The sequence below is a fragment of the Canis aureus genome, chromosome 35 (assembly GCF_053574225.1).
Source record: "Canis aureus isolate CA01 chromosome 35, VMU_Caureus_v.1.0, whole genome shotgun sequence".
NCBI classification, from domain to species: Eukaryota; Metazoa; Chordata; class Mammalia; order Carnivora; family Canidae; genus Canis; species Canis aureus.
Window position 1 is genome coordinate 23829208 of NC_135645.1, and position 487587 is coordinate 24316794.

At 38.2% G+C, this 487587-nt stretch overlaps 4 protein-coding genes, 1 long non-coding RNA gene and 2 pseudogenes across 82 annotated transcripts; 4 read left to right on the top strand and 3 right to left on the bottom strand.

Annotated features, from left to right (window-relative positions):
• Positions 1 to 61553: 61553 nt before the first annotated feature.
• On the top strand, positions 61554 to 295756 carry ABI3BP (ABI family member 3 binding protein). 49 transcript variants are annotated; one of them, XM_077883802.1, is made up of 65 exons: positions 61554 to 61737; positions 121442 to 121621; positions 143426 to 143494; positions 146801 to 146933; positions 159667 to 159848; positions 160428 to 160483; positions 167526 to 167574; positions 168597 to 168668; positions 169289 to 169381; positions 176003 to 176080; positions 177795 to 177869; positions 178611 to 178685; positions 179503 to 179574; positions 180267 to 180341; positions 190385 to 190450; positions 191619 to 191693; positions 192254 to 192328; positions 193134 to 193208; positions 194093 to 194164; positions 194945 to 195019; positions 200811 to 200891; positions 201307 to 201354; positions 202424 to 202486; positions 202603 to 202677; positions 203381 to 203428; positions 204885 to 204944; positions 205754 to 205843; positions 208022 to 208099; positions 209632 to 209691; positions 210502 to 210585; positions 211825 to 211884; positions 214489 to 214539; positions 215331 to 215414; positions 216181 to 216237; positions 217048 to 217131; positions 217801 to 217860; positions 218621 to 218704; positions 220065 to 220121; positions 221126 to 221185; positions 221846 to 221929; positions 222558 to 222617; positions 225027 to 225101; positions 226148 to 226204; positions 226825 to 226896; positions 227366 to 227413; positions 228166 to 228261; positions 230311 to 230385; positions 233289 to 233363; positions 240059 to 240118; positions 240699 to 240746; positions 241604 to 241684; positions 243811 to 243888; positions 248095 to 248160; positions 249864 to 249938; positions 257431 to 257508; positions 259180 to 259284; positions 260613 to 260741; positions 261385 to 261453; positions 268801 to 269010; positions 274349 to 274457; positions 290539 to 290618; positions 291436 to 291465; positions 292065 to 292226; positions 293317 to 293439; positions 294566 to 295756. In XM_077883802.1, exons 1-65 carry the CDS (start codon positions 61659 to 61661, stop codon positions 294679 to 294681), a joined length of 5271 nt encoding a protein of 1756 aa, XP_077739928.1. In that variant the 5' UTR covers positions 61554 to 61658; the 3' UTR covers positions 294682 to 295756. The 49 variants fall into 49 exon arrangements, with proteins under 49 accessions (XP_077739928.1, XP_077739929.1, XP_077739931.1 ...); XM_077883803.1 differs by having other exon boundaries at positions 243814 to 243888; XM_077883804.1 differs by having other exon boundaries at positions 61555 to 61737; positions 228166 to 228231.
• Positions 270258 to 270366, top strand: LOC144305632 (U2 spliceosomal RNA; annotated as a pseudogene).
• A 280-nt stretch (positions 295757 to 296036) lies between the features above and the next one.
• TFG (trafficking from ER to golgi regulator) lies at positions 296037 to 325460 on the bottom strand. 7 transcript variants are annotated; one of them, XM_077883862.1, is made up of 9 exons: positions 325330 to 325460; positions 320272 to 320500; positions 317188 to 317271; positions 311471 to 311617; positions 307250 to 307417; positions 303836 to 303964; positions 300259 to 300357; positions 297612 to 297652; positions 296718 to 296855 (listed from the first exon to the last, which is right to left on the bottom strand). In XM_077883862.1, exons 1-8 carry the CDS (start codon positions 325456 to 325458, stop codon positions 297618 to 297620), a joined length of 1020 nt encoding a protein of 339 aa, XP_077739988.1. In that variant the 5' UTR covers positions 325459 to 325460; the 3' UTR covers positions 296718 to 296855; positions 297612 to 297617. The 7 variants fall into 7 exon arrangements, with proteins under 7 accessions (XP_077739985.1, XP_077739983.1, XP_077739984.1 ...); XM_077883861.1 differs by having other exon boundaries at positions 303824 to 303964; positions 325330 to 325459; XM_077883859.1 differs by lacking the exon at positions 297612 to 297652 and having other exon boundaries at positions 296037 to 296852; positions 325330 to 325458.
• LOC144305180 (uncharacterized) lies at positions 324034 to 360936 on the top strand. Of its 14 annotated transcripts, none has more exons than XR_013372214.1 (5): positions 324034 to 324736; positions 328163 to 328479; positions 330828 to 330894; positions 333940 to 334086; positions 360425 to 360936. It is a non-coding gene; the product is annotated as an uncharacterized LOC144305180 (long non-coding RNA). The 14 variants fall into 14 exon arrangements; XR_013372220.1 differs by lacking the exon at positions 360425 to 360936 and adding an exon at positions 334767 to 335846 and having other exon boundaries at positions 324048 to 324736; positions 330828 to 330973; XR_013372225.1 differs by lacking the exons at positions 324034 to 324736; positions 360425 to 360936 and adding exons at positions 326554 to 326896; positions 334767 to 335846 and having other exon boundaries at positions 330828 to 330973.
• On the bottom strand, positions 339247 to 404380 carry ADGRG7 (adhesion G protein-coupled receptor G7). Of its 3 annotated transcripts, XM_077883853.1 has the most exons (16): positions 404036 to 404380; positions 385058 to 385171; positions 382942 to 383046; positions 380060 to 380172; positions 377726 to 377875; positions 377149 to 377252; positions 371314 to 371453; positions 371088 to 371195; positions 365007 to 365167; positions 364430 to 364585; positions 360518 to 360630; positions 354425 to 354771; positions 353341 to 353431; positions 346684 to 346839; positions 344410 to 344566; positions 339247 to 340322 (listed from the first exon to the last, which is right to left on the bottom strand). In XM_077883853.1, exons 1-16 carry the CDS (start codon positions 404148 to 404150, stop codon positions 340062 to 340064), a joined length of 2391 nt encoding a protein of 796 aa, XP_077739979.1. In that variant the 5' UTR covers positions 404151 to 404380; the 3' UTR covers positions 339247 to 340061. The 3 variants fall into 3 exon arrangements, with proteins under 3 accessions (XP_077739979.1, XP_077739980.1, XP_077739981.1); XM_077883854.1 differs by lacking the exons at positions 377149 to 377252; positions 377726 to 377875; positions 380060 to 380172; ... (1 more) ...; positions 385058 to 385171; positions 404036 to 404380 and adding an exon at positions 376911 to 377117; XM_077883855.1 differs by lacking the exons at positions 377149 to 377252; positions 377726 to 377875; positions 380060 to 380172; ... (1 more) ...; positions 385058 to 385171; positions 404036 to 404380 and adding an exon at positions 373964 to 374154.
• Positions 404381 to 405878: 1498 nt separating this feature from the next.
• LOC144305118 (tubulin epsilon chain-like) lies at positions 405879 to 414554 on the top strand (annotated as a pseudogene).
• A 5381-nt stretch (positions 414555 to 419935) lies between these two features.
• TMEM45A (transmembrane protein 45A) lies at positions 419936 to 485572 on the bottom strand. 9 transcript variants are annotated; one of them, XM_077884552.1, is made up of 7 exons: positions 485231 to 485572; positions 439826 to 439891; positions 435423 to 435614; positions 433996 to 434208; positions 432449 to 432633; positions 424773 to 424918; positions 419936 to 420437 (listed from the first exon to the last, which is right to left on the bottom strand). In XM_077884552.1, exons 3-7 carry the CDS (start codon positions 435610 to 435612, stop codon positions 420344 to 420346), a joined length of 828 nt encoding a protein of 275 aa, XP_077740678.1. In that variant the 5' UTR covers positions 435613 to 435614; positions 439826 to 439891; positions 485231 to 485572; the 3' UTR covers positions 419936 to 420343. The 9 variants fall into 9 exon arrangements, with proteins under 9 accessions (XP_077740678.1, XP_077740676.1, XP_077740675.1 ...); XM_077884550.1 differs by lacking the exon at positions 485231 to 485572 and adding an exon at positions 472628 to 472805; XM_077884549.1 differs by lacking the exon at positions 485231 to 485572 and adding an exon at positions 441326 to 441494.
• Positions 485573 to 487587: the final 2015 nt, after the last annotated feature.

Below are 487587 nucleotides of genomic sequence, written 5' to 3' on the forward strand. Positions count from 1 at the left end.
GGTTTTGTAAACTTTTATACAAGTTACTTGCTATCAGATAAACACTCTAGGGGAGTATTTTTCTTAGATTATTTTGAGCTCCAACATGTGGCTTTCTGGTAGTCCCTCAAGATTATGAATTCGACTTATCAGATTGGGCTATTAAGGAATTTAAGATAACTTTATCATCTTGGGTAGGTGGGAAAATTAAGGAATTTCTTATGTCAAATGGCAAACAACTTGATTATATTCTGTATAGTCTTGGCTTTCTTACAATAAAGTAACTAACAAATACAATTCTACCACAAGTTTATCTAGGGTAAATGTGCAGGGTTAGTTCCTAGCATCCTGTGTTTGTGTTCAAGGTAATTATTGCCCTCCCTTGATTTATTAAGATATAATTGACAAGTAAAATTGTATATATTTAAATTGTACAACATGGTGATTTGAAATACACATACATAGTGAAATGATTACCACAACCAAGGTAACACATTTGTCACTTGGCATAGTTATTTTTCTTTTCTGTGTAGTGAGAATGTTTAAGATCTACTCTCTTAGCAAATTTCAACTTGACAATAAAGTATCATTAACTATAGTTACTATGCTATAAATTAGGTCCCAAGCAGTTACTTATTTTATAACTGAGAGTTTATACATTTTGGCAAACATCTTTCCATTTCCCCCACTCCCCAGTGCCAGGCAACTACCATTCTACTTTGTTTCTATGAATTGGACTTTTTTAAGGAAAAGATTCAACATACATGTGAAATCATATAGTATTTGTCTTTCTGTGTCTGGCTCATTTCACTTAGCATAATGTCCTCCAGATTTATCTATGTTGTCACAAATTACAGATTTTCCTTATTTTTTATGGACACTACAAGAAAATTATAGACCAAAATCCCTGATGAACATAGATGAAAAAAACCATGACAAACTATTAGCAAACCTAATTCAACAGCACATTAAATGGATCTTATACTGTGATCAAGTGGGATTTATCTTTGAGATGCAAGGATTGTTCAACATATACAAATCAGTAAATGTAATCTACACGGTCACAGAATAAAGGATAAAAATCATATGGTTGTTTCAATAGATGCAGAAAAAGCATTTGGCAAAATTCAACATCCTTTCAACAAATTAAGAACAGAAAAAATACCATAATATGTCAAAATTTACATAATGTATCATAATCCCTGGAATAAAGGCCATTTATAATAGACCACAGCTAATAGCATAATCAGTGGTGGAAATCTGAAAGATTTTCCTTTAAGATCAAGAACAAGACAAAGATGCCCACTCTCACCACTTCTATTCAACATATTAAGTCCTAGCTAGAGAATTAGGCAAGAAAAAAAAATGCATCCAAGTGAACTTGTCTTTATTTGCAGATAACATGATCTTATAGATAGAAAGCCCTCCATCAGAAGCTCCGCAAAAAACTCCAAAATAATTTCCAGCCCCCCAAACAATAAAAAACTCCACCAATAAACTAAAGTTGCAGGTTACAAAATTAATATACAAAAATCAGTTGTGTTTCCACTAACAACTTTCTGCAAGAAAAATTGAGAAAACAATCCCATTTAAAGTCGCATCCAAAAGGATAAAATACTTATGAATACATTTAACCAAGCAAGTGAAAAATCTACACATTGAAAACTATAAAACACTGATGAAAGTAATTGAAGAAGACAGAAATAAATGGAAAGATATTCTGTGCTCAGGTACTGGAAGAATTAATTTTGTTAAAATGGCCATACTACCCAAAGCACTCTACAGATTCAATGTAATCTCTGTCGAAACCCCAAAGGCATTTTTTCCCACAGAAATGAAAGATCATAAAATTCATGAAATGAATGAAAGTTCCATAAAATTCATATGGAACCATAGTATAGCCAAAGCAATCTTGAGAAAGAACAAAGCTGGAGGTGTCATACTTCCTGATTTCAAACTATATTACAAAGCTATAATAAATAATCAAGACAGTATGATGCTGGCATAAAAAAGACACAAAGAGTCCACATACAAATCCACATATATCTTCAAGTAATCTTTGACAGGGGTTCTAAGAATACACAGTGGGGGAAGGAGATCTTCTTCAATAAATGGCGTTGGGGAAACTGGACAGCCACATGCAAAAGAATGAACCTGAATCCCTAACTTACACCACTCACAAAAATCAACTCAAATTAGATCAAAGCCTAAAACGTAAGACCTGAAACTATAAACCTCCAAGGAGAAAACAGGAAAAAAAACCTCCTTGACACTAGTCTTAGCAATGATGGTTTAAAAAAAATAGAACAGAGGGAGGGGAAGATGGCGGGAGAGGAGGGTCCCCAAATCACCTGTCCCCACCAAATTACCTAGAAAACCTTCCAATTATCCTGAACATCTACGAATTCGGCCTGAGACTTAAAGAGAGACCAGCTGGAACGCTACGGGGAGAAGAGGTCGCGCTTCTATCAGGTAGGAGGACGGGGACGAAGAAATAAAGACACCAAAGGCCTCCGAGGGGGAGGGGCCGCGAGGAGCCGGGCTGAGGCCGGGGCGAGGGTCCCCAGGACAGGAGAGCCCCGTCCCGGAGACGCAGGAGCTGCACCGACCTTCCCGGGGGAAAGGGGCTCCAGGGAGGTGGAGCAGGACCAGGAGGGCGGGGAGGCCCGCGGGCTCCCGGGGACACTGACAGGCACCTGCGCCCCGGGGGAGTGCGCCGAGCTCCCTAAGGGCTGCAGCGCACGGGGGACCCGGAGCAGCTCGGGGGGCTCGGGGGCGGCTCCGCGGAGGGGGCTGCGGGGGGGAGCAGCTGGGGGGGCTCGGGGGCGGCTCCGCGGAGGGGGCTGCGGGGGGGAGCAGCTGGGGGGGCTCGGGGGCGGCTCCGCGGAGGGGGCTGCGGGGCGGGAGCAGCTCGGGGGGCTCGGGGGCGGCTCCGCGGAGGGGGCTGCGGGGCGGGAGCAGCTCGGGGGGCTCGGGGGCGGCTCCGCGGAGGGGGCTGCGGGGGGGAGCAGCTCGGGGGGCTCGGGGGCGGCTCCGCGGAGGGGGCTGCGGGGCGGGAGCACGAATCCACCAGCGCAGGCCCCGGAGCACAGGGCGCCGGGACACAGCCCAGGATCCGGCCTCCCCCGGGACAGGCAGAGGCCGGGAGGGCCCAGGACAGCGAGGACGCTCCTGCCCCAGCTGAGCAGATCAGCGGCCCCGCCCGGAGCCTCCAGGCCCTGCAGACGGAGAGCCCCGGAGTTCCTGCGGGGGCTGACTCCAGGGCTGCAGAGCTGGCCCCGCCATTAGGGCTGTTCCTCCTGCGGCCTCACGGGGTAAACAACCCCCACCGAGCCCTGCACCAGGCAGGGGCACAGCAGCTCCCCCAACTGCTAACACCTGAAAATCAGCACAACAGGCCCCTCCCCCAGAAGACCAGCTAGACTGACTGACAACTTCCAGGAGAAGCCAAGGGACTTAAAGTACACAGAATCAGAAGATACTCCCCCGTGGTTCTTTTTTGTTTTGTTTTGTTTTGTTTTGTTTTGATTTTTGATTTGTTTCCTTCCCCCACCCCCTTTTTTTCTCCTTTCTTTTTTTTTTTTTCGTTTTTTTTCTTCCTTTTCTTTCTCTTTCTCTTTTCTTTCCTTCCTTCTCTCCTCTCTTTTTCTCCTTTTCCCAATACAACTTGCACTCTGCACTGAGCAAAATGACTGAGCAAATACACTCTGCACTGAGCAAAATGACTAAAAGGAAAACCTCACCTCAAAAGAAAGAATCAGAAACAGTCCTCTCTCCCACAGAGTTACAAAATCTGGATTACAATTCAATGTCAGAAAGCCAATTCAGAAGCACTATTACACGCTACTGGTGGCTCTAGAAAACAGCATAAAGGACTCAAGAGACTTCATGACTGCAGAATTTAGAGCTAATCAGGCAGAAATTAAAAATCAATTGAATGAGATGCAATCCAAATAGAAGTCCTAACGACAAGGGTTAACGAGGTGGAAGAACGAGTGAGTTACATAGAAGACAAGTTGATAGCAAAGAGGGAAACTGAGGAAAAAAGAGACAAACAATTAAAAGACCATGAAGATAGAATAAGGGAAATAAACGACAGCCTGAGGAAGAAAAACCTACGTTTAATTGGTGTTCCCGAGGGTGCCGAAAGGGACAGAGGGCCAGAATATGTATTTGAACAAATTCTAGCTGAAAACTTTCCTAATCTGGGAAGGGAAACAGGCATTCAGATCCAGGAAATAGAGAGATCCCCCCCTAAAATCAATAAAAACCGTTCAACACCTCGACATTTAATAGTGAAGCTTGCAAATTCTAAAGATAAAGAGAAGATCCTTAAAGCAGCAAGAGACAGGAAATCCCTGAATTTTATGGGGAGGAGTATTAGGGTAACAGCAGACCCCTCCACAGAGACCTGGCAGGCCAGAAAGGGCTGGCAGGATATATTCAGGGTCCTCAATGAGAAGAACATGCAACCAAGAATACTTTATCCAGCAAGGCTCTCATTCAAAATGGAAGGAGAGATAAAGAGCTTCCAAGACAGGCAGCAACTAAAAGAATATGTGACCTCCAAACCAGCTCTGCAAGAAATTTTAAGGGGGGACTCTTAAAATTCCCCTTTAAGAAGAAGTTCAGTGGAACATTCCACAAAAACAAGGACTGAATAGATATCATGATGACACTAAATTCATATCTCTCAATAGTAACTCTGAATGTGAACGGGCTTAATGACCCCATCAAAAGGCGCAGGGTTTCAGACTGGATAAAAAAGCAGGACCCATCTATTTGCTGTCTACAAGAGACTCATTTTAGACAGAAGGACACCTACAGCCTGAAAATAAAAGGTTGGAGAACCATTTACCATTCGAATGGTCCTCAAAAGAAAGCAGGGGTAGCCATCCTTATATCAGATAAACTAAAATTTACCCCGAAGACTGTAGTGAGAGATGAAGAGGGACCCTATATCATACTTAAAGGATCTATTCAACAAGAGGACTTAACAATCCTCAATATATATGCCCCGAATGTGGGAGCTGCCAAATATATAAATCAATTATTAACCAAAGTGAAGAAATACTTAGATAATAATACACTTATACTTGGTGACTTGAATCTAGCTCTTTCTTTTTTTTTTAATTAATTTATTTTTTTAAAATTTTTATTTACTTATGATAGCCACAGAGAGAGAGAGAGAGAGGCAGAGACACAGGCAGAGGGAGAAGCAGGCTCCATGCACCGGGAGCCCGACGTGGGATTCGATCCCGGGTCTCCAGGATCGCGCCCTGGGCCAAAGGCAGGCGCCAAACCGCTGCGCCACCCAGGGATCCCCGATCTAGCTCTTTCTATACTTGATAGGTCTTCTAAGCACAACATCTCCAAAGAAACGCGAGCTTTAAATGATACACTGGACCAGATGGATTTCACAGATATCTACAGAACTTTACATCCAAACTCAACTGAATACACATTCTTCTCAAGCGCACATGGAACTTTCTCCAGAATAGACCACATATTGGGTCACAAATCGGGTCTGAACCGATACCAAAAGATTGGGATCGTCCCCTGCATATTCTCAGACCATAATGCCTTGAAATTAGAACTAAATCACAACAAGAAGTTTGGAAGGACCTCAAACACGTGGAGGTTAAGGACCATCCTGCTGAAAGATGAAAGGGTCAACCAGAAAATTAAGGAAGAATTAAAAACATTCATGGAAACTAATGAGAATGAAGATACAACCGTTCAAAATCTTTGGGATGCAGCAAAAGCAGTCCTGAGGGGGAAATACATCGCAATACAAGCATCCATTCAAAAACTGGAAAGAACTCAAATACAAAAGCTAACCTTACACATAAAGGAGCTAGAGAAAAAACAGCAAATAGATCCTACACCCAAGAGAAGAAGGGAGTTAATAAAGATTCGAGCAGAACTCAACGAAAGCGAGACCAGAAGAACTGTGGAACAGATCAACAGAACCAGGAGTTGGTTCTTTGAAAGAATTAATAAGATAGATAAACCATTAGCCAGCCTTATTAAAAAGAAGAGAGAGAAGACTCAAATTAATAAAATCATGAATGAGAAAGGAGAGATCACTACCAACACCAAGGAAATACAAATGATTTTAAAAACATATTATGAACAGCTATATGCCAATAAATTAGGCAATCTAGGAGAAATGGACGCATTCCTGGAAAGCCACAAACTACCAAAACTGGAACAGGAAGAAATAGAAAACCTTAACAGGCCAATAACCAGGGAGGAAATTGAAGCAGTCATCAAAAACCTCCCAAGACACAAGAGTCCAGGGCCAGATGGCTTCCCTGGGGAATTTTATCAAACGTTTAAAGAAGAAACCATACCTATTCTCCTAAAGCTGTTTGGAAAGATAGAAAGAGATGGAGTACTTCCAAATTCGTTCTATGAGGCCAGCATCACCTTAATTCCAAAGCCAGACAAAGACCCCACCAAAAAGGAGAATTACAGACCAATATCCCTGATGAACATGGATGCAAAAATTCTCAACAAGATACTGGCCAATAGGATCCAACAGTACATTAAGAAAATTATTCACCATGACCAAGTAGGATTTATCCCTGGGACACAAGGCTGGTTCAACACCCATAAAACAATCAATGTGATTCATCATATCAGCAAGAGAAAAACCAAGAACCAAATGATCCTCTCATTAGATGCAGAGAAAGCATTTGACAAAATACAGCATCCATTCCTGATCAAAACTCTTCAGAGTGTAGGGATAGAGGGAACATTCCTCGACATCTTAAAAGCCATCTATGAAAAGCCCACAGCAAATATCATTCTCAATGGGGAAGCACTGGGAGCCTTTCCCCTAAGATCAGGAACAAGACAGGGATGTCCACTCTCACCACTGCTGTTCAACATAGTACTGGAAGTCCTAGCCTCAGCAATCAGACAACAAAAAGACATTAAAGGCATTCAAATTGGCAAAGAAGAAGTCAAACTCTCCCTCTTCGCTGATGACATGATACTCTACATAGAAAACCCAAAAGTCTCCACCCCAAGATTGCTAGAACTCATACAGCAATTCGGTAGCGTGGCAGGATACAAAATCAATGCCCAGAAATCAATGGCATTTCTATACACTAACAATGAGACTGAAGAAAGAGAAATTAAGGAGTCAATCCCATTTACAATTGCACCCAAAAGCATAAGATACCTAGGAATAAACCTAACCAAACAGGTAAAGGATCTATACCCTCAAAACTATAGAACACTTCTGAAAGAAATTGAGGAAGACACAAAGAGATGGAAAAATATTCCATGCTCATGGATTGGCAGAATTAATATTGTGAAAATGTCAATGTTACCCAGGGCAATATACACGTTTAATGCAATCCCTATCAAAATACCATGGACTTTCTTCAGAGAGTTAGAACAAATTATTTTAAGATTTGTGTGGAATCAGAAAAGACCCCAAATAGCCAGGGGAATTTTAAAAAAAGAAAACCATATCTGGGGGCATCACAATGCTAGATTTCAGGTTGTACTACAAAGCTGTGGTCATCAACACAGTGTGGTACTGGCACAAAAACAGACGCATAGATCAGTGGAACAGAATAGAGAATCCAGAAGTGGACCCTGAACTTTATGGTCAACTAATATTCGATAAAGGAGGAAAGACTATCCATTGGAAGAAAGACAGTCTCTTCAATAAATGGTGCTGGGAAAATTGGACATCCACATGCAGAAGAATGAAACTAGACCACTCTCTTTCACCAGACACAAAGATAAACTCAAAATGGATGAAAGATCTAAATGTGAGACAAGATTCCATCAAAATCCTAGAGAAGAACACAGGCAACACCCTTTTTGAACTCGGCCACAGTAACTTCTTGCAAGATACATCCACGAAGGCAAAAGAAACAAAAGCAAAAATGAACTATTGGGACTTCATCAAGATAAGAAGCTTTTGCACAGCAAAGGATACAGTCAACAAAACTCAAAGACAACCTACAGAATGGGAGAAGATATTTGCAAATGACGTATCAGATAAAGGGCTAGTTTCCAAGATCTATAAAGAACTTCTTAAACTCAACAGCAAAGAAACAAACAATCCAATCATGAAATGGGCAAAAGACATGAACAGAAATCTCACAGAGGAAGACATAGACATGGCCAACATGCACATGAGAAAATGCTCTGCATCACTGGCCATCAGGGAAATACAAATCAAAAGCACAATGAGATCCCACCTCACACCAGTGAGAATGGGGAACATTAACAAGGCAGGAAACCACAAATGTTGGAGAGGATGCGGACAAAAGGGAACCCTCATACACTGTTGGTGGGAATGTGAACTGGTGCAGCCACTCTGGAAAACTGTGTGGAGGTTCCTCAAAGAGTTAAAAATATACCTGCCCTACGACCCAGCAATTGCACTGTTGGGGATTTACCCCAAAGATACAGATGCAATGAAACGCCGGGACACCTGCACCCCGATGTTTCTAGCAGCAATGGCCACAATAGCCAAACTGTGGAAGGAGCCTCGGTGTCCAACGAAAGATGAATGGATAAAGAAGATGTGGTTTATGTATACAATGGAATATTACTCAGCTATTAGAAATGACAAATACCCACCATTTGCTTCAACGTGGATGGAACTGGAGGGTATTATGCTGAGTGAAGTAAATCAGTCGGTGAAGGACAAACATTATATGTTCTCATTCATTTGGGGAATATAAATAATAGTGAAAGGGAATATAAGGGAAGGGAGAAGAAATGTGTGGGAAATATCGGAAAGGGAGACAGAACGTAAAGACTGCTAACTCTGGGAAACGAACTAGGGGTGGTGGAAGGGGAGAAGGGCGGGGGGGTGGGAGTGAATGGGTGACGGGCACTGGGGGTTATTCTGTATGTTAGTAAATTGAACACCAATAAAAAATAAATTAAAAAAAATAGAACACCAAAAATACAAGCAACCAAAGCAAAAACCAATAAGTGGGATTACATTAAAGTAAAAGGCTTCTGCACTACAAAAGCAAAAATCAGTAAAGGGGAAGCCTATGGAGTGGGAGAAAATATTTGCAAGTCATTTATCTGATAAGAGGTTAATATACAAAGTATATCAGGAATTCATGAAACTCAATAACAAAAAATGCAATTGAAAATGTTTAAGTAAATTAATTAAAATAGATTTCGAAAGGACTTGAACATTTTCCCAAAGACATACAAATGGACAACAGGTAAATGAAAAGGTGCTCAACAGGGAAATGCAAATCAAAACCACAGTGAGATTTCACCTCACATCTGTTAAGATCACTAATCCATTAAAAGAAGCCAAAGGTAACAAGTTTGGATGAGGATGTGGAGAAAAGAGAACTTTTTTACTCTGTTGGAAGAAATTTAAATTGGTGCAGGCACGATGGAAAACAGTATGACAGTTCCTTAAAAAATTAAAAAGCAAAATAGCAATGCTGCTTCTAGATATATATCTGAAGGAAATGAAATTAGTATTTCAAAGAGATAGCTGCACCTCTATGTTCATTGTGGCATTATTCATAATAGCCAAGATATGGAAAGTCTATAGTGACTACACTTATTGTGGTAAGCGTTGAATAATTACAGAATTGTCAAATCAATATATTGTCCACCTGAAACTAATATAACATTGTATGTCAATTATGTGTCAAAAAAGATGTAGAAACAACCTGTGTCCATTGATGGATGAATGGATAAAAAATATATATGTTTCTGCTTTGATACAACATACAGTAAGCACATGCCACTGTAAAGATTTTTTTTTTCCTGTCTATAATGAAAATTCAAGAGTTGTATCCAATTTGACTATAAATACACTCTCCTCACCGGCCTGGTTCTGTCTCCGTAATCCTGCAATATTAAAGAGGATCCTTGGGATCCCTGGGTGGCTCAGTGGTTTAGTGCCTGCCTTTGGCCCAGGGCCCGATCCTGGAGACCCAGGATCGAGTCCCACATTGGGCTCCGGGCATGGAGCCTGCTTCTCCCTCTGGCTGTGTCTCTGCCTCTCCCTCTCTCTCTCTCTCTCTCTCTCTCTCTCTGTCTATCATGAATAAATAAATAAAATCTTTAAAGAAAAGAGGATTCTTGCCTCCAGCTTTAGAAGTAAAGTACTTATGTCACAGATAGATTAAGAAGCAATACTGGGCAATGCTCTGTTTTATCAGCTAGGTTCCAGGCCCTGATGAAACCTAGAACAATGATTCCTTTTGATGGTCTTTTATTGGTTGGTTTGTTTCTAACATCTTGTTTAGAATGCTCCTCTGTACCGGGATGGAGTGGTGACAGTCGAGAGTGTGTTGATAGTCTCAAAATTGAAAGCTGTGCGAGTAATTTAATTGAATAATTTTTGCATATTAGAAGATACTCGCCCCATATTAACGTGAGAAATTGGACGAGGCATTCTAAATTTTAAAGAAATGAAAGTCTGAATCTTTTATATGAAGTGTACTGTTGTTCCATGTTGCCAATGAACTAAATCAAAACATTGCAGACCAAAGAAAACACAACTGTAAAACCAGTTGCGAGATTGAAACCTCTGGAGTAAAAGACAACTGGGTTCCTTCTAGCTGTAAAAAACGTCTAGTTACCGAATTATACTCACCACCCCATCACCCTGTTCTCATTGGCTCATTATACAGTTTCTTTATTAAATAAGATGCCGAGGTGTGTTATATAAATAACTTGATCATGTGTTTTTGCCACAGAAACCTAGATTTGATATTTGCTTTAGAAAAATGATACTAATAAATAACTCTAGATTTTCGTCCAAAGGATGCTAATGAGAGCAATGGGGTTCCTTTTGACCAGACACTTTAATATTGTTGTCAGAATAAGTACTAACCTGAATATGAACTGTAGTTTTAAGAATACTATTGTATCAAGCCAAGGATTAGGTCATCAGCTAGCACAGACCTGACTGATCAAATTAGGCCAGAAGAACAGTAACTTTTGTTCCAGAATTTTTGGTTAAAGAAAAGTTGGTATTGGGGCCCCTGGGTGTCTCAGTCAGCTAAGTGTCTGACTTTGGCTCGGGTCATGATCTCAGGATCCTGGGATCACACCCCTCACCCTCAAGTCTGGCTCCACGCTCAGCAGGGAGTCTGCTTCTCCCTCCCACGTTGCCCCTCCCCCTCACTTGTGCGTGCACCCTCTCTCTCTCAAATAAAATATTTAAGAGAAGAAAGAAAACTTTTTATTAAGAAAACTCTTAATCATAGTCGCTGTAATAACTCTTTGGGGGAAAGTCTCTAATAAAATTATGAGTGGGGGAAAAAAGTAAATCAATTTCAACATCTAAAGACAGAATTACAGATTTTCCTCAAAATATTTGATATTAGTGGTTGACTTTTGTATTGGAAATATGTAGAAGCTGAGTAGAGAATAACGAAAAGCAGGTAGCAGGTATTCTTGGTTAGTTTTAAGTCTTCACCATTATTTAGGAGATGCTTTTCAGAAAAGCCCTGAAACACCTGGGCAGAGCTCGAGGATGCCCTTAGGTTGCTGTGTGATGCAAAGATTTGAGCCCTGACAGATTTCTCTTAGTATCAGTCATTTCATGTTAGTGTGATTGAGTTCTAGATTCTCTTTGGAAGGTATTAAGCAAGAGGAATTTTACTGAATATAGGAGGAAAGTAGTTGGCAAGGAATACGAGGGAGCATTCTCTGACATATAGTCCAACTAGTTTTTATTTTTATTTTTTTATTTTTTATTTTTTTAAATAGTTCAACTAGTTTTTAGGTTTAACCAAGGCCATTGCTGTTTACTTGGTAAAGTGATGGACTTTGTTTTACATGGTTTTTCTCTATTTGGTAAATCTACTTAAATGTAAAATCATGGCAACTCAGGGAGAGCACTCATAGAGAAGGAAATTGGCCAGAGGTTTGACTGGGAAGGAAGACTCAAAGTACATTAGACCTGGCTCTTAGAACAGGAAAGGAAGGAAAGAGGAAGATAATGATATTTCTCTTTCTTCCCACCTATTCTGACCTTGATTTTCCAGAATCCTCAGCAAATGTAAGATGCCAATATCCTTTATCCTTTTCCAGAAAAAATAAATCTCAAATAAGCACCTGACTTACACTATAAGGAACTAGTGGGGGGAGAAAAGAACAAACTAAGCTCAAAGTTAGCAGAAGGATGGAAATAACAAAGATTAGAGCAGAAATAAATGAAACAGACACCAGAAAATCTACAAAACTTAGGGTTAAAAAATTTATTTATTTGAGAGAGAGAGTGAGAATAGGCGGAGGTGCAGAGGAAGAGGGGGACAGAGAGAGAATCTCAAGCAGATTCCATGCTGAGCACAGAGCCCAACGTGGGTTTGGTCCCACCACTCTGAGACATGACCTAAGCAGAGACCAAGAGTTGGACACTTAACTGACTGAGCTACCCAGGCACTGCTAGGGTTTTTTTTTTTTTTTTCAAAAATAAAATTGGTAATCCTTTAAGTAGAGTTACCAAGATAAAAAGAGACAGGACTCAAATAAATAAAATCATAAATTAAATAGGAAATACTAACAAGTGACACCACAAAAATACAGATTATCATAAGAGACTACTCTGAATAATTATACACCAACAAATTGGGACAACCTAGAAGAAATGGATAAATTCCTAAAAATATACAACCTACCAAGGCTGAATCCTGAAGATATAGAAAATCTGAACAGGCCAATAATGGGTAAAGAGATTGAATCTGTGACTGAAAACCTCCCAACAAAGAAAAGCCCGGGACCAGATGGCTTTACAGCTGAATTTTGCAAACATTTAAAGAATTAATGCTAATTTTCAAACTCTTCCAAAAGTTGAAGAAGAGGAAACACTTCCAAACTCATTTTATGGGGCCAACAATACCCTCACACCAAAGCCAGGCAAGGACACTACAAGGAAACAAAATTTCAGGCCAATACATCCCTATGAACATAGATGCAAAAATTCTAAACAAAATCCTAGCAAACCAAATTCAACAGCATATTAGAATGATCATATAGTATGACCAAGTGAGATCTAGGTTTGGGCACAAACAAGTTCAACATATATAGATCAGTAACTATGAAATACCATATTAACAGAATAAAAAATAAAAATTATATGATTCATCTCAATAGATGCAATTATATGATCATCTCCATATCAATTGCATCTCATCTGTTTGATGGAAGCCTGTTTTACTTCTAACTGGACGACTTTTTGCTCGTTGAGTTTATCAGCAAATTCTCTGGTAAGAGGTACCGTATTTTTTTTTTTTGAGGACCATATTTTTTAACTATATAGATAAGCAACCCATTTCTTGGGTTGCAAATGAAATGGCTAATCACACTGGCTCTGCATAATCACATTTATTTCTTTGGGCAGAAAATATAAGTTAAGCCTAATTCAAAGCATATTAGGATTCTGTTACACTAGTTTTGGAAGAATCCTTGGGGATCAGCCCCAAATAAGTTTTTCTGCCATTGAATTCAGGAAGAGGTCAGACAGGGGCAAGATTCGACTTCCCTGTGTGAAAGATGCTTGTTGCCTGCAATACCCCTGGACCAAAGAGGACTGCATTCTTCAGACAGGGGGCCACTGTGGTGCCCACAGAAAGCACCACCCAGGATAGCATCATCAGTGAGGGTCCATGCAGTAGTCAAGAACTAAATTTTTAGTTGTGTGTCAGATATATCTGTCAATTCTACTTTTTTAAAAAACAACTTGATTGCTTTATTTGTATCTATCTAATTTTATAATTGAGTCTTTATTCATTTGTTCTCATTTTTCAAGGTCAATATTTTTAACACCATCTAAAGCAATAACCCAGAAGTTTTGGCCTCTCGGGATCTGAGTTTTATGTTGCCTAACCCATCTCTTGCATATTTGATTTTTACTATTTATATTTTAATTATGTAGGGACTTTTTAAGAATATGATTTCCTTCCTTTTTATATCTCAACTGAAATTCTGAGATGTTTCCTATGGTCTCCCCATGGGTGGGCCGCAAATTCCAACTTCTGTCTCTCTAGCACTGATAGACTCCTGGAGTCTTGGCTTTACGCTTTGGCATCTCAGCTGGGGCTTTTTGCTTGGGATTTCAAGTCTCATTCTTCATTGGAAAGGCTTAGGAGTTGGAAATTCCTCAATAGCAAAACGATGCTGCATTTTGGGTTATCCTGTTGTTCCTTTCTCCCTGTTATGTTTTGTCCACTTTGGTCTGTGTCTCCCCAGCCTGATGAAACTGCTGTAAGCCACAATGTACCACTTGGGTTTAAAAATGATGGTCCAACTTACCAACACCTCCCCTCAGAAAAACTAGTCATCAAAGTGGGTTTATCCTAATCCGCCCCTTTTTTCTGTGGGGTCTTTGCTCCCCAACTCCTGGTTGTCTTGGTTATTCTCTAATGCCTTCACTGATGCTTTCAAACATTTAAAACTGTATTTGGTTGAGCTTTTATAATGGTTTTTGGCAAGCAAATTGGTAATGAGAATACAAGATTTTCCCCTTAATTTAATACATTCTTTTCTTATAATGTTCAATTTCTTTTTAATTTAAAGTTTAGCTTTTATTCTACTTTAAACTTATTTCTTGACTTACATTTCAGAAAGTCTGTTTTCTTTTAATTTTATTAAAAATACAAAGTTGATAATTTCTAAAAATACCTTCAGTTTCTTACGGTAAATCATTTTATGTGCGTGCCCTGTATCCCTAAGGGACTTCCTTTCTTTATGTTATTTAATATTACTTTACTCATTCTTGAAAGAGAAGAAATCTACCCAGCTTCTGTGTTTAGAAAAAGCACTTTAAAATTTCTCTAAGTCCCCTGTACTCTTCACTTGGGTGTGGAGTAAGTTTCTCATCTATTAAATTGAAGGGGTTTGTTTTTATTAGATATCTAATGAGCCAGATTTCCAAGGTCAATGAATCACTGGTTTAGAATGGTTCTACTTGATCATCTGTCTTACAGCTAAATTCACTGACTCAGAGGGAATTTATTCCTGAATCCTTAGAGAACAACTGCAGTTCTTTTACCAGGGTAGTCCTTGAGAAGGAATAACCCCAAATGTCCTGGTTTCCTTGCCTCTTCCTTTATTTCACCCTTTCCTTTTAGAGATTTCGTGTTAAAAGATGCAATATAGCTCCACTTATGTGTCTTTATAAATTACAGCTACTTTGGATTACAGAGGGTAATAAAAAATGAGAATTTTGGAAGAAGAATGTCTTAAAAATTGTTCTTGCATTGTAGAGGAGTGGCTGCCAAGTGTGGGATAAGGGAAAGAACAGAGCTTTTAGGTCCAGCAGTGCTAGGCTTTAATACTGGTTACCCCACTCTCAAGCTACTCAAGAGTGGGAAGATCTAACCCTTTCTTAGAGGTAAAATTCGTATGACAATGTACTCTCCTGGAAGGATGATTTAGGGATCAACCAACAAACAACACAATCACCTTGCTCTTGGTATAAAAAGAGTGCTCCAGATACTAGCTGTTGTTACTAATTTTATTATTAGTATTATTTTAATAATCATTACTAACTTAATTTTGGATATAAGACTCCTTTGAGAAATCCAGGTATTTCATACACTAAGCAATTTTTGTAATATTTCTAATTTGGTGAAGTGAGGGACAGGGTCAAATGGAAACTAGGGTGTGGCAATGAAAAAAAAGTAGTCTTGGAAGAGGCTTAGGCTTAGGCCAATCTCAGCAACACGAATGACGTGGCCCAGCCATCAGGAGGCAAGAGTTTCCAAATCAGAGCTCGAGCAAAGTCCTGATACACTTCTCTGTGTCTCCCAAAGTTCTGATGTCCCTGCCGTGTCTAGACCTCATTCCATTTTGAAGGCCTTCACAAGCCGACTTCAATTTATCATTCCAGCCGGGATTCAAACCATTTACTCTCAGATACTCCAAGTTACAGTCCTACCAGACAGTTGTGATATTCTCTGAATACGTTAACTCTTTTCCTCATCTATGCAATTTTTCATACTATTTTCCCGAACTGACCAGGCTTGAATGCTTTTTCTCATTTGTTATTGTCAACACTAATTCTCAAACTCTTCCTGCTTCATGAGGTGGGAAAAGTGTATTTCTCCCCAAAGCTCTTCCCTTACTCCTCACTACTCTAGAGGTATTTCATTCTGTATTTTGGAAACTTATATTTTCTATTCCCCCTCCAGGCTGTAAATCTTTTAATCTGTGTCTTATCTATCTCTCTCTTTTTTTTTTTTTTTTTTTTTTTACCTTTCCTGGCAATGAGTTACAATTTTTGTACCCAGTAGGCATACAGTAAAGGCCATTTAAAACTGAACTCCAGTATCTTAATTAATGAAAATGTTTGTATTTAGAGGCCACTGGTAAAAGATTGTACTTAAACAGGAAACGGCTACTTTCAAAATCTGTTAGTTATAATTATGGTTGCGTGTATAGTCAACTGTGAGTAGACGATTATTTAAACTAATACTTCTTTCATTTCTATGGTCCCATCTGTAATCACTGAGTCAGAGAAGAACTCTGTTATTAATTATAAAACTGAGGCCTTCACAGTGCACAGAATATCTCTAAATTTCCTTCATAGGAACAAGTAAGCTTTTTCTAGATTTTTATGCCCTACTTGCAGAGTTCTCAAATGAAGTTCTCATTTCTTACTCTCAGAATTAACACCTTTTTATTCTTGACCTTGTGAATGATATCACTGTGCTTCCCAAGTGAGAAATTATAGTGTTTCATCCAGTCTTTTCTTTCCTCTATTCTATTTATAAGCCCTATCTAAATCTACCAATTCATTTAAGTTTCAAAATAAAATGCAGCTCTTCCATTTTCTCATTATCTTTTCCTTCTTGGAATGAGTAGTAATAATTCCCAACTTATATCCCTGACCTTAATCTCTTTCCCCTCTAGTCTGTCTTAAAAATAGTTGAGCATTTAATCAATGCCAGTTTTCAAAATGATTATTCAGAAATACTATCGATGTGATTTGAAAACCTATTAAATTCAAGTGGCTAAAATTACTTAATTGAAATGCCTCAGCTTTGATTTAATTGATCTTCTCAACCTCACATTGCACTATTCCTTTCTGTGATCCTTCCTGCGAAAGGATTCCTTTCAGATCCTTTGAGGCACTGTTGTCTTCCTTTGCTTATTCCCTGCCTAGAACAGCCCTTGTTTACCGGCAAGTTCCTACTCACTCTTCTAACAAAATATTAATTCCCAGATAAGAAGTTTCTCTGTCCTTGGGGCTTCTCAGGCCTTTGCTTTTATACCTTGAATAGTTAATGCAGTGGGTAGTTATCTTTGTCCTCCTGGAGTATAAACCCTGAGACAGCAGGATTCCTAAATTACTTATCTTTGTAATCCCAGGGATGGCACAGTACCTAATAATGGTAGGGACACAAATTACTTTTCTTAACTCTGGCTCTAAAATTTCAGCCACATGTTTAAGGTATAATGAGAAGGACCTAGAAGCAAGTTAGGAGTTCTGAATTCTAGTCTTGGGTCAATTGTTAACAAGCTATATAATCTTGGGTGTATTACATCATCTCTTTGTATTTTGGTTTCCTCATCTGTACAATGAGGAGATTGGGCTTGATGTCTGGGGACCTTCCCATTCAAAAGGATGACCATTCTAGGTGGGGAGGTTTATACACTGATTTGAGCAGATCTGCCAATGGTAATGTTCTAGGACACATTCTAATTTATAACTATTCATTTCTAACCACCCACTCATTCTGATTTAATGAATTTGATTTCAGAGTGAAACATTAAAGGTTTATTAGTTTAGACATGAGGTCCTCACTGCACATGGTGCACACCAAAAAGCTTTTAATTAAACACATGAAATGTATTAGTCACATGCTCTTGAGAAAACTATAAAAAGGTCCCATCTCAGGCCCAGATGTGCCGTTGGGAAGGACTGGGCCAGCAACAGAAGAGGAGGGGTGAGAATATCAGCTATGATTACTCCCATCTGTTCTTTAAAACGAACAAACAAAAAAAGATCTCTAAATGAACACTAGACGTGGGAAAAATTATAAGAAGCTGATATCAAAGTTGTACTAAATGTGTACAATAGTTTCACAGTCCTAAATTTTGAGATGGGATTTTAGATTTCATATTTTGTTAAAGTTACAACTGCTTGTCACTTCTTTTGTTCTTTGACTTTTGCTCTTTGAATTAATTTGATGTTTCTGTGATGAGTCTAGAACATACCATATATTTTGGTGGATAAATCTGCCCCATGGAGCTTAGCTTGATCAGAATTTTTCCAAACAAACTTTTGGATATATCGTACATTGATCTAAACATGTATGGAGAACAGTGATACCAATTTTCTTAATTCATTTAAGGATCAGAGAATAATTACAAGTCAAGAGAACTCAGCTAAAGGCATATTAATCAATTTAGCTTCAATAAGCCACTATTCAATTTAACAGAGAGAGATACACTATAACACAGCGTAGATTTTAAATTATTAGCCACTCTTACATTTTCTGAATGGCAGCAGAGTTTCGGGCAGTGTGTACCCTTCGTGGCTGTTGGTATTAATAACTGAATGAACCAACTAACTTTTCACAGATATGTTAATAAAGTGTGCAGTTGATGTCTGGAGATTATTAAAGACTGAGGTGCTAAGAATATTCCACTCTGATTTAAATTCCTAATTTGTTGCTGTTCATTATAATTTGAGATCCTTCTGTGAATCTATGTAAGCCCTAAGAAGAGAGTTTGTGCTTAATCTTTCTAATGTATTAAATGTAATGCATTTAAATGTTTTATTTGTTCTACGTAGTTGAAAAAAGATCATGAAGCCTAAAAGCAAATCATAATTCCCCCGAGATACTTTGGACTCTGATTAAATGTGGAATCTCTGAATACTTTTTAAATGTGTAATTTTTAGGGATGTCAATATTTTAAAAATAGCAACTAAATATTTTATTTTCTTCATGCAATCATGTTAAAAAAAAACCCATAAGTACAATAACTTTCCTTTACTAGTTCTTCCTAGTAGTCAAATTTAGTGGCTTTGTTCATTGCAGCTGTAGAGAATCACTCTAAAGAGAAAAGCTGTGGCATCAAGTTGTGGGAAATGTGAACAATTTCAAATAAATTAGGGTATTCTTTCCAAAGCCAGTTTACAGGAAGAATAAGAATCATGATTTTGTTCTGCTGAAGCAATTTTGTTCCTCTTTTTTCTTCTTGTAATCTGAAGGAAATATGATACAATTTGTTCTTAGCATGTTCACATGTGTTTCTATGGGTTATCTTAAACCAAAAGAAAAATCTTTGTGTTTCTGGGAACAAAAAATATGAACACATTCACAAGATGTGCTGAGTCATTAGATCAATAAATGACCAATGACCAGTATTTTCTACTCTGCTGGACTAATGATACCCTTACAAAGCCATCTTAGAGATGTCTTCTAAATCGAAGCTGATAAGGTAAGTGCCTTCCCCAGCAATCAACTGTAGAATATTTGGGAAACTTTGAAGTAAAGGCAAGAATTCTTTTTCTCTCTCAAATTAATTTATAAACTTAATGCAGTATCATTCATAATTTCAGTAGGATTTTTTATGTAATGAGACAGATTCTAAAATTCTTATGGAAGAATAAGTGGTCAACTCCAAGGGATACTGTTCACATTTTTGTTCTATGGAGAAGTCATCTATTTTAGCAGTACAAAAGCCAAAAATAAGAATTTTGAAAAAGACGTAGTGAGTGCATCTGTTCTGCTACATATCATGACTCATTATAGAACCATGGTGCAGGATTGGTGCAGGAATGCATGATGGTGAGAGACAGAGCCAAGGGAAGATTCATGCATATGCCAAACCCTTGTAATAGAAGGGGCATTTAAATCATTGGGAAGTAAGTCAGTTGGAGAAGGACAATCATCATATGGTTTCACTCATACAGGGAATATAAAAAAGTGAAAATGATCATAGAGGAAAGGAGAGAAAATGAGTGGGAAATATCAGTGAGGGTGACAGACCATGAGAGACTCCTAACTCTGGGAAACGAACAAGGGTGGTGGAAGGGGAGGTGGGCAGGAGGATGGGGTAACTGGGTGATGGACACTGAAGGGGGCAGTTGATGGGATGAGCACTGGGTGTTATACTATATGTTGGCAAATCGAACTCCAATAAAAAATATACATATAAAAAATCACTAGGGAAATCATTATTGAATAGATGGGTATACCAAATGGCTCTCCATAAGGAAAAATATAAAGTACATGTCTATTTCATATTGCATATCAAAATGTAAAAAAAAGAAACTTTAAAACACTCAGAAGTAAACATAAAGAATATTTTGTGAACTTGGAGTAAGGAAGAATTTCTTTTTTTCTTTTTTTTTAAAGATTTATTTATTTATGATAGAGAGAGAGAGAGAGAGAGAGGCAGAGACACAGGAGGAGGGAGAAGCAGGCTCCATGCTGGGAGCCTGACCCGGGACTCGATTCCGGGAGTCCCGGGCCAAAGGCAGGTGCTAAACTGCTGCGCCACCCAGGGATTCCCAAGGAAGAATTTCTTAAAGAAGAGATCAAATCCAGAAGTTATACAAGACAAATTTGTCTAAATGAAAACAAATCCCTTTGAACAAAACACAACACAAATTTTAAAGTCAAGTGATAGATGAGAAGAAGAGATCTGCAACACAAAGATTCAGATCCAGAATTATGGATAATAAATAAAATAAAAATAAATGATGAAATCTAAGGCAATGTTTATTTCTCAAAAATGCCTGCTCAGAAAAGGGAGCATATCTGAAATCTACAGGCAGCCTAAAACTCTCCTGTCAGTGATATTTTTGCATCTTTGTAGAAGACTCAAGTTGGAGTTGGTTAAAACAACAAAATAAACAAACAAAATGATATAAAGGCTAATACAGATTATGTGTACCCTGGGAAATGACCTGAAATTGCAAAGGTTGGGTATTATAGAATATAAACCTTTTGAAGATTATTTTAAATATATCAAATAGTTTCTCAGTGGGAAGTTGATGGCACATTCAAATTAGGACAATTGAAGGATGATTCATTAATCAAAAGACTAATTATAAGGTGTGGTGGGATATAAGGGTGGTGCAAGGAAAAGTGCACTCACTAAGGCTAGCAGGCTCAGCACTCTGTCCCCTTCTCAGGTCTGCAAAGGGTAAGCAAGGGAAGGGACAGGTTTCTGGACCTGGAAGAAGAAAGTTATGAGGAGTAGGGTGCCTCACAAGGAGCAATGACCTTCTGTCCAGTGATGCGGCCAGACTGAGCTGATGTTTAAAAGAAAGAGCCAGAGAATAAATACCCCAACCTCACTCTCTGCCCTCCCTCTCATCTCCTGTTATATGTGCCATAGGCTGATCCTAGCAGGAAGCCTGATACCAAGGGATTGTGACACACGTCACAATGACACAAGTCATCTTTCTAGGGCAAAAAGTAGGCTGGAGAAGGCAGGGGAATGGATCTGAAGGTAGAAATGGAAGGTAACTGAAACGACGCAATATCATATGTGATCATATTGTGAAGATCATGAATAGCAAATGATATTTGATAGCTTGGAACAAAGTCTTGTGAGTGTATTAAACGCAGATTCAAAATTCGTCTGAATATAAGTGAAATGACCTGATTGACAAAACTGTAAATGATGCAAAAAGTGGCTCAAAACTGTAAATGATGCAAAAGTGGCTTGCTCATTAGACATTGAATAAAACTGCTTAAGAAATGTGAAGGAGGAAGTAGTATTTTAAAAATACTTATTATGTAATATAGGATTTAAAATATGCATTTGAAATGATATTAATATCAAATATGACACCGGCATTTCATGATTTTATCTTTTTACACAAATATTTTTATATCAAAGTTGTACAAAATTTTTTGTTATCTTCTCATTTGAAACACTGGGAGAGATGGCCTTATATTTGGGTCATTTTGTGGACAGACCTATATGGTATGTAAAGAACTATGGAGAAAATGATAAGTTAGTATAAAAATGGACAAAAGAACCAGAAGTTTGAACTGAGCCAGCAGTTCAAAGAAGAGGTAAGCCAAATAGACAATAGACATGAAAAGGATGCTTAACTTAGCTAGTAATATAGTAATCAGAGAAACTCATAATCAGGGAAAAAGGTTAAAATGAGATACCATTTCACACTCTATCTGGCAAACGTCAAGTCAGGTGTGTGTAGAAAAGATCTTGCCCACTGCTGCTAAGGGTCTTAATAGTTCCCATCACTTTTTGAGACATTTGCCAATGTCTGGTGAAATGATAGCCTAAGACTCTTTTGACCTGGATCTAGGTTGATCTAGAACTTCTCTCTCACATGTAGAGGAATATATGCAAAACATCTCCATTGTGATATTTTTGTAATAGTGACAAACTAGAAGATATTTAATACCAATCAAGAAAGGAATGAGTAGGGCAGCCCAGGTGGCTCAGTGGTTTAGCGCTGCCTTCAGCCCAGGGCATGATTCTGGGGACCTGGGGTTGGGTCCTGCGTCTGGCTCCCTGCATGGAACTTGCTTTGCCCCCTGCCTGTATCTCTGCCTCTCTCTCTCTCTCTCTCTTTCTCTATCTCTCTATATGTCTCTCATGAATAAATAAATAAAATCTTTGGGGAAAAAAAGAAAGGAATGAATAAAATGTGGTTTATTTATATATTGGGAAATTAATAGCAATTAAAACAAACTAGAGCTATACATAACTCATGGAGAAATCTTAAAGTCAGAGGTGAATGAAAAAGTAAGTTTTAGAATGCTTCATATTATAGGATAGCATTAACATAAATTAAGCCCAAAGAAGTGCTATATATATATATTTTTTTAAATTCTTAAATGTAGTAAAAGTATAAAAGCTTGGGTGGAAGTAGTATATGCCACATTCCTCTTAGTGTCTGACTCTGGGTAGGAAGGGTGGGGAGGATCTGACTGGACAGGTGTCGGTAGCATGGAAGTGTACAATGCTTTGGCTTGAAATACCTGGATGTTTGTTTATATTCTGATTAGATTTAGACCCACTTCCATTTATGTCCTGAAACAGTCTGAAGGCATTTCCAAGAATCATGACTACAGTCAACATAGTTTTTATTATTTGGAAGCAAATGGGAAATTTGTGTTCTTCGTGTTGTGATTTTCAGGGCAAGTTGCAAAACTACAGATTGGAGCAATTTTAACCATTTTCTACATTTTTTTTTTCTCCACTAGCCTATTATAGTCCAGTAAGAGGACTTTTAAATGCAAGGAATTGATCTCAGCTGATAGAGTAGTAGGAAGACAAATGCAATTGTCCATATGAGTGCAGGTTGTTTAAAATTGATGAGTTTTCTTTTTGCCAATTTTAAGAGGTGACATGCCTCTAAAGATGGCAACAGTGTATGGGAAGAACATGAAAGACTTAAACAGCTTTCCAATTCGTATTGTCAATTATGTTGTGGCATTATTTTTGAGTAAATATTCAATTTACCTGTATTCAAATATAATTATCACCTATAAGCAGAAACCGAACAAATTAATTTTAAAATGTCCACCACTGTTAATTACGTGTCCCTCACTCTTATCTCCATTCCCCATATATCTGTTTCCATCTATTAAATCTGAGCTACAGTGTTCTCTTCTAGATCAGTTGGTTCTCTGAGGGTTCAGTTTGAATTGAATTGCTTCCTTTCTCCTGTTCTTTTGTAACTGTATGGAGCAACCACTGTGTGTGAATTTCTCACTCCCTATTCCCCATCTCTTTAGATAGTTTTATTTGCTTATGAAGTCGTAGTAAATGAACCCCACCAGCATTTTTCCCCATTTAAGTACTTCTTCTCATTATACTATTACCATAATTATTGCATAGCATTGGACGTATTCTATTTGCACATATTGCCTTTTCTGGATTAATTAACAAACTGTGGCAAGTTGCCAAAAATTCATGACATTATCATGGGGACAGAAGTACTAGTACACTGTTCCCTAATGGCCCACCGACTTCGATCTTCAACCCTTATGTCTCTTCTGAGCTGCTGCCTATCCAACAGACCATTTGGATGTCTCTGAGTAAATCAAACTGAACAACATTTCCCCTAGAACTACTCCTCCTACCATGTTTCTGTTTAGTCAACGGCATCTCCATCTGCCAAGGTGTACAAGTTGGAACTGTCATTCAGTTCCAAGATCTTATTTCTCATACCCAGTTTTCTTCCAGAAGATGTCAATTTTGCTTTCTACATATCCCACAAATCCACCTGGATTCAAGCCACATACCCTCATTAGCCATCTGGACCACTGCAGTAGACAGTTTACTGATCCCTCAGCTCTTCCTCTTGCAGCCTTCACTGTGTTCTGTACGCTGCAACCAGACGGAGCTTTTCAAAGATGCCAATGCAATTACTCCACACACACTCAAACCCCCTCAACCTCTGATTGCTAATGACCCTGTCCTTAGGCTAAACACCAAAATCCCTTATGTGGCCTATGATGCCCTGTGCGGTCTGGCTCCTGTTCCCCCTAACACCCTCTGCTTCTCCCACACAATTCCATAATATCATTTCCTCTTAATTCTCAGTGCCTGGATTGCCTTCTGTGGTACCCCACTCTATTTGGTTGACCTCTACTCCTTTCTCAGATTTCTTCTCTCTTGCCACTCCCTTTGAGAAGTTTCCTGACCTTTCTGAATTGGTCAAATCCTCCTATTATTAGTTTTCAGAGCACTCAGGACCTAATGTTTTTTAGCCCTTAGCACAGTGGTAATATTACATTTATTGGATTGAAGCACTTTTTTTCCCCCCACTAGACCTACACTGTCTAATACATTAGCTAGTAGCTTAATTAATTAAAATTAAATGAAATTAAAATTTGTTTCTTAGTCCTACCAGCTACATTTCTGATGCTCAGGAGCCACAGGCAGCTAGTAGCTGCTGTATTGGGCAGTGCAAAGAATGTATCTGTCATCACCGGAAGTTCTATAGGACAGCAGACCCCATAGCTAAGTTCTTCTAGGGGAGACACTCTTTATTGTGTCATCTTTGTCTTTGTCTTTATCTTTGTCTTTATCTTTGCCAGTGCCTGGCAGCACGTCTGGCCCATAGAGGACCCTCCAAAACATTTGCTAAGCAAATGAAAAAAATGAGATAATGAATGAGCACCTTACAGCCTTGTGAGGACAAAGTAGGACCATCAAGACTGTCCCACACCGTGAAACCTTTCGCTGAGGCATCCCTTTGTTTCCCAAGGCCTCGGTACTTCATGGTTGTCACACGCTCACTTAGTGACATGTTTATGCAAAGTTTTGTTTTGCTGTCTCAAAATTACACTTGGCAAAGCACAGTCTGGAGATTCTTCATGGACATTTGGTAAGAGAAGTTTCCTTGTGGAAACAAAGAAGCATCTGATTGAGGCAGTATATGTGCTCGTAGATGTTTATCAGTTTTTAGCAATGAATAATTGTCATGTCTGAGATGAGTTCTTATCCCTAAAGCAATATACCAAATAACGTTAGAGATCACATTTCTTATTTTACTTTGTTTTATTTTAGTTTTAATTTTACTTTTTGTGAAGGGGTGAGTTAATGCACTATAGACTAAAAAACGGTAAGGAGGGGCTCTGGTTTCACAGAAATCTATGTTAAAGCTGCAAAATATCACAAAGTGTTCTAATGCTTTAATTGAGGAAGAAGCAGCGGCGCCTGGGTGACTCAGTCAATTAAGTGTCTGACTTTGGCTCAGGTCATGAACCCGCCTTGAGCCCTGTGCTCAGCTGGGCATGGGCTTATCCTTCTTGCCCTGTGCCCCTCCCCCTGCTCATGTGCTCTCTCTCTCTCTCTCTCTCTCTCTCAAATAAATAATATCTTTAAAAAAATAATTAAAGGAGAAGCAAATTAAGGCCCATGGGCCAAATCTAGCCTCTTGCCTGTTTTTGTAAATAAAGTGTTATTGGAACAAAATCCTACTCATTCATTTGTTCATCTAGTGCTGCTCTCACTATGGCAGCATTGAGTAGTTGGGATAGAGACTATGTAGACCACAAAGTCTAAAATATTTACTACCTGGCCCTTTACAGAAAAAGTTTGTCTGCCTTTGCTTTAACTCCTAGAGTATCAAAAGTTACTTTTTGGGGGGGCCGTGAAGATGAAACCATGTATAGCAGGATTGAGGTAAGCTGCCCCTTGCCATGCTATGTAGATTGATATCCTTCAGGTGTTGGTGCCAGAGAAATGGGAGGTTGGCTTGAAAAAAGATGACGGGTCAGAAACATACCAATGAGAGATGAACGCTGGGAATTGAGAGGCTCTGGAAGTGAGACACATGTGGGTAGGTTATGAAAGAATGTGGGTCCTAAAAGGCAAATTAGAGATGGAGAATGCCTTTAGATCAATTGTTGGGAAACTGAATTTGACAGCTGTGCTCAGGAGGGAGCAACGAAGTCAGAAAAACTCTATGGACAGTTCCGGGGAAGTCCAGTCAGGAGATAAATGGTAATAAAGAGATTAGATTTGAACTAGGACTGAGGAGACCGTGATGTAGATAGAAGCCAAATCTAGTAGAGGCAGAGAGGGCAGGAGAGCCCATTCACTTGAGGCTCGCATTTGCATATTTGATTTTACCTCCAAAAGAGGTTATATATATATATATAACATCAAAGAGCAACACTAGTAGGTTTGAAAGAATGCAATGAAATTACACTTTAAAAAATTTGACTTTGTGTGTGTGTATGTATGTGTGAATTTAATATCTAGAAAGGTATTTCCATACAGGTGACAAGCCCCATAGCATAAACTCTGTAGCCAGGCTGTTTTTGTTCAATTTTTGGCTCTGCCATTTACTAGCTGTGTGACTTTGGACAAGTTACTTAATCTCTCTACGTCCTGATTCACTCACCTCCAAAGTGAAGATGACAATAATAGCATGCCCTGGGATTGTTGAGAGGACTAAATGGGCTTACATTCCTGAAGTGCTTATAAGTGGGCCTGACACAGTGGGTGCTCTAGGAGTCCATGAACTACTATTGGCCTCCCTCTCTCACAGCCTTTGACTTGCCCTGGCTAGAAGATGAACTACGTGCAAACTCTGGATATGACCTCAAAATGTTGACTCATATGGGCACCTGTTTCTGAGAGACTATCTAAATGGTATTAAAGACTTTGTGTCCTTTTAGTAGATGGCCATTTAGTATACTGGAGGAATAAGCAGAACTCATTTTTTTAATTTTTCCCCCTTTGAACAGATTGTAAAATAGTGTGTGTGTGGGAGTTGCATTTCATTGACCCAAGTTTCTGTCCTCGGCAGAAAAGAAAGTGAAAGGGTTGGTAAAGATGGGGGAAACTCAGCTCAGGCAGATGTTTTTGTTTGTTTGTTTTAAAGTTGTTGTAAAAAATATATAACGTAAAATTCACCATCATAACCATTTTAAGTGTACTACTGATTAGTGTTCAGTATATTCACATTGTTGTGCAGCCAACCTCCAGAACTCATTCATCTTGCAAAACTGAAACTCTACCCTCATTAAAGGACTCTCCATTCTCCCCTTCTCCCAGCTTCTGGTGACCACCATTCTACTTCTGTTTCTATGAGTTTCACTACTCTAGATACCATATAGAAGTGTAATCATACAGTATTTGCCTTTTTGTGGGTGATTTATCTCACTTAATATAATGTCCTAAATTTCATCCATGTTGTAGTATGTGTCAGAATTTCCTTCTTTTTTCGACCTGAATATTCAATTATATGTATACATCACATTTGTTTATCTACTCCACTGTTGATGAACCCTTGGGTTGCTTCCACATTTTGGCCATTGTGAATATTCCGCTATAGACAGAGGAGCACAACAGGCAGGTGTCTTTTTTTTTTTTTTAATTTTTTAAAATTTATTTATGATAGTCACAGAGAGAGAGAGAGAGAGAGAGAGAGAGAGAGAAAGAGAGAGGCAGAGACATAGGCAGAGGGAGAAGCAGGCTCCATGCACCGGGAGCCCGATGTGGGATTCGATCCCGGGTCTCTAGGATCGCGCCCTGGGCCAAAGGCAGGCACTAAACCGCTGCACCACCCAGGGATCCCCAGGCAGGTGTCTTTATGAAATTCTTCTGTGGTGTGGCTTCCTTGGCTCCCTGGCCCCTTGCTCCCCAGAATATTAGAATAAGGTTGGGCTCTAAACCAGACAGACTGGGGTTACAAGAATGTGTCACCCCTTACTGGCTCTGCAGTTTTGGACAAATTACTTAAATTCTCTCAGCCTGTTTCATTCCCTGCAATAAAGGAATAGTGATATTTAAACACAGACTTCTTTTAGGAGTTAAATTAGGCCATGGCACAATGTTTGATATGTTGTAAGAATTCAACAAATTCATTTCCCCCTTTCTCTTCAAATGTGCTGTTTTGTCTTCTTTTATTCTTGTTTTATTACAAGGAGAGCCAAAAACATATCCGTGGGGCCCAGGTTGGCTTGCGCATTACTACTTAAAAAAAAAAAATGTCCTCTAAGGATCCTAGCAGAGTTGGGTCAACCTTACTTAGCTAAACAAACACACCTTCAAGTTTCAGAGTTCTTTTGAAAAATCATTGACCTATTCAAGAAGTCTTATGATCCTAAGTTGCCTTTCTTACTTAAAAGCGGGAAATGGTATTTCTCTTTTTTCAAAAGCACTTTTAGATATTTGAATTCAACTCAACACAAACTTTCAGGGAATTCCAAATTTGACCCACATATGTTCCCTGATGCCTAACTCTTTTGGGCCCACTTACTTGACCCTGATCTAATAAAGAAAATAAGACCTTTACATGTTTATGTTGGCACTAAGTATTTGATTTCATTTCCTTTGGGGAGTGTCATTGACATAAATGCTTCTGTGTGGTACCTTAAAGAACATTATAGTATAGTGACTATGCCAGTAATGGTCTGTTTACTTAAACTCAAGTCGGTGCTATAAATATTACTTAAAATGTCAGCAAAAAGGTATTTTAAAATATTTGGAAAAGTATATAGAGAGAATTTGTGATTTTAGATCTTGGCTAAAAATTAAAAAGAAATAAGGTGCCAGATATGCTTTGCTGGAAGAATTAAGCTTAATGATTGTTTTGTTTTGAGAGAAAAAAGATTAAGAGAATGAATGACTTGAACTTTGAGGAAGAAAAATAATGTAGAATAAAAGAAATTTGGTAGAGAGGACATGAAAATTGGACAGATGGATACAAATGATACTTGCTCTTAAAATTCCACACATACAAGAATGTAAAATAGCATTTCAACATCATGATTTAGCCTGACATTAGCTAGCACTAAAACGAATAAACATACATGAGCTTATTTATTTTGAAATTCTTTTAACTATTGAATCAGAAAATTAAAATTCATAAAATGTTTTGCTTTTGCAAAAACATGCTCACATAAATACAGATCATGGTCATTGAATTTTTATCGTGTGTGAATGTTTAGCATAACATGCTTGCAGAGCGAGTTGAGGAACCTAAGAAGTATTCTGAAAAGCCCTGGGAATTTGAGTGTCATCTTCTCAAAGGGGGAAGAGAATTTCAATCTTATAGGATAGGAGTGAAAACAGGGCTAAGGTGAGCAATGTATGATCCCAAATTCAGTGAATCCTATATTGTAATCACTTTGCTATAAGGCAGTTTCAAGTATTAGATCTATTATTGCTGAGGTCCCATGTAGTAAGTATTGTGAAGTTATACTTTCTGCATTTATCCAAAATAAACTTTTTCAAAGATTTATTTTATTTTAGAAAGAGAGAGTGAGCAAGCACAAGCAAGAGGGGCAGAGGGAGAGGGGGAGAGAATCTGAAGCAGACTCCATGCTGAGCATGGAGCCCAAGGTGAGGCTGGATCTCATGACCCCGAGATCACAACCTGAGCTGACACCAAGAGTCAGATGCTTAGCTGATTGCACCATCCAGGCCCCCCCGAAATAAATGGTTTGCATGATTATTATCTGCTGGGTACTCTCTAAGAGCTAATTTCCCAAAATTAGTAAGTTATACAATTCCTGCCCTCAATGCACAGCTCTGCTGATTCAGTGGTGTGCACAGTGCTCAGTGGTGATCATTGATCTTCTCACTAGTGATAGGTAGGGACTAAAGTCAAAAGATGTGTGCACATTTCAGAAAGATAGTCCCTATATGAGAGGCCTTTGACCCACAATCTCCACAAAGTGGAAGTCAAGGGGATGGAAAGGAAGGATTACAGTTAGTGTGGGCTGCTTCCAGGAAGAGTTAGGTTGAAGCACAAGATGGTTTAGAGTTGGTGGATTTCTAGGGAGGACACTGTCAATGAAGTTAGAGGAGGTCCCCAAGATGCATTTCATAGCCTCAAGGATACTATGGCTTTAATTATATGATTTTGAGACAGTTACTTAATAGCCTGGGAGAGTTGGAGGGGACCTGACCTGTCATCTAATTAGCCCATTCCTGTTTCAGCCCCACAAAGTGAAGCCTAGAGGCTGAACTGATATGCTTTAGTTAAAGAGAACAATTAGCCTTTGTGTGTGTGTGTGTGTGTGTGTGTGTGTGTGTGGCATAGATACTCTTAAAATATCCATATTTTCTAGGGATATCTGGATTTTATTTTAGGGAGAATCCATATGCTGATGACCTCACAGATCCTTCCAAGATCACCAATGACTACATTTTGTCTAAATTCGTCCAATGCTTTTCACTCATCTTGTCTAAGTGATCTCATGACCGTTTGACACTGGTCACTCTTTCCTATTTAAAACTTCTTACTCCTTTGGTGGCATCACATCCTCCTGGATTTTCTCCTATTTCTCGGATCAGTTTTTCTTGGGTCTCCTTTTTAGTTTCTCTTTTTTGGCTAATATCTACATCCTGCTTCTTGGGGTTTTGTCCATCCTTTCCATTCTTACAATCCTCATAGTCTTTCTGAGCAATCTGATCCACTGCCATGACTCTACTTTCTGTTTGTAAGTTGGCAATTCCTAAACACACATCTCAAGCTAAGATCTATCTCCTGGATTCCAGGTCCTCATTCCAGAAGCCTCTTAAATGTCTTCACTTGGCTGTTCCATGTGAACGCAATAAACACAAAACTAAAGTTATCATTTCTCCCCATCTGACACTGTGTTCCCAGATTTCTTCCTCTTCTATTCCCCATTTTGCTTGGTACCATGATACTTAGACTTCTCAAACCACAAACCTAAGTTTCATTTTTGATTTATTTTCATATTCTTTAAAACATTTTTTACCTCTTTAATTCCTTTCCTACCTATCCCTACTGCTATTAAGTTGGAGGATCATCCTTTTCTACCTGGGTTATCAACCAACCCACAAAAAAACTCATTGCCTTCCTTGCCATCATTCTTGCTCACCCCAACCACTAAAATCTAATAGGTTCTTACTGAGGGGAAGAATCTAATCCTATCATTTTCTTGCAAAATGCTCTCCGAAGGCTTCCTATTACCTACAAGGTCAAGTTCAAAATTCTTAGCATAGCATAAGGCCCTTTGTGGCCTGCATTTAGACTTTCTCTTAGGTTTTGGTTTCTTTGGGGTTTTGTTTTATTTTATTTTATTTTTTCATTTTGTTTGTCTTTGCCATTGTATCCTTCCATTTGTCTCTTGGCATTTCAAAATACCTTCCATTGCTTGAACTTGCCATACTCTCTTTTTGCCTTGTTAAAAAAAAAAAAAAAAAAAAAAAAAAAAGGCTAGGGATGCTTTTCTCATCACTCTGGTGAAATCCTGCTCATCCTTCAAATCCTAGCTCAGATATAATATCATTCCAAAGTCTTCTTCCATCCCTGGTCTGTGTAGTGCTCTTCTGCAGTGCATCTTATGTTCATCCCATCCCAGTATTTCTATTCTATTGAAATTCTGTGGCCTATTTGTTGGATCCTTCTTTACCTCTAGACAAGGCCCTCATTGAGAGCAGGATTTGTGGCTTCTCTCTCTGTACACCTAACCCTGGTGGAGTCTACGGTAAGCACTAAGTACTCATAATCAAACAGAAAAGAGTGAATATTTCTATATTATCTTAAATCAGAATGAGAGAGGAATTGGAGAACTTGATTAAAGTTCAAATACCTATGTTCTCACAGAAGGTGCCCTACTCCTACTTAGAGCATTTAAGAATCTTTGGTTTGGGGATGTATGCAAATGATTGAAAATAAGGTAAACTACTAGGATTATAAAGACATTTTTTTTTCTTTGAGAGAGAGAGAGAGACAGTGAGAGAGAGAGCATGTGCTTGGAATTGGGGATGGGCAGAGTGAGAAAGAGAATCTTAAACAGGCTCCACACTTGGCACAGAGCCAAATGCGGGGCTCGATCTCATGACTCTGAGATCATGACCCGAGCTGAAATAAAGAGTTGGAAGCTTACTGACTGAGCCACCCAGGGACCTCTAAAAATATGTATTTTTAAAAATCTAGCAATATAGGAAAAACCAAGTAAATATGAAATAATGCTTAGGTTTACAACAAAACTACTTTATGCCTATCAGAGGGGCAAAATTGAAAAATGTGACACATCAAGTGTTGGTGATAATACAGAGACATGGGAATTCAAATGTTGCTTGTGGTCTTTTGGTCTTTTGCAGGGTGACTTAGAAATAACTAGGAACCTCAAAGATGTATGTATCCTTTGACCAGTAACTGGAACTTAAAGGTCCATACTTTATATAAGCCATAGCACACGTACACAAGAAGAAAAGTTTGGAAATAATTCCTGCAGCTATGTACAATAGCAAAAACATGTAAACAACATGAATGTTCAATAGGGAAAGAGAAGAAATTCTGGATAGGTGTTTCCTCTGGGAAGAAAAGGAGGAGAATAACATTAGGGAAATTATTTGTATTATTTCATTCAAGACAAACTATAATTAAGGGGCTTAGTGACTTTGCCAAGTTATACCAATTAGCCAGACCTCTAATAGCATAAAACAGTAGAAATAGATGGTGAAATTGGGGTTCAAATATCAAAAAATAAAAATGTGTCTTTGGGAGGGATAAGGATCAAAACAAACTCAGTGCCTTATGTAATTGTGGGTGGGTACATAAACAATTTTCAATTTTGGCCAATTCAGAAAGACCTGTCTTGACTCTATCAGAGAAGTGTTGAAAACATTGCCTACTCTGACTTTCTGGATATGCTCTACTTTAGTGGTGCCATGTAAACAACCTCACTGGCATTTTCAAGGGGGTTTGTAATATGAAGGCATCATGTGATGGAACGTCTGTTATGTTTCCTTGCTAGTCCATTCCTTTTCTACCTGACCTTTAAATGTTTTATTTTGTCATGACTCCATCCCTTAACGCTCTATGTTCTTTCTCTAAGTGATCACATCTATTTCTACATTTAAATGTCAAGTTCAGATAACTCATCTAAGCTCTAGACCTCAAATAGCCAACTACTCCCTCAATATCCCACTGGGAGTCTTATAGACAACTCAAAGTCCAAATCTAAGACTGAATTCATTCTCTTCACCTACCTCCCCCAAACACATTCCTGCTGTGTTTCCTTCCCCAAATATGGTTTTGTCGTCTACCCAGCTGCACCTGCCAGGAAACTAGGAGTCATCTTTGACATCTCCCTTTCTCTTATCCTTTATATCCAGTCCATTACAAAGTTCTGTAGATCCTACTTTATAAATATACCTCAAATACATTGACTTTTCTACAAATTCTTTACTACTCACTGTTTTTCCTGGCTTTTGCATTCTCACTGGTCCACTTACATGTGTCAGCACGCCCCCTCCCATATTTGATGAGCCTCCACCCCAAGAAGTCATTCTTCACACTGTATCCAGAGTGATCTCTTTAAAATGCAAATCTTAATGTATCATTCTTGCCTAAAATAGTTTCGCATTGTTTTGTGTGTGTGTGGGGGGGGCATCCTAGAATCCTTCACCAGCTCTACTGGACCTGGTCTCTCATGTTGGAAACTCATCTCGCTGTAGTTTTCTCTTCTCACTCTTTTCAAATAAGCTTTCACTCATACTGCCTCTCTTTTGATTCCTAAAGTGGTCAAGCTCCTTCCCAGTTAACAGCTTGGTCCCATTCTGCTCTCTCTGCTGTAAAACTGACCCCAGCCACTACTTCCCAATTCCTCTACCTAAGAGATGCTCCTTCATTCTTCAGCTGTTAGTGCAAACATTACTTTCTTTTTTTTTTTTTTTTCAAACATTACTTTCCCAGGAAGCCTTCCATGACCACCATAGAAGGGATTATTAGTTCTATAATTACCCAGCACTGTGCTTGTTAATAGCATTTAACCAAAAAGTAATTCAACACTCAATTGCTTAGTTGTCTACCTGCCACACTAGATAGTAAGTTTCACAGGAGCAGTACAGTACTTACTGTTCTGTTGTGTTCCCAGTTTATAGCCCAGTACACCCCCAAGTAATGCCTGAGTGAAAGGCATGGCTTCTGGAATTCTACAGCGAGAAGGAACCACAGAGAACTACACAATATTTGGAAATCAGTTATTTTTATTATTATAGAAAGCCAGTCTGGAATAATAGTTTTAAAGGTTTTTAAACTTATATGGAATTAAATATATAGCTATGTCTTCATCTGTATTTGAGTGTTTTCCTAAGCTCAAGTGCATTTCCTTGGAAAAAGTGATAAATCACTTTGCATATTAGATAGGCTGTAGTGTTTGTGCATTAGAACACTCTCTAGAGTGAACCCTCAAATAATCCTTAGCCATAGAGTATTAATTGTGGGCTAGTGAGTGAAGAGAAGAAGAAAATGAGCTTTCCCATGAATGGCATCTTATCTGGTATTGAAAGAGAATGGATTTTGGATTTAGATCTGAGTCAGAATCTCAATTCTTTCACTTAAAATATGGCTAAAATTTTTAACCGCCCCCAGCTTTAGTTTCTTAATTTATGTAATTGATTCTTTGTCACCTTCATGTGAACATTTATGTAAATACTATATAGCTTTATTGAGATAACATAAATCAAGCTCTTTGCACAGGGCTTGCTCCTGGTAGAGACTCACACAAACTAGTTCATCTGTCCTTGAATTGGCATCCAGGGCCTCAGTTAATTGAAATCAGAGTTTGAACACTTGAGATTCTCCCCTTCCTCAAGCTTATTCTAAGAACCCATTCTGATAGGCTGAATGAAAGATCGTATGATCATAGTAACATAACAGTCAAGATACTTTTATGCATTTGGACAAATAGGTAATAAAGCAAGGAAGAAAGATTTCTAGCAAGATGGTGCTTTATTGTAAGAAGGCAATGAAGCAAGTCTGCCTCACCAGGGCTGGATGTCATTTAGTTGTGACCTTCCTAGAATGTAGTAGTAGGTGTGTTGTGAAGAGTAGCTGGAAGGACTAACATGTATCTTCCTGCCCAGGAGAGTGATTCATCCAGCCCTCAGCCCACTTATCTCATAAATATCTGAGTGCTCAGGATATGGCAGGCACTGTGCCTACAGCAGAACTCCAACAGTAAACAAGACACAGTTCTGCTCTAGGGTAGGGCAGAGAGAAGGAAAAGTAAAAGATAATAAGCAAATATATATGATATCAGGGGGTGATAAATGGAATAACACATACAAAAGGACAAAAGGGGTAAAGAGAGTGTGTGTATATGTGTGCGCATGCACAGTCTTTAATACAAGATGGTCTCCAAAAGCATCTAAAAGGCAGATTAGAACAGAGGCTTGAAGATACAGAGGGAAGGGGTCTTGTGGGCCCCTCAGGGGACAGATTTCCAAGCAGGGGTGACAGCAAGAATGAAGGTTGGAAGCAGTATGCCCGGTGGATCTAAAACATGACAAGGGAGCTAGGGCCAGAGTAAGCGGGAGTGAGTGGGAGGGGGTCTGAGGTGGTAGGGCTGAGCAATACCGCACTGAGCTTTGGGCTTTGAATCCTAGAGAGCTGAGAAGCGATGGAGGTGTGGGGTTTGAGCATGATCTTATTTACCTTTTAACAGGATTATTAGGGCTGTTGGGAGGCATAGGCAGAAGCAGGGCGACTGTTTAGGAGAGTGTTACCAACTCTAGATGAGAAGGATATTCCCCTCCATACTAGCTGTAAAGTTGTATTAATAAAATATGCGTCCATATGGCATTCTTTCATAAAAAATTCTTTCTACTGTCTACTGGCTACCACAATAAACTCAGCCTGTTTTTCCTTTATTATTTCCCTCTATATACTATCCCTCAGATATTTAAACTAGAGCAATAATAAAAGGGCTGGTGAAGAATTGTTGGATTTTGGATATACATCAAGGTAGAGCTGATAGGATTTGTTGATGGATGAGCTGAAAGGAATACAAGAAAGAGGAATCGGGGACGGCACTTAAAACTTGAGTCTAAGTAACTAGAAAAGATGGGGATGACTAAGAGAGGAACAGATGCAGGGGATGCTTTAAGGTCTTTTTTATTGTCTAAGAATCTTCTATTCCAACACGGTTTCTGGAATCCCGTCATCTGCCTGTAGCTTTATTGACTGCTGAGGGCTGAGTTCTGTGGGATACAAGAGACTTGTCTGGCATGAAGGGTATTCCATAAAGGAAGTTGGGAGGAGTGTAAAACAAGGATTGCACCTATTTGCTGCTTAGCCAAGGGCTAGCCCTGTTTATTAAAAAACATTCCAACTGTCTCCCCAGAGGGCCAAAGCTGGAGTAACAGCTGGAGGTGATTCCCAGCTTGGCAGAGGTTACAACAGCCATTAAGTCTCCAAACAATGAATCTTGAACTTTTCCAAGTTTTAGTCAGTGAAAGCCTAGAGCTAGAGGAGGGAAGACTCAAAGAAGGTTGCTGCTGGATGGGATGTCAGCTAGAGTCCAAGTAGAGACTCAGGGAGGCATGAGACTCTGTGAGGTTACACAACTTCTGAGGGGATGTGACAGTGGTGGAGGTAGGGCCAGAACCTGGGTGTCTGACTCCCAGGGCAGCACTTTTCTTGCTGTACTATGCCGGAGGGAACATGGCAGTCCCAGCTGTGTGCTGACGTGGAGCAAATCATCCTTTACTCTAGGGAAGCTGGAGCTCATGAAGCCTTCATCATGCTACTCCAAATCCCAAGGCTAAACCTGACATGGAAACTGGAGCTGGCTGGGTTTTCTGGCCTGGGCAAGTGAAGAATAGTCATAACAATCCTTGCTTTCTTCTGGGGATACTATAGTATAGACACAGCGGATTGTAAGAATAATGATGAGAAACATATAGCGGTGTGATGAATAATGTAGTAAACCATGTGTGTGGATAATTAAAATTTATTTACATATGACTACCATAAAAATAAGCGTAAAGTATTTCGATTTCCTTGCCTTATCACACTAGTAGGTGAAGGCAAAGTGGCTTGATTTGAATTTCAGCCATCTGTTTTAGAATATCAAAGAACTGATAAGGGGTTGGAAAGGTTCAAAGTAGACTATTTTGGCAAGAAAGAAGGGTGATCTGAGTAGTTAGCCCCTGAGGAACAGAGATTGATTTGTTTCTCTCTATTCAAATACTTTGAAAACTCAGGTGGAAGTTTGTGAGTATGTCCTCACTGGGGCCAGGATCATCTCTGATTACTATGAAGTAATTACACCCCCATGTCAACAGTGGTCAGTGTTCATACAAACTGCAGTCACATTCTCAGCTTCTGTGCGTGTGTGTGTGTGTGTGTGTGTGTGTGTATTTAGAAAATCAAGTAGAATGGGATAGTCCAGCCTTTTGGTAAAAGTTCGTCATTGTTTTAGTTATTATGCTTGTTATCTAAGCATAACATCCAACTTGATTTCCGAGTTCAATGAATCTAACCTTACGAGGATTTAGGGATCCACTCAGTTCTAAACCCATTGATTAATCTGATGTTTCTCATTTTTTTAAAGGGAAAAATCTTTCATAACTATATTTCTCTGCATAACTATATTTCTCTGGTGTGTTCTAAAATGGAATATTTCTTTTATTTCATCCTATGTCATTCCCCTGAGGTCTTCTGTCTCTGGTTTCTGAGACATTGATCCCCAAGGACTCGGGAAGAATATTCCTCTTTGGAAGCTAAATGCTGGATCTCCGATAATCAAAGACATGGAGCTATTTTCCTATGAAGTCACGTAACATTGTTATTTCCCTCCTTAGTCTGGTGGCATCTGTACGAAGGCTTCAGTTAGTTGCATAATTCAATCTACACGTTAAAATTAACGTGATTTTCTTCCCTGCTAAATCTAATTACACTTTATTCTTTCTCTTTTCATATTTGTCTACTGTGCTAATTGATTAAGGTCCTGGGAGTACGCAAAACCCCCAATAAGTATGGCACATTTTCCTAATTCTTCAATTTTATTCTAAAATATGGAGGAGGTGGTGGGGTGGGAGGGTGTTGAATTTTTACATTCCTAAAGGTTTTATAAACTACACATAGAGGCAAAATCTGTGAATACTGCCTTTCTCCTTCCCTATGGATATATTACAGACCAAATAGAAAAAAAATATATTAGACTTTAAGATAAAATGCAAAACTAGAAAATTCTGAGTACGTCACAGAGTGCTTCTGGCTAAGGCCAGGCTTCCAGTTCATTATTCTAGGCCTTTAGGTTTTCTTCAGTGAAGTGCGAGGAAAGCTTTACAATGTTTTCTCAGTCTCAATAACCCTTTGTACTGCTCTAAAAATTTATACCCCACATTCTAGCTGCAGAATTTATTGCTTTTATATGCATCTGTTTGCTCATTTGGCCTTGCTCCTTCTCTCCCGTTCGCTACTCCTTTATGTGCATTTAGTTGGGAATGAAACATACAGGTATCAATTTTTGAGGCAGTATAAAAGTCATTCCTTCAATTATCCAAGTGGGTGAACTGCCCTATTCACTCCATTCTAAAATAATTTCTTCCGGTGTACTTTTAAAACACTCTGTGTTCTAAAATCAACTGTTGGTAACCCCAATGATCTCCAGCAATATAATAAAAGCAAGTATCAGCATTTTATCCTACGCTGTTGTTCCATCTCTTGTTTATAATGCTCTTTTCAGCAGTGTTGACCAATGATCAACTTTCTAAAGTGAAGACTAGCTTTCTGAAATGAAAAGATAGGCCATACCAGGAACTCATCTTTGAGATCCATGGATTTGGTGGTTCAGTCCATAAATGAAATTGATCCTGTGCCAGCAGAGTGAGCGTCCTAAGATAGGCCACAATGACGTTGGCTACAGCGTATAGGACGTGTTAAGAACTAGGCCGATCTTATAGCTGAGACCACCCCCTGCCTCCAGGTTATGGGTCTGTTTCCACGGGAAAGCAGAGAGGAGAAGGTGCCTAATCCAATAATTCGTTTGAAAGCAGACTCCATAGCAGCTAGAGAGAGCGCTTGTGTAGGAGGCAGTTGTTTAGAACCTTTTCCCTAGTCAGAGAGGCATTTGATGCCCCAACAGACTCCCTATTTGCAGTGAGTTTCAGGGAGACTTCAGAGAGGCATTGTCCTGGGTTGTCTGCAGCCCTTCAGTTGTGTTGTAGGTGTTGTTGCAAGCTTTTTTGGTATGGTCTCTTCAGCTTGGAGCAGAGGGGATGGTGTCCAGAGAGAGCTGACTCATGATGCCCAGACTCACACAGGACCGGCTTTTGCTACCAGCAAGTGTGCATGTGATTTAAACACACATGCAGATACACACATATGAAGAAAAAAGACTGAACTAGCCTCATAATTCTATCACTCACTTGACGGAACACAGGAGGAAAAACTACTGGGAATAGAAAATTTCAGTCCGAATGATTCTTGATGAACAGGGGATCCGAGTAAAGGATAAGCTTGGCATCATTGCACTGATGTGGTGACACACTTTCCCCAATCTGGAGACCCCTTCCCTGCAAAGGATTGAATCAACTTTCTGCTGTGAGGACAGGCATGTGGGTCCAACATATTTGTCCACATTCTCATTCACTCCTATTTTGACTATGAGAGACTAAAAAACGGCAACCCGGGTGGCTCAGCGGTTTAGCACTGCCTTCAGCCCAGGGCGTGATCCTGGGGAGCCAGGATCGAGTCCCACGTTGGGCTCTCTGCATGGAGCCTGCTTCTTCTTCTGCTTGTGTCTCTGCCTCTCTCTCTCTCTCTCTGTGTCTCTCATGAATAAATGAATAAAATCTTAAAAAAAAAAAGAGAGAGACTAAAAAATATTTGGTCTTCACCACTTTTTTTTTCTTTCATTTCTACAGTTTTGTAACACGATACTAACTTGTTTCAGACACATTATCTCAGTGATTTGTGTACATATCTAAGGAAGCAACTTCATCTTACTGGCCCATAGTCTCTAGACCAGGAATTCCCTGATCAGAACCTTATGTAAGGGGGCTTGCTATTATTATTGATGGAAGCAATCTCACCCTTAATTGATTAATCTTGAGTTAACACATGCGTTTTCTGCTAGACCTAAGTTTCCAGACTTCACTTTCTGAAGTTTGTCTACATCAATGGTGTTTGCATTAAAATATTTATTATATTAGGCTTATACATACAAAACAATAGGTAACATACATAAATTCTGAAGAATTATGAACATTCAAGAACTTACAGTGAAATTATGAATTGGAACATTATAGTATTTTCTCTTGCCTTCCATATATAGTAGTAGTCACCATATATGGAAGTGTTAGTAGTTTATGTAGTAGTAGTAGTTTATGTTTATCAATCTCATCCCTCCTTTTTGGGGGGCAATTTTTATATGTATGTAACCCTTAAGAATATTTTGTTGAGGGACACCTGAGTGGCTCAGAGGTTGAGCGTCTGCCTTCGGCTCAGGGTGTGATTCTGGGGTCCTGGGATCGAGTCCCACATCAGGCTCCCTGCATGGAGCCTGCTTCTCCCTCTGCCTATGTCTCTTCCTCTCTCTCTCTCTCTCTCTGTGTGTGTGTCTCTCTTGAATAACTAAAATCTTTCAAAATCTTTTCAAAAAGAAAAAGAACATATTGTTGAGTTTTGTTGCTTGAGCTTTGTTAAAATGCTACCATTTTCAATATAATATTTTTCAACTTGCTTTTGTCGCTCAACTTTGCAATTCCTTGGTAGTGTTACACATAATTATAATTCACGCATGTTCCCTGCTTGTATAATATGTCTTTATGAGCCTGTACTGAATGTATCTATTTCCTGTTGCAGAATTTTTTGATTGTTTCTTTTTTTTAAATTATGATTGTGCTACCACGAACATTCTTGCACTTGACTTTGGGGATGGATACAGAATTGCTAAGTCACAGTGTATGCTAATATTCAACTTGAGAAGATAATGCTCAGTTTTTTTCCCACGTGACTGTTCAATTTCCACATCTCAGCACATATGTAAATTCTTTTTGATCCACATCCTTGCCAGTACTTTTATTTCCAGGCTTTGCAATTTTTGCTTATCTAACGAGTATAAAGTGGCATTTTATTAGTAACCAAGACAATGCAAATTAAGATGCCAGAGAAGTTAGGCATTTGTGAGATGTATATTGGCCATTTCTCCTTTCTCTTTGTGAAATAACTGTTCAACACTGGTATCCCCTTTTCTAACGAGTTGTCTTTTCCTGACATATAAGAGTTTTTGTATATTTTAGAACTCGGCTTTTGTCAGTTCTATGTGTTGCTTTTAAAGCCCTTCTAGTATGTGACTTGTGCTATCTTTTGATGAATAGAAGTTCTTAATTTTTAGCATGGATGAATTTGTTAACTTTTTTCCATGCCTAGTGCTCTTTATGTCTTAGGATGACTCCCTTACCCTGAGGCTATATCCTCCCAAATTAAACGTCTTAAAGTTTTGCCATTTATTTGATGTCCTTAATTCATCTAGGATTTCATCTGATTTTGAAATGTGTATGGTCTGATGTGAGAGGTTTAGTTTCATTTTCTTTTCCTGAGGGAGAATCATGTCAGTCAGCACTATTCATTAAGTAGTTTCCTCCTTTCCCCAGTGATCTTCAAAGTGACAAAATATTTCAAGTTTCTACATTCCTATCTATCTACTTTGAGACTCTGTATTCTGTTTGAGAAAAAAATGTGCTTAAAAACAAATGCACAAAATCTTTTGTTATGAATTTGTATTAAATTTTATCAAGTACTTTTTTTTCCTGCTAAATTGAGATCACATTGTTTTTCTCCAGTAATCTGCTAATGTAGTAAAGGACATCTATAGATTCTCTATTAAACCACCCTTGATTTCCTGGGATAATCTTAACTCAGTCATGATGTTATATGTATTTTTTTAAACTATTGGGTTTGGCTTATTAAGGTTTTGTTTATAATTTTTGCATTTTTGTTTCTGATATATTTGCCTGTAACTTTCATTTTACAAGCTATCCTTTACTAGTTTGGGCATTAAAATTATGTTTGCCTCAGAATGCATTGCCTCAGAATGCTTTTTCTCTTTTTTAGAAGAACTTGAGATGATTTGTACTTTGGAAGTTTCATAGAATTCACCTTAGAAAAATCTTATTTTTTTTTTTTTAAACCGGTGAAGATTTTCAGCTAATAATTGAATTTCTTTCATGGTCATAGTGTAGTTTTAAGTTTTCTTTCTTTTTTTTTTTTCCCCTAGGAAAAGCTCTCTTTTATAATCTCAGGCTTAATAGGAATCTTAGGTTCAGTTTCCTAGTCTTGTTGCTGCTCCAAGACTTCATCTTATGTTTTCAGAGCTACATCCTCCATAGAAAGCACTTTTAAAAATAATTTTCACAAAGGTACTATTTGGTTTTATATTGTTCTTGTATATCGTATTGTTGATATAGGCATTTGACCTTAGGACAATCTCTATGTTATTTTATAAGCCTTAACTCTTGAACTGCTTGCACACATTTTTTTTTTTTTTCAGAGATATCTGGGAAGATTCTGTTTTTGGTTTGCCTGATTTGTATATATCCCCATGGCAGGATTAGCACCCTTCCCAGGGAAAATGTGTCACTTGAGGAACTTTGAAAACTCCTCTCCCTCTCCTATAGTTCCTGGGAAGCTACCCTAACTATAAATACTTCATGAAGTAAGAAGCAGTGTGTGGCATGTACGTGCATGTGGTTACACAGTGGTTATAAGGAATAAGTTTCCTTCACTATAAACACAATAAATTGATGTTTATTATTAAAAAAAGAGCTTATACATTAAATTGGCATTTTATGCATCTGAAATATACCTGTGTTTTCAACTGTTACATGTGCCAACGATAACCATGTGGGGAAACCCTAGCAAACATTTCAAGTGTCACACATCTTTTATGGCTTTGGCCTGCTTTCCATTTTATTTGCAATCTGCTAAAGTTAAAAGGAAGATTTGACCACAAAGTGAGTTCTCACTTTTGAGAAGTTGGAGTAAGGCTGGCAATGATTGGTTTGATTAGCTATTTTCCTCAGAATAGCCACATGGATCTCTGCTCCCAACCATCTCTCCTTGTAAGTTTTAGCAAGTGCCTGAAGCTGAGAAGTGATAGGATCTGCTTGCCTCAAAAGGCATATTAGGCTGTGTTCGGATTATACTGAGTGGAGAGATCTCTAGGGAGGAAATGGTGAGATCTGATGACTAAGCTCTTCTTACCCCACTTCACCTCTCCCACCCCCACCTACTTCTTCCAAGCCCTGAACTTCTCTTTTTAATGATATCTTGCCAGAAAAGCTCATTATTAATTCACAGGAAATACTTTTCCCAGAAGACTAGTTGGACATCCAATTGTTATCCTATGCCTATATTTTCTGTTCTAAAACAGAAACAGTGTGCCAATTGGAAAAAAAAATTGTCTTTCCTATGTACAAGTCATAAGTTGTATACTACATTTTCTGCAATCTTAGGAGTGGAACAGTAGAGGTGTCTTAGAGCAGGAGTTGACAAATTTTTCTGTAAAGAGCCAGAGAGAAAATATTTTAGTTTGTGAGCCATATGGTCTCTGTCTCAACTACTCATCTCTGCTGCAAGGCACCAGGAACAAGACGGCAATGCATAAACAAATATGCATGGCTGTGTGCCAATACAATTTTACTTACAAAAACAGGCAGTGGACCAGATTTGGAACATGGGCCATAGTTTGCCAACCTTATTTTAGAGACACTGTTTTAAAGGGATTTCACTCAATGTTTGTTGCACATAATTTGCTATCATTCATTTATCTAAAGCAGAGTTTCTTAAGGAAGGTACCAGAGACATTTGGGCTGGTGAATTCTTTGATATGAGGGATTCCTCTTTGCATTATAGTATGTATAGCAGCATCTCTGGCCTCTAGCATCTCCTGAATTGATAGCCAAAAATGTCTCCAGACATTGTTAAGTGTCCCTTGACGATAAAATTACTCCCTGTGGAGAATCACTGATCTGAAGTGATGAGAGTAACATGTCAAAATTGGAGACTAAATTGTTCAACTGTCTGAACCTAGAGCAAAGGAGGGAATATGAGGGATTGAGGCTAAGAGGTAGTCAAAGGGAAATCATTCAGGGCCATTTAGACTTCCCTTTGAAGGCAGTTGGATGCCATTAAAGGGTCTTATGGAGACTGGTGTAGTTTTATGTTTCGTTTTATATTAGAATGGTCATTATTGCACAAGAGAAGAAAATGGGTCAGGGGGAATAAGACTGGAGGCAGGGGGGTCTATAGGAAGACACAGTTCCCAACATTTTGACTGGTACATCTTGACAATGTTGGTCTGGTTGCTGGGCATTATTACATTCTCGTAAAATTCACGGAATGCTAACCAAAATCTACAAAAGACTAATAATTAGTGCCATCAGGTCAATCTATAATTTATTAAAGATGTGCCTGATCTTATAATAAAGCTAAGTTGTATTAGAACACTTGTTTCCTTCTACAAGGAAAATTATCTTAGAAAACTAAACCACCGGGACACTTGGGTAGCTCAGTGGTTGAGCGGCTGCCTTAGGCTCAAGGCGGGATCAAGTCCCTGCATGGAGCCTGTTTCTCCTTCTGCCTGTGTCTCTGCCTCTCTCTGTGTGTCTCTCATGAATAAATAAATAAATAAATCTGAAAGAAAGAAAGAAAGAAAGAAAGAAAGAAAGAAAGAAAGACCACCTAAAAGCATGCTCAACTCTGACTATAGAGCCAGAACAAGAATGCTGACCGTGATTATGGGATGTACTTACCAAGTTATTGTGGCCAAATGAATAGGCCAACTCTGTTTTAGGAATCAAAATTTAACTCTTAATCTGGAAGGAGACCAAAAATCCGATGTTCACCGAATACATTTACAACATCTCCTCTAATTGTTTATGACACCTCTGTTAAACAATTCTGACGGTGATGTGGCTCCCAGAAAGCTCATGATATTTTGTAGGTTGTAATTATTAGGTAGCTCTTTTTTTTCTGTTTTAACTTCTACAAGATATTAGATGTTTAGTGTTTCTTACCAAAGACCTGGAATGGTTGCACTGATCAGTGTTCTCTTCCCTGGGCAGTCTTAGGAATGTAGACAAATGCTCCTCCTCAAACACTGCTTTGTCACATTTTGCCATTAATTTCAGTTATTCTCATAATTGTGATATCCAATTGTAGTTGTCAAAGGTCTCCAGTCTCCAGGCACTATGGTAGGTTGTGGGGATACAAAGATAAGGAGGCAGTTTCTGTTCACAAAAAGCTTCTAGTTCCATGGGCGATGGAAGATAGACTTCAGTCATTAAAATAGTAAGTACAATTGATATAATTCATATAATGTGATATATTCTTCATTATTGAGGGAGGAATGTGAAAACCACTGTCACTCTTCAAAATTAAACTTTCCCCCCTTTTCCCTCAAAACTTGAAGTTTCAACTTTATCTTCAGGAAAACATGATTCCAACTTTACTTCCTTAATGACTATTTTGTTTGAATTAGTTTATCTCTTGCTGGCCAGACTCCAAATCTGACAAAAATGTATGAGGCACAGAGGTGCTTAAGATCTTCATACAGAACAGGGGGCCACTTCAACCATTAGCCACTACCAGAGAAACATCATTTTCCTAATAACTTAAAAGTATGAAGACCCCTAAGTGGGGGAAACCTCGGGACTGAATGATTTCGGAATGCATGGCTCACTCTCTAGCAAATTAGGAGATGAGCTTAAAGATTAAACAAAAACCTTAGTTTCATATATAATAGTTTAATTCCTTTTGTGTGGGCTTGGCAGCCTGTCTACCAACCTCATTGCCCATATTTTGAAAATCCAATAAAGCACAAGTTTCTTGAGGTATGCATTAGTGAACATTGGTTTAAGCCCCACTGAGTATCTTCCACTAAAAACAGTAAGTAAAGTACTTTAAGCTGGAAGGTGGATAAGAGTTTTTAGGACATTTTTTTCTTTTGCTTCTTTTCTCTCACCATCTGCCACATACTTTGCTGATAGTATAACACTTTGGATAAAATTCAGTAAATTTGGTAAACTTAAGGGAAACCAAGGTGAGAATTTCTTCTTTTAAACCGCTATATTTTTCAGCAGTATAGAACCATCATAACTAGTGTTTAATGGAAGCATACCCTTGCCTCTAAAAGCACAGAAATGTTATAAGATTTAGTTGTGTAAACTTAAGTACTCTAGGTTTTTTAAGTCTAAAGATGTAGCAGTTCATCTCCTAGGAGGTGTGTTGTTTGACCTTAATGAAACAGAAGGAGAAGTGTAAATTGGAAAAAAAATCACTTAGTTTTGTACATATAAACATGTTCTTCATCTCTAAATTTAAAAAATAATATTTGTTGCATTAAGAAAGGAAAAGCTGCTCTGTTTTTCCTAGTAAGAATTCCAGAAAAAGCAAAAGCAAAAAAATAAAAAAATTCATTAAGACACTTAATCCTTCTTTTCTATGTGACTCACAGTTTCCTTTTTGCTCCTGACAACATAAGCATCTTTGTATCTGTGCATCGGCCTGCCTAAGGCTTCATCTCCTTCTGTCGCTCAAAGACAGAGCCATGGGGACATGTCTAAGAGTCAGCTAAGGGGAATGCACACACTTAAAACCCACACCTGTTAATCCTTCATCTTTTCCAAAAGAGTTCCTTATTCAGTATTAGACTGAGAGCCTTTGTGAAGGAGTCCAGAATATTTTAACATTTCCTGCTTCATCTACAACTTAGAGCCAAAAGTATAGCCCCAGTTTCTTCCAAGATGTTTTATGAGCAAAGAGTCATGTGCTCTGTAATCATTCTTAGTTTAAGATGCCTCAGGTTTCATGCTTTGGGGAAAGAGAAGGAAAGTACATTTTCTCCTGACACTTCCAGTCCATGGGATATATGTTTTGGAATTCTCTCTTTTTTTTTCCAGCTGGATTGTGATTTCCTGATCACCAGGTTGAGATGCTGCATTAAAATGCATAAGCCTTGGGGCACCTGGATGGCTCAGTCAGTTAATCTTATAGCTCTTGATTTCGGCTCAGATTGTGATCTCAGGTTGTGAGATAGAGCCCCACCCACATCAGGCTCTGCATTGAGCATGGAGCCTGCTTAAGATCCTCTCTCACCCTCTCCCTCTGCTCCTCACCACTGCCCTCGACTCACACAGATACTTTCTCTAAAAACAAACAAACAAACAAACAAACAAACAAAAGGTGTACATCTTGATTTGGCAAACCAAGATATGTTACTGTGTTTATGAGTATGTTTAAGGCCAGCTACAAGCAAAATAGTGTAATTATGTGACCTTCATTGCCTCTGTTTCCATTTCCCATGTCATTCCTTACCTGGATGCTGCCCTTTCTGTGACTTCCAAGATGTCATTCTTATATTTTCTTTTTGTTTTTCCTTCCTATCCAAATGGGTTGTGAAAAAAATAGTGTTTCACTCATACTGAGTAAAAATAGCTTACCAATTCCCTCTCCCAAGTAAATTCACATTTAAATCCCTAAACTAAATAATTATGTTTTCCCAAAGATTGAGATGGAGGCCAGGGTTTCCAGACAGTGGTCTAACTCTGATTCTAATTACATATTTTATGGTCATCACTCGGCTGATTTCACACTGAACAAATTTTTCTTTTTTTATCCATCATTTCTCTCATGCATGAAGTAGAATGGGATGAAAATAATCTGAGGGAAGTTATTATTAGTCTAAAAGTCATAATTTGTTACTTAAGTATATTACATATCCATTATGCAAATGAACATGCAAAAACAAATGACAAATACTTAAACTGGAAAGATAAACTGGAAATACATAGCAGGCACTAAATATTAGTGGTCGGAACAGACAGCAAAACTAAATCAGGGGGAGGAAACAGCGGTCCAGGGCTGTGGGATTTAGGGAATTTTTGCTAGATTTGAGGTGGTAGAGCCAGAAAACTGGCAACAATTTAGAAAATAGCAACAGTGGTGCAAGACTGAAGGGAGGTTACACATACATACTCACACCCATACACCCACACATACCCACACACACACCCATACATACTCATACCCCCCACACCCATACAGACTCACATCCACACACTCACACCCACACGCACACTCATATACACTCATACCCATATCCACAGACACAGAGGTGAGTATAATAGAGAATAGTGCCTCTCCCTTCTCTTTGTTCCTTTTCCATGTGACAGTTGGAAGTTGGGGACCACTGAATCCTGTTTCTCAGTAATTGTATTGTGGGCGATGCAACATGACAAAGATGATGATGAATATTGGCAGTGAACTTGGTGCTAGACTTTCCTAGAACGGCCACCATCAGCCCCTCTCTTCTGAATGAGGCCTTCTTAGGCACCACCCCTCAGTGCAGTGTCTGAAGCCCATCATTCTCACCTAAACCTAGGACAGTATAGCAGTTGTGCCTTGGCCTATGTGATTGATGTGGACAATGACTGGTTGGTATTTTCTTTCTTTTTTTAAAGATTTTATTTATTTACTTGAGAGTAGAGTGAAAGAGAGAGCACATAAGCAGGGGTGGGGAGGGGAAGTGGGAAAAGGAGAAGGAGAAGCAGACTCCCTGCTGAGCATGGAGCCCAGCACAGGGCTCAATCCCAGAACCCTGGGATCATAACCTGAGCCAAAGGCAGATGAGTAACCTACTGAGGCACCCAGGTGCCTCTGGTTGGTGATTTCTTTCATTTTGTTGTGTTGAGTATGTGAATCAACACGATATGTTGTGATGTGCCCTATGTGTTGTGCATAACACACTTGGGCAAGAACCATAGGGGACTGGATTATCTACTGGGTTCACATCTAACCCTCTTAGATCTACCTACTGCTATTGACTATTGGGATGGTTAGAAATAAAAAATTATTTCTAGAACATTTTGTCATTATCTTCGTTCATTCAGGCTGCTGTAACAAAACACCTACGATTGAGTAGCTTATAAACAATAGGAATTTATTTCTTAACAGTTCTGGAGGTTGGAAGTCCAAGATCAAGGTGGCAGTATGATTGGGTGAGGGTTCTCTTCTGGATCACAGACTTCTCATTGTGTCCTCACATGGTAGAAGGAGCTAGGGATCTTTCTGGAACTTCTTTTATAAGGCAGCAAGCCCATTCATAAGAGTTCCATCCTCAGAGCTTACGCACTTCCCAAAGGCTCCAGCTACCAATAACATGATCTTTGGAGGTTAGGATTTCAATATTTGAATTTGGGGGGATACATTCAGACCCTAACAGTAATTTCACAAGAGGTACTTGCTTGTCATGAATAAGTTTTTGAAATTACAAAAAAAAAAAAAATACAAGAAAAAGTATCTCCACAATTACTCCCAGAAGACCTGAATTTCTTAATAATAATTCAAATCCCTGTCAGTATCATCTCATGTGACTGGCATTCTTTGACACAATTAAATGTCTTGCCTGAGCACTGGTGTTGGGAATGAGGTATTTTACAAGTCTAAGGGCACCAGTTTTATGTTCAGGCAGTGACAGCTGATGATACATAGAGTAAGAAGTTGCCACATCTCATCTCATTGACTCTCTATCAGACCCTCCCTGTTGCTTTCTCTGTGTCTTTGTATTTCAAGCCCTTGTTCCTGGAATTAATATCAGATGTTTTTAGTGAATCATATAATTTCAAGGAAGGCTGTTTTCTTTCACTTTAGCAAAGAAAAGTTAAGAAAAAGATGTTCTCAGTATTGGCCTGGGCTTGTAATTGAAAAGAAATTCTTTGAGTGTTCCTGTTCTCTTCCTTCACTAGACCCGAGATCCTGCTTGGTGATGAATGAATAGCCTGTAGCCTAAGAACAACTGATTTCACTGTATCATGTGGAACCTTGAAAAGCTGACTTCAGAAAGTTTGTGTTGGTGCACAGGTGTTCTTGAATTGAAGATAACTTAGGGATGCCTAGGTGGTTCCTCACTGCTATTCCTTGGTTCCTTAAGTTCTTGTGTTTGAGACTAGAAGAATATGGAACTAATAACAAGCTAGAAGGAATGGATGGTTCAATAAATGGATGGACTTAAAAGAGAAAGGGGTAGGAAAGCAAGGTCCTTTTTACATTTTAATGACCTTTGGTTCATGTAGGCCTGGATTCCACTCAAGTCCTTAGAATGATTCTGATTTTAACTTCCTGCATACCTTTCCAACTCCTTCTCATTCTTCTCAAGTATCCAGTTTCTCTTTCTCTATCCTCCAATCTGTCCTGAATGTCTACATGAGCTCTAAGATTTAAAGGCTGGTAATATACTATCTCACAAAGTTACCCCTCTAAGGATTCTCAATTTTTTTTCTATCAGCCAAAATAGATCTATAAAATATAATTTCAGATTTAAGATAGTGAATAAGAGAAGAAATTTTATGTTTTAAGCCCTCTGATTTCAACCCCCCTTGAGCTACACCATTGACTCACTCTGTTTCTTGAGCAAGTCTCAAGTCATTTGAGTTATGCCTTCTCCACCTCAAACTTTCACAGAGTTGTTAATGAGAATGAGACAGTGTAAAAAAATGTATGGATTGGGAAATAATTTTAAAATTGAGTACTCCCAGGGGAATGCTAGAGGAATAAGTAGATCATTCAGGGGTTTTGCTTTTGGTTTTTTTTGTTGTTGTTGTTTGTGAATGAATTTTGCAAATGATAATGAAAAAGAGACTAGCTTTTCTAGAAATAAAATAGGAAGAAAAATTTTAGAAAAAAAGCATTGAACATTCAATAAACAATAGCTCCTATTTATCAAAATCACCATCACTATCATCACCATCATTATAATTACACAGATGCTAAATTCTGCTTTCATGAATGAGACCAATACTTTCCTGTTAGCTTCCTACTTGAATTACAACAGATATCCTAGTTATAGGGTATTCCACTGAACAACATCAAAATATATTTTCTTTTCAAGGGCACAAAGATAGACCATATTCTAGACCATAAAACAATTCACAACAAATGCAAGAGAATTCAAGTCATTTAAAGTGTATTCTCAACCACAATAGAACTAAATTAGGATTAAAAACAGAAAGGTTCCTAGAAAAATCCCCCAAATATTGGAAACAAAATAACATATTTCTAAATAACCAATGGGCAAAGAAGAAACAAGTAAAATAGAAATATTTTTAACTGAATGAAAATAAAAATGCAATAGGTTTAAATTTTGTTTGAGTAGGACAGAGAAAACACAAATCAGTAACAGGAATGAGAGGCAAGATCATTGCAGATTCTATAGATATTAAAAGGATAATATGAGAGTATTATGAATAACTTTATGTCAACACATTTGACACTTATGTAAAAGTTCAAATTCTTTGAAAGACATAAACTAACAAACTTCACTCAAGAAAAAAGAGATAATCTGAAAATTTCTGTGTCTATTGAAGGAATTGTAGTTTTAGTAAAGCAAATAAACAAAAAATACCCCCCAAACCCAAAATCTTCCTAAAGGGAAAACTCAAGGTCCAGATGGCTTCACAGGTAAAATAATACTACCTGATTTTAAGTATTCAATAAAATGTTTTATTGGTATTAAATAGGACAAATAGAGCAAGGAAACAGAACAAAAACTTCATAATCAACCTCTGTATATATGGACAAATGATTTTGATGACGTAAGGTCAATTCAGTAGAAAAAATTGTCTTTTCAACAAGAGGTACTAGAATAATTGGCTTTCTGTTTTTAAAAATATGAATGTGAATCTATATCATTCATCATATGCAAAAAACTCAAATCGAAATGGATCCTAGATTTTTATTTTATTTTTAAATTTTTATTTGCATTTATTCCATGCAGAATTTACTCCTGGGCCATAAGTTTTTGTTTCTTCAGTTTCTTCTGGGATATCTTTTTCTTCTGTGCAACCTCCTCTTCTGGCTTAGGAACAATCTGCTCTTTTTCAGTAAGAATCATCTCAATGTGGCAGGGAGAACTCATGTATGGATTAATCTGGCCATGAGCCCTGTAGGTTGTACGTCACATCTTGGGGGCTTTGTTCACCTGGATGTGCTCAATGACCAGAGAATCTACATCTAAACCTTTAAGTTCAGTATTACTCTTCGCATTTTTAAGCATGTGCAGTAAAAATTCAACACTCTTCTTGGGCCACCGACCCTGTGTCCAGCCCCACTGTTCGGCCTGCGCACACCTACCAACTCCACCATTGTAGCGACAGAATGGCACACACTGCTTCTGCAAAGTGACATCTTTCAGATACTTGGTGGCTTTTCAAATATCATACCCTTGATGGCCTGGGCAGTTTCACATGTGTTCTTAACGTGAACATGAAGATTTGAACCTCTCAACTTGCATGATTTTGTAGGGTTTTCTGGGTCCAGCGAGTAGCGAACCATCACCTCAGGCCACTCGGGGGAAGAGTGGATCCTAGATTTAAATGTGAAACCTAAGACTATGAAATCTTTATGACCTTTGATTTGGCAAAGGATTTTTAGCAATGATACCAATAATACAATCCTTAACAGAAAATTGTACAAATCAAAAACTTTTGCACTACAAAAGACACCGTTGAAAGAATGAAAAGTCAAGTTACCATTAGGGAGAAAATATTTGCAAAGCATGTATCTGATAAAGGACTTAAAAGAACTCTCAAAACTCTATAATAAGAAAACAATCCCCACTACTTTTTTAAAAAGATTTTATTTATTTATTCATGAGAGATAGAGAGAGGCAGAGACACAGGCAGAGGGAGAAGCAGGCTCCCTGCAGGGACCCCGATGTGGGACTTGATCCCAGGACCCCAGGATCATGCCCTGGGCTGAAGGCCGACGTTCAACCACTGAACCACCCAGGTGTTCCTGGTTAAATCTTTCCTATCCACTTCACATCTTCTGAATTGATGTCTTTGCTGAAGAGCAGGCCTACATGTGGAATACTCTTCATTAAATGTGTCCATATAATTTCAGCTGCAATAATTATAACAACAACAACCAAAGCACCAATAACCAAAAGTAACTGAAGGCTTGCCCTGGGCCAGGAACTGTTCTAAACATTTTACATATATTAAACCATATACTCCTCACAATAATCCTATGAGGTAGAGGCCTCCTATGCCTATTTATAGAATAAGCACAAAGAGGTGCAAATATCAAATTATCTGACCAGATGTGGCTTAAGTAAATACACTGTTGTTTATCTACTGTATAACTTCTCTATAACAAGTCCATAGATAGAACATTCCAGGTTTGGTCCTAAGGTCAACAGCAAATAGGCCCTAGGTGAATTTTTTCTGTGCCTTTTCAGGTCCTTCTCTTATGGCTACGAGTTGGCTGCCATACCTCTAAGTGTTCCTTTCTTATGTAATAATAATATTAATATTGACAATATTAATCAGGGAAAGGGAGTAGGAAGGAGCCATCTTCTTATAAGTTTCTTTTTATCAGAAAATAAATCTTTGCTACAAGTGCTTTGGCAAAATCCCTTTAAATTTATGGGTCAGAACTGGGGCATCTGGGTGGCTCTGTCAATGAATATCTGACTTTTAGTTTCTGCTCAGGTCATAATCTCAGAGTTGTGGGATTGAGCCCCGAGTCAGGCTCCCCACTCAGTGGGGAGTGTGTTTGAGGACTCTCCTTCTGCCCTACCCCCTACTTGCACACATGTTCTCTCTCTCTCTCTCTCTCTAAAATAAATAAATGACTCTTTAAAAAATTTATGAGCCAGAACTTATTCACATGGGACTCCCAAGGTTTCTTTTATGAGGGAGGCAAGTGCTGTCGGAGAGAAAAAAGGACAAAGAATGGGTTTTGGGTTGGCAACCAACAATGGCTGGGTCACTTTAATATATCCTGCCAGAAACCCAAGATTATGTCCTCTCAGTGATGGTTCCCTGACACTTTAGGAGCTGGAAATTTGTAGATGAAATTCCTTTGTCCTTTGTTACTTTCTCAGTTTGAGAACTTCCTATATTAGTTGAAGTTTAATAACAAAGAATTATAAATGCATATTCTATTTATTTTGAAAAGAGAGACAAAAAAGCAAAAGAGAGTGATTCATTCATTGTATTTCATTCATCGATTAAATGACAATTCAAAATATGAATGTTAATCATTATCCATGAGTAGAAGTTTGATGCTAGCTGACATGCTCAGGATCAATGCCATACTACAGAACTGCAGTGATGGAAATCTTTCACATCTGGGCTATCTGACATGATAACCAGTAACCACATATGACAGCATTTGAAATGTGGCTAGAATGATTGAGGAACTGAGTTTTTACCTTTAATTAATTTAAACTTAAATGGCCACATGTGGCTAACAGCTACCCTACTGAACAGCATAAATGTAGAGCAAGGAAATATTTTTTCACTTTCTTATTTCTGTTTATTCTCCTATTAGGAGACAGTACTATGTGGTGTAATTCTCAACCTCAAATTTTCAATATCCTTAAAGTATTTAATAATCACATCAAATTATTAGTTTTTTCCTTAACCTCAAACACAATTATTTTAAAGCTGGAATAGAGATAGGGATTAGAAAATCAGAGTGTCACAAAGCCAAACACAGAATATCACAAATTAAAATGTTGTGCACTTTTGTCCTTATCAGTGTTTGTTACTTTATATACTCAAGTTCATTTAACTATTAAAAGCTGTCACTTTCTGGGAACAATTTATTATTCTCAGCCTCATTTACTACGTCTTTTCTTTTCGTCTCGGGATTTGTTTTCTAAAATTTTTTTTTAATTTTTATTTATTTATGATAGTCACAGAGAGAGAAAGAGAGAGAGGCAGAGGGAGAAGCAGGCTCCATGCACCGGGAGCCCGACGTGGGATTCGATCCCTGGTCTCCAGGATCGCGCCCTGGGCCAAGGGCAGGCGCCAAACCGCTGCGCCACCCAGGGATCCCTCGGGATTTGTTTTCTAATTGGATTGAAACATGTCCTTTCCTTCAGATTATTGTTCTGTACTTTATTTCAGTGGGTAGCTATAGGGTTCACAGATGTCTGTCCTGTCAAGGAGAAGTATCTGAAAATTTGCTTCAGAAAGGCCCTTTATAAAACAATTTCTTTTTATTCTCTCACTAGAGACAGTATTACATAATGTAATTCTCAACCTCAGTTTTATATGACAAAGCATTGGGCGTCCTCTGCTTGCAGCTTGGTTGTCACACCTAAAAACAAGGCAAACAAAGCTGGACAGTGTCCAGAGAAGCTAAAAAGATCTGGAATCTATGGTTTAAGAGATTATGATCATGACTATTTCCTCCCAGCTTTGAAAACACATCAGGCCTTCAATATACCACATACAATAAAGTGTAAAAGTCAGCCTGCTGGCAAAATCTCCTATTGAGGGTATGTTCCCAGGACCAAAATCCTCTGACGTGTCCCATCTGCTGCCTCCTCTCCACATTCCCCATGCTCTCTTAGATTCTTGATACTGTACTCTAACTTTCAGGATCCGCTTTTGGCACATCCTTGGGTTTAAAATTCCTTCTCTGATTTTGGCCATTATCCAAAAGACAGGAGATCAAAAAATGTTGGTGAGAATGTGGAAAAAAGAGAACCCTTGTGTCCTGTTGATGGCAATGTAAATGGATGCAACTAATGAGGGAAACAGTGTGGAGGTTCCTCAAAAAATTAAAAATAAAACTTTGATAGGATATGGTAATTCCACTTCTGAGTATTTGCTCCCCATCGCCAAATAAAAAACACTAATTAGAAAAGAATTATGAACCTCCACGTTTATTGCATCATTATTTATAATTGTTAAGACATGGAATCAACCCAAGTGTTCATCGATATTTGAATGGATAAAAAAAGATAGGTATCCATACAACGGAATATTATTCAACCATAAAAAAGAATAAGATCTTGCTATATGTGACATGTATAGACCTAGAGGGTATTATGCTAAGTGAAATAAGTCAAAGAAAGACAAAACCATATGATTTCTTTTATATGTGGAATCTAAAAAACAAATAAACAAACCCAGAGTCTTAAAAACAGAGAAGAGACTAAGGGTTGTCAAAGGGAAGGTGTGTGGGGGGGATGAGTGAAATAGGTGAAGCAGATTAAGAGATACAAACCTCCAGTTATAAAATAAATAAGTCATGGAGATCAAAGTATAGCAGAGGGAATATAGTCCATGATATTGTAATAACATTGTATGTGATAGATGGTGACCACACTTATGGTAGCCCTTGAATAATATACGGAAGAGTCAAATCCCTGTGTTGTGTATCTGAAACAAATATATATCATCTATACTTCAATAATAAAAAAAGGAAGAATTTAAACAAAACAAGAAAGGCAAATCTTACAGCTCAGTTTAATAGAAAGGATTCTTTATATCCTTTTATAAATACAATATAAGTTGCTTATTACCTCAAGGTTGTGAAGCCAAAAATCTAGAGGTCCAGATGCTTTTAGACAGACTGAAAAATGACCTACAAATTCTGGCATTTAAGGGGCAGTACTTCCCTGGGCCATAAAGAGCATCGTGGAAGAGAACTTCATGCTCTGGTCAAATGTACCCCCCAGTGGAGCAGGATATTTGTACAATTGAATCATGAATCTCATTCAGCACAGTAATGACAGAAACAACATTTGGGCTAAAAATATGGAACATTGGGGTACCTCTTTCAAATAAGAGTCCTAATAAAAAATTATTTTTATTAGCAGCCCATAGAAAAACCACAGCATATCTCTGCATAATGCTAATTGTAGATATATAAGCTTTTTAAAATGTCCTAGCATTGAACCTTAACTATGAGAGACTAAAACCCATGAATCGATAGGTAAAACGACTGCACAGAGTTTATGTCCAAGATTAGGAAGATTTATGAGTTTTGGTGGAAGGCTCATTTGAAACAATGGAATTAATATTGAATGCTTCAAAGTCCAAATGTGAAATGACTGAAAAATATGACATGTATTTAGAGTAGTGTTCTGGATTTCCTCCTGTCTTTTGTCTACTTTGCAAAGAGAAAACATATATAAAGAGGTGATGCTATATGATCATTGGGCCAGAATTCCATCGGGGCTTACTGTAGTGCAGAAAAGGAAAGCAGAGAACAAGTTCCCAGATTCCCACATCACATATCTTGACACATATTTTTGACACAACTCCTGTGTATCGAGTTTGTGTATGTCTCACTTTGTTCCCAAAAAACAATGAAAGCAATTTATGAAACTACATAAATTAAGACTCCAAGTAAAATAAGTAATAAATAAGGGTGGGATGAAACACAAAGCTAGGAATGATGCCAAAAACATGCACACTCCAAAGACCTATACACTGAGTATGGGTGGGGGACACATTTGGCTCTGGTTTTCTATCAGTCAACACAGAAAGAGAAACCTGGTTACAATATCACAAAATAAATACAGTTGCTCAGGAAAAAAAGTTAGTCTTTTTTTTTTTTTTTTCACATAAAGACCAGAACTTTTTTCCATCCAATTTTTATAAAGAGGATACTATCTGACTTGATAAGCGATGACTAACAATGCTCATACTAGGCATGGCAAAGTTTCATTGATTCTTTTTTAAAAGGTTTTATTTATTTATTCATGGGAGACACAGAGAGAGAGAGAGAGAGAGAGAGAGAGAGAGAGGCAGAGACACAGGCAGAGGGAGAAGCAGGCTTCATACAAGGAGCCTGATGTGGGACTCGATCCCCAGTCTCCAGGATCACACCCTGGGCTGAAGGTGGTGCTAAACCGCTGAGCGCCCTGGGCTGCCCTCCTTGTTGATTCTTATGGTGGACTTGAATGTTGGTGATGGGGTTATACCAAGGTTTATCTAAAAAAATATTTTGGAGTGCGCCTATCCAAAAATTACAAAGGGTTGAGATTTTACCCTATGGGTAAGCTAATGTGCACAGTTCACTAAGGTCGGCAGGAGACACAAGACTCCAGGGTCAAAGACAAAGGACAGTTGATTTACTCACACAACAACATTAGCCTGAATATCAGCATTTGTTCCCATCCGAAGAGCTCAGATTCCCACAGGGCCACACACACAAAGTGTGTGTGTGTGTGTGTGTGAATATACCTACATGTGCCGTGGAAACCCTGAGCTTAGGGAACTTGACTGTTGGATAATAGGATATGAGCATGTGTTCCCTTTGCCCCAGAGGGAGACATGGCTTTTTATTCTATGGGACAGTAAACAAGCTTCCATCTCCCAAGGCTGGTTCTTAGACAAACATCTTTGAAAAGAGAATCTGGGGCAAGGAAATCAGTACCTCTGCTTATAAGATACGTATTAACATGAGGGTCCCTTGGAGAACCGTCCCCCACCCACTGTGCATTCCAGGTCATAGTCTAGCTTTCTCTAGCTTGAGCCCTTTCGACCATGTGGAGGAATGGAGGGATTTTGGTTCATTTGAGCTTACTCATCATACTGCATCCTAATTATATTCTAGGCATTAGCTACAGCGATAGACAAAGAGGCGTGGTTCATCCCTTCACAGAACATAGAGAAAATACAAATATCTTTCATGTGTTTTTCCAGCCGTTCTTCCTAAATGTCCTCTCGACAGGGATTTTTTGTTTGTTTGTTTTTGGTAATAGATTTTATTTTTGTGGAGCAGTTTTAGGATCACAGCAACATCGAGGGGAATGTGCAGAGACTTCTCATGCCCTTACCCCCTACCCCCACCCATGCAGAGATACACCCCTTTGTCCTCCTCATTGCCAACACCCCCTGCCAGAGCTTGTTACAAATTGGTTATGTTTGTCACAATTGAGGAACTTACGCTGACAGGTCATTACCCTCCGGAGACTGTATTTTACACCAGTGTTTACTCTTGATGTTGTGTATTCTATGGGTTTGACCAAATGTATAAAAAAAGATTTTCCGTGAACACTGGTGACAATTAATTCAATATTATACCATCTCACAAGTAACACAGCTTCACATTTCATATTTTTAGATAAATAGAAACACAAGTGCCTGCAGAGGCAGTTGGACTAGGGCTTCACGTCAACCTTCTCCCATGAAGGAGAAGATATGGCACAGATTGCCCCACAGGTATCATCTCCAATGTACCTGTTGTCAGGGGGGTAATTCTTCCTTGAAAATGGCCTTAACTCAAGGAGATGCACAGATTGCCCCACAGGTATCATCTCCAATGTACCTGTTGTCAGGGGGTAATTCTTCCTTGAAAATGGCCTTAACTCTCCACCCGATGACATGACCATGGCCCTGAAGTCTTACCCTGAAGTCTTAGCAGGCCACTTAGGGTTCTTCTGGAGCATCTGGAATACCTCCTCTTTGGGTGGGAACATGACCAAAACCTTGATGTTGTCTGCGGGGGTGAATTACCTCCTAGGCAAGGCCCGTTTCTCTAGGCTGTTCCTCCTGCCTGGTCCGAGGAGACCTGGAATAGTCGAGCGTCTTCCCTGAATGCTCCCTGTCTTCCCAGCAAGGGTAGCATGGCCAGCTTTCTGTGCCAGAATAATTGCAGATCGCCCTTTATTGAATTAGCCCCCGGGCAGGTCGGAACTGCAAAGACCGATGGCTCACGTCGGGGGACGGGCCTGCGGGCCAAGCAGAGGCTGAGTCTGGAATTCCATTACCTAACCCTGGACGGGCCCCTCCCACTGCTGGAAGAACCAGCCCTCTTTTCAATATTTCTGCTGAGGTTCCCCCCCCCACCTCCTCTCAGAAAAACCTGTCGTTTCCTGCTAGCACAGTGGCCTCCCTGGCTTAACTTGATGGCACTGGCATCTAGAAGCCGGGACAGCGGTGCCAGCTGGATGAATGTCCAAACTTGGCCTTGCGAGAGCTGCCCATCCAAGTAAAAAATCACAGATGAAAAAGACCTGTTAAATAACCCAATCCCTTCCGTAGCCGGTGCCAGAGCATTCCTATGGGGAGAGCTTAGACCTGGCCGGCTCCAAATGACTTTAACAATGTGCCTTCTCACGCTTTTTTTGGAAGATGGGGCTGTCTCTTCGATTTTTCGTTTGGTACCTTTTTGGACTAGGATTCGATTTGAGCAGCATGATTCTGCTTCCCACTCGGTGTCTTGGTTCAGCTGCAGGGAACCCATGAAACGAGCTATTTTCAGAGTTGGTATAAATGTTTGGATGCCATCTCAAGAGCTTTTTAGCCCAGAGGGGGGTGAGGGAGTGAGGACACGGGGGGGTGGGTGGCTTTTTGGGGAGATGGGTGCAGCTCAGATCCTGGTTCTCCTTAACTGGGGGCTTTGTTATCTTCATAATTGGCGTTTCAGCACCTGTCTTTTGTTAAGTGCTTTCTGTGCGCCAGGTGCTGTGCTGAGTACTGTCCCGAAGTCCAGCTAGCAAACTGATGAACTTGGTACCAGCACGTCTAGTTTAGAATGTAAAGTTCAGCCGTGGAGAGTGGAAGTTCTGGAGCCGGATTGCCAGGCTACGGAGCCAGCGTGGTGGCCGACCAGCACGGTGACCTCAGGCCTGTCGCTTAACCTCTCTGTGCCCCATTCTCCCGTCTGGAAAACGGAGGTGATGACATGCCTGGCTGCCAGGTTACTTTGGGGACTACATGTGTTAGTCCATGTGGACTGCTCAGGTCAGTGCCTTGCAAGGGGCAAACCCTGAGGTTTACAAAATGTTGATGAGACAGGAGGTAGGAGATGGAGAGATTTGCTCAGAAGCCCATAGCATCCAAATTTAAACTGCAGACTGTTCTTTTCCAGAGCCCACCCAAGTGACTGGCCATTAGAATACCCCAGCATGGTTGGGAGACCTCACCCCGCCAGCCTCAGTTTTCCTCACTGGTTAAATGGGAATAACACCATATCTCCTAGAGAGCCACTGCGAAGGTTAAAATGCACTCAGATAGGTAAGGACACTATTCCAGAGCCTGGCCCACAGCTGACGGTCGAGGAGTAATAGTGATTTCTCCATTTCTGCGCCGACACCCCTAGAGTACATGCCTGTATCTGTGTGTATGCACACTTACACACACAAGTGTTATGTAGAATGAATTGCTATGTAGCCAATGACTTCCTCTTAAAAATTTCTCATGATATTGAAACTTCGGAATGGTTCAAAGTGTCCTTTTACGAGTTTACTCCCATTTAAAAGAAGAATTGGATTGTTTTACTAGATAATTAAAACCAGTTTCCTTCTTAATAAGGTTTCATTCTGTTCTAATGGTTTTGGGTATGTCTCTTCTGGATTTTTGAAAGTAGTTCATTAAATGGTTAAGAACTGCCTAACTGCTTTTTCTTTCCCCAATATAGATTGGCCAAAATTTCAGTTTTTATAATCACAGGGAAAAGAGACAGTTACAACCTAGCAGAGAGAAATGTGATGAGATGTTTTTGCTGTTGTGCCTTCTTTTTTTTTTTTTTTTTTGGTGTGTGTGTGTGTGTGTGGGAAAGGGTGTGATGTCATTTTGTCTCCACCCCCTGTGAGTAAGCCCACAGCACAGCTAAGTGCAGCCGCCCGCCTCTGTCACTGGGAGACAGTTCACTTAAATGCAGCTCCAGGGTTGCAGGACACCCACCAGCATCACTCCCCGTGTGAGGTGGCAAATGCAACATGCTCTCCAGCTTGGGGTGTCTACTTCTCTGTGGAAGTATTGCACTATCCCTGGGAAATGCACAGAAATTGCCAAAAGGCAAGTAGCTCTGATGTTTTGTGTTTTCAGAATAATTTTTAAGAGTTTTTAAATGTTGCTATTCAGTGTGATCTACTTTACCAAACTGGGGGAGGTGGTGGTGGAGGGAATACAGTTATGCTGTGGAGAGTCAAAGTTCAGCTGTGTGAAGGAGTTGCTTAAACTTTTACTCCCCCCCTTCTGTTACTTACTTTTCAACTGGATCTCTTTAATGCAAAAATGAAGACCAACCTCTTCCATGGAAGAGATATTCATGGTAGCTTGACTCCTACAGATTCAAACTTACAGTATTTGTATTTTTTTGAATCATATGTAGGTGGGAACGAGAGCCTCTTAAAAAGAGTTGTTTGGTGTTTTTATTCCCCTTCCCAGAGACTAAACCAGGACTGGCTTTAGGTCTAAAAAAAAGGCTAATTCTGAAACTCTGCATGGTGTTACCTCACGCGTACTTGCTAACTTAGGGGTTGAGGGACTTGGCAGGGCATGCCAAAGTAGGGTCATGTGCTAATTTGTAGACACTTCTCTCCAGGGCAGTTTGGAAGAGGGTTTGATATGCTGGACTGGGACACTCCCCCTTTTCCTGGCTAAATTGCTCTCATGTTAGTGTTGGTATTTTGTTTACAAATGGCATCAAAAGAAAATTAAACTTCCTAAATTTAGACCCTAAAAATCTTTTGCGCCTATCAGCACCACCACGAGAGCTAGCCTCTCTCTCTCCTGAACCTAGATGTTGCATGTACTTTTTTTTTTTTGTTTCTCTGCAGAGGCATTTTCTAAGCCAACTCCAGGTCAGTGAAGGCTTTTTATGGCAGACTGTTGTAGTCAGCAGGATTATGAAAAACAGGCTGAACCTACTATACAGATGTGATGGAAAATATTGGAGGTAATGCAGAGCCACAGGCTTGTCAAAAACCCGGTGTGTATAGAATCAGAAAGAAAGGTTGTTAGTGTCATAATATCCAGGAGACCCTTCCTAGTTCCTCCCTCTGGATAGTTTGTTCTAAAATCATCTCTTGTCCCAAGTGAAAACTGTTCTCTCCTCAGTGTGGTTAAGTGTAACTTGAATCCAGAATGTGAAGGCTGGAGGGGCTAGCTAGCTAACCTTTCGCTTGGTGAAGTAAAAAGCAAGAAAAAGGGCCAAGTAAACCTTCTTATCTCTGATCAGATCATTATGCAAAAATACATACATGCATACACTATTAGCTCTTTTTTCTTCTATCACGAATTTTGTTTCTTGATCAGAGTGAAAGTGTTTAAGTAAATCAGTCAGGAGGCACAGGCATTTCTAATGAATTGTTCCTCCTGAAATATTTAACAAGGACCCATCACTTGGGTTTTCTCAGGCTCAGTACCTACCAGATGGTTTTATTTTACCTCAGATTCACTGTGTAGGGATGATAGCTATCATTCTGTTCCTGCAGACTTCTGCAAATTCCAAATGCTTTAATTATCATGTTGCAATCACTGGATACAAATCTCTTGACACAGTTTTCCTTTATTTGTTGCGGTTAAAAAAAAAAGAAAAAAAAAAGAAAGAGAAAAGTTGCCCAAAATGGCCACAAAACTTTGTCTAGTTTATTGCACTTTAATTTGAAGAATTTTTATCCAGGTTTCCTTTGTAATCTTAAGAAAATCCATAGTTTTGGTAATTGTTAAAAAGCCCTGTCAAATTAAAATAATTGTATTATATAAAATAATTGGCAGTCCCCTTGTCTCTGGGGTATGTTTTATCTTTATTATGGAAGCTACTGAGGAACTTTCTGTTAGCTGAAGTCACCTTTCTCAAACTGTGTTCCAAGAATAGGTGTACTGCCCTCAAGGGGGGGGGTGGGGGTTGGGGTTGGGCATGCATCTGCTTTCCACCGATAACGTAAGGACTGTTCATGCTTTGTCGTCTTTTGGGGAGTCCCAACAGATGTAAGAATTTCACAAGTTCTGAAAATTACTCAGTAAAAAAAAAAAATCTGTCCAACATTTTTAACCTATTGTTGCTTAAACTCGTTTGACTAAGAATCCTTTTTCTAGTGAACAGCTGGAATATCTTGCCAGGGGCTTGCCTTTCACAGAACACACTTGGGGAAATGCTGAGCTAAACAAGAATAAAGGGGTGGGTGGGGAAGGATAAAAGGAAGGGTTTCTCTTCTTTTCCATTCCTCCTTCACAGTTAGTGATATATCATCTGTGATCTAAGAAGAGGATAGAATTTTGAAGCTAGACAGGACATTAGTCATTAATTGAGTGGTTGCTGGACCTTTCGATTTATGAACTGGTAAAAATACAGATACATTTTTACTATCAGGGTTCCATTACAGAGGACATACTTGAGTCGTGTGAGGATGTTCAAAGAGAAAACAAAATCCCCATTGTTCACAAGAGCAAGCCATTTTTAACATATTTATAAATAAATGACTTTGTACGGATAAGTCTATTGTTTTCATTTTTCTCTCTTCATCATAAACTAATGAAAATTTCATCATAGGCCAATATTTGGGAGCCACTGCCCTAGCTTAACTATTTATTTTACAAATGAAGACACCGAAAAGCAGGAGGGCTACTAAATTTTCCCCATCGATGGCAGAACCAGGACTGGATTCAAGTCAGAAATCCATGGTCTGCCCATTTCCTACCTGGTGATCTGGTTTCTCTACCCCAAACCTTAGGAGTTACACTGTGCAGTTGTATGTGTGAATCCTACCCTCCTGGTGAATCCAATGGGTCCTGCAAATATCAGAGCCATTATCTTAATCTTCACATTTTCCCAAGAACATATCCTATAACACAAATACCTATATGTTTTATATGTGTATAGTTGACATATATAGTTGGTCTATATTTATAGTTGGCAATTTGTAAGAAAAAATATTTTTTAACTAAGATATCATTTGTTCCTTGTCTTATGCCTATTTGCATACCTAGCCACACACTTTGTTATAGAAAATACGATATTGGAAGAGTCTTTCTTAGTTTTCAAAAGCTTAGAGTAAAGTTAGAGATTGCTTTGAATGGACCTCTTCTCCCCTCTACCTACTCAATGAGTATGTGTTTTGGTAAATCATTTACCTTTGCTAAACCTTGTTTTTCTCATCTGTCAGGGGAATAGTGACAACTGTCTCATAGTGTTTTAGAATTAGATGAGATGAGATAAAATGTTAGTCGGGTCATAGAAAAGTGGATCAATATTTTAAAATATGTAGACTATAATTTGTGATCTTGTGTCCAAATTGTCAGACAAATCTCTTGAAGGGCAGTAAATTTAGGTGTCATGTTCTTGGCAGAAAGGTGGGGCGAGAGACTTAACTGTTGCTCTACAGACAATGAGAGATGACCTCTCCTGGACGCTAGCCTGACCATCATCAACCCAATGTTTGATTGTCAAGATCAAATGTTGCTCTTCTCCATGGAAAGCTGCACTTTTGCCTCAGGATCAGCTTTCCCTGGGGATTGGTAAGGCCTCACAGAGCTTCCTGGAGAGATCTCCCTTGAACTTGTTTTTCAAGAAGAGATTTAAACCATAACGTACAGGCCCTGAGAAGAATCACTACATTGTTTTACACTTTTGAAAGCCCCTGTGCTCCAGCTACCTCTTGGAATCTTTATTCTTGGCACCACAGAACTTTTCTTCCCCCCGTTGCATACCAAGCTAAGATAAAAACCACAGGGAACAATAGGTAGTGAAGGCAGCCAACAAAAGCTTATAGTGGGACTTGAGGGGCTTGACATACCTCTCTGCAGAAACTCCTGTGTGTGGAAGATTATAATCAGCCAGAAGGTGAAGGCTACTATTTCTAGCTAACTCTATCAGTCCTGAGGCACGTGTGAGGAAAATCACAGAGGAACATTCAAGATACAAGTGTAATCAGATAGCCTGAAGGCATAAGGCTGTTGGGCGCGACTTCTGGCATGTGGCAGAGCAAAGAGGCAGCTGGCTCTTTGCCTCGGGTTCTTACCTGACAGGATAGAAATCGTTGATTCCAAAGACACAAACAGGGGCAGATGGTAATAATAACAATAACTACCATGGCTATTAATAATGCTCATCAACATATTTTGAGCTCAGATTGCCTGTGGTAATTTAGGGCTAAGTATTTCTAATGTGGAAAAATCTAAATTCTCAAAGCTCCCTATTAAGCACCATTCTTTTACAGAGCATAAAATTGTGTCCAGAGTGTTTAAGTGATTTGCCCAAAGTCACACAGTCAGCAAATGGCAAAAGACTATACCCTTAATTTCTGTGTAATATCAGTTCCCTGCTTTACATGAAGATATGCTAATTTATTCAAGTAATAAGTTAGATCCCATGTATATGCCGAGCACTGAGGCCGGAAGACACAGCTCGGCTCCTGTCTTCAAGGAGCTGACAATAGAGTGAGATTATCCTCCAATTTAGGTGAAGCAGAAAGAGCTTTGAGAACAGCCAGAAGGACTCAATCCGGCTTGGAGGGATCAAGAATTAGGAGAGCATAAAGCCCTTAAGTAGTGGCCTGGAAGACAAATATAAGTTGGGGCAAGGAAGGGGATGGCTGAGAGGTGAGGGGGCTTTCCAAAAGAGGCAGCTGCAGGGCCTCTGAGCACTGGTAACCCCCAGGTGCCAGTGCTTGGCAGGTGTTACAAGTACTCAGAGAAGAAGCCAGGACTGGGGAGTCCATACAGGATGCAACTGTGTCTTCTTTGTCTCTATTGCCCTAACTCCCCAAGATTGATTATAAAGAGGGAATAGAAGCTTGTCTTTAGAGAGGAAGACTCCTATGTCTTGCTCTGTAAACTTTCCTAGACACTTATCTGGGGCCTGGCTCTCACTCTCCATGGATAACTCCCAAGCCCACTTTGAGAAAATTTCATGTGTCCCTTCAATGGCCCAGTCCATTTCCCAAAAAAGGAAATTGATACTTGTGAGGGGCTGGAGAGGATCTCTTTAATTTTAGGGCAGGGATATTGAGGAGGGGTATAGTAGGAAGTGCAAAAGAAGCCTAGTGGGTAGGACTGTCCTTTTAATAAGTGGTATATATTTATGTACTGGCATCACCATCAGAGAACACATTGGAAAAAAATGACTCCCTGCTAAAAGGAAACAAAAAAGTTTGAAAACCATGGGAGAATTATTTTAGCATCTTTGAAAGCTCCAAAGTTTCTTGGCAGTTTTATTGATTTGTTTGTCTATTCGAGCAGTGTTTATTAAGCATCTACTAGGTAAAACTGAATGAAACTTCGCTCTTGCTTTAAAGAAACTTGTACTAGGAATGTAAAAATTGATTAAATTTAATTTGTTTTTACGCTAAGACTATCATGTTTAGGACCCAAGATTGAAAAATAAAGTTCCCCTGTGTTAATTATACATTCACTGGTTTTGTTTCATTTTGTGAGCTGCTATATAGGATTACAAGACACTGAACAGTAAGGAATTTTAGCCTTCCTCCTTCTTTCAAGTTAATGAGGCACAGTGGAACAATTGAGAATAGAAGAATTTATCTATACTGTATTACAGAAAAGACAGCTAAAATGTTTTTGTAGGCTAATATGCATTGACAGAAAATTTGTCTAAGACAAAAGTAAGGTGTTTAATAAAGAGGGGGTCATTCAGGAGATGTGACCCACTGTTCTATCTGGGTCACCATCTTCAGAAAGATTTTCCTTTTGCTTGTTTCCTGAATGTCTTTATAAAAGTAGATATAAAAGAAAGAATGTGGAAATATATGAACTTAATAAAAATAATCTAAGAATAAATGTAAAAGTAAAATATAAATAGGATAGAGTGAGAGATATTAGAATAGTAAAATAAAAATGTAAAAAAAGTATCAGTTAAAGAAGGAATGTGCTAAAAATAGAAAAACAATGGTTTCAATACATACATTCTGTTAAAATCACATTAAAGAATATGATAATGGGGGTACCTGGGTGGCTCACTTGGTTAAGCATCTGACTCTTGGTTTCAGCTCAGGTCATGAGCTCTGGGTCCTCAGAGTCCAATGTGGGGCTCCACGCTTGGTGGGGAGTCTGCTTCCCCACTCTCTCTCCCTCTGCCCCTCACCCCACTTATGCACTCTCTGTCTCTCAAATAAATCAATAAATCTTTTAAAAAACTGTTTAATAAAAAAAGAATAGGATAACAACCATATTACTCTAAAGCAGGCACAGTGTTTAATGCTAAGTGTTTAAATAAATTATCTCATTTTATCCTCATGCCTATGAAAGATGTTATTATTTCTCCCATTCCACATATGAGAAACTAAGCTTAAAGAGTTTGTTAGTTATCTATTGATGCATAACAAATTACCATAAAATCATCGTCTTAAAACAACCCACATTTATTATCTCACAGTTGCTGTGATTTAGGAGAGTGTGTCTGGCTTAGCTGAAGCCTCTCCTTGGATGTCTCTCACAGGCTGAACAGAGAGTTGGTCAGGGTTGGGGCTTGACTGGGGAAAGATTGACTTCCAAGTTCTTGTGTTTGTTGGTAGAATCCAGTTCCTTGAGGAACACTGGCTATTGGCCAGATGTCACTTCAGGTCTTTGCACATGGGCCTTTCTATTATGGCTGCTTGTTTCATCAGAGTGTACAAACCCAGACACATCTTCAGGCAAGATGAAAATTATAATCTTATGTAGCCTAATCCTGGAAATGAAAGCCTATCACCTTTTCCATATTCTATTGGTTAGAAGCAACTCATAGATTTTGTCATATAAGGTGATTACACAAGGGAGTGACTACCAGGAGACGGGCATTATTGGGACTAATCTCAGAGCCTACCCACCTCACAATGGTCAATGGTTGTTAGGGTCATCTAACTAGTAAGTGACATAGTGGAAGTATGAATTTAGGAAATATAACTCCAGAGAATATTGGGGTTTGAGCATTAGCACCCATCCAATTCCCATAGAATTTGGCCTTTAGTGGCAGATGCCCATTAGGCACGCTGCCAATTTGTCTCCCTCCATGGTTGGGGTCAGTTCTAGGAAATCGCTGAGAATAGAGAGAAATATGGTGAGAGTGCAAAGCCTTAAGTCAAATATTGAGGACATAATTTTCTGTATGCAAGAATCCAGTCAATGCCTAGATTCCTCTGCTGATTTCCTCTGTGGCACATCAAATGTGGTTGATCCCATGTGGAGGGATATGCAAAGTAAATTCTCCCCAGATAGAAGCTCCACTTTTCATTGTAAGACTTAGATACCAACATCTCTCAAACAGAAAGAGAAAACACGAGACAAAAATTTTCTCTAAGAAAATAGATAAATATTAAGAAAGTAACCCCTAATGAGTGAATGGTACAGTCCCCATAAAATATGCTTCTGAAACATCAGTGGGTGGGGTCTCCAGTAAATGGAAGAATTGTTGTAAGGTCAAATTAAATTTGGATTTGGAGGAAGAAAGTATACTTCTATTCATGGATGTGATGGAGACAACTGGATGAACCAAAGGAGCTTCTTTTAGATCCTTTTTGCTATTAATAAAATTCTTCCATATGCTCTAGGAATCAAAACAGAATTTAGGTTGTACGCAGGATATATTCTTAACATGATATCCAGAAACTTGTAGAATGTTTAATACTAGAGAATCCTGTGTGTGTGTGTGTGTGTGTGTTTCTCTAGCCCACAGAGATTGGGATTGTTGGGCTTGTTAGGATTGTCCTGGAGGCCTATGAGGTACATTGTAAGAAGGGTAAACTTCATGGTCTCGGTTTACTTTGTTGAGGTCCTGTGGACAGGAAGACTGAATCAGGGCTTACTCTGCTGCACCTCTTAGCTTGGTGTGTCCCCACCAAGAAGCTTCCACAGTGAGAATTTTAGGGTGTGTTGTAGGTTTCCCTGAACTAACAAAACCCTGACTTGTATTCCCAGTGATTTTGGTGGACGTTTAGGGACCTTAAAGTTAGCCTGTGGTTTTTAGGCTTTCTTGGTACAGCAAGCCATGAAGTCAGCTAATCTTCCTCCCTGTGGAATTCTGAAAAGGAGGTAGGAGATGTGACAGCTTCATAGAAGGTTCGTTATTGGTCTCCAGTCACAGACTATATAACGAAAGTCTATTCATTAGAAAAGCAGACCAAGTCCACCCACTCCAAGCACCTACTGGTCAGATTAGAAATTAATTATAGATAAAGCTGAGGTCCAGTTCCAACTTCACTGATGATATAAAAATTCAATGTTTTCTTTTAGAGTAAGTTTAGCTCTTGGGGCACTTGGGTGGCGCAGTCGGTTAAGCGTCTGCCTTCGGCTCAGGTCATGATCCCAGGGCCCTGGGATGGAGCCCAACATAGGGGCTCCCTGCTCCGTGGGGAGCCTGCTGCTTCTTCTACTCTGCCTCTACCCCTGATTGTGCTCTCTGTTTTGCTCTCCCTCAAAGAAATAAATAAAATCTTTTTAAAAAAAGTATCAGCACTGTTGTGCTTCCCTACTCAGTTATGATTCGACTGGCCTGGGATGGGAGAATTTTAAAAATTTCTCTGGTGGTTCCAGTATGACCAGAGTTGAGAATCATCAATCTACAGTTTTGAAAATTTGAATATTCAAGTGCTTGATAAGTCTTTCTGGATGAGTGCAGTGTAAAATTTAAAAGTTAGAAGTGAAGTATTTTGCTATGTAAGTTTTAACATCAATTCACAGATAATTTTTTTTTAATTTTTGCTGCTTTGTTCTAGGACTTTAAAGCCTTATTTGAAAAAATTTTGAGACTCCCTTCTCAAACTACACAGAATAAGGAAATGTTTAAAATTGGGATAAACCTTTGTTTTTGGTGTTAGAACATAAGTACTAATCTCTTCTTTTATAAAGTCTCAGAAGCTAGATCTGAGAAACTATGGTTGATTATGTTTTTCAGGACAGGACTTAAATTTATTCCTTCTGTCATCCAAGTAGCATTTAAAAAAATTGATATCAGGATTACAAAGATGGGTAAGACATTTCCTGCCTTCAAGGAGTTTGAGAAAGTTGTATCTAAAGCTATTTGGCCGCAGAAAACTAATTTTCTTCTAGATGAAACTGTCTGTGTCTCAATTCTTTATCCTTATTTACCAGACAAAATTTGCAAGAGTTATGCTGGTCCACTGTTGCCATGTACTAGCTTTAAGTCATGTATCTAAATAAAAGAAAAAAATAATATATTAAGAAAAACAAAGCACTCCACGATCCCAGTTAATGCAAAATACAGGAGTTAAGCAAATGCACAATTAATTTCCCTACTTAGAAGGCCCAGGTTGTATGAATCATCTTTGGCAATTGTCCCTTTAGTTGTGCACGTTTGCCATATACATTCCAGCTCATCTTCTGTCTGTGTTATGTTACGGATAATTTGTGAGCACATAGGATGGCTTCTAATCTGAAACATCTTTGAAATGTATTCCACTGAATTTCGCATAAAATGAAAGGTCTCTCCTTTCTAAGTGGAGAATAAACTCTTGCTAGCAAAGTTTGGGGTATTTCGCTTCGGACAAGATGCCCGAATAGAGTTGCAGGTTTCCTTTCTCCTTAATGCCCTTCTTTGATTTTTCCATTCTGCTAACTGATAAGAAAACATTCTGGTTTTCTAAGGGCCCTGTTGAGAGCCCACTGTGCACACGTGTGCGTGGGCGTGCGAGACCTAACAGGCCTTCCTTTTCTGAGAGCAGCAGATTCTGTCGTTGAAGGAGGAGTTTGGGGCACCTGCCAAAGTCATGCTGGCAGAGAGCTCTGGAATTCAGTCCTGTTACAGATATGCCAGCAGGGGATACGAGACAGAGTTTTCTCCTCCTTTCACTTTCCCAGATGGAGTTAAAGCATCTCTAGGTAGTAAGCGGAGGACAAGGTGTCGGATGATCTGAAGAACAGCCGCTCCTTCCCTCTGCTGGTTCATCCTCTAACACCCCAATGATCCTGTTGTCACAGAATAATTCCCTAGTTACTCATATTTTTGCCAGAATTAGAAGGAAAATGATGCTGCCCATGTTCTTCCACTGCAGATTAGTCTGGAGTTTCATCATGAATTGAAATGGCAAATATTGGAAAATAGCAATAGGGACTAGTGGGCAAGTGACCTGACCTTGCTGAAATTTGATCTGCTTCCCTGAGAAAAGGGTATAATAAAAACAACAGTTCTTTTTTTACCTTCCACTAATGAATAATAGTAGGGTGATTATTTTTTTATTTTTTATTTTTATTTATTTATTTATTATTATTATTTTTCAGTAGGGTGATTTTAACTGGGGTTTTTGTTTTGTTTTGTTTTTTTGGTAGTCACTTTCTTAACCTAAATAAGAGAGGATGTGAAGACCAGACGCAGTTTTGGAAAATCTCTACCTGCCATGCTTTAGTCCCCTGGACCCTTCCTAAAAGGATGCTGAGCTATAAGAATATGCCATTGCTGGATGGCAGTTTCCCGGGCCTTGGCCCATAGTGGGTCACACTCATGGGAACCCAGGGCCTGAGGAGAGGAACCATGACATTGTGGATTTTTTAAGCATAATTCTTTCCATCAGCATCCTACTCCTGTTTCTTTGTCCAACTCTCTGCAGGGGTTTGGAAGGCCCGACTTAGAGCAGATTTATGTTTTATTATGAGAGATTTGGAAGCGTGAGTTGTGGTTCTTGGTCAGTTCTATCTCCACATATCCTTGGGATGCACTTCTGTGGGACTTGAATTTCCCCTGGATGCCTGCTACCCTCTATCTAGTGACTCTCAGGTACTGTGTTGGTTTGATCAGCCACTGAATGAGAATTTTTTTCTTGCCTTCTCTTTTTGTTCCTAATCCTCCTCTCCTTTCATCCTCCTTCTCCCTCCCTTTTCCTCTTATTTCCCTCCTTTCCTCTTTCTCCCTCTATCAATGCCAAAGGAATCCTCAGAACATTCTCCTGGCTTCCACTCCCAGCCTTCTCTGCAGGCCACTTGGACCCTTTTTACACCTCACAGCTGACGCTTTATCTGTTCAGATACAGCAGGAATCATCCCTTCAGAAAACAATGCACGCTTCATAATTTTTTCGAGACAGCACTGGGTGTTTCTATGTCATACTAAATGTTCCACTTGACTGAAAATATGGTTTCCCACTCATTTATCTTAGCATCAGCAAGCTTACAAAAAGCATAAATTTACATTCATCTGATAGGCTCTATGCCTATCAGATTGGACACACTATAACTGTATGTTAACACCACAGTTCATTCTTAAATGGGTTTGAAGATGACATTAGCTATTATATCTCTTGAATTATGGCAACAACATATGCACAATAAAAGCCAAACACAATAGTGTTATTTTGCAAGGTCGCTTTTCTATTTGTTCCATTGTAGTTGTTGGAATTTGATGTTTCGAAGAACTTGCAGAGAACTTTGCTGTTTTCCCGAGGCTCATTGAGTTAGGTCTTAAGTTCAAACACCATGTTTCTCTTCATTTCACGGGTAGCCAACATTTCCTTGAAACTGAGTTTCTGTATCAAATGTCCCCATGAAATGTGATCCTCAAATTGGCAACTGGATCACAGTTGCAGGCATTTAATACCATTTCAATGTAAAAATCTCCCTCTGTGATCTCTGTTTCTCTAGCTCCGCCCTTGCTTTGCTATACTCAACAGATGACTTCTAAATCTTTTTCTCTTTCCAGCCTCTTCTCTGCTTTCATGTCTTTTTCAAATTCTAACCCTGTGCTTGGGTTAGAATTCTCTGCCACAGAAACTTTATATACTCTATTGGCTTCTAGACCTTTTCAGCTATGACCTACCATAATAATGACTGAAAAGAAAAAAAATATATATATATAAAGCTAGGTTTCCAGATCCAGATGTGGGTACTTACACATGTGTGGGACATGCTGCATTATTGTGCTGGTTCCCTTTGAGATGCAAACCAAAAACCAATAAATATGAAATAGGTAAAAGATCTAGAAATGGATTAAACGTGGTGTGACGCACCACTGATTTTTGATTAATCAATTGTACTGATATTACTGTGGTTAAGGGGTTTGCTCTTATATGGAACAATCTAGTTGAAAAATCTTTATAAATAGCCTTTCACCTGGAGCAAGTGATTATTTTTAATATCCTGTTTTGGAAAACAGTAACTCAAATTTTAAATATTGATATTACAACTCAATCACTGGAAAGAGTAATTAAAAATATCCTTGAATCACTTAAAGAAGTAACAATACTTCACCCTCATGGTTAGTCAAAATTCCTTCTCCATATACATACTCTTGGCAAGAAATTTCACTTTAAAAATTTTTCACCAACACCAGCTTTTTCAAATACTTTCAGGTGCCTTTCTCAGCTCTTTACAAAGAACACAATTTAGTTTTATAATCCCCTAAATTTGTCAGCTGAATTGCATTATATAACACTTGTTCTTAATCGGCCATTCATTCCAAGCATCTGTTTTCACTTATGTCAGAAAATTAAGACAACAAGTATTTACTGTTGTAGTGTTTTCCAAAGTCGTCATAACCCATGCTCACATGTCATCTGTAAGGTTTTTGTGGTGTCCCAGAAACATCCATTTCAAACATTCCTTTTCACGGCCAGAGGTTCACAGGCCACAAAGGGACCACAAACGTTAACACTAAATAAACTTCCTGTAAATTATATTATCAAATAATTTAAAAGGCATTAAAGGATAAGCATTAGCAAAATCAAGATCTTTTTAGGTATATTTCTTTCTAGGTACTTTCCTATTTTATGAAAGTGTTTGTTTCTTCCTTATTATTCTTTTTTTTAAGGGGAGGAACATGTATCTCCATTTTATCTGCTTTATCTCTCTCCCATCTATCTTTCCTCCTTTATGGCACTTGCATCCTACATCCCTCCACAAGCTCTGGTTGTGGAAGATGGGAATAGGAAAATAAATCTATGAATTTTGTTTTATGAGATACGACTGTTTAATAAACCTGGAGATAATAATTCTCAGACTATATTAGGAGCAAGGACTCACTAAGCACAGTGGTCTTCAAACTTGAGTGAGTATCAGGATCATCTGGAGGGCTTATTAAACCTCAGAGTGCTGGACACCATCCCCAGAGTTTCTGACTCAGTAGATCAGAGATGAGGCAGCCCAGAGAATCTGTATTTCTCACAAGTTTCCAGTTGCCACTGGTCCTGTTGGCCCTGGGACCACATTTTTGCAAGCCATTGACTAAGTATGCAGAGCCCTACCTTCCCCTTAGTACATGCATACCAGATTCTGACTTAGTAGGTCTGGTAATCTGCATGTTTAGCAACTATAACTGCTCATTCTCTACTGTATGTAGAGAAATAATACTGATCTTTTTATCTAATCAGCACCAAGCACTGAGACACTAATTCAAAAAACTGGTTAAGAGGAACTTAGCTAGCTTATTATAGCACTTGAAGAACCCATGGTTTCCATTGTTCAGTATGGCTACATTTCGGCAGAAAAAAATTTAGTTTGCAACAATAAGTTCATCATTAGTTCTTTTTTTTTAATATTTTTTATTTATTGGGATCCCTGGGTGGCGCAGCGGTTTGGCGCCTGCCTTTGGCCCAGGGCGCGATCCTGGAGACTCGGGATCGAATCCCACATCGGGCTCCCGGTGCATGGAGCCTGCTTCTCCCTCTGCCTATGTCTCTGCCTCTCTCTCTCTCACTGTGTGCCTATCATAAATAAATAAAAATTTAAAAAAATATTTTTTATTTATTTATTTTTAAAGATTTTATTTATTTATTCATGAGAGACACGGGGCGGGGCGGGGGGGGGGTGCAGAGACACAGGCAGAGGGAGAAGCAGGCTCCACGCAGGAGCCCGACGTGGGACTCGATCCAGGGTCTTCAGGATCACACCCTGGGCTGCAGGTGGCACTAAACCGCTGTGCCACCGGGGCTGCCCTCATCATTAGTTCTTATGATGAACTTCCATCTGCCTTTATACCTAGAAACCACCTTTTTGCATACCTGAGCAGCATTCACCATTAATATAATCTTGTTTGGTAGTGAATAACGTTTAAAACTGGGGCAGCAAAGTTTTTGTTGATATTATGAGATATTAGTGAGAATCATTCATATATATATTAAAGTTAATGCTTAATATTAGCCTGAAGCATCTGTTAAGTGTAACCCAAACTCAAGAAATCTCACTATAAAATATAAACAGTTTACCAGGTCAGTCAAGAACAATTAATTGTGAAACTGAAGACGAATTTGATGCTTAGCTTAAAAGTTCTTTGTTATTTTGACTTACATAGACTGTGTCCAGTACTAGCCAAGGAGCTGGCTAGTACTGGATATAAACCTATTATTGAGCATTAGCTATGACGTTTGTATTTGGTGGCCAGCTGGAAACACTTGTATGTAGCTTGCAGGTTAGAGTTTCTTAGCTCTAAGAATCCATAAAATTCTTAAAGCCGTATGGAAAGTAGTGCACTTGTATGTACATTTTGGAGGGTATTGGCTCCTAGGTATTGAGATTCTCAAAGATGCCTAGAAACCAATAAAAGTTAAGAGTAGTATGTCTAAGCAGGTGCCTTTTACTGAGTTAGAATTAGGATGTATCAAGTAAGTGGCTAGAAGGATTACCACTATAAGCATGGAACACACAGAAAGGGCTTTGACATGGTTCATGAAAAATCCTCAAACTTCACAACTAAGATGTGAACACATTGTTTTATGCAGTTGGTTTTGTCGTGGTGCAGAACATTTAAATGTGGAAGTATAGTATACAAATGACCCTCAATGATTCTCCCCTCCTCGTATTTATGCCTCTTGAATTCCCTCGCACACTGAAACATGCTGGCCTGTATTCCGTTAGCATACAAGGAAGTGAAATGAAGATGTGTGACTTCTGAGACAAGGTAATAAAAGACATTGCAGTTCACACTTTGCTCTTGAACTTGGATCACTCAATCTGGAGAAGTCTTGTGGAGAGGTCCACGTGGTGAGAAACTGTGACTTCCTCCTCCTCCATTCATAGCCATATGAATGCACCATTTTGCGAGTGCACCCTCCAGCCTCAGTCAAGCCTTCAGATAACTGCAGCTCTGGTCAGTTATCTTGACAATATCTCAGGAGAGATTCTGAATTGTTCCTTCCTGCCACAGCAACTGTGTGGATAATAAATGCTTTTTGTTGTTTAAGTCTCTAAGCTTTGGGTTAATTTACTATGTTACAATAGATAATACAGATAGTGCCTTTTTATTATAATTTAAAGGATGATTTAGGTGGAGTGAAAATTGAGAAGCACAGATCGTTTTTGTTTTTTTTTTTTTTTTTATTGGTATATGGCTTTGGAAATGTAACTTTGCCCATAGCCAAAAAATGAGAGGAAATAAATTCTGGAGGATAATTTTTGGATCCATTATCAAAAAAACTGGGTGTGAATATTGACCAAAGAGTGATTGGAAACAATTTATGAACAAATATCCTTCTAAAGTAATCACAGAAAATGTTTGATAGTTTAGAGCAGTTTAAAGACCAGGTCTTCAGGATGCCTGGGTGGCTTAGTGGTTGAGCATCTGCCTTTGGTTCAGGTTGTGATCCTGGGGTCCTGGGATCAAGTCGCATATCATGTTCCCCACAGGGAGCCTGCTTCTCCCTCTGCCTGTGTCTGCCTTTCTCTCTGTTTCTCTCATGAAAAAATAAATAAAATCTTTAAAAAAAAGAAAAAGGACCAGGTCTTCTGAGGACTTAATAGATATCCTTGACTTTCATTCCAGAGGCCAATTCAGGACTGGCCTAAGGCCAAGGGTGAGTCTGTATTGGTCCTGCTATCATTTAGGAAAGTCGACCTATGCCCAAGATAGCTTAAAGAGAACCAGATCAAGATCCACCCCATAGCTGACCTATATCCCTGAATTCCCCTGAGGAACAAATGGGCCTCCTGGGACAAACTTGGATCAGGTCAGGCTGTTATCTCCTTAGCCTTTGGCCTTGGCTTTGACCTCAAGCTAAAGTTTATGTCATAGCATTCCTCGTGTAATTATATTTCCTGGGTAGGCATTTGTGAGATTTCTTATCTCTTACAGAAAAACATTTTATAAGCACCTAACATTATAATAGGAGGAATTAAGATATAAAGAAGAATAATGGTTACCGTTCCTGTGGAATTTATATCCTAGCAAAAGAAACAGATGTACTAAACAGGATGCTACAGTGTAATAAATGCTCTAGCTATAGTTTACCTCTGGAGTGCTTCGTTAATAAATGTGATTAGTGCTTTAAGCTGAACTCATTTGCTCCCTTCAAAAATACCATTGTTTATAAAATGATTACAAAGAAAAATCACAGACACTTATCATCAGTTGCTAAGACCTTATTAACAAAGCAAATAACAAAACATAAAATTGGGTAAGCAGCTTCCATCCAGTTGGCCTGTTCCCCGGCCAGTCAATATCTGGGTCTCTTGGATGATATAGGTCACAAGGGATAAGGAGTCTTTCTGCTCAGTCCCTCTTCCCAGACCAAATCCCAGTCTAGATTCCATGTCTTCTTTTACTAATGTGTATCATTCAAGGAATCACAAGGCTCCATGTGGTTTCTTGCTTTCATGTAGGTTCAAGGCACCATGGGCTTGGTCTTCCCAGAGCATCTTATCATAGTCGCCAAGGAAGGGCTGTTTCAGCAGTAAAAACAGCTCATTTCCTACCACGCCTTTATCCACTGTTGATGAGCACACCTAATTAAGCAAAACATTCAGGCTTTTAAAGCAGACTCTACTTGTGAGGGATGCTATGGCAAAGAAAAAAGTCAGGGAAGGCCAAAAAATTGAGTCAAATCTGGAACCATCATCCCAACAGGCAGCGTGCCACACTAAAAGAGTCACAACTATGACTAGAGATCAACTGTTTTAGAATCCTTTTTCCACTCTGTCCTGGGAAGTGAAGGACCCTTTATCCCCACTGGCTCTTCTCCTCTGAGGCAGTGGCACTCACTCCTAAGTGACTTTGCTCCTTGGACTCAGTGTATTGCTTTTAGGTCCCATTTTTGTCATCTTGCTTTACCGTTTTATTACAGTATAACAAAACAGGGAAGCAACTTCCAATGATTAAAGGCTTTTATCTACATTCAAATGTAAACATTTTTACTTTCTCCACATCTTTCTCTTTTTTCTAAGATAACATGATCATAACCATATTTAAGAAATTCTCTATACCATTTTTAATACATCTAATTATTTATCTTCAGATCAATATATTAAAAATACTGACTTCTTATCAAACAGAAGAAATAGTTTGCCTAGGTTGTTTGCCAACAACTTGCCTACTGTATCTTAGAGAAAGAGAATCTCAAATAGCATCTTGGGCAAGTTTGACTTTTCACAGTGCCCCTCTCTCGGAATACCTGTTATTACATGCTGCACTCTAAACCTAAATGTGGCTTATTTTAGCATTAATTTGGCTAGTTAGAAAATATTCTTTGGGCACCTGGATGGCTCAGCTGGTTAAGCATTAGACTTCGGATTTTGGCTCGGGTCATGGTCTCAGGGTTGTGAGGTAGAGCCCTGTGTTGGGTTCTGTGTTCAGCAAGGTCTGCCTAGGATTCTTTCTCTCCCTCTCCCTCCCCCTGCTCACACATACTCATTTACTATCACTCTCTCAAAGAAATAAATAAAATCTTTTTTAAAAAAATAAAATATTATTTTTGGGGGCATTTGGATGGCTCAGTGGTTGAGCATCTGCCTTTGGCTTAGGTCATGATCCAGGGTTCCTGGGATCAAGTCCCACATCAGGCTCCCCACCGGGAGTCTGCTTCTCCCTCTGCCTATGTCTCTGCCTCGCTCTGTGTGTCTCTCATGAATAAAGCTAGTTATAGCTTAATGTAGAGGATAAGCAACTTTCCTCTTTCCTTCAAAATTTAAACACACTATGAAAGATGTCCCTGTTTCCTATTTGTCTACCTTTATTTTATCTAATCTGATAAGCTTTTATATTTTGTCAATTTCAGTCAAGATATAAAACATTTTTATCACCCCAGAAAATTCCATTGTGCCCCTTCGTAGTCAATCTTGTCCACCTATTCCCAGCCTCTGACAAATACTGATCTGAGTTCTGTCTCTATAGTTTTCCCTTTCAGAATGTCCTATAGTAGAAGCATATATTAGATAGACTTTTGTCTGGATTTTTTCCACTTAGCACAGTGCTTTTATGATACATCCATGTTGTTGCAGGTATTAGTAGTTCTTTTCATTGGTTGACTAGGATTCCCCTATGAGGCTATGCCACTATTTACTCACCAATTGATGGACTTCTGGGATGTTTCTAATTTGGGGGCAAGTATGAATAAAACTGGTATAAATGTTTGCTTACAGGTCTTTGTGTGAAGATATACTTTACATATACTTTCATTTCTCTTGGGTAAATATCTAGGAGTAGGATTGCTTTGTCACATATTCAGTATATGTTTAGCTTTATAAGAAATGCCAAACTGTCCTCAAAGTAGCTACATACTTTTTATAGCAAAATATGAAGATTTCAGTTGTTACATATCCTTGCTGTAGCTTGGTATTACCAATTTTTGTTTTTGTTTTTTTCTTCTTTAACTTTAGGTATTTTAACAGGAATGAGTCAGATAAATTTTGAATTTATACCTCTCCTCCTTAGAGATTTGTTCATACTGTTAGGCATCTTTAAAAAAATATGAGGTCAATTTTCATAGAAACCACCATCTTTTTTAAAAGATAACAGGTACATATATTTGCTGAACCCACAGATTTCTTATTAGATAAGGTAAAATATGGGAACTGGCTCTATTTGCCTGGCACAGAAGGAACATTCAATAAAGTCTAATCTTATCTCCTTCCTTCCCTATATTTTCTGTTCATGAGTCATCATTACTGAAACATTAAAATTACACCACCTAAGTTGAACTATCGTGTAGTCTTTGCCCCTTTCAAGTTCAAAATTCAATTTCAGCTGTTTTTCATATTTTGTTTAAAGACTGTATGTATTAAAAAAAAGACTGTATGTATTTATTTATTTTAGAGAGAGAGAGAGAGAGAGAGAAAGAGTGAGTGGGGAGAGAGGCAGTGAGGGAGAGAGAAGAGGGGGGAAAGAATTTCAAGTAGACTCTGCACTGAGTACAGAGCCCAACACAGGGCTCAATCTCATGACCCTGAGATCATGACCAGAGCAGATGATAAGAATAAGATGCTTAACCAACTGAGCCAACCAGGCATCCCTTTCATTTTAAAAGACACACTTTGGAAGACAGTGCTCTGGACAGGAAAATGCTGAATCAATCTGCGCATTATAATGTGTAAAGGAAAGCCTTCTCTTTACCCATAACTAATGTATAATTGGAGAAAGGGGGTATTAGGCAAAAAACTGATCACTGAACTTGGAAATAAAACACTTCAAATTTAGTCTTTAACCTGCTTCTAACTAAGTGGGTGACATTGAGGGAAATAATTTAGTCTCTCTGGGTCTTTTTTTTCTCTCCTTAAACCATGGACCACAACACAGAATATTCTCATTACTCATAGTAGTTATGTTCTGTAAAGTGCTGCAAATGCTTATCAGCAAATACTGAGCTATTTTAGGGGAAATAGAGCATTAGGTCTCTGAGAGTCTCTGATCACATTTTTGTCAACCCATCAATATATAACCTTGTTTTTCATATGTTTCCATTGAAAGATAACTTATTTAATATATGTTGTTGATTCATTAGCATTAAAATCAGGCCAAAGGCATTACAGCTCATGCCCAAATAGAACTTATCTAACATTTTATAATAAAATATAATAATAAAATAATATTTTACTCTGGAAGGCCGCAGGACAGCATTTCAGAGCTACACTTGGGGGCAATTTTAAACAGGGAAGTCATCAACAAAAAGTACAAACATGGGAAAAAACATAGCACTAAACAGACTGTGCAAAGGATGCTTGTTTACAGTCTGAGAGCTGACATGAGGCAGAGCATTGCCCTGTCCAGCCTCAGCTGGAAATAGCACATCAAGTAGCTCAAATTTTGGACTATATTCTCTACTCTTGTTCTACAGGGTGGATCAAGGATATTTTTTCAGTGAATGGATATGGTGATGCTGTTATTATGGTTGAGCAAGAGAATTCTCTCCAGCCAAGGCCTAGGAAATCTAACATTTATAAGGAAAAAAAAGGAAGTCTTAGTACTTTGTTTCTCACTGGGCCTCAACCACCGTAAACAGATTAGGAAACCATAGAACCTAATGGAACTTAAAAATATGCATTAACATATAAAGATAACATCATGTTGAATAGCCTTGACTGGCAAAAATAATAAACCCATTGTTTGATTCCTTTAAGATGGGTGAAGGCTTGTTGGAACCTGATTGCTTTTGTGCACATTTGCAGGTGCCTTGTACAATAGTTTTTTAAACTATGTGGTCATCCATCATTGGCCCTCTTGGCCCAGAGAGTAGTTTTCACATCTCAGAGGTGCTTTATACATATTTTCAGTCACCAGTTTGTTTGTGGATTCTTCTCAGTACAGCTAGATTTTTTCACACAAAAATTTGATTTTGCTTATTTTAATTTCTATGGTGTTTCATTTTCTAAAATATAATATAGATGTGTTTTTAATGGCAATGCTAGCTCTATTAAATCAAGGAAACTAACTACATGGATGCATTGAGCTACTGAGGTGAAATGATCGGCTTGCAGAAGTGTTTTTGTGGGAATCTGGTGCTTAAGGGGACGACATTCCATTTCCAGTTGCCTTCCTTTCTACTCCTCTTTTGAAAGGCACACCCTTCTGAGCCCACATTTCTTTGATTCTTTTGCTGATAAAGTGCTAACTGATTTGACTGGCAAGAACCCTCACACCTCTTTTCTGTTTTAATTTCCATTTTAAAAAATCTGTTTTTAATGACCTTGCTCTTGATCCATTCATTTAAAAAAAACCTGTGGTTTTGAGAGAACAAAGACAGACAAACAAGTTGATAAATAGATGAATGAAATTCAATTTTTATCAACATGTACTAAACTTCTAACATATATTCAAGCTCTATTCTTGTCAGTTATTTCTATTTTTATTGTGTGATACAATTCTATGTAAGACAGTTTTAAAAACCGGGGTGGGGATCCCTGGGTGGTGCAGCGGTTTGGCGCCTGCCTTTGGCCCAGGGCGTGATCCTGGAGACCCGGGATCGAATCCCACATCGGGCTTCCGGTGCATGGAGCCTGCTTCTCCCTCTGCCTATGTCTCTGCCTCTCTCTCTTTCTCTCTCTGTGACTATCATAAATAAATAAAAATTAAAAAAAAAAAAAAACCGGGGTGAAGGGACACCTGGGTGGCTTAGCGGTTGAGGGTCTGCCTTCAGCTCAGGGAGTGATCCTGGAGTCCTGCATCGGGCTCCCCGAAGAGCCTGCCTCTCCCTCTGCCTAGGTCTCTGCCTCTCTCTTTGTGTCTCTTATGAATAAATAAATAAAATCTTAAAAAACAACTGGGGGTAAAACTCCAGAATGGGTGGTAGGTATCAACATGCCTTTGGGGCCCACCCACATTCTTGGTGTTCTCCTCCCTGGAGCTTAATACCTAAAGACTTCTATTGCCCCACACCAGACTTACCTGCTCTTTACAAATCTTTACAATGCTTTCAGCTCCAGACTATCCCATCTGTCAAAACTTCTCTAGCCACTGCCGCATTCCTGCTAGTCTACTCTTTAAAAATAATCTCATATTCTCATTCATAGTAAGATATTAATGGCTGGTAACAGCTATAGGTCTTAGTTCCCTGAAACATTTTACTTTTATCTAAAGATGCTTGTATGAATAAAGCTTTAATGCAAGAGAATCTATCGTCTCCAACATGAAGATTTCCACCCAGTAGGATTTGAGGGCAAGAACTTGTTAAAGCAGGAAAGCCCTTCTTACATTTCTCAAATCACGTCAGATAAGTGGCAGCCTATTCTGTTTATATGTCCCATATGTCCTGGAAAAGGCACCAAGTAAGACCCTCCCTGTGAAAAGTCCTGACTGTACTATAGTGTTTGCAGGAAACTTGCCAGGCATGTTGGGAAAGGCTGTATATTTCACCCACAAATAATGGTATCAGCAACCACCAAAATTTCTTGCAGTAGGTATAATTACCAAGAAAGCAGCTTTAAGGTCTCTTTGCTTGATGAACTCCTTGGAGTAGCTCACTTTTAAAATTAGGATTCAAAAGGAAAACTCTTGGCCTGGAGCATGTGACATAAACACCTGTGAGGGGCCACCTCCCGGTGTTTTGTCTGGGTACTGAGATGGAGAATTTCTTAATAACAGGAGGGACTTCACAACCCTCCCAGTCTCTTCTGCCCACTTATATTTTTCCACCTCCCCAATCCCTATGGAGGGGGAGCAGTGCTACAGGTACAGAGGAAAGCTTTCAGCACAAATTGTTCTCGGAAGGTGGGACAACATGCTAAGAGCTCAAGAGCCCTCAGTCCTGAGGAGAGGCGGACAAGAGAGGCCATGTAGCGCCACCTGGATGGCACACATGAGAGAGGTGTAGTCCTGTGAAAGCCTGGGCACTCTCTCTAGAGTGAGCGAGAACAGGTAAATTTAATAAAAGTTGCTGGACTCTAAGTTCTTAGATTCTTCTAAACATTTCAGAGAGGCAATGTAGGCAATCCCAGCCTAGGTCCATATATCTCTAAATGTGACACTACTCTGCAAGTGGATACCTGAGTAGGGCTTCATGTGCTTGGTCACATTTTTTAGTGGGATCACTTTAGAAGAACTAGAACTACTTCCCCAGAGGTCCAATTGAACATTTCACTTTTGACCGAAGCAAAAACCAACATGTGTCAAAGCCTAACTGATGCTTCTGATTCTGCCACTGAGCATTGTTATGGAATATGAGGCCTAATTTCTGCTTCAGTAAGAATTCATTCAACAAATACTTATTAATAACCTTTTATAGCCTAAGCACTATCAGAGAATGAGTATGGTTAAGAGTGCCCTTTCCTTTTTTATAACATAGTCTACAGCGGCTATAGGCCATCCAGGCATGTGGTGTCAGAGAATTCAGCAAGCCTATAGAGAAATGGACAAGATTTGGATAGATCTGTACTTGACGGAATGCCCCTGCAGGAGGACTCTATTGAAAGAAACGCAGTAACTCCTTAATATGAAGGTTGTAAATAAAGACCAGTTAATAATAAGTTAATTTGAAGCATATTTGTAACACAGTTTTTTTTAAATTTGAGGCTAACTTTACATGAGTGTGGGGTGTGGGGGTGTGGGAGTACATTTAAAAAAGATGCATTCAAAAAAAATCTTTAAAAAATACTTCCTTTGCTGAGATTATTGGGGATTTCCTCTGACTTTTGGCAAATGGTTTATAAAAATGAGTTAACACCCTCAGATGTTCCTACCCCACCCTGAGTCTATTCCAGCAAAATCCATTCTTCTTTTTCAAAAAAAAGCATGTTTTTTTTTTTCTTCTTGATGACATAGATCTGCTTTTCTGTTTTAAGCTATGCCTTGAGATTTGAAGATCCTAGAGTTTCTCTGCCTTTCTTTTCAAATGCACATTCTTGGAGCAAGTTGCTGTACTGAGTACAGCTTTTATTATATATTGAGATTGTTGGAGAATTTTTTAAGTTCAGAATAAAATCCAGCGTCAAGGACCTGCTGCTGGCCATGCTTGTTGAGTGTACCTGTCTCTTTGGTACTCGGCTCTTGTTCTCTCTGCATGGGGGCAGCATGGGGAGTGTGACATGGGGCTGATTAGTAGTCAGGAGTGGTCTTGTTCTGGCAGTGCCACTTGAGCCCTGCATTAGTCACCTAATCTCACTTGGCCTCGATTATCTCAGAAGAATATGTTCTACAATCTCAAAACTCCTTTCTATCTCTAAAATTCAGGGTGGTGCACTCTATAAGTAAGATGGGGAATTGCCTTTGTGGCTTGTTGTGGCTGAATGTGTGGGCGGTTTGGCCCTCACTCTGGTCTGTCACTTTCTTGCTTCATGGTTTGCATCACTAAGGCTATGTCTGTCTCTCCCCACCCTTCGTGTCAAACACTGGATCTGTGTAACATGAGGCACGAGTGACTCTGCTGGTGAACTGAGAATAAATAGATTATTCCTCCTACGAGTTTTAAAAAGCTCAGCAAATCCCAAAGGGAATAATTTGCATGAAGCCCTTGTCCGAGAGAAAAATTCACAAAGGATAATCTATATTTCTTTTAGAGTAGCAGATTTAAGATCCTGAAATGGATCATTCAGGATTTGTTTATTTTTTTAATGGGATTCTGTGACTCAAAACTGTATGTTATACAAATAGAATAATAGGCTGGAAATATCTTCTATCATACGAAGAATCTGGGTCACATATGGCCAGACTGTCCTAGTAGAACTCCCTGAGCTCACTCTTGGCACTCTTTGCCCATATCCTCCACTCCAACATAGCCATTTTGATACTAGCCCTGATCATCTGCTATTTAGCCCTTTTCCAAACTCATTCATTTTAGTAGATTTCAAAATAAATTATATGGCTACTAACCTAGATAACTACAGTTTTTTTCTCATGTGTGAATGTACGTATTTTATGAATACTAGGCTACACTGAAAACTATTGGCTGATTTCAGATTAAAATTTTACCTTATTAAATGTTCTTTGAGACATTTATATTCCAAGACTAATATAAATATAATTTTTATTTTTATTTTTTATTTATTTAATTAATTAATTTATTTATTTTTTTTAATAAATTTATTTTTTATTGGTGTTCAATTTGCCAGCATATAGAATAACACCCAGTGTTCATCCCGTCAAGTGCCCCCCTCAGTGCCCGTCACCCACTCACCCCCACCCCCAGCCCTCCTCCCCTTCCACCACCCCTAGTTCGTTTCCCAGAGTTAGGAGTCTTTATGTTCTGTCTCCCTTTCTGATATTTCCCACACATTTCTTCTCCCTTCCCTTCTATTCCCTTTCACTATTATTTATATTCCCCAAATGAATGAGAACATATAATGTTTGTCTTTTTCCGATTGACTTATTTCGCTCAGCATAATACCCTCCAGTTACATCCACGTCGAAGCAAATGGTGGGTATTCGTCGTTTCTAATGGCTGAGGAATAGTAATATTCCATTGTATACATAGACCACATCTTCTTTATCCATCATCTTTTGTGGACCCCGAGGCTCCTTCCACAGTGTGGCTATTGTGGACACTGCTGCTGTGAACATCGGGGTGCTGGTGTCCCGGCGTTTCACTGCATCCGTATCTTTGGGGTAAATCCCCAGCAGTGCAATTGCTGGGTCGTAGGGCAGGTATATTTTTAACTCTTTGAGGAACCTCCACCCAGTTTTCCAGAGTGGCTGCACCAGTTCACATTCCCACCAACAGTGCGGGGGCAGTTCCCCTTTCTCCACATCCTCTCCAACATTTGTTGTTTCCTGCCTATAAATATAATTTAAATGTCAAGCTACTTGTGATCATTCTACCTCACTGAACTGTTTTTGCAGTGATTGAAATCAGAAAATTGCAGAGAGGGATCCCTGGGTGGCTCAGCGGTTTGGTGCCTGCCTTTGGCCCAGGGCGCGATCCTGAAGTCCCGGGATCAAGTCCCACCTCAGGCTCCTGGCATGGAGCCTGCTTCTCCTTCCTCCTGTGCCTCTCTCTCTCTTTCTCTCTCTCTCTCTCTCTATCATAAAATAAATAAATAAATCTTTAAAAAGAAAGAAAGACAGAAAATCGCATAGAGAGTTGGGTACATCACCATAAAATTAGAATTGATTATTTTTATTGCATATTCACAGGATAAATTGTCCTTTGTCATGTTGGTGCTCCAAGAGGTTAAGAGGCAGTATTAATTTCAAATAATATTTGATTTAATAAAATTCCAATACAACAATAATTTACCCCATCTCTTAAAATTGATAGGAATCAAATGGAATTTACTCCTACTGGTCATAGAGTTTGGAGCCCAAAACCCCAGAAGGTATATGGTTCAAGCCTTTCCTTTCAGAGATGAGAAAATTGGGGTATAGGAAGATGATTGCTAAGTTTAACTATGATAACACTGCTAGTCAAGAACAGAACTATGTCTGCTAAAGTAACTTTCCCATATCTGAGTAATATTTAGTATTATTTAGGGGAAAAAAAAGCCTTATAAATTCTAGAGCTGTAAAATTCACTGCATATGCAACAACATTTGAGTTCCATAGTGTAAAGCCTTGTGCTCTTCATGGTAGGGGTAGCGGGACAAAGGCATAGCATATGGTTTTATAGGAAAGTAATTATGAATAAAAGGCATCAAACCTGATGTCCAAAATAATAGTTTATGTCTTGAGAGGAGAACAGCATTCTCAGACCACTCTATTCTACATGTGATAGGTTCAGGGGCTTTTATTTGAGCTTTTCCATTCATGAAATTCCTATAGTTTAATCTGTATTGTAGTTTCATACATTTAACTAAGAAACTGTATTAACAAATTACCAACCTTTCATTTGTAATGCAACTTTGTGATAATGAAGAATCTGCCTACATTGTTTTTGTTATTTGATTATTTCACTTTAGAGCTGGAATCGGCACACTTTTCAGGGAAAGGCCCAGCTAGTAAACACTTTCAGCTTTGTGGGCCATATAGTATTTCTCATACTCAATTCTGCTGTTTTCACAAAAACAGGTGGCAAACTGGATTTGGTCCATGGGCCACAGTTTGCCCTTTAGAGCATGAAATTAAGAGATAATGTCGCCTTATTTGCTTCATTTCACCAGAGAGAAGTTGGCAAAGCTATGCTGTTGGATAAAAGTCTTGCCTGGTTTTCTAGATGAAGAAGTTTGAGATACTGGGCTTATTGATAGCAGATCTCTTGCCTGTACTCATAGTCCACACATGAAGTCATGGTTCTCCATTTGTGATAACAGCTGTGCATGATGGAAAAAATTAGTGTTGTGAGTCCAATGTGACCACTTAATGTTGGAGAACAGAAGCATTCTCAGGCTTATAAAGTTGATCTTGCTTTTTTGATGTAGCTCTTTTAGGATTAAATTAGAAGGAATACTAAGCTAGTCACAAAACTAGACTTAGTTCATGGACTTTTTTTGACCCATTTTTGGCCTTGGGTGAAGTCCTCCCTTTACCTAGAGACATGACAGATGCATGTATTCATGCATTTCAGACATCTCGGCAATGATGGTAGCATTTACCATTTGTAAAGATAATTTTGAATACAAAATTGAGCACAATGAGGACAGGGACTTTGTTTCCTACCTGTGGCGTTTGGGCAGTCATGTCACTGATCTAGGCTTCTGCTGGTTTCACCTGTTAGGTACCTAAGGCTCTTCCATCACTAACACATCATGAGTCCATTCTGAAGAGCACCTAGAATAATGCTTGGCACACAGAAATTACTCAATAGATCCCCCTTCCCTTTTAAACGAATAATGCAGAAACTCAGTTTTAAATTTAAAGAACGGCCTTATCATTCATTGTTCTGGTGGTAAATGAAACACTTTCTCTGCTCTTTTGCTTTATTTCATTTAGAGGAAAGGCTTTCTATGTTTTCATGTCATTACTATTGCAACTCTCCTAGAATGTACTCTGGTCCAGAAATAATTGCTTATTTTGAAAGATTTTTGCTAAAATTGTTTCATGAACCCTGCTATTTAAAGAAATTAGGGCATTTAATGGTTTGAACTGCCCAGAATCCTGTCACAATACCCATAAAGGTTTCTGAATACTCTTAGGCCTTGAGGTACAAGACTTCAAGGACTTGAAATGAGTGTTAAAAACCTAGGGTTCTTTGGTTTCACTGTGATAACGCTGCTAGTCAAGAACAGAACTAGCTCTGCTAAAATAATTTTGCCTTACCTAAGTAATCTTTAGTGTTCTTTTTAAACCCTTACAAATTCTAGAGTTTATCTGTTTATCATGGACCATTGTGGACATTTACCTTACACTCATAATTCTGCTAGTTCAGACATCTGAGGTTTGGCTTTATTTTCATACTGAAAAGGGCTGGCTATGTGTGGAAGAGGAGGTAGGTGGGGAAAAGACACTGCAAATGACCAGTAAAAAGCCTCCACTCTCAGATTATCTCTAATCACTTCACTTACACTACTACAACTTTGACAATGCAGGCTAAATCATGCACTGGGGGGTCAACTACATGACAACTGTTGGTCATCACCTCAAGAGTTGGAAACTTTGAAGTGTTCTATGCACAAATGATATAAGCAGAATTATGTTCTAAGAAGGCATCTCTGTTTGGAGTGTGGAGTTTATTTTAGCAGCTAAAGTAGGAGCTGGTAATAGTTTGGATAGATGTGGTAATTTAAGATTGAATAAAAAGGAATGACTTTGTGAAAAGGTGAAAATATACAGATTCGGTAAACAGATATTTGGAGAGAAAGGAAAGCATCAAAAAGAACCCCTAGGTTTCTAGGATATACCTATAGCAAACACAAAAAATGAAATTTGAGAATGTGTATCCTCACTCTGCCTCTCTTCAAATCTCAAGTCTGCCACTTACTAACTAATGGTATGATCTAAAATGACTCTTTATTACTCTTTCTCATTGTTGAGATGGAGATAATATGGTAGCCACATCATAGAGTTGCAATGAGGGTTATGAGTTAGTGTATTTAAACAACACCTGATCACATCACTAAAAGGTGAGGGTCATTCTTTGGGAGAAGAAATACCAAAAAAGGGTCAGTTATAGGGCTAAAGAATCTGAGTTCAGTCTTAGGCTGAGTCTGAGGTGCCTTTGTGACTTCTTGGTGAACAGTACTGAGTAGGGAGTTTCATATAGAACTAAAATTCAGTGACAAGGTCTGGACTAGAGTTATAAGTCAGGAGACATCAGTGTGTAAGTGACAGCTGAAGTCATAGAATTAAACAAAATCACCATGAAAAGTCTTAAGAATGATCTTCAAGGTTCTCTGATATTTAATGGCCAGGTGGAGGATTATAGACACACAAGGGAGCAGAGAAGCAGGAGAATGTTTGGGGGGTGGTTAGTAGTGTCCAATGCTGCCAAAAGGTCAAGTAGGATGCAAAGTAAGTGTCTACAGAATCCAGTGATCTAGAAAATGCAGTTGCTGCTGACCTTGTGGGGAGCATTTTTATCTGTGTAATTGACACAGAAGCTACATCATATTGGGCTGAATAGTGAGGGAAATAGAGGAAGTAAAGACAAAGTTGAGAAGTTTGGCCATGAAGGAGAGAGAAGGGAGCAGGAACTGGGAGTAAGAGGTCAGCTGAGGACAATGTTTTGTTGCCATTGTCTATTTATAAGACTTAAAAAAAAAAAAAAGTAGTTCACAGCAAAACTGAGAGGGAAGTACAGAGATTCCCATATATTCCCTGTATCTACATGTGTTATCAACATCCCCCATCCGAGTGGTGCACTTGTCACAGTTGATGAACTGCACTGACACATCACCATAAGCACCCCAATTCCATAGTTTACTTTACAGTTCACTCTTTGTATTCACACACGATGGGTTCAGGCGAGTGTATAGTGACATGTGCCCATCATTACAGGATCATAAAGAGCATTTTCACTCCCGCACAAATCCCCTGTGCTCTACCTAGTGATCCCTCCAGCTACCCAAACTTTGGCGACTGTTGAACTTTTTACTCTCTCTGTAACCTTTCTGGACTGGCTTCCTTCACTTAGGAATATGCATCTAAAGTTTATCCCTACCTTTTCGATGCTTTATAGTTCATTTATTATTAGCACTGAGTATTATTCCATTGTCTCAATAAACCATAATTTATTCATTCACTTACTTAAGCACATCTTAGTCACTTCCAACCTGACAATTACAAATGAAGCTGCTATAAACATCCACCTATGTATTGTATGGATAGAAGTTTTCAACTCCTTTGGGTAAATGCCAAGGAGCTGGATCAAATGAAGAGTATAATTAGTTTGTTAAGAAACCACCACACTGTCTTCAAAGGTGGCTCCACCATTGCACATCCCCACCAGCATTGTACGAGAGTTCCTGTTGTCTCACATTCTTGCCAGCATTTGGTGTCAGCGCTCTGGATGTTTGCCATGCTGATAGGTGTGTGATAATATCTCATTGTTGTTTTAATTTGCATTTTCCTGATAACTTATGATGCATAGCATCTTTCATATGCTTATTTACCATCTGTATATCTTCTTATTGGGTTGCAAATATTTTCTTCTAGTCTGTGACTTGTCATTTCACTCCATTGACATTGTCTTGCACTGAGCGGAGGTTCTTATTTTAATAAAGTGTAGCTTATCAATTGTTTTGGTGGATTGTGACTTTGGTGTTGTATCTAAAAAGCCATCGCTTACCCAAGGTCATCTAGGTTATCTCCTATGTTACCTTCTAGGAGTTTTATACCTTGGCATTTTACATTTCGATCTGTGATTCATTTTGAGTTTTTTTTTTTTTTTTGAGTTTGTTTTTTTTTTTAAGAGTGTAATGTCTACATTTGCTGAAAAGACCATCCTTGCTCTATTGTATTGCTTTTGCTTCTTTGCCAAAGATAAGTTGACACTATGTATGTGGATCTATTTCTGGGCCCCCTATTCTGTTAGGTTGGTCTATTTGTTTACTTGTTTGCCAATACTACACTGTATTGATTACTGTAGCTTTCCTGTAAGTCTTAAAGTCAGGTAGCATCAGTTGTCCAACCTTGTTCTTTTTGTTCAATCTTTTGTTGACTACTCTGGGTCATTAGCTTTTCCATATATCTTTACAGCCAATTTGTTCACATCCAGAAAATAACTTTCTGGGATTTTGATTGGAATTGCATTGAATCTATAAATCAGGTTAAGAACTAACATCTTGACAATATTGATTATTTGTGTGCGTGAGTGTAGACTATCTCTCCATTTATTTAGTTCTTTGATTTTGCTCATCAGAATTGTGTAATTTTCCTCAAATACATCTGATATGTATTTTGTAAAATTTACACCCAAGTATTTCATTTTTGTGGGGAGCTGATATAAATGGCTTTGTGTTTTTAACTTCAAATTTTCGTTTGTTCATTGCTGGTATATAAGAAACTTATTGATTTTTGTGTATTAAACTTGTATCCACCAACCTTGCTATAATTGCTTATTAGTTCTAGGAGTTTATTTGCTCATTCTTTTGGATTCATATCCTCTGTGAACAAAGACAGCTTTATCGCCCCCCCCCACCCCTGCCAATCTGTACACCTTTTATTTCCTTTCTTTTTCATTGCATTAGCTAGGACTTCCAGTATCATATTGAAAAGGAGTGGTAAGGGAGACATTCTTGCCTTTTACCTGATCTTAATGGAAAAGATTCAAGCTTCTCACCATTAATTATGATGTGAGCTCTAGGTTTTTTGGTAGATAGTCTTTATAAAGTTGAGGAAGTTCATTGCATTCTAGTTTTATTGAGGGTGTTTTTTAAAATCATGACTGGGTATTGGATTTTGTCAAATGCTTTTTCTGTATCTATTGATATAATCATGATTTTTCTTTTTCAGTCTGTTGAGTGATGAAATATATTAATTGACTTTCAAACATTGAGCTAGCCTTGCACAGTTGGGATAAATCCCACTTTGTCATGGTGTATGATTTTTTTTATACATTGTTAGATTTTATTTGCCAATAATTTTTGAGGATTTTTGCATCTATGTTCATGAAAGATAATGGTCTGAAACTTTCTTGTCTTTTATGCCTTGTTTTGGTATTAGGTTGAACTGGCCTCATAGAGTGAGTCAGAAAATATTTCCTCTGCTTCTATTCTCCAAAAGAGTTTGCAGAGAATTGGTATAATTTCTTCCTTAAATGTTTGTTAAATTCACTAGTGAGCCCGTTTGGGCCTGGTGCTTTCTGTTTTGAAAGGTTATTAATTACTGATTTAATAGGATTATTCAGATTACTTCTTTCTGTGTGATTTCTGACAAATTGTATCTTTCAGAGAATTGTTCCAATTCATTTATGCTATGAAATTTGTGGGCATAAAGATATTCAGTATTACTTGATTATCATTTTAATAATTCATAGGATCTGTAGTGATGTCCCCTCTTTCATTTCTGATATTATTTATGTATCCATTCTCTTTTTTCCTAATTAACCTGGCTACCAGTTTATCAATTTTATTGATCTTTCCAAAACCAGGTTTTAGTTTTATTGATTTTCACTATTGATTTCCTCTTCTCAATTTCATTGATTCGTGATATAATTCTTATTATTTTTCTTCTTTTTACTTTAGATTTAATAGTCTCTTTTTTCTCTTTTACTAAAGTGAAAATTTAGACTATTAATTTTAGATCTTTCTTCTCTTCTAATATATGCAGTCAATGCCATAGATTTTTCTATAAGCACCACGTTTGCAGCATACCACAAGCTTTGGTAAATTGTGTTTTCATTTCCATTTAGTTAAAAATAGTTTTCAATTTCTTACGAGATTTCTTCTTTGACTTATATTTTGTTTATCAAATAATCTTTCTGTTATTGATTTCAAGTTCAGTTCCGGTGTGGTCTGAGAGACATTTCTATTCTTTTAAATTTGTTAATATGTCTTTATAATCTAGAATGTGGTCCATCTTGTTGAATGTTCAATTCAAGCTTGAGAATAATGTGTTTGGACTAGATTATATATGTCAATTATATCCAGTTGATTCATGGAGCTGTTTGACTACTGTCCTCATGGATTTTCTGCCTGCTGGATCTGTTCATTTCTGGTAAAGGGATGTTGAAGTCTCCAACTATGATATTGGATTTACCTGTTTCTCCTTGCCATTCTATCAGCTTTTGCCTTATGTAATCTGAGAAAGTATTTATTTTCCCTTCATTTTTGAAGAATAATTTTGCAGACTAGAGAATTCTAGGTTGGTGGGTTGTCTTTTTTCCCTCTCTCTCAATGCTTTAAATATTTTATCTGCTCTCTTCTTGGTGGCATGGTTTCTACAACGTCAGATGTGATTCTTCTCTTTTTTCTTCTATAGGTAAGTTTTATCCTTTGGGTTTTTTTTTCAGGGTTATCTTTATCTTTCATTTTCTATAATTTATAATGATATACTTAAATGTAGGTTTGTTTGTTTGTTGACAGTTATCCCGCATGGTGTTCTCTGAGGTTTCTGAATCTGTAGTTTGCTATCTGACATTAATTTGAGGAAATTCTAAGTCATTATTTTTTCGAATATTTCTTCTGTTCCCTTTTCACTTTCTTCCCATTATGTATATGTTATACCTTTTGTAATTGTTCCATCATCCTTGGATATTCTGTTCTGTTTATTTTTTCAGTCTTTAATCTCTGTTTTTCAGTTTTGGAGGTTTCCATTAGTACATTCTCTAGCTCAGAGATTCTTTCTTCAGCTGTGGCCAATCTATAAGTAAGCCCAATAATAAGTCAGAATTATTCTTCATTTATGTTATCATTTTTAAAAATCTGTTAATTTTTTTTTATCATTGGCATTTCTCTATGTTTCTCCCTCAGGATTTCCAAGTCTCTATATTGCCCATCTGTTCTTACATGCTGTCTGCTTTATGCATTAGATCCCTTGGCATATGAATTATAGTTGTTTTAAATTTCCATTCTGATAATTTCAACATCCCTCCCCTGTCTGGGTCTGATGCTTGTCTGTCTCTTCTGTCTTGTTTTTGTTTTCTTTTAGTATTCTATGTAATTTTTTCTTTATAGAATATGAAACACTAGATGAAAGAAACTGCTGTAAATAGGCCTGTAGTAATGTAGTGGTGAGGTGTGGAGGGAGGAGAAGCATTTTATAGTCTCATGATTAGGACTATAATTTTGTAGTGAGCGTATGGCTCTAGACTGTGAGCTGCAAAGGTGGTTCTCAGTATTTTTCCTCTCCCCTTATGAGTGAGGGACAGGATCACTAGTGTAGGCTAGGGTTGGGTATTTTCCTTCTACATGTTTGTTAGAGTCTGATAATACCCCTAACTTGTTATGCTCTAGGTAATTAGTTTCCCCTGAGGGCAGGCCTTATTAAGAACAGAATGCTCTGGGGATCCCTGCGTGGCGCAGCAGTTTGGCGCCTGCCTTTGGCCCAGGGCGCGATCCTGGAGACCCGGGATCGAGTCCCACGTTGGGCTCCCGGTGCATGGAGCCTGCTTCTCCCTCTGCCTGTGTCTCTGCCTCTCTCTCTCTCTGTGACTATCATAAATTGAAAAAAAAAAAAAAAAAGAACAGAATGCTCTGATTTATTTCAAAATGGTGCTTTTCCCTCTGAAGGATGGGGGTATTTTGCTCTGACATTTTGTGTTAGAACCTGGTTGAGCTTCTAGAGGTAAATCTCATAAAATTTTTAGTGGTGGGGGGGACTGTGACTGGACTTTTTAACTCTCAGAGTTGTCTACACTGAGCCTTCAGCAATATGTCAATTATAACTTTGGTTACTGCAGCAGTTACTTATCATGAGACTCTGTTCAGGTAAGCCATGATTTTCTGTTTTCGCTTGTCTGTCTCTCCAATCTTGAGGACAGCTGTTTGTCTTGTGTCTTCCCCTCTCTGATGTATGCAAGAAGAGCTATTGATTTTTCAGTTTGACAAGATTGTTACTTATTGTTAGAATAAGTCCTGAGCTCCTTACATAGGGAATAGGAAACTATAATTTGCTGTAGTTTTTTTTTTTTTTTTTTTTTTAAGATTCATTTATTTGAGAGGGAACAAGAGAGTACAAGCAGGAGGAAGTGCATAGGGACAAGCAGACAAGAGCCCATCAAGACACTTTTCCAATGATATCTAAGAAAGGCTGTAGTGGAAGTAGCTTAATAAGCAAAGAGAAACTTTGATATCTGCAATATCTAATTTAAAATTCACTGGATCCTAGAAATAAAGTACTAAAAGAAAAAAATAAGGAAAAAAAGTTGTGGTTAGAATCTGGGATTCTTGAATTAGTAATTCTAGAGGTAGACTAGATTCATTGGTGGTAATTTTAAGGCTGATTTATTTGAGAATATTGTGAATAAAAAGCTCTGAGTTTGTAAACACCTTAAATTTTGCAAAAGTAGAGTTTGACCTTTTGCATTGTAACAGGGGCAATAATATTTGGATCTTGCCATACCACTAATTGTGAATTAGGCCAAGTTTTTTTCTCATATATCAATTTTATACTCACTCTGGTAGCTAGGCCTACTGTTGCATCCAAACATTCCTCTCAGACTACATTTCCCTTCTCCTCTGTATCCCTTGAAATAGTGCTTGCTCCTGCCAACCTCACCCATTCTATAGTAAACTATCACTTCATAATATGTGTGATTTATAGCTGAGCCCTGGGGGGGATCATGCCTTCTTTATATCTTATTTGTTAGTAACACAAGTATCTTCTATTGACTCTGTGATTCAAAATTGGAAATTCAAGTGTGATGATGGTCAGCTGGCATAAAGTATATTTCACTGGGTAGAACCTTTCAGTGTTTGAAACTGGGCCTTCATGATTATTTCTTTGCTCCTTATTGTATTGAATAATTGGCAGTTAGGGCTACCTTTGTTGATCTTTGCTTGCTGTTTATGAAGACTGCTTTTGAGTGGACTGATAGAAGGCACTGTATTTATTTTCTATCGCTGCCATAAGAAGTTAAACCACAAACACAGCAGTTTAAAATGACACAAATTTATTATCTTAAAGATCTGTATGTCAAAGTTCAGATGGGTGTGACATAAAGGCATTGGCTAATGTGGGCTGTTACCTGTAGGTTCTGAGAAAGAATCCACTTCAGGCTTATTCAAGTTTTTGGCAGAATTGAGTTCCATGTAGTTGTTGGTCTGAGACTCCTGTTTCCTTGCTGGTTGTTGGTTGAGGGTCATTAGCATCTAGAAGCCACTCATATTCCTTGTCCTGTGGCCTCCTTCCATCATCTTCAAAGCCAGCAATTGTGGGTTGAGTCCTTTGCATGCTTTGAATCCAACGGACTTTTCTTTGTCTCATAATTCCTGCTTCTAGCAAGAGAAAGTTCTCTGCTTTTAACGAGTCATGTGATTAGATTGAGCCCACCCAGATAATACATGACAAAGTCCCTACTTTAAGATCCACTACCTTAATTACATCTACAAATTTCCTTTACTATTTGCTTTATCTTTGCTCTTTTACTTGTAAGTGTCTTCCCTGCTCACCCTTCCCCCTCCCCCCGGGTTGTTTTCTGGTTTTTCTCTTTGGTTCTCAGCAATTTGAAAATGATATGTCTAGCTATTGTTGTTGTTTGTATTTATTCTATTTGGTAGTTTCTGAGCTTCTTGGAATTGTGGATTGGTATCCATCGTTGATTTATAAAAAAATTTCACCAGTTGTCTCTTCAAAAATTTCTTCTGTTCAATTCTTTCTTTAGGAATTCATTAAAATTTTTAATCAGGGGCACCTGGGTGGGTCAGTCAGTCAAACTTCTGACTTTTGATTTCAACTTAAGTCATGATCTCGGCGTCATGAGATTAAGCCCTGTACCAGGATCTCCATTCAGTGGGGAGTCGGCTTGAGATTCTCTCTCCCCCTCTCTCTGCTCCACTTTCCTCAAATAAAAAAAATAAATACAAATTAAATTTTTTTTCAATCAAATTCTTCTTACTAGTTTCAGTGCAATCCGGTGGTATCTCTCTTTGGATGTGCTTATTTTTCTTAGATTTCAGATTTTCCTGCAACTTCAAAGTTTTGATTAGTTTAAGAAAACCTACAAATTTGAAGATGGTGTGGGGTTCCTTTTTGGTTATTATAGGGTAGGAATGAAGTTTTTTCTACTTTGCTACATTGTTAAGTGGAAATCAGAAGTTAAGTATGTTAGGGGCATCTGAGTAGCTCAGTCAGTTAAGTGTCCCACTCTTGATTTTAGCTCAGGTCATAATCTCAGGATTGTGAAATCAAGCCTGGTACAGGGCTCCAGGCAGGGCATCGAGCCTACTTAAGAGTCTCTCTCTCCCTATCCTTCTCCTCCCTCCCTCCTTCTTTCTCTCTCTTAAAAAAAAAAAAAATTGCTTTGCAGTAACTGGGTGGCTCTGTCAGTTGAATGACTCTTGGTTTTGGCTCAGGTCATGAGCTCAGTGTCATGAGATCAAACTCTGCATCAGGCTCCCAACTCAATGGAGAGTCTGCTTGAGATTCTTTCCCTCTGCCCCTTCCCCTGCTAGCACTCTCTCTCTCTCTAAAAATAAATCTTTAAAAACTGCTCAATGTGTTAGAGAAATTTTGTAACACTTTTATACTATATTTTTGTTTTTAAAACTATAGGTATGCATACTCCTTTCATTAGTTTTCCAATATAGTACTTTAGGGGATATTGGTCATATAGCAGAATTATCCTGGATAAAAACACTGTATTGCTTATCCCTCTGGTGAAGTTTATCCTCAAATTACATTCTCTCTAATGGAGTGAGGCTGCAAAGAAAATGCTTATTCCAACAGTTGCTTTGTCTTTCCCACTCATATAATCTCTTCTTTGTTCTCTGTTTCATTTCTTAGGCAATTTATTGTTTATGCACCAATCACATGTTTCCCCATTTGGACTTTTTTTTTTCTTTGCAAGATATTCCATAAAAAAAATAATATGCAGTTACACTGAGTTCTAGCACAGTCTCCATGCGCTATGAGCTGAGCTGTGAACAGTGGAGCCCAAGATCACAGTGAAGGGTTGATTCTCCCTTGGCAAGTAACTTAACACTTCTTGGGGTTAGTTTCCTCTTGTGTCTGGTTTTCCTCTTTTCTCACTGGCTGCTCCTCAGTCTCCTTGGCTGGTTCCTCCTCATTTCACCAATCTCCTAAATTGGAGTGTCCCAGGAGTGAGTCCTTGGATAACTTAACTTCTCTCTTCTATCTCTTCTCCTTCCTTTGGTGATCTCATAGTCTAATGTCTTTAAATACCATCTATACACTAACAAGCTGAAAATTTATACCTCCAGCCCTGACCACAGCCCTCAACTTCAGACCTATTTATTTAAGTCACAACTCAGTAAATCTGCTTGACTTTCTGATAGACACCTAGGTTTTAGCCTATCCAAAATGAAGTTGCTGAGTGCCTTCTGCCTCAAACTTGCTTCTCCTAAAGTCTTTCTTTAGGACTCTGCCAAAGACAACTCCATCTTTTCATTTAGGTCAAAAACAAACAAAACTGGAGACATTTGTAACTCCTTTTCTTTTTTTTTCTTAAAAATCTCACATTTGGTTCATCAGCAAACATTTTCAACTCTACTTTCAAAATTTATGAAGAATTTTCAGGTCTCTATTTTTCTCTCTCACATGCTCTCTCATCCTGATTTAAGCTACTATCATGTCCATTTGAATTGTTGCTCTAGTGTCCTAACTGATCTTCCTTTCACCTCCTAGAATATTCTCAACAAAACACTGAGTCATCCTTTTAAAATAGAAATCAAGTCTTGTCATTCCTCTACTCAAAATCCTCCAATACTTGCTGTCTCAGAGTAAACATCCAAATTCTCCCTCAGAGAGCTTCACTTACCTCCGGCTTCACCTTTTGCTGCTTCCTGTCTGTTCATCTTTCTACAGCCACAATAGCCACAAATGTCCTTTTATCTGGGCCTTTACACTTAGAGTTCCTTAAACTAGTAATAGTCTTTTCTCCAGGTATCTGAACAACTTCCCACCTCCTTTTCTTCAGGTCTTTATCCTAATTGAAAACCTTCTCTGTCCTCTACCTAAGATTGTACCCCTTTCCCACCCTGAAACCTCCAAAGTGCTTCCCTGCTTTATTATCTTCCACAGCATGCATCATCATCTGTATTAGTCAGGGTAGGCTAGATTTTGCTTCACCAACAAACGTATTCCAAATATGAAGGGTTTTAAAATGACAAAAACATACCTCTTGGTCAAGTACATATCTACTGATTATGGCCAGGGCTCTCTGCTCTCTGTAGTTCTTGAGGACCCAGGCTCCATCTGGTTATTTGCTTCCCTGTGGTAGTGGGAGAATAGACTTAGAAGATATTGCACCAACAGTTTAATATGTTGGCCTGAAAGTGGCATATGTCCCTGTCACCCACAGCCTCCTCTGAGAATTAATTACATGATTATGACTAATTTCTATGAGCTGGAAACACACACTTTTTTCATGTGCCCAGAATAGGAAGGGAATTGGATCACCAAGAAACAGCAGCTGTATTTGCCCCATCATCTGATATATCATATATCTTCTTTATGATTTGTCTATCTCTTCTCACTAGAATGTAAGCTCAGTGAAAACCTAACTGTTTGTTTGTTTTGTTCATGGCCATATTTTCAGCTCATAGAAGAGAGCTTGGCATATTCTGGATGTTTAATAGATTTTTTAAATAAATAAATGAATGAGTGAGTTTATACAATGATGTTAAAAAATCTACCACCGCTATAGATATGTCAAAAGATGCAAAAAGATTCCGTGTGTGAAATATTGTCAATATTATCAATTATTATTGTATAATTCTAATTAGAGGACATCTGTGAAAAGGAAAATATTGAAAAATGAGGATTCAAACACTAAAAAGTGTAATTTAAAATTATATGAAGAAGAGAAATAACAGATCAAGCATCTGACCAAATATAGCTCCCAATAAGTTGATAAATGTAGTGGAAATCTTCTAATATTATTTATAGGAAGGGTGCAGGTGAGGTCACACAGTGAACATGCTGAAGAGGAGAACGGGATTAGCACATTCATGATAGTAAAGTTTACTTCATTTTTTAAAAAGTCCACTCGTCATCTTCAAGGATGATGTCTCTAGGGCCAGTCCTGTGCCCCACCCTGCTCGGATGATGCCATTGTGACCACTCTGACATACAATGAGTATACTGCTTGGACATTTTCAGGGCTAGAACTTTGTTTCTTTCTTGGGCTGAATCTTGTTTTCCTGGGCAGACAGCAAGTTCTTTGAGCTAGAAATATGCATCAGGGATTCTCCACATCAAAACTACCACCACTCTCTCCCCAATGACACATGTGTTGATTGCTCTGTGTGCTTATGGAGAACCTTTACTGAGTTTATAAGGGTGACATGTCCTGCTTTCCCTGCCCAGTCACTTGCCAGACAAGGTGAAAATTCTGTAAAAAATAAAACCAAAGTTTAAAAAAAAATGGAAGGAATGACAAACACATTTTACTTTACCCTGGGCTTGGTGGAAATGTGCTCTTTCTGATTACATTGAGAGCTGCTGATAGGGATTTCCATGTGTGCTGTTGTGCCTCATGAGTTTTTATGGCAATTTGTCTGGTACTTTCATTGGGTCCCAAAAGAAGAAGAGCATTCAAGAGCACTTATGAAGATAAACTAATATTTTTTTGTCCCCTTAACAGATTAAAACTTTCATGCTAAAATGATCCAATGTAGATTATTTACTAAGACTAACTGTAATGTAGAAGCCTGTGGAACTGTGGATTTTGTGTTGTCTCATACGATGTATTTTTGAAGGGAGAGGCTAAAACTTCAATTGAAAAGTATCCGTAATTCCTTACCATGGTCAGTTTATTGATACTTCGTTTATTTCATTGCATAATTCATATTTATAACAGTGAGTGACAGAGGAAGGGAAAAAGAAATGGAGAGGCTCCTAAGCAATGGCCATTCTAAAAATAAATGTAATGGAGGGAATTTAGGAAGAGCATGTAAGTGAAAATGATCCTTAAATTGATTAGAAGTGATTCTGTGACTAACAGCTAACCAGTGAAATTCTATCCAAAGGGTAATTCCAACATTTCATGATTCCCAGCTCTTTTCAGCCTTTTTATAATTTTGCCAAAAAATCAGAGTTGTTGCCTTTTTGGCCTGAAGTTAATGCTTCCTGTTTGTATTTGTGGTTCCAAAGTTTGGTTAAATATGTCACAATAGAAAATAACAATAAGTCTTTGAAATAACCACTGCACCATTTCTAAAAGGCAAATATTCCCTGCACATCTTAATACTGTGTTGGAGAGGAAAATATTCTGATGAAAACCAGAAATGCAGTGCCTTGGATCACTGACCCTGGGCCTTTATTACACAAACTAGTGTTTAGGAGCGAGAATGATTCTTGGTTCATATTAAGAGCTAATCTACAGTCTGGCTTTCTTGTATCTGTGTAGTGTCAGAGAGAGAGAGAGAGAGAGAGAGAACTGACACAGTTGCTTTTAAGCATTTTCCAACTCTAAGATTCCAAGTAACTATGAACATATCCTTCTCTTTCAACCAAACTGGCCTGTTTGCTTTTTGTAACCATACACAGAGTTTGTAGTTTAACATGGGTTTCTGTTTCTATCATTTTCTGCCTGAAAGGTTCTTCCAAATTCTGCTTTTCATTTGGCTCTTATTTTTGAGGCTCAGTTGAATCCTCACTTTCCTCATGTACCTTTCCCTAGAGGGTAATCTCTACTTCCTGTAAATTCAGTATGTGGCAAACATTGCTTAGTATAGCAATGGTCTCTCCAACTATCTGGTAATCTCCTCAAGGGCAAAAATAATATTACTTCCTTCAAGATGTGCTCCTAAGTGTCTTCCTCCAGGCCTCAGAAAAGTTTTTTTTTTTTTTTCGCTTTGCAAATGTAACACTCTAGGCATAGCTTTTATCATGTTTTAGAGTTAGCACTTAGAGACTTGGAGATCAGTATCCCTCGTTACTGAGAATTCCTCATTTTTGAAGTGCAAGGTGTGAAATATCTTACTCATCTTTGCATGCACGTCATTTGGCTTGTGCCTAGGATGTTACTTTGTTAACATCCTAGGCACATCTTTCCCATTTATTTTTTTAAAGATTTTATTTTATTTATTCATGATAGAGAGAGAGAGAGAGAGACAGAGACACAAGCAGTCAGAGACACAGTCAGAGACACAGGAGAAGCAGGCTCCATGCCAGGAGCCTGATGTAGAACTCAATCCCAGGACCCCAGGATCACGCCCTGGGCCAAAGGCAGGTGCTGAACCGCTGAGCCACCCAGGGATGCCTCTCTTTCCCATTTATGATGGGAAACCTTTTATTCTGTGAGAATTCAGGAATCATCTACCATTTTGGTGCTAGCAGTAGAAGGGGCGTGGGGTAGCATAACAGAGCAGGATTGTATGATTATTAACCTGGAAATATTAGGAAGAATAGATTGGAGAGGTGATGAATTTGGCAATCACAAAAATGAGTAAGATTTGTGGTGTCTTTAGGCTAACTCTATGAATACAATGGTGAGGCCATCATATGTGTGGGTTTGGGAGAACTATATTTGAAGAGTGGAACAAAAGGTGATGCAGGTGCTTGAGACTATGGCAGAAGAAAGGGAGTAGGAAAGGCAGAGAAGTGAATTGGTTTTTGAAGATTGTGATGGTTGGATTTTGGTGTCATTAATGACATTATTAGTAATCCAGGAAGTCTGGAGGAATAGAGCTGAGTATTGAAGATTTCAGAATAAGCTAAGTTACATGGTAGTTAGTGGCTGTTAATATGGAAGACACTTGGGTGTAAAGGAGTTCTCTGAAGGACCAAAAGGTTAAATCTTAATGAATTGCCAAGTTATAAGGACTAGAAGAAGAAGAAAAGTAAAGGAGAGAGATGGAGAAATGTCTTAGAAAAATCAGATCCAGGATGCCACTATGTCACAGGGTGAAACCAAAGTGGGTGTTGGGTGGCTGGGTGTGCGTACGAGGAGATGCAAATGTGAAAGCACATGCATTGAGGTGGTCAGTAGTGTTAAATGTTACAGAAAAATGTACAGTGGTGTTCCATTAAGAATGGAAACTTAAGTGTCTTAAACCTGGAATTCTCCAATCTGTACCAGATTTGTCTCAGACACTTCTAGAATCTTTGGAACCATTGAAATGGTTCTAATGCTACTGTGGGAAATAATAGACTTTTAGCTGCTCTTCTATGAAGAGTTGTTATCACAGGTAAATGTCAAGAGTTAGTCCACCATCGTTCCTTAGAACAGAAGTGCATCTTTTCATTCTTTGTGGATTGAATTTAGGATTTTTTTTAAAAGAATGTTTTGTTTAGTGTCATGACACCTTGCCATGCTGTCCCAGCTTCATGAAACTGGGTATTACATTACCCTGAATGACTAGTAGTAGGTGCCTGGAATGGGATGGACATGAAAGAAATTAAGTGAATACAGTTTTTGATGTTTGGAACCCTTAAAAATAACTCCCCACTCAGAAGAAAGATATCCATGTGGAAATGATATGAAATGGTGTCAAAGGTTTATGATCTTATATGAATTTTAAATTGGAGGGTGGATGGAAAGACTTTTGAACAGGAGGTTTTGGTAGCACATGACCTACACAATGCCTTGTAGAATAGATTATCACAGACATCAGCACACAAACACATCTCTTTACTTTTTTCTCAGTCTGAAATTCTCTTCCTTCTGTTTTCTGGACAAGTCCTTCTTGACATTCAAGACCCAGTTCAGATGTCACTTGTTCTATGATGCCATTCCTGACCCATCCCTTTGTAATTAGCCAGCATTCCTCTGAATTACCTCAGCTTGAGGCTTATTCCTCTATGTAGAATTTATTGACTGTATTGAGTAATAACTCTTACAAGTTTATATCCTCTAATATAATACATTTTCTTTGAGGAACCTCTTTTGTGTATCGGCATTGATTCCTATCAAGCACGATATTACTCATTTGAGAAAAGTATGTATTTGTTCATTCAAAAAATATTTATTAAATACTCTCGGTGCCAGGGACTGAGTCCTCATATGGTTTACAATCATGTCTATATTTACAGAATGAATATTTTGTGGAAATGCAAAGAACTTTAAAAATCCAAAGTACAGCCAAATTGAAAGGACCCCTGAAAATAAGGTCACATCAGTAACAACTGTCACTGAGTTGTACAGTGGTACAAAGAATTTCACTTAATCGTAACAGCAACTCTGAGTGGATGGCTATGTAGGATTAATCCTACTTTATAGAGAAGAATGTGGCATTCAGCCATTAAGTTAACTATTTAAATAACTAGGCAATTTTGGATTTAACTTGGATTAAACCTGAACACAGGTTTTCTGGCTCCAAACCCCATGTCTTCCTACTATGGAGTCTTCTCTCCCTAAAATACCACTCCTTATAGGAATAGGCAAAGAATCTCAAAGACCTAGAAATATCATAACCCTCACAGCCCAAAAATGTTAGCAGTAATCTCATCAACAATACAATGAGTTTATCCAATTGTCAGTGGATTAAATATGACAGGTCCCAAATGTGATTTTAAAAAAACCAGGCTCAAACTAATTATACAAACTTATTACATCAAGTCCTCAGCTCTAAAATGAATACCAGGTTTTGCCAAAATAAAGTCAATTGTAGAATTATTGAAATGATAAACTCTACTCACTCAGGGAGGTGAAATGGCATGTTTATTATCAGAGGAAGATTCATTTGAATAATTAAAAGACCGTGCAGTCAGTAAAAATGAGTATTACAGAAGTATATTCCTGTCAAGGAAAGTTCAGGTTACAAAACAGCACTTAAGATCTAACTCTGTCTTTGTAAACTGGCATACTTATCATACCCAGGAAAAATATCTGGGAAGAGACATTAAAAATCTTTACAGAAGTTGGCACTGTGTATTAGATAACAGGTAATTTTTAAAACAAGTTTTATCTCTTTTTGCAACTTTTAGTTTTGTTAACTAAAACAAATGTGTGTTATTTGTATACTTTTAATGTTAACAAGTCCATGCAGGGATTATTATTGGGGTAGGTGAGAAGGAGGTGAAAATATGCCAGGCAGCGGAATAGTAAATGTGCTAGCAGCCTGGGAGGAAGTGCAATAAAGGAATAATTTGGGAAACAGAACTACAGTAAGTGTAAGCGGCATACTTCTCAGGATGTTCCTGCCAATAGAGTCAATTAGAGCCACTTGCTTTGTTTTCATTTAGCTTTTGGCTAAAGAATAGAATTCATAACAATTGCCTTTTTTGTTTGCTTTTTTAAGAGAAGTAAGCTTTTATATCCTTGTCTCACAAATAAATCTGGCTGAGTTGGTCGCAATAACAATTGATTTTAATAACACACCTGATGTTTGCGGGAGGGACCTGTATTAATTGCACTCCATTTAAGCTGTAATCTATTTGTAAAATACCTTCCATTTCTTTTTTTAAAAAACAGCATTTTTTTCCTACTCAAAACAAATTTTGCTCTGAGCATTTTACTTGAGTTGCTAGTCGCTAAGTGCATGTGAAACGAGATTTCTACCATGTGGATATATTTTAGAACCGTCCAAGATTTACATTTTTGCCTTATTCATTTCTCAAAAACTGTGTGTGTGTGTGTGTGTGTGTGTGTGTGTGTGTAGCTTAGTGGAGGAAAATATTTTAGATTTGCTTTTAAAACAATGATAGATATTTTAATGTGGCCTATAGGGACCCCTTCTGTCCTTCGAAGCATCGCTATGCGCCCCTTGCCCCATTACACCCCAGCAGCACTGACCTTCTTTAGTGCCTCTAAATGCATCAATTACTGTTTCTCTGTCCTCACTCCAGATGTACACAGACACTTTGGCTGACTAATTCGTATCCACCCTTTTTATATTTGTCACTTCCTTGGTTCATAGGAGTTGTGGACCTCTGGAAGGGCTAGGCATCTTTGTACTGCCACGCTGGATTTTTATTCTAGTATCCCTTTTGTCTGTTTCTGGTACCAATAAGCTGCCTTGTCAGGTACTTTTTTCTTTTTTCTCAGCTTCAGAGTTGCTGCTACCTAACAGTTTACTATCTCAACTTCAACTTACTTTGGTCCTTGATTCTGTTTCCTGGCCTCTTTCCTCTACCTCTCTTACAACCAAATGTATTTGTCCCACACTAGGGAATAGTGTGACCAGTGGGAATTGACGTATTCCCATTTTCAGTGTCTAGAGAATAATCTCCTGTGCATAGTACTTGGAATACTCAAAGGACAATCTCAGTTCTTCATCTCCCAATTTAGAATTTGGAATGGAGTGGGAGTAATTCATTACAGCTCTGAAGTTCTAAATACAAGAAAAGAAAAAAAAAGTCACATAAAAAAAGAGTTATGAGGAAGACTTTTCTTTTTATTTCTATAATTTTAAGTCAAGAAGATTTTATCCTCAAATAGTTCACTTGGTTAGATTTTATTAACATTTTATAAATATTATAAAACTCTATTTTAAGTGCCTAGACTTAAACTTGAGTAACATCTACCATGCAGACTGGGATATTTTAATAATGTCAGACTGGAATTTTCAAGCCATGTTGTCTTTTTCTCACCTAGAAAATGCTACATGAATCACAAACTAACAGAAAGGTTAACAATGAGACATATTTTAATAGTACTGGAAAACATTTTAGAAATTCAAAATGTTTTAACTCTGTTTGAATTTGAATTTACTGAAAAAGAAACAATGACAAATATAAAAATAATGATACATCCAAGTCACTATAGTTTACCGGGTTCTTCTGATTATGTAGAGAAATAGCTGTCACTTGGTTCACAAGGCCAGAGTTTATATCTAATTTCACTTTGATTTTACGTGTAAATAATAATAAAGTCAATTTCTCCAGAACTGGTTTTTTGGTGAACAAATATTTGCAACTTGGTATAGGGTTAAAAAAATTTTTTAATGTAAATGACTAGGGACTGAGAAGACAACTCATTTTATCCTGTATCATAGTCATTGCTAAGAATGTCAATTGACCGTCTTATTATTTTGCAAAAAGCAAAATGCATTTGAGATAAATGGAGTTGCTATATCTTAAATAGTTATTGTAACAAGGTAAGTGGTGTTGTTTCATTAATGACTAAGGATAGAAATCTCAGCTTTATTAAAGTTATTGATTTTATTATATAACATATTTAGTGATAAAGCAATATAGCTCATTTTCTGGATGTTTACAACTTCATGTTGTCCTCAGGCAAGAGTAATAGTTATAATCTTGAAAATTCATAAACTGCTGAATTTATTTTCCATTTTTATATTAAAATTTTAAACATAGTTACCATACCACCCAGCCATTTTACACCTAGGTATTTATCCAAGAAAAATGAAAACATATGTCCACACAAATACTGTAGGATTATTGATAATCGCAGTATTATTCATAATAACCCCAAGTGGAAACAATCCAACTATTCCTCAGCTTAGGAAATAGATAAACGAAACGTGATACACAAAATGAAATGCCATCAGGCAATCAAAAGGAATGAATAAATGATATGCCATGGATGGATGGATAAATCTCATAAACATCATATCACATGAAAGAAGCCAGACACAAAGACCACATGCTGTATAAATCCATTTATATCAAATTACCAGAAAAGCAGAAAGCAGACCAATGGCTGCCTGGAGCTGAGGTGGGAGCTAAGGATATGCCTGTTGACTACAAATGGATACAGGAGAATATTTTAGAGTGATGGAAATGTTCTCAAACTGGATTGTGGTAGATTTAGTAAACTCAAAAAGTTTGCCAAAAATTACTGAATTTTAAAAACTCACCTACAGTAGGTGAATTTTATGGTGTGTGATTCTATATAACTCACAAAAGCTGTTGAAAAAATGTTAATGACAGTCACATACATTCTTTCCTCATGTCTATAAAGTATTTTTCATATTTGAGGTAAATTTTGGTAGTTCTGTAAAAAATATTATCTGGAAATTATTAAGATAGTGTTTCTATAAACAAATTCATTTTCTAATTTTTTTCCTGTATTTGAATAGGAAGATAATGATTCTGTCTGGATGATGTAATAGAGCTATCCTTGAATATGAGATTAAATATGGATTAGGGATTCTCCAATTCATTCTACGGAGGAGAAAAGAGCCTCAGAAAGGACAGGTGACTGAGGTCAAACACAATGAAAGGCTAGGTTGATGCCAGAACCCCTCTGTTTCTTCTAGGATATATTAAAAAGAGAAGAATTAATATGGGGTCATTTAGCAAGTGGCCCTTCCTAGAGCCTTGTAAGTCTCATGACCTACTCTGCCTTGTTCTGAGGACACTGATCAAACTGTCATGATGGTTTAGCCATTTTCATCTAGCTTACGGAAGGCTTTTGATGCATGAAATCTCAAGATAAGCAGCTGTATATCATCAGCACTGGGTATTTATTAACCGAACAAACTACAATTCTTGAAGATTTCAAATGTCTAAACAGTGATGGCGAATGAAACCATTTGTTCTAGCTATCTCTCTTGTTTTTATTTGTCAGACTGCAAAAATAAATGAGTAAAAGCTAGATTTATTTAAGAAAGTTTTGTTAGTGCTTGACAGTTTTTTATAATAAGGGCAAATTTTCATTTTTATCAAGGGTATTTCTGGGACAATGTTTTTACAAATGTAAATATGGAATCTTCTATGTGGAGGATTTCTTATAGTGCTGGTGGAAATTGTGCATTTTCTTCTTTGTCCTATAAAGTAGCACTTTGATAAACTTGATTTCTACTTGGTTAGTGGAATTTAATGTATGTTGAAATTGGAGTTATTGAGAGCAGGAAAAAAAGAGCATTGGTCCTTTTGGAAAATTGAATAATCTAAATGACTGTTTTTTGGTACCAGACCGTTTTGAGATTGTTAGGATGAGCTACTTTTAAATGACACGTTTAAACTTAACACTTTTGTATCAGTGAAAATCACTCTGACACAGGAAAGTCAATATTACACTTTATTGTCAAAGGAGGCTTGTTACTCCCACCTGGTGTTCCATTAGCTAGGAGTAAAAGGGAAAGATATCCAAGATCTTGAGTATCAGTGACCAGTATTTAGCATTCTGGTGAAGATGAAATCATTATATAGTTTTGTCTGCATTTACTATTAATCATTGATCTGAGTCTTAAAAGTTAAACATATATTATAAATGACAGAGTGTATAGTTTTATTTTCCTGGCAAGTGGTAGAAGGTAAATAAATATCTGGAAAGAAAAAATATATTTTCCCTTTGTTCTCAGAGAAAATTTTATTACAACTTAATCAACATTTTAAAATATACTAAATCAAGAGAGGTTGATACTCTGAAGACACAGGAATATGTAAAAATGTTGATTTTAATAATTATCTGAATAGCACTCAGTAAAAATAAGAGCAAAACTACTAATGCATCCAATAAAACTGATAAATCTCCAAAACATTATGGGTGTGCAAGAATCCTTACATAAGTGTGCGTATCATATGATTCAATTTCACTGAGGTCTAGAACAGATAAAAATAATCTATGGTTTAGTAAAAATCAGAACAGAAGTTGTTTCTGGGAGGATGGGGTGGAAATGGACATGAGGTAAAGATAATGTAAATCTTGTCTAGGTTTGGATTTCATACACATGGCATTTGGAAAAATCAGCCTTGTGGAGTTAAAGTTTAGATATTTTCTTATACACAATTTTATCTCAAAAGAAAAATGTACTGAATTCTAGTTAATGATATACTCACTGAAGTGTTGAGGAGTGAAGAATATGGAAATAGATTTTGAAATCCATTTACAAATAAGATGGGCTGATGGATGGGTAAAGAGGTAGATAAATATGATGAAAAAGATACAGTAAGATTTACATTATTGTCTCTGTGGTGGCTCTATGGCTGTGCACTGCACAATTCTTGCAACATTTCTGTTTGAAATTTTTTATAATGAAATGTTAGCTCATCGTAGTTCTAAGTCTTTAAATAGATTTGGGTAAAGTCTTATAACTGATGCTAGAAGTCAGAGAAACTTTCCAAATATTATTAAATATTTTACATTAGGAGTCTCCAGAATTTATGATTCTAGAAAACTCTAATTCACAGTTTGTTCACAGATCAAAATATATGTAAAATTCTCATGATGGGAAATTTAACAGCGTGATAGCTGAGGGTTTTTTTTCTCTGAAACTGTATCTGTAAATCTCTTTCAAAAGAAATTGGGCCCATGAATTATATTTTTTGATGCACTGAATTTTAAAGGGTCATAGTTCTCAAACCTGAGTAATGCGTTGGAATTACTGTTTGGGGTGGAGGCAGCAATCTGTATTTTAGCAAAGTTTCTGATTCAAGATGTAGAGAGTGAAGTCTGAGAATTTGTACTTCTAGCAAGTTCCCAGGTGAGGCTGATGCCGTTTTGGAGGGCCAATTCTTTGAAGCATCCTGGCATGGAGTCTATCCTACCTTTCATCAGAAGCACCAATTGCCATCACTCCTTACTTTACATAGCAAGAATATGTAAGCAGATCAACTCCAGGCTTTTTGTGGAAAAATCAGGAAAAGAAGAAAAAAATGAGTTTTATTAAGTCTCTTAGCCTGTTTGATTTCTTTTTAATTTTATATATATTTAAAATAATAAGAATATATCAATTATCTAAAGTGGTAGGAAAAGTATTACAAAGTAGACTTTGAGATCTACTTCCCTACTTGCATTTGGCATATTTTCATGGAATAAAAACATTTTTTGTGACTAGTTTAGCAAAGCTAAGGGGACACTTTCTTTGTACAGCCTTTATCCCTCTTCCATCAGATTTAGAGTTTCTCTGTTGTAGCCACATTGTACTAACTGTACAAATTTGCTGCACTGAAATCATAGACTTACCCATTTGTTTAATTTACTAGACAGCATAATCTTTGTGATGTGATCATATTTGAATTGGTATCATTAATGCCTAGTATCTAGTAGTGAGTGAATAGATAAAATGAAAAGCAGATGCATGAATATACACATTTCCCGTGGCAGATACAGAATTTATTTAGATGTTGTTTGTCGTAAACCATGTCACTGCCCCCCTTTCCAAATAGCAAATATGTGGCTATTGGTTGCAGGTGGTTGGCCCCTTCAACATGCTTCAGACTTTAAAGGGTGATTTTAGGAGAATTAGATTGAGGGTGTGTATGCAAGTGACAACAGGATGAGATTTTGCCCTAAGAATGAAAGGCTGTTGACTTAAAGGTAGTCTATGAAAAGTAACTTCCCTGCTTGGCTGTTGGTTGGGTTACAAAGTAGGTAAGGATATTGCTCCTTTGGTAAAACTCTTAGTCCTGCCAAGTGGTGCTGAAATGTCAACATTGGCAGGTTTCAATCTGTCTCATTCAGTCATCCAAAGTCACCAGACGGTGAAGTATTGGCCTGAGGAATCAGGGCACTGGGAATTGTGACCAAGGTGGAAACTGTGGTTGTTTTTGCTGAAATGGAACTCACTTATACAAACAGCTGGGCAAACAGATATAAAGTGCTCCATTAAGGAAGAAAACAAGAAAACATTTTCCCTCTCAGATTTCTAGCAAGATGCCATTTCTTTCTAAATTCAGTAGCAAATATTCTCCAGGTATTTGGTGACCATAATAACCTAATAAAAAGTTTACTAGTTGACACCTGGGAGTTAAGGCTCAATGGGAATTGTTTGGGTGTGGCTCTATCAAGGGAGCTCTTCAGGTGAGCTGGAACTTTTTATTTCCTGCACTCTGAAAGTATGTGTTGCATGCAGGAACATGTCTTCCAGTAGCAAATTCCCCACAAGGCATTGGAGAGAGAACAGGCTGTTCTGCTTGCACTGGAGCAGAGATCACGAAATGTTGTAGGTTGAGCTTCCTGTTCACATTGATCATGTATGTGTAAAGTCAAGTTCTGAGTTTCTTTGAAAGTTCCCATTCCCACAGGCTGGCAGCTGTTCATGTAGCTCATGGGACTTTACCACAGCTTTTTTCTGTGCTTTTTAAAAAATGACATTTTTTTTCTGTAGATTTCTAAAAGTTTTGCTTTACCTTATCTAAACTATTTTCATCAGGATTTTCCCCTTACATATTTAGATTTGAGTTAATGAAACACAAGTAGGGATGCCTTCTGTTCATCTCTAAATCTGGGTGCTATTAATTGATTGCCTGAATGCCCTAGATCTCTTCATTTGTTCTTATTTAGATTTCTGATTCATCACCTGACTTGTGAATATTGAGCAAAGTAATTTCATTTGTATATTAGAGAGCAGAATGTCCAAGATGTTTGTGGCTGAGCCCCTGTCCTCCTTACACAAAGCATCCCAACACCCATATCCCTTATTACCAGTGTCAGCAGAATCAAGAGGCAGGGAAGATAGAAAATCTTCTATCTTTTGATAGAAATCAAAAGCATGAAGTAGGAAGAGTGGGAAGGAGCAGCTTGAGGCCTATGGGAAGAGTTTAGAGGCTTTCAAGTTAGTTACCCTTATCAAATCACCCATTTTTGTAAGCAGCAACTATTTCTGCATGGTCTTTGTGAGTGTGGGTAATGTATAGGGCCTATACATAAATGTATAGGGCCATAAATAAAAGTTGGTTTGAATAATGCCATTTAGAGATTTGCAATGCACAACACAACTGTCAGTGGCCTCCCTGTTTCTGGAAGACATGTTGTAAAGGTGCTATACGTTGATTGCACACTAGCTCTTTGCAAGCTCTCGTTAATTATCCACTGAGCCTTGGTAAAACTTCATTCCCAAAGAGTTGGGAAGAGAGTGATAGAGAATCTGTGGGTTTTTGAGAAGGAATTCCATTCTGGAAGCCAGAGATTCAGGATACCATGAGATATATGGGATTGATGATAGATGGAATACAATAAATTGAAATCTTAAAAGGATTTGTCTAGTAAGTACTTTGTGAGTGCTTTTAATTATAATTCTGCTTATCCACCACCACCACAAAGCCATTTCATTCCCTCTACCTGTCTTGTCTGGCATGCCATCATGTCACTGCAGAATGGGCGATGCCTTCCTTTATCTTCATAACCACCTTGCACAGATTCTCTTCTACTGGAATATTCTACAAGCATCTTGCTATTATAGCACTGCTGGAAGTAGTTTTTATAATGTCTAATTGTATTTAGTTGATGGAAACAATCTTTATTTTCCTTAAAATATTTAACTAAAACTGTCAAGCTTTTTCGGCTATGGAAAGTTTCCACTCATATCACTGGCTTTCAGTTTGTTGTTTTTGGTAAGAAAAGCCATGCTATAGACAACAGACAACACATTTCTATTTAAGGATCAGAAACAATTGAAGATTATTGTACAATTGACTTTGGCCACTCCCTTCACAGTGTGGCTGCCACAGGAAAATCAATGAAACTCCATATGGGTTTTTTTTTTTTCCCTTCTAACATATTTTCTTGGATCATGATACCAGGACAGGGAGTCATTTGAGTACCTTGCCTATTATAGGATCTCTTTTGGGCTCTCTAGGAATTAAAGCAAATGTTAAATTATTGCCAAGTCCCATGTTAAAATTATGGTTTGTATAACTTAGCATTACAGTTCAATTACATATAATCTCTGCCATCAAATATGGTTTTTGGAAGCTTTTGAACGTGTTGTCAGACAGTAATTGCCCTGTTTAATATGTAAACTGAAGATGTGATCATAAAAGCATTGGAATGTTTTCTACTTGCAGTGTATTGTGTAAGAAGAATATAGAATACATTTGAAACTTTGAACTGTCAGTTCTGGGAAGATAATGTCTAAAAAGGACTTGCTGATTTTATATATGAACCATCGGTTGAATGTGTAATAATCTTAGGCACTATTAAAACTCTTGCAAAGTGCTGTAATGGCAAGACAATTGAATGATCTTCCTTTAGAGGAATGTCTTCCATCTCTGAGAAAGGCCTACTACTCAGATGAAGAAAGTCATGCTCATGCTACAGAGGCATGATATCTTGCCAGACGAGAGTTTCAACCATGTTGAATTACATAAGTAATTTGTTTTGTTTTATTGCTGAGTCCTATCCCATTGTATGAATAAACCGTAATGTGTTTATCCATTTGACCATTGATGGCCATTCGGGCTGTTTCCAGTTTGGTGTTGCTTTGAATTATCTGCATACAAGTCTTAGTATAGTGTTATTTTTCCTTTTTTTGCTAAAAAAAAAAAAAAGAAAGAAAAAAAAACTATGAATAAAATTAATAGGTTATTTGGTAGTTGTCCAACAGTTTTCACAAGTGGTTATACCACTTAACATTCACATTCAAAATGTACGAGGGCTCCAGTTTTTCTAAATACTGCCTAACGGTTGTTATTGACTATCTTAATTTTATCCATTTTTGAGTGTGTAGTATCTGTGATTTTTAACTTGCCTTTCCCTAAAGACTAATTATGTTGACCAGGAGATGGTAAACTAGAACTGGTGAACAAATCCAGCCAACTGACAATTTTTACAAGTAAAGTCGACCTTTGAGCAATATGGGTTTGAACCGCACTGGTCCACTTATAAACAGATCCTTTTGATAAATACAGTAAATGTATCTTATATGTGAATGTATCTTCTCTTCCTTATAATCTTAATGTTTTCTTTTCTCTGGCTAACTTTACTGTAAGAATACAAATACAGAATATACTGTAAGAATATAAATATAGAAAACAAAATATGAGTTAGTTGACTACTTATGTTATCAGTAAAGCTTCCAGTCAGCAGTAGGCTTTTAGTGGTTAAGTTTTAGGGAGTCAAAAGTTATATGCATATTTTTTACTGTGTAGTGGGTCAATACCTCTAACCCCCATATTGTTCAAAGGTCAACTATATAGTTTTACTGAAACACAGACATGTCCCTTGGCTTATATAATGTTTGTAGCTACTTTTGTGCTCCAATGGCAGAGTTGAATAGTTGTGGTGGAGAACATCTGGTCTACAAAGCCTAAAATATTTAATATTTGACCCCTTATGGAGAACATCTGATGATACTGCTGTTGAGCATGTGCTTATGGTTATCACATATCTTTTTTAGTGAGGAATCTTTTTAAATATTTTTCCCTTTTTTAAAAAATATTTTATCTCCTTATTTAGTAGAAAGAATTCTTTTAAACATTCTGAATACAAGTTTTTAAATAGATATATGTGTTGGGAATACTTTCTCCCAATCTGTAGTTTGGCTTTTATCTCTCTTGTTCTTTTCAAGTTCAAAACTTTAAAAAAACTTGATCCAATGCGGAGAAAGGGGAACCTTCATGTACTGTTGGGAATGCAAACTGGTGGAGCCACTCTGGAAAACAGTACAAAAATTCCTCAAAAAGTTAAAAATAGAACTACCCTACAACTCAGCAATTGTACTACTAGGTATTTACCCAAAGGATACAAAAATGCAGATTTGAAGGGGTAGGTGTACCCTGAAGTTTATAGAAGCATTATCAACATTAGCCAAACTATGGAAAGAGCCCTAGTATCCATCAACTGATGAATGATAAAGAAGACGTAGTATTTATATATAATGGAATACTACTCAGCCATCAAAAAGAATTGCCATTTGCAGTGACATGGATGGAACTAGAGTATATTATGCTAAGTGAAATAAGTCAGAGAAAGACAAATGCCATATAACTTCACTCATGTAGAATTTAAGAAACAGAACAGATGAGCATAGGGGAAAGGAAAGAAAAATAAAATGAGATAAAAACAGAGAGAGAGGCAAACCATAAGAGACTCTTGACTACAGAGAACAAACTGAGGGTTTCTGAGGAGGAAGTGGGTGGGGGGATGAGCTAAGTGGGTGATGGGCATTAAGGAGAGCACTTACTGTGATGAGCACTGGATGTTAAAGGTAAGTGTTGGAGCATTAAATTCTCCTGAAACCAATATTATACTATATGTTAACTAACTTGAATTTAAATAAAAACTTAAAAAATGAATTAGATCAAATTTTAAATTATTTTTTTACCAGTTTTTTTAAATCTATGCTTTATCAGTTTTTAAAATCTATGCTGTCATATCTGAACTGATGGGAATTAATTACTTTGATATCTTAGAAAATTTGACTTTGTATGAAAAAAGTGACTAAGTTTAGGGGATGGCGGTATAAATGGAATGGGTGTTTAAAAAGGGAAACATTACGGATAATAATAATAAGGTTTATTCTTTTAGTCCTGAAAGAATTGAGTCATTATTTTATTGACATCAGTATTATAGCTATTATTTTACTTAATATCTCGTAAATTAATGCTGATCTGGTTTATTCCTAAATTTGCTATTTAGAGTATTTCTGATGTCTTCTTTAGTGTTTTGTACTGAGAGCACATAAACCAATGATTGCTGCTACACAAATAGATACTTTTTACTTTTAAAAAAAGAGCTTTAGTATCAGTTTTCTCTTGAAGCGATTTTATCAACTTGACCAACTACATACCAAACTTTAGGCCACATTCTGAAATATTTTGGAAAGTATAAAAACCTTAGAAAGGTTTTTCACTGATTTTAATGCCACAGGTCATGTATTTACTTTTAAAAATTAAAAGAGAATTAATTCTAATTTGATTCTGAAAGATTTTTTTCTGTTAGTATTTTAGGACACCCTTTTGAACTATTTAGAGATACGCTAGGATATTACAAAAAGAGGATTAGAAACAACTGTCCTAGGTCCAGGGTTCTACTTTACCAATGTGCAATCTTCTTCTCAGCCATAATGGTGGTGTTTTCCTGGAATATTTACATTCTTTGTCTCACAATTGATTGGCATAGACTTTATTTCTCATACGAGATATACAATAAAACGCTTTTCCAATACTCTAATTACTCTGTACTTCTGGGCTATTCTGGGTAACATATCTGCCATTTTACTTATAAATGTTTTCCTAGCTAAGCTCATATCATGTTATATTGTCTTTCTATTAATTCTACCTTATATCATTCACCGGAGGCTTTCACATTAACATTGAAAGGTCACTGCCATCACATGACTAGTGTTCCAAACCATTAAACTAGAATTACTCAGAATGAAGAATAACTAACTTATCAAAAATTAAAAATTCTTATAAGATGCATAGAGATATACCCTACAATATTGGGGGAAATTGTCCAGTAGTATAAAATTGAATACTAGTCCAAACATTCATTTGAACAAATGATTGACAAACTTAATCAGATGAAAGAGCAAAAATTGCTTGAACTTTTTGCTGAGCACTGAAGACCAATGGTGTAATAACTGAGTGGCTGAAGTGGTGTAGAGAAGACAAACCAAAGATAGAGGGAATCCATCCTGAGTGACAATATAAGCATAGGTGAAAGTGCATTGCAGGATGTGAGAAGATTATACTGGCCCAAAAGAAATAAGATATGTTGAGAAGTAACAAAGGAAGTAATGTGTGCCAGGATAATGAAAGGGCTTGAATTTCTAGCTTCAAATAAGGAACTGGGATGAGAGTCTCAAAATAATTAAGTTTGTGATCCTGCTTTGAGTTAAGATTTGTCTGCGTGCATCTCTCTTTCTCAGAAATTTTAAAAGTTTAGCTCCAGAGGGGAGTATGATTTAGGAATTTTGGAGAAAATAGGTCAGCTAAATGCCAACTCATTCAAAAAGTTACAGGATATTGATGTATTTACTGACATAAATTATTAGCCAAAGGGAGAAAGACTGGAGTCATGAAAATTCCCATGCAGAGGAAATGAGAACACTTCCACCTTTGCTGGTCAGTAATTCTGTTTACAGCCTTCCTTTTCCTCACTCGGTACAGCCATCCTTTCCACTTTCCAAGTGGAAGAGTAATGTGGTACATTAGGCCAAAGTCTATGAGCAAAGGTCTAATTTGATGATGCTTAGTCAAATATGAGCACAACCTAAGTACATCAAGATTCCTTATTCTCTGCTTCCTAACAAGGGGTTGGAAACAGGCCAGCTGTGTTTTGATTTACTGTGGGACCTAATAACCATCTAAGGTAGTGGATTATGCCCTTGACCTAAATTTGTTCCATTCCACTGAGCAGGATAGAGTTATTCTAGGGTTAATCTAGGTACATAACTAAGATGGGAAAATTGGCTTGGACAAAAGCTATGTTATAGCTGAAGTATAAATCCCCTCCTCAAAATCTAGTGAAGGTAGGACAAAACATCACTGGTGAGCAACAGTTTGAGCATTACTGTCTGGGGGTTAGCCACTCCTTTACTCCACTGGGAAATGATGATGTTCTCTATAAAAACAGAGCGGGAAGTGCAGCTTGGTGAGAAACTGAGATCCAGTTTTGACCTTGCACTTAACTTGCAGAGTGACAAGAAGACTGGGTGCCCTCAAATGCATTGTTTATGCTATGAGAGAATTACACTAGATGAATCTTCCTTGGACTTGGATAAGCCCCCCAGTATCTCTGGGCTTCAATGCTGCCACAAATGTGGGAATAGCAATTTGATAATCTAGAACTTTATAGAAATCTCATCAAATTCTTGAAGTACAAAGATCTATGTACATACCTGGAAATAGTAGTATGGGCTGCTGAGGTAAGAGAGTGCTTCCTACAACCTGGTATCCAAGAAGAGGCTATCTGTATTTCTCTATTTTTGCAAAGGCCTATTGGAATTCATTTATGTAGCTATTTTGAGTAAGTCCAGGATAATTTTAACTGGAATAGTACATTTTAATGTGATAACTTTGGAAGCCATACTGTTCAGAGGTGTTGACTGGTATTAATGCAATATAAGTCTTCATAAGAAATTGAATGTGGATTACTAAAGTAATAAATGCAATCTTTCCGATGGGCAAACTATTTTAAAATTATTAAATCTCTGTGGGATAAAGGAAGAAAATAATTGAGATCTACAATCTTGTATCTAAAGTCCTTGGGGTCAGACATGTTTTAGAATTCAGAAAATCTTTGAATTTTAGAAATGTACTAGGTTGCCTAGACTAGATATTAAGGCGCCTCTTCGGTGGGGCCTTAATTAAACATATTAATGTGTTAATTAATATTAATTATAATCAATTATTAATATGTTAATTAATATTAATATTAATTATGTTAATTAATATTCCTACAATTAAACATGTGAATAGTTACACAAAATAGTTACACTATTCAGTGGGAGTTGAGAAAGATTTAGTGGCCTCATTATGGTTCAGATTGGGTTTTATTACCAAATTAGTTTAATATGAATTTATACAAAATCTTACAAAGCCATTTTGGATTTCTGTATTGTGGCTAAAAGGTTATGAATGGGTTTTACTAAGTAACCAATTATTGAGCAATTACTATGTGCCTGCTTTAAGACCGTGCCATTTACACTAATCTTTGTAAACAACCCATCAAAGTGGACATCGTTATCTAGTATTCATAACTTACAAATCAAGAAATTCAGGGTTGAATATGTTCAGGGACTCACCAGAGGCCCATTGATGATTAAGTTGCAGAGTTGGCTTTTGAAGTCTGCTCCTTCTGGTCCCAAAGACAAAAGACAATGTTGTTTACTCACTGCTTGCTCAAGACTTCTGGTTGGTGTGGTAATCTGCCGCTGTTGCCTACATAGTTAATTAAATTTTCAAGGCTTTTTTTTTTTTTTTTTTTTTTTTTTTTAAGTTTTCTCTTGTCACGCTGCACAATCTCTCTGGGAAAGTTCATCCAGTGATTATTTAGAAACTGATGACATCCAGATGGATCTGTGTTCTATTTCTGAGCATCACCCTTGATTATTCAACCTCCTGTGGGTCATCTCCATGTAGTTTTCTCACTGACCCTGCAGGACCCAAATAGACCTAAAGATCTTTCTCCTCCAACCATCAACTCTTTCAGAGTTCCCTATTCTCCCTAAAATGACCCCCCCACATCCATGTCCCTTTGTTTCCAGCTCTGTATATAAATTACTAAATCTTGTGGGGATACAGCTGGAGGGCAGCATTGATGAGGCTGGGGGGTTTCAAAGTACAGTAGTTAAATTTACTAATAAGAAATTTCAGATCCTTTGAACATTCACAAACTGTATAAAAGGAAGGTTCTGACTCTTGTGGATAAATAAAAGAGCCTTCAATCCCATCCACCTGCTCAATAATAAACTACCAAATACTAAGCCCTAAGATTTTACTTTTGTGTTCTAGACTGCTTTAGTCTATATTATTTAATTTAGATAGCTTTATTTGATCTATGTTACTTAGTTTGGATTTTTGGATCTCAAAATTACCCGTGTTTTAGCTGTTTGGGTGTATGTGCTGGAAAATCGAGTAGCCAAGTAGGTAGCATGCCTTCTAGTAACAATACCTCTAGCAACTAACCTTCACTTCCAATTTGCCCTGGGATGCTAAAGTGGCAGAATAACAGCCCTGCATTTTTTGTTTCCATCTTTAGGTAAAAGGCCAAGCCTGAAAGTCCACATCAATACCACGAGTGACTCCATCCTCTTGAAGTTCCTACGTCCAAATCCAAATGTAAAACTAGAAGGTTTTCTCCTAGGATATGGTAGCAACTTGTCACCAAATCAGTACTTCCCTCTTCCAGCAGAAGGCAAATTCACGGAGGCTGTGGTCGGTAAGAGGTTTGGGTTTCGGGCATGGGAAGAAAAGAGGTAATGGGTGCCACACGGACTGTAAATCATGAAGGCAAGCAGCCTTTCTTCTACATCTTCTACATCTCAGCCAAACCAAATGCCAAAATTACAAACCATCTACATAATTGTTGTGGCCTATAGAGCATAGGTCCTTACATGAAAAAATACAGAATGTGAATTCTTTGTGTGCTGCAGAAATACTCACCTTCATTGCCACTATACCCACAATCCTTGACCATAGAACTTAAATTGCACAAGGGAATAAATAGGCCCAAATGCCTGGTTTAGATCTCTGTAACATTACCTGTTTATTCGGATTAATGTTTCTCCCTGTTTTGTCTTTACGCTCTTCTGGGGGAAAATAACAGCTATAGCTTTCTGGGCATCTCTTCATGAGAAGCTGCCTTTAAAAAAGGGAAGAAAGAGAAGAAAATTAAAATTTTTTTTAATTTAAAAAGATTAAAAAAGATTAAGAGCTTTTACAGGTATCATAAAATTTTACATTTTTTTTGAAAATGTTTTAGTCCCATTAGCAATGTAGTTTGAGGGTGTAAGCATCTTTAAGCCTCATTCAGAAAAATTATTTCCAAATAAAACCTTTTTTTTAAAGCATAACTTTTTTTTAAAAGGGGAATCATGTATTATGAATGCCTTCAAAACTTTCTGAACAGTCTCAGAGGAGATTTGTATTTTGCTCCATTGCTAGGATTATTGCTAAAGGGCCTTGCCATGAGGTTCCCATGTGTAACCCTGTCACATGAACTATCGTAGATCAGATCTGGCATTCATGCATATATGCAGGGAACATTGAAGATAAATATATTTTTCCCTGCAGCCCCTTGTTCCTCAAAGAGAGGTCTGTTATACTTTAAAATCAGACAGGGGAGTGACATTATTAATTATATATGTCTAGACTGGATTTTACCTAAGATAATTGTGTTAAAGCAAACACATAGTTTGTTGCCAAAAAATGTGATAATTAAGCACTTTTGACAAATGTTATAATACTAACCCTGACCATATAAACTGAAAAGAATTTAAAATTTTGCAAATATTCCCCCACCACATTCACTCTTGACTACAAAAAGTACTTGGACGCTGCATACTTGCCCCATGTACCAACAGGCCTATTGCTCCTTTATTGAGCATTAGAAGTAGTATTTTATTTACGATATTTTCTCCCCTTGGTTATTTAGATTATTTGGTCAATTGTAAACTTCCTTTCCCTAAGAGGTGAAAGATGAAATCAGATTGCTAGTAAAACACATGTACAAAAAAGTAAAGAAAATTTCTGATATAAATGGACCAAGCTTATCAGTAGCTGAATGATGAGGGATAATCAAATGGATTCAGTACATGTTTATTTATTTACTGTGGCTGTCCTTTAAACTTTTTTTTTTATTAAGGAAAGTTCAAACATTTAAGGAGAGAAAACATTACAATGACCCTCCTGTTTCATCATGCAACTTGAATATATATCACGGTTTTGCTGATCCTGTTCTATGTACTCTTCACATGTACAATTTTTTTATTAGGGGATTTTTAAAATTTATTTTTATTTTTTTTATTAGGGGATTTTTAAAGCATAACTGGTTATCATATTTTTAAATCTGTGAACCCTTCAGTATGATAAATATTTTGAGTAATGTCATGCCTTTATCATATTATAATAATAATTGTATGATATCATTGAGTACTAAGTCCATATTTAAATTCCTCTGCTGATCTTAAAAATGCCTTCTTGGAGTTCTTTTTTGAATCAGGATCCAAACAAAGTCTACATGTTACATTTGGTTGTTATGTCTCTTAAGTAACTTTTATCCTATAACAATCCTCTCTCTCCTCCCTTTTTAAATGTCACTGATTGTCTCAAGTTCTTGGCTTATACATCCTGGTCTACATTTGCATTTAACTAGTTGTTTGCATTCTGTAATTTTTGACTGGTCCGTCTGTCTTGTATTTTTTCCCATGGAAAAAAAAATAGATTTGGAAGCTGTGTTAAATTTGGATTCAGCTTCTTGGGAGAAAGAAGACTTTATAGGTGGCATTGTGTATTTCCTAACAACTCACAAAAAGAAGCACATAAATGGCTGGTGTCATACTTTGTGATGTTAAGGTTGTTCGGTGTGTTTAGGTGGTCTCACACTCATCCCTCCACTATAAAATTTGCCATCAAATTTTCACTTAATCAGCAATAAATGGGAAAAGTATTGCCCAGATCCATTATTATGGCAATTTTACTTCTAGATACATTCTGGATATAATCTGTCTGAAATTCTACAATAAAGAATTTATTTTTAAAAAATTTTCCTTACAGAGTTTTGGGAAGGACAGGATAGCTTCTCATTGTAATCTATTGGTGTTCTGATAATCTCCAGTGATAACCTATAATAATGTTTTATGATCAATAAGAGTGCATTGACTTTTATATATTTAATGAGGTTTAATCAATATATTATTTATCCAACCTTTATGAGTCTTCTCATTGTCTAGCGTGCATAGGGTTGGCTGTTCACCTTGGTTTACTATTAAACTGTGAATTTCTTGAAGTCAGGGTTTATGTTATTCTTTGGTTAATCATAGCAGAATGATTTACATTGAGTAGATAGGCAGTAAATAATTGTGGCACTGAATTGAATAAACTCAAATCTGTGTCAAATATTTGGGCTGGAGGAGGCCAGGAGAGATTGTCTGGTCTGAGCCCTTGTCATCAGGCAAGAATATATCTTAGCCATCCAGGGTAGGTAAAATATATCACTGTGTATCTTAAAGATCTCTAGGGACAAAGATTCCAAAACTTCTCCTGGAAGGCTATTCCAAGTAGCCTTTTAAAAATTCTTACCTCATCCTTTAGAAAAATGAGTTCTTTTATAATTTCCTTTCTCTTCTAGTATTCTACTGGAAGCGGAAAAAAAATTCCTTTCACATTTTTCCTTTCCATCTTTCTTTATGCCAAAGAATCTGTGTGCTTCTACTTTTATTACTTCAAAATGGACTTACGTTTCCAAATTAAATGTGATTCTTTGGTTGCTTCAGTTTATTATTTGCAGTCTTTCTTAATGACTGTTTTGTATTAAACAGTCCTAAACTCCTATCTGGTTAGTTTTTGGTTGCTGCTATAACAAATTACCACGGATTTGGTGGCTTAAGACATCACACATTTATTATCAAAAAAAAAAAAAAAAGACATCACACATTTATTATCTTACAGTTCTGTATGCCAGAAGCCCAGCCTGGCTCTCTCTGGGCTAAAATCAAAGTGTGGGTTCTCTCCTGGAGGCTCTGAGGGAAAAATCTGTTTCCTTGATTTCTGCAGCTTCTAGAGACTGCCACATTCCCCTTCCACCTTCAAGCCAACAACAGTGAGTCAAGTGTTTCTCATTCCACATGTCTTTGAATTCATCTTCTGCTTCCCTCTTCTACTTTGAAAGATCCTCGTGATTATATTGAGGCCAGCTGGATAATCCAGGTTGTTCTCCCTGTTTTAAGTCAACTAATTAGCAACCTTATTTATATCTGTAACCTTAATTCTCTTTGTCATGTACCAAACATATTTACGGGTCCTGGGAATTAGGATTTGGGCAGTCTTGGAGGGACCATTTTTCTGCCTGCTACAAACTATACACACTTGAAATTTGTGTCTCTATTCTTTCTGCCACCAGTTGACTGTATGATTATTCTCAACTCTGTTCATCTGTAACAGCAATAAAGTCTATTTTTCACAGATGTGCTGTGGGTGCATTGTGAATTCATGATTACCAAGTGATGAGTTGAAATCCCTTGAGTGCAAGCAGCTCTACAATAACAAAGAATCATTCCTTTGTGAAAAGAGCATCACTTACAGCCTCTCCTTTTACTCTTTTCTGTAATAAGAAGTTTTAGTAAACTAATAGTTTTCAGTTGCACTGAACTAGACCCAAATGGAGTAACTCATTTTCATCTTCCAGCCACTATTAAGTGCCACAATTGGACACACACTTCACTTGTTTGATGTGTTTCAAAGATTCTACTGTTGAGATGAGAAGCTGTGGATCATTCAGAAATAAGTTAGCATTTAGTGACCAGTGGACTAAAACTCTCATACAGAATAATCTGTTATAAATATTTCTATATTTCTTTTAATACTGGTTTATCTATTATTGAAAGAGGCATTTTCAAAACTTACATACTAGTCTTATATGTAAAACTAAATAATAAAATATTCCCTTTAGCTATTTTGAAAAATATAATTTGTATAGAACTGTAAAAAAATGTATTTCAGCAAAATCTTCTAAGATTTTAGATTAATTGGAACAGTAAAAAAAAAAAGTATTATCCTAGGTGACTATGAATAGCCATTAACAACCATGAGAGCCTTGCAATGATGTGATAAAACATGATTCATATTTAGTAGATCTAGGATCCTGTATCCTCTTTTTAAAACCCATACCATGAATGTTCTCATTTCTGGTTTACTCATTCAGGCAATGCTTTGTCATTTATAAGTTCAGCTGCTAGTAATTTTGCAAATATTCAATAAAGTAAAACGTGAGATTTTTTTGACATTGAATCTTTATCGACTCCTACTTTATGATGTTCCCTTGACTGCTAAAGCTACTTTAATCGGTATCACCTGGGAGGGAAAGAGTTGTCCACCAATTATGTCATGCAAGGTAAGGAGTTATTTTAGTATCCTTACTGCAAGAAAAGCTTGAATTCAAAATAAATCATATAGTCATCACTTCCATGGATTCTGACTAAAGAATTAGTCTTCTAACAAGGTGTTAGCACTCAAAGGGATTTAAGAGGACAAATTTCTTGTCCTGTTAGTCACAACTGCTAACCCTTATACTCACTGCGCTTATAGGGCAGACTTCTCACCTGTAGCCAGGGGCTCCTCAGCTGCTCTCCCCAGTTGCCATCTTGCTGCTAGCCCTGGAGAGTGATTTCTGAGCTTGCTAGGAAAGTACTAACAGTACTAACTGCTCGGTATATGGTCTACACTGGATGGAGCCTGGCCTAGAATGTTGTCGTGCATTCTAGGACAGATCCACCTCCACCCAGAGAAGCAGTATGATGTGGGGAAACAGCATGTATGTACTTTTGAGCCAAACGGATCTGGGTTCAAATTCCATACAACAATCTATGGTGGAGTAGTTCTAGGTAAGTCCTATAACTTCTCTGTTTCATTTTTTTAATATAAAATACAGAATAATCTTTCATTGGTGTTGTGAAGATTATGGATAAATTATATAAGGCAGCTAATATAAACCCTAGTACAGAACAGTGGGCTTTATAAATTTTGTCAGTTACTTTCTTAACATGCCAAATGGTCTTGGATAATTTTAACCTTCCTGAGCTTTGTCTCAATTGCTAATAGTAACTGGGCTCAATCACCACTAAAGTTCTGGTCTGCTCAGACTTAGTGCAAGGTTGAAAACCTTGGTCTAAGTGGTAGCCCTGTGGTTTTGTTTTCTGTTTTGTTTTATTGGTGGGGTGGGGGGCAGTCAGGAAAATTATAGAAGTATATTGCTTTAGCAAAGCTGTCAGTAACTAAAAGAAGTAACCAAACTCCTCGCTTTGTCGTACCTTACAAATGTTGTCTTAGAAGGGACAACTCCCAAAATAGATTAAGAAACTAAAGAAGCCAGAAACTTTTAAGACTATGACACAGCACCTTTGGTGCACTCACTTCTTGCCTGTAGTTGTGATCACCTTTTAATAATTAAGGGGAATTTCCTGTTTGGTGCCCTCTGCTGAATAGAGCCTTCACGTGACTCCTGGAATTCCATAGCTGTGGCCTTGAAAGCAGAATGGGATGATCCTGAAAAGATACAACTGAAAGGATTTGTCATCACTAAATTTTACTTTTCCACTCTCTTACTCTAGTGAAGCAATTTTTAGCAAGAGCATAGTAAACATTTTGACATATTCTACTCAATATAGGTCAAAATAAAAGCACGACACTCAAGCAGTTACTAGACTGAGGGTAATTTTATCTCAGCAAGTTCAGATCAAAACTTTTAAGATTTTATTTATTCATGAGAGACACAGAAAGAGGCAGAGGCACAGGCAGAGGGAGAAGCAGGCTCCATGCAGGGAGCCCAACATGGGACTCAATCCCAGGTCTCCAGGATCAGGCCCTGGGCTGCAGGCGGCACTAAATCGCTGAGCCACCTGGCTGCCCTCAGATCAAAATTTAATCATCAGTTTTTTATTCTGAAATTTCTCACTGTCTTTTATTTAACAGGGGAAAATCGATTATAAAAATTTGAATAAAGTTAGTTATAATGATCCAGAGCAATATATATAGCATGGTTAAGATACTACTTATATTCCTGTAGATTATGAATACTCCCCTATACGTTTGTGATTTTTTTTTTTAATTTAGGTATAATTAATGTATTAGGTTCAGGTGTAAAACAGTGATTTGGTGTTTTATATAGTGAGAAATTATCACAATACGTCTAGTTAATATCTGTCATACAGTTACAAAAATATTCTTTTCCTTAGAATTTTTAAGGTCTCTCTCAACAACTTTGAAATATGCAGTACATTGTTAACTATAGTCACCATGCTGTACGGTATATTCCCATGACTTGTTACAACTGGAAGTTTATTGTATCTTTTGATCCCTTTTACTCATTTGGTCTCCCTTGGTGCCCCCAGCAGCCACCAATCCATTCTCTAAATCTATGAGCTTGGTTTTGTTTTTGTTTGCTTTAGATATATCTAAACATATAAATGATACCATTTAGTATTTGTTTTTCCTGTGTTACTTACTTCACTTTGCATAATGCCTTCAAGGTCCATCCAGGTTGCTGCAAATGGCAAAATTTCACTCCTTTTTTTATGGCTGAATAATATTCTTATGAGAGAAGGTGTGTTTCCATTCACTGATGCACATTTAGATTGTTGCCGTGTTTTGGCTATTGTAAATAATGCTGCAGTGAGCGTGGGGATGCATATATCTTTTTGAGTTAGTGTTTTCATTTTCTTCAGATAAATATCGAGAAGTGGAATTGTTGGATTACATGGTAGCTCTATTTTTAATGTTTGAGGAATCTCCATCCTATTTTGCATAGCAACTGCATCGATTACATTCTTGCCAACTGTGCATGAGGGTTCTTTTTTCTCCGCATCCTCACCAACACTTATTTCTTGCCCTTTTGATGCCAGCCATCCTGACTGTTGTGAGGTGATTTCTCATTATAGTATGGAATTTCATTCCCCTGATGATTGGTGATACTTAACGTCTATTCATATGTCTCTTGGCCTTCTGTATGTCTTTTTTTGAAAAATATCTATTCAAGTCTTCTATCCATTTTTAAATGGATTGTCTGTTTTTGCTGCTGAGTTATTTATATATTTTGGTTATTAACCCCTTATCAGATACATGACTTACAAATATTTCTCTCATTTAGTAGCTTGTCCTTTCATTTTGTTGACGGTTTCCTCCGCTGTACAGAAGCTTTTTAGTTTGAGGTAGTCCATCTGTTTATTTTTGTTTTTGTTGTCTTTGCTTTTGACATCAAATCCAAAAAATTGTTGCCAAGACAAATGTCAGAGTTTACTGCCTATCTTTACTGCTAGTTGTATGGTTTCAGGGCTCATGTTCAAGTCTTTAATCCATTTGAGTTAATTTTTGTGAGATAGTGATCAAATTTCATCCTTTTGGATGTGGCTATCCCATATCCAAAAACCCAGTTTTCCCAACACCACTTGTTGAAGAAACTGTCCCTTCCCTACTGTGTATTCTTGACTCCCTTGTCATAAATTGTGTATGTGTGGGTTTATTTTGGGGCTGTGATTCTGTTCCACTGATCTTATGTCTGTGTGTTTATGCAAATACCATACCGTTTTGCTTACTATAACTTTGTAATGCAACAAGGGTACATGAAACAAGGGTACATGAAACAAGGGTACATGAAACAAGGGTACATCATACTTCCAGCTTTGTTTTTCTTAAGATTGCTTTAGCTATTTGGGGTCTTCTGTGGTTCTACACAAATTTTACAATTGTTCAACCCCCTCTACACGTTCTACCCTTAATTTTTACATTTGTATAGAAAGAAGAAAGATGCTTTTCTTTTTTCTTTCATCATTGCAAACTTTAGAATTTCAAAGGTTTTTTTTTGTATCTTTTTCATAAAAATGTTTATGCTCTACTCATTTTTATGGAAGTGGGATGAAATGTAATAGAGAATGCCATTTATTACACTGAAAATAAATATATCACCTTAATGACAAAAACAAGTGAACTTTTATTCTAAGCGTCACAAGGAAAGTGGTGGTGGATTCACTGAAGAAAAATACCTGAAAAGAAAGGTTGAAAATAACTGAAGGAATTATAGAGGGAATTAATTAAGTTGACAAATAGTGAAAGAGGAGCAGGATAAGTTAATGGCAGGAAAAGATAAAGAGCCAGCTATTACAGCCAGCTCAGTCCCTCTCTTTCTTGGCAGGTACTTAAGGATTAATGACTTTAAACAAGAGGGTATGAAGGGAGACAGCAAAGTAGCAGCCAGCAATGATTTCAAGGCAGTCCTCAAATGCACATTGGGATGCTGATTATGCAGGGGTGGTCAGTCTTATTAGTTCACTTTTACACATAAGGAAGTGAATCTCCGAGTTTTAAGCAAACTTTCTAAACTTACTTACTCAGCTAGTAAATGACAGGTCCAAGATTTGAACCCAGGGAGTCTGGCTCTAGAAACTGAGCTCTGAAACACTCTACTTCCTCTACAACTTTGAGAACTTTATCTGTTCTTCTATAGTAGATCATCCATAGCCCCTCATACGTTGCTTCTATAATGACTTTCAAACAAATAGGGGGAAAAAAAGCCATATGTTCTAGAAGGAGCCATTGGCTACCTAATGAATTAAGTTAAATGATTTAAATGAGTTAAAGTACATAAAGCACCTGCTGTGTCCTTAAAACTTGTTCTCCCCAACCTGTTCCACCATCATCACTATCTCTATTTGTTATGAGCTCCCCATCTGTTAAGTCCTACCTTCTCTGTTCCCTGCTAAGCCATTTCTGGCCATGGCAGTCAACATTTATGTCCCTTTCTATGTATATCCTAGAGGCTAAGTATTTTCTTTTACCATCATTCTTAATAAATGGCTATTTATTTTTATTTTTGGGTATCTTGTCTGCTCCCATGTTCCATCCAGATAGAAAACCCCTAGGAGTTAAGAACCCTAGAGGCTTTCCCTTTTTACCTCCAGTATCATCACTGGCAGGTAAAAAGGGAATGAATGAATGAATGAATGAATGGCAGAAAGGCAAGGGAAAGGCCCAAAAAGTCTAAAACTGGTGGGTCATATTTAAGATGGATTTTCCTCTTTTGTTTAGAACTATTTTCAGAATGTCATCTAATTCCTACTTAGTTGTTTCTCTGGAAATGGTTTTCCCACTTGGGAAGTATTTGGCTTTGAATCTTTAAGATTAATCCAAAATTTTCATTAAAAAAAAAAAAAAATCTCTCAATCACAATCACTTGATTTTCTTCCGAGGTACAAAATTTAGCCGGACTTAAGTAAGCTTCAATTTTAAAGAAATTGGCCTAGCGGGTATCAATTTCTTAATAAATATGAAGCCATCATTTAAGCAATTTGCCATGAGTTGACACCAGAAGTTTCATAATAGATGACCATCTCACCATGTTTTGATACAGATAACATCTTTTCAAAGTTCTATTTTTCTGTTGGATTCAACTATAATGTTCTCATGGTCTTCCTGACCTCACCAAACAACAGATAAACTGTCTCCAAGTTTCTTTTCTTGGAAATATAATAAAAAGAATTTATAATATTTCAATATAAAGCTTGACAATTTTTTTTCAGATGTATCGCACAATTCACTGGGATTGAAATCTAACTTAAAAAAATTAATTCCTGGGACTCCTGGGTGGCTCCGTGGTTTAGCGCCTGCCTTCGGCCCTGGGCATGATCCTGAATTCCCGGGATTGAATCCGATATCAGTCTTCCTGCATGGAGTCTGCTTCTCCCTCTGCCTGTGTCACTACCTCGCTGTGTCGCTCATGAATAAATAAAATCTTTAAAAAAAAAAAAATGAAACCTAATAAAATAAAAAATAAAAAAATAAAAATAAAAAAATTCATTCCTAATTATACCTAAAAGAGTTTCCCCAACCCAAGGTTTATGACCCTTTGGCCATGGACAAAACAAAAGCACGCCCTATCCCAGATTTGTTGCAAGAGACTTGCTGTGAAGATATCTTAAATGGAAAGATAGCTGCTAGTAGAAGGATAAATTGGGAAGTTATGTGGAACAGATATACAAGATCATATGTAGACTTAGAAATCTCCTTTACTTTTAGGAATACATCTCACAATTAAGGAATATAATCAAATCTCGGTCTCCTAATGGCCCACTTATTTCCTTATACATTTTCCTTTCCCTGAGCACAGGATACCTGGTACTTAAGGATCATACTTGAAGTGCTATGTCATGAAGGCCAACATTTGGTTATATTCTGTTTTGGATTGTTCTGTTTTTGTTATTTTTGTTTCGTTCTGTTTTCATTTGTGCCCTATCTGACTTGCTAAATAGTGAATTCCTTGTGATCAGAGCTGAGCCTCCCCTTCCCTCATGTACTCCACAATCAGGGTCAATAGATCTTTGGATATAGGAGCTGACTACCCAGAGTTTGATTGGTGGTTTGCTGGAGAGTCTCCCAGTCAACAAGATAAAACCTCTCTCTTTGTTCAAGGTGGTAATCTCTGGGAGGAAAAAAAAAAAAGAAACTATTCAATTAGGTTAATGCCTTGTGACCCTACCCTACTTCTTAGGCACAGTTAGAGCTTATACCTCTTTTCTTGCCACAATTAATACTGCTTCCTTTTGTTTCAAGTGTCCCAATTCAGTTAAAAATTATATGCTTAATATATACTTGAGAGAAAGCCTTGAATTCTTGGCATGGACCCCAAGTCTTTCACCATCTGACTCCAAGCTGGTAGCTTAGCCTCTCCCCCCTGCAACTCGGAACACTCCTCAATGAGAAAAGAGGAACAAAATCAAGAGATTTGCTACAGGTTTGACTTTGATGAATTCCATTCAGAAGCCTGGGCATGTAGAGATTGCTCAACAAATGCAGGAGTAGAAGTTCTCACCACCCTGTTTACTGATGATGTAATGTTGTTGAGCACCTGTAATGTGCTGGGCCAAGGGATTCACGGAAGTAAAATCCTCTCTCTCCCCTCTACATGGTAACATCGATTAAAGCATTTAGGGCAGCCCGGGTGGCTCAGTGGTTTAGCGCTGCCTTCAGCCCAGGGCGTGATCCTAGAGACCCGGGGTCGAGTCCCACGTGGGGCTCATGCATGGAGCCTTCTTCTCCCTCTCCCTGTGTCTTTACCCCTCTCTCTGTGTTTCTCATGAATAAGTAGAATCTTTTTTAAAAAATTAAAAAAAGAAAAAAAGAAAAAAAACTGTTGATTTGAAAGCTTTGGCTTTTTACCTGATAGTTAATGTGACCTAGCTTTTATTATTTGAAAGAAAACTACCCAAATGAAGTCCTGATTTTTTTTTTTTATACTACTTCCTATAGAGATAATAATGAAGTGATGAACTCACTGGAAAATGTGTGCGCGCGCATTAAGCCTCCCCTTCAAAAGCAAGCCCTTGCCAAACCTTAGACCAGTTCTAAGACAACAGAGACAACACCCTACACTACAGTTCTCTGTGGGGTGCACATACAAAACACAGGCAAGAAAAAAAACCACAGGCAATAAAGTCAACGATTTTAATGTCTACCAGGTCTCCTAAACTAGAAAAGGATGTGGACTGGATGTGGAGGCAAGTGGGTAAGAGAAATAGTTCGTTAAATATTTGTTTCCAGTGTCTGGGAGAGAATTGGTCAGAGCTGGAAAGTAAGGCAGGGTTATCTTGGGACAGTGGCTGAGATGCTCCAGACTGGTGGATGCCAGGACCACAGGAAATAGAAGCAACCTGGTACATCACGGCTGGGGTGGGTATGCGGGGACTGGGGACGTAGGGTCAGGGCAAGGCGGATTTTGTGGGCACGTGTGACCAGTGCATTCCGGAGGGCCCTGCGTTAGAAGTTTGCTGCTTTGCTGTCGCTGCTGCTTTCTCAATGAGGTCAGATGAGACCAGGTGTCCGTACTGAGGGCTTGTTCCTGGGCTCCTGGGCCCGACCTCCCAGCTCCTCCTCTGGTTTGATTGGATGCCTGGTCCCCTACCGCCCCTCCTGCAAGGCCTTCCTCTCCACATGCAGACTTGGTGACTACCACTGACTTTGCCATCAGGAGGGCCTTGGTGACCTCTGGCAGGACGTGGCTCCAGCAGTTGTTGCAGGGGCTAGCGTGGCCGCATGCATCCACCTGTGGGGTTGTGGGGCAGGTGCAGGCCCTCTCCTCCCCCCCATTCACCTATACAGTCTGTCTCAGTTCAGAGACTGCAATCCTGTGGAGTCGGTGGGTTGGGATGGCAGGCCCACGGGAAGGGGAGATTGACTTTTCAGCCCTGAGGGGGGTGAGGTCAGAGGTAATGGGTTTTGTTCCTGCTGCTGGTGGGAAAAGGTTCCACGCAGTCAGGCAGGGGAAAGGAGAGTCTGCAGGTGCAGACTTGCAGGTGCAGTGTTAAATAACTGCTACGTGCCCTGACAGGTCGAGGCAGAGACTGTGGGAGAAGGGAAGTGTTTTATGCTTTGTCCTTCATGTCACTTCACTCTCTGCTTATAAAAATAGGGGTTTCATCTTTTGATGATGATGATGATGCTTTGCATTGACTAGGCCTGCAGAGAACATAGCTGGCACTGGCTGACGTGTATTACCCACACATTGACTCTCCACTTCTCACTGAAATTAAAATAAAACTCAGAAAAAGTTTCCAGCAATGTCTTCTTCCATGGAATGTATCTTTGAAATGTCCTTCTGGAAAAGATGCATTTTTCCTGTATACAAGACCGTTTCAGGAAAGCTGTGAGGAGCGCAGGGCTGTCGCGGAGCCTCTGGGAGTACCCTGGATTGTGCTGAGGAGGAGCCCTCTTCCCCCTCCCCCTCATTCCGTGCACCCCTCCTTCCCTGGATCCTCTCTTATAACCTCAGCTGCAGGGTCCTTCCCACCATGCTCTGTCCACTGCAGCATGGGGGTGAGGGGTGCTTCTCCTCACTGCCATCAACTTCCAGCAAGTCTGAACAACACGTCCCACAGCAAACACACATGCCCGAGAGTTCCCTTCAGAACAAGTCTTCCACTGAACATTCTGGAATCCCCCCCAGTGGAGGCTGCTCCTCGTCCCGTTTGCAGTAGCAGTTGCTCTGGGGTACCATTCGGCCCTTTCCAGCATCGTCCCAGGCTGCTTGGCAGGCAGGGCCTGTGGCTGCTCTCAAGGGCTCAGAGCAGCCAGGCCTCTGGGCCTGGGGCAGAGCGGGACATCCGTCAGGGTGAGGATGGGTTCGGTGTTCAACTGAGTTTTGTAATGGTTAGTGGAAATAATTCCTGAACCGTGTAGGATTTGCTTTCAGTTTTGCTTGAAAATTTTCAGGTGAAAGGATAAGTCTTATATGCAAACCACACATTATAAACAAAAACTTCAAAGAAAGGTGTTCTACAGATAGGCTTGTCAAAGAAGAATTCAGCGATTATAGTTTACTACCTTTTTAAAAAAAAAAAAAAAAAGATGATTTGCTTTTGCTATATCCCAAACCTCTAATTATTTTTTCCTTTATTCTTGAAAAGATGGAATTTCTTCCATCTTTACTCTCAGCCCAGGCAATGAAGGCATGGGCGGGGGGGGGGAGGACAGATTCATTCATTCTTTCAGAAAACGTTTGTTGTGCAATTACTGTTTTCAGGTTTTAAGGTCCAGAAATGAACAAAACTTGAGCTGAGTCTGGGCTAGGTTTGACGTCATGCTTAGCCCACCAGGTCACCCTATAGGGCTTAGAGACCTCTAAGGCAGAGGACTTTTATTAGTTTGTGATTCATGATTCTCTAGACTTTCATTTTTTTTGTGCAGCTAAGGGCAAAGTGCTAATAATCTAAGTGATTTATGAAAAATTACTAAACTTTTATGTTCATAGTTAAACCAGTAAATTTTGTGTACTCCTGACACAACTTGCGACTACTCTGCCTTCTGTTTAGATTTCTGGCTGCTACGAAACTTTGCAAAACTACAAGCTTGCACATGCCTAAGCAGACATTGCTCTTTGCCCAATTTTCTAGAAAAATGCCCCATTTTTTTTCCAGAAGGGACACTGAACTTCCCGAAAGGGTATCAGTGATGTTCCTCAGTTGGTTGAGTCTATCAATTGCTGCTGTTCTAGCTTTTATTTTATTTTTTTTAAGACTTATTTATTTATTTATGATAGACATAGAGAGGGGCAGAGACACAGGAGGAGGGAGAAGCAGGCCCATGCCGGGAGCCCGACGTGGGTCTCGATCCTGGGTCTCCAGGATCATGCCCTGGGCTGAAGGCAGGTGCTAAACTGAGCCACCCAGGGATCCCCTGTTCTAGCTTTTAAACACCTAATTACTTTAGGGTCACTTCCTGATGGTATCTTGCGGTGAGTTTTTGGATTGCTACTCCCCCCTGGAGGGATGCATCAATAATATTGGAGTTTTTCCTTTTGTAGTAACTTGGCTTCAGAATGGATACGGACTGCAGTTCAAATATTAATCCTTTATACCTCATTGCTGAAACTGATTTGGTGGAGGGGTATCAATGTGTTATTATTTTATTACTGCAACGTGAGAATGGGTGGAGCAGGTGGGGAGTAAGGTTGGTTACCCCACTGAAATTTAGAAGTAATCCTGTGTGGCCTTTCAAGAAATGAGCAGAGAAGCAGCATTTACTGTCGTCTTATGTTCTAACTCCCCGCCAGCTTGCACACCTCTCTTTCTCAGTGAGGCTCCCCTCTTCCCTTCGTGGGCCATCAGGCCACGGACAGTGTCTGCAAGTCTAGGCAAAGGCACGTGAGGTGGAACTGTGGAGCCCAGGGCCTCAGCTGGATCTCGGTTGGCTTATCCCCTCCATGGCCACACTACGGAGATGCCTTTTTTTTTTTTTTTTTTTTTCTCTTCCAGAACTGACTAGTGGGTAAGTGGAACTCTGTGCCTGGGCTTCAAACACAAGGAGGTTTTTCAAGGGGATTATTTAAACAGACGTGACTCAGTGTTCGTGTTGATGAAATAAGGCACAGGATCTGTCTGCCAAACACTAAAAGCTAAAGGGAATACTAAATTTGGAGTGTGCCCCTTTAGGACCGATCACAGCCAAGTGTGGCATGTGGATACTTGGGGATGCAAAGGAGGATTGATGATATTCGTGTGTGGATACTTTCCTGGCCATGGTTTTGTTTTATTGGTGATTTTATTCTTAATTTGTTAGTAGTCTTATGATGTAGCACATTGACATGCAGTAAAAGTAGTTCCCTTATTTTATCAAATTCTAAAACCCCTGTAACTATAAATCACACCACTCTTTCATATAAAACTAAAAAACGGATAAAGCTGTTGGTTAATAACACTGCTTTTGCCTCCCCAGGGGCTTTTATTTAATACTTAGTGAAACAACTTCCTTTGCCCTATTGCTACATAAATTTCATATTATCTATTTTTTTTTGGTAAAGAGATATGATTTTATTTTTTTAAATAAACTGTTAGAATAGCTTTAGATTTACAGGGAAGTTGTTCATACAGTACAGACAATTCTAAACACTTCAATTTCTCCTATTCCTAACATATTAGGCTGATATTATACCCTTGTCACAACTAATGAACCAATATCGGTATGTTATTAACTAAAGTCTGTCCTTCATTTGATTTCCTTAGTTTTTATTTAAGGTCCTTTTTTTCCTCCTGGATTCTATGCTGGATACTGTGTTATATTTTGTCATGTGTCCTTTGGCTCTGGTGGACAGTGACAGGTTTCTCGACCTGCTCTGTTTTTGGTGAAAGGTTCTGGCTAGATATTTTGTAGAATGTCATTCAATTTAGTTTGATCTGAGGTTTTTCTCATGGTTAGACTGTGATTGGGAGCTTGAGCAAGGAACATAATAATTTAAAAAATTTTTAAAGTAAATACTGAAAAAAAAATTCAGTAACTGCTAAATATTTTTCACCTTGAGATTCTGAACCTTCTGTTTCACCTTTTGACCCTGAGTTCTCAGTAGCCTTGTTTTCTCACGGCACAACACTCACTGTGCCCGCAAGAACACTGGTGATGCAGCAGATGTGAAACCCGTCTCTACTGGGTTTTCTTCCAAATTACTGATGTTCTTCAGCCAGTTTTGAAACTGTCAGTTTCTTGACCTTACTGGGCAAGGTGTCAGGTCACAACTGCTCCTGAACGGTGTAAGAGACCATCAGTTGTAGGCTGCATTTGAGAAATGTCAAAAGCTGGAGGACCTTATGCCCTAGAGCCATTGAACTATGGTATTCTGAATTTTTAATATGCCATTCTTCATAAAATAGCCTTATTTTCAATATTGTTAAATAATCATTTGGAATTCAGGTAAGACTATGTTGCCTTTATGTCTCCAAATCAAATTGAAACTAGTAAATTCTCACGTGCTAGATTAGAAGGAAGTCAGGTTTCTTCTCTGTAGGACTCCTTCCCCCATCCCCCTCCCCCAGTCTTGCAAACTCTGAAGGGCTGGTAGAGTTCATTTGGAAGCTCATCCAACTTCTGCACAAGAGCCTGGGGCTCAATATTCCATTTACAGCCCCGCCCCTCCCTGCCCCAAGACCCTAGTTCTGAGAGATACTCAACAGGAATGTATGTGTAGGGTGCTTTACAGAAAGTTGGGACAGATGTCTTAAGATCTATTTTGTTAATTAAGAATTAGTGTTGAATTTGGTCAAATGACTTCTAATATCTGTTGAAATAGGCTTCTATTTTTTAATCCATTTCTGGAATAAACTACACTTGGCCATTATATGTTAATGTATTATGTGTCGCCACATTCTGTGTACCAATATGTTTCCTAGGATGTTTTGCATTGATGTGAGTAGTGAGAAGGAAAAGCTCAGTGGCATTTGTTAAAGATGTTGGGAAGATTTTATTTAAGGGCGGCGGGGGTGGGGGCGTAGCCTGGGTGGTTCAGCGGTTTAGTGCCAGCTTCAGCCCAGGGCATGATCCTGGAGACCCGGGATCAAGTCCCACATCAGGCTCCCTGCATGGAGCTTGCTTTTCCCTCTGCCTGTGTCTCTGCCTCTCCCTCCCACCCTCTGTTTCTCTCATGAATAAATAAATAAAATATTTAAAAAAAAGGGAGGGAGGGTTATTGTAATAGGTGTAGGGACGACGACAATGGGATATTGCAGTGTGGGAGACAGATTGAGCTTCACTCTGAACATAACAAGGAGATGTGGGAATTTATAGCCAAGGAGCATGGTGGGAATGTGTGAATGGGTAATTACTAAGAAGAAACATGAGGGTAAGGGCCAGGGGAATCTGGTTAAACTAACCTGACAGGATTCTTGCTGAAGCCAGGCCAAGGGTGATGAGGGGATGGTGGAGGATGAGGATCCTCATTTGAGGTCAAGTGTGATCAAATATGGAGGAGAGGGGGGGTTCTAGCTAACCCACTTTAGCAAAACATTTGATAGAATTGGAGGACACGAACATGAACACAAAGGAAGCCCCCATATCAAGACCTTATTGAAAAGGAGCTCAGAAGAGCAGGATTTTAGTTTGGGCAGGACAGAGAATCTTGGTATGGTGTATAATTTTATTTTTATGAAATTTTTGCATTTTGGAGTCTGTGGTGATTGCCTTTAAAAAGGGGGCAGCTTTGAACACTTTCCTTTTTTTCTAAGTCCTTAGGGCCTCTTACGACACAAATATCTGCTTTCAAGAAACCGTCATTATTGTCCTTGTGATAGTTCTCATTAAATTAGCACCTTCTATGTGTTAGGCACTACTACTAAGACCCCTGTGCAGCCAGGTACACCCCATTTTGCAAGTGAGGAAACAGGTGCACATATATTAAGCACTCACTCACCTTGTATAAGCAACTGGCAAGCAGGCTCTAGAGTCCACGCTTTTATGTCTAGAGATTTGGAGTGACGTGAACCCAAATTCTTAAAAAGATGGCAGGGCAAGTTATTTTTGTTCAAGCCCCTTAGATAATTTCCTGTAGGATCATCCTGGCTTATTAAATGTTTACTTTATGGAAGCTTGCATGGCAGAAATAAACCTCATTATGACTTCATTTTTAAGCAGTGTGGCTTGCAATGTGGATGTCCTCTAATAAGAATGTGAGAATTGGGATTTATAGAACATAGCAAATAGGGGAGGATTATTTGCATTTGCAAAAAATCTAGTACGTTATAAAGGATTTCAACAGTAGGTTTCCTTAAACAGCTGTCTGGATCCTTCACCTCAGGGCTTTTAAACTCTTAAGCAAACTCCGTGTAATTAGTCTAGAACATGGTATAGGCTTATTGACTAGCAATGGAAAGTTGGTTAAAGTAACTACATTCCACGCAAATTTGCTTAAGTTGACAATTATATACATTTTCTGAATAAAAAAGTAGTCTATTTTGGCTTGTGTTGGCAAAATTGCTGATCAAGCTACAATTGTACATATTTCCAGGCTGCTACAAATCCGCAAAGAATAGCATAGTACAGAACTGAAGTAGAAATTATGTTTTTTAGTTGTTTTATTTTTCCATGTCTGTGTTCCAAATCGAGTGCAAAGACTGCTGAAATACATGAATGTTGGAAGTTTTTAATGAGTGGTGAGAGGCAGCGTATCTGCACCCAGTTTCTGAAATCTGTTCCAATTTGTAATTGGCTGTTACAGCCTAGGCTTTATGCAAAATGACTGGTCATAACAAAAACTACTTTTAAATTGCTCATATAACCATATGTCTTGGATCATGGCACTGTCATTGGCTTCTGCATATGTTATTTTTCTAGTATTTCAGGCCTTTATTTTTTTTAAACCACTGTGGCATAATTGAATTAATGTGCATCAAGGAAAATGAAAAGCTAGGCCTAAGACACGCTGCCACAGTGAGAATAACTTAAAAATAGAGATGTAGCTTTGTTTTCTACAGGTGCATCCCAGAGATGTATTAAGATGGCATTTTGGGGATGAGATTAAGATAACGCATAATTTGCACGGCCAAGTTCAAAATAAATGCAAGGCCCTTGTTTCAAAAAGCAGGAGAAAATTGTCATTTAAGCTCCTAAAGTATAAAATTTTTCCTTTCTTCCCAGTTTCTCAACTTGTGGTGGCATTATTTTATTATTTAATGTCATTAAACAAATTTTAAATTAACATGAATTTTGCTGTTTATGTTTAGATTGTGCAATGCTAGTTTTAAATGTAAATATGGGCCTTTAACTCTTCAGCAGAATCACAAATCACACCATTTGTACTTTGTAGTTGATGTGTGTATTTCATCCTTAGCAGAAGAGTGGAAATGCCCCAAACTAACCCATCTTTTTTTCCTTCACTTTCTGATATGTGGACATTCTATAACTCTGCCTTTGGCTTACTTACAAGTGATATAGAAATGAGAAGTACGGGCACTAGGGATCGTTCCAGTTTCCCCTTTTCTTCTAGGTCATCCTTTCCCGTATCAGTGGTTGCAAATATGGAGAACTAACAAGAGTAAGAAAGGACCAAGATTGCTTGGTCATTTGCTAGAATGCCATTGCCTTCTGCCTCGAAGCAAGTTTTGGTTTGGTTGAATAGCATGTCCTCACGAGTCCCCTCCATGCCCTCTTAGCCAGAGATGCAATATGCTTGCCTTGTTTGATCTTTGAGTCTTGCTGAACTCCCATGTGTTGTGGGTCCCTTGGAATGCTGTGCTGATAGGGCATTTCAATCGGTGTGTGAATGGAAGAAACTGCAGGTGCGCATATTGTTCCCGTCTCCTCTGCTCGCACACATGGCACACATGCTATATTGTCCCTCCAGACTGCCCTTACAAAACACAGATTCAGAGATAAAACTATTATGGATTTCAAGATGGTGACAGCAGGGCATATTAAACCAAGCCTGACCCCCTTCTGGACATGGGGCCCTGTGCATGTTGCACGCCCATATAGCTGATTCTGCCTCAGGGACCTCCTCTACAAATTGTAGTGATAATAGTATGTGTCGAGTAGGATTGCCAGGAGGAGTAATTAAGTCACAAATGTAAAGTGCTTAATAAGTACTCTACATATAGAAAATACTGAATATAGGTAGTTTCCTAATACTTCCATTGCTTTATATCCCAAATAAATATCAAGAAATGTATTATACTCCCACTAGGGACCGTGATTTAGGTGAAGCATTCCTCGTATAAGCTCCCCTAAGCAAGACAGGGTTTCAAACACGAGACTCTGAAATACAGTGAATGCTCCTTTATCTGTGTTGTGGTCATGAGGCAATTGTTATCAGTAAGCAGGTAAAGCTCTGAGGTCAGTTCAAGAGGTTACCTGGTTTACCTTATGCAGTATAATCACTGAAGCAGGTTATAGCAAAGAAGGCTGTGTGAGGTGTCCAGAAAAAGACAAAGACTCACGTCCTTAAAAGTGACTAAATTGCCGGTTGTCTCTGAGATTGAGGTCAGTTCTGTAAAGCCCCAGGCAGAGAAGCCCTCTCCTTCAAACTCAGAGGGGAGACCTTTAAACTCAGAATGAAAACAAAACAAAGATATCAGTTCTGTCTGAGACGACTGGGAAGACCTCTTGTTGGCGGCAGCATCCAGATGGAATTTGGGTGTAGAGTGAATTTCAGGATCCAGAGTTACTGAAGAACTATTTTAGATAGTATTCATCTATCAGTCCAGTAGAAATGCTTATGAAAAGCTATTTATTACGCCCAATGTGTGTTTGGCTTATTTATGTATATTTAAGTCAACCATCTTGGAAATATCAATTCAGAAAAAGGTTATTTGATAACTTACTAGCTCCTGATTTAGTGCATACTGATTGTTTAAACATCATTTTATTTAGAACCTAAATTTTTTAAAAGATTTTAATTATTTTTAGAGAGAGTATGCACATGTGCACAAGTGGGAGGGGGAGGGAGAGAGAATCTCAAGCAGACGCCACACTGAGCACAGAGCCTGACCCAGGACTGCAGGGCTTGATCTCACGATTCCTGAGTTCTGAAACCAGGAGTTGGATGCTTACCCAACTGTACCACCCACACATCCCTAAAGCCTAAATATTTTTAAAAGCAATTCTCTTTTAATTTATTTTCCATTGATATACTGTAGGTGAAAAGTATCCCAACATAAAATTGTGACTTTGTTGAAACATTGCTCACAAAATGATTGGTTGAATATGATACCAGGCTGAGAAATTATGCAAATAGGATAAAATAAATAGAACATTACAAATACTCACATGACCTTGGAAGTGAGCAGTTTCCGATCCTACAGCAGATGAGATCCTGTTGTGTCTCAAATGTCATATTTTCCTTCCCTGATTCTGAAGTATCAAGCAGACCCCCTGTGAAGAGAAGGATAACAAAACAGAATAATCTGATTTTTAAAAAATCTCTTTGCAGAGAGAATTGATGAAAATGTGGTAACAGTATCTGTGTCTAGCAAGTTTCAAGACCTTTCCCCCAACTCCTGTCCATTTGGTGTTGAAAATCTGGCTTTAAATTTCATTTTAAAAGCTTAGTGGACTGGAACCTTCTCAGGAAGTATATAACTTTCCCAGTTCCTGGATCCTCTTATCCACTGGTGCTGTGGTTGCAATGACTAAAGCTGGAGAACGTGGAGTTGGGACGTGCATGTGCTGTTGAGAATGTTGCTCCTTCTCAGAGAATTTTACTGATAAATAATGTTATTATTTCCAGATGCGGAGCCTAAATATCTGATTGTCGTGCGGCCCGCTCCTCCTCCAAGTCAAAAGAAGTCCTGCTCAGGTATATTTTGTTCATTTCTCAGATTTTATTAACTTTCAATCATGCCTTTTTATTTCTATCCTTGGAGACCAAGTACCTTGGGGATAACTTAGGAACGTGGATTAGAATATGTACCATAGCTGGCCCCATGTCAACAAATAACCCCACTTGCAACTTTTATGATCTGGTTGTAGAGACTGCTTGAGAGGGTCATTGTGAGGTTTCAAGGAGTTCATGCATGTGTGGCCTTAGGACAGGGCCTGGCGCATAATAACTGCTCGCTTAGAGTTAGCCCCTGGTAGCCTAGCTCTTCTTTATAGGGTGTGAACTCAGGCCTGCTCTTAGGCTTTCCAGACCTTAAGGGCAAAATCTGATATCTAACCTTGGTTGAAGGAGACTATTTACATTTCAAAAGCATAACTCCTTTATATGCATGATAAATGGGTTGGAACTCGGGTTCCACTTTCCTCCTCATCTCTCCCTTTGGACTCTTGTATGTAGCCCAACAGTAGAGCAAGGACTGCTTTCCTAAAACAGCAGTGCAAGGCTGAAACTCCCAGGGAGAGGAAGACTTGAAACAGGAGAGTAAAGAACATGCGAATAAATGAGTAGAAACACTTTCTGCATGACTAAAAAAAGATTAAAATCTTACGTTGTTCCAATTTCACTACAAAAATTTCTTCTCAGATCAAATAACCAGCCCATGGCTGTAAGAACCCATAGAAGCTAGGAATATGCTTTTACTGTCCAATGTCACATCTCCCTAACCATAATTAGTCGATAAAAATGTTTTGTTTTTCTTTTTCTACTACGAACTGTTCTTAATATTTCCTAATCATGTTTATCCTCTGTAGTACACTAGATGTCAACCAAAAAAGGATCTCTTTTGTTTGTTTTATCTTTCTAAAGGGATGAAATGGGTTGAGGGAGCATACAGATCTTTAAATACACTGAGCAAACAGGCCCTTTGCAGCTGTGTATTGACTTCTGGATGCATCAGCCAAGCCAGTTACCAGAAATCTGTTGCCATGGTCCCCTCCCCCTCCTTCTGTTGGTTTTCACTCCTTTTAGAGAAGCAGTGAACAGTCAAGCATTTTGAAAAATAAAAATTCCTTTCCCTGGCCTCTTAAGTTATCCCAAAGCATGAGGGAAATTTCAGTGACTCCTTATAACTTATAATGATAGTCGTCATTTTCAAGACTTTATTTCAAAATATCTGATAAAGTTAAGAGGCATTAGTAGGATCCATGTGATTCTGGCTTCATATTTATCAAATTATTTCTTAATACAAATGTATAAAAATGTGTAAAGGATGTTAAAAGAGTGATTACACTTTAGTTACACTTTATAACTTCATTTGGTACTTCTATGATACTGGTCTTGAAATTATTTTTCCCTTTGTGATGACCAGCTCAGGAAATTGTTTCATCATGCTCAGGATATAATACCCCACCTTTCCTTTCAGGCAACGGATATAATTTTTTTGTAATCTGCATTTGAGAATGACTCAATGACTAATGCATTAACTTCAATTCATTTTATATTTGCACCCACCACATAATTTTTAATCATTTTTATATTAAGGTCCAAACTTAGTGAAATAATTATTTTATGGTCATGTAGGCCTTGGGTTCCCTTAGAGAAAGGAAAGTGTATCTTTTGTCTCCAAATGGCATAACCTTTACACATTGTGAGCCATGCCAATGATATAGTAGAAAGAAAGAAGGAAAGAAAGAAAAGAAAACTAAATTACAATTCAGAAGATGAAAATCTGATTCTTGTTCTTGCCCTTGGTATGACCCTGGATACCCTTGAAACTTCTCTGGGCCTTGTTCTGCATTTGTAAAATGAGATAGGAGTATTACACTAGTGAAAACCAACTTGGGGGTAAAGAAAGAAATATTAGAATCCCTTCAGGGAATTTTCAAACTACATAAACCCCTTACCCTCACGAGATTCTAATCTACCCTCTTTGGGAGTCAGACTTGGGCTCTTGGAATCACAATCCTACAAGACGGTATTACAGGTAGGGTTGGAAAATTTTATGAAGGAGCATAAAAGCATGTTTACCACCAAAAAAATAACTATCCTTGAGAATTGTTTCAAATATCTTTTTAAAAATTCAGCTATGTTACCATGAAACAGTTAGCCACCACTAGGCTATATAAATCCTTGGCTGAGAAGGTTTTTCACCAGAATAACAACTTCCAGAACTTAAATCTAATAGAAGCAGCAAGGATGGCACAATTTTAAAGGGCATTTGGTTCAGATAACTTTCACTAACCTGTTAGTTCCTACTGCATTAGATCAAAATAGCACAAGTTCTTCCTATAGAAAATATAACAGGCAGGGTCTCATGAAGTGAAAGAGGAAATCCAATGGAAATAAAAAGAATTTTTCTGTCCTGATATCTATCCTTATTAGATATCTTCTCGCATTTTTATGTCATCTACACATTTTTAAATGAACCAATGTTGGTTTCTGTGGAAAAAGGTCTTCATTGCTCTTTATCACCGTCTGCCATTCCTGAAGTTTTGAATATCTTTGAAAATGCAAATACCTGCCCCCCCATATAGTAGAAAAGAATCTAGAGTGGTTTATTTATTTATTTATTTATTTATTTATTTATTTATTTATTTATTTTTATCACCGTCACTTGGCATTACCCAAATCCAGTTAGTCCCATCAGAACAACTGTGCTTCTTATATCATCCCTACTGTTCCAGCATTATTAAGAATGTGAAAAAAAGTGTATACATTTTTCATGTAGACACTCATTGCAAAACAGAAAAACCTTATGTTAATAGTATGACAAGGGGTTTTATGCTTCTAAATTGGTTTTAAAAAAATAATACAACTCACAAGCCAGATGTTAAGCCTTCTTTTCTCATCTTTGATGCTCTTTCACACTAATTCAGTCCTAGGAGAAGGGAAACCAACATGCTTTTATTGTATTCATAAAAGAAATGAAGTGAGCAAAGGCATTTGCATTATTTATTTCACTGGTTATAGCCACAGTTTTCATATTCATCCCTAACCCATAAGAAAACAAAACCTAGGTATGATTGCATATAGTTTATATGCATACATTACCCACATAATGTATGCATATGTATGCACATATACACAAGCAAATAAATCTCAAATGATATTTTGGTTTATGCTTAAATTCATGGGCAAAAAATTGGTTATATTTGTGTACTCTACGAGAAGAAAAGGAATTTTATGCTTTCACGCTCTTAGTCATCTTCTCGTCATTTTTACACACTTTCCCCCAATCATAAAAGTATACTGTTACCAGAATTAACCTGGATGTTACCTCCGTAGGTAAAGCACGCTCTCGCAAACCTCTCCAGCTGGTGGTTGGCACTCTGACACCAAGCTCTGTATTCCTGTCCTGGGGTTTCCTCATTAACCCGCACCATGACTGGACATTGCCGAGTCACTGTCCCAATGACAGGTAATTCACCCTAACAGAAGATATTTTTCTACCTGAAAATTTACTCTTGCTTTAATAGTATCTGTACATGCTTTGGAAGAATGTCTAAATAGGGGCATCAGCACAAAGCAGTCACCCATTAGCCATACAGCCTGTTCTGGGTGTGGGAGGAATGAAGATATGAAGTGAGGGTCCCTACCCTAGAGAGGTATTCTATCTACCTGAATAGAAAACACCTATAAGTGTTTTGTTTTGTTTTGTTTTTCCTTCCCAAAGAATAAAGTACAAGAGAGAATGAGCCAAATGGCAACCTGGGAGTATCCGTGAAAAATAATAATAAAAGCTCAGAGGATGTATGCTTGCTTCGGTAGCACATATGCTAAAAAGCTCAGAGGATGAGGCCCAAGGCAGTTAGGAAAGATGGTTAAAAGTAGGAAATGTTGGCCTTTGGTTGAAAAGGGATGGATCTTTGATTTAACAGTTGAAGTGCTAGAAGCAGTATTTCTCAAAGTGTGGCCCCAAACCAAGTGGCATCGAAATCAGTGGGGTTCGTTTCTTAAGGCCCCCTCCAGATCTACTGAATCAGAAAACTCTGAAGTGGGGCCCAGTAATCTGTTTTTTAAAAGCTCTCTGGAAGATTCTGATGCCCACTTAAGTTTGTGAATCACTGGTTTAGAAAACCGTAGGAATACACTCAGGGTGAAGATGTAGATAGAGTAAAAGCACAGGTTTGGAGATGAAGCTCTTATCTTTGTTGGCAGGACAAAATAGGAAAATATATTTTTTTAAATGATTGCCATTCATCCACCCAGCAAATATATCTGGCATGGTCTATATGCAGGGCACTGTGCTACATGCTGAAGCTGGGAAATGACACGGTTGTTTATTGTAAATATTTACTGCATAATCTTTAAAATTCAAAACTTTGCATCTGACAAGCATTCCAAAGTCTCAAGCTTCACCCGAGCATTTAATTTTGTTTATAATTTTTAAAAGACTCAAAGTGATTTTTAAGTTATAAAGGTTTGATTTCCTTTCTAAAAAAAAAAATGTGTTGTTGGAGTATAATTTAAATCCAGTACAAAGCACAGCTTGATCAGTTATGAGAAATGCACATAATCATGTATCCTATGCCCCTTTGGGAAATAGGACATTGTCATCCCTCCAGACATTACCTTCAAGAAGCAACCACTGATTTGATTTCCATATTTCCATCATTGTAGAATAATTACACATAAATGGAACCCTACAACATGTTTTTTGTGCCCATTTGTTTGCATTCAGCATGTTTTTGAGTTTCATTCATGACCTTGCAGGTATTAACAGTTCATTCCTTTTTTTTTTTTTTTTTTAATTTCTGACTGGTATTCCATTATGAGAATATTCCAGCATTTATTATCTACTCGCTTGCTGGTGGGTACCTAATTGTGTCTTGTTTTGGGTTATTTCTGTGTAAGACTTTGTGGCCATATCTTTTAATTTCCCTTAGATAAATACCTAGGAGTGGAATTGCTGGGTCACAGGGAAAGTGTATATTTAACTTTTTTTTTTTTTTTTGGCTTGACTTTTCAATTCACATTCCAAGCAATATGAGACTTCTGATTGTTGCACATCCTCACCAGCATTTCATGCAGTGAGCATTTTGCATTTTCGCTATTCTAGCATAGCAACATCTTGTTAGAGTTTTAATCCACACTTCTCTTGTACTAACAATACTGAGCACTTTTTCATATGCTTTTTGGCTTGATCTCTCTTGTGTGGTGTTTTATTCTTATTTATCTAAATTGAGTTAAAAAGAAGGACCTTTAAAAATGTTTATAAGTTCTCAAGAGTACCTGTCATATGACTTTGATTAGGAAATCTAGACTAAAAAAAAAAATATTAGATTTTCCTTCACATGTTCATAGTTCTGAAGGAAGAAATTATTGGAAAAAGCCATGTGGATGATAGTGCCAAAACCAATTTTTTTGAAAAATAAGCTTGAGATGTTTCAAAGAATCTGAAGTGTTCCTTTATCACCCACCACTAAGTCCATAACTTATTTTGTTTGGAAAATGGACTCTTGAAAGAACATGCTTTCTTGTGATAATTCCAGCTTTTACTGGATTGGTCCAGGCTGCCAGTGCTGAGAAAATTAACATTTATGGATTGCTTTCTTATTCCTTTTCATTTTCTTTCTTTAGTCTCTAATTTAAAAAGACAGAAGGGGGAAAGAAAGTAAGAAAGGAAATTTGGTGCTCTTGTAGCAAAATGGAGCTGATTTTAATAGTTCCTTAACTTACTTGATAAATTCATGAAATTCAGTGACCTGCAAATTCATAGAGCAAGCTTTATAAAGATTTCTTCCCTGTCCTCAAATTTTTCCTTCAATTTCACTTGGACTTATCCCTCCATGAAAGCATTTATCTGATGCTGACTCTAATTGTAGATACTGTCATAGTTTGATAACACCAGGAAATAATAGGGAGAAGGAGAGGAACAGATGATCTGGTGAAACTAGGGTATTAACCAAGGCAATTGATCAGAAGCCCCAAGCTACTCAGACCACGGGTGCTACTCACCCTTTTGCTCACACACCCTGGCTTTGCTCCCCCCCATCAAATAGATGGTCTATCACAGGCAAAATCAATACTTAGAAAAAAGTTTTTTAAAAGACTCCATAATTGCATATCAAGATACTTGTAAACTTTCAAACTTGAATGAGTGGGACAAGCAAGGTATCCTTGACAGAAATAAGGGACTCCTAGGACATGACTAAAAGGGAAGAATTCAATGGTAATGCGTGTGTAAAAAAAAAAAAAAACAGTTGGAGTACTTGTAGATTTCATTTACACGTGCTTCCTTTCTTCCTACTTAGTTGTGTTAATAAAGAGCTGGCATTTAAAATCTTGGTAGAATCTGAGAAAGTAGTAGTCCTTGTTTGTAACATGCACAGTAGTTCCAGAGCTTCTAAACACCCAAATAAATCCACCAGGATTCTAAGTCAATGTAACAAGAAGCAGACTTGGAGAAATCTACCCCTACATCATGGTGGGTTGAGTGTTGTGTGTTTGTGTGCATGTGTGTGTGTGTGTGCTTTTTTATTTTGTTTTTAGAATTTCAACAAAGGCAGTTAGAATAACAAATATTAGCTACAGGGAATGCTTACTTCTCAAAAACTGGAAGATTAATATCGGGAGTTTTTCTTTCATGACTACCTTCTTAAAAAAAAATCCTTGGAATCTTGGGGCACCTGGGTGGCTCAGTGGTTGAGCATCTGCCTTCAGCTCAGGGTGTGATCCTGGAGTCCCCGGATCAAGTCCTGCGTGGGGCTCCCTGCATGGAGCCTGCTTCTCCCTCTGCCTATGTCTCTGCCTCTCTGTGTGTCTCTCATGAATAAATAAATAAAATCTTAAAAAAAAAAATCCTTGGAATCTGAATGCCCTTGGCTTGCTACAGGAACACCTGTAGCAATGGTAGTCATTGTAATCTATCAAATTCTGATACTGGCACCCTGTGTAAAGTCTCTGATTCTTAAAAAAAAAAAAAAAAGAAAATCACTTCTCATTGATTCATGTAGCCCCATTTATCCTATGCAAAGCAAATAATTTACTGGAAATTTTTTTTCTTTATGGAAAATTTTTTTCTTTATACTCTGAAATTGGACTTTCTGTATCCAAGTTCTGTGTAGTAAGTTTCCAGGGAGAAAACCTCAATGTTTCATCTTGTTTTAAGTTTGGAAGTATTAATGGAATATCACTTTATCCTTCATGACATGTGGCTCTATTCTTATTGCACAGAGTCCATATGGGTGTCCATGTTTTTAAATCCTTTTCTGATTTCACATTGGAAGATAGATGTGCATAATTTATAGTTTTTATTCTTAATAGGCTCTGAATGGAAGGATGTACACATTTGTCCTCAATATAGCCAAGATCCAAAGAGAGCTTTCCAAATTGGCCCAAATGAAGAATAAAACATGTTTTTAACCAAAATTTATTTCCTCATTAATAGCTTATTTTTTCCTTCCCATGTTTCCAGCTTGTTAAAGTGTTCAAGATTGCCTTAGTTCTCACTCCTTAGCCAACTTATTAAAGCTTTGATTTGTTTAGAAATCCTTTTCACATTTCCTAACTTTTTCATATTATATTTATTTACTGTTAATGTAGAGTGAGGCCCCTCCTTTCTGGCCAATCCAGAGCAGGCCCTCATCTTTCATTTTGTTCCCTCCAAGTTTTTAAGAAGCAAGTATTTTTGATGTCTGTGCATTTTCACTTGATCGAGCCCATTACCTTGTTACCCATTTGTCTTTCCAAGTAAATTTTAAGCTCTATAAGGACAGGGACCATGTGTATCTTAACCAGCTTAATCTTCCCAGTCCCTGAGTCAGTGTCTGGCACATAGTAGTCCTTCAGTAAATCTTGATGCTGAATGAATAAAGAGTAAAATGCCAGCATCTTCTCTTTGATGTCTCACCATTGCTTCAAACTTAACACAAAGTCAAACTCCTACTTTTTCTCTTGATATATCTGCTCCATTTCTCAGTACTTTCTGAAGTTCACTCTAACTTAAAGCTTGATTCATTTATTTTTTTCCTCTCCTCCAGCTAATGAGGCCCCAGGTTTTATTGGTTCTGCCTTTGGGAAGTACTCACATCAGCGTCTTCTATTTCCCCACGTCCATGCCAATAATTCTAATTCAGACACTTGTCACCTTACCCTGGTTCCTGGGAATCGCATCCAGGCTACTTTATCTGGCTTCTTACCTACTCCAATTCATCCTGACTTCTGCAATTTGGAGGAAATTTTAGATTATCCATCATCAGCTCACTTTCTTCACTCCAGGTTTATCTTTCTTCTCTTGTTTCCAAGGAACACATTTCTGACTTCATACAGTGCTCCCCATCTCCTCCCTTCCAGGCCCTGTAAGCCTGCACCCTCACATTTGCATCTTTGCTGACACTGGGGCCCTGCCTCCTGCTTGCAAACATGTTGGAGATTTCCCTATCCCAAAACAACATCTTCAATTGATCCTGAAAGATCTTCCAAGGGATTTTTCAATCTCTTAATTCCACAACTTCTCAAAGTGGTCCTGGTTTCTGTACCCCCCTATACTCTTTATTCCCTTTCAGTGGCTTCCCTTCCCTTTCTATCACTCCACGGAAATATCTCTTTGTGGTTACCAATGATCAATGAATTGCTAAATCCAAAAGAATTTTTGCAGTTCTTAACCCTTTTTAACCTCTCTGTGGAATTGTTGGCCGTCTTCCTTTTTTGATACATAAAAGTATTTTTAAGTAGGCCCCATGCTCACCTTGGAGCCCAATGCGGGGCTCAAATTCACAGCCTTGAGATTAAGACCTGAGCTGAAATTAAGAGTTGGATGCTTAACTGACTGAGCCACCCAGGTGCCCCCTTTTTGACATTTTTACTTAGATTTTCCTCTTAGCCTTTTCTTCTTGTGCCAGTTGTTATCCTACCTCCCCAGAATGGAATAGTTTTAACCTTGGATCTCTCATCTTTGTTTTCCCCTTTAACCCATGGTGCTGTCTTCACTGAGTAGAACAGTGCTTCCCAAATTTTGCATGCAAATACAATGCAGATTGTGTAGGCCTAAGGAAGAGACTGAGATTCTGCATTTCTTTCTTTCTTTCTTTCTTTTTTTAAGATTTCATTTATTTATTCATGATAGACATAGAAGGGCAGAGACACAGGCAGAGGAGAAGCAGGCTCCATGCCCAGAGCCCCATCACTGGACCGATCCAGGGACTCCAGGATCACGCCTGGGGTAAAGGCAGGTGCTGAAACGCTGAGCCACCCAGGGATCCCCAGATTCTGCATTTCTAAAAGATCACAGGAAGTGCTGATGTTGCTGTTGTACTGAGAGCAGTGGGAGTGACAAGGATGTAGATGTCGGGTGATGACATCTGACCTTGACTCACTTCCAAAGTTTCTAAGACTATATTTTTAGTTCACGGAATTCTCTCCATTAGAGGGGCCAAATAATGGTGGTTAGTACCTCAAACTCCAACTAAATTCGTATCTTCTACACTACACTACACTACTACAAAGACTTCCTTTCCATTCCCTTAGTTTCCTTCAAGTTTGGAAATTCAGTTTTGATTTGTATTTATTTTTCTTAGCACCCATATCCCATAATGAATTTAGCCTCATCAATTCTTTTGTGGAAATATAACTTTGATCTATTTTCTTCATTTTGCTTCTTCTATGGTTCATTCCTTTGTTCTCTCATATCTGGACTACGGTGCATTAATTGAGATTTTTCCCTCCCACTTCTCTCTAATTCTTCCCCTGCTGGTAAGTCTCGCCTCCATCACTGCTCACCAGCTGGAGAATCTCTACCAGCTCCCCACTCCCTGGTCAAAGAAATCCTAGAATCTCCTATACAATCTATCTCCAAGAATGTATGAGTCGTGTTCCTGCCATGAGTTTTAAATCTAGATTACTTTGTTTTCTTGGACCTACGTAGGATGTCCTGCTTTAAATCACACTCTGAGATGGGATCTGTCCATTTCAACAGTTCAGGCTGCCAAGTGCCGTACCCAGCCACCCTCAGGACCCTGTGCTTTTCATCCTGACTTCTTTCGTTCTATCCATTTGTACACCTACCCCCTTTCATTCTATCCATTTGTACACCTACCCCTCACTATACTATACTTAACTCATTTTTGAAGTTTTTACAATGTCCTGCTCATCTTCCATTGTATGTGGATCCTAGCATCATGCTTTATGCTATCATTTGGTCAGGCCATCTAGCTCTTGAACCTCTTCTGCAACATCTCCCATCCAGAGTCCACAGTGAGTATCTCCAGCAATGGTAACCACATAGACATTGAGGGTACAAATTCTGGTCAGACTGACCTAAGTTCAAAATCCTGCTCTATTAGCAGAATGGCCTTAGACAAGTTACTTAAATGCTCTAAGCCTTGATTTTTTTTTTTTAATCTGTAAAATGGAGTAATAATAATACTATCTAATAGAGTTGTCAGAATTTAATGAGATACATGTAAAATGGTTAAGTGGCACATAGCACTCAATAAATGGTACTGTGTTTGCTATTCTTGTTGGTTTGGGTTTTATTTGCTTTATTTTATAACTACCATTTCAGGCAAGCTATTCCATTTTAGATAGTACTAAAATCACTTATTCCTTTTTGCTGGTTTTTAAGCCAGCTACTAGTAAATGATAAAGAAGGATCTTGGAAATTTTTGACCAGCTTGAAAATTATTTTAAGAGTCCAAAGATAATAAAGACCTAATCTGATCCCTTAAGTGCCACATAGAAATAGAGAAGAGACAAGTAAAAGAGGGATCATGCAGGGAAACCTAATTGGGCTTGAGAATGGACTGCACATGAAGGGAGAGGGCACCTGAAGTCAACAGGAATAGGTGCAGATTTGGAGAAGAATATGAGTAGATTTTAAGGTAGTTGGGAAATTCATGGAGGATTAAATCATTAGATTTGATCAAAAGATTTTATTAACAAATCCGATACCAGATTACAAGGATTACAAGGGTTTAGGCGTCATGAGTGGTGAGAAAGTGGGATAAAGTAGATTACTTTGAAAAAATTTTTGTGTTGGCAGCATGTGGGTGGCTCAGGCGGTTAAGTGTCTGCCTTCCACTCAGAGCATGATCCCAGGGTCCTGAGTTCAAGCTCCCTGTTGGGTTTCCTGCTCAGCCAAAAGTCTGCTTGTCCCTCTCCCTCTGCCCCTCCTCCTGCTTGTGTGTTTGCATGTGTGCATGTGCTCTCTCTCAAATAAATAGAACCTTTTAGAAGAATGTTTGTGTTAAAAGATAGCAGGGATAAAAGGGAATATTCATTTTATCTTTGTTAGAATGAAAAATATTTAAATAGTTTTTCAGCTCAGTAAGTGAATGGAATAAGGAAAGGGTATAACATTACCTAGATGCTTATGTGTTAGCTGAAGAGTGAACCCTAGAGTCAGAAGGGGGACAGGAGGGAATGATTGGGAAAGACACTTTGAGAAGAATGGAGTGAGGACCGAATTTATACCAGTAGCACAGTCTCCACAAGGCAAGAAACAAGGGAGTATCAAGGAAGTGTCCTTTGATGGGAAGAGAGCAAAAAATGTGCAGAATAGATGTTTACGAAATATAATAGTTGTTAATTACAAGGAAACAAAAATATTGCTGGAAAAACAGCGCAAATGATGGCCAACCACATGCCTCAAGTCAGGCTCGTTTGTGAAAGGACTAAATGTATCTTGACTAAATTTATCTTGTCAAAAATTACCAATTTCTCCTCTTGATAATTCACTGCCAGTTATTCCATAAATTTCATTTATGGGATTTCTACCTTGTGTTCTGCCTCTGTGTTTTATTGGAATAAAATGTCTAATTTGCAGCTACAGTCATCTTTTGGTTTAGAAAGGACCTCCAAGATTGTCTAGTCCTCCCCCATTCTCTTTTGAGGGAGAGAAGTGATGAATAAGTGGGCAAACACTCCCCTGAAATCAGGCTATTAGTTTGCAGCTGACAAATATCCAAGCCAAGCCACTACCTGCCCACTCCATTACATTTTGAGGGGTTTCTAAAGCTACAATAACCATTATTGTCAATATTCATACTATTAGGGAGATGCAAGCAGAGATAATGTTATTTGAACCAAACACTACCCTCAACAGTTTCTTACCCCATAGGACACAAGATGTTCTTGTTCTTAAGGTCCAAGTTGCTAGAGGCAGGGCTTCCAGAGGTCTGATCTGATGACCTTCACTGACTGCTAGCTATATTTTTAATAGACTTGTTGCATTTGTGTTCAAATTTTTTTTGACTTTTCCTTTTATTCCCTGAGTCTGTAGGAAAGCTAGAGGTACAGTTAGAGAGCTTTGAGGGTCATGATTAACAAGCTTTTACTGAGCCCCACTGTTTGCCTGGTACCGTCATAGCTGAGCTAAAAGAAATAAAGTACATAACCTATATTCTTACTCTCTAGCATGCAACCTTGATGCATGATGATGATGCAAGATAAGGAGCAAAATTAGAGAACAATATAAGACTATGTACAGCAAAGTACTAAGTTGAATATAATCATACTTTCCATTAATAATTACAAACTACAAGAAGTCAGGGCAGGGTTGGGGGTGGAGAGGTTGGCTTCCATGTAATGAAATATGCCAAAATTAATTGAAGATGGAATACACAGTATTTCAAGTGGTGCTATGGGGAATTTCATGGTGATATTTTCCCAAAAGATTTTTGAGCTCAAACTTTGCCATATTTTAATTTATTTTTACATTTTTTAAAATTTGAATTCAATTTGCCTACATATAGTTTAACACTCAGTGCTCATCCCATCTAGGGCCCTCCTCAGTGCCTGTCACCCATCCCCCGCCTCCAACCTCCCCTTCTGCAACCCTTTGTTTCCCAGGGTTAGGAGTCTCTCATGGTTTGTCTCTCTAATTTTTCCCCCGCTCAGTCAGTTCCCTTCCTTTCCCTTATAACCCCTTTCACTATTTCTTATATTCCATGTATGAGTGAAACCATATGATGATTGTCCTTAATCATCCACAGAGAAGGGTACAATCAACCTTTGATCCTGAATATCCTCAGACAATAATGGGAAGTTTATGACTCTATGTTATGGTAAATATACAATGAAATAATAAACCTTAAGTAATGTTAAAAGGAATTGGGATTGTCCTCTTCCTTTCTGAGTGATTTTCCCTGTTTTGTTTTGTTTTGTTTTTTTAAATCTCCTTTTGCCACTCAAGTAGTTTTACTAGAAAGAAAGCCCAGGGCAGTACTAAGGGAGTCAGAAAACAGTCATTTGCCTGCCTTGGTCACTGATTGTCAGAACTTAAACATTATCATCTCTTTTTTTCTTCTATAATTCTTCAGAGTTTATTGTATGAATAAACTGAAACACACCTTAAAATCTTAAGCCCTCTGTAGATGTTCTGTGTAGACGTTTATCGTATTTTCCTTCAGTTTGCATGGATTCTATAGGAATGTTGCGTTTGGTAAGTGAAATGTTGTGTGATGACATGCTGAAAAGATCATTGTAATCTTGATTGCTTAGATCAGTGTTTCTAGGTGATGGAATTACTGGCCATTTAGAGTAATTATATTCTAATTTTAGAATGACCCCATGAGCACCCAAGCGTCCGTTCTATTCATTCCACAAATATTTATGGAGTACTTTCTGTGTGCTAGATTTGTACAGCACAATTTATTATCATGAGGCCTCGATCTAGCTTTAAAATCAAGGAAATGTGATTTATTACTTTACAACTAGATAGTCTTGTTGACTCTTAACACTTAGAACTTGCCTATATTATATAATTATCAAGCCACTGTTGACAAGGATAACATCCCTGAAGCAGAAACATCGGCTTGCCTGTACATTTATTTTTCCTGATAAACTTGGTATCAGAGAGGGTATTTAGAATGCTTTGTGATCAATATAAAGAAAATTTGCAGGATGGATTTTTTTTTTAACATGTAAGTTTGTAGAACATTTTTTATACCATTTCATTCCTAGGAAGATGATATAAAATCGAGCTTATTGGTAACCCTGGAATCTGGCCTTTGATCATTGTGTTAGCAGCACTCCTTACTGACACCCTCCCCCAACCACTATGAGATCACATGAGCAATTGAAGAATTGAGAAATGTATCCAAAGTAGAGCTGCTGCATAATCCTGGCAGCCCATCTGGTCTGATTATAGCTTCTCTGTACTTCTCTGGCATCTTGTAGTATCCAAGGCAGGGAAAAAACAATAAAAATTCCCATGCAGCATACTTGTCAGTAAATGTTTCATAAATTTCTATTGATGTTTCAACCCACAGGACACAGAGGATTAGTATTCTATAATGTTTGTGCCCAGTAGCAGTTAGTATTTTTGGCTGAACAGCCTCCTTCACTCATTCTGTCTTTTGCTCCTTTGAAATTGGGGACTGGAGCCCTGACAGTAGTTTTACTAGAAAGCAGCAAGCTAATGAATGACTTCAAACATTTCAGTAGCTTGTAACTAGTAGGAAAGTGGGCTGAATATACAAATATGTTCAAAATACGACTGTACAGAAAAGCACACAAATTCATCCCCCTTCTCTGTACACCCCCTGCGGACTTCGCCGGCGTGGAACGTGTGCATTTGCACAGGGTCCCCTCCTGAGAAGGGCCCATGCTTGGTTTAGTGCTCTATTGTCTTTGTCTTGAAATTCTTCATCATTTTTGAACAAGGGGTCCCATGTTTTCATCTCGGAATGAGCCTCACAAATTATGAGGCCAGTCCTGACCCCCTTGTTTCCAGAGCTTCTGGGTAATTGTTTTTGTGTATCAACAACTTGTGTCTGACACTGAGAGGCGGCACGTCCATGTAATTTAGCACAAGTATATGTGTGACTCTGTAAGGCTTTAAATAAAAGCCACTAGCCTGAAGCTTAGCCCATTAAAATATGTGAGGGTGGGGAATGGGGATGAGGTACTAAATATTTGAGAGAAAATTTAAAATAGAAGAACCTAAAATAGTACAGTGAACATCTTTCCAACATCATACTGACCAGGTATTTCATTTACTGTTTATTTACAAATAAAAAGCAGGTAAGATTTACCTGTTGGCCTCACCTCTAATCTCATCTTCCTGAACTAAAGCACTAACATAAATTAACATTGGAGTCTATGTTGTCCCTTCACACTGCCAGGAATAATATATGGTAATGCATTTTTTTCTGTGAGCATTTCATTTATGTAAATCATATGAGACTGTATTATCATCTTGAAATTTGCTATTTTCATTCAATGTTTTGTTTGTAGAATTGTTCATATTGGTGCACATAGCTCTAGCTCATTCATTCTTATTACTATATACAGTACTAACGAAACCCCTCATCCTGTCTGCTGCCCCACTTTGTGAGACTATTTAGAGCAGAGTCAAGGGGAATCTTTGTCTTCTGGTTCTGCCACTGGTTTAAAGTCACTTAGTGGGTGACAATGGGCAAATTGAGCCATCTTTCTGCATCTCTATTTTCACATTGGTAAAATGGGATTAGTAACTTCTACTTAAGATGATTTTATGACAATTGAATGAAGTGATATACATAAAACCTCGCATGTGATAAAAGTGCCAAAAAACAGTGGTGAGGATTATCATTGCTTTACCAAAAATAGAGCTGAATGTTGCAAAGCCCTAAGCATAAACGTAACTGTGATCTTAAATTTGCATTGTTTCACTTTTTTCATTGTACCCTTACCTTGGCTGTGGTCTTGATTCTATTATAATGATAGGAAAATTTTACCCTTAAAATGCAGTCCTCGGTGCATCTTAGAGCTTCAGGTTTCTCTTGTACACAATTGAATGATACTTCCTTAGTGGACATTCTGTGGCAAAAATCCATACAGTTCCAGGCTTCAACCCATCCACGCACGATACCACGCACTTAAAATTATATCTTTGCTCTGCTCTATGCATAATTGGAGAAAAATGACCCATCTAGCACTTTCCAACTTGCATTTTGCAAAGCAGCAAATGATAGAACTGAGAGGTCTGAGTTCTATCAGACTGTAACTGCACCGCTGCGTGGTTTCCAACTTGGAATTCGAAATTAAAAACTTATGTGCTCGCTAAGCTATTTTTTTTCATGTTTTCTGTAATTTCTAAAAAATAAAAACAGAAGCCAGCGTGAAATATAGTCTGAAGTAGATGAGAGTCTGTGATATTTTAAAAACCTTGAAATAGCATTCTGAACCTCCCTGTGAATTTAAAGCATCGTACTCTGGTTATTCAACAGATATTATACAATTCGCTATAGAGAAAAAGATAAGGAAAAGAAATGGGTCTTTCAAATCTGTCCAGCCACTGAAACAATTGTGGAAAATCTAAAACCCAACACAGTTTATGAGTTCGGAGTGAAGGACAATGGAGAAGGTGGGATTTGGAGTAAGATTTTCAATCACAAGACCGTTGTTGGCAGTAAGTACCCCAGCGGCTTTGGTGAGCTTTCTGTAATTCTTACCTCCTTCTGCAAAGTACCAAATGTTTAATCTTTTTATTCTTAAGTATGAGATGAGTTAACTCTCACCCTCTGGCATTTAAAAAAAAAACATACAAATGTGAACAGAAGTTGAGTATTGGTATTTCAGAATCTTGTATATTAATGAGTGGGTTTTTTAAACGATAAGCTGATGTTTGAGGCCTCTGTTGATAACAGTGGATAACAGTTCTTTGGCCATTGCAGTGTTGTAAATCAGCCTCAGATTGATTTCACTCAGGGCATCAACTGAAGGAAAACAGCAGTAATGGGTACAGGTGTTTGGAGTTGAAAGCCAGGCCAGGAGAAGAGAATGTTAAGATGTTAGGGGGCCCTGGGCTTTCTTCCTGTGATCCCTTCATTGGAATCAGTGGTTGAAATGATAGTAAACAAGTAACATGATTAACATGCCTGAGTTAGAGCAGGAGGTAGAGTTCTTCATAATGAAGATGAAGAATTAATTTAGGAAGACCAAAGAATGAAAATAATGTTATTTCCCCTCCCCCCCCTGTTTTTGTCAGGTAAAAACAAAGTAAACGGGAAGATCCAAAGCACCTATGACCAAATCCACACAGTGGTAGGTACCAGGTTATTCTCAGAGAACTTTTTGGTTTTTTTAAGAGATTGTGTCTGCATTGTGTTTTTGTTGTTTTGTTTTTATAAGGAAATCAGTCTAGTAGGATTAACTGGTTACAGGACTTCGTGTAAAGTACTTAATGCTTCAGGTTTTTGTTTCTTTTTCAGAAAACAGAGGTGGAAGTAGGAGACCAGATTATCTAACAGGTTTAAAGCTCTAAAATACTGATATTCAACATAGTTACTCTACGATTTCCATATTCTAGGTATTTTAAGGTTATGCTTGTTATCTTCTGTGCAGTGGATTGTTTTTTAAAATAACACATTTCCACAGTGAATTTGCACATGCTCTGTTTACACTGGTATTATTCACTTTCATCCTCACTCTTCTTACCTCTATTTTCTCACTTTCTACTTGAAAAGCCAACCTTTTCAAAACCATGAAGCAACTGGCTGGGCTTTCTACTGTGCCTGGCCCCCACCCAGACCCCCCGCTTCTGTCTCACTACAGAAACTCAGTCCCTCGCTCTCTTTCCCTCTGCTTTTCAAAATCTCTCCTCAGGAAGCACCGCACCATTTACGCAACTACCTGTTACAAATGCAAGCCCTTGTTATAACCCTCACAGAGATGTCTGCTTTTAAGTCATATGCCCACTTATGAAGTGAAGGCAGTTATGTCCTGAACAGGTGGAGGAAGCACTGACATTTGGAAAACTTCCTAATGCAGATGATCAAATGTCTTGCTAGAAAGGCTGGGCCACTTTACAATCTTGCCATCAAAGTATCCGAGTTACCTTGCTTTAGTACCCTGATGATCAACAATTCTGTATTTCCATCACTGAGTTTTCAGCTAATGTAATAGCATGAAATGGGTTTTTAAATTTGTTTCTCTGATTTCTAAAATAGTACTTTCTTCACTGGGTTATCAGCCAGTTGTATTTTCCATTTAATGACCTGGAGTTTTAGTGCCTAGTTTATTGGGAGTCTCTTGGGTTTTATTGAATAGTTTAAAGACTATAGATTAAAGAACATCAACTCTGTGATATCATCTAGCAACATTATTCTCACATTTGTTACCAATTTTCTTCATGGGAATTTTTTGAAAAAGGCAAGCCTTAAAATGTGTTTAATCAAATTGTCTTTTCCGTTGTCATATTTTCAATTGCATTATATTTTAGAAAGCCCTTCCCTATCCAGAGAGCAGACAAATATTTCCCTATTTTGCTTTTAGTTTTACAAGTGGTTTGATTTTTGTGATAATTAAACTCTATATGAGTTTTACTTTGCTATATTGCAGGTAGTAAGTTTATATATTGATTAGGTTACGTGAGTGGGGTTTTTGGTTTTATTTGTTCCTTTGCAAACAATCTTTTGGCCTTGTACTAAGTATTGAGTTGCGCCATTCCTTATTAAGGTCTCTCTGGCTTTTTCTCTCTTCGATCACAGAGAATAGAGTTGCTCTTTGTTCCTCTTCTAGAACAATCCTCACTCATGTTATGAACGGTTACCTAGGAGGCATATCTTATCTCCCACCCTCTTGGCTGTCTTACTTTGTCTTACATGTGACTTAATGATGTCATTTCTTTCATTCCTTTTTCCAGCAATCGTATCCCAGTAACATCTTGTGGCAAAATATTTCATCTAGTGAGAGTTACTCAGCAAAATTGAGAAGGATGATTGATGTTTACTCCGAAGGAGTTTAATTTCTTTTTCATATCATAAATAGCCATGATGAGAAGGTTCAGGAAGAAACTTCCTGCATCTATGACCCCAAGCCAGACATTTTATCACTTCGAGCTGTGAGACAGAGTACCCCCAACTCCAGCCAGCTGTGACGAGCTGCGGTTTGAAACTCTTGGTTATTTCCAAAGGAAAACCCAGATTAATTGAACAGCTATTTTAAGATTTCTCCGTGAGACTTTCTCCATTGTCACCTTCTGGAAAGCCATCTGTGCTCTTGGGTAGCTCTGGAACACAGAAAAGTTGAAAATGAATCATTTGGGATAGCCTCTGACCATCTTACGTGGCCACTTAGAATTGATCCTGAAAATCGATTTGATATTTTAGAGGTATATTTTATCCAAATAAAGTCAGTATCAATCCGAATATTTGGACATCTCAGAGACTGCTTTCAGAGAGCAATATTTTAAAAGATAGGAAATAAATTTAGAGTTTTAAGCAAAAGATGCATTGAAAAATGTTTTCATTCACCTATACATGTTTACACCTAAAACTTAAAGGCAGCAAAAACTCAGCATCTTCTAAACAGAGATATTTGAAAAGAGAAAAACAATTTGAACTTTCCCCGTTAAAAAAAAATAATAAATATGTATGTTAAAAATTTGGATGTTAAATAAGCACCTTCCTTAAGCATTCTGGTTACATTATATATGTAATTCATATATCTAAGCATGTGCCCTGCAGGCAAGCCCCGGTGCACTTGTGCCAGGGACATGTATCAGAGGTCTCTTCCGGTTATTTGGTGCCTTTGTTCTACCACTTGTTAAATACTTTCAGATATCACCTCTACCTACCTATGCCTCCAAAAAGATGAGAGAAAAGGTACATAAACAAAACCAATTCTTTCTATATAAATTATATTACTTGAGATCTATGATATTGTGAAAGAAAAAACAAAATTTATCCTTTTCTTGTTTTGTTCTTGTTGAGAATCTAGAAACACTTTTTATGGAGATGAAACCTAACTTTTACTACCAGGTGTTATTATATATTATACACACACACACACAACATTACTCAATAATGAACAATGGCTGAAAGGACCGAATTTTAATACATTATGTCTGTATTTAAAAATAAAAAACTTAATCATCTTACTACTTTACTAGCAAACAATCAATTTTTGAAGTACACATTTAATATTTTAAAATATGTTTAGTTATTTAATCCAAATCTTCTTAGAGAAAGTGTTCCGCTAATATATGACCTCTGTTTTCACCCTTCCATTTTTTTTTCCCCATCAGAGATCCACCCATCTTTTTAAAAAGCATGTCTGTTATTGGTGAAAAAAGAAGTGGTGCCAATTTTTAAAGTGTAACAGCTATCAGATGATGAGTGAGTTGAGTAGGGAGCAATACCATGGGGTTCCCACCCATACCTCAAGATTGTGTACAATGAATATATCAGATATCCCTCTGTTGTTAGTAATGGTTGTCTTAAGCAGAAACTTAAAAAAATGTATATCTAGGCCAATAATATTATCAAAAGTATATGTCTGATTCCTCTCTAAATGACCAGAAATATGAAGACTTTTGCAAGCAGGACATTAGATTAAATCAATATGTTTTGTAACTTTCATTAGAACATCCTAAAAATGAATTAAAACCGCAATGTAACAGGCCTAAGTTCTTCTCATGTGGTTTGGCTCTTAAACTATTGAAGTTTGATTTTGAGCAACCCTTGCCACTGCCCAAAAGGACGGCTTTTTTTTTTTTTTTTTTTTTTTTTTTTTTAAATCTCAGGCCCTGAAAATAAAGTTGAATTTATAGTGAATATTCTGATACCACAAAAATATCAAATAGACAAACCTACAAAGAAGAGCCTGCAAAGGACAGCATTAGCACTACGTGTATTAAAGCTAATTTTCAAAATAATATCAGGAGGAAGTTAGTACAATGCAGAATGAATAGAAAGTCCCTCATCCTATATGATTACTACTGCCATGGATATTTCTGGATAAGCATAGGCTTTTCTTAACCAGGACTAAAATCAGCCCTAATTGGTCATCAGTTCATTGTTGTTTACAACAGCATCTGCCTCTTCCCATATCTCCCCAAAGAATCTACCCACTGAGACTCAGCCACAACATTAAAATACCACACTTCTTATAGGGCAGGAGGGAAATATGTTTACTTTCTGGTAGTAAACACAAAGAAAACAGTTACTAAATGAAGGGAGGATGAAGGCTGTAGAAGGAAGCAGTGATGAAGGCTTGCAACAGGAATGGGAGTCAACAAACGATCGACAGAAGAGAGAGCCAGCAAGAGCCAAAAGACAGCCAAAGCTGGGACAGCAAGGAAGGGTTACTGGTACCTTTTTTAAAAATACTGTACATAGAACAGTTCAATTAAAATTGAGTTGTAATGGGTTAAATGCTATTAACTTGGAAATTTGATAGTATTTCATTTCTCAATGAATCCCCATAACAGACACTTCCCTACATTTGTATAATAAGACACCAGGGAAAGGATTCACAGTGTCAACTTCTTCCTGGGAATTTAGAGCCTTCAGCATAAACATTTTAGGTAAGAGTATTTTTCCTGATGATCCTAAAAACCCTATTTACAAAGAGGCAGCTACTTGCTCATAAGGCCAATCTTGATGCATCTTTGGATTGCAGATTAAGCAAGAGAGTAATTATAGGTCTTAGAAAGAATTGGATTCTGCAGCTAAATTATTTCCTTGTTTTTGGCAGCACATACTGTACATATAGTCTTGTCATCATCTTAATAGAACATTGGTAGATAATCAAGAGCTCAAAGAGAAGCTTCGTGCTGTTCATGTGAAGAATGGAATATTTTCCATTTGTCCCTGTCAGAAGTTGTTTAAAACAAATGATCAGAGCAAAGGAACTAAAACTTGAAATAATGAAATTCCAAAGCAACTAACACAGCAACACTTAGGTGTTTCTACTAAATTGTAATGTATATGAAGAGCTCCACATTCTGCAAAATGTGCACTAAATGGCAGGACTCCTAGAGATAGAGAACAAGCCATTCAAAAAATCTTTGGAACTGTAGCAACAGCTCTAACCAAAATGGTTATTAGTACCTGGAAAAACAATGTGGCTCCTCCAGTAAGTAGCTGCCATGTGGCTGGAGGTTGGCAAAGCTGGCATTTAAAATTCTCAAATGATAAAGACTGTGTGTTGGCAACCCTTTCACTAAAGCAGGATAGGTGGAAGTAGTGTAGACATGTGAGGCAGAGCCTTTCTGGAAAATGGTCCTGCAAGTGCTCCTATTTAATTTTCTTATGATAAAGCTGAAAGAAATCCTGCTGACAGGGTGACATCAAAGCTAAGAATTTTTTTCTCTCCCACTGAAAGTTATACTTCTATTTCTACTATTCCCTTCCCATTTCCTGAGAAAAATTGTATATAAATCACACTTCGGTCATTCTCTTGTTTATCAATAGTACGCAAGCTACACAGTACAGGAGCTACATATGTAGTAACTGAACAGACTGTTGATAAAAAATAAGTTTTCTTAATTAAAATGTAATTCACAGTTGTAAGGAATTTGGAAATATAGAAAAGCATAAAAATCATTTTATAAAAATAACCACTGTTAAAAAAACTATGATCTATTTCTGATAATTTGTGTATACATACTTGTTATAAAATTATAGCAATTTTATATAGTGGATATAATTGTGATCTTTGCATTTATTTATATTATGCATATTTTCCACTTTCTTAGATCTCAAAATTTTGAAACGATTTATTTAATAAAAGCTCTGCTTTTGGATGATGTAGTTTCGCATAGTGGTGATAATTTATATATAAGGGTGTTCATCTTGATGAATTCCTTAGTTTAGGATTAGATTAGATTGGGGTACATTGTTATGGGTGTGTTAGTCCATGAGGGCCGCTGTAACAAAATACCACAGACTTGGGTGGCTTAAACAACAAACATTTATTTGTCATGGTTCTGGAGCCTGGGAAGTTTGAGATTAAGGTAAGGTGCTGGTAGGTTTGATGTCTAGTGAGAGCTTGCTCTTGTGTCCTCACAGAGCAGAAAGGTGCAGGGACCTCTCTGGGGTCTCTTTTATAAGAGCACTAATATCATTCAGAGGGTGGACCTCTCATGACCTAATCATTTCTCCAAAGCCCTACCTTGAATACCATCATGCTTGGGAGTTAAGTTTTAACATCTACATTTTGGGGGGGGATATAAGCATTCAGTCTATAGTACAGAGTCTATAAGTACAAACAGTTTTAAAAACCCGATTGGAGAGTAAACTTCTATTTTTTTGTGATTTTTAAACATAAGGACTTTAAGACAAGAAAAATAGCCAACAGTAAGCTTGGCATTGTGGACCTTCTTTATTATGGGCACATTACTCGCTAAAATGGTAGCATGTAACAAGTCTCTGTTGCTTACAGTTGAAACACCAAGGTGGTATTTCATTCAGCACTTCCTGGATTATTCACAGATCTGGTATATAGAGTCTTTTTATCATGTATAATATAATCACGTATAAAACTTAAATCAAGCTTCAAAAAAATCAATGCCATGCTCCCCTCTTTGACTCAGTCTAATTCTTTTGTATATTTTTGCTTCCCTTATTTTGTTCCTATATCTCTCCCTTAGCTGTCTTATCCTTGGCTCACAATGTTGTCCAGGGATGACTCCACTTTAAAGTTAACACTAAACCTGTTCCTTGTTCAAGCCACTCCATGACCTCAAAACTCCTTGTGGGATGTCTGAGGCAATTTGGGAGAGCGGAGAGGGAGTACCCTGGGAACTGCCTTCCTAGTTTGAGGTCCTTTGTGTATAAATATGTGCAGAATGGCTAAGAGTACAGGATTTGGAGGTCGGAATGTCTGGATCTGAGTCCCAGCTCTGCCTTCTTGGACAAAGAGATGCTTGGTCTTGGGAGCTCATGGTGGTCAGATTGTAGTAGTAGCAGCAGCAGCAGCAGCACTTGAGTACACTCAAACAATGGATGTTGATCAGTTTTAAAAGATAATAGATGGCTTAGCATCTTTTGGAGAGAAAATGTAGACAGTATTTTGTTGGGTCACATCTCAAGTGATAGATGAACTAGTAGTCCACATGGTTTAGTTCCTTTCATTATAGTTTCAAGGTAAAGTAAATTAATGGGAGCTCAGCAGAAACTGCTTTCAAGCCTTTGGACATTTATGGGGAAAACCAAATTCAATAAAATAGAGGTAGATATATGCGCTAAAGGTCTTTCCAGAAACTGTAGATAAGACAGGGCTACACTCAGTTTTTTGTGCTAGGTTTTTTTTTTTTTTTTTTTTTTTAAGTTAACTAAAAGCTAACTCTCCTTTTTTTCAGCCAGCATATGTCCCAAGGAAGCTAATCCCAATAACGGTCATCAAACAAGGTAATTTGTATGAGTCTGCTCTGGATGTATGTTTAGAATCTTTTTAAAAAAATTTTAATTCCGGTATAGTTAACAGTTTAGAACTATTTGTCATATGCTTTTTTACTGAGATGATTAAATATAGTACTGTTCCCCCCCCCCAATCTTTCTGATTATTATTTTAAAGCAAAAGTGTAAAGAAATCAATATGGTCTAGCAAATTAGAAGTTAATAGATCATTTTGCATCTTGTACTAATAAGCCAAGTCTTGGCAGTCACATTGGTTGGCAAGTCACTTTGGTAAAAGTAAAACTTTTGATACAAAACAACCATAATAAATAAATTTAAAAGCCAACTGAGTATGTGCGGCTTTGTTCAGGGTTAAGTTAGCATACATGAAGAAAATCATTGATAGAGTATTTGGATTAGTGAAATAAAAACTGATTTAATGGTCCCTTTAGGGAGATTAAAGACATAGAGTTTTCGAGAATTATAATGTCTTATCTCACTTCAGTATCCCGTTGCTTTTGTTTTGCATTTCAGTTTTTCAAATTATTGAATTGATTCCATTATTTCCAGAAAGTTTTTTGGTAGAAGAGATTGGATACTTAAAATAATTATTCATTTTAAGAAAACCCAGTGTCTCAAGTGTATTCTCAAAACAGTGTCAGTATTGGAATAATTGAGAGTCTTAGCTTTGAGAATATACATTTTCACTTTTAAAAATTTACTGTATTAATTGCCTCATCTTGTGCTATTTCTTTAATTTGGGAAGGCTGTGGGGAGTGGTAATGGGGAAAGAAATTTTCAGCTCATTTGAGTGGAACACTATGATTCGGAAATAACCTTTTGTTATTTAAAGACATAGGTGTGAAGGTGAGATGTGCCTTCCAGCCCTTTCGTTGGCCATGTACCAGCCCAAAGAGTTACTTTATTAATTTAAAAAGTATATTAGAGCTTCCCCAGTGCAATGGCTTCACATTATTAACTATTTACTCCTTCCTGTCTTTTCCCATCACGTTGTTACTTTTGTATTTCCACAGTGATTCAGAATGTTACTCACAGGGCTTCCACTAAATCCCCAGATAAGACTCCCTTTGGAGGAACGATATTAGGTGAGTGTGAGTGTATCTTGGTATCTATACCTCCAGTAAACAAGTCAGGCTCTTTTTTGATAAGAGAGCACTTATGGAATTTTACACTGTTAGCAGGTCTATTAAATTGATATTGGTTCATTTCCTTTCAGTACTAAGCATTCTGGCTTGTGTCCATGCCAGGCTAGGAGCCAAGAGATGCTACCTGTTTTAGTGTGTGTTAGAGAAACAACTCTAGCCCATGTCTGGGAGAACGATGGCACCCATCCTACTTGCCCCATGGTGTTGCATTTAGGAGGGAATCCTTGGTGTATTGAACTGTTCTTTAAAATATTATTATTAATAATTGTGTTTTGTTCACTTAATATGTTAAACAGCCATTTTATAATTTTCTATTCTAAGGACTAAAAGCCAGAGGATTTTTTAGTTCAGTTCTGAACATTTAAAAAAAAAATCTGTTTAAAGTTTGAGTTAGGTTTAGGTTTAAAAAAAAAAATCTGTTTAGGTTTGGGTTAAAATTGATTAAGCCAAATAAGTGCTAAATGTCATAGTTTCTATTATCTGATAGTATCTGATACTGTGAGTTTTATTTTATGTCATAACCCATTTTCTTTCTCTTACCCTATTCTTTTTCCTTGCAGTCCATCTTATTATTCCAGGCCTTAATGAAACCACTGTAAAACTTCCTACATCCATAATGCTTGAAATTTCAGATGCAATCAAGACACAGTTAGGTAAGCAGCAATGTTCCATATTTGAACATTGGGATGACTGAGTATTAGTACTGATAATCCTAGGATACCCAAGGAATCTAGCAAATGAGCTGTTTGGACATCTCAAAGTAAAAAGTAAGGGACAGGCATGTGCACTATTGATGGGAATGAAAATGGTACAGCTCCTATTGAAAACTGAAAACGCTATGACCAATTCTCAAAAAATTAAGCATAGAATTACCATCCAGCAATGGTTCCATTCTACCATCCAGTGGAATGGTCCAGTAATTCTACTTCTGGGTATATAAAGAAAATAGTTGGAAAAGACTTATCAAAGAGGTATTTGGACATCTCTGTTCACACTAGCATTATTCACAATAGCTAAAACATGGAAGCAACTCATGTGTCCATCAACAAATGAATGGATATGCATCTCGATATTTATAGCAGCATTATCTACAATCACCAAGTTATGAAAACAGACCAAATGTCCATCGATTGATGAATGGATAAGATGTGTACACACACACACAGGAATATTACTTGGCCGTAAGAAAAGAATGAAATCTTGCCATTTGCAATAACATGTATGGAGCTACAGAGTATTATGCTAAGTAAACTAAGTCAGAGAAAGACAAATACCATATAATTTCACTCATATGTGGAATTTAAGGGGAAAAAAATGAAAGTGTGGGGAGGAGAGAGAGGCAAACCAAGAAACAGCCTCTTAACTATAAAGAACAAACCAGTGGTTACTAGAGTGGAAGTGGGTGGGGACGTGTTACACGGGTAATAGGCATTAAAGAGGGCATTGTGATGAGCACCAGTTGATATATGGAAGTTTTAAAAATCACTACACTGTACACTGAAACAATATCATATTGTATATTAACTAGAATTTAAGTTAAAACTTTAAAAAAATTAAAAAGAATGCATAAGGAAAATGTGGGATGTATATATAATGGAAAATCATTCAACCTTAAGAAGGAAGGAAATTCTGATACATGCTACGGGATGAACCTTGAGGACCTTACGCTAAGTGAAATAAGCCAGTCACAAAAAGATAAATAACGTATGATTCCACTTACCTGAGGTACCTAGAGTAGTCAAATTTATAGACCATATAATGGTGGTGGCAAGGGATTGAGGGAGGAGGAGACAGGGGAGTTAGTGTTTAATGATACAGTTACACTTTTATAAAACGGCTTTTGGAGATGGATGGTGGTGATAGTTGCACAACATTATGAATGTATTCAATATTATTGAAGTGTAGACTTAAAAATGGTTAAGATCATATATTTTATGTTATGTATATTTTACCGTGATAAAAAAAATTTAGAAAAAAAACAGCAAGGGGCAGAAGGCTTGGTGTGTTGAAAGTATTTATGTAGATCACATTCTATCGGCAAATAGTTTTTATATGTTATATAAAATATATTTAAGGGGATCCCTGGGTGACTCAGCAGTTCAGCGCCTGCCTTTGGCCCAAGGCGTGATCCTGGAGTCCTGGGATCAAGTCCAGCATCAGGCTTCCTGCATGGAGCCTGCTTCTCCCTCTGCCTGTGTCTCTGCCTCTCTCTCTCTCTCTGTGTCTCTCATGAATAAATAAATATATTTTTTAAAAAGTTAACATTTGTCAAATTATCCTAAATACACACGTTTATTTAGGTAACATTTGAAAATAGTCCCATACTCTAAAGGGGCCAGTAGGTATTTTCAATGAGAACTGATGTAGAGGTCAGGAGTGTTAGAATTATTTACTTGAAATTGATACTGCCTCCTACCTCTAGAAAGAACTCGATATAATTTCAGTGTTTTAAACACATACAACTTAACAATTTGGAGGGAAACAAAGCCAGCAAAACCCTTTAGACGGAGCCCAGGGAATTCCTGTCGTGCTCAACTGGGGTAAAGTAGTTGCTCCAGTTGAGTATCAACTCAGTCAGGACTCAGGACCCTGTATATAGACAGCATCTCGAACTTGGAGCAGGAGAAGCCCTGGCAGGCTGGTGAGCACAGACTGCTGGACCCACCCCCCACAATTCCATGGATGGGCGATGGGACCTGAAAATGTGCCTTTCTAGCTAGCACCTAGGACATCCTGAAGCCACTTGCCTAGAGTCCTACTTTGAAACCCCCGCCCCCATAGTCTCTGGAGAAAGTCTTGAGCTGTTGATAAATATGGAAGGAGGTGGCATGATGGGGTAGAGACTGAGCAAAACTAAAAAATGCAGATATTTTCTCTGAATTAGGCACTAGCCAAGAACCTCAATATTTGTGTAAATGACTGTTCACCTTGTGTGGGTGCAGAAAGAGATGCCGGAGGAGCCCCTGTTTGGCAACATTTATTCAACACATAATTATTATTACTCTGTGGCAGGGTTGCAAGCCCTTTAATGCTTTAGAACTTAGGACTGCTGGCCCCTATAGTGGTGAGGACCTGCCCGTATCAGGACACGAGACTTCATTTCTCCTGACCCATTTGCTTGTTTGATGCTAGGCAAGCAGATTGGAACAGTTTCCAAGAAATGGACTCTTTGGTTCTCCTTAGCTGTTTTTTTTTTTTTTTTTTTTTTCCTCCTTAGCTGTTAATTTGAGAATTTACTGGAAGGAGGAGGAACAAAACCTTAACTGAGTAGAAGAGCGCTTAGTCAGTAGACTTAACAGTCCTACCAATTTTAGAAAAATTTTCAGAACTTACACATCACCACTTTATTAAGATGTGGAAATACTCGCCAATATTTGTGATTTTGTGCATCCTTACATTTTTATTATGAAATATTCATTCTGAGAATGGAGACGAGTGACCTTAGACATCATTTCTTAAATTTGTACATTGGACTTGGTCACTTCCTTTTGAGCAATAAAACTCTGTGACTAACCTCTGTATCATCTAAATGCTGGGATAAAATGCAGGACCCTTCCAAATTAACTTTCCTTCTGAGCCTGTGTTTGGAATCCAGTGCTCTGTATTCTTGTGCTCACCTGTTCTCTGCCCAGAGCCTATACACCTTGCCCTGTCCCAAGGAAAGTCTTATTTGGAAGGCAGGGGGAGGGGGGAATGACGACTGGCCAATCTCTTACTGATGTGCTCCCTAAGCCATGCAGCAAAACTGCCAAATGCAGAATTTGTGAAGGAGGTTAAAGGTGAGCAGATTTCCCCAGACCACTACTGTCACTTTTGAACTGGAGGATATTTCCTTCTTTAGTCTCGAGTGACACATCCTAAACTTTGTGGTTTTTGCAAAGTTCTACATGCTGCCTTAATACCCATTCAGGCTTTAGAGAACAGGCTTTCTGTTTTCCTTAGAGAATAAAACAGTGGGTTTGTTTTATTTTGTTTTTGCTTTTATTTTTCTGATATGATTCACTAAAGCTTCCGAATTTTTGAGTGTGATTTCGATAAAGAAAAATGGCATATAAACAGTACATCTTTTTTAGCTTGTTTTTCTGTGGAAACACCATCTTAACACACAGCAAATTTCTTATGCATTGAAGAGTTTGATACTATCTTTGGAAATGTCCAGTAAATCCATCAAATGTACCACCTTAACAAACTGTATTTAAAAATTACATTTTAGGGCACCTGGGTGGCTCAGTGATTGAACATCTGCCTTTGGCTCAGGGCATGATTCGGGGTCTGGGATCGAGTCCTGCATTGGGCTCCCTGCAGGGAGCTTGCTACTCCCTCTGCCTGTGTCTCTCATAAATAAATAAATCTTAAAAAAATTACATTTTAAGTTTACCACCTTCAATGAAAAGAGATACTGTTTAACTAGTTCTTTATACTACCAAAGGAGAAATAAACTTTCCTTCAACACTGCAATTCAGAAAAGTACTGGTTTTTTGAGGGGGGTAAATCCTAAAAACAATATCCTCATTCCAATAGGGTCCATCATGGAACATCAGGAAATTAATAGTGTTTGTTCTAAGAACACATGGTGTGAATAATGAGAGAAATAAACAAGAGAGCTAGTATTACACACACCCCTCCCTGGGGGCATACAAAGGGTTTGCCAAAGCCAAGACTTAGCCTGCCAAAAATGAAAGGAAACAACTGTGTTGAAAAAAGGTACAGGAAAATCAGTGGAAAGGGAATTTCCTGGGTTTTAGGCCATTTTCTGGTGGCATTTTACTCTGCTTTTGGCAAGACTGCAGTTGTACGGAGACAGTGTAGGTGAGAGCTCATGGGTTGAGAAGAGACAGAAAGGTGCTCTTGTGCAAGCACCTTCCCCGTCTACCAATTTCTCTGACATCTGAAATGCCATATTGAGCAATACAGCACGCCTTTAAGAGGAATTAGTGATGTGTAAAGAATACAAATGTCCCTTGGGAAGGTAGTTTACCTTTTTTTTTTTTTTTTTCCTTTTCATTAACAGCCTAATTATAGGTTAATGTGATTGCCAGCCGAGGGCATGTTTTTGATATAAGGACCTAAAGCAAAGGAATTCCAAGCATTGTTTGAGAGTATAGGATCTATAAGTAAAAATAAATAAATAGTCCTAGTCAGCCAGGGAAACCACTAAGAGTGTAGGATGATATTACACAGGAAGGAGAGGACTAGCAAAGGTGCTTGGAGGGAGAAGAGGACCTGAAAAACTAAAGAGCACTAAAGAAAAACCTTACAATCTCACATTAAAAAAAAAAAAAAAATACCAACCTCCCCATGGTTCATCTTGAAAATAACAGGACCAGAGTTCATAAAAATCTGTAATCTGAATGTTTTTTCCTCTGCTAACCATCTCCATGCTGTGACAGCAACAGAAAAAAAAAAAAAGTTGATTAAATTTAGAAATTTTAAGACTGGAATCTATCATAAATTCTACTGGATCTGCTTTTTTAGTTATTTCAGAGAGTCCCTTCTCTTTGTGTCCTGCTCAATTAATTTGAACAACGGGAGTTAACTTTTCTGTTGTGCAGAAATGCTGTGCAGCTTTATGTACTTGTGAACCTAAAACACACACCTGACTACTAGATACAACAGGCACAGAAGCGCTTGTGACACCTGTGTCTGGCATTTTAAAACACTCCTGAAAATACAGAGCTCTATGGAAAAATCTAGTGTCGACTTCCATAATACAGACTTGAAGACTGATTTGCTTCCATTATCATTGTGAAAGGGACGACTTCATAATTGTCTTCAAGTCCTTCAGAAGTAAATAAAGACTTCAAAGCCCATGTTAACCAATAAGCAAATGGTCTTCACAGCAGGGAGGTGAACTACAGAAGGAAGTTAAAAGATTTTCATCCTTAAAGAAATGTGAGAGAATTGATTAGATCAATAGTTCTCAGCAGAGGGCAGCTTTGTCCCCTAAGGGATATGTGGCAGTATCTGGAGACATTTTTGCTCATCAAAATTGTGGAAGTGCTCATGAAATCCAGTGCGTAAAGACCAGAAATGCTTCTAAACATTCTGTAGTAGGCGGGAAAGCCCTCCAGCCAACAAGAAAGAATTATCCAGCCCAAAATGTTGCTAGTGCCAAAGATGAGAAACCCAAGAAATCCTGTCTAGTTTAGGACTCTAATCATCATCATCATCATCATCATCATCATCCCGTCTGATTATGAACATTTCAAGTTGACATGATTGGGGTATCTTGAGGATGAATGAATTCTTTCCTACTTCTAGACTTTGAAAATATTACAAGTAGGTCATTGATTCAGTGTGCTAAATAGCTGGATAAAAATCATCTTAAGTGCATTCTTAAAATGGGAAATATCAGGGCACCTGGGTGGCTCAGTAGTTGAGTGTTTGCCTTCAGCTCAGGTCATGATGCTAGCTAGGGTCCTGGGATCGAGTCCCACGTCCGGCTCCCTGCATGGAGCCTGCTTCTCCCTCTGCCTGTGTCTCTGCCTCTCTCTCTCTCTCTCTCTCTGCATCTCTCATGAATAAATAAATAAAACCTATAAATAAATAAAATGGGAAGTACCTTAATAATTGGAGCTCTCTGGCATAGGAATGTGCTTTCTTTGAAAAAGAACACCTATGTTTTAGAAAAAAGGTTCCTAAATACTGAAGAGGTTAAAAACATGGGGGAAAATTTTTCATTCTTTATGCTGAATTCCCATAGAGACCAAAAGGAAAGATCGGTGTTAACGTGTGGCTCAAATAATAGCTGTTGGTATTTTTTGGCCACAAATATCTTTAAATATCTTAGTTTCCTGTGTGAGTTATTTGCTTTTCTAAAATTTCAGTGTCATAACCTATTGGTTTTTTTTTTTTTTTTACTATATACAATAATGGGGAATCTCTGCATTGTTTTGTTTTTTAAATTAGTGCTCAAATATAAAATTCTAGGGAGTATTTGCAAAATAACCTATGCTTTCCAGAAACTCTTATTTATTAATGAGAATGACTTGAGAGTTGCCCAAGTATTGGATTGTGATTTTTGTTTTCTTCATTCCAATGCCAATTTAAATCTTAAAAGAGTTACCTAGAGTTCATGGGATTTAATTCTGAAGAATCCCGGTGCAAGTGCACAATAAATCTGTGCATCCCACCACTGCCTGCCTCGTGGAAAGAATTAAGAGCAAAACAGACTTCTCGAAATAATCTGTTACTTGATTATGTTTTGAATGAATTATATTTGGACACTGTGTTAGGAAGAAGTGAGGTGAATTGTTTGTTCTCTGACTTTTTAGCTAAGAATGAAACCTTGGCATTACCTGCTGAATCGAAAACACCAGAGGTAGAAAAAATCCCAGCACAGCCCATAACAGGTAAGGATATCCCTATGTTGTTAACTTTGAGAGAAGAAATATTTCTTGAAATGGTAAATGATTGACAAGCTTGTACTTTTTTTAGTGAAGGGCCATTAGGAAATTAATTTTCACCAAAGCACAAACAATAAAAGATTGTAGATCCTTAATTTTTAACATTTGGAAAAATAACTGCTGCAGAAGGAACAATGGGATCATACAACCCAATATGTAATATGGAAGTTATATTTTTCACCGTAACTGAAAGTTGTCACCTCAACATTTTGAGATATTTTTATGGTAAAATCTAAAAGTAGGGTTTACGTGTCCTTGTATATGAAGACATGAGCTCATTTTTCATTTCTTTCACAAGTGATCGGTTTAGCAAAAATGCCATAATCCCTCCTAAATCCACAGCCTGGTAACTAGGAAAGTACCCTAGAATCATTTAGAACATTGCAATTAATAATAGTTTGGTGAAAATCCCTTCAAGAATAAATGTGGGATACATTTTCCCCATAGTTTATCTATCAGCCGTTACTAACATTCAGCAATTTTTCTCTGAATGAACTGCCCAAGTCCAGCCCACTGGGGACACATTTTTGTCTGAACCAGAGTTTTTGTCAGAGCAATACCACCTCATCCACAACCCAATAAAACAAACATCTGGCAAGAATTTCCCCAATACTGCATTTAGTAAAATCTCTCCAATCTAAAGTGGGTTTTTTAATCCATAAAATTGCCATAAATTGAATGATCAGTGGATAGTTACCTTGCACTAAACTATTGGATTCACAACCGGCCCAGAAAAGATAGATTATAGATTGGCAGGGAAACAAAACAACTTGATTTCAAGAAACCTATTCAAATAGGAATATTTCTGACAGAGTAAGAAGTAAAGGCTCCTACCGGCATGGGAGATGGACCTTTCATCCCCCACCTTCATGGGTGTTGGGACAAAGGTACAAACTATCTAAGATGCTGGCATAATCAATTCAAATAAAATTCCTAAGTAATTTTTCTAATTTCAATATGATTTGTGGTTACCAAGAAAAGCACAGGCATGACCCAGTAGATGACTCCAAGTTCTTTTCTGCCCCAGAGATCCAACCCATTTTTCCCATTTATACTTTCCTCTCTTGGCACGGTATCTGACGGGAGAGTCTACAGATTTCTTAGTTCTCTGCCAAACCTTCTTCAGAATTTCCCTCTTCAGAAACACTTAGGCAAACACCATATCTTATTATTCATTGTTGTGTTTATTTTGTGTCTTGTGGCCGAGCATTTGAGTCCTTACCATAATTATAATCCAAGCTTTGGGGTGTTGACTGCAGTTTGGAAGAGAGAAATCTTTAATGTAATAGTTCTAAATAAGCCTTTTTCTTTTATTTGCCCATTTAATATTTGTCATATGCCTGCTTACTTATACCCCAGACATGGTGCTGAGCCCTGGAGATAATAAGAAGGCAGGCAAGGAAAAAATTATGATGAATAAGTACTTTCACCAAGGTCCATTCACTGTGGTTTTTGGAACACTTGGAAAGTGGACGGAGCTCAGCAAGGCGGGGGTGGACAAAGTGTCAGCTCGAGCCAGGGAGTCCTTCATTAACTTGAAAAAGAATTGGTCATTTGAAGTGTCAGTTATGGATTCGAAAGGGCAACAAAATCACCTTATGATCTTTGGTCACTTCATTATTTTATCTTAATGTGTAAAGTTGTCTTTTTTACCTTCTAGTGACTCCTGAGTCAATGCCAAGAACTACGAAACCCACTGTGTCTAGCGCGTTAGACTTTTCAGAAAAAACACTGGGTAATTCTAAGAATTTTTTTTTTTAAATAACTCCCAACACTCATAGGAAAAAAAAAAATAACCCCAATGCCTTAGTTCCCTCCTTCCTTTTATCCCCCACCTCACCCCCCATTTACTGGCAGTCATGAGCCATCCTATTTCTTGGACCAATTCCATTCCAGAGTTAACAACATGCCTTGATCCTGGTGACTGGTTTTCTAGGCAGCTCTGGATGCTAGATGCTGACTACACATACCTTTTACCAGTCCCTTGGGATGTATAGAAAAAAACTCCCAATGCCAGCCTTTCCACCCACACATCTTGGAGGGGGAAACCTGGAAGTCTTGTCTGTGTCTGTGCTTCCTTTCAACTGGCTTCCCAAGTCTTATGTGCACTAAGCTTGAGGAGAGTCTCTGAAAGTGTCATGCTTTTTAATAAGAACTTCATGTCCTGCAAGTTAGCTGCTTCTTGGCCCAAGACAGTCTTGCTTTGTTCTCTTCTGCTGGAGAAAGAGAGCATCAGCGTGTGTTTTGCTGTGCCCTTGGGATGTTGGTCATCCATGCCCCATCACACCCTTTGAAACTACACCTTCACATTTTAACAGCGATGCGAAGCTTTTCCTGGGGAGCCAGCTATTTCCCTGAGAAGCATCAGCTGCCCTGTGCACACTGTGTTATGAGCAGGCTTCACATGGTTAAGCGTAACCTTGCAATGTCAAATCCTGACTCAGGGAGTTGCTGACCGAATTCTTCTTCGTTTTAGTTCTCAGCGAAAGGACTCCGGAAGCCCTGCAAACTATCCTAATACCTAGGTTTGAATTGCCACTGAGCACTCTAGGTAAAAATTATTCAACATTGCAGCTTGTTATTACCTTGGAAATTTTATGCATGCCTTCAATCATTAGGCTAATTCAATCAGACTTTATCGCATAGGAAAGACAGGACACATGGTTTATAGAGCAATAAGCTCCCCAACATCAAGCCCTTAAATGTTACAAACTATTTTATAGTTTAGGATCCTAAAGGGTCTTTATGACTAATCCTTTGGTGGTTTTTCCTTTTGGTCGCCGTATTTTGAGACCATATTTGATTTTTTTTTTATCCAAAATCATTGTGTCACCGAATTAACTATTCTTCATACTTTTCCTAAATATCTTTTTACTTAATTGTTTCTCCAGACAGAGAGGATATGTATGTTATTTTGGCAGACTGTTTCTGAGAATCTGAGTTTATCGAATTTATTTTTGATGTTGTTGGAGTGGGAGCTTAGATATAAAGCCACATAGTTACTGAAATTCTATTTTCCATTAGATGGATCTTTTTTAGTTCAGACGTATTTGGTGCTTGATTTGAGTTAAAGTGTAAAGGCACACATACACATAGCTAAAGAAATTAGGAGAGTAGTAAGGGTGAAAAGAAGAACCCAAATTCCTCAAATTTAGCAGCTTGCCTATAAAAAATAGAAAAAAAGAAGCTTTGTTATAGTATCCGGCTTCAAGACCACGAGAAAGAAAGGCTACTAACAATACCTTACTTGACATAAGTATTTACCCTTTTATGTTTGTTTTTTGTTTCTGCAAGCTTGAGATTTTGAAAACTGTTTTCTCTGTTACATGTACCGCAGGTTATAACGTTTCTTATGTGTTTTGTTGCAGCTCCAAAAAGGCTTCCAGAATTTCCTCAGGCAAACACACCCTTCCCCTTTGAGAAGCCTGAGGGCACCTTGGGTAATAGCAGCAGCTTCACGCTGGCATTAAGATAGGGGTGGCCATCACTTAATTCTATAGGACATGCTTACTGAATCCAATCTTAGCAAATCTCGATGACCTGATGAATTCCATTAACTCAGGCAGACAAGGGGTTGATTTAAAAACAAACAGAAAAAAAAAAACTCATTTGTTGATTACATTTTCTACAAATTCAGTAATAGTCATCAGTATGTTAATTTTATACAGGTTTGGGTTTTGTCCTGAAAATTGCTGAAAGTATGACACTGAATTCTGGTGTCTGTCTGTCTCTCTTAAATTTGTTTATTTCAGTGAAAGAGAGCACATGCAGAGTGGGGAGGGGAGAGAGAGAGAAACTCAAGCAGACACAGCACTGAGTGGCGAGCCTGACACAGGGCTTGATCTCACAACCCTGAGATCAGGCCTGAGCCAAAACCAAGAGTTGGACGCTTAACCAATTGAGCCACCCAGGCACCTCCAAATTCTGGTCTCTCTCTGATCTCTAGTCAAATGCTCTCTGAGTAGACACATACTGATTTCTTGATGTAAAATGACTTCTGATTGGATTGGTGTGGCTTTTATTGCAAGCTTTGGGCAGCCACTTAACCAGACCAGCAACCTATTTCTGTCCCTTTCTCATCTCAAAAACAAGACCAAAGAACTTCAGTGAATTCCGTTTCTTTCTGCTGTAGCCTCAAGTGAAAAGCCATGGATTGGGCCTACAAGTAAAACATCTGAAGATTCCAAACTTCTCCCACCTCAAACTGGTAATTTCATTCTTTTTTAAAAATAGATTGGACCAACAGTATTGAATAACTTCTCTTTCTTTTTTATTTTTATAGGTTCCCTAGTTGATTATCAAAATACTTGTAGTACATGGTAAAGCTATCATCCATTCTTGATACTTAGAGGAATGCCATGTTTTTCTCAATGCGGCAACAAAATGGTTTTGTATTTGCTTTAAAAAATCTGTGTTTTAATGTTTGGATAGACAATTGGAAGTGTGGCTAGAAGACGGACTGCGAATTGGCTCATGGATTTTGTAGAGACATCTCATGACGTTGAGAACAGTAACAAAGTAATTAATGTATCAGATATTTGCTTTTTTCCAACAAAAATATTCAGTGAACATTTGAGAACTCACTATATGCAGGTTAGTGCTAAATCCTAAAATCTGTAAGCATATTGTGACATGAAGGAAAGACCACAGGTCTTGGCGTTAATAATGGACCTTGATTCTAGTTCTGGCTTTCCCATTAACGATATACTTGAGCTTTTTCTCTACTGTCCTGGGTCTTAATTTGTTCTTTTGTCAACTGAGGCAATTGGCTTTTTTCTCCTGAGAATTCTGTGTTCCACAGCTAAAACTGATGAGGGAGACAGCTTCCTCTTAAACAGATTTCCTTACGTAAAAAGTGATCGTTTATACATCTTTTCTTTGCTGTCTAGCAGTCAACTAAAGAGAACGGTCAGCATGTGAGAATTATAAGAAAATCTTGGAAACCGCTTTGTGTGATACTTCCGTGATTTTTGTTTTCTTTTTTTTTTTTCTTTTTTTTTTTTTTGGATTTTTGTTTTTCTTTTGTAATTTGGCTTGTATTTTAATTTTTGTGAACTTTGTCATTATGATGGTTTTGAGTAAGCATGATGCAGTATATGATGTAGTTAGAAGTTCATGTAATGAAGTTAAGTACACTGACACTCTGTGGTATTCTCCAGAAAGGATTCCAGCAGAGGGCTGGTTTGAGAAAGACTGAGAATGTGTCTTTAGAGGCATAGATTTTAGTCAAGTTATTCTCCCTCTGTTACATGTGATGGGTTCAGATCTCAGCAAAAGATAAAAAGATGGCACCACATGAAGTACGCATGTCTATTCCAGTCTCCCCTGGGTGTTCTCCAGTGGGAAAACACTTGAAAGTTGGCTATGGTTGTCATCCAATCCAGAGAAATCTCAAATTGGGTCTTTCTAAGGCTTCACTCCCCTAGTTGCTGACCCTGAAACTCTAATGCAATTACTTGATGTGGGTGCAAACATGTCTTCAGCATTTCAGGTCACCTGAATCTAAATCTGGGTTATGTGTAGGGTTTCATACTGAGCCATCTCATAGGCACTGCACTGTGATCATGGAGCAACAACTGGTCTGTGGGCCTGTGTGTGGTCTCTCTGCTCACTGTGGCATGCCTAGCCTGACTCCCATACCATTCGTGAGGATTATAGCTCTCAAACCAAACTGGACTAGATGAACTCTTAGGTCCCTTTCATCTCTTAGCTTTTGGGTTATTAACCTTGGGGGCACAGGGTCACTAGGTTTTCCTTGAGCAGTCTATAGTTTTCGGGTGTCTGTGACTATTGAAGAGTGAACTGACCAAAACCTCAGGGAAACCATTTATGAAATTATCCTGACTATGAAACCGAAATTGAACCAGGCTTTGGGGAGTGAGGAGAATATGTTGGGGAGTGAGGATTGTAGGGTTGCAAAGAGACAAAGATAGATGAGATTAAAGGTCTTAATAAAGGAAAGTTTCCTTCTGCCTTTAATTCCAGAAAGGAATATTCTGGTCTTGCTCTGATGGAGTATGAATAGTGACTAATACAGCAGGAAGCACTTGCATTATTCAGTTACCTCACTACTGCCAGAGCAACGCTAGGCTGCCAGAGAACTTCCAACTACTGACTGCCAACCCCCTCTGGATGAAGTGTTGGGGCTTGTCACAGGCAGTAAAGGTTCAGTAGGTAATGATTTCAGGCATGAGCATTGGCCCTAGAAACTTCCTAGCCTTTCTCCACAACATTTAAGTGTTATATTTCTGCTACTTAGTATGATCCTCAGATGCATTGGCATCACTGGGGAACTTGTTAAAAAAGTAGAAACTTGAGCTCCACTCCAAATCTACTGCATGCTTTTTAAACAAGATCTCCAGGTAATTGGTATGGACAGTAAAGTTAGAGAAGCACTACCTTATCACTAGTCTAAAATATTTCACATGATGTAGGTGAGAATCATCAAATATGGTCAATTATAGGATGAGAGGCCTCAAGTCAATATAAGATTAGTTTCTCAAAGTGGATGATTAAATATCTTTTGTTTGTACTAATGCACACAATGCTTCTTTCTCTTATATAAGTTTTGTGGCATCTTTTTAACATGTTAAATTTCAAATTAAACCTTGTCCTATATATTGTGATTTGAAGAGTTGATATACTCAGGCCATCTTTTCATTCACTTCAGCCTTTCATGTTTCTTGCGTGTGAATTTATACCTGTAGTACATTTCTATTTCCTATTTAGTTTCAATGTGTGTGATTATTTTACTTTCCACTTACCGTGGTTTCCTAATGCAATTGTTTTAGAAATTAAGAGAGAGGTAGAGAAAGTACTGGAATGCTGGTCCATAAAACCATTGGTCCTATTTTTAGTCGTTATATCCTTTGAAGAAATGATATATCTTAGCTGGTATGAATGAACAAAATGAACACATTTTGTTTTCTCTGTTGGGATACAGCATTTTTTTTTAAATTTTTATTTATTTATGATAGTCACAGAGAGAGAGAGAGGCAGAGACACAGAGGAAGAAGCAGGCTCCATGCACCGGGAGCCCGACATGGGATTCGATCCCGGGTCTCCAGGATCACGCCCTGGGCCAAAGGCAGGCGCTAAACCACTGCGCCACCCAGGGATCCCGGGATACAGCATATTTGTACTTACTATATCTATTCCCTTCAATCAAAGACCACTAGAACTACACCTGTATTTGAACAAAGTTAGATGTATTTACTCATGAATGACGACAATAGAGAACGTAGAGTGTAAGGAACTATGGGATCTCTTGGTAAGAGGGTGCTGGAAAGAACTTACTGTAGGATGTGCCCTTGTTTTAGGTGATTCTGGGAGGGTCCAAGGAAGTGATGCCTTGTTCTGGATTGGCTACTGCCAGGAAGTGGGAGTAATTCTGTAACTGACAATCTTAATTCCTAACTAGAAGGCAAGAAGAACAGAGTGAAGCAAAGTTGTGATTGGTAAATTCATTAGCCAGAAGGTGGGGACAGTAATTTTTGTGTATATACATTTGTGTTTCAAAACCACAATTACAGAATGGTTTTGTTTTTGTCTTGATCCATCTTGGTCATGGAATGGTCTTGTCTGATGTTGGTGTTGTTTCAAATTGTTGATGTTCAGCAGGAACACACCACAATCTAGCTGTAGGTACCAGGCCAGCTCCTGGATGTCAGGGGCTGCTTTTCTCTTAATCAGCCATGAAGTGTGATTTATCAACACCTTTTGTAAAACTCCTTTTGCTTCGGCTTTTGCTGGATTTGTTTTCCACATCTACTTCATATTTTATATCAAATCATCAGAATTCATGCTCTCAAAAAGGTATTTGTATTACTTTCGGATATAAAAAGCTGTATGGAAATTCTAACTTGCATGCTAACTATTTAAATCCCGAGGTCATTTCAATAGTTGTTGAAAGAGTAGGACAGGATATTTGGAACTTGGAATATCCCCCAAGATCTGAGAACTGTAATTATAAAACATATTCTTCTCCACTTTTAGCCTATTTGCCCTAATCTTTCATTAGTACTGTATTTTGTGATCTCATTATTTGGAATTGTATTTTGTTTTAAGCCTTCTCTAAAGTCTGTTTAAGTAAGATTGATTTTTCTTTTTTTTATTCCCTTGGCAAAACCATTTTTTTCTTAAAGTATAGAAAGGAGATGATAAAGATATGCTCTATAGTTATACACCAGAATATATACTTCTTTAAAGATTTTTGTTTTAAAGATTTTTGAGTGAGAGAGGGAGATTGAGCACGAGTTTGGGGAGAAGCAGAGGAAGAGGGATAAGCAGACTCTACTCTGAGTGTGGATCCCACAACCCTGAGATCATAACCTGAACCAAAATCAAGAGTCTGACCCTTAACCAGCTGAACCACCTAGGAACCCTTAGAATATATATACTTCTTAAAATCCATTTTAAAGGAAAGTTGGCCACATTTTAGAAATATGTATGTGCTTGTAACAATCATTCAGAAAAGTATATTTTTCTGAAGATGCAATAGAACTGGTCCTAAATCCTACTGGTAAGTGGCCAGTTGTCTATGATTTCTGTGTTACTATACAGTGAGTTCTAGAAGAGCCCCCAGTACCTTCCACTCTCTGAAGAATCATGCATTTGCGTTCACACACATGTACTTGTTGGATTACCTCTTCATTGGAAATATATAATTTTGTATTTGGACGGCAGTTTTCTATTAAGAGATTCAAAGGGTTGTACATATATAGCATCATATTGATCCTCCTGAAGTCCCTGGAAGTAAAGAGAGCTATCATTTTCTTTCAAGGAGGTAAGTGAGAGGCTTACCCCTTAATGGATAGAGGAGCAAAAACTAGATCCTCATTCGTTTCTTTCTTAAGCTTTTCTCTAACAAAGCACTCCAAGTTAAGACTGAAACGATGTCATACAGCTTGCTTTGAAATGTATCATTGAACAGTTTCCCAAGAGTTAATTAAATGTTATTAGGGCCAGGTGCCTTATAGATTTTTGAGAAACATTAAGTGGTCTGTGACAAAGGCTGGCCAGTTTCTGAAGTTCATTCTTAATTTGAATGCGATCACTAATCTGTGTACTATAGAGTGAGACAAAGCGGGATTAATAACCAACTCAACTATTTGACAGTGTTGTGATTGTAGACAAGTTTACCTCTTAGTGCCTCAGTTTCCCCATTATGAAATGGAAATAATATATCAATTTTTCCACTGGGTTGTTATGTCTTAGAACTTAAGTGTAAAAAAAAAATGTAAGTCACTAAATCTAATTCACAGATTCATAGTACATATGAGGTGCCCTGTAATCCTTTCCTGAATGCAAGGGACTCTTGCACTGAATGCATTCTCTTCCCACCACACTGCCCATCCCAGACTTCCTGAATTGCTCCAGGCACTCAAATAGTAATAATAATACAATAATAACAAATTACTAAAACGAAGGAAGGAAGAGAGAAAATTAAAAGACTCTAAACTGGTATATAAGCCAACTAAATGATTCTTGGGTCTTCATTTCACTTGTTCACACATTTTTACAAAGAACAGAAAAGGTATGTGTATTGTTATTTAAAGAGGCCCTGCTCTCCATGAAGTGGTCTGATGTCCTATTAACCCCATGGCAAGAATGTATCACACAGCTATGCTGTCAAGAGTGGCAGCCTGAATCATTCTATAAACTCTGACCCTTTCTAGGTTCGGGGAATAAAGAACCTAAATGGCTGTGTTTTTCCATGGGCATCAGAGGCTGGGAGAAGCAGCATAAATGCTATGTGTGTATCATCCCAAGCTAAGGCACATGCATGATTTCTAATTCCCTTGTATCATTGGAGGGGTAGGATGAACATCAGCCTTTCGTTTCTGGCTTCATAATGTCATCTGTGTTAAGCCTCCTTAACTTACCTCCTCCATCCCCTTAGAAAAACCATCATTTAATACCAGGAAAGATTTAAAGCCTAATTCAAACAAAGTAAATGGTTTATTTTTATAACCCGAGATGATTCGACATGATTACTTTCATCCTTAGAAAACCCTCCTGCCTATTCTTTCCCCAGCATGTCCAGACAAAATTGATTTTTCCCTCCAAATGTACTGTGACATATTATTAAGATGACTCCTCCTTTTGGCATAATTCCTTCCCCTTGAACAATAAGCAGTTCTCTTCAGAGGATTTCCCTTTGCAAGAGAGTCAGAACTGAGAATAGTCAGCTTCATCTCTTCATTAGAATCCACTTTGGGAGCTGCCTTAGGAGTTCATCACTAATTACACTCACTACTTTGTAGAACTTCAGTAAATTACAATATGATTTTAAGCTCTATGAATCATTTAAAGACCTGAAAACTGAATGACTAGCACACCCGAGGAGTGGTATACTGGTTGGAAAGTTGTGGCCACAGGTGGTTTGCTTAGGGTGGTTGAAAAGAGATTGAACTCTATCTACATTTGGATCTTAGTGCCTCCCTGTGAGGTGTTGATGAGCGAGGATCTGGCCCACCCAACTGGATTAAGCCCTAGAGAGGAGAAAAAGTAGGAATGAGTGGTGGTGTTGATGCTTAGAGAGTAGGAAAAATAGGGTTCAAGTGCAGCAGATGGTCTACAGATTCACTTTGAGATTTACAGCCTCAGCCTTTGGTTTCGCTTCATGAACATTTTCTCGTAGGCACTATTTTCACAAATTTCAAGGCCAACCAGAAAGGTATGTTATTTTTCCATGAACTGAGAAAAGCATTTATTTATTTATTTAAATGGTACTGAGAACTCTGTGTGTGGTGTTCATAATCTTTTTTCTCGTCTAGCTATTTATTGATAGTCCTATTGTATTTTCCCATTGCTCCTTCATCTATATTTTTAGGATTCTATTTCCATGGCAGAGTATGGCCACATAAGCCTATGGCAGGTAATTAATTGTGTAGTAGAGGAAGAGATCTGTGTGCACAAGTATGTGTATCATAAAATAATTAAAGGGGCCTATTCATTCATTTTCATTTGTCCTTCCTGAGAGCATAAACTACCCAATTGTCAAACCCACTGTTACTTCTTCATTGTAATGGCCACCTTGCAGATTAACACTATTAATTCCATTGATTAATAGAATAATTATTTCTAATTTATCAAGCCTCCACCACGTACCAGGCTCTGGAGTAAAATAAACCTAGGAGTGCCTAAGAGCATGACTGATGCAATTTTTGTCCTAATAAGGTCTTTCATGTAACACTTTGTTTAAAAAAGAAAGTCTTTCACGTAGTTACTAATACCCATGGAATTTGAATAAAATAAATTGATAAATTCTTGGTAATTGGAAATACTTTATCTGTGCACCATCGTAGTTTCCCAAGCAATACCGAGCATTTTGATGATGGAATTTGCATCTAACCAGGTTTTAAAAACTAAAAATGTACAACCAACAAAACAATTTAACAAAGGTCGTTTTAGGGAGTTGTGAGCAAATGGCAGTGTAGCTTATTTCATACTAATATCTTCTCTAAAAAATACAAAAGCAAAATTTGATTATACTAAGTCATTACTTTTTTTTGAGAGAAAGTTAATAATTGCTTTTTCTAACCTTTGAATTGAACTACCTATTTTACTTGCATTAGATTGGTCCTGCAACCGTAATTGGTCCCATTTATGTTCTGTGAATGCAAGATTAGAGAATGTGCTTACTGTCAAATAGGAGCATTTCACCCACTAAAGTAAACATTGGTGATAGAAGATGTTTTCCTCTAAATATCTAATAGTGCACCATTAGAGTACTATTTCTAGATACTGAGTAAGAAATAGAAGGGTTTGCTCTTAACTCTCAGCTGTCTATCTCTTTTATAGCTGGAGTAGCCTTTTAAAAAGCCAGGGATGTCTAACCACTTCACACATTTCACTCTGGTATAGAAATACACAGGAATTTTGTAAAGCAATTAAGGGCTGTTGATTTTTAGAGAACTCCATTTTTGACACTGTTCTGTCCTCTGACATCTAGTACTTCAAGTCAAAAAAGCATGTCTAATCCGTGAGTCAAGTGAGATGGTGGTGGTGTGTCTCTCAAAGCTGCCCAAACAACAGAAAACTTCCAGAAGTTGTGTCTATGAGTTGTTAGCCCTCTTGTTCTTAACTTACTCAACTCTCAGAGACTCCAGAAATAGAAATAGCAGGGACCAAGCCTCTTAGCAGATGTGTTATTTTAATCTTAAACGTAGTTGAGAAAATATTTGGAAATAAGAGGTCCCTGACATTTGGGAACTTCCCAACATGAGCCACAAAGGCCAGAGGATGATAGAAGGGAGGCTTCTCTCTCCAGTATTGTACCTTCTAAGGACAACATGAGGGAAAATGCCAGCCTGGCTTGGAACCTGCAGAATAAAGGGGAATTGTAAATATAGAGAAGAAGTAGAATGAGGGTAAAAAAAAAAAAAAATATCTTGGGACAAAAAGCTGTTTCTTAACAGAAGAAGGGAATAGATAGGGATAGAAGGGGAATGTGGGACTTAGGGTAAAGGTTGTGGCATTTTCCAAAAGCAAGCAACAATATAAAAATATTTAAAAATATTAAAAATCAAGCTATTTATTCATAATCTCTGGTATGAGAAATTTAAATAGAAGTCGGTAACGTTTTCCTAACTTGTGTAGAATCAGATAGAGCTGACTTTGCTAGATCCATAACTTAAAATTGGCTTAAAGGGAGTCTCAGATCAGCAACTGCCAGCAGTTTTGTCCTTTAAAAGGTTAACCATTCTTGGGGTGCCTGGAGGGCTCAGTCAGATAAAAATCCCCCTTTGGCTTAAGTCTTGATCTTGGAGTCCTGGGGAGCCTGCTTCTCCCTCTCCCCTCCCTCTGTGCTCATGTGCTCTCTCTCAACTAAATAAAATATTAAAAAAAAAAAAAAAAAGGACAGGTTAATCATTAAAAACTGTAGCTAGGTGCAAGAGAACTTTGCATGACTATGTGATAGATTTACCCTTAGAACATTTTCATGACTCATAATGTTCTGTTTTTGAAGATTTTGCAAATAAGTGGATCATCCTTCACAAATTGAAATCTCTTTCCCGCTTCTTTCATGTGTGATGCAAAGCAAGCCGTCCTCTCTGTGTCTCAGAGTGTGTCACACGGTGGGATATTACCTTTCGTAGGCCTTCAGCTAGCACTGGTTCAAAATCACTACCGTGTCAGGGAAGTACAAGTAACCCTGCTGAGTAAATTTTCCTGTGAATTCCTGCCTTTCTAGTTTATTTCTACACAGCCATTTTGAATGGGTAAGGAAAGTAGCATCTACCTCATAACAATTCATGCTTCCTCTACACCTCTCCTTACCATGGTGACCGCTCTTTGTGCAGAAAAGAAGAACATCTTTATTTTGGTGCTGTTATTGCCTGCAGTCAACTCTTAAGTGGACATGAAATTTATCCCTGTGTTAAAACAAACTGTTTTTTTTTTTTAAGGTTGCCCTGCTTTCTTTATCCCACATAGACTATGAAATTGGTCCTAAAATCCACCTAGACTGTCGAAGGGCTACAAGGAATGTAGAAAGAAAGCTGCTTCTAGCTAAAGTGGCAGGAGGCGTGGTGCAAGAGGAGAGGACTGGTCTTAACTCACTCACTCTCCCTGGCCCTGTTAATGGGATGGAAAATCTGCCAAACTCAACAATCCCAGTGTGGGACCACTGGCAAATGTCTTGGCCACCATGAAATCTCAACTTTGTTTCTGGAAAACAAGAGATAACACCCCATTATCTGGAAAATGGGGATGATTTCTACCTCACCTGTTTCTCAGGGATGTTGAGAGGGTTAAGCAAGCCGATTTGTGAGACAGTGTTGTGCCAACTGAAAAGTCTTGTCCAAACGTAAGGTTCCATGATGGTACTTTTACTAGGTAGGAAGACTAAGCAGTAGCCTCGATGCAAAGAGCTTCAATGTGACTGCTCTTTCCTTCTTTGGAAATCTCTGCTTAAATCGCTTCTGACTCATATATGTTTATACTCTTTGAAGCTCTTTGATTTAGAGCTGGCACTACTTCATTGTAAATATACAGCACTACGTGCACATCACCCTTGAGGCCAGTGTTGGGACTCACTGTAGAAAAGCCTTTAGATCAGGGAAAGACTGGAGGAAAGTCTTAGTGATGGCTTGCGTGGTAGTGACAAGACCAGTAGCCCAGAGCCAAAACTCACTAGCACCTATGTAAGACTCTCTTGTAACCAGCATTAAATTATGTCATGAAATCTTTTAAAATTAATCAAAATTAACATCTTCTCTTTTGTTTTACCTTTTCTCTTAAAAGCAACTTACGATGTTTTCTCAAGCCCTACGCCATCAGATGAGCCTGAAATGTCAGAGCCCCATACAGGTATATCCAGCTTCTCAAGTCTTTCTTTGGATGCCAGATACTCTGAGAGCACTGCACCTAGTTCTTTCTCTAATTTTTGCAGCGTGAGAAAGCACACTCTTTAGAACTCCGCAGGGGAGAAATGGCAATCTGTGTCAGGGAGATGAGCTCTACCCATTTCTCAGTTGAGCAATTATTCCTGTATGTGCATCAATAACAAGCTCTGACACATGTGAGAGGGACAGATAGATTTGGATGCCACTGAGCCAAGGTCATGGAATGGCCTATTGTGCTATTATCAATATCATTCTAAAAAGGTTTAGATTCTTGGGGAGGTTTCTGTAGAACAGTGGTTCTCAAATGGGGATTACTTCCCCCCCCCCCCCCCCCACCAGAGGCATTTGGCAAAGGCTAGAAACATTTTTGATTGTCACACTGGGGAAGGTGGTACTGACCCCTAGTGGGTAGAGACCAGGGATACTGTCAACCCCTGCAATGTACAGGTCAGCTCCCCACCCAACAAGGAGTTAGTTATCCAGCCCTAAATGACAGTGGTGCTGAGGTGAGAAATCCTGCCCTAGAGCAATTGTGTCATTTGTTGGTCTATAGAAGTTCAGTTGGGTCTAATCTTTGACTTACACTTACTAATCCTTCTACAAAGAAGTTTAACCCAATCTAATTATTCCTTTTAGCAAGTGTTTTATAAGCACCTACTAAATTAGGTACTCTGAGAGATGTGGAGTAAATATGACTGGTCTCTGCTAGACATAGATATATATATCTGATATTTTTTGCATGTTTTGCCTTATCTGTGCATTATTTGTGCCATGATAAAGGCAAACAATTCTAAATAGAAGCAGAAAATAAGGAAAGAAATGGAATAGAATGCTAAGGGTAGGTTCAGCTAGTAGTTAAGAAACAAAGGTGAGAAACCGGAAAAACTAGTTGAAAACAAGTTGATATGTGCAATGTTGTTTTTTTCATGGCTTTTAATGTTTAAAGTATGTATGTTTTTCAAAATGAGTTAATCTTCAGCTCCTAATGAATCACTAGTTTAAAAATGTTGGTCGGCACTCTTTTACGTGTTCTTAATACTTTTCCCCATGTGAGGCATAATTTATTACTCATGAATTTGTATTTTATTCTTGGGGCCTTCTGCTTTTATAAATGTTGACATTTATTCCAACAGCAACAAGTGATCCATTTCTGGATTCTGTCCCACCTAAAACTTCTAGAACTCTTGAACAGCCAAGGGCAACACTGGGTAATGTTTTTAACAGAAAAATCCTACTTTGTTTTCCATCAAAAGAAAATCCATGTGAATGCCATTCTTCCAAATGACCATTTCATTCCATCACATCTAATCATTTATTTCATTCTTACTTCTGAATATATTTTTTTTCCTGTAATGCAGGCATCTTATGTTCATTTTGGGCATTCTCTTTCTCTCTCTCTCTCTCTCTCTCTCTCTCGAGCTATAACAGATCATCATTTTTTTCATCCTTAAAGGAATGAAAAGCTTTGAAAACTGCATGGACCTCTTCATCATCCATATCATCCCATCTCATGTGTCTGTGGCCTGTATCACCTCCTTCCATGCATTGAGCCTTCCCGGAGTCAGCCACTGAACAATTATCATTCTGACCTTTTCTCTTCTTTAAATCATTATTTTATCCACCAGCTTTCAAGACTACATGCATTTTTCATTCTTAATCATGTACTTGTAGCATGTGCTTTGTAATACCATCTAAAAGCATGTTAAAACTTCTAAAATACCTCATTATAACCGGAATTACTTGATGGGTGGGGTGTTTGTGTTTTCAGCTCCCAGTGAAACACCATTTGTTCCTCAAAAACTGGAAATCTTTACCAGTCCTGAAATGCCACCTACAACACCTGGTAAATAATGACATTTTTGTGGTTGTGTACTTCGAAAGAGCAGATAAAGTGACAAGAAAATGATCCGTTTTATTGGACCTCCAGAATATTTTCAGTAGTAAATATTTCCTTTCATTCTCTACCATGAAATTCTTCCAAGAATTGGGTTATCGATCATACTTTGCCTTGTGATAATTCTCAAAGACTTTTCATAATCTTGGTGTCCATATATTTAAAGAATTATTTTCTTTCTGCAATCCTTTCAACTCTGCCAACCAGAAAATAGCAATAGAATTGAGATGATAATTATTTTGGAATAGATTCCCTCCTATTTAGCACAATTAGATACCACCTGGTCAGAGTATTTTTCTCAAAGTAGTCTAAATACAAAGAGCCCAAAATAAAATGAGCACAAAGAAAGATGGGTACGAGAAGTAACACAGCCTACATTCTATAATAGAAAATTATTAAAATAATGAAGTCCATTAACTATTAACTCCTAGTGACGTTAGTCATGAGCTACAGAATTAAAGAAGTTCTGAACTTCCATTCTCTAAATCCCAAATATTTGTGCTTCTCCCCTATTGTTCAATAAATTGTCTTTTGAGTTCTTAACTATACCCTGTGGCCTAAATCCCTCAAGAGTGCCCATTTCCCAGTACATTTAAAAACTCAACAGTATACCTTCAATTTTCATATAGACAATTTATCAAACGAAGAAATAAAAAGTAATTCTTGGACTCAAGAAGTTTACAAATTTACAGTTATCACCTGATTGGCCCCTGCAAAATATTATTTATCAAAGCTATATTAAATCTTCTTTCAGCTGCCCAGCAAACTACATCTATCCCTTCTACACCTAAACGACGCATCAGGCCTAAAACACCAAGAACCAAACCTGGTAAATAACTGCCTCCTTAATCTCTTAGGATATTTAATTCCAAATAGAGAATGTCTATCTCATTATCACAAAAAGAGGTTATATGATTCTATAGGTCAAAATGTCTTCATAAAATTTGAAATTAACTGAAGATGAATAATTCAAAATAAAGAAATCAACTTTTCAATACGACTTTATTGAAAATTATGTCAGTGATTTCTTGCCTGGGAATTTTGGTATAAACCAAGAAATAAGTCCTAATGTCACATGGTTAAAGAGTAAGATATATTGGGTAATTCATTTCCTTGATATGCATGTATATTTAGGTGTTTATTAGGCTGACAGTTCTTGTTTCAGCTTTGAACTGGGGCAGTGGCTGAGAGGAGAGACCATGACTCCGACTTTCCAATTGCTTATAATCTTAGAATGATCATACAGCAAGAAGGAGAGATCAACATAAAGCTATGCAATCTGCTTATAAGACTATACAATACTTATGTGGAAGCTCAGAGTTGAGGATGTAAGTCTCAAAATATGTATAGGTGTAGACAAATTAGAAGAAGGAGGGAACAACATACATTATGGCACGAATTTGCATGGTACAGGTAGCTTATCTGGAAGTAATTTTTTCATTGCCAAATAATACACTCAGAATTGTGCTCAACAAATCAAGTTTTGCTTATTCTATGGTAGAATAAATATAGTATTTTTTTTGCCTTACTATTATGACTGAACTTAGAAACTATCCCAAAACTTTTACTCACTGAGTAAAATACTGTCAGTAAAATACTGACAGCTAAATATGGCAGGATTTCAAAAGGGTCATCCAGTTCTTCTTGAGACTATATCTTTTTAATGTCTCTAGGATATCTTACTTTTTTTTTTTTTTTCCTTTCCATCACCAGAAAGAACCACAAGTCCTGGAACAATTACATCTAAAATTCCTAAAAGCCCTGAACCTACATGGACAACACTGGGTAATGATATGTCCTTGGTAGATGTGTTACTTCATTTTACCATTAAAATCCAGTGCCTTAGCTTTTATGAAATGTCTCCGTTCCTGTTCTTATTGGATCATTTTGACAATATTGAGAATCTCATAGAGTATGACAGCTCTGTGGCTTTCATGGTTTTGGATCGTTGCCCATAGTCCGTGCTTCTGAACTGAGCATCAGATATTATCCTGTACCTTGGAAAGCTGGCAGACCACTGCTGATTCCTCCTCTTCCTTCAGTCATTTTATTTGAGTCTCAAACACAGTCCTACATTTTTTTTTTGAAGGAGACCCTCAAGTTCAACTCTGAACTTCATTTGGAAGAACAGTATTCTATTAGGATGTTAGTAGAATTTCTTTATAATGTAGATCATAGCATACCTATCAGTGATTATTAATTTTAAAACATGCCTGTTTTCTAGTGCTTAAAGACTTGGATGTGGCTGAGAAATGTGAAGTAAGGGTGCAAAATGAGTATACTGATTTTTTTTTAAATAATGGATTAATTTTCTTTGTGTAGTTGTGGCTTTGTAGCAATGCTATTTCTGTTCAAATATACTCTTAAAGTGTTTTTTTCAAACCAAATGAAAATTTGTCACTGTATTTCCACTAAATGCTGGCCTGTGAAATATTCTTTCAAAGGAATATTTCCAAAAACCTTCCAATATGATGGGTTCATTCTAGTTATAGATTTTCCTTTTGTGGTTTTAGACACTGAAATGCCTAAATATTGATTTGTTGATTATTTTCTTTACTTTTCCAGCTCCCAGTAAAACACAATTTATTTCTTTGAAACCTAAAATTCCTCTCATCCCAGAAGTGACATACACCAAACCTGGTAATTACCCTGAACTTTTTTTTTTTTTTTAATTCCAAAAGTAGGGTTGAAAAATTGTTTCATGCCAGTCATTGAAGCAAGGACTTGTCATTTGTCTTTTGTTATTTGATACAGATTTTCCGTGGAAAGTGCAAAAATGCAATGAAATGATGTCATTATAACCAACCCCTTTGATATTATCACAGCGTTGCTCTCAGCTGTTGGGTGGATCATTATGTTCATGACCATCACAGAGAAAATACAGAAATAGAGGGATGGGAGTGATTGAGGACTCCCTTGTCTAGGACTATGAAATAGTTTCCAATACCAAAGTTGACTGGAATTCTGATCACACTGAACAATAGCCTTTCAGCCTGAAAAGGGAGAAGTGTTTCCATCCCCTAAAAACTCTGCCCTTGTTTTAGGGCTTCTCAGTTCTCCAGCTGCAGGATTAGAAAGGATCGTATTTTCCTAATGCTCCATGACTTCTCCCTGAAATGAAGCTGATTTCTGAACACTGACTTTTGTTTACTTCTCAGGAGATAATAATGATTTTTTGCTAAAGAAAATCAGGCTCTTTCGCAGAGAGCTTATTCTACTTAAGTAACTAAAAACAGAGACAATCCCCTGCATATAGATTGCAGGACATATTGAATGACCAAACTTTCGTTTTTTTCTATCTATCCAGAATCTATATAGCACTTTAAATGTTGACTTCTACGTATCCCCTTATACACAGGAACTCTGTCACTACAAATCATTTTTATCCAAATTTTAAGCCCTGAGCTCCAGGATTTTTCTCCCTATCATGTCCAATGGATTTTTCATTAATGGGTGTTTACAAAGTAGGATTATCAAAACAAAAGATTTTCTACTTCAGTGGACATGATTTTTTTTTTTTTTACAGCGAAATGGGTAAGGAAGAAAATTGTAACTGCTCAGAAAAAGAATTCTCATGACTTTCTTTAAAGAGGCAGTGAGGGGCACCTGGGTGGCTCAGTGGTTGAGCGGCTCAGGTCATGACCTCAGGGTCCTGGGATCGAGTGCCGCATCAGGCTACCCAGAGGGAGCCTTCTTCTCCTTCTGCCTATGTCTCTGCCTCTCTCTGTGTGTCTCATGAATAAATAAATAAAATATTTAAGAAAGAAAAGAAAAAGAAGTGTGAGAGTTCCAGGTGTAGGTGTTAAACCGAAGGAAATTAGGGATTAGGCGAAGGGAGTGTAGTTGAAGCGGAGAACATTAGTGAGGTCTCCAAGTGAGAGAAATGAAATGAAGTACTCTTACTCAGAGGGGTTATTTGGAGAAAGAAGTATAGTTAATCAAACTCAAGAACCCTAAAAGTTTAAATCAAAGAACTCTGACAGCTATATGAGAGAGGGTTTAATGTACATTTATTTAACAATCATGCTTTAGAGGGCTTTGGAATAAGATAATAACCATTATACTTAAGTTATACTTTGAATAGAGGGCTACTACCAGGCAGATTGAGAAATATTACCATATATTTAGACCACCAAACTTAAATAAATGTCTTTCCAATCTAAGTATTTCTGTTATTACAAGATAAAATATGAAAATAGCAATAAAAAAATCTTCAGATGTTCTTAATGGTTTAAAAATCATTAGTTATATTAGTAATTTCAGTGGTTTCTAAAGGAAGGTTTAAAAGAAATTCATTAATACAAATAACGGGAGAGGATGTGTTCTTATCATTCTAGGGTGTTTGACATTTCCTTTTAACATGTGACAAATTATTTGGAAGCTAATGATTTTATATTCCTCTGGTTTCTGCCTTCTGCTCACCTAAGAATAGCCATGCTTTTCCCTCTGGCATCAAGTATTACTGCTTCAGAATCTGTGCCTAACTTGACACCAACTGGAGTTAACGTTGAATGGTCTGAGCAACACAGAGTAACAGATCTCTGCAAACCAGGGCTTGGGTTCTAGCTTTTAAAAATGTATTTATTTTTACTCTGGGGCAGGCCACCAAGATAGCTCTGCAGAAGATTTCTGTTGCTAGCCAAGGTTCAGGAGAGCAAATAAACCACTAAAAGCTTTTTTTATTTCAGTGATTCATTGCCTTCCCCAGCCCTGTCCTCACACTCTGCTATTTTTCCATTTCACTTTCCATGCAGATTGCTTTTCCTTTGGTTTTCCTTTGAGGTTAAACTAACGAATAAAAACCCACATTGGGTTTGGCTTGTTTTATAAGCATAATCCACTGCTTTCTTGAAAATCCCACCATCCAGCATGTCCCAACTTGTCTGCCTCATACCATGAGAATTGCTTCCTTCATACTGAGTCGTTAACTTTGTTGTGACACTTTTTACATAGTTCTCTGACATGGTGGCTAGAATGATAAATTTTTCTCATGGTTAGTCACAAATCTGTGAGCCAGGTATATTTTTCTTTTGGGCTGAGGTGAATGGTATAGTTGTTTGCATGCCACTTAACATTTTTATTCCTTTATCGGTAACACCTTAAAATTATAAAATAGAGGAGATCTTGTCAGAAGATGTATTTGCTTTTAATAAACCCTGACTTCGATATTTCTATGTGCAGGTGAATTAGAAGCTTAACTGATGAGGCTTCAAAACTCTTTGGTCTCACTGTCAGTCAGGAACTCAAAAATACAGATTTTTTTCTTTATAAAATTCTTTATAAAATTCCTAAGACCACCAAATTTAATCTTTATAAATCCTGTAAGATGCTACAAATGACAAATCTTACTTACTTTTTCAGTTTCAGATGGCAACTTTGTAGAAATTAAAGCATGAATTACAACCTCAAAATTTCAAAAAGAATTTTTGTTTACTATTTTCAGATAAAGATTTTTTTGGTAATTATATTTAAGGTATTGACACTTACTATTTATCCTTTTCTCCTGTAGAATCTGAGACATCCAGGCTCCTCCCATGCTCTATTTTCTCTCTCTTACACACACACACACACACACACACACACACACACAGAATTTTTTGCGTTGTTATGTGTACTTCAATCAGATACATCACTTCAGCCTTTGCCATTCATCTGTTTTAATCTTTTTCTGGATAAGTTCTTGAGAAATTAAAAAAAAATGTTTTGGCTACAGACATACTAAAGAATGACACCATTTTTCAGAACACCTTGTGCCTATTATACGCTGCTTTTAGAAAAAATGAAAATTCTCTCCCTGCACTATTCGTTGCGATCTTCTCTTTCCTTAGATACTAAAGAGTCTCTGCTTACTTTCTCAAATCTTTCCATAGACGGTAGTCCAGAAACGTCATACTGGTAAATGTAGTATAAGAAATACAAGAAACAAAATGATTTAAGTTCTGTTAAGCTTGTTGGTGGCTGCCATATTAGTTAATTTCTGTAAGAAAAAAAATGGCAAAGAATCTTCACTTTTTCTTTTTCAAAAATTTAGTTCCTTTTTTATTTTCTTCTTGAAATAATTCTTTTTGTTCCATAGAATAAGAAATCTACTAGATGGTCTTTTTAAAAGCATAAACAGATATTGTAACCAAACTATATTTAGTTTGAAATATCATTTACTTATTGCCAATTTGAAAAACATAGGAGGGATTGTTGTCTTTCAGAATATTTAAATAATATTATTTAATTTAAGTGATGAAATCTGAGATTACTTTTTGACTTCTTTGATTTGCTAACCAGAATGGACTAAATTTCATATATAAACCAGTTTGTTCACCAGCAATAAACGCTAGTAAATAGGAGGAACACCATATAAACACTCGTGGCAATTTTTACCTTTATAGACCATATGTCCTACTCCTTTTTGTGTGTGTATGTGTGAAAGAGTATCATATCCAACCAGGCAAAAATCATCCAAAACTAACAGATCTCAGACCTGGCTAAAGGTCTGATGGGTCTGTTACCTCTTCCCACTTCCTTGGGTGAACCTGACCTGACCGTTCTACATGAAAACAAAATGGCAGGTGATGCTTTGGATGACCTTGGAGAGGTTAAAACAGTATCTCCTCAGGCACTAGGAGAAATCTTCAGACTATTTGGTAGAGGGAAAAATAATTAAAAATCAACAAGAAAAATCCGAATTCTCAATTCTTACTTTTATTATGGTTTGTGGAAAGGATGTGAGATGATTGATCTTTAATGTAATAAACCACAGAACCTGATTGTTCACCAGTGAGAGAACAGCTTTTCTAGTAAAGGACTTTAATTTGTCTTAAATGGTGATCTTCAGCATGGCCTGTGATACTACTTGTTTCATTATAGCCCCAGAACCTCTGACTCTATTACCATCATAGTCAACGATGGGTAATGAAATTTCCTTTACTGAGTGAAAAAAAAAAAAAAAAAAAAAAAACTTTCATTAGTACTCATTATGTGCAATTTCGTCCTTAGCTTGGGCTTTTAAAAATTTCTTAAGTTCTTCAGATCTTTATTTCAGCCATTTTGGTCAGAAGAATATACTCTTTGCTTGTGCTAACTAAACAGAGGCTCTGGAACAGCCCTGAAAGCCATACTGATTTTGATTGGACACATTCTGTATTGTCCCTCCTCCTATTTGAGTACTGTGTCCTGAGCTCATTTTAACATAGTTGTTTCCAGTGGAGGACCTTGGCTTTCCTCTATTTGTAGACATTTTTGTCTTTTCACTTTCAGAGGTGTTTATCTTTTAAAACTCTAACATTTGCAGGTTTTCTTGAAAAGTAGTATGATCTTTCCAGATCTAAGTACCCTGATGGGTTACTAGGCAATTCATTAAGAGAAACAGAAAAATGAACCCCAATATTTATAGCTTCTTTTTCTTCAAGAGAGCAAAAAAACTGTTCTGCTGGTGCCATCTCAGCCAATTACCCATATTTTCCTTCACAACCCAAACTGTTGGTCACTTTATTGCATTCATGTCTTCCAAATGAGAATCATGCCTTCGTTTGTTTGTTTTTTCCGTTTCTCCTTCCAAACTTAACTGACGAGACTGCATTTTGTTCATTTTGTCTAAAAGCATGTGAATCTATTTAAGAAAGGACTGTCTTACATGGATAAAAAGTCTCACCATTTATATATAATCTCACAACTTTGTAATTAGAAAATAAGGATTTTTCATACTAGAATAGATTTTATCATTTTTCCTTTGATTTTTGATTCCTTCTTGATGGTTTTCATGCCCTCTAAGGACCTGGAACTCTGGAAACCAAACTTTCAGCAACATTAGGTAATGCAGTTAGTGAGTGAGTGACCTTTGTTCCCTCTTTTCCTAACTGCTAGTATTTTGAGGAACAGGCTCACATTAATGGATTCATCCACTGATATCCATCAGTGTGTGTGTGTGTGTGTGTGTTCTTTGTTCTTACTTGCAGAGAGAAAAAATTCGAATTCTTTAGTTTTATAAACTGTATCTCATTTTTTAAAAGTTGCCTTGCCTGAAGTAATATCTGAACTCAAAGCCTTTTTATACATGCTGCTGACTTGTGAACTTTTTAATGCTAAATGGAAAACTCCTTTTCAATGTTAGGCCAAATAAATTTTAATTTGTGTCCCTAGTGGCTCCTTAAAGGTGGCTTTCTTCATGTTCCTGTTAAACATACACCTTCAAAACTTCCAGGAGACTGCCTTCTCTCAGCTCTACAAAGGAAAGAATAGAGAGGTCTTTAACATATATATACATATATTATTCAAGACCTCATTTAACTGATTAAATGATTGAAAGAAAGTTGCAAAACAGAAGGATATATGCCCACAATAAGCCAGAGGACTTACATGTGCTTCTATGATATATGTACTGACTGTCAGTTTGTAGAGCTAGTGCTCTTGTATTAATGAGCTAATTTTCTTTCTTCAGCTCCACCAAAGACCAAACGACCAGGTCGTCGCCCCCGTCCTAAAACCACACCTAGTCCAGATGTGCCCAAGTCCAAACCTGGTAAATGTGACATTGAGGGTTCCAATTAACATAGAAAATGGAATATGGAGGCTTCTGATACAGTAGCTACCTACTACCTAAATAGTTGGGCTTTAAGAACCAATATAGTTCACTTTTATATTTACTCATCAATCCTATGTTGATAATACATTGTTATTTTTCATTTGTATCTATTAGGCACAGAGCAGTAGGCTGCCCCACCCCGGACTGGATTATTAAAGTCGGGCACCCTAAAAGTCTCACATAGGATGCATATTTATGGCAGCTGGGGTGTGGGAGAGGAAGAGGGATAAATGGGGAAAGTGGAAGGGAAAATCACATTCACAAAATAGGGTTGAGGAATGAAGAGTACTGTCTCCTTCCTCAAGATGCTGCTTCTTGATATAATTAGTGTTCTTACTTTTTGCTTCCATAGTTCTGGAACCCACTACGGTACAACCGGAGCTCTTGATGCCCACAGTCGGTAATTCCACTCTCCTCCAGTTGCTTTCACGGAATGCCACTTTTGCTTTTCCTACTCTCCACCCAGGCATGACTGCAGTTCCATCACATCATCACAATTTTATTCCATACTTTTTCTCGTGTTTCCTATCTGGGTCTGAAGAGCCTGAAGATAGGAGACTTATAGAAGAATCCTTCCTGTGTGCTTCTTTAAGGAAGTTCTGTGGTCTTGGACGGAACTTCCTGGTTCTCCACAAACCCTTTGTCCTTCCATGTCCTTCTGTTGATAAAACCTTCTGCTCTTTCTCAGACCAGGGACTTCTGTGCTCGTCCTGGACTTGGCAAATGGCAAAATTTTATTCCAGTGCCGTGATTATCATTTCATTGCTTTACTCATTCAACTTGTAAGATCTTTTCCCTCTTAAAAAGCTGCATGATAATGGCTTCTTCAGCTTTCTGTTTCTTTGAAGAATGTTTTTGAGTATATTTTGATAACTAGAGTGATAAACACTGTTCTTGTTCTAGAGTTCAATGTTAAAATAGCGTGGTCTTTATAACTTGAGAACAATAGAAGTGCCAAACTTGTTTTATTGTTTTGGGTACTAATGTTATTTGACTATTACTATTTCATTATAATTTCTTAGCATTCACAGTAAATTTGCTTTACTTTGGAAAATTCCTGAAATCTATAGCCATGTAACCTCTGTATAATTTAAAGTGTTTATGGATTATTTTCCAGGTCTCCTAAGCAAGTTTCAAATTTCTACTTTACTATTTTTATGTTGAAAAACCTAACAACTAATAAATAGAAGTATTGTACTTGTCATCTTTGAATTTACTTATATAGAAAGAAATTTTATTATAGTTCTCATTACTTTGCTCAAAGGCACATTTTGAGCATTTCCTGAAGACTTTTCACTTTGGAAAAATCAGGAGAAATGGACACATTTCCCATCCTTCTCATACCCCAGGAATTAATTTTGTTGTATAATCAGTGAAGTTTTATAGTATCTTTACTCAAGCATATGTGTCTTTATTCTGACAGTTACAGCCATGATCATTATGCTAATTTCTAATACCTTTCTCTTTAGCATCAAAACCATCCAAAAGACCTAAAACCACACATAGACCAGATGCACCTCAAATCCAGCCTGGTAATCACTACTTTCACTGCCTTGATCTATAACTAGGAAAATAGAGTGTAAGTAACATTACTCTTGACATTCACAGCTCTGCTATGACACTAATTATAGCACCTTTTCTTCTTCAGATTCAAAACCACCAAAGCAATTACTTCCTAAACCCCAAACCCCAGCACAACCAGATATGCCACCAACTAAATCCGGTAAACATAATTGCCAATGCTTTAGTTTAAGAAGTTTTTCCTTTGGAAATGTTGTTGAAAATTTTTATGATTTGTCATACTGTATAAAGCATAGAAACACAAATACCATGATTTTGTTCGTTATCTTTACAAAGTAAAAACACCAATTGTGAAATGAACAAGCCAATGTGTAGGAAGTTAGTGAGGTTTATATCTGATGGTCTGATAGATTCCATTTTGTTAACATTGTTAGGCTTTGTGTATTGAGTTTGGATGTGTAATGAGTAGAAGTCTGATTTTTCTGTATTTGGAACATACCTGAAAGTGATTTCAGCATTCACCACTAGATAAGACTGGGAAGGCTGACACTGTGTTCATGCTTTTTAGGCACATAATCAGAAATTGGCTTCCTCTAAAATACTTTAATGGCATTTTAAACAGTAACTATTACCTAAGTGATTTCCTATGAAGAAAGGTATTTATATAAGAGTTCTAAAATTTCAACTGTTTTGCAATTGACATTTTCTCCTAAGATTCCAGTAAATACAAAATTCTTGTTTAGTAAGAAAATATCTCTCATATGAGATATTATGAAGAAGATATTATAAAGAACTTATGAAGAAGACAATATATATCAACTTAGAATAAACCAGATTCTATATCTTATGAATTTAAGCATCAATGACCACTTAAAAGTTTAAACTTCTTTTACTTTATGATGCAGTCTTTGAGCCTGTTACATTTGAGACCGAAGCTCCCTCCCCAACTGTAGGTAATGATCTCTTCCTTCTTGATCAATGTTTCTCTGAGCTCACCTCTCTCATCTCTGTCCTGAGTTGTGTTCTTTTATGTAAAAAACAGTCGTTCATCATCTTTTCATTCATTTCCAGAAATTGCTTATTATTTTCAACAGGGAAATTTTCAATATCAAGAGGCATTCTTACTTCTGCTGCTCAGTTTATAACCCCTGAATGTCATTCTTCCTTTGATCACCTTCAAAGGCATTCAGATTGCTTGTAGCACTTGATGTTGAGGAAAGTCACAGGGACTGAGAGCACAACCATCAGCAATCCAGGAAGTCTTTGAGATTTTTGCTATTATGTGTGTATAATTAATGGTTATGGGAGAGGAGCAGTTAAAAATCTGGTTGGGGCTTGAGGTAATACCCAATTGTCCCTTTCTTGCAAAAGTCCTTTCCTCTTGAATTTTGTACTATTCAAATGCACGTGCATGTTTCTGTTGAAAAATTCATCTTGCAACGCTGATTTCCAAGCAAAACAGGGATTCCCTATTTTGTTTGAAGGCAATCAGTTTTCGATATTGTTTCATCCTATTGTGTTCACTTTCCTCATCTCTTCTGTAGGCCATATTTTCCATTAATTCAGAAGATGTCCGATGTGGCTTAAACTAACTCTGCTGTTATCTTAGTGAAAGGCAATCTTCATACAAAAGCTCACAGTGTTTTCATGATGAGATGTTTAATGTTACATTTAGTCTTCTGAACTTAATGACAAATGGAGATGCTAATTTAAATCCAAGGAGTTACAAATCACAATTTCATAGATATGTATAATTCAATCATTTCAGAATATTATAGAATTACAGGAATCCTGTTTATATAGATAAAAGTTGAATTATTATTCTTCAGACCTTTCTCTTAATGATCTGTTGCCCACTTGAATGATTATCTCCTAATTATTCATTTGAGATAAATGAATTAAGAGAAAGAGTATGAAAGAGTTCCCCATTTATTATGGAGAAAAGGCACACGTTTACCTTTTGCATGACCGTCACACATTTCCAATAAACAGACAAATTGAGAACATTTTAAAAAATTCTCACCGCCACAATTCCTCAAAACAAATAGCAATGGTGGTGAAAGCCTTCCAAATACTGACAGAAGCTTTTGCAGTTTTTCAGATTAAATTAAAATACAGATTAGGCAACTGAGATGTTTTTGGAACCAAGTTTCCAATGTAGCTGGTATCAGATAATGAAATACAGAGAAAAGCTTTTCACTGGCCTCATAAGAATGCAAAATACACAGGTATATCTATTTTGTGAGATAAATGGATACCAGAGTATAGTCAATTAGAGACCAAATACTACTTTTACAGCATTCAGAAATGCTTTTTAAACATTACAGGGTAAACAAGATTTGTTTTAAAGATAATTTTCCTTCTTTTTCTATATTTCTTAAATCTCCATTGTTTATTGCTTTTGGTCAGTTCCTGCCACAGACCTTGAACCTGTAACTCTGAGAACTGAGGCTCCCACAACAACATTGGGTAATGACTTTTTATGTCTTTAAGCAAGTGCATTTTCTGCCCATTGTCTAGTCTATTCTGTTATTATCTTGGTCAAGGGGTTTTCTCTTTCTAAGATTTTCTCATCGCCCTCCCTTATCACTCAACTATAGTCTTCATTTTGAATATTGAAGATGTTTAAAATAAGTTACTTGATTAGTTGCTTGGTTAAGCTTGCACCTCGGATAGAGCATATATCTTGCATATTATCCAGCTCTATTAGTGCTTTACAGAGCCTGTGATTCTGCTCAGTGTTCTGTAGCAAAGCTGAATTTCAAATACAATTAGGAGCGGCTGCTTCATACACATCAATTTTACTTCTGTGGACATTAACAGAAGGTTGTATTAAGATAGGGCATTTTTATTGTCTACCAATGATTTTAAGAAATGAAATGTGCTTTTTCTAATGTTTAATGGGATGTGTGTGTAAACCAAATAATTCCTAAGTACAATCTTCTAAAAGCAGGTAAGCCTGGGGCCTGTGTTCTCCCTATATAGACATGCTGTGTTTCTGGGGTCAGGATCCTTTTTGAAAATCTGACATCAATAATAATGAGATTTTTAGATTATTAGAATAATTTTATATATTCTTTCTCGAACTGTCAGTGGATAGCACCTCCCTCCAACCACCAAATCTTCTTACATATAGATGACAACATTCTAAAACCAAAGAGACAAATTTATTAAGACTTAGAAAACCTAGCAAAATTTTAGAAACCCTCGAGCCATGTATCATCCTTTCTTGAGTTTCTGGAATTATAACACAACATTAACCAGTTTCCTTCCTTCAGCTCCCAAAACATCACAACGACCAAGAACACGTCGTCCACGTCCCAAACATAAAACCACACCAAGCCCAACTGCATCTGAGAGCAAACTAGGTAAATATGTGGTTCCTGGTACCCGTGGAACCCCCTGGATATGACTTTTGCGTGGCGGTTTAACTTACCACCAAATAGCTCACAATTCGGTGAGGCCTTCAGTGTGAAGGCCAAGGTAACAAGAGCTCTAGTAAATAACTGTAACTTCCTTATGCTGCTTGGTATCTTCTTGTACTTTCGTATTTTGTTTATTTCTCTGAAAATTGTGTTTTCCTCTTTCTGGTTTATCAAAAACTTACCTAGTTAAATATCCGACTAGCATATTTAGTTCAATTAGCCACACATTTTATTAAGCGCTACACTAGCATCTGTGAAAAATAGTTGAGAAATAACAAATGACTTCACTTGGTTGAGGAAGCAAGTTTCTTATAAATAGATAAAAAGGAATACAGACAGAAGCAACATATTTATTAAGTTTTACCAACTGTCAGGCACACAGTTAATTCGTAGAAAAGTAAAAAATTCATGAGCTGTTAAGTATAATATGGACCTCAAAGTTTCTACAGCATGTAGATAGGTTGCAGAGATAGGCGGGACTAGCATAGACTGTGGCGGAGAGGTACCATACATGTGGGGAACAGCAGAAGGATAGGAATTAGAAGAGCATCCTGATTGAGAGAAAGAGGAAAGACAATGTTCATTTAGCTGATGCTCAGAAATTGTGGTCAGTGATGCTACTTTTAGATGGTCCATGAAGAGGACCTTGAATGCCTGATTTCAGTGATTGGATTTAAGTCACTTGGCTATACCATACTCTCCTATCCTCCTGGGGTCAGGCCTTTTCTGCCCTGATAACAGAGAAATGCACTGACAAGTTTTGCAGACTGAATGACCCTCTGTATCTTGTTCTTTTCTATGATTCTGTTTGGACAGAAGTCTTGGTCTTCTTCCAAAGTGAGCTCTTAACAACAACAAAAAAAAAAAACATCATCTATTTTGGCTCGTCATTATATTTCTACTTAAATATATCAACTATTTCATCTATCATGATCTAGGGCCTTGTTTTCCAATAAATAATACTTTTACATTCTTTTCTCATCATTTTTAATCCTAATATTACTAGAAAGATGCCTAAAGATCTCTCTAAGCAGGGTTTTCTTGTTTTTGTGTTATCAGATAATATAAAAAGCGAAACTTGGAGCTATGTGGAGATACTAAGAATATAACCATTTCGTAAGAACAAATATCTTTGTACCCTGACCTCAAAATTTTAAAAATGTTTGCTTTTTGGTTGTAGAACCAATGCCACACTAGTGAAGTTCATTTTTTCAGGAGAGTTTGATGACTTTTCTCATGGGTTTAACTTTTTTTTTCAATCACTTTTTTTTTTCTTTTTCCTTTTTTTCAATCACTTTTGATCTTTACTTGCCACAGATTCTGAACCTATTACTTCTGGGACATCTTTAGGTAACGATCCTTTATGTCCTTTAGCAAGTGCTTTTTCTTATTCATTGTCAGAGTTATCTGTGGTGCTATTTAGATGATGTCATAACCTAGCATCATCCTACAACATAAAAGACTTTCTTTCTAACAGAGATGTGTATGGCTTTAATTGAACAACACTCTCTACCCCACATCCCAGCTTCAGATTGCGTCATGTCAATCTGAGTCTGTTTGAACAATACTACTGTTTGTTAGAGCTAAGGTCTGAATGTGATTCTCCACTAGGCCCTCTATAGACCACTGATAAAGTATCGATTAGGATACCATGAATTTTCTTACTTTCTTTTTGTATCTCAGGTTCTATCTTTCTTTCACTTAATGGATATTCCATCAAATTCTGTATGCCTGTTCTAGTAAGTTAGCAGATGGAAAATTTTCCGAAGCCTACTTGTTTTGAATTATATTTACAAGTGAATAGGATATGAACTTCTCTCACATCATCATATTTTAGGAGCAATTTGTAACCAGTTTTGGATTATGGACACTTTCAAAGAAATGATGGTTCCTCATCTTCATTTCTTAAACATAATTGTATTGTACTTTTTAACCTCTGGCGAACTCTCAATTATAAAAGGAAACCTATTGATATACTAAGGGAGAAAATATTAAACCAAAGTAACAAAGTTTTCTCCCTTCAAAGAAACTCTGACAAATTTTAGAAAGCTTAGCTTATCATTTTATTCAGAGTTCATGGAGCCATCAACACAGTATTAATCCTAAATTTTCTTCCTTCAGCAACAACAAAGAAACCTCGTCGTCTACGCCCCAAAGCTAAAACCACACCCCATCCAGAAGTACCTCAGACCAAACTGGGTAAATATGTGGTTTCTGGTTTAAGGAATTCAAGCAGTCTACCCCAGTTGGGACCTTAAATTCTATGCGCATGATTGGCACTTGCCCAATAGATCTTTTAAGCGTAAAAACTGCTGGTTAATGAGCAGAACTTGAGATAATTATCTTGTGCTTCTGTGTGGGAATCTCCATCAATGATTATCTTAATTACTTTTCATGCTATTTGATTGCATTCTTTTTAAAAAAATATATACTACTTTTTTTTTTTGAGAGAGAGAGAGAGACAGGGAGACAGTGCATGCTCAAATGAGAGAGGGAGAGGCAGAGGAAAAGAAATCTCAAGCAGACTCCTCGCAGAGTGCTGAGCCAGTCCTGGGCTTGACCTCATGACCCTGAGATATAATGACCTGAGCCAAAACTCAGAGTTGGGTGCTCAACTGTCTGAGCCACCCAGGCTACCCAGATTCCATTCCTGCCTTAAAGATAAAGCTTGCTTAGTAAAGAGGATAATCAATTCAAGTCTACTACTTTAATTATCCCCACATAACCCCTATAACCATATTAGCAGTAGGAAGCATGTTTTATTTCTTAATGTGTGCTATAGTTGTAAACAAAAGCCATTCCAGCATAAACAGAAAATCACACAAGGCAGCAATGTTTATACAAGAGTGTGTGTGCATGTGTGTGTGTGTGTCTGTCTGTCTATATATGTAATTTCCCAAATGGTACAATGCTATGTGCTAGGAGCCTGGTTAATATCTGGAGCAGGAAAAGGCTCAGGATGTTAGGAAGAAACCAGTACAGAGTTTGGATGAATATATGGGTAAGGGATCAAAGACTGACAAGCAGAGAGTGTCTGAAGCTGGCCTCCTAGACAGAGGATGACTTGATGCTCTCCAGTCAAATGGGCCCGTAGGATGGATTTAAGGGGGCTGAGGTATCTACTTACGAGTTTAAATTGGACCCACTGGGCTTCAGTGATTCCTCTGCACAGGACCATGCTTTTTCTGTTCTTAAAACTGAGGTGCCTGGGTGGCTCAGTCAGGTAAGTGTCCGGTGCTGGGAATGAGCCCTGAGTTGGGCTCCCTGCTCCGTGGGGAGCCCACTTCTCCTCCTCCCTCTGCCCTTCCCCCCCCCCACTTGTGCTTGCCCTCCCTCTCTCGAAGAAAAAGAATCTTTTTTAAAAAGCCCTGAGGATACCTAGTTTAATATGATATCACAAACAGAGGTTCTTCTTCACTCTGTTGTATCAAATGCCACCCTTTTCACTAAGAACCTAATCTCTTAGCGAGTGCAGTATCAGCTTCCTTTTGGCTCTCTACAGTGTGTGTGGTAAACAGGCCCCAAGGTGACCCAGTACCCCCACCCCTGCTTCCTCCCACACCCCTAGTTCCTGCCTCTTGGTATTAAATCTTGGAATGTGTAATCCACCTTTTTCCTGCTCTTTCCCCCTTAAAAGGCTTAGAAACATTATTTTTATCGGTAAGATGAATTTTCTGACATTTCATGTGTTCACAAAAATCTCTTTGGTTTCTCTTATTGGTTTTGATCAGTTCCTACCACAGTCTTTGAACCAGTTATTCTTAGAACCGAGGCTCCAGTGACCACACTAGGTAATGACCCATTATGTCCATCAGCATCTGCTTTTCCTGCTCATTTGAAACCCATTTCATCACCTTCGTACTCACAGCTGCTTCTGCTTCACAAGACTTGTGTGTCCTTCTCTGTTGTCATTCAGCTGCTTCTTCACATATTGAAGACTTTTAAGACCACTTACTTGTTTTTGTAAGAGCGAAGTACGAACTTAGTCTGGTATACGCATTTGCAATGTAATGCACTAGAATTGATGGCATCTCACCTCCATGTAACCTATTAGTCACATTTTTGGTTCCTGAGTTTCGAACCTATGAGGGTTGGGGTGAGGGTGTCTATCCTTGATCTAAGCAGAGTATTGTCATAACTGTTATAGTACGACGTGATTCCTGTACAGCTCTAGATTCCCACATTTTTATTATGTGCATGATTTTGTTTTGCCATTTTAGGTAACGATGTCTTCTTTCAGTAAAGAGTGAAATAGAAAATGTGTTCAGTGCTAAGAAACTTAAATTATAAGTGGCATCATTATTAGTTCAAATTCACCTTATACCTTCACCACCACCACCACAACTCAGTAAAGTTTTGGAACTTTTTTCATTTAGAGATCCTTATGAGAATATCCTCAATATATAAACTCATATTTCTGTGTGACCTTTGTTTTTCAGAGCAGTGTAAATGATATAAAGAGGGAGTTATTGAAATGGAGACAAATACTTTAAGCTCAAAGGAAAAATTTTCTATAGCTCAAAAAATTAGAACAAATGTAATCCTATCAACAGCTCCTGGCACTAAAAACACTCTGTTAACCTGAGGTTTTCTTCCTTTAGTTCCCAAGGTGCCTCAACAAACTCTTCATCCACATCCCAAACCTAAAACCACAGGGAGTCCTGAAGCACTTCAGACTGAACTGGGTAAATGTGTAGATCCTGGTTAAGCCCATCCTGTGGGGTCCAGAACAAGTGAAGGAGCAGGTCAGGGGTAGCAGCTGCTTCTACTCCAGAGTGAGCAGGAGAACATGGTTGGAAGGGTTTAGGTGGTCGCTGAATTTCTTAAACTTGTGAGTTGGAATTTACTGTTTATTTGATTTCTCATTCAATTCTATTCATCCTTTAAATATTGGCCATGTGTGGTGGAATGAAATAGCTACAGAATGTATGTTTGGGGAAATGGGAAATTATTTCTTGTTAACTACAAAGTTAAGTCATGATAAATATCTGGGGTAGGACTCGGCAAATATTTTCTATAAAGGGCTAGATAGTAAATATTTGGAGCTTTGTGAGCCATGAAGTCTCTGTTGCGTTTTCTTCTTATTTTCCTTTTTAATTGTACAACCACTTAAAAAATGGGAAAAAATCATTTTAGCTCTCATAGGCTGCATACAAATAAGCCATGGGTGAGATTTGACCCCCCCTTGGTTTAAAGAAACAGAGTGGGCCAGAATAGTTAGGAAGGATCGAGTGTTGAAATCACTGTAGATTTGGATGACTGGGGCGAAGGAGGATGGAGAAGCAGAAGGGAAGGACGTGGGTGGAGGACCAGTGAGGGGAGGCAGAGGCTTCTTGGAGCATTTGGGGCTGTCAGTCTTCTGTGTGTCAATTAGAACATTTCATTGAGGCTGCTGCAGCTAAATGGGCCCAAAGGACCAGTCGAAAAGGTATTTTGAATAATCAACTTAGGAGTTTGAATTTCATGTAAGAATCATCAGTATCTGTATATGGTCACACTTTCCCTGGGCGTTGGGCAGAAAGCTACCTCTATAGCTCGGATTCAGTGCCTGTCCCTTATCCTGCTCTCTTATGAGCCTACTGCTACCAGCCTAATCCTATTAGGCAGAGTTCGCTATCTCTTTCCAAAGATGAGTTTTCAGCAAGATTGGTAGGGTCTATTTTGGTACATTATTCTAGGATTGTGAAAGAGTGAGACTCTTCAGGGGCACTTCACGGGGACAATTGTCTGCTACAAAGACAACCCCAACTAAGTGATACGTTGGTACCTGAATGAGAGACTGACTCCATATCCCTCAGTTCAGAAAGCGAATAGTTTTTGCTGTGTGCTCTAGATGCATTATTACTTAGGCACAATTATTTTGCAGTTCTGAGATTGTATAAATGTTTAACATTTCATTTTTGTTTTTTATTATTTTTGGTCAGTTCCTGCTATAGTTCTTGAACCAGTCACTCCCATGAAAGAGGCTCCAGGGACTACATTTGGTAATGCCACTTTCTGACTTTCAGCAAGAGCTTTTCCTGCTCATTGTCAAACCCATTCCACTCATTGCCTTTCATTTATATTCTTTATCTTTTGAGTTGAACGTGCATAAAACAAATTACCTTTTGTTCTTGAGAGAGTCATGCCTGAATCTAGTTTGGGATCCCTTCCTACCATGTAACTGACTTTAAAATTTTTTCATGCCACCTTCTGTTTTTGGCTTAATCTGAGTTCTCCGTTAAGACAAATTTCATATATTCATGTGAGCACCTGATCCAGATCTCTCTAACTGAGCTGTGACAGGGAAGTTTCTTAATTCATCCTTTGTTCCTTTGTACATGTACCTTTTTTATCTGCCTGTCTTTTGTTAACTTTTGAGTAATATGTTTTTAGCAAATTGTCTAACAGATAATGTGGTCAAGGATAATAAGTTTAAAAAGTAAGCCCCACCCTTGGGGTGAATCTTACTACCTCTTACTCTCCACCATAGTTTATAAATGACTCTTAACCTTTTTAATGCAGTCAGGGACTCTAAGAGAATATGATAAAGGGGCGCCTGCCTGGCGCAGTTGGTGGAGCATGGGACTGGATCTTGGGATTGCAGGTTTGAGCCCCATGCTGGCTGTAGGGATTACTTTAAAAAATAAAATCTTTTTAAAAATGTGATAAAAAATACCAATCTTAACCCTCAGAATTAAAAGCTTCATTTTTGTGTCAGTTTTGCCCCCAAAGTATCAATAAGAGGAGAAGATACAGTAGCATAGTAGGGCCAAATTTTTTCACACTAGAACCATATTTTACTAAACTCTAGAAAAATCTGTCAAGCTGTAGAAAACAAAGAATTTTTTAAACTTCATAATTTGCAGAACCATAAACTTTAAAGTGACAAAAGGTTATCTTTTTACACTTCCATGAACATCCCAATGAACATGTCAGTTACAAACCAACCTTAAAACCACTCCAAGTCCAGATGAATTTGATGAATTTGGGACTACACCAGATGAAAGCTCAGTCCTTGGTTTCAGGAGCTGAGAGCCTGTGACTGGTTGAAAGTGTAAATCCACATCCCCTCTAGTGAAGGAATCATGAAGAGTCCTTTCCCCTTCAGAGTTGGTGAGAAGTACATGTTTGGAAGGTACATAATTTTTCCTCTAACGCAGGGTAGTAGGAAACATGTTTTACTTAGGCTTCAGGCTAGCTATACACAAAGCCTTTTCCTGCATAAAAGGCATAGAGAAGGAAAATAAGGCAGGGTGTTTTTGCAAATTGAAGGTATTTCTTGGGTACTCATCATATAAGGTCTTAAAGAAGTAAAGCATCATTTTGAGCCTCAGTAAATCAGGGAAGGAATTTGGATCTTGACATCACATCAGAATTTGCACGAGTGGACAGGTGAGAGTAAACAAAGACCAAAAAAAAAAAAAAAAAAAAAGGATATGTATGGAGACAACCAGAGGGCAGAGGTTCTGCTTCTTTGAAGTGTCAGTCAAAACATATCGTGGGTGATTCTGTATTTGAATAATACCACAAGAAGTTGAAGGAGGGCTTGAATGTTCCACTCAGGAGTCTGATGTTGTTCTCATGAGCATCAGAAATCTCTTCTTTCCACCCTGCTTGAGGCTTTCCCGGTACTACAAGTGGATGGGTGCTTTACTGGATGCCATAGACTGAATGGGTGCCCATTACTCAGTCCTCTTGAGTACGTTTCTTTAGATACAAGTCACAAGATCTTGCCAAAGTTGAGTTCTCAGCAAGGTCATCATAGCCCTTTCTGGTCATTTATGTAATGACTGCGTGGATATTTAGGGACTTTTTCTGCAATCATAAGTTGATAAACATAGTAGATGTCTTCTTCATTCAGCACCCAATAAAGTGCAAGTTAGACTCTTATGTGTTTTTCAAGATAGTTAGAAATGTATTTAAGTAAAAGCCTAAAAACGTCCTAGAGTCTACCGTGTTGGATTCAAATAATCAAGGACTAACTAGTGCAACTGTTTCCCCCTTGTGGTGCTAAACAGAGACCACGGGTAATGACTATCTCAGAGATGAACAAGTCCTTAACTACAGTTTAGCCAAGTCTGGACAAACAATTGATTTCCTATTGCAAGGAAGCTTGTAAGGCTGCCATAACAAGATAGACTGGGTGTCTTAAACAATAGAAATCTACTTCTCACAGCTCTGGAGGCTGGAAATTGAAGATGAAGGTATCAGCAGTTTTAACGTCTCCTGAGGCCATTCTCCTTGGCTTGTAGATGGCCTCGTCTTTCTGTGTCCTCCCATGGCCTTTCCTCTGTGTGTGACCATCCTTTGTGTGTCACCCTATTCTTATGTCATCAGTCATATTGGATTAGGGACCTACCCTTACAACTCCATTTAACCTGAATTGCCTCTTCAAAGCCCCTATGTCCAGATACAATCACATTTGGGAGTTGATGCTTCAACATAGGAATTTGTGGGAGACACAGTTCACCCCACAGTTCATGTCATCTAGAAATAAAGTAGTAATTCTAGATGCAATGTTACACTGGCTAAATACATTTTGAAGTGAATATTGTAGCTCCTTATACATTTTTTAAAAACCTCTTTTGCTTATTTTATTACTTCAGTTCCTGTTACAGACCTTGAACCTGTTACTGAGACATCTGGGACAACATTAGGTAATGATGCTATGCAATTCGCCACATGCTTTTGCTGCTCATTGTACATTCCATTCGGTCTCCACCTCCCAGCCTTTCCTCCTTCATGGGACAGCCACCATCATCCTCTGTTGCCTTTCAGTCACTTCATCTGAAGCTTCTCGTTGTTTTTATGAGAGCAGACATTAGCTTAATTCAAAACATTGCTGCCATTTGATATGTTTGACATTGTCTTATCTCATGCTTCATTGAACAGTGTTCTGTGTTAAAGCTAAGTTTAAAACAAAATGGGATGTGTTTCTTATCTAGGCTGATCAGCAATAATAGCCATTCTTATGCTCCTTTGCACGTCTAAGTTCCTAAGGTTTTAAAAAGCTATTTGCATGGTATGTTTCTTTGTTGGTGCTTTAAATAATGACATGCTCTATTACTAACTTGACAAATAGGAAATAACCTAAATTTTAAATTATAAGCCTTTTCCTTAGTGTGACCTCCCCTCCCCTTGCACCAGAGTTGAACCCTCCTTCTCATTTCTTCCCCAATGAGGAAGTTCTTCGAGTGTTTAATTCTCAGTTCTAATCTTCATGCCTTGAATGAACAGTTCAACCATATACATGAGTTTGCCCCCAAAGTATCACCAATGATAAAAATAAGACACATTGGTATTAAGTCTTCAAAAATATTAAATTACAGAAAATTTCCTAGAACTTTTGAAATCTAATAGCTCTTTAAAAAAAAAAAAAAAGAAAAAAAAAAAACCTCCCCTCAGAATCCACACAAAGTAAAGTAACACAAAGTTTTTCTTTCTTCAGCTACTAAAACATCACAAAGACCCCGTCGTCCACGTCCCAGACCTAAAACCACACCAAGCCCTCAAGTACCTCAGACAGAATCTGGTAAACATGTGATTCCTTGCTTTAAGAGTGAACCCAAGTAGTTTATCCTGGCGGGGACACAAAACAGTGCCAAACTATTAGTGGCTTCTAAGTGTGAGGTAATGAGGCATGGTCAGTAGTGTCTGTTCGCCCAGGTGTTGGAGAATGTGGCTTCGTGTGATATATTTGGTGCTAAAATATCTTACTCTTTCTATGTGAAAGTCTTCTTTGATATGCATTTGGTATTTTTCTTGCTACCAACTTCCATCCAAATTTTAATGATAAAGCTTCTTTAGCAGAGCCAATATATCCAGTTCAAGTAAACAAAAAATTATAAGTCCCTTGCGTATTTTTGGGCCAATATTGGCAATTGTGGGTGATATGCCATCTGTGGGAGACTTTCTAAAACAGTAGAATTAGGTATAGATCAGATTTTTTTAAAAGATAATTCCTTTTCCAACTGTAGTTAGGTAAATGAATAAGAATATTTTCAGAGTTTTCCATATGAGGACCCATTAGCTAAAACCTAGGAGAATTTCATGTTGACTAAGAGAATTTCATGTTGACTAAGACAATTACGATAGTTCAAAGGCTGAGCCTAAGACCATGACTATAATTTGCCAAATCTTCAAAGAATAATCATCTTCTCTTTCCTTCAGTTAGGAGGTTAATTTTTTTTCTTTGTTATTATAGACAGATTGATACACAAGTAGATTTGTTTAGATGTGAATATTCAGACTTTTCATGCGTTTTAAAATGTATTTGATTTACTGTATTTTTTGGGCAGTTCCTGCTACAGTTCTTGAACCTGTCACTCTTAGACCTGAGGCCCCAGGAACATTAGGTAATAATAGATATACTATCTTTTCAAGAAGACTTTGCTTTTGTCAAACCCAGAGTTTCATCTTGTATTATGTGATCATATGTCATTCTTTTTGGCCATTCCATTTACATTCTTAAAATTATGAAAACTCTTAAAACTGTCATTTTTAAGAGAACCTACTTCACAACATTTATTTGCCATGTAACCATTTTTGAAATTGTTTAACATTATTTTGTTTTTTATTTAAGCAGTGTTGGTGGTAAAAACAAAAAACAATGAATAACAAACAAAAAACTGGTTTTCAAACATATGATGGGTTTCTACCTCTTATATAGGTAGATAAAGCCTAATAACAGCTATCATGAAGCCAAGAGGATCCATTTATTTCACATCTTTTTTTCCCCCTATTTTTGTGGTATTTTTTTCGTTTCTATTTAGGTAATGATGTGTTCTTGTTTTTAGTAGTTACATAGAAAGTGCAGAAAGGTTGAAAAGTTGAATTATAAATCTCAGATTTAATATGACCATCCTTCATAATCCATTAAAATTTAGCAATGGTTCTTAACCTTTCTGTTGCCCAATCAATTGGCTCTATGACACTTTGATTATAATTACTAATCTTTATTTCTTGAATTAAAAATGGATTTTTTTCTTCAAAGAATCTTTTGTGATAAAAGAAATTATATAAGGGGTATACATGACAAAAGTCTCAAACTAGAAAAGCAGATGTCTAACAAGTTGTAGAAAATCTAGAATCATGTTTTCACCTCTCATTGCTTCCAGAACAGAGGTAATGTCATTGTGTAGTAACCTTAGGATTTCTTCCTTCAGCTTCCAAAACATCACCACAGACACATCGTCCACGTCCCAGACCAAAACCCACACCAAGTCTTGAAGCATCTGAGCTCAAACCAGGTAAAAATTACTCCTGGTTTAGAGTCTCAGCAGCCTAACCCAACAGGGTCTCAAGAGTAATTCCAATGGTTGGAAGTAGCCAATAGGCCCCATAAAAATGAAGATATAACTTGAGTTAAATAGAAGTTCCCACTGTAGGGATGGCAAGAGGAACATAGTAGAGGGGAATCTGTGGGGCAACTGAATGCCTCATGCTTCTGGAGTGAAATCTCTATCACTGTGCCTTTTATTAATTTCTGTTTATGTCTTGAAAATAAAACTGATTTAGAAAAATTAGGCATATTCAGTTCAAATTAACAAATAGTAAGCTCTTCTTTGCGCATGAAGGCATGTTCCTTCTTTGCCTAGAATGGAGGAATAATCTGCTCGATTCATCATGCTGCAGCCTCACTCTCCAGATTTTGAGTTGTTAGTAATACCCACACATCCCGCTTTGACTTATTAGTTAGAATCAGATCATCAAAGGAGAAGTAAGGAAATAGTTACCTCACTTAGATTTGGCCAAATTTTAGGAAATCAACAGTCTGCTTTTCTAATTTAACTGTTTCAAAGTTGCCACATAGTTCTAGAAAACATATGAGTAAGATTCATTTTGAAGTAAATGTTTTGAGGGTTTTTAAAATTTTAATCATTTTGTTCATTTTGTTCATTTTTAATATTTTTGGTCAGTTCCTACTGCAGACCTTGAACCTGTTATGCTCAGAACTGAGACATGGGTAACAACACAAGGTAATAATAACACATACTCCTCAGTAAGTGCTTTCCCTTCTGATTGTCAGGCTCATTCTGTCGACATCATAGCTACAGATTCTTATCCTTCTTCTTCATAAGGGCTATGTCATCATCTGTTCTCACTCCATTAAATTCTTCATCCTACAAGTATTTGAGAACTCTGACTCTTAAAACAAATTATTGTTTTTAAGAGAGCCACACATAAACTTAACTCAGGTCATCTGTTGTACAAGTAACCATCTGAAATTGTTTTGTCATCTCCTGTGCTTTTTAACCCTGTCTTGTTAAAGCTGGGTTTAAGAAGCAGTTCTTTTGACACTAATGACTATTAGGGTATCAGGAAGTTTCTCTGTGGATCTGAAGTTCTAGTTTTTTTTTTAAGTCTCTGTGTAATACCCGTCCTTTGATAAATATTTTAGTTAATTATATGGCCTTATCTTAGTAAATTGTCACAGAGTTTGTATCTGACTATGGCTACTCCATACTGTTTCTGCAGCAGGACTTACCCCTTTTGTTTGATACAACTATAAACACTATTTTGCTTCTTGAATTAATAACTTGATTCTATATGACTCATTCACAATGAACTTGCATTTATAAAAGAATATATACTATTAAGGGTGAAAGTTTCAAATTAAAAGGCTGATAAGGCAAATTTACTACATGTAGTAAGTTTTAGAAAATCTAGAGTCATGTGTCATGCTACCCTTCGCTTCTGAACTATGCACTCTAGTAACCAAAGGTTTTCTTTCTTTAGCTCCTAAAATATCGAAAAGGACCCGTCGTCCCCGTCCCAAACATAAAACTACACCAACTACTGAAGCACCTCAAACAAAACCGGGTAATTGTGGGTTTCTGGTTAAAGGAGTGAGTCTTGGCAGCTCTTGGGAGTCTGGGATTGATGCCAGTGGCTGAAGTGATAGCCCATATGACCCCAGTATAGGTGAAGGCAGAAGATGATCTGTACTGAATCCCACCATTGAGTTAGCAAAGGAAAACATGACTTGAGGAGACATGTGTGGCAACTGGATTCCTTGTGCTTTATACATAGGATCTTCTACTTTAATATGTATTATATTTATTCTTGATTATTTCATTCCATACTTCTCTAAAAGATAAAATGTCTTAAGTAGAACTAATCACTTTTATTTCAAGAAACATTAAGTGCCTTTAATTTCCCCACAGCTACATCAACAGCTGTGAAGATATCCCAGATGTAGGCAGCTTGTTTTTATTTCTGTAGTCAAAGTCAAAACCTGCCCCAATAGGAAACATTCAAAGATTGAACCAAGGCAATGTGTCTATGCAATTCCAGATTATTTTTTGCAGGTGTTATAAACATCTATGAGCTTAGCGAGAAGTTTGTGAAGGACAGGAATAAGGAGTTAGGAGGAAGGTGGGTCTTAAATTCATAGATTTGAACAGAGGCAAGAAGGAAGCAGGTATTGAGGCCAGCCAGAGAGCACAGGCCTCCTGGAATGAGGGAGGTCATGCTTCTAAGTGGTAATTGATAGTGTAGTGTTTGGAAGAGTCCAGAGAGCAGTTGAACAAAGTTCTTGAAGGTACGACTCAAAAGTTTGGATGTGACCCTAGAAGCATTAGTGGCCTTCCCTGCAATCTCTTCCACACATATAGGGTACCAGTTTTGTGATTAAAGCAGAGAGCTGCTCCCCTGGGCACCACACACTGAGTGGTAGTTACTCATCCTGATTAGTGGAATGCCTTTGCATCATGTGAGGGTCTAGCCTATTTCCACTTAGGAGTTCACAACAAGATGAGCATGGTTCACTTTGCTTTGTTCTTTTCTATGCCTCCTTTCAAACATAAAAGTCATTTACTGTATCCATCTTATTTAGCCATGCTATCTTCTTAAAGCTTCCATAGAAAAGCCAACAATTGCCTGAACGCTTTTATTAGTATATATTTGGTAAAACGTTTAAACAAGTTTCCTAGGGCAATAGTTGGAATTAGGTATTAAAACACCCAAGAGAAGATTGTGTTGACTTTGAGATGCTCACTAGATTATGTAAGCTATCACTATTTCTTGAGAGAATGTTTACCTGGTTATAGGGTGACCAAATCTTTAAGTATTTAATTTCAGAAAGAAAATGTAATTGCTATACATTTATTGAAGCAATGTTGTACTGGTTAGATTTAATTTGCTGATTTTTCACAAGTGTTTATTTCATTGCTTTTCATAGTTCCTACTACAGATCTTGAACCGGGCACTCTTAAAACTAAAGCTCCAGAAATCGTGGGTAATGAGAATGTGTGTCCTTAAAATAGTGCTTTTCCTGGTCACTGTCATACCATTGTGGCTAAAGATTCTTTTGCATCGCAAAACCATTTCAACATCCTCTGTTGTCTTCCATTGTGGTCTTTATCTTGAAATTATGCTAAGTTCTGTTATTTGTTGAACTTAAGAAAACTGAATATGCTCATTTCAGGACATCAAACTGCCGTGTAACTAATTCATTGTTTCATGTGAAAACGTGCATGTGCTGAAACAGCATTGACTACTTTAAGCTTCGTTTCAAACATGAATTTCCATCCACCCCTTTACACTGCTTATACTTCATCAATTACAGAAATTCCATGTTCTTTAATTACATTATTTTTTATTGTGTTAGGGTCCGTGTGATTATATTGATAGATGTATTGTTTCAAAAAACGATGTTTTTAGTTAATTGTCAAAATTTTAAATGTGCCTAAGTCTTGAAAGTTTAAATGATAGGCTTTCATGATAAGAGTAGGCTCCTTGTTCTTCGCTAAGAGGGCTTAACAATGTTTAACTTTTCTTGAGTCAAAGACTACTTCGAAACATTGATGAGCACACTGCATAATGTATTGATCCTCATGCTTTCAAGTAAATAAGCTCATTATTGCACCCATGATTACTTAAATAATAGGCATTTGTCTCAACTTGTACAGAAGTACAACTAGACTGATAAATGCTTTTTCCAATATAGCTGGAAACATATAAATATATATAAATTTATAAAAAGTTTGTCTAGCAGAAGTTTGCATATTAGCAATAATCAGATAACCAAACATCTAGGAGAACTTTTGTTGACCACAGTGATATTTAGCAGAGAATAATGCTATACCTATCTTATGAGATTAATGGGTATTTTGCAAAATGTGAACAAATCTGCAGAGTGTCTCTTTTCTGTCAGTCCTAAAGCTTTAAAATTGACTTTTGCAGTTAGTATTCAAGTGAATCCTTAAATTCTCTCTGGTTTATTTTATTATTTTGGGCCAGTTCTTCCTACAGCCTTTGAACCCGTCACTCTTAGAACCAAGGCCCCAGAAACAACATTAGGTAATGATATTCTGTGTTCCTTCAACAGTTTTTTCCTGCTCATCATCAACTCACTCTATCATAATCATAATGACATTGTCACCAGGTTTATAAGACTGTCTTGTCATCTTCTGTCTTTCAACTTTATTTTTCTCCTTAAGGGCATTGAGAACTCTTAAAAGAAGTTATCTGTTGTTTTTAAAAGCTATGCATGGACCTAGGAATATCTGTCAACCCATGTAATCTTGAACTTGCATCATGTACTTTTGTCTAAACAGGGCTCAAATTTAAAGCTGAGTTTCAAAGTCGGTAATGTCTGTATTTTCTTTTGACCAACCAAACCATAACAATTCTCATGATATCATAGATTCTTTAGAAAAGTTTCATTTCTTGGTGTGAACCTAAAATCCCACCACCTACAGCTTGGCTATAGTCCTTACCTGTTTTGGAAGCTACAGATTTATGAGATTGCTCACTCCTTGATGTAGTTTTATGTGTGAGTTTTATCTCTCAAGAATCTTCAGTGGTTAAAAAAAAAAGTCATTAACAGAAAAAAGAAAATACATCAGTCTTGAAATACATATACCTGGAATTTCAAGACAATATGATGTATTTTAGAAGATCTAGAGCCTAATTTCCAAAACTGCCTTCACTGGAGTAATCTGAAGTTTTGTCCTTCAGCTTCTAAAACAGCACAACGAACCCGTCGTCCACGTCCCAGACCTAAAACCACATCAAGCCCTGAAGCACCTCAGACCAAACAGGGTAAATATATTATCCGTGGCTTGAGGGGTGAACCCTAGCAGTCTGTCCCAGTGGGATCTCAAGGAAATGCCTCTGATGGGAAGTAAGAGTCTCCATGTCTCTAAAGGTCAAGGCATGAGGTATGGTTAGCAGCTCATACTTGAGTGAAATATTTGGTCTCTTTAAAGATGTATTGTATCATAAGACTGGAATAGTGACTCGTAGTTATTTAATGCTATATCTGCATTTAAACACATGATCTATTTATTGTGGTCATGATCATAGAAGCATAAGTATTTTTCTCGGCTTCCAAAAACTTCAACAAGTTACTTTCACATATATTTTCATTTTTTGCCTTAACGGAATTTCCAAAGCAAGCTTTCATATTGATTAGAGTCACAAAATCAAATACCTAGGAAAACCTCATGTTGACCATAATAACATCGAGTCGAACTGAAAGGTTGTGACTACCTTCTGCAATGAATACTTCCAATTAGTTTGACCAAATCCTCAAAAAGAAACTACTTCCTGCCAATTCAAAAGTTTAAAAAAATTGTTATTCATTTGAAACTAGTGTTTTGAAAGAAAAATTAAGATTTTTTCATGTGTGGTTAAACTTTCTCATGTTCATATTGTTGCTTTTGGTTAGTTCCTGCTACAAGCTTTGAACCTGTTATTCGTAGTTCTGAGGCTCCAGAAACAACATTAGGTAATGACTTTTGTGACCTCATTATATGCTTTTATATTTATTAAAAACCTACTCCATCACTGTCATGGCCAGAGTTGCTCCTGCTTCCTTACACTGCTGTTGTTCTGTTTCATACTTTATCTTAGGGGTAGTCAGGATTCTTAATTCAAGTGCAACCTATTGTTTTTAACAGGTGTCCCTGGACCTAGATAAGGAAATCTATCTGCCATGAAACCCTGTTTGAAATTTCATTATCTGATCGAAGGAAATGTCTGAAGTCCAAATTACAACCCATCTATTTGGTATTTAGATTTATAAAATGATGATAATGAAATACCATGCACTCTTTCTGAGCAACTTACTTTCTATAAGATTTTTGAAACATTCTCATTATTCTTTTCTTATATTAGGATGATTTCTCCCTGTTACATTAAATTATCCAAAAAAAAAAAAAAAAAGTTGCTTCCTAGAAGTGCCAATCCTAGCAAATGTAAGTTATAGGCTTTCCCTGCCATGGATGAATTTGGTTATTCTTTTTGTTCCACCACAGTTTGGATTGGTTCTTAATCTTTACTAAGTAGGAATCTCTGAGTGTCTAATCATATTAATATCTATTCCTTTAACAAATTTTGTTATTATTTTGGTTTTCAAAACACCATCAGTAGTGATAAGCAAATTAGATAAGAAAAGTAAAAATTTTCTTTTTTTTTTTTTTTAAGATTCTATTTATTTATTCATGTGAGAGACACACACACAGAGAGAGGCAGAGACACAGGCAGAGGGAGAAGCAGGCTCCATGCCGGGAGCCTGAGTGGGACTCGATCCCAGGACTCCAGGATCAGGCCCTGGGCTGAAGGCAGTGCTAAACCGCTGAGCCACCCAGGCTGCCCAAAAGTAAAAATTTTCAAACTTGATAGTAAACTCAAGAAAATATAATATGTTTTAGGAAACATAAGTCTATGTAATTGCTTTTGATGGTTTTTCCACCTATAAAAACAATAGCAACCCAAGATTTTCTTCCTTTAGTTTCAAAAACATAGGGGAAAAATCAATATTCCTCCCACACTTTAAACTTAGCAAAATTTCACAGTTGAAACTAAGAAAGTCCATGATTTCTATTTTGAGTCCTTCTAGCTTATTGCAGTTGGATCCCAGGAGTGACAATGATATGGCTTGTCGACTTTCACTTCCCCTTCCCACCTCTATGCCCTCTAAAAGAAAGGACACAAACAGTAGTTAGCATCCTTACAATTGCATGTTGACCAGAAGGTTCATGGTTGGGAGACCTCTATGGTGGCCAAATTCATCATATGCCCTGCATAAGGATTATCTCCAACAAAAGATGCATCTTACTCAATTCTCTTACCATTCCATTCCATTCTTTTTTAATTAGCAATATTTCTCTGGCTTAGTAAACAAAAATCTCCTTGCCCTTTGTGTTTCCAGCATCATAATACCAGTTCAGCGGAGTGGGGTGAGGTGAGGAACAGAAGTAGAGATCAAAAATAAGAATATGTTTCACTTCTTGAGAGGAGCACGATATAATTGTGAGGAAACCCTGTTCTCAGGGGCTTTTTGTTGTTGTTGTTGTTTTAGATATAAGGCAATTTTCTTATACAAAAGCAACTTGCTTAACTGAGTGGTAAAAATAAAGAAAATATTTAAATGCGTGAAAGACCTATGTGTACTTATAGAGAACACTGGGCTTTGAAATAACTTCAGTATTTTGTATTAGTACATAGAAGGATAGGAATAGCAAAAATAAAACAAAAATTCTCAATACCTAATGAGGTTGCCCAAGGGGGAGGTCAAACTAGAACACAGAACAACATGCTCCTAAATGGTACTACATATTTTGGTAATGATAATACCATAAAATCAGTGGTAGGAAGCTCTTAGAAAGAAAGCCCTTGTGGGAATTCAGATTCAGATACAATAGTCAGTGAGAACCTATTTTTTTTCCAAATATTTTTTGTAAGGATGTTAAGTGGTAAATATACTTTGTGGGCCATTCAGTTTCTGTCACAACTACTTGATTCTGCTGTAGTATCTCAGTTGAAGGCAACCAAAACCAATATGTTAAATGATATGTAAAATATGCTTTGAATCATCTTAGTTTGTGATTATGTCCCAATAAAGCTTTATTTGGAATTTATACCACTTTCACATGTCAAAATAGTACTCTAAATTTTTTTTTCTCATTGAAAAATACAAAAGCCATTCAAAAATTCAAAAGCTCACAGGTCAGACAAGGGGCTGGATTGGGAGGGCCACAGTTTGTCAATGGCTGCTTTAAATAATGTATACTCTGCATGGCTCTCCATAACCCTGTGATTTTGAAGATCTATGCATTTCAATTCATTGCTCCCATTATCTAAAATCTGTTACATATCCAAAATTACTTTGACAACTTAGATGCTCTTCTTTCAGCTCCCACTGAACTGCAAACTCTTATTTTGAAACCGGTGACATCACCAAGCCTAGAAATGACACAGAGTCAACCTGGTAATTAGACTTTTTTTTTCTGTCTGGGTTCACTGTTGTGAGCTTCAGGGGACATACTCCAAGTGTTGATTTCCAAATACAAAAAAAAAGCAAATATACACATTTAGTAACTCTATATATTTGTATAGACTCTTTCCATGATGTTCTATTGGTATTCCATTAGTAATATATTCATAGCAATTGCTATTCAACTGATAAACACACTTATCTTCATTTTATTTTGTGCTTACTCTATCACATAGAGAACAATCAAGTACGTGATGAAATAGTCAATAAAAACACTTAGAAAAATTGATTTTATCTTTATTTCTTACTAAAGGTTACAAACTCGTAGTTCTCTTTAGTAGTAAGTGAAATTAGTGCTCTACTATGTGAAAAACAATGCTAGCTCAGTTGTGACCATCAAGGAAGGAGAAAGTTCCCACTCAAGTAAAGATAACAAAACCACTCTATACAATATTGCCCTTCAAAATTGAAAACAAATACTTTAAGTCAACAATGTGGTTGCTACACCTGACATATATTTTGAAACGCAAGCTCTTAAATTTTCTAGCATAGGATTATAATTCCTTTTCACCTCTTTACGTATCTTTAATTAGTTAAATGGCATTTTGGATTTTTTTTGGGGGGGAGGATTTCTTTGTTTGTTTTTTGTAATGGTTCATTATGATTTATTTACTATAATACAAAAGATCAATTCCAAATGACCCACTTAAAATTTATGACCCAAGTACATTAACTCAAATTTTTTTTTACGTTTGTTTTAAGTTCAATTTGCCAACATATAGTATAAATGTCATTTTAGTGCTCATGATGGAAGAAGGTATGGTTGTTAACAGTTACCTACAACACTTACAAAACTGCTAATTCAATTCAATTATTGGAGCCTCCCTTAGTGTTATTAATGATATTGTTATTATCACAATAGCCAACATTGAACATCTATAGGTAGGAGTCACTTTTCTAAATGTTCAGTTTGTATGCATCCATTCAATGGGGCAACAACCCATCCTTGATGAATTGTATCATCTTGTGTTCTTTGCTAGTTTCTGAAGTCTTGGAATCGGTTACATTAAGCACTGAGTCATCAAAAGAAGCTATAGGTAAACATGTTTCCCAATGAGAAGTAAGATATATGTGCTTTTCCATCTCATTGCAGAAGTCATCCTCACGCTTTGTGACATTTCACAGCTCCTCACATCTTGTGTGTGCTCATCCAGTGACTCTTAAATGTTACCTACAGCGCATTGTGCTGATGCCTGCTGTATTGCTATGCAAGTTTCGCAATTTCCTTGGTTCCCTTTCACTCTGAATGCAAGATTTAATTTTTTAACAATCTGATCACTCCTTAAATATGAATATGCACATCCTATTTTTCATTTTTATGTTTTCAAGGACTCGCTCTTTGTCTTTTTCTTACTAGAATCCTTAATCAAAATCTGTAAGGAAGTGAAATTATCCGCTTTGCTCCAGGTAGAAATTGCTAAAGACACTGCCAGTTATTGTGTGTGTGTGCACATGCCCACACTGAACACTGCCTTGATTTTCTGCCTTCATCTCTGTCCTCTTAAATTGTAGTCATTCCTAGTCTACCTGAATGTTATGTAATCTCATGAATGTATCTACTTGGGATAACCTCTGTTTTCAAGTTAAATACAGTGTTCTGCGACAGTGTGTTACGCCCTGCCCACCACTAACCAGCCATTCCCTGTTTATTCCGTAGCACCAACTGTAACAGATTATCTGTATCCCTCTGCCAAAGCACCACCCAGTCCAGAGGAACCAAAGACTGAAGGTGGTAAAGGTTTTCATGCTTTGATTCAATGACTCAACAGTTTTTAAATTAGCATCTCTTATGTCCATGGAACATGAAAGTTCAAGCTGCGATACTTGTTCTACAACTGAATTCAACTGAAGAGCGATAGTTTCCAAAATCCTTGGATTCTTAAAACTGCAATGATAACTAACCTCTGAATATAGAAATCCTGGTTTCTCTATGGTATCAAAATATTGAGGCATCATAGTGCCTGACGGCCAGATAAGGACAGTTAAAACATTAATATTAGTGGAAGAATGAGTGTGATAGAATAGGATTTCCCCCCTTGGTCCTCTCTTTTTTCTAAATCCATTGTCCTATCTGTTAAAATAGGATGCAAACTCCGAAGAGAATGAGGCGTGTTTATATTCAAGTTCAAGAGAGAAATACTTGGCTGTAGCTTAGCATCTGAAAGTTTTCTAAACTTGTTCTCCTTTTTTTGCTACAGTTGTGGAATCTATTACAAATGTGTCTGAGCTACCCGAGAGCACACTAGGTAATGACATGCCTCTGCAGCTTTTGTCCTCGTCGCCACCATCACCTGAGAACCTCAGGTTCTCTCTCATTGTGAATTCATGTTGCAGCATCATTCTTTGTCATGGCAGTTAATTTTCTTTCTAGGTGCTTCTATTCATAACCATCGTCCAAAAAGTCTCTTCTCAGTTTTGTATCTAGACGTTGGCCTCTTTCTCCATTTAAGTCAGTGAAACTGTTACACCTAAAGCATCTTTTTCCTAACATTGAACATTCTGCTAGCTTGTATCGTGTTGAATATTTCAGTTTTCCTTTTGTATGGTGATCCATTTTATATTTCTGCCCTAGCAACATACTTTCCATTAACACTCATTCCATCATAGTCATTACCTGTTTGATTTTTTTTTTTTTGCTATAATTTTAAGTGAAATCCAATGCTTTTTCCCTGGCTCATGCTTTAACATTTTTTATTGTTTGGGTTTTCCCTTTAAGGTTACTAGTAAATATATTATTCTGGGGTTGTTGAAGGAGGTATTAGTTTGAAGTGAAGATTTAAAAAGTAAGGATATTGCTTACTTTGAAAGTATTTTGGAATCTGGCATCTCAGCATTTTTAAAATTGCATACATTATGAAGGAGTAGGAATGTTATTTTGCTACAGAGCTGCAATTTTCTCCTTTTTTTTTTTTTAATTGTTACCGTCCTTTCTGTCATCTGTACTTAAAGTTTGTGAAGCACTATCATAACCCCAGGTACTTTCCTTCAATTATCATAGAGACATCTCCTCTGCCTTCCCAAACTATAATCCTACCCAGCCCAGATGAGCCTCCGACCGAGCCTGGTAAATATTATTTTGTATTTTACGTAGAAGGTGAGTGTTCACAGAACCTAAAGAGTGGAAAGACAATATGGGACATCAAAACACCTAACTTAATCACTTTGCTCACATTCTCTGATAGACGATCCTACTTTTCTGATGCCTCACTTCTCTTATGTATAAACTATAGCCATTCACATGACGGTGTTGTGATATTCTTCAGGATATGGCTGAAAAACCTTTCTCAGCTACTCTGCAGGTGTTTCAAACAGGACATAGTAATGTTTCTGGAGAAGGACATTTATATTCGAATTTTAAATATAAATATATTTTCTAATTTTAAGTACTTTATCACCTTGAGTAGTGCAAGTTCTTTGGTCACATACAAAATCTTTTAAGTTATCTAATTTGTGTTTGAGATTAACAGAAACCTCCAGAAACAAATTTCACTGTGCAATCCACATAAAGGATGGGCCACAACTGGCCCGTCATCTTATCCTTATTCTACACTTCTTCCTGCCGCAGTTTTGCCATTTCACTGCACGTAAATAAAAAAAAAAAAAAAAATGAAGTCGAACTAGCTAGTTGGCAAGTCATAAAGGTTTACTTGATGGTGGAATTTGAAATATAGGGAAACAAATCACTGACATGAATAACTAAGTGATGTGCTGCTTCTTACAAGGAAAAAAACCTCTCAATATCTGTAGGCTTTCTTGGACTGATGGTTTATCAAAAATAAGCCCAAACTTGTGTTTTGATTGTCATTAAACTATTTCACATGGGTCTATTTCCAAAGGTGATATGAATATTAATTTTCTACATTGTCCTCTAAAATAACTTATTAAATTTTACCTGTTCAACTTTACAGTTTTTTTTACCAAAGTTTCACACTAACTGCATTAACTGGGTCAGTGCTAATTATCTCTAACTTTTCCCAAGTGTTTTTAAATAACTGTATTAATGGATATGATTGAAATGTTTAATTGTGAGTACTTCTAGTGGTGCCTACTTCATATCCTGGGAGAAGCAAATAGCTTATCAGGAACCTCCATAAGCAAGGAGAAAGTCACAAGACTGAAAGGAACTCTTAGAATTAGAATTTCAGGATTGGAAGGGCTCTTAAAACTCTTGTTACTTTTGGTGGAGAACGTGAGGCTATAGACTGAGCGATTAACAAAGGAAGCTCTAAATCTTCACACTCCTATACCAGTACAATTTCTTGCATATCTTGGTGTTCATTTCTCTACAGGCAATTCCACTGAAGATTCCACTGCAACCACTATATGCAGACTTGTTAGAAACTTCTGGTATCTAAAAACTCTTATTTTCAGCAAGCCTTCCTTAAGGTGCCGGAAACTCCATGATCCTGAAAAACGTTTTGTTTCTCTTAAGCTGTTTATACCAAATGAGGTGTTTCCACAGGCTGCAACCTCCCATTTAATCATTCCTTTTCTCCAGCAGGATATACTTCTAATTTTCTTGGTAAAGAAACCATTGGTTTTTACAGTGAATGTCCTAGAACTACTTTAAGAATTGCCCAAGAAAGGAATAAATTTCTCAGGAATGTATCCTTTCCATTTTTGCTCAGTTTTTCTTCCCCAGTATGACCAAGGAAAACTGTGCTTTGCTTAATAAGATTTTTCCATTATCACTTTATTAAAATGCATTTATTTTCTAGGTATATTTGGAATGTAACATGCTAACTTTGTTTTTAGAGGAAATTGTATTTATCTGCACCTAAAAATATTGTACTGGGATATCCTGGTAAAATGGTATAAACTTGTAATTAGGATGAGTTCTTACTATCATGAAATTTACTTTTAATCTATTGAAAAGGTATTTGATTAGATATTTCTGAAATTCCAACACTTTCATTTGCCAAGTGAATATCTTGGACATCATTTAATGTAGTAATGTAGTTTCTTGTTTTGCTTTCCATTATAATAATATAAGAAATTTATCTTCCTGTATTTTGTGGTTCTTTGGAAGCTTTAATTGCATTAATTGCTGTGTATTTAGGTCTTCATTTTTGAGATCCTAGAAGCTTAGATACTGTGATTCTTGAAGCGCTCAAGAGCTCCAAACCTATATTCTTTCTTTTAGCTCCCAAGCAGACACCGCGTGCTCCTCCCAAACCAAAAACATCTCCACATCCAAGAATCCCACAAACACAGCCAGGTAAATACATATTTTATATTCTGGCCTGAAGAGTTTGATATTAGTGAAATTATTCTATTGAATTACAGCGAGTTGGGTTTTTTAACTCTTGTATAACAGATCTTCCTTTGAAATCTAAACAATATTTACATTTATTTTTGAACTTCATCAAAAAGTATGCTATCGGAATAGCTTATTCCAGGAGACTTCCTTATAGTTACGTTATTTGAAAAAGGAGCTGGAGAAGAATGGGATTTTTTTAAAGAGTAGATTACCTATTCCCATTGCCTCTCTGAGCTTGGGAATACCTGTCCTTTCCACAGTCCTTGAATGTGCCTCTCCCTGCCATTCCCATATAATTTTTTTAACTTTCAATAGATTTTACTTAACAGTATGTCATGAAGGTTTTATATATTTCTTCTCTCCTAAAACATAATGATCATATAACTTTGCTTTAGTGGTTTTGCTTGTAAAATTTTGGTAAGGGCCCAGAGAAAAAAAACATATAAACTATTTTTGATTCTTTTCAAGAGGCTCTTATCTCAATGATTAAATCTAACCCTAACTTCTCAACCAAGATCTTGTCCAGTTTCTCCAGCTGCCTCAGAGGATCTCTATTTGGGGCTACCATATAAACTTGACATGCCTCAAAAAAAGTTCATCTTTTCCTCCTTGCAGTTTCTCATTTACATCTCTGGTAGGTTCTCCGTATTTGACATCTAATTTTTATTCCTCAACCAGCCTCTGTAATCCATCTGTTAATAATTAGGATGCATTTCGTTCTTCCAAACATTTCTAGCATTGGCGCCTATGCCAAGCATGTACTTGGTCATGCTTTGTCTGTTCCCATTGATCTCCTATCTCTTTTCTCTAATTTCAAATTATATCACCCCTTAATGCTTAAATGATTAATTCATTTCATCAGTCACTCAACAAATATTTATTGCATGCTGACTATGTGCCAGACACTGGGGATATGAGACAAAATTGCATCTTTCCATGGTCAAGGAATTTACAGTCTAGGCCTATCACATACATTTAATTATATCATTTGTGACATGGTCTGCTTCCAAAAAGTATGAGGGTGTACCTCTCCAATTTCCTAGAAAAGGAACCTTCACTACCACTTACAGTCTGGGGAAAGGAAAATGTTAGCAGCATCAAAATTGTGCCTAATTGAGGTAATAGCTCGGAATTCCACCCATAATAGGATAGAAAGTAACTGCAACCCAGATACTTCTGGCTTTGCCAGTGTTCCTTAATGCAAGATAAAGATTTGGGAAATCTATCGTGAAAAAGAAAATGCATTCTAATTATTCCACGTAAAAGTAGGTGAAATTAGGAATTCCCTTACCCAAGGGAATGATCTTACTAAATAGATCCTAGCAATACAGGAGGTTTTTAGAGACTTTTAAAGATGTTGCACATATGAACTAAATCTTGTAAAGATAAATATTCAAATCCCAGTACTTTCTCCCTTACCTTGTCTAGCTCTTAGAAATTTCAAAAGGCCATTTAGATGAACAATATTTTGTGTATAACAATAGTGAATGCAAATTATTATTGTTAGACTTGTTGGGTATCCCCACAGTAGTGTGTACAACTTCAAGTACAACATAGTGTGTTCCTCCATTACTTTTTTCAGAATGAAATTCCATTAATTGGGCATATAACCTTTCTTCCTCTGTATACTTAGATGCCAATATTTTAAAGGCAAAGTGGAATAAAAAGCTTATAACAAATCATCAAGAATATTTTGTCATTGAATAAAGCTTTGATTTTTAGATTCCAGTGTTCATAGGTAATAGTAAACAACCTCATTATTAATTTTATACCTAGAAATCCTATAACCATCAAAACGATGGGTGCTTCTGGGTTATGTAAGGGCAAAGAACATGAGAATCAAAATATACTCAGACCCTTCAATGTCAAGTTGGCAAAAATCTTTTAGAAATGGAAAAAAATTTATAGTCATAATTTTCACATTTTGACATTGCACATTTACTTTTCACAACCATCCTTTGGGTTAAGGCAGGTTTATTATTTCCGCCTAAAAAAAAAAAAGAAGGTAAAATGTGACCTCAGCACTGATCTCTAGAGAACCCAAGTGTTTGGACCTGTGCTCATGTCTGGACCTCAGCATTCAGCTTAAGTCTCCTCTCTGGTACTTAATTACTGTGTAACCTCAGACAGAAAGGCACTAACCCAAGCCATTAAAGTGAAGCTCATTATTCCTTCCATCATCATGGTAAGAATCAAAGAGCATAATCCTTATAAAACCATTTTTAAAATTGTAAAATGAGCCATAAATAAATGAGACCTTTTTTCTGGTATCTGTTACATTAACACCTCATTACTCCAAAGGAACAGTTGGGGGAAGACAATTTTAGTTCGTGAATTTGCTTAAAGATTTATTTGGGGCCTAAGCACTGCAGGCCATCGTGGAATGTGAGCCTGCCCACTCTAGGCCCTCCTTCTTCCCTTTCGGCTGTTGCCTGAGCTGAGCTTAAGCTTGTCTTGTCCGTGCTTCAGTGACTTCTGCTCTGACTTCACTGAATTCATCTTCACAGAAAGACATGAGGCTGGATTTGAGGAGTCAAGCAAACATCCAGAAAAGAGGAACAGTCCTCCTTTAATGTAACTGCTATCTATCTCTTCTGAAAAGAAGATCTAAAAAAAAAAAAAAAAAAAAAACACTATATCCTACCTTTCATGCTTAATCATATTTTGTGATATCTCAGACATCGTTTTTCTAAAAGTATCTGGAATTCTAGATAAATGTTTAGAGCTTAAGGTTTATTTTTCTATCTAATTCTCATTTTTAAAATCCCTGGTCAGGCTTATAGCTTGTCATATCTCCCATGTTTAGCAAGACTGGGAGATGCTGAAACAAAATGACTCATGATCTGAGTTCTCTCTTTCAGCTCGAAAGGTGTCCCAGAGTGTCACTTCAAAGCCAAAAACATCACCAAGTCCAGAAGTATCACATACTCCACCTGGTAAATGATTTATTTCTTGTTTAAGCCAAATGCATTCTCCGGTCACACTCGGCTGCAATGACACCTGAGAGCTGATAGATGTGAGGTCAATATTTCACTCATGTTCCCACACCACGTTGAATCATCCATGGTATGATCTCAGAATTTCTGCTAGTTATGTGGTTTCTCCTATAGCAAGCCATTGAGACAATCAAATGATAGGGAATTATGCCAAGGGTAGATTTTTCCTTTAGAACTAAAGTTCTCATACTTTCTGACCTATAAAAAAAATAATAAACCTACCAGTGCTAATTATACTATGTTCAAATGGTTCACTGAAATAAGATAAAATAATTTGAAGTTTTTTCCATAAAAAAATAAAATGTTTTTGCAAACAGAGGAAATGATGTTCACCCATTATCTTTGGTTGAGTAATTTTACACTATCCAGCACTGAAGATTTTTTTTTTTTTTTTTTGGTCAAATTCTACTTTGTCAGGGCATCTGGTGGCTCGGTGGTTGAGTGTCTGCCTTTATTTAGCTCAGGTCATGATCCCAGGGTTCTGGGATCGAGTCCCATATCAGGCCCCTCATAGGGAGCCTACTTACTTCTCCCTCTGCCTGTCTCTCTGCCTGTCTCTCTCTGTGTCTCTCATGAATCAATCAATAAATAATCTTTTAAAAATATTAGACTTTATCAATTCATGGAACAATAGCTTAGGTTGAGAAATAAGAAATTTTGCATACACAAGGGATTTCTTTAGCTATAAATCTATTTTTTGCTTATTATCTGAGAAGTTCTTTTGTCCATTTATTGGGGGGGGGAAATAATTTTATATTCGTGGAAGTAGTTGATGTGGGAACCGCAAGGGCCCAGACATTTCCTGAGTCTTGCCACCAATGCTCTAGATCCTCAAGTGACCTTAGGAAGCCACTGTAAGAGGAACAGTTCTCTAAAACCCAAATGAAGCTAATTTTTAATGAGAAAGAGTATCTGGAAAATGCTCTAATTTTTTCTTTCTTTTTAAAGGTCCAATTATTATAAATTTCTAGATGCTCCTAGAAGCCTATGGAACATTCCCAGAACTAAAGGATTTCTAAGCCATAGCATGAAATGATGGCATTTTGGAAGCAAGGTGGAATTCACTTGCTATAAATGTTTTCCAGATTTGTATTATTGCTGCTGTGGGATAGTCTGGTTGTTGCAGGTGGCCGTAAGCCAGAGAGAGGCCCCTGTGTTCTGAAGTCTAGAATTTCAATTTACATCACTAAACACAACAGCCAATATAATAAATACCCATAAGAAGAAAAGCTGATTTTTCCCACTTGCAAAAGATCAATTTCTTATTTTGAGTTGCAGGAAAAAAGTGTAATAGCAATTGAGTCATTAATGATAACAAGAGGAGGTTTGAGTGATTTTGTTTGCTTTTCCTTTTTGTTAGAGAAAGTAATACTGTTGGTCCTGGTATGACTTAATCTCGTTAAACCATATCTAATAGTAAATTATGCCTTATAGTTAAATTGTTTTTTTCTTTTTAGATATCTAATATTTGCCTTAATTCTACATTATTTTTCACAGAAACTCTAACCTGTAAGTTTGAGCACTGGAACAACAGCAAAACTTCCCCCTGGAGCCTCCATTGGGCTTATCCCATTGACTTTCCAGTTTCACGTGTTCAGTTAGAATCTTATCTCTAAACCTGGTGCTGGTCCCACCATATGTTGATTAGGGACTCCCCTGTTGCTGGAGGGGTGTGGTGCCTACAGGAATAATCTTCAGTTTTCTCACAAGTGCTTGAACAGAATAGGCTCTGTTATGTTCAGTTTCCGGGTCATATCTAGGTGCAAGTTTGCATCCTAATGAGCCCAGGATCTTGTTTAGAAGCTCCTCTAGGTTATAGCTCAGAAAGCGGAGGGGAAACAACACGTATATTTAATACGTACTGAAATAATACATTAAGAAATAGACGCTCAGCAAAAATCTAAGAATGTAAAATGTAGTGCTGAAATCAAGACAAGAGTTATGTTTTATCACAGTTTATCTCAAAATTTATTCTGAGTGATATCAGAGTAACAAACTTGAATTTTTAGATCTGTATCCAGTAAGTCAGCCTAGGATTTGCCACACAGTCCTTCTATTCTGTAGATTCCTAGGTTCGACACCAGTTTCATCCGCTTAGGCTTTTAAAAAACCACCTTCCAGCCACTCAGTTGAATTCTTGCTATAGCATTTAATGAGGAATCTAGAAAAATTGAGTCCATACACCACATCCAGAACCAAAACAGAACTGTCCTTGCTTCAGATCTGCCTCAGAGGAATTATTTCAAATTCAGAGCAAAGGGCTTGCCCTAACACCTGGCTCAACAGGTGCTTTCTTTGTAGATCTGTTTCTAAACAAATAGCTGGGCAGCCCGGGTAGCTCAGAGGTTTAGCGCCACCTTCAGCCCAGGGCGTGATCCGGGAGACCTGGGATCGAGCCTTCTTCTCCCTCTGCAGGTGTCTCTGCCTCTCTCTCTCTCTCTCTCTCTCTGTTTCTCTCATGAATAAATAAAATCTTAAAAATTAAAATTAAAATTAAAAATTAAAGAGATTTGTGGTGACTCTTCTGGTCCATAGGTATCTGGATAGGCCTCAGTCATTGGAAGTGAATCAGAAAGAAAATCAAGATTTTGGCAAGTTATGCAGTCCTCACAGGTGTTCTGTGGAACTATTTGCTTTGGTAAATTCCAATTTGCAGCCACACTTATGCATTTTTGCAGTTAGGAAACGGGAGAAGAATGCTGAAATGCCTTTGGAGATAGAATCACTAGGTAGGATGTAGGCCATGACTGTGGCTATGGAGAGGAAGAGGATACTGTTGCTTCTACTTGGGCAAGTGGTGAGATGATGATGCTACTAAGGCAAGGAACACAGGGGAATAAGCACTTGTGTCTGTGCATGCTGGGTGTGGAGGGCCAATAGGACTTTCAAACGGGAATGTCTAACTGGTAGTCAACATGTATTTGGGGATTTCTGAACTGAAAATATAGGATATAGATTTTGGAGTCACCTGTCTACAGATTGCAGGTTATTAAATCTTGTGTGTGAATGATGTCATCCAAAAAGAAAGTATAGACCAAGAAAAATAAGAGTTCACAGATCAAAGGCTTGGGGGACACAGTTACACTTAAGAAATGGATAAGGATTGAGTAGCCAGCAGAAGTTGCTGCTGAAAATATAGGAGAGTACCAGGAAGGAGGGCCTCAGGAGGTAAGGCAGGGAGGGGTGCTCAGAAATGACACTGAGGTATGGAGGGATCAGAGGAGATGCTGGACTTTTAGTGCAGATCCAGAAACCCGTAACTGAAACCCATGGGCCATGCTTCAGAATCCAGCAGTTTCCAGATCTTAGAAAGGTAAAACAGAACATATGCCAGATATATTAATATGTCTGCAGCAAAAAGTGTGAGTGTGCCACACCAGATGAATAAAAAATGTAATTAGCCTTAGGTCAGGTCTAGTCAGGTTTTGCTGTCGAATTAGTTAAAAAAAAAAAAAACAAAAACAAAAAAAACTAAGTTTATGGAGCATTTGGACCTCAGAGCTGTGGATAAATCATTGGAGATCCATGGTTGCAAGGGTTCAGGGAAGTAGAAGCCAGACCACAGCAGATGAAGATACAATTGAGAGACCAGGTAGCAAAGCAGATAGTCTTTTGATTATAGGAATGAGTATAAGGGAAGGATGGTTTGAAGGGGAGGCCTTCTCAAGGGAATAGGATTATCAGTTTTAGAATGTTGGAGCCTTTGAACTGTTTCATAGGTGAAGAGGGAGGAAATCATGGATAAATGGAAATATGGACTAATGGCGAGACATGAAAGATCATGGAAATAATGGAAGATAAAAGGCTCTAGAAGAGAGGGTGGCCTGATGGCAGAAGAAATGCTCTGAAAGTTGCCTCTAAACAGGCATGAGACATGCTTCCTCCCAGACTGGACCTAAAGGTACAAGGTTAGAATAAAGGAACAGAGAGTCTGGAGGTGGAAATGCCGTATAGCCCACGTGTATTACTTTTCCAAGATAAGTCACTTGGTAGCTTATGGCAAACCTCAATGAGTAAACCTCATTGAAAACTTTGTATTTTCATCATCTTTATCAGAGACTAAGAGATTAATTTCTCTCCTTTATTCTAGCAAAACATTCTTGTGTATTCATTTGCATTTGTCCCTCTTAGACCTTAGTTGTGATCATCTTAGTTGAATCTTTCTTTGGATTGGTGCACTTTATCCAAAAAGACAGTTAATATCATTGGTTAGTCAATATAAATGGTAAGTTAGCTAATATAATTGAGTCTAAAATATAATTCCAGTATTATATATTAGTATATTTATTATAAAAATATTCTTATAAGGAAATTAAAACCGCCTTCTTATATACATTTCTTTATTAATACACTAAGTTTCTCCCCACGTGGAAGATTTAGATTTTAGGAATCATGCTTTTGTTCAATGTAATATGGAGGAATGCCACACGGGAAAAAGAAAAAAAAAAAAAAAAGGTTTCATTTCTTGGAGCTGCAGTTGACCAAGTAAGAATGATTCATATCCCTTTCCTGTGAATATTTCTATTTCTTTCCTTTCCACTGATTTCACCTGCTTTAGAAAGTCTGTAGTGACAGTTTATTAAATCATCACTTCATGGTTAAAAAGTGCCAACTGCAGCAGCAGGAATTCACATTACCCTGGCCTACATTCCACAGTCAACGAAAGCAGGCAGCGAGTAATGTATTTACAGTACGGTGGATTTATTGGTAGCACATTTTTTTCTCAGCCTCTCCTTAATCCCAGCTCCTCTCTGTATCGTCGAGAACTGTAGCCTTTTAGGGTATTTAGAAACTACAGGCCTCTTTGTATGGCCATGATCTTCACAGAGCCAAAGCAAAGTCTTTCGCCCTCTAGATAAACATTTAGTTTGATTTACAACTGGAAATTTCTCATATTTTACCCTTTGAATCTCAAAAACACTACATAGCAAAGGTCAAATGTTCACTATTGTAGTAAGTTTTCTCTAGTTTTTGTGGACCAACCACTGATCTTCTTAAAGCTTTTTTTTTTCCTCTTTAAAAAAAAATCAAATTTTCAAGTTCCTTTTAGCTCATAAATGTTCTGAGTCAAGATTCTACTCACTGTACCAAATTCCACAACTATAACTGCATTGGGACTTAGCGGCCTAGACTGAGAACACAAGTGATATGCAAGTTATTTTTTTTTAATTTTTTTTTAATTTTTATTTATTTATGATAGTCACAGAGAGAGAGAGAGGCAGAGACACAGAGGAAGAAGCAGGCTCCATGCACCGGGAGCCCGATGTGGGATTCGATCCCGGGTCTCCAGGATCGCGCCCTGGGCCAAAGGCAGGCGCCAAACCGCTGCGCCACCCAGGGATCCCTGATATGCAAGTTAAATATGATCTCCAAAAGCAGTACAAAGAGAGTGTCAGTTCTATATAAACTATTTCTACACTAATGGGGAAGTGGTGCTTGGGCACCTCATGGTGCAAAAGATTTCTTTTTCTGAGATAGAATTCTACCCTGGATCCTAAATTTTTTCCCTCAGCATCATTTAGGATGCAAGGAAATTAAGATGACTACCAAAGGGATTCTGGTACTTACCAGATCTTCATTGTGGTAGGAAAACCTTTCAGCAAGACAGTAGGACTGAGAAGAACCTCTTTATGGTGAAACTGAGCCAAAGAATCACTTTACCTTTCTCTTGGAAGGAGACTTTGTCATAAAAATCTGGTTCTAATAGTAGGTAAATTACCCTGGTATTTTCCTCAGTGAGAGATAAGGTGTCAGATTCCCAGTCTACTGTTTTATTTTGCCAAAATAAATTCTAAAAATGTACTGGATATCAAGGACTGACTGTAAGTGTCTCTCTTCTACCTGACATTTGGTCCCTAGTTGTCACACTCTCAACTGTCAAAGAGGCCCTGAAACCTAATCTACTAGAAGGCACATCACCAAGAATGACAAAAATGACAACATGTACCTAGCATTTACTACGTAACAAGCACTTTCATAGACTTTACATGTGGTCTCTTCTAATGATGGATAGGCACCTCTTGTTCCATTTTCTGAGTGCTTTTTAGAATAAAATTTTGTTCTCCTCTCAGATATTCAAGAATTTGCCTTTCTTGCTGTCTCCCTTAATTTATGGGCCATTTATGCCTATATTACTAGGATAATGTATTTTTCTGTTGCTCTCTGTGGACTTTGAGTCTGAATATCAAATGGCAGCGAGCCACCTCAGGCAAGAGTCAACTTTCTGGTTTTCTTGGGGTTTCTTTGTTTGTTTTTAAGATATTATTTTTAAGTAATCTCTACACCCAATATGGGGCTTGAAACTACAACCCTGAGGATCAAGAGTAGCATGCTCTACTGACTAAGCCACCCTCTTGTGTTTAATGACATTAGTTATTTCCTCTTTTGTTATTTCCTCTTCCCCTCAAGGAAGGCTTCATGAAGAACGGTGACCAATATTGTTTAACTACCATCAGAGCTTTCCTTACACAGTGACTTTTTCCATTTTGAAAAAAAACAACCATTTTCATGGCTTTTTAGCAATTGTGAAAATGCCTTTGTTTTATTCATGTTTTCCAGGATATTTTATCTGTAGGTTAGGTTTCACTCCAGATGTGGCATTTATAGTACAGTGTTTTATAATCTTTTTCTTTCAGTTCCAAGAGATGTGCTCCTTCCCCCTAAACCAGACCCTGAAGTCTCTCAGAGTGAACCTGGTAAACAAATTGTTTTATTTTGCCAGTTAGGTGTGTTTTTTCAAAAAACGTTCTTGAGATAAATATATTTTTAAATCATTGTGATATGGAAGAAGTTTGGAGAGTATTATGGATATAAAATGTGTATTTCTTTTTTGTGAAGATTTCATCTTATAATTTGCTTGAATTTTTTTCTCTGGTTAATGTGAGGGAATAGTATATAATTAGCTTATTTTCCTCTGGAAATGTTTCCATCGAAAAGGAGATTGTGCTAAAATTATAAGACATGCTTGTTAACCGACCATTTTTACCTTCTTTCAAAATGTAAATAGAACTACGTTCCAACTGTGGGTGTACTTTGAGTCAAAAATGTGCGTGCCTACTCAAAAATTTTCCTCAAAGTCGCAGTGAATGAGATTCAAGTTTTAGCTAAACCAAATTTCCTTAGTGGCATCTAATATATAGAATTTTATCATATTTATTATGATTCTTTGAGATGTTTAAGCGTTCAAATGGAAGCATCTAGAAATGCAGAAATGCTGTTTACTTTACCAGGTAGTAATTCTCATAAATATATTTCCGTGGTTTGCTTTTGACCTAGTTCTGCAACCTGTTACCTTTAGAATTGATGCACCAGAGACAACAATAGGTAATGTGTCTCCCCTACCGACCAACTCTAATTGTTTTCTTTGCTACAGTCCAATTGCAGGTCTTTCTCAACTTATCAGCTCGAAACATCATCTCTTCTCGATCCACTTCATCATCTCATTCTCATTACTCTTACTCTTTCCAAAATAGAAAAGCAATGGCTTCACTGTTGTAAAGACTTTGCCCTGAAGACCAGCTTAAGACTACTTACTCATTACTGAGTTCATCTCCACCTACCTCATTTATTTCCACATTTGAAATGGTTCCACGTGCTCATGCCCATCTAGTTAACATTTTCTGCATGTTTAGTGGTTCTCGGCTGTCGTGTTAAAACACACTAGCATGTGACAAGTTATGAAAGGTTCTGGCATGTAATTATTATTAATATTGGCCAAAACACTGAACTTTGCTAATGGTTTATTTTTAAAAATAAACTTGAGGAGACTCCAGGTGACTGTGACAATAACGAATATTTTCACTCAGTTTATAATCCTGTATGTTCTCTTGATGGGAGAGACAGACAGACAGCTACAGCTGACCACATCTGTTTCTCATTCATACCCCATCCTTACCAGGGATGGTCATGGAGTATGTCAAGCCCTGAGTGTTACTTCTCACCTGTCCTGGTACACAAATAACAAAAAAACAAAACAAAAACCAACTGTTGAGAACCATTATTCTTATATTCCACGGTCATTTTCCTGAAGGTTCTGTATTACACTTAACTTTCTTCTTCATGACCCACCTAATGTTTTCCTTTTTTCTGTTTCAAATGAAGGAATCTCATGTAATATTATTCTGGCCTGGTGCTGGCTTTTGCATCTAAAGATTAAAAATGCCGGTACTTTTCTTTTGCAGCTCCTTTAGAGACACGAGGCAGCCCTTCTATACCCATGATTTCACCAAGTACTAGTCAAGCGGAACTGCCAACCACTCTGGGTAAATTTTGTTTTCATATTTCAGTCCAACGAAGACCTACCTTTTAGGCATTGCCCTTGAAGTTGCCATACGTACTTTGTGTTCATGGGATGTTTCTAAACAATAAAGGGTCTCTTCTTACCATTATATAAGAAAAAAAATCCTTTCCACTTCATTCTTTTACATTAACCATATATTTGTCCTTCTAGTATTTATGCTGGTTTTCAATATAAAATGAGAATATTTTAAAACACCTTTTCAAAATTTTAACTGCTCTAAAAAAAGAAATGTTCCCAGTGTGTATCAGTGCTATACTTCTTGGTTGATTTTTCCATATTTGAAATTGCTTTTGGGAAGAAAATTTCATCTCGTAATTATTATTTTATGGGTGGTAAGTGAAATGCTAAGCAATGAGAGTTCCAAAAAAGAAATTGTTTTAAGGTTGAGCCCTTACTCCGGAGAGCTCAGCATCTAATATGAAGAAACAGGATTTAGTGAGAGTAGGGCTTCCTCAGTACCTCCCAGCACTGTGTGTAACATTTTTCTTTAAACCACATAACAATCGCACAGCAAGTTCTATTACTTGCCTCATTTTACAGCTTAGAAAATTGAGGCATAGAGAGACTTAAAAATTGGGCCAAGTCACACAGTTAATGTCAAAGCTGGATTGAAACCCACCTCTTCAGTCACCAGAGCTCCTGGGATTCACCCCCGTGTTATACATACGAGTGTGATAGAGAAATGAGCAACATGCTAAGCAAGCAAACTACTAGGTGCATTAGGGGAGGTGACAGAGGAGGTGACATTTACCCTGGATTTTCAAGTTGGAGTGAGAGTTAAAGATGTGAAGGGTTCTTTCAGGTTAAAGACAGATGGGAGAGAGGCAATTCAGAGAATGGTTGTCAGGCTAATCTGATGAGCATGCGACTTGGGCTAGGTGTGTCAGGAAGGTTGGTGAGGATGAGTGGGCCATGCTTTTCCAAAAGTTCACCGACATCTTCACTTCACGGGAGACCCCAGTTTGCCTCGCCCTCAATTGAAATTGAATCAGAAAACAAGAGTTCCCTGCTTGTTATTGTTGCTTCCCCTGCCCTGTCCACACACATCCCACATGACTATGTTTAAAATCAGTGGCCTTATTTTTCTTTCCTTTATCCCTTTTCAAATAAATCTGTCCTGTGTGTGTGTGTGTGTGTGTGTGTGTGTGTGAGAGAGAGAGAGAGAGAGAGAGATCACATTTCAAAATGAAATCCTTTTTAAAGGACAAAATTTAAAACTGACCAAATGTATCCTAATTTCCAAATATTCGTCTATCCTAGCCAGGGCCCACAAAGTGAACATCACCCAGCGCAGCAAAGGCAAACATACTTTTCTAGAACCACTGCTGGATATACCAATTATCTACTTTCTACTCCCTATTGTTTTTAATATACTTCAGTCTATTGAAGCAAGAACCCTCACCTGCCAACTGTCCCAAGTATGTCTGTTATGAGAAGAATCCAGATTATAAAGCAGGGCAGAAAAAAGATGCCAGTGTGTTCTATGCACCAAGTATTTTCTTGAGTACAGTGTGTGGCAAAGTAATTTGCTACATCTATGTGATGCTGTGATGACTTCGAGATAACATGGGAGTAAAAGTAGAGCCACACTTATTTTTTACTTTGGCCAGGAGAAGTGTATCTATGTCAATAAACTGACTCTCACAGGACATAAATAGAAGAATATTTATTCTTACATAGTGTAAATTCACCTCTTTTCATATGATATATTTCTTTTCCAGCTCACATAAATAACTTTTGTGGAGTTTATGGAATAGAGAGGAGGCGTGAGGATAATAATATCTAAAAACAGTTAAGAGGCACAATTTAAGAACAGCCGTGTCCAGGATCATGAAATGTAATCGTGAACAAAAAGCTTTTGGAAATCCTTAAAATAACCATTAAAATAATAGAACCAGAAGATAAAAAACTTAATAAATGAGCTATTAAAATGTACCTTTAACCTTGAGATTTTGTGATGATGAGGCATACTTATACATGCAGTTTCCCTTTCATCAATGCACGGGGTGGAAAATGTGGGGTGATTTTTTTGACATGTTCAGGGTGATAATTATTGAAAGCCAGCCGCCTTACTGTGTTCTTCCCCAGCAGAAACACACCAATCCACCCAAGGAGCCTTCACAACTAAGATTCCACTAACAACTGAATTGGCAAAGACAACTCCGGGTAATGCTATTTCGTTTCCGTATAGTAAAGTGCTTTTCTTTCATTTTTAAGCAGGAAAGAAGTTTTCTTTTCAGAATGTCAGTTTTCATCATAGTGGAATTCGTTTTCATCATTTCGTAGGTGCAGGACATCAGCCAAATAGGAATGTCACTCGAATGTAGGGAAGACCATTTCTTCAGTTAGAACTTGGCTTTTGAATATAGGGTTGACCACATGATGCTGAGAACTAAGAAGGAAAGCCTCCCCCATCTGGCCTTTTTTCTTTGTTTAACCTTCATTTGCCTCATTTTCCACATCTAAATAAGAATAGTCTGTTTTAGCTTTTTTCTCTTCCCCATTCACCTCTCCCTCCCCCTTGCTCGCTCTCTCCCTGCCTCTCTCTATCCCATCTCCTCCTCTCCATGAGCATATTGATATTGTGGCCTGAGGAAGGAAACTCGTAACAAGAAGAATCATTTTTTTTTAAGAAGAATCATTTTTTAAAGATGACTTAATATTTAAATATCGAGGGGAGGGTTTGGGAGAGATTTCCTTTTATTTCTTCCTTTCTACTTCTTGGGAAGTGAACTCACCTACACAAAGTTCTATCACCCTGTTCTTAGAAGTCTATCTTTTTTGTATTTTTCTATCTTACTTAGGTGAGAATCAGTTGTGGATTTCTGATATTTTTGTGTTTTTTTTCTTTTTGTTCTAAATTATTGCTTTTGTTCATCTCTACATCTATCATGTGGTAGGAAGCCCAAAACCCAAAAGTAAACTTTTTTTAAGTAGTTGGAAGACCCATCTATTTTACTTCTTGTCAGTCATAATTTGTGGCAAAAATTTGGTGCAAGAAATTTGAAATAGTAAAAAAAATTATTTAAACATCTAATGTTAAGGTATATTATAGTAAGCAGAGCAGTACTTATGCTAAATAAACATAACTGGAACACTTTATGGCATAGGACACTTCTTGTAAATTTTCTCAATCTTTTTTTACTTGTTTGGTTTCATTTTTTATTAGGTTTTAAACGTTTGTTATTTTTCCTTATTACCTTTCTATTTATTAACTTTGTATTTATTTATAAATCCACACAGAAGAAACCTAACATGACAGCTCTCCCACGTCCTCCTGACCAGCTTCAACCATTACCAACAGATGGTCAATCACGTTGCATCCATAACACGCCCTCGTTTTTGTATGCTTATTTTTTTGTATTTTTGCTTAATAGAAACAATTAGTGTCTTAATAGAAGATAGTTGGATTCTCAAAATGAAAAACATTGTTTCTGCAGCAAAATATATAAATATTTATAAATAGCATAAAAAAAGACTATTCAGGTTGTATAGCCAAGTGAAAAAGATTCCAGCTTTTTAGAGCTTTATAGATTTCAGAATTAAGAATAAAAGAGGTTTGATTTTCCTTGCTTTGCTTTTTCTTATTTTAATGGGAATATCAGTATTGTGTCACCATTACTAGTGTATGTGGAATTTTTATCATTCTTTCTAGAACATGGTTTTACTAGATAGGAATTTCATGATTGATGTATATCCAGGATCTGATATCATTATATGAAATGTCTTAACATATTTATACAATGTACTGTATGTTCTGAGGATAATTAGCTTGGCCTAAACTGTGCTGCCCTAGGATTCATCACTTCTCTAGGCTTGGACCAAGGATCTTTAGAGTGAGCTCACCAGGGATTCACTAGTATGAGGTGACAAAGAACACCCTAGGAATGAACCCATCTTAAGGGAGTAGCATTCACAACCTGGGCCAGCCCAATACACTGCATTTCCCAAGAAGGTCCACTTTCACAAAGCCATGCTATGTGTCACCCTCATAAAACCCTCATAAATGTGTACCTGAGCTCTGCTGAAGAGGACGTCAGTCATCTGTTTTTGTTTTTGTATTGTGTTTTTAACATCAGGCATTAAAGGCATAAGACAGCACACCGCAATTTGAGAGAGCTGCCAGAGGGGTGAAATGATTCCTCTTGATCTTTGCTCTCTCCCAATGCATGTACCATGGCCTGTGTGGCTTTTTGATCTCCAAACCTTCCTTGATGGGGGACCCAAGTGCTCCAAAGAAACTTTGTGCCTAAAACCTGCAGCATGAGCCCACTAGGAGAATCTCTAGTTCCTTTTCTCTGTGACACCCTTGCCCCTTTGTCTGACAATTCCCTGCAGCACACCAGAACCAAAGCCCTGAAATGTTCAAGCTTTTCTTTGCCTTTCTCAAACCATAATAGAAATCCACTTGACTAGAGATACTTTAAGGTCACTGTTTATTTGACTCATTTCCACTCCCTTAGTCTTGCCCCACCCAGGAAAATTATATCTTCCTTACCCTCTCCCTGTGCTGGGCAGAGCATGAGATCTTCAAGGTGTTTCTCCTATAATCCTTTTTTTTTTTTTTCTGATAGTATCTTCATATAGTATTTCTTAATTTCTTAATGCTCTTCTTAAATAGATTTTTATAAAAATAGGTACAAAAGCATCTTTTAAAATTATTTTGTCATTAAAAACTATGCGGACATATGTTCACAAAGCTCCTTTGTCTTTTTTTTTTTTTTAGTTTAAAATTAAAACCCTAGAGCAATTTTCTCAAGGCCATGTGTTTTTCAGTGATGAACTATATGAATTACTCACAGTCTAAACTGAAGTAATCCTCCAACTCTCATATGAAAAATTGTCTAGATTTAAGTAAAGATTATGGGGGGAAAGTAAAGTAAAAATTCTGATCCTGTGACTTTGAAATACTGAGTATAGGCCTGATTATTTGTGTTCTGCTTTACATCCCTTTCCTGTCTAAAGTTTTCAAATTCATATTTGTTCTAGAATGAGACTAATAAGAACCATGATCTTTATATTACTTTAAAATAATCTAACACTGAGGAAATTAACATGAAAAACGAAATAGCTGAAATTCACAGGGAATCCTACCACTCCCAAAGGGAATTTTGAAGACAAGCATTTGCAAATCATCATTACACATTTTAGGGTGTAATGAGAATTAATTTTGTATAACCTCTGTGCTCTGTTCACTCCAGCTGCTACAGTTTGAAAGGCCCACACTAACCCTACAGAGAATTTCAGCATGTGTCTGCTGTTTTTGGCCTGAAGTATGGCAAAATTCTGCTCATCAGTCTCCACGTTGGAAGCTTATAAATGAGCTACATTATAATCTGTTTCACAGGTGTATTTTTTTTAACATGGTAGGCAAAGCATTGCTGATTTATGATTATATAAATACCCACTCAAGATGTGAACAGAATCATCAAAACGATGTAATCTACTCACACAGTTTGCAAGAAAAATTTTTTCCAGTCTTAAAGCATTAAATTACCAAGAGAGTTGGTGGTAAGGAGGCAGTGCGGTATGTCAAAGAGGAGAGTAGGGAAGGGAAAGATGAAGGAATTCCAGGATGAAACCACACTTTAAAACCTTAGGAAGCAAAAGTATTTCAGCGGAGTTTGTTATGATTTTGCCTGCTTACATTGGTCGCTCATTTTTTAAAATTTATTCGGCAAGTCTTCGTTAGGAGTCATCACTATGCCAGGCCCTAAGGACCAAGGAGCAGGAAATGACAGGCAGTGTTTTGCTCTCTAGGGCTTGTCCCAGTTCTTGTTCCTTACTAGCCCTCTCTTGATAGGCAGGGGCAACAGAGGTCATTGTCTCCTATTCCTAAAGCTTTAACAGATAGGACTAAATGAGTATTCATTTCAGGGCTCATGAGTTAGGACCACATGCTCCTATTCTTTTAACCTACCTAAATACAGGTATTTACTTTGAGATTACCTGTCTTCTTTGGCAAAATAATGTTCCACTATGACTTCCTAATTGAGAGATATGGATGGATGGATGGACGGACGGACGGACAGACAGATGGGAGGCTAGATGGATGGCTAGTTGGCTTATATTTACCATGTTAAGCAACCGTTGGGTAAAATAAATACCCTTGAGAAACATGGACTAAATGCAGACTAATCCTTACCACATATTGCAAATGACCTACCTCAGTCTGTGTGTGCCTTTATTTCCAGTCATGAAGATGATTACTTGTTTTATTTTCTTTAGCAGCAGTGCTGTAATGCATGATTGCAGGTTTCAGGATATCCTTTCTACTTCCATGCAAAATGTATGAGTTTTGGTCCCTAGGATGCTAAATCCCCATTTGATGAAATATTAGTTACTAACTATGAAGCTTTGCCTCTGTTTCAGCACCACACAGGTTGTATACTACTTCTGTGAGGCCCAGAACACCAGACAAAGTACACATCAGACCCGGTAAGTTGTTCCTCTTTCCAGTGACCTAAATAATTAGCATACGTGGGAAGGTATAAAATGTATTGAAACAGCAACATACACCAAAGGAGGGATATATATCCTTAAATGGCAATAAACGATGTGCACAAATTCCGGTCCTTGTAGATAAGTAGAGAGGTAACGATGAATACATGGTAGTGATAAAACGTGACTAAGGCTTTTAAGGATGAGCAGATATAAAGATTCCATGGAACTTTATCAACATAGAAGCATTTTTAGAATAGCATTTGTATGTAAATCTCATACATACTCCTCCAATTTTCTATGGCAGTTATAGGAAAAGCATTAGAGTTAGCTATTTGGATACTACTAGCTCTCAAATGTTCTTTAAGAAGAGATGGTCACTTCTAATAGAAAAGATTCTTGTTCTGGGAGAACATTTGTACTTGATTCCTTCAGGTGATAAAACACACATAGACACAATTTACAGGTTGTACACAGTAAAAATGATAACTAAACATTGGGAAATACTTTACATTTATTGAATTCTCCAAAAGTTTTAGGATCTCCCTCACTGGAGCTTGTTAAGGGAAAGTTAACTTGGAGAGGTTGATCTGGTTCATGTAAATTGCCCTTGTGCTAAAGCAAAATTTGGACCAAAGACACTGAGCTTTTCTGCCCCTTGGTTGCTGCAATTCTTTCTTCTTAAAGTTCTGAATCATGAAGCTGGCTTATAAATTAATGTTCTTGGTCAACCTCTCTCCAGGGATGTGGGAAAAGAAACAATTATTTCTATCCTTTGGTTTATGGATATTCCATGTGTTTTTTTTTTGCAGTAATTTTCCAATATCTAAAGGTAATTAGGCACAGACATCTTTTATCAACAAATATTTCTCCATGTGCCCTCTGTACTATGATAGCTGGTTGAGAGCTTAATGTGTGGCTGGTTATATTAAGTATTTCTACAAAATAATGAAACTGTAACAACAGTGGTTAACATTGACTAAAGGCTTGCTATGCATCTTGTGGGGCACAGTTGAGGAAGCCAAGGCATGAGAATAGCTAGGAAGTAGACTAGAAGGCAAGCAATCTGCCTCTGGAACTTGCTCTCTCAACCACAACACCCTTGGTGCTTTTCCTTGAAGAGTCTTCCAGAGGATAAGACAGGTGACCTCTTAAAGTATTGGTATGCTCTGTCTCTCCATAGAGCAGGAGACAAATTAAAATGATTTCATCATACTCTGTGTTCAACAATGGACTTGTACCAGGTTGAGGGAACGGCTGTACCTAAAGACCCCGGCAAGAGACCCACCAACTTATGAGTTATGAATTAAGGCCTTGGCACATAAAGATGCTTCAAGTTTTGGTTTCTAATTGGGTTTATATGTAGTCCTGATTTTTCTTCAGTTCTGTTTTGAAATGTATCTAGTGCTTATAAATGAGGTGAGGGATTTCCCATTTAGTTGTATATACTCCCTTGCCAGTTAGTTCTTTAAGCCCAGTGATCACCTCAGAGTAAAAACATCAGGTCTCTATGCCCAAATTCAAGTCTGTGATTTAAAAACCAGAATTGTGGTTTCCATATTATAAAGCAATAGTTTTTGGTAAGCAAGCATTAGCAAGTTGCCTAAATGACTTCCAATTCTCTGAGAACTTCTGTTTGCCTTGGCTGCAAAGTTTTAATAGGAAAATTTCTAACCTATTTATTTCCCACTTTATTATAGTTCTGAACAAGACAACTACAAGACCTAGTAGACTCAAACCCAGTAGGATGCCAAAAGGGAATGGAATGGGAACAGGTAATGATCACAAATTTATTTCCTTTTTGATCCTCTCTAAACTTAAATGTTTTTATTCAAAATATGTACTTTTGTTGAATTCACACTTCAATTTATTTTTTTTTACCAGTTTTGGAAGTTCTTAATATATCTGTAATTGGAAATTGTAACATTCCAACATCAAAAATTGGTGTGTCTCTGAAAACACTGAAAAAGAATTTTTCTTTTCTAAACTCAGACCACTCAATCAGCTACCATATATAGTCTTGATTCTTGAAAAGTTCCTGATTAAATATGTATAATATGTATTATTGAAAGATAATATCAAAATAGTTGTTTTCTCTAATTCCAAAACCACTTTCCATATACAGGTTCAGTCTTCAAGACTATAATCACTTGGTTTTTAAGTTGGCAATTTCACAAGTACCATTATCTTTTTTTATAAGATCTACATTTTGGGGGGCACCTGGGTGGCTCAGTTGGTTAAGTATCTGCCTTCAGCTTAGGTCACAATCTTAGGGTCTTGGGATGAAGGCCCACATTGGGCCCTCTGCTTGGTGGGGGAGTCTGCTTCTCCCTCTCACTCTCCCTCCCTGTGTTCTCTCTCCCTCTCTCTTTCTCTCTCTCAAATAAATTTTATCTCCCTCTCACTCTCCCTCCCTGTGTTCTCTCTCTCTCTCTCAGATAAATTTTATCTCTCAAACAAAATCCCCCCCCCCCCCCAAAAAAAAGACCTGCTTTTGTTGGCAGTGTGAAAAATGAATTTCCTTGTATTCATTCATTCATTTAAAAGACTGGGAGAGATGGGAGGGAGAGAGAGAGATTTTTTTTTATATATTTTTTTAATTTTTATTTATTTATGATAGTCACACAGAGAGAGAGAGAGGCAGAGACACAGGCAGAGGGAGAAGCAGGCTCCATGCACCGGGAGCCTGACGTGTGATTTGATCCCGGGTCTCCAGGATCGCGCCCTGGGCCAAAGGCAGGCGCCAAACCACTGCGCCACCCAGGGATCCCCAAGAGAGAGAATTTTAAGCAGGTTCCATGCCCAGTGCAGAGGCACATATGGGTCTCTATCTCATGACCCTGAAATCTTGTCTTGAGCCAAAATCAAGAGTTGGACCCATAACCAATGGAGCCACCCCAGTGCCCCACAATATTTTTTGGAATAGTACAAATCATGTGCTTGCTTATGGAAAAAAGCCTAGAAATTAGAATGTCTTTAATGTGTATATATTTAATCCATGATGGTTCCCTAATGAGAAAGAGATGTGTATAATACCTAAAGATATTTGGTCTAAAAATAATTTAGATTTGTTTTAAAATTTTTTTTTTACTAGTTTATTACAGTGTGTGAAGTTCTAGGAATCCACTTTCCTTCAAGTCATTTAATGAGGCAATAACTATAAACCCCTGACTCATGAAAAGCAAGAAAGCTTTCCAACATCTATTTGTGCTCAGCTGTTCCTTTTACTATTCCCAACTGTGGGATTAGGCAATGCATAGTTTCTCAGATTGACATAAACAATCTGGCTCTAAACAGAACCACCTTGTTAATAGTCAAAGTGCTTCCCTGGAGTTTGTCTAAGTAAAAATAAAAGAAAGCATTTGTGTCAACAAAGCAAATGAAAGAACAGGTAGCTATGATCAAACTTGGAAGTCATTAACCTTCAGTGTTACCAAGTATTGATTCTCACTAGGAAAAAGCCAATTGTCTTCCAGAAGGAAAACAGTATTATTAAAAGTCTATCTACAATATAAACATTTTTTTCAGAGCCCCTTGTAACACAAATTGACATCTATTACTCATTTGTGTAGATGAAATTAGCTTTGTAGTATTAACTCATCTGATTAAACTGTGGAAGGATGACCTCTTTGCAGAGCTTCTTCATTTTAATTAGTTGGTTGCTAATAGAAATGGGCTGGTGAGCACAGGTAGAGAAAGCTGAGCTCACTGTCTGCTTCCTTTGCTCTACCTCCCTTCCTAACCAAAATGCATTGCACATGTTCTATGTTCTATTGTCTGTGGGATTCCCCTTCATGAAATGCTGCCCATCTGTGGGGAATGAAGTCAGCAGATGGCATTCTCTTTCACCTCCTTCAGGATCAGCCTCAGCTGAGAGTGCTTTGATTGGAGGTCTGGGTTTCTGGGTTATGTATCTCCGTGTCTACTACAATATCACATAACAACCAAATGATATTTGCCTCAGGAATGCAAGGTTGGCTCAGCATTCAAACAAATTCATATAATTCTCATTACCAGAGAAAGGGAGAATAGTCATACGGTCACCTCAATAAATACAAAAAACAACCATTAGATGAAATTCAAAATCCAGGGATGCCTGGGTCACTCAGTGGTTGAGCATCTGCCCTTGACTTAGGCTGTGATCCCAAAGTCCCCCAATCAAGTCCCACATCAGGCTCCCCACAGAGAGCCTGCTTCTCCCTCTGCCTATGTCTCTGTCTCTCCATCTCTTGTGAATGGATAAATAAAAATCTTTTAAAAAAATTCAAAATCCATTAGTGATGAAATTCTCAGAAAATTAAGAATAGAAGGAATTTTCCTTACTCTGATAAAGGATATCTGAAAAACCTGCACCTAACATCATACTTAATAGTGAATATTTTTCTCCTAACATCAAGAACACAAGGGTTCCTACTTTTACCACTTATGCTGAAAATAGTAGTGAAGTATTCAGCCAATGCGATAAGGCAAAAAAGACATAAATGGTATAAACATTGAAAATTACAGATGACATGTAGGATATTATGAAAGAAAATTTAATATCTCTCCGACTATTTGCTTCGAAATAAGGTTTTTAAAAATTTGTGAGAAAAAGAATGTTTTAAAATCTCTTCTCTCAATGGGTGGCTGGGGGGCTTTGTTGGTTAAGCGTCTGCCTTCAGCTCAGCTCATGATCTCAGGGTCCTGGGATGGAGCCCCTGCATCAGGCTCCCTGCTCAGTGGGGAGTCTGCTTCTCTCTCCGCTCCTCCCCTGCCTTGTGCTCTCTCTCTCTCTCTCTCGCTCTCTCTCACTCTTTCAAATGAATAAATAAAAATCTTTTAAAAAATAAAATAAAATATCTTCTCTCTAGAATATTGATTTACATGTGTCCACATTAATTTGATTCTGCATAATTTGGTTCTGGCTTGTTTACCAGAAATGTAGTTATTTACATTGTTAATTTTCTTCTCTGACCCAGTCCCACTATGCTTCTATTGAGTCTTAATGAGACTTAATTTCTGCATCATCTGATTCCTAATCAACTTTGACATCTTGCCCAGATTACTTATCTTTATTATTCATCCATCTCTCCTACATTTTCCTGTAGTTTTTCATGCTGAAATTTTCAGCCTGGATATTTTACATTAAAAAGAAAAATCAGGGCGGCCTGGATGGCTCAGTGGTTTAGTGCCACCTTCAGCCCAGGGCCTGATCCTGGAGACCCGGGATCGAGTCCCCATCGGGCTCCCTGCCTGGAGCCTGCTTTTCCCTCTGCCTGTGTCTCTGCCTCCCTCTGTCTCTCGTGTCTCTCATTAATAAATAAATAAAATCTTAAAAAAAAACAGAAACAGTTGATAAAGAAAGTGTTTAGGATTATTTATAAGACATATTCTTCATGGTCTTATGCCACTTAAAATCATGCTTGTGGAAGACTAAAAAAGAGATTGAGGCCTCAAAACTATGGACTTTTGATTATTCAGGCCTCTACAAAAATCTTGCAATGATTCCATAAACCCAGGAATCTTTAAACCATCTTGAGCCAAGTTTCTTATTTCATAACATCATTACAGATATTTGCCCAGGGTTATATACATTTCTTAGCTATATTTGTAAATATGCCTCCACTTCAAAGTCTGCAAGTAGCCTACAAACACTGAGGTTATAGGTAGGTTATTTTTCCAGTACTCTGCGTCTATAGTTTTTCCAGAGATGTGTTTTAGCTCCACTGATGTGTTCTAAAAATGACAGCCCATCTCAGATCTACACCGTGGAGATGCAACAAGCATGCGCTAGACCAGGAGATAACAAAGACTGTAGCCCCACAGGCTAAAGCTGGCCTGTTTTCATAAATAAAGTTATGTTGAAGCATAGCCTGTTTTCATAATTGAATGGTAGGAACAATTGTGACAAGACAGTACGGTTCACAAAGCTGAAAATGTTTACTGTCTGCCCAGCACAGAGTAGGCTAGCTTCTCTTATCAAGGGTTAATCTCCAACTTTCTCCCTGTAGAAGGAAGTTCCTGAGCTGTACCAGGTACTCTTTCATCCAACCACTATTTATTGAAGGCCCATTATGTTTCAGGCACCGTGTAGTCTGGAAACCAACTTGACACATGTGGTTTAGCAGATATGTTAAATACTTGAACCTGAGACTTCTCTCTCTGCCTCCTAATGAGGAATCCACACTTGATTGCCCCCACAGAGCGTGCTTGACAACCAAAAACCAGACTCCTCTGAGATGAGGAATGTGTTTTTCTGGGCTGTGGCTAACCCTTCCAGTCTGCTGGCTCATCACTCCTGGCTTTTTAGCAAGGTGCTAAGATTTGGAGACAAAGGCACAGAGACCAATCATGCATAAATGCCACCCCTTTTTGGTCACAGGGAATAGTGTCTAATACATTTGGAAATGGATTTTCAGTTTACTGTGTTTGTTTGCAACATTTTTTGTTACCATGGTTAAAAATACCCAAATCATTACTTCATTTTTGACAATAAATTGCTAAAGGGTAAACTATGTAAATCCAGAGATTTTTGGAGAACTCCCATACGGCAATTGGGGGCTTGCTAATGCTCCACTTGGTGCTTCCAGAGCCAACTCTGCCCTTTAGAAAATATGTTGATTAATCCTGCCTGAGGGAAAAAGAATTCAGGTCACAGCCTGGGCCAGACTGGCTGATTAAGTGCCAATTCCTGAGAATTCTTTCTCCATATTATCTCTCTTCCTGGCTTTCTCCTTTGCCTTCCCGTTGCCTCTCTGCTACCTCTGGCCTTCACTTGCTCTCTGATTCAGAGCAAAAGAAGTTCACTGATGTCTGGGCTCTGGTGCTCACATTGCTGCCTGGCTGACATGCAGACCACAGCAAGGTGTAGGCATGGCCAGAGCTGGAGTTCATCCTCCTGTCCCCAGGTCGATACCCTTTCCCTGAGCCCCATGGCTGCCTTTGGCAGGGCTCTTACCAAGATTTATAGACCCTGCCAACATTTATGTTTCTGAAGGCTGAAGAAAGTCCAAGTTAGCCACTGATCGAATTGGGTACTTATGTTTAAGGATCCTAACAGTAAGATGCTTCTGTCTCTGTACAGAAAGTGACACAATAGCTGGTTTCTGCTGATTTTTCTCATTAGAAAAAAAGCCAGGGAAATTGTATCTTTGGTCTTACTCATAATCTTGTAGAATTTTGGATTCTCTCCTGTATCTCCAATTCACTAGTCCCTGTGGCTTAGAGGACTTGTCCGCTGCCGAGATCTGCTGTCCTCCGAGTCCCACACACTAGTGGCGAGGTTGGATGACACATGCTTGCCAGCCAGAGACACCTGACCACAATGTTGATGCCTCATGATGCCTGAAACCACCCGAAAGACAGAGGATAGGACTTTAAAGCTAAAGTTTCTTAGCATCTCTGTGAGGACCGATAGAAGCAAGAACCTGACAAGAAGACAGGAAGCTGTGCTATGCCACTTAGTGGTTAACAGCAAGGTTTAGAGCTGGGTCTGAGTCCCATCTTCCTAGCCGTGAGCTGCTTAATCTTCCCTTGCCTTGGGTCTCTTCACCTCGGGGACCTGAGCGGTATCTCCCACATTGTAAGGATCAAATAAGATAGTGAATATGGAAGGTGCTTTGAGCCAAAATACTTCGTGTTTTTCAATCTTTCAATTAGAAAGATTTGGGAAAATGCTGTGAAGAAGAATCAGTAAAGGCATGCATAATCTACTAGCCTTCTAGAATACGCAATGCATTTTTTACTCTGAAAAAGTAGTGGTAAATCCGTCTCACCAAGCCAGGTTATCCCAGGGACATAAAGGGAAATATTTTCCATTCCTCTATGCCAAGAACAAATGAGTTCTTTTCCAACCAAACCACTCAACCAAGTCCTTTCTCTGACCACATTACACTGAGAGTGGGCACAGGAAAAAAAAACTAATGAGCCATTTGTTTTTGCCATGCCTGTGGGATTAGCCACAAAATAGTCATTGACCCCCAAAACATATTCTTCCTACTACAAATAAGCAACATTTAACTCATGACTCCATACATTCTCCATGATTTTATATATCATCCCTTATTCAAGGAGCAGAGAGTATGGGATTGCAATACTAGGATTTGTAGATTCATGTTAATTATAATTATAATGATTATGCTAATAATTATGTTATTACTATGTAAATAAAATATTGATTTATAATTATCAATGTGCTAATATTTGATTTTTGGCAAGCAAACCTTCTCCTGTATTTTAATCAATATTATTTTAATTCATCTGCCTGCACATTAAATGAGATCGAGTGTGTAATGTCACTACATAGTCCCTAGAACGTGAATACTCAAAACAAGGTTGTGGTTTTGGTTGTCCTTGTTAATGTACAGACTAGTACATTAAACATTCTAATTTTTTAAATATGTTTATAGTCAGGTCCTCAGAGTATGGATTCTTGACTGTTTGTATGGATAATGTCTGTTTCTGTCCTCTCATAAGAATGACTTTCAGCCACATCGAGAAGGATTATTTTATGATATAAAAGCATAATATGTCAAAAAAAAAAAAGACAAAATTTAAATCGGCTCCCCCTCTCCTTAGGATAGGGATCTCCTTAGGATCCAAACTCCAAGCATGGGTATTTATGTGAATGACTAAGTAATAACCACCAGATTGCATTTGAGAGACTTAGAAGATAAAATATCACACAAAACAATTTTCAGATCAATTTCTTCCAAATCACAATTTGGAGCTCTGGCCCTGCCCAGGACTAATTCACAAATCCCAAAGGAACAGATCCAGTTTGTGGCCTACGCAGCGTAACAGCCAAGGCTTCTCCCGGAATATTTTTAAAGTCAATTTACCAAGTATAAATCCAAACACGTTGGAATTTTAAGAGGTTTTGGGGGCGAGCATTGGAGGGGTTGAAGGAAAACTTTTTTGAAACCACAGGATGTACTCATGAATATTGGCAAAAAATGCCCAGTCACTGAAGATGAAGTCTGTTTGGTGAGACCATACCACCCAGGAAGGTGGTGCAGAGTGGACATCATGGAAAATTAAGACAAAACCATCCATGATCCCCAATCAAACACTTAACCCTTCAGAAAAACCATTACAGTTCATGAATATAGGACTGAATATTTTCTATATGCAGACAGGAGAAGCCAATTAAAATGTCTGGGCATAAAGACACCAATGACACTGCTCCGCATTGAGTGCATATTATCACTCATTACCAAGTTTGTATGAAAAAAACATTTAACACATTTTTGCTATGTACTTACTCCCTTTCCTTATCTCTACTCATAGGGATCAAGCAAGCACCAAAACCATCAGGTGCTGGTAAAAATGTATCAGTGGACTCTCCCCACTCCACAAAAAAACCAGGTAAGAAGCAAGATAATGACTCCCTTACTTTGCTCTACTCTGCTACTTGGGCAGTAATCACATGTCAAATGTTGTAGCAAAAACAGCATCCTCACAGCCCATGCCAACAGTCCATGGGTGCCGCTAGAGGGACATTCTAAACTGTTATCTTAGGGGCATCTGGGTGGCTCAGTCAGTTAAGCATCCAACTCTTGATTTCGGCTCAGGTCATGATCTCAGTCATGAGATCAAGCCTTGCGCCAGCTGTCAGGTGTGGAGTCTGCTTAAGATTCTCTCTCCCTCTGCCCCTCCCCAGCCCTGCACATGCTTGCGCTCTTTCTTGCGCGCACGCTCTCTCCTTCCTGCCCTCCCCCAAAAATTAAAAATTAAAAAAATATTATCTTTGGGGTAATGAATAGTGCTCTATGCACACATCAAATATTAATAAGTACCTCTAACGGGATACTAATTTAAGAATCACTTTGTATAATGATCTGAGGGGTCACGATGGACAAATGCTGAAGTGTCTCTGTGGATTCTAGTGTTCATCATGTTCAAGTTTTGTTCTTGTGCAATTTACTGTGATATCCTTTTGCCTGATAGGATTTATATTCCTAATTTAAGACTGTGCTCTTCGTAATGGGCCAAAATTATGAAGCTGGTAATTTGGAAAGGTTTTCACTGAGTGAGAATTCTATGCCATTTAAAAGGTTGTTATGAAACTTCCTCTGGTGTACTAATGTCCGGGCTACAGATCTACTCTGTTACCAAACTCTGTATGGACACAAGTGCACACTTGCTGGTCTCCCAAGGAGTACTTAATGTCACAGGGCATTTTCCTAGATTGTCAGTTTTACTTGAAGATTTTTTTTTTAACCAACGTGCATTATATAAAGAAAGAGGTGCACTTTTAAGCTATAATACAAGACTGAAAATTTGGGTTAAGGTGCAAAGTATAAAAAGATAATTTGTACATATCACAAAAAGATCTCTCTTCCCCCTGCCCTGTAGGCAGATGGTCCAGTAGAATATGCCCTTCCTCTGGGCTGGCAAGCTTGCACCAGGGCTCATCGACAAATGAGCAGGGTGTGTGTTAAACTTCAGCTCCCACTCACACATCCCTAGCTGGGTGCCCTTGTACAATGCACAACTGTTCGTAGGGCCCCTGCTGTCCACGGCCACAGGCTGACTGCTTCTGCCATCAAGGCTGCTCTGTTGTAATCTCTTGAGAAGTTCTGCAAGTGTTTATTCAACTATAATTCTACAATAGATTTGGGTGTGGTGGGGGGAAAGCATCCACTGAAGGCGAAATTATATCCTGTAACACTGTAAAACTAAAAGGACATAAGAAATTGTCTGAAAATCAAAGGCGATGAGGGACAATGAAACTCAGAAATACTGTTGAGCCTGTGTGAGAAACTTAAGATGTTGAATTGTCTTTATCTGTACAATGTCAGAAGGCAAATAGATCTATAATTAGAGGATATTTTGTTCCATATGTTAATGGGCTTCGTTACTCCTGGGTATATTACCAACATTAATTTAGAGGAATATCGGAATGTTACCCATGGACACTTTTCTGTGGAATCTCTGTCGTCCAATTGCTGCTTATCAGATGTTATATTTTTTAAAGCCTGACATGTTTGTGGAGTGAATCCTTACAAGGGCTTTATTTGTACTATAATCTCTTAGCCGCAATCCCAGGCACGCGCCGCCCACCCTTGCCACCTAGACCTGTGCCCCCACGAAGAAAACCTTTACCACCAAATAATGTCACTGGGAAGCCAGGAAGTGCAGGTATGTCAGTCATATACCTTCTCCCTCCGTGATGTTAGTTTTACTGGACAATCACAAGTCCTCCGTGGTGCTGGCCCGGCAACAGACAAGTCCTCGGTGTGTGTGACATGTGCCTACATTGGCCTCCAAATCTGGAGCTGTAACTTCCCTGGACCTTGGGCTTCTATCCTGATTCTGCATGGGGGGAGGTCCCAGAAACCATCCCTAGGCATCTAGGCCAGTTTGCTTTTTAAATGTTGTGAGACAGAAGCTCATTCAGGCCTTTCAACAAGTGGATTATTTTGGACGAGGTACTGTACGTTGCCAACCCACTGGGGTAATGGAAAATGTGATGTCCTGTCCTCTCTCTATCATCATCTCTTGAAATGAAATCCCATACACCTCATGGAAAGCTCCCCTGCTCACCAGCAGTCGTGCTGGCCCCGGTATTATGGTACTAAGGGGAGACTGAGGCCTAAAACACTGGCAGCTCTAGCCTGTGCAACAAGACAGGAATATATCGTAGAAGTGGACATAACAGATGCTATGTTGAGCATCTTTTTCCTGCTTCTCCAGCCATGATCCATGGCTGCCAGTTACTCTCCAGGTGGAGACTTTGCATCTCCTTCCTGTCTTTCATGTGAAACCCTTCCCGTCCCATCTCACCACTCCATAGGTAGTTCACCTGCTGTGCCTTTGCCTACTACAACTACTTTAGTCTCTTGACTTCCCTCTTGGCCACCAGACTTGAAGCCTGAATGATCAGTTCATCCCCTTCCCATCTCATTGTTTTATTTTCGTAGTGAAAATCTTTCAGTGGGTCCTTGTCACCTAAAAACAATATCCAAATCCTATGCTATGGAAGACCTTCATGATCTGGCCTTCCCTGTCCTTGCACAGTTAGCTCTCGCTGCGTGCCAAAGTACTCTTGGCTCTCACCCCTTCAGATTCAACACTTCGAGTAGTTTCATGCTTCCCTGACTTGGTTCTTCCTGCAACCTCTGCCTAGAATATAGCTCCCATACCTACCTGCTAAGTACTTCACGTCTTTATTGGCACAACTTCTGGGAAGACATTCCTACCCTCCCCTCACCCACCTCTTACCTTTTCCCATAGACATTACTGCTCTCGCTGCTTACTTTCTCAGTGGCCTTATCCAGTTCTTCCACAGTATCTATAATGCTTCAATATGTTTGGCTCACACATCTATTTCGATCAAAGACACAGGTTTTGTTTTCTCTCCAAGCCTGGCATATAGTGTAAGTGCTGAATAAATATTTATGGGACAGATAAATGGGGAACTTGGCAGTGTTCCTATAAAGCCTGACTACTTTGGCTCTACATCACAGGAGTCATTTCATCAGGCCAAGTAACTTCTCCACCGCCGAGGGCCACACTCAGGCCTACCGAAGCTCCTTCAGAGAGAACAGAGACATTTGAAAAGCAACCAACAGCTCCTGCCTCAGGAGAAGATCTTGGTTAGTATGTCAGCCCCTTCACACTGGATGCTTAACTATGAAGTACTAAAAAATTTCAAATTAGAGGGAAAGGGTCTCAGTTCTGGATTATCTATTTTATTCAACTTTGTGATTAATAGGAGTCTTTTTAAATTTTGAAATTATACTTGGGTTTAATGCTTTGAGATAGAACATGGTCCTTCCCTTCCTAGACATAGGAGAAAGTACCGGGTTTTTTTAGAGTAGTCTTTCTGAAAAGATCTAGAGTACCCATTGCTTTTTATTAAATCAGAGGTTATTATTAATCATACATATCTTGAGGTGCTTGCCGGGCTCAGTCAGTAGAGCATGCTACTCTTAGGGTCATGAGTTCAAGTCCCACGTTGGGTGTGGAAACTAATTAAAAAATAAATCCTATATATATTAATCTATTAGTGAGTATTACCTACTTTAATCTTAAATCATTGTTTAGTATACTCAGAACACCTGCAGCAGGACACAATTAAAGGCCTCTTATTGTGACTAGCATGTATAATAAGGGAAATCAAGATTGCAAGCAATTGACCAGAAGGCATATTAAATATTTATAGTTTTTGATACTTTTTATTTTATTGAGGAGCTCTTTTATATATTGCTAAAATCATTTATTATCTTCTATTCTCAGGCAATATAACTGACTTTAGCTCAAGTCCAACAAGAGAGACTGATCCTCTTGGGAAGCCCAGATTCAAAGGTATGTATGATTGGCTCCAAACCTCAATTTCAACAATGCTGTGTTTGGTGGAACTATCAGTTCGCTTTTGCTGTGTAATAACTGCAAAGTCTTAGTAGACTATAGATGAGTAGACTTATTTCTCATATGTCTCCACATCACCTGAGGGTCAGCTGATCTACGCTGTGCTTCACTGAGTGATTCTGCTTCCAGCAGCTGGTACAGCTGGACTTCCTAAGGCTTGAGCTCAGCTCTGCTCCATATTTTTTCATTCTGGTGCTCAAGATGAGGAACCAACAGTGACTCAGGAGAAACCATTTTAATGACAATACAAAGTCAAGAGTGGGAAGATCAAAAACACAAAAGTATTTCAAGTTCCTCATTGTTTTATACCTGCCAGGATCTATTGGCCAAAGAAAGTCACATAGCCAACCTTAAATCAAAGATTGGAGAAGCATATTCCTTCCATGGATATAGAGAATATTTTTGAACACTATCAAAATCTACCGTAGTAAGAGAGCTTTGATATCAAGCCCAGTATTTCCTTTTGTAATATTTTTTCTGAAGAATATGATAAATCTTAACATATGTATATACCCATGAAACAATCATCACTGTCAATTTAATTAAATACATGCACCACCTCCAAAAGTTTCATCATGTGCTTTTATAATTCCTCCATCTCATTCCTCCCACCAAATCTCTAATTCCTAGATAGTCACAGATCTGCTTTACTATAAATATGTATGATTTTGTGGATTTTTATGGTCTGGTTTCTTTTTTTTTAAGATTTTATTTTTTTATTCATGAGAGACACAGAGAGAGAGAGAGAGAGAGAGAGAGAGAGAGGGAGAGGCAGAGACATAGGCAGAGGGAGAAGCAGGCAGGGAGCCCGAAGTGGGACTCGATCCCAGGATCATGCCCTGAGTCGAAGGCAGATGCTCAACCGCTGAGCCACCCCATGTGTCCCTGGTCTGGTTTCCTTCATTCAGCACAATTGTTTTAAGATTCATCCATGTTGCAACATGTAGCAATAGTTCATTTCTTGTACTGCTGACTGGTATTCTATTATATAGATATATAATTATTAAACCTGTTTATGATATTTGGGTTTTTTCTAATTATTTTTTTACATTACCTACAAAGCTGCTACAACCATTCAAGTACAAGTGTTTGTATAAACATATGCCTTCATTCCTTTTTGACAACTGCCTACAAAAGCAGTGGCTAGATCATATAAGTGTATATTTAACATTTTAAGAAACCACAAACTGTTTTTCCACAGTAGTTGTACTATTAACCTTTCTGCCAGCAGTGTATCAGAGTCCTAATTCCTCCACATTGTTGACAACACTTAGTATGGTTAGTATTTTCAATTTCAGTCATTTTAATAGGTGTGTATAGTGTCTGATTGTTATCTTACTTTCTGTATCTCTAATGATTAAGGATGCTGAGCATCTTTTCATGTCATTTGCCACCTGTTCTGGTGTGTCCAAATTTTTTGTCCATTTTTTATGGTATTGCTTATTACTGTTGAGTTTGAGTCGTTAAAAGTTTATTTATTTATTTTTTTATTTTAAAGAGAAAGAGAGCATGAGCAGGGGGAAGGGCAGAGGGAGAAGGAAAGAATCCTCAAGCAGGCTGCCCAGTGAGTGCAGAGCCACAAGCAGGGCTTGATCCCAGGACCCTGAGATCATGACCTGAGTATAAATCAACAGTTGGACAATTAACTGACGAGCCACTCAGGCTACCTGAGATTTTTTGTATTTTTTCGGTAGAAGACCTCTTTTTCAGATACACGTTCACAAATATTTTCTCCTAGTGTATGGCTTTTTTAAATTTTAATAAATCTCAGTTTATTAATTTGGCTTTTTATATACTGTATTTTTGGTCTTGTATTTAAGAAATCATTGAACAATCAGAGGTCATTGAGACTTCCTCTGTTTCCTTCTAGGAGTTTCTCTGCTGTTTCTTTCTAGAAATTTTCTACTTTTACATTTAGGTCTATGATTCATATTGTGTCAAATTTTGTATATAATACAATACTGATTTGTTTCATATATGAAACAAATCAGTTTCCTTGCAAATGGATATAAAATTATTCCAGCATCATTTGTTGAAAAACTATTCTTTCCATTGAATTTCATTTGTACCTTTGTCAAAAATGAATTGTCCATATGTATATGGAACTGTTTTAGCTCTCTAGTCTGTGATCTGTTTATCTGCCTTTACATGAATACCACTATGTTTGTGTTACTGTGGTATTGATATTGTATTGATGATTCTGGGTTCCCTGTATCTACATCAGCTTATCCCTATCTAAAAAATAGCCTGGTTATATTTTTATTAGAATTGCATTGAATCTATAGGTCCATTGGGAAAAATAGACAGCTATACAACAGTTAAGTAAGTCTTCCTACCTATGAACAGTGGCATATTTCACCACTTATTTTGGTCTTCAATTTCTCTGACCAATGTTTTTTAGTTTTCAGTGTACAGAAAACCATAGAAATAGCATTTTTATTTCAATTTCCAATTATTCATTACTAATATATAGAAAAAATTAATTTTTGTGCAATGATCTTATGTCCTGCAACCTTGCAAAACTCAGTAACTCTTACATAGATCTTTTGGATCTTCTACATATAGAATCATGTCATTTGGGAGTAGGGTTTTATTTCTCCCTTTCTAACTTGGGTGCCTCTTTTCTTTATTGTATTAGCAAGAACCTCCAGTAAAATACTGAATAGATATAGTGAGAATGGACTGTATCCTTTTCTTATTCCTGATCTTAAGGAAAAAGCATTTAGCCTCTCACCTGAATTTATTAAATATGTTACCTTGTAGGTTTGTCATAGATGCCCTTTATAAGGTTGAGAAAAAAAAATAAAAATTAAAAAAAAAATAAGGTTGAGAAAATTATCTTCTGTGTCTACTCTGGTGGTAACTTATTATCAGAAAGGAGTGCTAGAGGGACGCCTGGGTGGCTAAGTGGTTGAGCTTCTGCCTTCAGCTCAGGTTATGATCCCCAGTGTCCTGGGATCGAGTTCCACATCAGACTCCCTGCATGGAGCCTGCTTCTCCCTCTGCCTATGTCTCTGCCTCTCTCCATGTGTCTCATGAATAAATAAATAAAATCTAGAAAGAAAAGAAAGAAAAAAGAAATGGAGGGAGGAAGGAAGGAAGGAAAAAAAAGTGCTAGATTATGTCTAATGACTTTTCTGCCTTTATGAAGATGATTCTTCATATACACAGAAATATGATAGAGTAATTGTTTTTTAATTTTTTTTAATATAACGAAGTAATTGTTTTTGAATTTTTAACTTTTAATTCCAGGGACAAATTCCACTAGGTCAAAATGTATTCTTATTTTAATATATTGTTGGATTTAATATGGTAAAATTTTGTTGAGAATTGTATTCAGTGAATCATATTGGTCTGTAGTTTTCTTTTTTGTAATGTCAAAGTCAAGTTTTAGTGTCAGAATAATGCTGAACTCTCTGTTTCCTGAAAGAGTTTAGAATTGGTATTGCTTCTTCCTAAATGTTTAGGGAAGAGGATTTTTTTCTTCCTTAATGAATTTTGGTAATTTTTGTCTTTCAATTTGTTAGTCCATTTCATCCAAGTTGTCAAATTTATTGACATAAAGTTCTTAATAGTCTCTTATTATTTCATAATCTGTATAATCTGTAGTGATTTCACATCTCTCATTCCTGTTATTGAAAATGTGTGTCTTTTTCTTTTTTGCCTAATCAGACTGGTTGTAGGCTTATTCATGTTTTTGATCTTCTGAAAAAGTCAACTTTTTGTTTCATTGATTTTGTCTATTTACCCTGATCTTTATTATTTTTTTCTTCTTAATGTGGTTTATTTGCTCTTCTAATTCCTTAAGGTAAAATATGTGCTCATTGATTCCTCTCTTCTTGAATATATAGCATTTAGGGCTACAAATTTTCCACTAGATATTATTTAAGCAGCATCCAAAAATGTTGATGTTGTATATTTATTTTTACTCTATTTGAATACTTTTTAATTTCCATTTTGATTGCTCTTTGACTCATTATTTGGATATATATAAGTTAATTTCTAAATATCTTGAGATTTTTCTAGAGATGATTCTGTTACTTATTTTCAATGTAACTCCATTGTTATCACATGCTCTATCAGATACTTAAATCATTCTAAATTTACTGAAACTTTTTTATGGCCCAGAATATGATCTATCTTGGTGTATTTTCTGTGTGTGCTTGAAAAGAATGTTATTCTGCTCTTCTTAAGAGGAGTGTTGTATTTGTTTGCTAGGGCTGCTGTAACAAAATGCCATAGATGTAGTGGTTTAAAAAAATAGAAATTTACTTTCTCACAGTTCTGGAACCCAGAAGGCTGAAATCAAGGTATCACCAGACTTGAGTCTTTTGAGGCCTCTTTCTTTGCATTGCAGATGGCCACTATGTCCTCATATAGCCTTTCCCCTGGGTGTACATATCCTTGGGGTCTTTTCCTGTTAGTAAGGACACCAGTCACAAAGGATTAGGATCCCACCCTTATGACCTCATTTAACTTCATTTACCTCTCTAAAGACCCTAGCTCCAGATAGAGTCAGAGTGGGAGTTAGGACTTTAGCACAGGAATTTTAGGGGAGCAATTTACCTAACAAATGTTCTATAGATGTCCACTGAGTCAAATTGTTTTGTTGTATTATGCAATTCTTTTACATCCTTAGTGATTTTCTGTCTACTTTTTCTATCACTTAAAAAGCAGAAGAAATTGAAATCTCTGGCTACAATTATGGATTTATTTCTACTCACATTTCTATCAGTTTTGCTACATGTATATTAAAAGTCTGTATTTAGAGACAGACAAATTGCTTAGGATTCTTCTAATAAACTGATGAATTGATCCTTTTTCATTATAAAATTCTGTTTATGGGAATACTATTTGCTCTGAAATCCAATTTGCTGATGTTGCATATCCACTCATGCTTTCTTTTGAGAAGTGTTACTATGCATCTCTTCTTTCCATCCTTTTAATATTAATCTATTAGTCTCTGAATATCTTTTTTTTTTTTTTTTAGTCTCTGAATATCTAAAGTGGTTCTTGCTTTGTTATCCTATCTAATAATCTCTGCATTTTATTTTGGGTATTTAGAATCTTATATTTAACATGACCGATGATATAGTTAGGTTTGAATTTATCTCATCTTGCTATTTGTTTTCTATCTGTCCCCTTTAACCTTTGTTCCTTTTTTTCTGTTTTTCAGCCGCCTTTTAGATTTTTTGTTTGTTTGTTTGTTTTGTTTTTTTTTTAGTTGAAGTATAGTTCACACACATTACGTTAGTTTCGGGTGTGCCAACATAGTGATTCAACTTTTCTATACATTATGCCATGTATAATTGTAGGTATCATCTGTTACCATACAATACTATGACCATTTGTCACAAGTGTAGTTCACAAGTATGGTTACCATCTGTCACCATACAACACTGTTACACAAGTGTAGTTAGTTACCATCTGTCACCACAAGTGTAGTTACCAGTTTCATTCTTTTGCATGTAGCCGTCTAGGTTGCCCAGCACCATTTATTGAAGAGACTATCTTCCTTTTTGTGTACTCCTGATTCCTTTGTCATAGATTAATTGAAATGTAGGCATGGGTTTATTTCTGAAGATTGAGTCTTTTTTATGATTCTATTTTCTCTTTAGTTGTCTTACTAGCTGTAACTCTTTATTTTGTTATTTTAGTGGTTGCTTTGGGATTTATAGTATGTATCTTAAACTTACCACAATCTACCTTCCAGTGATATTCTACAACTTCACAAATAGTGCAAGATTCTTATATTAGTATAGCAACTTTTCTCTCTTCCTTGCCTATCATTGTTAAACATTTCACTTTTACATGTTAATACATCACACTAAATAGTTATTTTTATGATTATATAGTAAATAATCCATTTGAAAGAATTAAATCTAAAAATATTATGCATATTTATGCATAGTGTTACTATTTCCACTGTTCTTTGTCCCTTTGTGTGGATCCATATTTCCATCTGCCATCATTTTCTTTCTGCCTGAACATCCTTTAATCTTTATTGTCAAACTTTCATATGTCTAAAAGGTATTTCACTTAAAAACAAAAAAGAGGTATTTCCACTAGTTATAGAATTCTAGATGATAAGGTTTGTTTTTTGTTTTTTCCCAGTAAAGATGTTGCTCCAGTGCTTTCTCATTTGGATTCTTTTCAATGAGAGACCTGCCATGATTCTTACTTTTTTGTTCCATATATAATGTGTCTTTCCTGCCTCCTTTAAAAGGTTTTTTTCTTTATCATTGGTTTTGAGAAACTTGATTATATTGGTGTAGCTTCTTCATGTTGGCTGTGCTTAGGTTTCTTTGAGCTTTTTGGATCTGTGGGTTTAGAGGCTTTATCAAATTTGGAAATTTTTGGACCATTATTTCTTCAAAAATTTTTTCTGCCCCCTCTTCTCTACTCATAAACTAAAATTACATGTACATTATACTGCCTGAAATCATCCCACAACTTCCTCATCCTCTGTTCATTATTTTTAATTCTTTTTTTCTCTCCACTTTTATTTTGGGTAGTTTTTATTGCTATGTCTTCAAGTTCACTAATCTTTTTCTGCAATAATCTATCTGTACTACTATCATCCAGTCTCTTTTATATCTTACACATTTTAGTTTTCACCTCTAGAAATTTGATTTGGGTCTTTCTTTATATATTTCATGTCTTAATTTTTTTGACCATGTGGATTATAATGATAATAATGGTGTTATTGTCCTAGTCTGATAACTAACATCCATGCAAGCTTTAGACTGATTTCAAATGATTTATTTTTCTCCTCATTATGTGTAATATTTTCCTGTTATCTCATCTTATATATTTTTATTCCTAAAATACACTTGAGTTTTGTTCTAGGTATAGTTAAATTACTTGAAACCACTAAGATTTAAGTCTGCTTATTTTAAAAGATTTATTAGGTGAGACCAGAACTGTATTTAGTACAGGGCTAATTACTCCCCACTACTAAGGCAACACACTTTTGAGTACTCTGTCCAATGCCCCATAAACTATGCAGTTTAAAACATGCTCAGGGGGGACCAAATTACTTTTTGAATATTAGCATAAGTTAAACTTATTTATAAAAGTAAATCAGTTACAACATCCGTATCAGGTATCCCAGAGACAGGAATTCTGGATTTTCACTAGTTTGAACAACCCACACTGCTGCTTTCATCTATCTGCTTATAATGTGAAACCAAATATCCTGAAACAGATAAATATATTTGAGTTTACCTCCACCTTCTGTACAAGCTCAAACAATGCTAACTGTCAGAGTTCTCTCTCTCTTAGGTCCTCATGTACGATACATCCAAAAACCTGACAACAGGCCCTGCTCCATCACGGATTCTGTCAAACGGTTCCCCAAAGAGGATGCCACCGAGGGGAATGCCACCAGCCCACCACAGAACCCACCTACCAACCTCACTGTGGTCACTGTGGAAGGGTGTCCCTCATTTGTCATCCTGGACTGGGATAAGCCACTAAATGATACTGTCACTGGTAAGATTATGGCATGAGGACTGGTAACTCTGGTCAGAAGCATTGATATGTGAATGTGGTACCTGGGTCAAACTATGTCCAATGAGGTATATCTCAGGGGTAGCAAATCCTAGCAAATCTGTATTGCCAAAAGTGTCATATGATGGGAAAAGATCATCTATGTGCCAATGATGGGCTTCCTGTTAATTTAACTGATCTCTTTAAGTTGCATCCCTTCCATCTCCTCTCAGAACTCTTCTTCACAGAATAAAGATAGATCTGATCTTTCCATTATCAAAAAAATTTACAGATAACATAGGAGAAGTTAGCAGTGCTAATGATCCTTAAACTAGTTTTCATTTCACCAACCCAGTTTCTAGATTGGCCTAGAACTTTCCATCAGGCTAAAAGTTACTCAATTATTTTAAAAGAAATATTTTTAGAATTTTAATACTGGTCAATTTTCTACTCACCTCAGGAAATTTTAATTCTGCTATCACTCACCTAATCCCTCTAAAAATGACTCTGAAAAATAAGAAATCATAAGTCATTCTTTGAATTTAGTATATGGGAATTTATTTCTTCATAGTGAACAGGTCAGTCAAACTAGAGTGGAAGGAGAAAAGACTAAGAGGCTGAATCAGCTCAAGGAACACAGCAAATGGGAGTACCCAAAGCCCCTGCTGTCCATGTCCTACCATGCCTGGGACAGGTAGACAGGGTCCAGTAGGACCTACTGAGAGGCTGTCAGGATGGATAAAGCAAAGTGCACAAGGGAAATGGGAAGGGAGAGCTTCAGCAGCTGCAAAAAGTTTTCTGTGAATAAAGAAGAAAACAGCAGTTATTTCTCCTCAGACAAAAATGTTTGGTCTGACCAAATTCTGCTATAAGCAGCCTGTTTTTTGCTTAGCTGGCTTTTTTTTTAAATTTATTTTTTATTGGTGTTCAATTTACTAACATACAGAATAACCCCCAGTGCCCGTCACCCATTCACTCCCACCCCCCACCCTCCTCCCCTTCTACCACCCCTAGTTCGTTTCCCAGAGTTAGCAGTCTTTACGTTCTGTCTCCCTTTCTGATATTTCCCACACATTTCTTCTCCCTTCCCTTATATTCCCTTTCACTATTATTTATATTCCCCAAATGAAAGAGAACATATAATGTTTGTCCTTCACCGACTGACTTACTTCACTCAGCATAATACCCTCCAGTTCCATCCACATTGAAGCAAATGGTGGGTATTTGTCATTTCTAATAGCTGAGTAATATTCGCTTCTTGGCCTTTTGGCTAAGATCAAGTGTAGTATCTGTTCTTATCAGCTTAGCTGGCTTTTTTAAAAACATATTTGTGTATTTCATTTTTCATGCAGACCTTTGCTTTGTTTTGAGGAAGAACCAGCCATTGCTCATGTTTCCTAGGAATTTGTCTAGTTCTGCTTCTTTACTTGGGACTATGTCAGTGGGTGCTAACATCCCAATATCTAAAAAAAAAAAAAAAAAAATCAATCTCTAAGCATTGATTATGTAAATAGATTAAAAGGTCCAAAACTCCCAATACATATACTGTGCTGATAAGAAGGAGTTCTCATGATTGGCTGAGGCTTAGTTATCATAAAACCAAATTATATATTTCATTTGCCTTTAAAATGTGGGACGACATCAAGTTGGAATTGGTTAATATATCTAATAATCTAATACATCCAATACATATTCCCTTTGGTGTTTCAATATCTGATTTAACTATTTAGAAGGAAAAGATTTCTCCTTTCTAGTTTGTCATGTGACTTTTTTTTTTTTTTTTTAGTTCTAGAGACTTGTAATCTCTAAAAAATGATGAATAGGGTATACTTTATCCATCTAGCCAATTACTTTTGTAATATTATACTAAATGTTAGTGGGCTGCTTAAGATCTTTCACAACATACTGGACTTATAATAATAATTTTCATGGATAAGAACCATATCTCTTTAGCTACAATATTTTCTAGGTAGAAATAAGTCCATTTTTAATCATTACTCACCTAGTCTGTATTTAAATATTGGACCATATATCTTGAAGGTCTGTTCTATTTTTTGCACTGTTTCTTTTTAGTGTTTTATTAAATATCACTGATTTCAAATGTAATCTTTTATAAACCAGCAGCTCAGATAAAACAGAGGTTAATTCTCAAATCACTGGAAATGGTTTTATAAGAAAGGATTGAGAAAGATAACAAAAAGAGTGATACATATTTTTTAGTCCTCCAGTTGGTTTCTGTCAGGAATCTGTCTTTTAATTGACAGACACATAGTCCCTCTAATACATCCATATATGGCTGTTTCTACATGTCCCTTCTACACTAAAGTAGAAATAGATACACCTGAGAAATTGGCCATAGCCTGGGTCCTTGGACAACTTTAAGTTAGTTACAAGATGGTGCTTTGTGATATGCCAAGAACATGGCAACATAGATTTAAATACCAGATTGGCTCTGTGCAACTTGGGTATGCAATTAACCTCTTTGCTTTAGTTTCCTTATTGGTAATAAGAATAACTCCTCCCATTGTTATTAACTTATGAGGATAATTTTTTTTTTTTTAGAGAGGGAAAGAGGAGAAAGTCTTTTTTTAAAAAAGATTTTGTTTATTTTAGGGAGAGCTTGAGCTGGGGGAGGAACAAAGGGGAAGGGAGAGAGGGAGGAAGAGAATCTCAGCAGATTCCCTGCTGAGTCTGGAGCCCAACATTTTCAGGGCTTGATTTCACAACCCTGAGATTATGACCTGAGCCAAAACCAAGAATTGGATGCCTAACCAACTGAGTTGCCCAGGTGCCCCTCATGAGGATAAAATTAAACAGAATTTGAATGTGCCACATGAGTTAGAAACTGTTAATGTTTTTCAGTAATAGCAATAATAGAATTGGTAGAAATAATATCACCGTTACTATTTTCATGCTGTTTTCATGACCAGACTCTGATTTTCCAATCTTTACAATAAACAGTTTTTTTCTGTTAAGTCAATTATCTCATAAGAGGGCAATAATGCCCTCTGAGGGGGAAAAAAGACCAATATTTCAGTGTTAGTTCTTTATAGTATTCCTTATATCTTTACTATTATGGAACTTATAAATCCCATATTTTAAAACAAGAAATATGGACACATATTAAGTGTCTTTACCTTCTGAAATATACTCAGAATGTGTCTATAGATGTTCATTCCAAACATTAATATTCCATTTTTATGGCATTGGTGGATTTATGGCAAAGCTATGATTGCTTTAAAGCATTACAAATGAAAGATATATTTACAAAGCTAGAATTCTGAGAGGAATTCTAAATATTTTTTATTTATGAAGGTAACTTCTATATCCATTTTGAAAACTTGATCTTTCAGGATAAAAATAGTATTAAATATTAAATTAGTATTTATAAATAAGTCAAAGGAAAATTAGAGAAGACATGCAGTAAGAGTTTGTAGTACTTAAGAGCCCAGAGCAATATTTAAAAAGAATATTACACAGTTGGTGAGAAACATCCTAAGCCGAAGATGTTTTTTGAAGGAGGTTAATTTCATGCATAATCAACTGGAGTGTGATAAAAATTTTTCTTTGGATGACTAAGCAGCACTGGAATCTTTCCAATTGAAATCTTTCCAATTTTTTGACCCTAGTTTCAAAACACAACTCAGGGATAATAAGGAATAATAAAATTAACAGCAATAATGGGTACTACCTATTGAAAAAAAATATGCAGAATACTATTAAGTGCTTTCCATACATTCCTAATTTAACTCCACAAACAATACTATGAAGAGAGCTTATTGACATTTTACTGATGGGAAAACTGACTGAGATGGAAGCCACATGACTTGGTCTGTCATGTAGCCATGCAGTTTCCTGTTTTTTTTTGTTGTTGTTGTTGTTTGTTTTGTTTTGTTTTTTAAAGAGGGAACTAACTAGCACCCCCACACACACACCATACCTTTACTTTAATAGAAAAGTCTTGAGTGTTTTGGGTCCCTCGTATCAGCAGCATATCAAATGCCATAACCAACAAGCAATTTCCATTTCTAAAAAATCAGTTTTACTTACATTTTAATTACTCCCATATTTTTCTAAGTAAATATTGTTTCACAGCTGAGAAAAATATATAAAATGGAATATATTTGAATTCAGGGTCTTCCCTTTCCCTCCCTTTCCACCATCTGTGAGAAATAAAGCCAACTGAGAGGTTGGGAATAGAAAGATCTGGAAAACGCATACTAAATACTAGCCATTAGCCCTTTGGTAACTGTGCTAATGTGTCCAGATACAATAGCCATTGCCTTCTGGTTTAATTTTGAATTTTTGGAAAGATGATCATATAAAATAATTGAGAAAGAGCTATCCTCCTTTTTTAATTTCTAAAATATGCCATTAAAAACCCTTCCCAAATTAAAATTGACAATTATATCTCCCTGAGTCTTTCATAGTTTCAGTTTTATTTCCAGTCTTCATCTCCCATCTTTCGTTTCAATACTAATAACAGAAATCCCCAGTAACTTGCCACCTCCTTTGTGGCCTTCCCACATTTCCCTGATGACTACTACTTTGTATTTTGAGTAGGATTTGTTGTTTGTTGTTGAGTTTTTAATCGTCAGCATGATCTTGTCACATATGTTAAATTAAACCCCAACTGAAAGCAAGGAAAAGCAGCTAACAAATGTATAAGTTATGTTCTTAATCTGAAAGTCTTTCTTTCTCAAAGCCCTCCAAGTTCATAGAAACATACATTTAAGTGAAATTTATGTAGATCTCTATGTATACTTTCTAGTCATAATTTAAAAAAAAAACAGTAAAGGATGCATATGTAAGCCAATACATACAGAACTTTATAACTTATGTAAGTAGTAGATCCAAAAATCTCCTAATTCTGTAGTTTGAAACGCAAAAGTTTTTTTGTAGCAGAAGCATGAATGCAGGAGCCTTTCCCCAGCTATATAATATGGCTCCGTAGACCAGGAAACGTGGCTTCTACTCAAGTACCATTCCTCATACAGTGCTTTCCCCACACTGAGCTTTCTGACAATGGCACACTCTGACTTGCCTAGCAAAATCATTGGTTACCAATTTCCAAAGCTACCACAGGCACTTCATCGGTCTTCACAATTACAGGCCTCTGTGTTCCAGTAAAGGAAAAGTAGATATGGTCAATGAGCAACTCTCAAAATGCTTTGGGACCTTTGTCATCCACTGACCATCCTCATCTGAAAATTGCGCCTCAAGAACTACCATCTAAATCGCTCACTTTTATGAGAGCGACTTTATGATTCTGTTAGCCTTAAGAACAATTAAATCAGCCAGGACATAAAGACAAGTATTTGTTGGCTTTTTCGATTTTCAGAATATGAAGTCATATCCAGAGAAAATGGGTCATTCAGTGGGAAGAACAAGTCCATCCAAATTACAAATCAAACCTTCTCCACAGTAGAAAATCTGAAACCAGACACAAGGTAAGCTGCCTGTGCTGTTACAGGTCTGTTCTGAGAGTGCAAAAGTCATAACAAAGGAATGAAATAACATCATCCGTCTTTATCTTAAGGGGCAGTCTAGTTTGCATTTCATTCTTCGGCTTACTGTGCATAGCAGGAGATCCTCTAGAGTCATGTTTTGCAAATATGCAAGTTATTGGTGGGGCCACAAGAGCTGACAAGATGGTCTTGTGAGTTAACACTCCATGTAAGAACATTGAAAAATGGAAGGTCATTAACACCAAATGTTGATATTTAAATACGAAAATTTAGAGAAGGAAAGGTCTGTGGACCAGACATAACTGGAGTGTGAATGATGTAAACTAAATCTGAAAACAGAAGCATTTTGGCTTGGCATGCTGGGAAAAGGAAGGCAAGGAAATCCAAGCTATGTCACAAATGTAGATGAACGTTTGTGATAATGAATGCTTCAAATAGCTACAGACCATTCCCAGGTATAGCAGTCCTTTGAGTTTGGGTCTTTTTATTGCAGACAAATGAGAATCAATTTTTGAAAATAGAAATATATAATATTAGCAATGTTGTACAATAAGCAACTTTTCTTGGCATCTCTTATTATACATTGATGCCAGGTTGTTTGTTTTACAGTATGGTCTTGTTTGTTTTTTTGTTTGTTTTTGTTTGTTTGTTTTTAGTTTAAATTCAGTTAGCCAACATATAGTACATCATTAGTTTCAGATGTAGTTTTCTTTTTTTAAAAAAGATTTTATTTATTCATCAGAGACACAGAGGCAGAGACACAGGCAGAAGGAGAAGCAGGGGCGGAGGAAGGGGAGGAGGGCAGGGGGTGGGGGTGAATGGGTGACGGGCACTGAGGGGGACACTTGACGGGATGAGCACTGGGTGTTATTCTGTATGTTGGTAAATTGAACACCAATAAAAAATTTATTTATAAAAAAAAAATAAACAGTAAAAAAAAAAAAAAAAAAAGGAGGAGGAGAAGCAGGCTCCCTGCGGGGAGCTCAACCCGAGCTCAACCACTGAACCACCCAGGTGCTCCTAGATGTAGTTTTCAATAATTCATCAGTTGCATATAACACCCAGTCCTCATCACATCACATGCCCTCCTTAATGCCCATCACCTAGTCATTTCTTTTTAAATCTAAAATGAGAGACATGTAACTGGGAAACGAACAAGAGGAAATGGAAAAGGAGGTGAGCAGGGGGATGGGGTGACTGGGTTATGGGCACTCTGAGGGGGACACTTAATGGGATGAGCACTGGGTGTTATGCTATATGTTGGCAAATAGAACTCCAAGAAAAAATATACAAAAATAAATAAATAAAAAATAAAATATCCAATTTTATCAGCTCATTGTATTGCACAAAAAGGGCCTTACACACTTCTAGAAATGTAATAGAAAAGACTTTTTTGTTTTGCTTTGTTTTACATGGCTAAATCATCAAATTTATTGCTCAAAGAGATTCTCAAATGGATACAGCCAAGCATTTCCTTAACAAAGCCAATGTACTGAATTCATTTGGGGACTAAATATCACTCTCTGTGGAAAATCAATTTCTTTCCTCAAACTCCAGACCACTGTTTGATAAGCTGTCCACGCAGTCAGTTAAAATGAAAACATCCTCACATTGTAAGTTATAGTATGCCAAGCAACATGGATCAGTTTTCAGAGAGACCTAATCAGGAATTTTTCCAGACTGAATACTTCATAGCTTGATAAGGTTTCCTGGTATTTAAAAAGATCAGCAGAGGCAAAGACCGGAACTCCAGCATTAGAAATGTTTTTCATAAGTTTTACTTATATCTTTCATTGTCCTCAGTTGATGGAATTGAGTCAGGTATTGACTGTGACACTTGAAAGAGTCTATTACAGTTCTGATACCAAGGAAACTCTTCTCTTTTCAGGAAAGAAAGGAAGCATCTAGTTCATTCTAGATGGTTTGCTGTGTATAAACTGTAGTTCTATGCTGCAAATATAACATTTTCCACAGCATCTTTTTTCTTTAAAGTTCTCTGTTTTCAACTGTAATATGGAAAATATTACAACCACTAATTTTTTTAAAGGATTTAAGTTAGCCAAAATAAGCATGTATTTCAGTAAAAGCCCATTCGATGATCTTGGTTCTATTTCCTTAGTGAGATTAACAGGGAGAGGGAGAGAGAGAGAGACTATTTTTAACATAATATATCTTAAGGAAAGAATAAAAAAGAAAAAGTTATTTAATTTGGACTTTTTGATAGGTGGACTTGGGCTTACAGAACGTGGATGGTTTTTCTTTACAGATTCTTGCTTTTATTCCACTTAATACATTGGAAAGCATATTGAAAAACATCTAATTTCTAAATGTTCATTGTGTTCCTTTTCTGAATTAGGCTATTCTCAAATCTTCTCCGAGTTCACCTATTAGTCATGATCAGAAGTAAAAAATAATTATTTCAGTGACATTTTTAAGCCTCCTTTGTTTGTAAAAGGTTTGTGTTTCCATTCAGCGAACATTTATTAAGTGCCAACAGTGTGATTGGTGTTGTAACTGCAAACGTGAATAAACGTGGTGCCCGCCCTTGAGGAGGGTGAGCAGTTGGTAATCAATTATTCTACACAAAGTGGTGAGAGCTCCCGTAAAAGATACATACAGCTTGCAAGGGGAGCCCAGAGTGGGTGGCATTTTTCAAAGTCTGGGGACACTGAGAAAACGTCCTGGAGGAGGTGACAGCTGGGCTGCAGCTTGAAGAATGCATAGGAAGGAGCTAGCTAGGTACCTGTGGGAGGGGAAAGAATAGTACAGGTCGGTGCAGAGGACCAAAAGGCATGGTGTGTGCAGTGAAAAGTGGACAGAGGCAGTGGAAGCCACAAGCAGTGGAGGCCAGGATGTAGAGGACAGTCTGTGTCAGATCAGGGAATGTGGTCAATAGATAAGACCCAGAAAGATGGTAACTGGGAGTGTGCTCCAAGTTTCATTTTAGTTTGGTTTTTTTCCTGACTTTGATTTAGTTGGAATAATCACTCTTGATACTGGAGCTATGTATCATGGGTATCTGTGGGTAGAATAAATGTAACAAAAAGTTTTTTTAGTGTCTTGCAAGAATGCCATTTGGCACCTTGCCTAATTGGCCAAATAGTTTGCATAAGAGAAATAGGTGCAGAAGAAGTGCGAAGCTGCATTTCATTTTGGAATCACAGGACTAATTAGTCACGGGATCCACATCTAGCTTCCAGGTGTAATTGTTGTAGGACTTATGCTAATTGTTTCTGGAGTTTAGAGCCTTGTCCCTTTTATCCTGCCCTAAGGTATATGTCTTGCTTGTTACTCGTGTCCTTCATTGGTGGGTCTTCTGAGGAGGAACCCATTCTGCTATCCCAATAAGCAGAGCCCAAAAGAGGCTCTTTCTGGATTTGTCTTTGGGAAAAAGTAATATTAAATTTAGGAATCCCTGAAATCAGAATCCCATGCTGAGTTTTGCCAGTTGGCAGAAATCTGGGTCCATTCGGTGTTTCTATTTGGCTTATTTTGTGTTATTTTTAGAGTTTGGTATAATTGAATGAAGCCCATTCAGATATAAATACTGTTTTGTTTTGTTTTGTTTTGTTTTGTTTTAAAAAGGGACTTAAAATTCCTATCTATGAATGACCAGGACTATACTGATAGTCCCTACTGGGTCATGATTTAAAAGTTGTATATCATAAAAAATTTTTTAAAAAATAAAATTAAATTAAAATAAATAAATAAATAATAAATAAAAATAAAAAAATAAAAAGTAAATAAAATAAAAGTTGTATATCAGCAGTTTGAAAACATTTCCCCATTGGGCACAGATATGACACACATGGATATAAAGGTTCATGAAAATTGTTTAGTCTACAATTTGTGGAATTTTGTGGTGGTCGAGTAGTTCAGGAGATCCCAGTGAACAGGAACGCATCTGTGCTCTCTTAAATATATGCTAGAGATTCATTTGTTTACTTAATGGGAAAAAAAAAAAAGCTTTCAGCTGAAATATTATGTGTTGAAACACAATATTTTGATCTATTAATCAAAATAATAAGTTAAGGAAGAATAAACTGAAGTTGAATTATTTCATTTAATTTGGGATTTCTGAAGCCTAGAATCACCTGTAGAAACAAAACTAACACCCATGAAACAACCAGAAAGCACCGTTAGACAGCATAAAAGATGGCAAAGGGCTTACACTGAAGTTCTGCAATTTAAAAGAGGAGAGAAAGCCTCACAGGATACTTGAGACTAGACCTTTATGGTAAAGGATATCACTGAATGGGACAGATTGGCAAGAAAAGAAAGAGCAAGAACACTATTGTTTTTTCGGATCAAGGCCATGTGCACGACTTGAGTGAATTACAAGTAGTCCTCAGACTTACTACCCACAGCAGGGCTACAGTCGGAATAACAAAATTATAAGCGCCAAATATAGGTTTGTTGGCCTTTTTTTTCTTTCTTTTTTCTTTTCTTTTTTTTCTTTTTCTTTTTTTTTTTTTTGATGCAAGCTTTTTCCATACTATCTTATGTTGTTAAGGCAAGATTTCTTTCCATTGTATCTTTCCTGCCCCAACCATGATCCAAGATTAATACTAATAAAAGACATGCTGTAAAATTAAGAGGAAGTATGTATAGGGTGCAGCCACCAGGTGGTTTTTATTACCCATAAAGAATGACTTCAGTCACATTTCAGTGCTTGGGGAAAATTGTATTCCCAGTAGGCAAACTTTGAATTATCGTTGTTAAAATCCACCACCACCACCACCACCACCCTTCCATGAGGTTCTGGAATTCCCTACTTGAAAAGCTAGAAGATAATAACTTTTGAAAGAATTACTGTAGCTGGGTTCCTATACATGTGTGTCCAGGAGACGCATGTATATAATTTTAGGTAGCATTTTCCATCATTTGTCTGGACTGAAAAACATGAGATCTAAAAATATCCCTGGCTGATCCTTTGTTACACACTGGAGGGGGAGGGATAGAGCTTGGTGAGAGAACGTTTAACCCCCAAAATAATCAATGCAGAGAATATAGATCACCAGAGCCTTTTAGGTTAAAAATTCCAAAGAGTCTAGAACCAAAAGCATGGAGGACTGTGTTACCTTCTTCTTCTCGCCATGCATGCCATGCCTCTCCCTGCCTGTTTTTACAACTTAGCCAGGTTTTTATTGCCTGTGTAGAAGCTCAAAAAAAAAAAAAAAACATGCCCACTGGGAGGGGCCATCCAGCAGCTGTCTGGCTGCAGGAGAGTTTGGCTGCACACCTGGTGTGAGACGTTTCTATCTACAGAGGGTGGAGCCCATGGCTGCATTCCCAGGGTCACAGTGGGGACTACCCCAGCCTTGCCCACAGACGCTTGCAGCTATGGTGAGCTTTGGTCATAGACGTGCACAGGGAAGAAGGGCTGCAGGTGTGGAGTTGGAACCGTCTTAGGTGAAGCAGGAGAGCTACCAGAGGCACGCTGCTATGTCACAACTCCATCTCTTTCTTTCCAGAACCCCTCTCTCACCCCTACCCCCCAGATAACAAAGAAAATATAGATATGTTGGCGTCCAGCTGAACCAGTACCCAACCAACCCATTCCCCAGTATTTATTGTCCATTTATTTCCCCCATGAAACCGCATGTGTGGCTCTTGTTGAGGCCAAAGAAAAACACTAGGCCTCTCCTGTCCGCAGCCAACCCTTTGTGGTTCTGTGAACAGAAGAACTGAGAAAGCATAGGACTAAAACAGTAAGCCTTGCACCGCTGCCTAAGGGGACAGGAAGGACGAAGTAACTTATTGATCCCAAAGCCTCCCCAACTTCGAAAACGGTACATTTGTAGGATATCCAAAGACGTCACAGAGTCAGTGGGAAACTGGAACTGGAAACAAACCCTGAATCTAAGTCTTACAGCGAGTAGAATCGCTCGGATAAACCATATTTCTCTGAAGCTAGGCCTGTGGTCTGCCGTTTGTTTTCAGACAGGTTGTTTCTAGCACACGTTGGGATAATCCAACAGATGGGGCTCTTCTGCTAAATAGGTTGGACACTATAGATGGATGCACACGTGCTCCACGGTAAAAATAAAAAGCACTATCATGTCTTCACATGAGCCCTCCTCTCCTAACTTGACTTAAAAACCCCTGAAGAATCAACCCCTTGTGTGCCAGATTTCCATGTGGCCCCGCAACTTCCTATGGAAAATGTCTTCTGTCTGGTAATTAAGATAAATCAAGTTCACTTAAGGCATTCAAGGACTTCTGCTCTCCTCTGTAGCCTGGGAGGATCCTGGAGAACAGTCCTGCCTCTAAAACGAAAACCTACTGAAATTTCCTGTACCTGACAGCAAGGACAGTTTGGGACTATTGTTTATGTTGTTTGATTTAATAAAATCTTGGCTCCAAAAGTAAACTGGAATAGAGACAGCAGCTTCTCATAACTATAAATCTGGCTGAACAAAGAAGGCATGTGGAATAGCCATTATGTCCTCGTTCATGGTGGGGTTTGTGTGTGTGTGTGTGTGTGTGTGTGTGTGTGTGTGTGAATATTCTGGTCTCTGCAGATTCTGTTACGAACTTTTCCACATCTTATGGGCTTTGTGGAAAGGAGCAAAATAAGCTACCAGAGCATTAGGTACTTTATTGAGTTTTATTGTAGGTGTGGGCCGCAGAACAATGGCTGCATCATTCAAGAAAAAAGAAATGTAGAGGAGTGCTCAGTTTTGCAACTTTTCTTCTGGCAAAAGTATAGCTAAGAGCATGGAACTCCACTAGTCTATAAAGAGAGCAATTATTCTTTCACATGAATATATTCTTTTCATTGCTTTTCACTTAGAATTGCTTAGTATGGGGGTGTGGGGGGGGGGGAGGGCGGTGCCAGAAACGCATAGCAACTATATAGACTTGGAGTGTAGCCCAGACCGGGAATTGCTTGTACCCGTAGAAATGGGAGCTACAAGAATGTTCCTGAGGACGTCCGAGGCACCGGGTTGATGACACTTGATGCCTGCTGGTGCTCTGCTCCTCTGCCCTCTGCCCCTGATTAGGACTTATTTTATTCTCTAATAAATGTCCCTGCAGCTCTGCCCTTGCGCTCCTTATCTGTATTCCCAGGTCAGTACAATGTCTACATGTGGCAGGCATCCAGAAATGCCTGGAGAACGGATTGATCGGATTTCTCCTTCCTCATTTGAGCGCCTGTTACTCACTTTTTCATATTCTACTTTTCCATTTCTCTTCCCCTGACTGAAGCCTACCTGAATAGGGCTCAAATATTTCAAAACTTCATAGGGGTAAAATTAGGTAGCCAAACCACTCAAACCAACAAGCAGCTGCAGGGTGGCCTTTCTATATAAAAGGCAGGTTGCTTGAAGTTTGAGACCTTTGTTAGAGTGAAAACCAACTTTTAAATCCTTGGGAGTCAATAAGTAAAAAGTTCATCAAATAATAAAAACTAAAACTCCTTTATAGGCAAAAAAAAATAGAGGGAAATGGTTATAGAGAGAAATAAAGGAAGGGAAAGTAGGAAATGATCGAAATAAGTGTCTACGCTAACCAAACCTGAAGATTGGTTCAGGTCAGATCCTACAGGTTGGAGTGTCCCTGTCTCTCTACAGATCCCACTCATTGAAATTCTAGTTTTTTTTTTCACTTTTCAGTGAATTGGTATTTAAATCTTACGCTGATTTTCAACAGTTTTCAAATTCTACCCTTTATTACCCCACTTCTATGGAATAATGGTTTAGCACTTTCTAGACTCCTTATTGAAATCTTAGAACTTTTTATTTTCTTAACCTATGTAGAAAGATTCACCTGCTGAATTTTTATTCTTCTCAATAATCCACTGGCTGTACCCTTATTATAAACTTTATGAACCCAAAAGCAAGAATGTGGACATAGAAGAGTTCTGTCTCTAGAATTCTATGGCAGTGTTTGTCAAGTTCCCCAATAATATAACTACTTTTTTAAAAATTTTCTAGAGATAGAAATTTAATACTAGAGAATATTTATAATTACTTACTATGTGCCAGGCACCTTCCTTTTAAATGTGTTATCTAATTTCTTCCTCACAAAAAGATTCAAAAGGTATTTTTATACCCTTATATAAAAATGAGGATAATGTTATTTATTTTTAAATATGAAAAAATCAAGGCTCACAGCATTTACGGGACTTACCTTAAAGTCAAGTATTACTGAGTTGTGAACCTGTTTTTGTGGCTCCGGAGCCCATGACCTTAGCCACAGCACCTTGCTACCTCCTGAGAGGGAGGGTCAGGAAGACTGTTTTTGCTTGGACCCATTTCCACCCAGGGAGAACCTGGCATGGCATTGTGCCAGTGGTGTTACTCACTTGGTTTGTCTTTGGTGACATCTGGCTGTCATCTGGACTGTAGTCCATTTAGATACTAGTGGTAATGACATAGGTCTTATAAGTGGCTTTTTAAATTTTAATCTTTTTTTTTTTTTAAGAGAGTGAGTATGAGAGGAGGGAGGGGCAGAGAAAAAGAGGTAGGGGGAGAGAGAATCTTAAGCAGACTCCACACTTAGTGCAGAACCTGACCTCACAACCCTGAGATTACGACCTGAGCCAAAATCAAGAGTCAGGCACTTAACTGATGGAGACACCCAGGTGCCCTGAATTTAATTTTCGTTTTTGTCTGAAATATTTGTATATGGTTTTAAGTCAAATGGTGTAAAGCTGTTCACTCCTCTTCCCAAATTCTGCCTCACAGAAGCAACCATTTTCAATTTTTTTCATCTTTATTGTATAATCGACAAAACTAATATATTTAAAGGATATACAACATGATGATCTGATACACATACACGTTGTGAAATGATTCCCACCTTAATCAGGTTACTTAGCACAACCAGCACCTCGTATATTTACCTATTTGGGGGTTGGGGTAAGAACATTTAAAGTCTACTCTTAGCACATTGCAATCATATAATACAATGTTATCAACTACAGTTACGATATTATACATTAGATCCTCAGATCTTATTCATCTTATAACTGAAAGTTTGTACCCTTTGACCAAGATCTATTTCCCGCAACCCCTAGCAACCACTTTTCTACTCTATTTCTGTGAGTTTGACTTTTTTTGAGTTTTAACATAAGTGATACCATGCAGTATGTCACCAGGTTGATCCATGTCACTGCAAATGGCAAGATTTCCTTCATTTTTAAGACTGAATAGAAAATATTACATTTTCTATATCCATTTACGTATCAATGGGTATTTAAGTTGTTTCCATATCTTTGCTAATGTAAATAATGCTGCTTATGAATGTGGAGTACAAATATCTCTTTGAGACAATGATTTCACTGTCTCTGGATAAATACTCAGAGGTGAGATTGCCTGATTATATGACAGTTCTTGAGGAACTGTCCACAGTCCCTTTTTAATTTGAGGAACCTCCACACATGTTTCTAGGGTGACTATGCCAGTTGCATCCCACCAAGAGTGTACAAAGGATTCCTTACTCCACATCCTCACAGGCATTTGTTACCTCTTGTCTCAGGTGTGAGGTGATACCTCATTATGCTCTCCTGGACAACTAGTGATGTCGAGTGCCTTTTCACATACCTATGGGCCATCTGTATATCTTCTTAAAAAAAAATTGTCTATTTCGGTTCTTTGCCCCCCCCCCTTTTTTTTTAATACAGTTACTTTTTTGCTGTTGAGTTGCATATGTTCCCTATATATTTGTATATTAGCCCCTTATCATATACATGTTTTACAAATACTTTCTCCTATTCTATAGGTTGCCTTTCTTTTTGTTGGTTTCCTTTGCTGTGCAGAGCTTTTTAGTTTTAGGTAGTCCCACTTATTTTAGCTTCTGTTGTCTTTACTTTGGGTATTCAATCCAAAAAATCATTGCCAAGACTGATGTCAAGGAGATTACCCTCTGTGTTTTCTTCCATTAGTTTTTTGTGGTTGCAGATCTTCTATTCAAGCATTTAATCCATTTTGAGCTAATTTTGTGTATGGCGTAAGATAGTGGTCCAGTTTTGTTCTCTTGTATGTAGCTGTCCAGTTCTCCCAAGACCATTTATTGAAGAGTCTGTCCTTTTCCCAACTGTATATTCTTGTCTCCTTTGTCATAAACTGACCATATAGGGGTGAGTTTATTTCTTTGCTGTTATGTTCCCTTAATCTATGTATCTGTTTTCTGCCAATACCAAACTATTTTTGATTGGTAAAGCTTTGTAATAGAGCTGGAAATCCAGGACCATGAAGCCTTCACCTTTGCTCTTTCTCACGATTGCTTGGGCCATTCTGGTTCTTCTATGGCTCCATACAAATTAGAGGATCCATTGTTGTTTTTGTGAAAAATGCCATTGAAATTTTTATAGCAATTACATCAAATCTATCAATTGCTTTGGATAGTAGAGAGATTTTAACAATATTAATTCTTCTAATCCATTAACAGGGAATGTCTTTCCATGTATTTGTGTTTTCCTCACTGTGGTTTCCTTCTTTCATATTTTTTACAGCTTTCAGTATACAGATCTTTTATTTCTCTGAATAAATTTATTCCTAAGTACTTTATTCTTCTTGATGATATTATAAATGGGATTGTTTTCTTGAGTTCTCTTTCTGAAAGTTCACTGTTGGTATATAACACAATTGATTTCTATATACTGACTTTGTATCCTGCAACTTGACTGAATTTGTTTATTCTAATGGTGGTTTTGTGGAGTCTGTAGGGTTTTCTATATAATACCATGTCATCCATAAATAGAAATAGTTGTACTTTCTGTTTTAGATGACAGTATTTGGTTTTTTCCCTGATTTCTCTGGCTAGGATTTCCAGGATTATGTCAAATAAAAGTGGCAGGAGTGGGCATCCTTGTCTTGCTCCTGATTGAGAAGGAAAGGTTTCAGCATTTCACTGTTGAGTGTGATGTTAGCTGTGGGCTTGTCATTTATAGCCTTTATCATGTTGAGACACATTCCTTCCATAACACTTTCTTGAGAGTCTTTGTCATGAAAGTATGTTGAATTTTGTCTAATGCTTTTCTGCATCTATTGAGGCCATACAGATTATCACTCATTTTGCTGAGGTGGTATATCACATTGATTGATTTGTGGATGTTGAGCATCTTACTATCCCTGGATTGAATCCCACTTGATCATGTTCTGTTCCGATTACCTATTTCTTTATCATTCAGTCTTGGTAGGTTTTATGTTTTTAGGAACATATCCATTTTTTTCTGCAATATGCAAATTATTAGAGTATAATTGGTTATATTAGTCTCTTATTTGGGGGGGATCAGTTGTAATCTCTTTCATTTCTGTTCTGAGCTTTGTTACTTCCTTTCTTCTACCAACTTTGGGCTTAGTTTACTCTTGTAGATCCTTGAGCTGTTTATTTCATATCTTTTTTTTTAATGTAGGCATTCATCATTATATATTTCCCTCTTCAAATTGCTTTTACTGTATCTCATAAGCTTTTATATGTTGTATTTCCATTTTCATTTGTCTCAAGGAATTTTGTTGTTGTTACACTGGATTTCTTCATGAACCCATTGGTTGTTCAGAAGCATGTTGTTTAATCTCCACATATTTGTGAATTCTCTAGTTTTCTTCATGTAATTAATTTCTAGCTTCTTACCATTAGGGTAAGAAAAAAAATACTTGATATGATTTCAGCATTTTTTAGTTTTTCAAGACTTGTTTTGTGGCCTAAAATATCCATTCTGAAGAATGTTACATGTGTGCTTGAGAATATGTATTCAGATGGATGTTCTGTAAATGTCTCTTAGACCTTTCCAGTCCAATGTGTAGTTTAAGTCCAATGTCTCATAATGATTTTCTGTCCAGATGGTACCTCTGCTTCCTTTGTTTTCCATCTGAATGGTATATCTTTTTCCTCTTCTTTCCTTTTAGTCTGTGTGTGTCCTTAAAGCTGAAGTAAGTCTCTTATAAGCAGCATTTCCTTGGTTCCTGTTTTTTGTCCATTAAGCTACTACTCTTTGTCCTTGGATTGGAGAATTTGGTCTATTTACATTTAAAGTAATTATTGGGAGGTATAGACTTACTACGGCTGTTTTGTTCATGGTTTCCCAATTGTTTTGTAATTCTTTTGTTCCTTTATTTTCTCTTTGCACTCTTCCCTTGTGATCTGATGATTTTCTGTAGAGGTATGCTTTGATTGCTTTCTCTTTATCTTTAATATATCTCCTGTAAGTTATTGTTTTTGTTACCACAAGACTTACATAAACCATTTATGACAGTTTATTTTATGCTAATAGCAACTTCAAACACATACAGAAGCTCTGCATTTTTACACTCTCTCCTCCACATTGTTTTGATACCATAATTTACTTTGTTTGCATCATTATAATCGATAACAAATTGTTGCAGCATTGCTATTTTTAATATTTTCCTCTTTTAACCTTTTTTCACATTAGTTATAAATGATTTGCCCCACCATGATTACATTAGAATATTCTGAATTTAACTATTAATTTATCTTTACCAGTGAGTTTTATACTTTTGTATGTTTTCTTGTAACTAATTAGCAGCCTTTAGTTTCAGCTAGAACTCTCTAACATTTCTTACAAGGCCACTGTAGTGGTGATGAATCCTCAGCTTTTGTTTGAGAAACTCTACCTCTCCTTCAATTCTGAAGGACAGTTTTGCTGGGTAATTTTGTTTGTTGTTTTGTTTTTTGTTTTTTTTGTTTTTTTTACTTTTTATTTATTTATGATAGTCACAGAGAGAGAGAGCGAGGCAGAGACATAGGCAGAGGGAGAAGCAGGCTCCATGCACCGGGAGCCCAACGTGGGATTCGATCCCGGGTCTCCAGGATCGTGCCCTGGGCCAAAGGCAGGCGCTAAACCACTGCGCCACCCAGGGATCCCTGTTTGTTGTTTTAATTTTAGCATGTTGAATATGTCAGGTCTGCTCTCTTTTGGCCTGAATGTTTCTGCTGAAAAAATCTGCTGATAGTATTATGGAAATTTCCTTGTATGAAACAAGGTGCTCTTCCCTTGCTTCTTTTAGATTCTCTCGCTGTATTAACTTTTGACAGTTTAATTATAATGTGTCCCAGTGTGGGTATCTTTAGATTCTCCTATATGAAACTCCTTGGACTTCCTGAATTTGGATGTCTCTTTCCCCAGGATAAAGTTTTTAGTCAGTATTTCTTCACATAAACTTTCAGCTCCTTTCTTTCTCCTTCTTCTGGGACTCCTATAATACATATCTGCTTGATGGTGTCCCATATGTCTCTTAGCTATTTTCACTCCTTTTCATTCTTTTATCTTTTGACTCCTCTGATTAGTTGAATTCCTCTGCCCTGTTTTCAAGTTTGCTGATCCTTTCTTGCACTTTATCTAGTCTATTGTTTAACTCCTCTAATGAATTTTTCAGTTCGGTTAGTGTATTCTTCGGCTAAGTGATTTCTGTTTGGTACATTTTTTTAGTCTCTCCTTGTTGAAATTCTTGCTTTGTTCATGCATTTTTCTCTTGACCTTGGTAAGCATCTTTATGACTATTATTTTGAACTCTGAGGTAAATCACTATTTCATTGAGATCTGTTTTTGTAAACTTTCTTGTTTTGTTTGGAACATATTCTTCTGTTTCTTCAGTTTCCTTGATTCTTTGTTCATTTCTGCTCATTAGGTAGAACAGCCATCCCTCCCAGTCTTGATAGAATGGTCTTGTGTAGGAAATAAATCTCTTCGGTCAGCCCAGCCCAAGTTCCCGGTTATTCCTCAAACCTCCGAGGTTGTCCAAGCCACCTTCTCTGTTGTTAGTGGCTTGCCATAGCTGAGGGTATTCCAAAACCCATCAGTGTCCCAAAGGTGAGAACTGCAATCAGCACCTGGATGCAAGCTAATTATAAACTGGACCCTCAGATAGCAGCTAGGATACTATGTATTTAATCCTCCTCCAGAAAACCTGGAGGATGGGCATTTTTGCAAGCTCTCTCTGTGTTCAGCCCATGCTGATATACCCATGAGGGAGGAGTGCTCCTGTATCTGTTAAAAACTGCTTTGTGTGCTACAGTAGTATGGGACTCAAGAATGCAAGCCCCGTTGGCTCTCAGAGCCAGGTAAGCCGACATCCTTTGAACAGCAGCCACAAAAACTAGGGTGCCAAATATTTGTAAACTCCTTCCAGAGAGATAGTGGTGACTTAGTTTTACTGTTGGAGCAGGCTGGGGGGAGGGGCAAGGAAGGTGTCCACCATTTTTCCAGTCTCTGACGATTGCAGCCAGCCAATACATATGTGCTATAGTTAGAAGTCTCACCTTCAGATACCAGCTTTAAAAAAAATTTTTTTTTAATTCAATTTAGTTAACATAAGGTGTATTATTAGCTTCAGGAATAGAATTTAATGATTCACCAGTTGCATATTACACCCAGTGCTTATGACATCAAGTGCCCTCCTTAATGCCTGTCACTCAATTACCCCATCCCCCTACCCACCTCTCCAACAACAACCTTCAGTTTGTTCTGGTCAAGAGTCTCTCATGATTTGCCTCCCTCTCTGTTTTTTATCTTTTCCTTCCCTTCCCCTATGTTCATCAGATAGCCACTTTTAAGGTATGCAAATAAACCTTTTTCAGGGAAGACTGGTATATGGGTGGCTTTGCCGGTTCTCTCTGTGCTAAGCCCTGGGGGTCTGGCTGGTTAAGAACTGCTTCTTGACTACAGTCATTGGTAATTGTGAATGCAAGCCCTATTGCCTTTTAGGGCTGGGTGTTTATGGGCCTCATTCCTCAGGTGGGAGTCTTAAAAGTTGGGGTACTAGATGGGAGGTCCAAACCCTTTGCTCCTCAGGGAGGTGCTGTGAGTTGGGGATTTGCCCCCAATTACAGGACGCTGTGCCAGAAGCAGGGTTTTTGCCAAGAGTGTGTCCTAGCCTTTCCTACCCATTTCAATGTGGGTGTTCTTTCATTTGCCTGATGTGTATGAGTCACTTGGCTAGTTTCTGGATCTTTCAGAGAGAACTGCTCCATGTGCAGCTAGCTGTATATATGACGTGCCTGTGGGAGAAGAGCAGCTCAGGAGCTTCCTATTTCACCATCTTGGTCAACTATACTCTTTTTCAATTATTTTAGCTATTTCTTTTGCTAATTAATTATTTCTTCTGCCATATTTCTAGACTATTTCTCAAAAAAGCAAAGTACATCATCTCTTTATTCGATGCGTTTATGGTAATATCTCCTAGAATCCCTCACCATCATCTTTTGCTTCTGTGTTGCTCCCCTAACTCCTATATCCTTTGTCCTCTTTTCCTGCCTCCCTTTGTGGCATTCCTTGAGAAATGTATTTTTAGATCATGGAAGATAATATATTTGAGTTTTTACATGTCTGGAAATATCTTTGTTTTACTGATACTATTGTTTGGGCAGACACAGATTTTAGAATAAAATGAAGACTGCTGAAGGCATTCCATTGTTTTGGAGTTTTTTAGGGACTTTAGGATTTATTTTAGAGATAGATAGTGAGAGGGGGAGTGACCCAGGGAGGAGTAGAGAGAGAAGGCACAAGCAGTTTCCACACTTAGTGCAGAGCCTGACTCAGGACTTTATCCCACAACCCTGAGATCATGACCTGAGCTGAAATCAAGAGTTGAACACTTAACCAACTGAGCCAACCAGGCGCCCCTTCCATTGTTTTCGAACTTTCAGTGCTTCTAAGAAGTCAAATATCATTCTGAGTCTGGATCCTTTGAATGAAACCTATTTTTTTTTTCTCAGAAACTTTTAAGATCTTTATATCCCAATACTCTTGAAATTTTTCAACTGGTATGCTTGGTTAGTCTTTTTTCTTTTTTTATTTTGCTGAGCATTCATTAGACCTTTTAAATCTAGAAAGCCTAGTTGTTCCTACTAGTTAGCGGTCTTTTAAACTCCAAATCTTTTTTATTAACTCCTTTCCTTATACAAAACATTAGACAACGTGTTTGGAAAGTAAAGAGTTTATTTCGTCATAGTGGTTGTCAAATATTTGTGTGCTCACTGTCCTCATGATTTCAAAATAGAATCAGGAAGGACTTCAGTATAACAAAGGAATGTTGTTTCCTACCCCTGAAGAATATACTATGATTTTTTAAAAAAAAATTTTTCTCCTACACAGCTATGAATTCCAGGTGAAACCCAAAAACCCACTTGGAGAAGGCCCAGCCAGCAACACAGTGGCATTCAGTACTGAATCAGGTAATCACATCACAATCACAGTGGCGTTCAGTACTGAATCAAGTAATCACATCAATCAGGTAATTCCCAATAAGGATGTAAAGGGCCACAATGTTTTGCATAAGGAGCTTCTGTGAAACCCAGCTAAATAAACACGTGTATAAAGTGTTTCTCGAACTTTGAAAAAGCAATCTGATAAAGGTAGCCTTAAGGAAACACTAACATTTTTTTTCTAATTTATTTTGATGTTAGAGAAAAAAAAAGGCCTATCAGTTTAAAAGATGAAAAGTGTTATCAGTGTCTACTCTAAAAACCAGTGAATGAATGAATGCTCCTCTGTATGCTTAGAATCAATGCCTAGAATTAAAATATCAGACACACTCGAGTCATAGGACATCCAGAAAGGGCATTCATTTGACGGGTTTTTTTGATAAGGAGCTGTGAAATTTTCTGACTGTGTACACTCCCAATTCCTTTAAAAGATACATCTGAACTCACAGCATTATCTGTGTAATTTTTATACCAACGGCACTTCCTGGCATTTTGGTGATTTTACCATCAATATTTCCTGTCTGAATCTAAAAAGAGGAAGCTTTAAAATGGAGTGAGAGTTTGAAGAGCAACAAAGATTCCAAAAGATACAGCTGAGTCCCGTGCAGAGACTGTCTAATGGAAAATAACTCTACAACCAAAACCCACTTTCAAATTCAGTCTTTAGCAAGAGTGTACCACTTTGCAAGTCAGACTTAACTGTCAGCATTCACCTTCCTCACTATACCACTGACACACCAGTGCTTACTGACCTACTGTAACACCTGACTCTGCTTTTTCTCTTCAGCGGATCCAAGAGTGAGCGAGCCAGTTTCTGGTAAGTACCTGGCTCTGTGTGAACCCAACTACATGCTTCTCTAAACTGATTCAGCTTCCAGGCACAGCAGAATGGTCATGATTTTATTTTAGTCCATTTAGAGTATCAGCCAGGTGGCTGATAAACATTCACGGACACTGAGAATCTGTGTTTGGGGAACAAGCTGGATATTCTGAAGGTCGTTTTCATTCAGGTGCAGGACAGCTCAAAATTTGTTAGATAAGATATAACCACCTGATTTCCACTTTTAATAACAAGTCACATTAAAGCATCTGTTTAAATTCTATACTATGCTGCAAACAAAACCAAACCCAAAAACCTAAATTTGCTCCTAAGGGGATGGGATCTACATCTAGCCCTGCATGGACTATGTGAAACCTAAACACACTGCCTATCTCACCAGTCACAGGAATTTAATTTTGGGAGTTTCTATGTTTAAACTCCTATATTTTGGGTCCAGCATTCAGCATTGGAGAAAACCGGGGATCAGCAGGTGGTTGACCATGAACTGTGCAAACAGCTTTATTATAAAGCATTGAGGATGGCTCTTTGATCCCCAAAGGCGGATGCTACACTCAAACCATGTTTTCCTTATGCAGCAGGAAGAGATGCCATCTGGACTGAAAGACCCTTTAACTCAGATTCTTACTCAGAATGTAAGGGCAAACAGTATGTGAAACGGACGTGGTATAAAAAGTTTGTAGGGGTGCAGCTGTGCAACTCTCTCCGATACAAGATCTACCTGAGTGACTCCCTCACAGGTAAGCAAGGCTACTTCAGTATAACTTCAGGCTCTGTTTCGAGCCTCCAGACAGCGTCCTGTAACTTGGCCTTTTCTAGGGGATGGCTCCAGGCACTAAGGTGTGATGTAAACACAGTTCTTCCTTTTGAGCGAGATGTTCCTGGAGTACCAGGCCTGGGATTTGAGGCATGCCACCAGAACGTAAATAATGAAAATGCAATTTGAAACAAAATCAAAGCAAATCTGAATGTAAAGGCACTTGCCACATGGAAGCTCAATTTTGCTACAGCCACCAAGGACAGAGTCTACTGACAATGAGTGTATGTAACAGTAATCATGGAAGGAATCTTATATTTAAGATTTTGAGTTTCTCTAAGACCAGATCAAAACACGGTACCGAAAGGGTGCTAACTCCTTGCTGTAGACTCAGTGGCACTGTTATTTTTCTCCTCTGTATTCATACAGAAAAAAATTTTAAACAAGGCTAGCCCCAACATGAAAAGGTAGACATGTGATCATTCAACAAATAGCTGCTTTGTCCAGAGGTTTTCTAGGTGCTGAGGACAAAGCAATACACAAAACCTCTTCCTGCTTGGGAGCTGCTTTCTTGCAGCTCCTAACTTAGCAGGGACAGTCAACAAATATGTAAATAAAGATTCCATGTAGTGCTTTGAAGAAAAATTAGAAAGGGTGAGAGAAAATGGCTGAGCGGAAGCTTCTTTAGTTAGAATGGCCTCTCTGAAATGCTAAGATTTGTGCTGAGAACTGTGAGAAGGAACCACCCCTGCAAAAATCTAGGGATGAAGCACTAGAGGTAGAGGGAAGAGAGAGGCAAAGGCATTGGCCAGAACATGCCTAGTTAGCAAGGGGAAGGGCGGGCAGGCAGGCACAAAATCATGTGGAGCTTTGTAACCAGGTAAGGATTTGGGGTTTTCCTTTGAATATAATAGGAGACTGCAGGAGAGATTTTTGAAGAGGAGCAACATTTTTTTCAACTGCATTTTTAAAAGATGACTGATCTCTGGGAAGAGGAGGGGGAGAGAGAGAGAGGCAAGAGTAAAATCCGAGATAGTAACACTTCATGATCCTTTTAATTTCTGGTTCCCTAGGAAAATTTTATAACATAGGCGATCAGAGAGGCCACGGAGAAGATCACTGCCAGTTTGTGGACTCGTTTTTAGATGGTCGCACAGGACAGCAACTCAGCTCTGACCAGTTACCCACCAAAGAAGGTATGTTTTCTGAGCCTCCTCAGCCAAGAGGATTTTACAAATTAACAAAAAGAGAATTCAAGCTGAGGAAAGCAGTTGCTTTAAAAATCATTCTAGAGTACTACCGCTCTTTTTATCTGACTAGAAAAAGACTTTCACATTAGGATCTTAACAGAAGTCTCTCAACTTTCCTCCCAGTCCCTTAAGACTCTGTTCCTTAGAACTAAAGGAAATTACCCCCAGACATCTATAAAGACATTCTACTTCAAGAACAGTTTGCAGAAAACAGCTGTAGAGGAGGAGTCTTTCCCAACCATAAATCATTCCTGTATTACCTTATAGAGCACACCGGCATTTTTTTCTATACCCTTATTATTTGCCATATAAATATAATTAAAATCGAACGATTCTGGTGAGTAATGAATAACCACTGTACCTTGCTAAAGACGTATTAGCACTAAGCGAGGATTTAAAAGACTGAAAGTTTAATCCTTATCCAGGCAGGGCAAGAGGGAGAGTAAATTAAATGTCCGTATTACTCAGCAATCACTAAGAAGTTTCTAAATTATTTGACTCATTGATTCAGCCATACATTTCGTTCAATGGCATTTAAGTCCTCTTTTACCATGGCTGGTGTTTTTACCGGTGAACCCATTAACAGGAAACTGAAACTGCTGCCCCTCAGGAATCGGATAAAAAACACGCTATGAAATGTGATACCGCCATGACATTTTATACTCGCAGCAACATTTGTAGAGTCCTCGAAGGAAGATTTCACCTAAGTGTAATTTTTAGCAACTTATCGTTCGTTGAACTACCCCCTTCTTTTTACTGAACATGGTCACTGACACTCAAAACATGAAAGCCCTCTGGCTCCTGCCCCTTTTCAGCCCTGTCTCTCAGACACTACCAACCAGCTCATCCCACCTTGTTAAGGCAGAGGTCAGAGGAGTTTCAGGTGCAGCCTCAGGTCTGGCCAGCTATTCCCACCTCAGGGAAGACACCAGGCTCTCTGTTGCTATCCCTTTTCTAAAATACGACCATGTCACCTAGAGTAACATTCAGCCCTTCGAGGACACCCTTCAATCTGTGAATGGTGAGGGCAAAAATATAGCAGCTATTAAAATGAAATTATTTTCCTCCTTAGGCTATTTCAGAGCAGTTCGTCAGGAACCTGTCCAATTTGGAGAAATAGGTGGTCACACCCAAATCAATTACGTCCAGTGGTATGAGTGTGGGACCACAATTCCTGGAAAATGGTAGATGCTGCAGTCGTGATCAAAAGTGCCTTCTGTTTTACCGTGGCAAAGAAGTAATTGGAAACACTATAGTATTGGTCACATTCATTTAAAGCTGTTATGTTTACTATGTATTAAAGTTTAATAGCAATAGTAGATGTTTATTAGAAATATTGCTGAGAATATTTATCAGGTTTTACAAAATCATTTTAAGAAAACAAGATATTGACATTAACAATAACATTTTTAGGGAAGCTGGCTCCCTAATTCATGGTATTTTAAGAGATCATTTGTATATTATTTATCGCACTGTTGTAATGATGTTTTGAGATACTTTTATAACAAATTTAACATCAAAAACTAATATACTTAAAAAAATACTTTTATTAAAGTGTATGCTTCTTACTGGTGAGTTAATTCCACAAATCTCAACTTGGTTTAACTTATTAGATCAAATCATCTTCAGCATTTGTATCTGGGGGGCGGGGAAAAGGTCCTAATATTCACACTTATTTAAACTTCAAATTTTTAGCAATAGCCAAATAGCTTTCCTGAAGCATTTCAATAGTTAAGCACTCGTGCTGACATACATGTCCTTAAATCTTTGCAAAGTACTGAAAAGATTGTTTGAATCATTCAAATTGATTTCAGCTGCATACCGAATACCTGATCTCTTCAAAACATTTTTGTTCTTTCTTTACCCATGTTACCATGTCTGAATGTACTCTGTCAAGCTATCCCTTTAAGCAGCTGTCTTCCTACTGTTGTTAATGTAATTCTGATGAAGCTGAACGTAGACTGAATGTGAAGTCTGAGCACAAAAATACCACATGACATCCCTACCATTTTAGAGTACGTACTTTTTTTAATACCTAAGACCTCTAGAAATGAATGTATCAGAGAATGTAATGAAAATCTCTTACTTTAAAAAAGTCCTTCATTTGGGGAGGGACATGGGAACGCTGCATTTGTTGGCCTCTTTCTTTCTGAAAGGACCTTTCCTCTGCTTACCCTTCAACATGCTTCAATTTTATCAATGCTATGTTTTGTATTTTTCAAGCAAGTATCAACTCTGCAATAAAGAGATGTAGTTTTTTTAAGACGGAGTTCTTCATTTCTCAATGATTCAAGTCTAAAAAGAAACATCATAGATTTTTCAGGATCTACCCAACCCCCCTGGTATCTGTTGTGTTTATATATAATGTTATCTTCCTCTGAAACCTATTTTAAAGAAGTTTCATTGTTTTAAACCAAGGACTATTAAATCCATTTCTTTCAAAGTCAGGACAAAACTCAAACGGCACCGGGTTTCTTGAAATAGAAAACTATGTTTTTCCTTATGTAATCTAATTTAGTCATTAACATATACAAGACCACTAATGGGTTCAATTATCTTTATTAACCTATCAATGTTACATTTTGTACATAATACCTAGTTGTCTTCTCAAAGGGATCTATTTATTTTAGTACATCATGTTAATAAAAAGCCAAGTTAGATGGCTAAACTTCAACCTAGCGTTTTAATATCCTCTGGACAAGGCAAGCTAGAAAGTCAATCACTTTACACACATCAGAGTAGTGTTCCAAAATAACTAGGCAGCTGCTACACTTTTAAGCAAGGGAAGAAAAAAAACTTTCATTTTGGTCTTTTTGTATTCCAGCAAATTATACTTTCAATTAACAGCAACAATGATATCATAAAAAAATGCCTGCTTTTTAAATTTCTCAATTTCAATACAAATTAAAATAGTAGTATTGGAGTCTTTTGGGAGGCTAAGAGTTATCAGCTACCATTCATCAGTGTAGCTGAGCCTCTTTATCGATAACCAGGTCCAGGTTTCGTATAGCCCTGACCAAAGGGAGGGCGGGTGCGTGCATAAGGGTTAGGCCCACTAGGAGGTGGAGTCATGGTACTTCCAGGAGGTGGAGTAAAACCTGGTCTTGGTTGATAGGCCCCGGGTTGGCTTGGAGCCATTCCAGGTTGTGAGGCAGGGGGCACAGTGTAATTGGTAGGCTGAGAAGTTTGGGTAGTGTAAGTTTGTGGAGGGTAACTGCTCGCCTGGTACTGCTGTGGTGGTTGAGCAGACAGCTGTTGAGGCTGGCCAGCAAAGGCAGGAGCTGGTGCCTGGGAAGCTGGTTGCTGGCCATATCCCTGGAACTGCTGAGGTTGTTGGGGTCCAGTCTGCTGACTATAGCCTGCTGAAAAGGCAAAATAAAGTACATATATAGCTTACTTTCCTTTCAGTGAAAAGTTTTCCAGAGAATTAGTCTTACTGCTTTGGACAAAAAAAGAGAAATTTAAACGCTTATTCCTAAGTATTTATATAACAAGTAGAGTAGTATATTCCATCATATCATGTTACTTCAAAACCAAGGAGTATCAAAAAAGGGTATTTTCTACACAAGTTTTGAAACCATCTTATCTAAATTGAAACCACTACCTATTTCTTCATTACAAACGTTTCTATACTACATAATCCCTAAGAGCAAACACCTGTTCTAGTATAATTCCTAGTATAGAACAGATGCTCAAATGATCAATGCAGGAATTAACGTAAAGCTAGTCATTAACCTGGAGTGGAGGGAAGGCTTATTTAACAAGTGTACCAAGTAAAAACACATTGAGACAATGAATATTTTTAAACAAAGCAATGGTGCTACAAATACATCTTACTGTGCTAATAAGAGGCTTTAAAGTTCACTCTATAAAAAATAAGCCATTTAAGAATAAGCATTACCCATTTTCACAATCCTTAAAATCTTTTAGATTTGGTATCTGACGTTTTGCCTTTATAACTCAGAATTTTGACTTAGGAGTAACAGCATAACACATAAAAAGCATACCATATTGCCCCACAATATCAATAGCTATATTCATTATTTACTAGGATGTAAATTTTTTTAAAATAACAAGTCTGCTTCACTAAAAACTTTTATCTCTACCATGAAACACACCTGCAGCTACTTGCAATGAAACCTCTCCAATGACTGGAATCCTGTCAGCATTAAATACCAGATACATAAGAAAATTATTAAAATATGTACAACCCTGCATTTAAAAAAAAAGGATTGAATGAATTGGAGTATATTCTGAACTCACCTTGAACCTGGGTTCAAAATTTACTCATGAAAGAAACCTTTTTGACATAGTCCATGAGTAAAACTGGAAAAGGTCAGAGGGAAACTGCCAAACCAACAGTGTCAAAAATGGTCCAATGTTACCACCACCATTTACAGTCTCCAAGCAGAGTGTTTAGTTGACTATTTCCACATCTCCCAATCAAATTCAAGTTAATAGGACTAGTGGGATCAGAAATACAAAAATGATGATTTGAAAACTAAACTTTACTCGAATGAAGACCCTGACTAATAAAATCATTAAGAACAAGCTTAACTTTTAGGAGGTAAATCAAGTATCTAAGGCATTTTACTTATGGTAGCATCCAAATACTGAAGTCAGTTCATGATAAAATCTTGAATGTCATATAGCGTCTATCCCCTACATAAAATTTGCTTAGTTTTTTTTACTGTAAGTTTTTGGAGAAACAGAAGGACTCAGCATTCATACTGAAACAATGTCTACATACAAGGTAAGACTATGAGCAAAAAAATGCTGCCTTTTCATCCTGGCAACTGAAATTTTAACTGGCTTTTTAACTGAGTCTGGGAACAACCAGATCTTTATTTCTCAACAGAGGGAGTAATAACTGCTATGGGCCTAAAATGCCATTTCATTTAGCAACCCGTTAGTCTTTGATTATAATGTGGCAATGCTTCTATTATGTGTCTGGTTTCTCTCCAAGCCCCACCCTCTCCCTTGAAAAACTACTTTGGTGAAGAACAACAAAATCTCAAGAAATGGAAATTACGTGATTTTTAAGAAAATTAATGAGTAGTGTAGGACAAGGGATCATATGATCCACGAAGCCTAAAAAAATTTTATCTAGCCTTTTGTGGCAGCTAAGCCTGCTACCATTGGCCCAGGTGGGAGAACAAAGAATGACAGAAGCGATTAGCAGCAAAGTCAAGTGTATACTGGCTCTGACAGGGCTCCCCCACCAGAGGAGCTGCGTGTTCATGTGTCAAAACCTCTTTAAGCCCTAACTGCTTCATTTATAATGTAAGTGGGTAACACAAGGACAAATCGTTTCCAACCTTGTCTGCACTTTAGAATGACCTGCAATGCTTTTAAAAGTATCCAAGCCTGAGTCCCACTCCTAACCAAGTGAAACAAAATATCTTGGTGTAGGGCTTAGGCACCTTAACTTTCAAAAAAAGGCTCTCCAGGTGATTCTGAAGCACAGAGGAGTAAATCCCCTGGATTACAATGATGACTATGTCTTTTCAGCTCTGGTATCTATTATTTCTACAAATTATATAATTTCTAACACTCTGACTTTAAAGAACTTCAAACCTAAAATAACCCTAATATTATCATAATCCAGGCTTAAATTCATCTACCTGCTTTACATAATTAAAAACTACCAACTACACATTCAATCACATTATAGCAAATACAATCCAAATAGAACTCACTATATGCATTAAAGTATGTCAAAATTCCAATTAAAGATAGAATTTTATGGTCTAGTTCAGGGGTCATGACATACTTCTGTGAACAGCTTCTGCGTAAATATCCTAAGTTTTGTGGGCCACGCTGTCTCTGTTGCAACTACTCAGCTCTGCCATTACAAAGCAACAGCACAGCAGTGAATGGGTGTAGGTGTATTCCAGTAACACTTAATTCACAAAAACAGGTGACATGCCATATTTGGCCCATGGTAACAGCATGCTAATTCCTGCTCTAGTTGAACTATATATATAAACTCCATAAAATAGAATTCTGGCAAGATTCAACTTAGAAGTTATTTTTAATTATATGACCTTTTGATACTTAAATCTTTGGATGGGAAACAAGAGTTAAGCATAAACTCTTTGACATAACAAATGTAAAATTACCTGATTTACAATCATCACGGTCAAAGCTGCACTACAGAGATTTCATATTTAAATATGGGTAATCTTCAGTGGACAGAAGGTAAAAGAAAATACCCAGGATGCCTATTTAAAACAACCATATTCAACGTTCTTAAGCTGCCTGGATTACATTTGACACAAGTCGATTTTTTTTTGGCCTATTTTCGGTATTCCTACATACTCAGGGATATTTAAAAACCTAAGTAGCTTATTTTGGTTCCTATTTAACCAAGACTCTTTTCATGTATGAGGAAAATGTTAATATTTTTACAGTACACTGGAATTATGTGTGGCATAGAATGGGAAAAATAAGTCTTGCATTTTTGCAGTTCTAAGTCACCTAAGAGAAAAGCAGATCCTAACAGTATGAAATAGCTTGTGTTAAAAATGTTTTCATACAAGTTATACAAAATTATCTACTATGACTCTTGACTGAAATGCTGATTTACAATAAAAGGTTTATGCAAAATATTTAAATGTTATCTCCTCCAACAAATCAATACTTAACACCTCCTATAGCAATGTGTATTATAAACCAAACCTTAACAGAGGAAAGGATTAAAGTTTTATGGGTACAGAAATAGCTCAAAATCCATGAGTCCTCTCCCTCTGCACACATGCTCACCTGAATACTGAATACCATACTGCTGTGGCGGCTGAGGCGGCGCCTGGGGCTGCTGAGCACCATAGCCGGCCTGTTGCGGGTACTGCTGGTACATCTGGCCTAAAAAAACAACAAACCAAGGAAAAGAGGCAGGTTTAATTTGGCAGAGAGAAATATTTTTAAGGCACATCTCATTCTCTCCCCATCCAAACACATAAGTACACTTGGTAACAAGACACAGGAATGGGTCTGTTCCCCTTTAAATGCTACGAAGTACAAGAGTATCTACGGACAAACATAGCTGCTCTGCTGTGAACTGACTGCAGAGAACTCTCAGCAGCAGCAAATAACACTAGTGTGGTCACTTCATAAATTCCAGAAAAACAAATGCTTTCAAACCCAACTGCCAACAGATATGTACTGCTAATGTTCAGTAAAAATCAACCAAGTCAAAAATCACGAAGTAAAAATCTGAGAAAAGGAACAAATATAACTGATAGCTCCTAAATCTCTCCCCAAACACCATATTTATTCTAAAGGCTTGAACCTTTGTTACCTTGGAAGATACCACCTTAATCCTATATTGTATTTCCTAACTAAATTTCAGGACAGAAGTGACCAGAAATATAATCAAAAGGAAAAAATATGTACAGCATTATGATAATAGATTCTGAGAAATTAGGATGATTAACTCTACAATACAAAAATGAGCAAAGAACAGAACAAATAAATACATAGAAGGGAAAAAGTAAACCCTTACTAGCAATCCCTATACAGATACAGAAAAATGAAGCAGTTTACCTCAAGTCAATACAGCTAGTATGAACCATTACTGGGATGCAAACAAAACTCTACAGCTTTAGTTTAAAAGAAGTTCTGTACACATTATTTCATTTAAGATAAATATTAGCTTAGGTATCATTAAAAAGGCTGAGATTAAGGCTCCACATAATAGGCTGCTGCCATCAATGATTCTAAAGTGTAATTGTTTTCCTCAATAAAAACTGACAGGCACAACTATTTTTTTTTAACTTTTTAAAAACTTTTTTTCTTTAAGATTTTATTTATTTATTCATGAGAGACAGAGAGAGAGGCAGAGACACAGAAAGAGGGAGAAGCAGGCTCCTTGCAGAAAACCCGATGCGGAACTCGATCTCTGGACCTGGGATCATGCCTTGAGCTCAACCACTAAGCCACCCAGGCGTCCCTCTATTCAAATTCTAACCAGCAACTGATCTAACTGGTGTTGTCAGGGACTCATTATACATCATATGTGAAAAAGTATTCATTAAAAGCCTATAATTCATCCTATAAATAACTGGTATCTTAACCTAGACTGTGCTATCCAATACAATAGGCACTAGCCACATACAACTACTAAGCACCAGAAATATAGCTGAACTATAACATATTGGGTTGTTGAAGTGTTTCAAATTGGTGTCACACCCCAGATTTCTAATGTGCAGTACAAAAAATAGAATGCAAACATTAATAACGATAACTACATGTTGATATGCCAGATACAGGATTAAGCAAAATGTCTAATTAACATTAGTTTTACTTTAAAAACTTTCTTAGGGATCCCTGGGTGGCGCAGCGGTTTGGCGCCTGCCTTTGGCCCAGGGTGCGATCCTGGAGATCCGGGATCAAATCCCACGTCAGGCTCCCGGTGCATGGAGCCTGCTTCTCCCTCTGCCTGTGTCTCTGCCTCTCTCTCTCTCACTGTGTGCCTATCATGAATAAATAAAAATTAAAAAAAAAAAAAAATAAAATAAAATAAAATAAAAACTTTCTTAAATGTGATGAATTAAAAAATTACTTATGTCTTCTACTGTATTTCTTCTGGAGAGAATTGATCTAGAGATTCACCTCCAAAATGCTACTGACTGAGGTCACATATTAATAACTATGCCATTTTTCTAGCGTAAAGTTAAAAAAAGAGTTTCAGCAAGGCACACAAAGCCATCCTAAAGAATTCAACAAATATCAGATAGTATTAACTGGATGCCTCTGGAAAAAGGAACCTGGTTGCTAGGGGTCAGAGGTAGGAGAGACAGTATTTGATTTTTCACTATTTATCCTTTTATATTTTCAAATTTTTACCTACTTGAAAATAATTTTTCAATTAAAATAAACCCAATAGAATAATGTGAGACATTAAGAAAGCATTAAATCCCATTCCTTTATAAGTGAACAGCAAACATTATTTGGTACAATTGTCCTTCCAACTGCCATTCTACAACAGTATACACTGCTTAAGATGGAATTTTTTTCTAAAAAAAAAAACACCAATGTCAGTTCACCTGAAGAACATATTAAGAATAAAATTCTTAGGAAAAATATTTACAATTCCAAGGCCCGTTTTACAGAATTTAAGTAGCCACTAAACTCCCATCCCATCAAAACTGCTTTTACTCCTTGTTTCAGCCCACATCTGCTTCAGTTCTAGTTTGCTCGAGTTAGGGCAGCTGTATCTTGGTACAAAGTAAAGACTGTAACTAAAGTTAGCTGAGAAGAGGCTGAAGCAGAAAGAAATTCTTCCCAAACTACCCACTCATCAGACAACTATCACATGCTAGACCCTATGTTGTCTAGCATTCATTCAACAAGAAGACTAAATATAGAGCCACAAGATGACTACGATTCTATTATATAAGTGCTGCATTCATTTTAGGCTGTGAATTTTTTTTTTTTTTTTTTTTTAAATATGATTGATAAAACTCAGTCACTTGCTTCTGGTGCTGAAAATACAGCATACCACCTACTTGGCCCCTTTATACAAATAGTTAGAGCACCACCTGGTGTTTGTTTTAAAGTGGAATGTGTTCAGTTTGTAAACTTCAGGTGTCTGCTCTCCTGAGCTTGCTGTGGTCTCTCAATCCCCTTCAACCATGGAAATAACCCCTTTATCTGTTTAAATACAGAGCCTTCAAGTTATATTTCTAGAGATATTCTTTTAATACCAATAGTTTTGTCCAATTTTCATAATTTAAATGAGAGAATAGTAAAACCCAGAGAGATTAAATTGCTCATCCAAGGACATCTCACCTAGAGAAGACAAGTTTGATTTAAAATACACTGCTTTTTTCCACAAAAGACATATTGCTAACCGCACAAATATTTAAAGGGCTATTTATCTTTCAAAAAACTACACTTAAGTTATGCTTTACCTCTATTTTAAAAATCTTTTCAATTACAAAAATAATACACAGAAACAAGAAGAGAAGGGAAAAGGAAATAAAACAGCACCTAAATATTATGCAAAATGAAGTGTCACCTCAGGGAGTCACCATGGACCCTCTGGTTACCACTGACTGGTAACTGGTATGAATCCTTCCTGACCTTTTGTCATGTATTTATATTCACATAAGCACTTTTTCAGGTTTGGTTTTGTTTTTTTCAATAATCAGAAGCATATATGACTTCTAACCCAAAAGCATACCATATCAGTAAATCAGAAATTTCTACAACTGTATTCATAAAACGAATGCTTATGTAAGCTCTTTACCATGCATCACCAACAATGCTGCAATAAACATCTCTGCACATTTACCTCCCCAAATAAGTGCTCTTATTTCTATTTTACCTTCACTCTGACCTGCTTGTGTCTGAGCTCCTGTATATGGTGGCTGCTGTGGCTGAACTCCTGGTGGATGAGCTGCAGAGGAGGAGGAAGCAATGCTGTCGGGTGTCCCTGAACGGTCTTCTGCAGGAGCACTGGGTGGCCCTAAATGATCATGAAAAATCAGTTTAGTTCCCAATATAAGACCCTTCCCCAGCAAGCTCAATTAATAAGTTTGTTTAAAAGATACCCAAACCAAAAGTACTATAGAACAAGCAATAACCACAAATGCAACCTTTTACAGTGAATGTATATACTTCATTTCTTCCTTTGCTCCACACTTCTTAAGAATCCAAAGCTATGACTAGAAATCCTTCCCTATACAGTGTAGAGTGTTATATTCCTAAGTACTAACCTCTCTCTGCAAAAATCAAAACCCATCTCTGCAATACCACTATCCTCCACTTCGTGTTACCGAATTCATTTTGTAGGTCAAGCATAAGTATTCCCTTCTACAATGGGCCTCCATTGCCCATAAATCAAGTTCAACCCTCTGGTTTGGTAGTCAAGGATCCAAACAGTACTTCTCACAATTCCTCCTCTTGCATGCCATGCCCCCTGTTAGCTGAAACTAACCTTCCATTTCTTTTATCACTGTTCCCTCCTGTCCCATTTTCATGTATTAAATATAATGTTCTTTACATCCAGTTATTACCCCACACTTCCAGTAAACCTTCTTCACTCATACTTTTTCTGAAGTATACTTTTATTATGACCCTTACCAACTTCAACTTTTCATTTCTGAACAGCTCTCATCTTCCTCTTAGATTACACAAGCTATTTGGGCCAGGCTCCTTTCTGATTCTTTTTGTCTGCCTCACAAAGACTACCTCTCAAAGTCTTCTAAAATAATGAACAAAGAAGTAAATGGTGAGAATCTACTACAGTTCTGATCCTGTGACAGTCAAAAAAGACACTCTGAGGACAACTGTAGATGTTTATTTACTCTTTTAAGTTCTTTCTGTTGGGCAATATAGAGGAGTGGTTAAAGGCATGGACTATGGAGCCAATCTGCTTAGTTTCAAATGCCAGTGTTGCCACTTAGTAGCTCTGGACATACTACCTCATCTCTTTCTGTGCCTCAGTTTCCTCATCTGTACAAGAAAAATACTAATTTCTACTTCATTAAGGTTACTGTAGGGATCAGGAGCTAACAAGAGCTTACAGCAAATATTTATAAGAGTGATTATATCACAAGAGCTTATGTGAGTGATAGCCATTTAGAAAATTCCACATAGGGACTTGCTATTACTTAGCTAAGTTCCCCGAGGGCAAACCTCTACCCTCTGTACTGCTGCATCCCAGAACTCAGCACTTTATTAGGCAACTGTGTGGCTGGCCAATAGAGTCCAGGCACTGACAAGAACCTAGGCTAGGATTCAGAGTGGCAATGCAGAGAAATTGATGGTTACCAGAGTAAAACAGGTTAAGTGCTCATGTTACTGATATTTACATATGTGTACGTAAATACATACATTTTCCTACAAAAAACACCATTACTGACCTAAGAAAGTACATTACTTTGATCCTTCTTTCCTCTCTTGTATGTAACCTATTAGTCAACGTTGCCAACCTATCTTTGTAATACTTTATTCCTCCTTCCAATGTCCACAATTCACTATTACAGTCAAGCTTTTCCCAACAGCAGACATGAATAACTACAAAGTATCCTGGCATTTTCAATGGGCAGTTTTTCTTACTTCAAATAATGTGAATTATATTAATCATGTTATTCTGGTGTGGCATAGACTATGTTCTAATCCAAATTTTAAGCCTGACCTTATATATAACTATTTATTCCTCTATCTGCCATTGCTTAACAAGAAGACATATTCACTCATATTTCAGTTGCTCTAAGTTCAGATGTATCACTTGTGTGATGTCTTCTTTCACCAAGAACATACATCATATACTAATATTTGTCTTTCCAGAATTTCACACAATTCTCTTTAGTGAATAATCCCAGAGAAGTCTCAAAGAAAAAGAAAATAGACTGAATCCTGTATTTCCAGTTACTGATAATGGCAAAGTAAGTGGTCAAGGGGTAACCACTAAAAACCTGGACAAAATAGCAGAAAACAACTATTTGAAATCACTGGAAGTCAACCAAATGTTAAGCAGAAACCAGAAACGTTTACCCCCAATTGAATTACAGTGGCTAAGAATTACAAGCCCTGACCTCTGCAACCCCAACAGCAGAAAGCCATAATGTGAACTTCATGGCTAGCCAACTGGCTGGAAATTTGGAAAAAAAAAAAAAAAAAAATCCCTGGATTAAGAGAGCCACCAAAAGAGGGAGACCTAAAAACCAAGTATAAGCTCTGCCCAAAATCCTCAGCTGGTCATAAAATTAAGAGGTAGACACATAAGAGAGCTCAGGAAAAAAAGCCGCACCAAGAACTGAAAGGGCTGAGCAGAGAGATTAGTTGGTATGCTCCACCGGGACAAAGAATAAGTAGTTTGAATCCATACAAAATAACTCACTGCCAGAGCAACAATAACAAAAAGCCCTCAAAGGAACCTAAAAGAATCCCAAGTCACCACTTTAACCATAATGTCCCGTTTTCAATAAAAAATTATCAGATATGCAAAGAAACAGGAAAATGTGACCCACAATCAAAGAAAAAGGCAGGAAAAAGAAAGTGGACTCCAAATAGGCTCAGATGTTGAAGCAGCAAACATTAAGAGCTCCTATAAATATTTTATTTTTAAAAAATTGTATTTTTAAAGAATTAAAAATGCATCAATGAGTTATAGGGAAATATAGTCTTAATGCAAAAGAACCTCAAAAGAAAAATACTATACAATCAAATGAAAATTCTAGAGCTGTATGTGTAATTAGAATCCAAAGAGAAAGAAAGCAGAAAAAATTCTGAAGTAACAGTCAAAAAATAAAAAGAAATCCTAGTATAGGTGCTGTTTTAAGATTAAAACCATTTCCATAAGAGCACTTTCTACACAAAAGCAAGTTAACCAGAAAGCCACATTTAAATTTAAATTTCTCCAATTTAACATCCAAAGAAAGAAGACATCAAGTGTACTTTAAATCCTACAACAAATCCTTAATAAGATTATAAAATGGTTCAGATTTTAAAAAAATAAACTCTCTGAATTCTACTTTTGAAAGAATTTACCTAAACCAAACTGGTTATTCTTACAGCAGGTTCTATGACAGGGAGAATGCCTAAGAAAGTTTTCCAGGTGCTAGAAATCATCTAGATCTTGATCTTGCTTGGTGTTTTATATAGATATACACAAAAGTAAAAATTTACTGAACTGACCCCCTAAGATTTGTGCACATCACTGTATCTGTTAGCCTTCTATTAAAGAAGGAAAGAAGGAGAAGGAAGGAGAAAGGGAATGAAGGATAAGAGGAAGGAACTAACTTACCTGAAACCTGATCATCTGTTAAGCCAAACGCTGACATGACATTTTTATTGATTTCATCTTGGTTTTTTAAAGGATCAAAAGCTGACATACTTGCTGCCATAACCTGAGTAGATTGTTTTCCAGAAGAATCGGAAGCAGCAGGCTTTTCATCCCTACCATCCACAGTATCTATGAGAGGAATAAACAAAAACTTGTTTCCATTTTATCTATACTCAATAAAGCCTAAAAAATACAAAATAGGGAAAAATATATGTGTATATAGCTTGAAATGTTCAGAGTATCTCTGAATATAATTGTTAATTTTACTTTCCTCTTTACACTTGAATTTTTAAAATCAGAATAAAAAATAATGAAAAATTTTAAAAAGCAGCTTTAAAAAAAAATTATCTACCTCCTTTCCTAAGAATTTTAGATGAGGAAAAGAAATATAAGCTCCTTAACACAGAAAAACACTTGCCCCTTTTTTTGGAGCCCCATGGCCTATATATATCCTACTACCAGATACATTGAGGACTAATGCTTCATTTTGCAAAAGAATAAAGAAGTTTAACTGAAGTTATGATATCAACATTGATGGTCTACGTCTACTTGTCTATTTGTTCATCATTAATTACATGGAAATCTCAAGCCAACCAATACATTAAACACATCCTTTTAATTTGTTACGTCACCGTTAAAATACTTTACAGTTGGAATGATGTGTGTGAGATTTGCTCAAAATAAGAGGGGTGGAAATGTACGAGAGTCTAGATAACATGATACTATGAGCTGACAATTACTTTATTTGGGGGGGCGTTTCACAAGATTGAGAGTATTATGTCTACTTTTGTACATTTTTCCATAAAGAATTTTTTTAATAGAAAAATAAAATTTTAAACATGAGCATGATCAATTTAAAACTATGCTTTTCTTCTAAGGATACTAAGGTATTCAACAGGCATTTGTACCACTATGTTGTAAAAGAAAAGGGATTCAAGAATAACCCACATTTTACAAATAGGAACCTGAAACCAAAACGATATTAAAAACAAAACAAATAAATAAAAAGAATATTGCTAACCATCTACTCAATTAATAATTTTCGATTTTTTTCCTGTTACCAAGCAAATAAATGAACATCAGTTATTAGGTTAACTCTGATCGGTTTGTGAAAAACTCTAAGTATAATATAAGCACACATGGGCTTGCAACTCTTATTCATTCCTATGATTCCACTGGTTACACTAATATTTCCTCCGTTTCTGGAAGAAAACTACCATAAGTACTCCTTTAAAATAAGTCTACCAGTTATTCATCTTCCTCACCAATTTCCTTCCTAATCCTAATTCCAAGGCTATATAGCCCAAAAGTGTATCACACCAATCTTGTAAGTTATTCCCCCTCATGCTACTCCCCTTCACGGTCTGTGCATCCTTCCTCTTACCACAAACTAAATCCATCAGGAAACACAATACTTTATGCCTACCAGCCTTCTAGCTGCTCCTACTAGCTGCTCCGGCTACCGCAACAGATCAATCCAGTGCCCGCAGTAGCCTACACATCATGTTCCTCAGAAAGGAAAGCAAGTACCTAAGAACCACTGTGGAGGCAGACCACTGACGAACGTAGGTAGCCACATGTTTTGGGGTGAGGCCAAACCACATTGTTCTAAGGAGTACTCACAGCTGACAACACCATTTCGTGGTCTAGACTGTTTCTGGTGTAGCATTTTGGGGGGGTTATTTTATGTTATTTTCTTGAGAAGATTATTAAGTCAGGATATATTCTAAAAGTTTAGAAGCTTTAAATTTCATAGAAGGCAGGTGGTCAAGAGCTAGTGATCTTGTTAAGGACAAGAAAGGAAACAAAAAATGAATTACAACCATCTACAAAGCCAAAGCACAGCATGCATTATTCTACTCATTAGATAACTGGGATAGGACACTCTGACAAGAAGGGAGGCCACACAAAGGAACAATGCGTGATGTAATTTCCAAGATGAAGAGAAGAAACCAGTTTTAACATCTTTTACATTAACATCGGTGAGAATAATAAAACATGAAAAATGAAAATAAAGGGTTAATAAAGTGAGGTAATAAAAACAGTGGCAAGAAATACATAAGAACAGAAAGGTTATTTCACCAAACGTAAAAGTTTATAATTCTATTCCTTACAGCAGAATATAAGCTACAATAGGTAATTTTTACACAGTACCAGCTACACTTGTTGAATTTTCATCTAAGTTACATAATATTCTACAGATGCTCAAACCCTCTGAAATTATAAGCAAATGTTGTTGTGTCAGCCATCTATGAATTACTCTGGCAAAATGGCCAAAAGTTTTCTTCAGATTCTGGACCTAAAGTTGGAGCTTTTTGTCTGGAGAGAGAGGGTTCAGAAAAGGCCATTTGCCTTGACGTGAAATATTAAAAGTTTATCAAGAAAAGGTCAGGAAGATCTTATTATAGTATTTCAGCAAATCTCTAATATGCTTTGAAATACAGAAGTAGGGACACCTGGGTGGCTCAGTGGTTGAGCGTCTGCCTTGGGCCCAGGGCATGATCCCGGAGTCCCAGGATCGAGTTCCACATCAGGCTCCTTACATGGAGCCTGCTTCTCCCTCTGCCTGTGTCTGCCTCTCTCTGTGTATCTCTCATGAATAAATAAAATCTTTAAAAAAAAAAATGAAATACAGAAGTGGAACTAGAAATAACTAATCACCAAGTATTTATTAAGAATCTACCATTAGGGATCCCTGGGTGGCGCAGCAGTTTGGCGCCTGCCTTTGGCCCAGGGCGCGATCCTGGAGACCCGGGATCGAGTCCCATGTCGGGCTCCCAGTGCATGGAGCCTGCTTCTCCCTCTGCCTGCGTCTCTGCCTCTCTCTCTCTCTCTCTCTATCATAAATAAATAAAAATTAAAAAAAAAAAAAAAAGAATCTACCATTAATACAATTCCACATAGCTGGAGGAAGAGAGGAAGAGGAAAATTACAGAAAATGCAGTTTTATTTACACTGTATTTAAACTAAAGAAAGAAAACAACTCCAAAACTTAAATGGAGCCAAAAAATATAATCTAGGAGGAGAATCTAATGGCTGCAAGGATTATACAATGCCACTTTCCCAAAAAATCATCTTCTATTAAGTCCCTTATATACAGTCATCCAGACTTTATAAAACTTACTATTTCATAATGCAACTTTAAGCATATAATTTATATGCAAACAAAAATTGTAAAAAAAAACCCACAAGTTTGTTTTTTAAGTGCAACATCTAAGAATACTAAAAGTTGAGGAAAGCAGTTTTTCAAAATCTATTTTCAAGCCCTAATACACAAACTTCAGTCTACATTTTTAAATATATTTGGTCCAAAAACTTTGTCAGTTCCAAATTTGTCAATAAATCTTACTTTATCTTAATATAAACACACTACATATCATCTGTAAAGTGGAAAAAATAAGCTTTTCTTTACATATGATTAAAAACTATGTTTAAGTAAACTTTACAATTTTCCATTTGAACATACAAATCTCAAGTTATTTATTTAAAATTACTTCATATGCCACATAAAACACATGAAATTATTGCAATTCCTAATTATTGTAATTACACTGTAATTATTACAATGGAAAGGGTTCAAAAGAGTCAAAGGGGTTTGAAAACTGACCTATTCATAAACCCAGGGGTTTAAGACTACTTGTAAGGAATTAACCCAAGAGCACTTTAAAAATGGGATTCTTTGGCCCTGCTCTTTAGTAGATTTACAATGAGATCCAGGAATTAGTAAAATAAAATCTCCTGGTAATCCTAAAGGACAGAGGCAAAAATAAGAAAGGGTAACAAGGATGCCAACGTGCTCCTACATAAACAGTTTTTTAAAAAATCTGCAAAAAGATACGAATATATAGAGTATAATGCTAGGCAAAAAGTCAAAGACAAATATCATTTCACTCATATGTGGAATTTAAGAAAGAAATATGAACAAAGGGGAAAAAAAAAAGAAACTAAAAAGATTCTTAACTACAGAGAACTGACGGTTACCAGAGGGGAGGTGAGCTAAACAGATGATGGGGATTTGCTTGTCATAATGAGCACTGGCTGATGTATGGAATTGCTGAATCACTATATTATACACCCGAAATTAATATAATACTGTAAACTATATTGGAATTAAAATAATAATAAATTTTTTTAGAAAGACAAAGGAAGAATAAAGCAGAATAAAATGGATTCACAGTCTACCATTTTCAGGAATACTGCCGGAAGGTCCTGGCTCTCCAGGTGGTTCCAAGCTATCCAATAAGCGGTTCACTTTATTTCTCAGTTCTATCAGCTCTCGACGGAGATATTTCACCTGACTGGATTCAAGGGGTCTTGGCTGGCCATTAACTGGAATAAAAACATTAATTTGCTTAAAATTAGGCAATGTTCTTAACATATCAACACAATAACAGCAATAAGAAAAAACAAATGTAATTTCTTTAAAAAGAGAAACAAAAACAAGATACCAAATGATGTCATTTAAATGAGAACTCTTTTTAAGGAAAGAATTATTACTAATAATTATTACTATTATTACTATTATTACTATTACTATTATTACTAATAGTTTACTTTTTGAAAAAACAAATATTAATCTGTCTTTGTTGATGCACATCTATGGCCTATGATAATGTTGGTTAAAAAAAGTTTTATTAGGAGAAACTACAATAAACTAAAATTTTAATATATATTTTAATAGAAATTATGTACCTTCAAAAGCTCACTTTTTTTCTCCACACTGTTCTTTTTTATATTTTTGAAGTAATATAATAAACACCTTATTCTATACATATATGTTAAAAGCTACAACGTGACTGACAGGTCTGTTATCCCCCTTGCCTATTTTTGACCTAAAAAAATAGCCACCTAAAATAACTGACCTAAAAAGTAACCTATTAAAAAAAAAAAAAAAAAGCAGAATTCTTGAATCCAAATCACTACTGTTCTTCAAAGTAGTTACTTCCAAAAGCAGTATACTAACTATAAAAAGTCAGAGATATTTAATAATCATTGGAGTTTTTTTTTTAATGAAGACAATTACCTCAGTTAGTCGAAATAACCTAAAAAAGGAAAAAAATAAAAGAAATCCTTCAACTAGCAAAAAAAAAAAAAAAAAAGTAAAGCAAGGCTCTGAGTGCAAGCTTCAAGATAAGAGTTCAAAAATTAAACTAAGCGAAAATAGTTTATGCACTGCCGGTACACATATTACAAATTCCCAAGTCAACAAATTAAAAAGGAAATCCATTTGAAAATAGAGGTTCAGGGATTCTTTGTTAAGTTGCAAACATCAAATCTAAGTTTTTTGAAGACAACCCTATTTTTACACACTCCCTATATATAGTTATGAGGAAGTTCAATACAATTTTCTATTACATCCATTTATTACTCATTCTTAGGGTATTACTGGGTTTACTCTAATATCTAGAAAGAAGAAAAGCAGCTCCTGACAACCAGGAACTGGCCTAGTCCAATAAGACAGGCCTTGGTACTGCCAGAAGCTGGGCTGGCTGGCACTCACAAGTAAGCTGCGGTGTTCTCCTGATGAACATGAACAATTTCAAAGAACATCAACAATCACAGAAGATACTCTGGGACTGTGACAGATGAAGACAAAAATAGAGCCACTGCATACTCATGGGAGAACTCGGACAAAACAAGAACAATAACCAAACCACAAAAATGGCCAACATCCCTGGCTAAAATGATTGCTGCTTGTTTTACCAACTGAAGCTTTAGCCTCAATTAATTCCTCCAGCTTCTGCATAAGACTTATTAGTAAGATACCCAATCACAGGACCATCCAATCTAAGGGCAGGGCCCATTTCTTGGAACCTTATCCAAAATCATCTAACATAAACCCAAGCCTATGAAAAATCCTAATACTTTTACTGAGACACCCCACTGTTCATAGTATTCATCCTCCCTCACCGCAATGTATCTGTAGTATTCTCCTTTTCCATCCCTCACATTGCTTATTTGAGCCTTTTTTCTTAACTTTAATCTTAATAGAGGTTTGCTAATTTGTATCTTCTCAAAATTGTTGATCCTATCAATTCCCTAACTTCTAGCTCACTTCTACTCTGTATTATTTTTTCCTAAGTTACTTGTCCTTCTTGTATTGAATACTACAAAATATCCCTTCAAGTTTAGCTTTAGCACACTCTATAAAAACTTCATTATGTAGAAACCATTACTAATTATTTCTAATTCCCATTAAAATTTCTTGACTTGTTTCTTAAAAGCGTATTTTTTTCTTCAAAAGTCCCATAGTCTGTGCTACCTTTTTTGTCCAGTGGTTTCTAATGAGGCCAGAGAGTATAATCTCTAAGATATCTCTTCTCTGATATCTATTGATATTTGTTGGAAAAACCACTATATGGTCAATTTTTATAAATACCCACATGTACTAAAAAAAGCTATACTCCTTCCTGATTGCTAGATGCATAAGACCAAGCCTGTATCTGATTTGTTCAAATTTTCTCTATCCCTACTAATTTGGAGCCTGCTTGATCTACTAGTTTCTAAGGAAAGACTATTAAAATCTCTTTCAAGATTGTAAATTATTTTTCCTTACGGAAAAATCTAAGAAAAATCTAATGCTATGATGCATTACTGTTCAGAATGATTATATAGTCTCAGTGAATCGTATTTTTATTATGAAGTGACTATTACTAATGAATATTTTCACTTAGAGTCCATTCTATAAGTATTGACAACTAGCTTTGAGTTTATCTAGTATGTTTTTAGCCCTCTACTTTCAAACTTTGCAAAGTAATTATTTTAGTATGTCTCTTATAATCAGTGTGTAACAAGACTTTGCTTAACTCCAGTTAAAATCGATCTTTTAACATGTACTTTGGTCCATTTATGTGTATTATTTTGTGCTATTTATCAAGCTTTCTCTTGGCTTCTTTTCCTCATCATCTAGTCAACCACGTAGGTACTCTTGTTTCCTTCTTTCCTTTCCCTCAACTGGTTATTTCTAGTCTCTCTCTAATCACTTAACATTTTAGACATATATACTTCAATTTTTAAAAATCTAAAGTTAATGAGTATCCTCTTCCCAAATACAAGTTTTTAAAATATTTAAATTTCTATCATCCTCTCCTGTCTTACATATAATTATTAATCAGTATTTTGTCCCATCTTGTTTCTATATTCCTAAAACTTTTTTTTTTTATAATCAGTGCTCATTTAAATTTACACGTTAACCAGTTTATTTGCTCACAACTTCTTGCATGTTTCATCCTTCTTCTGGACTCAAATTTCCTTCTTGCCTAAGTATTATTTTAAAAAACTCTTTCAACAAGGCCCATGAGTGATGTAATTCTCAGTCTTTACTTGAATTTTATTTTCATTTTTATTTTTTTGAGAAAGAGCACACAAGGTGAGAGAGAACCTTAAGCAGGCTCCATTGCCAGCACAGAGCCCAATGTGGGGCTTGATCCCATGACCCCAAGATTATGATGTGAGCCAAAATCAAGAGTCAGATGCTTAACTGGCTGAGCTACCCAGGCACCCAGAAATTGTTATCTCCCCTTATTCCTCAAGCCTAGCAGACTACAGAAAACTACTTTTCCAGTTACTTTTCTGATCAGTTTGAAAATGGTACTCTATCTCTAGCTTCTACTAGTATTATGAAGAAGTCTACCAACACAGTCTAATTGCTTTGTAGGTGATGAGTCTTAAGTCTCTCAGGCTACTTTTTAAGATCTCTTCACCTTACATATTTCCCAGTTTCGTGACAGCATGTCCAGTGGAGTTTTATTCATATCCTGTTCACAACTCACTGTGCCTCCTGAATCTGTATCTTTTATATAATTCTGAAAATTTCTTTACCATTATCTCCTCAAATATTTCCACTCCTTCTTTATCTCTTTCTTTAAAGTCTTAATGGAAATAGGCTGGACTTTCTCATTCTCCAATTCTATCTCATATTTTTCATCTCTGTTTTTATGCTTGATTCTAGAATTTCTTTAGACTACCTTCCAGTTCACTAATTCTCTCTTCAACTCTCTTCTCTTCAACTCTCAACAACTAATCAGTTGTTCTCCCTCTCCACCCTGTATTTAATTTTAATGATATTTTTCTTTTCCAAAAGTTACCTTGATTTGTTTTTAAAATCTGTTTATTCTTTTTCCATACTGCCTTGTTCTAACATTCTTATTTCTTTTGTATCTAATAACCTTTAACACATATCTCATAGATGATCACTTCTATTAACTGAAGTTCTCAGAAGTCTACTCCTATTACTAGTTGTGGCCATTGTTTCTTGCTTATATGGACTGTTTCACGTGTGTCTTACAATTCTGAACTCTAAGTTCATCAACAGGATCCCATCTAGGAGAAGCCTATGACCTGGATTGAGAATATATTCCTTCTAAGAGATTTCTGCCTATCCTTAACATTTTTTTATGTTTTTTTCTGGGCTTGAAAGTTCCCAAACTATGTAGACCGTTTAAATTTAAAACCAACTCATCTAAGGCCCACAGTTATAAATCCTTAAGGGAGCTTTCACAAACCCAACAGCCCAGGGTACAAGAGCTTCCTGTATCAATTCCATGACTCGTTCTGTATCAATAGAGAGGTATTTTTCCTTTTTCCTATCTAGGGCCTATGACCCTAGATACACTGAGGGCCTATGACCCAAGGTCTCTAAACACCAAGTGATTAGTCCTTAGATTATGTAGAATAAAACCTTGACCATCACCACCAAAAGTATACCAAGTCTCAGCCTTTGGTACTTTTGGTCCTGGTTTTTAATTCCAGGTATCTTTTGGTCCCTGAACATTTCTCTATACTTCAAAAAACACACTTGTAGTAGTTGATCTAGGATGTCCTCAGTATTTCTAGAAGGAAGGCTTTCAGTTTATCCTGATAGCAGGCTAACAGTGGTTAAGCATTCAATACTGTAACAAGATACCTTCTATCTAAAAAATTTTTAAGCAGTTTTTGTTATTAGCATTTTAAAATCTGATTCACATTCATCCTTCCTAGGTGGAAATGAAATAAATACAAATTAAATCAACTGGCCAACATCATGTTTCATGGAACTGTAAGGTTCAATGCCAAGTACTTTTTAAAAATGCTAAATAAAACATTCCGAAAAAAGGCCCAGATTTTATTTTTCACATAATCATACTACCACTTTAACTCTAATCACTTCTATCTTATCCCTGAGGAGTCCTGCCTTACAAATTTGTTAATGTCTATTAAGAAAACAAATCTAAAATATTAAAATTAATCTATTTGTTTTATCAAACTACTTCTAATTTAATCTTTAAGTACTCCTTGAAAAATAATGTCTACAGTATTGAGTCCTATATGTTAAGCCTTGAGAAGCAAAAACACGTTATAGAAGATAATTATATACACTAAGAACTTAATAAAATAAACTTAATAAAACTAAAACTTAATAAAGGTAGTTTTAAACCTGCATTTTCAATCCTGGAAATTCTTCTATAAGTGGCATCCATTATTATGTAGGGAACTGAGCAAATAGGAGAATTTAAACATGCCTACTTTCTATTTATCTCCGAAGGAAAAAAAAATACTTATACCTAATAATTCAAAAATTCAGATATAACTGAAAAAGTTATCACTTAATTCTGAATGTTTAAAAGGAGTAAAGCTGGGGTGCCTGGGTGGCTCAGTCAGTTAAGCGTCTGCCTTCAGCTCAGGTAATGACCCCAGAGTCCTGGGATCCAGCCACGAGTGGAGCAGGGCTCCCTCAGTGAGGAGTCTGCTTCTCCCTCTCCCTTTGCCCCTCCCCACCACTCATACTCTCTTCTCTCTTGCTTGTTCTCTCTCTCTCTCTCTCTCTGATAAAAATTTTAAAAAATAAAAATAAAAGGAAAAAGCTAAAAAAAACTTCAACAATACAATATAGTAAATTTATTAGAAAGTTTACCACTTACCAAATAATGTCAGTTTCAGTATTCTACTACACTGAATTGCAAAAGAAAGGTCAGAACTATCAAAAATGGTTATAAGATCTCCATCTGGAATTTAAAAAAAAAAAAAAAAAAAGTAAGTTTCAGATTTATGTGTCAGTAGTAAACCAGGATATACATTTTAATTAAAATCTAACTGTAGATCACAGAACATAATTAGAATCTCCCATAAGAACTTTAAACAATAAAGGATCTGGGAAAGATCTATTCAAAAGGATACTATATCCATTTTGCTTATTACTTTTACAGCAAGGTTATTTACCATATCCTCATAAGAAAACCCAAAACATAGCTAAGCTTAATGTACTGAATGATCTTTTACAAATTACTAGGACATTGAAGGTAGCAATATAACAAATTACTGGTTTAGACTAAAATCTTCCCGTACCAAAAAATTTAAATATATTTATCAAAAGTTAAAAAAAATATAGATTCCCAAGGTTCAAATTTTAATCCTAAGTACAGTAAAATACCACTGATACCAATGGAGGGGCAGCTTTATAAGAGTAAGTAAAAGGATCACGGATCATTTTGATACGAAGATGAAAACTATTAACTCTCCTTAGGAAAAAATACTCATATATACAAGATTCTGTAATCTCCTAGATCTCAAGGTTAAAGAATATTATAATCAGCTTCTTGATTCAAAAGCTTTCAAAGGACTAGGGGAAAAAATGTTCTCTAGAGAGAACAAGAACAGAAAAGCAGACACGGGCAAGGAGATGACCAGGAGCCTCTGCCAAGTGTCTTCACACACACAGGTGGGTTGGGGCATGAGGATGATAGTTCTGTCCTGGGGAGGCTGCTGCAAGGATGCTCCACTACACCAATTTTAACACTGATTAAACAGATTTATTTTGAACAAAGGTGGCAACAAAAGCCATAACTGAGAATTTTATCATTGTTTTTAGATCTTTAAAACCAGACCCACTTCTTATAACGTTTCTAATGCTCATCTTCAGGGATTCTACTCATATACATATTTTTAATGAAGTATATATGTAAAAGAAGGAAACTTCTAGCTACCATTTTTATTTTCTGAATTTCACAACAGAAACAATACATATGATAGCAGGAACTTTACCCTACACCACCGCCCTAATACCCAACAGTCTATGGAACACAAATCTGTACAATTCAAAACATGTAGAAACACCATGAAAAAGAAATTCAATGTGATAACCGGATGTGGAGGACAAAGTTTCAACAATAAGGATACCCTAAGCTAAGGCCCACAAACTGATCCCAATGGTCAAAATCTCACATTTATAGGACTGTGAGCCAAGAACACTTTTTACACTTTTTAAAAGCTTTTAAAGAAAAGTGGATGAAATAGATGCCTATATGACCTACGATGCTAAGATATTATCTGATCTTTTAAAGAAATGATTGCTAAGCCTTGTCCTAAACGAAAATAAGGCAGTTAAGAAAAAGCCAGATAAATAGGTCAGTTTAAGGTAACCAAGTTTGAGGTAAATTAAGGCACATACCTGGAAGTCAAAGAGGTGAAAGTCAATGTATTATATATAAATAGATGAGATTTATAGCTGTTCCAAATCATCAAAACTCCAAGAAATTGCTCTTCTTTACTGTCCTTTACTTGTAACTCCTTTACTGTCCTACTGACTCTCAAAATTAGTTTTGGGTACGATTAGATCATATTTTATTTAAAAAAAATTACACCTGTAGCTAAATGGCCAGCTTAGCTAATCATCAGTTTCACAGTGTAGGTTGTTGGAAAGTGGGCCAACTAGGGAGATACTCCAAGCCACTGACATCTCAGCAGAGCCATGTGATTGGGGTTTGGCCAATGTGATGTGAGCAGAAATGATATACATTACCTCAAGGCCTAGAGACTATAACTGCCCCATGTAACCCTCTACACTGTGTCTGCGTCCATCTGCCTGCTGATGTTAATGCTTCAGGTGAGCTTGTAAGCCATGTTTGAACACAATAGAGCTTCTGTCACTGTGGATCTCTAAATAAGTGTTAAACCACTGAAATTTTAAGATTTCTATTACCAAGAGCTGACACTGCTTCAAGCCAGCACACAGAGACACAGAGAAGCAGCTGTTAGTGATAAGAAAACCAGGGCAGCAGAGTCAAAGATGTTAAGGGATAAGAGTATTTTTTAAAAGACAGTATGGGTACAAGATGAAACAGACTAAAAATAAATTCAGCAGTAAGAAAGACTGGTAACCGGGCAGCCCCGGTGGCGCAACGGTTTGGCACCGCCTGCAGCCCGGGGTGTGATCCTGGGGACCCGGGATCGAGTCCCGCATCGGGCTCCCTGCATGGAGCCTGCTTCTCCCTCTGCCTGTGTCTCTGCCTCTCTCTCTCTCTCTGTCTCTATGAATAAATAAAATCTTTAAAAAAAAAAAAAAAGAAAGACTGGTAACCACTTAAAGCACAATTTGCAGTAGAGATGTTTACAAAGAAGACAGGTTTAAAGTAAATGAAATAAGGATAATCTACTATTAAAATTCCACTGTATGTTTGATGCAACATTTGTCATGTAAAATCCACTGCCATAAAAATGGTTTTGTGGTCAAATGAATCTAGGGACACTGCATTCTATAAACTGACAATGTACATCAGCATATTACATGTTCTGAAAATTTCTGCACTAAAGAAACACATTTCTGTTTCAACCAGCTTTCCCACACTTAGTTGACCGTGAAAATCTTTATCATTCAATTATCTACTGATACCTCTTTCACTTTGGGAAATATGAGTGAAAGTTCGGTTTTAAAAGCAAAAAGGAAACCAGAATTGCTTGAGCAGGAAGAGAAACAAAAATGCTTATAAAAATATATATGATAGTTCTATCACTTAAAACCCCATTTCTAATAATAAATCACTTAGCTATTTTTAACTTATAAAAGACTTATAATTAACTACATGAACATCTAATTAAAGTGGGTACTCAATTATAACAGAAGGGAATAAGATTTTTGAGCTAGTTCAATAAAAGATAGGCAAAAAAAAAAAAAACCACCCACATATAATACTTAGACTTTTAATGACTAACTTTAGAAACAATCTTACCTTCATCTTTGTATTTTATCGTAACTTCATCATTACTCAGGAGTTTTCCTCTGAAAACTCGCTGCATCATTAGCACTAATTCATCATAAGTAATATCTTCATTATGAATGGGAATTCGTCGAATATCCTCCCCAAGTTGAGCTTTGATGATTAGCTTCCCACTTAGGTCCAACTGTCCATTCATGGTGGACTCCAGGATGTTGTGTATATATATAACTCTACGGAAAGACTGATAAAATAGTTTTGATGATTAACAGCTCTAAAAACATCTCTTAAAAGTTGAAAAGCAAAAATACTATTAGAATCTAAGAAATTCTGGCTTTCAAAAGAGATTCACTGTTCCAATATTACCACATTCATCATGTTAAAATGGTCCACAGATAACTTTATTACGTGCTTAAGAAAACAAGTTTTATTTTATGTTTATTATTATTTTACCCACATACCTACTGCTTATGACATTACCATTTCTAACTTTACTTGTCTAAAAACAAACTCCTGATCTTCCCCACAAATTTTGCTTCTCCTGTAGTTGTCTTTATGTTAGTTTCTTCCCTCTAGCTGTTTATGAGAAAAAAAAAAAAAAGTCCACCAAATAGCCAAAAACCTGCCACTACTTTAAAAATAGCTCTATATTCCAATCATTTCAGTACCTTTACCTCTGCCAACTTATCGAAGCCAGATCAACTCTTGCTTGCATTACTGCAAAAGACTCCTAACTGGCCTGCCTTTTAATCTATTCTCAACATCAGTTGATCAGTTATTACATCAGTTTTAATAGATTAAAAGCTATTCTCAACATCAGTTATCCTGTTAAATAAAATCTAATGTCACTCTGCTTAAAATCTCCCCAATACAGTCACATCTCACTTTTAGTAAAAGACCAATAAGGTCATGATCTGGCCTCTGGCCCCTAGCCAAGTATTTAACCTCATTTCCTACTTTTCTCCCTGGTTACACCACTGCACCCATACTTTAAGTTCTCCTTCTCAACTCAAGGCTTTTGCACTTGCTGTTCACTTTGTCATGAGCCCTTGTCAGAACTCTCAAGATTCAGATCTCTGATAAAATGTTCACTTCTCAGAGATCTGTCCTGACGACCTAAACTAAGATGGATCCTCTTTCACTTTCTTATCCTGCTTCAATTTTCTTCAAAGCACTTATCACTATCAGACATTAAAAATGCATTAATTTTGTATGGTCTTTTCCACTAAAAATTAAAGAAGTAATTGGTTTTGTGCATGGTATTCCTAAGTCTAGAACAGTGCCTCACACCTGGTACTTACTCAATTTTGTTACCTGGAGGACAAATAATACTGACTTCCACACTCTATTTAGCCTGTAACTAAATGATAATCCTGAAGAGAAAAGCATTTGTGAACATTAAAAGAGAGGTCTCAAATTTTTCTCTTTAAATAAGAAAGACTTCAATGGGACCCTGGGTGGCTCAGCGGTTGAGCATCTGCCTTCCATTCAGGGCATGATCCCGGGGTCCTGGGATCGAATCCCATGTCGGGCTTCCTGCATGGAGCCTGCTTTTCCCCCTTCCTGAGTCTCCGCCTTCTCTTTCTCTGTGTCTCATAAATAAATAAAATCTTTTAAAAATAAATAAGAAAGACTTCACTAACATTTTCTCTAATTTTCCAATTTTAGGGTCTTAAGGAGAAGAGACAAATGAGTGACATTCTTCTGAGCTTTCTAGTAAGACTGTACACTATTGCCTCTTAATACCTAAGTCAGCCCTCCGCAGGCCTTAGTGGATGTGTATGATCAGGTTGCATTATTTTCAGAAAGAAGATAACATCAGAGAACTAGGCACTAGATACTAATTTACTACAGAATATTCCCTTCTTGGGTTTTACTTTAATCCTAATTTCAGGTTATTATTTCAGGGTGATTATCCTGTAACAACACTGTAATTCTAAACTCAAAATACAGTCTGAGGTCTCTAGCAATTTACCATGGTTGCTATAGTTATAGAAAACCCACTTACAATTAAATAATGTGTTAGTATTCCTTCTCCTCAAGGCCTAGCCCTTGTTTTCAAGACCATGTCCCTGAATACATCATCCACAACCACTGAGCATTTCCTGCTTCAACTCCCGTCTCCTCCCGCCCCAAGGAAATGCTCTCTCAAACTGCTGACGGTGCCCTACAATCTCCTACTGGCCACATTCTGGTTTCAACCTCATACTTTACTACTGGCAGGTTTCTGTTTTCTCCTCTTAACTTTTTAACATTATAGTGGGTTTTCGTGCTTCTGTACAATTATTTCTGTTGTGTGTGACACCACCCCAACTACCCTTCAAATACTTGAAGTTTTCATGAATCCTAATTCATTTCGTGAATATTACATACGCCCTAATATTCTTAATATAAATGCCCTATGTCCTTCCAACTACTCCTTAATTGAATGTCTCTAGTCCTCCTTGTCATATTCTGAAGAGATTACATTTATTAATAACATCCTTTCTTTTTAATCTTAGAAATACTTTTTCCCATGATGCGCTGACCAACAAATCATATAGTGATAGCTTGGAAATAAATTTCCCAGTTATTATAACAGATTCTTTAAAATTTTGCCATTTAGTGTGGACTCAAAGTCGTCAGACTTGAAGGCCTATATCCTTAGATTTTTCCCTTTATCAGCAGGATGAAACTTAAGCTCCCTTTAGCCTAATATTAAATACCCTCCATGATTTGTCCTTCCCTTCTTTCTACCCTTCTCCCTTTTTATTTCTGTACTCGTATTATCTGTATTTTAGAGCTTGTGTTAATAACTTCAAGATGAGGCATTAGATACTGAATCTAACATTCTAAAGTCAGTTCAGAACAGAGCGGATTGTTTCTAGATCTGGATGCTTAGCTGGTCTTAATGTAAAACAGAATAGTTTTTTATCTGCCAGTTCTCACAATGGGCTTCTCACCAACACTGTGATTAACGGAAACCTCCATATAACCTCTTCCACCTGTTAGCCAAACTGCCATCTTCATTCAGGAAACATCTACTTAATACCTACTATGTGCCAAGCTCTGAAGTGTAACTACTTCAACAAAATGGTAAAGACTCCACCTTGTTGACCTTACAGTCTGAAAGAAACAAAGAACTTCAGTAAAGTCAATGTATGTTACTTCCGCCTGTGGCGTAAACCAGCAATAAACAATTAAGGGTCAGGGCTTAGCTTCAGCGAGATGTTACTACCTACTCTGAGCAGCACCTCTTAGGAGTGCCTGACATATAACAGGTATGTAAAGACTTGTCCTGTTCCCTCAGCAAAAGATGAATGGGAAATAATAAAGTTCTGATAAGGGGGACTGGGAGAAGCTGTACTGTTTAGGGTCAGCCCCTAAGACGGACCTTCACACTCTACCTTCTTTATGAAGCCAGAAGTGATTCCCCCCAAGTCCTAAGTAAATTTCCAATACTGGGCAGCCCCAGGGGCTCAGCAGTTTAGCACCTGCCTTCAGCCCAGGGCATGATCCTGGGGTCCCGGGATCGAGTCCCACGCCGGGCTCCCTGAATGGAGCCTGCTTCTCCCTCTGCCTGCGTCTCTGCCTCTCTGTCTCTCTGAATAAATAAATAAAATCTTAAAAAAAAAAAATTTCCAATACTGAATGTAATGAACAGTACGTCTTTTTAATTTCAGGGGGACTGTTCAAGGCTCATTTCCAATGGATCCGAAAACATTCTTCTATTTTACTTTGTTTCCACCATGTTTGCCTGCAAATTCCCTTACTCCTGGGTGTTTCCCATGCGCTGTAAACTCCCTGCGTCCAGGAACCAGGGCTTCTTTCATAAAGCTGTCCCCAGTCTGTGCAGCCATCTCAAGACACGCACACAATCATCACAAAGCTAAGGACGCCACAAAATTTTCCCTTTCTGGGGAAATCCCATTCCCACATTTCCTTGTGGAACAGTCTTCAAGTCTGTTTTTTCTCAAACTCCAGCTCGCCAGGTAGAAACAGGTATGAACTCCCAATTGCCAGGTGAGGTCCTGACAGCACGGTCTTCTCCCATCCGGTCCGGACCCCACTCCGAGGTGCACCAACGACACAGCCACCGACCCACGAGGCCCTCCAACGGCATCAGCGCTTCTAAGCCCTGAAGAATAAAGCGACCTGCCCAGAGGCGCACGAGGCCCGCGCCCTGAACCGCGTCTAGGCTCAGCTCCCCTCTCCCCGGGGGCAGAGCCCGCTCGAATTCGGAGGGGCCTGCTTGGGCACCTCCACGCGGAGCCGTTTCAAGAAATTCTAAGCAAAACCAATCGTTGAGGAGTCCGAGGAATCCAAGGAGCCACAAACCCTGCCGGACCAGGAAGATGGTAAAAACTCCCACCCGTGACCTTAGGCAGGTACCTCCCCAAGCCTCACTTTCATCGTGTGCAAAATGAGAACGTCTAATTTAAAGGATCTTCGTGATGATGACACGGTACCGTGCATCTACAATAACTCGGCGCGGCTCACGGTAAAGTAAACTTACAAGTTCGCTATCAGAGCAGCAGCATCGCTGCAAAACTGGGCTGGGCCTCCGGACGGCGCTGGCTAAGCCGCGACCCGGCTGAGGGGCCAGGTCCTCCCGGGTGACCCCCGGGTGACCCCCGGGCGCCCCCCGCCAGGGCCCCGCGGGGGAGGCGCTCGCCGCCGGCCGCCCGGGCCGCTCCGGGGTCCACCGGCTGCCGGACCCCGACCCCGACGGCGACCCCGACCGCGACCGCGACCCCGCGACCCCGCGGAGCGCAGCACCCGCCGCCCCGCCCCGGACCCCCGCCCCGGGCCGCCGCCGGCTCCAGCGAGGCCCTCCCGGCGCTGCGCCGTCTCCCGCCCGCCTCGCCCAGAGCGGCCGCGCCCCCGGCCCCGGCCCCGGCCCCGGCCCCCCCGGCGGCCATACCGGTTGCCGAGGCCGCTGCGGCCGCCTGTCCGCGGGTGTCCGCCGGCCGGGCCGGGGCGCTGGGCCGTCGCGCGGAGGCTGCGGTCGCGGCCCACTCGGCTGCCCTCCGCTCGCGCCGCCGCACCCCACCAGCCGGCTCGCGCGGGCCCCGGCCAATCGCACCGACCCACCGAGCCTAGCGCGATGTCGGCCCAGTACGTGGCAGGTGGGGGAAGAAGAGGGGCGGGCGCTACAAGAGCGGAGCGGGGGGAACTGCCCTTTCGCTCCGCCTCCCGGCCGACGGCCAACCCAGCACGCATGCGCAGCGGCGGTGGCGCGGCGCTCACGGCGCTCGCGCATGCGCCGGCCGGAGTCTCCGCCTTCTCACTGGACGGCGGAGCCGGCCGGGGGCGCGCATGCGCAAGGCGTGACCAGGCACTTCCGGTGTTCCTGAAAGCTCGGCTTTCGTGTCTCTCGCCCGTGGGTGGGGCGTGCGTTGCGCTTGTGGGCGCGGACCCGGGTCAAAGTGGGGCGTTTGTCCAGATTTGGGTGGGGTGGGGTTTTTTTTGTTTTGGGGGGGTTTTGTGATCATTGTCATTCTCTTAGTCGTGTCCTGAAAAAAACGAATGCGTTTCTCCGTCCTTCCTTCCTTGCTGGGCACCGCGACGCTGCTTCGAGCACCGGGATGGGGATGGGGATGATGGGGAAGGGGATGGGGATGATGAGGAAGGGGATGGAGATTATGATGGGGAAGGGAATGGGGATGATGGGGATGATGGGAATGGGGATGATGGAGATGATGATGGGGATGGGGATGGGGATGATGAAGAAGGGGATGGAGATGATGATGGGGAAGGGAATGGGGATGATGGGGAAGGGGACGGGGATGAGGATGGGGATGATGGGAATGGGGATGATGGAGATGATGATGGGGATGGGGAAGGGAATGGGGATGATGGGGATGATGGGGATGATGGGGAAGGGGACGGGGATGATGGGGAAGATGATGAGGAAGGGGATGGAGATGATGGGGAAGGGGACGGGGATGATGAGGATGGGGATGATGGAGATGATGATGGGGATGGGGAAGGGAATGGGGATGATGGGGAAGGGGATGGGGATGATGAGGAAGGGGATGGAGATGATGATGGGGAAGGGAATGGGGATGATGGGGATGATGGGGAAGGGGACGGGGATGATGGGGAAGATGATGGGGATGGGGATGATGGGGAAGGGGACGGGGATGATGGGGATGGGGATGATGGAGATGATGATGGGGAAGGGAATGGGGATGATGGGGATGGGGATGATGGAGATAATGATGGGGATGGGGAAGGGAATGGGGATGATGGGGAAGATGATGGGGATGGGGATGATGGGGATGATGGGGATGGGGATGATGGGTTTGAGAGCAAGGAGTTTCCTGGAGCGTTGGCGGGACCGGGCGGACCTGGGCGTGTGCGAAAGGGAAAGTGCAAAACTAAGGCCGCTAAGAATTGCGGAGGCCTTTTTGGAGAATAAGGCAGCGTTGCCCAATGGGCTCTCCTCTCTTCTTATCTAAGGCGTTCGTTTTATTTATCTTTTTTTTTAATTTTATTTTTTTTAATTATTTATTCATGAGAGACAGCGAGAGAGAGGCAGAGGGAGAAGCAGGCTCCATGCAGGGAGCCCGACGCGGGACTCGATCCCGGGTCTCCGGGATCACGCCCTGGGCCGAAGGCGGCGCCACCCGGAGACCCCCTAAAGCGCTCGTTTTCGGTGGGCGTTTTGCTGCGGAGCGCCCCGGCTCAGCCCAGGCTGGGTCGCGGAGGGGGTTGGGAGTCGCTGGGGAGGCTCTGCGGGCCTCAGGGTGGCCGGGAACCCTTGGCTCGCGCCAGGCGCTGAGCGGAAGGCAGGACGAGCTCGAGGCCTCCGGTGCTCCAGGTCCTGCCTGGCGGACTTGGGGTAAAATGAAATGAATCCAGGGAGACGACTTAGGTTCTTTCAGTACTATGAATAGACTGGTGCCTTTTTTTCTTCTTCTTTTTTTTTTTTTTTCAGTTAAAAGTGAAAAATTCTGTTTGAGAGTGAAATATATATGACTTCGGAATGCTCTCTGCCTCTGAATTATATTTTCCAACGCTGCGTGTGTTGCCCTCTGAGCAATTGCTTTGCAGGGGTTGAAGAGCAGAGGAATGAAGGAGTGAAAAAAAAAAAAAAAAGTTCCTGACTTTCTCCAAAGGCTGTTTTTTGTTCTTCACGACTTGTTATTTAGAACTGAATAATCCAGACTTACGGGATTGTGCAATTGTCCAGTAATAATATTCTAATGTCTTTGAGATGGTTTGAGATTGGATAAAAGCACACAGATACGGAGGGAGGTAAAATATCCCCTGAAGGAAGTGAGTTATGATGCAGGAAAAGATGTTAGGGTTTGAAGCCAAGGGAATTCTTATGAAAGCAGGGGAAGAGGACCCGAGGGCAGAAAGCTGCCCTCGGGTTATGAGTGGCCCCTTACATACTTTGAGGTTGGGAAGGTGTTAGAGATCATGTAAGTCTCCAATTTTGGAAGCAATTTTTCCAGGACCTTGAGGAGGGTAGCTACTGTTGGGGAAAGGTCATTTATTACCATCTAATAAAACTTTAGCCATGAGACCCTTCAGGTATATCAGTGGGCCATGTGCTTGGGCAGTGATCGCCAAGATGTGTCTTGGGGGGTAGAAATAAAGGGAATTTCCAAAGGAATGTTTATGTGCTAAAGTAGGCTTACAGGGCCCTGGGGATCCGGCTAAGCTTGCCTTCTGCCCTTAGCAAAGTATGAGCATCAAGGCGGTTGAGTCCCTGCAGGAATGTCACTCTGCCTGTTTCAAGGACTTGTCGATGGGCTGTAGGTAGTAAGGAAATTTAATAATTTTTCTTCTGCCTTTGTTCCCCACATCAAATTATACCACTGTCAGTCTTTCTAAAAAGAGGATAGATCCTGGGGCAGGAGACAAGGAGATGAACCTTAGCCTGAAATAAGGGGAAACAATTTCTTCTCTTTAGGTTCCCAGGAAAGGGGCACTCCCTCAAGTCCCGCCGAAGTACCCTGCTCCTTCTTACACTGCGACTGGCTAGAAACTAGGAAAGAGGCACCCATAGTATGGTCTTGTGGAGGGGCTGGTGCATTTGGACTCTAAAAGCAGCTTGAGGTTCTTTATGTTGAAATCCCTTCATGCTTCATCCCCAATTGCCTTAAGTCCTGTTCAATGTTAAAACCTGTTCCCAGCTACCACTGTGGAAATTGAGAGATGGGGCGGTCAGTAATCCTCTTCAGGTCAAAGGATCAGTAGTTGCTGCACAAGGCAAGAAGTGAGAAATGGGTGAGTAAAACGTCATTTGGAAGCCAGATCAGAGGTTCAGGTGACATGAGGCAAGAAGGATGTCTAAGTAACTTTAAAGTATTTCCCCAGGATTCTCCAGAAAAAATACATTTTAAAAATTTTAATGAACAATTTTTTAAAAGATTTTATTTATTTGTTCATGAGAGACATAGAGGCAGAGGGAGAAGCAGGCTCCCCGCTGGGAGCCCAATGCAGGACTTGATCCCGGTACCTCAGGATCACACTCTGAGCTGAGCCACCCAGGTGTCCCTAATGAAGAACTTTATAAAAGATCTCACCTCCCACTATCCCAGATACAGGCTTACAATGTGATTAAGCTTGAAATCAAGGACACTTGGGTTTATTTATAGGTCATAGAGCAGGTTTAGAGAAGCAGCTGAATGCGTCAAATTGCCCCTCCAGATTATAAACAACTTTAATAACCAAAACCATATCCAGTTCATTTTCTTGTTTCAGCTTAATACTAAATTGCCCCCAAAAACTTCAGTAATCTTTCCTCATCCTTGATCCTACAAAACAATCACATTTCAAAAATTAAGAGCATAATGAACAGCAGGAACTCATTACCTAACCCAAGTATTAGAACATTCCCAATAAATCATGTCTTCCTGTGTGCCTCTCCCCAAGGTGGTCCCCAGGCCTCTCTCCTGAACTTTATGTTTAATATTGCATGGGTTTTTTTTGTTTTTAAAGCTTCTATAGAGTTTAATCATATATATGGGCCTATAGGATATGTTGTCAGTTTTGTTGATAGGCATTATGTAGAGTATCATCTCTGCGGTTTTCTGGAACAATTTTTGCACTCAGTATTATGTTACTGAGATATCCATATTGCTACAAGTAGCTGGAATTCATTTGTTTTCATTGCTGAATAATATTCCTTTGGGAGAGTATACCACAAAATTTTTTTTTAATATTTTATTTATTTATTCATGATAGGCAGAGACTCAGGCAGAGGGAGAACCAGGCTCCACGCAGGGAGCCCGATGCGGGACTCGATCCCAGGACTCCAGGACCACGTCCTGGGCCAAAGGCAGGCGCTGAACCACTGAACCACCCAGGGATCCACCCACAAATTTTTAAAATCTGTTCTATCAAAGTATATTTTTTTTTAATTTTTTTATTTATGATAGTCACAGAGAGAGAGAGAGAGGCAGAGACACAGGCAGAGGGAGAAGCAGGCTCCATGCACTGGGAGCCCGATGTGAGACTCGATCCCGGGTCTCCAGGATCGCGCCCTGGGCCAAAGGCAGGTGCCAAACCGCTGAGCCACCCAGGGATACCCTATCAAAGTATATTTAAATAGTTTCCAGTTCCTGCTGTGTGCCTCCATAAACATCCTTTAGTGTGTCTTGTGTACAAGAGTATCTCTTGGGACGCCTGGGTGGTTCAGGTGGTTAAGCATCTGCCTTTAGCTCAAGTCATGATCCTGGACTCCAGGGATTGAGTCCCACGTCTGACTCCCTGCTCCTCTGCCCCTCCCCTGCTCATGCTCCTGCTCTCTCTCTCAAATAAATAAAATCTTTTTTCAAAAAAATGAGTATCACTTGTTAGATGCTAATACATGGATTACTGAATGGTAGATTATGCAAACATTTAGCTGTATAAGATAATGCCAACTCTTGGTATCACTAGGACTTTTTTGTGGGGGAGGAAGGGATAAATGGTAACGTTCCGTGGTCTTATTGACCATAAAGATTACATTATAACTCTGACTTTTTGTACCAGACATTTGACATCTAGACTTTTGGTCCCTTATGAAATCTCATGTGATTGTTCTGTGTCCTTACGTATGATTCTGTCTTTGAGTATCTTGTTCACCACTGTGCTCTCCTCCACCCAACTTGAAGGCTGTGATTGTATTCTCTCTCTCTCCTTCATCAATGCATCTGGCATTGATTACCTCAGTGAACAATAGGCACTCAATGAGTTAACTGTTGAGTCAATGAAATACTTATTACCATTTCTGTAATGTGCCACAGGTCTCTGTACTTAGGCTTCCAATAAATTCAGGTGATAACTGGCCAGGGAGTGATAACCTGATTGAACTAGTTACCACGTCTGTGGAGAACATGGTTTCTCCCACTGCACATGTAGACGCTGATTTTAGGTACTGCTGCCTTTCATTAGCGAAGCCAAAAAGGCTAAGTTATATAATTATCACTTTTTAAATACTTATGGTCACATTTATTGGGATAAGCATCAATCAAACCATTAAGAAGATTGTTCTAAGGAGTCTCTAATTTCACCTTTAAAATGCTATTGGACTAAAATAAAATAAAATAAAATGCTATTGGAAAACATCTTACCCTCTTTTTTTTGTGTAGAGTTTAGAAAGCTACTGAGTCAGAAAACTGAACTTTGTGCTTACCTGGCCAGCTGTCCTATGTGCAGGTGAATCTGGTTTGCGAAGAATACCAAGAATAGTCTTGAATCAGAAATATTGGAAACATGTGAAGAGGGGCAAAACAGTGTAAGGAAGTACCTTTGACCCACCCGTAGCAAGGAGAGAACTGACGCACTAGTTCAAAGGTTACCTTCCTTGTTTATGGGCTTCTGAAGAAGGGGTAGATTCGAACTGTGGTTTTGAGAAAGACAGTCAACTCACTTACGTACCATTTCTTTCTCCCTGAAAGTTTGTGTGGCTAGAACTCTTCAAATAGAAGGGGAAGATTCTAAGAATGAAAAAGGTAGATTCTCAGACTGGATGGAAAGCGGGATAAAGACTATGAGCCTTGTAGCAAGTTGGATAAAACCTGTTCCATCATGCTGTCAGTAGTTAGTCTAAATCATTTTGAAAGTTTTTCGATCATCTCTACAACCCCCTGGGGAACAAGAGAAAGGACATGAGTTCCTCCTGGGGTGAGGATTTTTTTTTTGGGGGGGGGATTTTTATTTATTCATGAGACCCACAGAGAGAAAGAGGCAGAGACACAGGCAGAGGGAGAAGCAGGCTCCATGCAGGGAGCCCAACGTGGGACTCGATCCTGGGTCTCCAGGATCACTCCCTGGGCTGAAGGCAGCGCTAAACTGCTGAGCCACCGGGGCTGCCCTGGGGTGAGGATTTTAAGTTATGTCCCTCCCGGAAAATCAGCTGTGTTGTGGCAGCAGTTGCTAAATAAAGAGAACTCCAAACAGAAGGGGACACTCCCACTAGGAGCCAGCTGGTCAAGTCACCCTCCCTTCCATTGGCCAAACGTGAAGATCTGTTTGTGTAAACAAATGAAGCTGCCACTCCATGCAAAGATAATGACGGGGGTTGGGGGGGTGGGGGATGATATTTTTACTCTGTAACTTTAAGGGAGTCATTCTCAGCACAAGCTAAGCAAAATACTTCAGTTTGTCACACCAGCTGTGTATCCACTGAGACCCTAAAATGTTTGGGGCTTACCATGGGGCTCTGTATCCAACCCCTATTTAGAGAAATTGCTCCTTGTAGGCACTTCTTTCTAGATTTTATGTACCCAGAGGCTGGCACCACCTAGGTATTTGATATATATTTCTTGAATAAAAGAATACTAAGTTCCCTACCATTCTTTAGGGTAAGCTTCCAGAAATACGAAGCAGCCATCCCTGGTGAGTTCCTAGCAGTATAGAATTTTATCTCTGAGAAATTTGAAATTGTTCACTTTTCTTTATTTGTATCTCCTGGAGACAGTGCCAAATTACACCTGTGCCTCTGTCAGAGCTTTGGTTGAAAGACTAATGGCACAAGACGTACAAGGAGATCTCACAACTTTTCATTTGACTAAGAGCAGGTTTTTTCCCAGTTCTTTTAAGAAACCCAGATGTCAGGTTCTAGAAATCATGCATGTCAAATCATAGTCCGGATACTAAGAGGCTCTCACATCTCTACCATTTATGCCAATGATCTTGCTTTTAGTCCCTCCACATAAATGACAAATTAAAGGGCATTTTTTAAAAAGCCATTTCAATGAAGGAAAAACTCACTTATTACAAAAGGTGCAAAGTAAAGCAATGAGATGCCAATTTGCACAAATTAGTTTGATTAAAAGTTTCAAAACATTTTCTAGAAAAGGGTGTGGCAATACAGAAATTCACGCCTTGTTGTGGGGGCAGAAATTGATGCAAACTATCTAAAGAGTCGTATGGTAATATTCATTAACATCTAAAAGAGCCAAAACTCTATGACCCAGCAATTCTATTTCTAAGGTACCAGAGAAACCCTGGCACATGAGAACACAGATATTCCCTACTGTGTTATTTTCAGGAAAAAAAAATTATACAGCAATTAAAAGAAACATACACAGACTTCAAAAACACTCTGTTAAATGAAAAAAAAGCAAGTTTCAGAAAGTTATGTTACTACACAGGAAAGAGTTAACATACAAACCGAAACTGCTATCCCTGGACAGGACTGCTTGCATGATTGGCCTATGGCTAGGGTCTAGGGACTTGGCTTTCAGGAGCATTCCCACTATTCTTTGATATGAATGGTGCATTGAACCCAAATTGTACAACCAATGCAGTTTATGCCAAACACCTGCTTGCTTTCTGGGAGTCTGGAATTTGGGGATATACCAGTCAGAGGGTGCCTTTGTGACCAGCTCCGAATAAAAGCCCTGGGCACTGAGTCTCTAATGGGTCATAGTAGACAACGTTTCATAAGTGTTGTCCCAATTCACTGTGGAGGAATTAAGCGCATCCGTGTGATTGCCCTGGAAGAGATTTTTTGGAAACTTGTGCCTGGTGTCCTCCTGACTTCAGCCCATGGGACTTTTTTTCTTCTCTAAGTTTGCTATATCATGTTCTGCTATAATAAATCATAGCCATGAATACAATTCTATGCTGAGTCGTATGAGTGCTCCTAGTGAATCACTGTACCTAGAGGGTGGTCTTGGGGACTACTGAATTAGTTCCCTAAACCATTTATAGAAAAAAAGGGGTGGGGGGGAGCACAAAAGTATGAATTTCTGTGAGTACATAAGCTTATGTATGCATAGTTCTCAAAATCTGGAAGGTCCACACCAAACTTACTAGAGTGATTAAATGTGAGGAGACAGGGAGGGAAGGGAAGAAAAGCCTGGATTTGGTAAAAATTGGTCAAAGGGCACTTGGGCTCCATCTGTGGTATGCTTTACTTTATTTCTTTTTTTTTTTAAGTAAAATATACCATGTCATACCTAGATGGGAAAATATTTTATGCTAATTTAAAAAACATTTCATCCTGCATTAAAAGTCACAAAATTTTAGAGCTGGGGTGGTGGTGGTGGGGATTTAGAGTTCACCTAATTCTGCCCATACCTTTAAAAAGGTAGAGGCAGGCTTCTGCCCAGAGAGGCAAGTATGGCCTTTAGTCATATAACTTGTAGTTGGGACCATAACTCCCGGTCCAGAATGCTTCCCTAATCTGAACTGCTTGATAAGTACTGTGGCCAGAAGAACCAACCTTTTTTTTCTTTTTTTGTCATTGCAAAGGTCCAGAAGGTCTCAATTGTTACAACATGGTTGCATAGCAGCTTCTATCAAAGTTCAGCAAATTATCAATGTCATACTTCCACGTGTAACAAAGCTGTACTGGAAGAAGATAAGAATTGGACTACAGTTGTCTGGGAAATGTAGTTTGTAAGTGATAACAGCATCAAATCATACCACTCTGCTTTTCTTTTCTTTTTTTCTTCTTCTTCATTAAAATAAAGGGTTACCATATTAAGCAATGGGACTTTTCAGACACATGATCAGTAGCAAGAAAGATGTACATCCTATTTCCAGTTTTGAAATAATTCACAAATAAGAACTTTAAAACTAATTTCCAAGTTCATATATTGCTATTGGGAGTACACAATGGTACAACCACCTTGGAAAACCATTTATCAGTTTCTTATAATGTGAAATATACACTTAGTCTATGACTCAGCAATTCCACTACTAGGTGTTTTCAAGAGAAAAGAAAACACTGAGACTTATACAAGAATATTTATATATGTACCCAAAGACACTTGGGTGGCACAGTCAGTTAAGTGACCAACTCTTAGTTTTGGCTCCAGTCATGATCTCGGAGTCGTGGATTTGGGCCCCCTTCAGGCTCCACACTCAGCACAGTCTGCTGGAGATGCTCTCACCCTCTCCTTCTGCCCCTACTTCTCTTTCCCACTCTCTCTCTCTCAAATAAATCTTTAAAAAAAAATATTTATATCAGCTTTATTCCCTGTTTTCAAAACTTATGACCAAATGCCCGTCAATTGGTGAAAACGTCAACAAAATGTGATTTATCAAAAAAACCTGAATACTACTACAATAAAAAGAAGCAAACCACTGATACAGCATGAATGAATGAATCTCAGAAATACTATGGTGACTGAAAGAAGCCAGGCTCAAAAGACGACATCATTCCATTTATGGCCTTCTGGAACATGCAAGACTAAATGCCTGGTAATAGAATGCAGACCAGTAGTTATTTGGGACTGGGGATGGCAGAGGATTTAACTGGGGAGGAGCATGAGGGAATGTTATAGGCTGATGAAAAAGTGCTTAATCTTTCAAGGGTAGTGGTTTCACAGGTGTATACATTTGTTAAAACATCTAATTAACACTTAAAATGGGTTCATTTTAGTTCATGTAAATTATCAATGAAATGAATATATAAATATTTTTTTAAAATACAAAAAAGCAAGCCCCCTACCAAACCAAACAAATAAAACAGAAAAATAATCCCAACAGCCAAAATTAAGGAAAACCACGTTAATATTTTTTAAAACAAACAAAACAGCACCATCTTCAGCGGCCCACTTGTAATATTGAAATTTTCTGTGGTACCAGGGCCTGTCTTTGTATATACATAGTGTTGTAGAACTGTGGAGCAGTACTGAACATAACACATGACTGTTTAGGGTGTGCACTCGGCAAACTGGCATGGATGTGAACATGCTGCACTTCCAAGTGCAATAGCCTTTTTGTTCATTCAAAATAGTGGGCCCTCTCATTACCAAATGATATACCCAGGGGGACGCTTTGAAGGAAATGTAATGCCAATCTCAAGTAGTGTTGGAATAACTGTGTTTTTGTCAAGGTAGGTTTATTGATTTCTTTAATTGTTAAGACATATGTGACTTGTGTGATGTTTCCCTATTTATCTTGGGTATAAGTTTATGGTCTAATCTGAGGCCCACTCCTAGCAAAAATACAAGACCATATGACATGTTTCTTGGGTACTACTCTCTTTGCTCCTATGATTATTTTCCCTTCCTTCTTACTTCATAATTTTCAGCAGCTTTTATATATTTTTTTTCAAATACACATTTAACAGGTTACATGTATGTAAAATAAAGTAATAGATGATGCAAATGTAACACTACTTTGAATCTGAGTTTTGTATGTGTGTTTTAATAAATAATTGCTAATAAAATTTCTCTCCTCTCCCAAGATTTAGTGTTTTATTTTTATTTTTTTTTTAATTTTATTTATGATAGGCACACAGTGAGAGAGAGAGAGAGAGAGAGAGGCAGAGACAGAAGCAGGCTCCATGCACCGGGAACCCGATGTGGGATTCGATCCCGGGTCTCCAGGATCGCGCCCTGGGCCAAAGGCAGGCGCCAAACTGCTGCGCCACCCAGGGATCCCTGTTTTATTTTTAAGAAAAGGTGGATGGACACAGAGAAAATGCACTCGAGAGGAAAACTTAACATTGTCATGGAAGGCCACCTGTCTGCTGTACAATATAATGAAGAGTTAAAGATGTCATGTGTCTGTCTGTCATACATGATTTATTTGTCCTTGGTTGGCAAATTTATGCTTCTGTTCTTCATTTTAGAAGTTTCTGCATTGTCCTGAACATATTCCTTAACACAAAATGAAAAATACTCTGCCTCTATGAGGACATATAAACTCAAAAAAATGCTGAATGCTCCATCAATCTTTTGCAGATTTTGAATCAAATGCAGAGTGAGTGTTTCATTATGTTAAAAAGAGAGGAAAATGGTAAACTATGGGAAAATATTTTCACCAAATGTAATCATTAAAGAGCTAATAACTATAATAAAAGGAATTCATATAAGTTTATGAGAAAAAACAATAGCTCAATTGATGAATGGTCAACACAAATAACTAAAAAATAAAATGCCAAAGTAAATGAGTATATAAAAAATGTTTATGGCACTCCAGATGTTGGCGACATTATAAATTACTGCAATGTTTTAAAGGCATTATAATAATACATACAAGGAATGTAAACAAATGTCCATAACTTCTGACACATTTATCCTAATCCTTAGAGTTTACCTTAAGGAAATAATTTAAAAGAAAGGAAAAAACATGTATATAAATATGCCAGTTTATTAATCATGCATGACTACAATATTAAAAATTTAAAGAAGCTGGAAATCCAATAGAACTTAGTAACTTATGCTATATTATGCAATCGATTATTGTAAGGACTGCATTATTGGGTAACAAATGAAAATCATGATGAAATTTCATTTACTATAATTATAGTTATTTAAATTCTTAAAGAGCATAAGAAAACATGAGAAAACAGACATCTTTGATTGGTTAGGGAATTATGAATTTTGCTTTTTTGAAAAAAATATACTTTGTAAATATCTTCCAAAATTGTCATAACTTCACATTGTTTTAAAAATGCAGCTAGGAAGCTATTTCTTCTCTTACTAACTGTCCCCCTTCACCCCATCTTCGCTCCAGGAATGGAACCTAATCCTGGCATCTCTGTCTTGGACCTCATCCGAGGAGCCAGGTGCTAGAGGTGCTGGGCAGATGAATTAAAGTGGTTCCACAGAACCAGAGAGCTCCAGTGGCTGCCAGGCTGGTATGATGCAATTAATACTTTGGGTCCAGATTTCCCAAACATTTGCAAAGAATGCCAAGTTCTTTTGAATGAGGCAATGAGTTTGAGAATAATCTTCCTTGGTCGGTAACAGAAAACAAGAGGTCAGGTAAACTTCAAAGTGGGAAGGGTAAGAGAAAAAGCAACCCAAACCTCCAACAATTAAACAATGAGCTCTGAACTGTCAGTTCAGACCCAGGAAGGAAAATCTAAAGGTCAGGATAGTTGGTTCCCCAAAGAAACTACATGAGATGCCACAAGCAAAAAAGGCTATGGGGCACTGTTATCACACAAAATAAATAAGAAACATGGAAAATTGGCTCCATGGAATATCATGAGAACAAGTACTCTGAGTCTCCCCTTCCTGAAATTATCTTTTTATGTTAAGTCACTGTTTGGCTCCTACAGTCCCTGTACTTGCTCCCAAACTTCCAAAGCACCGAATAATTAATTTTTGCTTTTCCTTACCCACCCCATTCAAACTCTTCTCAAAGACCTAACAGGCTTATCAGAGTAAGGGAAATGATTGATGAGCCTGTCCTCAATGTAACTGTCCACTCTTCACCCCAGGATAGCCTGTCAACTAGGTCATCCCCCATTCCTCCACTTCACAGTGGGCATGGGACTCAGGCTGGCCCAATTATCCCCAAACACAATGCCTGTGGGCACATGACCAATAAAGGTGTGCCAGTTCTTTGGTCCTTTCCTCTTCCTGCCCTTGCTTTACTCTGTGTCACAGGGAACCGAGCCGCACAGGTTCTGGGCTCAGCGGGCCTTCAATGAAAGGAGGTTGCAGGGCAGGTGAGAGGGGATGCCAATGTTCAGCCATGTAATCCAATTTGAGGATGGTGCCAAACACAGAACAAAGACCCAGGAAACATGGAGAGAAAAATAATCCTAACATATTCTTTGAACTCCTTGCTTTTGAACTCTAGGCCTAAAGTTAGTATATCATATATTTTATGTCCTAAACCAGGACACTTGAGAGTAATAGGGACTGCTAGTAATACATAAGTCAGGAAAATAGGCACAAATTAGAACCAATTCAGGCAAACTAAAACATATAGTTACCCCACCCAAAACCAACTCAGCCTTTGGACTTTATAATTAATTGAGCCACTGAATTATCTTTGACCCTTAACCTACTTTGAGTTGATCTCTATCACTAAACTTCCTGACCTATGCATGAGGTTAAGGTCTAAATCAATAAATGGTAGGATTTTAGGGTAGGCAGACAAACATCAATATCTGCCTGTCTTATCCTCATAATTTGTAAAGTTTGCACATTCTTGGTATAGCCATTCCAGGAAAATTATAGGGAATTTTGGTTGCTATATTCCCAAGAAGATTGAAAAAGTGCAAAGAAAACTAAAATCGAAAAAAAGATTAAAAAAAAAAAAAAAGAAAGAAAACTAAAATCACTGAGGAAACTACATATACTCCACTCAGGCTAAATGAGGTTCTTTAGTTATCTTTTTTTTTTTTTTCCAATTTTAAGTGGCCCTTATTTGAAGTTTACTTTCATCTGAATATAAATTTTGGGATATAGAATAGGTCAACCAGATCTTATAATTTTTCCGTGTCCAACCTCTATCTAGGGATATTACTATACCACTACTAAAAACACTGTCCTCTGAGAACTGCTTTTCTTCTGTATCTTCTTCGCTTTACTTTTTCCCATTAGCCTATAAGGTCTCAATTATACTATAGATGAAATAGGCTCTCAGCTTGTCTAGGAATCCAACAGTCATTTACAACCATTTATATATATATATATATATATATATATATATATATATATATATATAAACCCTCACGTGTTCTTTAGGGTAGGATAAGAAGGGTATGTCACAGGTCACATGACATTTGATAGTCCCTTAGTTCAGTGCACTCATAGCACTTGCCTAGTTTATGACAAAACAGAACACAACAATTCAAAGACTATATCTCCTACGTTTAGTGGGAGTGCTTCCCACTCTAGTAGAGGTCATTTTTTATTCAGGAAGCCATTCATAATTCAAGTGTTTGAAATTCCATGAGCAGTTAGATTTTTCAAAAGCCATAAGTGGTGTTTGTGACTAACTTCCCATTTTTTGAGTCTCAAAGTCGCTTCATCAATAAAAGGACAGATGTATCAAGATCCAGAAAGAAATACACAGAGGCTCTAGTAACCAGCTCATCTTTTTTGTGTCTCACTGTCCATTTCTTAGAGTGCTAAATCCTCTGGTCACAAAACATGCTCTTTTTTGAACAGAAAAAAAGTATCCCTTTCCAGAGGTTAAACTGGCACAAAATCCTTAAGTAGAAATAAAAATATAAGCAAATACAAATTAAAATATTCACAGATCAAAAGTATTATATATATATATAAGCAACTCACTGCAGGGTTCATTAGGAGTCATTTTGTTCCAGAAGGTAAATATTTTCTCCCCATGCCCTCTTTGGTAAATTGTAAAAGAATTTCTTTTACCAAAGTTTGTCACATTTATGATATAAGTAACAATGATAATCTTGAATTATCCTGAATGCTGGGTGGAATTCTTTACCTCATTCAGGTAAGAATCTACTGAATGACAGAAAAAAATACCGAATCCATTATCCCTGATGATAATAAACAAGTTTTACCTGAGTCTTAGCCTTGAGCAAAATATATTGAAGGAGACTCTCTGGGAGGACCGAGTATTAAAGGAAAGAAACAGAATAAGCAACACTTAACATGAATTGTATAAAAAGAGGATCACAAAGGCAGTAGTTTCACTGTCTAGATGCTTGGGTTTGCTTGGTCACTTTCAGAGAGTGTCGTTTCCTCCATGATGACAGATGGCTCCAGCAGCCTAAAGCGTTCACTTAAGGTTGGAAGTGACCTGAGCATGTTATACATCCTTACACGCAGCCTCATTGTGGTCACTGATGGCTTCAGCTTCACTCTCCCAGTGGATAGCGACAGTGACTTCAACACTTCGGAAGCTTTGTTCTGGAAGATTTTTGTTCTGACAGTGTACAGGATAAAAATTTGCAATCCCTGGCAGATAGAATAAAAGTTTTATGCTAGATCAGTGTTAAGATACAGAATCAGGGAAGAGATTTGTTTTGCTTTGCCACCCGCCCATCTCATCATGGACAACAACTCCCCAACCTGAGTTTACGTCTGCAGCTGCTGTGCACTTTGTCATCTCAGAGGGTTCAGGTGACGTTCCTCTCACATATAAAGTGCTACATGGAAACAGTAGATTTAGAAGACCCGAATTTAGGTCCCAGTTCACCACATGTTGGCTGTATGATTGAGAGGCTCTTTCTCTTCCTGATACCAACTGGGTGATACCAATTGATTTGTGACGCTAACAAACAAGAGTTAGTTTCAGATTCCACAGGTTAACAGTCCTGTGATTGCCTTCACTTCAGGTGCTAGTGAAGTTTGGGGACAAACATTGGGTCCCCACATTACCCATACTTCTGTCTGACTTGACTACAAAGTCAAGGGTTTCAAACCCACCTCCCTGCTTCAGGTTTGATCATTTAATAGACCTACTAACAGAATTTAGGAAGTATCTTTACTTACCATTACCTGTTTATTACAAAGGACACAACTCAGGAAGAGCCAAATGGAGGAGATCATAGAACAAGATATAGGGGAAGGGGCATGGAACTTCCATGCCTTATCCAGGTGTACCACCCTCCCAGCTCTTTAATATGTTCACCAACCTGGAAGTTCTCCAAACCCCTTCATGTAGGGGGTTTTATGGAGGTTCCATTATACAGGATTCGCAACTCTAGGACCCAATAGCATTAGCCATTTGTGATTGACACAGTCTCGTGCCCCTTTCCCCTTCCTGGAGGTAAGGCTGAAAGTTCCAAACTTCTAAACCAGGTCTAGTCTTTCTGGCAACAAGCCTCCAGCCTGAAGCTATCTAGGGACCCCAGCCTCCAGTCATTCATTAACATACAAAAGATACTCATCACTTCCAAGACAATCAATTCCAAAGACTTTAGGAACTGTGTACTGAGGACAAAGACCAAATATTTATGTTTTAGTAGACTGCAGTTACTTCACTTCAATTCCTGAAGGAGACAGATTGCCTATGGGTCACTTAATTCTCCTTCCAGTTCTAACATTCTATGATTGTACATTTCTTGGCATTTTAGTAACACAACAAGTTACTACACAACAAGTAAAAGTCTGCAGTGTTTAAGAACAAAACCAATTTTAAGCACTACTATTCATTGCTTTTCTGTCCTTTATGTACAAAAATCAGATGTGCATGAGAAATTAATCTACAAAAGACTGAATACTATTTTCTGTACACTTTTTAATTATTTTTATGGGAGTTCAATTTGCCAACATATAGCATAACACCCAGTGCTCATCCCGCCAAGTGCCCCCCTCAGTGCCCATCACCCAGTCACCCCAACCCCCTGCCCACCTCCCCTTCCGATACCCCTTGTTCATTTCCCAGAGTTAGGTGTCCCTCATGTTTTGTCACCCTCACTGATATTTTCACTCATTTTCTCTCCTTTCCCTTTATTCCCTTTCACTAATTTTTATATTCCCCAAATGAATGAGACCATATAATGTTTGTCCTTTTCCGATTGACTTATTTCACTCAGCATAATACCCTCCAGGTCCATCCACGTGGAAGCAAATGGTGGCTATTTGTTGTTTCTAATGGCTGAGTAATATTCCATTGTATACATATACACTTTTAAAATGAAAACCACCACATAATGAAGTCCTATTGGTATCAGACAGTGCTTTTCATGTAATCCTCATCATTTAATGTTTCTCATTTAATCCTAACACCAACCCTATAAATAAGCCTTAGCAGCCCATGTAACAGGTGGGAAAACTATAGCTCAGATAATTTAAGTAACCCGCCTAAGATTACTCAACTGGTAATAAGTGGAGTCTGGAGTTGAACTCAACTCCATTTGATTCCAAAGCTCTTCTAGCCAATATACTACTCTGTCTCTTGCTTGTAACTGCAATAGAAGGATATTATGAAGTATATGACAGCATCTAAGAGTCCCCCTGTAAATTTCTCATTTATCTCCTTTGTGGAAATAACATCACTAGTTGAGTAATAGTATTGTGCCAATGTTCACTTCTTGATTTTGATGATGGACTATGGTTATAATATATTAGCATTGGAGAAAACTGGGAAAAGAGTACCTGGGAACTCTACTATTTTTGCAACTTCATGTTTTAAACTCTTTAGAAATAAAGTTACTTAAAAAATATTTCTCCAGATTAGAATCTCTAGGGCCCAAGCCTTATAAGGATCTATTTCTAGAAGCATATCTTAGGAATACTGTTGTAGGAGACTTCTGATGCTCTGGTAAGATAACCCAAAGACCCTGAGAATTTAACTAATAAAACTCTCCTTTGGCCAGTTCTCTGACCAAAAACAGGAAGATTAACTTGATCATTATCCAAGAGGCAGTATTTACCCATCTGATGATGACACAAGGAAGGATGCATAGGGACTTAGGTCTTGGAAGGGCAGAAGTGGTTACTGGCCATCCTGATTGTTCAAGAGAGATTTATTTTGAAGATATAAGAAATCTGGTCCTCTTTGTGGAGTACACTATTCTATACTTAAAAGACTGGATAAATTTCTAGTTGTACAAGAATTAGAAAAACACCTAGACCATGGAGAACTCATGAAGACAACATCCTGTGAAGCTGTGTGAGTGGAATCCCAATATTTCTATACTCCTTAAAATCCCAGAGATGTTATTGAAAAAGATAAAATGTATGGATCAAACAATTCTCACTACCATAAAGATCAAATTGTGCTTTTAAAACAATATCTATAGCACTTAGTAAATGTCTATCAGAATTACAGCATTCTAAATCTAGAAGGATGGGACACCTGCGTGGCTCAGTGGTTGAGTGTCTGCCTTTGACTCAGGGCATAATCCCAGGGTCCTGGGATCGAGTCCCACATTGGGCTCCCTGCAGGGAGTTTGCTCCTCCCTCTGCCTCTCTCTGTATCTCTCTCTGTGTCTCTCATGAATAAATAAATAAGATCTTTGTAAAAATCAATCTATCACTCAATCTAGAAGGAGCCTTACATATAGGCACTTTAGTGTACATAAAAATAAAATCCCTATTTAAAGTGAAGATTTCTAGCTCTTACCCCATAGATTCCAATTGACCAGGTAAGGGGTGAGGCTGAGGAATAAGCATTTTAACATATTATATAAATCTCACGTAGGCAATATTCAGACTTGCTTTGGAAAACACAGCACCAATTTTAACATCCCCCCTCCATTTTAGATTTTACATACCTCCCTCAGGTTGTACGACTTTCCTAAAATCACATGATAATTAATGGTAAAGCTGGATGACAGCCTAACTCTCCTTTTAGCCCAGTGCTCTTGTCATATGGTCACCCTCAATTTTACTAGAGAGTATTAACATTTTGTAATGAGCCTCTATTTTATAATGTGCCTGCCGTAGGAGGAGAGAATATTCCCTGACTATCTCTCCTTTCAGGTACTTTTTTAAATCCTCATCACTCTAGGCAACAAGCCCATGGGTCAGTTGGCAATCCAATGGCTGCTGTCAATATCCTATTTATTTCTCTTCTGGGGAGTTTCCATTGGGTGTTGACGGCAGTGAAAAACTGCCTTATACTCATTTCAATTTAGTCAATTTAGTGGCAGGCATATATCCCTCACTTGAGGCACTGGAGAGGGTCACCAAAGGGCTTACAAACATTAACTGTGGTGGTAACAATTTAAACAGCCAAGCAACTTCCACACTGTGCTATACAGACTCTTCAACCTTTGTGGTCCAGTCAAATTTATCTAGTGCTGTTCCCGATGGTTTCCATTTTGTATCAAAGACTAGTTTCTTCAGTGATATTTGACCAGGGCCAGAAACAACCAACATGATACCAACTTCCCACAGTAGTGGGAACTACTCCCAACTACTCTCAGTAGTTGAAGATGTGAGACAAGCTTTCTTTCCTCTTCTTTCAAAATGTATTGAAAATAGTCTCCTAAAAATAACAGAGCAATGACCTTCAAGGTCACCTTTAGCTTGGTCCAGGGTACTCTCACCACTACTGCATGATCTGCTACTTTCAGACTAATCCACACCATACCTGGGTGGTGTTGAGAAGGCAAAACATGTAGTTGAAGACAATCCTGACGTCCTCATTACCGATTAGCATAAAGTATGCCAGAATCCAGGTAATTCCAAAAACAACCGAAATAGATAATGTACTAAGAACCTTCTTTAGGGATGAAACCTTTTTTGTGCTAGGTAAGAGAAAGCAAGAAAGAAAATACAGTTTTATTATTAAGATCATTTTATTTTTTAGTATCATTGCTACCCTCTAATTGAGAATACATATGCAACTGCCCATATATCCTCTTTAACAATATTATGCATCAAGTGGAAAACCATGTTAGACCTACATCTGGTTAAAATCTGATTTAGCAAGCTTTATTAAGGAATACAGTGATATTTGTTTAAAGGCTCAGGTATAAACAGTCCCTTATATACTACTGCAGGCAAGTACCCCACACACATAAAAATCAATGTTTTCTTTAGAAAGGAGTTTTATCTTGGTGATTATTTTGCGGATCAGTCAGTGAGAAATTCCTTCTCTGGGCATCTGGGATCTTCCTATGATGTAGGTTGATATGGGAATGAAAGGTCATCAAAATGTAGAAATGTAGGAATCTGGACTTAGCCCTATGTCTTCCCAAGGGGATGTTAGCAATTGTTCCACAAACAGAACCTAGAAAGCATTTTGTTTGGTAGAGCTGGCCTTTTTTAATTGTTCTTTGGAACCCTGACATCACTCTTTGAGAAGCCTGGACTGGACTAATTGATGATGACAGACCACATGGAACAGAGATTAGCTTTCCCAACTGAGCAGCTCCCACTCAAAACCACCACCCACTCACCACCAGGCACAAAAATAAGTCATCTTAGACCATCCATCCATATTCAAGTCAGTGAAGACCAGAACAAGTTTACCTGACCAACACTCAAACTTATGACAAATAATTAATAATTGTCACTCTAAGCCAGTAAGTTTTGGGGTGGTTTCTTATGCAGCAAAGAAAACTGCATAAGAATCTGATACATGAATGATAATTTGTTAAACAATCAAATTGTAACCTACTTTTCACTGTGATTAAGCCAATTTAAGAACCATGAGCTATCAGCCAAAACCTAGAAATACAAATTATTGTTGTCTGTGGCCAAAATAATACTGTTTTGTATAAAGGAAATATAACCTATTCTGCAATTAGGCTAAGATTTTACTGAGATTTTTCTGCATTGCTAATAAAACAAAGGTTTGAGGGATTATCAATGATAGTCTTTCCCCTCACATTTCTCCTCAATATGGATTATCATTCATTAGGAAAGATGACATTTAGTTTTGATCAGTAAAAGCACATATTAAGATCATATTCCCACTAATGATGGTTGTTCCCACCCATCTATTCATACTAAACAGATCCATTTGATGACCAACAAAGCTCACAGATAAACTTCTAATAAATGTACTGGAGGTATAAATTAAATAAATAAATAAATAAATAAATAAATAAATAAATAAATATGCTGGAGGTAAACACAGTCTTGTAAAATGAAACCTGGATTCATGACCTTATTAGCATTGTGTTCTAAACAATTGTGATGTTGGAGTTGTGGATAAGGAGGGTGTATCTGTTTAATAGTTTCTGTTCTTTTTTTTTTTTTTAATAGTTTCTGTTCTTTACCTGTCCAACTGAAAGCTTTTTTGTTTACCAGGGATGACAATGAATATGCTTAGGGGGACAGAAAGGTTATGGAAAGGAGAGAAGCAGTACACATGCTAACTTATAAACCAGAGAGCACTTGTCCTGCCTGCAGAAAATGTGGATGAAATGTTGCCAGATGTCCCAACTTTTTCAAGAGAAAATATAATTTTTAAGTGAAATCTCCCAATTTTTATGTTTCAAACTAATTTAAAAAACTTAAAGCCATTATCAGGTTCAAGAAACATGTAAAATATAGCCTGCAGCTTCTAGTTTGTAAAATGAAATACAGTTATCAGCATCTCCTTACAATCTTCTAATTTCTTTAATTATTCAAATCTGATTTCTTGAAATTTCTTCTTTTGAAGTCTTTGGGTTTAGTTTAGTTGGGCTCATACAGCACAAAAGCATGTTATGTAATGCAGTTCCATATTGTTGGGAGAAGAGGAGATTTACTTTCTTAGACAAAGGTTAAAAGAAAATCTGCCCTGCAAACCACATATCCTTGCCATTGTCCCAAAAGTCTGAAAACTCTTTTAGGATCTGTAGATATATTACGGTGCTGTATTATGTACTGAATGAGTCATGCTTGGAAGTGTCCCACTAATTGGTAAGCTTACCTTGTCAGATTCAGGTTAGTCTTCCATATTACTTTGACTATAATGATAATAAATATAACAATATTGTTGATGAGGATAATGGTGATAGGTATGATGAATGACCACAACAATGGACTTGTTATAAGACCATTGTTTCCTGAAACTGCCAGCCAGCAGCTATGGGGAGAAAAACAAAATGATTTTAGTAGATTAAGAAAGTTATACATATTGGTTCTCTGCTATTAACATTATTGACATTCACTTTACTGAAAGAACTGCTAAAAGCCAATATCCCTTTGCATTCTATATATTTGAAATGACTTTCAAGAATTTAGCCACTAGAAAAACAAAGAAATATAGTAGTTCTGGATATTTCTTGATGAATGGGCTAATGAAAAGAAAATAGCTTTTAAATCAGGCAATCCCGAATTTAAATGTCACTCCATCACTTACTAGGGGGTCTGACTTTAGGCAAGTTGTTGTCTTAGTTCATTTTTTAACATGTAGCACATCAAGGTGGTTTAAAATTTTAAAGGCACAAGTCATCAAGTTATGCTTATACTGGCAAACATATTTTTCTTATCTTTAAACAAATAGTAACATATTTATATAACTTACTTAGCAGCATATCTTGGAGATCACTCCAGATGAGATTATAGACAGTCATTATTTTTATAGCTGTATAGTACTCCATTGATTTGTTATAGTTATTTACATAGTCTCTTATTAATGGGCATTTTTAAAAGTTAAATGTTTAAAAATATTTTAATAGTTATTTAACCTCACTGCATCTGTCTTAAGTTTTTTGTTGTTGCTATTGCTGCAAATGGCTTTGGTGGTTTTTTGGGTTTTTTTCCCTCATCTGTGAGGTATAGTAATCACTTCCTGGCATTGTTGTAAGAATGTGTTCATTTATTTAATAGGTATTTACAGGACACATGCTATGTGTCAGACAGTTCTAGATATCTGATATTAGCAGCGAACAAAAAAAATTTCTTCTTTGTGACATATACTATATATAGAATACCCTACAGATTCCACCAAAGAATGACCAGAACTGAAAAATGAACTCAATAATATTAATTGCAGGCTATGAAATCAAGGTACAGAAATCTATTGCATTCCTATAGAATGAATAATAATGAAGCAGCAGAAAATGAAATTAAGAAAACAAATGCCATTCACAATTGTATCAAAAGTAATAAAATAACCATGATTAAACTTAATCAAGGAGGTGAAAGACTGTACTCTGTTTATGTGCTGCTGAAGCAAGCACAGAAAGACCTGTACTCTGAAAACTATAAAGCACTGATGAAAGAAATTTAAGATGATGGAAAGAAATGGGAAGACATTCCATGATCATGGGTTAGAAGAACAAATATTGTTAAAATGTCTATGCTACTTAAAGCAATTTACACATTTAATGTAATCCCTATCAAAATACCAACAACATTTTTCGCAGAACTGAAACAATCCTAAAATTTGTATACAACCACAAAAGACTTTGAATAGCCAAAGCAATCTTGAAAAAGGAAAAACAAAACTGGAGGTATCACAATCCCTGACTTCATGTTATATTACAAAATGGTAGTAACTGAAACAGTACAGTACTGGCATAAAAACAGACACATAGAGCAGTGGAATAGAAGAGAAAGCCCAGTAATAAACCCATAATTATATGGCTAATTAATTTTCAACAAAGGAGGAATGACATCCAATGGGAAAAAGACAATATCTTTAACAAATGGTACAGGGAAAACTGGATAGCTACCTGCAAAAGAATGAAACTGAACCACTTTCTTTCACCATACACAAAAATAAATTCAAAATGGATTAAAGACCTGAAACCTCTTATTTAAACCTCTTATTTAAAGGTCTGAAACCGTAAAAATTCTTGAAGAGAGGCCATAGCCATATTTCCCTAAATATGTCTCCTGAAGAAAGGAAAATAAAAGAAAAAATTGACTATTGGGACTATACCAAAATTAAAAGTATCTTCACAGTGAAGGAAACAATCAACAAAACTAAAAGGCAACCTAGGGATCCCTGGGTGGCGCAGCGGTTTAGCTCCTGCCTTCAGCCCAGGGCGATCCCGCATTGGGCTCCCTGCATGGGGCCTGCTTCTCCCTCTGCCTGTGTCTCTGCCTCTCTTTAGCTCTCTCTATGTCTCTCATGAATAAATAACTAAAATAAAACTAAAAGGCAACCTACTGAGTAGGAGAAGATATTTGCAAATGACATCCAATAAAGGGTTAGTTTCCAAAATATATGAACTGATACAACTCGAAACCCAAAAACCAAATAATCCAATTTAAAAATGGGCAGAAGACATGAATAGACATTTCTCCAAAGAAGACATCCAGATGGCCAACAGACACATGAAAAGATACTCAACATTGCTCATCATCAGGGAAATGCAAAGCAAAAACTACAATGAGATGTCAGTTTAGACCTATCAGAACAATGAAAACCAAAAACACAAGAAACAAGTGTTGGCAAGGATGCAGAGAAAAAGGAACCCTTCTGCATTATGGTGGGAATACAAATTAGAGCAGCTACTGTGGAAAACAGTATGGAGGTCCCTCAAAAAAATAGAACTACCCTACAATCCAGTAATCATACTACTGGGTATTTACCCCAAAAGTACAAAAACACTAATTCAAAGGGATACATGCACTCTTATGTTTATTGCAGCATTATTTACAATAGCAAACTATGGAAGCCGGCCAAGTATCCATTGACACTTGGATAAATAATAGATAAAGAAGATGTGATAGATACATATAATGGAATGTTATTATTATATTATTATTATATATATAATGGAATATTATTCAGCCATAAAAAGAATAAATCTTGCCATTTGCAACAACATGGATGGAGTTAGAGAGGATAATGCTAAGTGAAGTAGGTCAGAAAAAGACAAATACCATATGATTTCACTCATATGTGGAATTTAAGAAATGAGACAAATGAATAAAGGAAAAATAGAGAGAGAGACAAACCAAGAAACAGACTTTTCACTATGGAGAACAAATTGATGGTTACCAGAGAGAAGGTGGGTGAGGGGCCAGTGAAATAGGTGATGGGGATTAAAGAGCACAGTTATCATGATGAAAAAATAAAAATAAAAATTCCTTCTTTAGTGAATTTATTTTAATGCACAGAAATAAATAAAAGTAACAAATAAATAAAATATATATTATGTCAGATGGTGACAATTGCTTAGAGAAATACAAAGCACGTAAAGAGGGTAGGTATTACTATGCATATGTGTATATATATGTGTGGAGGGGGCGATGAATGTTTTAATTTAAATAGAGTAGTCAGGAAAAACCTTATGGGAAAAAGTGATATTTGAGCAAAGATCTGAAGTAGATAAGGGGAAGGGCGTTCTAGGCAGAGGGAACAGCAAATGCAAAGGCCCTGATTTGAGAGCTGAAGGAAGAGCAAAGCAGCTAATGTGGCTTAGACAGAGTAAGCACAGGCCATTAGTGAAAAGATGCAAATTATGTCACTGCTTTATAGGTTATTGCATATACTCTTGATGCAAAGGAGAAACTTAACATGATCTGTCTTGAGTTTGGAAAGTGCTACTCTTGCTAGATACAGGGAAAATAGAAGAACATGCACAAAAGTAGGAAATTGGCTAGGAGTGTTACAATAATCTGGTGGCTTGGACCAGAAGAGGAGATGTTAGGAAATAGTCTGATTCTAGACATATTTAAAAGTAAAGCTAAGGATTTATTTCTAGGTTGGATGTGAGATGTAGGAGGATTAAGGCTGATTCCAAATTCTTTGACTTGAGTACCTGAAAGGATGGAATTGCCATTAACTGAGATGGGGAAGATGACATGGAGAACAGATTTGGTAGGGAAGACCACTAGATATCCCATTAGACACCCAAGTGAGGTATCAGGAGGCATTTGGATATCAACAAAATAATGTGAGAAGCCCTGGCACATATTTGCATTCAATTAATATACGTGCTCTTTTCCCTGCAGGCAAAAGACCATTATTGTACATGTCAAAGGATTTTTAAATTGTTTTGCATTGGAAAGCTGTTATAATTTAAATTACTAGTAATCATATTTCTAATCTAAATGACCTAGAAGGAAACTGGGATAATGTTCAAGTTTCTGTAATAAAATAAAAAATAAAAGAGTGCCTATAATTCATTAACAGAATAGGTCTATCCTTAAATAAAATGGTGAGAGCAAGTGAGTTTTTCTTCAGGACTTCTGGCTTTCCTTTCTGCAACTGGAGGACGACCCTCCTGTCATTCTCTATTGTGTCATCTCTTTTACAGAAGAAATAGGAAGGCACTCGGCTGAGAATTTAATGATATCCTCCTGAGAAGTACTTTCAAATCTCTAGAAGCTTATTTGGTGACTAAGCAAGTGGCCATCAAAACTTTTATTTTATTTTATTTTATTTTATTTTATTTTATTTTATTTTATTTTATTTTGTTTTGTTTTGTTTTTCATCAAAACTTTTAAATGAAAAAGATGAACACATTTCTTATTCATGGAGCCTAGAGTGTAGTGTAAAGGGGGAAGAAAAGAGCGAGGAAGAAGATGAATAATACAACTCTATTGGATAAAGGCAGACTTGTTAATTATGAAACAATTAGATATGTAGCCTTCTCTGTATGAGTTTTGAAACAATTTCTGAGGATTACTATTTGTACTATACACAGATGTGTGTGTGTGTGAGAGAGAGAGAGCCCACAAATGTATGCAGATTCCGCGGCCATCTCATACCAATGGATGGGGGAAGTAGGCTTGCTACCCATGGTCGTCAGGAAGTGTGTGCTAGGAGGAACTCCTTCTCACCCTCTCTATCCTTTGTACTACTTGGAGAGATGGTCAGTCATGCTCGATTTGTTCTCATGACGCCCAGATTTGAGAAACAGTCTGTCTAGGAGATGGGTAGACCCTATGGTCAGACTAACCCTTGCAAGTACGGAGTGGGATTTCTAGAATTAAGACTGGAGAGCACACAGTGGAGGCTAATCTGACAAACAGCTATGGACCTGATGTCTAGAGAGCATCACAAGTGGACCTCAGATGAAATGTTTAACTTCAATGGTGATTTTGTCATGAGACATACCATGAAGACAGATTTATCATATATAGCAGACATTAACAAGAATTTCTCCCTCAGGCACTATAATTTCCTATGTTATCTCGATCCTTCAGAAAAGTCTGAAACAGGCTATGTGATGGTGGTACTGACAATCAGGGGATGGGGTGTTAAAGAAGAGTGTGTCCTGCCCTGCAGTCACCCCTCAGGTGGGTCCTTGCAGAGATAGCAGTACAGCAAGGGAAGGGGGTTACTGGAGTAACATGGGGGAGAGCATGGGGTATGGTGGTGCAATTGCTGGGAGGATAACTCCAGAAAACCAAAAATAATCCCTCTTCTTTCTACGTACATCCCAAAGAAATGTGACCCCTGATGCACATGTATAGGATCAAAGGTAGGGGATATGGGTCCAAGATGAGGCATCTTCCCAACTCCTCTTTTTATCATTGCCTAGTGTCCTCCCTAACATCTACCAGTATACTCGGGAAAGAATCTGCTCTCAATTATTTATAGCTCAGCGTGAATGTATTTAAAATGGTAGGCTTCTTTCTCTAGACGGCATTTATGAGTAGATCTAGTCCTGTCCCGGGGTTAGAGTAGGAAATTGGTGATGTAATTTGAAGCGAATTGCCTCTCCTGTGAGAATGTTGCATCTTACCCCCGATCTGTAATTAAGGAATTACCTTTTTTTAATTCACTGAGAGATTTTTAACACTAATTAAACCCAAAAAAATGGTACCTGGAGTATTTGCTTCTAAAATCAAGCCAGGCAGATAGTCTCCTATTCTACACTTGGGCACAGTCAGCCCTGGAAGCAGGTATGCACCCTAACACCACAGCCTTCCCTTGGCTGCACTAGCACATTTCCAATAGTTCTGTTTTCTTTTGTTTTAGTTGCTTTGACGTAAAGGGGTGAGAATGGTTAGATTATAAAAGGAGAAGGGAGGATAAATTAAAGAGTAGTTGCTGTTTAGTAGCAGAAATACATGTAAAGAGTTCAGCTCAGATTTCTTCTCTCCCATCTCATAGAAAAAGCAATCAGCACACAGTCGGGTATTTCCATTAGTAACAACTAATCACACTATAATCTCAGGGAGCATTTTTTATGTGTGATAAACCATCACAAAATACTCATTTTAATCCTATCAACTTAAAACCGGTCATAAGCATGGATAGTGCTGTTCAAGTTATGAAACGTCTTCACACTTTCTTGACTCCTCACCATGACCTCAGAGTGGGTATTATGATCATTGTTATTCCCATTTCCTAGTTAAGAAAATTAAGATAAAGGGTTACTAAGGATCACACACATTATGTCCTATGATTTTCAGGCCTAATAAAAGAAGACAAATCTAACACAGTATAATTATAAATTTAGAAAGTAATTACTTGCCTTACAAAAGGATTTATCACAGGAAGCTTTCAAATCACTGTATTTAAAATATAATGCATTCTTTGAGAATTTGAAATACCCACTTATAATGATACTTATAAAGTGAGATGCATATGTACAGTGACACTTGGACACAATATCACTGAACAACTACATTCTTCTATCAAATAAATGGACATTTTTGAAAAATATTAACTCACATTTCCTCTTGTCTGTAGTTTAATTCCCACTGTGAACCATTCTGAGAAAAAATAATTCCCAGTGTCATAGCCACCACTACAGCCGGGACTCCTATGTGGTAAAAGAGAGGCATTGAATGAATAATTTACCCAAGACTGGAATTAATTATAAAAGAACATGAATGAATTCTACTTCTAACCTTTTTCAAGACTGTATTGTTCTTTCCACTGTAGACAATGTCCTAAATGATCTACAGATATAGGTCAATGGATGACATAATTTTTTGGTAACGGTTTGCCTCTCTCGTATTGTTGGTTCTGCATACTAATCTTCTACATTTCTGATTTCTTTGTAACTCTTATCACAATTTCCATTCTTGTGATGAGCACTGGGTGTTATATGCACCTGATGAGTTATTGGAAACTACATCTGAAACTAATGATGTACTTACTATATGTTGGCAAATTGAATTTAAATTTAAAAAAAGAGGGCAGCCCCGGTGGCTCAGCGGTTTAGCGACAACTTCTGTCCAGGGCCTGATCCTGGAGACCCGGGATCGAGTCCCCCATTGGGCTCCCTGCATGGAGCCTATTTCTCCCTCTGCCTGTGTCTCTGTCTCTCTCTCTCTCTCTGTGTCTCTCATGAATAAATAAGTAAAATTTTTAAAAATTTTTAAAAAAGAGGGGGAAAACAACCTAAATCCTCCTTCACTTGAATACATTTTAAATTAGGTATCACTCATGTAATTCTTTGCTGGAACCTGATAAATTTTTCAAATTATTTTTCTTAGTCACTCTGATTTTCTCAAAACATTTCTTTTAAGGTAGTGAGGAAGTTAGTCACACGTGGTCTAAATTTCAAATTAAACTAGTAGAGATATTAAAGAAAATTAACATCTTGAGCTTGGCTCAGGACGTGACTTGTGACTGATCATGTCTGTCTCCTTCCCAGGAGTGTGAGCAACCAGACAGAAGGTACATTCCAGTGACTGCTGGATTTCCATTTCCCTGCAAGGCCTTGCACCCTCAGGTCTTCAATAGGTATTTGTTGAAATTAAGTTACTTCAACAAAATTAAATTTCTAAGTGAAAAGGCAAACACTTACCCCATCCGATTAAAGAGATGAACAGAATGAAATATTGAGGAAGAGGCTTCATGGTCCTAATGAGAAGGAAATAGAGCTGTGCAGCACTCAGTCCAGTCCAGGTAAACGTCACCAAAAGGAAATAGTGCAGCAAGGCAGCAACCACAGTGCACGTGGGATTCCGGACGTCATAAATATCTTGCGTGAGCATTTCATTAGCATCAGGGTCCATCTGAATGGTGTTATTACCAACTTTTTTTAAGTTCTTATTGGAGTTTTCGATTCCAAACACAAAGAGGAGGTTAAAAATCAACATTGAGATGCAAAGACTGACCAACACCCAGGTTACTGAAGTTTTTCTGATGTTCCTGAAAACAAATTAAATATAATTAAACAAAATAAACTCTAGTGAAATTGTAAGTGAACAAAGAAACATTATTATCCAATGTAAATCCAGCTCATAGCCCAGTGGGCCAGCTAGTAAATCTCCCTTCCCAAGTATACCAGAAGAAAGTAAGTTAGAGAAAACAGTTTGATATGTCCCCTCTTAAAATTGTGTTGTAATAATAATAAAAAAATTGTGTTGTAATCAAAGGTGACAACTATTCTTCAGAGAGGACCCCTGCCTTGAATGCAACTTTCTGGTACCTATACCCTGTGTAGTGTCCTCCCAGGGCCAGCCTGTGACTTGATCTATCTAATGAAATGCACCAGAAGGCCTGACAGCTAGGGCCAACTTACTCAGCAGATAAAGTAGTCCTTTTGCCAATGATACTTTTACAGTCCCCAGCAAAGTTTTAACTCCTTTTAAAACCAGAAGGGACAAGAATGAACTTTCAGAGGTCAAAAAACAAATATGAGCATATAAGATTAATACCTTAATACCAATACAGTTGGAAAACAGTTTTCAAATCTTTTTTTATGGAGAAGGATCCCATAAAGACACTCTGCTTATGAAAATCATAATAAGCTTTCCCCTTGGTCTAGCTAACCTGCTGAAGAAACCACATAGGAATGCTCTGGGATTATATGGAGAGGGAGAAAGACCCAGCTATCCCAGCATCCCAGATGAGCCCCGATGAGTCCAACTCCACCCACCATCTGACTGCAGCCTCACAGGAGACCCTAAGAGAGACCAATAGGAGACTCATACAGCAAGCCCCAGTCAAGACACAGGATTGTTAGAGATAATAAAGTAATGTTTTAAGCCACCAACTTGTAGGGTAGTTTCTTCTACCACAGTAGATAAAAGGTTCTACTCTAGATCTGCAAGGATATACAAAGGCTATCTATAGAAAGGCTCTAAATGGATTTTTAAAAATTTCAAAATAGGAAATTATTGCACGTTCATAGATGAATCCATGTTCAAAGGTAGAGAAAAAGTTGCTTGCATTTTAAAAAGTATTTTATATTTAAAAAATCAAGTATGGATTTTAAAACAATAAGGCCAAATATAATTTTAAACTGCTATTATGCATTTAAAACAAAATGGTATAATATTTAGTTTACATTACATTTAAAGAGTAAGGTTCCCATAAACAATTTTAAATTAAGTAAAAATATTTAAAATTTATTTCATGGCCTATTGCTGCTACTAAAGATATTTTAAGCAGACTGCTGATTACTATCTCTTTGAAAGGCTTACGCTCAACAAAACCTCACATGTGTCTTTTCTGTAAGACATTTCATAACCCTTTTTCCATCAAGGACTAGTGTCCCAAGGAGCATACGTTAGGAAATACTTGATGACAGTCAAATGGTCAAGATGTTCTGAATAAGCCTTTTATTTATTTATTTATTTTTAATTTTTTTTAAACTTTTATTTATTTATGATAGGCACACAGTGAGAGAGAGAGAGAGAGAGAGAGAGAGGCAGAGACACAGGCAGAGGGAGAAGCAGGCTCCATGCACCGGGAGCCCGACGTGGGATTCGATCCCGGGTCTCCAGGACCGCGCCCTGGGCCAAAGGCAGGCGCCAAACCGCTGCACCACCCAGGGATCCCTGAATAAGCCTTTTAATATAAAACATGCTTTAACACTGTTCCTTCATTTGAAGATGTAATTTCTGGATGTAGAACCAAGTACTCTTTAAAACTTTTGAGTTTTTTTTTTCTTTTCATTTCTACCTAAGATCTTTGCTAGAAAAGAAGAGCATCCTCTCACTTTGTCTTCAAGTTGGCACTGTTTACCAGTAGTCTTTAGAAGTCAGTGCAAGAAAGAGAGAGAAAGTGTGTGTGTGTGTGTGTGTGTGTGTGCATTGATATTCACGTCTGTGTTCTCTGGTGGCCCACCTGTGTATTTTCAGATTGGCAGAAAATTCAAGGTTGCCCTAACTAAGGTTGATCTCACATGGGAGGTTTCATATCTCTTTACTGTGCCTGTATTGTTTTCCTTAGTGGGTAGAGGTAGATAGATCCTTAAGTCCCCTCTAATGACATGTTACAATTGTCAGTATACCACATCATGTAGTCTTATATTAATTAAAGTTATAGAATCTCTATTCAGCACCATCTAAGCCTTTACAGCATTTTCAGACTATGAGGCTCCTTGGAATAATTATTTCCCTAAATGTATTACTGTGCTTAAAATTCTAATGTCTTTAAGTACCCATTTTTAATGTCCTAGAATCTGATGAATAACTCTGTTTGCCAATTACATATCCTTTATGATTTTATAACATTCTATCATGAATCTTCTCAGTTTTTGGGAAGGTGCACAAAAAGCATGTATTTAATGTATAAAAACCATATATTTATACAGAACTCTGTTCATTCTCTTGATGTTTTATTTGAGATTTTCTGGATAATTCAAAATTTCAATCAGTCTTTGAAAGTTTTAATGAACAGAACTGCAAAAAAGTACTCAAAGGAATCCTTTTATATAAAAATAAAGTTAGTTTCTGATTTTTTTCCAATTTCAAACATAACTTATACAGGGAGAATGGGCTATTTTCAAGTAGTCTGGCTCTTCTACTACCTTCTGTGCATTGATATTATTTTATTTTACATATAATATACTTTATAATTTATATATTATATAACATATTTTATACTTAAATTATATATAATTTGTTATAACTTCTACACTTTATATATAAATTATATATAATTATGTGGGATCCTGTCCATGAACAAAGAAAATTATTTGATACCCAATTTAAAAATCAATGCCATTTTTTAAATTTTGGTTTTTGCTTCCTGATGAGTTTTTAGTGACATTTATGGCAGTGAAACTGTGCTAAGAAACATATTGATAGAAAATGGAAAAAAAGAAGTCCAACTGGAAGGAGTGAAATTTTAGGCAAAGAAACTAGTTACGCAGCTACTGCAACTTATTCACATCGGATCAAATAATTGTTGAAGAGTGACTATGATAGAAATATAAACGAAAGGACATGGGGCAGCCTGGGTTGCTCAGCCGCTTAGCACTGCCTTCAGCCCAAGGTGTGATCCTTGAGACCCACATCGAGTCCCACATCAGTCTCCCTGCATGGAGTCTGCTTCTCCCTCTGCCTGTGTCTCTGCCTCTCTCTCTCCGTCTGTCTCTCGTGAATAAATAGATAAAATATTTTTTAAAAATTAAAAAATAAAAAATAAATTATTTTTAAATAATAAAGGACAAATATAAGAGTCATTTCCTCTCCTATGACAGACATATAATTACATGGCATGGAATTCTCCTTCAAGGCACTTATCACTATTTGTAATTATATACTTAATCCCGTATATATCTGTATAACATCTCTCTTCCTCCAAGAATGTAAATACCATGAGAGATGGAGCTTACTTGTCTCGTTCATAGTTTTATATTCAGTCTGCACATGGTGCACTCAGTATAAAAACTCAGTATAAAAGTATTAGTTTTTAAGCACTCAGTATAAAAACTTTAAGTGAATGGCAAGAGACTCATGAAGAGTGATAAGTAAAGAAGAATCAAAAGGAATTCTGGCTCTTTGAAAAAAATGGCTCATTCTAAGTATGAGGCAGAGAAAGTAAAAAATTTGCCTGGGTCGTCTTGCTGTACCTAAAATAAGAAAGTGCTGATGGGGATATACCAAAACAACATGAAGCGATTCCCTTTGGTTTCAGTGTAGAGTACACTTCTTTACAAAGGAATACAGTAACTAAATGTAAAAATAATAACAGGTAAGAAAATCATCATTTTCAACCACCAATGTAGTAATATATTCCAGTAAGGATCATCGGTGGACACCAAAACCACTGAGTAAAACTTGGGGAACATAATAGCATCCTATAGATCACCTGTTACTTACAAAGGGAAAGAACATGAGCCCTTAGGGTGTAGAAATCCAGTAGACACCACTGTAACCAAGGGATCAATAATGAGACAAACTGACACTACATGCTTCATGCTCTACCACACTGAGAAAGACTTAATCATTTAGTATTCTCATCAAAAATAGTTAATCTGTATCTAATCCTATGGAATATGACAGACAAATCCTAAGCTGTAGAATATTCTATCTTCTACAACATAACTGACCTGAACATCTCAAAAGATTTAATGTCCTAAAAGACCAAAACAAACAAAAAAGCAGAGGAATTATTTTAGGCTAAATGAGACTCAAGAGACATGACAACTGAATGAATTGGAGAAAAAAACCACCCAGCTATAATGAACATTACTGGGACAATTAGAGAAATTTTATTTTATTTTTTTTTTTAATTTTTATTTATTTATGATAGTCACAGAGAGAGAGAGAGGTGCAGAGACACAGGCAGAGGGAGAAGCAGGCTCCATGCACTGGGAGCCCGATGTGGGATTCGATCCCGGATCTCCAGGATCGCGCCCTGGGCCAAAGGCAGGCGCCAAACCGCTGCGCCACCCAGGGATCCCAATTAGAGAAATTTTAATATGGGTTATATATTAACACAGTAATAGTATATTAATAGTAAACTGCTTGAGTTGAATTTCCTGAGTGAGGATGATGGTATTACACCACAGAGGAGAATGTCCCTGTTCTCAGGGAATACTTGAAGAACTGAGACATGACGCCTACAACTTTGAAAATTTCAGAGCAAAAAATAGAAAAAAGATATAAAGCAAAATATTAATAATTAATGAATCTAGGTAAAGGGTATATGATTGTTCAGTGTTCTCTCAACTATTCTGTGGCTTTTCATTTTTTAAATATTTTTTTTATTTAAAAAATTTTTAAAACTCCAGGAAGGATTTTTAAACAGCAATGCTTTTAAAATAAAAAATTCTGAATTTGTACATCTGAAAAAAACATTTATGAGGGAATTTAGTAGGCAGGAACAATTCTGAAGAAAAGATGAGTTCATCTTGAGACATCTTGAGTTTAAGAGGAGAACCAGGTAGGAATGTACAATAAACTCACTTACTCCACAGGTATCCTTCTACTATGGGCCAGGTACTGTGCTCAGTCCTGGGGATACAGTGATCAAAACAAACAATAACAACAACAACAAAAAAATCAGAGAAGGTCACTGTCCTCATCAATTTTCATGGTGATGGGGAAAACAGCACACAAGTGAACTAACGAATAACAAGCTTATATTTACAGATTATTAAAAATATAGCATATAAAAAAACACAAGTGCTATACAAAATTGGACCTTTAGTGAGGAGGTCAAGGTGGAAAGAAATGTATGTTTATACGTAATTTTTTAAATTAGATTTTTTTAACTATAGAATTCAAAAACTTTTAGGAACTTTTACCACTTGAAAACTAAATATATATTGTAAACTAGTTTAATTTTCAAAAACTCGCTGTTTAGCAATGTTTTGTTCTTTTACCAATGCAAATTGGTAGATACGGTTCTGTTCAACACAAGGGAAACTATAGCATTAATGAGCAATGGGACCATACTAGTTTTACATGACAAGCTTGTAATTACACGGTATACAATTTTTCTGCAAGGCACTTACCACAATTTTAATTATATAGTTATTTGTATGTATTTCCTAGCTTCTCCAGAACTGAGTATCCTCTTCTATAAAATGAATTTGTTGAACTAACTCTGATTTCCCTTTTAGTTCCAAGAACTGTATTCTGATAAGAATATGTGCAGAGGAAATAATATCAGGAGAGCAATTTCTCTCATAAGAAGAGCTTACTTCCCTTCTTACCTGGTGACAATCTGAAATACAATTGTGAGAGCCAGACCAGTAATGGACAGCGCACATCCAACGCTGGATAATATGTTTAGTGATTCAGGATATTTGTATTTCTTTTCAAAACTCTGGAAAATAAATTAAGATTTATATTTTTAAATAACCATTCCTGAAATGTCTATGAAAGTCAACATCATAAGAAGTTACATGTGTCAAAATAATCAGAAAATTTCTAGATATATCTTCTTATAAAACTGTTATGTTTTAAAAGGAAATAAATTCCTTATCTCTGAGTAGTTTATATGAAGTATAATGTTGAGAACAATGATTTTCCTCGATGTTTAAAATCAAAGTTGTTTGGATTAGATTAGATCCAAATTTTTTTTTACATTTTTAAATTTATTTATTTTTTTTGCACGCAATAAAACTTTTATTTTTTAATAAAAAATTTATTTTTTATTCGTGTTCAATTTGCCAACATACAGAAAAACACCCAGTGCTCATCCCGTCAAGTGCCCCCCTCAGTGCCCATCACCCAGTCACCCCCACCCCCGCCCTCCTCCCCTTCCACCACCGCTAGTTTGTTTCCCAGAGTTAGGAGTCTTCATGTTCTGTCTCCATTTCTGATATTTCCCACCCATCTCTTCTCCCTTCCCTTATATTCCCTTTCACTATTATTTATATTCCCCAAATGAATGAGAACATATAATGTTTGTCCTTCTGCGATTGACTCATTTCACTCAGCATAATACCCTCCAGTTCCATCCACGTCGAAGCAAATGGTGGGTATTTGTCGTTTCTAATGGCTGAGGAATATTCCATTGTATACATAGACCACAGCTTCTTTATCCATACATTTTTTAATTTATTTTTTTTAATTTTTATTTATTTATTTATGATAGTCACAGAGAGAGAGAGGCAGAGACATAGGCAGAGGGAGAAGCAGGCTCCATGCACTGGGAGCCCGATGTGGGATTCGATCCTGGGTCTCCAGGATCGCGCCCTGGGCCAAAGGCAGGCACCAAACCGCTGCGCCACCCAGGGATCCCTTTTTTTTTTTTTTTAATTTTTATTTATTTATCATTTTTTAATTTAAATTCAATTTGCCAACATATAACACCCAGTGCTCATCCCATCAAGTGCCCTCCTCAGTAGATCTAAATTGACTAAAGTTACTTCATTTATCCCTTATATTATTTTTATGTGTAATTATAATCTAAGAAGAAATCTGCATACCTAAGCTAGTACACTAAAAATAAAGTTGCAGAAATATTTTTTGGACTTGGAAAGATGTTCATATGATCCTGTAAACTTTTTTTAAAAAAGAGGTCTAGTCTTTGTCTAACATATCTATATCTATGCCAGTATTTTAGTATATATTCCTAGTATATTCCATGCGAGTATGTGCTCTTAGAAATCTGGAGAGGTAGGAATGGTGGTCCCTGGGTGAGTAGGATACGTACAATTTTTGCCTGTCTTTATTTTAATAATTTAAAAAATTAGAAAGTAATATTTATATAGCATGAAAGTAATATGGAAGTATTAAAAGAAAAAACCTATAGGGCATCCTGGGTGGCTCAGCGGTTTAGCACCTGCCTTCGGCCCAGGGCGTGATCCTGGAGACCTGGGATCGAGTCCCACATCGGGCTCCCTGCATGGAGCCTGGAGGGGAGCTGGCAGCTTTGGGCTCAATGGGTGATGGGTATTAAGGAGGACACTTGTTGTGATGAGCACTGGCTATTATACGTAAGTGATGAGTCACTAAATTCTACTCCTGAAACCAATATCTCACTGTTAACTAAGTAGAATGTAAACAAAAAAAGTGATACTAAAAGAAAGTTAAATCTAGTGCATTAAAGAAAAGGAAGTAGATGACATAAAATCATTCAATCATTCAATTAATTAAAAAACTATAGTCATCTCAAAAAAAAGTTTATAAAACGTGGTTCTATATTGGGGCACCTGGGTGGCTCAGTCAGTTAAGTGTCCAACTTTTGATTTTGGCTCAACTCATGACCTCAGGGTTGTGAGATCAAGCCCTGTGTCAGGCTCCACACTGGGAATGGAGCCTGTTCCTGCTTAAGATTCTCTCTGTCACTCTCCTTCTGCCCTTCCCTACCCCGTCTCCCTCTCAAAACAAAACAAAATCAAACCAAACAAAACAAGGTTCTATAATTCGATATTCTATGCGGTACCAGTATGTTCGGATCTCCACTGGCTTCCCAAACATGGCTCCATCACACTGGGAAATGAAAACACCTGCTTTTCTCAGGAAGCTTCATGATATTAATAAGTGTAAGGTATTACACCCCTCCATTCCACTGCATATGAAAACATTCCATCAAGCCTAAAAAGTAACACTTTTGGTTTTACCAGGATAATAGGTTTCTGGAAATAGAATAAGCAGAAGTCCCTCTCCTAGAAGAGTCAGCCCAAGAACTTTCAGAGGTACACTTATAACTGCACACCAGAGCTAAGTGTTACCAGTTGTTTGTGCAGGGTAGCTTTGAAGTTAAAAGATATAAGGAGGGACACCTGGGTGGCTTTGTCAGTTAGGCATCCGACTCTTGATTTCGGCTCAGGTCATGATCTCAGGGTGGTGAGATCCACACTGGGGGTGGAGCCTACTTAAGATCCTCTCTCTCACTGTCCCTTTGCCCCTCCCCATCTAAAAAAAGATATAAGGACTACATCGACAGACGAATGCATAACGAAGTTGTGGTGTACACGTAGGACAGATTATGAAGCTATTAAAAAGATGAGCTTGTGCCATTTGCAGCAACATGGACGGACTCAGAGGGCATTATGCTAAGGGAAATAAGTCACACAGAGAAAGACAGATACCATATGATCTAACTCATGTGAAATCTAACAAAAAAACACAAATGAATAAACAAACAAAATCATAATCAGATGTAGAAATACAGAGAACAAACTGATGGTTGCCAGATGCAAGAGGTGTGGGCGATGGGCAAAATGTGTGAAGGGGGATGGGAAATATAGGCTTCCAGGAATAATAAGTCACAGAATTAAAAGGCACAGCATAAGCAATACAGTCAGTGATACTGTAATAGCAGTAGGGTGACAGATGGCAGCTACACTGTGGTGAACACAGCACAATCTAGAAACTTGCCAAATCACTATGTTGTACCCTTGAAACTAATGTAACATTGGGTGTCAACTATGCTCATAGAAAACATTTTTAAGATACAAGGAATACATAAAGGAACTATGGGACAAACTGGATGAATTCGAGAGCTTTTCCTCTTTTATCTTCTAGCACAAACTTAGCAACTTAGATTATCCCAATGGAAAAAGCTTTGGGTAAATGATTTATACTGTCCATCCAGGGGCACCTGGGTGGCTCAATAGTTGAGCATCTGCCTTTGGCTCAGGTCGTGATCCCCGTGTCCTGGGATTGAGTCTCACATCAGGCTCCCTACAGGGAGCCTGCATCGCCCTCTTCATGTGTGTCTTCATGTGTGTCTCTCATGAATAAGTAAAGGAAATATTTTTAAAAAATAATTTAAAAAAATCTGCCCACCCATAGTTAAGTATGTACTGTGCCCATCCCCAGCACACAGCCATACAGCCTTACCTCTGGCTATAACAACTTCAAGTTTCACAACATGTGAGTTAGTTGGATAGTCTGTGAGCTCCTCTTTTGCACACGGGCTCCCTTCTCATTATTCAATATGCAGTGCCGACCTCATCCACCCTGAGACCATACTGCAAAAAGCTCTATTTACTTGCTTTTCTCAGGACCTCCTTTTTATAGTCTTATCACTCCATTCCTTGTTTATCCATTTAGTCTAGGTTGAGTATCCACACACACTAAGCCCCAAAGTTATCTCCAATTACCACAATTCCAGAATTATGTATAAGGAAAATTCTCATCTGGAAAGAGATTACTATGTACATCCTTACCATTAATACAGCAAAATTAGTAGTATGGTTGCAGTGGCAGTACAATAATCCATCAGTGGCCCTAATTTTGTGACATCCATTCGTGTCCCAATCCTTTTTTGAAAAACTCCAGTAGACACAGGCATAGGAATAGAGCTGGAATTCTTTTGAGTCATACTATAAATAGAAAAGACAATTGCAGCCAATTATTTAAAAATGCCTACTCAGGTAGAAAAAAATCAAATAAGATAAGCATATGAGAAATCTATTAGGTATGTGCCAAGTACAACATCTTTGTTATAGATTAGAGAGGGAGAAAAGGAATATAAAATTCAAATTAGCTCATTTTGCATTTAGCTAGTCTGACAAAAAAACGTGGAATGTTTAAATGAATATCTTCAAAGATTCTTTTAAAGAGTTTTTCTGTGAAATTAATATACTGTACACCTAAAACTAATATTACACTGTATGTTAACTAACTGGAACTAAATAAAAACTTTTTAAAAATAAAGAGTTTTCCTGTGGATTTCTTTTCCCAACCAACCCTGCTTTGTAATCAAAAGTGGCCTGAATTTTATTTGTTGGTGGAAAAACTCACCCTTGGATTAAAGACGATGTTAACAGAAGTTCCCTGATCTCCATTTTTATCGGTTTTGCTTGAGATAATTTTTTGACTAAAATCTGATTTAGTTTTAAAAGTTTTTGATTGGAAAAGTTTGTTCTTTTGATACACTACAAAGCCACATGACTTTGTGTCACCTGAGAAAAAAGAAGAAAAAAACACTAAAATCAACAAAAGAATCCTAGGGCAAAGAACAAAGAAAGTCCCATGTCATCGTTTAACTGCATGGCTGCTTAATATTTGAGTACAGTACAGTAAAAATGGTTTGCTAGCTGAATCTTTACTTAATTGCAATATGTAATTAACATATGTAACCTGTGCCTGGCCATTCCGTTTACATTACTTTTTTTTTCCTGAGGTCCAGATTCCTTACCTTCTAAATGGGAACAAAAATTTGGGGTATTATAAGGATCTCATGTATAAAATAAACATCTTGCTTCCTATGCAGGGAAACAGAGTGAAGACATTCAGGTAGCCCAGGGCTGCTTCATCCACTGATAAGACATCAGACAAGAAACAGCAATGAGTGGATATCAAGACAGCAGTGCCTAGGAAAGTGCTCTGTGAGACCTGTTTCCTCTTAAAAGGGACAGAGTAGAAACCAGTCTATTCAGTCACAGAGTTAGGAGTTCACATCATGTCAGGGATTGCTTCCGTGGAGCCAGATACTCTCCATCGTCTCTTGAATTGTTGGTCTCTGCTACTTCATGATGATCACAGGGTTTTCCCAAGACTGGAAGGCTATTGTGACATATTTCTTCAGGACATTGGAAAAAAGTGGTCAGTTGCTCCTCAGATTTCCTAGAAAAGCATGGCCATAGTAGAGGGTTTTGCATGGAGGCTGGCCATTGCAATTGTCAAACAGAACGACCTGAGGAATGCCCCTAACACTTTATACAACTGATGGCCATATTTAAGGCAGAAGCAATTATAATAATTATATATTTTAACTGAATTAATTTTCTAAACTCTACATATGATACCAAGAAAACTAAAACAGTAGCAGTGAGGCAAGCCTATTTAGTGTGATTGGAGAGATAGGCAGACAAGAGCCTGACAGGCCCTAAAACATCCTCCACAGCCAACCATGTTCTATCCTCTACCTAGACATAAAGACATTGCTTTAGGGAGCTTTTTCATGGCACATTGGCCTTGCCAAGTTGTTCCTTCTGAACGTTGGATGACAAAGTTAACCCTAAAATTGCAGTAAGACTTCTTTTCATTATTGTTATACATATATATATATATATATATATATATATATATATATATGTTTTATATGTTTATATATATATAAAAGAATGACATGCTTGATGGAAAAGCCAAATCCAGGGGTGCCCAGGTAGCTCAGTTGGTTAAGAATCAGACTCTTGACTTTGGCTCAGGTCATGGTCTCAGGGTCATGAAACAGAACCCCATGTCAGATTCTGTGCTCAGTGGAGAGTCTGCTTGAGATTCTCTCTCTCCCTCTCCCTCTGTCCCTCCCCCTGCTTATGCATGTGTGAGAGCACGCCCTCTCAAATAAATACATAAATCTTTTAAATAAATAAATAAATAAATAAATAAATAAATAAATAAATAAAGTCAAATCCATAGAAATATATAAGTTAAAAAATGAAAGTCCCTGCTTATCCCTCTTCTCATTCTTAAAGTATTTTGGTCACTTACTAGAAAACAATCACTTTTATCTAGATATTCAGATTTATTAGAATGAAATTCTATTCACCATTATAAATTTTTTAATCTCCATATTTATAGATATACCTTCTTGATGCTTATTTATATTCTTTCTCTCTTTCCCTTTTCTTGATAAAATTTGTTAGAATCTTGCCTATTTTATAAGTCTTTTCATGGAGTCGATGTTCATTTTGTTGATCAAGTCTAGCATTTGTTAACTTCTATTTTTTTTATATTTTATTTATTCATGAGAGACAGAGAGAGAGAGACAGAGAGAGAGAGAGGCAGAGACACAGGCAGAGGGAGAAGCAGGCTACATGCAGGGAGCCTGACGTGGGACTCGACCCTGGGTCTCCAGGATCACGCCCTGGGCTGAAGGCGGTGCTAAACTGCTGAGCCACCTGGGCTGCCCTGTTAACTTCTATTTTTATTAAGTTTCCCCATTACATTTATTAATTCCTTCTCTTTTTAAAAAAATTTTATTTATTTGAGAGAGAGTGAGAACAAGAGATATCACAGAGAGAGAGGGAGAAGGAGAAGCAACTGATGGCTGAGCAGAAAGCCCAATGTGGGGCTTGATCCCAGGACCTGAGATCATGACCCAAACTGAAGGCAGATGTTTAACCAACTGAACCACTCAGGCACTCCTATTAATTCCTTCTTTTTAGTTTCTTTACATTTATTTTATTTTTATGCTTCTTTAGTTGAATGCTCAGTTCATTTTTGACAATATCATTTATTTTCTAATAAATTTATTAAAGCACATACATTTTACTTTAAATCATTTAAATAATTTACTCTAAACACTAAAAGCAGGCAGAACAAAATACAGGAGACTATCATTGCGACTTTAATGTAAGAAAGAATTTAAATAATTTTTTGTGCACATCCCATAGATGTTGACATGTGGTATTCTCATTCTCATTAATTTCTAAATACTTTGTAATGTACACTTTAATTTCCTAACAATTTTTTAAAAATTTCTAATTGGATAAAATCTTGGCCATTCTTTTGTGGTACATTTTTTTTTTAAGATTTTATTTATTTATTCATGAAAGTCACAGAGAGAGAGAGAGAGAGAGGCAGAGGGAGAAGCAGGCTCCATGCAGGGAGCCAGACGCGTGATTCCAGGATCGCGCCCTGGGCCAAAGGCAGGCGCTAAACCGCTGCGCCACCCAGGGATCCCTTGCGGTACATTTCTAGTTTTATTGTATCATGGTCAGGAACTATGTCTTACATAACTTTTATTTTATAAATGCATAAGCTTTTCTATGTGATCAATAGAAAATGACCATGTGGTCAGCAACAAATGGTCAGTTTGTGAAGCACTTGATGGGTATGTGAAAAGAATTTCTATTATCTCTTTTCTGTCTATAAGCAGATTTATTATCACACACACACACACACACTCAAATGTATATAAATGTCAAGCTTATTAATTATTTTTGTCTACATGATCTTTAATTTCTGGTATAGTTGCATTAAAATCTTTCCCTATCAGAATGGTGTGTCAATATGTCCCTATATTTCCAACAATTTTTGTTTATATATGTCAATTATGTCTTTTTAGGGGAAAGGGAATTAAAATACAGATAATTCTAGGGTTTGGTTTCTAAAAATCATATAAAATATGTCCCTTTCAGTCCTATGTCCTTGTCTTTTAACAGTGTGTTTTAGCCCATTTGAAAAGATTGATAATTTATATGGAATAAGAAGTTAGATCCCTATCTTTCACCAAACATATAAATTCTACATTCACTGAAGACCTAAATGCATACACAAACACTAAAAACATGCAGGAGAAAAATAAGATCTATTGTAGTGAATTTAACACAGAGAAGTGTTTCTTTTAAAAAGTACCAATTATAAAGGAAAATACTGATATATTGGATTGCCCTATAAATTAAAAATTTGGTATGACAAAAGACCTCAAAAGCCAAGCAAAATAAAGCTACAGACTGGAGGAAAGATATTTGCAACTTTATAACCAACAAATAATTAGTGTCCAGAGTACATAGTGTGGAGAGTACATGGCCAATAAGGAAAAGACTTACAATCCAATAGAGAAATGATCATAGTATTTGAATAGGCAAGTCGCAGAGTACAAAATCAGAATGTTTAATAAAGACATGAAAAGGAAGAAGAAATTCTAACGTATCATTGAATATCCAAGCTGCAAAAGGAATACTTGCCATTTATATCAACATGGATGGAACTGGAGGGTATTTTGCTGAGTGAAGTAACTCGATCAGAGAAAGACAAATTATCATATAGCTTCATTCATATATGGAATATAGGAAACAGCACAGAGGATCATAGGTGAAGGGAGGGAATGCTGAATGGGAAGTCATCAGAGAGGGAGAAAAACCATGAGACTCTTAACTATAGGAAACAAACTGAGGGTTACTGAAGGGGAAGTGGATGTGGGGATGGGGTAACTGGGTGATGGGCATTAAGGAGGGCATGTGATGTGATGAGCACTGGGTGTCATAGACAACTGATAAATTATTGAACACTGCATCTGAAACTAAGTATGTACTATATGTTGGATAATTAAATTTAAATTTTAAAAAAGGAATATGTGGGATGCCTGGATGGCTCAGAGGCTGAGCTTCTGCCTTCAGCCCAGGGCGTGATCCTGGAGACCCGGGATTGAGTCCCACATTGGGCTCCCTGCATGGAGCCTGCTTCTCTCTCTGCCTATGTCTCTGCCTCTCTCTGTGTCTCTCATGAATAAATAAATAAAATGTTTAAAAAATTTTAAATAATAAAAGGAACATAACAGTATTTTTAACATATTTATCACATAGACAAAAGTTCATAAGCTTGATAACATCTAAATAAATCTCCCAAAAGAGATGTTTAGTTTAAAAAAAGTGAGTTCCATACAACACAATACCACCTGGGTAAATATTTAAAACCCACAAAATAGAATATTTTATTATGGATATATAAATATGTAGCAAAAGTTTAAAGACAACCATAAAAATGAAACACACCAACTAAAGAAAGATATAAGTTCTGGGGGGAGGGATGGGAAAAAATAGGGCACAGGACTTCAGGTACAGCAACATCTTCCTTTTTAAAGAGGTCTGAGGCAAACATAGCAAAATTTGACATCAATTGACCTTGCTGGTGGGTACATGGGTGCTGCATGCATTATTTTCCATACTTTTCTATATGCATGAGATATTTTTAAATTAAAAGGAAAGCACAGAAAAGAGCATAAAAGACTTAGATTTAATCTCCAGTTTCACAAAGCATGTAGCCAAAGCAAATGGAAGCAAAATTCCACAACATGCCAGATCATGACCTCCTTCCTTATCAGTGCTATTATGAACTCTAAAATATGTACTTTCTGGCATTGGGTTGCTTTTTAAGTTTTAGGCTTTTTTAGGTGAGGGAAGGGCTGAGGAAGAGGAAGAGAATCTTAAGCAGGCTCCAGCCAGCACAGAGCTGATGTGGGGCTTGCTCTCACAACCCTGAGATCATGACCTGAGTTGGTGACATCAAGCTTCTGAAGTTTAACCAACTGAGCCACCCAGGCACCCCACATTGGATTTTTTATTTGGGGATAGAATAAATATGTGTGCTTGCTTTGCTTACTATTATTGTCAAAATAACCATTTTTTAGGCTTTGAAAAGTACAAAGATTTCATGTTAGACATAAAATTTTCTGAAGGACCATATGCAAGATGATAGGAAGCCCAAGGTGAGCACTATATTAGTGGAGATAACTAAAATCTGTTGCTACAAGATGATGACTGTGCCAATTACATAAAATATCCCAAGGCAGGTCCATAGGATGAATCTGAGTCTACGAGTGCCATGCCATCAGTAAATATGGGCAAAGTTTATGACTGAGTATTTTTAATATATTTTAAGTGTAAAACTGACCTGCATTAGCTAGATTTTTCTTAGAAAACCTACTCGTGTCCATGACCAGAGCATTTCAATTCTGCTCCAAAGATTTTTGAAAAGGAAAAAAAGGAAAGAAATCCTCTCCGTCATCTAGAATAGCAGAGTTGAGATTACCATAATTTGTCAGAGCTCAAATGTACTCAAATGCAAATTATGCAGTATGAAACAAAGTAAATATTATTCTTTGCTCAGTGGATTTTAAAATACTAATTCCATAAATTTGAGTGTACTTTAAAAAAGATTTTATTGATTTATTTGAGAGAGAGAAAAAGCCTGTGTGTGTGCATGAGTGGACAGAGGGACAAGCAGACTCCCTGCTGAGTAGGGACCCGGATGCTGGAGCTCAATCCCAGGACCCTGAGATCATGACCTGAGCTGAAGTCAGATACTTACAAACTGAGGCACCCAGGAACCCCCAATTTGAATGTATTTTTTAATGTCACAAAGTTTGAGACCTACTTTTTGAGGTTTGGAGCAAGATTTGAAGCTCAGTCTCTATGTCTGGATTAAGTGCGTCCACGTTTGTCTCCACAACTGTGGAACCAGAAGTGAGAGAATCACTAGTTCCTGTGAGAAGGAAAAAAGAAGAATTTTTAAAATCTACATTTTTCATAGACAGGGCATTATTCATGGTTGATAGCAGAATGCTGTCTGCTATTTTAAGTACATGAGACACACCGCTCACCTTTCTTCACAGAGAAGCGAACATTTTTAAACTGCTCAGTGCCTTCTGAAGAGAAAGCCACAGACTGTACTGCCACATTAGGTTCCACCACTGACTCGTTACCCAAAGACGTAGAGTAAATTTCCATTTGCTCAATAAGCCTGTGTAGAATAAAACATAACAATGTAATTTTCTAGAGATTTGTCATAAAACCAAAGGTGTGTGTTCTCTCCCACATTCCAATAGAAAGGCTCAACCATAAAACTCGTGATCACAACAACATTGGCATAATCAACTTAAAATAATTTATTTTCTTCACCAGAGTCTTGCTTTATTATACATACTTTTTCTAAAGTTCTAATGGACTGACTCCCCTGAAGGATACTCTGTATACAGATGCCAGCAAACTGGAACTCAAGAATGACCAATTTCCCCACAGAAATAGTCTTTATTGTGTTGTTCTTCATATAAAGGATCCTGTTACTACCCATCATTGGCCAGACATGCTCTTCATGTTTCTCCAATTATGAGAACCAATTTCCACTTATTCAACTCCTTCCTCTCACCCAAACTCCTTGGAGTCTAAAGCATCTCCTGATAGCTGTTGGTTCCAGAGGCAACAGTTCATTTGGAACCATGCAAGAGTAGAGCTCTGAGCTCACTGCCTCATTTATTAACTAAACATTGCAGGTTTCCACGATGTTCTTTTCTACTTTGGATAATTTCAGAGATAAGATTAGATGGAAAATGGGAGCGAGTTAGAGAACCTGTCAGTTTGGTGATCTCCATAGAAAAGTCTTAAGACCTTTTTATTTGCCTTGTTTCCTAGAAGAAATATTTGCACTATTTCTGTACTGGACCAAACAAAATCTCGAGAGCTTAGATAACTGATTCAATCTAGTTTTACCAGAAATAAAGTGATTTAATTAAAATGTATTTGTTCCATATTCTAAATCCTTTATTTTGGCCACTAAAGTATTTTTCCCTTTCCCCAACTAACGTATTAAAGAGACAAATTTTAAAATAATTAAAGATTGCTTTTATAAAGAGAATAGATAATCATTTATATGGAAACATTTGAGTTGGCTTGTTTTGAATGTTTTCCTTTCATAACGCCATTTTCTGAATTTTTAGCAATCCACATTGTATATTTCCCACTTAATAACAATCATACTCTAGGGCTGCTTTCCACAGGAGGAATACATAACAAAATTCTCATCTTCTAAGAACATATTTCATATATTTGTCAACCAAATAATATCTGTTGAGTGCCTACTAAGAGGTCATACCCCCATGAAACACTGGTGATAGCAAGAGGCACTCCCTCAGGCATTTGAGGCTAAAGGGAAGGAAGTACCAGATATCTGGGAATGACTGCAGAGTTCACAACCACTTTGAAAGGGTTGCTCTAGGGGCACCTGGTTGGCTCAGGGGTTGAGCGTCTGCCTTTGACTGAGGTTGTGATCCCAGGGTCCTGGGGTCAAGTTCTGCATAGGGCTCCCTCCAGGGAGCCTGCTTCTCCCTCTGCCTATGACTCTGCCTCTGTGTGTCTCTCATGAATAAATAAATTTGAGGGAAAGAAGAGGAAGGAAAGAAAAGAAGAAAGAAGAAAGAAAGAAAGAAAGAAAGAAAGAAAGAAAGAAAGAAAGGAAGGAAGGAGAGGGAGGGAGGAAGGAAGGAAGGAAGAAAGAAAGAGGGAAAGAAAAGAGGAAAGAAAGGAAAGGAAAGGAAAGGAAAGGAAAGGAAAGGAAAGGAAAGGAAAGGAAAGGAAAGGAAGAAAGGAAGAAAGGAGAAAGAAAGAGAAAGAAAGAAAGAAAGAAAGAAAGAAAGAAAGAAAGAAAGAAAGAAAGAAAAGAAAAGAAAAGAAAAGAAAAGAAAAGAAAAGAAAAGAAAAGAAAAGAAAAGAAAAAAAAGAAAAGAAAAGAAAAGAAAAGAAAGCATTGCTGGAGCCACAGCCACTTTGAAGGCCATTTTTTTCTACCATATGATTCTTCCCTGCTCTTGCCCTAACGGATTAGATTAGAGATGGGTGTCTGCCTCAGAGTACCCAATGCAGAGGCTGGCCATTGACCAGTACAAATAACTGGAAGAAGCAATCAGATTCTTTTCACTGAAGAATTTTCAGGTTAGTGCCATAGTTATTTCAGGAAAGTCCTGGGTAAGAGGGGACCAGAGAGGTCATTCTGTCATTGTAAGGACAAATACAAATTTAAAATAAGAGGCTTAATTTTTTGAAAATAAAAGAAGCAATTTCTTTCTCCTCCTTTTCCTTTGAGCATCTACTTTAGAAAAAAACTTTAGAAGGTCTTTCTCTTCTCTTTGAAATATAATTTTTTTTTGAAAACTAGATTGGCATTTTGTCTACCTAATGACTCAGGAATGGCTTTCTCAAGGATATGAAAGCCATCTCTTTGGAATATAAACATCAAGGGAGTTAGTGCCCCTATTTCCCAGTTCCTGTGGAGGGTGGGAGCTTAATTTTAGTGTGTGGGAACCTTGCTCCAAGTTGCAAAGCTGCCTCCTGTCACAAAGGTATGAGAGGTTTGTTCTTCCTTCGGATAAAGTCAGTTAGCTAACACAGATGGTCACCTCAGTTACCAGGTTAACTTAACATGAACTATGTGTGACAGCGTTGTCAGGTTCTCTTAATTGAGGGCTAGTTATTGATTACCTGAAAACATGTATGTAATGGGTTATATCTGCTTGGCTGTATAAAGAGGTGAGATTCTTCTCTGTCTGCGATCTCTTGGTGTTTACCTGTGATTGATACACATCACATTCTGGTTTAACACTTATGCAATGAAAAGCGTTTTCCTTCTCTATTGTCTTTGTGGAGAGCACTTCTGGGTTGAGAAAAAATTGTGTTTTTAATTTTATTTCTCCAACATTGAGAAAATGGTTAATTTATGAGAGAGCAGAAACTAGAAGATGAAATATACAAGTTTATTAAGTCATGTTAATTATAAAGACCAACTGTTAACCTTTTTTTTTTTTCAAGACCAAATATATAAAAGTCAGGTATCGTGCAAATGATTCACATATATTATCTCAGTGAAGCCTCACAAGAATCCTACTAAAGTGAGCCCCAAAAGTTACTCCTATATTATACTGAAGAATCTGAGTCTCTTCCAAGAGAAATGAATTTGGCCAAAATCATATACCTACTAAATAGCAATGCTAGGATTTGAACCTAGGACTGTCTGACTCCAATATAACCATCATATTATCCCAGAAGGAAGGCCTACATAGTCCTCTACGGGGACTTTCAGAGCTGCCTGGGATTCCCTGCCATCTCCCTACTCCAGGATCCATAAAGCCCACCATATTATAATACTGTTCTTAAGTTCCCATGAGATTCTATAAGCCTCTTTAGGATAAATCGCTGGTCAAGATAATTTAAGTGAGCATTTTTTAACTAAAGGAGGCTGACTAGAACAAAAATACCAATAGAAATGTGAAATGCAAACATACAAGGTGGTCAGTATTAGAGAAGCCGTTTTACATCCCAAGGACAGGTAAACAGACAATTATGAACCTGAATTTGACAGCAAAGTTTCAGGGTGATAGATCAGTCTTTGCAACAAGTGGTCAAATGGAGAAATGAGGTCTTAGATTCACTGATCATAGTAGGATGCCCTTAACAGCAGAGACTTTGCCCATGATGCCTCTCAACTTAGACCAGGAGAATGGATGCACGGATGCTAGAAAACTTCACTATGACAAACTGAGCCAGCTGGAGCTGGGCAGGTTTTTTCCCTCCCTGTCACTCTCCTGTTTTACTCTCACACTGTCCACTTCTCCCCATGAGTGGAGAAGGGGAGTCCAGTAGTTTGGAGATGCAAACAGAAAATCGTAAATGAAAGAAGGGAACAGCCAAAGTAAGATGGGCAACTAAGGCCCAGTGTCTCTCAGGAGACCTTGCATCTAGGCCTAGTTTCAGGAGACAGAGTTTGGAAAGGAAGAGTTCCCCAGAGAAGCAATTCCCTTCCCCAGGGAGAGAGAAACATTAGAATCGCCTCTGCTGGCAGTTCCTGAGAAGTACTAAGGGCTTGGTGAGCTGATGTAGGGGTTGGAGCTTGAAGTGACAGCCTTATCTAAATGAATGAAGGCCTGAGTCCACAAGGGCTTATGCATAAGATCACATGGGAGAGACAACTGACAGACCAGGATTAGAAAAGTAAGCAGACCAGAAATCCAGAGTGGGAGGAATTACTAGGAGTGCAATTGTAACATTTCATGTTTCAGTGTGTCCCATATTTAAATTTTTTACTCATCCTCTAATCACCTCCTTTGAAGCCTTTGGAGATTGCACATAAATCATACAGAATCAATTTTTTCTCCATGTTGTAAGCCAGTAAAATTCATAATTTCTTATTGTCAGGATAGTATTTTCATCTGTATCATAATGTGTGACTTTCTCAGCTGAATCTCATAGTTGCTCTCTCCTCAGCTTTCTCACCAGAAAGAAACATCCACCCTTCTCCTTTCTCCCTAGCAAGACTGCAAACATAGTCTCCAGCTCCGAAGGGAGCCCACTCTGGCTCTCAAGCTCCATGTTCACTGAACAGAGACTCTGAATTCCATGGCCACTTCCTTCTCCAACTTCAAGAAAAATGGGAGTCTTTATACTCCCAGTGAGAAGGGCCCAGACACCTACTGAAATCTGAAGTCATAAAATACACCAGCAAAACTGTTGAAACAACCACCTCTACCACCGTCTTTCAGAATTATAATCTTTTGAATGTTCCATCCATTTCATGATTTTGTGCTTTTTCTACATTGAGGGCTCACTGTAAAAATTAGAATACTAAGAGTTACTTCTAGGAATTTCTCCTAAAAATTATGGGCCATACAAACAGAGATTATGTATAAGAATGTTGGTTGCTCAAAATAGTAAAAGACTTGAAGCAATCTAAATGTCCCTCAGGAGGAATTGCTTAAATAAAAGTTCACTCATGCAGTATCTAAAATTTATGATGTATATGTGTGGATATTTATACTGAAAAGATGTTCATAAGGTATTAAGTGACAAAAAACAGCTATAAATCAGTAATATGTAATATGATACAAACACAAAAACACATACAGAGAAAAACACCTGGAACAATATATACCAACAGGTTAAAAAAGGTGGGACAATTTTTTAAGTTTTGCTCATATATATATTTTCTTATTTTTCTATGGTGAGTATGTATATTTACTTAATTTTAAAAATTTTTAAAAACTATATATAAGATAAAAACATAATGAATCCTAGTAAGGGAGCTCTATAATAAAGCACATGAGTTTTATTACAAATATACAACTAAAAGATGCCCAAACATAGGAATCAAAAAGAGAGAAGGCAGGTAGAGTTGGATTCTTTTTTTTTTTTTCCAATGTAGCCTTGGGAAAGCTAAAGAAAGCTAAACCAAGACACACCAGGATGTTGGGGCTAGCTGAGTCATGTACAGGCAGCTCGCAATGTGTCCTGCAAAGTCATGCTATTATTTTTAGCTCTGTACATTGAGAAAACAGTTGGAAGAGCTCCTACTGTGCCTGCAGGTTGACCTTTGGCCACACCCAAGGGAAGGCTAGGAACATAGGTTCTAATCTGAATCATCCCAGTTGTTCTCTACCTCCTGAGCCGTGGCCTCCCCAGGAACCAGGAGTTCACATGTACCACTCTGTCTAAGCAATGAAGATCAGATCAGGTGATCTGGGAAAGGTGGAAAGCCAAGACTTCGGTCTGCATTCCCGGGAATCAGCCAGTTAGTGCATCCATGAGAGAAATCAAGACATCTTTCTCAATGCTGTAACCCAGGAAACTAACTAGCACTTTGTGACGTCTTCTTTACCAACTGGAACTGTGCTTACGTTGCAAAGGTATCATCATAGTCAGTAGCAGCAGCAGCACTTTGAAAAACATCTTCTTTGGCTTCTAGAAGTTGACTCACTGTGGCTACAGCAACAGCTTTCGCCTGCCAGGAAGAAGGCAGCAAACAATCATCGTAGAAGACATGTGTCATATACAATCCTCACCACCATTATCAAGCATTATTATGGGGTCAAGTGGCACCATTAGAACGGTAATCTAGAGGCAGATATTTTTCAAAAGTCAAGGTGTCATTTTAGATAGCAGAGAGAATAAAGGTAACACATGGTGAAATTTTAAATTGAGTCCTTCAGGAAGCTTAGGTTTCTGAATTCGGCCTCAAAGCGAGGTCCTTCACAGAACCTCTACCCCAACCCTAGGAACACCAAAGCAGACACACACAGAAGCAGAAACTAAGTAAGACTGCAGGGCTCTGATGGTGGAAACATAGCCCACAACACGTAGTATAACTCTCATACTTACTATTGAACCAAGTAAAGTGATTTCTAGTTTTGTCTTTCTTTCCATGTCTTTTTTTTCCCTCCCCCTCCCCCTTTTTAAAAAGCTTATGAGTTTTACCTCAGAGGAAGCATTTCTGGATGTGTTGAAGATCTGCCCAACCACTCTAGTAGCAGAAGTGACATTGTCAGGAGTTAGTCTCTTGGCATCAGATGTTAAAATCTGAGCTTCATTGGAAATATTCAGAGACTGTGACGAGATGTTGTCTATCTGTTTAAGAAAAAAACAAAAACCCTAACTTCATACAGCTATGTCTAAACACTTTGCAAGCAATTGCAGGTGGGAATAAGCTGGAATTTAGCTGATAATCTCATGAACATCCACTTGGTTCTTCATGTTTGCTTCTCTCCTTGAGTAAAAGACACAGTACATGCAGGCTGGTGGGTTTTCCAGCTCTTACTATGGGCCAGGATTAATGAACTGCCATAGGTAGATCAATGCTCCTCAAGGTGGGATCCATGACCCAATGTTGATTCACTGTTTGTTACAGGCTTCATAGGAAGGCAAGCACAGAAACTGAGGGTAACTGGTCAGAAACTTACACAATTGTATGCTGGTGAACCCAATGATTCGTTTCAATGATTTATATTTAGATGGTAGCTACACTTGGGTGAGCATAGCACAACATATAGACTTGTTCTAATCACTGTTTTGTACACCCAAAATTAATGTAACACTGTGTGTCAATGATACTTCAGTAATAAATAAATAAATCTTTTTTAAAAGAGGAAAAAAAAGATTTATATTTTATCTGTCTTTTTTCATCCCATTTTCCTAATAATTAATTTTTACTACATTTTACAAAATTATTGGTCTGCAGGGGGTTGGAAATTGTTAAAACAGCTTTTCAGCGCAGATTGGGAAACACTAAACCCTATCTCCAGGTACCAGCTGGCCCCCTGGCTCTGGTGTTGTGAGGCTAACACCAGGTGTTAATGTGCACGTGTTTTTCACTAGATGGCAGCATTATTTCAAAAATCAAGCCAAGATTACAGGCCATTCACAGGGGAGAGTTGAAAACAATATTCAATCAATGTACAGAAATGAAGAAAGCTCTCATTCAATAGCTAGGTCTCTGCTCTGGGCCAGGCACTTCCCTGGATGTTTTGTAGGTATTATCACATTTAATACACAAAACAACACTATGAATGGAGCATCCTCATCCCTGTTTAAAGGTTTAGAGAGGTAAAAGAGTTCAGATTAAAAGTGTCAGAGCTGCAGAGCATCTGGGTGGCTCAGTGGTTGAGCATCTGCCATTGGCTCAGGTCGTGATCCCAGGGTCCTGGGATGGAGTCCCACATCGAGCTCCCTGCAAGGAGCCTTCTCCCTCTGCCTATGTCTCTGCCTCTCTCTGTGTGTCTCTCATGAATAAATAAATAAAATCTTAAAAAAAAAAAGTGTCAGAGCTGAGAGCCAAAAACTGGTTAGTGAGACTCCAGAACATGAGGTCTTTCCCCCAGTTTGTGAAGTTGGCACAAACTATGGCATTAGCATCCACCTCTACTCTCCACTCCCAACCCCATTTCTACCCCTAACCCTGTCTATCTGCAATTAGGGAGCCAGCATGATACAGTGTATACTTTAAAATAAAAATCCTTTTTGGCTATGGTTCACTGCACCTCTCAGAGATAGCTTCCTCATCTATAAAATAGGTACATTAATAACTATATAGTTGTTGTAAGAATTAAATATGATAAAATAACATGTAAAGTGTCACACAGTATTTGGCACACAGTAATTGCTCAATAATTAGTATAATCACTATAATTATCTATGAGAATAACTGAGGTTCTAGAAGAACTAAATGAGATAATGTATTTGACATGCCCTACACTTAGAAGGACCAAAGTTTCCTTCTCCTCCCCTTTCTTGGCCCCAGATATTAGCCATTCCATGTATTTGCATTTAGGTATACACTAGGTTAAAATAATTTAATGAAAAAATTGAAAAAATATCTAATCATATGTATTACCTACTTCACTGGCTCACAGATAAGCCCTGAGATGAGCATTAGGGTCTCAAAAGGTCTTTTTTGGTTGTTGTTTTTCTCCCCCTTTATTTTTAATCTGATTCAGTTGACCATCAAAATACATTCCCTTTGGTCTCAAATGTCAGTGATCTATTTTCAGTCAACACTTCATTGGTCTAAAAAGATGAGGCTATTTAAAATCTGTTATAGATCATCATTTGCTAAAATTTGCTGAACCAACAGGTCCAGTAGTCCCTTTTCACAAACAGATATCGACTTCAAAAAAAAAAGAGTGGTTTTAGTTACCAGTTTTTGTTATTTCTAATATGAGAGTTTTAAACGCATTGGCCATTAGGTATTTAAAGAACAGACTTACATAGTCCGAACTTTCTCCAGTTGCCCAGCCCATGGCCTCTGTGGCATACCTGTTTTGCCAGGGTTTCCAGATTTTCATTGCAATTTCCTATGGTCACGTTTTGTAATACTATCACTCCATACTTAGTAATATTGCACAGCCGCGTTGCCATTGGATTGCCCGCTTTAATAAAAAGAAAAAAAAAAAAGACTGTTTGCAAAGATGGCAAGATGCACTAGCAATTTTCTGCTCCTGTACACATCCCCTTCTGTGTGATTTTGCGACTCCCACTTCTCCATTTTCTGAATCTGGACTGGACTTATCACTTGCATTGACCAAGAGAATGTTCTGTGAGAGTTCCAGAACCTGGGCCTCAAGACTTGAAGTTGCAGCCTTTCTGTCTTGGGACACTGTCCGGAGACTCTTGTGTGGGGAAGCAGCTCTAATCTACTAGAGGGTGAGAGGCTATGTGGAAGACAATTGAGGCCATACAACCAGCAACAAAGCACCATGTGAGTGAGGTCATCTTGCACATTCCATCAGTCCATCAACTCAGAGATCTATGAAAAATCTAAATCATTATTCTTTGAAGCCATGGAATTTGGGATGATGTAATACACAGCAATGGAAAAGTGAATCGGGTAGTCACTACAGGAAACTTTTAGGCAGATGTCACTTATCTTGATTTTTAAATCCGAAAATCAAAAGACCAGCCAACTATTTCCTCCTTTTGAAGTCTGCAAGGAAGATGTGCCTTCCAACAACTAGGGACATAGGGCTTTGAATCGGATATGATGAAGGTTGAGAGATCAGAAACAGTATGAAAAATTCCTACTAAGTATTGAATCAATCAATCGATCTTTCCTTCTTTATCCAAATCTGAGGAACACCTGAAAGGCAAAGAGTTCCACTGTATTGTAGCACCTATTTGATACCTGGTTGGCTCTCAATAAATACTTTTTGAATCATTGGGTCTATTTCCTGTAATTATCGCTGAGCCTCCCTACCTCAGTGTCCTCCTGTGGTCCTCCTCTTAAGCTAATGCTTAAGAGGCTATTAATAGATAAAATCACCTCCAGCTCTCATTAGAGACAGCTATCTGAAGGTGAAATTTTCTCAGGAGTAGCTTCTAGCAGCTGCTTCTTGAGGTAACACCTAGAAACACTGAAATTAGAGATACAAAGTAGAAGGTTAAAGCCACTCTTAACTTACATAATGGCTCCACCTCTACTTTATGACATAATGAAAATTTCAAATATATTTGTAGAATTTTATTCGTTTAATACATTTTTTCCTATATATTACTATATGAATGAATATACCCACTCAAAATCAGTGAAAATATTTTGGTCATTTACTATATCAACTTAAATAATTTAGAAGTAATTCTTAATATGAAACTAAAAGCAAATTTGCCAATAGCTGGAATCTATATCTCTAAAATTATTTTATAGGCTCAATTTGAAATTCAAAGGTGTAAAAAATAAACCTGTTCATAAGTGTTGCTCAGAAAAAAACATATAACCAAATAAAAGAGCCAAATGAAAGATGGTGATTCTCTTGTCCCAAAAACATAATATATATCAAACAAATGTGATGTCCTTTGATGAGCACATTACTGACTTTTTTACACTGCTCCTCATTCAGTAGCCCACAGCTATTTTTTGTAGTTGTATCTCTTTTATAAATTATAATGAAATATTTAAGATATACAAAACATGAAAAATTAAGACAATAGGTATTCCTGGATACCATACAGTATAAGAAGTAAGTACCAATACATGAAACCCCTTCCGCTTATCTTTTACTTTCTGAGCTTTCAATCAAGAGGCTAGAAGGACCTATGTAAATAGGATTATGAATATTTGAGTAGGCATGATATATGTGAGCAGAGGCTATTTGAATTCTGCAAATGGAATACTGGTCTACATAATCTCTTAGAATAAAGAAGATAAAGAAACAAAGAAGAAAGACCAGTACCTGTAAGTACTGCAGTGTTTCAAAGAGCCCTTGACATACATAATAAGAAGTATCTAAATAAAATGTGAAATTCTCCGCAGGGTTATTACTGACAGAATTTCTATCAAGCATCTTCATAAATGATCTAGAATTGGCTGTGTTACTGAGATAGCTTATTCTGTAGGAAATGATATCCTGCAGGAAGGTGTGAGAAATAGGGGACTGGTCAAATGGAAGTCAATGCAAACAAAGTTCAGATAAAACATTAAGGGAAAATCATATGGCATAATGGGCTCTGAGCTGTCAGGAAAGGAATTTTTGAATTTTTAAGGGCTATTCTTGGAAGATATAACCCAATACAGCAATAAAACGGCTTGTCAAAATCCTACATATCAACAGGGAGCATATAAGAAATTAGAAAATGTTATTTGCTCCTTTATTCTTGGAATGTCTCTATGCAAGCAAGGTTGTCGTGCTTCAAGAAAAGTGTGATGAAGCTGGAGAATGTTCCAAAATGGATAACTAAAATGACCAAGGAGATGAAGAACTACCAAGTGTGGACAGACTTAACTGACCATTTCTACCTAGAAAGATAGAAGTTTGAAAGTAGATATGAAAAAAAAAAAAGAAAGTAGATATGGTACAAATCTATAACTAATGTTTAAAATTCAGACAAATTATATAACTCAATGAATAGATATTAATATGTTCAAATTCCAGGACATGGATGAAACTGGGAAAATAAACCAATGGAAAATGATGGATTAAAAGGAATTTATAACTGATCCATATTACAGTTTTTAGGAGAATTAGAATTATGTGAAGTTGTATCCTAAATTTTGAACATTGGCATCATAAAACAGAGCCAAACCCTTTCACAAGGCCTTCTTTGATGCCTCTTCCAGGGGCTTAATACTAGTTGGAGGGATGATAGCTCTGACCCAGCATAGTGATTCGTATACTTACACAGGAGATGTTTGGAAAAACACATACCATTTAATGTGTCCTTATCACACCTTTGATGAGAAGATCCATATTTTCCCACTGGAATTCTGTCAAAAGTAAAACTTTCATAGGTACTGTTTTCACAGAAATTAGCTGTAATGAAAATGAAACATTTTTTTCATCATAAATAATAATTTTCTTCTTAAATTTTCAAACCAGATAAAAGTCAAAGTTCAAAACCTATTCAGTATAATTTGAAGGAAAATAGAAGACTTTAGGACCCACTGACCCACCAGACACTTCATACTCTTTTATCTGGTTCAGCTAATACCATTAGAAAAACTAGTATGTTAGATAATGGGTTCTAGTTAAAATGTGCACAATATGTAACTTGGTAGAGGTAAGTAGAATGTGATCACTGAGACATCAGAAGGATCATGAAATCAAATTGGTTGAAATCTTAAAAATTAAAGATATAGAACCTGTAGTACCAAAGGGTACCATGAGGATGTGGGTCAAAGAAAAAAGACCAAAGTCATGGAGCATGTGAGATATACTGACTCATAGGAATGTAGCAAATTATAGGAGTGTATTTCTAGGGCTCTGGCTCCTAGGCAGTCAGCATAAAGTGTACCGAGTATTGGGAAGCATACTGCAGATGAAGATGCAGCTTTGAAGCATCATTATTTACAATATCCAAGACATGAAAGCAGCCTAAGAGTGTGTGTGTGTGTGTGTATGTGTGTGTGCATGTATGACTCAGTTGTGAAAAAGAATGAGACCTTGCCATTTGCAACAACATAGATGGACCTAGAGGGTATTATGCTAGGTGAAATAGTCAGACAGAAAAAGAAAAATACATATTATTTCACTTATATGTGGAATCTAAAAGACAAAATAAATGAAAAACAAAAAGCAGAACCAGACCTATAAACACAGAGAATAAAAGAATGGTTGCCAGAGGTAAAAGGTGGGGGAGGATGGGCAAAATAGGAAAAGGCAAGTGGGAGATACAGGCTTCCAGTTATGGAATGAATAGGTCACAGGAATAAAAACTGCGGCATAAGTGATACAGTTCAATGGTATCATAATAGCATTGTATGGTGACAGATGGGAGCTACACTTGTGGTGAGCAAGCATAATGGATAGAATTGTTAAATCACTATGTTGTACATAAAAACTATGTTGTACACTAAAACTAATGTAACATTGTGTGTCAACTGTACTTTAATTTAAAAAAGAAGTGGTGGGGCACCTGGGTGGCTCAGTGGTTGAGCATTTGCCTTTGACTCAGGTCATGATCCTGGGGTCCTGAGATTGAGTCCTGCATTGGGCTCCCTCCAGGGAGCTGCTTCTCCCTCTGCCTATGTCTCTGTCTCTGTCTCTGTCTTTGTCTCTGTCTCTCTGTGTGTCTTTCACGAATAAATAAATAAATCTTTAAAACAATTTTAAAAATTAAAAAAAAAATAAAAGTGGCTTTGAACTTTGATTCTGAGAACACTGCCTGAAGTCAAACTAATTTAATAACATCTTATCAAGAGAAAGGATAAAAAGGCAAAAGCTTCATCTAAATATAGCCTTGGATAGGAAGATGTGCCTTGATTTCAGAAAAGTTAAATATGTTAGAACTGTGATATTTGAAATGGGATAATATAGCGTATCATTAACTGAAAGGACCTGAGGAAACCATACCACCCCTTGCCCTGAATAGGCACTGCAACAAGAAGGAAAAGCATCTGTCAGGTTACACACAAACTGGAAAGTTGGGAAATACACTAGGTAAATTGAACATACAGGTAAGTAGCCCAAAAAGAATACTCCACTTTTACTATTAAGCTAACAAACACATCTTAAAGCCACCATCATTATTTTTATTTATTTATTCATGATAGACACAGAGAGAGAGAGAGGCAGAGACACAGGCAGAGGGAGAAGCAGGCTCCATGCAGGGAGCCCCATGTGGGACTCGATCCCGGGTCTCCAGGATCAGGCCCTGGGCCAGAAGCAGGTGCCAAACCGCTGCGCCACCCAGGGATCCCAAAGCCACCATAATTATAGCCATTGTTACTAAATTATTAACAGAAGCTTCAGGAAGCTTTGCTGCTGTCCTTATTAACACAAGTCACCTAAACCTCATACCCTAGTACCATTCCAAATAACTTACCAATGGTACACCTCCGTCCTTTCCACAAGTCTGGACAAACGCATCTGCCATTTTCCCAGGTTCCACCATTCCTGCAGAAGTCTATAGGGATGGTTGATGAGGAGGCTAATGATCCTTAAAAAAACAAACAAAAAAAAACAATAAATAATAGAATAGTACACCAACTGGCTGATCAGTTTCTCCTTTTGGATCTGTGGCCTTTGATTTTTATATGTAAAACAATTACTTTGAGTACCAGTGGAGAGGTAATTTTTTTGTAATATTATCATCAACAAAAATACACATTGAGAATTTAAACAGTACATACAATGATTACAAAAGATTATAAAGACCAAAAAACTACATTTGAAAGAACAATACCTTGATCAAGGAGATTAGTATCTACTGGGGGAAACGGGAGATTATATAGATGAGATGGATGGATGGATAGATAGATAGACCAGCCAACTAAGCCAACATGCAGATTTGTAAGTACTTCAAGAACAAAGAAGAGAGATGTTGAGGACAGAAGTAATTTATTCAGGGAGAACTTTCCAGAAGAAGTGGTATTTGAATCAGTTTTTTTTTTATTTTTTTTTTATTTATTTATGATAGTCACACACACACACACACCCAGAGAGAGAGAGAGAGAGAGAGGCAGAGACATAGGCAGAGGGAGAAGCAGGCTCCATGCACCGGAGCCCAATGTGGGATTCGATCCTGGATCTCCAGGATCGCGCCCTGGGCCAAAGGCAGGCGCCAAACCGCTGCGCCACCCAGGGATCCCTGAATCAGATTTTAAGGCTGAATCTAGAAAAGCCAAATAAAAAGAATAGCCCCAAATAGGCAGGATACAAAGTGCAAAACCACAAAAATATGGAAAGTTCTGATGTGTTCAAGGAACATAGCAACGCTTAACAAATCAGGAATATTGGTTCTATGTGGAGCAACAGCAGGACGCAAACTGGATTGTGAGAGGGTTTATAGACCAAGCCAATGAGATTTAATCCTGCAAGAGTCTAGAGAGATCTTAAAACAAAGTAGTAACATAATAAAAAATGTGGTTTTAGAAAGATATCTCAAGTAATATAGGAAGTGACTGAGGTGAGGGGGCAAGGAAAGCCAGTTGAATGGGGATCAGATCTAGGGCAGTGGCTCTAAGGAATTTAAGTCTCAACAGATTCAGGAAGCATGCCTGAGACAGGATTGTAAGGATCTGGTGACTAGTTATTTTGAGTTGGGCACACTGGTATCTCTACATTGAAGGTAGGGTGGGTGGTGAATGTATTAACTAAGCTTAAGAATACAGAAAGCAGAGTTCCAGCTCCAATAATGATGGAATAGATTGTATAATTTAAGCCTCCCACAGATAACACTTTTAAATTCTGGACAAAAGTTGTCAAGAAAGAGGAGGAGGTGGGAAAGGGGCGGGGGGTAGGAGAAGGAGGAGGAAAGGAGAAGGAGAGGAGAAGGAGGGGGAAGAGGAAGAGGAAAGAGAAAGGAAACTACTTGGGGACTTTGGACAGCAATGAAAAGCAGACAGAAACTGAAGGCTATTCCAAGTTTACACAGTATTTCCACCAAGGGCACTACTTCGTGGCTCAAAGTCTATATGTAAACTCCCCTCAAATCTGGGAAGAAAAATAAGATAGAAAAAAAAAAACAGAGTTCCAGGGACATGTGAGACAATATAAAGCAGTCTAATATGTATACAACTGGAGTTCCAGAAAGAAAGAAGGAATAGGACATTTAATATACCAAAAGAAATTACGGTCAAAATTTCTTAAATCTGGCTAAGAACTTTAACCTATAGATCCAAGAAGCTCAACACAACCCAAGCAAAATAAATACAAGGAAAACCACACTTACACATACCATGGTCAAACTTCTGAATCTCAAAGATAAGGAAAAAATCTTGAAAGCAACCAACTACTAGCCCACACAGTTTTACCAGTGAATTAGGGAAGAAATAATACCAGCCTCATGTAAATTCTTTCAGAAAATAGAGAAAGAGAGAAGCTTCCCGTATATTCCACAATGCCAAGATAATTCTGATACCAAATCTGACAAAAATATTACAAAAGCAGAAAAGTACAGACCAATAAATCTCAGTTACACAGATGCAAAAATTCTTTAAAGGTAGCAAACCAAATCCAGCAATACATAGAACTGATAATAAATCATGGCCAAGTGAGGCTTATACCAGGAGTGCAAAGTTGGTCTAACAATAGAAAATCAAATAATTTAATTCACCATATGACAGAAAAAAGTGGGAAGACCATATGATTATTTCAACAAGTGTAGGGGCCTAAAAGCATCTGACATTCTTTTAACTCTCAGCAAACAAGAAATAAAAGGAAATTTCCTCAAGCTAATAAAAATCATCTATGAGGAACCTATCAATAACATCAAACTTAATAGTGTAATATTGAATGCTTTCTCCCTTAGGATTGACAGAAGAGTTGCTGTAGCCACTTTCATTCAACATTGTACTGAACCCAGGGCTAAAGGTAAAACAAAACAAAATAGAAGCATAAAGTTAAGAAAGGAGGAAATAGAATGTTCATTTTTTAAAAGATTTTATTTATTTATTCACAAGAGACACACACAGAGAGAAGCAGAGACCCAGGCAGAGGGAGAAGCAGGCTCCATTCAGGGAGCTCGATGTGGGACTCGATCCCAGACTCGGGGATCACGCCCTGAGCCAAAGGCAGGTGCTTCACTACTGAGCCACCTGAGAATGTTCATTCTTTGTTGCAAGTGACATCACCAAATGCTTTCAACAATCTTAATGTCCACCAAAAAAGTGAATTTAGCAAGACTAAATGATACAAAATAGATACACAAATGAAATTCATTTCCACATATTGACAGCAAAGGTGGTCCTAAGAGGGGAGTATATACAGCAATACAAGCCTTTCTCAAAAAACAAGAAAGACCTCAAATACACAACCTAACCTTACACCTAAAGGAGTTGGAAAAAGAACAGCAAATAAAGCCTACACCAAGTAGGATAAGAGAAATAATAAAGATTAGAGCAGAAATCAATGAAATAGAAACCAAAAGAACAGTAGAACAGATAAATAAAACTAAGAGCTGATTCTTTGAAAGAATTAATAAGATTGGTAAACACAGGAGAAAGGACCCAATTAAATCACGAATGAAAGAGGAGATATCACAGCCAACACCGAAGAAATACAATTATAAGAACATGTTATGAGCAATTATGTCAACAAATTAGGCAATCTGGAAGAAATGGATGCATTCCTAGAAATGTCTGAACTACCAAAACTGAATCAGGAAGAAATAGAAAATCTGAACAGACCCATAACCAGCAAGGAGATTGAAGCGGTCATTAAAAACCTCCCAACAAACAAGAGTCCAGGGATGGATGGCCCCCCAGGGGAATTCTACCAAACATTTAAAGAAGATTAGTACCTGTTCTTCTAAAGCTGTTTCAAAAAAATAGAAATGGAAGGAAACCTTCCAAACTCTTTCTATGAGGCCAGCATTACCTTGATCCCAAACCAGACAAAGACCCCACCAGAAAGGAGAATTACAGACCAATATCACAGATATTACAGACCAACATGGAATGCTAAAATTCTCACCAAAATACTAGCCAATAGGATCCAAAGGTATATTAAAAGACTTATTCACCATGACCAAGTGGGATTTATTCCTGGACTGCAAGGGTGGTTCAACATCTGCAAATCAATCAATATGATAGCCTACATTAATATAAGAAAGGACAAGAACCATATTATCCTCTCAATAGATGCAGAAAAAGCATTTGACAAAGTATAGCATCCATTCTTAAAACCTTTCACAGTGTAGGGATAGAGGGAACATACCTCAATGTCATAAAAGCCATCTATGAAAAGCCCACAGCAAATATCATTCTTAATGGGGAAACACTGGGAGCCTTTCCCCTAAGATCAGGAACAAGACAGGGATGTCCACTCTCACCACTGCTATTCAATATAGTACTAGAAGTCCTAGCCTATATCAGGCAACAACAAAAACAAAAAATAAATAAAAGGCATCCAAATTAGCAAAGAAGAAGTCAAATTCTCACTCTTTGTAGATGACATGATACTCTATGTGGAAAACCCAAAAGACAAGCCCAAAATTGCTAGAACTCTTACAAGAATTCAGCAAAGCGGCAGGCTGTAAAATCAATGCACGGAAATCAGTGGCATTTCTGTACACCAACAATGAAACAGAAGAAAGAGAAATTAAAGAGCCAGTCCCACTTACAATTACATCAAAACCATAAGATACCTAGAAATAAACCTAACCAAATAGGTAAAAGATCTAAACTCAGAAAACTATAGAACATTCATGAAAGAAATTGAAGAAGACACAAAGAAATGGAAAAATATTCCATGCTCATGAATTCGAAGAACAAATATTGCTAAAATGTCTATGTTACCTAGAGCAATCTATACATTCATTGTAATCCCTATCAAAATACCATCAACTTATTTCACAGAGTTAGAACGAATTATCCTAAAATTTGTATGGAATTAGAAAAGATTTTGAATAACCATAGGAATGTTGAAAAAGAAAACAGAACTGGTGGCATCAGAATTCCAGACTTCAAGCTATATTACAAAGCTGTAATCATCAAAATAGTGTGACACTGGCACAAAAACAGACACATAGATCAATGGAACAGATTAGAGAACCCAGAAATGGACCCTCAACTCTGTAGTCAACTAATCTTCAACAAAGTAAGAAAGAATATCCAATAGAAAAAAAAGACAGTCTCTTCAAAAAATGGTTGTGAAAACTGAAAACTGGACATGTAGTGAAATGAAACTAGACCAATTCCTCACACCATACACAAAAACAGACTCAAAATGGATGACCTAAATGTGAAACAAGGATCCATCAAAATCCTAGAGGAGAACTCTGCAGCATCCTCTGTGACCTTGGCCACAGCAACTTCTTGCTAGACCCGTCTCCAAAAGCAAGGGAAACAAAAGCAAAAATGAACTATTGGGACTTCATCAAGATAAAAAGCTTTTGTACAACAAAGGAAACTGTCAACAAAACTAAAAGACAACCTACAGGATGGTAGAAGATATTTGCAAATGGCACATCAGATACAGGGCTAGTATATAAAATCTATAAAGAACTTCTCAAGGGGATCCCTGGGTGGCTCAGTGGTTTAGCACCTGCCTTCAGCCCAGGGCATGATCCTGGAGTCCAGGGATCGAGTCCCGCGTCAGGCTCCCTACATGGAGCCTGCTTCTCTCTCTGCTTCTCTCTCTGCCTCTCTCTGTCTCTCTGTCTCTCTCTCTCTCATAAATAAATAAAATATTTAAAAAAAAAAAGAACTTCTCAAACTCAACACCCAAAGAACAAATAATCCAAAACAGAAATGGACAGAAGACATGAACAGACATTTCTCCAAAGAAGACATACAGATGACCAACAGACACATGAAAAAATGCTCCACATCGTTTGGCAACAGAGAAATACAAATCAAAATCACAATGAGGAATCATCTCACACCAGTCAGAATGGCTAAAATGAACAAGTCAGGAAATGACAGATTTTGGGGAGGATGTGGAGAAAGGGGAACCCTTGTCCACCGTTGCTAGGAATGCAAGCTGGTGCGGCCACTTTGGGAAACAGTACGGAGGTTCCACAAAACGTTGAAAAGACAGTTACACTACACTACTGGGTATTTACCCCAAAGATACAAATGCAGTGATCTGAAGGGGCACCTGCACCCCAATGCTTACAGCAGCAATACCCGCAATAGTTAAAAGATGAGATGTTCATTGACAGATGAATGGAAAAAGAAAATGTGATCTATATATATATGATGGAATACTGCTCAACCATCAAGAAAAATGAAATCTTGCCATTTGCAACATCATGGATGGAACTAGAGGATATGCTAAGTGAAATAAGTCAATCAGAGAAAGACAATTATCATATGATCTCACTCATATGTGGAGTTTAAGAAACAAAACAGGGGATCATAGGGAAAGAGAGGGAAAAATAAAATAAGGTGAAATCAGAAATAGAGACAAAGCATAAGGGACTCTTATTCATAGGAAACAGAGTGATGCCTGGATGGCTAAGCAGTTGAGTGCCCACCTTTGGCTCAGGTCCTCAATCCCGGAATTGGGGATCGAGTCCCACATCGGGCTCCTTGTGGGGAGCCTGCTTCTCCCTCTGCCTGTGTCTCTGACTCTCTCTCTCTCTCTGTGACTCTCATAAATAAATAAATAAAATCTTTAAAAAAAAAGAAAAGAAACAAACTGAGGGCCCTTGGAGGGGAAGGAGGTGGGAGGAAGAGGTAACTGGATGATGGACATTAAGGAGGGCATGTGATGTAACAAGCACTGGGTATTATATAAGACTGATGAGTCACTGACCTCTACCTCTGAAACTAATAATACATTATATGTTAATTAATTTAATTTAAATAATGTTTAATTAAAAAATAAAATCAATTAATGTAATTCATCATAACAACAGGCTAAAAAAGAAAAATCAAATGATCATATCAATATATATATAGAAAAAAGCATTCAACAGAATCCAATTTCCAGTCATGTTAAAAACTCTTAGCAAACTGAAAATACGGAACTACATACACTTGATACAGAACAACCACAAAAAAAACATAAACCCCATCTCATACTTAATGGTGAAAAATTAGATGCTTTCCCCTAAGAGGAGAATATGGCAAGGATTTCCCTTCTCACCACTCTTATTCAACAATATACTGGAAGTCATAACTAATGCAGTAAGACAAGAAAAGGAAATAAAAGGTATTTCAAGTTGGGAAAAAGAAATAAAAGTCTGTATTCAGAGATGACATGATTATCTATGTCAGAAATCCCAGTAATTCATCAAAAAAACTTCTGGAACTAATAAACAATTATGGTAAGATTTTGAGATACAAGATTAATGTGCAAAAGTAAATTGGATTTGGATTTATTTATTTTTTTTTGGATTTGGATTTAAAAGAAAGAAATACATTAATATAAAGAAAATACATGAAATAAAATAAAATTCTGGAATAAAATTTCCAAAAAAGAAATACATGAATATAAATATAACAAAATACATACAAAACCTATATGAGGAAAATGACAACCTTCTGATAAAAGAAATTCTAAATAAGTAGAGAGATATTTCATTCACATGGATAAGAAGATTATGTTTAGATTAGCAATTCTTCACAGCTTGATTTATAGATTTAATGCAATTCCAATCAAAATCTCAGAAAATTGTTTTGTGTATATCAAGAAAACTAAAGTTTATATGCAAATGTAAAAGTCCTAGAATAGCCAACACAATTAAAGGAGAACAAAGTTGAAGCACTGAGAATATGTGACTTCAAGACATTGTGAAACCTACAATAATCAAGACATTGTGGTATTGGCAAAGAAGAGACGAATAGATCATTAGAACAAAACAGAGAACCCATAAACAGGCCCATAAACAGCCCAAACAGACATAGTCAACTGATCTCTGACAAAGGAGTAAGAGCAACTCAATGGAGAAAGAATAGTCCTTTTTTATTTTATTTTATTTTATTTTATTTTATTTTATTTTATTTTATTTTATTTTATTTATCTATTTATTTATGATAGAGAGAGAGAGAGAGGCAGAGACACAGGCAGAGAGAGAAGCAGGCTCCATGCACCGGGAGCCCGACGTGGGATTCGATCCCGGGTCTCCAGGATCGTGCCCTGGGCCAAAGGCAGGCGCCAAACCGCTGCGCCACCCAGGGATCCCCAAGGATAGTCCTTTTAATAAATGTTGCTGGGAAAATTAGACAGAAACATGCAAAAAAATAAATCCAGACTCAGACTTAACAATTTTCACAAAAAATAACTATGCCATAAATCTAAATATAAACTGCAAAACCAAAAAAATATATATATAGGGGGATCCCTGGGTGGCTCAGCAGTTTAGCACCTGTCTTTGGCCCAGGGTGTGATCCTGGAGTCCCGGGATCGAGTCCCACATTGGGCTCCCTGCATGGAGCCTGCTTCTCCCTCTGCCTGTGTCTCTGCCTCTCTCTCTCTGTGTCTCTCATGAATAAATAAAGTCTTTAAAAAAAATATTTCGCCAGCTGTTCTTTTAAAAAGTTAAATTAAATTAAATTAAAAAAAAAACAAAATAAATAAAATGCAAAATTATAAAACTTCCAGAAGATAATACAGAAGAAAATCTAAGTGACCTTCAGTTGATGATGACTTTTTAGATATAACAGCAAAAGTACAATCCATGAAGGAAAAAGGATAGGTAAACACATCAGATAAGTGGAACTTCCAAAAAAATTTTAAAATGTCTGCTCCACAAAAAAACATTGTTAAGAGAAGGAAAAACCAAGACACAGAATGGGAAAAAATATTTCTAAATCACATGTCTGATAAAGGACTGGTAACCAAAATACACCCAGAACTCTTAAAACTCATTAATAAGCAAGCAAATAATTAAAAGTATGCAAAAGATCTGAACAGACATCTCACCAAAGAAGATATACAGATGGCAAACAAGCATATGAAAATACGCTCAACATCACACGTCATTAGGGAAGTGCAAAGTGAACGGCAGTGCAATGACACCACACACCTATTAGAACGACTAAAATCCAAAACTCTCAACACCGAATGCCAGCCAGGCTGTGGAGCAACAGAAGCTTCTTCCAGTGCTTGTGGGAATGAAAATGGTACAGCCAGTTTGGAAGACAGTTTAGCAGTTTCTTATAAAGCTACACGGAGTTTTACCACACAATCCAGCAGCCGTGCTTCGAAGTGTTTACTCACATGAGTGGACACTTCATGCCCACATAAAAAGCTACACATAAATGTTTGCAGCAGCTGAATATGTAACCACCAAAAACTGGAAGCAAACAAGATGCCCTTCAACAGATAAATGGATTTTTTAAAAAGCTGTGGTATATCCATACAATGGAATATTATTTAGCCATAAAAAGAAATGAGCTATGAAGCCCCTAAAAGATATGAAGGAATCTTAAATATATTTAACCAAGTGAAAGAAGCCAGGCTAAAAAGCCTACATATTTAATTCCAAATATGACATTCTGGAAAAGGAAAAACTACAGAGACAGTAAAAAGATCAGGGGTTTGGGAAAGGGAGAGGAATGAATCGGTGAAGCACAGGGGACTTTTAGGGCAGTGAGCTATTCTGTATGACATTGCCATAGTGGATATGTCATGGGGTGTTGGTCAAAATCCACAGAACCGTACAACACAAAGAATGAACTCTAATGCAAAATGCATTTTAATTAATAGTGCACTGATATTGGTTCATTAATTATAACAAAACAATCCACCAGTGTAGATATTAATAATAAGGGATGATATGGAGGGGAATGGGTGATGAGAGAGGGAATAAATGGGAACTCTATACTTTTTCTGTTTAATTTTACCATAGCCTGAAACTTCGCTAAAAATAAAGTCTATTGGTATAAAAGAAAAATAAGAGACAGACCCAGACCTCAAAAAGCTTAAGATCTACCGAGACAGATTTAATCATCATTGTTATATGACAAACTTCTCTGTGTAACCAAGGGAATACGTGAATCTCTAAGTTGTAGAATGCTTCAAACACACAACGTACAGAGTATAAAACATCCCTCACTAACCCAAAGCCAGTTTTAAGAGATAGTGACTTTCTCTCAGCTTTGCTTTGGACTTTTTAAGAAATACATAATAAAACTTTACAGAAAGAGTTGAAGCCCTTTGTACTCCTTTTTATCAACATTCCTTTCCCTCTACACCCAGAGATCACACCATACTGAAATTGTCATTTATCTTTTATATCGTATTTTATACTATTATTATATCTAAGGTAATCAATACATACCATTTGTAGTCAGTTTTTGCTTTTTGGAGGGGGGTGCGGAGGGTTGCTATTAAGTCAACTATTTTAATGGTTACAATGTTGGTTAGGTTTTTTTTTCCTTCCTTTGGGGGTAAATTTGATTATCTATATTTTTTTTTTTAGAAAATTGCCACCTGGCCAAAGTTTTTTATATTAGCTAGGATAAGGTTTTCAATGGTGTTGGCTTGTGATTTGATTAGTTTTTCTAAATCACTGCTTTATTTTATTCTATATTTTAATAGGTTTTATATTCACAGAGCCAGAAAATAAAAACAACAAAGGTATATATAATCTTGATGTCATCCCTAAATATATACAAGTAATTTCTACAATTTTTCCAATCTTTCTACGAGCGATGTGAATCTATCATCTTACTTTCTTCTTCTCCTTTCTGTAGCTTTTGCTCTTATACTTTTGACGATGAATGTTGAAAATCTTTCCACAGCGGTTCATAGAGAACTTTCATCTCCCCTTTTACAGCTGTATTATAGTCCATTGTATGGCTATACCCTAATTTATTTAACTGACCCCTTACTGTTGGACACTTGTGTTGTTCTCGATCATTGTTTCAAAATTCCCCTGTACATATTCTACTTTGCAACTGTACAAATTCATCTAGAGAGTAATTCCCAGAATTGGAATTCTGAGCCTAAGAGTACACATTTGTCACTTCGACAGTTATATCCAGCTTGCCCCATAGGAGTTGTACTAATCCGAATTTTCACTGGCAGTGCAACTATATGCAGGGTCTGGGACAAAGTACAATGAAGACCTATGTACCATTGATATGAAAGTAAATGAAAAACTTATAAATTAAGTTAGGCTGCTACATAAAGTCCGTGTGCTCGATTCTAACATCATGATGAGCATATCTTCATAAGGACTTGGAAGTCCAGGTCTGAATTTAGAAACTGTGGATTCCTTGGAGTTTTACATCAGCATGTGGCAAACAGCCCCAGCTGCATCTGCCCCCTTCTCTCCCCTTGCCTGTCTCAGACTCCTTCCCAGAATGCCTTGTGCTCACACCTGTAGACACCCCAGCCCACACCACCAAGCTATAAATAGCCACCTCTCAGGGAGCATGCCTTTTCCCCCTGAGAGGCTGACCTCGGGGTGGTTGGGGGGGATGACACCCACAATCCCTAGAAGCCCAGCAGGAGTCCTAAGGACCCAGATGCAGGTAGCAAAGCCTGAAAGGGAAGATGCAGGCTCTGGGTGGACATTCCCACTAGACTTGTTCTTAAATCTTGTCTGCGAATCTACTTGTGTTATGACCCCCTTTATTTTTGTACATATTGCTTTTTTTTAATAATAAATTTTTTATTGGTGTTCAATTTGCCAACATACAGAATAACACCCAGTGCTCATCCTGTCAAGTGCCCCTCTCAGTGCCCATGACCCATTCACCCCTACCCCCCGCCCTCCTCCCCTTCCACCACCCCTAGTTCATTTCCCAGAGTTAGGAGTCTTTATGTTCTGCCTCCCTTTCTGATATTTCCTACCCATTTCTTCTCCCTTCCCTTCTATTCCCTTTCACATATGCCTTTTTGTCTTGACAAATCTCACTGGAGATTTATCTGTTTAAATTCATGTTTTCGAAAAACTAAGCTTTTGGTTTTGTTGATCTCTGCTCTTGTTTTGTTTTTAATTTTCATTCCATTTGTTCTTTTCATTATTGCCAAACAGCCTTCCTTAGAATTTACTTTCTTTTATATTTATTGTTTTAATGTCTCTTATCTCCAGGTCCAATGAAATGACAGATGCATAGATGGTACTCAACAAACATTTGCTGACTGACCTCTTTGGCATTTGCATTTTGGTTGAGGATATTAAGCCCAAACTAAGCTACCACTCTTCTGTCATAATCACAATCTTAACACCTTTTGCTCCTCAGTTCAAGACCCTGTCCCCTGAAATACCTAAATTACCTACAAAGGTAGTATAGGTATTCTTAAGCCTCTGCATTTTAAGTAAAGAAAGTGAGACCCAGAAAGATTAAGTGCTTTGCTTCTTTTGTTTAACTAGTTTTTAAACCTACTGACTCATTTGAGTAATATAAAAAATAGTGAAAGGGAATAAAGGGGAAAGGAGAGAAAATGAGTGGAAAATATCAGAAAGCGAGACAGAACATGAGAGACTCCTAACTCTGGGAAACGAACAAGGTGTAGTGAAAGGGAGGGAGGTGGGGGGGATGGGGTGACTGGGTGACGGGCACTGAGGGGGGCACTTGACAGGATGAGCACTGGGTGATATGCTATATGTTGAAAATTGAACTCCAATTAAAAAATAAATAATTTTAAAATTAATTAAAAATAATTAAATTAAATTAATTATTAAAATAAAATTAAATTATTTATTATTAAATAATATTAATATTAATAATATTAATTATTATTAAAAATAAAATAAATAAATAAATAAAATAATTAAAATTAAAATAAATAAATAAATTGATAAAATAAATAAATAAAATATAAATAATTAATTAAAATAAATAATTAAAAATTAAAAATAATTAAATAAATAATTAAAAATAAATAAACCTACTGACTCATAAAAATGACATTAGCTATTCATTAATCCAACATCCCCATTCTACATAAAGAGTACCTTCTACATAAAGAGTAACTTGTTCTAGATCAGTAATTAACTGATGGCCAAGTGGAGTTAACTCAGATGTCTTGGCTACTAATCAAGTGCTACCGGCCTCTCCTCACAGTGCTGCCTTCACACAGGGAAAACAGGGAGGGTAAGCGTCAGCTTCAAGTTACTTGAGGTTTCAAACACTGGAATGTGTTTAATAGAAGTATTTTTCTTTTATAATACCAGTATAATATTAATAATTCCCTATATTTTCTTAAATTATAAGTAATATTTCCAGAAATATTAGCCTTATTTTCAATATCTTTACCACACAACATGGAAAACCAGATGTAAAATACTTCATGCTGCCTGAGAAAGTAGCATAAAATATTAAAACTTCCAAATGGAAAACATGAATCGCATTTCTTCTAAACTAGACAAAATTAAAATCTGTTTTGAAAAATCTAGTTTAATTAAGTGCAGGAATAAAATTATCTTTCCTTAGAGAAATTCCCTAAGAAGGCTCTAGTGTCTGGCTCCAATTCTTTAAGGGTTGTAACATCCTGGCATCTGTCATTTGTTGCAGACCAGGAATTCAAAATATTTGGATGAGGATAAAGATTCCTCCTCTTAAATGAGAAGACAATATTTAGGAAAGCTTATTCCATTGTGAAAGGAAACTCAACAATTTAAACAAATAAAATATGTAAAGTAGAGCTTTTCCTTAAGGTAAAAGTTATTCAACATGAACTACACAGTTACATATTTCAGTAACCTGGTTAAATGTTGTAATAAAATTTCCCTGATGGTGTAGCACAGTATAAATACTTTTTTATGCAGGAAGATATAGCAATTCTTAGAACTGTTTCTGTTTCTGTTTTAAATTAATCAGTTGAGGGGCACTTGGGTGGATTAGTAGGTGGAGCATCTGACTTTTGGTTTCGGCTCAGGTCAGGATCTCATGGTGAGAGATCCAGCTCCACCTCAGACTTCACACTGAGTGTGCTGAGAGTCAGCTTCCCCTCTCCTTCTCCCTCTCCCCACCCCCTCCTTTGTGTACACAAGCTCTCTCACTCTCTCTCTCAAAATAAATAAATAAATAAATCCTTTAAAAAAATGTTTTAAACAATCAGTCAAACTTAATGATATACCTACTGTAGACCTTCAGTTTGATAAGTTGAATTTCAATCCAAAGGCCCAATCTAGGTCAATTCAAGGCATCTATTCAAGGTATAATTCAGGGAGTGGAGAAATCTGTGCACTAAATTATCTAAAAATTTATAAATTAAAAACAGTATTTAACATCTGCTGAGGGCTTATAGTGTCCTAGATGTCATCTTAAACCTGGAAGTGTATTAACTCATTTAATCATTTAATAACAGCTCTATAAGGTAGGCTTATTATTACCCCCATATTAAGAAAACTGAAGCACAGAAATGTTGAGTAACTTGCTCAAGTTTAGTCAGTAAGTGGTGACACTGGCATTTCAACAAGGCAGCCAGACTCCAGAGCGTTTTCTTTTTTCCTATTCATGTACTTTTTTCCCCCAATTCTCATGTGCACACTCCTAAGCACCATATTCTATACTAGATGTTCTCCAATAACATATGTTATCAAAAGATCAAAAATTGGCATTTGTATTCAGAATTTTAAGTAAAAATATCCAATACCTGGAAATCAAAGAGAAATCCACTAACTAAGCCAAGGTTCTAGCCTCTTAATTTAATAAAGTGACTTTGAAAATGGTATCAGCAATTTAAACATCACTGATGTTAAAATAATTCATGCCCTTCAGCCAATTACAAACAAAATTTATTCCTCCCAAAACAAATCCCTTCCCTTTCATAGTAATTGTTTTCTTGACTGAGAGAGTGGTTATTTGAGGAAGCAATAGGGAGACTGGTAAAGGAGCAGAATAGTGATTTACGACAGCAGGATTGAGACTAAATAAAACTACAGCTGTCTAAAACCCAAACTTTTCCATCTGGACCTTTTTTTTTTTTTTTTTTTTGAGCCTCCAAATACAACCTGTACTCCAGGAGCAGTCCCATGAGTTTGATTTATTATCAAGCTTGCCTCTTGAGGAAGTACTGAAATGGAGTAAAATGAAAGTTAAACATCTGTGTACAAATTATTTTCTGAGAATCAATAAACTCTCCTTGACCTTTCCTCACAACCCACATTTCCTACTGTGCAAGAATTTCAATGCTATGAAGTTTGACCTTGGGTTTCTACTTAAGTCTCTTGTTGGCCTGAGGCATGCATGAAGCCTGTGATAGGAAATGAAGGTCAGAGCAACCGGAGAGGGGTGGAAAAGGCACTCATGATGGCAGAAAGGAGGAAGTTTTATAATCCAGAAGAGACATAGGATATGGTTCAACAAAGGCATAATCATCAATGCTACTATGTTATGAGGTTAAGATAGTCTCCCTAAGAGTTATGGAAAACCCCTACTACCAGGTTTATGGACATATATCTACATTTACATCAGGCCTAGCTCAAGTTGGAAAATGTCAAGGGAAAGATGTACATAAAAATTTAATGATGTTTCATTTTACTTTCATCAAATGTGATTGGACCAAAAAACCACACTGCTTCTTGTATTACAAGGTTCATTGCTATTGGGAGCACAAATCCAATGGAGATAGAGCACCTTACTGTTGTCCATTCTGAAAACACATCAGATAGGGTGCATTTTATTTGATATTCTACGAAGAATGCCTAATGTGAAAAAGGTTAGAGGTCTGGTAAAACTTTGATTTGCTCCAACATAAAAGCATCGTACAAGATTACTGATCACACAGCCAAACTAAAGAGGCCATACACAACTGGAGAGATCTTACTGAAGCCAAAGTTCTGGAAATGGTTAGGGTGTTACATGGCTTGGAACAGAGGATGAAAACTAAAATGATGTCTTGCTTAACTGCTGAAAACAAATCCATAATAACATTTACTTTAATATTTGGAGGCAAATTACAAGAAATTGGTCGCTATATTCTTTCACTTCTGAATACAAATATTTGACAACTTTTAGTCCAGTTTCTGGTTTTTACATGATTCTTTCGTTTACTCATCAGCTATGTACTGGCAACTATATTCCAAGTACTCTTCTAGGTGCGGGGAATGCAGATTAATAAGCCAGGTGCCTGCTTTCTTGGGACTTTCATTCTAGGAGAATGAGGAAACAGCAAACCAATATATAAGAGATCATCAGGTGATAAAAGCCATGAACAAAATACATGTGAAAGAGAGCAAATAGAATGATAACCTTAGACTGAGTGGATAGAAAAGGTCTCTCTGAGGAGGTGGCATTTAACCTAAGACCTAAATCTTCAAAAGCAACAACCATGTGAAACTCTGGATGAAGAGTGTTCCAATAAACTGACATCATCATAGAAGAACTTCAAGTCTTGAGCTCCTTTTGGAAATTGCAAGAGTCATCAATAGTTTTGAAAAATATCTTTACCAAACGAAACTATCTTATTCCTGAAAGCCTAGGTGGAGAAGTGTGACTTGACAACATATCTCATTGTGATGCTTTGGTGAAAAAAAAATCATTGTCATCAGTGACATAAAAATGCCAAAGTCTATTCCACCAATTCTGAGAGAAGTTGTGTCCACTTGCATGAAATGCTATCAACTTCATCTGGACTAAAGCTTTGATCCATGCCCCTTTGCAAGAGGCCTTATTCAGCAGCAGGAACAGAGTAAGAAGTTTTTCTATACTGCACAGAAGATCACTGCCATTCTAGAGGCCATGTCCTGAAGCACTCGTTTGATGTTTAAACCAATGATTCTTTTTTCTTGTTAATGAATAATTACATTTGGAATAATTAGGCAGAGAGAAGATCATTCATGGTTTGTTTGATGGTCAGTAGATGTTGGAGCTTCTATGACTGTGAGAAATCCTTCCCTTAAGGGTAGTCACCTGGAGCAAGACTGACTGCTAGACCATGAGTGCTCCAGATGGAATGCAGGCTCTCCTGCTGTCCTAGACGAGATCAACGGCAGCCCATCATGTAGCCTTGCAAAGCTGGAAGAACACTTTGGCAAAACGTGGAAGGATGTGGCAAAGCTATAGCAGTTACTCTGAAAGTCTATAGACACCATTTGAAGACTCAGAAAACCTTAAAAGTGAACACACTAACCTATACTCTCTGAGCCATGTTAATAATGTAGACCTCATCGACGTGAAGACAAACATGCGACTTCCCAAAGTGCCTACGTTTGCCTAGCAAGGGTTTCTACTGGTTACTGCATATCTTTGTGAAGTGGCATTTTCAGGCAGAGTTGCCTCAGAGAGAGAGGAGAGATGAATTAATTCATGGAGTTACTCTTATCTTCCCTCTAGGAAGGCAGGATAGGTGGGAGGGAAGAGCAAGATACTGAAGCCAGAAAATTCTAGATTCGAATCCAGACCCAACACTCTAGCTATGTAAGCTTGACGACACTGTCTGAGCCTGAGTTTCCCCATCTGATCCTGGATATAGTAATAACTGCCTCAAAGGTAGTTGTTGGGATTAAATGAAATTAGCAGAGATCATAAACTTGTCAAATCAGTCGTACACCTGACACTAATGTAAGAATATAACATTGTGTGCAAACTGCAAGCAAATAAAGCAATTTTTAGGAAAGATTCAGAGCAAGGACACATTTGTCTTTTTTTCTTTCTTTCTCTTTCTTTCTTTCTTTCTTTCTTTCTTTCTTTCTTTCTTTTTCTTTTAAGGAGCTGGTATGCTTTTACCATTAAATAAGGGGTTTTGGTTGCTTATCATGCTTCATTTGGGGTCTTAGCCCTCAGGAAGTTTAGAGATATGTCTCAGGGATTATGTTTTGTATTTACTTTCAGCAACTCCCTCTGTTTCCTTCCTTATAATGTTTTATACTTCGGTCCTTGTTTTTATGGTTCTACTGTACCTGTATCCTTTCTTAGTCACCACAAAATTCCCTTTTAAAGTAGATGTCATATAAAAAAGGAAAGGAGGGAGAAGGGAAGAAAAGAAAGATTTCTTAGAAGTATACTATTTAAATAAGGTCTCATGGGGCACCTGGGTGGCGCAGTGGGGGAAGCGTCTGCCTTTGGCTGAGGTCATGATCCCAGAGTCCTGGGATCAAGCCCGGTATCAGGGTCCCTGCTCGGCGGAAAGCCTGCTTCTCCTCCCTTTTTTCCCTGCTCATGCTCTCTCTTGCTATCTCTGTCATGATCTCTGTCTCTCTGTCTCTCTCTCTCTCAAATAAATAAATAATTTTTAAAAAGATATTATAAACTCAGCAGCCTTAATAGGGTAAAATCTGTCGTTCATAATTTTTTTAATTGTTTATTTTTATTTATTTTTATTTTTTTATTTTTTTAAATTTTTTAAATTGTAAACAATACTTAAATGGACAAATAAAATAAATGAAAACACATTTTTCTCAAGTTTAAATTTTATCATTTTGTTCTGGGATATTTTCCCATGCTATTTATCCAAATCCTATTAGTACAATATTCTCTAAATAATGTTCTCGGGGGTGAGAGGGACGGAAGGATGATTAGATCCCTTCTCAGCTACCACTCTTTCCATAGCTAATATATTTGACTTCTTTTGTCCCCAGCAGTGGAACTTTGCCGACATGTAGGTGCTTGTGCTGACTCCTCCAACCTTCTATCCTCCTCAGTTACCTTCTCGAGGGTAGACCACTGCGCTTTCTGCTCTCTCAACTGGTATTATTTACCCTTATTTACTCAGTTTTATTAGAATTTTTCTCTGTTTATTACAAAAGGGAATACTCAGCACCTCCAGCTTTGAAACCTCTGCTGCCTAAGGGAACCAGCACTGGGATTATAGAAACTCCTTGTTGGGGGTTTTCCTCACACATCATTGTTTTACACATCACTGCCCTCCGTCCGTCCCACCTTCCAGTGTCAGCTCTAGCACACAGCAGTTTACTAACAAATACTTGGTTATTCAAAACCAGAAAAAAAAAACATTTTCTAAGGAATCTTAATTTTTTAGTAGTTTTTGACACTTGGAAGGTGAGAACTTTGTGCACAAACCATCAGGTTTTAGTTACAATCCTAGTGAGAACATTCCTAAACTCTCTCCTTGAGATGAAATTCCATTCTGCATGTGTTTGGTTATGTGCATATGTCTGTGTGGGTCCATCATCATTTATCTTTCTTGGATTTAGCTAAACAAACCCAAACATGTGTTATGAGTGATTTTAATCATGCCATTATCCAATCAGGAGTTAAAAGAGCAAGAAGAGGCTAATTAAACTATGTAATTAGTTCATCACCCTGCCCACTCATACACACATATTCATATTCATGTGTGTACAACCATATGCAAGGCATCAGCTGCCCCTTACCTGTTGTATTTCATATATGAAATACATACATGGTGGGCAGCCTCAGCCCAGACATGGCCATTTGCAGTCCCTGGTGTGTCAGGTGTGAGGAACGAGGGCTCAAAACCTTCTCTTGATTTGAGTTAAACATAGCAACTAAAAGATAAACACAACATAATTAAACATAAATGATATTACCTTTCTGGACCGTAATCACAGTCATCCAGATGCCCAGGGCCAAAATGATGATCGTCACCAGTCCACATGCAATGACCACCAGCACCCTGAGGTCACACGCACGGCAGGAAGCCATGGGAAAGCCAAACCACAAATCCACTACTGGCGGAAAAACAACTAGCTTCTTTCTTCTCGAGCCAAGTGTAATCAGAAGCTATCCTTAAAAAATAAAAATAATTCCTCCTTTCAGTGATCTATGAGGCAGGAGTCCTCATTTCTTAGGACTTTTCAGGTTAATCAAGGCAGGCTGCAGTTTGAATCATCTAATAAAAGGTACATGCTCTCATTGCAATTTCCTCATCCTTCGCTGAATGGGAACATGAAAAAAAGAAGTTGGAATTATGGGAAGAGAAGATAACTCAGGGTAATAAAGGAGAAAGGGGAGGGAATAGTTAATAGGGTCAAAGTATAAATGTTCAGATAAGCAAGAAGCTGGGGAAGGGAGCAAAATAATAATAATAATAATAATAATAATAATAATAGAGACCAAGTCATCTTCTTACACTTTGGTTGTAGGGGGACCTCACAGAGGTAAACTAACAGGTGCTTCAAGCCACACAGATTCCCTCTTATCAACAAGAGGTTTAAGCAGTTGACATACACATGATTCCAGAATTTGCACTCTTTTAAAGGAGCCCACATTTTGAAAGCTGCAGTTGGTATATGGGCTTTACTAGCACAGGGTGAATTTTGGTAAAGCAACAAATCCCAGTATTATGAGCCAGCTATTATGAGCTGAATTGTGTTCCCCTAAAAATTCCTGTGTTGAAGTCCTAAACCCTCATACCTAGAATATGACCTTATTTGGAAATAGGGTCATTCTAGAGGTAAGCAAGTTAAAATGAGGTCGTTAAAGTGGGCTCTAAACCAATGAAACTATTGTCCTTAATAAGAAGAGGAAATTTGTGGGCAGCCGAGTGGCTCAGTGGTTTAGCGACCCCTTCAGCCCTGGGTGTGATCCTGGAGACGAGACCCACATCGGGCTCCCTGCAGGGAGCCTGCTTCTCCCTCTGCCTGTGTCTCTGTGCCTCTCATGAATAAATAAAATCTTAAAAAAAAAAAAAAAAAAGAGGAAATTTGCACAGAGATACGCAAAGGCAAGAATTTAGGAAGAAACACAGGGAGAGGATGGCTAACCTCACGCCGAGGAAAGAGGCCTGGAACAGAGCCTTCCCTCTGAACCCTCAGAAGGAACCAACACTGCTAAGACCTTGATTTGGGGCTTCTAGCCTCCAGAACTGTAAGACAATAAATTTGTGGTGCTTAGGTCACTCAATTGTAGTACTTTGTTACAGCAGCTCTAACAGACTAATTTTTTTTTTTTTAATCTAGCAGACTAATTCACATCCTGGTCAGTGTAAACTGGTATCCCTGAAGCTTCAGCTCTCTTGCCCAGGCTCTCATGTTCTTTTCCCCTATCCCCTCTCCACTCTTAACTGAGTATTTGAATGAATGATTATTAACCTCAGTCAAAGTCCTGTTCCCGGTGGGTTAAGAAAGATTTTATAAAAGAGGACACATTTAGGGACGCCTGGGTGGCTCAGTGGTTGAGCATCTGCCTTCAGCTCAGGTCCTGATCCCAGAGTCCTGGGATCGAGTCCTGCCTGCATCGAGCTCCCCACAGAGGACTTCTCCCTGTCTCTGCTCGTCTTTCTGTATCTCTCATGAATAAATAAATAAAATATTTTCAAAAAATAAAAAAATAAAAGAGGACACATGTAAGCTGACTTTTTTCAACCCCCCAAACAACTATATATTTCCCCTGTTATCCATAATATTCTATCAAAATACAGCTTCAGTGGATATGAACACGGCCTCTAACTTTTGCCCCATCCAAGGATTTCAGAAAAACAAATCGATGTACCCCAAAATGGAAGAACTTAGAGGTAATGCTGCAGCAGCACAAAATAAACAAATGTGAATTCGTTGTTTCATTTGCTGTGAATAGATTTTTAAAAATCCATTTCTCAGATGTCTGCCTGTATATGCACAGAAAGTGTCTGGAAGGGTACATAAAAAAACTCTTCTTGCTAATCTCAGAGATCTAAGAAATGCATTTTTCATTTACATTCCTTTTGTGATTTGATGTTTTTACCTTATGCATTTAATATTTTTCCATTATAATAATAATACATCTATTATTCTTTCAAAAGTAAAAGGAACCATTTAAAATTCATAATGTATAAGAAAAGGAAGTAGCTCTTATGAAGTGCCTAGAAGCACTGTGCTATTCATTTTCTGTATCTTTGTCTCATTTATTCTGTACAATTACTCACACATAACAGGTATTTTTGCCCATTGTATGAATGAGGAAATGAGACTTGGGCGGATATTACTCTAAACAAGAGCTCTGTGGTTAAGGAAATTTGAGTGATATTAGTTTACACAATGGTAATAGTTTTCTTCAACTCTAGAGTTTCTTAGAGCCTTTAATATGCTCACATACATTGTGAATTGTCAAGTTTCCATTGTTGACCACAGAATCCTCTTCTCCAGAAGAATTTCTCAGAGATAGCGATCTTTCAGAACATGCTTTGAAGCCACTGCCTTCCATGATCACGATCAACCTTACTAGGTTGAGCAGAGTGACTGAAGAAACTGATCATGGGTCCCACGTCTGCCATATGGTGATGGTATTTTTCCCTGGTAGTATTTCAAATATTTTAAAGGGGCTGTAGTCTGGTGACTGAAAAACTGATTTTGGTGGTGCTCAGACATTTTCTTTTCCACACTCAATGGAAATGCAGGAATCCTGGGATGTCACAATGGCTGTAGCTTCTTAGTACTTTTATATTTTCACTAACATGCCAACTATCCAGCTAGGAACTCTAGAAATTTATGGAATAGAAGAAATCCTAGGCACAGATACTTAGATATTGACATTTATATAAGAGCATGAATTTCTATTGGTTATAGACAAGTATATCGGCATCAATTTTATACACACACACACACACATCTATCAAGATAATAAAAAGGAAAAAGAAAAGAACTCAACAGAGTATAATTCATTTATTTATTTGTTCTACTCAATGCAGACATTGTGCTAAGTACTGAGGATGATAGAGTGGACGAGAGAGGCAAGGTCCCCGCCCTCACACAGCTTACACTCAGGAATGCCTGAATTTGTACTGACGTTGTACGTTGTCTCAAATTTGCTCTGTGACCCTGGACAAGCCACATAAACATCTGAACTTCTATTTCCTCATATTTTTAACAACTTAGTTGAAGCCTTCCCTTCTTGAAAATTTCAGTCCTAAAGTCCATTGAAGAAGAACAAGGCAGGTGTCTTTAGTAGGGGTAGAGAGGAACAATAGACCAGAGCAGATGTGAAAGCCCAATAGGGGAGGGCAAAGAGTACAAGAGAACCTCGAATGAGATGTCAATTCCAAGCAGAGTGACTAAGGCACCCATATGATAGGGAGGGACGGCCTCACAACCAAGGGGTGAGGAAGACCTTCAGGCAAGAGACAGCCTGATGTGGGAAATCAAAGCCAGGGCAGGGAGAGGAGGGCATTCCTTTACAGACCAAGAAGGGTCACAGGGGCATCTGCATGTGTGGGCTGGTCGGTGTGGGAATTCAGAGGCAGAGTTGAGTGAGGAGGGTGTCCAAGTGGAGCCTAGAATAGGGAGTCAGACCCCAAACAAAGAGAAGAGTATCCACACATTGGCAGGGTGGGGCTGAAGATCAAAAATTAGTTCTACACAGGCTGATATAAGAATATCAGATAAGGATATATCTGATAAGGATATAAGGATAAGGATATAAGAATATGAGAACCAAGTTCTTTACTGTAGGAGAAGGGAATTACATATTTGGTAAGGGATAAAATTTGAATTCTATAAGAATTTCAAAACAGGTCATCAGAAACATGGAAAAAGAAAAGCTACAGAGGGCTAATTCTGACGGAAGCAAAATCCAAGGGAAATGGCTATCAGATAAATGCATGAATACAGTCATGACCTTCTTTTTTTAAAAGATTATTTATTTATTCATGAGAGATGGGGTGGGGGGGCAGAAGCAGGCTCCATGCAGGGAACCCAATGTGGGACTCGATCCCGAGTCTCCAGGATCACGACCTGAGCTGAAGGCAGCGCTAAACCACTGAGCCCCCCAGTCAAGACCTTCTGATCTCAGAAAGGAAAACTGTTGTCTGCAACAGTCAAGTATTTCAAAGAAAGGGGTGTGATATTACTTCTTAAAGCTAATATTTGAACTAAATAACTTCCATTGTGCCTTAAAAAAAAAAAAACAGAAACTTTTTTTTAAGATTTTATTTGAGATAGAGAGCAAGCAAGAGAGAGCAGGAGCAGGGGAGCAGAGGGAGGAGAAGCAGGCTCCTCACTGAGCAGGGAGCCAGATGTGGGGCTCCATCCCAGGACCTCAGGACCACGACCTGAGCCGAAGGCAGATGCTTAACCAACTTCACCACCCAGGCATCCCCCCAAAATAGAAACTTAACAGCTTTGGATTAGACAAACATTAGATGGTCTCATTCATTTGGGGAATATAAAAAACAGTGAAAGGGAATAAAGGGGAAAGGAAAAAAAAATGAGTGGGAAATATCAGAAAGGGAGACAGAACATGAGAGACTAACAACAAAGGCCAAACTCAACTTCCCCACCTGTTATTCCTTAGAGATGAGCCTCTGAGTTTGTTTCTCCATATTGGAAAACCTCCCAACGACGTTGGCCGCCCCTTCACTAGTGAAAACTCAGAACTGCTAACAGAGAAGCAGCAGTGATTCAGGTGTAGCTGGTACGTGCTCAGGGCTGATGATCAATGGTTTGAACAGGGCTGTGGTGCAGTGATCTTTGGGTGGAGGATACAGGTGCTTTTTGGGGTAACCAAGTCCTGGAGCACACTGCACATGTGCAAGCCGTCTGCTCTTTGGAATGCAGGCATCTCAAGAGGCCAAGGAGGGAGGAGGCTGGCCAGCCGTGGCCATGCTTACCCCACTGAGCCCTCGGTGGCAGGGCCGCAGTCTTTCCTTTGGTACATCAGAACCTATTGGTTCTAGGATAACACAGGACCATCCTGAGGGCTCCCCACCTATCCCTGGGTACTCTCTGTGTGAATGGTAGCCCCATCTCCCCTTTCAGGGACTCTGGAAATCATTAGAACCACAGCAAGGGGATGGGAATGCCGACGTGGAGGCCACAGGTTTTCACTCCGCATGAGAATTGGGCAAAACTGAGAATGAAGTGTCTAGTTCTGCTTTCTCTTGCCCCAAAAGTGAGGACAGATTTCTCCCAATATCTCTGGCAGTTTGAGCATCAAAATAAACAATGGTCTCACGTTATAACCCATGAAATAAAATAGGAAATCACTGAATCTGAAACTCGGGGGGGTGGGCCCAGCAACCAGTCCTCCAACTTGATGTCTGCTGAAGTTTAGTAACCGCTGTTCAAGAGGAGCTCTCCCAGAGCAAGTGAATCAAGTTTGCAGTAAACCAGCAAATGGCGAGAGACTAAATGACATTTTTGTGTACTAGAACATTCCTTTGTTAGTGTTTATGGAAGTCTCATGGGTTTAAAGATTGCCAGATTTTCAGATGACCCTGCTCAAATTCACAAGCAGCCTATATTTCTGTCACCTGTGAAACCACTAATCTTCATTGTACCTTATTCATTTATTTAACCAGATTCATAATGAGCTTAAACCCCAAAACATCAAGACCTTCTGAAATCTCTTTTATTTCCCTACCTTCTGGACTATGACCCCAATAGAGAGCTAATTACACAGAAACCTGCTTACCTTACCTCCCATGACACTAATAACAAAGGCCAATCTCAACTTCCCCACCTGCTATTCCTTAGAGATGAGCCTCTGAGTTTGTTTCTCCATTGGAAAACCTCCCAACGACATTGGCCGCCCCTTCACTAGTGAAAACTCAGAACTGCTAACAGAGAAACCTTTGAATTCACCTGCTTATTGATCTAAACAACCCTACCCACCTCTGTTTCTACCTGGTCGCCAAAGGACAGCAGGGAGAAAGATACTGAAAAACCTTTCCTGGGCCAAAAGGAAGTCACCAGGTGTCTGACCTTTCTTTGTTACTGACCTTTCATACCTGACATTTGCCATATTATATTCAGCATACATTTTCCAGTTCAAATACATGCCTTATTTTGAAGTCTAAAACATTAAGCTTAAAACTGATTTTAAGCCTAAGTGTAAGTAAGTTAAGGTCATGTAGGTATTAATTTTTAAATTTTTTAAAAGTTTTTAAAAATTAAGATTTAAAAAAAATAACCCAAACTCTACCTCAAACAATGTTTGTGGTCTAACTCGTTTTAGGACGTCAACCTGGTTGTGTCTTAGGAGTTGTGTTGCCTCGCTCTGCCGCTAGAGGGTAGCACTATTGCTATTGTTTTTTCTGTGGTTTATTATTTAGTATATTCGGTACTTGGCCATTCATCCAATCCAATCCCCAATGTGATTGTATTTGGAAGTGAGGCCTTTGGAAGGTAATCAGATAATCAGAGAGGGGCCCTCATGCTGAGATTAGCTTCCTCTAGATGCCTTAGTTCTCCAGGTGCCTCCAATGCTCTCCAGAGCCAGGTGTTCTAGATCTTGAGGGTCTTGAGGGTCTTGAGGGCTTCTTGAGGGCTGATTGCTCCATAGAGGAAAACCCAGCATCATTTTGTGAAAGTAATTCACTTATTACTTGCAGATGTTTGGTGCCTATGAAACTACAATGTGTGTCCATAGTAGATTCTGGACTCTGATTAATGTAACCCTGAATTAATTTCTCTGTGTTCCAGAAGATGAAAGAAAAGGAACTCTCAAATTCTTTTTTTAGTTTGAAGTTTACTTCTGCATCTTGCTCCAGAGAATCTCAATTCCTCTCTTTGTCTCTTCTGACTTGTTCCTTCATCTTTCTTTTCCCACTTTCTCCTCTTTTATATCTTTCCCTTTTATATCCCCCAAATATGAGCTGACAGCCACAGGTGTGTGGTTAAGATTAAAAGAGGAAAGAATCAGTCAATTATGGGTAGGTTGAGAGGCATAGTGTAGGAAAAGGTTTAATTTTCTTCTTTACCTTCTAAAAAGGCTCCCTCAGGTGAAATGCAGAATTTACAGGGAAAAATAGAGTCTCAGCCAAGAAGCACTAGTCCCATGTGAACACTAGACCATCTGAAAATAGTAGTATGAAATCATAAGCTTATCTGAGGTGAGATAACTTGGCATTTTTGATGTCCTACATAAAATTCCACTATTTTTATCTTGACAAGATAGTTTTCTGAATCCTAATTATCTCCATCTAGTATAATTATTTAATTATTAATTAATAAGTATTCATTAATTGTTAAATTAATTGGCATATATATATATTGTTTCTGGAGAACCTGAAAAATACAGGGGGCATTTTGCAACAGACACCACGCATTTTCCAGATTAGATCCATAATCTCCAGAAAGTTTAATAATAGTGTATGATACTCAAGGAGTTTGTGATCTAGTTAGAGAGCAGGGATATAATGCGTTAAAGCACAGCAAAGATAATAATGCAGAAGTCACTAGTTGGTAAATGATTTACTCCGTGAGTGTTTACCCTACATTCCTCCTTGAGGAATATTGGAATGACAAAATGACCTGTTATGGAAGCTTGCCAACCTATGTGGGGCCATAAAACAGCATAAATGTATCAACCAAGACAAGTTATCAGCAGGTTTCTCAATAAGGTGAATACATTTTATAGCTGGTAATACAACAGTCGGGAGAGATAATATTTTCATGCCTGACATTTGTAATATTATCTTCAGCATACATTTTCCAGTTCAAATACATGCCTTATTTTGAAGTCTAAAACATTAAGCTAAGCCTAAGTGTAACTTAAGGTCATGTATGTATTCATTTTTTAAATTTTTTTAAAGTTTTTAAAAATTAAGGTTTTAAAAAAATAACCCAAACTCTACCTCTAACAATGTTTGTGGTCTGACTCGTTTTAGGATGTGAACCTGGTTGTGTCTTAGGAGTTGTGTTGCCACGCTCTGCCACTAGAGGGTAGCACTGTTGCTATTGTTTTTTTCCTGCGGTTCATTATCCAGGATATTCAGTACTTGGCCATTCATCCAATCCAATCCCCAATGTGATTGTATTTGGAAGTGAGGCCTTTGGAAGGTAATCAGATAGAGAGGGGCCCTCATGCTGAGATTAGTTTCCTTATAAAGAAGATAGTTGGGGGGAGACAATCTGTCTTGGCACCACATGAGGATACAAGCCAGTCTGCAAACCAAGGCCTTCACCGAACACCAGGTCTACTGGTGCCTTGATCTTGGACTTCCCACCCTCCAGAACTGTAGGAAATAAATGTCTGTTGCTCCAAACACCCAGTCTATGGTGCTCTGTTGTAGCAGCCCAACCCAAGACAATGTCTGACCAGATATTTGAACAGAAACTTTGTGGCCAGCAGGGATGGGGGAGAGATGGTCTTTAAAATGAGGCAGGTCTATCTAAGAAGGACCTGAACTATTCACTATGCAGTAGTGTCACCTCTAAAGTGGAAAGAGCCCCAACTTTTGGTGTCAGAGGACTTAAATTCCAACATGGGCTCAGCCACTGATTGACTGCATGACCTTGGACAAATCACTAACTCTCTGGTATCTGTGTCCTCACCTCTAGATAACCATTTGAGACCTACTTTCTCTTAATAATATCTTCCTTTGATTTTTCTCTCTTTATTCTGTTCCTGTAGCTACAGGTTGAGAAGGGTTCCTTAGGAGTAACAGTAGAGAAAAAAGAAGTATGGTTGCTGCTGGTGGGTGGCCCAGGCTGGGAGTATGAAAGCAAGTGTGGGCTCGCCAGTGCCCTGATCTCACCGCACCACAGTGTGGTCGATGGTCATACAGGTAGGCCAGCCAGTGTGGAAACCAGATGGGCCGCCGCTTCTGGGATCCGGTGCTTAGGGAGCATCCCACGGCCAACCAGAAGGGAATTTATGACAAGGCAATAAGCAGCTTCTTTAGAAATGTGGATACCAGAATGGTTGGTGATGCTGGCAGTATTTTCAAGGGGAAAATTTGTTCTTTGAAAGCACGAGCTTTCTTGATGGACATGGAGGAAGCAGTAGTACGTGAAATTCTGCAGGGACCATTGAGAGGTGTGTTTGATAGCAAGCAACTCATCACCAATATTTCTGGCTCAGGGAACAATTGGATTGTGGATCACAAAGTTGTTGGCAGCCTTTATGAAGAACAGATTTTAGAGAAACTCAAAGATAGCAGAGCCCTGTGATTGTTCGTAGTCTTGTTTTTTGTTTTTTGGTTTTTTTTTTTTAATATAATACATTCCATGGGAGGAGGAGCAGGATCTGGACTTGCCACACTTCTTTTAAAGGTGCTTGAAGGTGAATTCCCAATACTATATAGATTCATGGCCTCAATTTATCCTTCTGGTGAGCATGATGTCATAACCTTGCCTTATAATAGCATCTTGGCAATGAAGGGATTTAATGAGCATGCAGACTGTGTGTTGCCCACTGACAACTAATCTTTATTTGACATCATTAGGAAAATTGACCTCATGGTGAGTTCTAGAGAGTTGGGTACAACTTTAAGGCCAAAGAGTCTGGTTACTTCAAGTTCAGGGGCTTTTTGGAAAACAGCACCAGAAGCCCTTTGATGCAATGAACATCGTTGTGGCAAATTTGCTGCTGAACCTAACAAGCTCTGCAAGGTTTGAAGGGCCCCTTAATATGGACCTTAATGAAATCAGCATGAATTTAGTTCCTTTTCCTTAACTAGCATTGTCTAGGGTCAAGCCTAACACCTCTACGTACACTGGCAGATGTTAACATTCCTACCCAAAGGTTCAATCACATGTGTTAAGATGCTTTTAGTAAAGATCACCAGCTAATTCAGGCTGACCCTAAACATAGTCTCGACTTTGCCTGTGCCCTTATGGTTAGAAGAAATGTACAGGTTTCAGAACTTTGCAGAAATACGGAAAGGGATCCCTGGGTGGTGCAGCGGTTTGGCGCCTGCCTTTGGCCCAGGGCGCGATCCTGGAGACCCGGGATCGAATCCCACGTCGGGCTCCCGGTGCATGAAGCCTGCTTCTCCCTCTGCCTGTGTCTCTGCCTCTCTTTCTCTCTCTGTGTGACTATCATAAAAAAAAAAACTATATTTAAAAAAAAAAAAGAAATACGGAAAGATTAAGAACCTCTGAGGCTTGTCTCCTGGAATCAAGAAGGCTGGAAAACCAGCTTGTGTTTGGTCCCTGGCAGGCCATTCCCATTATTAGCTCTAGCACATAACACATACATGAAGCCTACCTTCATGGAACTGAGAGATTGATGAGCTTCTACAAGAAAAAAAGCTCATCTTCATCACTATGTACAAATGGAAGGGATGGAGGAAAGCCATTTCGTGGAACTGTGTCATCTTTATTAGGGCTCACAGAGGAATATAACCAACTGGATGCCACGAAAAGCATGCCTGTGGAAGATTTACTTAGACTAAGCATAGCTGTGTAAAAAAGAAATCACAAAAATACGATTTTTCTTCATTTCACCTTGTTTTTTGTCATCTTACCTTACTGTTTCAGAATTTTTGTGATTCCGAAAGCCCAGTTTGTGCTTTTCATATTAGAAAGTATGTTTGCCTTAAAAAGAGTGGTTTTCATTTCATCACAATTTGTTTATAGCAGTGTGTGAAATTAGTGGAGTCCTTGCACTTTAACTTTGAACACTTGTCTTCAGAAAATTCCCCTTTTCTAAAATTGAGAAAACAGAGTCCTTCAACATTTTACTTTATTTGTAGTCTCACATTCAGGCATTTATACAGTGCTAATCATGTCTTCAATAAAAATCTTATACAGGTATATTTGATTATAATTTATTTTTTCATATTCTGTTTAAATTCTGATTCTTTAAAAGCAAGTATGAGATGTAGTAGAAGAACAATATAAATACTTCTGTGTAATACTCTCTGACTTCTCAGGGATAGGCTTTATTATAACCATTAAGGAGATCTTGTTTCTTCTTTGGGTAACCACTTGTTTGCAGTCAAAAAGAATCACAATTTACATTCATTTTAACATGCATTTGTATTAAATTATCTTTAACTATAATGCTTTTTATTAAACCAGTTGATTTTATAATAATAAATGTCCACGTCTGTAAAACACACACATGCAAAGTATCGCTGTCTTTAGGGGATTATAAAATAGTAAGAAGGAAGAATTGGCTGGAACATGATCCAATGCCACTCTGGACTTAGCGCTGTATGAGCTTGCAGGCAGGGAAGAGTAGGATGAAGCAGTAGAAAAGAAAAAGCTTTGAACTGAGCCTCAAAGAATCTCCAGAAGATAAGCTTCAAGGAGCCAGGGAGGCAGGGTAGTTAATACAACATAGATACAGAAATTAAACATATTTAGGGGACCAGAAAAGAAGTCAGTCTGACTGGTCCAAGGGTTTTGTTGGACAGTATGACAGCATCCTGCATGGTGAATTATGCTCAAGTGAAGTGATTTTATTGGAGCATAATGCTAGTTACCTCGGACCTGATCTGAGAGGCAAAGGAACCCGGGTCAGTTTCTCCTCGGAGAAGAGAGTTCCATTCTAATTGCCAAGCCTCTTGTTTACTTGGGTGAGCTTCTGTCTATATATTTTAGAACCTGTATGTATTTTAGCTTCAGACACAAATCATCAAGGAGGGATTATTTTGGATTCCACCCAAGCTTCTTACTTAAACTCCTTAATCCTCCCTTAGGACATTTGAAAACCGCCAGAATTGCCCAAGTTCATGAGAGGTAAGAGGTGTTTTTCTCACCTCTATTTTAACATTTTGCATTAGTCATAGGAATTCCTCCTACAACGCACGCACACAACTGAACAATAGTCTCCCTGCCTTACAGCAGCAGCAAGCTAAGAAACACTGACATCTAATCTCACGGCTGTTAGCTGAATTACTGACTTCAAAGAAAAGTGACCTAGAATTCATTAGGCTATCGCTTTAATATCTGTAAAAATTGAATAGTCTTACCCAATAAGAAATATATTTTTCAAAGTGTAGGATAACATCAAGTTCAGAAGTCTTTATACTTAGAAGGAAGTATATTTAAATATCTTTAGAGTTAAAGAATAATGAAATTCCATCAAGTGACATGACAGCCTGGGCGAGGGTGGCGGATTTTCATGAGTAGGTGGAAAAGACAGGTAATTTGAAGTATGACTCCCCCTCAGGATGGTGCCTTTCCTGTGCTTTAAAAGGCTGGGAGACAGCCCGAGTGGAGAGTCTGATGTAGTGACCATAAATAACAGGATTCAGCATGTGCGGTTAGGATCACTGCCAAGAATCCTATTCCATTCAGAATCTGGATCCAAGAGCTCAAGGGGCAGACTAGATATTTCCCACAATGCCTGTCATACACAAATCACCTCCTTAACAGTAAGCCTGTGTTATCATGGAAAGACTTAGAAGTAAGTGATGTACAAGGGGTAGTGGAAAGGGAGGTGGGCAGGGGGTTGGGGTGACTGGGTGACGGGCACTGAGGGGAGCACTTGATGGGATGAGCCCTGGGTGATATATGTTGGCAAATTCAACTCCAATAAAAAAAAATAACAATTAAAAAAAAAAAAGAATGAAGATTCTGAAGTCAGACTTCCTGGATACAAATCCTGACACACCACTCCCTACCTAAATGACCTTGGACTGCTTTATTTAATCTCTTTGTGTCGCAGTTTTCTCACCTGTAAAATGGACAAATAAAATCTTCAAATGATTGAAAAAAATAAATAAAAATAAAAAGGCAAGTTTTAAGTTAAAAAAAAGAAGTAATGTTGAAGAGATTCAAACTCATAATGATATTTTTGTGTTAAGAAAGAAATTATACACGTTTAGCACTATAGGCATTCATAATTTTGAAAATAATTGTGTCTCTGATGATTGGTTTTGCAAGTCTAACTTACAAACGTTTAATTGAGTAACAGATTTAGGCTTGTGATTTTAAATTGAAATCTCAGTAAGTTTACTCACTGTAGCAGAACATTTAAGAGCACTTACGCACTGGGGCACCTGGGTGGCTCCGTCAGTTGGGCCTCCAACTCTTGATTTCAGCTCAGGTTATGTTCTCAGGGTGGTGAGACTGAACCCTGTGTCGGGCTCTGTGCTGGGCATGAAGCCTGCTTAGGATTCTCTCCCTCTCCCTTTGCCTCTCCCCTCCCCACTCAAAGAAACAAAAACAAAAACAAAACAAAACACTTAGTTTCTCCATATTTTAAGGTTAATACATTAGATTTGCAAGAATAGCAACAACTTGGAAAGATTTGTCAGTTAACTGAAGTGTCCTTCTGGAAGAATTTCAAAAATACTTAATTCATAAATAGAGTTTAAGATGTTTAAAGGGAAATCTAATTATCTGAATGTAAAATTGTGCTCTAACATCAAAGTCTCCTTAAAATCGAGTGTTTATATTTGCAAGACTCAATATTTATAAATTGAACTTAAAATATAAAAAGGATTAACCTTTCCCATTTTTACTAGTTTAGTCCAGAAACCCAGTCACCCTCATCACTGCCCATCTCTTGAAGTACCTTCTTAAGCTTAGAGCAAAAATCTCCCCTCACTGCCATTTACATGGGGGAAATTCCCATCTTCTCTCTCTCTGGAATTCACATTAGACAGAATATAGGATTTCTGGATCTATTCTCCATGTGTATGAACTTTTCTTTCATGTTTTTATCTATTGAGTTTGGGGAGAATTCTTCACTTCTCAGTTTTATTTTCATGGTTCCTTAGTCCCCAGCTACTTCTGCACCACCCTATGAATCCACATCCCAAAGATAACCAGTAGAGCCTCAATTAATGAGCCCAATAGTGACAAAATGATGAGGAGTACACCACAGTGGTCATGACCCAACTTCTCATTTCAACAATAAGATGCAAGTTAACGCAATCAGAGGCTGCACTGCGCATTTCCAAGCAAAGGAGACTGGAGGTTACAGAAATTATTGAGGCGTTGGAGTCACATCAACAGCCAATGTTGATATTGGACTGAATTATATACATGAGTTTCTTCACTTTGTGACAAATGAAGCACTAGATAGCCACAAAGGAAGTTTGACAAAGGCTTAGGAATCGAGACCCCAGGGTTTCAGAAGAGTTGAGATAAAATACGAATAAAAATAAGGAGGGCACCTTTTCCCACTCCTTCTTTGGTAAAGGCTTCATAAAGTTACAATAGTGGTGTTCAAATTTATTGTTCATGTCAGGGACTACAAGCAGAGAGCCTCAGGCTGTGGACTAGACCTGAACTCAATGTTCTCCCACTGAGAACTCACAGAGTTGCATCTCACTTGCATTCTTTCTGTCCAGAGACTAGAGGAACGGACATCTCTGCTCTCTCATAAAGACTGCTAAAATATTTGTATCAGGTTTCAAAATTCCAGCCTTCACCTGGTTTAGGCTAATTATGCCCAGAGTCCCTGCTCAGGCCTATGTACCAGCAAAGCCATTTTCATGAAATGCAGCTGACAGCTCACGCTTTTGAAACATAAACTTGCTAAAGTTTTTTTTTTTAATTTTTTTTTTTTTTATGATAGTCACACAGAGAGAGAGAGAGGCAGAGACACAGGCAAAGGGAGAAGCAGGCTCCATGCACCGGGAGCCCGACGTGGGATTCGATCCCGGGTCTCCAGGATCACGCCCTGGGCCAAAGGCAGGCGCCAAACCGCTGCGCCACCCAGGGATCCCACAAACTTGCTAAAGTTATAGAAACTTGCTGGACTAGAAAAGATAGAGGACACGCATGGGGCAGAATGCCATGATTACATGATGACATCACACACATGTGGGTATTTCATATGCCAGAAGTGCATTCAGGTTTGTTGTATTATTCAAAATAAGCCTATAGGCACCCACATCAGTTCTTTCTAATCCTTACATTAAAAGGAAAGAAGAAGAAGAAGAAGAAGAAGAAGAAGAAGAAGAAGAAGAAGAAGAAGAAGAAGAAGAAGAAGAAGGAGAAAGGGGAGGGGGAGGGGGAGGGGGAGAAGGAGAAGAAGGAGGAGAAGGAGAAGAAGGAGAAGAATGAATGTGTCCAGTTCTTTGGCCTAAAGAATCTACTCACCTCCCTCTCCTGCATCACTGTGATAAAACCAGCCTGGGGCAGGTTTCTGGACTTGTCAGTGCTTCCAGAATGCCATGGAGCTTCAGGATTTAATTGCCCACATTTCACCTCCTGCTGCCTAGGAGGCTGCTTCCTTTCTTCCATATTCAGGAATCCTCAAGGATTCCTGAAGCCCTCCTTACCTGTTCCGTCACGGCAGACCGGCCTTTCTAACATTGTACCAGTTAGCTGTCTCTGCCTTCACTTTGTCTCAGAGACTCTAGAGTCATAAAATATGACAGCCAGAGAGCGCCTCATCCAGTTCAATTCCCTCACTTTAGAGAGGACATGGTGATCGCTAAAGTCCTAGAAGTTGGTTGGTTATAGATCCAGAATTAGAAAAAAAATTTCTTGACTCTCCACTAAAGGCTAATTAGTTCAAGACTAGGTGAGAGCCCTGACTTTTTACCCAAGTATTCCATAAAATACTTTACCTTATTTTAACCCCTCCTATTTCAGGAGACAGTATGGTGACCATGCTATGCTCTGGTGATTACCTTTTACTCTATAGATGATATCATAACTCTCCCTTCCTAATCTTTCATGGCTTTGCATCCAAGATCCTAGGGATCATTTTTCTTGTCTTCTCTAAAAAACTGCACAACTCAGGACACTTGCTGGCTACTTTCCTCAGGGGACATCTCGGCTACTACAGAAGGAGAAGTCTCACAAAAAGGAATTTGTCACACTGCTCCTTCATGGTGCAAGGGTGATGTACAGTTGAAGTGAAAAAACAAAGACTTAAAGTGTCTGTATCAAGGTTCCTGCATTCATTTATTTCTCATTGCAGCAACAAGATAAACAAGTGTAATTCCATGTCAATGAGTTACAAATTGTAGTAAGCCCAGGAACCTTGAAGATATCTATAAGGCAAATAAAACACTTTTCCTTAGTGTGGACATTAACTTCAGATGATCACTCCAGGCCCCAAATACCATGACCAATGTGCAAAATGCATTTATCATCCAAAGTACTTTCAAATCTAAAAATAAAATATTCGAATTCAAATGCTTTAACCAAACTGGAAATACAAACAATATACCAAGAATCATCCTTAGCCTCTTGTTCTCCAAGCAAAAGATCAAGAAACAAGATCATGAGCAAAAAAATCCCCAAAAAAGAAGTTCACCCAGAAAGACTAGATGCCCATCAAAATCACATCTCTTCTTCTGATTCTTGTTCTCGCTCAGCATTTTTCAGGAGTCCAACCTCCGAGGGGCAGAACCTCGTAAGTCGAGATTTAACCAACCTGAGGAGAATAAAAGGCATCTCATGTTATGTTGTTTAATAAAATTCCAGAACAATGTGTATCTATACTACAACAAACTCCAAATTATCTATGCAAATGGGAGAAGCAACTCATAAAAGAAAATCACTTTTATTTGGCTTTGGAGCTACCTGAAAACTTTTCATGGATTAAAGCCGGGTATAAGTAAACAGATACAGTACAGCTTTTAAATGTATAACATGATTGTTTGATTAGGCATCAGAAAATGCCTCATTATTCATAGCTTTGATCGTTTCTAAAACAAACAAGAGAATCTCTGGGCTGCAGCAAGCCCAGATGAAATTGAGCTCAGTGGAGAGAGAACTTTTCCAAGTCCACACCTAGCTATATATTGCAAAAAGAAGCCCTCTCTCATGGAAGTGCATGAAGGCAACCCCCTCCCCACGGCAAGCCCCATGTCAAGTCTGGTCCGACTTGTGCCTTCAGAGGGGTGCTTTTGTGCAGGCCATGGACGGCTCAAGTGCATGTGATGGTCCATGTAGTGATCCAGGACGAACTAAGGAATCGGAAGAAGTGTCCTCCACCATTGTGATTGTTTCATAGATTAAGAGATCTGTAGGTCTAGGAGAAGCAGTGACATAATTTTTGACACTAGAATATATGAAGGTTCTTAGTAGCAGAAACTCAGCACTTCCACTCTCCACTTCTCTGATGGAACAAAAACTAAGCAAAGCTTTTCCTGTGCATAGTTATTTGTAAAGACATTGTATCATGACCATATAAATAAAACATAAATTCCAAAAATACATAGGAATACACAAACAAGTTCGATACGCCAAATCATCAAAATCATTCTCATTTTGTGAAACACTTCACCTGCCTATCTGCATCCCTTATTTTCTGCCTCTCTTCTTCTTCCAGTGAAGGTCTGGCTTGCCCCTATGAATATCCAATGACTTCACTTGTGCTCTAGATCCTACTAGAATATAAATTTCATAAGAGCAAAGACCTTATCTTATTCAGTGCCCTAATGCTAGCCAGAGCCTAGAACAGCGTCTGGTGCATAACAGTGGCTCAAAACACATTTGGCTAATCAATGGTCTTTGGAGCAATCTGCAAGAGTCCATATAACTCACGTATTCATAGAGGTTAATTCTTCAGTCACTTTCAGCTCAGCATTAACTCCTCCAATATACAACCGAGTGGTACCAATAATGACTATTGACTCATCAAGATCAAGGAAACCAATCAAAATAATTTGCCTTGATTATTAATTGACTATTGATGTTGCTCCCAATGTCCTCAGTTTTCCAAAGCACTGTTCTTGTGAAAGACCAATAGCCTTAAATAAGTTAAAGGATGGGACAGTGTTTACATCATTTTTTAGATCCACACATTTATCTCTACATTGCACAACCTCAATACATGCTAAATGAAATGGGTTAACTGTTAATTCATTAATTAGATGCATTCCTGATGGCTCTTGTGGAAAATAAAACAAACACATGGCAACTTATTACAAATTAATTGTTAACCCAGACCCTAGTGACTCCTCCTGTTTCCCACCCCTCCTTTCTGGGTTGTGTCTGCTGTTGCTATACGCCGCCAGCCAAGCTGAGGCATGTTCAGACTCTATCTGAAGCCTGTAGCCCTGGGTATTGGCACATGCATAAATGGCTGCTGGAGACAGATGAAAGGCTAGAATGATAAACAGGAAGTACAAATAATTGCTAGGTCCTGGAATGATGTTAGTCCAGGATACTAAGGTTAGGATATATCTGAGCTTCTGCTCCTATATGTTTTCTTCAGTCAATAAGAGAAAGAGCAGAGCCAAGACTCTGAGTGAACTTCTAGAGTCTATTTAGAAATCAAACTTTCAGAAGCCTAACCATCATATGCCTGGAATTTGGTCATCTCTATTTTATTCTTTGAAATGGCTCACCTGAATTCTTGCTTGGGAAACCAGCCTGAAAGTGGGAAATATTTCTCTACCCATAGAGAGGAGCTTTTGAAATAGTCCTATGAACAGTGATGTTTCAACATGAAATACAGTAGAACGTCTAATAAAATTTCCAAACAGATAAGTCTCTCCTATGAGTTATTTCAGAACTGCAGGTATGGGGCTGAAAGGGGCAACCTTTGAACCATTGTTCTGGAAAGCTGGGAAGTAAAACTTTATTTCTCTGAGATTTGGGGAATTGTGATTCCACAATCCAGTTTTGTTTCCATGGCGATCTTTGCATTTTGTCAAATTCTGATATAATGCCCTGAAAAATCCATCACTCTTGACTGAATTACAAACTACTCTACAGTCAAACCCTGAAAGATAGATTGTCAAAACTCCTTATGATTATAGAGCTGAATTAGCCTGCCATGTGACCTCACCAAAAGTCAGTACTGAATCTTTATAATTTTTAAGTTATTGCTTAAGTTTCTATCAACATACCTCACAACATGAGCTCTTGTTCTTATATTTCCAAGAGCAATATGAGAGCAAAACTGAAAAGCATCTGAAACATATTTCATAAAGGAGATGGGTATTTGATTTGGATATGCCAGGTAGAAGGCACTAATGGATCAAAAAGGTAAAGGTGGAAAAAATAAACATGGAGTTTCTGGTTTCTAGAAAACTGTAAGTGGATAAGAGAGGTCTGAAGCCTTTTGAAACAGGAAGAGACAGTAGTCTTCTTTTGGCTCTGGAAGGGAGCTGACGTGAGCTAGAGAGGCTCCTTGAATGTTGCCATTATTCTTGGAGGTTGCCCAGCCCCTAAGGAGATGAGGCCCAGATGTCAGCCTAGAACAACAGAGGAAGAAGCCAAGTTTCACTCAATGGCAGAGCCAGTCTTAACAGCCATGAGCATGCTTTGGGGGAATGAAATAGAACTAAGAGAAATCTAATGAGAAGCTATAATCTCCCAGCACCCAAAGCACTTAGATCTCTAGAGGAGGTGAGTACAGATCAAAGTAAACTGACTCGAAGCTTAGCAGAGACATCTGGGAGCTAGACAAGAAAATAGTTCTCTTATTTAGAGACCCAGCACCAAAGCTGCTTCAGCAGTGGAGCTCAAAGAAGCACAAAGCAAGAGAGGTGACCTGAGAGAGAAGAGTAGAAAGCTAGTTTTTGAAGAGGCTGAGACCCCACTGGACCTAGAAGCAGCTACCACATTTTAGGAATCTAGAGAACCTACTAGATGTATACTGCCCAATATGGTAGTCACTATGCATATACAGATATGCACTGTATGCGGCACTAGGCACATGTCAAGTGCTCCATAACCACATAGTCAGGTAGCTCATGACCACCAAAATGAAGACTGCAGATATAGAAGATTTAAGTCGGTGCTGCAGTCTGAAAAATTAAGTGTGGAGCCTGCAGGCCTAGTAGTTGGAATCAGCCAGGCCTGTTGCAGTTTGGTATTAGCAGCCTTACAGACAGGAACGGTGTTCAATTCTTTCTATTTCTTCTCATCCTTCAAGCTAAAGATTAATTCTCAACTGAGAGGAAGCCTCCTCTGGGTTCCAATAGTGCTTTGTTCTTCTACTATTTCCACCTATTGCACTGTATCTAAATTGTCTGTCTCTCCCCATAGGGCCTGTACCTTATGCATTTTGTGATACAGAAGGAAAAGGAGGAGAACGTGGAAAATAATAAAAAGAACAAGAATAACAAGAAGAATAACCTCTGCTGTGCCCTTATTATCTTCCAAGCAGTTTAAATACATATCTCATTTAGGTACTATTATTATTCCCATTTTGTAAACAACAAAACTGAGACTTTATGTGTTCACGTAATTTGCCCAAAGCCATACTGATGAGAGGTAGTAGAGCTAGGAATATGTGTTTTGTCAATCTGTTATATTGCTCTTCATCCATTGTGAAACATTTCATCAGGGTCTAAAAACATGATTTTTCAACTGAATCTTACTGTTAGAAATATTAGAGTAAATGTGAAATTAATCATGGACTCAAATTTGATGGGATACATGAATGTTGTTTAAAAAATGACACCAAGCTTATGAATTGCTATGATTGATGTACATGTGGGCAAATGGAGGGCTCCCTGCTGGGATGGAGAAGACCATTTGGAAAAGGAAACAGCCTATGCAAAGACAGGAAGGCCCAGAAAAGTGTGCTGAGGGGTGGCACATAGGTCAGAGACACAGCTGAGACACTTCTGAGTGAGTCTAACTTTAAACCAGCATTTCTTCTTTCAAGGGGGAATTGCTAGGTTTGCAGATAATTCTCTGGTACATTACCCTGTCTTATGGAATACTAAAGAATGAAGTTCCCTTTTAAGTCTCAATGATCATATACCAAGGAACAGAATTTATATGAACAAAAAAATCACTAACTTACCAAGTGACAAAGGCATAAATCATTCCAACAACGACTATGTTTAATGCATAATGCCAACAAAAGCATATGGTAAGAAACATAACATTGTTATGATCCATTGTATCCCATGCAGGACCTCCACTGGGGGGATAAAGGACAAAACCAATCTGTAATTTAAAACAAAAAGCACATATTAAAATAATCAGCCACATTCCCAAAGATAGTACATTTCAAAATGGTTGGTTCCAAGATTAATCTTAACTAAGGTAACTCCGATTATCTGAGATGCCACAGATAAGACATCAGGCCTTACTGCCTGCTTTAGTTACAGATAGCAACTACCAGGTAATATTTTTGGAAAAAATGTTAAGGATATTTGAAGATCAATTTTCAAAATATGAATAGGAATCATCTCTATGGATTAGCAGACTTTCAGAGAATGTGCCAGGTTTCTTAGTTGTGCAGTTTCACTCCATTATTTCAACACTAGGGTACAAAAAAGGTTTCAAAATAAATAAATGCTCACAGCTAACATCATATTCAACAATAAAAGACTGAAAGCTTTTCCCCTACAATCAACAAGAAGATGAATAAATATTCATCTTACCTGGAATAGGTAAATTCATGGAAACAAAAAGCAAATTAGGGGTTTTCAGGGACTGGGAGGAGAATGAAAGACAATGATTGCTTCAGGGTCCTGGGCTTTCCTTCTAAGGCAATGAACTGAATAGAGGTAGGAGTTGCTCAATATTATGAATGTACTTAAGTGGCACTGAATTATATATTCTAAAACAGTTAATTGTTATGTAAATTTTATCCCAACAAAAAATAAGATGATAGATACATAGAGAAAGAGAGAGAGAGAGAGAGAAAGAGAGAGAGAGATGGATGGATGATGGACAGATGGGAGGATGGACATATGTCAGATCTCTAGAACAAAATGAAATACAATACCAAGATAATTACATGAATAATTATATGAATGTCCACCATATTGGCTAACTACATGTCAGTTACAGTGCTTGGGAGTTTTCCTTAAAATGGCCTTTAAATGAGATATTAGTAATCCCATTTTAATGTATTATTGTCTTTATCCTCCAGATGAGAAAATTGGGTGGCTTCATAATTTTCCCAGGATCACATATCTAATAAATGAAATGTTACAGGAACAAAAAAAAAGCATTTAATCCATAAGGTTGAGTGAAACTTTAATTCCATTTCTGTTTGAAATTTCAAATAACATGAGTAAAAGGAAAAAACAAGACTTAGGCTTTAATCACTTGTCATTTCCCATTTTAAAGGATTCCCTTTAGTTGGAAAGAGAATTACCATTTGTACCACCTGCTAGATGTACTGCTGTGTGTGGGGCATCTTAACCTCATTCATACATAAACTTCACAATATTTCTGTCCTCATAATAACTTCAAGAATAAGATACCTTTATCCCATGCTTCTCATGCCTTCCTCTTGCAGCAACTCATGAAAGGTGGCAGAGAAATTATGTCACGTAAGTATCTATTAGGGAGAGTTGAGTGTAATGTACTATGCACCAGCTCCCCAGTTCCTACCTATTGGTCCTCCCAATGTCCTCCCAATGCCATCCACCCAACCACTCCGGCTTGGGGAGTGATTTGCTACAGCTCCCAGAGGTAAGGGTTAGCAGTTGTTGTGGGTCATATTGTGTGCCTCCAAAAGGACATGCTGATGTCCTAACACTTGGTGCCTGTGAATGTGACCTTATTTGGAAATAAGATCTTTGCAGATATCATCAACTTGAGATGAGGTCATACTGGATTAGAACTGGCCCTCAATCCAATAACTGGTGTCCTTTTTATGGAAGGCCATGTGAAGACACAGGGACACAGAAACACACAGGTGTGACTATGGAGGCAGAGGTTGAGGTTACACTGCCATACACCAAGGGATGTTAAGGATGGCTGGCCACTCTCTGGGAGCTGGGCCCCCAGGAAGGAACCAACATGCTGACCCCTTGATTTCTGGACTTCTGGCCTCCAGAACAGTGATAGAGATAGATAGATTGGATAGATTGGATAGATAGACTGGATACATAGATCAGATAAGTCATCCAATTTGCAGGACTTTGTTATTGTAGCCCTAGGATACTAATATAGGAGCTAAGACCAAAAGAGGCAAAGGAGTATCACTCATCCTAAACCTCAAGCCCAACACATTGGTGGTTCTCATCCATCTTTCAAATACCAATTCAACTTTACCTGCCCCTGGTAAAGCATAGAATATATAGTGTACACTCATGTGATTAACAGGGCAGAACCAGACTCCAGATCCATGGCTGCCTGACTACAGTCCCAGGGACTTCTTCTTCCACACACTAAGCACAATTGTGTTTTGGAGCTTCTAAAATAAATATCTTAAGTCACCTTCATTGGTCATCACCAATTCTACCAGTCAAGGGTTTACTGTTATATAGCAAAAAGAAAGAAAAAGAAAGAGAAAGAAAGAAAGAAAGAAAGAAAGAAAGAAAGAAAGAAAGAAAGAAAGAAAGAAAGAAAGAAAGAGTTGAATACCTCTCATTGCTAATCTCCTTGAGACCCTCAGAGCCTGACACCGAAAGCTAAATTCTTAACCAAAGACCACTGTGAAGCCTATGAACTGAGTTAATTGATGTGATTATTTTGAAAACATTCCAAAGTCATTTCAGGCTAAAAGCAAGTGAATTAGGAAAGCTGAAAAACAATGGCCAGAATACGCCACAGCTCATTAAATCGTCCTCTAAATACAGAATCAGCCACTACTCTTACATTGGCTGTTCTAATTTGCTTCCTAATGTAAAATTCCAACCAAAAAAAGGTCTGAAAAAGAATTTTTTCTTGCTGTATCTTCTAGGTCATTCCTGAACATCTGTTTCTGACTAGTTTAAGCTTCCTTAATATTACGTTTAAAATGTAAATAACTATCTTCTCTACTATACAAGCAAGCCAGGGCCCCATTTCCTATAGGGAGTTTGAATTTCCTAACATTCTAGGTCTTATTCTCTAATCACTTACTTCAACACTATTAGACTTTTTTTTTTTAAGATTTTATTTATTTACTCATGAGAGACACAGAGAGAGAGAGAGAGGCAGAGACACAGGCAGAGGGAGAAGCAGACCCCACGCAGGGAGCCCAGCATGGGACTGGATCCCAGGTCTCCAGGATCAGGCCCTGGGCTGAAGGCGGCACTAAACCACTAGGCCACCCAGGGTGCCCTCAACACTATTAGCCTTAAACGAGAGTTTGATCTACCATTTCAGACCTCAGACCACTACCACTTAGATCTTTTGGACATCTTTGAGTAAACTTTTATCTTTCTTAAAAGCAAAACAAGGCTGAATTTTTCCTTGGGCTCAGCCATCTGGGAAGTCGTGGGACGAGTCCCCTGAGCAGTTAGCGGGGGTGGGTGGGTGATGCCCCAGAAGTGACTGTTCCAAGTAATGGGAAGCAAAGACAAAAGTCTTCCTCCTCCCCTGATCATCTCTGGGCCTTGACTCTGACAATGATGGGAGGCAACTTGGAAATGACAAAGTGCAAAAGTGAGCTTCAGAAATCTTCTCCCACGGGGCGCCTGGGTGGCTCAGTCAATTGAGCACCTGACTCTTGATTTTGGCTCAGGTCATGACCTTAGGGTCATGGTATGGAGCGCCCCCCCCCCAACTTTCCCACTCCCTGACCAGGGCTCTAAGCTCAGTGGGGAACCTGCTTGAGATTCTCTCTCTCCCTCTCCATCTGCCCCTCACCCCCAGCTGACGTGCATGCACGCTCTCTCCCCCTCCCTTTTTCTCTCAAATAGATAAGTCTTAAAAAAAGAAAGAAAGAAAGAAAGAAATATCCTCCCACAAAGAGTCTCAGAGAAACCATGATTCATGGAATGAATGGGCCTGAAGAGTATCTTTTTTTTTTTAATCTTTTTCTTTTTTTAAATTGCATAATATGCATAGGTTTTTGTGGAGAGCAAAATGGAGTCTCTCATGTCAAGCAAGGGGCTGCGTCAAGCAATGACACAAGCAGCTAAGGTACGGAAGCAAGGAGATATCGCCAGGACCAATGTCAGCTGACCCCCCAGAGCTGAGAACAAGCTGAACCAGAGAGGGCTGCAGGGACCCAAAACCGATGAAATCCCTTTCAAAAGGGAAGGATTTTGGCAGCAAACTATCAGACTCTTCAGACCTGCCCTTCTATGTCTGACCCCTTAAAAAAGGCAACTGCCACTGAAGGCTCTGCCCGAATGATCTCGGGGGCAGAACCGAGAACCTTCACTGCTTGAATATTAAAAGCATCAAGTGCCCCAAGCTGACCCGGCCTAACTGGAGGCCTTATCTCAACCGAGCGCCCACAGACTGACTTCACCTGTGCTTCCTCAACTCCTCCCCCTTCTGTGGTCTCGTTTGTCGTGGGGCTTGTCTTCTGTCCTGCTCTGTGCACTGTGTAAGAAGGCAAATTTAATCACATGGTGAAATGTCCTTGAGTTTGGAATCCTGAACCTGCTTTATAATTGTGATTTAACTTTGCTTTATGATCGAGTAAAGCTGACATTGTAGACAGACACAACTCGTGTGTGCTCATGACAGCTTTTGAGAAAACATATGTGACTGTAATAAGGGTCGGGAAGGAAAATGTTTTTATAGGTTGGGAGTGTAATTCCCTCTAGGTTGACCTATTAGTCCCTCATTTATGTATGACAGGAAAAAATGGCCAAGCTGAACATTTGCTTCATTCATTTCGCATCTCCTTATTTAGAATTGCATCTCCTTATTTAGAAAAGAGCCTAGGTGTGCTAATCTGTCGTGTATGTTGTGCATGCACTAGGATTCACCATCTGTGGACAAGTAGAGAGAAAATACAGTGAAAGGCAAGGCACAATGTCATATTATCAGCTTAAGGCAGAGTTTTGGCCATAAAATTCATATAACACACATAGCATCAAAATAAAAGCAGAATGAATTCACCTTCGTCTCTAGACATTTTTGTTTCAGAGGAATCTGAGGGGAGAGGGAGGTTCTACAGCTAAACCTTCATTTCCTGCCAGTGTGTGTGTTTGTATTGGTATTAAATGTTCATTTTCCTTTAGGCCTCCAAACGTTATTTAGTCTAGCCTCCAGGTAAAAAAAGAAACTAGTCTAGACATACTGATAGATGGAAAAGATTTTTAAATAGTCACAGATTTACACCCAAAGATTTTAACCTCATAGCTCTTTCCTAGAAAAGCTTTTGGTAAAATATGAAAACATTATTTCTCTGCCAAAAGGGACATTAGGTCAGCCTGTTCTCAGTTGTGATAGCCCATGCTTCTTTCCTCAGATTCTTAATCATTAATTATTAATGGAACACTAATTCACTTCATTAATTCTGCTCTTTATTATTCCTTTTTTTCTTTTTTCTCTCCTTGGGTTTCCCCTTTTGTTCTTACTTTCTACCTTCTTTATTTAAATATTTAGCTCTTTGGGATGCCTGGGTGGCTCAGTGGTTGAGCATCTGCCTTCAGCTCAGGGCATGACCCTGGGGTCCTGTGATCGAGTCCTGCATCAGGCTTCCTGCAGGGAGCCTGCTTCTCCCTCTGCCTGTGTCTCTGCCTCTGTGTCTCTCATGAATAAATAAATAATATCTTTAAAAAGAATAAATAAATATTTAGCTCTTTAACCATACTTGATCTAGTAAATATATGTAGAATCCTGAACTCAACAAAGACAACATATACCCTCTTTCAAATACATGCAACATTTACTACCACTGACATTGGGCTATGTCCCCAAAGGAAGTCTCAGCACAACACATTTCAAAGAGAACATATTCTCTGACTATGAAGCATAAGCTGAAAATGAATAATAAAAATAAAAATAACATCTTTGTAAACTTAAAAGTGCACCCCTAGTTAACTCACAAATTAAAGATAAAAGCACAATGGAAAATGCAACATTCAAAATTTCCCAAGAGTGAAAAGTACCGCACATCAAATCTTACAGGAGGCAGTTATAATGTGTAGACGGCCAGAGATGTATTTCTTTAGCAACAAGAAAGACTGAAAGAAAATGAGCAATAAACTAAAAAAAAAAAAAAAAACAGAATACAGCCTCATAACATTAAAGCAAAAACTGAAAATAAGGAGAAATGGACAAATCCATAACTATAATATAAAACTCTCCATGAGAAAGTGAGAGATCAGTAAGATGAAAAGCAAATAGGAAGATGGAATATATAAATGGCACAAGGAGAATTCCGAGAGCCTGCCTTCCCTTCCCACCTTGAGAGGAATGCTAGGACTTGCTCTTGAATCACACCAGAGCCCACAGGCCTGCAGTTCAGCTCTCCTCCCACTACCCAGTGCTGTTCTGGTCTGGCCCACGAGGTGGCTTGCCTTGTTTCTGTCTGTGTTATTTCAGTGCAGCTAGGTCATTTTCTTATTTTTTATTTAACATTTTTCTTCTTTTAATTTCCTTTTTTTGTTTTCTAGGTATTTTTCAAATTTCATCTGTCATTGTAATGTGTTTAGAGCAGAGGGGACACACCAAAGTATAAACTCACTGTGTGATAGTGACCACAAGTTAGTTCTTTTGAAATTTTTTCAATCCATCTTTATTTTTGATTAGGGAACGAGTGCACATGGCAAAACATTCCAATTAGAAGATGCAGAATGCATGACAGTGTTTTACATTCCATTTATTTAAGTTTTCAGCAGATTATAATCTAACAAAACAACTTTTGTTTACAAACTGATCAAATTAATCAATAATCGATTTTATCACATTATGGATATTTGTTACTTTTTTCGATGTCCTTATCCCTTCAAAATAACCCTTGAAAATAATGCTTCTTTACTATCCCCCACTCCCCACAATCTTTCCACTCTCTCCTATGCTTAACTATCACATCTTTCCTATCTCATTATGACCATGATGTCTTTCTTCCCATCACTGACTAATGCTTTTTTATCACTCCTCCTGAGAAATGCAAATCCCTGCAATCACCTCATCCCAAGTTCCTGCTTTCTGGTGACTAAACATCTCCTCTATCAGACCACATTCATCTTTCACCCCAGACTTACCAGTCTCTATAAAATAGAAGTTCACTAATTGGAACACACGTTTTTGACAACACAACAAGGGTAGGTAGTCAACAGAGTAAGATGAAAAAAGCCTGGGGACTAGGACCCACATTTATTAGATCCTAGTTCCATTACTGTGTGAGTCTGGGATAATAACTTGGTCTCGCTGAGTCATATTAGTAAATTTGGTATAATACCTAGGTCACTGTGAGGACAAAATGAAACAACATGTATGTAAATGTCCTGTAGAATGACTGGCACATACTTGCTTCTCAATAATTAATAATTTCCCCTCCTTCCTGCCTTTCATATATTTCTCGAGCTTATTACCCATTAGGCTGTAAGCTGCTTTGGTATTAGCAACTGCTGCCAACCAAAAGCTCAGAATTCCTACATTATGGGTATTCAAGTGTGTGATTAAAATGGGCATACCCCACTTCCTTCCCCTGACAGCTGCTCTGTCAGCACTCCCACCAGGGCCTCTGGGCTACTCAAAGAAACACCATCTCTCAAAAACCCACATTCTGGCAAGAGGCAGCACATCAGAAAGAAGTCTCCAGTTCTAGATCAAAATACCCCACCAAAGAGAAAAGACTACAGATGGAGACACCAGCTACATTAACTAAAGGCCCCAACTCACCTGCCAGAACCAGCTCCCCTGAAGAAAGATAAAGCTTGTCCGAAGAAGTTCCACAGTGATACTGGTCCGTATGAAGAGCTCCAAGAAGGCAATCAGGCCTGTCACAAAGATGGCCAAGACCAGCAGCTGGTGCACAAAGATGTCCAGCATATCCCGGCCATGAGTGTGATTATACATGATAAAAGCTGATAGAGAGGGAGAAAATTATTTCTCTTTTTAAGTGAAACCAAAGGTCATCCACCATTTTTCTCCTTTCTCTCTCTCCCCTGCTCCATAGAATTTCACACATATACACATGCACACACATGTACAGATGCAAAATTTGTCCAAAATATCAAATGCTCTCTGCTTCCCATAATAATGGAAACTTCTAGCATTTTTAGCATCATCACTACCTCTTAAGAATAGAGATATAACACTTCTTTTCCCTTTCCCAGACTTTATTTCCTTGTCTAACGTATCACAACATTTTCAACTAACTATATTTCAAAGTATCTTCTATGCAGGAGGATGAATAATAAGTGTGATGGGGGCAGGGGAACAAGAGTTAAGGTGAATACACAGGTGAATGAGACAAATCCTTGCCTTAAGGAATTTGGTCCATTGGAGTAAGCAAATATATATATACACACACACAAATCTTTGATGGGTATGACAAGATGCTCTGGAAGCTCGCAAGAAGTAGTAACTACCTATATTTTTTAATCCCATGAGCAGATACCAGCTTTATCTTCAACCTTTTCATTTAGATGAGAAAGAAAAGATGTTCATTCAAAATATGGTGATACCGTGAGATAATGAGAATCATGCTGTTGGTTGTCGATGCCTATCTTTGAGTTAGCCTTTGTTCTCAGGGAGGGGTTGGAAAAATTCCTTATCTTCATATGTGGGAAGGAAGGTAGACAGTTAGGAAATGACTGCCTCCTGATAATTTGGGGCTTTTTTAGTTCCATAAGCAATGTATTCCTTACAAATACAATAAGAGAAAACAAATTACTAAACATCTGTTTTCCCTCCATAGTAACAGGGACATCAACTGAACAAAAAGTGTTATTAACCTCTCAAAAATAGGACCTCTTCTTTTTATGTGACTGATTTTTTTTAACCCTACTTATCATGTGATGGTAGAGTTTCATTATACTAATATGAAAGACTGGTTAGTAGGTTAGGAGGTCACTGTGAGTGGTCTCCTTGTTTCAGGATATTCATGCTTCACTACCGTGAGCCCACTTGTTCAAAATGGAAATAATGATATTTTCCAGAAAAAACTTAAATAACCATGGTAGATGGTTCTTTGAGAATGATGCAAAATGTGAATAAAGCACATCAAATGATAGTGCTTGTCCTGTTGCACTATATGAATACGTGCCAAGGATTTTTACTCCCTGGCATCCTATGTAGGACATCTGACTGTTTCATCATGATGGCTCAACAGATGATCCAACTGACCAAGGTGGCAGCAAGACACGAAAAGAATGTTAGTGTACAGGGCTAGACAAGTGTCCAAGGATAGTGTAAGGTACAGGAAAATACTCACTTATACTTACCCTCCACAAATAAGGCATTCGACAACATTAACTTGGTTAAGGAGGTGGGAAGTGAACTGATGATAAAACATAAGATGTTCGCCACACCCAGCAGCCCAAAGAAGAAATACATGGTGAAATGATGCCAGTTTAGGAGTTCGACCCACTGGCCCTCTTTATAGTTGTATAAGGCCAAGTGGGGCCCTCCAGGAATAAACTGCTCCCCAATCATGCCTGCAAAGGAATGTATCACAGTTTTAGTACCTTTCTCCATAACTTCACAAAGAAAGTGGGTAGATGCACGATTAACCACAGCTTATTCAAATCTAGTGTCCCATGATCCTGATTCTTCTTTCTGGGCTGTCCCCTAACAGCTAAGCACTGGTGCTTAGGCTGGTTTTAGAGGTTCAAACACCAGTTTGGATGATCAACTTTTAGTCAAAGATAGCCACGTTAGTCAAACAAATAGTTATTTCAGATCTTCAAAGCTGAGCATTTCAGGTCTTCTTAGCTCCCTGATCAGTCAGGTCCACTGATGGTCTTAGGTCCCGTTTTCATCCAATGACTAGATAAATCCTACAAAGGCTGATTACTGCCTTCTGACACCTCCTTCGTTGTTGGATAGCTGCCAGGAAGTGAGGAGTTGTGCTTGATTTAGAATAAAAACACCAGAGTTCAGTTTTTCCCCAATTAAGGATAACTGAGAAAACACAGATTACAGCACATGGTCTAGTCAGTTACACAAACAGCAAAACTTTCTTTAAAATGCTGTCATTCGATGGAATTTGGCAAGCCCATTTCTCTCTTTGGAAATGGCTGCTCGGTAATCTCATGTCCATAGTAAAGACCTATTGCCATGAATAAAGCATGAAGAAATCCAAAGGGAAATGAGGAAATGCTGTCTTTCACAAAGGAAAGACTACAGTGGAATTCTAAAAACACAGAAAAATTTCACAGAATCTTAGAAGTCATCTGGCCTAACTTCCCTTTCCAATTTAGGATTCACACAAAAAGGACGAATGTACAAAGCAAGGTCTTCCTCAGTCTGACCCATCTGCAACAACTTATGATTGAAGCTTTCCCACAATTACATGATTATTTTGGTATCGTTTTGAAACATGGTTTCTGATAGAGTTAACTCTTTCAGGCATCAGAATAAATGATATAAAATTATTTCAGAGCTTCCAACTAATTCTATAAAGGAAATTCACCTTGAGTGGGCAGACAAGTCAATATCTTTGACTCATTAAGGAATAGACCTTTGTGTAAACTTGAAGTGTCACCTTCTAACAAATTATAGCAGATAGAAATTACAATTAGAATATATGTTCAGAGATATTTTTTAATAAAAATTCATTTTAGCAATTTCTTGATTTGATACATAGTTTTCTCATTGTATGTAGAAATACCCAAAAGGAGAAAACAGAATACAGAAATTGTCCACTCACCAGTGATTGCCATGCCAATTATTATGAGTCCCTCAAAAACTTCTATTCGCTGGAATAATGCTTTGGAACCAAGGTAGGAAGTCCGTTTGTGCTTTTTGCAGGCATATTTCAGAATACACTTTACGGTCCACCAAATACCCATGATAATGAAGAAGGTTCCAGGGAGGGCATGACCTTTGAAGCTCCCCATGTCTACCAAGATAAGAACATATAGAAAATGAAGATATTTTGTTTCCAGAACTTAGCCAGAACATGGCTCGTTAGCATAAAATACACTGTTTTCTGATGAGTATGGACACACCATTGATTTAAGAGGATTCAATATCACCGTCAACAGTGGTAGGTTCACTGCGATATCAACAATACCAACAAGAAGAAAACTTCGTATTTGTTGAACACTTACCTTGTGCTAGGTACTATGTCAAGCATTTCACACACAATCTCTACCCATATTTTTACAACATATCCATTTTCAATTGGGATTAACTAGTTTAGACAGTTAAGTGACTTGCCCAAATCTCACAACTATTTTTTTAATTTATTTTTTATTGGTGTTCAATTTACCAACATACAGAATAACCCCCAGTGCCCATCACCCATTCACTCCCACCCCCCGACCTCCTCCCCTTCTACCACCCCTAGTTCGTTTCCCAGAGTTAGCAGTCTTTACGTTCTGTCTCCCTTTCTGATATTTCCCACACATTTCTTCTCCCTTCCCTTATATTCCCTTTCACTATTATTTATATTCCCCAAATGAATGAGAACATATAATGTTTGTCCTCTGACTGACTTACTTCACTCAGCATAATACCCTCCAGTTCCATCCACGTTGAAGCAAATGGTGGGTATTTGTCATTTCTAATAGCTGAGTAATATTCCATTGTATGCAAATCTCACAACTATTAAGCAAGAGTTCTGTTGTTTTTAATAGAGAGCTTAAGAATTTCATAAAATGATAGCATGCGCTATACCATATAGTTACACTTTAAGCATATTTGGAGGAAACTAATATGAAAGTTTTACCTATGTTTAACACTTGAAATGACATTAAGTTGCCTATAATTTTTTAAGTGATTTCAAAGTATCAAGTATATAAGAGAGAACAGTAGTGCTCATCAAATATTCAAGTGTTCCTCCATACACTTTTCACAGCCTCTTCTTTAGGTGAATCAAAACCATGTTTTTAAAAAGTATGGAGGTGCCTCAAAAAGTTAAAAATATAATTACCCTATAACCCAGCAATTGCACTAGTAGGTATTCACCTAAAGGATACAAAAATACAGATTCAAAGGGGTACATGCACCCCGATGTTTATAGCAGCACTATGAACATTAGCCAAACTATGGAAAAAAGTCTAAGTGTCCATTGACTGATGAATGGATAAAGAAGAGGTGGTATGTATACACAATGGACTGTTACACGGCCATAAAAAGAATAAAATCTTGCCATTTGCAACGATGTGCATAGAACTAGAGTGCGAAGCAAAGTAAGTCTGTTAAAGAAAAACAAAGACCACATGATTTTACTCATATGTGTAACTTAAGAAACAAAACATGAAAATAGGAGAAGTAAAAGAGAGAGACAGCGCACCAAACCATAAAAGACTCTTAACTATAGAGAATAAACTGAGGGTTGATGGCGGGGAGGTTGGGGAGGAGGATGGGCTAAATGGTTGATGGGTATTAAGAAGGACACTTGTGATGAGTACAGGGTGCTGTATGTAAGTGATGAATCACTAAATTCTACTCTTGAAATCAACCTACACTATATGTTAACTAACTTCCACTTAAATAGAAACTTGTGAAAAAAATATTTTATCCTACCTAAACAAACAAACAAAAAACGTGTTTCTAGTTCTGGTCAATGGACTTTGGCATTTGTCATTTCCAGGCTGAGTGAGTTAAGAGCCTACATGACTCCTTTAACTCTCCTCTCCCTTGCCTTGGCAACCTTGGCATGGCTTATCCCCAACATAATGGATGGCCAACCAGTCTGCTTCAGATTAACTGTGCTAAATTATTGAAGCTTTAAGGTTTAAGAGCTTAACCCAGCCTATCTAGATGAGTATCAAGCCAAATCAAATTGTAAATTCCATTTACCCAATTGTTACGTAAATGGTACGGCAAATAATAAAAAGAAATATCCTCCATTTTTTATCAATGCTATAGAGAACCAGTCTTGAATTATGTGAGCAGCCCTTTGCTCAAAGGTACTGTACCATCAACAGAAAAATGAAGAGAGAATCCAGAATCAGCTTTATGAATCTCAGTAGGCCAAATGTAAGAGAACGGATGAAAGGAGATTTCAGGCTCCCCTTGGCCCACCAGAGTGCTTTATATCCTTGAGCCGGTACTGGGCATTTCAGTTCAGGGAAGACCCCTTTGGGTTACTTATGCATCCTGCACAACTGTGAATTTCAGAGGGGGAATCGTGAAGTTAACTCAAACAGTAAGAGACTCTTAAATTTCCAGTCGAGCCCTCAGGTGGACATTTTGGCACACCCTTGAGTCATCCAAACCTTCTAAGTGACCCTGAATCAATACATTTGACTCTTGAACAACACAGGGTGGAAATGCTTGGGCCCACTTTTATGCAGATTTTTCACAGTACAGTATTATAAATGTATATCCTCTTCCTTATGAATGTCTTAATAGCATTTTCTTTCCTCTAGCTTACTTTATTGTAATTATACAGTATATAATATATGTAGCATACAAAATATGCATTAATTGATTATGTTATCAATAAGGTCTCCAGTCAACAATAGGCAACTAGCATTTCAGTTTTGGGAGAGTCAAGGGTAATATATGGATTTTTGACTGTGTAGGGGGTTGGCACGCCTAACTCCCATGTTGCTCAAGGGTCAACTGTGTATCACATAGTACTGAGTGCCCATTCTTGTCCTAACTCTGCCTCTAATTAGTGCTGTGGTTTGGGGCATGTCCCTTAACCTCTCTGAGCCTTAGTTATTAACAAAAGAAGGGGGTGGCCTAGATCTGAATCCTAACTTGACTATTTACTAGCTACATGACTTCGGTAAATTATTTAACTTCTCAGTGACTCTGTTTCTTCTTCTGTAAAATGGGACAAAGAATAATACCTACCTTCTAAAATTAAAATATATTCCTCCTAAAGCAAATAAGTCACAAATAAGTATTAAGCAAGCTCATGTTATCCTAACCCACCTCAAACTACCAAAGTAGAGCAAAAGTAAAATCAAATGAGAAATTCTACTTGGACACTAACTGCTGAAAAGTAACATGCATCTATATAATTCTTTTGGCAATCATTCATGTACTGTTTATAATACTTCTGCTGTTGTCTTAGAGGGTTATTGGAATCTTTTGTAGTTGTTTAATTCTTTGACTGCATTTAAAGAATAAGCTTCTTGAAAGTGGGGACCACAAATCTATTCTTTCTCCCCTCCACCACTGAACCTGGATAGCATTTTATACACTATGAAGTTCTAAATTAACAAGAGTAACTAAGCCCTTTTTATAATATAATATCATATATTTATAAAAATCTCTACTCTGATGTCTCAAAGCTCACTCATACTCAGCATACCTACAAATTGAACTAATCATCTTATCTACCCACCCACTACCAGAAAATAATTTTCTCCTAGTCACTTATTTTGTTAACATCACTACCAATAACTTACTTGCCCAAACTCAAAATATGAAAACATCCTAGTGTCCACCTAAGTCTCTGAAAACTAATTGATTATTAAGACCTATTGTTTCTACTGCCTTACATCAACTCTCCCCTGCCCCAAATTTGGCTAATTCCCCTTGCTTTTTCAATTTTATCTGCTTAGAGAAATCTTCCCTGATGGCCCAAAGAGGCGAAGGCCCCCTTATACCTTCTCAAGGTACCTAGTTCTTATTTTAATGAATTCTTTGTGTGATTAGTTATTGAAGGTCTGTCCTCTTCATTAGCTTCTATGTCCATCACTCTTGAGAGCCTGTGTAGAGGGCAATTGGGGCCTCAGAGTTAGGAGGCTAGGCTGTCTTCCATTTTTTATGCCCTGACAAATTTTAAAAAGGAAGAAAATGCCAAAACAGAGTCACAGAAACCATGGTTGCTTTGCAATGTTTAGATTTACCCGACAAACACCTTCAATACACATGTAAAACATATCACCTATGTTGGAGATTAATATGAAAATTTAAATCTGGGGCCCTTCCTAAATGTGTAGCTCTGACCAAATCATTTTCCTGATCCACCTCTATGACCAACATTATAATAGGTTCCTGCTCCCCTAAAAGGTGAGTGAACCAATATATATTTCAGCACAGCCTCTGCGATGTGATACGGAGGCAATGGGGAGTAGATGAAGGTTTTTTAAATCGGGATATGAGGTAATCAGGGTAGGGAAAGAAATGAAGCATTGCTCCTACCTCGGTTATAGAATCTCTACATCTTTAGCCTTCTAATCTGAAGCAATGTGATGGTTCTATTATTCTCTGTTTAAAAAAAAAAAAAATGAAGTCAAAGCAGGTTTGCTACATTCACCTGGCTAAGGGCCACAACAGACCCAGTTGCTCCTGGTAATAAAAATGATATTTATTTTATTTCATTTTTCATTGTGAAGAGAAAAAACTGTTCAAATCCTCAAATATCACTTCGCTGTGATCTCCTAGAACACCATTATCCATAAATCTATCTTTTGCTCCCTGCTTTACTATTGCCTGAAGTTGCAATTTACTGCTCAAAAAAGCCAAGTAGTCCAGAGTTTGATTCAATCTAAATCCAAAGAGCAGATGCATTCTCCTTGGAAAGAGAATACAGGGAGGGCTTTTCTTCTCCACATAGCAAATCATACTTGCCAGACAACCAGCAGAAACCTCAGGAAAATCACCAGAATAAGAAACAAAAAGGTCCTTCTTCAATATCCTCCTTGCCTGATATTGCCACTTAAAATAATCTCTTGGGGAAAGGGGTTCATCCAGGCCTGAAATGGTAGGCTTCAAGATTCAATCACTGGCTTCCAGCTGCAATTTATCCCAAAAATTCATACCCTTCCCACATCCAAAAAGAAAGTGTCTGCTTCTAATGACACCGAACATCATCCTCTGGGCTAATGACTAGCAATGACTCCTGATGCCTTCATTGGCCTCTTTTCTTCTCACTGTTCTCCAAACTTACACACTCATTCACCACCCTAAAGGGAAATAGTTTTATTTTATTTTATTTTATTTTATTTTGGGAAATAGTTTTAAACTCCAGTACTTAGAGATAATATTGGGCAAATCCCAAGATCTAACTTAGTTGTCAAGTTTTAATTCCAAGTATTACAGTCACATAAACAACAGACAAGGTTTTTGCACAGAAAGAGGAGAGAACTCAAAATAGCTCACAGAAAAATTCTACAGTTTTTTGGTGGAATCTCAACCAAATACTAACTTCAATATAAAATGAATACCATGGGGGGAAAACAAATTAAAATTTTATCTTGAGCCACCACCAAAATGAAGTATTCCTAAATCTTAGTTAGTGATTCATTTCAAGGCACATTTACAAATCCCAATACACTAAAAAATTTGAACTATATCTTGAACTTCACTTTACCATTTTCTTTTTTTTTTTTTTTAATATTTTATTTATTTATGACAGATACAGAGAGAGAGAGAGGCAGAGACACAGGCAGAGGGAGAAGCAGGCTCCATGCACCGGGAGCCCGATGTGGGATTCGATCCCGGGTCTCCAGGATCACGCCCTGGGCCAAAGGCAGGCGCCAAACCGCTGCGCCACCCAGGGATCCCACTTTACCATTTTCTTTAACAGTCAAAACAAAGTTATACAAGCATTTGTAGATCTAAGCTCTCCACCACATTCCATACATTCTCTCTCAAATTTCAACTATTTCAAAAGACTTCTCTTAGTTAGATTATCCTTACCTTCACACTTTCCTCAATGTCAAGTCCAACCCAATTCTCTTCTCCCAAGAATTTATATCGGTTCCGGCTTCAAGAAGGAAAACGTGATACTGACTAGTCTAACTAATTACTCTTCCTTCTTAGAGACTAAACCAAAGTGTTTACGTTTTTCCAGCATGAAGGCAGCAGTTAAACCTTCAGAATATGTCACAATGCCTTCATAAATGTAAATCTTGGGGCCACACCCTTTTAAAATCCCACTTCCTGTCCAAACATTGTGCCATAGACTACTTCTCAAGAAGACTCACCTTGCCACCCACCCACATGATCACTAGCCTCAGACACGTGTTCCCTGCTGTGAGAACCAAAGTACAATAGACCATGTGTAATCTTTGCTATCTCTTCCAGGTCATCAAGATGGACAGAAGACAAGGAGAATGGTATGGCAGCAGTAACATAACAGAGGAGGTCTGATAAGTTCGATAAAGACAAACCATTTCCTAATAATATGCAGTGCCTCAAGCGAAGAGATTATCACAGGGGCTAGGGGTGGAATCATAGCCAAAACCAAAGTTAGAAGAATAAGAAAAGATGAAGGAACAAAATTGCTGTAGGTCATCAATGAAGGTTACTTTCCCTCAAGGAACACACAAACTGGTTGAGACACAAGTGCATAAAGTATTCTAACCAATGTGAGGTTTACACAGAGGGAAATGGAAACAAAGAAGCAGCAGCAGTTTAACTCTAACCTGGAGAGCTAGCAGCTGTTATCCTATCTGTATACAAGTCATATTTCCCCTCTCGATGATAAACCCATGGTGACCAAGGGCCATACCCTCTATCATGCTTTGCAACTAATTAATACTCAATAAATAGCCAGTTAATGATGGCTTCTGCCTGGAACCCCATCACCCTGAAACACTGACCTGGGTGGCAACCAGTATCAGAAACAGCTGATGTGCAGATTTTTGGGACCCACTTCAGATCTACTGAGTCAATCATCAGGGGGAGGCCCATAAGTCTGCATTTTTAATAGGCACTCATCAGTTAATTTTTTTATCTTCTTAAATTTTGAGAACCAAAGGCTTAGACTATGTGAAGAAAGCAGAATGACACCAAGATACTAAAATGTGACTTTCCTATCACCATACTTCAGAGGCCATTTGTCTCCCACCAGTGTCATTGTCATAAACTCTGATGGGTTTGTTCACATCAGGCTTCATACAGGCAGAAGTATGTGGCTCAACAGTTGCTCCAGAGGCCAGAATGATAATATGGCTCCAAGAGAAAATAAGACCCATTCTGGATTGCTGTCATTCTTCTCTATTTTATTTTACCGTATATTATTGGGGTATTTTATTTTATTTTGATCTCTTTTATACCCCAGCCTCTTTCACCCAAACCCCTGTCAATCTTTAAATACTAAAACTACCCATGTCACATGGGCTATTCTTAACCAAACATCCCGGAGGACAAACAGAACTCTACATTAAAAAAAATGACTACAGGAGGAGCCAATCCAAAGGCATATGTATTAAAAAATAAAATCAATAAACAGAAAGTAAGAACAAATGTCATGTTGAATCACCTGCCTGTAACGAACTCTTCAAAGTAAATAGAAGCCTGGACTGTTTCTGTTAGTAGTGGTGCATCTGTAGTGGGAAGGCAGTTAGCATTTGTGGAACATCCACTTCATGCTACTAACTTCTCATGTACCCATTTATTCTATTTTTGAGACAACTCAGCAAGTATTATTTCCACCATTGATATGAGGAAACCGAGACTACAAGAGATTTACTAACCTACTTTAAGTCACAGAGTCAGTTAAGATCAGAGTCAGAATCTCAAGGTCTTATATATTTGATTCCAAATCTCAGACTATTCCTCTAGATAAGGGCAAAGATCAGAAAAGTTTTGTGAATGAACCCAACAACATTCATCAGGTTCCTTTGACTAGGTTAAACACCATAAGGAAAGAGCTTGTTCTTTTAGGACTTCCCACCATTAAGCTGTCAGTACATGTAAAGGAAGTGAAACTCTGCACGTAGCCTAAATACTTATTTACCACTATTATAGTCAGACTCAGAGTCCACAGGGATGCTAACCAAAAGGAAAGCTGGTCTGAGTTGTCTGCAATGTGACTTCACTTGACAAAATGAAGATGCTAGAGATAAGTATTAGTGATGTGGTAAGAACCTAAAGAAATCATCCTATGGTTCTGCTTCATACTGGTTCACAATTCAAGTCAATAAACAATGATTGAGTAATACATACACATCTAACAATCTGCTTCAGGTTATAAAGACTCCATGGTGACCAAGTATATCTATTTTTCATTGTTGCAGCTGGCAATTGTTCTCCAATTTTAAAGACCCAGATAATTAGACTGGGCTTGCCAGAATAATCTCTTCTTCTGAAGGTCATTAAGTTTATCACCTCTGCAGAATCCTTTTTTGCCATATAAAGTAATATATTCACACGTTCCAGGAATCAGAATGTGGTGAGGTGAGGACATCATTCTGTCTACAACACATGTTTACAACATACATGTTTACAGTTTGACAGAACAAAGGAGACAAACACATATGATTATGATACCAAGGAGATGAGCCAAGATTTATGGTAAAGGAATAAAATACTAAAGGTTTGCTGAGCCCCTTCATTTGATTTAGAAGAGTAAGAAAGGCATATAGGATCCTATAAGACCATAAGGACCATTTAAGCTGGACTTTGAAGAATGAGTAGGATTTTGAAAGATTGAGCTGAAAGGGAAGAGCATTCTAGACATAAGAACAGAATGAATAAACTCATGCTGGCAGAAACTTACAGAGAATATTGAAGCTACTTCTACCACAGGAGTAGAAGACAATAGAAAATGCACCTGGAACCCTTACATATATGGGAAGTGGGTAAATGGCAAAAATGATTATACAAATTACCAATCAGTAAAAAAATAGTGTTTTTACAATTGAGTCTCTAGTTCTGAATAAAAATCAGACTAGATCCCTACCTCACATCAGATTAAAAAATAAATTCCAGGTGGAATTTATTGTGAAATTAATTGTGAAAATAATTTTTTTAAAAGATTTATTTATTTATGTATTCATGAGAGACAGAGAGAGAGAGGCAGAGACCCAGGCAGAGGGAGAAGCAGGCTCCCTGCAGGGAGCCCGACGTGGGACTCGATCCCGGGTCTCCAGGATCACACCCTGGGCTGAAGGCAGGCACTAAACCACTGAGCCCCCCGGGCTGCCCTAAAAATAAAATTTTAAAAATTTTAGTAGAAAATATTTGAAAATCCCTATGACCTTGGGATAGGAAAGGATTTTTTTTTTTTTAAGATTTTATTGGCTTATTCATGAGAGACACAGAGAGACAGAGAGAGGCAGAGGGAGAAGCAGGCTCCATGCAGGGAGCCTGATGTGGGACTCGATCCCAGGACCCCTGGATCACGCCCTGGGCCGAAGGCGGCTCCAAACTGCTGAGCAACCGGGGCTGCCCGGAAAGGATTTTTTAAACAAAATACAAAAAAATAAAGTAAGGAAGGACAGGACTGATAAATTTGACCTCTTCAAAAAGTAAAGCTTTTATGTGTGAGTGGCAATGAAACACAGGAAAAGATGCTCAATATCGTTGGTCATTTGGAAAACATTAATTAAAATAACAAATACCAATACTCACCAGAAAGACTAAATTTAAAAAGACTGACAATACTGATGATATTGGCATGGATGTGAACCAACTGGATCTCTTATGCACTCTAAGTAGGAACACAAAATTGTACAGCCCAATTCAAAAGCAGTTTGTCACTTTTTATTTTTATTTTTATTTTTTAGTTTGTCACTTTTTATAAAGTTAAACATGCACTTACCATTTGACTCAGCCCCTCCACTCTAAGGTGTTTATCCAAGAGAAATTAAAATTATGTCCACACAAAGATTTGTACATGGATACTCACAGTAGCTTTATTCATAATAACCAAAACCCCAGAAATAGTCCAAATGCCAAATCAATTAGTGAATGTATGAACAAACTGAAACATCTCTAAATAAATTTCATCTGTAAAATCAGAGTGATAAAGGTATCTATTTCAGAGGTTTCTTGTGAAGATTAAGTTAAAATGCAAAGTACTGGGAATCCCTGGGTGGCTCAGTGGTTCAGCGCCTGCCTTTGGCCCAGGGCGGGATCCTGGAGACCAGGGATCAAGTCCCACTTGGGCTCCCTGTGTGGGGCCTGCTTCTCCCTCTGCCTGTGTCTCTGCCTCTCTCTCTCTCTCTCCCTCTCTCTCATGAATAAATAAATAAAATCTTTTTTAAAAATGCAAATGCAAAGTACTTACTTGAATGGAAACTGGTAAACATAAAAAAGTTTAAAATAAAAAAAGGAAACTGGTAAACAGAAAGCAATAAATAAATGTTAGCTATTATTTTGACTTCTAGAAGTTTTAAGATTTTTCTGTTGTTACACAAAATAAATTTAAATTGTTTTTTGCTGAGAACTTTGTGGATCTACCATTCCATCCCGAACACTCTATTTTCATAACTATTTTACGTGATATGGAAATGAAATTCTATCATCTATAAAAGCCTCTTTCAGTTTCCCTGCTCCTCCCCTTCAATACGAGCCTTCTCTTCATAATCTAAGATAACTGCCAAAGTTCCAACCATCACAATCATGTTCCAGGGTACAGGAGAGAAGAAAGGGCAGGAGTCTCTGTGTCTACTTTTCAATGAGTTTTATTGAAGTATAATTTACATGCAGTAAAATTCACCCCTAAATTTTACAGAGGAAAAAACCGAGACAAAGTTAGAGATGAGCCAAAATGTCCAAGGTCATGGAAGTGATAAGTAATGGAACTTGGATTGATATACAGCCCTGGGTCTATGCCTCTACCACAATGATACCACAAATAAAGTTAAAAGACACATGGCAGACATAGAAGATACATGTAATAAATACACCGCTGATAGTCACAACTCATTTGAGTAGATACCTATAAGCACAATTCTGGATTACATGGTAAAACTATGTTTAGCTTTGTAAGAAATTGCCAAATTGCCTTTTTTTTTTTTTTTTAAGAGGGAGAAAGGGGTGGGAAGGTGCAGAGGGAGAAAGAGAATCTTAAGTAGGCTTCAAACCAAGTGCAGAGCCCTATGCAGGACTCGATCCCACAACCCTGAGATCATGACCTGAGCCGAAATCAAGAGTCAGATACTTAACTGACTGAGTCACCTAGGCACCCCTGCCAAAGTGTCCGCACCATTTTGCATTCCCACCAGGAGTGAATAAGAGAGTTCTTATTTTTCCATATTGTCTCTAGTATTTGCTATTGTCAGTGCTCTGGATTTGGGGCATTCTAATAGGTGTGTAGTGTTATTGCTGTTTTAATTTGCAGTTCCCTAAAGACATACGATGTTGAGGAGCTTTTCATTTGATAATTTGCCATCTGGGTATCTTCTTTTTTTAAGATTTTTAAAGATTTTGTTTATTTATTCATGAGAGACGCACAGAGAGAGGCAGAGACATGGGCAGAGGGAGAAGCAGGTTTCCTGAGAGGGAGCCCAATGTGGGACTTGATCCCAGGACCCGGGACCACAACCCTAGCCAAAGGCAGATGCTCAACAACCGAGCCACCCAGGTGCCCCTTTTGCTCACTTTTTAATTGAGTTATTTATTTCCTCGTTGTTGACCTTTAAGAGTTTTTTGTATATTTCAGATATTAGTTCTCCATCAGAGGTATGGTTTGCAAGTATTTTCTCCCAGACTTGTCTTTTCCTACTCTTAAAAATGCCTCTCAAGGGTGGCTGGGTGGCTCAGTCAGTTTCGCATCTGACTCTTGATCTCAGCTCAGATCTAGGTCTCAGAATCATGACATTAAGCCCTGAGTTGGGCTCTGCACTCGAGATTCTCTCTCCTTCTACCTCTGCCCCTCATGCTTGCACCTCTCCCTCCCTCCCTCCCTCTCAAATAAATAAATAAATAAGTAAATAAATAAATAAATCTTTTTAAAAGAGTGTTTTTACAGAGAGGAAATTTTTTTAAGATTTTATTTCTTTATTCATGAGAGACACAGAGAGAGAGGCAGAGACACAGGCAGAGGGAAAAGCAGGCTCCATGCAGGGAGCCCGAAGTGGGACTCGATCCCGGGTCTCCAGGATCACGCCCTGCGCTGAAGTCAGCGCTCAACCACTGAGCCACCCAGGTTCCCTGGAGTGGAAATTTTTAATTTTCATATGGCCAAACTCACACATATTTCCTTCCATGAATTGTGTACTTGATATTGCATCTAAAAATTCAGCATCCTCCCCAAGCTCTCACACTTAAGCATGATGTTAACTATGGGTTTTGTGTAGCTATTCTATATCAAATTGAGGATGTACCCCTCTATTCCTATTTTGCTGCTTTTCAGATTTTAAATTGTTTTTCTTAAAAAGAAAACAATAACAACAAAAACCTGAAAAGGTGGTTTAGAGTCAGATAATAGAAAGCTTTAAATGCCAGGTTAAAAAATTTAAACTTTCTTCTATGGGCAAGAACAAGCAACTGAATGTTTTGAGCATCAGAACTTTAAACTCTTCCATAATATGAGAACCTGGTTTTATTTAAAGCTGTCCAGGAGAGGTGACTTCTCCAACTCCTTCAGAAACCCATTCTGCTGAAATCCAAATCTCACCCTCCATTAACCCTGCTTCATAACAAACTTGGATCTCTTGGAGTCCCAAGGAACGTGCTGAACATTTACAATCTTGATGAACTCTTTCAGCAAAGCCATGACTCCTAACCCCAGTATTCAGCTCCCCACCCCCCACCTACAAAAGAAAGCCATGTCACTGTGGTTCAGGGCAGAGACCCAGGCACCCAGTGGCCCAGGCTCAGTATTAAACACATACGGACAAAATGCAATGACCACATCTGAGTCAACAATGTTGACATATTCGTTTGCATCACACCTTCTACCAGGGGAGTTGCTGTTGTCAGGAGCTCTACTGATGAGGACATCTGGAAGAATTCTTGGCCTATCTACAGAGAACACCTCGTAGCCCAATTCTCATGGCCGTGGCTGCCTCACTTCTTCCCCCACCTTCCTGCATCCTGCTCCCTTCTGCCTACCACAACCCATTCTCAGAAAGGCAGCAGAGATGTGTCTGGATTCTAAGCAAATTGCCTCCAACAGCACAGGAACCATCTCGGGAAGGAGAGGTACTTTGGGATCAGATTTCAAATTTCGGCTTCCTTTTGGATTTCTGTGTGTGGACAGGCAGCAGACAGAAGCTAATCCATAGGAGCCCAGAGAGCCAAGAACGTGTAAAAAAGGAAATGATGTGCCAGCGAGGGCTAATGAATCTCTGAGCTCTTGAAATTCACAGGTTTGCAAACCACACCATCATCCCTTCCCACAGCTCATCCACCAGTTGCCCACTGGTGGATGTCCATGCCTTACCAGGCAATTCTGTGAAATATATTCTAACCTGATTTTCCTCTAAAAACCTATTCTAGTCATCCACTTGCTCCTTCCTCCCTGCTGCCAACACACACATAAATACGATTTGATCTGGATCCTTTTCCCTGAGAGCAGGTTCAGGTGTGAGGCCAGGGCTTGGGCCTCCAGTTTTTTCCACGGCATCCAACACACATCCAGCCTTGGCGAGCACCCAGATAACTAACTTTCACCCTGTGTCTGAAGGGACAGTGTGAGACATCAGAGAAAAGAAGTTGTTTTTAATCTGAGGAAATATGTCCTGCCCTGGGAAAGGCTTTTGGTAATTGCTGGCTTTGTGGAAAAGAAATTCAGCTTTCTTTGGAATAAGTGCCTCTAAGTTTGCACAGACATATATCTGGGGATGATAACTAGTGCTCTTGGCTGCCTGCTTACCCATTCATTCTCTTATTTCTCCATCTATGCTTTAAACAAATATTTATTAAACAACGACAGTGGGACGCCTGGGTGGCTCAGTGGTTGAGTATCTGCCTTCGGTTCAGGATGTGATTTGGGACCCGGGATGAGTCCCACATTGGGCTCCTGCATGGATCCTGCTTCTCCTCCCTCTGCCTATGTCTCTGCCTCTCTCTGTATCTCTCATGAATAAATAAATAAAATCTTTAAAATATATATATATATATATATAATATAAACAACGACAGTATTTCAAGTCCAGCTCTATCCATTGGGGACATGTGAGGTAGGATGAGAATCCTCATGGTAATTGGATCCCCAGGTGACTCACACGTACACTAAAGTTTGAGAAACACTGGTCTAGCAATATTTCTCAACAGCAGCACAATTGACATTCCAGGCCAGGGAACCCTTTGTTGTGTGGAGCCGTCTTGTGCTGTGTAGGATGTTTGCTAAGCAACATTCCTGGCCTCTGCCTACTAGATCCTGCAGTACTTTTCCCGCAGCTACGATGTCAAAACCATCTACGGATATTGATAAAGGTCCCCTGAGGGGCAAAATCATATCCCCTTCCCCAGTTCACGAAGTACTGGTTTAGAAGTCTCTGGATCAAATCCTCTTAACATAAAAAAGGATTGTTTTTCTTTTCTCTTGGGGAAAGAGAGAAATGTAACAAATTTAACTGTTAACTTTAACTATTGTATCAAAATAAATCCAACTGAGATTATGTGCATCTTTTTCAGAAAGATAAAGTACACATTATTGTAACTAATAAAACAGAACTATGATTTGGAAAAACACCATCTGTAAGATTCCCATGACTTTTTAGACAAAAATCTTTTGAGTTTGTTGTTTGATATTACTATTAAGGAAAAAAAGGAGCCACATTAAATATGTCATACATCGCATTGGACATGATCACTGCCAATTACTTGTGGACCAGGTACAAACAAATAAAGTTCTATATAGAACACCTTCCCATTTTGAAAAAAAACATGGTTAATGTGGGCCTAATGCTCTGTGCCCACCCTCAAATAACGGAAGTGGTGGCAAGGGAGAAGTCATGTTCAAATCCGGTTTATGAAAAAATTAAATAAAATAAGCAGAGGTTGAAACCAGTATGGCAATATCTGAACATTGTACAATGTTGGTTGGCGTAAGGGAGGAAATGTCAGCAGAATCACTCTTCGGTCTTTCCGTCTCTTGGTGTCAGGAAATGTATGTCTCACTGTTTATTTTCACTTTTTTTTTTTTTTTTTTTTAACTAGGCCCAATCTAGGAAATAATGACACCTGATTTTGGTAAGTGCCTCTGACAAATAAAGAAACAGAATCATTTCAGCTAGTGATAAAATAACACAGAGCAACGTGAGAACACTCAGGCTCAGCTTGGGATGGTGGGGATAGTGGTTCCACTTCTGAGTTCGGAGGTAGGCTGGGCTGAGCTGAGCTGAAAGATCAAAGCTACCGCAGAGAATGCATGTGACGTGGATGAGGCCATTGGCCCAGTTCTACTCATTTTTACTGGTTCCATTTCACAGAAGAGGCATTAGATATTTGACAGCTTGACTGAATGTCTACGACCAGTAAGTGGTAGAGGGCAGAAAAGGAACCCAGATCTCTGGGGTACAGGTTAGCAATTTTCTTTCTAAAAATACCCCTGTACTCATTTCCTGTTGTTGCTTTAACAAAGTAGTGCAAGTTATAATCAAATTTCACATCTTAAAGGTTCTAGAGGTCAGAAGTCTGAAACGGGTCCCACTTAGATCTCATTCTCTCTTGCTGATGCTGACTCCATTCTTCTCTTGCCACTCATCCTTCTGATTGGGATCCCCCTGCCTCACTGTCATAAGGACCCTTGTGATTACATTGGGCTGGCCTGGATAATCCCCCATCATCTCATCTCCAAATCTTTAACTTAATCAAATTTTCCAAATGTCTTACCATGTGAAGGAAACCAGAATATGTGACCTCAAAATATGTCTCTTTAACATAAAAATTGTTTTGAGGTGAAGGCAATTAGGAATGCAGGAAAAGCTCTCTTTATCTTCCCCTTTACTGACTAAATACAGATATAAATTCCCTTTTCACTGGAGGCAGATGCTTATCAGCCCAGAGATGGCACCAGAGAAATCTGCAAACAAAGCTTACTCCATTTGTTCCCTCCCATATATTTATCTTCCCACAGTTTGGTGTCCTTGAAAGTGCAAAATGGCTTGATCTTGTCCTATCCTTTCTCTACAAATTTCTTCTTCTTTGTTAAAAATACTCTATAAGCCAGAATTCTAAGCTGCTGGTTGGACTTACTTTCCGTTAAGGTTTCCCCAAATGATGTGCTCTGCACACGTTAAAAGATTTGCTTTTCTCTTGTTGTCTTTTTGTTAAAGAGTCCCAGCTGAAAACCTAACATGGAGAGAGGCCAACTTTTGCCACCCCGACAATGTATGGTAACATCTGGGTTTCAGGAGATTAGGGTGTGGACGTCTTTGGGAGGCCAAAGCTTACCACACCCCCTTAGGAATGCCAGTCACAAGAAGGGCCTCTGACAGTCATAAAATAAAAGTTTTTTAAAAAATCGCTGACAGTGGGGGAGAACAGAACAGGAATAGGAGTCTTCAACAGACTCTGAGGTTCTGCGTCACTGAGGGAGGCTCAAGAGCACACTGTTACCTACTTCTGATTCTGGGTGTACGTAGGATCCCTTGAGAAAACCAATGCCTGGGCCGCAACTCCTCGAGATTCTGCTTCTATTAGTCTGGGTAAACCCAGGCATCAGCATCTTAAAATTCTTTCTGTAGAACAGAAGGCCAGGGTAGCACAGTTGGTTGAGCATCTGACTCCTGGTTTCATCTAATCTTGGGGTCATGAGATTGAGCCCCAAGTCAGGCTCCATGCTCAGGGCAGAGTCTGCTTGGGTTTCTCTCTCCCTCTCCCTTTGCCCCTCCCCGTTACCTCTAAAATAAATAAATAAGTCTTTAAAAAAATACATAAATAAAAATAAAATTCCCTGTAAAGGTTTAAGAACCCAAATACTGGAATCAGACTACCTGCATTCAAAGGCCAGATCTACCCCTGTGTGCTTGACCTGAAGCACATTATTTAACTTTGCCTCAGTTTCTTCTATAAAATGGGAATGAGGCTATTAATAAAACCACTTTATAAAGCTGAGGACAAACTGTCATTATACTAGTAAAGTTCCTGCCACATAGGAGGTACTGCATAAATGTCTCAAAGCTCGTTCCTCCTCGGGCTGGAACCCGGTGTGATTTCCGTGTGTGTCTAGGATGTGAAGAGCGGGGTTGGAGGATACTGCAGGCAGAATCTCCCCTGCCCTGCCTGATTGTAATGGGCTCCAGAAGAGCTAACCCCAGTGTGCCAAGGGAGGGGCAGCAGTGGGAGCAGAGTTGCTGGGAGTTGCAGGAATGCATACAAATTACACAAGTGAATAAGAAGAAACAACCAGAAAGGCTGGAGCAGGGATGGAGAAGGTGTGGCGGGCCATGCAAAATAGGAGAAACGCTAAGGGCTGTGTGATAGTGATCAAGGTTTCACTGTCTACTAGAGCGGTGGTTCTCCACGTGGCTACCACTGCAACACATCTGGGAGCCATAAAATCACTTAGAGTGTCTGGTTCCCACCCTGACCAATTAAATCAGAATTTCTGGGAGTGAGGCCTGAGAATCTTACTTTGGTTTTTTTTTTTTCTTTTGTAAACTCTCCAGATGATTCTACTTAGCCAGAGTTGAAAGCCCTGCGCCCTTCTCTTATGCCACTGTCATAGGTTAGTCAGCCTCACCAACTGCAACGTGAAGGGAGGGGAGAGAAAGGCTCACAGTGACTGGGTTCCTATTACCGGCCAACACACCTGACATGCACCAATTAATTTAACCCTCATAATTATTATCCCCATGTTCGAGATAATAATAAAGAGGTGCATTTCATAGGGATTGTAATGCCACTCACCAGACCCAAGACTCATGTGTCATGACTGGACCCCAAGATCCAACCCCAAGTCTATGTCCAAAAGGAGTAAGGGAAGAAAATTACCTTTTAGAGCATCCATCACCCTGAGAGCCATTTAGAGTCCTCTCCATTTCATGAAATAACATTTTCCTCCCCACTTTAAGTTTAACAGAACGGAAACTTGAAAAGCTAACTCACCTGCCCAAGGCAAAAAGCTTGTAAATGGAAAAACTGGAATCTTGACTCAAGCCTGTCCACCTCTAATCCCCATCCTCTTCCCCAGCATCTCTGCCCTTCATGTCTCCAAAGCTAATTGTAACAACCGTAACAAAAATCATTTACTGAATGCTGACTCTGTCGCCAACACTGTGCTGAGAATTTCATACGCATTCCCCACGGAAAAGTCAAGTAAAATGACCATGACATAGAAAGAAAATAGTTAACGTACAGGGTAAAGGCCAGCAGCACCACTGGGAGGGTTAGAAATGTAGCTCCTCAGGCCCCACCCCACCTGCTGAGTCAGAATCTGCATGTCAATAAAATCCCCAGGTAAACTTGGAGAAAAGACTTCTTTACATGGTTTTTGTTCTGCTTTTCATCTTTCCAAAGAGTTGTTTTGGTCACGCATAGGTTCAGCCTGATTCTCCATTTACCAGACCACATACGACTCCAGTGAACAATATACAAGGAAGCTGCTGCCTGCTGTTTTGTGGTTTAAAATGCTGTCAGGGAAGGCAGCAGGCCCCAAAACACCCTTTCCCCAGTACAACTCTTTTTCTTTGAGTGTTCCGGGGTGTTGGTCTCTAGATACACACCGTTGGACTCCAAACACCCTCAGCAGGAGGGTCACTCCTTAACAAGACAAATTACATGAACGTGAGATTTTCTAATAGCCTATGAAAGCCAGAATGGGATAAAGCAGTGTTTCTTAAACTTGACTATATACAGATATTTTAAAAGAAAAAAATATTTCAGAGCCATTATATAGACTTAAATTGTTTTGTTTGTTTGTTTGAGAGAGAGAGAGAGTGCGTGTTGGGGGGGCAAGAAGGGGTAGGGGGCAAGGGAGAGTATCTCAAGCAGACTCCACACTGAGTGCAGAGCCCAACATGGGGCTCAATCTCAGGACCCTGAGGTCATGACCTGAGCTGAAATCAAGATCCCATGCTCAACTTACCAAGTGACCACGGCACCTTGACTTAAGTTGTTTTTACCGTAAACCTTCTTAAGTAGTAAAAATATATATTTGGACAACCATAAAAATGAAACAAATTTAGAAATTAAATATGAGCAAAACTACAAAACCAACACAAATCAAGTAAACTAATGCAAATCAAATATAACAATTATTTCTGCTAAAACAAATGGCCTTTCATAGCATGACTATTGCATTGACAGCTACAGTGCATATTATTTTTGGTCCAGAATATGTATATTATTTTATTCCCAAAATGGCTCATTTTTCTATTCAAATTAAATTCCACCAAAAGGTTGTTCAGCTTATTAAGTCCATACTCTTTATGCATCAACCTTTGATAACTAAAGCAGTGTTTCTTGTCCATCACAATCCTGAATAGAAATGTAAGTTCCAGCACTGATATCATGGGTTGAACTATGATACAAGATGTTCATCCAGGTGATCTAGAATATGCTTGTATTTCTCAGTTCTTGTTGAGATGAAAGTGCAGAGTTAGATTATTAGGATACAAAGTTTACAGACTTCTTTTCCTGCTCACAATAACATGTCAGCAGATGCCTAGGAATTATCAACTTCAATTTGGGAAATGCTAGGATAAAGAATTAGTAAGAACTACACCTCAATTGATAATGAGAGGAAATCCCTCTTTGTATAAATATTTTAGCTAGTAAATACAGAAGAAATTACAGAATTTAGAATTTCACAAGCCCTAATGAATTGATAAATTCAGCCAATAATAAAGATGGCTGATATCCAAGAGAGATAACCCAACAAGATGAAATACTCTTGCAAAAAAAAATTAACTTAGGTGTGATTCAGGCTCTATATAATTACCAACTGACAGAAAGTTCAGAGGCAGAAGAGCGTGTTAAACGACATCATGCGGATACAACAAGTAAAATCCAAACGATGCAAAATTCTACAGGACAAACTAGTTTCTTTAATAGATAAATTTAAGAAAAATAGAAATAAAGGGAGAACCTGTATACCAATAGAGACTTCTGAGTAGTATCTACAATTGCAATGTATGGATTTTATTCGCATCCTAATTTGAATAATAATAATAATTCAGGATTTTAAATTCTATAGGGGTGATACTGTGTCTAAGTTTTTTTTTTTAATTTTTATTTATTTATGATAGTCGCACACACACACACACACACAGAGAGAGAGAGAGAGAGAGAGAGAGAGGCAGAGACATAGGCAGAGGGAGAAGCAGGCTCCATGCACCGGGAGCCCGACGTGGGATTTGATCCTGGGTCTCCAGGATCGCGCCCTGGGCCAAAGGCAGGCACCGAACCGCTGCGCCACCCAGGGATCCCTAAGTTTTTTTTTTTTAAAGAATCTTTGGTTTTTAGAGATACATACTGAAATATTATGGACCAAATAATACATCTTGGATTTGTTTCAAAATCGTGATTGATTTTATGTCAAGCTGGCATGGTACCTTGTTTCTGGTCAAACACCACCCAGATATTGCTGAGAAGGCATTTTTTAGATACATTCAAGATTCAACATTTAAATTTGGAGATACTGAGTAAAGTAGATTACCCTCCATCCTGGTGGGTGGGGAGAGAGAGCTCATCTACTCATTTGAAGGCCTTACGAGAAAAGAAGTAATTCTGTGTCCAGATTGGCTTCCCAGTAGAAACTGCAACATCAACTCTTCCCTGCTGTCTTGCCTTACAGATTTCAGACTAGCCGGCCCCCTGATTGCAAGAGTCAATTCCTTAAATTTCTTTCCCTCTCTCTCTCCCTCTCCACTCCCTCCATATATTTATATAGACATACACACACACATCCTTCTAGTTCTGTTTCTCTGGACAATTCTGACACACACAAAAAATGATCTGGGGGAAGAAAATGTAGATGAGGAAATAGATAAAAGAAAATTGGCCATGAGTTAGTAATTGTCGAACCTGGCTAACGAGTACATTATACTTTCCTCTCTACTTTTGGATCTTCTTGAAATTTTCCATTTAAAAACTTGGGAAGAATGAAAATACATGGGAGAGTCAAACAGAGACCCAGTTTTTCTGTCACTGGATCTGACAACAGAATGGCATATTAGAAACCAAGGCCATCCTGAGAAATTCAAGCTTTGACTCCACTGCTCACAAGGGAGAAATTAAAGCTGGAATGGCCTGGCCTTGAAGATGACTCTTGATCTTGAACTTCCAGTTTAATTTACACTGCACCCTCTGCTCCTGCACATCCCTTTACCACAGCACTTTCTCACACGTTCACTCTCAGACTCTTCTCACTACCCAGGAGCTTCTTACTCATCCAAGCATCAAACTTGCACTCAATAGTGCTGGATGAATGAGTCTAAGCAACGCCTACGCTTAAGCTAACTCATGCTACCCCTTTCTAGTTTTAATTTTCTTCTAATTGTTAGGGCCTACCATAAGTGCTCCATTTTTAATTCCTGAATATGCTCTGATTCTAAATATTTCTCCCTCACAATCAAACATTTGAGATGTCACTTTGAGGTGGTGATGGTGGGGGTGGGGGTGGTGTGGAGAATGGACTTTGGCATTCACCATCAGAGAATTCTGTAAAACTTCAAAATCCCAGTGCCTGGGAAGGAAACAAAATCCCATGCAACAACAATTAATTTGTAATGCTTTCTTTCTAACTTCTTAAAAAGCAAAAACTCTGACTCTTAGTACCTGTTATGAAACTCATTCTTTTTCACAAGTCTGCTATGAGGTAGCAGAATTTCAATGTGAATATTCATTCAAATAGGCTGTTTCTTTGACTTTGTCATTGTATTCTGCATGATTCTGAAATAAAATAATGGGTTTTACATTTGGAATGAAGATAAATCCTAGGATACCCAATTTTACAAATTAAGTAAGTGAAAACAGTTGGTCCCGGTTTTATTTTGAATGTAATGTATAGGAGAGAGAAAAACTAAGAGAGAGAGAGAGAGAGAGAAATAGGCATTTCTGATAGTTAAACTCCAGCCTTCTCTTAATTCACATTCAAACAGCAAAAAGTGGAGAGTTTTATAGTTCGCTAGGCTCCATGGACAAAGCTCTGATTCCTGTACAGGAACATGAGGGGTCAGAGTGAGTTGAAGTCTCCTACCCTCCACCCCTTCCCCCTTCCCTTGATTTGATGCTGAAAGTCATTACTTTAACCCAAAGAAATATCCACCTTTGCTTTTGCCCCTACCTTACAGAGGAATGTCACCCACATCTTCAGTTCCTGCCCTTCAATACTTCGTACCACTTTGGACATGTGTAGGTAGACTTGCCACATTCAGCAGCAACAACAAAAGTACAAGATACCCAGTGACATTTATATCCCAGATAAGCAACAAATAATTTTTTGGCATAAATATGTCCCATAGATTTCATGTGTTATTTGACATTCAAATTTCACTGCACACCCTATGCTTTATCTGGCAACCCATGAAATGAGTTGCATGAAATTCCATTGGGTTGCAACAGCTTGAGGTAGAGATTTCTCAAGCAATACCCATGAAGCTGGGGAAGAAATTGACAGCAAAGTGCCACATGAAAATAAGAGAAAAGAATCCAAGAATATTTGTTTCCCCTTTCTAATGAAATCCATTAAAAGAGGCGAGCATGTTTCTCTGAGTAACAAATCTCGAGTTGATTTGGCTGTGACTTCTAGAGTCAGATGCACTACCATCGCACTACAAGGTCACATTTCCAAATCTATAGTTAAACATTCTGTATTATTTTCTGAATAATACACTGGCTATTTCTTAACCAAAATGGCCCCTATGCTTCATTTATCAATGAGAAATTTGTTCTGAAACTGGTCTCATCAGATAAGCTGAGAACCCCTGGGCCAAGGTTCCATTGTATGAGGCCACCTGAAGTGGTATGAAATGTCTTTTTTTCTCAATCAATAGATAGTAAAAGTATAGCCATAATCACATTGTTGGATGGGGTAGGGAGGGGTCCTAAAAGTCCTCTGATGTTAAAAATGGGTCAATCTCATATTTGATAAGGTTGGAAGCATTGGTCAATGATGATTTTCAGTGTTTCTTCCAACCTCTTCGTGATTCCTAGCATCAGAGCCACCATCATTGGTTCTTTGCTGGTTCTTCTGAAAATCAGTTCTGAACAAGTAGAGTAAGAGTCTTGGGGCTCAGAGTTGGAAGGACTGGTCATAAAAGTGGTCAAGTATCATGGTCACTATATTAACCTTATCGTTCGCTTCAATGAGTTTAACAAATATAAGACATCTTCTGAATTCCTGTTGGGATTTTATTTATTTTCCTATAGGTTCATACCACAGTAATTTAGACGGGGTAATTTATAGATATTTTGGTGTCCATAAAGGAATTGTTAAAAACTTACTTTTTTATTAACTTTCATTTATTCTCACTTCACGAGTGTTTACGATGCACTAATTCCAGGTATTACATTCTGCTCTTGATGACAAACTACTGCATACTGTATTTTCCAAAGAGATAAATGCAAAGAAAGATGAAGTCTCTTATTCAGTGATTCCCGATGTAGATGATACTCTCAAAATCACAGATATCATAAATTATATTTACGTATTTTAAATACTTATATTAAAGTACTTACTAATAGATGATGTGAGATTTTTGACTTGGTTTAAAAATATTGAGAAACATTATTGGAGCCATATTTACTCACTTTCTGCCTTTGACTGCAAATATAAAAGTCAGTCCTGAACCAAAGATGTCCTTCCACTTAAAGCATCCTACTTTAAAAAAGAGTCTTTAATTACTTAGGAGACTCTGAAGTACAATGTGTTCTTTGTTACCTGATTTGTTTGAATTGTGACCTATCCTGTTGTAATCCAGAACTAATGGAGTGGGGGGGGGGGGAGTCAGAATTGTTTTCGTGATTTTTAAAAATTATTTATTTAAAGTGAGAAGAATTCTCAATGGCTGGTTTCCCTGAAGTCTACCTGTAGCACTATCTAAATGTTTCCTACGAGAAGACTTCGCATTGCTTCCTCATTTTAACAATGAGTCTTATACCAAGTCCAGGAACAACAAAGCAAGTGAGGAAAGACTGGCGAATAATAGCACCTTAAGTTTGCGTAACACTTTTAAGTCCATGATCTGGCTAATTCCATGAAGGACCTCATGAAGCATGATCAGGAACACAAGAAGAGGAGAGGCTTGCCTGCAGGGTCACAGCTGAGGTGTAACTGAACCACCAGTCTCCTATATTCGCAGCTTCAAGCCCTTTTGGTTTTTGTTTTTGTTTTTCCTGTTGCTCATTGACAGAAGTCAAAAAAGATATCTATTTAAAAGTGGCCAAAAGCAGTGATAAACCAGCAATAACAGGACTTTGGGGAGGGAAAGGCTGCTAACAGGCATCAGAGATGCAGAAAGATAGCAAGGCCAGAGATTTCTGGAGGCATCACTGTAAATCAGCACGTATGTGGCTTACATTCATTTAAACAATGTGATGGATGAAGAGCTTAGTGTGGAGTGGGTACCTGCAAAACATTCTACCTACAGTGTCTTGTCTTTTCTGCCCACCTACCCCCAAGGGGTACAAATTACTATTAGCCTCCTGGTATTAACAGAGGAGGAAACCAAGGTTTAAAAAAAGATAAATGACTTGTTGGAAATGTTCTCACAGCTGTTTAAATGGCAGAGTTGGGATTGGAACCCGGTGTGACTGATTCTAGAACCCAGGCTCTTACCTATATGCCCTTACCCCTCCCTGGGCACAGAGCAACTGAGCCTCCCAAGACACTGAGGGCTCCAGCATGCCTGGCCCAGAAAGCAATCGAGGGCAGAAGTGGAGACACAGGAAGATGCCTAGAGGTGAGGCTTCAAAGGCTGCTCAGGGTCACTGAAGAGGCGGCCCTGCCTGCTGTAAGCTGTGCTTCTATGGGAACTATCATTATCAATGGAAGGAAAAGGTTAAGGGGGCAAAGTCAGGAAAGTGAAGAGTACCTGGCATACGGCTCCTCTACCAGGATCAGAAAACTAGTAAAAGCTTTGAAGAAAAGAAGTTACGTGGTGTAAATGATATTTCAGGGAGATTAATCTGCCAGCCATGCATAGAAGACATTAAAGGGAGCAAGAGGCTGGAGGCAAGGCAACTGGTTAAGAGGCTATTGCCACTACTCATGACTAAGATGATGAGCCTGAGTTGCAACAGGGCAGTGGGAAGAGGGGCAAAGGGACAAATGTGAGAGGTACCCACAGTGAAAGAAGGGCTTCAGGGCAGCTGCATAGCCAAGACTATGGTCCGTGATGGTCTGAGGCAGCCTGAAGAGAGGAGGAAAGACACTACCAGGGCTGGCAGTGGCCTCCACCCTGCACACTCAGGAACCTACCTCTTCCATCTCCTCACCAGACCACAAGCTCCAAGGACACAGGGGGCCTTTTTGTGCCTGGAAGCCCCACGACTTTTTCCTGTTGCCAACCGTAGGCCAGGTGTTTGGTAGACTTCATAAATATTGACTGGCAGTCTGTTTCCTCTTCCTGGAACTCTGTTCCCCCTTCTGCCTGGAAACTTCATGTGGGAAGGCCTCCCTGAAGGCCCAGCAAAAACGTTTCCCCCTCAGAGAGGCCTCCATGACCAGTTAATCTCAATTAGGCCCTCCAATTCTCCTTCCCACAGAAACTTTTCTTCACGGTACTTATTACAATATGGAATTTTATACTTGTTGTTTTAAAATTTCTTTTGTGTTTCCTTTTGTGGTTTTCATTAGTGGCGGTTTTCCACCTCCTCCAACACACACACACACACACACACACACACACACTACAAACTCTACAATATGAGTATTTCTTTTTACCATTGAGTCCCCCACAGCCAGCATAGTGGTGTCCCAAAGAGATAAAATGCATGCAAGCCACATATGTAATTATGAATTTCTAGTAGTCACATTTTTTAAAAAAGAAATAGGTGAAATTAATTTTAAGAATATATTTGATTTTACTTAACAAAATATATCCAAAATGTTATCATTTAAATGTGTGATCTACTGAAAAAAAAAATGACAAGATAGTTCATATTCATTTTTTTCCTGTACTAAGTCTTTATCTTTTGTATTTTACACTCCTAGCACGTCTCATTTGGGACTAGCCACACATCAAGCGTTCCATGACCATACGTGGCTAGTGGCTACCACAATGGATCACACAGATCTTTGCATGATGCTTCACAGGTGTTACTTAATAAAAAGTTGATTCATGAGAAAGGGAAGGTGGGAAGGGAGGCAAGAATCAAAAAATGGAGAGCGAAAAAAAAGAGAAATTAACATTTGTTGGGTGTTTTAGGTTAGGTTCTTTCATATTTCAGTCAGTTGCGTGATTTGATTCTAACCTCAACCCTAGTGATGTGGGCATAATGAGAACCATATTTATAAATGAGACACTCGTTTGGCGATGCCATGTAACTTGCCCAGGATCACACTGTCTTATAAGTGAAAGAACCCAGATTCAGAATGCAATCTCCCTGACCCAATTGTGCTGCCTGCACTCACAGAAGCCATACATAACAAGTCTAGTCAGGCCCATACTGCTATCTAAATCTCTCTCTCATCCAGATAAAACAGCCTACATCCTCCTATAATATATTGTTTTGAATCCCACAGACACTCATTTCAAAAGTATGATCTGATTATTGCAGGCCAACGTGGGAGTCTCCCCTTGCTCCTCCACAAATGCTTTAAGAGGGATCCTTATCACATTTGCTGCTGCCCATTAGGACACTATGACCAAACAAAATGGTGGCACTTGAAGTATGTCAAGTTCTCTACCACACTTCCTCGCTCGATTTAGTTCTCCTGCTACCTAGAACCCTTCCCTCCTTCACCTGATTGACATGCATCCTACATGACTCAGCTCAAGAAAAAAAGAAAGAACAAAGAAATGGAAAAAAACTCAATTCATCAGTCATCCCATTTCAGCCAAGAAATCTCCCTGATCTGTTCTCCAAGTGTGAAGGCCACCTTTATTGTGTTCACAAGATGCTCATGTGGAATTTTTCATGCAAACCATCATTATATACCTAGGGTCTCCCTCACTAGGCTGTGAGCATCTGGAAAGCAAGAATTGTGTCTTTTATCTTTATATCTCCATTGACCAGCATTTGTTGAAGGGCTGTTAAACAAATTGAAAAAAAAATGGATAGATTGATAAGCATGCTCATAACCCTGTTTATTTTTTTTAAGATTTATTCATTCATGAAAGAGAGAGAGAGAGAGGGAGGCAGAGATACAGGCAGAGGGAGAAGCAGGCTCCATGCAGGGAGTCTGATGTGGGACTCGATCCTGGGACTCCAGGATTATACCCTGGGCCAAAGGCAGGCACCAAATCATTGAGCCACCCAGGGATTCCCATAACTCTGTTTAAAAAGGAATACCTGGTGCCACACAGTCCAAAGAATTAAAAAAAGACTAGAGGACTCTTACAATATCTGCATAGCACTCAGGCCAGTTGTCAAGGCATGGGTATCAGTGACATGAGCAGATAGCTTCAGCATTGCACTCTGTGATGCCTCCAACCATGTCATAAGTAGCAATGTTTTAAGCTCTGCAGAAGATGTAGCAAAATTGAGACTTATCCCACTGTCAGCTCCTGGGAGGTTAGGGATATGTGGAATAGTTAGGAATGTGGTAGGTAGGAAGAAGCATGCTAAGCATCAGAATGTGGCAACACAGTCAAAGAGCCTAAGCATGCTAACCTGGAGGGGACAGGGGACATGTAGTGTTGGTATCCATATACTCATCAGAAGGGCGATGGTGGAAGACTGCACTGAGCAAAGGGTCAAACCACAATAATTTAGTTGTCCCTAATTCACAATACCCTGGGCACCCTCTGGGGATATCTTAAAAGATATTTATAGATGGATATCTTGGCTACACCTGCAATTGTGATTGTACTAGTGTTGGGCCAGAGCTTCTAACCTTTGATGTAGCACACTGATGTGCCCCTGGTGGGTACAGTTGTGCCAGAGAAAAATACAAATTCCCTCAGTCCTAGAAACAGCCAGGTGACTGTAAGGGAGGGCAATGCTTATGGAAGCCAGAATCGACTCCCCAACCCTGGCCTACTGCTTAGGAATGAGCCCTCTCAGCTATACAGTATCATGTTCTACATAAATTCTGGCATGAAAAATGTTAAGAAGTATTGAGATAGACTATATGAGGTGAATGAGCAAGCATCAGAGACTTCAGATTTTTAAAAAGTATTTAATTTTGACAGGGCCAGGTGGGTAGAAGGTGATAGATATGATAGAAGCCAGGATTGGGCCCAACAGCCTTGCAGGATTGTGAATTCTCAAATATTAGTACAGACCAAGACCAGCCTACTTCTGTGGGTGTTTCTGAAAATTCAGATGGAAGATGGGACACTAGTACACGGCACCACTAAAAGTAAGTTAATAATAGTAACCCATAAGAATAAATTCCAGGTCCTCAACAATGGCACACTCCTGAAAAACAAACATATCAAGGTAAGTGACACTTCATCCCCCAATAGCCTAAATTTCTTAATTGAGAGAGGCAGGTCAGGGGCCAGAGTCAGCCCTACAACCACTGCCTGGCACCTCCCCACTTCTCCTTCTGGCAGTGTATGGCCCAGGGAAAAATTAGTCTTTAAAAATTAGAAACGCTCGCTCATGGAATTTCCCATGCATACTATCATTACGGCCTCATAAACAAGCTGGAAAATGAGGGGGAAGAGGATATGATTGTCAGTAGAGCTGGACTCATTACCCCATGCCCCACATTTATTCTCCTGACACTGTTTGCTTGTCTTTTCAAGCATAGGTCTGAATTCAGGGTTGGATAGAGCTGAGAAGGCACATAACCAGAGAACCACAATAATACCTAAAATACAATTAAAGGTATTAGGAAATAATGGCTTCTATTGAACTCTTACTTAACCAGAAATGACAAAAAAGTAAAAACAAACACCTCTCCCCATGTTACTAAGCTGATCAGAAATATACTTCACAGTCACTGCAAATGGGGCTCAAACTGTAATAGGATCAGGGTACTGGAGGAAGGTAAGAGCTGAATGTGGCAAAGGGGCACTTCTCACTCAGAACAGGTAGCAAACCAGTCCTACTTCTCAGTGAGGCTCTGGCTGGCATCACACACCTATGGCTCTAAGTAGGTAGGAGAAGGCCAGACCCATTTGACACAAAGTAATATAGAGTAAATGGCCCGAAGGGTGTGTGTGTGTACGTGCTGAAGCTAGCGTGGCATCTCAACAGCCCTCACCAAGCAGAAGCTAACATCTGAGATCTGAATAAGCCCTGTCAAGGTAGGGCAGACAACAAAAAGGGGAAACTAAAATTAATCCCCACCACACCCAACCTCCTTCAGAGATGCAAAAATCACCTGAATTCCATCTATTCAATACTATCACTGGGGAACTGAGCACATGCCAGAGGAATTTAAGCTCTACTGAATACCAAATTAAAAGACATCCAAGGCATTTACAGAGCTCCACTCTAAATTTTGCTTCTAGCTTCTAAAGGGGTTCTTCAGTAATTGGAAATAACTAGGAAGCAAATATCTTCCTTCTTGAAGGCTAATAAAATGTTCATTCAGTTAACATCTACCATGGGCCAAAGAAGAATGAGGGAGTCTCCTTCATGTGAATCCCCACTTGCCACTTCAAAGTAGCATCCAGGCCCCAGCCTAGTTGTAACACCATGATAATCTCAACTTTTATACTTCCCCTTACTCTCCCACTTCCTAGACCAAGACAGGAAAAATGACAGGTCTGTCTTAGTGATGAGATACTCTTGATCCCATTGTCTCAGGTACAGAGAATGATGAAAGCAGAGGCTGCTATTGTCCAGAGAGTTGAAGCCAGGTTGGCAGTCTGTGTCTTCTTGCTTCTCCAAGGGATATAAGAAGAAATACTAGAACCAGAAGCCCAGCCCCACCATGGTTCACTTCAAGCTGCACAGAGTGGGAGTTTCCTGTGGAGTGTCTGTGTCTTGGGGGCAGGGTAGGGGAGGAACAAAATTATATAAAAAGGCATTGTAGGTAAAATCTCTCACACAACACACACACACACAGAAAAGAGCAGAAGACAAAACTAGGAACAAGGAACAAGGACAATGAATAGAAACCAATAACAAATATGGTAGATGTTAAACTATACCAATAATTACTTTAAACTTCAATGGTCTAAGTGCACCAATTAAAAGACAAGATTGTCAGAGTGGATTTATAAAAAAGACCCAAGACTTTGCTGTCTATAAAAAACTCACTTTATATATCAAGACACATATAGATTAAAAGTAAAGGGATGGAGAAAGTTATATTATGCCAACAGAGCAGGCTTCAGAGCAAGTAAAGTTATGAGGAATAAGGGGGGATTGCATAATGATAAAGGGGTCAATTCCCCCAAGAAGACAAAAAAAATTGTTACCATGTATGGGCCTAATAACAGAGCTTCAAAATACCCAAGACAAAAACCAATAGAATAGGGAAAAATAGATGAATCCACTATTCTAGTTGGAGGCTTTAACACTCTTGATTAGAAAAGGACACATCCAACAGGCAGAAAATCAGTAAGGTTATAACTGGCTCAAAAGCACCATTAATCAAATGGATATAATTGACATCAATAAACTAGTTCATCCAACAACAGTAGAATACACATTCTTCTCAAGTTCAAATGAAACAGTCACTAGTGTCAGATCACATTCTGAGCCATAAAACACACCTTAACTTTAAGTTTCATTTAACTTAGATGAAATGGACCAATTCCTTGAAAGATACAATTTACCAAACTCACACAAGAGAAGATATAGACAATCTGAATAGGCCTATATCTATTAACGAAATTGAATAAGTAATTAATGACCTTCAGAAAAAAAGAACCAGGCCCGGATGGGTACACTGGTGAATTCTACCAAATAGTTAAGGAAAAAATTGTAACAATTTTGTATAATCTCATTCAGAAAACAGAAGTAAATGGAATACTTCTTCATTTATCCTCTGAGGCCAGCATTACCATAACACTAAAATTGGACAAAGACATTACAGGAAAACAAAACTACAGACCAAGATATCTCATGAGCATAGATGCAAAACTCTTCAGCAAAACATTATCAAATCAAATCACAACAATGTGTAAAAATAATTATACATTACAACCAAGTGAAATTTATCCCAGTGTGCAAAGCTGGTTCAACATTCAAAAATTAACTAAATCAATATATCACAACAATAGGCTAAGAAGAAAAATCACATAATCATATCAATAGATGCAGAAAAAGCATTTGGTAAAACGCAACACCTATTAACAGTTAATTAATTAATTTTAAAAACCTCTCAGCATACTAGGAGTAAAAGAGACCTTCTTTAACTTAATAAATAATATCTACAGAAATCTACAGTTGACATCATACCTGATGGTGAGAAATTAAAAGTTTTCTTGCTAAAATCAGGAATAGACACCACTGTACTAGAAATCTTGGTTAATACAATAAGAGAAGGGAAATAAGAAGTAGAATAAAACTGTCTTTGTTCACAGATGGTCTGATTGTCCACATAGAAAATCCAAAAGAATTGACAAGAAACTAGAACTCATATGCAACTGTATTGAAAGTTTTGAGATATAGGTTAATATGCAAAAGTCAGTGGGACTGCCTCCCTGAGGCAAAGGAAACCAACAGCAGGATGAAAAGGCAATCTATAGAATGGGAGAACATATTGGAAAATCACATATCTAATAAGGAGTTAATATCCAAAATATATAAAGAACTCCTACAACTCAACAAAAAATGAACAGTTCAATTTAAAAAAGGGCAGAGAAAATGAATAGATATTTTTTTCAAGAAAGATATACAAGTGGTCAAAGGACACGTGAAAAGATGCTCAACATCACTAATCATCAGGGAAGTGCAACTCAAAACCACAATGCGAGATCACCTCACAACTATTAGAATAACTATTATCAAAAAGACAAGTATTGTGAAGGATGTAGAGAAGCAAATATTGTTTCTTGATAATAACAAGTATTGTGAAGGATGAGGAGAAAAGGGAACCCTCATACACTGTTGGTGGGAATGGAGATTGGTGCAGCCACTATGAAAAAAAGTATGAAGTTTCCTCAGGAAATTGAAAATAGAAATACTGCATGATTCAACAATTATACTCCTTGGCATTTATCTAAAGAAAACAAAATCACTATCTCAAAACGATATCTGCATCCCCAGGTTTATTGTAGCATTGTTCACAAGCCAAGACAGGGAAACAACCCAAATGCCCATCAGCAGATGAATGGATAAAGAAAATCTAGTGTGTGTATGTGCATGTGGGTTATATATAGATGTGTGTGTGTGTATTCTTTTATATATATATATTTGTATTATATATATATATATGAAATATTTTGAAATCCTGCCACTAGGGACAACATGGATGCAACATGAGAGCATTATGCTAAGCAAACTAAGTCAGACAGGGACAAGTAGTATATGATCTCACTTATATGTGGAATCTAAAATAAAACAAAACAAAATAAAAAACAATAAAACTTATAAATATAGAGAACAGATTGGTGGTTGCCAGAGGTGGGAGAGGCAGGGGGGATCAAATGGGGACAAGTGGTCAAAAGGTACAAACTTCCAGTTACAAGATAAATAAGACCTGAGGATATAATACTCAACATGGTAACTATAATTAGTAACACTGTAGTGCATGTTTGAAAGTTGCTAAGAAAGTAGATCTTTTTTTTTTAAGATTTTTTACTTATTTATTTATTCATAGAGACACAGAGAGAGAGAGAGAGAGAGAGAAGAGGCAGAGACACAGGCAGAGGGAGAAGCAGGCTCCATGCGGGGAGCCCGACACGGGACTCAAGGATCTCTCCAGGATCACACCCCAGGCCACAGGCGACACTAAACCACTGAGCCACTGGGGCTGCCCAAGAAAGTAGATCTTAAAAGTTCTCACCACACACAAAAAATTTTAACTGTGTGTCATGAGGGATGTTAAGTGGACTTATGCGGTAATCATTATGCAGTCTGTACACACATCAAGTCATCATGTTGTATACCTAAAATTAATACAACGTTATCTGGCAATTATATCTCTATAGAAAAGGAAACAACCAATGGCCTAATTAAAAAGTGGGTCAAAGACCGTTCAGGCACCTCATCAAAGAAGACATACAGATTGTAAATAAGCACATTAAAACACGGTATCATGTGTCATTAGGGAATCATAATTAAAACAACAGAGAGACAGGAGGAGGCACATACTAGGATGGCTGCAACCCAGAGCGCTGGCAGTACCAGATGCTGCTGAGAAGGTGGAGCCATCGGAACCCTCCTTCGCTGCTGACGGGAATGCGATGTTGCACAGCAACGTTGGAAGACAGTTTGGCAGCTTCTCACAAAATCAAACTTGAATATTTACCCAGAGCTGAAAAGGTATATGCACGCAGAGGCCCGCACACAGATGTTCATACCAGCTTTGCTTACCACGGCCGCAACTCGGAGGCAACCAAGACGTCCTTCAGTAGTGAATGGACAAATAGAATGGAATAGTCCATAAAATGGAATATTATTCAGTGATAAAAGGAAATGAGCTCTCAAGCTACAAAAAGACATGGAAGAAACTTCAAGGCACATGACGAAGTGAAGGAAGTGCCAACCTGAAAAGGCTACAACACTGTGTGATTCCAGTTACCTGATGTTCTAGAAAGGCATTACTGTGGAGACAGTAAAAAGGTCAGTGGTGGCCAGGGCTTAGGACGGGAAGGGATGAATGAGCAAAGCACCAACAATTTTTAAGGCAAGTAAAAAATAAAAATGAAAATAAATAAGGCAAGTAAAGCTATTCAAGGGCAGCCTGGGTGGCTCAGCAGTCTAGCGCCGCCTTCAGCCCAGGGCCTGACCCTGGAGACCCAGGATGGAGTCCCATGTGGGGCTCCCTGCATGGAGCCTGCTTCTCCCTCTGCCTGTGTCTCTGCCTCTTTCTCTCTCTCTCTCTCTCTCTCTCTCTCTCTCTGTCTCTCATGAATAAATAAATAAAATCTTTAAAAAAAATAATAAAGCTATTCGATATGATATTATAATGGTGGATACAAGTCATTATACATTTGTCAACCCACAGAACGCACAACCCTAAAAGTAAACCATAATGTAAACTATGAGCTTTGAGTGAAAATAACGTGTCAGTGAAGGTTCATCAAAATGTATCTCTCACTTTCCAGAAACCAGCAGGGACAGCAAAAAACGGGGGGGGGGGGGGGGGTGGAGAACCCACAGATTTCCTCTGTATCTGGCATCCACCCAGCATCTTAACATTGCCCCGGAGGAAAAGCCAAACATGATATTCTGTGCTCCCAAACAACTTTTGTTTTCATGACCCGAAGCTGGTGAGGTGTCCTTGAACCAACAGGAGGGAGTGGGGGAGTCAGCAGGCCCTCCGACTGACGGAAGGTGGGCCTGCTACAGGGGAGCTCTCCTGATACCCCAACAGAAGCCAGCTACGTCCCATCCAGCCAAGTCATCCTCTGGCCTCGGCCCAGGAAAGAGCCTCCCCCCACCCCGAAATAAGTTGTCAAATTCCACAGTCACTCGCAGCTCCTGCAGTCCTACAGGTCTGCTCAGAGCCCTAAGGAGCCACAGCCCCAGCTGGAGAAGCTTCTTTGTGTGTCCTCAGTTCTTTTCCACTTTCACCATCATGTTGCTCGCTTTGTCGCCTCCCTCCGAAATCCCTCTAGTTTATGCCAATTTTGAAAGTTCTATTTTCTCTCCACCTCTAACAGGACAAGTGCTAAGACAGTACTGCCAGGGCCTCACCGAGAGGTGGCAAGAACAAGCCTCGGCCAGCTCCCCGTGATCATACCCCAAACGCACCCTCCTAGAAGGGCCTGTGTTTTGCACGCGAAGGCACCGTGCACAGCTGTGCTGGGACTCGGGATGGGGGGTGCGGCCACATGCCTACACCAGATGTGAAGGGAGTCCTCATGGGCCCTGTTGCAATAATGGAACCCCAACCCAAGCAGACCTACCCAGGGGCCGAGTCCCATTGTGCTATTTGCCGGCCCATTCCATAAGAATTCAAGTTTGCTTACAAAGACCGGTGACATAAAATAAAGATAAATGAGAAAAATGGGAAGTCGGGAGACTTGAAATCTCTGGATGAGTGGGAAAATTCTGGCTCCAGTGGCATGATCTCTAACTTCACAGTTCCCCACCTCGTTCTCTCCCCTCCTTGCCGGTCCTACATGATTCTAGCTTTCTTGTCAAGGTCACCAAAGACGCCCACGTTGCTAAATTCAATGGTCAAGTCTGTCTCAGCTTACCTGAGCCACTAGCAGAATTTCACAGAGCTGATCACTGCCTACTTCCTGGAAAATATTCATCCCATATTTTTCCTCTTCACGGGCCCCTCCTTCTTTCCTGGCTTCTCCTAATCCCTAGCTTCTCAAAATTATAATGTCCTAGGGCTCAGGTTTTAGAACTCTTTTCTATCTCCTCAGGACTGGGGAATCTCATCCCTTTTCACAGCACTCAGCAGTATGCTGTGTGCCCATGATTCCCAGATTTTTATCTATAGCCAGACTTCTCCCCGGAAACCCTCCACTCCTCATATCCAACTACCCACTCAGCTGTCCAACAACACACATCTTAAACTCAAAACTGTCCAAAGCAGATCTCCTGGCACCTTGACCAGATCTCCTACCTCCCATTTTCCCCACTCAATGACAACTTCATCCTCCCAGTTTTACCAAAAATTTTACGGTCATCCTTGACTCCTCTCTTTCTCTGACTTTCCACATCCAATCTGTTGGAAAATCCTGTTGGCTCTATCTCCAAAATATGTGTAGGATCTGACCACCTCTCACCACCTCCCCTGAGACCGCTCTGGGATAGACCTGGGTTATAAAAATGGTCTCCTAACTGGATTCTGCTTCTTCTTGCCCCTTTCAGACTATTCTTAACACAGAAGTCAGGATAATCCTGTTGAAATGTAGGTTAGGCTCAAGTCCTCATGATGGCCTACATTGCTCCACATGATTTAGCCCCCGTCACTTCTCTAATCTCCTCTCCTCCCTACCAACCGCACTGACCTCCCTGATTCTCCTTGAACACATCAGGCTCTCCTCTGCCTCCAAGTTGTACTTGCTTGAAATATTCTTCCTTCTTATCTCCTCTAAGACTTTGATCAAATACTTCAGGGAGGTCTTCCCTTATCTATTTAAAACTTCAAACTGTCTCAAGACCCCATCCCCTTTTCTTGCTTTATTTTCCCCATAATTCATCTCCTTCTAACATACAGCATAATTTACTGACTTATTCTGTGTATTGCAATTAGAATGAAAGCTCCATGAATGTAGGAAGTTTTTCTATTTTTCTTTACTGCTTCATTTCTGGCTCTTAGAACTATTCCTGGCATATAGTAAGTTGTTCAGTACATAAGTGTTGGATGGATGGACAGATGCATAAATGGATGAATAAATGAATGAATGGATGGATGGACAATGGATGGATGGAAAGAGTAGATGGCAGGATTTGTGCTTCCACTGCCAGATTCTAAAGATCCCAGAGGTGGGAAATGTCACAAATCAAGGAGAATTCAGCATGTAAAACACAGGTCTCCCCATATCTGCTCTGCCATGCTAGATCCTAACTTAAAATGAAGTGAAATGTCCATGGAATCATTAGAATTAGGCTAAGCTTAGTTTTGTCTCAATCAGCCATAGCCCATAAAAAGTTGGCTGGGAAAATATTCATGAGTATGGGAGTTGAGAATGGCAAGCCATGACTATCCCCTCAAGAGGGATGGTGGAGTTGACACACTTAAAAGTACCAGTTTCTATTGAGTTTCTACCACGTGACAGATAGGACACCAGGCTCTTGGCCAACATTATCTCATTAACTTCTGGCCACACTGGGAAGGGGGTATTATTACTCCCATTTTACAAATCAGGAAACTGAAGTCCAGAGAGGTTATTTTCACAATATCCCAAACACATGGTAAGAATCAGTATTCAAACTAGATCTATATGAATCAAAATGTCTTATTCTCTACATACTAAAGATTACTCTAGAAATGGTGAACTAACCTTTGACTGTTTTGGATCAATTCTCCCTAGTCTCTCAGTACAGCAAACATCTTAGAATTGGAGCCGAAAGAATAAGAAAGAAGAAGTTAAAACCGAGTCTTTGCTTCTTAATTAATGCTGAAAATTTTCCAACAGAATACAAAAAAATTGGTAGGCTAAAACTGGACACCTTTCAGTCACATTCACACACCAATGAAAAGTAGTAGGAAAACACGAGATTAAAACTTACCACACTACTACCTTCACCCAAATTTCTCATGGATCGTAAGTACCGAAGATGTGCTGCTCAGGAGCTAACAAATCCTGGCTGTTTAATACTCAAGAAAGACAAGCATATTTCACCAACATCAGCCTCTCAGCAGCCCCAGAGAAATCTCTTTTCTTCCTCCCACTCACATTTCTCCCTCAGCATTGTACACTGCCAGTGGCCTCCATCTCCACCCAACCTACAGAAACCTGGCCCATAACACCCTGCAATTAATATCATCAGACATGCAAGTCTGATTGTCAACCTAGTAGGCATGTTCTCACTTACCAAAGGCACTGTCCTTTGCAGTCAGGGAGGCACTACTGACTCACTCCAAAACTTTCATTTATTCCTGCTCTCACCAAGTCTGTCTCCTGATTAATCATTTGTGTGAAACTGTCCAACCAGCCAGCTTAGAAGTTCAGTGTGTAAGCACAGCAAAAGTCGGTTCCCACAGGAATTAGGCCCACCCATGACTTTGTTTCCCTTACTTGGGCCAACCTTCCAAGCCAACTAGCTCATACCCACTCCTACCCAAGGGCATCTATGAAAACTAAGAAAACTCCAGAATGAATATTCACAATCATTGCTGCTGGCTTCAGCATTTGGACCCACCAACCAATCAGAATATTTCTTGGTTCTTGCTTTAAAAATAAGACCTGCTGGAGTGTGTGTACAATGCACCTATGAAGTTGAGGTTGTACTATCAAAATCCCATAAAACACTCTGCCCCTCTGTGTGTGTGTGTGTGTCTCTCATGAATAAATAAATAAAATCTTTTTTAAAAATCCCATAAAACAAAGTAAAACAAGGAGATTTAGAAAACATGTCTTTTCAAAGCATGGAAGTACCACATGTTGCCAAGACCTGACTCATCCTTTTAACTATAGGCTCTAAATTAGTACAGAGATTATTCTAGAAGGGAAAAGATCCTCTAAAAACAGAAAAGAGATTAAACATTAAATCAACGAAGACAAGAGAACGAGCCACAGTTTCCTGAGATGCCCACCTGGATACATAAACGGAGGAAAGTGATGAAACAGGCTCTTGATTTTACTTTCTCACTCTTACTACACTCGAGTGACCCTGAAAGCAGAGGTAGAACCAGCTATATGATTTGTAGGGCCCAGAGCAAAATGAAAATGTGGAGTTCTTTGTTTATAAATTGCTGAGATTTTCAGAACAGTGACAGCAGACCATCAAAACAAGCATGGGGCCCTCCTAAAACTGGAACCCTGCACAACTATACAGGTTGCACACCTGCAAAGTGGGCCCTGCAGACAAAGGATTTGTCCCCTGAGTGATTTAAAGAGACCTGAGAGAAACTGTGGATGAATTACATGCTCTCAGAAGTCATGTCTCCTGGGTGGAGGGCCCTAGAGAGGAAAAGAACAATTTCTCTATAAGATGTAATACTGAACTGGACTTCCACACACGTGTCTGTTTCCCTGGGAGATTCACAAGCCTTCTACCTCTGTAACTGGTTTTTCCTTTTTTAAATTTAAGATTGACTGGGCCTAATTAACCTCACCAACTAGATTGATCTGGAAAGACAAATCTTGTAGCAGACCCAGTAAGAAATCTGAGTGCTTACTGGCAGAAAATTTCCTATAATTTTGGTTACAGAAGAGATTTCTCTATTCTATCAAATTGGAAGAGTCCTTGAGGGTGCCTGGGTGGCTCAGCGATGGAGCATCTGCCTTTGGCTGAGGTCGAGATCCCAGGGTCCTGGGATCGAGTCCCACATCAGGCTCCCCTGCAGGGAGCCTGCTTCTCACTCTGCCTGTGTCTCTGCCTCTCTCTCTCTCTCTGTCTCTCAAGAATAAATAAATAAAATATTTTTTAATTGGAAAAGTCACTAAATTAATTAATTAATTAATTAATTAATTAATTAAAATAGGAAGAGTCCACTTTGGTCATCAGTTTAGCAGCAGTCGAACTCTACAAGAACTAATTACAAAAATATAAGACTCAGCTCTATGGCTAAGGGAGGAAATAGTCTTCAAGCAAACTTCCAAGAAAATTCTTGAGAAGATTGGTTCAGTCATTTCCTTTTTCCTCTTTCTGCTGCTTCTTCACTGGCTTTAAGTTCACCTTCATTCTTGCTTTTTTTTTTAGTCAACATGGATTCAGAACTGCCCTTGATGAGTTCCTTCTCAGATCATACCCACAGGAAAAGGACAAAAAGACAAACTTGGTTTGGGGATAATGGAGGAGAGGATATTTCTAAACATTATTTGTTAAATGAAACATGGAAAAATAAAGTGATGATGTGCCAAACAGTGTAGGAAAGCAAATAGCCATTGAGCCCACAGTCCTTCCTGAATTTTTTTTTCAGGCCTTACCAAGTGCCTCATTAACAATAATCCACTTCCACATCTGGCAATATGCTTTATGACTCAGCACAAGCAGTGATTGATAATGTACCAAAAGGAAAATTCAGAAGCTTAAGTGGGCCGAGTAAGAGTCAAAACTGTTTTCCATAAAATGTAGGACTGTCCTTTCCGAAGGTAGGAGCAGGTACTTTTTCACTGATAGCCCTAATCTTTTTTTAATTATTTTTATTTGAGTGTAGTTGACACAATGTTACATTAGCTTCAGGTGTACAACACAGTATCTGACAAGTTGATACGTTATGCTAGGCTCACCACAAGTGTACCTGCCACCTGTCACCATATAGCACGATTACAATTCCTGATGCTGGGCCTTTTATTCCCATGACTTATTCATTCCATAACTGGAAGCTTGTACCACCCACAACATTTTACCCATTTTTCCCATCCCTCCCACCCCCTCCCCTTTGGCAACCATCAGTTTGTTCTCTGTATTTATAGGTCGGACTATGCTTTTTGTTTATTCTCTTGTGGAAAACTCAACTCCCATCCAAGAAGCAATCAGAATGTCACCACCTATCAAGGTGCAGAATCGGTTTCATCCACTCACTACCCCACCCTCTCTTACTCATTACCATCGTGAAACACAAATAATTAAAAATAATGCCAAAAGCAAAACCAACAACACTTATCACAATTAATAAGATAACAATTACATATTATCAAGTTTTTGCACATTTCTCTCCAGAAACCATAATCTTTGTTCTGAATGGCATCTTTCTGGTAGGCTCATGGCCCCTCATATGCACAGGAGTATGGAAGGCAGCCCTGAGTTCATCAGATAGAGGCAGAAGAAATCACCTCTCACCCATGCTCTCCTAGTCTGTCTTGCATCTACCTCTCTCTCGGTGGAAAACATGAAAGGAACAGAACCTCCTCCGAACAATGCTGATTTGGAAGAAATTAAAGTGATAAATAGACTCCATCTATCATCTAGTGTGGCTGTTCTTACTGCTGCTATTATTATCAAATACTGCAAATGATTCATTTCTGCTATGAGAACCATCACAGTGACATAAGAATACTGACCAGCATCCATCCCTGCATCCCAATCCATAGTATGGTCATGGCTGGAAGAAAAGTAGTTTTCCAAGACATCTGACTGAAAGCTTCCTTTCTAGATAAAAAAAAAATGTGACTTTAGTACCTCTCCTTTAAAAGACAAACTGGGGCACCTGGATGGCTCAGTCGGTTAAGCACCTGCCTTCAGCTCAGGTCGTGATCCCAGGTCCTGGGATCCAACCCGGTGTTGGCTCTCTGTTTAGTGAATTGCCTGCTTCTTCTTTTCCCCTCTACCGCTCCCCCTGCTTGTGCTCTCTCTCTTTCCCTCTGTAAAATAAAATAAAATAAAATAATAAAATAAAATAAAATAAAATAAAATAAAATACAAACTGACTTCCAGTTTTCCCAAAGAGTGAGATTTAGTCCCTATCCTCCAAAGAAAGTAAAATCTCTATCAAATGATAGCAATAATATATTGTTGTCATCTTAAGAGCTTTTGTAATAATCGATCTGGGTTACATGTTAATAAATGTAACCGAGAAATGAATCATAGGCCTTATACAGAGCATCCGAGGAACGTGTAAATTGTATGAAGAACAGCAATATATCTGCACAAAGCAGGTAAGAATGACAAGGTGCTCAGCAGCCAAACAGAAGAAAACTCATTTATTCTATAAACTTGTCAAGTTACTAAATTGTACACCTGAAACTAATGTAACATTGTGTGTGAAGTATATTCAAATGTTTTTAAAAAATAAAAAAAAACTTGTTTGTTCCAGCAGCAAAGCATTTATGCAGAGATATCCAGAAGATAGGGTGTCAGACTGGACTTCAAGGAAGCAGTAGAGCAGCGAAACAGAAAAACTGTCCAATTCGCAGGAGAATAGACAGCCCAGGCTCAAAGCCTGGGACTCAGCTATGAACCTCCAGAGCTTTAAGCCCAAGCCTGACTCCTGGCATCCTTCTCTGACCTAGCCTCATACCTCTAGTAATGAAATTAAGTCCTGCCTCTTCAATTTCAGTCACAGTCCCAACTGGACTTTGCTGAATTCACCCCTCATGTGCTTCTGTTGTGTTTCAAAGGCTTCTGGTTCTAGACTCCAGCTTAGCCAGGCCCCTTAGATCTGTCAGCAGATCTTGGCAGCCCTGCTTGGGCCCTTGTTGCTCTATAAGGCCTATGATTCTGAGTCATCCATTAGCCTCAATAAATTATCCTCACCTCACTCCCCACCCATTACCTCCTACTCCTAGTTCCAATCCTTAGGATGCATAATGCATTTGACCAGTATTACTCTTAGCTGACTTTACCTCACCATAATTCAATGGGGAGGTTGGAGTTATCAAACACAGAAAAAGAATTTTTTAAAAAACAATAATATTCATTGTTCTTCTGAGACAGAAGTTCTTCTGAGAACTGAGCCAAGGTAAAATCAACACAGATCATGGTTGGAAAACTTTGGCCTATTATGTACAAAATGTTACTATACTGAAGACCTCAACTGTCTGACTTTTTAATAGTACAAATATGTGCATGTAAGTACACCTCCAGGACAGTCAGGGATAGTGTCTATATTTCCATTTTAAATACAACTGCTTCATTATTTTGGAGTGCCAGACATTGTGAATTTTACCTTATTGGGCCCTGGGCATTTTTTTTATTCCTATAAGAAGTACTTTATGATCCTATAATTCCACTTTTAGGTATATATCCAAAAGAACCAAAAGCAGGAACTCCAACAGATAATTGTACACCAACATTCATAGCAGTATTATTCACAATAATTAAAAGATGGTGTATTAGATAAGGTTCTCCAAAGAAATAAAGCTAATAGGATGTCTATGTATATTTACACATCTGTATGTCTATATCTATTGTCTACATATAGCTAAATCTATAACTGTATGTGTATATAGAGAGATTTATTTTAGGGATTGGCTAACATGATTATGGAGGCTGGCAAGTCCAAAATCTTCAAGATAAGTCATCAGGTTAGAAACTCAGGGAAGAGATGATGCTGCAGTTTAAGTCCAAAGGCAATCTTCTGGCAGAATTTTCTCTTGTTCAAGGGACGTCAGTCTTTCTCTATAAAGACCCTCAAATGATTGGACAAGGCCACATAATGGAGACCTATCTGCTTTACTCAAGTCTACTGATTTAAATGTTCACCTCATCTAAAAAAATACCTTCACAGAAACATCTAGAATAGCTTTATTTGGTTAGTGTAGCCTAGCCAAGTTGACATAAAAACTTAGCCATCACAGATGGAAACAACCCAAATGTCCTTCAACAGATAAATGGATAAACAAAATATGGCATACACATACAATGGAATATTATTCAACCTTAAAAACACATGCTATAACATGGATGAAACTCGAAAACATTATGCCAAGTGAAATAAGCCAGTCATAAAAGGACAAGTATTAAAAAAAAAAAGACAAGTATTGTATAATTCCACTTATATGAGGTACACAGAGTAGTCAACTTCCAGAGACAGTATAGTAGTGGTTGCCAGTCAGAGAGGGTAACAGAGAGTTATTGTTTAATGACTGTGGAGTTTCAGTTTGGTGAAAAAGTTCTGGAGATGGATCGTTGTGATTGTTGCTGTGAATGTACTTAATGCCATTGAACTACACACTTACAAATGGCTAAAATTTTGTCATGCTTCTTACCACAATAAACAATGAATTGCTTATATGTATAGGCTTTACTGTGAGTAAAGACATTATACTAAATTCTTTATATAGATTTTTCTCATTTAATGCCTATTGATACCCCCCACTTTATAAATATAATAAAGCCTCCTAGAGAAAGTGACTTATTCAAGGTATACTACTATGAAGCAGATCTGCAATTGAAGCCCTCAAAGTCTGACTCCAAAGTCTCTGTGCTCAGTCAGAGTGTTATACTGAAAAGAGTGACTACACTAGTATATTGAAGTAAAAAGCAAATTAAAATATTTTTCAAATACTATTTTAAAGTTGATTTGAGAGTTAAAGAATATAAAATACTTAAATAATGAAGTGCCAAAAAGATATCAAATCCAGACTGGGTATAACTAATAATGGGACACCTAAAATAACCATACATTGACCTTCATAGTGAGAAGTTCTTATCCCCAAACCACAACATCTCCAGAAATAAGACAATAAACTTTGAGGTCCAAGAAATAGAAATAGAATATTTACCTGACACCTGCCTCATTTTTCCACAAGCCTTGGAGCATCTTAGTTTCTCTATTTTTTTAAATAAATATGTTGTGGTTCCAAACATCAATATTTTCAATGATGAAAAATAGCTTTCCACCATTTCACAATGATGAAAAATAGCTTTCCACCATTTTCCACTAGTGCTGGAAGTCCTAGCCACAGCAATCAGACAAGAAAAAGAAATAAAGGCATCCAAATTGGTAAGAAAGAAGTAAGACTTTCACTATTTACAGATGACATGATACTATATAGAGAAAACCCTAAAGACTCTACTAAAAAAACTACTAGAATTTATAAATGAATTCAGTAAAGTTTCAAGATACAAAATTAATATACAGAAATCTGTTGCATTTTTATTTATTAATAATGAAGTAGCAGAAAGGGATATTAAGAACACAATCTCATTTACAATTGCACCAAAAAGAATAAAATACCTAGGAATAAACATAATCAAAGAGGTAAAATATCTGTACTCCAAAATATAAAACACTGGTGAAGGAAATTGAAGAAGTCACAAACAAATAGAAAGATATTCCAAGCTCATGGATTGAAAGGACCAATATTATTAAATGTCCATTCTATCCAAAACAATCTACGTATTTAATACAATCTCTATCAGAATACCAACAGTGTTTTTCACAGAACTAGAACAAATAATCCTAAAATTTGTATGGGACTTCAAATAGCCAAAGAAGGGCATCCCGGGTGGCTTAACAGTTTAGTGCCACCTTCAGCCCAGGGTGTGATCCTGGAGACCTGGGATCGAGTCCCACATCAGGCTTCCTGCATGGAGCCTGCTTCTCCCTCTGCCTGTGTCTCTGCCTCTCTCTCTCTCTCTCTCTCTCTCTCTCTCTTTCTGTGTCTCTAATAAATAAATAAATAAATAAATAAATAAATAAATAAATAAACAAATAGCCAAAGAAATCTTGAAAGAGAAGAATAAAGCTGGAGGTATCACAATCCCAGTTTTCAATTTGTATTACAAAACTATAGTAATCAAAACAGTAGGGTACTTACATAAAAACATATACAGATCAACAGAACAGAATAGAGAGCCCCAATAAATCCACACTTGTATAGTCAATTAATCTATGACAAAGGAGGCAAGAATATACAATGGGGAAAAGACATGCTGGGAAAACTGGACAGCTACATGCAAAAGAATGAAACTGGATGACTTTCTTACATTATACATAAAATTAAACTAAAAACAGATTAAAGACCTACATGTGTGACCTGAAACCATAAAACTCATAGAAGAAAACATAGACAGCAATTTCTTTGACATTGGCCATTGAAACATTTTTCTGGATCTGTCTCCTAAGGCAAGGGAAACAAATGCAAAATTAAACTATTGGGACTACACCAAAATAGGAAGCTTTTGCACAGTGAAGGAAACTATGAACAAAACTAAAAGGCAACCTACTGCATAGGAGAAGATATTCGCAAATGATATATCCAATAGGGGGTTAATATCCAAAATAGATGAAAAATTTAAACAACTCAACCTTCCAAAAAACAAATAATCCAACTAAAAAATGAGAAGAGGAGCTGAATAGACATCTTTTTTCCAAAGACGACATATAGATGGCCAGCAGACACATAAAAAGATGCTCAACATCACTAATTGTCAGGGAAACAACAATTGAAACCACAAGATATCACCTCCACCTGTCAGAAAGGCTAGAATCAAAAAGACAAGAAGCAAGTGTTGGCAGAGATGTGGAGAAAAAAGGAACGCTCTGCAGTATTGCTGGGAATGCTAATCGGTGCAGCCCCTGTGGCAAACAGTATGGAGGTTTCTCGAAAGGTTAAAAATAGAACTACCATATGATCCAGTAACCTCACTATTGGGTATGTGCACAAAACAAATGAAAATACTAACTCAAATATATAAATATACCCCTGTGTTATGACAGCATTATTTACAATAGCCAAATTATGGAAGCAACCCAAGTGTTCTTTGATGAATAAATAAAGATGTGGTACATACACACAATGGAAGGCTACTCAGTCATAAAAGAAAAGAGAATGAAATCTTGCCATTTGCACCAACATGGATGGACCCAAAGGAGGTAACGCTAAGTGAAATAAGTCAGACTAAGAAAGACAAATACCATATCATTTCACTCATACATGGAGTTTAAGAAACAAAACAAATGAACAAAATTAGAAGAGTCAAACAAAAGAAGAGACTCTTTTTTTTTTAAGATTTTATTTATTAACTCATGAGAGACACAGAGAGAGACAGGGAGAGAGAGGCAGAGACACAGGCAGAGGGAGAAGCAGGCTCCATGTGGGGAGCCGGATGTGGGACTCGATTCCAGGACCCCGGGGTCACGACCTGAGCCAAAGGCAGGTGCTCAACCACTGAGCCACGCAGGTGCCCCAAGAATAGACTCTTAAATACAGAAAACAAATTGGGGGTTGCCTGAAGGGAAGTGATGGGGGAGGGGTGAAATAGATAAAGAGGGCCAAGAGTACACTGATTGTGTTGAGCACTGAGTAATGTGTAGAATTGTTGAATTATTTTACACCTGAAATTAATATAACACTGTGAATTATATTTCAATTTTAAAAATTGTGGTCCCATTTATATTTTTTTCTTTTTCTAAGATTTTATTTAAAATAAAAAAAATAAAATAAAATAAAAAATATTTTATTCATTTATTTGAGAAAGAGAGAGAGAGCACCAGCGTGGGGAGGAGCAGAGGGAGAGAACCCAACCCTTGGGACCTGAGGACCCAAGGATCTCAGGTCCCTGAGATCATGACCTGAGCTGGAGCCAGACACTTAACGGACTGAGCCACCCAGGTGCCCCTTATTTATATTTTCAAATTGTGTTTAGATCTGTTCCTCCGAGTAGCTCCTCACAGAAGGACTGAAAAGGATATAAGGAACCAGCGACGAAAGCTCCCGGTGGGGAGCGTAGCAAAAGGAGAAGAAAGCAGGTAAACAAAGGGGAAACAATTGCTTCTGATTCTTAGACACTTCCAGCTTTTCAAAAAGGATCATCATCCAGCTGGTATTTCTAGAGCGTCTGCTATACATCGGGGCATTGTGGCAGGTTTGGTTCAGACAAATGAAAAGACAGAGTGCTGGCCTGCGCTGAGCCCCAGACGTGAAATGCCTTCTGTCTCCACGCACAGCACATCCCATACACAGGACACCTGTTGATATTCTGGCCCCTCCAGGGAAATTTTACCAAATGTGCCCTCCCCCTCCAACGATCCTACTCCCGTGGACTTCTGGACTCCATCAGGACAAGCAAGAGTGGCCCAACCACATATAGATAGATGAGAGAGAGACAGAGAGAGAGAGAGAGAGAGGTGTAGCCTAGTCGTTAGGGTTTGGCCTCCAGAGCTAGACGGGGTGTGCATGTGCCATTTGTTCACCGTGTGACCTTGAGCAAGCCTCTCACTATGACTGTGCCTCTGTCCCCTCAGTCAATAGTACCCATCGTCCCGGGGCTGGTAAAAGGATCGCATGAGCTAAAACCCAGTCAGCCCTCAGAGTCAGGTTTGCCTTGTGTTCAGTGGTCAGGAAACGTTGGCTGCGCACGTCCCAGCGAGCCACCTGCAAGCCAGGACTGGCCCAGCAATGGGAGAGGAAGGGAAGAACGGTCATCCAAGGGAGCAGGGACCTTAGAGATAATTGCACGGATGACAGCACGAGGAGGGGCGTAAGGACCCCATGTGCTGCCCGAGGTCACACGGGTGGTGGGCAGCAGTGCCAGGGCCAGGACTCGGTCCTCTCTGCCCCAGCAGAACGCCTCAGGGAGGAGAAGGCAGGAGCGCTCCCAACTGCCCCTCGGCTTGGGGACACTTTGCAGGTTTTATCCACAGCCACCCTGCACACTACACAGTTACAAGGACTGGGAATAGACGATTCTCGCAGCAGGGGTAGACACAGTGTGTGGGGGGCGGTGGGGGGTGGGGGGTGCAATCACATCCACAGCAAAGACTGGGCAAGACCTGTTTCTAAGACATATGCTGGGGAAGAGCCCAGAAGGTCAGACCACTTCAGCAGAGCTCCCAGACAGGTGCCACAGAGTCTAGAAGGTTTGGCCCAGGCTCACTGCTCAGTCCTACCCACACGGCCTGTAGGCCCTCGAAGGAGTCATGGAAGTAGTGCAGTGGATTGGCGAGAGGTGGAGACAGGACCCCGGAGACAGATGGTTCCAGAAACACTATATAACGGCTGCCATTTCCGCCCCGCCCACCTATGTCCCAAGCCTCCTCTCCCCCACCCCAACCCCCCCCCCCCGGGGCTCTCCACACCATCCTCTCCTACCTCTCCCACCTCCCCAACCCTTCCACCCACGAACCGCTCACAGATGATCCTGCATCACAACCCACCGGCCCCGGGACAGATGGACACCTCCCAGCCTCGGTGTTCTCCCCGGGCTTTCCCTTCCTGCGAAACGCCTGCCACCTGCTCCTCCATGATCCCTTTCCTCTCAACCCAAACTGCTTGGCAAAATCCTCCCCGAGAAAACCAACCAAACCCCATCCTACAATAACAAGTCCCCTTTTCACCGTCTTTACTCCCAGAACCTTCCAGCTACTTCTCTGACACCTGATCAATTCCACTCTCCTCCCGAGACCTCTCTCCTTCCCAGCCTCATGCAGTGCATCGTGACCAAGAGGTCAGCCCTCGGCAAATGCTAGCTGCTAGGCCAGAGCTCAGAATGGTGGCGGGGACCCCGGCAGGCGGCAGAGGAAGCCGAGAAGGAAGGAAATGGAGAGGGAGTCCAACAGCAAAGACTCACTGGGTGCCAGAACTATGGCTTAGCCCAGGTTAACTCACTTCGCCCTCGAGACAGCCCGTGAGGCAGGTGCTATGAATATCTCCACATTACGGAGGGGGGAACTGAGGCACAGATGGGCTGAGTAACTTACCCGAAGTTTAAACGCTGGGGTCGTGGGTTGAACCAGGCCAACGGGCTCTTGCCGTTGTTGCTCGGCGACACTGTTCCCTCTAACTCTGCCCATCGCTGAAAACCACTTCAAACTGTTCCACCCACTGTTTGCACTACCATCCTGATGCAAAAACACTCTGCAACTTGCAATTATGGCACCAAATCCCCACCTATTGCTCTCTGAGCCAGAAATTACACGTCAATTCGGGCCAGATCTGCCGTGACAGTAAATATAACATATGACAAAGTCTCAAATCCAAAGCATTGCTCAAACAAAATTACAGATATTTTGAATGGAATGGGCCTCGGGCCACTCACCTAGCTCAATATTTGCTATCACGTCCCTTCTAAATCCTGAAATATGTGCCACAATGATCTGCAAGTATCCACATCTATGACCCTAAGTAATAGTTTGATAGGATTATGGGATCAACATACAAGTATAAGGTCATCAATGCATATAATCATCTGTCACATATTCAATGTGGTTTTTTTTTTAACAACCATAAAGGAATTTGGCCTCCCTCTATGAACAGCAGAACACAGAAAAGACATATTTGGGTTACAACTACATTCACAGCAGTTACCTATGGAATTCAGAATGTTAGTTACTTAATATTAAACATCCTATTAACAGAAGCAGAAGTTTCCTTAACTCGGAATAAATCTGGTAACTTTCCCAATCTTCTGTCAAAACAGTCAGGGAAGGGCGACTGGATAAAGATTTCAGCTTTAACAAATGTGCACTCTGTCCCCGCAGAAGGAAAACCGGAAAAGAAATTCACCAGTGGATTCCGCTCCGAGGTCTGGGGAGGGTCACGACAGGATACCCGCTAAATCTCGGTTCCCAGGAAACTTTTAAAACAACACACACATAACCGCCCCCCTCCCCAAATTAAAGTGTTAGCAAAGCAGAAGAAAAGGAAGCTGGGGGGGGGGGGGGGTCTGCGCGGGGCGCGCCGTTTGCATCCCTGCGGGGAGCAGATCGGAGGAGCGAAGCCGCGCAGGAGAGAGGCCCCGCGGGGGCAGTGAGCTCCCCGGCCCGTCTCCCCAACTTACCCAACTTGGTGTGTTTACCCCACACTATTTTTCTCACTTTGCCAGTGTTAAATCAGACAGCAGCTGGGCTTTTGTTGTTGCTGATGCCAGAGCCCCATGAAAATTAAACTGTGCGCTGGACGGGCTCTGGCCGCGTCTCAATTAGCGGGCGTGGGGGGGTGGGGGTGGGGGTGGGGGGCGCTGGAAGCTGGGATCCTCGGTGGCTTCTCTGGGAATATGAATAATAGTAAGTGGCCGGCCGCCGAGGACGTGGGGGACGTGCCCAGCTGACGTGGGGCCCGCCAAGGGGCCGCACAGCCCCTCGGCGCAGCTGTCCAGATGTGCCTCATCTGGGCCCCCCCGCGGGGCACGGAGCTCGGCGGGCCGGCGGCCCGGAGCCGCAGCTCATTGGCGGCCGCGCCCCCTTGCTGGCCGCCCATTGGCCCGGCCGCCCGCCACTCCCGCCGCCGCCCCGCCCCGGCCCCGCCCCCGCCCCGCCCCCGGCCGCCGGGCGGGCTCGCTGCATCTCCGCCGGGGACCTGGGGGCGCGGCGCGGGCGCTGATGTGGCAGTCGGCGGGGCAGCGGGCCGGGGGGCCGGGCGGGGGGCCGGGCGGGGGGCCGGGCGGGGGGCCGGGACCCGCACAGCCGGGCCTCCGGGCCGCTAGGCTGCTTGGCTTCAGCCGCACGACGATCGCAGCCTGTTCTTGCGCTGAAACCCAGGCGCGCCCGAGCTGGCGCGAAGCCCCTGCATTTCCGAGGGAAGAGCCCGGCCCGGGACGCCCCCCCCTCCCCCGCCCCCCCCCCCCCCCCCCCAGCAGTGCAGGCCGCGCCCGACCATTGCGCTCGCCCGGCTTCTCTGGGAGCAAATAGCAAAATGCCAGAGCCTGTTTCTGGGGACAGTACACTTCTGTGGGTGGGGGCGGGGGGGACTTTGAATGAATCCTTCATTGAAGACCTTAGTAACCAGAAAGGTGGCTGTTTCTGCCGGAGAAGCCCGGTGCCGGTTACAGGAGGGCCTTGGGAGGCCAAAGTGGCTGGCTTGGAGGCTTCCGTTGTTGTTGAGTGTCGGTAGTCGTAGAAACATGGCAAATATTGCTTTATTCTGTGAGAATTTAGACAGAACGGCACCGAACGATTCTTTGATTCTGGGGAAATCGTCAAGGGGTTGACTGGCTGGTAGATTAGTGGGGGCGGGAAGGGCTGGGCTGCAAATCAATCACAATTATAAGGATATGATAGAAATGTGACCTCACTGAAACATGAAGAGGCCAAGAGCAACACGCCATGAAATGTTCCAGGCCTTGTTCTAAACAATTTTGCCCACATTATCATATGTAATTCTCACAACCATCGTATGAAGTAGATACTATAATTATCTCCATTTTCAGGGAAGGCTACTACCATATAGAGAAGCCTAGTCTAGCCTGCCACCAGGGTCTCCAAATTATGCTTGTGGTACCGCATCATAAGTATTTACCATTTGACCTTACCTGCCATTTGCCAGGAGGGGTAGGTCAGAATTTATTGAGTGCCTGCCTCCACCTTCTAAAGCTTTCACTACACAGATGATGTCCTTGTGGTTGTTATATTTGTTACCTATTCCCCTGCAACAGATTATCACAAATTTATTATTGCACAGTTTCTAAGGGTCAGAAGCCCATCCATGACTTAACTGGATCTTCTGCTTAGAGTCTCATAAGGTTGCAATCAAGATGTCTGACAGGCTGCGTCCTCATCTGAAAGTTCAACTGGAAAAGAATCCGCCTCTGTGCTGCCTTCGGCTGTTAGTGGCATTCGTTTCTTTGCAGTTATAGGGCTGAGTTCCCAGTTTCTTTCTGGATGTCAGCTAGCAGCTGCCCTCACTTCCTAGAGTCTAGCTCTGCGGTTCCTAAAAGCCATGAGGTGAAGACCATGGGGGGGGGCCCTTAGAGTCTGCCTGACACCGTGGGCTAATCAGACACGTTGGTCTAGCTAGCTCTGATCACAATGTGATCACATCTTCACAAACCCTCCAAAAAAGTTAGGATACTGCTCAGCCAGTTAAAAAAATATATATGTGAGTGGATTAACAGTATTCAATCCCTCTAGCAGTCATGGAAGCCCACAAAGGAGAGCTGGCTGGCCATTGAAATTAATCATGAGTTTGGCTTTCTGGAACATTTGTAATCTAATGATGGATGCAGCTTTTATTTAAAAAGCTACTCAACAATGAGCTGATTGTCAAGGTATATGATTAACCCTCCACACTCATTACCACTGACAAGCATCTGATATCATTAACTATCGGAACAGTTATCTACTAAAAAAGATTCCTGGGGAATTCTACTTGCAAGAAAATGGAGTAGATATTTTCCCCATTTCCTCTGCTAGTACAAGT

What these genes read in the sequence shown, in the direction of transcription:
- TMEM45A (XM_077884552.1), bottom strand. Translation starts at nt 435,612, where the DNA reads ATGGGGAGCTTCAAAGGTCATGCCCTCCCTGGAACCTTCTTCATTATC. An exon ending in GAATGCCTTATTTGTGGAGG is followed by an intron (nt 432,634 to 433,995) that starts GTAAGTATAAGT and finishes CCTCTCTATCAG; the next exon opens with CTTTTATCATGTATAATCAC. An exon ending in ATTTATGCCTTTGTCACTTG is followed by an intron (nt 420,438 to 424,772) that starts GTAAGTTAGTGA and finishes TATTCTCCTCAG; the next exon opens with GTTGGTTAAATCTCGACTTA.
- ABI3BP (XM_077883802.1), top strand. Translation starts at nt 61,659, where the DNA reads ATGCTCTCCAGCTTGGGGTGTCTACTTCTCTGTGGAAGTATTGCACTA. An exon ending in AATGCCACCTACAACACCTG is followed by an intron (nt 192,329 to 193,133) that starts GTAAATAATGAC and finishes ATCTTCTTTCAG; the next exon opens with CTGCCCAGCAAACTACATCT. An exon ending in CCTGAGTGACTCCCTCACAG is followed by an intron (nt 292,227 to 293,316) that starts GTAAGCAAGGCT and finishes CTGGTTCCCTAG; the next exon opens with GAAAATTTTATAACATAGGC.
- TFG (XM_077883859.1), bottom strand. Translation starts at nt 325,458, where the DNA reads ATGCGTGCTGGGTTGGCCGTCGGCCGGGAGGCGGAGCGAAAGGGCAGT. An exon ending in ACTGAAACTGACATTATTTG is followed by an intron (nt 311,618 to 317,187) that starts GTAAGTGGTAAA and finishes TTTTTATTCCAG; the next exon opens with TTAATGGCCAGCCAAGACCC. An exon ending in GTATGGTATTCAGTATTCAG is followed by an intron (nt 296,853 to 300,258) that starts GTGAGCATGTGT and finishes CCTTTTCAGCAG; the next exon opens with GCTATAGTCAGCAGACTGGA.
- ADGRG7 (XM_077883853.1), bottom strand. Translation starts at nt 404,150, where the DNA reads ATGGCTTCCTGCCGTGCGTGTGACCTCAGGGTGCTGGTGGTCATTGCA. An exon ending in ACATCGTCTTTAATCCAAGG is followed by an intron (nt 364,586 to 365,006) that starts GTGAGTTTTTCC and finishes TTCTATTTATAG; the next exon opens with TATGACTCAAAAGAATTCCA. An exon ending in GCCTTCTCAACACCACCCAG is followed by an intron (nt 340,323 to 344,409) that starts GTATGGTGTGGA and finishes TCTATCTGCCAG; the next exon opens with GGATTGCAAATTTTTATCCT.